General features: G+C 53.6%; 20 protein-coding genes, 3 long non-coding RNA genes and 1 other non-coding gene across 52 annotated transcripts; 11 read left to right on the top strand and 13 right to left on the bottom strand.

Annotated features, from left to right (window-relative positions):
• Positions 1-1,147: 1,147 nt before the first annotated feature.
• LOC122475296 lies at positions 1,148-6,968 on the bottom strand. 2 transcript variants are annotated; one of them, XR_006295137.1, is made up of 6 exons: positions 6,856-6,968; positions 5,549-5,631; positions 4,415-4,470; positions 4,176-4,244; positions 3,109-3,222; positions 1,148-1,523 (listed from the first exon to the last, which is right to left on the bottom strand). It is a non-coding gene; the product is annotated as an uncharacterized LOC122475296 (long non-coding RNA). The 2 variants fall into 2 exon arrangements; XR_006295138.1 differs by lacking the exon at positions 4,415-4,470.
• Positions 1,517-2,711, top strand: CYSRT1 (cysteine rich tail 1). Its single transcript, XM_043567118.1, has 2 exons — positions 1,517-1,720; positions 2,007-2,711. The coding sequence occupies exon 2, from the start codon at positions 2,015-2,017 to the stop codon at positions 2,429-2,431; it is 417 nt and encodes a 138-aa protein (XP_043423053.1). The 5' UTR covers positions 1,517-1,720; positions 2,007-2,014; the 3' UTR covers positions 2,432-2,711.
• On the top strand, positions 4,456-5,799 carry RNF224 (ring finger protein 224). The gene is given in 3 exon segments (XM_043567123.1): positions 4,456-4,564; positions 4,566-4,622; positions 4,903-5,799. Coding segments are annotated over 3 exon segments (561 nt in total). The 5' UTR covers positions 4,456-4,526; the 3' UTR covers positions 5,369-5,799.
• Positions 5,379-12,608, top strand: SLC34A3 (solute carrier family 34 member 3). Of its 3 annotated transcripts, none has more exons than XM_043567105.1 (13): positions 5,379-5,705; positions 7,870-7,992; positions 8,259-8,348; positions 8,828-8,956; positions 9,051-9,194; positions 9,270-9,381; positions 9,465-9,660; positions 9,849-9,938; positions 10,035-10,122; positions 10,199-10,366; positions 10,449-10,565; positions 10,669-10,793; positions 12,031-12,608. In XM_043567105.1, exons 2-13 carry the CDS (start codon positions 7,908-7,910, stop codon positions 12,493-12,495), a joined length of 1,809 nt encoding a protein of 602 aa, XP_043423040.1. In that variant the 5' UTR covers positions 5,379-5,705; positions 7,870-7,907; the 3' UTR covers positions 12,496-12,608. The 3 variants fall into 3 exon arrangements, with proteins under 3 accessions (XP_043423040.1, XP_043423039.1, XP_043423041.1); XM_043567104.1 differs by lacking the exon at positions 5,379-5,705 and adding an exon at positions 5,919-7,169; XM_043567106.1 differs by lacking the exons at positions 5,379-5,705; positions 10,669-10,793 and adding an exon at positions 5,919-7,169.
• Positions 12,609-16,578: 3,970 nt separating this feature from the next.
• Positions 16,579-19,076, top strand: TUBB4B (tubulin beta 4B class IVb). The gene is made up of 4 exons (XM_043567124.1): positions 16,579-16,742; positions 17,021-17,129; positions 17,223-17,333; positions 17,862-19,076. The coding sequence occupies exons 1-4, from the start codon at positions 16,686-16,688 to the stop codon at positions 18,920-18,922; spliced, it is 1,338 nt and encodes a 445-aa protein (XP_043423059.1). The 5' UTR covers positions 16,579-16,685; the 3' UTR covers positions 18,923-19,076.
• On the bottom strand, positions 18,947-23,551 carry FAM166A (family with sequence similarity 166 member A). Its single transcript, XM_043567125.1, has 7 exons — positions 23,381-23,551; positions 20,979-21,193; positions 20,632-20,897; positions 20,418-20,544; positions 19,987-20,081; positions 19,505-19,622; positions 18,947-19,157 (listed from the first exon to the last, which is right to left on the bottom strand). The coding sequence occupies exons 1-7, from the start codon at positions 23,434-23,436 to the stop codon at positions 19,069-19,071; spliced, it is 966 nt and encodes a 321-aa protein (XP_043423060.1). The 5' UTR covers positions 23,437-23,551; the 3' UTR covers positions 18,947-19,068.
• Positions 23,552-24,876: 1,325 nt separating this feature from the next.
• On the top strand, positions 24,877-27,780 carry STPG3 (sperm-tail PG-rich repeat containing 3). 2 transcript variants are annotated; one of them, XM_043567127.1, is made up of 6 exons: positions 24,877-24,989; positions 25,755-25,912; positions 26,030-26,164; positions 26,270-26,358; positions 27,018-27,318; positions 27,437-27,780. In XM_043567127.1, the coding sequence occupies exons 2-6, from the start codon at positions 25,810-25,812 to the stop codon at positions 27,568-27,570; spliced, it is 762 nt and encodes a 253-aa protein (XP_043423062.1). In that variant the 5' UTR covers positions 24,877-24,989; positions 25,755-25,809; the 3' UTR covers positions 27,571-27,780. The 2 variants fall into 2 exon arrangements, with proteins under 2 accessions (XP_043423062.1, XP_043423061.1); XM_043567126.1 differs by lacking the exon at positions 24,877-24,989 and adding an exon at positions 25,410-25,645.
• A 2,230-nt stretch (positions 27,781-30,010) lies between these two features.
• On the top strand, positions 30,011-40,367 carry NELFB (negative elongation factor complex member B). Its single transcript, XM_043567423.1, has 13 exons — positions 30,011-30,325; positions 30,675-30,838; positions 31,059-31,158; positions 31,580-31,810; positions 33,925-34,110; positions 34,789-34,901; positions 35,439-35,541; positions 35,761-35,856; positions 36,058-36,200; positions 36,308-36,414; positions 38,933-39,074; positions 39,209-39,317; positions 39,428-40,367. The coding sequence occupies exons 1-13, from the start codon at positions 30,224-30,226 to the stop codon at positions 39,572-39,574; spliced, it is 1,743 nt and encodes a 580-aa protein (XP_043423358.1). The 5' UTR covers positions 30,011-30,223; the 3' UTR covers positions 39,575-40,367.
• Positions 40,368-41,565: 1,198 nt separating this feature from the next.
• TOR4A (torsin family 4 member A) lies at positions 41,566-44,347 on the top strand. Its single transcript, XM_043565336.1, has 2 exons — positions 41,566-42,144; positions 42,871-44,347. The coding sequence occupies exon 2, from the start codon at positions 42,908-42,910 to the stop codon at positions 44,156-44,158; it is 1,251 nt and encodes a 416-aa protein (XP_043421271.1). The 5' UTR covers positions 41,566-42,144; positions 42,871-42,907; the 3' UTR covers positions 44,159-44,347.
• Positions 44,348-67,673: 23,326 nt separating this feature from the next.
• On the bottom strand, positions 67,674-69,279 carry LOC122474492 (NOTCH regulated ankyrin repeat protein). The gene has a single exon (XM_043565386.1). It carries the CDS (start codon positions 69,209-69,211, stop codon positions 68,867-68,869), a length of 345 nt encoding a protein of 114 aa, XP_043421321.1. The 5' UTR covers positions 69,212-69,279; the 3' UTR covers positions 67,674-68,866.
• Positions 69,280-74,768: 5,489 nt separating this feature from the next.
• Positions 74,769-156,100, bottom strand: EXD3 (exonuclease 3'-5' domain containing 3). 2 transcript variants are annotated; one of them, XM_043566689.1, is made up of 23 exons: positions 155,949-156,100; positions 153,370-153,607; positions 136,681-136,796; positions 127,954-128,018; positions 122,248-122,421; positions 121,737-121,904; positions 116,174-116,227; positions 115,082-115,221; positions 112,061-112,158; positions 107,357-107,430; positions 107,194-107,232; positions 105,218-105,384; positions 104,593-104,716; positions 103,951-104,161; positions 103,746-103,855; positions 103,132-103,294; positions 102,884-103,050; positions 102,265-102,426; positions 91,601-91,654; positions 91,233-91,364; positions 77,176-77,269; positions 75,435-75,473; positions 74,769-75,139 (listed from the first exon to the last, which is right to left on the bottom strand). In XM_043566689.1, exons 3-23 carry the CDS (start codon positions 136,781-136,783, stop codon positions 74,856-74,858), a joined length of 2,622 nt encoding a protein of 873 aa, XP_043422624.1. In that variant the 5' UTR covers positions 136,784-136,796; positions 153,370-153,607; positions 155,949-156,100; the 3' UTR covers positions 74,769-74,855. The 2 variants fall into 2 exon arrangements, with proteins under 2 accessions (XP_043422624.1, XP_043422623.1); XM_043566688.1 differs by having other exon boundaries at positions 153,370-153,718.
• Positions 146,297-150,560, bottom strand: LOC122474453 (tigger transposable element-derived protein 1-like). Its single transcript, XM_043565324.1, has 2 exons — positions 149,120-150,560; positions 146,297-146,361 (listed from the first exon to the last, which is right to left on the bottom strand). The coding sequence occupies exons 1-2, from the start codon at positions 150,558-150,560 to the stop codon at positions 146,297-146,299; spliced, it is 1,506 nt and encodes a 501-aa protein (XP_043421259.1).
• TRNAK-CUU lies at positions 146,853-146,925 on the bottom strand. The gene has a single exon. It is a non-coding gene; the product is annotated as a tRNA-Lys (tRNA).
• Positions 156,101-156,214: 114 nt separating the features above from the next.
• Positions 156,215-167,590, top strand: NOXA1 (NADPH oxidase activator 1). Its single transcript, XM_043567472.1, has 14 exons — positions 156,215-156,675; positions 159,860-159,942; positions 160,884-160,992; positions 162,601-162,735; positions 162,982-163,089; positions 164,039-164,098; positions 164,376-164,419; positions 164,926-165,058; positions 166,126-166,165; positions 166,361-166,419; positions 166,659-166,813; positions 166,971-167,085; positions 167,190-167,304; positions 167,393-167,590. The coding sequence occupies exons 1-14, from the start codon at positions 156,499-156,501 to the stop codon at positions 167,479-167,481; spliced, it is 1,422 nt and encodes a 473-aa protein (XP_043423407.1). The 5' UTR covers positions 156,215-156,498; the 3' UTR covers positions 167,482-167,590.
• ENTPD8 (ectonucleoside triphosphate diphosphohydrolase 8) lies at positions 167,549-172,479 on the bottom strand. Its single transcript, XM_043567473.1, has 9 exons — positions 172,096-172,479; positions 171,887-172,004; positions 170,853-171,003; positions 170,548-170,707; positions 170,200-170,430; positions 169,847-170,110; positions 168,630-168,740; positions 168,350-168,484; positions 167,549-168,266 (listed from the first exon to the last, which is right to left on the bottom strand). Exons 1-9 carry the CDS (start codon positions 172,219-172,221, stop codon positions 168,075-168,077), a joined length of 1,488 nt encoding a protein of 495 aa, XP_043423408.1. The 5' UTR covers positions 172,222-172,479; the 3' UTR covers positions 167,549-168,074.
• A 13,779-nt stretch (positions 172,480-186,258) lies between these two features.
• NSMF (NMDA receptor synaptonuclear signaling and neuronal migration factor) lies at positions 186,259-195,933 on the bottom strand. 13 transcript variants are annotated; one of them, XM_043565526.1, is made up of 16 exons: positions 195,708-195,933; positions 195,202-195,263; positions 194,000-194,506; positions 192,735-192,810; positions 191,847-191,852; positions 191,457-191,549; positions 190,465-190,517; positions 189,583-189,672; positions 188,960-189,084; positions 188,663-188,746; positions 188,544-188,577; positions 188,370-188,440; positions 188,145-188,234; positions 187,851-187,953; positions 187,546-187,621; positions 186,259-187,457 (listed from the first exon to the last, which is right to left on the bottom strand). In XM_043565526.1, exons 1-15 carry the CDS (start codon positions 195,776-195,778, stop codon positions 187,572-187,574), a joined length of 1,515 nt encoding a protein of 504 aa, XP_043421461.1. In that variant the 5' UTR covers positions 195,779-195,933; the 3' UTR covers positions 186,259-187,457; positions 187,546-187,571. The 13 variants fall into 13 exon arrangements, with proteins under 13 accessions (XP_043421461.1, XP_043421452.1, XP_043421454.1 ...); XM_043565517.1 differs by having other exon boundaries at positions 188,145-188,224; positions 195,708-195,931; XM_043565519.1 differs by having other exon boundaries at positions 188,145-188,224; positions 191,457-191,525; positions 195,708-195,930.
• A 691-nt stretch (positions 195,934-196,624) lies between these two features.
• On the bottom strand, positions 196,625-260,800 carry PNPLA7 (patatin like phospholipase domain containing 7). The gene is given in 37 exon segments (XM_043565516.1): positions 196,625-197,074; positions 197,246-197,349; positions 197,556-197,640; positions 197,999-198,109; positions 198,227-198,273; positions 198,276-198,378; positions 198,815-198,963; positions 199,492-199,608; positions 200,410-200,479; positions 200,657-200,773; positions 203,147-203,303; positions 209,906-210,024; positions 210,862-211,044; positions 212,073-212,241; positions 212,440-212,503; positions 221,070-221,219; positions 225,228-225,297; positions 229,552-229,665; positions 230,169-230,292; positions 231,104-231,235; positions 232,598-232,803; positions 233,643-233,720; positions 242,855-243,001; positions 243,119-243,219; positions 247,444-247,584; positions 248,123-248,249; positions 249,691-249,771; positions 250,174-250,302; positions 252,756-252,836; positions 254,596-254,755; positions 255,331-255,471; positions 255,652-255,743; positions 256,711-256,790; positions 257,237-257,324; positions 257,491-257,565; positions 259,243-259,274; positions 260,663-260,800. Coding segments are annotated over 36 exon segments (4,053 nt in total). The 5' UTR covers positions 259,273-259,274; positions 260,663-260,800; the 3' UTR covers positions 196,625-196,963.
• Positions 260,801-260,968: 168 nt separating this feature from the next.
• On the top strand, positions 260,969-261,651 carry MRPL41 (mitochondrial ribosomal protein L41). Its single transcript, XM_043565532.1, has one exon. The coding sequence runs from the start codon at positions 261,110-261,112 to the stop codon at positions 261,515-261,517; it is 408 nt and encodes a 135-aa protein (XP_043421467.1). The 5' UTR covers positions 260,969-261,109; the 3' UTR covers positions 261,518-261,651.
• A 1,042-nt stretch (positions 261,652-262,693) lies between these two features.
• On the bottom strand, positions 262,694-279,801 carry DPH7 (diphthamide biosynthesis 7). Its single transcript, XM_043565530.1, has 9 exons — positions 279,414-279,801; positions 278,171-278,304; positions 277,704-277,791; positions 276,118-276,209; positions 275,532-275,704; positions 270,288-270,357; positions 270,097-270,162; positions 269,437-269,609; positions 262,694-263,374 (listed from the first exon to the last, which is right to left on the bottom strand). Exons 2-9 carry the CDS (start codon positions 278,176-278,178, stop codon positions 262,920-262,922), a joined length of 1,125 nt encoding a protein of 374 aa, XP_043421465.1. The 5' UTR covers positions 278,179-278,304; positions 279,414-279,801; the 3' UTR covers positions 262,694-262,919.
• Positions 279,802-283,112: 3,311 nt separating this feature from the next.
• ZMYND19 (zinc finger MYND-type containing 19) lies at positions 283,113-291,488 on the bottom strand. Its single transcript, XM_043565531.1, has 6 exons — positions 291,333-291,488; positions 290,178-290,237; positions 288,300-288,406; positions 287,559-287,699; positions 283,920-284,100; positions 283,113-283,702 (listed from the first exon to the last, which is right to left on the bottom strand). Exons 1-6 carry the CDS (start codon positions 291,381-291,383, stop codon positions 283,559-283,561), a joined length of 684 nt encoding a protein of 227 aa, XP_043421466.1. The 5' UTR covers positions 291,384-291,488; the 3' UTR covers positions 283,113-283,558.
• Positions 291,489-299,025: 7,537 nt separating this feature from the next.
• ARRDC1 (arrestin domain containing 1) lies at positions 299,026-308,023 on the top strand. Of its 4 annotated transcripts, none has more exons than XM_043567339.1 (8): positions 299,026-299,127; positions 305,578-305,688; positions 306,173-306,223; positions 306,324-306,478; positions 306,714-306,896; positions 306,994-307,170; positions 307,244-307,679; positions 307,756-308,023. In XM_043567339.1, exons 2-8 carry the CDS (start codon positions 305,595-305,597, stop codon positions 307,818-307,820), a joined length of 1,161 nt encoding a protein of 386 aa, XP_043423274.1. In that variant the 5' UTR covers positions 299,026-299,127; positions 305,578-305,594; the 3' UTR covers positions 307,821-308,023. The 4 variants fall into 4 exon arrangements, with proteins under 4 accessions (XP_043423274.1, XP_043423273.1, XP_043423276.1 ...); XM_043567338.1 differs by lacking the exon at positions 299,026-299,127 and adding an exon at positions 299,438-299,638; XM_043567341.1 differs by lacking the exon at positions 299,026-299,127 and adding an exon at positions 299,936-300,420.
• Positions 306,340-311,314, bottom strand: LOC122475399. Its single transcript, XR_006295158.1, has 2 exons — positions 310,191-311,314; positions 306,340-307,985 (listed from the first exon to the last, which is right to left on the bottom strand). It is a non-coding gene; the product is annotated as an uncharacterized LOC122475399 (long non-coding RNA).
• Positions 311,315-311,360: 46 nt separating this feature from the next.
• On the top strand, positions 311,361-465,394 carry EHMT1 (euchromatic histone lysine methyltransferase 1). Of its 8 annotated transcripts, none has more exons than XM_043565738.1 (27): positions 311,361-311,495; positions 379,259-379,325; positions 387,175-387,731; positions 394,734-394,914; positions 397,462-397,619; positions 397,947-398,135; positions 408,501-408,578; positions 410,332-410,452; positions 414,072-414,203; positions 417,167-417,312; positions 423,422-423,565; positions 424,590-424,816; positions 425,871-426,044; positions 427,095-427,177; positions 428,757-428,863; positions 437,525-437,647; positions 444,132-444,233; positions 445,865-445,969; positions 451,790-451,944; positions 452,727-452,894; positions 453,080-453,224; positions 453,924-454,001; positions 454,743-454,858; positions 456,061-456,147; positions 456,569-456,647; positions 463,751-463,926; positions 464,107-465,394. In XM_043565738.1, exons 1-27 carry the CDS (start codon positions 311,433-311,435, stop codon positions 464,282-464,284), a joined length of 3,939 nt encoding a protein of 1,312 aa, XP_043421673.1. In that variant the 5' UTR covers positions 311,361-311,432; the 3' UTR covers positions 464,285-465,394. The 8 variants fall into 8 exon arrangements, with proteins under 8 accessions (XP_043421673.1, XP_043421674.1, XP_043421678.1 ...); XM_043565739.1 differs by having other exon boundaries at positions 311,426-311,495; positions 397,483-397,619; XM_043565740.1 differs by having other exon boundaries at positions 311,439-311,495; positions 379,262-379,325.
• Positions 362,589-367,993, bottom strand: LOC122474699. Of its 2 annotated transcripts, none has more exons than XR_006294985.1 (4): positions 367,891-367,993; positions 367,488-367,613; positions 366,527-366,628; positions 362,589-362,698 (listed from the first exon to the last, which is right to left on the bottom strand). It is a non-coding gene; the product is annotated as an uncharacterized LOC122474699 (long non-coding RNA). The 2 variants fall into 2 exon arrangements; XR_006294984.1 differs by lacking the exon at positions 362,589-362,698 and adding an exon at positions 364,874-364,977.
• Positions 465,395-484,238: the final 18,844 nt, after the last annotated feature.

Raw genomic sequence — 484,238 nt, forward strand, 5'->3', positions numbered from 1 at the left:
GAGGTCGCTGTTCCTGGTGACGAAGCCCACGCGGGCAAAACAGACTGGAGCAGCGTAGCTGTCCCATGGGGCCCGACTTTGCTGCTCTGTGTGACCTCAGGCTAGTGTCTGGGTCTCAGTTTCCAAAGCCATTTATGGAGAGAGGGTGTGGGAGGTGTGCAAGTGAGCAGGTGCCTGACGGGATGGGCAGCGAGAGCCTTGTGGGCTCTGGTTAAGATGGACAACTGAGAGAGCCCCGGTCAGGGGAGGGCTAGGCGCCCAGCCTCGGCCTCCCTCCGGGGCTGCTCAGCTTCCCACCCGCCCGCTGGGCGAGCACCCAAGGAGGCACCAGCCACCAAGCCCCACCCCTTGCCCCGAGGCCCCGCCCCTGGAGTGAGGTCCCGCCCCCTCAGGCCCACCTCCCGAGCCCGCCCAAATCCGCGCCTCCGGAGCTCGGGCGGTCAGAGCTGAGCGGCCTAGGCCGTGTCCTGGACCGTCCGGAGCAAGCAGACCCCGAACCGGGTCTTCAGAGAAACCTTGGAACGCGGAGGCTTCTGGGGAATAAAGTTCCCACCGGCCATCCTAGGCCTGTTTCACGCATGCGCCAGCCTCCGCCTCGCAGCAAGGGGCGGAGTCTGTAGGGGCAGTGGGTGGGGCTTCTAGAGCCTGCGCAATGAGCATCTGTCGTACACCTGCGAAGTCCGAGGGGCTCGGGGCCCGCTTCCCTCCACACCCGGTGCCGCAAAGGTGGAATTCGTGTCCGGACCGGTCTGACTGGCCTCATGCAGGCCACCCCGGTCACGCTGGCTTCTGGGCCACCTCTGATTTGATCCCGCCCTTCCTGGGGGTTCCGTTGGGCACCAAAGACTGGGGGCGCAGGTCCTTGACCCACCCTACTGCCCTAATCGCTCCGAGGGGTGAGGATCACCAGTGCCAGGCCCAGACCCAAGTACTCACATCCATTGTCATCCCGTCACACACAGACAGACACACACACACACACGCACACACACACGGCGACCCTGTGTGGCAGGTGCTACCTGCCAACTTACAGATGAAAGTGGGAGACCCTGGTGGGGTGGGGAGCTGGTGGTGGTCCCTGAGCGCGCCAAGAGAAGCTGCATTTTCAGAAAGGAGCTACAAACAACACTTGCGAATGAAGCCCCTGTCGTCGCCAATTGTAAGGTCAGTTTTAGCAAAGGTGTGTAAATAAAACATTTTTTATCAGTTAGAAACCTATAAACCTCAGAGCAGTTTGTGCTCTCAGACATCTTAGCCTCTGTCTGCCAGGCAGAGGCTGTTGGTTGAAGTGAGGACCTCTGCCCTCTGCCTCAAAACAGGGGCCCTGAGGTAGGCGAGTGATGGCTGGGGTTCCCCAGCCCACCGCAGGCCTGGGAGCTGAGGCTGACTTCAGGCTCACCTCCTGCCCTCCTTCCTGGCGAGCTGCAGGTCCTGGGAGGGATGACGACGTGCCTCAGATGCATGGAGGCTGAGTCACCCAGGCTGGCCGTGCCCCTCGGAGCCCAGGCTGGGCCACCACCCACCTGAGAAGGAAGGGTGGGTGGCTGCTGTGCTGGGAGAGCTGGGGCCTCCTGGGATCTTGGGAACCCCATCTTTGAGCTCCGCCCCACGGCCCCGCCCCTCCCCAGGAGGGAAAAGGCAGCTGCCAGTTGCTTGCCTCACAGGCACTGGGACCCGGCCCACAGGACGAGAGGGGACACCGCTGCCATCAGCACTGCAGGTGGGTCCTGGGCTGAGGGGCTTCCCTGCACTGGGGCTCGGCCACGGGGACGGCACAGCTGCATCTCCCAGCCTCCCCACCCCATCCCCCACTGCCACGCAAGGAGGGCAGCTGGGAGACCTCGGCCCTCACACCCAGCTCACTCCCATGCGCACCCACACGACACATAAGCCTTGTACACCCTGGTGTCTCCACAGCCAGGCCCTTTGCGGGTTGGGCACCCTCTTGGGCTGCAGCTCTGCCCCTCCGCTGAGCTGATTCTGTCTCTTCTGCCTGCCCCCGCCAGGCTGGGCCATGGACCCACATGAGATGGTCGTCAAGAACCCGTATGCTCATGTCAGCATCCCTCGGGCTCACCTGCGGCCTGATCTGGGGCAGCGGCTGGAGACGGCTCCTCCTTCCTTGGGGTCCCAGCCGCTGCCTGTGGGATCCTGCACCTCGGAGCCCACCGGGCTCCTGCAGCCCTCCGAGGAGGCTCCAGGGAGCAAGGGGGCCAAGGGGACCACCCCGGTCCAGGGCCAGCAGAGCTGGCAGCAGCCCTGCAATCCCTACAGCGGTGGGCAGCGCCCAGCAGGACTGACCTACGCTGGCCTGCCACCCATCGGGCGCGGGGATGACATCGCCCACCACTGCTGCTGCTGTCCCTGCTGTTCCTGCTGCCACTGCCCTCGCTTCTGCCGCTGCCACAGCTGCTGCTGCGTCATCTCCTAGCCCAGCCCCTGCCGGGCCGAGGGGCCTCGCGCAGGACCCCAACATGGCTCAGGCAGCCACAGCGGTGCCCACATGTTTGGGGCAGCCACTGGACCATTGTCGTGGGAGGTGGCCACTTTCCACCCTGAATGGGAGTATCTACCCGCCACAGAGGCCAACAGCCCAGCTCCAGCCCCTTGAAACAGAGCCCTGGGCACTGGCTGTAATGGCAGCCCTGGGGACACCCTTGACCACCTCCCTCAGGGCCCGCAGCCCCGGCAATAAATCAGAGTGACCTTTGTTCTGCTGACTCTTCTCTGCTGCTGCCCCCTTGAAGTGGGTCCCGGGCTGGACACAACCACTGGCCTCAAGCCTCTGTGGTACATTCAGGGGCTGTCCCACCCAGAGGCTGGACAGGAGGGGTGGGAGTGTGTCCCCTGCCCTGGCCCAGACTGGCCTGGGTTCAAGCTGTCTTGTGTTCCTTAGGGCTGAGGCCGAGCCTGAGAGGTCAGCCAGTGGGTCAGACCATAGGAGGATGTGGTGTTTGGAGCCAGGGGGGTGGAGCCCTAAGAAAGGCCTCCAGGAGGAGGGTCACGTTGGCGGGACTGCGCGGGTGGGGCCAGCACTGGCAAGTTTCTCGGAGCGGGGGCCCAGGCAGCCAGGACCGAGCCCTGCCCACCCGTGAGTCACGGCCCTACCTCGGCCGGGGTGTTTTTCTGGTTCCCCGTGAAATGTCCCCTTCCTGCACATCTGTTGTGTGGCACCCAAGCCATGCTGCTCATCTGGTGTCCAGCCTCCAGGGCCTGGGCCTCCTGGACGAGGTGAACAGAAAAGGAACTGGCCAGTGAGGCCCCTCGGAGAACGTGTCTCCCCTCTGTCTGAGCAGGGTGATGTGCCTGCCTGAGGTGGGGGTGGGGGGACGAGTGGAGAGCTGAGCTGCTTAGCTTAGCACTGTCCTCACCTCACTGCCGAGGGGAGGCTGGGATGCCAGGGCAAGGAGCGAGTGGTAGGGCCGGCGCTGGGCACTCTGTGCTTTCCAAGGCCAGGCAGGGCCAGCCAGAGGAGGAAGCCGAGCTGGCCTTGCTGGATGGACGGGTCCCGACCCAGGGTGACTGGCCACAGGGCAAGACCCGTCTCTGGGTGTGGGTGGATATGTCATTGGCCTGACTGTACAGGGGCTCCGGTGTGCCAGTTTCCTGGCCCCTGCCCCATGGCCTGCCTCTACCAGAGGATGACTCCACCCAGGCCGGCCCCGGAAACCTGTCCAACCAGACAGAGAGGCTGTGGACTGCCAGGGTGGTAGGAGTAAGGAGGAGCCCCTCTGGCTCTGACTTCCTCCCAGCTGAGTAGTGAGGTTGCCGAGGGTCCTGACCCCATCCGGACCATTCTTGACACACCCCGTTCTGCTGTGCCCACAGTCATGGTCACTGGGCTGGCCTGGGGGCTATGGCCAGGCAGATGCTGGGGGGGGGGGCGGGCTGTAGCCTGTAATGGGGTCGACCAGGGCTAGCCACAGTGCCCTGCACCTCAGGGAGGTTCTGGGTGGTCCGTGTGTGTGTGTGTGGGGGGGGTCTCCACACCTGTGCTTGAGCACCCCCTTGGGACCTCGTGGGGCTGGCCACTGCCGTATGATGGGGACGGAGGGGACAGACCAGGTGGGAGGAAGGTGCTGGGACAAATCAACTTGGACACACACACTATGATTGAGCTTTGGGGGAGCAGGACCCCTCGGGGCTCGGAGCCCGTGAGGGTTGTAGCAGGTTACCTGGAAGAGGCGTTGTTCGAGCTGGGAGCTGAAGGATGGAGACACGCAGGTCAAGGCCGGAGAGCTTTCCTGGTGTGAGGTGGGGGGAGCATTAAGAGGAGGGTGGGAGAGGGTCTGGGCGGCCGGGGGAGGGACAAGGACCATGGTGAGCTGTGAAGCCGGGCCTGGGTGGGGGCCTAGTGGAGCTGGGTCCAGGCGTGGAGGGGTGTGGGGGGGGTGAGGGCAGACTGGGGGGGCACCTTATCTCCTGCTGAGTTGGTGGTGCCTGGTGGATCCAGTTGCAAGCGCTTTGTGGCTGAAAGGAGAGCCCACTGCCTGCCTCCCTGCTGCCTCGCCTGTGCTCGGCCAGTAATGCGAGCCCCAGCGAGGGAGCCGCAGGGCGGCCTGGGTCCCCCCCTCAAGCCCCGGACATCCTCTGGACAGAGCTGCCCATGAGAGCGGATGCAGGTAAGAGAGGCCTGGGGCTCAGGCAGGCTGGGGTGCGGGGCGGTGTGGAGCTGGGCAGGAGGGCCCAAACAGGGGGACAGGATGCTGCCCGGTCGGCAGCCGCAGGAGCCCGGCCTGGGCCCAGGCCCCGGCGTCTGGGGCCCCACTGGCCACCACCCACCCTCTCAGGTCTGCAGAGGCCCAGGCCAACCCCCCACCCCCGGGGTCGGGGCCCAAACGGTGCCAGATGACAGCAGAGGCAGGCAGGGTGGGCTGCAGCGCCCCTGCTCGCCTCCCCCAGGATGCTGCAGCCAGAGAGCTCCCGGGTCTCCGAGGAGGGGACTGCCACTGGGTCCCGGCGCGGTGACTGCATCATCTGCTACTCAGCCTACGACCTGGCCGGGCACCTGCCGCGCCGCCTCTACTGCGGCCACACCTTCTGCCAGGCGTGCGTGCGGCGGCTGGACACGGTGGCCCACGAGCAGCGCTGGGTCCCCTGCCCGCAGTGCCGCCAGAGCACACCCACGCCCCGTGGAGGGGTGGCCATGCTGGACCTCGACCTGGCCGCCTTCCTGGCTGTCAGGGCTGAGCGGGAGCCGCCTCGCGTGGAGCCCCAGCGTCCCGCGCCCCCCAAAGGCAGCACTGCTGTCACTCAGCAGCCAGCCAGGCTCCGCCCCACCTTGGGCACCCAGCCCCACTTCCCCCAGCCCAGACGCTGCTGCAGCTGCGGCCTCTGCTGGGACACCCTGGACAGTCCCCAGGTCTGAGTTCCAGCGGCTGCCACCGCCCGCCGAGGACCCGCTGTCCACGGCATGCTTGTCGTGGAACCTCCGACTGCCGCGCAACCAGCCCGGAACGGCCCGGGGCCCCACACGGACACCCCCAGACCGCAGCCTAAGTGTGGGGGCTGTGCCCATGGTACCGTGAGGCTTTGAGAAGCCGGTTACCTCTTTCCTGTCTTGGCCAGGATTCCAGGGCTTCAGGCCAGCCTGACTGTGTGCGTGGTGAGGGCTGCTGCGCTCAGAGTCTCCTGCAAGCCCAACCCAGGCCTGGACTCAGCTCAGAGGACGCCTCCACGGGTCTCTGGCTAAAAAAGTCCCACAGGTGGGAACCAGAGCAGAGAGCCGCCTCCTTCAGCCCTGTCTTGCAAAGCATCCCTGTGAAGTTCATTTATTCAACAAAGCTCACTGAGCACCCACTACGTGTTGGGCACTGTTCCGGCAGGGTCCCCTGCAGGCACAAAGTCCCTGCTGTGACAGATGTCCAAGGAGCGGGCCCCGGGGCGCGGCTGGCTTTAGGCCCAGAGAGGCTGGGGGCCTGCCCGAGATTGCACAGCTCAGTAGGACCACTCCCACACTAGGCCTTTTCCTGGCCTTCAGCTTCCGCTTCCGTCTACCTCATAATGGCCACCACACAGACCCTTCAGAGGGGCCAGAGAAGGTTCTGGAGGCTGTGGGCACAGACATTCCCTCAAGTCAGGCTGCAGCATCCCCATCCCCATCCCGAAAGGAGCTGTCACACTGTCACACTGCCTCTGGGAGGAACTGCTGGGCCTGCCCCGGGCAGTGGGTGCAGGACAGGGAGGGACAAGAAAATTTGCTGAGAAGACACTCAGAAACCTCCTCCTTCTCTGGGGCAAAGTCCCCCAGGGCACACAGCGATTGGTGGGCAGCAACTATACCAGGGCACCGTGGCCCAAGGGGGACGGGAAGGAGCATGCCCCAGCAGGGGCAGCAGGAAGGGGACTGACCCCGAGAGGCACCCACAAGCCACGGCGCCAGTCAGGACTCTCCGGGGGGAGGGAGCAGGATGGGCTGAGTCTTCCGGTCCAGGTGGCACAGGCAGTGGGCTGGGCAGCACTGCGGCCTGGGGAACGGGCCCTGCCCCGCCCCCCCCCAAACTTGCAGATGGAGGCACAGTGCCCTCCACCATTACTGCCCGCCACTGAGGCTGGGCCCGCTGGGAGCACTGCTGGGCCCAGCCCCGCCCTGAACTTGGGTCTGAACTGGAAGACTTCAGGGGCTGGGGCCCTCCCCACCCACCCACCCGGTGGGTGCAAAGCGCCTCCCTCCCACTCTTCTGATGGGGTAGGGACCACCATAGTAAGGTCTGCAGAGCTCAGGGAAGACTTCTCAAGGGGCCTCCAGGCCAACCAGCCAGAGTGCCAGCATCCTGCCCTTGCCCTGCCCTTCCCCGCCCTACCCAGGGCAGGCGGCACACAGCGTCTGGTCGTGCCACACAGGGGTCTACTTACGCTAGTCCTGCACTCAGAGCCTGTGCCCAGCCCTGCAATACCCCTGGCCTGGCTCAGGGCCCATCCAGGGAGGAAGCCCACTCGAAGAGGGCTGGGCTGGGGGCCCAGAGCACCTGCCACAGGGCAGCAGTGCAACGTGGACAAGGCAGGCACCTGGGGCTGTGACAGGTACCCCTCGGGAGCCTCAACTCCTGGGTAAACATTAATGGGGCTCAGTACACAGCAGGTCATGTGTGCGCCCAGCAGATCTTTGACCGGCAGCTGCTCCCGCCCTGTGTTTCCTCCCCGCAGGTGCCCCCTCACTACCCTCACAGGTAGGAGCTTCCAGAACCAGGTGGGGGCCCAGGGACATCGAGACAAGGGCTGGTGACCTCCCGGCCCAGGGCTCAGGCCCCACCCTGAGCCTCCTGAGCTGAGGACAAGAGACAGGAGGGAGGGTGACAGAAAGCTCTCCAGTACCTGGACCCTGGGGCCTGGGAGGGAGATGGGGTAGACGGCTAGACGGGGGATCCAGACCCAGAGGGCTGAAGAGAGGAGCCTTGAGGCGAGGTGGGGGCACCCAAGCCCCTTGCCCTGCCCCCATCACTGGGGGTGGGGCCCTTATCAAGCAGAGACGTCACGGTCTGGTATCAAATGCCAAAGTCTAAGCTGGGACCATCTGCAGTGTCCCTGATGACACCTGATAGGAGACGTCCCTGGGTTCCCGGCTCCTAGCCACTTCCGGCACCCGGCACCCTGTGCCCTGGGCCACCCACCAGGTCTTCTTCCAGCCAGGACCAGCGAGGGAGCCAGGGAGCCAGGGTCCCCTCGACTCTGCCCCCGAAACGGGACTGGGCTCTCCTGACAGCTGCCTGAGGTCACTATAGCCATCCCCCATAGATGGACGAAGCAGGAAGTGGGCAAGGCGGGTGTGGGGGGGAGGGGAGGGAAGACAGAGCTCAGGTTAGAGGACCCCAGGACCTGGCGGGGCAGGGGGAGGCTATGTATCTGACCTGCTTTCCCCGCCCCCAGCAGATCCAGGCCTGGGCCTGGTCTATCCCTGCCAGAAATCCATGCCGAATTCCCTCACGGGTGGCCAGGTCCCCCCCCTTACTCTGGACACAGTTGGCCTGGTGGACCGGAGCCTGGGAAATGCAGGTACCAAGAGCCCCAAGGGACCAGGCCTCCGCCTGCCTCTCTGCCTATCCACTTAGCCCCTGACCCATTGCTCTGTGCAAGTGGGGAGGGGGCTCCTGCCACCTCCTGAAGAGCCCGTGGGGGCTCATGACAATTCCAGTCAGGGCCAGACAAGCTGGAGGCCCCCTTTCCTCTCTCCTACCCCAAGTCCCTATGCCACAGTCCCCTTCACCCTCTGGCCCCCCACCTGGGGTGTCCTTGGCCCTTCTTCACCTTGGCTCCTGCAGGGACCTCCGGTTCTGCCCCAGTCTTGGAAGAGGGGAAAATGGACCCCTGGGCCCTCCCTCAGCTGAAGGACACTGGCCAGTCCTGGAAAGGTAGGTCTTGAGGTGCCGGGTAACAGGCCAAATGGGGCTCTGACCCCCCCAGGGTCTGAGCGTGGAGAGGGTCCTTAGGGAGAGAGCGCAGGGAGGAGGTTTGCCTCAGCAGGCCGTATAGAAACCTACTATGCAGACCACCGCCCCAGGGATCCTTGTCCCTCAGTTCAGCTGCCTGCCCTGTCTGGAGATGAGAGCCACCCTGACCCAGCCTGCCCCTCCTCCTGCCGGCCAGTAGGCTTCTGGGAGGTCCCAGGAGTAGTCTGCTTGGCCATCCTGCCAAGGAACAGAGAGGGGACCCAGACCCTGCCTTGGGGGACAAGGAGGCAGACCCAGGCCCTGCCCTGTGAAGAGACAAGGAAGGGGGGCCCTGGCCCTGCTCTGGAGGGAGACAGGAGGAAGTGGCCTGGGAGGCATCATGGGCAGGGCAGGGCTGGGCGGGGGCTGGCACCAGGGACAGCCCTGTCCTGTGTTCTTAGAGCTCAGCGTGGCCGGCAGGGTGCTCCGGGTGGCCACTGGCTTCCTCAAGGCCTGTGGACTCCTGGGCAGCCTCTACCTCTTCATCTGCTCCCTGGACATCCTCAGCTCCGCCTTCCAGCTGCTGAGCAGTGAGTGACGGGGGTGAGGTGGGGGGGTGGGGTGGGGGGCAGTGTGCGGGCGGCCTGTCGTGCACAGCTTCAGGGCGCCGCTCTCTGGACACAGGCAAGGTGACTGGAGACATCTTTAAGGAAAACGTGGTGCTGTCCAACCCCGTGGCTGGACTGGTCATCGGCGTGCTGGTCACAGTTCTCGTCCAGAGCTCCAGCACGTCTTCCTCCATTGTGGTCAGCATGGTGGCCTCCAAATGTGAGTGCACCCCCTCTCCTCCCGGGACGGTGGTGGCTGGGCAGGGTACGGGAGGTTGATGCAGCACCCCCACAGTGCTGACCGTCCAGGCGTGTGTGCCCATCATCATGGGTGTCAACGTGGGCACGTCCATCACCAGCACCCTGGTCTCAATGGCACAGTCAGGGGACCGAGATGAGTTTCGGAGGTGAGTTGGGAGCTGGGGAGGGCCGGGGGCCGCAAGCCAGGCCACCGCTGAGGCCACCGACCATCCCCCGCTCAACGCGGCAGGGCCTTTGGCGGCTCAGCTGTTCACGGCATCTTCAACTGGCTCACGGTGCTGATCTTGCTGCCACTGGAGAGCGCCATAGCCCTGCTGGAGAGGCTCAGCGCCCTGACTCTGGGCGCCACCAGCCTGCAGCCTGGGGGGCATGCGCCCGACATCCTCAAGGTGCTAACGCAGCCTCTCACACACCTCATTGTGCAGGTGAGGAAAGTGCTGCCCTCGGGCGGCCCCTCGGGCCGGGGAATGTGGGGAGTGGGGGGGGGGGAGCCCCAGCCTCCGTCCTGGGCCCTGCGCTGGGTGGGGGGACCAGAGGGCAGAACGAGCCGGGCTGTGGGCATGAGTCCAGGCGAGCGGGTCCAGTACCCGGTCACAACGCCTCTCTCCCCCAGCTGGACACCGATGCGATTGCAAGCAGTGCCACGGGCAACGCCACCAACAGCAGCCTCATTAAGCAATGGTGCGGCACCAGGGAGGTGATGGTGAGGTGCCTCTGACCCCTGATCTCTGACCTGCCGAATTACTCGGTCCCGCCGGCTCTGAGCCGGTCCTGAGCCTGCCCTGCCTCGCCTCCCCAGACCTCGGGGAACAGCAGCGACTGTGGAGCGGCGGCCTCCGGCCCCTGCCCTGAGAGGAACGGAACGGTTGCGGTGGAGCTGCTGCCCTGTGAGGCCCCGCCCCCGCCCCCTCCGGCCCCGCCCCCCGCCCCCCGCGTGGTTCACCAACCCCGCCCTGCCCCCAGGCCACCACCTGTTTGTGGGGACCACGCTCACGGACCTGGCCGTGGGCTTCATCCTGCTGGCTGCCTCCCTGCTCCTGCTCTGCACCTGCCTCGTCCTCATCGTCAAACTGCTTAACTCTGTGCTGCGCGGCCGCATCGCCCAGGCCGTGAGGAAGGTCATCAATGCCGGTGCGGCCCGGAATGGGGGCATGGGGGTGGGGGCGGGGCCGGCGGCCGGGCGGGGGGTGACCCCGTTCCCCCCACCCTGCAGACTTCCCCTTCCCCTTCAGCTGGCTCAGCGGCTACCTGGCCATCCTGGTGGGCGCCGGCCTGACCTTCGTGCTCCAGAGCAGCAGTGTCTTCACGGCGGCCGTTGTGCCGCTCATGGGTGAGTGCAGCGGGCGGGCCCTGGGCCCTGGGCCAGGCGCGAGGGCTCAGGCCCGGCGGTGACCTCCCCCCACCCTCACCCCCCCTCCCCCCCGTTCCCCCAGGGGTCGGGGTGATCAGCCTGGAGCGCGCATACCCCCTCTTCCTGGGCTCCAACATCGGCACGACCACCACAGCCCTGCTGGCCGCCCTGGCCAGTCCGGCGGACATGCTGCTCAGCGCCCTCCAGGTACCACCCTCGCCCCCCTCCCGGGCCCCCTCGGAATCCAGGCCTGGGGCTTCCCCCTCGGACTCAGCTCCCTCCTGTCCAACCCTGCGGCCAGGCTGGCCACGGCCCAAGCTCTCCTGGGACCCATCTCCAGCTGCTGGGTCGGACCCACAGCCCCACCTCCTCAAACCCTAGGGATCCTGTGGACGCCCCTCCGAGCCCCAGCCCCGATCTTGCTCCCCTGGGCCCACGTCATTTCAAGGATCATGTGGTCTTGGGTGCCTTCTCTTCCTTTCTGGCAGCCCCTGCCCAGCCTCCCTCGAGGAATCCCCGTGCTCCACTCCCAACCCTGTGCTGCTGGCTGTGCTCCTTCAAGGCATCCTGGTCCTGGGGGGCCTTAAGCCCCTCTACCGCACCTCCTCTGGGATGCACCCCCCTCCCCTACCATCTAAACCCGACAACATGCCCTCTTTCTGCCAAAACCCCGCCTCACCTGTGCCAGGTGCTCCAAGTTGTTGCTGCACACGACCGCAATTCTGCCTCCAGGATGCCTCCCTCTAGTCCCCTAGCTCTGTGCCCCACACCCAGTCACATTTAGTCCTGCCGACTCCATCTCTAAGTCAGCCCTTCTTTGGCCCACTGCCCTGGCTCGAGTTTCCGTCCACCACTGGCTCTGCCCCAATGCCCAGACAGGCGCAGCTCCTGAAAGCCCAGATAGATCTTCTGCCCACCAGGACATGAGCCCCAGCCCTCCCCACCATCCACCTGCATTTTTACCTCTGCTCTGTCCACTCGGATGCTCTCGGTGCAGGGCCCTGGTCCACCCCCTCCAGGAAGCCCTCCAGACTGCACCTTTCACACGGACTCCTCAAGTCCAGCAGCCCCTGGAGGGGACTATGTTCCCTGCATGTGTGGCCCTGCACCTCCTCCCCACAGGAGCCAGGCCAGAGCCCAGTGGAGGGCCAGATCCATGTGGTCATTGGTGGCGTAGTCACCACCCTGGGATGCTGGACTGGGCTCCCTAAGTGTGGGTGGGGGGGGGGAGAGGAGGCGAACCTGAGGAGTGCACCCACACCTGGCCGGAATCTGTCCCCCTGGGTGGCCCTTCCGGGCCAACAAGTGGACCTCTATCAGGCTCTGGATTTAGTACCCTTTAGGTTGGGGGTGAGGAGGAGGAGGAGCAGGTGTCCTGGGTAGCCTAGGGGGACCTGTGTGCCAGGCCCAGGCTCCCAGCCCCTGCCTGCCCCCGGACCTCTAGGTTGCCCTCATCCACTTCTTTTTCAATCTGGCTGGCATCCTGCTGTGGTACGTGGTGCCTGTCCTGCGGCTGCCCATCCCGCTGGCCAAACGCTTCGGGGACGTGACCGCCAAATACCGCTGGGTGGCCATCGCCTATCTGCTGCTCAGCTTCCTGCTGCTGCCGCTGGCCGCCTTCGGGCTCTCCCTGGCAGGGAGCACAGTGCTGGCTGCAGTCGGAGGACCCCTGGTGGGGCTGGTACTCCTCGTCATCCTGGTCAACGTCCTGCAGCGGCACCGGCCAGCCTGGCTGCCACGCCGTCTGCGGTCCTGGGCCTGGCTCCCGCTCTGGCTCCATTCTCTGGAGCCCTGGGACCGCCTGGTGGGCCGCTGCTGCCCCTGCAGGGTCTGCAGCCCCCCTCCGGCCGCTGCCAAGGAGGCCCACTGCTACGAGAACCCTGAGGTCCTGGCCTCCCAGCAGCTGTGAAGGGTGGGCACCCCCACTTCGTGGACTTCTGGGTGCCCTGGGGGATCCTAGTAGCAGGAGACTTCCGAGTCACCTAGCTTGGCTTCCTTCCAAATAAACAAGGCTATAAACCAGGTGTGAGTGGTCTTCACTCCCCCGCCTGGGGACGGCCCCTGAGCTGGCTCCCGGGGGACGTGGAGGTGGACAAGCGCCAGTTGTCCCCCAGCCGACACTCGGGACCCACTGCAAGTCCATGTGGGTGTGGGCACGCAGCTGGCCCCCGAACCCCAGGCCGTAACCGTTTCTCTCCTGAGCCTCCAGGGAAAGAAAGGGCCAAGCGGCTGCCACTCTGGAGGTGGAGACATCCCTCAGCAAGAACCTGTGCTCTGAGGAGGCTGGACGTGTCCGGGGCCCTTCCCCATGGGTGCAGGGGGGAGGAGCAGCCGTCTCCCATCCCCCCCCCGCCCCCGCCCGCAGAGGACGTGGCCTGGGAGCCAGGCGTGGGCAACCTCTCCGAGGGCCAGCCCCATGGGTCCCGCAGACGCACAGGGAACGAGGAGGGCAGTGTGAGGACCAGGAGGCCCCAGGCTGCCCCTCTCCGTCTCTCTCAGATGGGTGGGGTGCAGGGCAGTGTCCGGGTGAGACACAGGGCTGTCTTGGGTCCAGCAGAGCAGGCACTCAGCACCCCCCAGGAAGCAGGTCCTGCCCCTAGAGCCACCTGCACCTGGAGCCCATGCCTCCCCAAGCCCCTCGGCTGTGAGGTGGGCGAAGTTCAGGTGAGGGGGTGAGGCTGAGCGATGTCCACCCACCTGAGGGTGCACCCCCCACCCGGGCTCCGGCTTGCCCCTGCCCCTCCCTGCGGCAGGGGCGTGGCCCACTTCCACCCTGTAAGGCTTGTCGGCCTGCCAGCCAGTAAGCTGACTCCAGGGAGTCAGGGCCTCCCTGCTCCCATCCCAGGGCTTCCTACAGCACCTCTCTCACCTCCCCACCCCCGCCCAAAACAACAAAAGCTTCTTAGGTAGAATTACATCTGTCGCCCTGAACTCACGCACCAAGGGGCACATGCCCACCTCCATCAGAAGTGGAGATGACCCTGGGCAGGGGCCTGGGTTGCCTAATTCTTAGTATGCTGCTGTGGTCGTCACCTCCTCCTTGTCCAGGGAATGCTGCCCGCTGGGGGACGCACCTCTTTCCCAGGCCCTCTGGGTCTGCCTACCGGGACCCAGTGTGGGAAGAGGTCTGAATGGCCAGGAAGAGGAGGCCTGAGGAGTCCCGGGTCACTTCTTGCCCTTGGTCCCGCCTTTCCACTCCCCCTCAGAACTCCCAGCCCTCCCCATGTCCTCTCAGCTCTCGGTCCCCTCACTCCCCATGTCCCCTGCCCCCCCCCCCAAGATCCCAGGCCTCCTAAGCCTGAGGTTCACTGCCCACTGAGGCAGGTAGCTACTTGTTCTGGGGCTCATGGGATCAAGACCCCCGCAGCAGGCTCATCCACGACAGCTTGGTTCCCTCCGATTTCAGTGACCTCAAGACGCTCCTGGTGGTGGACATCAGCCTCAAGGTTCCTCTGATGAAAGTTCCCAGAGGTGGGGCTGGGCCTGGCTAGTTCCCTGGGGAGATTGGGGGTGGTGGTGGTGGTGGAAGCTTTCTGTCCCCACTGTGGGGACACAGAGAGAAGGGAAGAAAGTACCCCATGCATCCCTCCTTCCGGGGCGGGTGAGGCCGCCCACAAAGGCTGACTGCAGGTCCTTTGAGGCCGTGAAGGACTGTCTGCCTGCTGCCCCTGCCTGGCGGTAACGCACCCTCCCGCTGGGACCATGGCCACGAGTAAACAGAGCCTTCGTTTGTGGATGCCTCCAACAGCTGCAGGCTGGGGCGGGAGGGGCAGGCGCCCAGCACTCCCACGGCCCCTGCCCAGGCTTCCCAGCACGTCTGGCCCTCTCTGTCCTGCATGGCTCCCGGCCACAGACCCCCACGGCGCCCAGGCCCCCGGGGCTGGCCCTGCTGCCCCATTAAGGCCCATCTCTGCACACTGTGGCAGGAACTGCTTTGGCTCAGGGTGGGGATCTGCAGGGCCTCCGCCAGCCAGCCCAGTGCAGCAGCAGCCACCTTGGTTCTTGGGCTCAAGCCTGAGAGCCACAGGGAGACTCGTGCTGTCTTGTTCCCAGTGTCCATCTCATGGGGACAATGGGAAGGGCGAGGTGGACAAGCTGGTGTCTCAGAGCTCGGAGGCTCACACCGGGGCAGAAACACAGCCTCTGTTCCATCACCCATATGAAGCGGAGGTGCCACACTGAACTGTGGGCACGGGCCTTTTCCAGAAAGTGGGGATGTCAGGCCATACACCCTGGGGGAGGGCGATGAGAAGAGAAGGCTTTGACAGACATCTCAAAGAGCAACCTCCCCAGGGCTTTGTACCACCCGCTGGCTCATGGTGGGGGGGGGGGGGGACATCTGAGCTTCTCTCTTTCTCACCCGATTTGCGGGTTTATGACTGCCACAGAGCCGGGCCTTGCCGACTGCTGCTTGGGCAGCTGAGTTACTTTGCAGGGCACTGTGAGGAAACCGGGATGCCAGGCAGTGACTTCGTGCACAGCACCTGCTGGGGGGAGGGAGACCCGTGAGCAACAGAAGCTAGGTCCACCTTCCCCGCAGGTGTGTGGGGGAGGGGGCTGGTTCCCCAGGCCCCGCTGGGACTGACTGCTGACTCACCCTCCAGGCCAGGACCGCAATCCGGAGGAGCCCAGCTGCAGACCGCTCTCCAGGGGATGAAAATGCTAACCTCTGTGCCAGCATGCTGCTTGTCTCAACAATTTCATCCACAGTTCAGTTTCGGACGTCGCATTCCATAGTATGGTCGCACGTATGCCATAGTAACGCGGTATCGCATACCGTAGGGTGTTATGCAAAAAGAGTGCGTTCTCCTTACAGAACATAACCAGGTATTGCCCCCCAACACCTCTGGGTCGGGAGACAAAGGAAGCAGGAAGTTCCCTGAGAAAACCAGAATCTAGGGAGGCTCCAGTGGCCACAGCAAGGGAGACAGTTCAAGGCTGACCAAAAGATGTGATTCAGTTGTTCTAAAATGTTACAAAAACGTACGCAAATGCAGTTTTTAAAACGACTGATTAAAAATGCGACCATATGTAATTTAACTGTTTTTCCTTCACAAACTACAGAAAAAGTAAACGCATTTGTCAAGCCCAGGTATGGTGGGGGGGAGCGGGGACGGAGCGCCCGGAGATCGGGGGCCCGCCCTCGTCTCCACGCAGCTCTGTGCGCCCCTGGGGCCGAGGCACCAGGCGACCGGCGCGGGGCCAACTCGTCTCCACAACAAGTGCGCGCCGCGGCCAGGCAGGCCCCCGCCCTTCCCTCCCCTCCCCAGGCCCCGGGGCCGAGGCCCCACGTGCTCCCTCACCTGACCGCGACCGGAGCGGGCGTTGGGACCGAGGAGGGCAGCCCGGGACCGTCAGGCCTCGCCCACACGCTCGTCCCGGCGCCGCCCCCGCTCCCGCCCCCGCCCCCGCCCCCTCGTTTCGTTCCCCGGGGTCCTAGGCAGCCGTGCCGGAGAAGGCGCTCGGCTGGCCCGGCCCGCGCGCTCGCCCCCCGGGGCTGCAGTCTCCTGCACGTGTGCGCGCGCGGCCCGCAAGGGCACAGCCCTACGCCGCCGCCCCACCTGCGTTTCCCGGGGCGCGGACCGCGGACTGCGCCCACCCCGCGGCCCGCCCGGCTGGCCCTCCCCGGGGCGATAAGTCCCAGCCCGCGCCCGCAGCCCGCCCCCGGAGCCCGCCCCGCCCGCGCGCGTCCCCGCGGCACTGCGGCGGTTACCAGGACGCTGGCCCTAGGTCGGCGTGCTCTCCGGAGCCAGCCAATGAGAGGACAAATCAATCATTTGAAACACCCAATGGCCAGAGTACTGCAGCGCGAGGGAGGGGTTTTTGATAGGGAGAGCAGAGACCGAGGCTGACCAATGAAGAGCGAACGGCGGTGGGAAGGTGGGCGTTAGGCGGTTGGATTGACGGGAAACACAGCCAGTCAAACCAGGATGTTTGCCAGCCTCGTTCTCGCGGCCCAATACGAGGCTGGCGGAGGCGGGTGCGACGGATATATAAGCGTTGGCGGAGCGTCGGTTGTAGCACTCTGCGCGCCTGTTCTTCGGCTCTTGCGTCCGTCCTTCCGCCCGCGCCGCCGCCGCCGACGCTGCCGCCGCCGCCATGAGGGAGATCGTGCACCTGCAGGCCGGCCAGTGCGGCAACCAGATCGGCGCTAAGGTGGGTAGTGGGGCGCACGGGCCCCGGCACGGGTCTCCCGGGCGGGTGGGCGGGCGGCGGAAAAGATGGCGGCAGCGGGCCGGTGGGCGGACGGCGACCCGCATTGCGGCCCGGCACAGGGTCGGGGCCGGGGCGGCGGCGCTGGCCCCCGGGGACGGATCTGGAGGCGGCAGCGGGGTGGCGGGGGAGGGGAGGGCCGCGCCCATCCGGGGCGGGGCCGACTCCGGGCCCCGCCGGCGTGACTCAGCCTCGGCCCGGCCCGCCGGCGTCTCTCGCAGTTCTGGGAGGTGATCAGTGACGAGCATGGCATCGACCCTACCGGCACTTACCACGGCGATAGCGACCTGCAGTTGGAGCGGATCAACGTGTACTACAACGAGGCCACCGGTGAGACACCACGCCCCTTTCCTAACTCCTTCCTGCCTCCCCCGCGGCTCTTCTCTCGCTGACGTTCTCTTACCCTCCCCCCCCCCGTCCCAGGTGGCAAGTATGTGCCCCGAGCTGTGCTCGTGGACCTGGAACCGGGCACCATGGATTCCGTGCGCTCGGGACCCTTCGGTCAAATCTTCAGGCCAGACAACTTCGTTTTCGGTGAGCCGCGGTAGGGGCTGGGCGGCGGCTCGATAGCCAGGACGGCTCAAAGGTCAAGGGGTGCCCAAGGTCACCGCCGTCGGTACCGCAGAGCTGAGATCCTGATCCACTCTGCCCCCTGAGCAGACGCTAGCGCCCGTGGACACCTTCCTCCTCTCCCTGGAGTCAATCTCCTCGTAAAGCGGCTTTGGGAGGGAGGCCCAGCTGTCCACCCGCAGGGAAGGAGTCAGCAGATGTAATCTTTCTGCTACAAACGTTGAATTGCAGGCAGTGGAAGCTGTGTTTGCAGCTCATCTGTCCTTGAGAATTGGCAGGGGCCGCCTGTGGGAGGGGATGGCTTATTGTTAAGCCATCTTGGCTTGATTCCTAACTTAATTTTTGATCGGGCAGGCTCTTAACCTTCTGGCTTGGGGGTCCATTTGCTCTACCTGCAGGTTGAGTTCACACCATGTTACTTGGGGTTTTTTGGCACGGGTGACCAGTGGGGACCACATGCCCGGCAAAGAGTGACTGGCTGCCTTCTTACAGGTCAGAGTGGTGCCGGGAATAACTGGGCCAAGGGGCACTACACGGAAGGTGCAGAGCTGGTCGACTCAGTCTTGGATGTCGTGAGGAAGGAGGCCGAGAGCTGTGACTGCCTGCAGGGCTTCCAGCTGACCCACTCCCTGGGCGGGGGCACCGGGTCTGGGATGGGTACCCTCCTCATCAGCAAGATCCGGGAGGAGTACCCCGACAGGATCATGAACACGTTCAGTGTGGTGCCCTCGCCCAAGGTGTCGGACACGGTGGTGGAGCCTTACAACGCCACCCTCTCGGTCCATCAGCTCGTAGAGAACACAGACGAAACCTATTGCATTGATAACGAGGCCCTCTATGACATCTGCTTCAGAACCCTAAAACTGACCACTCCTACCTATGGGGACCTCAACCACCTGGTGTCAGCCACCATGAGCGGGGTCACCACCTGCCTGCGCTTTCCCGGCCAGCTCAATGCTGACCTGCGCAAGCTGGCTGTCAACATGGTCCCCTTCCCCCGCCTGCATTTCTTCATGCCCGGCTTCGCCCCACTGACCAGCCGAGGCAGCCAACAGTACCGGGCCCTGACGGTGCCCGAGCTCACCCAGCAGATGTTCGATGCAAAGAACATGATGGCTGCCTGTGACCCCCGCCACGGCCGCTACCTGACCGTGGCCGCAGTGTTCAGGGGTCGCATGTCCATGAAGGAGGTGGACGAGCAGATGCTGAACGTCCAAAACAAGAACAGCAGCTACTTCGTCGAGTGGATCCCCAACAACGTGAAGACCGCCGTCTGTGACATCCCGCCCCGGGGGCTGAAAATGTCCGCCACCTTCATCGGCAACAGCACGGCCATCCAGGAGCTGTTCAAGCGCATCTCGGAGCAGTTCACGGCCATGTTCCGGCGCAAGGCCTTCCTGCACTGGTACACGGGCGAGGGCATGGACGAGATGGAGTTCACCGAGGCCGAGAGCAACATGAACGACCTGGTGTCCGAGTACCAGCAGTACCAGGACGCCACGGCCGAGGAGGAGGGCGAGTTTGAGGAGGAGGCAGAGGAAGAGGTGGCCTAGAGCTGACACCTGGTAAAGCACGCGGAAGCTGTGTGAACTCTTTATTCGCTCACGGTCTGTTCTCTGATAGCCATGTCTCTGTGTGCACTTGCTCTTTTCCTTGTCTTGACGTCACATGCTGTACAGACGCCACCATTAAAGCATTTTCATAGTGTCTGGTCTCGCCTCTCCAGTTCCTTCTGATAGGCTTTGCGGGTGCTGTTGCCAAACGTCATTGCGTAGTTGTCTTGCATGGCTGCAAGGGGGAACACTGCAGCTGAGCCCCAGCCTTGCCCACACCCAGGAAGGGCATTCAGAGGGCTACCCTGGGCACCTGCCTCCTGAAGATGGGCTTGGCCTGTCCACACTGAACCTCTGGAGGACCAGCATGGTCTAGAAGCAGCCAGCCTCTGGCTTTGAGTAAGGGGCTGAGCCCCTTCCACACCAGGGGGGGGAGGTGAACCCTGGGATCGTACAGCTGGCTCTGTGCCAGTGGTACAGCGTGGGTAGGGGACCCCAGTCACCCAACTCCTTCCTGGAGCAGCCTGGTCACTCTGCCCTTGTTGAGCAGGTGGGGGGGGGGGGTGTCTGTTGTGTACTCACATGGTATAAACCCCATGTAGAAAGGTATCAGGCCCTTGCTGTTATAGATGGTGTTGCTGGGCCAGTGTGTTCTGGGCAGCCTTTCACCCAGGGCACAGATGGGATTTTTGATCAGGAACTGTGGAAACAGGCAGGTGCTGACATGCTGCCCTCACCAACCGGTAAGTGCGACAGGTAACGGTGGAGGCTGGGCTGGTGATCTGAGAGGTGGCTAATGCTCCCAAGGTCTCTTCTGCCCTACCTTCTCCCCACAATGCTGGGGAGTAGTGAGCCTAGGTCTGGTCAGAAGCGTGAGGGGGAGCAGCCTCTTTGGGCCAGGCAGTCCCCCCTCCCCAGGCCTCTAAGGAAGCCTGCCCTCCACAGCCCCCTCTGGGGAAGCCGGCTGAGCCTTGGCCATGCTCCTGCCTCCCGGGAGGTGTGGACACCACCTTGCGGGCCATGATGGGCATTTGGGAGCAGGCCCAGAGATGACGTCCTCCTACCTGATTCTTGTCAAACTCGTCCATAGCCTGTGTGACACCATCACAGTAATTCACCCCCATCACCCAGGCAAAGCGAGGGACAAAGCCAGCATAGCCTAGGGGATGGAGTTGTCAGGGTCCTCCCCCAGGTCCCCTCCACCTTTCTCTGGGCATACCCACCTGTCCCCAGGTATGTCAGGGAAGTCTGTTGGGGCTCCTTCCCTAAACGTCAGTTTCCTGATGGGGCTGGGCGGCAGTGGGTGGGCTGGAGTATCCCACCTTGGGAGAGGCTGGGCTCTAGGAAACCGCTGTCAGGGCAGGCGCATGGGTGGGGGCAGACCCACCGGCAGCCCTCCTCACTTGCTCCCCCTCATCCTGCCTGGGCTCCTTAGAGCCTTGTTGGGGGGTGGGGCGGGCGGGAGTGTGCTCGTGCCCAGGCCCTGGGCACCCACCTGAGATGGCTTTGCGTTGGATCAGGTTGGGGTGGTCCAGCTGGGGCAGCCTGTGAAACCTGCCCACATCTAATGTCTCCTGCTGGTGGGCTGGGGGTGGGTGTTCATCCCTCCTGCAGTGGTATAGCTGGGATGGGAGGGGGGCAAGTCACTGCCTCAGCCCCACCTGGGTCTGGCAGGGGTGAGGCTTGATCCCAGCTCATCTCCCAGTTACCTGGGCCCGCTCAGGGGCCTCGTGGACAGGGGTGGTGCTCTTCCAGCCTTCCTCACCGTATGCCAGCCGCAGGCCTGGGTGTCCAAAGTCTCTGGAGTCCCCCTTCCTGCCTGGTGGGCACGGAGGGTAAGGGGGGTAGGGCATGAAGCCAGCAGGCCGCAGGACCTGCCTGGATACATTCTCTGCCCCCGACGGCCCCTCCTGGGCATTCACCTCCTGGGGTGGGAACCGGCCCAGGATCTCAAAGTTCTTGTAGGGCTTCAGACCTGTATGGATAGGGTGAGTGTGAGTGATGGCACCCAGGAGGGTGGGCCCGGGACAGGCAAGACTGGTGGGGGAGAGCTCACCGGTGTAGTGGGGGATGTAGGGCTCAGTCAGGTCGCGGCAGGGGATCAAAGGTGGCTTGGACTTGCTGAAGTCCTCGATGAACTTGGGCTTGGATATGGGGGACAACACCGAGCAGGGGCTCTTCCTCACGCTGGGGTCTGTGAGCAGCTGCGCTGTGGTGCGCCCATAGGTGTTCCCCACCTGGTAGCGCAGCTGCGGATAGAAGCCGGCGTAGCTGCGGAGGGGGGAGGAGGAGGGCCAGTGGGCAAGGGCAGGACCCTTGTGACAGGGTGTGGATCCAGCCTGCCGGCCACAGGCAAAGGTACCTGACCTCACAGAATGGGAATCTCAGTAGCAGCTGCTTTCAGAGGCTCTTGAGGCTTGGATGGGCGGCACAGGCCAAGCACTGACAATAGGTCTGCCCCACCGGTGAGACGCAGTCCTGTCACCACCAGACTGCCGTCCACTCTCTACCCAGCCACCCACGAACAAGGAGCTTAAAGATGAGGGAACGGGAAGGGGTGGGGGTGGGGGAGCCTGGGTGGCTCAGTCGGTTAAGCGTCTGACTTCGGTTCGGGTCATGATCTCACGGTTTGTGAGTTCGAGTTTCGCATCGGGCTCTGTGCTGACAGCTCGGAGTCTGGAGCCTGCTTCAGATTCTGTGTCTCCCTCTATCTCTGCCCTTCCCACACTCACACACTCACTCTCTCTCTCTCTCAAAAATAAATAAACATAAAAAAAAAAAAAAGATGAGGGAACGGGGGATTCTGCCCCTTTGAAGCATTTACAGGGATGGTGACAGGTCCCAGAACCGGACTGAGGCACAGCCAGTCTACACAATGTGGTATCCCGGGAAGGCATCACTGACTTTGGCCCCCCGGGAGGCCAGTAGCCAACTGTATGGAGCCAGGATTTGAAAAGCAGGTGGGGGGGCGCCTGGGTGGCGCAGTCGGTTAAGCGTCCGACTTCAGCCAGGTCATGATCTCGCGGTCCGTGAGTTCGAGCCCCACGTCAGGCTCTGGGCTGATGGCTCAGAGCCTGGAGCCTGTTTCCGATTCTGTGTCTCCCTCTCTCTCTTCCCCTCCCCTGTTCATGCTCTGTCTCTCTCTGTCCCAAAAATAAATAAACGTTGAAAAAAAAAAAGAAAAGCAGGTGGGAGGGCTGCCGGTAGGAGGTAACGGCCGGGCTGAGTGTCCTTGAGAGATAGGAGTAGGCATCGCAGTGCAGGCCCCAAATGTGGGTAGCGGTGGGGCCTGTATGATCAGCCAAGGAAGGCAAATTGTTTTCTTTCAAAAAATTGTCAAAGGTGTGGGGGTGCCTGGGTGGCTCAGTCGGTTGAGCGTCCGACTTCGGCTCGGGTCGTGATCTCACGGTTTGTGGGTTCGAGCCCCACACCTGGCTCTGTGCTGACTGCTCGGCGCCTGGAGCCTGCTTCCAATTTTGTATCTCCCTCACTCTCTACCCCTCCCCTGCTCATGCTCTGTCTCTCAAAAATAAATAAATGTTTAAAAAGCGTTTTTAAAAACCGTCAAAGTGAATGCAGAATTGCTAGTTTGAGAGATAAGCAGGACTGAGGCAAGAAGGGTAAGAGCCCTCTTCTGTATCACCTGGCCTGGTGTTTGCCCAGAACCATTGTGGAAAGTCGGGTCTGACTCCTTTCTGGATTCTTTTCTTTTCTTTTCTTTTCTCTTTTCTTTTCTTTTCTTTTCTTTTCTTTTCTTTTCTTTTCTTTTCTTTTCTTTTCTTTTCTTTCTCTTCTTCTTTTTAATGTTTGTTTATTTTTGAGACAGCACAAGCAGGGGAGGGGCAGAGAGAGAGGGGGACAGAGGATCTGAAGTGGGCTCTTTGCTGACAGCAGAGAGCCCAATGTGGGGCTTGAGCTCACTCAACTGATTGAGGCACCCAGGTGTCCCAGACTTTTTTCTTTCCCGTGGATGTGTGGGGGTGGGGGTGGGGGGGTGGGTGTGGGTGTGGGTGTGTACATATATTCCAGAGAGGGCTTACTTTTACTTTAGTTTTTACCTTGGGGGTACCGAGTAAGGCAGCCTGGCAGCCTGGCCGGTCAGTTTACTCCGGATGCTTATGTCTTTCTAACATGCAGCATTCTATGGAGTGAGCGTCCGGAGCTTATTTGGCCAGCCTCTGCCAGCTGCCGGGCCGTGCCCAGTTTTCTGCTCTTAACAGACCTGTTGGCCATCTGGTAGGGCTCTCAGCACAGTGCTAGAGGGGAGGAGAGGTGTTCGCCCCTGGCAGCCCCGGCCCTACCGCTCCTGCCCCAGGCCTCTCCGGGGCCCTCGAGCCTCGTCCCCACTCCCTGGAGACCAGCTTCTGTGCCGTCTTCACAGGAGGCCTTGAGCCCTTCCCCTGCTGCCCTCCCCCGTCCTCTGCAGACCCCAGACTCCCCCGGGGCTTCAGCACTTACCCAGGGATATAGTGAGGTTCTGGCGTGAAGAAGTTGTGTTTCTGAGTAGCTGTCATCTTGCCTCAATAGCGCCTTTGATGGCTCCAGCCCCTTTCAGTGTCTGACTCCCTTCCCTGAGAGGAGTCCCTGTTGCCTGGAAACCATTGTGAAGAGGCCTGCCATTGTTGGGCCCTACCTTAACCCTGGGAGTGCTCCCGTTTTACAGGTGGGACGCCTAGGCCCAGACAAGCAACAGGCCAAGGAGGTGTCACACTGAGGTTCCCTGAGCTCACGGAATTGGGACAGCTGTCTTGGGCCTGCCAGGAAGTGTGGGGCGGAATGAGGCCTGGACTCTTGCTGCCCCCAGGAGGCCAGCAGCCAGCTGAAAAGTAGCTTCCCCACCCAAGCCCACTCCTGAGACCAGAGGCTCTGGAAGCTTCACAGGCATCGTGGGAAGCCTCGTCCGGGGGTTTCTGAGCTTCAGAGCTGTTGCGACTCTGTCCTGAAGAGCCTTTCCCCTGGAACTGGGCACTGTCTTCCATTCTAAACAATTCCTGATTTGATTTTATTTTGTTGTATAGGAATGACTTTCCAACTATAAAAACAAAGGAAGGTACCAACCAAAGAAGAAATCAGCAGATTCTAGTACCTGTCGAAAAAAAAATACTCAAAGGCAGACTACGAATTGGGAACAAAGATTGCAACAAGTGTTGTGGACAGACATGTACGAGTATAGAAACTTTATAAAACAAAACCAAGAAAAATTAGTGCAATGATAGAAAAATTCCCATGTAATGAACATCTTAAGACCCCAGAGTCTATACACAGAAGACTGAACCTGAAATAAACACTGCTGAGGTCTGATGTTGGAAGTCTTTGATGCTCGTTGCCAGCAAGGTCCCAGGCACTGTCCAGACAGCACCTGGAATACATATCACACCCATACAAGACACTACGATCTTTGACGGGGCGCTTCCACTCGTAGGAACCTATCTACTCCGAGGAATGACTGACATTGAGCTGAAGACATCTGTGCTGTGTCACCCATCACAGTAACAGGTGTTACAGGGAGCAATCACTGAACCCAAACGTTCAGTGCTTTGTTAATAAAGCCCCCCCTACAGCCACTGTCAGTTATGCTCTCAGAGAACACCGTACAAGAGAAGGGCCCTGAGCACAGGTCGTGAGCCCCTCACCCTAAGGAAACACATGCTTCCTCAAGCAAGTCTCCATTTGTCCGTCTGCCCCTCCATCTGGAGCACCTCTGGAGGCCAGGCAGGGTCAGTGCTGGATGGGAGGGATCAGGAGAGAAAGAGACTGGGTCTAGGTAGGGTGGGCCTGGAGGATAAGATGTTCCTGACTGGGCCCTGTCTGCACCGATTAGGTCAAGAACAGGGCTGGGGCTGACAGGCTGGTCAGTTGCAGAGGGCACAGCAAGGGCCATGGTGCCCAAGCAGGCTCGCACTCATTTGGGCTTATTGTTCCTTTGCATTTCAGCCTGAGCAGCCCCGTTCATCTGTGACACCTGACAGCCTCTGTGCTCCTAAGCGGAAGACGGGCCCCCACATCTCCGTACTGCCTGGCACCCGCGTAGCCACCAGGCAGCTCCAGTCCCAAGACGGCCTCTACGGTCAGCATGGTTCACCCAGGCCCACCTGCCATTACTTTTCTTTTTTGAGGCTGGGTTGCCAGCAGGAGCCCCTCCTCCTCCAGGGAGTTTCCCTGGATCCCTCCACCCTACCCCCCTACTGCCTCATTCTGGATGGCACTGCACAGCTGGGCATCCCATAGCACCCACCTCTCCTCATCCCTGTGCGGAGGCCTCGGTCCTCCCAGAAGCCCTGCTAAAGTGGACCCGGGCTCTCCAGGGGACCCCCCCCATTCTATGAGAGGAGAGGGTTGGGATAAGAAGGGAGAAGAGAGGAAATGAGGCCAAGGCAGGAGTCACTGGGGCCGACTAGGGGTCCTCCCGGCCAAGGCTGACACCAGGGTGACCCACAGGGGGCAGGCCAGGGGAGGGGCCCCTCAGAGGGGCCCACTGGGGCAGTCCCTCCAGGGCTGGGCAGCGTTCCTTCTCCAAGGAGTCCCTGGCAACGGAGGCGGGGGGTGCCCACTGACTGGCCAGTGAGGTCACAGAGCTCTGAGGTGTCCCTGGGGAAGGGAGCAAGACACTTTGAGGATGAATTTTGACCAGAAGGCTGTGAAATTCCTGGCAAATTTTTACATCAATGGAGGCAAACACTGGACCCATGGCCCCCTGAGGCAGAAGACACTTGTGCCATACCAGTAACTTCCCAGGGAGCCGTGGGTGGGCTCGGGTGTTTGTGTGTGGGGGGCAGCCCAAATGCAGTGGCCGTTGGACTGGTTGGACGGTGCTTATCTGTCTCCCTTATAGGCCCAAGGCCTGTGTCTTGTTGCTGGGCCCCCCGCCAGGGGCCGCCTGGGAGGAGATGTGGACCCCTGGAGGGCAGGAGTTCCCACCCGGCCTCAGGATGCAGATGAGTCCCCCCCAGGAGCGTCCCCCTATCTGCACCCAGAACCTGAAGGAGCTGTGTGAGTAAGGGTCCTGGCTACCCCCTACCTCCGTCTGGTCTGGGGAGGCGGGCGGGGGGTAGGGGTGGGGGGGAGGCGCCTGCGGAGACTCTAGGCCCAGAGCTTGCTTCCTGCCAGTACTGGAGCGGCGCCCACCCATCGTGACCGACCTGCAGATCCCCGGCCCCACCAAGTACCAGGTGCCCGATGCTTCAATACGCGAGTGCTCCCCACATCCCCACTTCAGCATCGGCCGCAAGCACTCCACCCGCGGTGCGTGGCCCCTCCCTGCGCCCCTCCACACCGCTCGCCCCCTACCCTGGGAGTGGGGCTCCGGCTACTAGCCTTCCCTCCCCAACCACGCTGCCGCTACTGCAGAGGGCGGTGGCCGCAGGGCGTGGCAGACAGCGTGGTTCCAGAGCGAAAGCCCCTTCACACAGAAAGCCGACTTTAACCAAGAGCAAAAGGTGGAGGGCCGGCAGGACAGGTCCTGTGGGGCGGGCTGGAAGATGGGGGCCTGAGAGGGGCGGAGGCCGGCCTGGGGGCGTGTCGGAGGAGGAGCCTGTGGGGGCGCGGAAGGGGAGGGGGTCTGCGAGGGGCGGGGCTTCTGGGGCGGGGCTGTGGGCGCGGGCCGGAGGAGGGGTCTGTGGGGCGGGATTGGCTGGTGGGGGCGAGGCCTGTGGAGAGCGGGCTGGAGGAGGGGCCTTTGGGGGCGGGGCTTGTAGGGCGGGCGGGAAGGGGGCCCGAGGGGGCAGGGCCTGTGGGGCGGACGGGAAGGGAGCCCGAGGGGGCGAGGCCTGTGGGGGCGGGTTGGAGGAGAGGCCTGCGGGGGCGGGGCCCGTGGGGGTGCGCGGAAGGGGTCTGGGAGGGGCGGGGCCTATGGGGCGGGGACTGTGGGGGCGGGTTAGAGGAGGGGCCTGCGGGGCGGGAATGGGCTGGTGGGGGCGAGGCCTGTGGAGGGCGGGCTGGAGGAGGGGCCTTTGGGGGCGGGGCTTGTGGGGCAGGCGGGAAGGGGGCCTGAGGGGGCGGGGCCTGTGGGGGAGGGTTGGAGGAGAAGCCTGAGGGGGCGTGGATAGGGGACCTGTGGGAGGGCGGGAGGGGCCTGCAGCAGCCTCTGTCCCCTCAGTGGCCATCGCCCGCGGACTATCAACCACTCAGCCGGCCTGCCTGCCCGGCCTTCAGCTTTGGGGGCCGCCGCCCCGCCTCCAAGACAGTTGAGGCCCGCTCCCGGCCGGGGCTGCTGTGGGCCGGGGGTGCGGGTTACCGTGCCCAGCCCCGGCTCCAGGCCCCTCCTCAGGCCCCGGGGGGCGAGAAGCGCCCAGGCCCCAACACCTACGACATCTCTCCTGGGTGCCGGCTGCAGAGCCACCGCCCGCCCGCCTTCTCCATGAGCCGTTCACCTGCGTTCGCCTCCTGGGTCAGCTCCTGTAAGGAGGCTTCTGATGACAGAGGCCAGGCCCTGGGAGCAGGACGGGGGACTCAGCCTGTGGGGGAGCTGGGAGCTGGCGCCGCAGCTTGGGTGTGGCTCCCGCCTTCTCTCTGCAGCCCACACTCCCGGCCCAGCTGCCTACCATGTGGAGGATTGCTATAACTCGCGCTTCCCCTCAGCACCTGGGGTGGTCATCCAGGGCGTGCGAAGACCCAAGCGCCATGACACAGGACCCTTCTGCACGCTGTAGCCCCTGCTGGGCTCAGCCGGCCGGCCGGTTATCCACGGAACCCTGGTCTCCCCGGGGGGCCCCAGCTTGGCCTTCTGACTCTCTGGGCGCCTCTGATGCCCCCTCCTGGCCGGCCCATCCCTCTGTGAGCTGCGGACAGCAAGGAGGGCCCAGCCGGAAGTCCTCACCTGCCCACCCCCTTGCCACACAGAGATGCTGTCGTTCTTTCCAGCTCTGTTGTGTCTTTCGTGAGCTGTCCCACGGATGTGGCCTGCTGCTGACCCGCCACGTTTGGCTTTCCTCAGCCAGGGGTCTCCCTTTGCTTCCCCTTCAGTGCTCTCTTCTCTAGGGTGGGTGGGGTGGCGGCCTGGGACTTCCTGGCGGGGGACGGGGTGGGAGGGAGACCTGTGGGCAGTACAGAACACCCCCATCTAGCTGTGCTACCCGGCAGACTGGTGCAGCTGCCAGCCCACCCAAAGCCTGCCCAGCCACCAGAGAGGACCCAGGGGACCAGCTTGCCAGGGCCTGGCTCTACATCCTTCAGCTCCTGACCAAAGACCCTATGAACTTGCCTGGGGCTGTGCAGGCCACGCCACAGCCAACAGACTTCCTGGGCCTTCACTTGTTAGGGCCCTGTGCTTGCCCACGGCAGCAACCTGCCCTTCTACCCAGGGGTTGTCGCCAGGAGTGCCTCCCTCCGAGGGCCTCACTGCAGCTGGTGGTGACTGCACCGATTCCTCCAGGGATTCCCCCCTATGCCACCCAAGTCCTGGGCCAGAGCTTGACCCCTTCAAAAAGGCACTGCAACAGCTGCTCCTGTGGTGTGGACATCGCCCCATTCTGCAGGGGGGCCAAGGCCCAGGGGGTCTGAATGCGGCCCACCTGCGACCTCTTCTAGGGCTTGAGTGCCAGCACCCCTGGGAATCGGAGCAGTGGGACTGCAGATGGCCGTCCTGGGGCCCTGGGCTGACCAGCTCGGGCAGCAGGCAACAGAGACAGAGCTGTGAGGGCCCTGGTCTTGGGAACTTGGCTCAGGGGGCTCTGCTTGCTGCTGCACCACTGGCAACCCCTAGTCTCAAAGTCAGAAGTGGGACTAGCGGGAAGGATGGAGCAATCCCCTGTAGCTGGGCTGAGGAGGGAGGGCTTCCTGGAGGAAGCAGTAGAGGAATTGACTTTTAAAGATGATCAAGGGGCACCTGGGTGGCTCAGTCGGTTGGGCGTCCGACTTCATCTCAGGTCATGATCCTGCGGGTTCATGGGTTCGAGCCCCACATCGGGCTCTGTGCTGACAACTCAGAGCCTGGAGCCTGTTTCAGATTCTGTGTCTCCCTCTCTCTGCCCCTACCCGGCTCACGCTCTGTCTGTCTCAAAAATAAACGTTAAAAAGAAAAATCAAGAGTTTGCTGGGCAATGTGAGGGAATTTCTAGCAGGATAAACCTCAGAAGCCAAGGCACACAAAAAGGGAGAGGGTGTGATGTTTGGCGTGGCCAAGCTTGGGAGGATACAGGGCTGTTCGGATGAACGGAGGTGAACTGGTGAGGTGAGAGCCTGCAGAGGGCTGACTGCTGGGTCCAGGGGCTTGCACACCTAGCAAGGAGGAGCCGAGGGAGGGTGTAGACCAGGCAGTGGCCACTGACTTCGTGTGAGCTTCTTGCGCTGCAAGGGACAAGGGACACCATGACAGCTGAAACTTGAATTCGCGGTCAGGATGGACACCTCAGCCTGAGGGCCCACCACCTTGGGTGAACTTGGGGTTAGATGCTCATGGTGATGAGTATAGCCATCCTTGGTCATGACACCACTTTGCCCCCAGGTCTCTTCCTAGGTCTCTGTTAGGCACCTCTGGAGGCACACTTAGATTTCAGTCGCATTTGCAACAACCCCGTGCTGTGAACTTCATCCCTGTCCCGGTTTGACAAGGAGGGAGCCAAGTTCCAGGGAGAGAGAGGGTCGAGCACCTGGTGAGGCCCAGGGACAGGGAGCTTCCGGGGCCGAATGCTCCTTTCCTTGAAGCAAAACTATTTTCACAGTCAAAAGGCTGCTGTGAGGTCAACAGCAGGATTGTTCATGGTTATAAACATAAAATATACTGGTTAAAATGTCACTGTTGAAATTCGTAAAGCAGGCCAACCCCGCCGGCAGCACCCGTTCTCCGGTGTCCGGCCCCCTTCCCCGGTTCCCCCACCCTCAAGTGCCCCGCAGCACCCCGCTGTGCCCCCAGAGGAGGATGAGGTCAGACGCAGCACACGCCACGAGGTCCAGCCGCAAAAGAGCGGCGGGCTGGTGCCTCGGGGTTGGGGTGGGGCTCAGGTGGGCGGGATTCCCGTCGACAGCCCGCGCCGCGCCCGAGCACAGCTTCCGCTCACGTCCTCTGAGCTTGGAGCCGGGCGCGACGCCGCTCCCAGGAACCTCTGCGTGGCGATCGCAGTGTTTCCCGGGGACCGGTCGGTCGGCGGACCCGGCCTCGCAGGGCGGAAGTGGGCGGCTGCGGTGCCCGCGGAGCCGCGCTGCGGGCGGGACCTGGCCGAGCTGGAGGGCGCCGGGGAGCGGAGCTCGGGCGGTCCCCGAGGCCCGAGCGAGCGGACTTCGGGGGGACCTGCGGCGACCGCGCCGGCGTCAGGGGAGCGCGGCGGGGATGGGGCGCCGAGCCGGGCGGGCGCCGGGGCCTCGGCCATGTTCGCGGGGCTGCAGGACCTGGGCGTGGCCAACGGCGAAGACCTGAAGGAGACGCTGACCAACTGTACGGAGCCGCTCAAGGCCATCGAGCAGTTCCAGGTGGGCCCCGGTGGGGAGGCCGGCGATCTGGGCGTGAGTCCTGCCGGAGGCGCGGGGGCGCGGGGGAAGTGGGCAGCTGTCCGTTCCGCGGATGGAGGAAGCGGGTGCCCTGAGCTGGTTCCCCGCTGATGGACATCTGGCTGGGTACCGGGGTTTGCCGTTATGTATATATATACCCTGGTTTGCAACCAGGGCTGCTGGGAGGCATCCTTGCCTTCTTAGGTACTCAGGGCATCTGGGGTGCTGGCCAGGTGTAGCAGCGACCCAAAGTTTCTGTTGTCGCCTCCCCATGAGCCCAGCCCCAATAAGTAAAATCGACCCCCCCACCCCCCGGCCTCTGTCTCCTCAGACAGAGAATGGAGTGCTGCTGCCCTCCCTGCAGTCGGCCTTGCCTTTCTTGGACCTGCATGGGACACCTCGGCTGGAGTTCCACCAGTCGGTGTTTGACGAGCTTCGGGACAAGCTGCTGGAGCGGGTGTCCGCCATTGCCTCAGAGGGGAAGGCTGAGGAAAGGTAGGTGGGCAGGTGACATGTGCAGGCCCCTTCCCAGCCTTGGAACGGACTCAGCAGCACTTAGCGTTCCCTTGGCTACACACCCCCGCTCGGAAAGGGGGCCTTTACTCGAGTGCCCCGCCCGTGGAAACCTATACCCTTATCTGTCATCTGTCTGGGGATAGACAGCTGCTTCAGACTGGGTCCTGTGCTGCTCTTTTAGTCACACGAGCCTTTCCAGGTACAAGAAACTGGAAGATCTTCTAGAAAAGAGCTTTTCTCTGGTGAAGATGCCGTCCCTGCAGCCAGTGGTGATGTGTGTCATGAAACATTTGCCCAAGGTAAAAACCGTGGGCCCACATGCTCAGGGCACTCTCTGCACGAGCCCTTACTTGGGGACACCGCGCATGTGCTTCGTCAAGCTGGCACCTTAGCTCTGGGGGGATCTCGTGAGCTGCCTGCCCAAACCCCGAGCAGCCCTGGGGCATGTTCTCTGTGCTGGCTTTTCCCTGACAAGCCACACGGAGACTGATGCCTGGTGTGTGAATTGGGTTGTGGGGCCCATGGCGACTCGGCAAGAACTGTCTGTGTTCAGCTTGGCTGCTTACATCTGCTGGGGCCTGGGGTCCAGTCACAGGCACCCCTGTTGGTGGGTCTGGGTTGAGGTGGTTTCTGCTGGGGGAGCTGAGGCCTCCTGACCCGTCTTGAGGGAGGTCCCTGGGGCACAGGTGTGGCTCACGGGTGGCCGATATGGTCCTGTAGGTTCCGGAGAAGAAGCTGAAGCTGGTGATGGCCGACAAGGAGCTGTACCGGGCCTGTGCTGTGGAGGTGAAGCGGCAGATCTGGCAGGACAACCAGGCACTGTTTGGCGACGAAGTTTCTCCGCTGCTGAAGCAGTACATCCTGGAGAAGGAGAGTGCGCTTTTCAGCACCGAGCTCTCCGTCCTGCACAACTTCTTCAGCCCTTCCCCGAAGACGAGGCGCCAGGGCGAGGTGGGGCACGGGGCCCCCTGCCCACCCTCTTTCCCACTCCCGTGCACATTTCAGTCGTTCTGCTCCTGGGAGGGGTGGGCTCGTACGTGTGGTTGGGGGTCTTTGTGATGTGGCGCCTAACGTGGACCTCTCTGGTTTTATGTCCTTGGTGCTCTGTGAGTCGGCAGGCCTTTCGGGTTAAGTTCATTGTGTCGTCCTTTGGCTCTGGGGAATTTTCTTTTTTTTAAAAGATTTTATTTTTAATAATTTTTATTTGTTTTTGTTGTTGTTGTTGTTGTTGTTTTTTGAGAGGGAGAGAGAGCATGAGTGGGGGAGGGACGGAGAGAGAGGGAGACACAGAATGTGAAGCCGAAGCAGGTTCTAGGCTCTGAGCTGTCAGCATAGAGCCCGATACGGCACTCAAACCCGCAAACCGTGTGATAATGACCGGAGTCAAAGTTGGACACTTAACCGACTGACCCACCCAGGCACCCCTAAAGGTTTTATTTTTCAGTTGTCCCTGCACCTAATGTGGGGCTCGAACACACAACTCTAAGATCGAGAGTCCCGTGCTCTTCCACCTGAGCCAGCCAGGCGCCCGTCTTTTCTTTCTACGTCGGATTCGTTCCTCACTCTGACAAGCGAATGTTTCTTGAGTTCTGATTTCCTGCCATAAGTGCCTGCACCCTTCGGTGACTCTGGGGGTCAGGCTGTTTGCTGGGGGCACTTGCAGTTTGTAAGGGAGCAGATGCTCCACGGTAACTGTCACATGTTGGGCACCCAGAGGAGTGGAGGGTCGAGGCATGAGGTCACAGAGCAAGGCAAGGCAGAGCCGGGCAGCTTGGGTTCTGGGGGTGAGGAAGAGGAGCCAGGCTGGGCTGTGAGCACAGGCTCTGAAGGGGAGCAGGCTGGCTGTGTGGGAAGATAAGGCTGATGTGGCTGGAACCGAGAGCAAGCAGGTGAGTGTGTGTGTGGCGGGGGCGGTGTGGCGGGGGGCGGTGGCTGGAGGCCACCATGGACACTTTGGCTTTTCCCAGTGAGTTGGGGGGCCACTGCAATTGCCTGATGTGCTCCAGCATGATGGCTTAACGGCGGAGGCCACCAGGCCCGGGTCGAGTGGTGCGGGGGCGTCTTGCTGGTTCTTTGTTCAGCTTTCTCGCCTGGGGTTGTGTGTTTGGTTGAAGTGGGATCTGACCTAACGCTTTCTCCCCAAATCCGGCCAGTGGTTGTGGTGATACTTCCTGCCTGTGGTCTGTTGCTGCTCTTGTCGGCCTGGGTCCTTCCCACCTGTGCGGCCTTCACCACTGCGGGGGCGGGGGTTGTAGCAGGTGTGTGTGGCGCCCACGGTCCTCAGGGTGTGGGTCGGCCACTAGGGCCACGGCTCCATGCCCAGCGGCCTGCGCCTTGCCTCCCGTTCGCGGCGGGGTGGGCCTGGGCTGTGGTCAGGGCAGGCACGTGTCCGCCCTGGTCCACACCGGAGCTGCCCGCGTGCTGAGATGTGGGTTGTGCTCCGGGTCCGCTCTGTGCGTCAGGGTCCCTGAGGCCTGCCAGAGAGGCCTTGCTGGGGGCCCTCGAGGTTGCCTGGCGGGCGCTCACTGCTTCTGTCCCTGCTCCCCCCTGCACGCACTGTGTACAGCCTGGTGGCTTTTGGGGCGCTGTGGCGTCTCTTACCCCAGCTCGTCCTGTCTGCTTCCCACCATCAGAGCAAGAGGCCTGCCTCCTGCTCACGGTCGCGTGGTGAGCTGTGCTCCCTCCCGCTGGTGGAGGCTGCTGGAGACTTCCACGCGGGGTGCGGGCTGCAGAGGCGGGTGGTCCCTGCCGAGGAAGGGGTACAGGTGCTCGACATGGGAGGACGCAGGGAGCAAGGCAGCCCTGGCGGGGCTACAGTGGCCAGCGTCTCTCAGCGCTGCCCCAGTGTCCCGTGCCAGCTGATGGGCAGCCCTGGAGGCTGGGGTCCTAGGCCGATGGGCTCTCAGGGTCTGTGGGATCCAGGGTGGCCACCACCTGACACAGAGCTGGCGTCTTGTGACAGAGGAGACTCTGGGTACGGCCCGCACAGGAAGGAGTAGAGTCGGGCTGGGGCGGTCCTGCCCCCGCGGCCGTCGTGACCCCGAGGCGCGGGTCTCCTCCCCCAGGTGGTGCAGAAGCTGACGCAGATGGTGGGGAAGAACGTGAAGCTGTACGACATGGTGCTGCAGTTCCTGCGGACCCTCTTCCTGCGGACCCGGAACGTGCACTACTGCACGCTGCGGGCCGAGCTGCTCATGTCCCTGCACGAGCTGGACGTCGGGGACATCTGCTCCGTGGACCCCTGCCATAAGGTGGAGGCCCGCGCCCGCCCCGCCCCCTCCCTCCCTCCGGCTCCTCTCCCTCCCTCCGGCTCCTCTCCTTCCCTCCGGCTCCTCCCCTTCCCTCTGGCTCCTCCCCTTCAGGGCTCTGGCCGCCCACCCACCTGGCCACGAGCCGTGTGCCAGCCCCCACACCCCCTCTGCCGCCCAGGCTTAGGGGCACCTGAGTCAGAGCCACCGGCCCCGCGTCTGCCGTATTCGCCTGCTGTTTATTCCCCTGCCGTAGCCTTCTCTGGTCTTTCCTGGGCCACTGTCCCTCCCCTGCTCCAGAGCCCTCAGGGGCCACTTGTGTGCTCCAGGGATGGGGCTTTCTGTGCCACTGTTGTCTCCCGCACGGATGCTGTGCAGCCCCAGACAGCGTTAGGTCCGGGGGGCTGTGCGGCATCAGGGTCCCGCAGTGGGGGCTGCCAGGGAGACCCCCTTGAGAACAGAGCACAAATACTGCCTGCTCCGAGCACCACCTGGCCTGCTGGGGATGTGGGACCTCAGGCCTGGGTGCCTTTGCACCGTACAGGGCCCGAACCACGTGAGGCTGCGGGTCCTGTTGCCGACGTGAGGCTCGGGGTGGTGGCTGCAGCTGAGCGGTGACCACGGGAGCCGTCTGGAGGCCGCGGTCTCTGACCATGTCCCGGCTGTGCTTCCTCCCCACAGTTTACCTGGTGCCTGGATGCCTGCATTCGTGAGCGGTTTGTGGACAGCAAGAGAGCCCGAGAGCTGCAGGGGTTTCTTGACGGCGTGAAGAAGGGGCAGGAGCAAGTCCTAGGGTAAGGGTCGGCCTTGTGCCGGTGCCCCAGCCCCCAGGGTCCTGTCCACAGGTGTCCGGATGAGCAGGCCGTGTCTGCAGCTGCTTCCGGTGTGGTTTAGAGCTGCCTTGGCGTGAGACCTGGCTGCTGGGGCCGAGGCTATCAGAGTTTCGGTGAGCCGGGGCCTGACTGCGACCGGGGTGGGTGGTCAGCGCCGTCCCGGGGCCGCTGCGCTGGCGGGACCGGCTCTGTCCAGCTCTCTTTTGCAGCTCTTTCTCTCTGTGACCATCTCTGTGGGGCCCTCGTGAGCTTACGGCATCAGGGGCAGGTCCTCAGAACCAAAACGGGGGCTTAATTTTTTAAAAAAACTTTTAAAGCCTTTCAGTATTTTGAGCAAGTTAAGGATAAGTTCCGAACATCAAGTTTTTGTGCCGAAGAAGCACAGGGCGGGCGGGTGGGTGGGCTTGCTCTGTGCGGAGGGGCCTTCCCCCCAGGACAGCGGCCAGGGCAGCCCGCCCGTGGCCGCGCCATGTTGACGCAGTGTGCTCATCCTCACAGGGACCTGTCCATGATCCTGTGTGACCCCTTTGCCATCAACACCCTGTCGCTGAGCACCGTCAGGCACCTGCAGGAGCTGGTCGGCCAGGAGACCCTGCCTAGGGTGAGCGCGGCGGCTGGCTGCACGCCGCCTTCTGGGTGGGTGTGTGGCCAGGCCCGTGCCGGCCGAATGACAGCACTCCCGATGGGCGGTGGGTGCCGTGGGGGCTGCGGGGGAAGCCGAGGCGTTTGGCCGTGGCACAGGGACCCTGCCAGGCAACGAGTGATTTCAGTGGAGGGGAGCCTTGGGTGAGCACGTGCTGAGGTCTTCGTTTTCCCACAGGACAGTCCCGATCTCCTGCTGCTGCTCAGGCTGCTGGCGCTGGGCCAGGGGGCATGGGACATGATTGACAGCCAGGTCTTCAAGGAGCCCAAGATGGTAACGGGACGAGGGTGGGATGGTTCCCACCGCTTCCTCGAGAGGGTCTGTGGAGATCAGCAGGGCGGGGTCTCGGGAGGTGGGAAGGAGGGACAGGCTGAAGTGGAAAAAGGTAGATGCAGGGAGGCGGGCGAGGGGCGGGGTCCCTGCAGGACAAAGGTGGGGCTGAGCCCCACCGCTCCTGGGTCTTCTCTGGCGTAGGAGGTGGAGCTCATCACCAGGTTCCTGCCCATGCTCATGTCCTTCGTGGTCGACGACCATACCTTCAACGTGGACCAGAAGCTGCCGGCTGAGGAGAAAGCCCCGGTTACGTACCCGAACACGCTCCCGGAGAGTTTCACCAAGTATGGGCCCCACGGGCACGGGTGGGCGTGCCGCGCCCCCGCCCCCCAGCTCCCCACGGCTGTGCGGAGGGCGTCGCCCAGGGGTGACCTGTCCTTGCTGGGCTCAGGTTCCTGCAGGAGCACCGCATGGCCTGCGAGGTGGGGCTGTACTATGTGCTGCACATCACCAAGCAGAGGAACAAGAACGCACTCCTGCGCCTGCTGCCGGGGCTGGGTGAGTGCGGGCAGGCCCCGTGCCGGGCCCCGGGCTCCTGCCCTGTCCCAGCTCTGAGGGGCTGGCTCGGCGCACTTCTCCGTCTTTGTCTTCTGGAGGTGGTTTTGGTGCGGGGGTAGTTTGGTAGTTTCTCAGTTTGGTAGTTTCGCGGACACCCTTCGCCATTGTCACCGTTTGTGAAAGCATCTTTTTGGCTGTGGTGGAAAAGCTACCATGATTTGCTCCTAACTGGCGAGGGAGGTGGAGCCCCTCGAGGCCTCAGACGATTGAGAGAGCTCACCCCCGACGGTCTCTGGCTATGTGGGGCCAGGGGGCCGGTTGCTTCGTGGTGGGGCCCGAGTGGACCCCTTCAAGAGTAAGCTGCAGGTGGAGGCAAGGAGAAGGGTGTTGGGGAGCACCTGGCCTTCCCATGCTTGCCCAGACCCAGGGGCCTCTGCTGGCTCGGCTCGTGTCTGGGGTGTTGAGGCTGCTTCATAAGGATCCTGCACGTTCCCGGCCAAGTGCACTTCTGGGTCACTGACGCGTCTGAGGGTGGTGCCCGTGTTACGTTTCCCGTGTTTTCTTTAGGAAGGAAGCTATTTGTGCGTCTTACTTCGTATCTAGTTTCCATGTACGTGAACAGCACGAACTTATTTTCTTCTCGCTCTGGAGGCCGGAAGGGTGAAGCGAGTGTCCCGGGGCTACAGGCAAGGTGTGGGCGAGGCTGGCTCCTTCTGGAGGCTCTGGGGAGAATCTGTCTCCTGGTCTCCTCCAGCTTCTAGGAGCCGCCCGCATCCCGGCTCCTGACTTTGTCTCGCGGTTCACCCTTCCGGCTCCTCCCGGCCGCACATCCCTCTGAGTCTGGCCCCCTGCCTCCCGCCTCCCTGTGATGCTGTCGGGCCCACCTGGGTCATGCGGTGTCGTCTCCTGTCGTAGGGCTTCTTTCCACATGAGGTAGCATGTCCACATGTAGACGTGTCACCGGGCCACAAGGGCTGGAGCCTGGAGACTTCCGAGGGTGCCGTTTGGGTTTGTCTCATCGTTCCAGTTCGCTTCGGTACCTTTGTTTCTTTCTCGCGCCAAACGGTGTCAGCTAGGAGCGGGCTGTCCTGCCGGCGTCGGGGGCGTCCGGTGAGGGAGTGCCCCTCCCTCCCTGCCTCCGACACCGCGTCGGTGTCTCCCAGCCACGCGCCGCTGCCCGGGGTGCTGGGACTCAGACCTTTCCTTGTGCTCAGGATGGGTACGCTGTCCCCTTCTGTCGTTGCCGGGTGCTAGTAAGATCAGATGTCAGTTTTAAAAATTCCTTTCTGTTTATTTTTTAGCTTTTTATCGTGGGGGTTTTTGATGACGTTACAAGCAAAGAGCACAGCGTGGTGAAGCCCAGTGCCTCTCACCTGCTGCGTGGGGGTCCGCGTGCGCCGCTCGTCCCCCGGATGATGGTCTGGACGTAAACCCACGGAGGACTTGACAGGTGTCTCTACAAAAGAATGGTGCTGTGGTCGCATCTGGGTCCAGGGCCCAACGGTGGCCACGGATCTCTCGTTGTCACGTGACATTTGATGTGGGTGGTTAGTTCAAGTCAGGGCTCCAACTAGCGTCTCCCCTCCACGCTCGTGCCCCCTTGCTGCCTTTCGTGTTTCTCCTTGTCTGGAGGGTTCTGTGGGAAGGGTTGGAACCAGGGCATTTGTTTCCCATTAGGGACTTTGCTGGCAGTGTTCCCTGGGGTGGCGACCGTGCCCTTGCCTGAGTGTCCTGTAAAGTGCCCCCGGCCGTGAGGTCAGCGGGGGCTCTGGTCACATGTGGTGGGGGCACAACCCGGCTGCATCTGATGGTGCCCAGGCCTCCCCGTGGCATTCAGTGGCGCCTGGGGCTCAGATAGTGCCATGGTCACAGCTCCCTGTCAGCACTTCTCTAGTGGCTGCTGTGGCACTTGTGTCCCCATGTGTGTCCCCCCCCCCCCCCGTGACCTGCTGCCCTCCAGCTGGGTCGTCGGCCTTGTTTGCTGTGCACTCTGTCTCTGGTCATCAGTGAGATACGTTGGTAGTTACCTTTGCTGATTATTTTAGTTGGTTTTTTTTTTTTAATTTTTTTTGATTAAATTAGTTTTTGGAGTCTGTGCCTTCAAAAAATGAAAATCTTTCCTTTTGTTGTCTTTCTTCTAGAACCACGTAGCTCGCAGTCTGGTAGAACTCGGGGGCCGGTGCCGTGGCACTTTCCTGTTTCTTTTCTAGTTCCAGTCTGTTCAGTTTCTCCCTCTTCTCGAGTCCACTTAGTCCAAAGTCCCTTGACCATGGGGCAGAACCACCGGCAGCAGGCTCCCGTGCCCTCCCCACCCCGACCCTCACCCCCACAGCCCTGCTTCTCTGCCTCCGTGGGGGCGGCTGGCCGCCCCTGCCTCCTCGTGGTGCAGGCCCCGGTTCTGGCTGCAGGAAAACCGGGCACCCCGTCCTCAGGGGGCGCTGCTGCTCCGTGGCCTCCCCGTTGGCCCATCCAGGGGCGGGGGCGGCGGGCTGAGCGGGGCTGACACCTGTGTTTGCAGTGGAGACCTTTGGCGACCTGGCGTTTGGGGACATCTTCCTGCACCTGCTCATGGGGAACTTGGCGCTGCTGGCCGACGAGTTTGCCCTGGAGGACTTCTGCAGGAGCCTCTTCGATGGCTTCCTCCTCACGGCCTCACCCAGGTGCCTGCACCCTGCGGGGCTCCGGCGGGCTTGTGGCGCCTCTGGGCGGGCGGGGGCGGGGGGGGGGGGGGTCAGGGGGGAGGGGGTCGGTTCTGGGCTCCGCCCACCCGCCGCGCTGCTGTGGCCTCTTCCAGGAAGGAGAACGTGCAGCGCCACGTGCTGCGGCTCCTCATCCACCTGCACCACCGGGTGGCCCCGTCCAGGCTGGACGCCCTGCGGAAGGCGCTGGAGCCCACGGGCCAGGTGGGTGCCCTGCCCGCGGCCTGTGCCGCCCGCCCCGCCCCCATGCGGCCCCGGCGGGGAGGGGGCGGTGGGGAGGGGCTGCCCCGAACCACGCACTTTCCCCCCTGCAGAGCGGAGAGGCCGTGAAGGAACTTTACTCTCAGCTCGGTGAGCGGCTGGAGCAGCTGGAGCACCGGAAGCCCAGCCCAGCCCAGGCCGCGGAGACTCCGGCCCTGGAGTTGCCCCTCCCCGCCGTGTCCACTCCGGCTGGGCTCTGAGCCTTCACCTGGGGCTGATGGGACTGGGCAGGGCCCCCGGTGGGGCCGTGGCCGTGGCCGGCCAGGAGGAGCTCCCCTGCCATTGCAAGCACAGGACCCCGTCTCTCCTGGGGGCGGGCAGGCCACTAGGGGGGCTGGGGCTGGCCGAGCGGAGCACCCCCCACCCTGGGACCTCCTGCACGTGGGGCCCCCTTCTGCGCCTCCGCCTCCCCACGAACTGGGTCCTGGGAGGTGTGTGCTGTCCACGGGAACGGGCTCGTGTTTTCGCTCCTCGTGGGTCCCCGTCTGGTTCTGTGGAGCACAGCTCTGGGTCTGCTCTGCCCCTCCTGGCCGCTTGAACGCATTCCAGGCCGTGGGAGGGGAGGCAGATTGGCAGTAGTTGGAATTAGGAAAAAGCCACCTGTTTTCCATGGGGCGAGGGTGGGAGGGGGACACGTGCGGAGCCAAGGGGGGGGGTGGGCCCAGCCTTGTTGGCACAGACGGGCAGAATCATGCAGTGTGCTGAGTCCGGTCATCTGCAGAACGAACCTGGCTTCCGAGGAGCGTCTGAGTGTTTCACCCGGGACCGGCTGGCTGACCCAGAGCCCCACAGGCAGGAAGTTGCTCCCCCACTGGCCAGCAGCGCCCCATGTAGCAGGTGTGGCTGAGGAAAGCCCAGGCCACCGACTGGCTGCCTCAGTTTACCCTTGGAGGGGTGTGCTCCCTCTTACTCAGTCGCACCCGCACTTGGCCAAGTGAGGGACTGTTGCACAGTGAGACTTTGACTTATGTAAATAAAAGGTGTTTGGGTAAATCCAGTGGGTGCACTGTTTATGGGCACGCCTGAGGGATGGGCGTAGTCTAAGTAGGCAGGTATCTTCTTAAGGACATTTCTGCTTTGGGGGCCAGGGTCTGGATGCTTGGCCCTGCCCCTGGGAGCAGGGGGGAGACGTCTGTGGGTGCACATGCTGAGGGGTAGTCCCTTTCCATTTTTTCCTTAGGAAGCAGAGATTCAGGCAGGACCCCACCCCCACCCCCCTATGCTGGGATCGTGGGGTGTGGGGAGGGCCTGGACAGTGTCCTCCCCCTCCCCCCCACTGGTCCCAGGAAGGCCGAGAGTACTGCCAGGCCACGTGGTGGGTAGGGGGCCCAAGGCCGCACGCACCTGCCCCTGCACAGGCAGCCGGTCCTGGGAGCCAGGCCCCAGGGCTGGATGGGAGGATGTAGAGAAGCAGTGACCCTGCCCGAGGGCACCAGACTGAAGGGCAGGCAGGAACATGCATCACCAGAGGCCTGGGAATCCCGTATTCTGGAGACAATGGGAACTCTCCAGCCCCGTGACCAACACTTCCCTGATGCACGACGTGCCTGGTGCCACTGTGAGGCGAAGAAGAGTTAGGAGAGGGGACAGAGGCAGTGTGTGGGCAAAGGGAGGCTAAGGGGGTGAGGTCGAGGGACCACAGGCAGGACGGCCGAAGGGCTCGGGAACTGAGGGAGGCAGCACCAGACTAGCCGGACTGCTTGATGGGCCCAGTCTTAGGGAGGGCTGCAGACGGGTCTGGGCCCAGGAGAGGTGCTTGTGGGCCTGGAAGGGCCCAGCTCCGTCGGTCAGAATGAGAAGAGCAGAAGGTCATTCAGGAAGGCCGACTGTGCAGAGATGGGACGGGGGGGGGGGGGGGGGGGGGGGGGGGGGCAGGGCCACACAAGCCCCCACCTGCCACTTCTTTGCCTAAGTCCTTTGTTCTTGGTAAATTGTTCTTGGTAAATTTGCTCCCTGACCGGGACCCTGAGCTACACATGGGGGTCTAACCCCAGGGCTAGAATTTCTGTTGCAGTGTGTTATCCTTGGGATGGGAGGGCTCTAGGAGGCTGGGCGGGGGGAGGGGGGGGGTTGCAGGGGAAGAGGAGAGGGAGATGGGATGGAGCCCCAGTCCCTGGGAGGGGAGGAGGGGAAAACGAAATGACCCCAGGTTGGGGTCGAGGGGAGGGAGGTGGGGGAGAGGGGAATAGGAAGGGACTGGGGGCACCCAGCTGGGCAGAGGGGCCCGGCCCACCCTCTCTGCTCTTGCCCTACTCCGCTCCATGTGGGGGATCAGGTGCCAGTGCCCCTGGGGAGGCAGGGGTTCCTTGGAAGCTAGACTGAGATGCAGGAGTCTGTGGGATCTCTGGGGAGGGGATGCCCCAAGCCTTGCCAGGTGACCTGGGCCTGGACAGCCAGGAGGGCTGCAGGGCTGAGGAGGGTAGGTGACCTGATGGCCAGCCAGGGGACCTGGGCCAGCCAGCCAGGCTCTCCGTCCGGCGCCTCCATCCAGCCTAAGTCCCGCCCACTTGCCACACCCCTGACTCACTTCCTTTGCAGAGAAGCGGAAACCTCCCCAGAGTTTCCTCCCGACCTAAGGCTCCCGGGACCTGCAGGTGCTGCTACCCCTCCAGGCCTGAGCTTGCCAGCCAGGCCCCTGACCCCGCCGGGACCGTCGACAGGAAGCTGGTATTTTCTGTGTCCTGAGTTGCAGCCTCAGCATCTGGCCTCTGCAGGGGGCTGCCCTTGGTGGGCTGGGGGCCAGCAGGAACTTAACCTGACTCAGCTGCAGGTACGGGGTGGGTTGGAGACCAGGGCATCAGTCCTTTCTTCAGCTCTGTCTCCTCAGTGGCCCTTTTCCTCCTCTGGCTCTTGTCTTTGCACCCACCCTACTAGTGTCTGGGGGCTCTCTGCTGCCACTACATGTCATGTGTGTTCACTGGGGCGCAGGGAGGATCCCTGCTTTGGGGGTGTGGGGGGTGGGAGGCCTGGGCCCATTCTCAAAAGCAGAAGTTCCCCCACCCCCCAACTGTTCTTAAGTGCACGGGGGATGTCTCTGGATTCTGGCGGTGCCAGGGTCCCTGCTCCCCTTGGTTCCCACTTGGGACTCGGAGAGCCCCTGGCGCCTGGCAGGCCGAGCTGCCGGCGGGGCGGGAGGGAGGGAGGGAGGGAGGGAGGGATGGGCAGCGGGGCCGGGCCTTGACCCTTCTTTACCCCTAATCGGCGCCAGCTAGCACCGACTTCTCCAGGAAGCCGGGAGGTTGCCCGATAAGCTGCGCCCTCCCCACGCCGCCACTTCCTCAAGGCCCGCGGCTGTTCCTGGGAGGACCCGAGAGATTTGCATGGGGCCCTGCGGGGAGCCGCTTCCTGGTCAGCCGGGCGAGGCCGGCACCAGGAGTCACCCTTCCCCCGCGCTCCGCACTCCCTGGGGACCTCCCAGAGGAGGGACGTCGCTCCAAGGAAGGGTCTCAGTCGGCCATGCCGACGTCTGGAGACCCTCCCCATCTTCCTGTTGCAGGGAGGGCGACCTGCATGCGGAGCGCCGCCCCTGCGCCATGGACGGCGGCCAGCCCAGTCTGGAGGCCGCGGGCCCCGGCGTCCCCCGCCCGAGCGTGATCGCGCCGCTGCGCGCAGTGGTCCGTCTGCGCCGCCGCGTGTGCCTCCTGCGCAAGCGGCGCCCCCAGCCGCCCGGCTCGGGGTCGGCTTCCGCGCCCGGGGCGCCGCACGCTGACCCGGACCAGCCCCGGTTCTTCACCTTCGACGGCCCGGAGCCGCCGTCCAGGACGCCGCGCAAGAGGCGCCGACGCAGCCGTGTGGTGCTCTACCCGGAGACCTCGCGCAAGTACCGGCCTCACGCGGAGCGCCGCAGCCGCGCACAGCGCTGCCTCCTGCTGCTCGTGGCCATCGTGGGCTTCCAGGTGCTCAACGCCATCGAGAACCTGGACGATAACGCGCAGCGCTACGACCTCGACGGGCTGGAGAAGGCGCTGCAGCGCGCCGTGTTCGGGCAGCCGGCCGCCGTGGGGCGCATCGTGGCGCTGCTGCGGGACTACCTGGCCACGCACGTGCACAGCCGCCCGCTGCTTCTGGCGCTGCACGGGCCCAGCGGCGTGGGCAAGAGCCACGTGGGTCGCCTGCTGGCGCGCCACTTCCGCGCGGTGCTTGAGGACGGCGCGCTAGTGCTGCAGTACCACGCGCGGCACCACTGCCCCAAGGCGCGCGCTGCGCAGGACTGCCGTGAGGAGCTGGCCCGGCTGGTGGCCGGCGTGGTGGAGCGGGCCGAAGCGGAGGAGAAGACCCCGCTCGTGGTGCTGGATGAGGCGGAGCTCCTGCCCCTGGCGCTGCTGGACGAGCTGCACGGCTTCCTGCAGCCGCAGCGCGCCCACCGCTTCCACAACGCCATCTACGTGCTCCTCAGCAGCGCGGGCGGCGCGGAAATCACGCGCTTCGTGCTGCAGAACGCGTCCCGCGCGCTGCCCCCGCGCCCCGACGGCGCCCGCGGTGCTCACGGCGACTGGGATGCGGTGGCCGCCGTGCGGGCCGAGGAGGAGCTGCGCGCCGGCCTGCGGGCGCTCCTGGTCCGCGAGCACCCGCTGTGGCAGGCCGCGGCCATCGTGCCCTTGCTGCTGCTGGACAAGCGGGCCGTGGTCAACTGCTTCCGGGACGAGATGGCCGGGGAGGGCTTCTTCCCCGAGCAGGCCCGGGCCGAGCTCCTGGCCGCGCAGCTCAAGTACTACCGCGTGGCGGGCCGTGAGTTCGCCGTGACTGGCTGCAAGCAGGTGGTGGCCACGGTGAACCTCTTGTAGCAGGGGCCCGGCTGGACACGGCGGACGCTTGTGGGCACGAGGGGACATCTTGGGGACATCTCGGTCGTTGGTGGTAGTAGGAGGCAGGGGACCCTGTGGATTTGCCTGAGGCCCCTAATAAATCTGTTTGTAGCCCCCACCGCCCTCCCTAACCCGTGGTTCACGCTGGGAGGCTGGTGGGGGTGGCTCAGCTCCGAGTCACAGTTCCCCCATCAGTGCCCCCAGTCTGCCACCTCCCGGCCCTAGCCCACACTCCTAGGCACCTGCTGTGTGCCCCTCATCGCAGGCATCGGTACAGAGGCTGTATGGCCTCAGAGAAAGTAGCTCCCAGGGTCACCTAGTTGGTCCCCTGCGGCTGGATATGGCTGCAGCAGCCATCAGACACACACACACACACACACACACTCTCTCTCTCTCTCTCTCTCTCTCAGTCTGCGCCGCAACCCCCTCCCCACCCTGTGGGACCAAAGTCCTGGGTGCTTCTCCAGCCAGGAGAATGGCATGGACTCCCCGGGTTTCTCCCCGACTCTGGGGCCCAGGAGCTCCCTGGGAGGCAATAGGGGGGATGGGAGTCCACACACAATGAATTGATCCATTGGAATCCCCTGAGCGCTCTGGAAGGTGGGGGGATCTCGGGGTGCCAGCGGTAGATGGCAGGGCCCAAGTTGTGGGGGGGCGCTGACTTCTCCTATCCCCCTGCCCTGGCCACCAACTGGCTTCAGGTCGCTGACTGGGGGAGGCCTGTAGGTAGAGATCCTTTAGACTCGACTGCAGAGGTTTCCAGACCCCTGTCGCTTTTCGGGCGCGGTGGGCGTTGTTTGCGAGCGGGGCAGGGAGGGGGAGGGGGGTTGCTCCTGGAGGGCGGCGGTGGCGTCCAAGTGACCCCCACTCGGTCTCGCAGCCCCGCGTCCCCCGCGCCCTGGGATGGCCTCAGTGCTGCCGCCCAGTGGCCGCTTGTGTCCGCCCGGGCCGCGGAGGTCGCGGGGGCGTGTCCCGCGTCTCCCTGTCGCCCGGGTCCCCGCAGCAGGCCTAGCTCATCCTGGAGGAGGGCACACACAGCCTGAGGGCCGGGGACACGTGCACACACGTCATCGGCGACCCCGGCCACGGCGAATCCCAAAGGGGGACCCGGGGAGCAGAGGGAAGGGCCCCGCAGAGGCGAAGCTCGAAGCTCGAGTTGACTGGGCGCCGGGCTGTGCGGCACCCCACCCCCACCCCCACCCCGCGTCAGAGCTCAGCATGACCTCTGAGCCCCGCAGACCTCAGAATCATCCCAGGCCGGCTCCCCAAGGGCCCCGCGTGGCGGGAGCCCCCTCACCGCCCATCCATTCTGGCCCTGGGGGCCGTCTTCGGCCCGAGGAGGGGGCGGGGGGGGGGGGGGCACGCTGGCCAGGTGCCGCGGACCTGCCGCCCCGCGCCCGGAAATCAAGGGCAGAATGGGGCCAGGCTGACCCGAGAGGCTCTGAGAACTGGCGGGAAGGGGGGAGGGGGGAGACGTTTGGGAAGCTTTGTTCCCCAAGGGGGTGGGGGGGTGGTGGCCAGCTCTGTCCACCAGACCCCACTTGCTGGGCAGCTGGGGACAGGAGCCCCATGTCTCTAAGGCCGGATATATGACAGGTGCCTGTGTCCAGTGCCGAGGTCCGAGGTCCCCGGCGCCGCTCCTGCTTCCCGTGCGTGGAAGCAGCGCCTACAACGCAGCGACAGACTTTGAACTTCTCGCGACTTTGTTTTGTGCCTTCTAGTTGTCCTGCCTTTTCACACCTCGTTTATTTTTATTTGGGGGCAGTGGTCCCCCTGAGCACACGCCGTCCCATCTGTGTCCTCTCACTCAACCCTCCATACCAGACATTGTGTTTATGTTTACTCTGTTGATGTTTAAATTTTATTTTGTTGACTTATTTATAAACCAGCCCCCTCTTTTCTCCATGCTCTGTAATTCCCATTCTGTGATAAATGGGTTCCTGCCGGACTGTTTCCAGGATGAGGGTCAGCACCACACTGTCCGGTGGCCCGTTAGTCTTTGGAAGTCATGACAGCTGCCAGGACATCTTCTTTGAAGTTATTTGACTCCTTCTTGGGCTTTTTTCCTTAGAACTTGATGTCGTCAGATTCTTGGGGAACCCTTTTAGGATTGGGCTGGAACTGCACTGATTTAGAGATCCGCTTGGGGAATGGTGATCCCATGACAATGCCACGCTTTGCAGAAAGCCTGGCTTAACATATTTCAGTAGAGCTTTGTAACTTTCTGCGGACAGGTCTTGGTCATTTTTGTGAGATTTCTTTCTAAAAACCGTATCATTTTTGGTTGGTATTGTGAGGGGTTAACGTTGTATAATGCAACATGCATCTGGAAAAGTGTAGGAAGCAAAATATACATTCAAAGTTTTACCACAAAGCAAGCACCCATCCAGGTCAAGAAACAGGACACAGCGAGGCTCCTAGAAACTCACCAGCTCCTCCTCCCCACCCCAGGCGATAAACACCCACCTTTCAACGTGATTACTGCCTTGTTTTCTTCACACTCGAACCACCTAACTTTACAGCTCTAACCAGTCTGATTTGGTGTTTTTTTGTTTTTTAATTTAAATGTTCTTATTTATTTTTCAGAGAGAGAGAGACAGAGCGCAAGTGGGGAGGGGCAGAGAGAGAGGGAGACACAGAATCCAAGGCTGTGAGCAGGCTCCAGACTGCGAGCTGTCAGTGCAGAGCCCGACGTGGGGCTCGAACTCACAAACCGTGAGATCACGACCTGAGCCGCAGTTGGACAGTCAACCACCTGAGCCACCCAGGTGCCCCCGAGATGTCTTTTGAAGTGTAAAAGTTTTTAATTTTTATGAAGTCAAACTTACCAGGTGTTTTTTTTTTTTTTTATGGATTACAGCTTTGATGTCATATCTAAGAACTCCTTGCTTAACCCCAGATCATAAAGATTTTTCCCTATGCTTTATTCTACATGGTTTTAAGGTTTTAGCTCTTACATTTATTTAGGTCTATGAACCATTCTGAGCAAATTTTTATGTATGGTGTGAGATGACGATGGCCCAGCACCACCTACTGAAAAGCCCATGCTTCCCCTGGTACGTTGCCTCGGCACCTGAGGCAGTCAAGGCTCCACCAGAGCCCCGGCGAGCATCAGTGGGAGGCGTCTGTAAGGGCAGGTCTGTAAGGGCAAAGGCGGGTGAGGACTCTGGCACCGCTTCCCAGAGGTGGAAGTGGTTCTTCCCCGGAAGGCTCAGCTGTGCTAAGTCTTTTCAACAGACTGAATCAGGCCCACCCAGGTCACATGAGATCACTTCTTTTGCATAAAGTCAACGTGTGTTGGACTTTAATCTCATCTACCAAATGCCTTCACAACAACATTTAACTTAAAACTAGATTAAGTTTTGTTTGAGTAACAGGGGACTGTAGCCTCGCCAAGTCGACACAGAAAACATCATAACACCTTTGTCAAAAATTAATTGGACACGAAAATGAGTGTTTATTTCTGGACTCTCAGTTCTTTTCTGTTGATCTAAGTGTCTGTGCTTATGCCAGAATCACATTCTTTTGATTTCTGTAGCTTTATAGTTAGTTTTGATACTGGAAAGTGTGAGTCTTTCAACTTTGTTCTTAGTTTTCAATATTGTTTTGGCTGGGTCCTTTGCCCTTCTAGATAAATTTTAAGATCAGATTGCCAGTTTCTGAAAAAAAAGAAAAAAGAAAAAACAAAAACCAATTTCTATATTTTGATACAAATCGCATTGACTCTAGCGATCAGTTTGGGGAGAAGTGCCATCTTGATAATATGGAAGCTTCCAGGCCGTGGTCTTGGAGCCACTCAGGCTCCCGTCTTCAGTCCTCTCAGCACCGTGGCGTGGTTTCCACGTAGTTTCCAGTGTGCACTTCCTGTCTTCAGGGTATTCCTGAGTACGTTATTCTTTTTGGTGTCATTGCCAATGGAATGGTGTTACTGTTCTTTTCAAGCTCTTCATTGATGGCATATAAAAATAAAATTGAATTTTGTTTAGTTTAGTTTTTTTAATGTTTATTAATTTTTGAGAGAGAGAGAGAGACAGAGTGCTAGCGGGGGAGGGGCAGAGGGAGGGGGAGACACGGGATCGGAAGCAGGCTCCAGGCTCCGAGCTGTCAGCACAGAGCCCAATGTGGGGCTCGAACCCATGAACAGCGAGATCATGACCTGAACGGAAGTTGGCCGCTTAACCAACTGAGCCCCCCAGGTACCCCCAAAATAAAATTGAATTTTGTGTATTGATCTTGGAGCCTATGACCCTGTGGAATTTGTTTATTAGTCCTCATTTTGTTTTTGTTTTTGCTTTTGTGTTGTTTGTGGATTTTTTTGGTACGGGTTCCTTGGGGTGCTCAACAAATGGGACCACGTTTCTGCAAATAAAGGCAGGTTTACTTCTTCCTTTCCAATCTCTATGCCCTTTATTTCTGTTTCTTGCCTGATTGTACTGGCTGGAACTTCCTAGTACAATGTTGGCCAGAAGTGGCATTCCTGATCTTAGGGCAGAGCATCAAGTCTTTTGCCATTAAGTAGGATGTTAGCTGTAGAACTTTCTGTAGTGCTCTTTGCTGGCATGGAACAGTCTCATTCTGTCTGAGTCTTTAGAGTTTTTTTGAGTGAGTGTTGGATTTTGTCAAACGTTTACTTCACTTATTGAGAGGCTCATGCGGTTTATGTCCTTTATTTTATTTATTTTCAGATGTTAAACCAACCTTGAATTCCAGGGACAAATCCCATTTGGTCGTGGTATGTAAGCCTTTTTATATGCTGCTTGATTCGGTTTGCTAATATCTTGTTGAGGACTTATGCATCTGTGTTTATGAGGGGTATTGGTATGAAGTTTTGCTTTCTTGTGATGTCTTTGTCTGACTTTGGTATCAGTATAAGTGCTAGTTTTCTGTTAATGCTATAACAAGTTGCCACAAACTCAGTGGCTTGAGACAACACAAATGTATTATCTTAGAGTTCTTCAGGTCACAAATCCAAATTGGGCCAGAGTAGGCTGAAATCAAGGTGTCAGCAACACTGCACTTCTTTCTGGAGGCTTCGGGAAAAGTTGCTTTCCTTGTGTCTTCTTGCTTCTATTTTTTAAAAACGTTTTAATTATTTTTGACAGAGGGAGCACAAGCAGGGGAGGGTCAGGGGCGGGGGGAAAGAGGAACTGAGATGGGCTCCACACTGACAAAAAATGAGCCCACGCGGGGCTCCAACACATGAACTGCAAGATCATGACCTGAGCCAATAGGACACTTAACTGACTGAGCCACTCAGGTGCCCCTCAAGGTCTTTATTCTTAATTAAATATGCCAGTTCTGCGAGTCAGTTTTCATAATTCATGTTTTTCTAGGAATTTCTGGGAATTTATCCAATTCATGTAAATTGTCTAATTTTATTGACATAAAGTTTTTATAGCATACCCTCATAACCCTTGTGAAAAAGATTGTTTCAGTTTGTGTTTATGACTTCTGTATGTACTCCCAGATTCTAGCCTTTCACAGTCATTGAGCTATTTTAGGACTCTTTGTAAGTTGACATACATCTAAATTCTGTCTTTTCCGTTTCTTCAAAAACTGTAGGAAGTTTGAGTCATATAACTTGACTACACTGAAGTGGTAGTTTACTTTGGGGCATATTGACATCTTGACAATATCGCGTCTTCCAATCCATGAACATGGGATTTCTTTCCATTTATCTGGTACTTCTTTAATTTCTTTCAGCAGCATTTGTAGTTTTCAGCATATAAGTTCGATGGGTTTTGATGGATATGGAATTCTTGGTTGACAGTTTTCCTCTTGACACTTTAAAAATGTCATCCCACTAGGACACCTGGGTGGCTCAGTTGGTTAAGTGACTGATTTCAGCTCAGATCATGATCTCACAGTCCATGATTCGAGTCCCACGTCGGACTCTGTGCAGACAGCTCAGAGCCTGGAACCTGCTTCAGATTCTGTGTCTCCCGCTCTCTCTGCCCCTCCCTTGCTCATACTCTGTCTCTCTCTGTCTCTCAAAAATAAACATAAAAAAAATTTTTTTTTAATGTCATCCCACTGCCTACAAGTTTTCATTGTTTCTGACAAGAAGTCAGCTGTCACCACACTACATCCCAGTACAGAAGCCCTTCCACTCTTGTTGCCTTCAGGTTTTCTTTTTGACTTTCAACGTCTTCTGTCTGATATGTCTAGGTGTGGATCTCGTTGAGCTTCTTTGATGTAAAGATTAATAGTTTGCATCTAGTTTGGGAATTTGGGGCTGTTGTTTCTTCAGATATTTTTTCTTCCTTTGTCTTTTACCTCTCTTTCTGGGACTCCCATTATATACATTTTTATATTCCTGATAATGTCTCACAGGTCTCTAAGGCTCTGTTTATTTTTCTTCATTCCTTTTTAGCTTCTTCAGAGTGGATAATTTCTATTGATCTGTCTTCAAGTTCGATGATTATTTCTTCTGGCTTTTCTTTCTTTCTTTTTTTAAATGTTTATTTTGAGAGAGAGACAGAGAGAGAGAGAGAAGAAGAGAGAGAAAAGGAGAGGGCAAGAATCCCAAGCAGGCTCTGCACTGTCAGCTTAGAGCCCAACATGGGGCTCGATCTCACAAACTGTGAGATCATGACCTGAGCTGACATCAAGAATTGGAACTGAGCTGACTGAGCCACCCAGGTGCCCCTCTTCTGGCTTTTCAAGTCGGCTGTTGATCCCCTCAAGTGGATATTTTAAAAATAGACTTTATTGGGGCACCTGGGTGGCTCACTCAGTTAAGTGTCCAACTCTTGATTTCAGCTCAGGTCATGATCTCACAGTTCATGAGTTCGAGCCCTGCATCAAGCTCTGTGCTGACAGCTCAGAGCCTGGAGCCTGCTTTGGATTCTGTGTCTCCCTCTCTCTCTGCCCCTCCCCTGCTCACTCTCTGTCTGTCTCTCTCAAAAATAAATAAACATTAAAAAAATAAAAAATAAACTTTTTTTTTTTCACAGCAGCTGTAGGTTCACAGCAAAATTGAAAGAATGTGGAGATTTCCTGTGGAACTCCTGTCCTCCCAGCTGTGAACATCCCCACCACAGTAGTGCATTTGTTACAATCGGTGAACCTACATTGACAAGCCATTATCACTCAGACTCCCTAGTTTACATTAGCGTTCACTCCTGATGTTGTAATTCTGTGGATTTGGACAAATTTATAATGATACATAGCCACCGTTATCATAAACAGTGTTTTCACTGTCCTTAAAATCTTCTGTACCCCACAGACTTATCCTCTTTCCCTCCTAACTTCTGGAAACCACTGGTGTTGTTGTTCCTGTGTTTTGCCTTCTCTGGGATGTCATATCATCGGAAGCATGTAGTCAGTATGTCACCTTTTCAGATTGACTCACTTCACCTACCAACATGCATTTAAAGTTCCTTCGTGTGTATTTGTGGCTTAAGAGCTCATTTCCTTTTAGTGCTGAATAGCATTCCATTCTTTGGATGTACCACGGTTTATCCATTTACCTACTGGAGGACACCTTGGTGGCTTTCAAGTTTGGGCAATTATGAATAAATTATGGATCAGGCTGCTATAAATGTATGGGTGCAGGTTTTTGTGTGGACAGAGGTTTTCATCTAGTTTGAGCAGACACGGAGGAGCTGCCGGGTCACATGATAAGAGCAGGTTTAGTTTTTGCTAGAAACTGCCCAACTGTCATTTTTAGTGGCTGCACCGTGTTGCATGCCTGCCAGCGATGGGAGCTCCTGCTGGCCTGTGTCCTCGCCAGCATTTGATGTCAGGTTCCGGACTTTGCTCATTGCCATTGTGTGTAGTGGTGTCTTGTTCCATTTGCATTTCCCTGATGACGTGTGATGTGGAGCCTTCTCCTGTGCTTACCGGCCATCCGTGTATCTTTATTCTGGCAGGTGTCAGCTCAGATCTTTTGCTCATTTTTTTTAACGTTTTATTTATTTTTGAGACACAGAGAGACAGAGCATGAACGGGGGAGGGGCAGAGAGAGAGAGAGACACAGAAATGGAAACAGGCTCCAGGCTCTGAGCCATCAGCCCAGAGCCCGACGCGGGTCTCGAACTTATGGACCGCGAGATCGTGACCTGAGCTGAAGTCGGACGCTCAACCGACTGAGCCACCCAGGCGCCCCTTTTTTGCTCATTTTTTAATCAGGTTGTTTGTTTTCTTGTTGAGCTTTAAGAATTATTTTCTTTAGCCTTTAAAAAAAATTTTTTTTTTGAGAGAGAGGGAGTGCAAGTGGGGGAGAGGGGCAGAGAGAGAGAGAGAGAGAGAAACTTAAGGAGGCTCCGTGCTCAGTGCTCAGCACAGACCCTGATGGGCTCCACCCCACGACCCTGGGATCACGACCTGAGCCGAAATCAAGAGTCGGACGCTCAACTGAGTCACCCAGGTGCCCCAAGCTTTAAGAATTCTTTGTATGTTTTAGATAAGAGGCCTTTATCAGATGTGTCTTTTGCAAACGAGTCCCCTATCTGTGGCTTGTCTTCTCATTCCCTTGACATTGCCTTTTAAGAACAGAGTTGTTCATGTTAATGAAATCTAGCCAATCATTTCTTTCTTTCATGAAGCGTGCCTTTGATTTTGTATCTTAGGGGCGCTTGGGTGGCTCAGTCGGTTAAGTGTCTGACTTCGGCTCAGGTCACGATCTCGCGGTCTGTGGGTTCAGGCCCCGTGTCGGGCTCTGTGCTGACAGCTCAGGGCCCGGAGCCTGCTTCGGATTCTATGTCTCCCTCTCTCTCTGCCCCTCCCCTGCTCGCACTCTGTCTGTCTCTCTCTCTCTCAAAAACAAATAACATAAAAAAAAGTCACTGCCAAACCCAAGCTCATCTAGATTTCCTCCTTGCAGAAGGTTTATAGTTTTGCATTTTGCATTAAGGTGATCCATTTTCGGTTTACTTTTAACGAGGGGCATAAGGTCTGTTTCTGGAGTAAGTTTTTGCGTGTGGACGTCCAGTTGTTTCAGCACCAGAATCTCCTGGACTTTTCATTCAGTTGTTGTGCTTTTCAACTCCAGATGTTCCATTTGGTCCTCCTCCCCCTCCCCCTCCTCCCCTTCCTCCCCCTCCTCCCCCTCCCCTCCTCCTCCCCTCCTCCCCCTCCTTCTCCTCTTCCTCTCCTCCTCCCCCCTCCCCCTCCTTCCCCTCCTCCTCTTCCCCCTCCCCTCCACCCCCATCCCCCTCCCTCTCCTCCTCCTCCTCCCCCTCCTCCTTCCTCCTTCTCTTCCTCTCCTCCTCCCCCTCCCCCTCCCCCTCCTCCCCCTCCCCCTCCTTCCCCCTCCTCCTCTTCCCCCTCCCCTCCACCCCCATCCCCCTCCCTCTCCCCCCTCCTCCCCCTCCTCCCCCTCCCCCTCCTCCCCTCCTCCCCCTCCCCTCCTCCCCCTCCCCTCCTCCCCTCCTCCCCTCCTCCCCCTCCTCCCCTTCCTTCTCCTCCCCCTCTCTTCCTCCCCTTGTCCCCCTCCTCCCCCTCCTCCTCCCCCTCCCCTCCTCCCCCCTCCTCCTCTTCCCCCTCCCCTCCACCCCATCCCCCTCCCTCTCTCCTCCTCCCCCTCCCCTCCTCCCCCTCCCCTCCTCCCCTCCTCCCCTCCTCCCCCTCCTCCCCTTCCTTCTCCTCCCCCTCTCTTCCTCCCCTTGTCCCCCTCCTCCCCCTCCTCCTCCCCCTCCCCTCCTCCCCCCTCCTCCTCTTCCCCCTCCCCTCCACCCCCATCCCCCTCCCTCTCTCCTCCTCCCCTTCCTTCCCCCCCTTCTCCTCTTCCTCTCCTCCTCCCCCCTCCCCCTCCTTCCCCCTCCTCCTCTTCCCCCTCCCCTCCACCCCCATCCCCCTCCCTCTCCCCCCTCCTCCCCCTCCCCCTCCCCCTCCTCCCCTCCTCTCCTCCTCCCCTCCTCCCCTCCTCCCCCTCCTCCTCCTCCCCCTCTCTTCCTCCCCTTGTCCCCCTCCTCCCCCTCCTCCTCCCCCTCCCCTCCTCCCCCCTCCTCCTCTTCCCCCTCCCCTCCACCCCATCCCCCTCCCTCTCTCCTCCTCCCCTTCCTTCCCCCCCCTTCTCCTCTTCCTCTCCTCCTCCCCCCTCCCCCTCCTTCCCCCTCCTCCTCTTCCCCCTCCCCTCCACCCCCATCCCCCTCCCTCTCCCCCCCTCCTCCCCCTCCCCCTCCCCCTCCTCCCCTCCTCCCCTCCTCCCCCTCCTCCTTCTTCTCTGTCTTCCAATTCTTTACTACAAAAAAAACTATTGTTTTCAGTCTGTCTTGGAAGTTTTAGAGTCAAAGCATCTTCTCTTTTTGAAGAAGCGAAACGTTTTGCAGACAGGATGGAAAGTGATGGGGGTCCACAGAGGAAATGGGAGGGGATCCTCTCCTTTGTGGATCAGAAACATCAGTGGCTCGGATGAAGGAAGACATGGCAAAGTCCTCCTTAGAACGGCAGAGCGAGACAGGCTCTTGCACCGTCAGAACGGGTGCATCTCCTTCTGTGATCGGAGCATCAACCAAACGGTTACCGGGCAGAAGACCCGCTCCAACCTCGTGTTTGGCCTCTTGCCGCCTGAAAAGCAGTCCTTGAGAGACGAGTGGGAAAGGGAAGGTTGCTTTATTCAGGAAGCGGGCAACCTGGGAACGTGGCCGACCCACGCCCAAAGACCGTCTCCAACCGTCCAGGTGAAGCTGGGGAAGGTGTGGCCAACGGTGAGGCGGCTGCACGCGGGAGAGGCTGGTGCTCGGCACTTAGTCATTTGTCGACGCGACTCCGGAAAGACTTGCTGGTGGCAGCGGTGGCTGTTTTCGGAAATGGTCAGACGCATCTTCTGGGAAAGTCTGGTCCTTCGTTCCTCACGGCCGGAGGTCTGCAAAACCCCGGGCGAAGTGGGTCAGTTCTGCTACGGACTGTGGGGCTTCGGCCGGCAGAGCAAGGAGCACCCAGCTGGGGGCCAGCTGGCCTGCCTTGGGAGCTGTCACAGATCAACACGGGCGACGCTGGAGCGGAGCGTGCAACACCTCTCGCCCCAGACGACCTCTCGCGAAGCCTGACCGCCGCAGGCTGTCGCAGGGCCGGGCCGCCGTCTCCGTGGCCGAGTTCCAGATGGAGGACGTTCAGCGGTGAGCGGGGCAGCCGCAGGCTTTTATGGGAGAACAGCCGCCGTCCTTCCAGAAGGGGGCAGCACCGCTCAGGGAGAGAGGCTCACCGCTCGCCGCGCAGGAACCGCCCAGACTCCAGCCGCAGCCCGCTGCGCGTGGCTGGGGTCTGGTCGGTGACCTTCTGCAGCTTCTGCTCTGAGATGCTCAGGAGAGAAGCCCGGGGTGCCCCGCGTCGGCTGACCACCTGGGTGTCTGAGCTGGGGCTCCGCCCTCTTGCCGTGAGGCTGGCTGGGTCGCTGTAGTACCCCTGGATTTGCTTCTAAAAGTGATGGAATTGATGCACCTAAGAGAGTGTTGTGGGGACATTTTTCCAGGAATGTGCAAAATGCCCAGCACTTCTCTTTCAGAATGACCTTCAGAACCAGTGGCCCGTTCGTTTAAACACCTTCAGGGGCAGGAAGCTTCATCTTGTGAAGACGTGTTGTGCACGTGGTGAAATAACCCAGAGTCCCCCCAGGACCGAGTGGAGTGAGACGTTTTGGGACCAAGTCGTAAAGTTAGGAGACTGATGTTCGCGAGTGTCTCAAAACGGTTTCGTTTACATCACTGGGACGCAAGTATCACTCACTTCTCAAGATGTCCCGATTCACGGAAGCACCGTGCTCTCCGTGTCCTGCGATCCACTGCGTGCTGGGCCTTCTACAAAATACCGAGATGACATCCCGAATCCCAGACCCATGGCAGGAAGGTGCCAAGTGCCCCTTCTTAGCAGATCTCTGTTTTTGTTAACAGTCTGCTTTACAAAATCTCACATAGTTAAAAGACGTTTTTTCAATGTTTATTTATTTATTTTGAGAGAGAGAAAGAGGGAGAGAGCACAAGTTGCGGGGGCAGTGGAGAGAGTGAGGGGGAAAGAAAATCTCAAGCAGGCTCAGTGCAGTCAGCAGACAGCCTGATGCAGGTTCAAAATCACGAACCATGAGATCATGACCTGAGCCGAAATCAAGAGTTGGACACTTAACTGACTGAGCCACCCAGATGCCCCTAAAAAATATTATATATATATTTTTTTAATTTTTAAAAAGTTTATTTATTTATTTTGAGAGAGAGAGAGACAATGTACATGAGAGAGTGAGGAGCAGAGAGAGAGGAAGAGAGAGAGCAGTCCAAGCAGGCTCCACACTGTATAGCCTCCACACTCTATAGCCAGATGCAGGGTTCAAACTCAGGAACCGTGAGATCATGACCTGAGCTGAAATCAAGAGTCAGATGCTATAACTGACTGAGCCACCGAGGCACCCCTTAATTTTTTTAGATGTTTGTTTGTTTATTTTAAAAATATTTTAAATGTTTATTTATTTTTAAGAGAGAGAGAGAGAACACGCACAGGGGAGGGACAGAGAGAGAGGGAGACACAGAATCTGAAACAGGCTCCAGGCTCTGAGCTGTCGGCACAGGGCCCAATCACTCCAGGGCTTGAACTCACAAACTAGATCATGACCCGAGCTGAAGTTGGTCGCTTAAGGATGGAGCCACCCAGGTGCCCCTGGAAACTCTGTTTTTAGCATTTGAAGTAACTGCCAAGCGATTTTCCAAACATTTACACTGGCTGCTTGGAAGTCTATCTGCTAAATTCAACATCGGGACCCCCTCACAGTTCTTACTGTGTTCGCCCTGTGTGTGAGTTGCACTTTCCTGTTTGTTTGCCTGTCTCCCAATATTTCCGTTTCAAACTGGGCATTTTTGATAATACATTGTAGCCACGCTGGTTCACGATGGGACTTTTCCAGGTCGCTTCAAAGGTGGCTGTCCCCCTCCGGCTGGTCCCACTCTGGCATCAGTCCTGTGTGATGCAAACTGGGGACAGCCCCAGGCCAAACACCACCGACTCCCACTTTCCTCTCAGAGATCTGAAGAAATGCTTCTCAATACCTTTTTTTTTTTTTTTTTTAAGATTTTATTTTTAAGTAATCTCTACAGCCAGCGTCGGGCTCGAACCTACAACCCTGAGATCGAGAGTCAATGCTCCACTGACTGAGCCAGCCGGGCACCCCGGCGTCTCAAAGTTTTTGATCAGTTTCCAGAGTCTAGAATTTTTGTTCTTATTGCTTTTTGGGGGACAGGGCTTTTTGAGCTCCTCAGTCTACAATTCTGGAACTGTTGCAGCCTTCTTCTTTCGTTTTGACTGTTGATTGAACTTTATATAAGTGGAACCACACGTTTTGTTGTGTGTCTGGCTTCTTTATTCAGAATTGTGTTTGTGAGACCCACCCCTGGTGCAGCTTGCACTCTAGTCGCCATTGTCCTTACTGCAAACACTTTGTTCTAGGAATCGACCGCGTTCTGTCGATGGATATTTGATCCGTTTTTATTATTTCACTATTTTTGCTATTGTGAGTAATGTTGCCTTAAATATTTTTGCACGTATCTCCCACATCTCTGGGCACAGGTGACTCCACAACAACTAGGGTACTGTTATGGGTCGAACTATGTCAGCCCCAAATTAACCTGGTGGAGTCTTGCCCCTCGGTACCTCCAGTCAGGTCTCCTCGACCCCCACCCCCCCGGGACTGATTTGTGTGTGTGGCACAACTTGGGGTCAAATTTTAATGTTTCTGTTTTCTTCAAGTACTGAGCCAGTGCAGCTGTCATCCGTAGTCAGGTCTCGCGTGTATGTGACCCTCTTTCCAGACCCCGTTCAACTGCCCTGCTCTGTGTGTGCGTTCTGTGCCAGCCTGCACGGCTGAGCTGGTGAGGCTCTGCACTGAGTCTTGTGTCCGGACAGCGTGGTCCGCGTTGTCCTGACCCTTCGCATTTTCAAAACAATTTTAGAGTCAGGCTGACAAATCCTTCCCCAAACTGTGGAGGGTTGTTTTTTTTTTTTTTAATGTTTATTTATTTTTGAGAGAGAGCGAGCAAGCAGGGGAGGGGCAGAGAGAGAGAGGAAGACAGAATCCCAAGCAGGCTCCGCGCTGTCAGTGCAGAGTTCGATGTGGGGCTCGAACTCCAGAACAAGGAGATCGTGACCTGAGCCAAAATCAAGAGTCGGATGCTTAGCGGACTGAGCCCCCAGGCGCCCCTGCACCGGGGAGGTTTTGATTCGAATCCCGCTGAATACGTATGTCTTCCTCAGTAGGAGCTTAGCGTTTAAAATACCTCTCAGCAATGATTTATAGTTTTGCACGTCGAGAGATTACACATTTTTCTTAGATTTCTTTCTGAGTCATTTATATGATGTGATACTATGATAGTTAAAAGATTTTTGGTGTATATTTTCCAGTGTAAAAACAGACATATACTCATGAGTGCGTATCATGACTCGGTATTGTTACTTAAACATGTGATGACCGTTACTTTCTCATAGGTTTAAATATTGTTTCAAGACTCTCACGGAGTAACAGCACTGTATTATACGGCTGCACATCCTTCGTTGTTTTTATTGAAACTGAGGTATAATTAGCATATAGCCAGCCGTCAGGTCTCCAGTGTGCCTGCAGGTCTAGGAGCTGTGACAGGCTTGTACGTCTGTGGGACCCACACCCTTGGCAAGATAGAGAACATTCTCTGAAAGATCCTTGAGTCTGTCCCACTCCGGAGAAGCCACTTTCCACCATAGGTCAGTATTAACCATTACGGAACTTCGCAGAAATGGAATTTTATAAAGTTTGCTCTTTATGTCCGGCTTCCTGTGTTGAGCTACTTTTTGTTGTTGTTGTTGTTGTAGTTGTTGTTTTTATTTTTTATTAAAAAAATTAAAAAAAAAATTTTTTTTTCAACGTTTATTTTTGGGACAGAGAGAGACAGAGCATGAACGGGGGAGGGGCAGAGAGAGGGAGACACAGAATTGGAAACAGGCTCCAGGCTCTGAGCCATCGGCCCAGAGCCCGACGCGGGGCTCGAACTCCCGGACCGCGAGATCGTGACCTGGCTGAAGTCGGACGCTTCACCGACTGCGCCACCCAGGCGCCCCTAAAAAAATTTTTTTAAAATGTTTATTTTTGAGACAGAGAGAGCATGAACCGGGGAGGGTCAGAGAGAGAGGGAGACACAGAATCCGAAACAGGCTCCAGGCTCCGAGCTGTCAGCACAGAGCCCGACGTGGGGCTCGAACTCACGGACCACGAGATCATGACCTGAGCCGAAGTCGGCCGCTCAACCGACTGAGCCACCCAGGCGCCCCTGTTGTTGTTGTTTTAAGGTAAGTTCCGCACCCAGCATGGAGACCAACTCGGCTCTTGAACTCACGACCCTGAAATCAAGACCTGAGCGAGATCAAGAGGCTTAACCGCTTCCCCAAGTGAGCCACCCAGGCGCCCCTGAGCTACTGGTTTTGGAGTCCGTCTACACTGTTGCAAGTACCAGTGGTTCGTTCTTTCTTACTGTGGAGTAGCATCCCGTCACGTGAGTATCCTACCGTTTAAAAACTGGTTGTTGGACGTTTGGATGGTTTGCGGTGTTTGGCTGAAGAGTGTAGCTTCTTTGGATACTCTTGTAGGTATTTGCGTCCACGTGTTTTTCTTTCTTTTGGGTCACAGGGTAGGCACGTATTTACCTCTGTGAGGAACTGCCGGGCTGGTGTTCACGGCGGCTGTGCCTTTTTTACACCATTACACAGGCAGTGTAGACAGCGTCCAGTCGGCCCACACCCTCGCCAACACTGGGTGTTGTCAGGCTTTCACTTTCAGCCAATCCAGCTGCACGTAGTGCGTTTTGCTGTTTCAGTTCACGTTTCCCTGCTAACCGCAAGGCGGAGCCCTGGTCTGGCTTTGCCCGTTTTCAACCTTGGGGGCTTGCCTGGCTTGTAAGCCGCAGAAGTTCTTTATACGATCCGGGTGGGAGCTGTTTCCCGGGTGTGTACGCTGTAGGGTTTGTTCCCAATGCGTGGATTACATTTTTATTTTCCTGATAGTATTTGTTTTAATTTTTATTTTTGTTCATGTTTATTTATGTTTGAGAGAGAGAGAGAGAGAGCAGAGTGCGAGTGGGGGAGGGGCAGAGAGAGGGAGACACAGAATCCGAGGCAGTGTCCGGGCTCCGAGCTGTCAGCACGGAGCCCCAGGCGGGGCTCGAACCCACGGACCGTGAGATCATGACCTGAGCCGAAGGAGGACGCTCAACTGACTGAGCCACCCAGGCGCCCCCTTCCCCCACCCCGTAATGATATTTTTAAAGTTTCATTTTCTAAACGTTAATGGATAGGATACAGAAACGCAATTGATTTTTGTATACCGACTGTACCCCATGACTGGCAGTTCACATATCGGGCCCTGTGAAGTGGGTACACAGCTTACTCTTATCTCTGGCAGAGGAAGAGCCCTGGGTCTCAAGCCCACACTCTTCGGTGCATTGAGACGCACATTGTCCTGGGTAAGGCTGGCTCTGTGGACACTCTGGGGGTGGATTTTCAGTTCTTAGGGCTCCGTGTCCGGGAGGAAGAGACAAACTGCGACGGACACTGGCAGTGCTGGGCCCGGGGCGGCGGGGGTGGGGGTGGGGATGTGCGGGGTGGGCCCGTGCCCACCCTCCTCAGGGTTTTCTGCGGTGTCCTTGTGATGCCAGCACCTTTTATTGAGGACACTCATTCTGTCGACGAAAAATTACCGTTGAGAACTATCCTGTGTTTGGTGTGTTACCAGCCAGAGTTTTCTAGTGGAAACACACACACACACACACACACACAGAAAAAAAGAAGACCGACACCCATTATTGAAACATGCTGAGTTTCAAAAGCATTATGCCAGAAGCAACACCAAAAAAGTACATCCTGCACGAATCCTTTTCTATACGATTCTAGAACGGGCACAACTAATCCGTGGTGAGAGAAATCAGGTCGGCACGAATCTGGAGCTAGAGCTGGGGAGGAATTGACACGGGGTGGGGGGCATGGCAAAACTTTTTGGGGGTGATGGAAAGACTGTATATTTTGATTATGGCATTAGTTATGTGGTGATGAACGTTGATCGGCACTTACCGCACTGTAAATGGCTGTATTTTATTGTGTGTAAATTATACCACAATAAAGTTGATTTTTAGGAATATAAACGATAAACCTAACGATTTTCTTTCAGCTTCAAATAAAATGAAAAGAAGCCAACCACCCAAAGACATCAGAGGAAGCCTTGAGAAGGAGTATTTTATTAACAACATGGCCTTGAGAATTCAAAGTGCTGGGTTACTTATTACTTTCCTCCAAGATAAGGGGGAGGGGGGTTGAGGCGAAGAGAACCCGGAAGAAGGGCATGCGGGGGGGGGGGGGGGGGGGGGGCAAAGGGCTAAGTTACATCTACATACATTTCTGTTCGCTCTGGGCTGCGGGGAGCAGAGGCTTCCCGGGGCCCTTCCTGAGCCTTGAGAGCAGAAAGTAGTTTAATTTCCTGATGGCTGCACGGCCTCGGATCGCCCACCTGCTCCGGCGTGTGCTGCTTGCCGCGGAAAACAGGCCCAGATCCGCGCACACACTGCGGCAGGAGGCCAGCCTCGCGCCTGTCCTCTTTCTCCCGGGGGCGGAAGTCCCAGCACAGCACGAGGCTGGTTTCTCCCGCGCTCAGGAGTGCCTCTCTGTTCTTTCTGCTCGGTCCATTGGTGGGTATTTTAATTCTTAGGACGCTTCGAAAGCACAGACTTCCAAACCTAGACTGTTGAGTGTGTTTGCAGACGGTTAGAACACGGCAGGGCAGAAAGCACAGACAATCCTGCCTGACAACTTGGGTGCCGACGTCTCCAAGGCAGGCACGGACTGCTACCTCCCCTCACCTCCTCCAAATTAGCAGCCTTTCTTCCTCTAAGACCCCATCTTAACCTGGGCGACAGCGCTGAATAGAAACTACATTTCCCAGTCTCCTTTGCAGCGAGACTGGTCATGTGACTAGGCTTAGCCAATGAGACGTGAGCAGACGTGGCCGGAGCAACTCGTAGGAAGCGTGTCTGAAGAGAGGATCCGAATTCCAGTTCTTCCAGTGTGTCGGCTGGAATGTAGACTTGCTGGGCCGCCATTTGAGTCACGTGAACGATACGCCGCACGGCAGAACAATATCCGGGGAGCCTGGCCTCTAACAGCGCAGACCAGCCGGGGACCACCTACCCTGACTTCTCCTTTGAGAAATGCATCGTATTGTTTACACCACTGCTGTTTTGAATTTTGTCGTATCTTCTTGGAAAGCTTATGGGACGTTTTGGGCTTGGTTCCCTTAGGGGTTCTTGTCCACGGGGTACCAGTGAGGAGGCCCACAGACCTGCAGAGGTGGGTTGTATGCACTGGGGGAGCCCGCACCAGGTGTAAACCTGGTCTCCAGGCTCCAGCGCTGAGCGGGCGAGAGTTTGAGCAGAGAAATTCTTTCCTTGCACGTGCTCAGCTTAACCGCTTCCTTTGGAGTGGGGTGGGGAGGGGAGACAGCAGGAAGAGTCTGCAACTGCCAATGCCAGCGTCTACCCGACCACCAGAGCCTTGCCCACTTCCCAGCCCCCTCTGCTGAGGCTGCAGGCTCCGTGCGGTGATCTGGTACCCGCCTCACCCAGCTCCATGCCTGGTCCTGTTGGTTCTGAGAGATGTGGCCTGCGGGTCCTGAAGTGTGACATGTGGTAGCCACAGGGCTTCCACAGATACTGGGTCCTGTGGACCATCCTTTCTTTGTGGCCCCAGCGCCCTGGAATGTCCTGTCTTCCCTATTCGGCCAAGTGGGAGGACGGGACACCACTGGCAAGCGCTTGATGAGGACCGCAACGGGCTCCCTTCCCCAGGCCCTGTCTCCTTCCCGGGACTGCAGCAGCCAGCAGCCGCTATGGGGTCAACGCACCTGACCCATCCTCAGACCCGGGGTGGGCTCCAGGGTGTTCTCAGCAGGCGGGGAAGGCGTGCGTGCGCGCGGCGAAAGGCCGGCGGGCTTCGTGTCTCCCTCGGACGCTGGGACCCCCCAGGCTCGTGGGCGTAGTGCCCGCCGCAGCCTCAGGGCGGCAGCACAGCCCGCGTCGCGCGGCCCTGGGCCGGCGCCCCCGCTGGTGCCGATCCCGCCCTGGGACAGCTACCGCGCGGGACGCGCCACGCGAGAGTTACCGGGGACGCTGCCCGCCGTCCCCACTCGTGGGTTCTCGCCCGAGGCGGGGGACGCGGTCGAGAACCGGCAGGGGCGCATCGGGCGCCAAGAGCCAGGCTCGCGGGGTCCTCCCACCCCTCGTAGCCTCTCGAACTCAGGGTGGACGGTGGTCAGGGTCCCCGTCTCCCTCTCCGCCCCTTCCCCAGTCTCAACGAGACCCGGGATCCTCACGCACCGCCTGTGGGGGGCTACCCCGTACCCCTCTCTGTGTCCAACCATCCATTCCTGGGGTGGGGGTGGGGGTGGGGGTGCCAGATCCCTTCCAGTGGGAAGCGCACTGCAGTCCCCCCGTGCGCAGCAGTGTCTTCGGGACGCGGTGCCAGGCGCGGGGGGGGGGGGGGGGGGCGCGACCTCCGAACGGTCCTAGGCCGTGACCCCAGAAAAGAGATGACAGCTGGTCTCTACCCTGCACATCCCGCTCCTGGAGAGTGGGTGCCCAGGGTGGGCTTTGAGTTGGGGGTGGCGGGGCAGCCCCCGTGCCCCCACCCTACTCCGGCCTTTGTGAGTGCCCACCCCCTCCCCCAGCCAGGGCCCCCACCGTCCATCGCATTCCCTCCCCCCCTCTCTGCCGAGCCCCCAGTCTTCCCACTCTGGTTTCCCCCACCCAAGCCCGTCCCCCCCCCAGCCCACCCCCCAGCTGCGCCATCCAGCGGGACTCCCCCACTGGCGCCTCTCTCTTGAGCTTCTGCTGCCCCCCCCCCCGCCCCCACCTCTCGGGCCCCCCAGCCTCCCCTTGCCCGCCGGTCCCCCACCTCCCTCCGCCCTCATTAGCATAGCAGCTGCTCGCCGAGCGGGGACCCGCTCGGAGGAAAGGGCAGAGGCCTTGAGAATGAATGGGGGCCACAGCTTCGGAGGGGGCAAGAGAAGAAAGACAGACAGACGCGCAGAGGGACGGCCCGACATACAGCCAAGCAGAAGAATGAGCCCGACGGAGGGGAGGGAGTGTTGAAGGGGGGCGGGGAGCCCAGGCCCCAGAGGCGGAGCGGAGCGTGCAGGGGGAGGTGGGGGAGGGCGGCCTCCAGAGACCCCAAGCCCCAGGAGGAGGCCTCGGGAGGAACTGTCTGGGAGGTTCCCAGACCTCCCAGGGCCCCCTGTCCTCCACGCCCTCAACACCCCAGCCTCAGGCTTTGTTCCCCAGCTGCCCCCTGTGCCTGGCACCCCTGCTCTTCCAACAGCTTCCAGGTGGACACCCGCCTCTTCTAGGCAGGCTCCTGTGAGGCGTTGGGAGGCACTTGGCCAAGCCAGCTGCCAGGCCCCTGTGTCATACCCGTCCTGTGCCACCCTTTGCTGAGCTGGGAGACGTTTGGGGGACACCAAGGGCAGCCCCTTCTCCTCCTAACCCCCCTCCCTGGCCCTTGGCCCTTGGTCTGGCCTCCAGATCCTGCCCTCCCTCCTCTGGCGGGCTCTGTCCTGGCTCCCACGCCTGTTGACTTTAGACTTCACTCTTTCTGGCTGACCATTTTCCTGCATTTCCTGGTCTGTCTCTGGCATCCATTCCAACAGTAAACACTTCCTGTGTCTGGCTGGGGGCAGGTCAGGGAGACAGACAGTTGGACTGGAGCCGCCATCACTCCTGGCTGGGAGAGTGGGGCAGGCCCTGCCCCCGGACTCCTCCACCTTGGGTGTCCTGGGTGGTCCTGGCTGGGCCCCTCGCTTGGTCTCCACGTGCATACCTGCAGAATCCTGGAGGCCAGGAGGAGAGGTCAGCTCTGACTTCTTTCCCATCCTGGCCACAAAGACACTTGAGAGGATGCTTCCACCCCTGAAGGCCCATTGGGGGCAGAGGGGGACTCCCAGGTGACACCATTGGCCCACCCACAGCAGTTACTGCCAGTTCCCGAGCACAGAGGTCCTGGAGAACGAGCAGGCACTGCTCCGTTTGCTGGTTTGTTCACAGCTCTGACCTCGGACAGCAGAAGAACTGTAGCTCGGGGTCTGCTTCCTAGGGCTCTGCCCAGCGAAAGGGCCATGAAATGCCCATGAGAGCCCTCACCAACAGCCAGGGTCCAGGCAGTGGGGCGGCGGGCACCTAGGGAAAGAGGCAGCCGAACCCCAGCAGGCCTCCCCCACAGCTGTGGTGCTGAGCAGGGCCTGGCCTCCTTTTTTGTCCTTGCTGGAGAGACAACCATTCCTGTGAGCAGCGCAAAGCCTTTCTCAAAGGTGTCTCTCCAAGGGAGGACTTAAGGGAGCCGCAGACAGCCGCCGGCGGGTGCCCGGGAAGTGCCCCGGTGCCCACGCTCCACCGGCCGGTGGGCCTCTCCGCTGTGGGGCTTTAAGGGGATTGCAGGGACAGCGGCTCACTGGGAAGCAGACCCTTCCCCAGCAGCCTAGGCCAGGAACAAGCATCACTTGCTAGTTCTAAGCCAGCTTCCTCCCTCTGCCGTGGGGAATGGAGATACAGTCCCACATGCCACCCAGGGAGTGCCCAGGGCCTGGCTCCACGCTCCAGACACCCCAACCGAAGCCCGAGCTCTTGTAGCAACTCTCCCTTTCGAGGCCTGGCAGCCCCAGCTGGCGTCCGCAGCCCCGCGTGCTCGCCAGCCCGGCGGACACCGCCTCCCCTGGGAGCTCACTGGCAACAAGTATTCCACTCACCTCGGCGGGTGCCAGAGGGTAGAGCCGGCCCTGGTCTCTTGGCTGAGGGGAAGGTAAAGGCGGATTTGATCAACAGAAAAACGAGCTCAGGAAACCCTCAAGGGTCCGGCAGGGCAGGGTGTGCGAAGTAGGAACATGGAAGGCGCAGCCCCCGAAGAGTCCAGTTTGGATAGAGCAGTGTGTCTGTGGGGCCGCACGAGCGGAGCTGCGGCCACCTGCCGACAGGAAGCCCGAGCCCTTGGGCTGCTGTAGAGGGGTCTGGAAGCTCCGAGAAAAAGCTGTCACCTTGGAAGTCTTAAGCTGCCGGCTCCCCCTTCTCCTGGCAGGCTCCTCTTGCTCTGGTGTCCCTCCCCCCCTTCCCGGAAGGCCCCAGGGCCCCGAGGGCAGCTCGGGTATGTGCCAAGAGTCTCTGCTCCTCTAGTGGGTCCCAGCAGCAGACACCCTGCTCTGAGCTCTCCTCACGCACACAGGGACGCTGGCTGACACCAAGTCCAACTTGGGGTCTGTGCTCTTCGAGGACCGGCCGGCTCCAGGGGCTTCCCCAGCTCAGCTCCCAGATGCCACCAGGGGACGGAGAGGAGAAACTGGCCTTTTACTTGTCAGGAGAGAGCAACTATGGTGTTCCCGCAAATAAAAAAAAAAAAAAAATACCCGTTCTGCGCAGCAGGTGGTCCAGCATGAGCCCACAGCAAAAGAAGGTGGTGGTGGGCGGGAGTGGGGCCTGGTCCTTCCCAGGACCTGTGGCACGTCAGGCTGGCTAGGGGTTGGGAAGAGCTTCGAGAACCTTCCATGCAAAAGGCCTCGGCTGCTTTGCCAGGGAGCAGAGGAAAAGGTTTGAGGGCTGGTTCTGGGTGCACTCAGGGTGGCCTAGGTCCCCCCCCCCCACCCCGGGCGGAAGAAGGTCCACCCCTGGCACCTCCTAAGTCCCGGTTTGCGGCCGACCAGTTCACCAGGCTGTCTTCAGGTGAAAACAAGCCAAGCTTTGTGTAGATGGTACCCACAACTAGCAGGTTGCAGCCTGACCCTCCTCCTGGGTGCCAAGACTAAGAAAAACCAGCAAACTTTTTTTTTTAATAAAAAAAATCAATGAAAAATTTATTCATAAATTTTTCATGCTGGGCTACAAGTCTATATCGTACACTCAGGAATGTGCTGTAGACTTTATCCAGTTAGAAGTGATCATACCAGGACCCACACACAGCTTCCATATAAGCCTAGAAAGTCTTAACATTAATTAACATAATTAAAAAGGTATTTGCATCTAGAAAAAAATATACAGAAAAACTCCTTTTGGAGTAATCTGTGCCTCAGTTTCAATGTCTGCTTGTTTCACTGACATTATCAATATATTCTGCTCACACAAGGTTTTATAAAAAGCCCCAGATGACGCCCGAGTGTGACCGGCCGCGCGCAAAGGGCCTCCACCCACCTGTGTCCTCAAGCGCTCCCCATTTCTGCACGGAGGGTCAGCGGCACTTCTACCCAGGGGAAGCCTCATTTAAATTTGAATAATTCAGCCTCCCTTTTATTTCTCAGGATCAAAACAACAAGGGGTGTGGGGTTGCATAGAAAATAGGAACCTCGGAGACCAGGAAGGGCGCCTTTCGGGACCGAAAGTGACGCGGAAGCACCGCCTCCAGCCCAGGTCCCCGCGCGGCCCCTCCCCCCATGACAGGGTTTTGGATTCGAATCGGGTCCTTGAAGCTCCGGGAGACTGAAGAAGGGGCCAAACAGTCCTTCAACTTACTCAGCAATTAGCACAAGAGATTCACAGTCTTATAGGTATTTTATAAAAATATAAATATGGGTACACTGTTGCCTTCACAACGCTGGATACAACGCCCTTTAAAATTGGGTTTATAACCAAGATTCAAAACATACACCTAAAACTTGGCTTAAAATATGTTAATATTTTATATTCTGTCATAAATGTTATGACATTCAAATGTGGCAAATCCATTTACTCTTTTAAAAAAGTGTGCGACCTACTAACTATAATAGAACTCACTAGAAAAGGTAGGACCCCTCCCGCCCCCATCACCGCCACACCCGAGCACCCGTGCTCCCGAGGAAACTTCGCAAAGCCAGCAGGTTCGGGGGATGGTGGCCTCTCTCACGGGAGAGGGGAGAGGGAGCCCCGGGGCTTCCCAAAATTGTGTGCCTGTGTGTCAGGAGGGAGAGGAGAGGGGGTACGCGGGGGGGGGGGGGGGGGAGGAGGAGGAGGAGGGGAGAGAGTGAGAAGCAGGGAGAGGGACCTGCACGGGAAAACCATCAGGCTGGGCGGTGTTTTCAGTGCAACCAAGAAATGACAGACTCAAGTTTTTAGTTTTAAGACTAAGAAAAAAAAAAATGTATCTTCCCCCCTATAACCACATTGACCACGCACAATATTTTCCAAACAAAAAAATTCAGGCGCACAAACTTCACCCACAAATATACACACACATGATAAATAGTTTAGAACCCTAAGAAAAGCGGAGCGTCTCCACCGTCGCGCGTCCGGGCCGGAAACGCCCCGCCGTGGCCCCTGGGCGACTGCGGGCTTCGGCCGCGGGTCCTGCGGGCGGCGGAGCGCCCCGAGCCCGGCGTCCCCGCCGCCCGCCTTCCACCTTCGGGAGAAAACATTTTGACCGGAGGATCCGGTGTCTCGGGACTCCAAACTTGCTGGTAGCGAGACTCAAATTTCAAAGGGGCTGCAGCCCGCGCCCCGCCCCCACCTCCCCACCCCCCCACCGCGAGGCGGAGGGCGGGGGCCGTGGGAAGCCCTCGGCCCGGGTCCGGGCGGCCGCGCGGGGGCGTCGACCCCTGGCAGCGGGCGCCGCGCGGCCCCCGTGGGCGCGGACGCGCGCGCCAGACTCGTTGTGGCCGCGGGGCCCGGGGGCCCGGTGCGCACCGAGGTAGTTGGCGGGAAGGTACAGCAGACGACACGCTCGAGGCCCGCGTCCGGGTCCGGGCGGGCATCACCGGCCGCTGCCCGCGTACTTGGCCTTGGTGATGAGATAGAGCACGATGTCCTGGTGGCCGCCGAACGCGGCGATGTGCAGCGCGCTCCAGCCGTCGCGGTTGGCCAGGCGGATGTCGGCGCCGAACTTGACCAGCAGCTTCACGAGCTCCAGGTTGCCGTCGATGACCGACTGGTGCAGCGCCGTCTGGCCCTCAGGCCCGAACGAGTTCACGTTGAACTCGCAGTTGGTCATGTTCTGCAGCAGCGACTGCAGCTCCTGCGTGTTGCCCTTGCGCACGGCCTCCTGGAAGATGCGCTGCGTCTGCGGCGCCGAGCAGGTGGACAGCTCGGCCTGGCTCATGCTGCCTCCGGGCGCGGGCCGCGGGCCGCGCCGGGGCTCAGCGCGGGCGGCGGCGGCGGCGGCTGCGGCGCGGGCCCCCGGCTGTCTCGGGGCGCGCCTCGGCGCATGGAGGGCGCGGCGCCCCCGGGCCCCGCACGCCGCCCCTGGGCGTTCCGGGCTCTGGGGGCCGGGGGCCGCCGCCGCGGGGCCCCCGCCGCATCCAGCCGCGCCCGGGCGAGCGGGCGACGGGGGCGGGCACTGCGCTCGCGGGGGCCGGCGGGCCCGGCGGCGGCGCCGCGCGTTCCGGGTCCCTGCTCGCTGCGGCTCCCACGCGGGTCCCACGCGCCTCCCCACGCGCAGCTACACTCGCCCGCCCGCCCGCCGCGCCGGGACGCCTTTTACTCCCTTTATATTTGCATAACAATAGGGCGCCCATGACGCGCGCGCCGGCGACCGGATGATTGGGCGGCGCCCACGTGGGGGCGGGGCGGGGGCGGGGCGTGCCTGGGCGGTAGCGCGCTTCGCGGCAGGGGGCGCTGGTCGCCGGCAGGGGGCCAGGTGGCCGTAGCGGGGGGTCCTGGCTCTCCGCACCCCCGGGCTCTCCGCATCTCCGCGGTCGGCCCGCCTACTCCCCTTTCTGCCACTCGGGGAATTCCAAGCTCCCTCCGCGGACAGACCCAGGCCCGATCCCCGGCCGAGCGCAACCCCGAGGTGCACCGAAGGGCGGCCTACCCGTGGTGGGGGTTCGCTGACATTTCAGACCCGGGAGGCCCGGGTAGAGAGCCCGGGTCTCACTCCGCGCTTCCGGAGCGCGGGCCGCAGACCCTCTGCGTTCCTCGCGGGCTGGGTGCGCAGCGTCAAGACTGGCTCAGCCTGGCCCCCAGGACACGAAGTCCACGCTGGTGACGAGTCCACGAACAGCTCAGGCGTGTGACCTGGGCCACGCGGTCTTTCCTGAACGAGGGCTGCTCCTCTGGCGGCCTGGGTCACCCCGTGTTTTGCCCCCAACCTGACAAGCGTGAGGAGCCAAACCCTGAGGTCCCACCCTGACGAAAGCAGGGTCTTTACAGGAGGAAGCTGGGGGCTGGAGGTGCTCAGAAGCCCCTCCAAGGCGGGGAGGTCAGTCGGCCGGACCTCAGGGCCTGCTTCCCTCTCCTGGGCCACCTCCATCAGCACGACTAGGGACAGGCAAGGCCTGGCCAGGTGAGCAGCCCCAGGTAGGGCACCAAGGACCGATAGAAAGCCCAGAAATGACTCATTTCCAATCTGTAAACCCATTTTTTTATTGACATTCTAATACTCCCGCCAGATTTCCTCATTAGGATTTTACAGTTTATAGCTGGGCTCTGGTGGCTGGAAATCGAGCAGGAATGACTCTCGGAGCAGTAGGCCCAGGGCAGCAGGGCAGCACACAGGAACTTCAATTCCTTCAGAAGCGGGCTGGAAATTCCCGAGGAGGCGGCCCTGGGCCTCAGCCCGGGAGTCCCCCCCTGTCAGGCCTTGTTTGGGGATGGGCTCCCATGGGCACCTGCCTGGTGTGCCCCATGTTTGGAGACATATGTGGGTGGGTGCGTGCCCCCCATCTCACTCTGTGCTCTGGAACGAGTCACAGCAGAAATCACAGGAAAAACTGGGTAAGGCCACCCCAGGGCTGGCTGCCTCTGGCCAGCTGCCCTCAGACCTGACCGTTGTGGACTCTCTCGGGGTCCTCCTGGCAGCCAGAGCTCCCCGAGTCCCTCCCTCTGGTCTTCCCGAGGCTGGTGGTCTGGCTGGTGGTCCAGCTCTTCTGCTCAGTCTTGCTCCTGCCAGGAGCTCCCCACAGTGTAGGTGGGTAAGCCCTGGCCTGAGGCGGGAGTCCTGAACCAGGCCCTGTGCTAGGTTCAGCTGAGGTTGTGACCTGGTGGGGGTGGGGGTGGGGTGCCGGTGTCAACAGCCCCTCCCTTGCCCCACTCATCTTGCCAGATGGGGTCCCTGGGCCCAGTAAGGGAGCCTGCTGGACTGTGAACCCCTCGAGGGCGGGGCCCTGACCACCGCCAGCACCCCCTTCCCTGCATCTTCCCAGGATCAGGGAAGAGGGCATAGGCCCTGTCCCCTGGGGCCTGTATTTACCTCTGGACAGTGCCCAGGGCTATCCCCAGAAGGTGGGGGGTTCATAGGCCCCAGTGCAGGTGGGTTCAGGTCCCCTGACCTGAAGAAGGGCATCTGGAGACCCTGTAGGGCCCGGGAGCAGAGCCCGGGGGTGAAATGTCCCTTTGACACCCGCGCAGGCTTCGGGGTGGGCAGACAAAGGGGCCCTGTGAGCTCAGTGTGGGAATGCACGGCCACCACCACGGGCCATGAAATCGGTGGCTTGGGTGCCCCCGGCAGGGACAGAGCGGCCACAGGAGTCTAGCCTGATGTTGCCTCCTGCCCCACCCAGGGCTCGGCGTGAGGGTCAGACAGGTGTAGCCAGGTCTGCCACTGTGGGGTTCGGGTGACAGTCACACTATCTCTGGGGAGCCGATGGGGTTCCCGTGGCCCTGCCGTGGCTGGGAGGGTATTTCTGGTCTGAGCCGCTGTGGTCCACACCCTGGGAGTTGCCCCATTTGAGAACAGGAGGGGAAGAGGGGCTTGCAGGGCACTGGCTCCCAGTAAGCTCTTCAGTGTTTGCTGAAGGAATGGTCCAAAAGGAGGACATTTGTTCCAAATGCCTTGGAGGGAATGGGGAAGCCAGGCCCCGCCCTGCGGCCCAGAGAAGCCCCTCTCCGGTGTGGGTGGGGTTTCTTGGTGGTGTTGTATAGATAAGCAGTTCACTGGCTCTGAGTGAGAAACCCCTGACCTGGGGTCTGGGGGGACAGACTCGACCCTGACCATGCGGCAGGACCCCCCGTCCTTCTCCCCATTGGCTCCAAGGATGCTGGCCGAGGAGTGCCACCCTGAAGGGCCGTGGTGGGTGGAGGCCAGAGTTGGAGAGGGCCCCCTTCTTTCTCTGGGGACCCCCTTCCTTTAGAGGCTCACAGCAGTGGGTATTGGGGGGGGGGAACAATGTGGGCAGGGGTGGAGCGGCCTGGGGAGCATTCTGGGATATGGGCTGGGAAGGTCTGGGTGGAGCGGCCTGGGGAGGACAGCGCAGAAGAGGCGGCTGGCCAGAGCTGGGCCAAGGCCTGCGGCCACCTTAAAGGCACTAGGCGGGGGAGGGAGGGTGAGCAGGCAGGCGGGCAGTGGGGGCGGGGCTTCCAGCTAATTCATTAAAATGTGTCGGGGAGCGTGGGAAAGAGGAGAGTGTTTCTTCCCAGCAGCCCAGACACCTGGTAGAAGGGCCGAGAGAGGATAGAGATCAAATAACAAACACTCAGCCCTCGGCCAGAGCGGAGGAAGGACGCCCGGGGCAGGAACTGTGGCAGACAATCACTGCGCGGCCGCTTAGGGCACGGCCTGGCACTAGGGCCGTAGCCCACCCTGTCGGCGTGGTGCCTGACCCCTAGCCTGGGAGGGGGCCTGAGGCAGTCCTGGGGCCTCAGAAGGCTTTTTGGGCTGACCTCCTGATGGCTCAGGACCAGGGGTCGGGGGCTGGGGCCTAGGATGGGGTTGCTGTGGGGCTGGGCTGGGCTGGCAGCGAGTACATGAGCCTGGGAGGGTTTCCGGGGGGACACGGCCAGTCTGGGCAGCAGAGGGGTGGGGAGGTGGGAAGGCAGGCTGGACGGTACGCGCGTAGCTGTGAGGGGCACACTGGGAAAGAGGCCCCACGCAGTCGCCCTCTTCTCCCTCTAGAGGGTGCGCGGGGCAGTGGGGTGCTGGGGCCGGGCCTGCCTGGAGGGACAGGAAGGACATGTGGTCTCCTGTCTCCCCCGTGCTGGTCCCTGGCTCTGGCCTCCTTGTGTTGAGGACCAGCTGCAACCACCACCAGGGCCTTGGGTCAGAACAGAGTCTCCAGAGTCTTCAGGAAGCAGCTGGGTTGGGCAGTGGGGCCGGCACCCCTGGCGGTTTCCTCCTGACCTTACTAGGGGAGGAGCGTGGTCAGGGCTGCCTCCCAGGACAGGACGCGGGCCAGTGGTCTGGCTCTCGGAAGCAGCACCCCGATCACAGAAGGTCCCGAGCCCTGGTGGGGTGTCTGCTCGCCCCCACAGCCCCATGTGGCCCTCGGGCTCAGCAGTGACTGAAGGGTGGGGGAAGCCAGGGTTGCACGCTTGGCCCTGACACGGTGCCCCTGCTCAGCCCAGTCCTGTCCTGAGTCTCCGAGTCCCTCCCTCCATCTGTGCGGTAGCATCTGGTCCGGCTGGCCCCAAGGTTGCTGCGGGGCCGGGTGGGCCAGCGCCTGGCACGAGGTGGGCGTTTTCAGGGAAAGGAAATGATGGGCAGTGTGGCAGGATGGGTGCATGGTGTTCAGCATGAGCCCCCAGCCTCATGCTCTTGGGCCTGACCCCCAGCCCAGGCGGGGGCAGAGGTAGGCCTGGCACTGCCAGCACCCACCTGGTACCTGAGGCCGTCACACCTGGGCCTGCAGGTGCACCCGCTCTGGGCAGAAGCGGCAGCCCCGCCCCGCCCCCCCCCCCCCCCCCCCCCCGGGCTCCCCGGCCCTGAGGCTTCCGCCTGGGTTCCCGGGCCAAATCTGAGCTGGTTTCCGCTCAAGGCAGGAAGGACAGGAAAGGGATGTGGGGGGGGTGGGGGTGGGGGCACATTCCTAGGGAGTGAGCCAGGAGGAGGCGGCCAGGGCAAGATGCAGTCTAGGCCCCTCTCCCCGCCCACCTGGCACCGGTGCCCGGGGCCCTCGGGTGCCGGCAACGGGCGCCTGCGCCTCAGTTTCCCAGAGAGTAGGTGGAGCAGTGGCTGTTTCCTGCAGTTGTGAGGGTGGACGCTGTCATGTGCAGGGCCCCCTTGTGGCTTCGGCTGCCACTCTGTTTCATGAGAGGAGGCCACCTCGACCGGGTTGGGGCCGGGGGAAGAAGCCATGTGGGGTCACACTCCGGCCGGTGAGGGGGCGAGGGCAGCAGATGCAGAGGTGGGCCTCCCCTCCAGGCATGGCCCTCCAGACACAATGGATGCCCTCCTAGAGGGTGGCCGCCCTGCCTCTTGCACCACAGAGGGCTGGGCCCTGTTCCCCAGGAAGCCCCCCACCCCCACCCCCGCCACATCTGGCCTAACGGGCCCTGGCCCTGCGGGGTCCCACCATCTACACTCCCTGGAACTGGAGGCCTCCCCGAAGGTCTGAGGAGCCCAGGAAGGTGGGGCAGAGGGGGGGTGGCATTTACCATCGCAGCAAATGGAGTGGGCCCCCAGTGCGTGGGGGGCCTGTGTGCCCCCGCCTCCCTCCGCCCCACTGACGGGAGCCGCTTGGGTCCCAGCCCCGGGCCTTTGTGAAGGCCATTTCCTCTGCCAGGCGTGTCCTTCCCACTTTCCGTCGGCCTCATTCCCGAGTATCAGGCGGTTCTCAGCTCAGGGTCCGAGCATCCTGACCTTGTGCAAGAACTTTCATCCCTTCCACCCCGGTCCTAGCTCTGCACCTGGGGCTGGCGCCCAGGTGTATGCAATGAGTCCACGGCCATAGGTGCACCTAGGGCCAGGCCCAGGTGTGTGCAGTGAGTCCATGGCCACAGGCCCATGCAGGTCAGGACTTTGATTACCTGTATTGCTGGGGGTGGGTGGGTGGATGCCCCAGGGGGCAGTGCAGGCCCGTGGGCCTGGGGGCTCAGCTCTGCTTCCAGGAGCTGGAGGCGCTGCTCAGGATCTGGCTGAATTGCGAGGTGACGCGGCACAGGTGGGAGCCCTCCCAGAAGACCTTGCCACAGCCAGAGCAGCAGTAGAAATGGCGTAGCCCCGGCCGCCGCAGCACGCCCTCCGGGACCCCTGCCAGCTGCAGCCGGGTGCCACTGGCCAGTGTGGCAGGCGCACCAGCCCGCAGGTCTGCGGCCTCCAGCCAGCGGCAAGGTGGGTCGTAGGTACAGCCCCCGGGGGCCTCCTCTGGGGCCGAGCCTGGAAAGGCGGGGGGTGGGCGGCCACTCTGAGCTCTCAGCCTTATGGTGGGGTGGGGTGGGGTGGGAGGGGCTGGGGGGATGGTCTCGCCTCCACCCTGTTCTTTCCGGTGCCTCTGCCCTACACTGCCTGGTCCCCCCAACGCTCTGCCTCATCTTACCCACGGACCCCTGGCCCTCTCTCCCCACTGGCCCTGCCCGCTACCCCTCGCCTAGGGCACGGGCCCATCCTCTCAGGGCAGTCCCCTCTCCTGGGCCAGGAACAAACCCTGTCAGTGGGTGGTCCCAGGGCTCACCTGCTTCCTGTATGTCCTCGCTCTGGGTGGCCTCATCACCTGGCAATCAATTGAGGACATCAGGGACTGTCCTAAGGGTGGGTCCTGGCATTCCCAGTGCCCACAATGCACCTCCAAGTGCCCAGCCTCTCCCCCCACCCTTAGCAGAAAGGGCAAAGGGTAGGGGGCTGAGGAGCTTTGGTGCCAGCCTGATCCCCTCCCATGGGAACTCACACCTTGGAATGTTCTTGGGGCTCAAAGGTCCTTGGGAAACAAGTTCTGGGCGTGAGATTGGCCGATTAGGGCACTGGGGGCCTGAGAACGGGCCGGTGGGGGCGGGGGCATCCCATTCGTGGCGATGGGAAGATAAGCCACTGCCAGGGCCTGTGTTTCATAGCAGCAGGGCCCAGGGGACCTGCTGGAGCTCAGGACGACCTTCTGACTCTGCAAGAGGGTCCCTACCTCCGCTAAGAGCACAGGAGACTCCAGGGAGGTGGCCAGGCCTCGGGCTGCTGAGGGGCCAGTGCAGGCGTGAGGGCAGTGACGGCTGAGGAGTCCTAGCCGGCAGGCGGAAGAGTCCTACCCCTAATTTGCTTGGCAAACATCTCTCCACAGATGGCTCCAGATTAACTTTAGCCAGAGCCTGAATGGATGAGCACTACCCCCCCCCCCCCGCCCCGCAACGCAATGAGGCCATGACCTCCATCTGGTCTCCCTATCTCGCCCTAGTCGGTCTGGCCTCAGCCTTTACCTGGAGGCCCACGAGATGCCAGCAGGCCCGCAGGAGGGCCACCCACCACCTCAGGACAGGCGTGGGCCTCTGGGCAGAGAGCTGGTGGCTCAGAGGAGCCGGGAGCCCAGTGGCGGGGCGGCTCTAGCAGAGGGTAGTGCTCGTACCCTGCTCCTCCCTTCCTGGGCCTTGAACATGTCAAGGCCACACTGTGGAGAGCTGAGAGCTGCTGGGGGCTGGACACAGGCCATCACGATGGCTCACCTGAGGAGCTCCAGCCCCAAACCTCAGGGGGTTTCGGAAGAACAAGAACACCCTCGTGGGGACGTCACCGTCCGGGAGAGCCACGGCGAGCCGTGCAAAGGGATCTCAGAGGCACCCTAACCTCAGGCTGACCCCCCTGGAGAGGGCACTAAGACAGTCTCCTATCCATCCCATCCTTGCCCTCCGCTGAGGAGCAGCCGGGAGCCTGGGGAGGAGCTGCGAGGCTCCCTCTGGTGCCCCTCTCTCTAGAGGGCGGGGGAGCCGGTGGTAGGAATGGAAGGGCACACTCACTGCCCCAGCCAGCGACTTCAGAGTCTCCTTCCAGTTTCTAGTTTTACAAGGGTGGAAACTGAGGCTGGGTCCACGGTTGAGGGGGTTGACATCTGGGGTTTGCCCTCCTTTCTGTCTGTCCGGGATCGTCCGCCTTCAGATTGCTTAGCAGGTGCCAGTGTGCAAGCAAATGTGCATCTGTGCACGTGCACATGTGTGCACAAGTGTGTACAAACAGGTGCGTGCCGGCACACATGCCCGTGTGCGTGTGCACTCTGTGTGAAGGGCAGGGTGACCGGAGAGAGGGAGGGGACCCCACCCCAGAGGGGCCCTGAGTGTCTCAGCTTCCTGGCCTCCTGGGCCTGTAACCTTTGCGCAGCGTCTTTCCACCGGCCCCTGGCCGGCACCTCCCTGGTCATCCCTGCAGTTTAACCCCACAACTGGGCCACTGTCCACAGAGCCCACAGAGCCCACGCCCAACCCCATGGGGCAACATACGTGTGATGCTGGGGCCTTCCGGGCGGCTGCTGAGCCTCACCAGCTGCTTCATCGTGTCCTTGGAGACCTTCAGGTACTGGTCACAGTTACAGGCCTGGGGACAGAGGGGGTGCTGAGGCCGGGTGAGGCTCTGCCCACCTCCCACCTCCCACCCCCAGCCTCAGGCTCCTTGCAGCTCTGGGTCTGGCTAGGGGGTTTCACAGAGACAAAAGCACACATCCCTTCCTCTCCTTGCAGGACAGGGCACACCTCCTCCTGGGAGCCCTCCAGCACGGCACTGGATCCTAGTGGGCCCTAGGCAGCCTCTTCTGGCTCATGAGACCCTGTGGGCCTCTGTCATCACCTGGGCTGTCCGCCCCAACCGCAGAGCCTCGAGGGCACAACCAGGCCTGGGCATCCCTGGGCTAGCTCAGCATCAAAGGGTCAGGGTAAGAGGCTTGCAGCGGGCCCCTCAGCCAGGCCGTTTCAGTGTCCGTGTTTCTCGATGATGCCTGTTGCCTGACCCCGCCCCTCCGCCCCCGGGGCACCACATCTACAAGGGATCAGGAGGGAAGCCACTTTTGCTTCTATTTGGGGTCCTTGTCTAGGACGTGCAATGGCTCTTGGAAGGCACTCAGCTCGGCCCTGCTGACCTTGCAGTGACACTGGGGGTGGGGGCAGGGGCTTCTGGGGCCCATCCTGTCCTCCCAACACAGCTGCCCCAGGGTTGCTTCATGATGACCACTGGCTGACAGGGTGAAGGACCCCAGGGTCCCCATGATGAGGTAAGGAGGGCCCAAGGGAGAGTGAGAGGGGCCACTGGTTCCCAGGCAGGTGGGCACAGGTGCTCATGGACACATGCACAGCCAGTCACAGCCCTTCCCCAAATCAGAGCGGCCTGTAAGAGGAGGATGAGCCTAGAGCAGGGCCTGAGGGTAGGAGGGGGCGTTCCGGGGCCACAGGGAGGAGGGGTCCATGATCTGTGCTCATGGGATCGCTCCCGGGCCCCTCCTGGAGGAGCCTGACCAGTGCCCTGAATGACACAGCTCCCAGGGGTGGGTGGGTAGGTGGCAGCCACCAGCCCCTGGAGCCTCAGGGTGTGCCCACGCCAGGGGCGGTGCCCCCTGCCCCCACACGCCCTTTTCCCATGGGCCTTTCGACACCATGAGTTTGCTGTACTGCATCCAGCATCGGGAGCCAGGGCCTGGGGGCGCCAGAGGGTGGGGCCACCTCTTCGGGGAGGCCTGGGTGGGGCTGGGGCAGGGCTGGTGCCAGCAGGACCCTTCCTCCTGCCTCTCTGGGGGGGGGTGCCTCCTGTCCCCCGGCCACCTCTCTGGCACGGGGAGTCTGCCGTGGGCCCCGGCCTCCCGGTCACAGACCCAGGGACCTTCCTGGCCAGGAGTGCAGGTGGAGCCCCGGCCGCAGGTCTAGCCTGTGGTCACTCCAGGTCCAGCTGGGGAAAGGGTGGTCGCTGCCCTGGGCTGCCCACCACAGAGAACCGCGTTCGCCCTCCTCCTCCCCGCCCCCCAGGCCCCCCCCAGGGGACGGAGCCTGTAGGTTCGAGAGGGATGCTGCATTAGTGGGAGGGGGTGGGAGCCTTCCCAGGACCTGGGCCTGATGCACACGCCTGGGCGGGACTCCCAGCTCACGCTGAGTCACGGCACGAAGACAAACCACCGGTGCCATCCACAAGGACCTGGCCCCACCCTCGGGAACCACCGGTGCTGCTTTTCCCACGGCTGCTGCCCACTGCTGGGCCCTGCCGTCACCCCGTAGGGCCCTGGGAGGCCCTGTCCCACCCCCACCCCCGGCTGGAAAAGCCGGTTCTACATGCTCACCCCCTCTCTGCCCTGTGCTCCCCGTCTGCAGGGAGGACCAGCACCTAGCGGCTCCCTGTGTCTCCTGTCCCCGTCCCCTGCAAGGTCCACCTGCCTCACACAAGGCTGAGGCCCTGCTCTTTGGGGCCCATGGCCCAGCACCCTTCCTGACGCCAAAGGGGGAGATGTTGCCTTTCATTACGAAGAGAGGGGGCTTCCGAGGGGCTGAGTAACTGGCTTACAGGGCCCTCGGCTAGCGAGGACCCCACACCAGGGTCCTCACGCTGACCCTTAGGAGAGGGGGTATGTGCAGGTGGTGTCCGGGCCATGCCCACTCTCCCTTGGGGGACACACAAACCCGAGCCCCGGGATGCCAGTGGGCCTGGACAGACCGCAGTGGGGGTCCCGGGGAAGGCCCTGGACAGGGGCCGGGTGTGTGTTCTTGAGAGTCCGGCCTGGTCTCTGTGTACCCCCATTCAGTCTGGGAGTCTGAGGGCGGGGAGGGCCTCCGGCCCCAGAGCCTGGCTGGGCGGGCAGGGCCAGGTGAGTCGGGGGCTGGCAGGGCTGGGAAGGCTCGTGGCTTCCCGGTCCCAGGAGTCCACGTGTGTGCCCGGTCCCCACAGCTCTCACAGCTGCTTGGAGCCAACACCCACTTGCCGTGCTGTCCCAACTCGGGGCACTCTGTCCGCCTGGGGACTGTCTCGGCCAGAGACCTGAGCCCACGAGGGGGAGGTTGCCTCCCAGGGGCTGGGCTGCCAGCAGTGACTGGTCATCGGGACTGCTGGGGCCCACAGACCGGGAGTTAGGCAGACTTGACCTTTTGGTCCACCCTCTGCAGCCCCTTGCCCCTCCCTGGGGCCTGGGGAGGGCGGGAGAGGCCTGCTCTGGCCACTTCTCCAGGAGGCTCTGTTTTCTGGGCTTCTTGGGGGTGTGACGAGAGGCTACAGCAGGCACTTGGGACACCTGCCCGTTCCACTGAGGCTAAGACTTGGCAGGGGGGAGCTGGGGGGCTTTGAGGGGCCATGCCCAAGGGCGGGGCCTCCTCTCAGGTCCGAGCCCAGGATTCGCAGTCACACTCACCCAAGGAGTGGTCGTGGCCAGCAGAACCAAGAGCTGTGCAACAGGCAAGGTCACAGCAACTGTCCTGAAGTCTGTGTCCCTGGAAACGTCTGTGTTCCCACCTGCCCTGGGTGCAGAGCCACCCCCACACACACAACCCTGGTCAGCACGCCTGCAGGTGTCTGCTGTGCACAACCAGCGGACAGCTGGCACACAGGTGTAGAGTGCAGAGGGGCACGCCCCAGCCAGGGCCATAGAACGGGCTGGGCAGGGCCAGCAGGCAGCTCGGAGGGGCCCTTGTGCACGTTCCTCTCCAGAGGCGACCAGCCCTCCCTGGGCCCAGGACAGCACAGCCCTGTTGGTTGCTTGTAAACACCCTTGGGCCCCCATCAGCCTTGAGCCCCAGGCCTCAGCAAATGGGGGGTGGGTGTAAGGGAGAGAGGAGGGCGGGATAGAAGCCATACCGGGGACTCACCCGGGCATGGGGTATGAGAGAGAACACGTGTTCCTAAGGGTGCAGGGCCTGCCTAGGCTGGGAGCCCAGAGAAGGGACCCCCGCCCTAAGAAGGACGTGAGTGGGGCCTCCTGCCCAGCCAGCAGCCAGGTCCATGACCTGAGCTCCGCACCACAGGCTGGCTGCCTGGGGAGTTCACACCACCCTGCTTCCCCAGCTCGGTAGGCACTAGGCACCGCTGAGAGTTTTAGGCTCCAGCTGGGAAGTGGGCCCAGGCCACTTGGGTGCCCTCCTTCTGAGCAAGGGGCAGGCTTGTAGAAACCTCACTCCTGCCTGACGGTAAGTGCAGTCCAGGCTCCAAGCGGGGGCCCTGCCAGACCCCTGCAGCCCCCGCCCCCAGTGGGGGAGGGGGGAGTCATTCTGGAGCCCAGGCCCTGGGAGGCCAAGTTTGGGGATTTCTGACCCACAGGCAGGGCGGGTGGGGGCTGGGCTCAGAAGCAGTGGCATGTTCTAGAGTAATGGGCTATTTCTTGCTCATTTAGAGCAAATTAGAACAAGAGCGAAGCATAAAAAAGCAGAAGAAAAGAAACAGCACTTCGTCCCACCGCCTGGTGGGAAAAGCCAACGCGGCACTGAGAATGGTTTCCAGCACCTTCCTGAGCACATCTACGCACGGCCAGCATCTCGGATGCTCCGGTCAGGGTAGTGGGAGCCCTGGAGGGTCTCAACTTCAGGACACCAGCATCCCTGTTCCCAGGACACTTTTCTGCCCATTTGGTCCCTGCCAAGTGCCACCTCCCCCTACAGTCCACACTTGCTGTCCTGAGGCCTCCCCAGGCTGGCTCATCCACCGTGACCGCCCCCAGGGCCAGCCTAACAAATGGCGCCGGGTGCAGGGCCAGAGGGCTGGGATGAAAGGCCACTGGCCTGACACCTTGCCCGGACGGGGCGGGAACAAAGCCCCAGAGGAAGCGGTGAGGCCTGGGTCTGCTCCACACCTCACTCTCCCACACCATCCAGGCAGCACCTCGTGGGGCCCTGAGCCATCTGCCCCCAAAGGTGATGTGGCCCTGGAGCGGAGCACGACTGCTGGGGCTGGGGCCCTCCTCCAAGACAAGCACATCAGCCAGCTTTGCCCATGAGGACTCTGTTGGCCCCCGGCACGGGGTGTTGTCTGATTGCCCAGAGGAGACGGGACAAGGGGCCGGGAGGACGGAGCCCCCTCCCTGCAGCTGGCCCGCAGGGCATCTGGGAGATGTGACCCCATCCTGCTGGCCTGGGGCGAACGCTGGACAGAAGGGCCAGGACCCAGGCCCTGCAAGGAGCTCGTGGCTGGGGCTGATGCACAGGCCTGCATGGGAAGGTTTTCAAACCCAACCCTGGTGCTCTTCTGTCTGTGGAGCAGGCCCTCCTGCCGGTGGCCTCCAACCTGGATGTCTATGACCCGGGACAGCAGCCCTACAGGGGCCGTGCTCCAGCGCCAGCCCTGTCCCCAGGCCCAGGAAGGCCAGTTCCCATGGGCCCATCCCTTTGTAGGCTCAGGACAGTGTCTCCATGGACACAGCAGGGCCTGGGCACAGTCAGCATTGTGTGGGTTCCCTAGGGGGTCAGGAGCCACTGGCACTGGGGCGTGTGGGGTGCAGGAGTCCCCGAGGGGCTATGACTGGGCACGTGTGTGAAGCTGGCGCCCTGCAGGTGCCTCTCTCATAAGCATTCCGGCATGAAGGGCGCAAGAGCACTGAGGGTGTGTGTGCACGTGAGCAGCACAGAGGCATGAGCAGGAGTGAGTGTGGCTGGGTGTTCCAAGGTGTGGATGAGGGACCTGTGTGACGGGGCGTGTCAGGGCGAGTCACTTCACATGTCCCCTGACCCTGCAAGTGTGTCTGTGTATGAGCAGTCTGTAGACAGGGGCTTGTGTGCACCTCGCCAGGGAGTGCAGGAGGGGTGCTCCCGGGGGCCTCTATTTTCAGTGGCAGGAGACCTGAACATCCACCTCCCCCGGCAGGTGTGGAGGGGACAATGGCATCTGGGACTTTCCCAGCTGGCGACCGGCTCGTGGGGCACAGGCTCAGGCTGATGCCATCTCGTGCAGCCTTCTGAGGCCAGCACCCCGCGACTGGGGCCTTGGCCTCAGAGGCAGACGTGCGGCTGGCGCCCGGAGCCAGACACCCTCCCCGCCAGCTTCCTGCCGGGCCCACCTCCTGCTACAGGGACGGGAGGGCCTGCTGGACTCCCTGGGAGTGGACCCCCCAGCTCCAGAGCTGCCCTCATGCCTGCAGTGGGTGAGGGCGGGCTGACAACTCACAGTGAGGGCCCCAGTAGCCACGGCTGGGGGCGGATACCCCTGAACCTGCAGCAGCACATGGCTGGTCTCTCTGACGGCGAGGGAGGGGGGGAAAGGGTGGTGGGTGGAAAGGGCAGAGGGGCACAGCATGCGTGACAGCCAGAGCCTGCCCGAGCAGGAAGCCCTGCCCGGCCTAGGTGTACCCTGGCCAGGGAGACTCGGGAGGGTCACACAGCCCTTCCCCCAGGCCCCTCTGGGGCTTGCAGGACAGAGCCCTGGGCAGTGGCCACACATAGGACGGGCGGGTGGGCCTCCTAGTTGGCATCCGCTCCCCACCCTGGGTGCCCGGGCTTCTGAAAAGCTCCTCCTCCAGCTGCACCAGCCATAGCCCAGGGCCCACTGGGGACCCCCGTGCAGACCCCCTCGAGGGGGCAGTGAGGCCGACTCCAGCCCAGGCTATCTGAAGCTGGGTGGAATGGACCCCCTTGTTCCAGCTCACTTGGGTGGGCCAGGGCTGACCTTCATGGAGGCAAGCCAAGGTGCGCCAGGGGGCCCAGACTGGTAGCCAAGTCCTGCCCTGCTTCCTCAACCCTGACAGGACACAGTCACAGGCCCCCTCAGGCAGCCAGCGAGAATTTGGGCCCTGAATGCGAATTTCAGGTCAAGTGTGGGATGGGATTACAGTTCTATGTGAGAAGGTATTCACTATTTTCTGCGGGGTCTGTATTTGTACTTCGTAAGACCAGTGACCTAGTCTCTGCAGGGTATTAGGAGGAACCGAGGCCCCAGAACCTGCTCCCAGTCAGGGAGACCCTAATGAGGAGTGGGTGCTGTTGTCCCCACGCACAAGGCAGGGTTGGCCAGGGCCCCCTGGGTCGCTCCACGAGGTGTGGGGGGCCAGAGAGCACCTGCTCTAGGTTAAATCCAATACAATCTGGCCTCAGGCCCCGTGTGTGGGGTGCTGTCTGCCTCCCTTTGGCGACCTCAGCAACCCCTAGGCGGCACCCCCTCCAGTAACCCCCCTCCCGCCAGGCGCACCCCCCCCCCCATCCTGGGGCTCCCGGGCACCCCAGCGCGGCGGGCGCAGCGCGGCCCGTTCCCAGACGGGGGAGGGGCAGCGGGCCGTGAGAACCAGCCGGCGGCCGGGCCGCGTGGGAAAGCGGGAGGAGGGGCGGGCGGGGAGGGCGGGGCGCGCCTGGGAACGGCCCCCGCCCCCGGCCGGCCTTTGAAAGGGCCACTCAGGACACCCGGCCGAGATTCAAAAGCAAACGGTTGCGCCTGCCTTCCCGCGCCAGGACCCGGGGCCAGGGGGGCTGGGGTACCCCTCCCACCTAGGGCCAAGGGAGGCAACGGGGGCGGGGGGGGGGGGCAGGCTAAGGAAGTTGGGGAGGGGCCCCGAGGCCGTGCCAGCCGGGATCAGCTCTGGTTGTCCCCCTTCAACAGACAAGTGGAGCCAAGCCCTCAGACAGCAGGCCGCGGCCTGGAAGGGAACTGGAGCCCTGAAGCCTGGGGTCTGAAGCTGTCTGAATGTCTGTGGGGCCTGCCTTTCACTCACGGCAGGCCTGCCCTACTGTGTTCCCAGCCAAGGGAGAGAGGAGCCCCCAAAGTACTCCTCCAAAGAGTGGTGATGCTCTAGAGATTGGGCTGGGGGCCTGGAGGCCTTCCTGGAGGAAGTGACAGACAACCTGGGGCTTGGTGGACCAAGTGGGGAGGGTGGGAGATCAGGTGCCAAGGGGGCCACAGTACGATGGGCCCAGCACCGTGGGGAGCCAGCCTGAGTGGGGGCTGAGACAGGGCAGGGGTCCCCAGGCCCTCTCCTCCCTGCCTCTTCCCAGGGCTACTGAGTCAGGCTAAGAGAGGCGGCTCCTTCCACCACACCTATGCCTTGAAATGCGTCTTCCAAGATGAGGGGAGGAAGCAGCAGTCCTTGCTGGAGCCTGACTCCCCCCACTTCCCTGAAGGACCCTGCACCACCTACTCCCCCACCTCAAGGGAGGAGTTCGGGCTTGGCCGAGCAGGCCTGTCTCCCTTTGTGGGGCTACTCTTCCAAGGCCCCTCCCTGTCCCTGGCTGGCTGGGGTCACACCCAGCCCCCATCCTGCCAGAGCAGAGGGCCCTCCAGGCATGCTGCTCTGCCTCGGACGCCCCATCTGCCCTCAGTGACCTCTGGGGTCTACACTTGTCCTGAATGTGCTCCGCTCACAGTGGGCAGTGAGCAGGGCCCCCTGGGAGGGAGGGAGGAGGGGATATGCGCCACTCCCCAGCCCCGGCCAGGGAGGGAAGAGAGGCTGGGCGGGAGGGGGGGGGCAGTGCGGGTGACTCATGGATGCTCCTGCCCCCCTCCCCGCCCCCCCTGCCCCCCCAGCGCCCTGCTGCACCGGCCACCCAGCCGTTGGTCCCTTCCTGGCAGACCCTGTTTTACCACCGTGGGCCCTCCCCAGACCCAATCCATGGGTGCCCATGGCCTCCTCTCCCTGCAGCCCCAAGGGGGGCTGGCTGCCGCTGGCTTTACACCCCTGAGGCCAGCCAGGCCTTTCTTTCTGTATCCAGGGTTGAGTGGACAGTGGGTCCGTGCTCTCAGGCCTGCCGTCCCCATCCAGGCCCATGGCCACCCACCGCGCAGCTCACTGCCCCCTGGCTCTTGGGCCCCACTCTGCTTTGGGGCTGGCAATCGTTCAAAAGGAAGAAGAGTGCCCACCTCCCCGGTCAGATGCCAGCCAGGCCCCCAGGCAAGGGTCAGTCCCCTGGAAGGGCCGTTGGGTCCCTGAGAAAGCAGCTGTGGGCAGTGTAAGGACACACAGGCAGGGCTGCTGCCAAGACAACTATTTGCGGACGCCGAGATGTGAATTTCACACGATTTAGCCGCAGGCTGCGGGGTGCCGACACCAGGGGCACGGTGTCTGTCTCAGCCTGCCGGTAACCCCGAAGCTGGCTGTGTGCGGCCTCGGTGTGCCTCAGTCCCTGAGCCCCAGGCTCCCTCGGCCGGTGTGGGGCTGTTCTGCTCTCCAGCCCGGAGGCCCGGCTGGTCACCAGGGGCTCTGCCCTCCCTCCATTTCTTCAGAGCCCGGTCCTCGGCCATGTCTGGCCAGTGGTTCTGGACAGCTCCGTGGCTGGGGGCTGCGCAGCTGGTGTGGAGGTGTGGAGCGGAGAGGGGGAAGGACCTAGGTCCTCAGAGACACGACCGTACCCCCAGACAGTGTGTCGTGGGCGCCAGGTGTGGTTTCACTGTCCAAGGTGTCTTAACTGGCCGCAGGCCCAAGACGACGGCACCGGGGGTGCCCCCGCGGCCAGCTGTGCCTGGCCCATCCTCTGGTACATGTGGCCGCCAGCTGACCCGCAGAGGGACGCCCTGGCCCAGATGGCTAGGCCTGCACTGTCCTGCCTGAGGGAACCTCCCCACCGTCCTTGCCCCAGACTCCCAGGGGTCTGTCTTTGGCCTGCACCAGCTCCTCAGGCCCAGGGCACACTGGCCTGACTCGGGGCCATGGATGCGTCTGTCCAGGCCACCAACAGTCCACCTGCATGCTGAGTGTCCACGCACCTGCGGACACTGGATGAGCACGTGTGCCCCGTGGCCCTGTGTCCAGTGTGGTCCCCTCACAGCGTAGCCAGGCCAGCCTGTCACCCCTTCTGAAAGTGGACAGGACGTGGGCTCACTTTTCCATCAACATTCCGGGGGTCCAGCCAGAGAAGCCCCATCCAGATGGGCCTCCAGATCACTGGAGGGAAGGCCCATTAAGAAGCGCGTGATCGCTGACGGCCGGGTCTTGGAGCACAGCCCACACAGACTGACGTGTGAAGGAGAGAGGGGCTGGGTACCCGGCTGGGCGCCTGGCGTGAGCTGGGCTGGGGGGACTCACACGTCAACCCTCCCGGACACTGGCCCAGAGGAGCCCTGGCAGGTCTCAAGGCCATGAGCACAGGACTGGCCCTAGGGCCTCCTCTCAGCCCAGGCCACTTCGCGGGGTGGCACAGGTGCCACTTGTGTAGCCATGGAGGATGAGGGTCTCGTGGAGATGAAGCAGGCGGTGCTGACTGCTGGACGGGCCAGGGCCAGGGGTGCGACCCAGGAGTGCCAGGGCCCTTCCTAAAGCGGCTGGGGTCAGATCGGAGCCACCAGAAACTGGGGGGGGGGGGGGGCAGGCCATTGGGCCCGGGCCCTTAGTCCCCAGGGCCATCTGGTGGGAACTGAAGCTGGGCTCTGGCCGAGGACCAGGGCTTTTCTGGAAGGGAGGCAGGGCAGGGGGGTGGCCCTGCAGGCTGTGGGGCCTGGGCCCACCCTGTTGTCAGCCCCCAGGGACCGCACTGGGACATCACCCTGGCTAGCATCTCAAGGCTGGGGGCGCACTGGCCTTAATCCCTGCCAAAACCTGCCTGGTGGACCCCACTGTCCTTGAGGCCCCATGTCGGCACGGAAACCCGACGCCAGCTGCCCCCAACCCATCCTCCCCCAGAGCCCCCCGCTGCTCCCCCTGCCGCCTAGGAGCCGGCGGGCCAGGGTCTCTCCCTGTGCAGGGTGGTGGCCACCCCTCCTGCAGCCTTTGTGCCTGTGTGACCCTGGGGGCACGGAGTGTGGGAACGGGGCTGGGGGCCACGGGACACAAAGGCTGGGGAGGGGCGGGGTCAGCGGCCACTGCCCCTCTTCCTGTCGGTCCCTAGTCTGGTCGTCAGGAAAGAGGGAGGGTCTGCAGGAATGGGCTGGGCACAGGTGTCCCCGCTGCCCCAGGTTCTGGGCATGGGTGCTGGGAGGTGGCTGCCTGCAGTCCCCCTCACATCCCCAGGCCAGGGGAGCCCTCTGCTTGCATCCGTCCCCTGCCAGACATCAGTCTGGGCCGGTGTCCACCTCCACCCCGGGGGCCCCCCGCCCAGCCCTGTTGTGTCCTGAGTGTCTGTGAGCCTGTAGCCTGAGGCCCGACCTCTTCTAGCTGCAGGCTCCTCTCTGGCCCAACACCCTCCGTCTCCTGGGGACCCTGTGGCCAGCACTGCCTGAGAGCTCCCCAAGGCAGGGTCACCGTCCTGCAGTGGCCTCTCCTCCCGGGTGCCCGCTTCCGGAGGCCAACGTCACTGACTCCTAGGACACGCCCTACTTGCACACGGGGACCACAGCCTGCTCCCCACCATAGCGGAGGGGGACCAGAGGGACAGTAAAAATAGACATTACACTTGGGCCATGTCAGGGGTTCCTGCTTACGCTTTTTTTTTTTTTTTTTTTTTAACTCCAATCTCTTTGATAAAATATTTTCCCATAGCGGACGGCACTGGGAACATCCATTTGGCGGATGTTCCTGACGGACGATCCCAGGCCCAGGTGGCCATTTTCAGGGGTCCATGACCCTGCCCGCCACAGGAGACCCACCACCCCCTCACCCGAGCCTCCCTGCCCACCTCTGGCCTCCACCTCGTGGCTCCCTGTCCTCATGTGCAGATGCCCCAGAAAGTGGACCCTGTGCCCAAGGCACATGCCGAGTGTCAACACAGCTTGGAGGCAGGTGCTGGGCACTAGAGTGGGGCACGGCCATGGACCCCTGGCCGGGCACCTAGCCCAGGCCTGGACCAGCCCTCTCCCATTCTGACTTGCTTCCTGCCTTGGACCCTGATGCACCAGCCCAGAGAGTGGCCAGGCTCACTCTGGGAATGCCTGTGTGTCAAGTGGGTTTTCCCTCCGGGAATGGCACTAAAATAGCATAAGGAAGGAAAAGAAAATGGAAAGTCAGCCTGGCAGTGGGAGGTCTCCAGGGAGATAGCCAGCTCCAGCCCGGGCCGGGCGGCAGGGGCTCTGAGCCAGCGTCCAGGGTGCGCAGGCCCCACCGGAGCACGGGGCGGGGCCCTGAGGACAGAGGCCCTCCCTGGGTCAGTCCTGAGTGTGACGCTCCCTGCTGGTCAGCGGCCGGCACTTTCTCATGTCCAGACCGGCTCGAAAGCCAGGCTAGCCCATGGGGCCACGTGGAGCCAGCCTAGTGGCTTCGCTGAGCTTTGGGCCATCGCCCGGGAGCGTCTGTGGGGCACCTCTTCGGGGCTTCTCGGTGCTTGCCACCCATCTACCTTGCCTGGCCCTGAGAACAGCGGGGCACTGGGTGGGGAGTAGGGGTGGCCAGTGTGCAGGGTGGGGTGGTTGGGCGTTCCTGGCTGTTTCTCAGGCTGAGCTCCTGGGGTTCAGCTGGGAATGCCGTGGCGGAGGGGCTCCAGGAGCTCTGGGTGGGAGTGTGGCCGGAGGCCTGCCCAGACCTGTGCTCACAATGACCAGGTATTTGGTCTGAGAACATGCGTGGGGACCCCGGCCTCAGGCCCAAGCATTAATACTGCCAGCTCCCTGACACAGAGTAAGCTTAGTCCTCCCACCGCTTCCCCAGATGTCTCTGTGGTGACCATGGCCAGTTCCAAATTTAGAAATCCTGGCTTCTCAGAAACCCCTTTCTCTGCCCACTTGGCTCCATAAAGTTGGCCTTTCAGGCTCCTAGTGCACATTCCTGGACCCTCCCACACAGTTATCTGCCACCCAGGGAGGGTCCTGCCCTGGGGCACACCCAGCACACTTTCTTTTGGCGCTGAGCTCAGCTGGAGGCCACTGGCCAGCCTTGGAACCAGAAGCTCTCCGGGCCCTTTCTTGACAAAGGCCCGTCAGGCGTCCACATGCAGCCTTGCACCTGTGCTCCTGCCTGCTGCCTGGCAGCCAGCGCCTGACTGCAGCCACACACAGGGGTCTCTGCCTGGGACGCCCCCTCCCGCTCCCCCCTCGAGCCTGGGGTGGCTGCCCTCTGCTTCTTGGCCAGTGCAGTCACATGGCACCAAGTCGTGGACCCTGTCTGTCCTCCTCCCCAGCTAGTCTTGGCGGAATGCGTATATACCTCAAATAAGGACAGTGCTGGGCAGAGCTCCCGAGCCGAGGCTTCCCCTTTCCCGTGCCCGTCCCCAACCTAGAGGGCCTGATGCGTGGGCCTCCAGACCAAGACCCCAGGGAGCCCAGACCCAGCACCTTCCCTCCCTGCTGGCCAGGGGCAAAGCCTGAAACCCGAGCCCGCTCCTCACCTGCTACAGATGCCACCTCTCACCTGGACTCCCTCCCCCCTGCTACCTGCTGCAGCCAGAATAGGTCTTAGCACCTCTGTGCCCCCGGATGGCGTCCCCCCCCCGGGGGGTTGTCTTCTGTCCTGGGGTGCTGGAGAGCTGCCCTCTCTGGCCAGGGCACTTGCTGGTCCCCTATCAGGGCTGGTGCAACTCTGCCTCCCAGCCTTTGAACTGGCTCCATACTGCACCCACCCCACCTCCCTGGGGCACATTCTGCATCCTGCCCCTCGCACCTGGCAGGGCAGGGGGGCTCTACAACTGCCCAGGGCGGAGGGGCAGGTGGGGCCGTGGACACTCTTCCGGGTGCGGCTGCCTTCGGTGCCCTCACAGGCCTGAAGGAGGTCAGCCTGCTCCCCAGCATGAGGCTTCCCGGGGCACGGGTGGGGGTTTCCTCCCAGCTACCCAACTTCCTGTTTTCTCAAGAAAACTTAGCAGCAGAGGCTCTGAAAAGCTCATTAAAATGCCTCCCAGGCATCCCGGACGTCCTGGGGTCTTTACAACACTTGTCGGCTTGAGCACAGACAAAGAGAGGCCGCAGACGAGGTTCCTGTCCTGCCAGAGCTCGCTGAAGGAAAAGGCCCCGCGGTGTACTTCCCGCCACCAGGATGACCACAGTCATTTCTGGCAGGGCCGGGGACCCGGGGTCGGCACAGGCTGTACCTGAAGCTGGGTAGAGGGGGGTCCAGGACCTGAGGAAGGGCCTCCCTCCCTCCTGTCTCCCTCACACTCGGCTACATGCCTGCCCTCAGGGTGCCCCATCTCCAGACACAGGCACACCAAGGTGGGATGATGTCCCATGAGCCTGGCTGGAGACCCTAACCCCTACCCCCCTGCGCTGCAGAGGTGAGGCCCAGTGTCCACCAAACAACTGGGCTTGGAGAGGTGCTCCTCACAGAGCTTCATCATGGCCCCAACTCCAAATATTCCGGGAATAGCCAGCACTCTGCACCAGGAGCCACTGAGGTGCACTAGGACTGTGCCCTGTGGGGACCCCATGCCTCAGTGCAGCCACGCCCCGGCCTGCACCACCTCCCCCTAAGCCAGATATGGGGGCTAGGACTCGGTGCACCCAGGCCGGCAGAGAAGGGAGACGAGGGCGCCCCCTCCCCGGTCCGAATCGACAGACAGGACCCAGGCCTCAGACCCCTCTCTGATCTTAACCCTAGACATGGCTTTCCCGACCCAGACCTTTCTAGACGTTAGAATGGACCCAGTGGCGCCCATCTGCCCCAGATGGGGCGGCGGCGGCCGCTTGGAAGGGCACAAACGCTAAAGCACATGACCTCTGTTGTCTTGCCACCAGCCAGAGACACGCTGGGTCTCCTGCCACAGCAGTGGCTTCCTGACAGCCCTGGGGCTCACACACTGGCCCAAGGCAGGCCGGGGCAGGTGGGACTCACCTGGCAGCGGCTGAAGATGTCTGCGTGGGTGACTCGAACGTTGAAATGCCTGAGCACGGCCTTGGCCTGCTGACGGGCCTTGAGGGAGCAGTCCACCCAGAGGCAGCGCCCAGCCCCGACCTGGGCCCGGAGCTGCACGGAAGCACAGCCGCTGAGCCGTGGGCACAGGACCCAGAGCCTCTCCAGGCCCACCTCCCCTCCCTGGGCTCCGGGGCCAAGGGCTCCTCCCCCCCAGCTCGTCCCCCCAAGTGGGACAGCCGTCAGCCCCCACTCCCACTAGCCCCCGCGGCGAGCAGACCCCGAGGGCGGTGGCCCAAGGGCCAGGCTGAGGCTCCCTTGGAAAGATGAGCCATCTTCAGGGCCCCCACCTTGTGGTATGGCAGCCCCGACGTCAAGATGATCCTTCCCTCCTGCCTGGCAACCTGTGGGGAGGCAGAGGGACAGGTGAGGGGCAGGCTGGTTCCAGGACAAGGGCTACTTCAGCCCCCGCCTCTGCCCTGTCCGGCCTCTGCTGCCACCACCGCTCACCCACACCCCCACCCCCCACCCCGGCCCCCACGCTGCCCGCCTGGGGCCTGCGCGGCCAGCAGAGTCCTGGGCCGCTGCCTCATTGTGCAGATCGGGTCTTAAAATCGTGCAAACATTTTACATAATTGCAAACAAAATTTGAAATCAAAAAAGCAATCTCTAAAAATCCAAAGATGACGAGACCAATGAACTGCAGAGAAAGAAGTCTTCCAAGCGCCCTGAAAGCGCGGCGAACTGACCGCGCAGCTCCAGGCTGCCGTGCTAGCGGCCAGGGCGAAGAAGCCGGGCAGCGGTCCTGTCGCCGGTGCTGACTCTGGCGGCGTCCCTCGAAACGCTCGCTGCCAACTGTGCCAAAGACAGATGGCCGACGCTGGTGCTGAGCTGGGTCCGGGTGGGAGAAGGAAGGGTGAGCACGGGAACCAGGGAGGTGGCACCACGGCTTCAGGCCTGACGGGAGCTTCGGTACGAATTTCACACGTGCGTGTGCACGTGCGTGCCTGTGTGTGCACACACATTGAAAAGCATTTCATCACTCTGTCTACCACAAAGGCCTCCAAATGAGAACAACCATGTAGCTAGGAGCAGCCTGTGCCCAGACTGGTTTCCAAACAGGTGGAAAGGGAATCGGGCTTTTTTTGGAGAACTCGCTGACTCCAGGTCTGAGGCAGAAAATGCACACAGTGAGGCGGGCACATCTCGCCATGTCAGAAAGCAAAGAAGTCATCAAAGTCCACAAGTGCCACGTGAAAAGGACTGAGGACCCAAGGAAAGCTCTCACATGCCACAGGGGGGCAGGGCACCCATCAATGAGGTGACAGCAGCAATGCACAGAGACGTCAAACATGGCGATATTGATGGGTTTGGCACATTCTAAACAACCCCTAGTGATCTCTGAAGTGTGCAAGGGGCCAACACGAAAATGTAAGAGTTAAAACTATAAAAATCTCTTTTTTTAAGTTCATTTGTTTATTTTGAGAGAGAGAGAGAGAGAGAGACAGCATGAGCAGGGGAGGGATCGAGAGGGGGTGTGGAGAGAGGGAGAGAATCCCAAGCAGGCTCCACGGTGCCAGCTGCGGAGCCCGATACGGGGGTCGAACTCACAAACCATGAGATCATGACCTGAGCTGAAACCAAGAGTCGGATGCTTAACCGACGGAGTCATGCAGGTGTCCCCAAAACTAAAAGAAAACTAAAAACTAAAAATCTTAAAAGAAAACGTGGTGTGGGAAATGCCATGGCATTGTATTTGGCAACGATTTCTTGGATATGGCACCAAAAGCAAGGCCGACAAAATTAAAAACAGAAAAATTGGACTTCATGGAAATTTAACACTTGTACATCATAGGACACTATCGAGAAAGTGAAGAGTGAGTGAAGATATTTGCAAATCATGTATCGGCTCTGGGATTAATATCCAGAATGTATAAAGAACTCCTACAAGTCAGCAACAAAAAAGCAAATAACCCGATTAAAAGTGGCCCAGGGGCTTAAACAGACATTTCTCCAAAGAAGACGTGCAGATGGCCAACAAGCACATGAGAAGACACTCAACATCTTTAATCGTTAGAGAAATGCAAATGCAAACGACGAGATACGACTTCACACCCATTAGGGGAAATAAGTGTTAGTGAGGATGGAGAGAGGTTGGAGCCCTCATGCGTGGCTGGTTGTAATAAAATGGTATATTCACCATGGAAAACAGTATGGCAACGTCTCAAAAAGTTACACGTAGAATCATCATATGATCCAGCCATCCCGCTTCTAGGCACAGTCACACAGGAACTGGAAGCGGAAACTTGAACAGATACTTGGACAGAAAGGTGCGCACTGGCATTACTCACAACAGCCAGAAGGTGGAAAGGACCCAAGCGTCCAGGTGAGTGGGCGCACGCGCACACCACACATACACACACGCGCACATGCGCGCGCACACACGCACACACGCTGGAATTTATTCAGCTTTAAGAAGGAAGGAAAGTCCAACACGCTACAATGCGGATGAACCGTGAAGACATTCTGCTCCGTGAAATCACCCAGACACAAAAGGACAAATACTGTACGATTCTGCATATATCAGGTATTCAGAAAAATCTAACTCATAGAGAAAGAAACTAGAATGGTGGGTCCCAGGGGCTGGGGGAGGGGGATGGAGAATGCTTAATGGGTACAAAGCCTTTCTTTAGGATGATGAAAAATTTCTGGAGCTAGATAGTGGTGAGGGTTACACAACACTATGAGTCCTTAATGTTACTAAGTGTACACTTAAGAATGGTTAAAATGATCAATGTTTTGTATATTTTACCCCAAAAAAGAAGAAAAAAAGCAATAAAGCGAGTGGTTACCTTGTAGTGATAACAAACATACGTCTGTGTGATGAATAAAAAACAAAATAAACAAACACAACTGAAGTAAATATGAAGAAAGAAGCAAATGAATGGAAAGTTAAGAGAAAATATACAGACAAGGTATACGGAAATGACCAAGCATAGGGGCGCCCGGTGGCTCTGTCGGTTGAGTGTCCGACTTCGGCTCAGGTCATGATCTCACGGTCTGTGAGTTCAAGCCCCACGTTGGGCTCTGTGCTGACAGCTCAGAGCCTGGAGCCTGATTCTGTGTCTCCCCCTCTCTCTGCCCCTCCCCCGCTCATGCTTTCTCAAAAATAAATAAGCCTAAAAAGAAAAAGAAGAAAAGAAAAAAAGAAATGACCAAGTACTGATGACAAACATCTCAACAGCAACGATGGACACCAGAAAACAATGGGCTATTTTCAAAGTTTGTCAAACTATAGTTATAAACCCAGACACTCTCTTTCAGGAGAGAGAAGACATAGAGATTTTTCAGGGAAAAACAGCCCCAGTGAAATGATGTAGTAAAAGAAGTTCTTTTAGCAAGAAAGAGCTTGCTTTTTCTTGGAGCAAGTTCTGTTGTACAAGGGCACATGCACACAGCATAAACTCTACAAGCCATCAAATACACAAATACGACGTCTAATTAGTAGAATCAAGAAAAACCACATTGTGTTAAAATATTGGAAAATAACAACAGGTAAGTTGGGAGGGAGAAAACCGACTCGATCTAAGCTCCTCGTATTAACTTTAACTCTAGACAACGTTAACTCAGATATAAATGTTAAAATTTCTAGCATAACCTCTAAAAGAACAGAAATCTAACTTATAGGGGCACCTGGGTGGCTCCGTTGGTGAGCGTCTGACTTGTGACTTTGGCTCAGGTCACGATCTCACGGTTCGTGACTTGGATCCCCATGTTGGGCTCTGCGCCGACATCGTGGAGCCTGCTTAGGATTCTCTCTCTCTCCTCTCTCTGGATCCCCCCCCCCCAAAATAAATAAGAAATGGAATTTATAACTTTCAAACTAATAGAAAAATAGAACAAGGGTGAAAAGCTAAAAGAATGTTAAGAAACAAAGGGAAAAAAGAACAGAAGTAGAAGCAACAGAAAACAGAAGTTAGGGGAGCACGACTGAACCCAAAGGGTATTAGCAATTACGTTAAACGCACACAGACTAACCTAATAATTTAAAAAGCCAAGATTGTCAGACTAGATTTTTTTTTCACATTTAGCTAGAAGCATCTTATAAGAAACGCGTATGATACACCTAGTCTACAAGAGTAAAGGAACGTTGAAAGTAAAAGGACTAGGAATGATATACAAACACTAACCAAAGAATACTGGAGAAATGACGTCAATATTAGTTAAAATAGACTTTATGGCAAAGAGCATTAGTAGAGCCAAAGAGGTTGATTATTAGGTAATAATTGTAAAAGATTTCAAACAAGAAGATATAAGAAGTCTAAAAATTATATGCATATGCACCTAATAACATAATTTAAAAACATATAAAGCAAATGCTGACACAACTACAAGAAGAATTTGATGAACCCACCATCATAGGAGACTTCAGTACAGAGAATTAGGCAGAAAAATAATTGAGGTACAGATGATTTGAGAAATACATTAATTCAGTTTGATCTACTGAGTATGTGTATGTATGAGAGAGAGAGAGAGAGAGAGAGAGAGAGAGAGAAATGAGCATGATTAGAGGAGAATATGTATCCTTTTAAAACCCACATGGGGGGCGCCTGGGTGGCTCAGTCAGTTGAGTGTCGGACTTTGGCTCAGGTCATGATCTCACGGTCAGTGAGTTAGGGTCCCGTGTCGGGCTCCGTGCTGACAGCTCAGAGCCTGGAGACTGATTCTGTGTCTCCCTCTCTCTCTGCCCCTCCCTGGCTCATGCTCTGTTCTCTCTCTCAAAAATGAATAAATGTTAAAAAAAACAACAACATTAAAAACAAAAACCCACATGGAACATTGATTAAAAAGATCGTCTACTTGGCTATATAAGGCAAGTCTTCACAAACATCTAAATTAGCACTATATAGACGATGCTCCTTGATTACTATTCAGTTAGGTTAGAAATCCATTTTAAAAAGAGAACTAAAAAGCTCTAAAACTCCAAGCTTTCTGAAATTAGAAAATAGTTTTCTAGAGAACTCTTGAGTCAAATAAGTAATTGTAACAGGCACTCAAAAATTATTACAACTATAGAATGAGAAAAGTACTACAGATCGAAACTGATGGAATGCAGTGGAAACGGTACTTCAAGAAAAAATTTACGGTCTTGAATGTGTACATCATCAAATTCAAAAGGCTGAAAGTTAAGGAGCTAAGGAGCACCCCACTTGGAAGTAACCCCAAGAAAGCAAAAGGAAGGAAACTATAAAGATAAGAAAAGAAGTTAATGAGACAGAAAACAAGAATGAGATAGAAAGGATCAACAAGCCAGATACCAGTACTTTGAAAAGACTTATTAAGTTAACAAATCTCTGTAAGATCCAGAGAACAGAGGAGCGCGAGTGCCCGACGGTGAGACCGGAAGCTGAGTGCTGCAGACACGGCGGGACTCACGCAGAGAACACCAGCGACGGCGTGGTTCTGGGACACGGGGCGGGAGGGACACGTTCCGGAAAAAGATTAATTACCAAAAGTGACCCAAGAAGATGCAGACAACTGAACAGTCCTATAATTATTAACTAAGACAGAATCGGCTCTAGAAACCCCTTCCCCTAACATGCCAGGCCCGGAAGCCTCGCAGGAAGTCAGCCAGCACTGGAGGAGAAGAGAATTCGAATATGACTCCAAGTGGCAGAAAGAGGGAAGACGCCTCCCCGTGTTTACGAGGCCAGAAAAGAGGGCGATGAAGGAGCAGTGCTGTGTCAGACGTGTTCCCGGGGGACCCAAACTTCCCACATAAGACCTTCAAACCAAGGCCAGCGGTATAGGAAAGGGTCACAAGCTGGGCCAAGACAGGTCCAACCACGGAGGTTATCTCGGTTGCTGCAGAGGCAGCTTTCGGCAGATCCCCATCTCCTTCGTGACGGGAGGGCAGCCGGGCATTGGCTTCGTGCTGAAACAGCCCCCGGGCTTTGGAGGGCGCGGGGCAAAGAGGCCACCGCTTCTGCGCAAGTGAGCGAAGGATAGGAAAAGGGCAGAAGCTGAGGCTGAAAGGATTGGAGAGGGAGGAAGGGCAGCTGTCCGTAGGCGGTGGGTCCGCAGGAGGCCCCGAGACCTGACTGCCGGCTCAGCAGAACCGAGGAGACTTTCAGCAGGCTTCTGGGTGTGAGATCAATTCTTGGCAAAACCGCCAAGTTCCTGGGTGAGCTCTGCGGAGCGAGGCAGCGGGGCTTAGTGGAGAGGGCCGGAGCGGGGAGGTGGGAGGCCGCCTCCCTCCCCTCACCTGACCGGCCGTCAGTGCGGTTCCAGGCTTTACCCGAGCGGCTGGGCTCACCCCACCTCCTGCCAAGGTGAAGAGCAAAGCCAGAGGGATGGAGACAGGGGAGACCTTTCTAGGGCAGGGTCCCCAAACCCCCCAGGCTCACTGGCTCACTAGAAGGACTCGTGTGTGTTCTCATTAATGGCAAAGACTGATTCTGGGGCAAGGATACGAAGCAAAACGAACACGTGGAAAGGCACACGGGCGAGGGGCTAGAGGCACGGGGTGCACCCAGCAGCAGGGGCACGCGGCAGGGAGAGCTGGCTGTCAGGCAAAGCCGCAGGGGCTGTACTGGGGCCGGGTACACGGGCACCTCGGCCTGGCCTACGCCCAAACTGCCGACTCCCAGAGAGACGGGGGGGCGGGGGGGCCCACACAGAACACACGCTGTGTGGACGCCGCAGGCACGGTGAGCCACCTTCAGCATTTCAGGAAAGTGCCATATCAGCGAGGGAACGTTTGCTGGCCAAGTGCTTCTGCACGGGCCTCTCGAAGGACGGCGTCAGGCCCGCTCCACCGACTTCCTCACCGAGCACGTCGTAGAGCTGGAGGCGGCAGCAGCTGGTGAACACAGCTTGGTCGGTAACCAGAGATCGGCGAATTAAAATACACGATACAGGTCTTCACACCGACAGGACGGGCGAGGACAGCTTGGTGCCAGTGGTGAACTTGGCTTGTTCCCACTTGCCCGTCCAGAGGCGCAGACCCTGGCTCTGCTGTCCTGCGATCTCAGGCCTGCGGCTTCTCCTGGGCAGATACGGAAGCTCTGCAGTCCCCCGTGCGGGCTGTGAACACGAAGTGTGAGGCCCACGCCCAATCCTTCCCTTTGCCACTTTGGCTGGCTGATTCCACGCGCTGGGTACTTTGACTAAAACGTCCTGAGGCGTTCACCAGTCTCTTCTTCCGTAGGTATTTGGTAAGGATATCCAGGGCAGGCAAGATTTTGAGGGCCTTTTGCCACGTGATGCCACGGATTCCCAGCGACCTGTCTCCTGTGGGAGACACTGCCTTTCAAGGTCGTCAGGTTAGAGCACCGAGTTGGAAACCCCGGACCCCACTCAGAGGACCCCTCCTGAAGGCTGTGCTCTGGAACCACACCTGGCACCAGCGTCTGTAGGAGCTTCGGTCGCCCGGAGAAGCAGCACCAGTCAGAGGCATAAACAAGGAACTGGCTCTCGCTCATGTGGCTGGCCAGGTGCACCTGAAGTCCACCGGGTGGCCCATCGGGGGCGGGTCATGAGCGGCAGGACACCACAGGCACGGCCCAGAGCTGTCACCGGTGGGTGGACTTTCTCCTCTAATTCCGGCTTCTGCCGAGGGAAGTCCTTCCCTGAGGACTCGGGCTTGGTGGGCACCCTCATGCCCTCACGGCCCTCCATAGCCTTTTGTGAACTCAAACTCTGACCTCTTCTCCATGGCACCTGGCCTCCCCTCGGCCACCCTTTGGAAATCAATCACTTGATTTTAGCATCTTCCACGGTCCCACCAGACTGAGAAGCCCCCCCCGACCCCGTCACCCAGTCTGGCTCCTCTTTGCTGAAGAGACCTTCTCCCAGCTGACCCTGTCCTCTCCCACTTGACGAGAAGCAGCAGGAGGCCCCGGGATGTGCCCTGAGCACCTGCGTGGGGGCCTCGGGTCTGGGGGGCTGCCTGACCAGCGCAGGACACGGCGCCCCGTTCTCTGCGAGCACCCCGCCTGCCTGCGGGGAGGACGCCCCTCGTGCCCCGGGGCCCTCAGCAGCAGAGCCTCGTTTCCCTCCAAGAACGAGCTTGTCCGTGCACTAGCAGCACACGAGATGAGCGGTACAGGAGGCGGGACCTCGAGGACAACTGCCCGCATACAGAACACACAGTTCCCTTGTGGGAGTTCTGATGCGGAAACACACGGTCCGGAAAGGTCCACGGAGGAGCACGGAGAGCAGCCAAGGGACCCAGCAGCTCTCTCTGGAAAGTGCCCGAGGCCCTGCCCCCGCGAGACCATCACCGCCCAGAGCGTTTCTGGCAGCAGACAAGCAAAGGGGCGCGAAGCTTCCTACTCTGGAGGCCCTGAAAATGCAGAATCCAGTCACAGCTTTGATCAGAAGGCCTGCTGGGCAGAAATGAGTCAAAGGGACTTTGGAAACTGGATGGCTGACACCAGTCCACGGCAAGTACGACACCAGGGCAGGGTCCGGGTCTGGCTCACACCTCCGTCCACAGGTTTGCACCGCGGAGAAGGACCACCCACAAATGCCGCCTTCGCCAGGGTGGGCCGGGCATCTCCTCTCAACTGAAGTTGGTGCGTTTTTAGGTCTGAATCCCAGCCCCGGCCGGCCCAGCAGCACTGAGCGGACCCTGCTTCTGTCTCGTGACCTTCAACGCCTTCTACCCGCAGTCCGCCAAGGCCGGCCAGGCTTCAACCCCGGTGCCCCAAACCGCCCTTGATTGCCAAGCTCCTTCCACGTCCGTCCATCCGTCTGTTCCGGCAGCGCCACACGCTCTGCCACCAGGACCTGCGCTCCCTCTCTTGTGTGGCCGCAGCGTTTCTCCCAAGCACCACTCTGCAGAAGCTGGGTTGCGGCCGGGCTCTGGGGGCGGGGGCAGACCCACCGGGCAACACCACCCTGTGCCTTGACTCCGACTCCTGCCTCCTGTTTCTGCTCTGAAGGGCTCATGTGATGATGCTGGGCCCACCTGAGTGATTCGAAATACTCTCTTGATTACGGGCTGATTGCAAGTTGATTAGTAAATTACATCTTTAAATCCCTTTTGTCACACAATATAAAAAAGCACAGGTATAACAGGGGTGTTTAAGGAACACGGGAGCCAAACCCCGTCTCCCATTTGCTGGCGATCACACGCTCTCTGGGGGGCAGGTGGGAAGACACCGCCCCCCCTGGCTCATGAATTCCTTGACCGATGACGTCTGGTCTGGAGTCCCCGAGAAGCCAGGCTGGCCACCTTGGTCTTGGCACCCCACAGGCTAAAAGCAGCCATAGCTGGGAAACAGGTGTTTTCTACAGGGACGGTGGCCAGGGCCAATGCCAGGACAGGCCCCTGGGAGAAGTGGCCGATGAGGGGCCAGAGATGGGGGAGAGCGCCACCAACCCCTCACGAACGGCAGGGGCAGGCAGCCTGGGGCAGGCTCCACTCTTTCGGCCTCAGCTTCCTCATTGTGGGGGGGGGGTGACACCAAGAATAGCCACCCACAAGTGCTGGATGTGTCAGGGGGCTGAGCCACGAATGGCTGGTCCTGCCCGCACCCAGTACGTGATATACAGGCAACCACGGTGGCTGCTTGCTCTGGGGCTCCTGGGCCACAGACAGATCCCAGTGCTCTGACGTCTCAGGGCCGCCACGGGCTCCGTGCTGCAGCCAGCCATCCAGTGAGCCTGGGGACCCGTTCCCAGAAGGACGTTTGCAAAGGCACAAAAGAAACCACGATTAACGGAAAACTACATCACAGCCATGTTTGTGCTCCCCTACAGCAGCGTGACCGGGAGCAGCCCAGGTGACCATCCATTCACACAACAGGACACTATTTGGTCGTAGAAAGGAAGGAAGCAACGGCACATACAAGAACATAGATGAACGCGGAAAACGTGCCGAGTGAGCACAGCCAGACTCCAGAACAGCCTCCCCCGCCCCCTGGGGACAGACACGGGATGGCCAGACCCCCCGGGGCCAGACACGGGATGGCCAGACCCCCCCGGGGCCAGACACGGGATGGCCAGACCCCCCGGGGCCAGACACGGGATGGCCAGACCCCCCGGGGCCAGACACGGGATGGCCAGACCCCCCGGGGCCAGACACGGGATGGCCAGACCCCCCGGGGCCAGACACGGGATGGCCAGACCCCCCCGGGGACAGACACGGGATGGCCAGACCCCCCCGGGGACAGACACGGGATGGCCAGACCCCCCGGGGACAGACACGGGATGGCCAGACCCCCCCGGGGACAGACACGGGATGGCCAGACCCCCCGGGGACAGACACGGGATGGCCAGACCCCCCCGGGGACAGACACGGGATGGCCAGACCCCCCCGGGGACAGACACGGGATGGCCAGACCCCCCGGGGACAGACACGGGATGGCCAGACCCCCCCGGGGACAGACACGGGATGGCCAGACCCCCCCGGGGACAGACACGGGATGGCCAGGGGCCAGGGGTGGGGCTGGGGGGGGGGTGACAGTTGTGGTTCTGGTCCCACAACACTGTGGATGTACAAAAAGCCACTGAACTGTATGCTCTGATGGGTGAGTTGTGTGTTGAGTTTTATCACCATGAACCTGTGGAAAAGATTTCCATCCAAGTGCAAGCCCCTGAATTCCAAGACCCCAGCTCAGGATTTCTCCACGGCCCCGGGGGCTGGTGTCCTCACAGGCAGGCTCCTGCCACAGCTGAGAGCGGTGTGTGGTGTTTCCAGGGGCCACAGGACAACGGGGTGGAGGTGGGGGCGAGACCACTGGGGTCTGCCTGGGTCAGGCCCACTCCTGCAGGAGCTGAGAGGGCTCCCGCCGGCAGACCCCAGGTGCCCGGCAGCCACAAACATCGCTGTCCTTGGAGACAGTGTCCCTGACAGGCCAGGGAAGCCCTGCCCTCTGCCCCGGGGCTGGGTCTATGCAGCAGGGGCACCACGGCAGCTTGAGACACAGCCCCTGCTCCCAGCGGACAGGGGGAGAGAGGGGCCCCGAGCCCCAGCTGGGTGGGCACGAAGCCCCGCCACGCTCACCTCAGCTGCCCTTCGGTGGTCCTCGTTGGTGCCCAGCACGCGTACGTCCGCGCCCAAGCAGCGGAGGCTCCTTGCCAGCCCCTGCAGCATGTTGTCGCACACCACGCGGAAGGCCCTGGCCGGGACCTCTGGAGTGGTGTCCTCGCGCTCGGCCACAGGCACCTGCAACACGGCCCTGCTCAGAGGCCGGCGGCGCCCCTGCCCCGCCCTGGACTCTGTGGGGAGTGAGAGGCCTTCGGGCCGAGTGGCCAGCTCTTTCTCAGCCTTTAGAAAGAGAATCGCGAGCAGTATGGCCTCCATGCAGAACACAGCAGACGGACACATTAACAAAATGATGCGAGATCGCTCGCACCGGGCCCAGGCAGGGCCTCCACACGTTTCCTGGGGTGGGGGCTCTGTGTACGATGCAGCGGGGCTCGGGGCTCGGGAGCCACACAGTTCACGCGAGACACCGCCCTGGACCTTGGTGGGAGCATGTCAAGCCCGCTGACAGGACAGCGATGGGAACCCCCCTCCTCCAGGACGCTGACGGGGCTCTGCTCCCCTCCCAGGCCTCCTTCCCCGTCTGGTCCTCCTCCCTGAGAACTCTTATGAAGGGGTCCCGGGGGGCTTCACCCACCTGCCAAGGCAGGGCTGAGGCCTCCTGCAGGCGGGGCGGCTCCCGGGCCCCCGGTCTCTCGCTGCACCCTGGCTGCAGGCTCCTGGCCAGGTCCTCAGACAGGGAGAAGCTGGCAGGCTCTCTGCTCAGCGCCTGGTGCACCTCCAGCAGGCAGTAGGCGTCAGCAGCTGGGGTTGGCATGGGTCGGCCTCAGCCTCCATTGTGGGGGGCACAGGGGTGCGGGGTGTGGGGGAAGTAGGGGTGTGCACCTGCGTAAACCAGCTGCCCCTCGCTCAGCGGCCGCCGATCCCAGTTAGAGAGCTGCTGCGTCTTGTCGAGGGGCTTGCCCAGGACCTGCTGCACCAGGAGGCTGAGGCCCCGCAGCCCCCTGGCCTCATACGTGCCTCCAGCTGGCATGTTCACCACCCGCATCTGCCGAGACAGAGCCCCTCAGGGGTGAGCGGCCTGTGGGGGAGGAAGGATGGCCACCACAGTGCCAGGCGGCCCTGCCCTGGGGAAGGCCCTCACCCTCCAGAGCCGCCAGTGCGTGCAAGGGAGGGCGTGGATGGCCAAGGCAGGCTGCGTGGGGGGCCTCAGGTCAGCTCTGGGGATGACATCTTAGCCCCCAAGGGCGTGTGCTGAGAACTCAGAGGGGCCCAAAGCAGGGCTGGTTCTGGGGAAAGTGCGGGGACACGTGGTGACTCTCCCTCCTCCGCAGGGCCTGGTGACCTGTGGCCAACACAAAGGTGCTCTGAGGTCATGAGCTCATCCTGGCACACAGACACCCGCCAGCCCATGGTGAAGACCCCCAGCTGGCGCAGGGCATGGCTGTGCAGGCGGCTCAGCAGAGAAAGGAGGGCCCCCCTGCCCCCCTCGAGCGGACCTGCCTGTGCACCCGCAGCAGGTCCAGGCCGCCCCGCAGCTGCTTCTCCACGTGCGCCAGGGCCGGGCAGGAAGCACCCAGGCTCCGAAGGTCCCCCGCCAGCCCATAACCTGCAAGGAGGGCCGTCAGCGTGACAGGCACCCGAGGAAGGGGCCGGGGCCTTGCCCCAGCACCCTCCCCCTCGGTGGGCAGGGGCTTTGCTCACCCAGTTTCGTGATGGAGGGGTCCGAGAGCAGCCGGGACACCAGCCCGGAGAAGGCCTTCGACACCTGCCCTCCCGCTGGCCGCGAGAGCACAGGCAGGTCCAGCAGGAACACGCGGCCCTCCACTGCCAACTGCATGACTGATGCCTGGGGCCGGCCCCCCGTGCCAAACGAGGGTCTCCACTCCACGTCTACCCCGACCACCTGGCCGGGCTGCGGAGAGGGGCTGCTATGAGCAGGTGAGGCCCGCTGGGGCTGCAGGGCTGTGGCTGAGGGCTGGGAGGGTGCAGCTAGCCGGGCCCCCCCTGAGTGTGAGGTCCAGGTACGGCAGCCTCTGTTGGGAGGGCTGACCAGCCCTGGGAGCTCCCACGTGACCGGGGCCGCACCTGGCCCCTGGCTTGCCCGCCATTCCACACAGAAGGGGTCAAAGGAACCTGGCAACCAGGCCGAGGGCCCGGCCACAGTGCAGGTCTGGAGCTGCTGCAGGTGAGGGGGCAGTGTCTCATGCTTGTGTTTTGGGCCCAGGGTCTTCCAAATGGGCTGGTATGGGTGCCCTGCTCTGCAGGGGTGTCTGGGGTGGGTGGGAAGGACAGCCAAGCCTGGGGGTCCATGGTGTGGACAGAGCCCCAGAGCTGGCCACCCACCTGCAGCAACACCTCCTCGTGCCTGGCCAAGTCCTCCCAAGAGGCCAGGAAGTGGATGTCCTCCCTGGCGATGGGCAGCTGGTAGTAATCACCCTTCCTGTCCTCCAAAGGCGCCCTGGCCACCCTGGAAGAAGCAGAGCAGTGGCACCCACCCCCCGCTCTGGGCCCTTGGGGCCGCACCCCACCCCACCCCAGCACCTCCTGGCCTGGCCAGGCCCAGAGTAGACCTCAGAGAGGAAGGGGAGCTACGAGGGCCGCTGGCGCCTGGGGGGTCTTTGCGGTGTGCCCGCCTGTGCCCCTCCTCCCACACAGCTGCTCTCTCCGCCTTGCCCACCTGCTGCTGTCCCCCCACCCCCAGCCAACAGACTGCCGCTTCCTCAGGCCCTTGGGGGTGTGGGGCCTGGTTGTGGGCTCCGGCCCCAGGGTCTGAGGCCGGTGCGGAGGGGTGCGGGCTCCTGGCTCTGTGCGTGTCTGCGTTCTGGGAACAGGGGCATGTGCCCCCTCCTTGATTTTCTGGTCTCACTCCCAAAGTGCTGGCATATGTGAGTCGTGGGATCACTTCCCAAGGGGTGGGGGCCCCAGGGCGTGCTCCGCTCACCAGCCTCCCGAGCCTGGGGGCACTCACCTCTCCTGGAGTTCGAGCCGGCGGAGCTCGGCCGCCACTGTGGCTGGCAGCTGCTCCTCGGGCACTGAGAGGCCCAGGGCGCACTGCGCGGCCACGGCCTCGTTGCCGGGGGAGGCCAGCAGCTGCACTACCGCCTCTTGGGGCCACTCTTCCCGGCCCACCAGGCCCTGGGGACAGATGGGATGGGCTGTGCCGCCCGGCTCTGCCCCAAGGGGGTGCAGACAGTCCCGCACCAGGCCCAGACCTGCCCCCGCAGACCCCAAGGCTCTGTGCTGAGGGAGCTGTCGAGGACCTTCCACACGGTCAGGCTGGAGGGTCACCGTCCTGTGTCCGCAGCCCGGCCTGGCTCCCTGCGTCCGTCTCCCCATCTCCAATGCCCGGTCCCACCCTGCTGCTATCACCAGCACCTCCTCACCGGTCCTGCCCCCCCAACCTGACACCGGTACTGTCTTCCTAGAACATTGTCTCCACCCTTGCCTGGTGGGTTCTGCTCCTGACCCTGCGGCTGTCCAAGTCTGCCCCTCGGGCATCCTTGCCTCCACCCTTGGGCTGGCCAAGATGCTCAGGGGAAGGAGGGCCATGGGACACCCCTGAATCCATGGTCCAGACAGTGGACACGGACGGGCGGCCCTCAGAGGGGTAATGATGCTCCGGGGCCTCCCGAGGCGGCCTCTCCCACACCAGTGCCCAGCACAGGAGCACAGGACTCATGTAGCCCACGGGCAGCCCACCCAAGTCCGCTCAGCCTCGGGGCACCCAGGGCAAGGCCCAGGCACCCCACCCTCCCCAGAGTCTGAGCCTCTCACTCTCCGGATCTCTAGCCCCTGAGGCCTCTGTGCTCCCCAAGGAGCCTCTGCCGGCTGACAGGCAGGGCCCCTCCCAGACAACTCTGTCCCCCCAGCAGCCTCAGGCCATCCGCTTCCCGCAGGCCGCGGGTTCCCACGTGGACGACAATATGTGGAAACCCCTCCACATTCTTCAGGATGTCCGCTGCCCTTCCGGCTGCCTCGGCCTTGGCACCCAGGGGGGACCAGCCTTCCGGGCCTTCCCGGGGGTCCACGTTCCTCTCTGGTGACTCACTGCCCACCCCACACACCCATCACTGCAGGGGTGGCTCAGCGCTGCCCCCCACTGGATGCCACTCAGAACACCAGATGCTAGACCATTCATCAAGGAAGGAGGCCCCCCCCCACCCCGCTAACTGGTGCGTTGCTCCTGTGCTGCATCTGGGACCCCACACCCCCTACCTTTTTCCAAGGCTGCTTCGCCCAGGGCTGGGAACAGTGCTGTGCCCATGATGACCCACACTTCCAGCTCGGGCCTGAAGGACCCAGGCCACTACATGGTCCTGTCTAGGCTGCTGTCCTGGCGGGCTCTGTAGCCCCCTGGGCCAGGAGTGGCCCTTGTATCACCCCGTTGGGCAGTTGGGGGCTCATTCCTCACAAGGCCTCAGGGGGCACAGAGCTGTGTGCAAGCACAGCACTCAAGGATGGTCTAGAATATTCTCTCGGTGCACAAGTGGAATCTCCAGCAAACCTGACCTCCTCCATTGCCTGGCAGCTCCATGCTCCACCAGCTAAAAGGGGCTCCAGGACCCCCAGCCGCTCTGGCCCTGCCTCACCTGGTGGGGTCCCCCTCAGCAGCTGCCTCTGGCACCCCACCTTCTGGCAGGGGTGGGCAGACGTGAGTCCCTGTGTCTGGTTTCTCATCAAGATGTGGGGTCTGTGCTGGGCGGGGAGAAGCCCCGTCCCTGCACCATCTGCTTCCGGCCCTGCCCGGACATCGGAAGAGCTGACCCGGTGTGTGGGCCTACACACCACATGCCTAGTCCATACGTGTGCACATAGCCTCTCAGGGTCACGTGCCCCTCTAGTCCTTGCCAAGGTCTCCAGTGAATGCCCACCCTGCACAGGGCTTCCAGGGGCTTCCAGAGCCTTCCAGAGCCTTCCAGAGGCTTCCAGGGCCCCTGGACTCACCTGCACGTGGTCCACCCAGTTCTCCTGAGACATACTTCTCTGTGAAAGTAAGCATCAAGATAACCTTTTCTAGTTGCAGCTCTAGAAGCTGGGGAGGGAGAGCTCCCCGCCCCCCCCCCCCGTCACGGGCCCAGGCTCAGGGCGCTAACCAGGGCACACGCACCTCCACAAACCGCTTGTAGCACAGGTAGCGCAGGGCGGCCAGGCGCTGCTGAGTGGCAGCGTTGGGACACAGAGCTGTTGAAAAAGCACAGAGCTCAGGGCAGGGCAGGGGCCGGGGGCCAGTGTGTAGGGGGCTTCTGCCCACTCCCCTCCACCCTTCACTGTCCCCACAGGTGCCCTGCCAGCCTTGAGCCTCGTTTGGGGTCTCCCAGACCCTCTGCATCAGGGGCTCTGAGGGACAGGAGCCCCATCTCTCCAGGCTTCTTGTCCTTCGTGTCCTTCCCCCACCAGCATGTGAGGAAGGGGCCATCTCGCTCACCTGTTTACGAACTGATGCTTCCTTGTTGGCCTTACTTCCACATTTTGTTCAGAGCCCGCGGGGGCCCAGGAAGGGCCCCCTCCCACCCACCCATCCACCCGCCCCGCCCTCTGATGCTGGTCCTCCCTCTTGGGGCCAGCTGTCCTTGAAGCCTGGCAGTGCGCAGGGGATGCTGACCACAGAACCCTGCCCCTCCCAGTGGCGGCCTGGCCTTCTCAGGGCCCTGCACCCTCTGGAAGTGTGGCTGTGCCCGCAGCACCCCACTCCCAGCACTGGGGAGCGTCCTGTTACAGGGTCGCTGTCCAACCACAGCGGAGGTCAGTGCTGCCCAGAGGTTGGGGCCTGCAAGGGAGGGCCAGCGACTCCTCAGACAGGTGACGGGGCACCCCCTCCTCCTTCCTGCCCAGGCTGTGAGGGTTCCAGACCCCAGGAGGCTGCTAAGGAACCTGGGACAACACTGCAAAGTGAGGTGGACAAGGCCTGAGGAAGGGGGGGGGGACGAATGAGTGAGCTACTCAAGGAAAGAAGGAAAGAAGTGAATTTCTGCAGGCTCTGTCAGGACACAAAGTAACCATGTGTCCTTGCAGAGGCATCTGCAGACAGAGACTGGCTTTCCCGACATTTACGACATTTACACAATTCGAAGCATCGTTTTGCCGGTGGGAAACTTTGTCCAAAAGCCTTGTGGATACGGTATCGTGTCCACAGATAGATTCCGGTGCAGCCTGGGCTGACTGGCTGGTCCAGACGCAGCACAAACCCTTAAAGGGGCAGGCACAGCTGAGCCAGGCCCAACCGCCTGCCACACCCCTGAGCACCTGCAGATACCACAAAACCCAAATACGACGCACACTGCAGCCTGCTGGTTCATCCGCGCAAGGACACCTTGGGGGGCTCCACCTGGGACCCAGGCCTGGGGAGGGGTGGGCTAGTGGGGAGCTCAGGCTGGAGAGGCAAACAGAAGTCCCCGACCCTCCTTCTGTGTCTAACGTCAGCCCACGGAGGACATGGGGTCGGTCCTGTGGAGGCCACAGCTGTGACAGTGGACACGCGGATGGACTGCAGAGGGGCAAAGGGACCGTGACCGCAGCTGTGACCCTGAGGCCTCCTGGCTAAGACAGACCCCGCTGGGGAAGCAGCAGATGGGGCCTGGCAGCGGGTGGTCATGCGGAACAGGGGACCCGGAGGGGGTCTGTCCTCCCTGCCCCCAGCAGGCCAACGAGCAAGGCGCCCACGGAAAGCACCGGCTTGTCTACCCTGCCCTCTTGTCCAGCGGCCCCCCACTGTGTGTGACTATGTGACTCGGCACATAGTCAGGGGGGAGTCCCCACTATGTAGGGGTGCCTAGGCACCTACCCTGTTCCAGTGCCACACTCAGCTGAGACCTGTGGGGGGGGATAGACCTCCAAGGGGGGCACATCCTGAACTGCGGGGGGCGCCAGGCTAAGGCTGGTCCAAGACCCCAAAGACCCCTCTGGCCCCAAGCCCTGGGCCCACTGTGGCCATGACCCGACCCGGAAGTGTGGGCCCTGTGGGTCAGTGAATGTCATGGCAGGGCTGCTGGGGGGGGGGGAAGGCCTGCACCTCAGACCCAGCTGTGGTCTCCCACACAGCCTGCCCACCACCCCGGCCTTGTGGGCCTCACGCCCCACCCCCACCCTGCCCCACACGGGCCTGAGTCCCGGGTGGGGAGAGCCTCTGCCGAGGCGGCAGGCGCAGCCCCCCACAGCAGCCAGCATCGACCCTGTGAGTGATTCCGTGCTGAGAGCCTCTTGGGCCCGTGTCCCTCACCCCGTGTGCACCCTGAGGGACGCCGGCAGGGCTCACCGACACAGCGCCCAGGACAGGCATGCAGGTGACCTCAGAGGCCCCCCTGCCAGGGACGGGGATCCCCATGGGGGGTCCACTCCTTAGCGCTCCAGTCCTGCAACTGCACCCCAGACCTCCCGGTCCCTCAGACCCCAGCACCCCCAGGGGTCTGTGCTGCTGGGACCCTCCTTGGAGCTTCTGCACCTACAGCCCTTCTTTTGGTCTTCTTCTGCAGCCTGAGGGTGGCTCCTTCCTAGGGCTGTGTCCCCTGGCGCCCCAGGGGTCCCAGCAGCCGGCCGGTCCTCCTAGACCTGCCTCGGCTGCTTCGGGCAGAGGCCCCCCAGCTACTGTCAGCACAGCCAGCAGCTCCTTGTCCCTAACTGACCCAGACTGACCACACCACCAGCCTCCAGGCGACCACTTCTTGGTCCCCCCATCTCTTCACCTAAAACCACCTGGGGGGCCGTGGACAATCACACATCAAAACCACTTGGTGATGTGTTTCTGTCTGCAAAAGCCCCCAGTATCGCCCTCCTTTCTGGAGGCAATACTGCCTTTCGGAGGCAACTTTGTCCAGGGTCAGGGGATCTGCACAATTTCTCAAGGGTGTGAGGACAGAGAAGCCTGCAGGTGACTGAGACAGAAACCAGATGCTGACCAGAAATGGGGCTGAAACTTGGACACAGACCATAAGACACCTGTGAGCAAGACATTCGAAAGGAAAAAAGACAAAACTGGAAATATGTTCAAGTACCAAGAAACCACACAAAGCGAAAGAGCAGATCTGGAAAAGAACCAAAGTATGACTTCTGGAGCCACAGGTACAATGATCAAAATGCAGTGTTTTGTAGTTTTTTGGACACAGAGGAGAAAATTAGTGATGCGGAAAAGAGCAGGAGTTGCCCGAGCTCATCATGAGCGAGACACAGGACAGTAACACCGCAGGGAAGGCAGGGTGACAAGATCACACACGGGGCCAGAGAACCAACAGCAACATCTGAGGACATGGTGACTTACAATTTTCCAGAACCAAGTGAAGACAGCAATCCACAGATTTAAAAAGCCCAACAAAAACCAAGCCAGATAAATACAAAGAGATCTATAACCACTCTCTTCACAGTGAGACTGCAGAACATCAAAGACAGAGGAGAGAGAGAGAGAGAGAGAGAGAGAGAGAGAGAGAGATTGCTTTCAGAGAAAAGAAATTAGATTTCTTCATAACAACACGTTTCAACCCAAAGGACTGACATCATACCAAGCATGATCTTTGATCATGATGAGATTAAGAGCCCACACTAGAAAGATAACTAAAAGTGCCACATAGCTTTGAAATTAAGAAGTACAGTTCTAGGGGCGCCTGGGTGGCTCAGTCATGTGTCTGACTTTGGCTTAGGTCACGATCTCACCATGAGTGAATTCGAGCCTTGCATCCTGCTCTCTGCTGTCAGAACACATCCTCTGTCTCCTTCTCTCTCTGTCCCTCCCCTACTAGCTCTCTCTCTCTCAAAAATAAATAAACATTAGGGGCGCCTGGGTGGCTTGTTCGGTTAAGCGTCCGACTTCGGCTCAGGTCATGATCTCACGGTCCGTGAGTTCGAGCCCCGCGTCGGGCTCTGTGCTGGCAGCTCAGAGCCTGGAGCCCGTTTCAGATTCTGTGTCTCCCTCTCTCTCTGCCCCTCCCCTGTTCATGCTCTGTCTCTCTCTGTCTCAAAAATAAATAAACATTAAAAAAAATTAAAAAATAAATAAATAAACATTAAAAACAGAAGAAGAAATACATTTCTAATTAGCCCATGGGTAAAGAAAAAATTATAATAAAAATTAGAAAATATCTTCAGCTGGACAATAATAGAACTAATATATGTTGAAACTTGAGGAATATTTTAAGAAGCAAGAAGGTTTAAAATCTAGTTTGGTGGGCTGGGGAGGACAATGAACAAAGAGGGCCAAATAGCCAAAAGCCACCAACAAGTGGCCTTACATCAAACTAAAAATTAGCTTCTGTACAGCAAAGAAACAGTCGACAGAATGAAGAGGCAACCTACAGAGTGGAAGGAGATATTTGCAAACCACGCATCTGACAAGAGGCTAACGTTCAAAATACAGAAGGAACCCATGCAATTCAATAGCCAAAAATCCCAAATAACCAGATTTAAAAACGAGCAGAGGAACCGAATGGATGTTTTCCAAAGAAGACATCCAAACAGGTGTTGAATGAATGGAATGGTCCAAGGTACCACTAATCATCAGGGAAATGAAACTCCAAATTACGATGAGATACCACCTCACGTGTGCTAGAACGGCCATCAGCCATCATTGGACGAAAAGACAAGAACGAACCAGAAGGGGCGGGGGCAGGGAGGGGGCGGGGTGCAGCAAGGCCCCGCCTCCCAGGAGTCTACGCAGGCGGGCAAAGGGGCTTGCGGGCCTCAGGCTGCTGCTCGTGTCCAGGGCCTGCGATGGGCAGGCGGCAGGAAGTGGGGGGGAGGTCGGTGGACCCTGGTCGGTCTGACTCTTGATGCGGGCCTGAACCCCGCATCCGCCGGGCGCGCACAGGTTGTGGGGGCGGGCACTCACCCGGGTCCAGGCCCAGCCGCTCCAGCTGGCTCAGGACCCGCCGACTTAGCACTCTGGGACTCAGCCTCTCCAGCCTCGAGGTCACCTGTGGGTGCTGCCTGCAGGGAGAGAAACACGGCTCCTGTCTGGCACTGCTTTAAGACTTTTGTTTTCATCTAAGTCACACACGCACCGTTTAAAACTCAGGTAGTTCTACAAGGGTTATGGAGAGAGCAGTCACCCTGTCACCCTGTCACCCTGCCCCACTGCACACCAGACACACACATCACTTTTGTCGTGTTTGGTATTTGTCTCTGTGCTTACAAGCGACATGATTGTACGTGATCTCTTGGTTATTCAGTTTTAGGAGTTTGGTCTGCACAACTCACCACGGAAGGCTCTCCAGCCTCCCTCCCCACACAGTATCCAAGCCCTTACGTAGGGTCAGGACACCGTGTCTGCCATATCATGACCAGACGACCAGGCGAACACTGTCAGTGGCCAGGCCACACCCTCCTGTTCTCTTCAGGGTTAATACCTGTCTGCTGAGGTTGCTGACCCAGGCCCCCCCGCCTGCCTCGCCCTGTGCCCACAACTCGGTGGACACACCTCCTCACTCCCCCAGCTGACAGCTCAGCACACACCCGCAGAAGTTGCTAGAGCTGGTGTGCGCCTGAGCTCTGCCCCGCGCCGGCTTGAGGGTTCGGCTGAGCCGAGACCTTGGGGTCCGGGCAGGCGATGCTCCTGGAATCCCGCCTGATCCCTGCTCTTCCTGGGGTCTGCAGTGTGCGTCTCACCCATGCAGGCCGCCCCGCAGACCCGCTAAGCCGGGTGCCTCGGGACCGGGGTTCCCGTTACTTGGATGTCGGGCCTTCTTGACAAGATCTCTACTTTTTCTTTTAACCTTTTCTCTCTGATTTTCATACTGTTTATCTGTTTTGTACTTTTTCGAAGACATCTTCAAATTTATCTTCCAAACTTCTATTGTGCTTTTCACTTTGCTGTTAAATTTTTGATTGCAAAGAGTTCTGTTCTGTGTTCTGCAGACACCTCGGCCCAGGGTCCCCAAGGACCGGCTGACCACTGAGGGCCCTCCTCGGGCTCTGCGTTGGACCCCACATGCTCCTGGCGGCCACAGGTCAGCTTCCCAGCCTGCTAAGTGCTCTACCTGACCACCTGCCACCAGCTCTTGGACCCCCTGCTGTCGCTGCCTCTCCTTCTCTTAAAATGTCTTCTTCATTTTGGGGCAGAGACACAATAATAAATGCTTGTATTTATCAGCCAGAAGCACTTTTTTTTTTTTAATTTTTTTTTCAACGTTTATTTATTTTGGGGACAGAGAGACAGAGCATGAACGGGGGAGGGGCAGAGAGAGAGGGAGACACAGAATCGGAAACAGGCTCCAGGCTCTGAGCCATCAGCCCAGAGCCCGACGCGGGGCTCGAACTCACAGACCACGAGATCGTGACCTGGCTGAAGTCGGACGCTTAACCGACTGCGCCACCCAGGCGCCCCCAGAAGCACTTTTTAAAACCTAGCGTTTATAGGGGCGCCTGGGGGCTCAGTCGGTTAAGCATCTGACTCTTGATCTCAGCTCGTCATGATCACGGTTCGTGAGCTAAAGCCCCACATCGGACTCTGTGCTGATGGTGCCAAACCTGCTTGTTATTCTTTCTCTCTCTCCCTCTCCCTCTCTCTCTCTGTCTCTGTCTCTCTCTCCCTCCCTTTCTCTAGGCCCTAGGAAAATTTTTTCTAAACTATTCTTTTTAAGTTTGTTTATTTATTTATTTATTTGTAAGAGAGAAAGAAGAATAGGGGGAGGGAGGGAGGAGGGGGGGAGGGAGGGGGGAGGGGGGAGGGGGGGAGGAGGGGAGGGGGGGAGGGAGGAAATCCCAAGCAGGCTCCAAGCTGTCAGCACAGAGCCCAATGTGGGGCTCAAAGTCATGAACCGTGAGATCACGACCTGAGCCGAGATCTAGAGTTGGACTGAGCCACCCAGGTGTCTTAAGACCCAGGAAATTTTCAAAAAATCATTGATTTAAACCAATATCCTCAACTAAATCCAGCCACACAGGGCCTTTCTCACTGTCCCACTGTCCATCCATGTATGTCCCTTCTCCACATGGGACTCTGGCCCCTGGCCCCACAGTATGTTCACTTACTTGCTCTGTGTCCCCCCACCCTTTTTTTAAAGTCGTTGTTTATTGTTCAAGCCACTTTTTTTTTAGTAATCTCCACGCCGAACGTGGGGCTCAAACTCATGGCCCCGGGATCAAGAGTCGCATGCTTCACTGACTGGGCCAGCTGGGCGCCACTCTGTCACTTTTCAAATCCGTAATGACAGGGAGGAGAGCCAGCACTGGACGAGCCCGGCCCGGGGCTGTGTGGGTTTGCCTGCTTCCCAGCATTTAAGTCACACCACCCCTGAGACGGGCAAAATCAGTCCAGTTTTAGGGACAAGGAAAGAAACCCAGAAAGTGAAGTGACTTGCTCATAGGTCCAGGGAGGTCTGCCCCAGAGCCCAAGGTCTGGATCTCCAGCCGGGGGGCCCCAGGGCTGAGTAGTTCGTGGAGCCAGGATCAAGCCACGACTACCTGCGGATGGGCGGGTGGCTCAAGGAGCCTTCACAGACCTCCAGGAGCTGCTGCCCCCTGTGCCCCCCTCAACACGTGTGGCAAGAAGATGTTCTCCCGCCAGATGCCACCCCCGTGCCCCACACCCAGGCGACACCCTCACATCACCTATACAGGCACGTGGGCTATCCACACGGGCTCCACACCCGTCCCTGGCGATTTATCCCGCGAAGGGATGAAGGAATGAGTGAATGGATAAGCAGCATGACTTCCGGAACCAGGTAAGAAGTCACCCACCTGATGCAGAGGATTGTTTTTGTTCGCTCGAGGGTGGTAACCGTCTCTCATCTGGTCCCTGGCAGGCGTGGCCCCTCGCTGGCCGACCCGGCTGCGACTTGTGGGGGCCATGCGTGTGGCCTTCCCCTGTGCTTGCCCCCCTCACCCCACCCTCGGCCCCCGTAGGGCTCACCTGGCAACAACTCCGATGTCAAAGCCGGGCCGGCACCAGGAGTCCAGGAGGGCCAGCAGCCTCCTCTGGAGGTCCGGGAAGCCGGCCACATAACGCTCCACGAGGCTCACTCTGTCCTGGAGGAGCAGTGGGGTGCACATCTGCGGGGAAGCACGTCCTCAGGCCACAGCCCCGTGGGCACCTGGCACCTCCACCCCCAGCTGAGACCCCAGACTCACCTCCAACCCATCCAAGAGTGTGAGTGCCCCCATAGTGGCTCCCGGGGCACGATGCAGGCAGCCCAGCCCATGCCCTGCACTTGAGCATCTCGCCCCCACACATGCAGGCCCCACAGCTCCCTGGGGCTCGGCCTGGGCTCTGTGGTCATTTTCATCTCCATTACAAAGGCCTGGAGGCCCCAAGAGGCAAGGAGAACCTGGGGAAGCTGTTTCTCCTGTCTTCACTGAACTGGGGGCGGGGGGGCAGGAGGGAGGCCAACGTGGGCAGTAGCCCGATGGCCCAGAAATGCCTCCTCGTTGGCACAGATGGCATGCCTACTCCTAGTGCCCGTGAGTGCATGAGCCCACGAGAGCCCCAAGCTGAGCCCTCAGGGAACCTTGGAGGCAGCCCCTGATGGTGGCACCGGCCCTTTGGACACTCGGGCCGTTTCCACCGCAAAAGTCAGGCCTCAACAAAGCCCCCTTCCAGTGGTCCCTACACTAGACCCCACCTCACCTCCTTTCCTCTCCATGTGACCACATAGGTCAGGCTGCCTGGAGCCCAGACTGGATGGGGTCCCTCCCATCAGCCAGGCTGGAACCATGGGGTGGTCCTCACGGAGAGCTCCATTCCCGAGAGCCCCTCTGGCCACCACTTTCGGAGCATACCACACCTGAGCCCAATGACTGCCCTCCTGGGCACGCCCCTTGGGCCCTCCGAGTAGGGTCAGGTGGTCACATGCGACCCTTGCCCTCTGGCACCCCAGCCCCACCCTGTGAACAGCAGAGGCCAGGGCTCAGTGGTACAAGACCCTCTGCCTCCAGACCATGTTTCTGGAGACCTGGGCTTCATCCACGTTGGGGCCCTCAAAACTCACGTGAGAAAGACACTTACCTTTTCAACATCAAGTGCTGGCTGCAACTTCAGCCTGGAGCCCAGCACGACAGCCTGGCAATCAGAAATGGAGCAGGTTCCACAAAGTACACGGGCCCTGGTGGGGCACGGGCAGCGCCACGGTGGGGGGGCTCCCACCCTCTACACCTCTGTCACTGGGGCACAGGACAGGCCTGTTCAGGTCCAAGGGGCCCGGAACCCAGAAGCCTCCTGGCAGACAAGCACCCCTGCCCCACTCCCCCCCCCCCCCCAGCTGAGTCAGGTTCCACAAGAGGTGGGACAGGTGGGAATGACCCATGGGCCCTACCAGGCTGGGGTGTGGCCTGCTGGATAGGGCATCAGGGTGGGTGCTGGGCCCAAGTGGCTCTGGCCAGGGGGTGCTGATGAGTGGATAGAGAACGAGGGGGGGCAGACAAGAAGTAGAAGTTTTGTCACCTACCCCCAGGCTCTGCTTCCACATACCCGCTCTCACATGCCCCGTACCTCCCACCAGTTGCCATCCACCTGCAAGAGCCTGGCAGGCCAGTCACGGTGCTCACAGCCAGGGGCCAGGGTTGGTGACCCCTGCCTCTGTGCACCCTGAGGCCTGGGGGCCTGTGGCCCTGAAGTGCAGGGGCCTCTGAGCACTTCCCACAAGGCATACTGTGTGTGCAATCCAAAACGACTAATGAGCGCAGGACTCTCTGTCCAAAAGGGCGGATTGGCCCCAGGACGAGAGGCCGGAGTAGGCCGTGGTGTGGCCTGAGTGTGTTGGGGGAAGCACAGAGCTGCCCCCTTGGGTCCACAGAAGAGAGGCTCTGAACCCACCGCTTCCTGGTGAGGACGGGAGGGTAGTGGGCGCAGCTGAGAACCCTGCCTGCGGGCGGCCGACCGGCCGCAGGGACCCTCCTCCGACTCAGCACAGAGAACGCCCGGGGCCCTGAGCGCCCGCACGTAGCGCTGACCGGGCTGCTATTAATAATTTCCATACATCGCGCTCCCATTATGAGCAAAAATAACCGGCGGAGCAGCCGGGCGCCCCGCCCCACGCGGCTCACACAAAGGACCAAAATAGCGGCCTGGGAAAGGCTCGCTCCGGCCTCCGGCCGGCCGCGGACCGCGCGGGGCGGGGGCGCAGGGCCAGGGGCCTTTCCCTGCGCAGCGCTGACCCGGCGCCTCCACAGCCTGGCTGCTGTCCAGGAGCTCGGCCGCCAGGGCCCCGAGGGGCCCCGAGCGGGGGCAGGGGCGCAGGGGCGCAGGGGGCGCAGGGGGCGCAGAGGGCGCAGGGGGAGGGGCCAGAGCTGGAGGAGGGACTCGAGGGGGGGCAGGGCCTGGGGAGGGGCTCGGGGCGGTGGGAGGGGTGCAGGTGCCTCCCGCCCACGGGGACCTTGTCTTTTCTGGATGGGAGGCCCCCTGAGAACTGAGGGAGCGCCAGGCCCCCACCGGGGAAGGCTGGCGTGCATATCCCGGTGGCCCCGCGCACCGAGCTCACAAACTGGGGTGGTCGGAACACTGCCACCTGCGGTGCTTCTTCCGCCGTCGACACCTGGACCTGCGCTTGGTCAGGCCACGCCGCGGCCGAGAAGGGGCTGTGGGGAGGGATACCTGGGGGCGTGAGACCCTCCCATCCTCCAGACCGGGCCATGAGCCAGTGACCCTGGGAGAGGTGGGGGGGGGGCAGAGATGCCCTCCTTCTCCCCTCACTACCTCTGCTGGGGTATCGGCCCCCATCATCTGTGGCTCCTGCTCCTCTAGGGACAAGACTTCGTCTGTCTCTAGGCTCCAGCCCTCATTGGGGTCTGGGGGGGATCCTGAGCCCCCCACTCTCCAACAACCCCTCTGACTCCTGGGGTGAGGCCTCAGGCTTGGGAAGGGGGTAGCCTGGAACGGTGGCCTGGGTGTCAGGTCAGGCTGTCACGGGAGGCTGGGCGCTGCCCTTCACAGAAGCAGGAGCTTCGCCTTACAGAGCAGCCTAGAGCCCTGAGGGTGCCCCCGCTCTGCCAGCAGGGCCTCCCTCCCCCCGAGGAGCCTGCGGTGCCAACCCCAACCCTCTCACCTGCCGCCTTGCCACCAGGGTCCTGGTAGTGATGCCCACCGGCTGAGGTGGGGGGGGGGGGGCGGTGCTCAGAGCCCAGCCCACCCATCCTAGGCAGGCAGCTCAGGCCTAACATGTGTGGCCGGGTGCACAGCTCACCTGGCCGCACAATGACACTGTCACACAGGGCTCAGAGTGCTCAGCATGGCCCCTCTCTGCTCCCTGGTTCCTCCCAAGCTCTCCTAGCACCCAGGGTGCCCTCTCTCAGCCACATGGCCTCTGTGGAAGCTGCAGGGTATGGCCAGCGTGCCAGGGCTGGATGGCCGCAGACACCCCCCAGGGACAGTTTGGGAGGTACCCTCATTCTGCACCTGCACCTCTGTACCTGGAGGCTGGGTGGGGTAGCACAGGACAAGGAAAGGGGCAGCCAGGGGGTGTGGTCTCGGTGACCTGGCGGGGATGATTGACAGCAGGAAGCCCCCCCCAGGGCCTGGCTTCTGTCTTGGGGCTTGGTCGGGGCGGGTGCTGTATGTAGTTCTTTCATTGCCATGAGGTGGGCTTAGCATCTGTCTCTGGTCATTTTTCTGTCTGAGCTTCTGCTGAGAGGACAGCACACCGAGCCGCCCATGGCCTGGTCACATGAGAGAGTGTAGGCACATCACCTGCTGACACAGGCACCTGTGACAGGGAAGGTGGGAGGGGCTGAGACCCCACGGAAGGAAACTGCGGAGGACCGGGCCCCTGGCGCCTCCCAGGTCTTCCTGGCCTCTGCATGGAGGCCTCTAAGAAGAGAGATGCCAGCTGAGTCAGGGCGAGGCTGTGGAAACCTCTGGCCAGACAGACTCCGGGACTGCTGCCTTTGGGGAAAACAACTCAGAAAACCCAGAGGGGCCGGGGTGGCCGCCGTGGGAGGAGCGTTCACGGGCCACCCCCCACCTCCTCCCGGCTGTCCACTCCATGGGGCTGGAGGCCGGGCAGGTGCCCAGGCAGCCAAGCCCAGACTCGGCAGCCTCAGACCCAGGACGGGCCTGCCTCCCACCTCCACAGCTCAGCTCGGGCCTGGAGCCAAGGGGCTTTTTTTTCTTCCCCCTGAAGCAAAGCTATCTTTTTACCTTGATAAGCTGTTTAAAAAATGTAAATAAAATAACTCAGTAGACAAAAGCGGGCATTCATCCCGCCTGGAGCCAGCCGCCGCCCTCGACATGAAATATCGGTGCACATTAAGTCGTGAGTCCCTGCTAATCCGAGCGGACAGGCCTGAATGCGGCCCCTTTCGCCGGGCGCGGCGGTGGGCACTGGAGCATGCACCGCCTGCCGGGCGGCCCCGCTTGGGGACAATGGCTTTTCTTCGCAGAAGGGGCCTGTGCGGGACAAGAGCCCCCTTTGTGTTGGGATTCCTGCCTTGGAGCGCGAGGGAGGCGCATTCAGCCGGCCCTAGACACTCTTTGAAAGGCTCGGGTGCAACAGAAGACACCGAAACACTAGCCTGCCTTCTGCCTCCCGCATTCTTGCAAGCCCAGCCGCCCATTCAGCCTGCGGAGAATGGCCCTGCGCCACAGGAGCGGAGCCCCAGCCACATTGCCCCTGGCGTGGCCATCTTGGTTTCTCAGCGCCCTTCACCAGCCTCGAGACAAGAGCCCAGGGCCGGGCATGACAGTCGCCAACACATGGCCCACACCTCTGAGGGTGCAGGACTGGCGGTCCAGGTGAGGCCCAAATGGCAATGAGCCTCCTCACTGGGACTGGCCCCTCGGAGAGGAAGGCCCCCCGTGGGGCAGGTCTGGGGTCCTGCCTCGGTGCCCACCGAGGCATGGGGAGCAGCGCCCCTGGGCAGTGGGAGGGGTGAGCCAGGAGTGAGCCCCTGGACACCCCTGGGACTGGACCTGGGACATAGCAAGAGTGCCCCGCTGAGCTGGGCAGCCTAGGACTTCTCCCCATGTTGCGACCTTCACACCTCAGGGCACAGGGATGTCATGGGGGCCCCTGTGCCTGCAGCAACAGCTCAGAGCTGCGCCCCACCCCCATCATAGAGCCGCCCCTCCCTGCTCACCACAGACCCCCCACTCCTTACTACCTCATGCAGACCCAAGTCACTCCCAGTGCTCATGGCCAGCCTCCACCTCCTCTCGGAAACTTCTGGACTTAAATGAGAGCTGGCAGGGCTCATAAAGGAGACCCAACGAACCCACCAAGACCTCCAGAGCCCCACAAGTTCTTACCCAGAGACCTGCAGCTACTAAGCCCACGTTTCCACATTTGCTCTTTCTGACCCAGGCTTTCCCAGGATAAGGGAGCCATGACCTGTCCCAGGCATGGCCCCACGTCCCAAAGCATCACATGCGCTAGAGGACTCTCTGCTGTCATAACTGGTCACCTGTGCCCCAAAGTGCCAGTGCTGTGCCCTATGCGGAACTTCTGCAAAAAAACCCAAAACCATGAGCATCATGCTGAGGGGCTGGTCCTGGGAAACACTGAAACAGGTAGGTTGGGGTCCTGCCCAGCCTAGTACCTGCAAGGAGCCAAAAGGACCCTCGGGGTGTCTGACCCTCACAGGGGCACCACCGCTGCGGGGACCTGGTCCAACAGAACGACAAATAGCAGGAGTTGTGCCACCCAGAGCGAGGCCCCTTCACTCCAGGGCAGGCCCCTTGACAGGTGCAAGGAGGTGGCAGACACAGCATGAGGGCTCTCAGGGGGCTCTTCCAGACCCCGCTGTTAGAATAGGAGCAAATCGGCCAGTCCCCAGGCCTGGTGTGGGTGTGGCTGCAGGACCCCCGACGAGGATACAAAGCCAGCAGCTGGAAGCGGCTGGGCCCAGAGGGAACTGGGCTGTTGGTCCCCAGGCCACACCACACTGAGGCCAAGAGACCTTGCGAGTGGGCCTGGGCAGAGGCAGGAGGGAGAAGGGGGAACCCTGTGGGGTCATGTGGGTGCTCCCTGGCAAAGCTCCCCGCTTGGGAGGCTCTGGGCTGGGAGGGTGTGGGAGGTCCAGCTGTCTGATCGAGGCTCGAGGGGTGGCAAGTGTGGGCAGAGGGACGCCCGCACCCCTGATCTTCTTAGCCGCCCCCCGCCCGAGTGTTTCTGGGAATTGACATGTGAGACTGGACAGCAGCGGCTCAGGTAGGCGGTTCTGCCACAGGGCTTCCAGGCCAAAGCCAGGGTGTCCTTGGGCTGCTGACCACATTTGAGGACCCAGTGAACACCCAGGAGGAAGGACCCCAGGTGCTGCACCAGAGAGCCAGGCGTGGGGGGGGGGGTGCTGCTCCCAGACTCTTTTCCAGCTTGGTGAGTGTGAGGGGCTCCTAGGACCCCAGTGCATGGCACAGCCCCGAGCTGGGCTCCTGGGGTGGCTGATCCCTGAGACCCTCTGCTCCAGACCCAGAGTCCCCGCGGCAGCACTCCCATAGTGGAGGGGTGGAGAGGACACTCCCAGGGTGGACCCTGTGAGCCCCCTCAGCCCAGCTCTTGCCTGCTCCACTGACCCCACGTGCAGACCTGGCCCCTGAGCCCCTCCCTGCCAGCCCCGGTGTACATGGGGGTCACACTCACTTCTTTGAACTTGCCCTCCTGGTGGAGCTGGTGGATGTGAGTCAGCAGGGGGCTCCGGTCTGCGTCCTGCAGCTGGAAGATGCTGACCAGTGGCTCCACGAGACTAGGGGGGCTCCTGGCGAGGACCCTGACTGCACGGGCCTGTAGCTGTTGCAGCCTTGAGCTGTGCTGGGAGACCAGAGAGCCAGCCTCAGCCGGGGAGTGGGGGGCTGCAGCTGGAGCATGGTGCCGGGGTAGAAGTCCAGCACCTCAACCCTGTGCCTGCGGTGGACAGTCCAGGCAGGCAAGGCCTGGGGGACAGGAGCACAGACGAGGGAGATGTGTGACTGTGGGGAAGCTGAGAGTCAAGCCCACAGACCCGGGAGCACAGTCAGTCCGAAGGCAGCGGCCCCTGCCCACCAGGGGTGAACGAGCTCAGCGGGCCAGGTCAGGCAGGCGTGGAGCCCACCAGGCCGAGAGCTATGGAGGGGGTGGAAGGGGCGAGGCTGGTGGGGCCGTGGGCAGGGCTCACCTGGGCCGACGCAGGGAGTGGCCGTGCCTGCAGCCAGCGGTGCAGCTCACAGACTACCCAGGCCTCCAGGGAGGGGCCCTTCAGCTGCCAGGCCTGGCTGCCTTCCAGCACGTCCAGGAGTCCGGTCAGTGGGTCATCCAGGGCAGCAAACCCCCGCCAGGCCTCTTCCCGGAGCTGCGGAGACACAGCACCTCACTGTCTCTTTGTTGAGCTCAAATCCTCCTGGTGAACCCTGCCCCGACCTGCACGGCCCAGCATGTGGTCTGCTCAGAGGGGGGACTGGGGCTGGTCAGCACTATCCTCCCAACCTCGGGGTCCTGTTCTGACCCGCCATGCCCCTGGCCCTGGGTGGCAGCCACCGTCCACACCGACGGTCCCGTAAAGACAGAGGGCATGTTCCCCGAGTCAGGCCAAGGGCGGCGGGACCCATCTGGGAGGCTCCGTTCATTCGGCTTCGCCCCAACTACTCGTGCGGCACGCCGAGGACCTGGCACTGGTCCTTCAGACACAGTGACTCCCTGGCGGGGCCAGCAAGCAACAGGAAACAGAAGAAAGAAGAGAAAAAGCCAAACTGGAAAAGGTCTTTGATTCACTTTTCTACCTCTTGCACTGCCAAAGGCTTGGAAACACGTATGAGCTGAAAAGAGAAACACCAGGAACACATGTGCTGTTCTCTCCCAAATGTGTCTTCAGGAGAACGGTGGTTCCTGATGGACTTTTAAGCAAGTGGGGTGTCGGGTGAGGGCCACACTGCACCCAGCCCTGGCTCTCCACTCTGCCTGACTCGGCCGTTCAGTCATGAGACACCCTGCAGTCAAGAACTTGCTGCAACTACAGAGGCCTGTCTCGGGGCCCCCTCCAGGCAGAGCTGCAGGGTCAGGGTCTCGGCCGTGAGCTCAGGAAACAGACACCCGGACACCTGAGGCTACTCGTAAGCAGCCTGGAGGTGAGGCCCCGGCTGTCCTTGCAGACCTGCACACAGAGAGCACCCTGAGGACAGCCTGAAATACTGCCACTCTCTGGGATGCGCGGGCCACACACCCGTCTCAAGGAGCCTGGGGGCACCCGCAGGGGCCACTGTCCCCCACCCTCCAGGAACGTGTGAAAGAAGACAGCTGAGGCCGAACCACCGCCACTTTCTTGCTCATGGAAGGAAAGATCTAGAAGGATGCGGCCCTGGATTTTGGCCCTAACTTGGTCACGTGTGGTGCCCATTCAGGGCCCCCGAAGAACAGCTCCGAGAGGCTCCCAGAGCAAAGCAGGGAGGCCGTGTGGCCGGGGCCTGGGCTTACAGTCGCCAGCCAGTCAGCTCTTCCGCTCGCAAGGTGAGCTCAGGTAAACGCCTCGTCTCCTTTCTCCGCTGGGCAGTCTCTACCTGCCTGGCCCCTTGCCACCAGCCGGACAGAGGGCGTGCGGCGGCCAGCCCTGGGGCAGGGCAGGGGGCCGGAAGGAGGAACCAGGCGCAGGACCGACCTTCCAGCTCTGAGCTGGGCGCCTGCTGACCGGGCGCCACGAAAAGGAAGACTCTTCCAAGGGCACCACCACCCTTCCAGCCAGGTGTGGCTGCCCAGCCCCGGTAGGTTTCACAGACCCCTTCCCAGTAGGGTTGCTCCGCAGTCCACTGTTGGGGCCGGCTCCCTCCTTCGGGCTCACCCAGCTGCTCTTTGTGGTGGAACCTCGTGCTAGCCAGCCGAAGGGGAGTGAGCGGGCATGTCCTTCCACGATGGCCGCTGCCCACTGTTGGCACCCCGGGCCAAGGACTCTGCCCTCCGTGTCTGGGAGTTGGCTCTGTCCCTTCCCATGAAAAGTGCCTGGGAGGGGTGCCTGGGTGGCTTGGTCAGTTAAGCGTCCGACTTCAGCTCAGGTCATGATCTCACGGTCCATGAGTTTGAGCCCTGCGTCGGGCTCTGTGCTGACAGCTCAGAGCCTGGAGCCTGTTTCAGATTCTGTGTCTCCCTCTCTCTCTGCCCCTCCCCTGTTCATGCTCTGTCTCTCTCTGTCTCAAAAATAAATAAACGTTGGGGCGCCTGGGTGGCGCAGTCGGTTAAGCGTCCGACTTCAGCCAGGTCACGATCTCGCGGTCCGGGAGTTCGAGCCCCGCGTCAGGCTCTGGGCTGATGGCTCAGAGCCTGGAGCCTGTTTCCGATTCTGTGTCTCCCTCTCTCTCTGCCCCTCCCCCATTCATGCTCTGTCTCTCTCTGTCCCCAAAATAAATAAACGTTAAAAAAAAAAAAAAAAGAAAGAAAGAAAAATAAATAAATAAACGTTTAAAAAATTTAAACAAACAAACAAAAAAAGTGCCTGGGAGCACTGTGGAGGTGACACTCACCTGCCCAGGTACCAAGCCCCACCGGGGGCTACAGGCCTCATTTATGCTGTGTCACCAGTGAGGGCCCAGGCACCTCCTTGCTGCACTCTGGCATCTCCCCTGGAGAGAGGAGGCCTTCTGGAAGCCCCCAGTGACCTCCCCAGGGTTCTGCTGATCAAACTTGGTCCACAGACTCCTCCACTGCCAGTGACTAAGCAACAGTGGAGGGGAAGTCACCAGGGAGGCACAGACCCCCTCTGCTGTTGGCCCCACGGCCCTTCCCACGCTTCTGCCCTGAGAGCATCTCGGGGCCAGGCTGGGCCAGAACCCTCTCCTTGCAAGGCATCTCTTAGTCTGGAGCTCCGAGAGTCACCCACGTTGTCTGTGCGTGCCTTCTCCCACACATGTGCCTCTGCTGTGCTCAGACAGCACCCAACAGCCCACAGGTCAAGGGGCCCACCCACAGAGCAGTGGGCAGCAGGCAGGGTGCAGAACTGGGGCATGGGCCACAGCCCTGGCATCCACGGTGTGGACGATGCTTCCCCAGGACACTTAGAGCAAACACCCACTTGGTTTGAATGTAATTTTAAGACCACAGTACTTGAGCAATCTGACTTGCTTACCAAAAATGAAATGCAGACTTTCCCCTCAAGCGTTTGGGTGAACTCAGGAAGCCGGGCAAGTCTCTCTCTGCAGACGCCCAGGAGAGGAGAGGCGTCTGTGGGAAAGGAGGCCTCTGAGGGCCCAGGGCTGTGCGGTCAGCACCCTCCACGGGGTGCCACAGGGAAAGGGTGGGCCAATCCCAGTTCGGTGGGCTGCCTGGGCTCCAGGAGTCCAGGAAGCCCCTCCAACACATGGGCCTCCACGTCACAAGGACCCGCATTGGTGACACCCGGCAGGAGCTGGCAGGAAAAAACACCATCGCTCCTTAACTACTTTGCAGACCTACTTGGGCCTTCGCCACCAGGGGAAGAAGCTTCAGTACGATGAGCCCACGTGAAACCCCACAAAGCACACAGGGAACAGTCACCGTGAGTGGCGGCCACAACACGACAGTGAAAGGTCTGAGAACAGGGACAGGAGGACACCCCCCAGGCTGGGGTCTGAGAGCCCTTCCCGCCCCTCTGGCCCCTGTGGCCTCCAGGGTGCCCCTCAGGTACTAGGTCCAGCACCCATGGGCCATCTGCCACCCCTCGTCCTAGAGGATCTAAGCGTAGGCCCCAAGGCCCTGCTCCTGTGCTGGTCCCTCCTCGGCCTGGGTCCCGGGTCTCCTTCCCTCCTGCCCCCTGACCGCTGCCACCCGGCAGGGGCCTGTGCCCCGTCGTCACCGGCTTCTGTGCCCACATGGTCCTGGGGCTGGAGCGGCGCCAGAGTCCCTACGGACCTGTTCAAACAGGCAGGGCTGCCCGAGAACTTGAGTTTCTCACAAGCTCCCAGGTGCCTGCTGCCTGGGGGCCCTGCTCCAAGGAGTACCGTCCTTCCAGTTTGCTCACCCCTCCCGCGCTGGCCATCTCTCCTGCCGTCCCAACTCAGGGGGCTCTGAGGGCATCCCAACCCCACTGTGCGTCCCCCGCCCCAGGCCCCAGTCCACACCAGCCTGCCCCCTTCCTCTCTGTGCCACAAACCCTCACACGGTTCTCCAAGCCCAACCCCCAGTCTCCCTGTGCTGTTCTGTCGGGGACCCTGAAACGTCCCTGTGGTCAGCCAGGGGACAGCACGCGTCCCTCCAGCCAGGGGCTTTGGGAGCCGACGCAGTTCCCTGGCACATGCACAGCAGGCCTCGCTGGCACCAAAAATGAAAATTCACGGACGTGACCCTTCACAGACAGAAACGGGTAACGAAAGGTAAAACACACACCTGTGTTTGCTTGGAAATAAGTAACCTGCTGGCCGAATGAGACAACATGATGAAAATCAGAAAACAGGGAAGAGGGACAACGGGTTTCTCCACCTCAAAACTCGTGACCAAGGGAACTTGGAGGGAAACGCACCGCCGTGGGCGAGCGCCTGGGAAAGAAGGACCGGAGAGTAAGGACGGCGTCCGACCAGCGGTGGTGCCCAGCGGCACCAGCCACGCCCACACGCTGGCCACAGCGAAGACGCCGAAAGCGGAGCCCCGGGGGCAGCGCTACAGCTCGAGCTGGGGGCTTGCACTGCCCCCCTCGGAAAGCCTGGCCAGCAGCCATGATGACACAGAAGAAACGGAAGCTTCCCGGGGAAATAAACCAGAAGCGAAACTCTGAACAGGCCTGGGTCCCCCGCCTCCCCGCCCCCTGCCCAAGACCCCCCGGGGAGGACTGTGCACTCTTCCCTCTCCCAGACTCTGGACGAACAAGTAATTCCTGTCTTCCGCCAGCTGCTCCAGGGACAGGAACGAAGGAACACCTTGTATGAGGTTAGTTCACCAGAAACAGACAGAGACAAAACTCACAAACGCCACAGTGACCAGGGGAGACGCGTCCCAGACATGTGGGGGCGACTTGAGTTAGAGAATCTGTTCACCAGACAGCACGGTCATGTTGCTTCAGTCTTGATCCCGAAGCCACCGTTACAAAATTGAAGAGAGTTTTTGACTTGCCCGAGAACTTCGGATTCGTCCAGCTTGAACTGGCTGCTCGAAGCCTAAGCACTTGGCTCAGGAGTGGAGGAGCCCAGGCCTGTCCCCCGACACAGACATACGTGGTGGCCCCAGGAGTCTGGCTGACCCATTAGCCAGGGACAGGTCCTCCCGGCATCACCAAGCAAGCTGTGGGCCCGGAAGCACCCTAACCCTGGACAGCTCACAGACACGGCTCCTGCACGAGCCTGCGGCCCCTTCCTGCAGCACGCCTACTCTGGACACCTGCCCCCGTGGGCCTGGCCCTCCTTGGGCGGCAGGAGGCAAGACCGACACTAGACTCGGGCCTCATCCCTCCAGCCTTCACAGCAGTGACTTCTGTGTCCTCCCTGGGAACTAGGTCGACTTCACTCTTTTGCTGCCCCAGGGGAGCCAAGTATAGGGCACGGGGCCCGAGGGTCAGGCAGTCCCACTCCAGGGACAAAGCTACCCTCCAGGCACAGGCCACCACCAAGCAGCCTCCTTGCCAAGCCCACCGCCTCCTGCTGGACGACAGGCTGTCCCTGGGAGAGGAGGCCATGGGCGAGGCCAGTGTGAACCAGTGAGTACCCGGGCCCCACCCGGCACACAGGTGGTCATGGCCCACTGGGTCCCCTGTGCTGTGCGGAAGCCGAATGGTGGCCGCAGGCCCTTCCCTCCTGCTCTGAGCCCCAGGGGTCTGTGTCTGCCAGTGTCTAGTGGGTGTCATCCCAAGCCCCAGCCCCCACGTGTCTGCCAGAACATCCGGACAGGGCAGCCCACTGAGGCCAGTGGAGGGCCCGCAACCCCCATGCTCACTCACCTGCCGCAGCTCTCGCGTGGACCACAGTGTCTGCAGGGCCTGCCGGGACAGGAGTGGGTCCTGGCCTGGGGGGACGAGACAAGGGCTATGCAGAGTCCACCAACACCCCCCCGACCTTTGATCAACGCCTGGGGGCTTCCCGCAGATGCCAGCCAGTGCCCGTGGACTCCGGCCAGAGCTCCCCACTGCTCTTCCCTGTGACGCCAGCCTGGCCATCCTGCAGTGCTCACTGGGATGGGCTTCTGCCCACAGCTTGGGGCAGCCCAGGCCTCATGTTTCAGCAATGGTGGGCTGCAGGTCTCAGACTGACCACACTGTGTGGGCAGGGAAGGGGCATCGGACCCCAGGGCCAAGCCCACAGCACTAACCATCAGGGCATGCCTGGTGGGCCACCGCACCCCCACCCCTCCATGCCATGTCACAGCCCACGCCTGTCCACTTCCCACCAAGTGTGGCCTCCAGCCCCTGCTGAGACCCTAAAGTGGTCCTGGCCTCTGCCTCCCCTGGCTGCTCCCCAAAGCCTCCCCACCCACAGCCCTGGCCCTCTCTTGCTTGCCCAAGTCTCCAGCCCCACTGCAGGACTGCTGGCCGGGGCAGGGATCCCACTGGGACCCTAGGCCCCGGGGAAGTTGGGGTTACCCTCATGCTGGAAAAGGGACTGTGCCCTCAGACCAGGTTTAAGGTCAAGGCCTGGGAAGGTGGCTGCCGCCTGCTCTCCACTTTGGGAAAGAAAGCGGCCTCTGAGTCACCCACAGCCACCAGCGCCCCCTGGCTGCCTCCGGAGGGCCCGCCCCACCTCTGCGGCTACCTGCCCTGGGCCTCAGGGCAGGGCCACCCTGCTCAGCCCTTCCTGGCTCCCCACGGCCTCAGCACACGAGGCCCTTTTTCTCTGTGCAAAATCTCTGCTGCTGACACCCAGTGGCCACTGACCCTGGCCTCCACAGCCCCGCCAGAACCTTGCAGAGCACAGGGCCCAGAGGGGGCGCCTCGTTCTTTCCTCAAGAACCATCAAGGCCATGTGGCTCAGAGGTGGGGGGGGGGGGTCACTAACAGATTCCATAGGTCAAATCAGGGGGCTCAAGAGCATGGGTGGCTCACCCGCAAATCTACCCAAGAACCAAAGAGACAAGAGCAACCCACCGGGCTCCTGCAGAAGACCAGACGTGGAAGGAAAGGCGGGGACACCTGAGCCCAGCCCTGGAGGGCTGCCCACCTGAGCGCACAGACGCAGGGACCAGACAAGGCAACAGTGGTTAGACTCAGTGCACAGCACGGGAGGAGGGATACGCTGGGCGCACTCCAGAAAGCAAGGCTGATCGGCCCATGGAGGGTCCACCACTGTGGCTCGTTAATGGGACACGGGGAAACATTTCGTAAAACAAGCATTTCCTAAGAGTAACTTCTATTCACGATTTAGGAAACAACTCTGCAACTAGACCACAGGCAACTTCATGACCCAGAAAAAAGGATGTTTATAAACAAAACCCCTCAGCAAACATAGAACTTAATGCTGAAAGCTGAAAGCAGGCCCCCAGCGACAGGGCCAACAGGAGGGCACCCACTGCCCATTCAGCACGGCCTGCAGGCCCCTGCCGGCTCAGCACGACACGAAGGAACAGTTGACGGCACAGAATTTGGAAAGGAAACAATAAAGTCAACACTACTCTGACAAACTCCGGTCTGTCCACAAGCGGAATACGACTCAGCGCTAGAAGAAATGAGCGGTCAAGCGAGAGAGGACACGGAGGGCCCTCAAACGCACACTCCTGAGCGGAGGAGGCCGTGTGAACAGGCCACATGCGGCAGGACCCCAGCCCCGCGACATTCGGGAAGAGGCACGGCCATGTAGGCAGTGACGCGACGCCGCGGGAGGCCGTCACAGTGGACGCGCGTCGCCACGCACGTGTCCCGGCCCCCAGAGCACCGCCGCCAGGAGGGCCCGAGTGCCCACGGGGGCTCTCGGCGATGGCGGCGTGTCAGTAGGGTTCATGAGGGCACCACACTGGCCGGGACGCGAGAGGCTGTGTGGGGCAGGGATATGGGAAATCTCTGTAACCTCCTGGATTTTGCTGTAACCCTAAAACTGCTCTAGAAAAAATAAAGTCTTTAAAAGTTAAAACAAAACAACAACAAGAAAAGACACTACTGCTCACTGAAAACATAATTTTGTGGAGAGCCCTGAAGAATCTGAAGAAGTTCCTCAGTGGACACGTTTCTGCACGGACCCTCACCACCAGGCCCACAGTAAAGTCCACTGTAAGCCAGCAAGTGGAGATGGGCGTCAGAAACAGTGGGGGCGCCTGGGGGGCTCAGTCAGTTGGGAGACCGACTTCGGCTCCGGTCATGATCTCGGGGTTTGTGAGTTTGAGCCCCACGTGGGGCTCCGTGCTGACAGCTTGGAGCCTGGACCCTGCTTCCGATTCTGTGCCTCCCTCTCTCTCTGCCCCAACCCACTCACATTCTGCCTCTCTCTCAAAAATAAATAAACATTAAAAAAAAAAAAGAAAAGAAATTTCAAATAAAGGTGCTCCTGGGTTGCTCAGTCAGTTAAGCTCGGTTAAGTCCGACTTCGGCTCAGGTCATGATCTCGGGGTCTGTGGGTTCGAGCCCCGCGTCGGGCTCTGTGCTGACAGCTCAGAGCCTGGAGCCTGTTTCAGATTCTGTGTCTCCCCCTCTCCCTACCCCTCCCCTGCTCACACTCTGTGTCTCTCTCTCAATAATAAATAAACGTTAAAAAAAAAAAAAAGAAACAGTGACAATGGCCCCAAAAAATTCAGATTTCTTTGGATAACTCTAACAAACGAAATTCATGCGAAAAAGCCATAAAGCATTGAGAGTAAAATTAAAAGGCCTATTGAAGAAGGGCCATCCCACACAATGGACAATGTGAAGTTGTCACCTGTCCCACAATTAACCATTCTGCTCCAGCCCAAACAGCGGGCTGGGTGTGTGTGTGTGTGTGTGTGTGTCCACCTGTCTTAACCATCCACCCAAATCACAGCGAGACGGGACTCCAACCCCAACCAGCCCCAAGCAGCACCCTAGCTAAGGCGAGCGGCACTGGCCCGGAGAGAGCAGGTGTGGACCAGTGTAAAGACCTCAAGTCAGAGCTGGGCACACACGGGACCCGATGTGTGACCACAGTGGCCCCAGGAACTGGGTAACCCTATTGAGAGGACCCTGGAGCATCTCCTGGCCTCACACCTACAGAAAATCCATCCCCCAGTTGTAGATCTGAACGTGAAAGATAAATAGGGCCTCTGGAGAACATCTTGATGACCTTGGGCTGGAGAGGTCTCCCAAAGAAGTCAATCACATAAAAGATTCCCACTGATCAGAAGGACCCTGCAGGAACCGGAAGATGGCTCTCCTGTCCGGCCTGGTCCTGCCCTCACCGGGGGCTGTCTAAGGGCACAGCCCTGCTCCAAGCTGCTTTCCCAGCACCTAAGACCTGGGCCCCACTGGGAGCTATGCCCTGGACATGGCCCCCGACTCAGCCCACACAGCTAGACCCTACACACGGGCTGAGAGGCTACCATCGGTCCCTCCCAGGAAGGGAGCACATTTGACCATGCTCACGGCTGTGGTCTGGGCCTTGATGGGTGCTCCACAGTGACCTCGGTGCCAGGGCCAGGCGTGCACGGCCACCAGCTCAGAGTGGCCTCAGGGAGACCTCTGGAGGGGACCTGAGGCCGGTCTGGGTGGGGTGAGGCATGGCAAGGGTGTGGCCTGGGTGGGCGCAGAGTTATGGGCAAGATGCAGGCAGGGGGTCAGGGAGGTCCCCTAGGCTGAGGGGGGGCTCCCAGGCTGACGCCCATCCAAAGGCACAGAAAGGGAGGACTTGGGAGGTGTCTGTCTAAAGGGTTAGATAAGCAAGCTCAGTGTCACTCTGCAGAACCCAGGGAGGGGCCTGTGTCCCCACTGCCGTGGCCTAGGGATTTAGGCAGGAGGCTGGGGCCTAGGAGGGCACGTGGGGCCTGGTGCCGAGGGGCCTCTGCCCACAGCCTGCCATGACCTCCACCTCCCCACCCCAGGCCTGGATCCGGGACCCGAGACAGATGGCCTCTGGCCTATACCTGGCCCCTGACCCCATCCCAGGACCACGCAGGTGGGGGCAGGTGGGGGGCTGTATGCAGGGAAGACACTGAAAAGACACTCAATCCCCAGAGCCAGACCTTCACCCCTGCACCCTGGGCTGCTTCTCCCCGCCAGGCACGTGGGCCTCACTGGCTGTCCTGGCCACAGCCCTCCCACACACGTGCCTGGGGGCCACGAGGCAGCCAGGGGCTCGGGCAGAGGCACGGGATGGCCCACCTTCTGCCCTGCCCCCTCCCATCCCGCTTCCCCGGTGCCCACTGGACACCAAGAGCTACCGGCTACCTCCACTCGTGAGGTGGCCGACAGGAGGAAGAGGGATGCAGGGACAGGGACAGACAGGACAGACAGACGCCGCTTCATCTAAAATGCCACTGAGTCTAAGCTACCTCAGTGGCCTTCGCTTTAAGAAACAGACGCATTCCAGAAAACGTGTTCGGCCGCCATGTCAACTGCCAGGAAGACCCCTACTATTTTCTATCACGAAGCTGGTGTTAAGGAATAAAGTAAATAAAGTGGGTGCTTTTTATCGCTGGAGTCGGGGAGATGAAGTTCAGAAACCACAGCTGGGCGTGACTGAGCTGGGCTGCGGTCTCCGTGAAGCCACCTCTCCTCGGACACTCGGTCCTCCTCGGAAGTCAGGGACCTGGATACACAGCTGTGCTCGGGTCAGGGTCTGCAGAGCTCCAGTGCCCACCACGCCAAGCCCAGGCCACCCCGACCACACCTGCCCTCTCTTCAGGTGGCCTGGAAGCCATCGGGTCATCGCGGTGTGCACCCCCGCCCCAGGACGGCTGTCCTGACCCTATCGGCCCTGAGAAAGGGCCACAGCATCAGGCCCCGTCACATCTGCAGACCTAGAAGCACCTCACAAAGGCCTGTCTCTGGGAGGCCAGCCCGTCCCCTCACTGCCCACCACACCACCTGGTGCAGGCGCCGGCCCCCTCTGCGGCAATGTCCACGTGAGTGCTGGCAGCAGGCGACATCCCACCTCCCAGGATGGGGGCTCACGGTTCCTCTGCAAAGCTGGGGACTGCCACTCTCTCCAGTGCACCTGTCTGCCCCTCTCGGTCCCCGGTCCCAGGTTCCACGCTCGTCTGGGATGTGATGGTGGGCCCAGCCCCTCCCGAGCGGGCACCGCGAGGGCAGGCGCCAGGCCAAGAGAAAGGGCGTTCCTCAAAGCTCCCGAATCCACACCTCCTGCCCGGCAGCCCCTCGGAGGCCCCCAACGGCACCCAAACCCCACGGGCAGGGTGAGCTCTCCGGTGGGGGCCGTCCCCATCTGGGAAGTGGGGCGAGAAGGCCTTGTTATCTTGCCTCCTCCAACAAGCCGTGGGCCCCCGAGACAGACCTCGCCTGTCCTCAGCACAGGGCCCCTAAGCGCGAGGCCGGCGAACAGCCGTGGAAGTCAGGACGAGCCAGGGCGTCCACACAGACGCAGGCTCTCGCTGTCTGCGACAAGACCACACAGCTTATGGGTCCACTCAGGTGAGCGTGTGATCCACACACAGAAACTACCGGACTTCGAATCTGCTGGAAGAAAAGACCCTACTAACAACAGGGATTTAAAATGACGGCACAGCTACTTGTAAAAACAATGTGGAACTGGGCGCCTGGGTGGCTCCTGAGTTAGACATCTGACTCTTGGTTCCAGCTCAGGTCATGACCTCAGGGTTCCTGCGTCCGAGCTCCACGTCGGGCTCTGCGCTGACAGTGCGGAGCCTGCTTGGGATTTTCTCTCGGCCCTTTCCCTGCTCTCTCTCTCTTTCTCTCTCTCAATATAAATAACATTAAAAAAAAAAAAAAACAACTGCGGAAAATCAATTTTTTAAAAAGCACATCTAAGAAGAAAAGACAGCTAGGAAGGCAAACCCTGTCCTTGAGGGGCGTTCCCTTTTTTATGGCTGCGTAGAAATTTACCCGAAACCGGTCATTTCTTACACTCACAGATCCCACAGGCCAGGAATGCTGGCACTGGGCTCTCAGAGAAAGGTCATTTTGATTTTGTCTGAAGGGGGGGGGCTGTGTCTGATCTGGGAGGGGCTGTGTCTGATCCGGGGGGAGGCTGTGTCTGATGGGGGGGGCGCTGTGTTTGATCCAGGGGGTGCTGTGTCTGACCTAGGGGGTGCTGTGTCTGATCCGGGGGGAGGCTGTGTCTGATCCAGGGGGGGCTGGGTCTGATCTGGGGGGAGGCTGTATCTAATCCGGTAGGGGGGTGCTGTGTCTGATCCGGGGGCGGGGCTGTGTCTGATCCGGGGAGAAGGGCTGTGTCTGATCCAGGGGGTGCTGTGTCTGACCTAGGGGGTGCTGTGTCTGATCTGGGGGGAGGCTGTCTGATCGGGGGGGGGGCTATGTCTGATCATGGGGGCTGTGTCTGATCCAGGGGGGGTTGGGTCTGATCTGGGGGGAGGCTGTATCTAATCCAGTGGGGGGGTGCTGTGTCTGATCCAGGGGGTGCTGTGTCTGACCTAGGGGGTGCTGTGTCTGATCCGGGGGGAGGCTGTGTCTGATCCAGGGGGGGCTGGGTCTGATCTGGGGGGAGGCTGTATCTAATCCGGTAGGGGGGTGCTGTGTCTGATCCGGGGGCGGGGCTGTGTCTGATCCGGGGGGTGCTGTGTCTGACCTAGGGGGTGCTGTGTCTGATCTGGGGGGAGGCTGTCTGATCGGGGTGGGGGGCTATGTCTGATCAGGGGGGCTGTGTCTGATCCAGGGGGGGCTGGGTCTGATCTGGGGGGAGGCTGTATCTAATCCGGTAGGGGGGTGCTGTGTCTGATCCGGGGGCGGGGCTGTGTCTGATCCGGGGAGAAGGGCTGTGTCTGATCCAGGGGGTGCTGTGTCTGACCTAGGGGGTGCTGTGTCTGATCTGGGGGGAGGCTGTCTGATCGGGGGGGGGGCTATGTCTGATCATGGGGGCTGTGTCTGATCCAGGGGGGGTTGGGTCTGATCTGGGGGGAGGCTGTATCTAATCCGGTAGGGGGGTGCTGTGTCTGATCCGGGGGCGGGGCTGTGTCTGATCCGGGGGGTGCTGTGTCTGACCTAGGGGGTGCTGTGTCTGATCTGGGGGGAGGCTGTCTGATCGGGGTGGGGGGCTATGTCTGATCAGGGGGGCTGTGTCTGATCCAGGGGGGGCTGGGTCTGATCTGGGGGTGGGGCTGTGTCTGATCTGGGAGGGGTTGTGTCTGATCCGGGGGGTGCTGTGTCTGACCTAGGGGGTGCTGTGTCTGATCTAGGGGGAGGCTGTCTGATCCGGGGGGGGGGGTTATGTCTGATCGGGGGGCTGTGTCTGATCCAGGGGGTGCTGTGCCTGACCTGGGGGTGCTGTGTCTGATCCGGGGGCGGGGCTGTGTCTGATCCGGGGAGTGGGGCTGTGTCTGATTCAGGGGGGCTGTCTGTTCTCAGGGTGGCCTGTCCCTCTGCTAGCTCCAGTAGACCAAGGGTGAGGCCTGCAAGACCCTGGATGGCAGGCGCTGCTCTGCATATCCTCAGACTGAGGCCCAGGTGTGATGGCCGGGTGTCACGTCAGTGCAGGCCCCACCCTACATGCGCCCCAAGGGGATGGGCAGACACAGGAGGGCCTGACACACCACCCCTGGGTGAGGCCCTGAGAGAAGGAGGGGCTGGAAGATTCCCTGTCCCAGACCCAGAGTCCCTGCCCCAGGCCCCAGGTCCCCCAGGCCCCAGGTCTCTGTCTCCCCCCAGACCCTGGGTCCCTATCCCACCAGGACCTGGGTCCTCGCTCCTGTCTCTGGTTGGCTCAATGGGCAGAGGTGACCCCCAAACTGATGACCCAGTTTGGAGGCTGCCGTGGGGAACACCTGGAGACCATGGCTGCCCCGAACAAAAGAGGCAAGCCGGACTCTCAGGGTGGAAATGAGAAAACAGCTCTTTGCTGACCGCATCCAGGGCCACCAAGCTGAAGATGCCTCCCTTCCCCACGGAGGAGCTTCCGTGCCCAAATAGGCCCCTCATCTCCGGTCAGGACCCGGGGCCAACGCCCTGCACTGTCCTCTTCCGCTTCCGCCCCTGGGCGCAGGGCAGGAATACCCCACGGGGTTTGGGGCTCCTGTGCTTGCAGCCTGGCCCGGGCCCCTGATTTTCAGACACATCCCGGTCCCCTCCCCGCTCCTTCTTGGCAAGACGGATCAGACGCCCATGTGTGGAGCCCAGAGACTGCGCGTGTCGAGCCAGGACTCAGAGAGACAGCCGTCCTTCCCAAGTGCCCCCACACACGCCTGAGTGTCTGTCCAGTCCCGCAGTCCTCCTGGCAGCCCGCAAGCAGGTGGCCAGCACGCAGCCCGCCCTGGGACAACCAGGCCACGTGGCTTATCCTCGAGAGCCAGTGGCGCCCTTCCCAGCGCAAAGGGAGGCGCCTACCTGCAGCCCTCGAGACAGGACGGCGGCGCTGCCGTGCTGTGTCGCCTGCACGCTCGCACCCCCTCCCGGGGCGGCCTCGCACAAGGCCACAGCACGGGATGCCTTCCCCCAGGGCGCCTACCTGGTGCACACACGTACCCCATACCCGGACAGACCTCCCCCGCCACACCCGCTGCACGCGCACCCCGCATGCGCACCCACGCCTGGCCCTGCCAAATGCAGCCAGCCGGACTCAGGGCCGTAGGCGCGCAGACTCACCTGTGCAACGGTGCTCGCTGCCAGTGGAGTTGCCAGCGGGGTCTGTGTCTCCAGCAGCGGGGTCGCCGGCAGTGGGGTCGCCAGGAGGGTCTGCCGGGTCCATCCTCAAGGCGGCGCTGGGGAAGAAAGCGGGCAGCTTGAGGAGTGAGGAATCGGCGGAGAGAGACAAGTAGAACCGCACGCCAAGGGCCCGCCTCTGTGGTCAAGGTGCGGGGGCCCAGGCGCCCTCGGCTCCACCCGCCAGCTGGCCTCAGAGACGGGCTCGCCACGAGGACCCGGGAGCCAGCCCACACAGGCACACGCACCGCTAACTGACGCCGCCCGGCAACAAGCCGTTATGTCCACGACGCACTTCTCCACGTTTCTGGAGATTAGCCTGTTCTCCCTCCTCTCCTCTGTGCCCAGGAGGCCTTATAAAGACTTCGTCTCCATTCACGGTTGTTCCTTTGCACCACAGTAACGCCTGCATGGCCTACCGCGTAAACCCCAAATCCTCACACGGGCACGGGAGAGAAGACCCACTGTGCTCCCTACTCCAAACTTCCTACCCAGAGGAGCTCTGCTAGCTATGCCCTTGGATACTTTCATTTATCTTTCTAAAGAATACGTTGATGTGGTTATTCCTTCAGTTTCAGCCTTACCTGTGATGGACCAACCTCAAGGGAAGAATTCACTATTGTCCCCCAGCACCGCCTGCATACCCCACAACCTCCTGAAACGGTTCTGAGAGTCTTCCTTTGGCTCACTATTTATAGAAGACACGAGTACAACTATGTAAATACTATCCCCAGCTGAGCCACACGTGGACTACGGTTATTTCTCCTTTCTTGCAGAGTTTGCTCCAGACTTCTGCTCTGGTCACGTGGGAGGGCTGGCACTGACGCAGCCCTCCCACTGCAAACATCAACTGGACAACACAGTCGAGGCAGCTGATTCTGGACAACAGGCCACACACAACCGTGCTTCCTGACAGCAGGACAATGCCCGAGGAGGGCCCCAGGATGACCGCCTCCCACCGAGGGCAATCCCCCAGCCAAGACCACTGATCTGGAACCCAGGGAGCACAGCATTCCACCAAGTGGAGGAGGTGGCAGGCCATCTGCGGGGCAGCGCACCGGCAAGAGGGGCGGTTGAAGCAGCCGGGAATGTGTACGAGCAATGCAGGATCCCCACGGCTCCCAGAAACAGTTGCCTTGGGGCTGAGACTGAAACAGAGACACTAGCAGTCAAGCAGTGCTAGACACATTAGACTCCAGCCCAGACAACACTGCAGCATCTAGCCAAGACTCCAGAAAGGCCAGGCCTTGGTGCTATGCCTAGAGTGAGCCCCACTCCTGACCTGCCCTGCCAAAATCCAAAACCAAGCCCCGGTAAAATCCACAATGGAGCACTTTGCAGGTTGAGTCCCACCAACACAAAGACCCACCCTCACGAAATGCCAAGCCATGCTCGCCTGTTCAAGGTAATCAGCTAGAAATTAACTGCCTACTAGAACAAAGGTCAACGTTCTTCAGAGGAAGATAACAGAATCCAGAGTTGCTGCGATGCACCATTCACAATGTTCGGTGCATGATATGAGAATCACAAGATCTACCCAGAAAAAGGAAAATATGGCTCATAATCAAGGAGAAAACATTACAAAAAACAACAATAACAAAACAAACTCAAAAAGTAGAAACCAACTCCACGTGGCTCAGATGTTGGATTTATCAAAGACTAACACAACTGTTGTAAGTGTATGCAAAGAATGAATGGAAAACATGTCCAAAAAGTTAAAGGAAAACATGGTCATAATGAGTAAACAGACAAGGGAAAATGGAAATTACTTGAAACTATATAAAGGAACTAAATGGCAATTCTCCAATAAAAAGTATAATAGCTGAAATGAAAAATCCACTGATTGGGCCTGACAGTGGATTGGAGATGGCAGATGAATCGGGGGATTTGAAGACAGATCACTAGAAATCATCCTACAGAAAGAATGGGGAAAGGGAATAGATCAAAGAACAAATTGCACTGCTGGATGCTCTACATTGCCATCATTAATGGGACTCTGACAGAACTCCAACACCTCTCTCCACATGTTTAAACAATCCTGGAAGTCTGTCACTTGTTCTTAAAGACATCCCTTCTCAAGCCTCTGTCCTCTGTCTCAGTCTGGACAGCCACTCTCCAGCCCTGTGCCATAGCTTCCACCCTGAGATTCCCATTCTCTTCCTCTCCCGGTGCCTCCTGCGTTTCTGGACTTCCAAGTCCTCACCTTCCCCAGCTTTCCTCTGGTTTTGAGGAGCACATTCTCCAGCATCTTCCTGAGAACAATCGCAAAGAAGCACATTTAACAAGGCTCTGGTTGTCTGCAAGAGTTTTCCCTGGGCCCTTGCTCCTGGCTGGAAGTCTGGCTGTGTGTGGGCGGCAGGTGATGGCGATGGCCCTCCACTGCCTTCTAACTCCCAGTGCCGGTGCCAAGAGGTCTGCAGCCACCTGACTCCCCACTGCATGCAGGACGCTTGTCTCCTCCTCCCGAGGCACCCTCCCTTCAAGCATCCAGGGTCTCAGCAGGATGGATGGGGTGGAGTCCATCGGGTACGCTTATGTCCCTCAGTTCTGGGACACGTCTTTTATTTTTCCTTGACAATGTCCTGGCCTCCCTGTCCTCCGTCCTGTCCCGGAAGTGCTCTTAGATACTGAGCTTCCTGGAAGAGCCTCTATTTTTCTTCTCTCTCCTCTTCTGTGCCTCTGGGGAAGGTTTCCTGAACTTTATTTTTTAAAATGCTCGTTGCATTATTCATTTCCGCTATCAAAATTTCATTAATCAAGAACTCTTTCTCCTCTTGCCCCAGAGGACCTCATGACTCAGTCTTTGTTTTCATACACATTCTTCTGTATCGACGCCCTTTTTCCTGCTTACACAGTGACTGTCTTTCCTCTCAGAAGCTTTTCTCAAGTGTCTGGAGACCACTGCTCATATTCAAGAGTGAGGCACTGAACAGCTGCCCGGGGGCTGAGCAGAAGCCAGTCCTCGGTGCGGGTACATTGGGGGCCTGGGAGACCAGGGCCCAGAGGTCTCTCGCCTTAGCTGGTCTGTCAGGAGGGAATGCTCCCTCCTCACCTGCAGATGGGCACTCAGCTGCCACAGCCCAGGTCCCCGAGGTCAGGGTCTGACCCCTCTGCTTGAAAACACCCCCAAGACCCTGGTTCCAGTCTGGAGCCTCCCTGGGCTCGGGCCAGGATGGGGCCACCCCTCTGCCTCAGGCTCCAGCTTTCTCAGGCTGTTAGTCACCCTGCTTTCCATCTCCTCCCCTTGTCTTTTCCGTTAAGCACTTTTGCCTTTAGTAAAAAGGCAAAACTGTCCTTTTAAAATGCCTTTACAGGGGCGCCTGGGTGGCGCAGTCGGTTAAGCGTCTGATTTCAGCCAGGTCACGATCTCGCGGTCCGGGAGTTCGAGCCCCGCGTCAGCCTCTGGGCTGATGGCTCGGAGCCTGGAGCCTGTTTCCGATTCTGTGTCTCCCTCTCTCTCTGCCCCTCCCCCGTTCATGCTCTGTCTCTCTCTGTCCCAAAAATAAATAAACGTTGAAAAAAGTTTTTAAAAAATAAATAAATAAATAAAATGCCTTTACCATCATTTTAATGGGCCTCAAAAGAGGCTGGGGTAGGCAGCCACCACCCAGTCTCTGTGGCTCTTGGCCAGCAGGCAGGCGTCTCTACTATAAACCCAGCTCCTGCTCTGTTCACAGTGCTGCCGTATGTCTCACTACTCTCCTAAGTGTTGTCGCACCCAAGTCCATAAATGACGTCGGCCTGCACGGTTCTCTTCTTGGAACACCCGCCCCAGAGGTGTGCACATCTCCTACCACAGCTCAGATGAATGGATGCCCGGCCTGGGCTTCTCACCAGGAAAGAAAGGGAGAGACGGGACTACAGGAGGGGGTGGTCCTCACGGCGAGCTTACAACCCCACCCCACAGACTGGCCCACAGACTGGCCTCCAGGGGTGGGGGGATGCCTTTCCTAGGGTGGCCAAAGCAAAGCGCCACAAATGTATGGCTTAAACCACAGAAATCTAATCTCTCTCAGTTCTGGAAAAGGGAAGCCAGATATCAAGGTGTCGAGGCCTCTCTCCTGGGTGTGAACGCGGTTGTCTTCCCCCTGTGTCTTCCTTCTGTGCGTGTCTGTGTCCTGATCTCTTCCCACAAGGACACCACTCAGAGTGGATGAGGGCCCACCCTAATGACTTCATTTCATCTTAATCAGCTCTGTCAAGATGCTGTCTCCAAACACGATCACATCCTGAGGTGCTGGGGTTTAGCACTTCAGCATATGAATTTTTAGGGGGGACACAACTCAACCGTAACAGGGGGGCTAGACACCCCTGATGCTTCCCCACGTTTGGTTCCGAACCGGTCAGAGCACCCTCGGACACTAAGGGACCACATCCGGTCTGACCCTCCACCAGAGCCAGGGGGATTGCCGTTCATTTGCGTGTGAGAAAAAGGGGGTCATCTGGGACTAAACCTGGGTTTTCTTCCAGCTCTTTCCCTGCACCACTGTTCACTTTTATTTGTTTTTAACTGGCTTTTTACTATTTATAAAGCAATTATGCATATTAGCAGAGTATTTGGAAAATGAAATAAGCTTGCAAATTTTGAAAAATTAATGCAAAGGAAAGCTATTAAAAGCTACAGTCGTGTGCTGTTCACCTCCTGGCCGTTGCCCCGACGCTCTGGGTGCCAGCCTCCCTGCTGAGACACGTGGTCAGGGTCAGCGCTCCCGCCGCGTGCGGCAGCCCTCCTCCCCTCCTGGTGCTGGGTGCAGGATGGGCCCTCATGCGGTGACAAGGAGGGACAGGCGCCTTCCTGCAGGTCGGGGTTGTGCCGAGTTACTGCGCCCCCGACTCGCCACCCCTGCCACGCGCACCGCACACGCTGGGTACAGCACGCTCCAGGCACAGGCTCCCACGCCCCAGGGCCCCTCCTTCTCCTCACAATAAACCATCCTGTCTCCTACCTAACTCAAGAAACAGAAGGACTCTGAGCAGGAAGACGCTTTAGGGACAGCTCTCACTTTAACATAGCACAATCATAATTTCTCTCTATTGTGGGTTTCCTCCTGGATCTTGTTCCGAAATCACGTTGCTCAAGTCCACAATAAACGCCAAATGTGCCAAACCAGAAGATCCTGAGGGCTCCGCTCCGGCCTGCAAGACCAAAGCATCTCCCAGACGGCGGCCTACCCTCGTCCCTGCCCCACCTTGACCGTGGCCCACACCATGCCAGACCCCGCCCACACCCCAGACCACCCTGACCCACCTCACACACCTGCCTGACCCTGGCCCTCGGCCCTCCCCCAGCCCTGCACCCCAACCCCCCCTTCCCACACCTGGCCTTGCCCCTGACCCCGCCCCCAGACCCAACCCGCCCCGCCAGACCTGCTGCCTGGAGGCCTCCTTCCTCCTGCACCACAGCAGGCAAGTCAGGGGGACAGAGACTCGTTCCCACAGCACACCCTCTTTGGGGGTCTCGGCCACCCCTGCCCCTGCACCCCTGCACACTGGCCAGGCCCCATGGGGCACACGCACAGGTGCTCCTCCAGGCCCATGGCCAGGCTCTCCGCCGGAAGGAGCAGCAGGAGCTGGGGGCTCTCCTCGTTTGTCTGCTCGCCTCACATGTAGCCAACGTGCCACCTTCGTCCCTCACGGTCTCTCCCCCGTGACACCTGCCGGGTCACAGTCTCCCGCCGATCCACCTGTCTGTTTACTGCTGTCCCTTTCCTGGGAGTCCCCACAAAGCTGGGTGCTGAGGGGGCAGTCCGGTGCCACAAGTGCCCTCGTGGGCTGTGCCAAGGAGACCTCTCAGGCCCCTGTGGCCTCAAGAGGGAGGAGAACTCTTGGGCCCAGCAGACGGCCCCCGTGAGGGGAAGCTGGAGACCGTCCAGGTCCTGTGGGCCCCTCCCTGAGGAGGCACCAGGAGCCCCGCCCATTTCTTCCTCTGTTCAGTCCTTCAACCCTGGTTCCTCCCTGGGCTGACTTGGAGCAGCCTCCAGGCCTCAGCAAGGCCAAGGCCCTGGCCTGGCTTCTCCATGGTGTCAACACCATTGTTTAACGTTTCTAGAGCCCTTGACACTTCATGGCATGTGTAGCACATGTGCAGAAGGGCCTCTTAGGCAGGGTCCTTCCACACCACGCCCCACCCAAGCAAGCAGCAAACCCCCAAGGGCAGTGTGAGCCCCTGGGGCCACATCCTGTGCCTGCATTTCCTGGACACAAGGATGGGGGTGGGGAGGAGCAAAGAGCATGATGTGGGGGGGGGGGGGCGGGAGTTCCCCCCAGGGTACAGAGTTCTGGCTCAGCACCCTTTTGTCCACCATCCAAAAACACAGGGCCAAGCACCCACCACCTGCATGACCGAGAGCCATGTGGGTGGTTTAAATAAACCCCAAATGGTGGCTCCTCCCCCTGGCCTCTGTCTCTGGGTCGACTGCAGGCAGGTGCCCTGTGCTGCCCTCTGAACTGCAGGCCACTCTGACAGCTGCTAGAAGGGTCTCAGAGGGAGGCCGAGGGCTTGCCACGCGTCCTGTCTGAAGCCCTCCTTCAGGCACAGCCAGGCCCCCAGGCCACCCCCTCTCTTTGGCTAACCCCACCCTTGTGTGGTCTGAGGGGCTCCTCTTTTTTTTTTTTTTTTTAATTTTTTTCAATGTTTTTTTATTTATTTTTGGGACAGAGAGAGACAGAGCATGAACGGGGGAGGGGCAGAGAGAGAGGGAGACACAGAATCGGAAAGAGGGTCCAGGCTCCGAGCCATCAGCCCAGAGCCTGATGCGGGGCTCGAACTCCCGGACCGCGAGATCGTGACCTGGCTGGAGTCGGACGCTTAACCGACTGCGCCACCCAGGCGCCCCATGAGGGGCTCCTCTTTAAAAAGGTAGAGCTGGCTCCTGGGTGTCTGAGTCAGTTGAGCATCCCACTCTTGATTTCAGCTCAGATCATGACCCCAGGGACGTGGGATCCAGCCCCACACTGGGCTCTGCGCTCAACGTGGAGCCTGCTTGGGATTCTCTCTCCCTCTCCGCCCCTCCCCAACTCATCCCCCCCTCCACCTCTCAAATAAATTGAAAAAAAGGTGGAGCCCAGTCCAATCAGAATTATAATAAAGACTAGCATCGGTGCAGGCAAAGGTTCCTCTGACCCCTTCAAGTCAGGTCACCAGAGGAGGAAGCCTGTCCTGCAGACCAAGTGTGGTCCATCCATGCCTTGTGGTCAGGCTCTTTCCACGTCGCATACAGCACAAACTGCCATGACCCCGACGACCTCCTTTGCACTGCAGCCACCTGCTTCGCCGGTCAGCCCAGGAAGGAGGCAGATGACCAAATGGCCCTTTTGAGGGAGGGGCCTTTTTCTAGTGAAGAAACCCCTACGACTCCCAAGATTTGCCACAGGCTCTCTTCCCCTTTTCTCTAAGTAGCATAGCACCCAGCGTCTGGCCACCCAGAGGCGGGCAGTGGGCTCCGTTCACAGGCCAGTCCCAGCACAGGTAGACGGACCTACCCCCTCCTCCTGGAGAAAGGACCGAGGCCACAGAAACTCCGCTCAGCTCTCATTACACAACATTTGTTCTGTTCCCGAGCCCTGGACAAAGTACAGCAACACACTGAAACCCATGTGCTTCTGAGAATGAAAACAGCTGGCAGAGAGCAAGTTCAAGTTCACCCCACGACAGACTTTTTTAATTGACCTCATTTTAAAGTGAAAATTAAAAAATCTGGAGTCCAAATCATCTTTAGCTGGAAATGTGGTTCTGGGTTTGCAACCCACACCACAACCAGCAGGCCTTCCCATGGACGGCCTTCCAGGAGCCCACTGGGGTGAGCGGCTCCTGGCAGTTTGAGAACTTCTATTTAAAATGAACGGTCAAAATGTGCAACTCATTTAAGCACCATGTATTTTTCTGAAAGGCGGCTAACCTGAGCCAGGTTCTTGCTGGGTACCCTGCAGCACAACAAAACATCTGCCTCAAAGAACCCACTCACTCCAGAGGCCCTGCTCCCTGGCCCCTGCTCCACACCTGAGCGGGAAGCCCCTGGCCCAGCGGCAAGCCCGGCAGCAGGAGGGCGCGGGCCAGGTGGCCTCCTCTGGACAGCTGGCCCAGGAGAGCCTACCTGACAGCCACACAGGCTCGCCAGGCCCCGCAGATGTGAAGCCGAATGAAGGAACCACCCTTTTACGTGGAGCCAGCCAGCCAGCAGGGGGAGCCCTCAGCCCTAGCGTTCTGCGCCAGCCGCACACCCAGCAGCGAGAGAGGCACCTGTGCGTGCGTGCACACTGCTTTAGCTGGGGCTTCATTCACCCCTCAGCAGGAAGGACTCGGCCAAGGAGCAGCTGCCGGCACCCTGAGCCCTCCCTTCCTCCAAGCGGTTTCCCTTCCAAGCAGTGCCTCACAACCGTCTCCTTTTTCTCTGTAAAGTAACCTTCCTCTCCTTTGTTCTCCAGACTTGCTCGTCCCGGATCGCAAAGCCTCTGCCATTCCCGCGTGAGCCCATTTTGCTGGCAAAACAACTGGCCGTCTAATTATCGGGGTCGACACAAGCCATGTCCAGTGTTTGCTACAGGTTCCCGATGCTCCAGGGTGCACTGACCGAGCAGGACCCAAGGCCTCTCGAAACCCTGCCCCTCGGCCACGTCCCAGCCACCCTCCCAGCAGTGTTGTCTCCTCCAGGCAGAGCCCGCTGGCATCCTGCACAGTTCAGGCTAGGGTCCCGGCCCAGCCGCACGGTGAAGTGGGCAGCCTGGGGCAAGTGAGGGCATGGGAACCACAGAGCGAGTGTGGCTGACACACGTACAGCCCCGGCTGTGACCTGGCTGTCTCGTCACCTCTACAGGAGGGAGAGCAGCGCGGGGCCCTGGCTTGCTCTGAGACGGGCCGGGAGGCACATTCTTCCGGCCGGTGGTCTCTCTGCATAGAGGCCACGTGCGTGGGAGGAGCACGGCAGCAAAGCCTGAGACCTGGCTGGAAGCCCAGAGGGCCAGGCTCCTGGCCAGGACAGGACAGCATGGAGCAGACACTTCACGGTGTGTCCTGACCTAAAGCTGCCCTCCAAGCCTCCCAGAAAGGTGGGAAGTAAAGGAAAAGGCCAGAAGTTAAAAGAATCCGGAAGGACCTACGTGGCTGGCTGAGAGTCCAAGGCGGCTGGCTACTGGCTTGAGCCTTCTGCCTGTCTGTCCCTCCGTCCCAGGAGAACAAGGCCAGGGGGCTTCCTGCGGCCACAGAGCACGATTCTCTCCACACTGTGGTCACTGAAGTGACTTTAAAGGTCACCAAACCACTCTCGTGTGAACGCCAAGTCATGGTCCCTTCACCGCTTTCCTACAATGCTTTCTGCAAACAGGCGGCACCCCTGTGTGGCCCCCTCTCCAGGTGAGTCCTGTGCCCTTTATCACAGGAGTGGCCGAGGCCGAGGAGGGGGTGACAACGGAGCTGCCAGCTCCCAGGCTCCACTGCCCGAGGCAGCCTCACTGCCGGGGGTGCCAGAGCCCTGGACTCCTCCTGGCGCCCCCTACACGGTGCCCAGCCCCCCACACGGCACCCAGCCTTCCCAGGCCCTATGGGTGGCAGCCCCCGCCCGTGTTACCCATAAGACATGCGGCAGGAATGCCGAGGGGCCGTCAGAGGGTCATCAGCTGGCACCAGCGCTGGAGCCCCCGAAGCCGTAGGCCTCATGGGGGAGGCCCCTGAGGCCTGGAGTCCCTGTCTCCTCCCAGCCCTGCCCCGCCCCCCACCCCCCACCCCCCACCCGCCACCATCCAGCAGGTCAGCTGCGCCCTACTTTTCAGTGCAAAATGTACCTGGCGTAAGGCATCAAATGTCTCTGTACTGATCGCTTATATCGATTACAGGTGGGAACGGTGATATTCAGGGAACACTGGACTTAGGAAATGAAAATTAATTTCCTCTCCTGGGGCACCTGGGTGGCTCAGTCGGCTAAGCGTCTGCCTTCAGCTCAGGTCATGACCTCACGGTTCATGGGTTCAAGTCCCACGTCAGTGCAGAGCCCACTTCAGAGCCTCTGTCCCACCCCCTTTCTCTGCCTCTCCTGCACCTGCACTCTCTCTCTCAAAAATAAACATTCAGAAAAATTAACTCCATCCCCCACTTTTTTTAATGTTTTTTAACAGAAGCTCTATGCCCAACGTGGGGCTTGAACTCACAACCCTGAGATCAAGAAACTCATGCTCTACCAACTGAGCCAGCCAGGCTCCCTGGACCAGAAAATTTAAAAGCACATGTGTGATTCACACATTTCTGCTGGGTCTTCGTTGGGTACGCAGCCGGCCAGACAACAGGGGACCTGGAGGTGCCTGGCCGCCTCCGCAGAGATGGGCACCGGGCCCAAAGGCACCACTCTGCACAACAGCATCGGGATTCAGCCTGCCGTCCCCAAATTCCAAAGGCCAGTGGAGCTGGGGACGCCACCCCAGACATGTTTGGGCGTCCAGCCTGGACCCTGAAAACAGGGGCCACTCAGGTCTGTTTTGTTAAAGGAGAATGCTAATTTGAAAGCCATTTCAATTCGTTTTCAACTGAATCAAATGTCCGGGCACACAGCTCAGTGATTTTTAAAAAGTTTTATTTATATGATACACATACTATGAAATCTACCCCTTTAAAGTGCACAACTCGGTGTTTTGGTATATTTAGGTAGGAGAAAACATCGCCGCTACCTAATGGCAGTACGTTTCCATCACCCCAGAAAGACCACCCATTAGCAGTCGCTCCCCATCGGCCCTCTCGGTGGCAACCACAAATCCACTTTCCGTCTCCTGGGATTTGCCTGTTTTAGACACTCAAAGAAAAGGGGTCATATGATACGCGGCCTTTTGCCTCTGGGTCCTGCAACCCAGCACGCTGCTCTCAAGGCTCATTCACGTTGTAGCACTGCTGGTACTTACTCCTTTTCACGGCTGAATAATATTCCACGGTACAGCTGGACCACACTCCTCTGTGGACGGGCATCTGGGTTGTTTCCACCTTGTGGCTGCCGTGGACGTTTGTGCACGGATGCTGTACGTGGAGGTGTGCCGTCATTTCTCTGAGAGTAGAGTTGCCGGGCTGAGCGGAGCTGGTTCGCTGGCTGAGAGGCGGCCGGACTGCTTCCCACCACAGTGCACGAGGGGCCCAATTTCCGCACATCCTTGCCAACGTCTGTTGGTGTCTCTTTTATTTTGTCCGTATCCGTGGGAGCGACTTGTAACTTACTGGTTTAACTTCAGGCCGTTCCTTTCTTTAAAAATTAAGACTGCCAATTTGAAATACAAGAAGGTAACGTTTCAGAGATACCGCGAGGGGTACAGGTAGAACTGCTGTTGTGTGCCTCTCTGGCCGCCGCCGTGGCGGGGGCTGATTCTGGGCTGGAGCGGCGCCCTTCCGCACACTCACGACCATGTGCACATTGTCAAGACCGAGCGGGGTCTAGGCCTGCATTTGCAGTTCAGGGAGGAACCGGCTCCTCCAGAGTCCTGGCTGGGGGCCCTCACGAGAGGAAGCTCTTCGGGGACCCTTTCCCATGGGGCGCAGGCTGAGGCATGGCCCGGGGGCAGGGGGCAGAAATCACTGGCCCCAGAGTTCAGCTGGGCTTTCCAGCTCCACACCTGCTCTCGTGAGGGCCTCCTAATATCCAACAACGGGGCAGAAGTCCTATGAATGATGAATGGCTACTTAAAAAAGACATTTTACAAAAACATCTAATGTCACGGGAAACAAAGTCCTCACAATGTGCCCTAGCGTTGAACCTAACCAAGAGCAGCAATGTTACGGCGTGTGCCGCAGGACAGCCGGCGGTGTCAGCCCGGGACACGGCACGGACACGAAGGACATGTGGGCCCTGGCGGGGGGGGGGGGGGGGGGGGGCGCCTGCCAGTTCTCTGTACAGGAACGCCTTGGTTTGAGAGCATAATTCGTTCCGGAAACATGCTTGTGATCCAAAGCACTTGTATATCAAAGTGAATTTCCCCATAAGAGATAATGGAAACGCAGACGATTCATTCCACCACGCAAAAGTGTTTGTATGAAATATAATACAAAGCAATAAAGAAAATACAAAATATAAAGGAAAATCAGCAAATTAACCTGCACTGACCTTTGAAAACCCTCGTGGCTGGTGTGAGGGAGCCAAGAGAGAGGAGGGTTATTGGGCAGGACAACTTTCACCACCACTAACGGAATCACTGCTGTCTGTTGGCTCCGTGGAATCTCTTTCTTTTCGTGCAACTTTAACAGGGAGCCTATCCAATGACACTTGCTTTTGCCTCCGTTTGAGGATTTCACGGAAATGGGACATCGCGTTGTCGTTAAACAGACTCATCGCTCGCACTGCTACAGCCTTATTCGGGTGGTGCTTTTCTACAAACTTCTGCACTGTTTCCCACATTTCACACATCTCCCTAATCTCACTTGAAGTGAGGGATTCCTCGGCCTTTTTCTCCCCTGAGGACGAGACCTCCCCCATAACCTCTTGCCGCTGCTCGCGATGCAGACCCATCAGTTCGTCGGTGGTCGGCTCCTGGCCATGCTCCTCCACCAGCTCCTGACTGTCGTCCTCACTCACCTCCAGTCCCCTGGTCTTCCCCAAGGACACCGTTTCACCGACAACTGGCGGCTGCTGTTCATGAGCAAGCCCCTCTAAGTCAGGTCCAAGAACACAATCGGGCCACAGTTTTCTCCAAGCAGAATTGAGGGTTCTCTTGGTGACCCCATCCCAGGCTTTATCAATGATCTGGAGGCAGTTCACGATGTGGAAATGATTTTTCCAAAACTCTCGGAGGGTAAGATTTGTTCCTTTGGTCACCTCAAAGCATTGCTGAAATAGTGCTTTGGTGTAAAGCTGTTTAAAGTTTGAAATGACCTGCTGATCCATGGGCTGGAGGACTGGAGTGGTGTTGGGAGGAAGGAACTTGACCTTAATGAACTCGAATTCCTCCAGCAGGTCGTCCTCAAAGCCTGGAGGATGAGCAGGGGCATCATCCATCACCAGCAAGGCTCTGAGCGGCAGATTCTTCTCTAAAAGGTATTTCTTCACTGCAGGACCGAAGGCCTCGTTGACCCACTCGACAAACAAGATACGAGTGACCCAAGCCTTGCTGTTGGACCTCCACATGACGTTTAACTGGCTCTTCTGCACCCTGCATTTCCTGAAGGCTCGTGGGTTCTCGGAATGATACACGAGCAGGGGCTTGACTTTGAAATCCCCACTGGCGTTAGCGCAAAACAAGAGGGTGAGACGGTCTTTCACGGGCCTGTGACCAGGCACTGCACTCTCTTCTTCCGTAATGTGCGTCCTCTTTGGCATCTCTTTCCAAAAAAGCCCCGTCTCGTCGCAGTTAAAAACTTGCTCCGGCAGGTAACACTCAGAAGCCATGAGCTTCTGGAACTCGGTAGCAAACACCTCGGCTGCCTTAGCGTCCGAACTCGCAGCCTCTCTGTGCCTCACGACACTCCGGATGCCACTTCTCCTCTTAAAGTTATCAAACCATCCCCTGCTTGCTTTGAAGCCTTCTTCGTTTTCTGTTGACGTACCTGGCAGTTTACTTACGAGGTCGGTGTACAAGGCCTTTGCCTTCTCGCAGATAAAGTTCTCGGTCACGGTGTCACCTGCCAGCCGTTTCTCATTTATCCAAACCAGAAGCAACTTCTCTACATCTTCCAGAACACGTGGCCGTTGCTTTGATATTCTCGTGACTCCTTTCGCTGCATCTAGCCCCCTTATTTCTTCTTTCTTCTTTAATATTGTGCAAATGGTTGACGTAGACTTCTTATAAAATCTTGCAATTTCGGCCACTCGCATCCCTCGTTCGTACTTCTCGACGATTTCCTTCTTGACTTCCACCGTGATCATCTCCTTCTTCCTGCCTTTCTTTTCAACCTTTCTCTGCATGGGGGCCATTGCAAACGTTCACACAGATGCTGATTACAGCACAGTATTAACAAACTCTTGTCATAGACTGTATTTAATGGAACCGGCAATAAGGCAGCAGAGGAAAGGGTCTCTATCTGCAGGCAGCCTGACCTAGAATGAAGCAAAGCATTCCTAAGCTCACTCTTGTCTGGAAAAGCAAAGGACTGTCTGTTGGTGCTTTGAAGTGACAAAAATACACCAGTGCCAGCTGAGGGCACCTTGTAACATTCTGAAAAATCACGGATATCTGCCAAACACCACAGCCTGAGACCAAACATCCAAGCATGGAAGACGATCACCCACAATCCCACAGAGAGAGAGAGAGAGAGAGAGAGAGAGAGAGAGAGAGAGGGAGAGAGAGGGAGAGAGAAGAACCATTGGCTCAGTTGTGATCACGTGACGTTCGGCGTTCTGTACTACCTGTATTGCAAGACTTGGCTCGTTTATCAAGTTAAAATTTATTAGAAATGTTTGCTCATCTTGTGGAACACTCGCAGAACAAGTTACAATCCAAGGTTTTACTGTATTTTCTATTTTAACTTTTTTGTACTTGCTAAATATTCTACCATGAACACACTCCACTTTATATTCACAAAGAAAACCACAAATGGTATCTTAAAAGTTAAAATAAACTATAAAGGAATCTTAGCTGCAGAAAGGAGACGGGGCCACCGTTCACTCCTCCATGAGCCCCCCGACAGGCCGCAGGGGCGGTGGTCACTTCCCACTGGACACCAGGTCCTCTCCCCACAGCCCTCGCTCTGCTGGACGGCTTTAAGCCCTCACCACCGGTTATCTGCTGCTGGCAAACAGACGGCCCCAAACTCAGTGGCTCAGAACAGAAAAAACATCCTGCCCTGGTCGCCAGGGGTCAGGCACTTGAAGCAGCCTGGCCCAGTGGCCCTGTTGTGAGGGTCCCTGGCCGTCACAGCTGGAACAAGGCAGGGGCTGCGCTGTCTCAAGGCCCAGCTGGGGCCGGGGGCTCACGCAGGCTGGGAGCACACACCCGTGCGTGGCAGGAAGCTGCCAGCCCGGTGCCCACGTGGCGGGAACTTTGCAGCCCGCTGCGTCCCTGCTGCTCAACACCTGCTCCAATTTTCTGTTTCTTCTCAGGTGTGTTTGCATAAGGCATCGATTTCTTGAGGTTTTCCCATTTACGACCGTGGTGCCAGTGTGGATGCAGAACATCTGTGCTTCTCATTAAGCTTGAGTGTTGTCTCACTTCACTGGTTTCCCTCTATCTCGTCAGGAGTTTATTTCATTGTTTGTTTTTCAAGAACTGGTGTTTGGTCTTTCTGATTTTATTGTTTTAATTGAGACACTGACTTTATTTTTTTTCAATTTACTTTATTTTTAAGTAATCTCTACACCCAACACATGGCTCCAACTCACGACCCTGAGATGCAGCGTCGCACGCTCGGGCCAGCTGGGCGCCCCGTCTTACCAATTTTATACTTTCTGATTTAATTAATTAGTTAATTAATTAAGCTTTTCTCTTAATTAACTCCCTCTTCTTCCTTTTGGTTTCTTCCCTTTGCTTTTTACTTTTTTGGGCATGATTTCCTTCCTTTTGACTAAATACGGGCTACTTGGATTTGCCTTTTCCTCCGAACGGCTCACAGATATTCTGCTTCCTTCCGACCTCCAGAGCTGCTGTGCTGGCCTGGCTCCCTCCTCTGCAAACGGCCGTCACCGCTCTCTGGGACCTCCTCAGACCGGCCCCTCATCCTTGGACTTCAGATTCAGCCCTGCATGTCTCAAGGTGTCATCCACTAGCTCATTCACCTACTTCCTGCACCATAAGCTCTTTCCTTCCTCACAGGCTGTTCTATCAGAGTCACGGGGCGTAGCGTGACGGTGTCAGTCGGCCCGAGGGCTCTGAGCCTTGCCCCTTTCTCGCTTCCCCCGCAGACAGCGGGCCGTGCCTTGCGGTGGCCATGGCACAGGGTCCCCCACAGCCGCGAGACGGTCTCATGTGTGGCCTGGCCCAGGCACCCACCGTGAAGGGCCGCGTGCAGAAACTGGCTCAGAGACCGGTGGCGGCTCGTTCTGCGTTTGAAACCACAAGGCGAGAAACCGGCACTGGCTTCGGCCTGAGAGCAGAGGGGCGCGTGAGGGCGCGTCAGTGCTGCCGGCCCAGGACTCCCGTCGCCCAGAGGATGAGGGTCTGTCCAGCATGGAGTCCCGCAGGAGCGCTGACACGTTCCCTGTTCTACAGTCTCAACCGTGCACCTTAAAGGAGAGGAGTCTTGAGGCGCTTCCTGCGGGCACGGCTTCCCTGTCACGCAGGCGGTCTCGGCCACCAAGAAGAGCACCCCGCAGCGGCCTGAGCTCTGCCTTCCTCGTCCCTCTGGTCTTCCTTCAACGTTTCCTGGGTGGTGGAGGGCGAGGTCCTCGGCGGAACTGGTGGCTTTGAGAGACGCGGTGCCCTGCGGCGGGTGCCTCCTCGCTGACCCCAGGAAGGGCCGGGTCTCAGGAAGCTGATCTCTAACACCACGCATTTCAATCACACCAAGACTATTTTTATTTCCTGAGGGAAAAATCTTATTTTTATTTCATTTTGTCTTGGAACGTGCCCAGTTTTCAAAGGAAAAAAACAAACAAACCCGACTTCTTTGTATTGGGCTAAAACCAATTCCTGCCCGTTTCTTGGACATTCGTGCTCCAGAATTAACCACAGAGAAGCACTGCCCTCCTCTGCAAATAAGTTCCAGCACCATGCCGACCTCTATCTGAGTCACGCGCTTACCTGAGGAAATGGTTCCCTTTTCTGGACTCTTCTACTGAGGCAGGAACTGTGTGATCCACACAACCTTAGCGGGTCTGCCCGTAAAGCTGACAGGGAGGCAGCTGGTGGCGGCAGAAGCCTGGGCGGCCTCCCCTCCGATGCCACAGCCACTGCACGTCTGGGGAGGGTGCCAGGGCCCCCTGCAGAGGCCAGCTTCAGACCGGTCCTCAGGCCGCGGCCGCTCCAAACGCTGAAGCACCTACTTGGAACAGATTTTAGCAGATGTAAGTTTTCGAAACAACATGTCAGCAGCTGAATTTCAGAGCTGGAAGAATCTTAGGCTCAGTAATCACTCCAACTTTCAGGGCATCTGTAAAACAGAAAAACCTGTGATTGAATCCTTCTTTAAAAATGGTTTCAACTTAAGAATTTATTTTGAGATACACACGCAGTTCTGAGAGAAAGAGACATCTCATATACCCTTTATCCAGTTCTCAAGACGTTACCACAGTCAAAATCATAATGAGGGACTGACACCGACTCAGTCAAGATATAGAACGTTCCACCCCCCAGGACCCCCCAGGGTTGCCCCTTTATAGCCACCCCCACGCCATTAATCTGTTAGCGGCCCCAAGCAACCACTAATCTCTCCGCTTATATCATTTGTCACCTCTAGAAACGTATACAAATGGAATCAAAGTATGCGATCTCTGCCCACTCAGCATGCCCCTGAGCCTCCTTCCCCGCAAGCTGTGTGTGCCCACGGCCCATCCCTCGTCCACGTGTGGGTGCGAGTCTGCCTAACCGTTTGCCCACTGGAGGACAGCTAGGTTGTTTCCAGTTTGGGGCTTCATGAACAGAGCTGCGGTGAATGTTAGGGTATGGTGACAGGCACAGGGATGGGACTTTTTTCATCTTTTTATTATGGAAATAGAGAAGTCGATAAAAGAGTGATGAGGCAGGTGCCCAAAGGCAATTCAAAAGGGGAGGCAGGAGGGGCAGCCGGGGGGCTTGGGGGATGGGGGGGGGGGGGGCGGGAAGGGGGTCATGTCCCTGAGGCCAGGCAATGAGTGGGGAGGATGAGCCATGCCCAGGGAGGAGGTTACTAGTGACCCTGACAGGTCTGCAGGAAGGCCACCCAGAGCCGGTGTGGGAGCAGCACGGCGGGAAAGGGAACCAGTGCTGCCACCCACCTCCAGGCCAGCAGGACGGGGAGCCTCAGCCCCCACTGGGGAGGAAGCAGGTCCTCGGGGGCACAGGTGCCCTTCCAAGCACATCACAGGCGATGTCTGTGAGTCGTCACAGCGCTCTGCCAGGCCAGGACTCAGCGCTCCCGTTCCTCAGGTAAAGAAGTCTATAGGGTCAGAGAGCTGGACCAGGATCACCCAGGGAGGAGACTCAGCCATAACCGAGCAGAGTGGCTCCCAGGTCACAGGACCCACAGGCCCGACGGGGGAGAGAGGATGGCCAACATGGAAGGCAAGTCAGGTCCCTGAGTTACAGCTGAGTTCTGAGTTCTGACAGCCATCCAGGACCCGAGCCTCCCCTGGACCGTGGGGGCCAGGGTGTTCTCTTATGTGCACGAAAGGACAGATCCTGTCTACGGGAGCATTTCTGGGGTTGGGTGTTGTGATGGCTCATTTTGTGTCACCCTGGCAAAGCCGTGGTGTCCACATGTTTGGCCAAACACAGTCACGGGTTGCTGTGAAAGCATTTCTTACATGAAATTAACATGTACAACAGTAGACTTGTCCTAAAGCAGATGAGCCTCCCTAACGTGGGTGGGCCTCATCCAGTCAGGGGAAGGCCTTAAGAGAACAGAGTGAACCCTGCCCCCAGACTCCAAGTTGAACCCTGAGTTCTTCCCTGGCTCTCCCGCAGAGTTTGGATTTTCCAGCCCCCACAGCTGTTTAAAGTCAATCCATCTCTCTGTACACCTGTTGGTTGTTTCTCTAACACAGGTGTGAAGGATGTGACAGCAGGTAAGACCTGTATGGGAGTGGCGGTAGGGACCTGTGCCCCCGAGAGGCTGGGGCCCCTGCAGGGAGAGGCTCCTGGCCCCAGAGGGCCTCCACTTTCTAGTGAATGAGGTTGTGCAGGGCACAGGGCAGGGGCTCCGCCTGCCACAGGGGTGGGTTGGGCTGGGTTAGTCCTGCCCTCTGAGCCTCCGTCTGGGCCAGGGACAGGGAGCACAGGACCGACGGGCCCCAGAAGAGCCCCTGGCACGTCACCACGACCTGGTTTTCCACGAGTGAGACTCGGGGCCTCCCCCCGAGTTTCCCCCCGAAGTTGAGCGAGGGTGAGCGCGGGCCGCCGCCGTGGGAGACCCCAGACCACCGTGGCCCGCCCCCGGCCCCAGGACCGGCCCCCGCGGCTCTCCCCTCCCAGCGGAGCCGGAACGACGACGCCTTCGCTCCTCGCAGACTCGGTCCGCGGGCTGGCGGGGCAGGGGCCGCAGTGGAGGGCCCACCCCCACCACCTTCAGGGCCGGCCAGGCCGCCGGCTCGGCCACAGCCCCGCTCGGCCCTGCCCTGCCTCCCCGCGCCCCTGCAGACCCCGAGACCGCCCCACCTCGGCCCGCCGCCCCGGCGGTCTCTCACCTGAGCCCGCGGGGTCCGCCCGGAACCCTGGCCCGGCCGCGGCGGTAGCGGCAGGCCCGGACGGCTTTCCCCGGCGCACCGAGACCCACACTGCCGGAGGCACCGCGGGCTGGGGAGAGCGAACTCGGGGAGCCCCGGACGGAAGTCCGGAGGGGCGCGGCATAAGCGGGGGGCGGGGCCGGATGCGGAGGGGCGGTTCCTGTGGGGGCGGGGCCGTGGGGAGGGGCGGGGCTGGCTCCGGGAGGGGCGGGGTCGCTCTGCCGCGAGAGGGCGCTCTGGGCAGCAGGAGACGTGGCGCACCCGCGGCTCGTGGACTCCGCGCGCTCCCAGCGCCGCGTCCCGCCCGGATACCCTGCCGGCCTCGGAGTGGGGGCCCCACATCCCCACGCTAGTCTCCCGACCCTGAAGGCCCTGCCTCGCGGCCCTCGGCCCGCAGTCGTCCCGCCGGACCCCTCGCGGGACCCCCACCGCCGCCGCCGGCCGCGCCCGCCGCGCTCCCGCCCGGAAGCGCGGACTTCCGCCGCACGGTTCCGCGGGTGTCCACGCCGCCATGCCCTCTCTCGGGGACCTGCTGCGGGAATGGGACCGGGGCGCGCAGGCCGTAGCGCGCGGGGACTGGGACTGTGCCCTGCGCCTCTTCTCGGGCTACCCGGAGCCGTCCGCCAGGATGTGCTTCAACGTGGGCTGCGTGCACCTGTTGGCCGGGGACCCGGAGGCCGCGCTGCGGGTGAGCCGGGGGCCTGACAGCCGGGCGCCCCCAGGGTTGGTCGCGGAGACCCCACCTCTTGGGGAGGCTGTTCTCTGGCCCTGGGAAACCTTACTTACCTTGCTCCGGGTCAAGGAGCGGTGCGATAAAGACCCAGCTACAGGGATGAGCCCGGGGTCCCCCCCCTCCCGCCCTTCTTCCTGATAGTCACCTGGGGATGTCCCCCCAGGGTTCCGCCTCAATGAACACCCGAAGCAGGTGGGAACTGTGTGATCGGGGGGTCCCACCAGAACCGAGTCTGGGCCATGATGGAGGTGCTGGGCTCCCTCACCACCTCCACTAGGTGATGACCACGTGCCACACTCCCCAGTCAAGGAGAGAGGCCGGGGCTCTTGCTAGTGGTTCAGGTGCTCAGGGTGTGACATATCCGGAAGTAGGCTCGAGGCCGGATCTTGCTTGGAGGGGACTTACCTGCTTCCCGAGGTGTAGAGCTTAGAGCAGGGGACTTCATCAGATGCCGGGCAAGGAGGTGAGGTCTGTCTCGTCTGATCTGAGTACTTCTGTTTCCCAATATGTCCCCCAAAACAGAAGCAAGACTCAAAAGTGCACACGGGCACACACACATACCTGCCTCTGCGGAGGGGGCAGCACCAAGCCACTCGCCGCCTTTTAAATGCTTTGTGTTCTTTAAAGTGATTCATGTTCCGCAAAAATCCAGCAGCACTCTACTCATTGTTCTGGTCCCCAAATCTCCCCAGTAAAAAGAAACAGGATCCTACAGTTGTGGAGACCATCAGTGACAGTTACCTGGAAAATGACACAAATGAAAAGAGAATTAGGTATTGCAGGAGAGTGCCCATGTCAATATCTTATAAAATTCACCACAGGAGTTGGGCGGGGGCGGGCAGAACTGGGCAAATCTTACAAGGGATCTCCTCTGTCATTCCTTACATCTGCATACAAATCTACAATTCTCAGGAACTATTTCAGTTTTAAAATGTTACCTAAGAACGGGAACACAATCGCTGACAGCAGGTAGTTCAACAGCGAATGGTAGGTGTGAGGCCAATCCAGTTATCACTTACTTATAAACTGTGATTTAACCAGACAGAGGGGCCAGAGGTGGTGAGCAGAAGAATACGGTATTAAATCCTCTACCCAATAGGAGAGGGAGGACTGTGGAAAGACAATAAAATTCAGTAGTTAAAGCATGGGCACTTCAATTGGAAACGTGGAGATTTTTTTTTTTTAATTTTTTTTTCAACGTTTTTTTATTTATTTTGGGGACAGAGAGAGACAGAGCATGAACGGGGGAGGGGAGAGAGAGAGGGAGACACAGAATCGGAAACAGGCTCCAGGCTCTGAGCCATCAGCCCAGAGCCCGACGTGGGGCTCGAACTCACGGACCGCGAGATCGTGACCTGGCTGAAGTCGGACGCTTAACCGACTGCGCCACCCAGGCGCCCCGGAAACGTGGAGATTTTTGAAAGCAGACGGAATTGCTGCAATGAATACAAGTGTCTCTGGGGAGCAGGGCAGGTGAGGAGGGGTGTAGAGAGGACTGTGGTCTGTTGATAGGAACCTGTGTGAGCCTGATTTGGTTGCTGTTCCTGGCAGGGTGGCAAACAAATGGACCTCTCTGGCACTGAGCGCCCCCCGCATCAGGGCCTCCGTGCATCCCTTCAACCTTAGGTCAAACCCAGGGCTGCACAAGCCCCCCATTTGGCCAGATTGTAAGAGCGTGAAGCCCCTCCGACTGATTGCCTGTGTCTAACTGATAGCCACTGTCCTCGTTAGGAACAGACAACGTCATTTCTGAGTGAGGTGTAGGGAAGAGCTGTGCTTTACACACACACTAAAACTTTTGTTCTTTCTGATTCTAATAGATAAGGAGTGTGTCCTTTCATGAGAACTATCAGAAATAGGGTTGTCATGGACCCTGGGTCTGGAGTTCTTGTCCAGCAAGAAAGCAGACCCAGGATTCAAAGCGGGAGACGACTAATGTCCGGGAGAAGACAAGAGCCCCGAGTAAGGGTCTTTGCTCCGTTTTTATTAGGATCCGAAGGCTTACCAACATGGTGATGGACGTGCACAAAGGGACAATGAAACTGGGAACATTAACTCGTGGACGTGAGGGAAAGGGGGTCTTGAAGATATTTGGGGTTAGGGGTTTGGGTTAACACAAAACAAAATCCTGGCTCCTAGCGAAAGGTTGTTTACAGCAGACTTGACTTGTTTACCTAAACTCGCCTAGGGGACCAGAAAGACTGAGCAGGCTACCTCTGGGTCAACAAGGCACCTTTCTTTTGCTAATTAGCTCTGCTCTGGGCAACTTCACCCGCAGCGACTATATCCCTATTTACCTGTTTACCTAATTTGGTCCTTCCTTCCTGTGAAAGCAGCTTTCTGCTATTAAACTAAGTTGGGGGGCTTTTCCGCCTTGGATACCTAATGTTGTTCACCTCACCTTGGATGTTTTCATCCCGAGAGTCCCTCTTCCTGTGCCTTTGTCCTATACTGGGACCTTTGTCGCACTTTGCCTAATCTCCTTTACCCAAACTTGGGTGCGAACATCCTGTGGCTTTCTAGTTTTTCACGCCTTGTTAACCCATCCTGCAGGCTCAGGGAATTCTGAAGTTTATTCCCCACATAGGATTTAAGGTTTTTTTTAATGTTTATTTTTGAGACAGAGAAAGACAGAGCATGGACGGGGGAGGGTCAGAGAGAGGGAGACACAGAATCCGAAGCAGGCTCCGGGCTCTGAGCTGTCAGCACAGAGCCCGACACGGGGCTCGAACTCACAAACCGTGAGATCATGACCTGAGCCGAAGTCGGACGCTTGACCGACTGAGGCACCCAGGCGCCCCTCCCCACATAGGATTTTAAAAAGACAAAAATCTTGCATAACTGCATCCCCCAGAGGTAACTATCATTAATGTGCCACAGTGTTTCCTTTTTTTGTACCCCCTTGTCATTACGGTAAACAGACTGGACTGTGGCTGTGTTCTCTGCTCCTCGGGAGCTCAGGCTGGTTTAGGTTGTGCCACTGAGGGAAACTGAGTGGTGATGCCCTGCATGCAGGCTGTTGTGGGGCCCAGTGAAATTCCTTGGCCCCCCGTCGCTGGTCGTCTGTCTGGGCTGTATCTGTGACACAGGGGTGATGGAATTGCAGACCTTGGTGATCTGTGGGCATTTCTGTCCTCAGGCATTTGACCAAGCAGTGACCAAGGACACTTGCATGGCTGTGGGCTTCTTCCAGCGAGGAGTGGCCAGCTTCCAGCTGGAGAGGTGAGCACAGAGGTGTCTCGTTTCTTCTCTGAGGGCCCTTTGTCTCTGCAAAGTCCATTCTTGTGCTCCCCGCCTCCTCTCTCCCCATGGGGCACCTTCTCTTGCCCACCCCCTCCTCCATAGCTTCAGGGAAGCCTGGAGGAGGACACAGGGAACGGCCACACGGTGAGCCCTGTCTCTGTGCTGAGGTTCACAGGGCGCTTTCGCGGGCACCTCTTCCTTTGTTCCTCACCACATCTTTGCTGCAGCAGGGATGGCGTGATTACACCCATTCTGCAGATGAGGAAACTTAGAACAGGGCTGCAGGAATGGTGTGTCCCAGGGCAGGGAGGGGGTTGGGGTCCTCAATGCTCACCTGGGCTCTTTGCACTGTGGTCCTTCCCAGAGGAGGAAACATTCTGCAGGACAGGCCCGGCTTCCCCCTACCCCACCTAGCCCCAGGACAAGCCCCACGGCAGGCAGGCCCCATGCCAGGCAGGCCGGCTCTGGGGACAACCTCCTCCTCTCATGGGTCCAGGAGCCTCCTTGGAGGAGATGGGGATTCTAGTGGAGGCCAAGGAGTGTCCAGCCGGTCTCTGCGGCAGGAGGCCCACAGGGTTGGGGGTCCTATGAAGCAGGAGGGAAATGTGGAAGAGGGTCTGGGGTACAGACAGGGGCTCTAGGCGGCAGAGAGAGTGAGGTCCCCAGGAATCAGGACTGGATCAGAGCTGGCATCACCTCACACCCCGGATGTGGTGCCCCCATGCCCCTCACAGCCAGTCTGTCCATGACCCGTGTGTTGGGACTTGAGGGCCCACCATGTGCTGAGACCTGGGTGACCACCACTGCCCCCTAGCAGGTGTCCCTGGAGCTGGGGTGGTGGGGAGGCTGGGGCAGGGCTTGGTCCCTTTCCCTGCAGCCACTGAGGTCCCCCTCGCTGCTGGCTCCCCCACTGCCCACAGGTTCCAGGAGGCCCTGTGTGACTTCCGTCTGGCCCTGGCACAGCTGAGGGATAACACCGCCATTGACTATACACAGCTGGGCCTGCGGTTCAAGCTGCATGCCTGGGAGGTGAGCTTGCACCGGGAAGTGTGGCCCGCCGGGGCTCTGGGGGTGCTGTCTGCGGGTGGCCCGGGTGGTCCTTCAGGCCCCGTCCTCTGGGTTCCATCCTCTTCTCACTGTCACAGGTGGGGCCGTGTTGACCGGGGCTCCCTCTGGCCACTCTTTCATCCTGAGGAAGCGGGAGGGTAGAAGAAGTTAGAGGCCACCAGGAGTGCTTTGCCCAGGAGAAGGGCAGGGAGGGGCAGAGAGCAGACAGGTGAAAGGCAGGTGGGGTCAGGAAGCAGCACAGCTTGGCTCTCTGTGGCTGACACCAAGGAAGGGGAGTGGAGAGGACACCGCAGTGCTCCCGGAAACTGGCTGCCTTGCAGCCTTCCCCCAACAAGCGGTGTTGCAAGAAACGAGTCGTGGGAAAGCCCCTCCAGGTGGGGTCCCCTGGCCCAGGGCACTGAACAGTGCAGGGCGGTGGGGAGCGCGGGGAGGAATGGCCTGGCAGTGACCCCCACCTGGCCTCGTAACAGGAGTCTCCAGAGGGCGGCCAGCTGGCTCTGGGGGTGTGGTGTCACCTGGCAGGCCACGGGGACAGAGGGCCATGCGGAGGGAGTGTGTTGGTTTCTCTTGACGTTGGGCCAAGTTGGGTGGCACTTGCTGCCTCGGTGGCAGCAGCAGGGGCTCAGTGGGGAGGTCGGCTCCCAGGAGCACCAGGCAACTTTGCTTCTGCCCTCGGTATGTCCGGCCGCGGCAGCCTTAACCCAACCCAAACTGTCTGTCAAACGTCTTGTGACACGGGAGTGGGGACGGGGACAGGACAGAGAAATGGGTTCCTTGGACGGCACCCCAGACTCATGCACTGACAGGGCAGCACACAGACGAAGGGGCCGCAAAAGGGGTTTGGCCAGATGCAGAATGGGGGTGAGGCAGGCAGAGAGGATGCTTCCCGCGCCCAGAAATCCGCCCCTGATTTTTGGAGCAGAGAAGCGCCAGAGCGATGAACCGCTCCGGATGGGGGGGTCTGGAGAGTGAGGCCTGCCCGGCAGAGCCCCGCACCGGCGCCGCCACGGACCGGCTGCCTAGCCCTGAGCCAGGCTCCTGGGCCAGAAGAGCCCTCGCTGTCGTGGCTCGGGCCAGGGGTGGGGTTGTGGGAGGGGCTGGGGTGGGGCGGGGTCAGCGGAGGGGCTGGGAGTGGGTCCGGGAGAGGGGTTGGGGGACGGGCTGGGGGCCGGGCAGGGGGCCGGGGGTGGAGCCAGGGGAGGGGCTGGGGTGGGGCCGGGAGAGGCGCCGGAAGGGAACTGGAGGTGAGGCCAGGAGAGGGGCTGGGGGTGAGACTGGGAGCCCAGGCCAGAACGGGAGGGGGTGGGGGGAAGGGCGGGGAGGTCCGGAATCCGGGCCAGAACGTCTGATCTAGGAGTGAGACCTGGGAGGGGACCATGAGACTGGAGCTGGAGCTACATAGTGGCAATGAGGCCAGGAGAAAGGTCGGGGGTGGGACTGGGAGCACGCCCCGGGGTAGAATCTGGGGCAAAGGCGGGGCGAGGCGGGGGGGGGGGGGGGGGGGGGGGGGTTGAGACCCAAAGGCCGGAGGGGACTAAGGGAGGGAGTGGGCTGTCCCCTGGCTCCCAGGTGCTCTTCAACTTGGGGGCCGCACAGTGCCGCCTGGGTCTCTGGGCTGAGGCCACCCGCAGCCTAGAGGAAGCCCTCTCCAAGGGGTCAGAAGGGGCCCGAGACCACCTGTGCACTGCCCTGGACCAAGTGCAGGTGAGGGGGGGGCAGGGAGGAAAGCAGGTCGTCCCCACCCCTTGGGGTTGTTGGTCCCATAGCCCACCGTGCAGGGCTCATATCTATACAGGCCCCCCAAGACTTTCTAGAGGGAGGGGGCCCATGTGCCCAGGTGTGGGGGCTGGGGAAGGACTTCCCGTAGTCTGTGACAAGTGGGTGGAGGGGCCCCCTGAGACCACCGCCCTGGTCAGATGCTCAGGTCTGCGTTGGCCGGGCCCCCTCCAGAAACAGGTGCACCTGCAACCTCGGCAGGGCCCCAGCGGTGAGGTCTTCCGGCCCCACAGGTGGCACCTGGAGCTCCTGGAACCAGTGGATTTCCTGGGCAAGGCCAAGGTAAGGGGGCAGCATCTCGGTTCCCAGCCCAGGTGCTCAGGGGCCAGCAGCAGCCAGCAAACTGGGGAGGGACCGGCCGCCCCCAAGCTGCAGACATACGGGAGCTTCCTAGGTCAGAAGCAGTGCCTCCAGGTGGAGTTTACAGATCCCGGGCTCTTGGAACCAGGACACAGAGGCCACCAGAAGTTGGCTGCAGAGGAGGGAGCCCATGCCTTTTTGACGGGGACCCCCGAGGCTCCCCCGCCTGCCTCCACTTCAGCCATGCTTTTCTGGCCTCAGAATCTCCTTGGCTCTGTCTGCCTGCATCTCTGCCCCGGACAGTGAGATCTCAGGGAGGCCCGAGGTAGGCTGGCCCGGGCCACTTCATGCCTACCCCGTGGTCAGGGCCGGGCAGCACCACCAGAATCACAGAACACTGGGGAACACAGGGAAATAACTCCTGTGCGCACAAGGAAAATTCACATTGACTTCAAGCTGGTGGCCCTTGGGTTAGCCCCGGCACCCCAAGGGCCGAGGTCACCAAGGGCCAGCGTGCTGCATGTGACCATGTTAAAAGTGCTGGCGAGGTCACCTGCCACAGACACCTCATGTTCGCAAACATCTGCTGGTGGGGGCCAGGCGGTTCTGAGCTGCGTTGATCAGTTTAGAGTCCACTTATCACAGTATAAGACCTCTAAGAAACAAAAATATTTCAAAAATTGTTCTAAAAACAAGTTGAAACTCTCAGCACAGATGTCTTCCTTTATCAGACGTATTCTTCCTACCTTCCCAGCCCCCATGGTGGCAGTCTGGCAGCTTGGGTCAGGCCCCTGCCCAGCAGATGGGAGACTCAGGGGGGTGCGGTGGGTAGCAAGGGCTGGGAGCCAACGTCACAGAGCCCCCTGGGGGTTGGGGCTGGTGCCTGCTGACCCGGCTGTCCCCCTGCTGTCCCCCTGCTGTCCCTTACCAGGTGGTATCCTCTGCCTTCCCTGCCGACCGGCAGGAGGACATCCAGCCTCAGCAGCCCCAGGTGGGTGGTGGCCTGCCAGCCAGCCCCGCTTTCTCTGTCAGTTTGCAGGCCTGAGCCCTTCGCACCTTTTTACTGTTATGGGAGGAAAATGCTCTGGACCGTCCCCAGTGTTCCTCTGACCTGGAATCGGGAGTAGCAGGCCTATTCTGTGCGAGAGTCTATAAAAATCACGCAGTCTTGCTTGGGGGGGTGGGGAGGAGCGTTGCTCGGCCTCCCCGCCCCGAACTCACCCACCGGGGTCTGCATCCTGAGAGAGGATGGCATTCTGTGCCCACAGGTTCAGGGTGCAGATGGCAGAGCCAGGCCTGGAGCCGCCCCACGGTAGGAAGGGGCGTCCCTCCTGTTGGGGCAGAGGCCCTGGTGTGAGGCCTGAGGCCCGAGCCCCCGTGCAGACCTGGCCAGGGGCCAGGACTGTCACACCCCCTTTCCAGAGTGGATGTGGCCGGAGCCCCTGATGCCAGGGGAGGGGTGCCCCCCTCTCATAGAGGCGTCACTCTGGCCCTGGCGGGCACCAGAGGGGAGTTGAGACTGGGGTCGTGATGACTCCAAGCAGCGCAAAAGCTCAGAGCCAAGGTGCCCAGGGAGGGTGCTGGCGGGACTGCAGGCTGGCGTGATTACACTTCCGGCATTGCCAGACTGGAGCCTCACGGATGGGGCTGTCCCCACTCGGGAGAGGGGCTGGTGCTCAAGGTTGCTCGACTAGAGCCAGCCCCACGCCCTGGGGCCCTGCTCGGACCTAACCCTCATCTCCACACTCCAGACCCTCCTCAGGTTGTCCGGGAGGAAGTCCTGAGGTCAGGGCCCCGCCCCCCCCCCCCTTCCCCTAGGGCTGCAGTCACCGGGGCCTGGAAAACCCGCACCGCCTGTGGTCCCAGGAAGCCCCCTGAGACAGAGACACAGGTCGGCCCCGGGCAGGCGGGGCAGGCTGACCACCATGCGCCTGTCCTCTCCGATGAACAGGTGGGTGACCCGGAGATGGGGAACAGCAGCCACAGCCAGGCGCTCTGCGGGTCTCTGGCGGGCGACCTCGTGCCCTGCTGGGGGACAGAGCCTTGGCTTTCTCTGTCGGGTCAGAGACAGGGCCGGAGCCAGACACCAGGGTTGGGGGGGGGCCTGCTGATGGCCGTCCTCACCCGGCCGTAGGCCTTGGGGGGCCTGGCCTGCAGCCTGTGCATCTGGGTCTTGGGTCTTGCGCCATCCAGCCGTGGCCCTTGCCACCCCAGCCCTCCTTCCTGGACACGGGCTTCTCCCAGGCAGGTGCAGCCAGGAGTGGCGTGGCTGACCCCCTCCCGCACCAGCACCAGGAGAGGGGCCTCCACGCACAGAGCAGGTGGTTGAACTGAACAGGCATTTTAACAAAGGACTTCATGAGGGAATATGCGGTCACTTCCCTTTCTTTTCCCTGGTGCTCAGCTAACTCAAGTTGAACGGACCTGTGCCCTTAGCGGTTATTCTCTGTCACAGCTGTGCTTTATTAACTTCCTGCATGCGGTTAAAGCTGCATTTACTAAGTTCATGGTACTTAGAGGTTTTAGGCCCTCGAGCCTCCTGGCACAATAGCGAATAGCTTCTGAAGTGCGTTAACCAGCTGGTAAATAGGCTGAAGTCCAAATGCTTCCTTTACCAATGAACTTCCAGACCCTCACCTGAAGTCAGAACGGAGTCAGGATGGCCTGGACCCCGGGGCCTCTCTGGGGTGCCCTGCTGCCCCTGCAGCACATCCAGCATAGGGTGAGGTCCAGCTGGTCCCTGGCCTGGGTCCTCAGGCTCCACCTGGGACCACCTGGGATGACAGCTTCATCCGCACTGATGTAAGGCAGCCTGCCTGTGGTCGCTAGGACTGTGGGGACCCGGTGCCTGCCCTGAACACACCCCAACACGGGTTGCATTTCTGGCTTGCTGGTGGTCAGCTGGTTCACAGGCCGTACGCCTCACCACTGGACCTGCTTCCACAAGCCAGGGACACTGCCCCACCCCCAGGGCCCCCATCCCTGGCCCCTGCTCCAAGCCTGTGGCTTTCCCTGCAGAGGCCCAGTGTGGAACAAGTTGGCAAACAGGTTCATCCAGGTAAGGGCTCCTGGGCTGCAGGCGGTGGGCAGGGATACTGGGGGAAGGGGGCAGGCATCTGGGGGTGTGGGGAGCAGCCTCTTTGTCCCCTAAGGAGCAGATTGGCTACCTGTGCTTCCCAGTGGGCGTGTGGTCCAGGCAGGTCCTCTGCTCCAAAACATTCCACCTGAGAACCCGCTCTGTCAACCTCCACAGGGCTGCGGGTGGCAGGGGAGCCAGACCCCGGCCCTTCTGAAGACCCCTCTCACGCTGGGGTAAGAGCCTTGGTGTCACCCCCACTCTTCTGGTGTTTGGGGCCCTGAGGCTAGGCCCCATCCCTTCAAATGGCCCTGGGGACCCCAGCTGATGAGCAGCTTACAGGCCTGTAGCCCCGGCCCCCTGCCACCGTCTTTGTCCCCACCCTCAGCCCCAGCTGGAAGGGACCCCAGTTGGGCCTTGTGCATGGAGATTTGGGGCTTTACAAGCTGACCACTGCCTTTCTGCCTTGTCCCAGGGAGTGGCCGTGGGGGACCCTGAGTCCTTGGCGACCCTCATAGTGCAGTGTGCCTTCACACTGGCCCTGAAGGTCCCAAGAGGAGCTGACCTGTCCAGCCTGCGGACCCTGCTGAGCCAGGCCCTCCCCCACCAGGCCCAGCACGGGCAGCTCAGGTGAGCCAGTCAGAGGTGGGACCTGAGGTCTCTGAGCCTGGCCCAGGGCGGAAGCCCCAGGGCAGGGGATGGAAGAGGGGCTGGTACATCTGTGCCCTGGCAGAGACCCCCCGGTCCCCCCCCACCCCCCCGCTCACTTGGAGGAGTTTCTCTGCAGTTACCAAGACCCCAGCAACGAGGGGCACTGGGTCCCCCTTGCTAGGGAGGAGGTGCTACAGAGGGCCTGGCGGGACAAGGCGGCCAGCCCTGGGGTCCTGCGGCTCCAGTGCCGGGTGAGCCCCAGGAGAGCCCGGTGTGGGTCCCGGTGCGTGTGGGGCGGGGGAGGCCCTGGGGCCCTTCTGCAGCCGGCCCACCCTGGAGCCCTCCCCTGCCACAGGGAGCGGGCGGCCGGCCTGTCCTCTACCAGGTGGTGGCCCGGCACAGCTACTCTGCCCAGGGGCCTGAGGACCTGGACTTACAGCCGGGGGACATCGTGGACGTCCTGTGTGAAGGTCAGTGGGGCGCTGGGGCCAAAGGGGTTTCTGTGAGCAGATACTATCTGATGTGCCCTAAGGAACACTGACATCCCCTCGCGTGCAGTGGACCCGGCCTGGTTGGAGGGCCACTGTGATGGCCGCATCGGCATTTTCCCCAAGTGCTTCGTGGTCCCAGCTGGACAGTACATGTGAGGAGCCCAACACCCCCACCTGGAGCCCCACATACCCCAAGCCCAGTGAGGAAATCAGCCCTAGGAAGTCCCGTGGCAAGAACGGTTTTAATAAAGCAATCTTCCCCCCACTAAGGTGTGGTCTGTGTTCTTGGCTTGTCCGCTGTGAGGGCCCGATGGAGGCTTTGAGGATGGGGGATGGGGCTGCTCCCAGAGAAGCCTAGGAGCCTGGATACCTCCCCTCAGGGTGAGTGATACCCCTGTTCGGGCCGGGCCCCTCCGCCAACCTCCTGAAGCCCTGCCAGCCTCTCCCAGGGAGCCGACCCCTTCTTCAGCAGTCACTCCCACGTCCGGGCTTGACTGGGCCCCATGTCCCGCTAACACTGAAGGTCACAGAGCCTTGGAATGCTGCAGGGGCCCCTGTGGCCTGGCATTTATCACCTGTCGCCCTGGGGAGGCCACAATACCTCCTGCATCCACGGGGGCCATCTGACCGTGGGGCCAGAGCCCACGGGACAAGGGGACCCGGCAGGGGTCAGGAGATCAGGGAGGCTCTGACCAGCTCAGACCGTGGGAGCTGAGCCCGTGCCTTCCGCCATCAGGCGGCCGCCCAGCTTAGCCCTGGGGCCAGAGGAGCTGGCCTGCCACAGCCCCCAGAGTAACCGCGAGAGTCAGCACGGCAAAGACGACCCCGGCCGCCCAGATGCCATAGCTCTGTGCCCGCCACTGGGCAGGCACCTCGGCCGGGATCATGCTGGTCAGGTTCAGCATGTAGCCCAGCGTCCAGCCCATCTCCGTGCCACCAGCCTGTGGGACACACAGGCTGCTCAGTGCCGTGGGCGGCTGCCCTGGAGCCCCTGACCCGCCCTCGCCCTGGGCCAGGTGGTCACCTGCTTGCGGAACTCGATGCCAGGCCAAGTCTCCTCACTGAACCCGTAGCCCTCAAGCAGCAGCGTGAGAATATACAGCCCCGAGGTACAGTAGTCACGAAGCCAGCGGTCCTGCCCGGGCGAGCTGGCCTCCACCTGGGGGCCCGGGAGGTGAGGAGCCAGTTGGTGTCCCCGCTCCCAGCCTCCCAGGGACAGGGTCCCCCCGAGTCCCTGCCTGCTGAGGTCTGTGCCTGTGACAGCTGCGGCTCGGAGACCCAGGGCGGCCCTGGGATCCACCCACCTGCTTCCAGGGCCTCTGGCAGAACTCCCAGATGGTGGCGTTGACGGTGGCCAGTGGCTGCTTGGACGTGAGGTTCAGGAAGTGGAAGGTGTAGTAGAAGTTCGAGAAGGCCTGGGGGCAGAGGGGGTGATGATCTGTGCGTCTTCCCTGGGCCCTGGGGTGATGGCCGGTGGGCCCGGGGCAGAGGGGGGTGATGATCTGTGCGTCTTCCCTGGGCACTGGGGTGATGGCCGGTGGGCCCGGGGCAGAGGGGGGTGATGATCTGTGCGTCTTCCCTGGGCACTGGGGTGATGGCCGGTGGGCCTGGGCACTGGGGTGATGGCCGGTGGGCCCGGGGCAGAGGGGGGTGATGATCTGTGCGTCTTCCCTGGGCACTGGGGTGATGGCCGGTGGGCCCGGGGCAGAGGGGGGTGATGATCTGTGCGTCTTCCCTGGGCCCTGGGGTGATGGCCGGTGGGCCCGGGGCAGAGGGGGGTGATGATCTGTGCGTCTTCCCTGGGCCCTGGGGTGATGGCCGGTGGGCCCGGGTCAGAGGGGGGTGATGATCTGTGCGTCTTCCCTGGGCACTGGGGTGATGGCCGGTGGGCCCGGGGCAGAGGGGGGTGATGATCTGTGCGTCTTCCCTGGGCACTGGGGTGATGGCCGGTGGGCCCGGGGCAGAGGGGGGTGATGATCTGTGCGTCTTCCCTGGGCACTGGGGTGATGGCCGGTGGGCCCGGGGCAGAGGGGGGTGATGATCTGTGCGTCTTCCCTGGGCACTGGGGTGATGGCCGGTGGGCCCGGGTCAGAGGGGGGTGATGATCTGTGCGTCTTCCCTGGGCACTGGGGTGATGGCCGGTGGGCCCGGGTCAGAGGGGGGTGATGATCTGTGCGTCTTCCCTGGGCACTGGGGTGATGGCCGGTGGGCCCGGGGCAGAGGGGGGTGATGATCTGTGCGTCTTCCCTGGGCACTGGGGTGATGGCCGGTGGGCCCGGGTCAGAGGGGGGTGATGATCTGTGTGTCTTCCCTGGGCACTGGGGTGATGGCCGGTGGGCCCGGGGCAGAGGAGCCCTGGACAAACCAGGCAAAGTCCCCACCTGCCCCCATGCGGGGCCCCAGAGTTCCCAAGAGCCCGCCTGTGCAGGGCTCATCCTGGGCCCACCTGGGGTCAGACCCCTGGGGCCCGGGGCCGTGGAAGGAGGCTGAGACCCTGGGGAGGACAGGGTAGGGAGCTCACATAGAACTGGCCCCGCACAGGGGGCTGGTAGACCCCATTGAAGGCACAGTGTCCTCGGCCCTGGCAGCTGGAGAAGTTGAAGAGGCCCCGGATGGCTGAGATACAAGCCCCGGGGTTCCCTGTCCCTTCCACAGTGAGGTTCCCGGCCAGCTCTGGAGGGGCTGCCGTGTGCACACAGGGGGACTCGTAGAGGGCGGCCGGGGACAGCGTGGCCCAGTAGCCGCTGTGGTAGCATGGGTGGCGGACCAGGGGGCCGGAGCTGCTCTGCGGGAGGGCAGGGAGGTGGCCTTGAGCCCAGCCCAGGGCCACAGGCCGCCCCAGCTCGCCTCCCCCTCCTCTGTGGCCCAGCCAACCTGCACCAGCTGTGCCAGAAGCCTGCTCAGCATCTGGTCCCGCCCGAAACACAGGTAGCTGTGGGTGTAGACACTGTGCTCAGATCCGTAGAGGCGGAAGGTGGTCTGGGTGCTCTTGTCCAGTATGGGGCCTCCAGGCACAAAGGTGATCTGGGTGGAGGCTCCACCCATGTCCAGGGCGCCCACCAGTGTCCCCTCCAGAGGCTGGATCCATTCTCCAGAGAAGGAGTACTGAACACAGACAGGGGGCACTGAGTCCTGGGACCAGCCGCATTGACCCACCGCCCCTCAGGGGTCACACCCACCCAGGGGGTCATCCAACCCCCACCCTCGGGCTGCACACAGCACCTTGACCAGCATGCCCAGGACGTAGTTAATGGTGATCCAACCTAAAGCACCCTCGTCCTGCCCGGCCAGAAGCTCAGCACCCCAGAAGTCCAGGGGGGACTTGCTCAGGACCTGGGTGACTGCCTCGAAGATGTCTCTTGCCTGAGAGCTATTCTTCTGGCTGGACAGAAAAGACCAGCAGCCCGAGCTGGCAGGAGACCCACACCCACTCCACTCCGCCCGCTGGCCCAAGGCATTGACACCACCACGGCTCTCGGAGCTGTTCCTCACGGATGTGCCATAGGCCTCAAGTCAGCCCAGCTCACCTGAGTAGTCTCATGCCAGCCGTGGCCCCCAGGAACAGGGGTGTCTTCCGCTGCTGTGCCTCTGGGATCAGCGCCAGCGCTTCCTCCAGGCAGCCCTGCAGGCTCTCACCGGCTTGTGCAGGATTGGAGGCATAGGAGGAGATTCCAGGCCCTGAAACACAGCACCCCAGGACGAGGCTCCAGGCCTGAAGGCTGGGCTGGGCCGGAAGAGCCTGTGGGGAGTTGAACAGTGTCTCCGCCCCCCACCGCCCCCAAAAGGTATGCCCATGTCCTAACCACTGAGATCTTTGAGTGGGATTTTATTTGGAAAAGGGATCTTTGCAGATGTAATTAAGTTAAGGGTTTTAAGATGGGATCATTCTGGATTCCCTGGGTGGGCCCTAAATCCGATGACCCATATCCTCTAATTAAAAAAAATTTTTTAATGTTTTATTTTTTGAGAGAGAGAGAGACAGAGCACAGGCAGGGGAGGGACAGAGAGAGGGAGACACAGAATGTGTGAAGCAGGCTCCAGGCTCTGAGCTGTCAGCACAGAGCCCGACGCAGGGCTTGAACTCACGAACCGGGAGATCGTGGCCTGAGCTGAAGTCGGACGCTTACCCGACTGAGCCACCCAGGCGACCCCTGATGACCCATTTCCTTCTAAGAGAGAGGAGAGGGAAGTTCAAGGCACATGAGGAGGAAGGCCACGTGAGGTTGGGGGGAGAGGTTGGAATGATGTGGCCACAGCCCAGGAGCCTCCAGAAGCTGGAAGAGGCAGGAAGGACCGGGCAGGCACTGTACCACTTCTGTGCAGGCACATGTGGGTTCTGGTCCAGTTCCGCACTGACCATCTGTGCCACTTGGGTAATTCACTCAACCTCTCTGAGCCACTTTTCCTGTAGGTTGATCTGCTGATTTGCTAAAGGATGTAAATGTGGCTCAGCTGGCTCCGGCCTGTACCACCTCCCAACCCTCCGCCTCGCCGGGAATCCCTCCCAGACAGCAGCCGACAGCCGTGCACACCCGCTCTGTCCCCAGAGCTGCCTACTGACCTTTCGCCTGGCAGACCAGGGCCTGGCTGACCACGCCCGTGTCGTTCTCCTTGTCTGCTGGCCACCGGTACACAAAGAGGGACGTGTGGGAGGACCCCGCGTCAAACACAATCCCAAACTGAGAGTGACAACAAGGTCAGGAGGGCGTGGGGCCAGCGCCCAGCCCAGCCCAGCCCAACCTCCCCACTGCTCGGGGTCTGGGGGCCTACCTTGGTGTCTGTGGGCAGGAGGACATCAGTGGCCTCCACCAGAATGAGAATGAGCATGGTGAGGCCTGAGGCCACTGCCGCCCCGAGCAGTGCCGTGAGAACCCGCGGCTTCCAGGTCAGCCCCATCAGGGCAGGGCAGGGCAGGGCAGGGCTGGGCTGGCACCTGCGGGTGTGGGCAGCAGTGGGCACCGGACGCCCCTTGCCACAGACACTGCTGCCCTGGAGAGCCACCCCGTCCTCCCTGGGGCTCAGCACGTCTGAGCTCAGTCAGTGGGCAGAGCTGAAGACCACACCCCAGGAGCCGGGCCTGCCCAGGAGTGCTGTGGAGCCAGGGTCCAGCCTGGGACATACAGTGATGATGGGGTCCAGAAGAGCCCCTTTCTTTCTTCTTTTCAGACAGAGAGAGCGAGAGAGGGGGGCAGAGAGAGGGGGGGCAGAGAGAGAGAGAGAGAGAGAGCGAGGGGGGCAGAGAGAGAGTGAGGGGGGCAGAGGGGGGGGGCAGAGAGCGAGGGGGGCAGAGAGAGAGAGAGAGAAAGAGAGAGAATCCCAAGCAGGCTCCATGCTCAGTGTGGAGCCCAACTTGGGGCTCGAGACCCTACGGCCCTGGGATCACGACCTGAGCTAAAATCAAGAGTCAGACGCTTGATCAACTGAGCCCCCCAGGCGCTCTCACTCTCCCCACCCTCCCAGGAGGAGTCCCAGTTCTGAAGGTCAGCTCCAGACTGACCTTGGGGGACCCAGGACCCTGCCTCCCACCCCCCCGCCTCCTCTCTGCAGCCCTCTCCCCAGGCCTCCCCCAGGGTAGGATCTTCACTCTGGGAGCCCTGAGGTCGGCCCTGAACCAGGTGAGGACAGGGGACCAGCTAGACATATAACTGCTCCCAAGCAGCCTCCCTTGTGTCCTAATGAGTGAGGTCGGCAGGGCCCCAAGGAGCACATTTTCTTGAAAGGAACTTGAGATCAGGGAGTTCCGAACAAAGACGTTGGTTTCTATTCGAAAACCAACCGTTGCCTTCTCTCATCTGATTTGGAAGCTCTGCAGTTGGCTCCACACCCCGCCCCGGGCAGCTGGCCGAGGCTGAGCCTGGAGTGCAGTTTGCACAGGGCCGAGGTGCCCAGCTCAGTGGCCTTGGCCCCTGCAGGACCCTCCCCGGGCCCCAAGCGTCCCCAAGCCGGGCCATACGCACAGGACTGCCGGGAGCCTCGGCCCCGCTGGTGCTTCCGTCCAAAGGAGACAGCTGTCTGGGGTCTTCCAGGCCCAGAGATTCCTGTGATTTTGTATCACACTGTGTCTCACAAAAGCGTAAACATCCCTCATGTGCTTATTTCAAATGGAGTGACAGGCAAGGGTGAGGATGCCATTGTCTTGGGGCTTCGGCCCCCCCCCCCCCGCGGCGTGGGACAGGCTGTGTGGATTAGGGACCCATTTGAAGGTGGGAAGATGGGGGTTCGGGGTTGGTGAGGCCCAGAGGGGACCCAGCCTGTGTCCCCAAACCAGAACCTGGGTCACAGGCCACATCACACAAACAGGTGACAGGTAGGACCCAGGGACACTGGGACCCCACCTCATATCTCACCTCCAAGGGATACAGCAATCTGAGACTCCTCAGCTTGAGTCCCCAGTGAGTGGGCAAAGAGGATGGGCAGACTCCCCCACAGTCAGAACACCCTCCCTCAGGACTGGTTGCCCCCCCCACCGACCGGAACAGCCCTCCTCAGACCGGGACAGCTCTCCCCAGACCAGAACAGCACCCCCTAGACTAGGATAGCCCCGCAGACCCAGACAGCACCCCCAGCCCAGTACAGCCCCCTCACCTGGGCTGTTGGAGAGCTGGCTGCCGCAAGGAGGAAGCAGGCTGCTGTCTCTCAGGCACCTGCTGGGTGCGGTCCCGCCTCTCTCTTTCCCTCAGCTAGTCACCGCCCACCTCTGCTTGGACCTCACCAGGCAGGTGACAGAGCTGCGAACTCTGTCCACTGGGGGCTGGTGCCACCCACCCCCAGATCACAGACTGGCCAACAGAGGCTCCGTGGGGTTGAACTCAGCCCCTGCTGGGGGTTAATCCCCCACTACTTAGGGTCACACTCCACACACCAATCCCCCACCCCATCACCCAGGGTTATACCCTCACCTGCTGCCTAGAGTTCTCCTGCCCCACCTGCCGCATTTGGTGACCACCCAGGTGGGCCCCCACCCCTCCCTGGAGGTGCTCAGACTTTGCCCTCTAACCTCACCCTCCCCCAGTGGGAGGCCCGGTGCTTCCCCTCAGGCTAAGGGCAGGTCAGTCAGGTGACCCAGGGCTTGACCAGAGCAAAGGCCAGAGGCCCGGCCAGCTTGTGGTCCAGGAAGGAGGGAGATTCAGCTTCTCAGCAATGTTTTTGTTTGGTGATTCCAAGCATACAATAACATTACCCCACTTTTGTGCACACGTGTGGGCTCACGGGAGCACTGCCACAGTCGGACTCACCAGGCACCCCTCCTCTGCCCCTCCAGGGTCACGCCCCGGCCCCAGCCCAGCCCAGACCCACCAACTGGCTCCTGTCACAGTTCTGTCTCCTGGCCACAGGGATAGGTGTGAGGCCTGAGGCCCAGCAGCCACCATGGGCTCTCAGGTCCCTGCTCTGTGCCTGAGTCAGTCTGCATAGACAGGCTGCAGTTTGCATGGCCTGCCCCCGTGGAAGGCTTGAGGCATCCGGGGAGTTTCCACTCTGGTGAAGAGCTGCCACGGATCCTGGTGCCTGAGTCTCACCCAGGAGACCGCTGCTGAGCCTGTGGCTGAGTCACGCCTCACTTAGTTCCAAATTGCCTGTTTCCAGAGCCAGGTCCAGGTTCTTTGCACCCCGCCTTCCCGCCAGCATTTGGAGCCAATGTTTTATTGTAGCCAATCTGATGCATGCACCCTGGCTGTGATGCTGAACACCTTTCCACGCACGGATTTGCACACATATATCCTCTCTGATGGTATCATGTCTTTTGCCCATTTTGAAACTGAATTGTTTGATCTCTTCCTGTTAAGTTTAAAGAGTTCTTTATATATTCTCCGTCTACCCCTTTGTCTTTGTCACGGATATGGTTTGCAAGTTTTTTCTCCCCGTCTGTGGGTGGGTCGTCTTTTCGTTTTCTTAATAGTGTATTTCACAGAGCAACATTTTGAATTCCTGATGCAATCCAGTTTATCAGTGTGTTCTCCGGGGGTGGCACCTTGCATGTCATTACTGGGGACTTCTCATCTACCAGATCTTCAAGATTTCTTTTTCCTAAAGGCCTTATAGCTTCATGGTGGGTGTTTAGAGCCCTGGTCCAGTTAAACTTTGTGTAAGATGTGCCGCTTAGGCTGAGGACCACGGCCTTCCTTGTGGACAACTGATCACTCCAGACACATCTGGGGAAAGGACCATCCTTTCTGTATGAACCCTTGTTCACCTTTGTACGAATAGCTACGCTTGTTTCTGGGGCTGTCCTGTGTCCCCATGCCCCCACTTCTGTGCTGGCCACTACAGTCTGCAGGGGGTCTCAGTGCCATGTGTGAGGAGCCCCCCTCCCATTTTCTTCTTCCTTTTAACTACCACTGTAGCTCCTCTGTGTTTCTGACATCTTTACAAGTTTGAGTCTTTCTTTTTTTTTTTTTTTAATTTTTTTTAACGTTTTTTTTTATTTTTGAGACAGCGAGAGACAGAGCATGAACAGGGGAGGGTCAGAGAGAGGGAGACACAGAATCTGAAGCAGACTTCAGGCTCTGAGCTGTCAGCACAGAGCCCGACACGGGGCTCGAACTCACCAACCGTGAAATCATGACCTGAGCTGATGTCGGCCGCTTAACCGACTAAGCCACCCAGGCGCCACAAGTTTGAGTCTTTCAATCCACGAGCACAATTTCTCTTCTATTTATTTAGAATTTACATCTTTTAAAATTTTTCTTTTGTCTGAATTTTCCAGTTTTCAGAACAATGATCTAGTACCTATGGGCTTTTTGTTTGTTTATTTATTTATTTATTTATTTATTAATGTTTGTTTATTTTTGAGAGAGACAGAGACAGAATGCGAGTGGGTTAGGGGCAGAGAGAGAGGGAGACACGGAATCTGAAGCAGGTTCCAGGCTCCAAGCTGTCAGCACAGAGCCTGATGTGGGGCTCGAACCCACGAACTGTGAGATCATGACCTGAGCTGAAGTTGGACGCTCAACCAACTGAGCCACCCCGGCGCCCCAGTATCTGTGGGCTTTTTAAATTCCACTTCTTTAAACAAAACCAAGCCAAACACTTTACCCATGTCTCCCGCTCTCTACCCCCATCTCTTGCAACCACTATTCTGTTCTCTGTATCCATGAGTTTGGCTTTGTGGTGCTGGTTGGGTCCCATATGTAAGGGGTCACATGGTCTTTGTCAGACTCCATCTACCTCGTTTCACTGAGCAGAATCCCCCCAACATCCATCCATGTTGTTCCAAATGCAAGATTTCATTCTTTTAAAAAATTTTTAAAGTTTATTTATTTATTTTGACAGAGAGAGACAGAGAGACAGAGAGAGAGAGAGAGAGAGAGAGAGAGAACAAGCGGGGGAGGGGCAGAGAGAGAAGGAGAGACAGAATCCCAAGCAGGCTTCACCCGTCAGCATAGAGCCCCATGCAGTGCTCGAACTCACAAACTACAAGATCGTGACCTAAGACCAAGAGTCGACGCTTAATTGACTGTGCCACGAGGTGCCCAAGATTTCATTCTTTTTGATGGCTGAGTGATATTCCATTATATACAACTCGCATACATCCCATATTTTCTATATCCATTCATCCACTGATGGACACTTAGGTTTTGTCTAAGTATCTTGGCTATTATAAATATTGTTTCAAGGGGTGCCTGCATGGCTCAGTCGGTTAAGAGTCTGACTTTGGCTCAGGTCATGACCTCACAGTGCGTGAGCTCGAGTGCCATGTTGACTGTGCTGACAGCTCAGAGCCTGGAGCCTGCTTCAGGTTCTGGGTCTCCCTCTCTCTCTGCCTGACATAGACTCTAAGTCTAAAGTTCTTTCTTGTCCAGCAAGAGAGCAGACACAGGATTAAAAGTGAGAGATGGCTAATGTCTGGGAGAAGACAAGGGCCCCAAGTAAGGGTCCTTGCTCTGTTTTTATTAGGATCAGAAGGCTTACAGATATGGTGATGGACGTGCACAAAGAGACAATAAATCTGTGAACATTAACTCATGGACGTGAGGGAAAGGGGGTCTTGAAGATATTTGGGGTTAGGGGTTTGGGTTAACACAAAACAAAATCCTGGCTCCTAGCGAAAGGTTGTTTACAGCAGACTTGACTTGTTTACCTAAACTCGCCTAGGGGACCAGAAAGACTGAGCAGGCTACCTCTGGGTCAACAAGGCACCTTTCTTTTGCTAATTAGCTCTGCTCTGGGCAACTTCACCCGCAGCGACTATATCCCTATTTACCTGTTTACCTAATTTGGTCCTTCCTTCCTGTGAAAGCAGCTTTCTGCTATTAAACTAAGTTGGGGGGCTTTTCCGCCCTGGATACCTAATGTTGTTCACCTCACCTTGGATGTTTTCATCCCGAGAGTCCCTCTTCCTGTGCCTTTGTCCTATACTGGGACCTTTGTCGCACTTTGCCTAATCTCCTTTACCAAAACTTGGGTGCGAACATCCTGTGGCTTTCTAGTTTTTCACGCCTTGTTAACCCATCAGTGCAGGCTCAGGGAATTCCGAAGTTTATTCCCTACATCTGCCCCTCCCCCACTCATGCTCTGTCTCTCTCTCTCAAAAAGAAATAAACTTTTAAAAATCTTCTAAAATAAATAAATAATGTTTCAGTGACCATCAGGGTGCATATATCTTTTCGAATTAGTGTTTTGGTCATCTTCAGATAAATACGCAGAAGTGGGAGTGCTGGATCATGTGGTAGTTCTATTTTTAACTTTTTGAGGAACCTCCATACTGTTCTCCAGAGTGGCTGCACCAGTTTGCATCCCCACCAACAGTGCATGAGGATTCCTTTTTCTTGTTTCTCGTGTTGTTGATTTTATTTTATTTATTTTTTATTTTTTTTAACGTTTTTTATTTATTTTTGAGACAGGGAGAGACAGAGCATGAACAGGGGAGGGTCACAGAGAGGGAGACACAGAATCCGAAACAGGCTCCAGGCTCTGAGCTGTCCACGCAGAGCCCGACGCGGGGCTCAAACTCACGGACCTCGAGATCATGACCTGAGCCGAAGTCGGCCGCTTAACCAACTGAGCCACCCAGGCGCCCCATCATGTTGTTGATTTCAGACATTCTGACAGGTGTGAGGGGTTATCTCATTGTGGTTTGGATTTGTGTTTCCCTGACGATGAATGATGCTGAGCATCTTTCCATGTGTCTGTTGGCCACCTGTATGTCTGCTTTGGAGAAACATCTATTTGGATATTTTGCTTATTTTTTAATCAGCTTATTTAGTTTTTTGCTATTGAGTTGCATGAGTTCCTTACATATTTTGGATGTTAGCCACTTTCAGATATATGAGTATTTTCTTTCATTCAGCAGGTTGCCTTTTCATTGTGTTAATGGTTTCATTTGTTGTGCAGAAGATTTTCAGTTTGACCTTGTCCCAATATTTTATTTTTGCCGTTGTTTTTGCTTTTGGTGTCAGATTCAAAAACTCATCACCAAGGGGCCCCTGGGTGGTTCAGTCAGTTAAGCATCTGACTTCAGCTCAGGTCATGATCTGGTGTGTGGTGGGATCAAGCCCCATGTCAGGCTCGCTGCTGTCAGCACAGAGCCCGCTTCGGATCCTCTGCCTGCTTTGCCTCTGCCTCTCCCCCACTCACACACACTCTCTCAAAAACAAATAAACATTAAAAAAAAATTATCACCAAGACCTATATCAAGGAGCTTCTAACCTATTTTCTTCTAGGAGTTTCATGGTTTCAGATCTTACATTCAAGTCTAATCCATTTTGTGTATGGTGGAAGATAGTGTCCAGTTTCCTTCTTTTGCATGGTGCTGCCCAATTTTCCCAACACCATTTATTGAAGAGGCTGTCCTTTCTCCATTGAATATTCCTGCCTCCTCAGTTGTAAATTAATTGACCGTACATGCGTGGGTTTATTCCTGAGCTCTCTGTTCTGTTCTATGTGTCTGTTTTTATGCCAATACCATAATGTTTTATTCACTATAACTTTGTAAAATAGTTTGAACTCAAGGAGCATGATGCCTCCAGCTTTGTTCTTCCTCAGGATTGCTTTGGCTGTTTCAGGTCTTCTGTGGTTCCATATGCATATTAGGGTTGTTTGTTCTAGTTCTGTAAAAAATACCATTGGGGGTTTGATAGGGATTGCATTCAATCTGTAGATTGTTTGGGGTGGTATGGACATCTTAACAATATTAATTCTTCCAATCAATGGGCATGAAATACCTTTCCATTCATTTGTATCTTCTTCAACCCCTTTCATCAATGTCTTATAGTTTTCAATACGTAGGTCTTTCACCTCCTTGGTTAAATGTATCCCTAGGTATTTTATTCTTTTTGGTGCAATTGTAACTGGGATTATTTCTTCATTTCTCTTTCTGATAACGGTTCATTAGTGTAAAGAAATACAACAGATTTTTGTGTATTGATTTTGTATCCTGCAAGTTTATTGAATTTGTTTATTGTTTTTTTTTTTTTTGATGGAGCCTTTAAGGTTTTCTAGACATATCATGTCATCTTCAAATAGTGACAGTTCTACTTCTTCCTCTCCAATTTAGAATTCTTTTATTTCTTTTTCTTGCCTAATTGCTCTGGTTAAGACTTCCAGTACTGTGTTGAATACAAGCGGCAAAGTAGACATTCTTGTCTCATTCCTGATCTTAGAGGAAAAGCTTTCAACTTTTCAGCATTGAGTATGATATTAGCTGTGCATTTGTCATGTACAGACTTTATTATGTTGAAGTACATTCTCTCTATATTTGCTTTATTAAGTTTTTATCATAAATGGATGTTAAACCTTGTCAAATCATTTTTCTGCATCTATTGAGATGATCATATGATTTTTATCCTTCATTTTATTTTATTATTATTTTTTTAATGTTTATTTATTTTTGAGACAGAGAGAGACAGAGCATGAACGAGGGAGGGTCAGAGGGAGAGGGAGACACAGAATCTGAAGCAGGCTCTAGGCTCTGAGCTGTCAGCACAGAGCCCGAAGCGGGCCTCGAACTCAGACCATGAGATCATGACCTGAGCTGAAGTCGGTCGCCTAACCGACTGAGCCACCCAGGCACCCCTATCCTTCATTTTATTAATGTGGTGTATCACATTGACTGATTTGTGGATGTTCCACCATCCTGCATCCCTGGAGTAAATCTCATTTGATCACAGTGCATTATCTTTTTTATGTATTGGTGAATTTGGATCATGAATATTTTGTTGAGGATTTTTGCATCTATGTTCATCAGGGAGATATAGATATATATATATATATATATATATATATATATATATGTATATATATAACGATGGTGGCATCCTTACCTGGTTTTGGTATCAGGATAATGCTAGCCTCATAAAATGTTTGGAAGAGTTCCCTCCTCTTCTGTTTTTTGGAAGAATTTGAGAAAGATTGGTATTTATTCTCTTTTGGATGTGTGGCAGAATTCACCAGTAAAGCCACCTGGTCTTGGACTTCTTGCTGGGATATTTTTGACGACTGATTCAATCTCCTTGCTGTTAATCAGTCTGTTTAGATTTTCCGTTAATTTTCCATTGAATCCAGTGATTCAGTCTTGGTAGGTTTTATGTTTCTAGGAATGTATCCATTTCTTCTGGCTGTCCAATTTGTCGGTGTAGAACTGGTAATGGTGGCCTCTTATGATCTTTTGTATTTCTTTGTCATTTGTTCATTCCTCCTCTTTCATTTCTGATTTTATTTGAGCCCTCTTTTTTTTTTTTTCTTGGTAAACGTAGCTATAGGTTATTAATTTTGCTTAACTTTTCAAAGAACCAGCTCTTAGTTTCATTGATCTTTTCTGTAATCTTTTTAGTCACTGTCTCATTTATTTCTGCTCTGATCTTTGCTATTTCCTTCTTTCTACTAACTTTGGGCTTCATTTGTTCTTTTTCCTAGTTCCTTGTGGTATAAAGTTAGGTTGTTTATTTGAGACTTTTCTTGTTTTTTTGAGGTAGGCATTTATTACTATGAACTTTCCTCTTAGAACTGCTTTTGCTGAATCCCATAGATTTTGGTACATTGTATTTCCCTTTTTATTTGTCACAAGGTATTTTTTTAAATTTCTCCTTTGATTTCTTCTTTGACCCATTGGTTGTTCAGTAGCATGTTGTTTAATCTCCACATATTTGTGAATTTTCCAGTTTTCTTTGTGTAATTAATTTCTAGTTTCATACCATCGTGGTAGGAAAAGATGCTTGATACGATTTCAATCCTCTTCAATTTATTAAGACTTTTTTCATGACGTGTGATCTGTCCTGGAGAATGTTCCATGTGCTCCTGAGAAGAGTGTGTGGTCCTTTGCTGGTGGGCTGTTCTGTGTCCATCTGTTAAGCCCATCTGGTTTAAGGTACTGTTTACAGCCCATGTTTCCTTATTGATTTTCTGTCTAGATGATCTATCCTTTGATGAAAGTGGGGTGTTAAAGTTCCCTACTATTTTTGTATTGCTGCTTATTTCTCCCTTTAGGTCTGCTAATATTTGCTTTATATATTTAGGTGCTTCTATGTTGGGTGCATAAATATTTAGGGTTATTATATCCTCTTGTAGGACTGATTCCTTTATCATTATCACTTCTTTGTCTTTTATTACAGTTTTTGTCTTGTATTTTATAGTACATGTTTTGTTAGATTTATACCTAAATATTTCCTTTTGGGTCATTATAGGTTGTATTACTTTTAAATTCCATATCCAATTGTTATTAATAGTAAATAGAAATACAGTTGGTTTTTGTGTGTTGATCTGTATCCTCCTACCTTGCTAACACTCACTTATTAGTTCTAAGAATTTGTGTATAGATTCCCCGGAATTTTTGACATAGACAGTTGTGTTGCCTGTTAACAGTAATAGTTTCATTTCCTCCTCTCCAATATGCATACCTTTTATTTCCCTTTCTTGCCTTATTGCAGTGGCTAAGATTTCCAGTTGCATATTGGGTAGGAGTTGGGAGAGTGGACATCTTTGCCTTGTTCCCAGTCTTAAGGAAAAGCATTCAGTCATTTACCATTGAGCATGGTGTTAGTTGTAGGTGTGATGTAAGTGTTACATAGATGCCCTTCTTCAGGTTGGGGAAGTTCCCTTCTAGTTTGCTAGACAAGTTTTCTTCATAAACGAATATTGCATTTTGTCAAATGCTTTTTCCTTATCCATTAATATGTTCATGTGATTTTTCTTTAAACTCTCAACATAATGCATTACATTGGTTGACTTTCTTGAATACTAAACCGGTTTTATAGTCTCAGAAGAAACTGTAGTTGGTTGTGGTGCATTCTTTTCTTTATATATTAGTGGATTTGATTTGCTAACATAGTCTTCATTATTTGTGGATCTTGTGTTTGCAATTTTGCCTACTAACCAATTTTTTTTGGTGATCTCCAAATCAGTACTTGCATGGTCATTCATGGACGTGTGCAGGGCAGCAAAACACCCGAGTGCCAGACATGCATTTTCTCAGCTGAGGTTGAAGAAGGCAACCTTCTTGTTTCAGCCTTCTTGTTTCCACATCCTGGAAACTGTTTCTTTTTCAGAGCCTATGCAGTGCTGTGTTTTTGCACTTTTGTGCTTTGTCTTGGTGATTTCTGTTTAGAACGGTGCCAAAGTGCTGCTCAGTGTTGCTAAGTGCTGGGGCCTTTTCCCTGCTGGCCAGTATTCCCATGGCTCTCCAGGTGCCAACCAGTTCTGGTTTGGGATATTTTGAATACTAGTCTGTGAGCCTGGGGTCTGGCCCCCATCCTGTGGACAATGCCGGGGTTTTAGCTGTGGCCTCGGTGGCTCTAGTCCCAGGTCATCCCCTTTTCTTTCACTGTGTCGTCTGTTTGGCTTTGCTGTGCCTCCAGTCTGGGAGCGGGCCAGTCTGCTGCTCAGGCACGGGTTACGGTTCATTCTACATGGGCCTGGGTGCAGGGCTAGGGCCTCGTAAACACCTTTCCAGGCAGTTTCCCGGTGCTTTCTATACCCTTGCCTCCAGGCTCCCCGCTGGGTCCCTCTTCCTGGCCCTGTGGCAAGCTCCTCCTGCACCAGGCCAGCGTGTCCAGCATATGCAGCCTGCGTGGCTGTCTTCCTTGAGCTTGCAGACAGACCCTGACCCCGTCTGGCTGACAGCTGCACGGGGTGGGACCCGTGGGGGCACTTCCCACAGTGGCTGACGATCTCCCCCGACCCTGGTTTCCGGAGACCACTCAACGGGAGACGCAAGTACCAATCTGTTCTCTAGGGTGCACAGACTTAGTGAAAGGAGCTGTGGGCGCAAAGTGTCCCTTCTGGAAGCAGGGGGCAAATGGTGGTGCGAAATGTGAGTTTCCTTCCACGGGTGAGGGAGCATTGGAAGGTTCTGGATGAGCCAGATGTGCGCCCTATGTCTCGGCAGAGGAGTGAGGACGGAGGCGGCCTGGCCCGCCCTGCCATTCGCAGGGGCAGGTGTCAGGTCCTCTCTCCTCTGCCAGGAGCGAGCAGCCACACCTTCCTTCACAGCCTGTAGTCACACCATCTCTCTAGATGAGGAGGATCTCACCTCGCTGTGACTGGAGACACTCCCCCACCCACCCTGTTGGCTGACCATGCCCCAGCTCTGTCCTCCAGGGCCCTCGTCTGGGGCTGAGGATAGCCATTCGGGATTGTGGGGGCTAGCCTGGACATGCAGGCTGGGCCACCCACACCATGTGAGCGAGCTCCAGCCAGGGCAGTGTGGGGGACACGGGGCAGGCTGGGACGACTCTGCCCATGCCGATTGGAGACACGGGTGTTCAGGCCTGGCCTTCTGAGTAATTATGAAGGTGTATGTGTCACCATCAGCATTCACTTACCTACTCGCTTTATTTATTTTAATGTTTATTTATTTTGAGAGAGAGAGAGAGAGAGAGAGAGAGAGAGAGAGAGAGAGAGAGACAGAGCACGAGCAGGGGAGGTTCAGAGAGAGAGGGAGACACAGAATCCGAAGCAGGCTCCAGGCTCTGAGCTGTCCGCACAGAGCCCGACACAGGGCTCGAAATCACGGTCCATGAGATCACGACCTGAGCTGAAGTCAGACGCTCAACCGACTGAGCCACCTAGGCGCCCCATAAAGTTTATTTATTCTTTTAGAGAGACAGAATGCACAGGGGAGGGGCAGAGAGAGGGGGAGAGACAGAATCCCAAGCAGGCTCTGAATTGTCAGCGCAAAGCCCCATTCAGGGCTCGAACCCATGCACTGTGAGACTGTGACCTGAGCTGAAATCAAGAGCCCCTGTCCTTTTCTTATTAATACTTAAAAACTTCTTACAGGTCGGGGCACCTGGGTAGCTCAGTCGGTTAAGCATCCGACTTGGGCTCAGGTCACGGTCTCGCAGTTCGTGGGTTTGAGCCCCGCGTTAGGCTCTGTGCTGACAGCTCACAGCCTGGAGCCTGCTTCGGATTCTGCCTCTCCCTCTCTCTCTGCCCCTCCCCTGCTTACACTCTGTCTCTCAAAAATGAATAAATGTTAAAAAAACCTTTTTTTTTTCTACTTTAGGGAAGAACTTCCTACATGGCAAGGACCTAAGTTCCATCACTGCCTCCAGCTGCTGGGGCAGGTGGGTCAGCAGCACGGCCTCAGCCCCACGTCTGCTACCACCTTCCCTGCTTGTGCTTCCCTAAAACGCTTGTCCGCGTTGTACTGGGCACCTCCCCCATCTGACATCCTTCCCTCCGTGCTTCTCAGTGGCCACAGGCGAGGAACAGAAGCTCGGGAGCCAGGTGCAAGGCCGCGAGCCTCCCGCCGGCAGATGTCCCTGCCTTCCCCACCACAGCCGTCCCTAAGAGGCGTGTGGGGAGGACAACCTGCAGATGCAGGGCCCCGTCAGGGGCCAGGGGAGGGGCAGGGGCCCGTGACAAAGCTTCCAGCTGGTCTCGGACGAGGGCCGCAGCGGCGCAGCGGACGTGCCTTCTGCGCACACGGTGGGCAGGCAGGTGGGTCATCTGGGGACGGCCAGCCTCACGGCCTGCACACGGAGGGCCAAGCCCACGGAGAGCGATTCTGGCAGCACCACGTGGACTCCAGGTGTGAGGAGTAGGGGAGACGCGCCACGGCTCAGGAACCGAGAGCACAAAGGACTCCCGAGTGACCCGTGACTTTGTAGTCAGCGACCCAGTACGTGAGAGCGTGTGGACAGGCATCTGGAATCTAGTCTACGCACCTACAGTGTGTCCGTCCACGTTGGTGCCAACACCTCCGCTGCCCTCCATAGCCCTGCGTGGGAGACCGTGCACGCGCCTGGAGGCTCCAGGGCCGTGTGCCCCCAGAGCTGGCACGCCCACCCCAGGAAGCGCCGCTGGGCCCCAGGTTCTCAACATCCCGGGCCGCAAGCCTCCCAGCCTCTGCCCATGCCGTCCGCCGGTGGCCTCCTGTCCCCTCCAGCCCTTGCTGGCGTGGACACACCCAGCTGGCACCTGCCGCTCCATCCCTGGGCCACAGGACCAGGAGCCACCAGGCAGCCAGGCTGGCCATAGCCATAGCCTGGCTATGTCCAGCAGCAGCTTTGCCACTGGGGGGAAAGCAGCATTAGGCACATCTGGGGATGACAGAGAAGAAGACTGGCCAGCTGGTCCCGTGGTCACTTCTTGGCATCCTGCTGCAGCCACGCTGCTGACCACACGCGGAGAGTGGCCTGAGGGGGATGGGTGGCCCTCCGCCCAGTGCCTGGGGGTAGTGACAGAGGAGGCGGGGCACAGGAGTGTCTCTGTTTGCACCTCCCGATCCTCCTCAAACCTTTTCCAGGAGCACAGCCCCTGCCCCCCCAGCGGCCATCTCAAGAACCTGCTTTTCTCCATTCTCCCCTTCCTCTGGCTGCCAGACCCTCTTCCGGAGTGTGTCCTGGGCAAGGAGGTCTAGCGGCCCCACCCAGCCCTGTCAGTCCAGGCAGAGGTGTGCGGGCAGCCACCACAGCAGCAACCTTGGACCAGCAGACCCAGAAGCTCCTGGGCAGGGAGGTAAGGGACAGGGCTGACAGAGGAGACCCAGGCGGTGGCCGCAGCAGAGGGTCAGGTTTAATGGTCACTCTAAGGGATATCGTACATCATTCAGAGCCCAGCACATGCCCTTGCCCCCTCCCTTAGCTGAGGGCACAGCCAGGTGTCCTCAGACCCAGGCTCTGCAAAGGGGTCCTGCCCCTGAGCCCCAGCTATATACAAGAGCCGGCCCCACTGGGCCCCAGCAAGGCCACAGCCCAGAGTCCACCGTCTGCTCAGCGCTGCTGCGGGGTCCAGGCACCCACTGCAGTGTGCGGCGGGGTTCTCACCCAGCGGGGCCCAGCCCCACTTGCCCCTGCCAAACCCTTTGTGCTGGGAGAAGCCTCCAGACCAAGGCTGGCAAAAGCTGAACGCACCGCGGCATCAGAGGGCCAGGCGGGTGCTGGAGGACGGGGAGCAGGCAGGGCCCGGCTCAACCCAGAGCCTCCTGAGAGAAGGGAGGTGTGTCACCTCCCCCCTGCCCCGCGGCTTCCCAGGCACCCCTGCTAGGCCAGTACGGCTGAGGTCAGAGTAAGCAGTGGGTGGCAAGAGGGAACAAGCAAAGACCATCAGGCACTCGGCCAAGGCCGGAGCCGGGCCGGGCAGCCAGGCGACACCGCCCCCACGGACGGGCCACCCTGGTGCTGGTGATCAAATACGGCAGGGCTGGGGGGCTGGGGGCAGACAAGGTCCTGAACATACACTGGGCTAGGTTGTCTACACCGTAACTGGTAACATAGCACTTAACTATTCAACTAGTAATGCTGCTTCCCTTTGAATTGTTTTGGGGGTGTGAAAATTGCACTTATTTCTATGAACCCGCTAAGAGGAGCCACCCCAGTGCTGCACCCTCTGCACGAGGCCTAGGCCCTGTCAGCGCCTGGCCGCTGAGCAACCCCTGGCCACATGGGGTGAGGCTCGTCCCGGGGCCCTGGGGGCTGTGACCTCTGGCCTGTGGTGCAGTGAGGACCAGACCCGTCCGTGGGTGGGAACCTGAGCGACATCTGAGGGTGCCCTGAAGCGGCTGTGAAGACTGGGACCGCGTGGTCCTGGGCGGCCCACAGCACGTGGCCCAGCCCCAGCCACCGGTCCAAGGAAGCAGCCAGGCGGTGGCCGTGGCCCTCACAGGACATCCTCAAAGTCCAGCAGCTTCGAGTGCTGGCGGCTCTTCCACAGGCGGTACAGCCGGAAGTCAAAGTAGGTCTCTATCATCTGCTTCCCTGGGGCCAAAGGAGAGGGTGGCTAGGCCTCAGGCCTCTACCTCCTGGACCCCGCCCCTCAGGCCGGGAGCCAGCCTGCGAAACTCACCTTGGGCCGACAGCTCCAGGGGGGACTCAAAGGTGACCCTGTAAGGGGTCATGAGGGTCCTGAGGTTCTGGAACAGCTGAAAGAGCGGGGCAGGGCCATGAGTTCAGGGTAGGGGAAGGGGGGTGGTGAACGGTGTTGGGGGGAAGCAGGAATTCTCTACCACTGACGGGGGCTCATGCATAGGTGGTTCTGGGGGGTTAAGGAAGAGAGAAAGGGAACAGAAGAAAAAGTGGGACGTGCTGTCAAGTCTTTTACTGGATCTGGGGTCTCCAGAAAACCGGAGCAGGGCTTGGGGGTTCCTGTACCTTCTCCCCATTCGGGTTTCCCAGAATGTAGCAGCCCATGATGTGGACGACGTTCGGCTCTGGGTTCACTTTGCTCATCAGGCGGCTCAAGCGCTTCCAGAAGCTGGTGGGGGAGGGGTGGGTCACAAGTGGTCTCCAGCCCAGGCCCCCAGGTGCAAGGAGGGGCAGGCCAGAGGCCAGGGCAGGGCTCCAGAGACGGAGCCTCACAGGGAGGGTCTGTGGGGATGGGCTGTGTGGGTGGACGTTGCCTCCAGCCCCTCTGCCCAGCCCCCGCGTGCAGCCCTGCCCACTCACTGGATCATGTCCTCCTCCTTCTCTACTTTGGCAAAGGTGGCCACCTTGTTCTTGAGCAGGTACAGATGTCCTGGGCCACCCTGTAAGAAACTGCAATTGGCCGCGTGGGGCATACACAGGGCGTCCATCCACCGTCCCCATACATGCACGCACTCACGCACGTCTGCACGAAGCCTGCATTCTCAATACCCCCCACCCCCACGGCAGAAAGGGACTGAGTCCTACCTGGCAGAAAATCAGCATCTTCCAGATCTTGGCCCCTTTGTGATAGATGTTCAGCTTTTTCTCTATTTCCTCTATGGAGGGAGGAGTGTGAGCACGGCCCTCCAAAGCCCCCCATGGCCCATAGGTAAGCCCCCAGACCCAGGATCAGAAGACAGGGGATTGGAGGACACATACCCAGGATGTCCTCAAAAGTCGCATGCTCGTGGTCCTGAAACAGACACGGGCCACACTCTCAGAGTCCCTCTTGGGCAGCAGTCCAACCCAGAACCAGGGGCCGGGGGAGGGTCACTCACATAGAGGATGGGGATGATGGACGGGTCATCTCTGCGGATGATAGTCGGGATGTACTCGGCTTTGGGCACCTTGGAGGAGATGAGCTGGAGACAGCACGGGGAGCTGCTCAGGGCCCAGCCACCTTGGAGCCAACGGGCAGTGGGAGGCCCCATGAGGTTGTCCCCCACTGCTAGGCAGCCTGTAGTGGCCGCATCATCTCCTGGCAGAGCCATTGGGCTCCTGGAGGAAAAGGGACCTCCCCCCTCCAGCCCAGGACAGGCTGGAATAGGAATAGCATAAAGACGGCCCGACCTCACCATGACCTTGGGGGGCACAAAGCCCTCTGTGTCACAGGCCACCGCCTCCAAGCCCTTCTCGGTCTCCCAGTCCAGATCCTCAAAGGCCTCGCCCAGGGTGCAGTGTGAGCTCTGCAGGTCACTACCTGAGGGGCAGGATGGGTCACCAGGACTGTGGACCACCTCCAGCCCCAGCCGTGGTCCACAGACACGGGTGGCAGACAGAACCCGCGATAAATGGTCCTGGAGGGCCCTCCAGGCCGGCGAGAAACCCAGGGTGGGTGACAGAGACCAACACTGGCCACCACCAGCCTGGCGAGACTGGCCGCTGCCACCAGAGCTGCTGCGCTGTTGACCTCCGTGCAAGGGTCAGCTCCAGCCAGGGCACTGCAGCGTCTCAGACCTCTAGAGTCGGTGAAGCACACACTCGCCCCCGCCCAGCACTGCCGTAGCCGTTAGTTAACCCTGCCCACGAGGTCGGAGGTGCCAGGCGCCCCCGCCTCACAGATGGGTAAACTGAGGCTCAGAGAGCAGAAGCGCGGAAGCCTAGCTGCCCGGGCAGGAGACCCGCCCTGCGGAGTGCGGGGACTGGGGGACTAGGGGAACCTCTGAGGCAGGTGGGCCGGCCTGCGCCGGGCACCTACTGTCTCGGGAGTCGTGGGAAGTGTCGGCTTTCATGGGGGTGGGGTCGCTCCAGGACCGGCTGAAGCTCCGCTCGCGCCGCTCGGCGAACGCTGCAGTGAGAGCAAAGCCGCGTCAGCAGGCGGGGGGCGGGGGCGGGAGGGGCACAGCCTGAGGGGACTCCAGACACAAGGGACTGCAGACTTAGGAAAGCCAGGGGGAGAGTCCTCGAGCTCCCGACGGCCGGCCGGCGGGGAGGTCGGAGGACATCAGTTGGGCCACCCGGGACCGAGTCAGGTGGGGCAGGACTAGGGGGTGGCGCCTAATGACGCCAATTGGGGCGAGGGGACAAGAGTGGCGTGTGGGACCTGGGGCGGGGCGGGGCCAGAGCCAGAGGTTCTGAGGCGGGGCTAGGGGCGGAGCCTGGGCAAAGCCATCGGTTCCGCTGGGGGGGGGGACGGGGGGCGGAGCTGGAGCCAAGTGTTCTGGGGTGGAGGTGGGGGCGGAGCCTGGGCGAGGCCAGAACGAGAGGTTCTGAGCCGGGGGCTAGGGGCGGGGCCTGAGCCAGGTGTTCTGGGGGAGGGGCTGGGGGCGGAGCCTGGGGCGGGGCGAACGGTTGTCGGGCGAGGTCTGAGCCAGGAGGGGGGCTAGGGGCAGAGCCAGGCGTTCTGAGGTGGGGTTGCGTGCTGGACCTGAGGCGGAGCCTGAGTCAGGGAGTCCGCAGCAGGACTAGGGGCGGGGCCAGAGTCAAGGGTTTCTTGGCGGGCCTGGGGCGGTAGGAAGAAGGCCGTGGGGTTGGAATGGGGATCTGGGAACTTGGGTCTTTCCGGTGCAGCGAGCAGCCTGCGAAGCCCCAGCCGGCCAAGAGCAGCGCCACCCCCTCGCCCTCCCGCCGAGGATCTTACTCTGGGCCTTCACCCTCCGGCTGCCGACCATGCGCAGGTGTTTGCGGAAGTTCCTGGGGAAGAAACACCGGTGGCTGGTGAGGACCGCGAAAGGGGGGTGGGAGGCGGACGGATCCCCCATGCTTCCGGCTCGCCACTCTTCCCCCAGCAGCCGGACCTGACATGGCCTGCCTTCGCCCTTTTAGGTGATAAATGCCCTCCTGGCGCCCCTACGCTCTCCCACTCACCCACCGTCCACCCAGTCCCTCTCCTGCTGACACCTTTCCAGGGCTCCCCTTTGCTGCCAGGACAAAGGCACAATGATCACGCCTTCTCTTGCGGTCACCCCCCTCTTCCCCGTCCCCGTCCCCCCCCCTCCCCATGCAGGACCACTCCCTTGGTGGCTCCCCAGCATTCAGGCACCCACCTCCACTGCCCACCGTTAATTCCCTCTTTGGGCCCAGGCATACTCTGGACCCCATCAGCCCCCCCTCTTCCAGGTGGTCAAGGGCTCCTGCTTCCTGTGCTCTCGGGCCAGGGAAGCGCAACTGTCCGCACCGACCCCAGGTAGGTTTGGGGCCTGCAGACACTCCCTCCCCTGCCCTTCTGTCCCTGGGCCACCTCAGAGACAGGTCTTTGCCCCCAAATCTGTGCCCCGCCAGGGTCCAGTGTCCAAGATGGACAAGGTTTCTGGTCACGTCTCTGAGGTGGGGCATGGGGAGCGTAAGCTTTGCTGCTGACCCCACAGCTCTGGGGTTCAAGGGCCAGAAAGAGACACGGGTGGGCTAGCTGGCTGCAGTTCAACTGGCAATGTACCCCCAAAACACACCAAAACACAGGCCTGGGGGGCCCAGGTCACATGACCTCTCCTGCCTGCAGCGTCCCCAGAGCAGGGCCAGGCCAGTGGTCGCCACCGCCCTTCCCCCATCAGGTCTGCGAGGGCCCAGTGGGCCCAGGCCAGACCAGCACAGACAAGAGACGGACTCTGGTGGCGAGTGGCTGGCAGGCCCTACCTCTGGATTACAGACGCGGAATCATTCTCCCGTTTCCGGCGCTTCCTCTCCGCGTAGCCCCTGAACACCCTGGGAAACCACCACGAGTCAGCACTGCCCTTGGCCGCAGGTAGGTAGGAGGGACCGAGACGTGGGGACAGAAGCGTGAGCACAGGGCCTGGAGGGGCATCCAGAGCGCAGGGCCGGGCAGAAGGGTCCTGGCCTGCCTCACCCTGTCCTCGGCCCGGCTCTTGGCAGGCCCTGCTGTGGCCTTGGTGCTGGGACACAGCACTCCCTCACAGTCAAGGCCCAGGTCCCTGGCCTGTCCAAACCTATTTGGGGGTGGGGGGTGGGGGGTCCCCCAGGGACAACCACCATGCCCTTAGGCTCAGGGTCCCGCAGAGTACTTACGAGATGCTGGAGGTGCGGCGGGAAGGGGCAGCGTAAGAAAGAAGACACAGTAAGCCACGACCCCCTCAGCTTATAAATTCCCAGTCGTTTCCCTTCTTGTCATGGACTCCAGGGGTCCCTCACAGGCACTCCAGGCACTAGCAAGGCACTAGCAGTGCTGTGGTAAGCCCATGAAAGGGCAGTGGACACTGAGGTCACTGGCCCGTGCCACCAAGTGCTGTGACGTGGTTGGGCTTGCACAGAGGCCTGTTTCTGCTGGGCCTGGGCCTGGCAGCAAAGATGGCAGTCCCCAGCCAGCCTGAGGGCAGGGGTGGGTTCCCCAGGGTAGCACGAGGGGCGGGAGCTTCCTCAGTGTGGGGGACACTGCAGCAAAGGGTGCCTCCCGGGAAGGAACGCTATATCAGAAAACAAACCCAGATATGTGTCACAGGTAGAGAAGAGCAGGCCCCTGCAGGGGACTCCTGACTTGTGATCCCTTGAGGCTCATACAGAATACGCAAGTAAGCTGCTGTTTGGGAAGCTGAGATGGGGCCGTGGCCTGGAAGAACCGCCCGAGTGGTGACTACATCAGCCTCAGCCCTGGGCCAGGTCCGCAGAGGACCATGAGGGACAGGGGAGGGCTAGGAGATAGAGGGCAGGGCAGTGGGCAAGGGAGGAGTGGGAAGGGAGGGGGCATGGGAGGGGCAGTGGAGGGTGGGAGTGGGGGGAAGAGCGGCCAGCGCTGCCTTCCTTGAGACTGATGTCACATCTGGCAGACCTGGTGGGACATGGGCATGTGGGGTCGCTCAGAAATAGCCACCCAGGTGGGCCCAGAGGGCAGGAGAGGGTCTGGCAGTAGTTCCTGAGCACCACCCCTCACAGCGGGCACGTATCAGGTACACAACTCACGCTTGCATAGTTGTGGTTGCTGTCTGGAAGCTGAAGAGGTTTTCCTTGGGGAACCAGGTACGGATGGGGACGTCATCTGGAAGACAAAAGAAGTGGCTAGGGTGGCCTGGGAGTTCCTAAAGCCTCTACCCCCTTCTGCCAGGGAAGGCAATGCTTCTGCCAAAGCCAGTGGAGGAAAGGCACCAGGGTCCCCTAACCCTCTCCCAGGTGGGCGGAGGCTGGCACAGGCCGTAAGGCAACATGTGCCCGCTTAGCTGTTCAAGCCAAGACAGCTCAGCGGCTTCGTGACAGTTTGTCTTTGCTTAGCTCTCCCTTTGGTGGCCTACAGTTGAAGAGCGGTCCTTTGAAAGCACAGCCTGTGTCCAGGGTGCCCAGAGAAAAAAGGGTTCACTTTGTTCCCCTTCGGAGAGAAGCAGGGCAGGGACAATGGTTGCAGCCTCCCTTTGTCTGCATCCTGCACACTCCACTCCCTTGGACCCTGCCAGGAGAGTGAGGCGGAGCCCTCAGGCAGCATGGAGATGGTCTTGCTGAGGGCTGCCCCCTCCAGCTCCTAGACAAGGTGGATGAAAGTTTGCTCTACCCCCCTGAGAGTTGCCCTGACCCCCCCCCACCCCAGCCCCTGAGCTGTGTTCATCAGAGGAGTGTGAGGTCATGGAGCTGAACTGCCCACACCTCAGGCCTGTGCCCTGATGCCCAAGCAGGTTGTTGACTTGGAAGCCCAGGGGGTGTCCTGGGACGATGTGGGTGCTCAGCTAGTAAGGACTCTGCTTTTTAGGAAGTGCCCTCAGATTCAAGAGGCATGGGGCTGCTCAAGTGTCCCAGAGAGGCCTCTTCTAGACACAGTAGGCCTTCAGGGCTCACCAGCCACCCACACAGCTCAACAATCCTTGGGAGGCTCCCAATGGCTGGCCAGGCCCCAGATAGATATGTGCTTCCTGGGGTGAATGAGAACTCCATTTGCTGGGACCCAGGGCAGGGACTATTTCCCAGGATTTCCCAAAGGCAGACCCATCTTCCAATTAAGCCATGTTTTCTGCCTGCTCAATCTTTAAGATTCTCCTGCCCCCCGCCCTCCTCCTCCGGGAAGCACTCCTTGATTGATTTGGTGCTGGCAGGGCCAAAACCAACTACGAGGGCTGACATGTGGCGTGGGAGATAGCAGCAGGAGGCTACCTGCATGCCACGACCTGGGCACCCTCCACCTGTCCAAGGCTCAGCTTACCACCCTGCCCCACAGCCTGCCCATTCCTCAACGAGCCCCTCACCAGACACACGATCGACACTGTACATCCTCTCCAGCTTCTTGCGGCGGCTGGTGGCCTCAGGCAGAGGTGGCTGGTCCAGCACAAAGGCCCGAGGGGAAGGGCTGGGACCAGGGGCCAGCTGGGCGCACCCGGGACATTCCTTGGAGCCCTGGCGGCTGCCTGCCCAGCTCTGGCAGGGCCTGCTGACGTCCTCGCGGCTGCCCCCTGGGCTGGCACGCAGGGGCTGGCTGTGGTGGTGGGGGTGCCGCTCCCGCTGCCGCCGCCCCTTCACCACAGCCAGCTCGATGGCCTCGGCCTCGGGACTGGGCAGCAGGGCAGGCTCCCCGGAGATGGTGTACACGCGGGGCTGGGGGCCCTCAGCGGTCGGTTTTCCACCGATGACCTCCTCTGAGAGACTGCCCTCATAGCGGCCGTTGGAGACGAGGGAGAGGCGGCGCTTGTTCTGGGGGGCTGGCTGCATCTCGGGGGACCCGTCGTGGCCAGAGTAGGCATCAGCCAGCAGGTGGTCTGGGAGAGAGGCAGCAGGTGAACTGAAGCCCTCCTGGCCCTGCCCCCCCTTCTCCTGGTGCCGTGAGGGCAAAGAACACCCAGCGAATGCCTGGCTCAGATGGGGCGGGGGGGGGGGGGCGGGCAGAGGCTGCCCCCCAGCCCCAGTGACCACATCCTAAGCCCCTGGTATCTCCAGAAAAGGTGTTTGCAAGCTGCGCACTCCTCTTAGAGGCTCCCACCCTCCTCCTACCTGGGCCCTGAGCTCTGGGTGTGCGTGCGTGGGGGCGACAGGCTAGACTACCTGTGGGTGACGGTGGGGGGTGGACAGGAATAAACAGGCCACCTCCCAGCCTGCCACTGCACTCGTGTGCCCAGTGCCAATTTCTCCCCTCCCCCCCACCAGCTGGCCCCCAGAGACAGCGGTGCCAGCCCTGGGGGTGCCAGGAGGCCTGTTGCCATGCCAACGGCCCAGGCTGGGTGGGTGCCATGGTGATGAGTGACTCCAAGCTCCTTCTGGGGCTCTGGGCCAGGGAGGGCAGGGGGCGTGAGGAAGCCAGCCCAGCAGAGCAGCTGCTGCCTGCTCACACCCCACAGTCTCCACAGCCTGCGGGCCGGGCCTGGGCTGCTGGAGCAGGGGACAGCATCCCTAGGTCGTGGGGGTGCGGTGGGGCTGCGAACCGACCCCGCCCCGGTACCTCTTCGAATGCCCCTACCTGCACCGTTCCGATTCTCAGGGTGACTCTGGGACAGGTACTCGCCAAATGCTCGGGCTGCTCTGAAGGGTGGACAGCGGGGTGCGCTGTCAGTGCACACAGACCACTCTGGACTCTGCTCAGATGGGAGCCTGGGGTCCCCACCCCCACCCAGACCTTGGGCACCGGTAAGGGAGGGGCCGGGGTCACCCATGGCAGACAGTGCCCTCCCACCCCAGAAAGCCCAGGGCTAGCAGGTCGCAGTTCCGGGGGCCTTGGGTCCCAGTGCAACGTGGCCGGGGCCCTGGCCTGCTTTCTGTCCAGCCCCTGTCACTCTGTGTGTGTGTTGGGGGGGGGGGGGCGGGGGGGTCGTGAGGTCGGGCATCTCAGCCGCAGCTGTCTCCGGGAGGGGAGCCGCACAAGGTGGGGGTGGGAGCGGGGGAAGGAGACTCGGCGAGAAGCCCCGCCACGGGGGAGGGGGCCGGGGGCGGGCGCTGAGCCCCGGCGGCCGGCCCCGCCGCACTCACCGCACTTTGGCCGCCACCGAGGACATGGCCTCGCTCCTCAGCGCCCTCCTCCGGGAGGCGGCGGCGCCCATGGTCGCGGCGGCGGCGGCGCATCCCCCGGCCTCAGAGCGCGCCCCGCGCCCGCCGCCTCCGCCGGGGGAGCCGCGCCACGCCGGGACTCGGGCTCGGGCCCCGCATGGCCCGCGCTGGGCCCTCCGCGAGTCCCGCCGCACCGGGAGAGCGCGGCAGGGGCCGGGGGCGGGGGCTCCGCCCACCGCGACGTCACGGACGGGGCGAGGCCAGGGGCTCCGCCCACCGCGACGTCAGGCCTGGGGGCGGCTGCCCGTGACGTCGGGGCCTGGCCGGGTCGTCAGGAGGGGACCGGGGCGGTGGCTCCGCCCACCGTGCCGGGCGAGGGGGCGGGGCTGGGACGGGGTGCGGAGAAACTGAGTCCAGCGGTCACCCGACTGCAAGGTCCTGGGCCCTCGGGTCAGGGTTCTCGGTGCCCCTCACAGGTCTGCACGGGTTGCGGACCCCAAAGTGACAGCGCCAGAGCGCTCTCTCCTTTTCTACAAAAGGACTCCCGGGCGCCGTTTAACGATCTGAGAAAGTGTGGGCGGCGTACAACCTCGGAGCGCGGCTCGTGTACTGCGTGGGAAGACGCTCGCGGGAGAGATCTGGAGGGGGCTCATTCTTGGTTCGGGGGCACACTGGCTCCACGCCAGACCCTGGGCGCCCTGCCTGTCTGGCTAGTTGTTGCCCTGCGGTCTCAAGCCCCAGCAGAGGGGTGCCTGGGGTCCCTACATGACGACTTCACACCCCACCTGGCCTCGGGGACGTGGCCCTCACGGCAGATCAGTGGTGCAGCCGGAGGCTGCTCTCTGGCTCCGGTCAGGCGCATCGTGCCACGGGGACGTTGGCAAACGGACGTGTCCACGCACAAGCAGAGCTACCTTTATTGGCACATCAGGCCCTGATGCTTCAGGGGCTCCAACATCTCTCAGAGGCCTCAAGGAGCCCCTAGGACTGCTGTGTGTGCAGGGGTGCCAGGACCAAGTGCTCCACCAGCCGCTGCCAGTACACAGAAGCCAGAGACCTGCCCCCGCCGCCTCCCCACCCCCCACCCCCCACCCCAAACACATACAGGTTGGGTCCGGCACAGACGAAGCTGGACCCATGGTGCACAGGGCGCTGGGCCCCAGCCCGGTGGGGAAGAGCCCCCGGGAACTCTAGGAGCCCGGTCGGTCTCTGAGAAAGGCCCACAGCAGAGGCGGACTCTAGGGCGCATCAGAGTGAGGGGCTCCACCCATCTCCGTCAGCATGTCAACAGCAGGGCAGTTTGGGGAAGCCAGACTGGGGTACCGAGGCCGAGGTGAGGGTTCGTCCTCCTAGAATCAAACCACACACCGTGCAGGTGGGGGTGAGCCCAAAGGGCCGACCCAGGGCCAGGTCTCTGTGGCTCTGTGCCGCAGGGCAGCAGGGAGCGAGCAGCTGGCCTGCTTGGAGCCCTCGGAGCTGCCTCAGCTGAGGGGCACCACAGGCAGGTCTAGGCAGCTCACCGAGTCGGAGCCCAAGTGGGCCGGGGCGCTCTGGAAGTCAGCATACGTGTCCTTGGAGCCATCTGGCAGCTCCTCCTCATACTCCGTCTGGTAGTCAGACTCGTCTGGGCGGAAGGGAGGGCCGTGTGGGTCCCCTCTCAAGAGCAAGGGCTATGCCATGGTGGCACAAGCCCCTACCTGCCACTCATCAGGTCCAGGGGCTGCTAGAGGGAGCCTGGTGACCAGGGTGGCTTGCTGGGCACACCAAGGGTCAGAAAGAGATGTTGCCACCCCCACCTGCGGCTGTGCATGTCCTGGGCGTCCAACTCACCGTCCACTGTGGCTACTTTGGCAGGCTCAATGCGTGACACAATCTCAGCAAGGTCCGTGAAGGAGGCATTGGGGCAGGTGAGGACCTGGAGGGCCGAGGTGGAAGAGACATCTCTGTGACCCTCTATGGCCCTAGTTTGCTAAGGTGCCCAAGTTAACTCCTGGAGTTGGGGCAGGGGCACAGAAGATGGGCAGGGGCCTAAGCAAGCCCCCATCCCCTTCAACCATGAGTGCCAGAAGAGTAGAGAGCCAGAGTGGGGCAAAAAGAGGGGATGCTGAGGCAGAGGCCAAGAGTTCACCCCCACGGGGTCACACCCCTGCCCTGTCTTCTGGCCCCTGAGCAGCTGAGGGGGTGTGCCACGGTCCTGCAGAGTGCAGGGAGTTCTGCGCCTCTCGGGCCCACTGAGGCAGGAAGGGAAGGAGGGTGCGAGCTCTGGCACTCACATCACACGCCTTCATCTTGCTCGTTCCCTGCCGGTCCTGTAGCATCTTTTCCAGCACACCACTTCGACCCCAGATGTCAAACACTGTCCGCCCGTGCTGATACCCCACTTCCTGCACACACACCAGGAGCCCCCACTTCTAAGCTCTCAGAAGTGAGGGCACGGAGGCTGGGGAGGGGGCAGGCAGACACTGGACCCCGCCGACCCTCCGCACCCCAGCTGCACTCACGCAAATCTCGTTGAACTTGCCAAAGTCCAGAGTACCGTAGCTGTCGATGGGGGGCGCAGGTACTCACAGTACTCACTGTTCTTCACCATCTCCAGCTGCCGGACGCAGCACACATAGGCCAGGCGTGTCTGGATCTCTGCCATGTTCAACACCTGCTGCCATCAGAGCACCTGAGCAAGGCTCTGCGGTCCCTACATGGCCCCATGCGGGCACAGCTGCCTGGATCTTGTGCCCTGACCCTCTCCCTCCCCTCCCCTCCCCAAGGGGAGACACATCCCTGATAGGCCTGGGAGGGCAGGTGCCCAGCCAGGGGTCCTGGAGATGTATCCTGACAGCGTGTGGAGCCTCTGGGCCTGTCCCCTTTCCCCAGAGCTGGTCCAGGCAGGATCCTTGGCAAGGACAGTGAGCAAGCTCCGTTGGCCTCGGGGCCTGGAATGCACTACAACCCTCCCCCGCCCACAGGAGGCATTTGGGCAGCAGCACACCGCCCATCTTGGGGCCAGTGGTATGAGAGCATGGAGAGACTTCAAGGGAAGCTACAGAGGAGCACCTGATGACCTGGGCACTGTGCAGAGCTATGCCCCCCACCTTGACTTTTGTGGCCAAGGGGTTCCAGCGCTTCCACAGCAGCCACCATCCAGACAGCGCGTCGCCATAGTTGGTGAGGTCCGTCTCATCCTGGCTGCCCACATCAATGGCAATCACCACCTTTGCCCCCATAGACCTGGCCACATCCGCTGGGGAGAAGACAGCCTTGGTCACCACCCAGGACAGGCACATAGAGCCCCGGGTGGGAACAGGGCTTGGGAGGGACGGGGAGAGAGCCTGCATAGCACTGGGAGCCAGAGGGTCTCCCCTTGGGCCTGTAGAGAGGCAGCCTAGTGCACAGAACTGTCCAACAGGTGACAGGTGTGCCCAGGGGAGGGGCCTCACCCACAACAGACCTGGCACTTTCTGGCTGTTAGTTCTGACTGTGGGCACAGATGGGACATAATTGCTCTCAGCTCCTCTACTTGGCCCTTGTTCTGAGTGCTGCTGAGCCGACAAACAGGGCCATATGCTGGGAGCACACGGTGCCCGAGCTAGTGTGCACGAGGGCGTGCGTCTGTGTGTGTGCCTGGACGTGTTCCCCGGACTCTGGGAGCACCTATAACCCCCCACCTCCTGCTCCAGGGAACACTGAGGGAAACGTGCCACTGGCCTTCCCGGGAGTGGAGGGGGCTGAGGCAGGGGTGGGGGCAGCCCCTCCCCACCCACTGCAGCACCTGGGAGGTTGTTGATGTAGCCCCCGTCCATCAGCAGGTGTCCGTCTTTGGGGTCGCAGAGGGGAGGCAGGTAGCCTGACAGAGACATGCTGGCACGCACGTACCTCCACAGGGAGCCTGGGGGAGAGTCGGGGGGCTGGGGCAGAGGTCACCAGGGCCTGTGGCAGGGGAGCTTCGCACTGCCCACGGTGGGTTCCTGCCCTGGACCCTCAGCTCAGAGCCCTGCTAGCGTTTGAGTCCTGAAGTCTGCACGTCTGGCTCTGGCGGATGGCCGCAGGCCTGAAGACAGACACCCCTCCTGTTCTTTCTCCTCCACAAGGGAGGCCAGGGTGGCTCTGCAGTCTTTACACGTTCCACTGTGTGAGCCACGTCGTCCCACTCACCTCCAGAGAGACACATGCAATCAGCTCACAAACCGCTCTGCCCAGGAAAAGGGCCCTCAGCTGCCACCCATGCATCAGCCTTCTCATGGTCCCCAGCCCAAGCAGTCTACCTCTACCTCCCGATTCGAACTCATAAAAACACATGCCCTGCATGTGCCCTTCATTACACCCCACGGCCCAAGCAGGCCCTTCACCCCACTCCTCTCTGCTCCCAGTTCACAAAATTTCTCCACCTTTCTGTGTCCAGTTTGGACTTCTCAGTGTTTTTAGGCTCTTGGTTATGTCCCTCCCCATTTCCTTCATGCTCACAGCAGGATCACCTCTGTGTTCAGATCTCCCTGAGTGTCTTGCCTCCTCCAGGTCATCTTGGTGCTTCATCCAGTTCAAGGAGCTGCCACGCCCTCTACCTGCAACCCGCCCCCCCTGGAGGTGCTCTTTCAATGTCCCTCCCCTGACCACTCTGCCCTGAGTGGGGGGCTGTGCCCTGTGCATGCCTGAGCCCGTATCAAGGGGCACCCAAGGAGGAGGTGCTCACCATCCGTGTGGACCCGCATAGCAGAGGCTGTGATGTCTGTGGTGATGGTAAAGTAGGGGATCCATAGGTCCTGCAAGGGGGGGGATAGGACTTAGGACATCCTCCCTGACGGCCAGCTCCCTGACCCTGTAGGCCCAGGAGCTTGAGGGGATGAGGAGGACGCCAAGCACCCAGACACAAGTCAGGCTCAGGCTGGCCGTAGGCTCCAGCTGAGGCACCCCAGGGTGGTCCTTGCTTTGGGGGGCACCTCGATCTGCCGGTCCTTGAAGACGCTACAGATGCTGCTATTAAAGCCGGCCCCCGAGAACATGGAGGTGATGGGGTAGGTCAGGTCCAGCACAGTCTTCACCATCGACGTCATGTCCTGAGTGGATGGGGCACACATGAGACCCCTGCAGAGGATGAGGGGCTCACACCCCGCCCCCACCTGCTGGCGAGGGTGGCAAGGTGATCCCACAGGAGCCCAAATCCAGAAAAGGGAGCAGGGACACAGCACACATCTGTGCTTCCTGCAAACAGAACAAGAGTGTCTGGGAAGCGTCCTGAGGAGTCCCCCAGGAGGAGAGAATTCCAGGGCCTGAGCAGCAGCAGGGCCTTGAGGTCCCGTGAGGGTGCCTGCTGACACCTGCTCAGGAGGCCGAGCTAAGGATGAAGCTCCATCCAGGACCCACACTGGCAGGTGAGTGGCAGGGACCGCTACCCCCTGAGGTCCCCAAAGGCAATAACACCCGACCCGTCAAGATTTCTCCAGGAGGGGGAGCCGCCCTGCCCTAGAATGCTCAGGGTTGACCCTCACATTCCAGCATGGCAGGCCCTACAACAGGGTCCCGGAAACAGGGCCCTGCTGAGGGTCCTCTCTGCTGAAGGCCCCCCACCCTCCCTCTCTTGTGGGACTGAAGCTCATTCTTCCCCAGTGAGGACGTGGGCCTCTTAGACCTGCGAGGAGGACACGTGACTGACCAGACAGCACTGGCCTTGCCCCAAGAATGCCTGGGTTCAAGGTTATCTACCTTCTTAAGAGTCAGGGATAGAGAGGAAAGGTCCTCCCTGCCTCTGTGTGGACAGAAACAGATGGAGAAGCCTAAAACAGAGGCCACACAAGGGGTGGGCCCCCAGGTAAGGGGGAGCTGCCCCCCAGTGTGTTCACACTGAGATGAACAGAGTGGAGACTCTGTTCAAACAGAGGGAACCCGTGTGCTCCTAGAGGAAAGGGACCCAGAAGCACAGGACACCCCAGGGTCCTCCCTGGTTAGCAAGGCCTCACTCCTGAAGAAGCCCCTGCCTAGCACCAGAGAGCCTGCAGAGTCAAGCCTGGCGGCCCCCACAATCACATCCCCTCAGCACGTCAGGAGGCCAAGGGCCCACGCAGACAGGCAGGACAGAGGCCATCCTGGATGGGATCCATTCTGCCCTGCCGTGCAGAGTCCCACAGCCCATTGCTCACTGAGGACGACAGGGGCATCAAGCCCAAAGCTCCCTGGCCGGTCCCACACCTGCACTGGGCCAGCAGAGGTGGGGAAGGGAGGTGTCCTCCTGGCCTGTGAGCAGACCCTCAACTGAGGCTGAAGCACACTGTGCCCACACCCACTGTTCTCAGAGGCCATCCTTAGCGACGAGCTGTGTTTGCTCCTGGACCTCTCCTCGGAGTGGCCCACTGAGGGGTGTCTGGGGTGGCTCACTTCAGGGAAAGAGGGGTCTCTGGAACAGAGTTGGGGCCACACGGATGGGGCAGATAGCCTTCTCTGACACCTTCTGCCATAGAAGATGAACAATTTTCTTTTCTTTTTTAAAAGGAGAACTTGAACACTTTTGACCCCACTCATGGGGCTCTGTGCCGCCCCAGGAAAGCAAGTGGAACTGTGACAAGGGCAAACGGCATCTGTACCTTGAGGACAGAGGTGAGTCGGCCTCCCCACCAGGCTCCAGTCTGCCCACGGGAGCTGCTGCAGCGAGCTCGCTTATAGTGCGGGCTTTTGGGCCTGCATCCATCACCCGGCCAGCTATTAGCAATTTTTTCTTATTTTCTATCTTCCTGATGCCCTGGCATGTGGGGTCTTACAGACCCGGGGAGAGGCTGTCCCCTCGCAGGGGACAATTGGCTCGCAGGCTAGCCAATCCTTAGAGACAGCAGAAGCCTCGCCCGCTGGGAGCGTCTCTCCTGCAAACCGAGCGATCCAGAGCACACACGCCTCAGCCCCCTATGTCACACTCTCACACCAGGTCAATAATCCTCCGCCTGAATCAACCCAGGCCCAGGCACCAGACAACTGGGGACGGCCCCTACACATCAAGCCCACTGGAATTATTCCAAAAGCCCATCCGAAGCTGTTTACCCTGCCCTCCCTTGCCTTTCCCACAGAAACCCCCATAAAGGCTCTGGCCTCGGCCTTCCCCCTGCTCCTCTCCGCCGCCTCGCAGGCATGGGTGCTCCCATGTGGTCCTGTAGGGTGGGCAACTACAGGTAACATTAAACTTTTCTTCCGGTGGTGCTGACCTCTCTGTGTTGTCTTCAGTCACCTTTATAAATTAAGACCAGGCACCAACCAGAGCCAAACCTCCCAACACTGATGTCCTTATCTCTTTTGTGCTTTCCATTCCCTCACCATCCTGTAAACCCCAATCTGAGGCCAGAGCCCTGCAGAGTGTGATCAGGGGCCAAAGGTCCCAATGCCCTCCCGCCCTCCACAGCACCGCAGGGACCTGGTGCTGAGCTCCAGGGAGGGCAGAGACCCCTCACCTCAGCCCACTGCTTGGCCCGGATCCGTATCTGGCTGTAGTTCCGTTCCTCGGAGTATAGAGCGCCCATGAAGGCCCCGATGGACGTCCCTCCAACCATGTCCACAGGGATGCCACACTCCGTCAGGGCCCGGATGATGCCAACCTGGGCACAGCCTCTACATCAAGCAGGAGCACAGAGCAGAAGTAAGCACTGTTGCCAGGAACAGCACCTGCCGTGTGCTGGCAAAAGGACCCAGAGACAGTCATCCCCATCTACCTCCTCCTCCTCAGTGCCTGCCTCAAAGACATGGCCCCAAAGAGGGGCTGCGGCCATTACCGGGATGTCTCTCAGAGCCTCAGCAGTTGTGAAGCAGACACAACGCAGGCTCTACAACCACCATGATTAGAGTCCCAGGGGCCAAAAGCGGCAAGCAGCCTACGTGTGTGATGGGTGAGGGAGTAAGCAAAGTGTGGCATGCACATACAAGGGATGTTGCTTGGCCTTAAGAAGGAAGAAAATGCTAACACATGGATGAACTTGAGGACCCTGCGCTAAGTGAATGAAGCCAGACACAGAAGGACAAGGTCTCTCCTCACATGAGGGACCTGGAGGGGTCAAGATCACAGATACAGAGAGCGGAGGCTGGGGACTGGGGGTGGGGGGTGTGGGGGCAGGCTAGGGTGTAACAGGGACAGAGGTTCAGTTTGGGAAGATGGAAACGGTCCAGAGCTGAGTAGTGATGGTTGCACAATATCGTGAATGTACTTCATGCAGCTAAATTTCACATTCAAAAATATTTATAGTGGGAAATTTTGTGGCATGCATATTTAATTTTTTTTAATGTGTATTCATTTTTGAGAAAGAGAGAGAGAGAGAGAGAACAACCAGGGGAGGGTCAGAGAGGGAGACACAGACTCTGAAGCAGGCTCCAGGCTCTGAGCTGTCAGCACAGAGCCCGACGTGGGGCTTGAACCCACAGACCGCGAGATCGTGACCTGAGCTGAAGTCGGACGCTTAGCCGACTGAGCCATGCAGGCGCCCCACATGCTTATTTTAACACAATTAAAACAAAATTTAATATCACCACAAAAAAATTAAATATTCAGGTATCAGGCTAAGAAATTTTCAAGAAATTGAAGACAAGATTGATAATTTGGCACAGAACTGGAAACTATAGGATAGAGCCAACCACCACTTTACAAGTGGAAAATACAGTGTCTGAGATAAAGACCTCACTCAGCAGGTTAAGCAGCAGACCAGGCTCACTGGAGACCCATGAAGCATGGAGATGGCACAAGAAAATCCTGAGTCCCAGGACACCCCAGAACGGACATGGAGACCGCTCCTTAGAACAGACGTATGGGAGCCTAGAGCATGTGTGGGATCCGGCAGAGGAGTCCAGAAAGAGAAGGGGATGGGCGGAAACGTCTGGACAGAGGGTGGTCTGGTGCAGCCCAGGAGGGCTGGTCTCTCCGTCCTGAGGTCACAACACAACATCTACAACCCCTAACTTAGGGAAAAAAGAACAGTTTAAATCAAACAAGTCAAATTACGGAAATAATAAAGGTAAGAGCAGAAATTGATGAGGCAGAAAAACAAAAGATTCAGTAGAGAGGACCAACAAAGCTAACAAATGGTGCTCGGAGAGGACCAACTCCCGGCCCCTCCTGCGAGAAAAGGAAAGGCAGGGAGGGGGTGTCAGGAGTGAGAAAGGGCGCATCTGCAGAGATGCTTCAGTTACGAAAGTGAGAAGTAGGTGTGAACCTCGTGCCTAAGTAGGAAAATTCAGATCAAATGGACATATTCCTAGAACGACATAGTGTGCCAAACTGACAAGAGAATCTGAATTGTACTATAACCATCAATATAACCGAACCTTTCCTTTTTAAATCTCCACAAAGAAGACGGTATGTCCAGATGGTTTTACTAGTGAGTGCTACTGAACGTATAAGGAAGAGTAACACAAATTTCACATAAAACTTCCCAGAGAATAGGAAAAGAAGAGGCACTTCCCAACTCCACTCTGAAGCCAGCAAGCACACCCACGTGCAGCCCAACCTCACACAGATTCAAAGGGAGTCCAGCAGTGGGCAACACGTCATGGGCCAACGGGTCTACCCTCAGAAGACATCAGTTTTTATTTAAAGATCAATGCAATTCACCACATTAACAGAATAAAGGAGAAAAATTACACGATCGTCTCGACAGAAACACAATAACAACCATCCACGATACACACTCAGCAAACTAAGAAAAGAAGGGCGCTTCCTCCATCTGACACAGGGCACCATAGACACCACAGCCGAGATGACACTCAGTGATGACAGCGAATGCTCTCCCTCCCCTGGGTGACAGGACAAGACATGTGTGCCCCACTTCCACTCGACACTGTACTGCAAAGTCTAACCGGTGCAACAAGCCAAGAAGAAGAAACAAAAGACATATACGTATTTTGGAAAGAAAGACAAAAACTGGCTTTATTCTCAGAAGATATAACTATGTATATAGGAAATGCAAAAATAAAAATAAAAAAGTCATTAGAATAAGTGAATTTAGCACGGCTATAAGATACAGAGCATCAATTTACAAATATCAGTTGTATTTCTATACACTGGCAACAAACACTTTGAAAGTGAAATTTAAAAGAAAACATTTACAATAGGAAAAAAAATCCCATAAAATACTTAGCTGATTCTAAAAATTTATATGGAAAAGCAAAGGACCTAGAAGGGCCAAAAGCAATTTTGAAAAAAACAGAACTCAGGAATTTGCAGTGTCTGATGTTAAGATTTACCATAAAGCTGTGGCAGTGGTGTCGTGAAGGACAGACACGACAGAGCCCACATGCTCTGATGGGGGACACAGCAGCCACGGGGGAGGGACAGTCTACAACCGAAGGTGCTGGCTCAGCTGGATGACCACATGAGGAGAACAGAGCCTTGACCGGCACAAGACGTGTCAGGTGGTTCACAGACCTGAATGCACAAGCTGGAGTCACAGAGCTTCTAGAAGAAGGCAGAATGCCTTTGTGACCTTAGGATAGACAAGAACTCTCAGAAGCCCAGCAGACCAGAAGCAGTAACCATAAAAAATGGAAAATCACGCCTCATAAAAATTAAAAACTATTCATCGAAAAATACCATTGAGAAAACGAAAAGTCAGAGATTGAGAGACAGAATTACTACTAAATATTATCTGGCAAAAGACTTGTATTCAGATTATATAAATAATTCCTCTGAATCAATAACAAAAAACAAACCACCAGTTAAACATGGACAAGAATGTAAACACTACTGTACAAAATGAGATACACAAAGGGCCAGCGAGCACGTGACCTCATTAGGCCCGAGGGAGATCACCAGATGCCCTCACACACCCTTTAGAACAATTCAAAATGAGGTTAATACCAAGGGTTGGCAAAAATGTGGGAACCTGAACTTCAAACACTGTTGGTGGGGGGTGTAAAACGGCACAATGTCCCCCATGACCAGGTAGCTCCACTCCTAGGTATTTGCCCGAGAGAAAAGAACATGCATGCCCAAAAAGATTTGTACAAGAACAGTTATAGCTGTTTTCTCCATAACAACCCAAGCCAAAAAATAACCCGAGCGCCCATCAACAGGAGGAGCGGGGTAAGCAAAGCGTGGCAGACCATGGAATACGCTTAGCAGTGCTGCCGATGTGGCCTGGAGCACACGGACAACCTCACACGCTGGGCCCAGTGTGCGACACAAGCCAGTACAAACAGAGAAGCTAAGGAAGCCAGTGGAACACCTGCATGAATATTCTTAGAGAAATTCAGTATTCCACTAGTGGAAGAAGGAGAGAAAACTATGAAGAAAGCACTGAGACATTAGAAATATTTTAGCAGAATAGAACAATTAGAAGATCCATCTGAGAAAAACCATCTAGAAAGTAGAACAAAAAGCCAGGGATGGGAAATGAGGGAGAGGGAAGACCTGGTTTCTGATCATCAGGAGCTCCTGGAAGAGAGGACAGAGTGGGAGAACATAAAATACGCCCCAGAGCTGAAGTTCACGATTTCCAAATTTGGAAGGGCCTGCTGGGGCCCACCCAGCCCCGTGGATGAACACACTGCCACCAAGGCACACCAAGTCCCTTCAAGGACCAAAATAAAAAGACTCCCCCCATGGCTTCCAGAGGGGAAGCAGACCTCACAAATAAAGTGGGATTGGGCATCTCAACAGCGACACTGGAAGCTAGAAAGACAATGGCAGCACCCCCTTAGAAATTCTCAGGGAAAATTACTTCCATGTTGGATTCCACACCCAGACTGTCATCAAGGACATTTTCTGCTACACAGAGTCTTAAAACTTTTACTTCCCAGATGTCTTCTCTTAAGGAAGTGTCTAGAATATGAACGCTACCCAAATCAGGAATATGTCAAGAAAGAGGAAGGCATGGAATCCAGGAAATGGAGTTGAATGTGGAAGAGAGACCAAGAAGTTCCCAGGATAACAGTTAAGGGAAACTCCAAGACAACGTTACGGGCAGAGCCCAGAGGCGCTGGGAGACCTGGAGGGGGTGGCTCCCACACACGGTGAAGCAGAGGCCACCCGAGATGGCGAGCAAGCTGACAGGAGGCTGATGCTCCGGAGCAGTGTCTGGGCACCAATTAATGACACCCAGGAAACAGAAAAGGGAAATTGCAACAATTATTAACTCCAAGGAAGGAAATACAGCCGTACTATGCAATGTGGTATGACTGAGCCCTGAATAAGCACCACGTCATAGTAATAGAAATGGTGACAACTAGCTTGACTGGCATGGGAACCACACTGGGAACTGAGTAGTGAGGAGGGAGACAGGCAGAAGACAGGTGGTGGATAGATGTACAGATGGACAGATGGATGGCCGATGACAGACAGATGAATGAAGGACAGACAGATAAACTGTGTGTATGGTGGGGGGACGGGTTAGGAGCTCAATAATCTAAAACTGAAAGAACAGAATGGCTATGCTGTTGAGAAATGCAGATGAGCAGAGAGATGACTATGCTCCAAGTGATCTTCTCTGGGATGTCTCTGGGTTTGGTCCCGGGCGAGACAGCAGACGATATGGCTATAAACTAAGTACTATTTTGACTAAAACTAAATTTTCATTGAAAATGCTGTTGATCGTGGCGCCTGGGTGGCTCAGTTGGTCAAGCTTCTGGCTCTTGGTTTTTCAGCTCAGGTCATGATCTGGCAGTTCATGGGACTGAGCCCCATGTCAGGCTCTGCAACGATGGTGCAGAGCCTGCTTGGGATTCTCTCTCTGACCCTTCCCTGCTCCCATGCACAGACGTGTGTTCGCTCTCTCTCAAACTAAATAAACTTATGAGAAAAAAAATTTTTTTAAATGCCATTGATCACATCATCCTGGCCTACAAACCAGGTCCAAGTCTGGGTCAGCTCTGGGCCACCTCACTGTCCTCGTCCCACAGGAAGTAGCCTGGGTCTTGCCTTCCACCAGGCAATGTTAGGTAAATCACCTCATTCTCCAGGCTGACTGGCTCAGCTTTCAAGCAAAAGCACGGCACCAGACGGTGCTCGGATTGTGCCGCATCACTCGGGGCAGGCCAAGTCTGGGGGTGAGCAGGACACCCTGGAGCGAGGTGGCGACTCCCCATGCTGGGGTGAGCAGGGGTGGGGTCTGTGTGTCTACCCACCCTCCTGTCAGGAAGGGTCTCAGGCCAGACGCCAGGCCTCAGAGGTTTCCAGGTGGAAAGTGCACACAGTGGGCTTGGACTGCTCCTCTGCATTATCCCGATCTTTTCTAGAGAAGAGAGTCTGGTCTCCCTTGACCTTGAGGCTGGACGGCATCTCTGACTTTAATTCGCCAGGTGTGAGCACAGGTCTGGCTCCACAGGCAGGAGACAAAACTTTGGAGAGTACCCCCTAAGGGGGGATACTCCTAAGAGGTTTTAATGTTTCCGAGCCACCCCCCCCCCCCCGCCCTCCTCCAGCTCACTCTGAAAGGGATGTCCTTGGAACCAGGAGGTGCTGAGCCAGGCACCTTCTCCAGGGCCCACGGGAGAGAGGCCAGCAGCACCAGCAGGGCTGGGGGGCGGGGTGTATGTATAGTGCTCAGGAGGCCCTGCGCACCTCATTCGGCCAGAGCAGGGGGGAAGCGTGAGGGACTCCACCCCACAGGGCACCCCCAGCACAGGTGTTGTGGGAGGCACTGCTCGCACCTCCTCACTGTGTCCTGGGGCTCCACGTCTGTTCCAGGTGTGTATGCCTCTTTAAATTCAGGAGGAAGGAGGCGTGTGCCACAATGACAAACACAGGGTGGCAGTTATTTGGGTTAAAAGTCCTGTAAGGAACTGATCAGCCCGCAGAACTGAAGAACGCTGTGCTACGTTTGCAAGCACACCAGGACATTGGTCTATAAAGTATGTATTAAAATGGAAAGAAACTCACCTGCAGCCCAATGGGAAGACTGGCAAAGGACAAGAACAGAGTTCTCAGAGGAAGCGTGAATGGCTAACAGATAAGCAGACACTTCTAGCAAAGACAATCAGAACAAATCTACTGCACTGGCAAACGTTAAAACCTGGGGGTGCCTATGGGAAGCACTGCTTGGCAATGTGCACCCAGGGGCTGAAACATGCTTGGTCATGCACTGGGCCTATCTATGGGGACTGCTCCTGGGACCAGCTCAGAGGCCTCTTGGTCAGCATTAGAGTGCGCGTGCACACGTGCACACGTGCACACACACACACACACACACACACAGACACGCAACTGTGGGTGGGATGGGGTGGGGACTCACCTTGCTCCTCCACCCCCAAGCACCAGGGCGATGGCATTGCCAGTCAGCACCCGAGCCAGGCGGGAGAAGTCCGAGTGCCGATCTGGGGGCCTCTGGAAGACTCGCTCGTACATCTCCACCTGGGAGAGGGGTCAGCAGACGGGGAGGGCTAGGCCAAGTTCCACACACTGTGACCTGACCGGGGTGGCCTCCTCGACTCCTGACCCAAAGCCCTCTCCAGGACACAGCAGGGTCTGTCTGATACTGATGCTGACAGCACCTTGGTGCCTAGGCGTGCCTGGGAAGAGGACCTCACAGGGCACATGGGTGAGGGGACAGTGTGGGCAGACGGACTACATACCCACGGGTCCAGCAGGAGACCACAGAGCCCCAGGAGAGCTGTACCAAGAGGGATACCAAGCCCAAACCCCAGCTAAGACCCTGCCAGCCACCAGGGTGGAGGGTGCTCCAGGGCACAGGCTCCTGGGCACAGCCGCCACTGTCAGGACACTGTTCACTGAGTCGTGGGGCCAGATAGGCTGTGGAGTGTGGGCAGCCTGTGGGGCCCCAGCCCCGCAAAGCCCCCAGGGCTGAGGAGGCTCCCTCCTCCCCCTTGGCAGGCTCTGGTGACCTCTCCCCCAGCGTCCCGACTCTCCCCCAGGCTCCCTGTGGAGGTATGTGCGTGCCAGCATGTCTCTGTCAGGTTACGTGCCTCCCCTCTGCGACCCCAAAGACGGACACCTGCTGATGGACGGGGGCTGCATCAACAACCTCCCCGGTGCTGCCCCCAAAGATCAACTCAAGCAAACGTAAGCTTACAGAGAAGCAAGCTCCCCTTATCAGCACCCCAGCGACCTCAGACTACAGAGACCCAGAGAGGGAGCGAGAAGGAAATGAGCTTGGCAATCACAAGTCAGGAAGGCTGTGTTCTGGAGGCCAGGAGTTCCCGTCAGTCCAGCCCAGCGCCCAGGCCTCACCAGCTTGGGCAGGCTTCTCCGGGAGAAGACGCGGCGCGGGCAGCACAGGTGCAGGTGGCCGGAGCACCAGCTGCGCATGTTCAGCCACTCCACGGTGCGGGAGGGTGCCGGCCCCTCCTCCCGGTGCAGCAGGACCAGCTGCTTCTGGGCTCGTACGGCCGTGCTCTCCAGCATCCGCTCCAGCTGCAGGAGGGCAGAGCCTGAGGCCTCGGCGGGACAGAGGCCCCACTCTGGACGCCGCCGCACACGGGCAGGAGGGTTGAGGGCAGGGCCTTGGCAGGTGGCACCCTGGTTCTGTGAGCCGGCTCAGCCGTGGTGTGAGCTGCCCTTCGGCTGTCGAAGCTGTGACCCAGGGGTCTGCCCCGCCATATGCCTGATGCATGCTGAGCTAGGTAAGGGTGGCCACAGGGAGCTCTGGGGTGTGCAGGAAGGGAGAGGCCGCCCCCCGTCCGTTTCCCTAACACCTCCTCCGCATGTGCACACACTGTGACCTTCTCAAATGATGTGTCCGCAAACACTCCCTGCATCTCTCCCTGCAGAAGAGGAGCCCGCTTCAGAGATGGGTAATTTTTAGCTGCCCTGGGATCAGAGAGGAAGGAGATGGGGAATGTGTGCTAAGGGAAGGCAAGCCTACACTTCATACCCTTGAAGCTGGAAACAAAGTGGGCTGACGACGTAACTTCACAGCTGAGAACAGATGGTGGGGTACTCACAAATAGGAAACTAAACAGCCACAGAACCCAGTGAAACAATATGGATAAATCTTAAACACCTAAGTGTTGAGGGAAAAAGGACATTTCACAGTGATATAAAATAGGGCACTATTTATATCAGATGTAGATCTGTGAAGCTGTGCTGTATACCTCATAGTAAAACTCAGGACACTCAACTTCACAAGAGGCCACCTGCGGGCCACTTCAGGGCGCCTGCCCTGCTTTGTGCTAAAACCACCACCACAGGTGAAGACAGCAAAACGTTTCAAATCATGAAGAGAAGCTATATGGGTGTCGGCTTTTATTAGGTCTTTTCCTGGGTTCTTGAAATATTTCATTCAAAGGAAAAGACAGAGAAACAGGGCTGTGAGGAGAGCGGCCCCTGACCAGAACCTGGCCCGCCTGCAGCCCTGCCTCCACCACCCCTGCCCTTGCCACCCTGCCCTCCGGCAGCCCCGCCCACAGAGGCCCCACCCCCTGGCAGCCCCAACCGGTTACCTCGCCCACAGCGGGCTCCTGCTCTCCCAGGCCCACGATGAGGATGCAGTCGGCTTGCCGGATGCAGCGCTGGGTCCACGGTGTGAGCGTGCTGTCCGCCTGGTAGAGCACGATGCGATGGATGTCCTCCTGCTGCCCCAGCCAGCTGGACAGCCGGTACTCGTGGATACTGGAAGGCACGGTCATGGTGCGGTGCAGATGCCAGGGCACGTGTGGACACGGGGGGTGTACGGTTGCAGGGGTTGCAGACGCGAGGGACACAAACACCAGGGGACGTGGGGGATGCAGATGCCAGGCTGTATTTGGACCTGCTGCGAGCAAGAAGCTAGGGTCGGCCAGACTGTTTTCCACACAGAGGCTGGTATACCTGTCCAGAGCAGCAGAGCCAAGGCGCTGTTTGATGTTGTCACTGGTCAGCAGTAGGACAGGGCCTGAAAACACACACATAAATTACAGAAAGCTGTCCTGGCAGCCCACCTCCCCACAGATGAGAGCACCCACTCCCTCCCTAGAGGTCCGGTCTTCTTGAGAACAATGAGAAGCCTTTCTTCTTTCAAAGAGGAAGTGCCTGTATCTGGGCGACACTTCTCTCTGTACACAGAGGAGACCCTCTGGACGGCTGAGATCACCCCGTGTAGGAGTAGGTGCTGAGCAGAGGAGCTCAGAGGGCTGTGCCAGCTCAAGAGCTCAGCAGGTGGCAGCGGGGGGCTCTCTGAACCTCACTCTGCAACACTGACATATCTCTGCAACACTGATACTGTGTGTGTGTGTGTGTGTGTGTGTGTGTGTGAGTGTTGGGGGCAGGGGAAGCACAGTTTGTAAAATGCAAGATAATATAATTCCCCAAATCCACATGAGTGAGGTTGGCTGGATTCCAATATGGTGTGGTGGTATATTCACGCATGTGGAGATGCTTCTTTTCACATTTTGTTGTCTCTGAAATCAGCATGCATCTTTCATCTACGATGTCTACGTGGACACAGGTGTCAGGGCCCACCCAACCAGGAGGAACAGCATCAGGGTCCGCAGAAAGGTCACCAGGGGCTCACATGCACTGGGGGCCACAGATGAGCACCCACAACCCAGGGATGGAGAAGACCCAGGAGTCCTGAGGGCTTTCTTCTCATTCCTGTGCTTGTACAAAGCTCTCCAAGAGCAGACAGTTAAAGGTGAGAGCTAAGAAATCACCGCATCGTATTTTAACTGGCAGCATCTGCTCTCCTAGAGGCACCCAAAATAGGGGGTGTGTGTCCTACAATGATGGTGTACCTACTGAGATACGGCTATCTGGTATGAGCCATGGGCACGCATGGACAGCTCGGACTTAAGTGACAGAAACTTGCTGGTGTAGGGAAGCTCCTCCTCTCAGGGGCTTGGGGTGAGGCAGCGGGTCAGGTTGGGGGCCTGCACTCCTGCTACCAGCTCTAGTTGGTCACCTGCACGGGCCGGATGGAGGAGGGGAGACCTCTTGGGGCTGGGCTGCATCATGTGCCTGCAAGGGTGGGCCCTGCTGTGCGCACTGCAGTGACACGTCTTGACCGCCTCCTGGACAGGCAGGACGTGAGGTGACGCGCAGGCTGTGTCTGGCTGCAGGAACACTGGAGAGCCCAGCCCTGAGGCCCTCCAGGGACCCCAGACTGGGCTCTGCCTGCCCACTAGTGCATGTCTCCTTGTGGACTCAGGGGGCTCTGAGGAGACCCTGGCCTCCCACAGCACAGGCTACGGCTACGGCCAGTCAGGAGTGTGGTGACCGACCCTGTCCCTGGGAGGGGTCTGCTTATGGCCAGGCAGTGGGCAGGTCCAGGGAAGGGAGGGGAAACAGGGTGGTTCATCTGCACTTGCGTCTGTGGCTCTGTGGGGCACAGCTGAAGTGGGCATCCAGCCAGACTGCTGCTCCCCCTCTGGCCTGGACAGTCACTGCTGGCCTGGCTGCTGGATAGCCTTCTTCCCAAACACTGGAAGCTGAGGAAATGAAAACCTCCAAGTGCTAGAAGAAAATGGCCATCAGCCTAGAATCTTCCTCCAGAAGAGAAGGCAGCCTACACAAGCCTGGGCACCTGACTTTTGGCAAAGGTGTCAGCACAGCAACGGGCCAAGTTCAGTCTCTCTAAAGGAGGGTTCTGGGTCGCTGAAGACAAAGTGAATCTTGACTTCTATCTTGTATTATAACCCAAAGCAACTCTAAATGGATTGTGAACTGAAAAGGAAAGGTAAAGCCGTGAAGTGTTTAGAAGAACATCTTCATGATTTGGGGGCAGGATGAAATTCCTTCGGTAAAACACAAAAAACAGTAACAATATAAGGAAAAAATTTGGGCGAAGGAAACAATCAGCAAAACCAAAAGGCAACCGACGGAATGGGAAAAGATATTTGTAAATGATATATCAGATAAAGGGTTAGTATCCAAAATCTGTAAAGAACTTATCAAACTCAACACCCAAAAAACAAATAATCCAGTGAAGAAATGGGCAAAAGACATGAATAGTTACTTCTCCAAAGAAGACATCCAGATGGTCAACTGACACATGAAAAAATGCTCAATATCACTCATCATCAGGGAAATTCACATCAAAACCACAAGGAGATACCACCTCACACCTGTCAGAATGGCTCACATTAACAACTCAGGCAACAACAGATGTTGGCGAGGATGCGGAGTAAGAGGCTCTCTTTTGCACTGTTGGTGGCAACGCAAGCTGGTGCAGCCACTCTGGAAAACAGTCTGGAGGTTCCTCAAAAAACTAAGAATAGAACTACCCTATGACCCAGAAATTGCCTTACTAGGTATTTATCCAAGGGATACAGGTGTGCTGTTTCGAAGGGGCACATGCACCCCCATTTTATAGCAGCGCTATCGACAATAGCTAAAGTCTGGAAAGAGCCCACATGTCCATCGATGGATGAATGGATAAAGAAGATGTGGTATATAGATACAATGGAGTATCACTCGGCAATTAAAAAGAATGAAATCCTGCCATTCGCAACTACATGGATGGAACTAGAGAATATTATGCTAAGCAAAATTAGTCAGTTAGAGAAAGACAAATATCATATGACTTCACTCGTATGAGGACTTTAAGATACAAAACAGATGAACATAAGGGAAGGGAAGCAAAAATAATAAACAGGGAGGGGGACAAAACATAAGAGACTCTTAAATAGAGAGAACAAACAGAGGGTTACTGGAGGGGTTGTGGGAGGGGGGGAAGGGCTAAATGGGTAAGGGGCATTAAGGAATCTACTCCTGAAATCACTGTTGCACTATTTAACTAACTTGGATGTAAATTACAAAAATAAATTAAATAACAAATTTTAAAAAAGAAAATTTGGGGGCACCTGGGTGGCTCAGTCGGTTAAGCGTCCAACTTTGGCTCAGGTCATGATCTCACAGCTCGTGGGTTCAAACCTGCTTAGGGCTCTGGGCTGACAGCTGGGAGCCTGGAGCCTGCTTCGGATTCTCTGTCTCTCTCTCTCTCTGCCCCTCCCCTGCTCACACTCTGTCTCTGACTCTCTCTCACACAAATAAATAAACATTGAAAAAAAATTTTTTTAAGAAAAAATGTGGTAAATTGGTCTGCGTTAGAATTAAGAACTTCTGTTTGTCAAAAGACATCATTAAACGAATAAAAAAGCAAGCCACAGACGGGAAAAGATACCTGCAATATTAGCATCCAAAAAAGGAACTGTACTGAGATTACACAAAAAAATACCCATCAACAAGGAAAAGATGGCAACCCAATAAAGATACTGGGTGACTTGATAGGCACTTACAGAAGAGGGTGTCTCCATGGCCAATAAACAAACTTCTCAGTCAGTGGGAAATACAAATTAAAGCCATAACGAGACACCACTGCACACTCACCAAAGGGCACAGAGGCAAGACTAACCACCCAGAAGAACAGACCACACACCTTCCCAGAACATTCTCCAGAACTTTATCCACGGGCGCCTGGCTGGCCCAGTCGGTGGAGTGTGCGACTCTTGATCTCAAGGTTGTGAGTTCGATCCCCACAACGAGCATGGAGCTTACTTAAACAACAATAACAACAAAAAACTCCACAACATTCTCTAGGACAACACTGTATGTGAGGCCACAAAACAAGTCTTAATAAACTTTAAGACTGAATCCTACAAGTATCTTTTCTAGTCACAATGGTATGAAACTAGAAATTAGTAACAGGAGAACCAGAAGATTCACAAATATGTGGAGATTAGAAAACAGTTCTGAACTACCCACAGGTCCAAGAAGAAACTGCAGAAGAGATTAGAAAAATACCCTGGGACCAGTGAAAACACAAACACAACATTCCAAACTCCAGGGGCAGCTCGCCAGGAAAGAAGAGGGGACCCAAAACTATAAATGTACAAATGCACAGATCAAGGACCTAACATTATACCGTGGGAGAGTACCAACTAAACCCAGAGCAGACAGAGGAATGAAATAAGAGATTAGAACAGAGATAAATAAAAAGAATAGAAACACAACAGAGAAAATCAATGCAACCAGAAGTCTTTTTTTTGAGAGAATCAACAAAACTGACAAACCTTTAGCTAGATGAATAAAGGAAAAAAAAAGAGAAAACTCAAATCACTAAAATCAGAAATGACAGCAGGGGGACATTACTGATTTTACAGAAATAAAAAGAAGCAGGGGCTCCCAGCTGGCTTGGTTGGTGGAACGTGCGACTCTTGATCTCCAGGTTGTGTGTTCAAGCCCCACGTTGGGTGTAGAGATTACTCAAAAGTAAAATCTTAAAAAAATAAAAAAACAACTATTAATGGAAAGAAGCTTCCTCAGTATATTAAAGGCCATACATATAAACCTGAGCTGACATCACACCAGTGGCATGAGAAAGCTTTCCCCTAAGACCAGGAACAAGAAAGGGCGACCGCTCTCACCACTTCTACTCAACGTTGTGCTGGAAGTCCCAGCCAGAGCAGTTAGGTGAAAAAAAAGATATCAAAGACATCAAAATTGGAAAAGAACAGGTAACGTTATCGTAGCTCAGAAACAACATGATCTTATATGTAGAACATCCTAACAAGTCCACCCAAAACCGTTACAACTAATAAGAGAAGCAGCAGGACACAAAAACAACACACAAAAGTCAGTTCTCTTCCTATACAGTGACAGAGGTTAAGAAAGAGGTTAAGAAAACAATTCCATTTACAACAGGATCAAAAAGAGTAAAACGCTGGGCACCTGGGTGGCTCGGTTAAGCGTCCAACTTCGGCTCAGGTCACGCTTTCACAGTTCATGAGTTCGAGCCCCACATTGGGCTCTGTGCTGACAGCTCAGAGCCTGGAGCCTGCCTTGGATTCTGTGTGTCCCTCTCTCTCTGCCCTGTCCCCCATTTATCTTCTGTCTCTCAAAATTAAATAAATGTTAAAAAAAAATTTTTAAGTAAAATATTAGGAATAAACTTAAACTTGTACACTGAAAACCACAAAACATTGCTGAAAGAGATTAAAGAATTGACTTACGAACATGGGAACATGTCCTGTTCATGGGTTGGACGAGTGAATATTGTCACAATGCCAGTACCGCCCAGAGTGAACCACAGACCCAGCGCAATCCCTGTCAGAATCCCAACGAGTTTCTCACAGAAATAGAAAAGCGCGTCCTGAAACTCCTACGGATCTCAAGGGACCCTGAACAGCCAAAACAACCCTGCAAAAGAACACAGCTGGAGGCCACCTGCGTGGCTCAGGTGTGTTAAGCATCTGACTTCCGCTCAGATCATGATTTCACGGTTCCTGAGTTTGAGCCCCACATCGAGTGAGTTCAAGCCCCACTTCTCTCTTTCTCTGTCTCTCTGCCCCTCACTCACTTGCACTCTCTCTCTCTCTCTGCCCCTCACTCACTTACGCCCTCTCTTTCTGTCAAAGGAAAAATAAAAAAGGAACAAAGCACACTTCCTGACTTCAAAGCCTACTACAGAGCTACTGTAATCAACACAGCGCGGTGCTGGCGTGAAGACAGAATGGCCCAGAAACGAACCCTCACATGGATAAAATGATTTTCAGGAGGGTGCCAAGACCACTCAATGGAAGAATGGAGTTTTTCAACAAATGATGGTGGGGCAACTGGATATCCATAAGCAAAAAATTAAACCTCTACCTAAACTTCACACCTTTTACAAAAATTAGCTCCAAAACAGATCATAAATTTAAACGTAAAACTTTTGTAAGCCTTTTGGTTTTTTTTTTTAAGTTTATTTATTTATTTTTGAGAGAGAGAGAGAGACAGAGAGCACGAGGGGGATAGAAGCAGAGAGACAGAATCCCAAGCAGGCTCCATACTGTCAGCACAGAGCCAGACACGGGGCTCGAACCCACAGACCATGATATCATGACCCGAGCTGAGATCAAGTCGATGCTTAACTGACTGAGCCACCTAGGTGCCCCAACTTCAAGACTTTTGAAAAGACACAGGAGAGACTCTAGGCCCTAGGGCTAGGTGCAGAATTTTTAGAAATGATACTGAAAACATAGTCCATAAAAGAAAAACACTGATAAACTGGACTTCATCAAAATTGACAGTCCTGCCTGTGAAAGCAGAGAAGGCAGCAGAGGAGGGAGCAGCGCATCTGCAATACCACAGACCCAGCAAAGGACCCATATCTGGAGTACATAAAGAATTCTCAAAACTTAGGGCACCTGGGTGGCTCAGTTGGTTAAGCGTCCTGCTTAGGGCTCAGGTCATGATCTCAGGGTTCCTCAGTTCAAGCCCCATGTTGGGCTCTGTGCTGACAGCTCAGAGCCTGGAGCCCGCTTCAGATTCTGTGTCTCCCTCTCTCTCTGCTCCTCCCCTGCTTACACTATGTCTCTGTCTCTCAAAAATAAATAAACATTCAAAAGAATTCTCAAAACTCAACAGTAAGAAAATAAACAACTCACTCAAAAAGGAGCAAAAGATAAGAAGTTATGAACAGATACTTGAGCAGAGAGGACCCACACATGGTAAGGAAGCATAGGAAGAGACACTGAGGGTCGTGAACCACTAGAGAACCCAAATGGAAACCGTGATGTGCTCTCACTACCCACCCATCAGAGCAGCAGAAATAAAAACCAACGGCAGCTCCCAGGGCTGGCAAGGACGAGGAAGAGCAGCCTTCTAGAAGGGTCAGCAGTTCTTCAGGACTGCACACACATCTATCACACTCACCACATGCCGAGACGTCTTTCCAGAGAAATGGAAACTCACAAGTATACAAAATCCTTGACACAAAAGGTCACAGAGCTTTATTCACAAAACCCCCAAACCAGAAGAAACCCAAATATCCTTCAACAGGTGAAGCAACCAAGTACATTCAGGCTATCTCTCCACAGTGAAAGGGAGCAAACTACTGACAGGTGGCACCATCTGAGCCTAGAGAGCCAGTATCCAAAGGTCATCTGCGTAGGACTCCATTTTTATGATACTCTCAGAATGATGAAACAACAGAAGCTGCCAGAGCAGAGCTGTGGAGGGGCAAGGGGCGGGGGTCTGTACCTGGAAGGGCAGGGGATGGTGTTGGTGAGAGTCTATCTGGAGGGGTGTGGGGGTGTCTGTACCTGGAAGGGCAGCAGGGGGCGGGAGGGGTCTGTACCTGGAGGTGGCAGCAGGAACACATGGGAGCCACAGTGGCACAGAGCACATGCACCCATGCATACACATGTCACAACCAGTGACACCTGAAGGCCCACAGACCCCACAAATGTCTATCTCCTTATCCTGACTGGGTGCGACAGTTACATAACCTGGGGGAATGGTACATGGTCCTCTCTACTATCCGCAACTTCCTCGGAATCTGTAATTATTACAAAATAAAGTTTTTGTTTTTGTTTTTGTTTTTGTTTTTAAGAAAGGGAATAAGCTTTTAGGAAAGCAAGACATCCCTGCTATACAACTTGGAGATGCTCTGTGTGCCCCGGACAATGTGTGCAATGCCAACAGGAGATGAATGGGATTCCCCACATCTGGAGTATTTGTTACGAAACAAAGATCAAGACTGACATGGCAATGAATGCCTTCTGTATTTTAGAATTTTGTCTTCAGAATAAGTTTTAAGTACTTATAGTAGATTCTTCCAACTTTAGTAATCTTTTTTATTTGGTATTTATTTAATGCTTTCTATTATCAAATGTCTACATCAAGTAGAGAACCTTTCTCACGTTGTTTCATGACAGTGATCTAATGCTCACTGCATTTATTCTCATGTCATTCTTTAAAAGACAACCCCGGGGCACCTGGGTGGCTCAGTGGGTTAAGCATCCGACTTTAGCTCAGGTCATGATCTCACAGTTCATGATTTCAAGCCCTGTGTCGGGCTCTGTGGTGACAGCTCAGAACCCACCTCAGATCCTCTGTCCCCCTCTCTCTCTGCGCCCCCGCCCATCCCCGCTTGTGTTTTCAAAAATAAAATTAAAATTAAAAAATAATTAAAAAAAATAAAGACAACCCCTGAAATTTTCAGCATTACCATATCACAGAAAATCGATTTACTATTACTATAGTTACTCACAATTATATGAAAACTTATAAATAAAGTGTTAAGAATACATAACACTTTATGATTTGGGGAGTTCCTAAGAGTTCTCAGGAATTTCAACTCCTTGTTTTTGAATTCTAAAGTTTAACAGCCGTCAGGAATCTGGAAACACTACCCCAAGCTCCCTGACCTCAACTGAGGGCATTTTCCACACTGTCAGCCAGCTCCTGCAGCCACAGAGTCCCCTCCGCACAGGGAGCCCCCAACCATGCTGGAGGAGCAGCTGCAAGGGGCGGGTGACACAGGCTCCCGTGACACAGTGTCTGCCATCGAGACCCTCAGAAAACTCCTGGTGGATGCTCTTCCGCTCCCGTCCTCTCCCGAGCACCCCCTCCCCGCACCCCCCGCCCAAGGCTTAGCGGTGAGGACGACACTAACTGCACTTGCAGAAGGAACCAGAAGGACCAAGAAGTAAGTAGAGGAGGGCTTGAGCAGATCCCAGGTAGCCTCGGGCAGGACTCACCGATGGCACCGAGGGCGTGCTTGAGCTCCAGGGCAAAGGCGGTGAGGGGCACATCCTCCGACACAGGCATGACCGCCACCGTAGAGAGGTTGCTGGCAGGGTTCCCCGAGTCCCACTTGCTGCCTGCAGTGTGTAGCCCAAACTGGTGACCTGCAAAACACAGGGTCGTGAGTAGGCCTGAGGGGCTGGGCGGCTCCCGGGCAGTCTGGAGGTGTGCCTAATTGTTTCTAGATGGCACCAGGGCACGGGGGCCTGGGAGAGAGGAAGGGGCACCGGGGCTTGCTCCAGGCCCGCACAGTCCGAGCTTCTCCTGCCCACCCGAGGACCACCCTACCTCTCCGCTGGAGTACCAGACCACACCGCGAGCACCTTGCGTTTCACACACACAAGCCTCAGGGGAGACTGAGAAGACAGACACAGCACACAGGAGAAAGCATGAGGCCCGGAGTTAAAATGCTCTGCCACGTGAGGCCCACCTCCTGCAGTAAGATCGACTGGGGGCAGGGGTGGGGGAGGGGGAGGGGGTGGACAAGCCAGTGTAGGTAGAACTTCCGGTCCCTGAGGCCACGGACTCTGTCCTCCAGACATGCCTCCCTGGGGCCCCGGCAGCGGCAGGGAAGGAGGCAGCAGATGTGCTGACCCACAAGGTCATTAGTCAGAGGGTCTCTGGAAGTTTATTTCCAACAACAGTCACTACACGGCCAACGGCACCTCCTATTTTCACGGAGGCAGCCAAGGGGGCAGCCTCTCCCTCCCGCCAGCCACATCCCAGGCAGACTCTGGTCTCCCATAGACTGGACACGCCGAGGGCTCTCTTGCTGGCTCCCTGACTGCTTGTTGCCCAGCCAGCTGCCTGCCACGCCCCGACCCCTGACGTGCACAGCCAAGCGTCTGCACAGGCCTCACCAGAGGGCCCAGCTCCTCCAAAACAGAGTCCATTTCTGACTCTGCTCATCTTGCCCCGGGTGAGGAGTGGTGGTTCTTGAGCAGTGGAGTGTGGGTCCTGGCACGGCCTGACCCAGAAGCCAGAGCGAGGGGATGTAGGACAGCAGAGAGAGGGGGCGGCTCAGAGCTAACCTGGGGCAGGGAAACACAAGGGCTGCGAGCTGGTCACTGTTTGCACACAGGGTGGCAGAGAGGCCCCTTTGTGCCAGTTTCCCCGAAGCTTCTCCTCTGGGAAGCCCCCTCCTCTGTGTCTTTCCCAGCAACCTCTGACATCAGCATCCTCTGTCTGAGGCAGAACCAAAGGGGACCCTCTCGCTAGCTTTGCGTGGCCTTCTCTGCCTCTACCCGAGGCACCGGGAGGTCCTGGTTCCGGCTGAAAGGGAGACGAGCAGGATGCCCCACCTGCCTGCCCCAACAGTTACAAGGAGGCTGAGAAAGGTGAAGAGAGCAGGGCCCACTGGCTGGGTCCTGGACCCCTGGGAACCACCTCACCAGCGCCACCAAAGCTGTGGCGCCCCTGCCGCTCCCCACCTCCCCAGCCAGGCAGGGTCCATCCATCCCTCCCAGCCAGGTGCTGCCTCCAGGGATGTTTCCCAGGGCCCCTGGCACTACGCAAACACCTGCCTGGGGCCACACACACAGTGGGCTGGAGCCCTCCAACTCTCCACACCCTGCACTGGCAAGTAGGGGTGCACGCCCACCAGAGCGGGGAAATCACAGAGAGAAGAGGGGTGGAGAAGGAAATCTCTAAAGCTAGCGTGAAGTCCTGGGCTCACCGCCAAGTGGCCTACGCACAGAACCAGCCAGAATCGCACAGCAGAGGCTCTGAGAACAGAATATAGTACAGAACAGCAGCCAGCCTGCCTCCACAGCGGCTCTGGGGAGCACACGAGTAGGGCAGACCGCAGTAACAGCGCAAAGGCCCGGAGAATTAAATTAACATTCAAACTGTCAGGGCCAGGACGTGCTCTGCGAACATAAGCACGCTGACAGTCAGTTATAACAGAAGATTTAAATGAGAACCAGCGCGTCATGACATCACGCCCAAAATACAGGATATAATCCAAAATAACCAGGTTTACCAAAAGCCAGGAAAATCTCACCTGCAACATCAACAGACGAAAGTGACAACATGTCATGGAATTTGGAATTACTTGACAAGGATGATAAAGCGGTGATCACAGCCAGCTACAAACAGCAATCATGACCAGTAACACCGATGCAGAAATATAATGACTGAAACAAAAAACTCTCTGGATGGGCTTAAAAGCAGAATCAGGAAGACAGAGGAAAGAGCCAATGACCTTGAGGAAAGATCACAAGAAACTATTCAATCTGAACACTGGAAGAAGGAAAAAAACCCACCATGCCCAAGAGACCTCTGGGACAATAACAGAAGGTCTAGCATTTGTGTCTGTGGATTTCCGGAAGAGCAGAAAGAGTAAAGAGCTGAAAGAACATTCGAAGAAATAAAGACTGAAAACCTTCCAAGTCTGGTAAAAGATATAAATCTGTAGATTCAAGAAGATGAGCATTTGGTTTCTAAAAATTAAGGACAAAGACAAAGGCTTGAACACAGCCAGAGAGAAAGGATGGTGTAGAGATGTGGGAACAAGTCACGTCTGGGCTTCGCAGCAGAAGCCGTGGCGGCCGGAGGACGGCACAGCCCCCAGGGGCCGTCAGCACGGTGGCACATCCAGCAAACCAGCCTTCAGGATGAAGGTGAAAGAGGGTCTCAAGACGAAGGGAAGCCGCAAGAGTACGCAGCCAGCAGACTTGCCCTGAAAGGACCATCACGAAAGGCACTTCTTCAGACAGAAGGGAAGGGACACCAGGATGAAGACTGACAGAGTGGGAAATATTCTAGATGATTCTCCTCTCGAGCTTCAAGATCATGTTTGACGGCCGAAAGCCAAAGTTACAGCAGCGCGTGAGGGGCTTCAATGTGTGCAGAACAAGGGAGAATGATGGGACCGGAGCGGAGGTGAGGCCCCTGCAGCCCACCCTCAGGGACAGCGTGTTGGTACTAGATGGCCGGACGGGAAGGGGCGGGAACCGCAAGCCCACAGCAACTGCTGAAGGTGTGGTATGAGGTCGCACCCCAGAACCACGACCGATGAATAGGAACGGATTACTCAAAAAGGCTGAAGGAGCTCAAAAGAAGACAGAAGGAGGCATCCAAGTAACAAGACAATGAGAGGGGAGAGCAGAGAACAAATAATAAATGACAGGTATAAATCCTAATGTGAGTAAATGTATTAAAGGCAGACGGTCTATACACAAATAAAAAGAAGCTGTCAGAAGGGGTGACAAACACAGAACCCAACTATGTGCCTCCTACAGGAAACCTGCTTCCCACCTAACTGTACAGGTGCCTGGAGGGGAGACAGACAGACACACGCCTCCTGTGTCCGCCCTGGACCGTGCAGTGGGACCGCATTGGAAATAGGGTCTTGGCAGATGCAGTTGGTGGAGACGAGCTGTGCTGGACTCGGGTGGCCCCGCCCTGCTCTGCTGTCCCCCCCAGCACATTTGTGCACCTCCATCCTTCCACAAGACGCAGGACTGTGCCCAGGTCACTGCACCGGGTGGGGGGCGGGGGGAGGACATAGTCCTGGCACAGGAGACAGAGCTAGGGAGGTGTGGGGTGAGTCAGGGGATTCAAGCGAAGTGGGAAAGGGGAGCTGAGGAGCAGAGGGCCCTGGGGTGGCCGGGTGGGTGCAGGGGTCTGATGAGGGGGCTCTGGCAGAGGGGCTGCAGGCCAAGGGGGCAGCAGGTGGTCCCAAAATAGTGAGGAGGAACCAGTTGCTGTTGAACAGGACAGGGGATCTAGCAAGTATTTAAAAGCGCACATTCTCAGAATTAGAACCAGAACAGAACACATAAGCTGGCAGGAAAAGTCCCAGCATCAGAGAATCGTTTCACCTGCTCAGACAGGCCAGACTCCCTCAAGCACCTGCCCCAGAGCTGGGTTCAGATCCGTGCCATCCAGTGGCCAAAAAACAGGGGAGGCCCCAGGGCTTCCCTACCATGCTGCCTGCTGCCAGTACCCATATCAGCAAACCCCAGCGCCTTCCCCACCAGCTCAGAGCTGCCCCACCCTGGCCACCACACCCCTCCTGCCACCCCTTCTCCCCTCGCTTCCCCCACTCCCTCCAGGCAGGGCTCCAGTGAGGTAGGCAGGGCTCCCAGGAGCCAGGCCCAAGGACATACCAGAAGCAGTTCCCTGTTGGAGGCTGCCCAGAATCTTCTCACCCAAGAGATGAATCAGCCGAGTCACAACCTGGGGGCAGAGAAAGAAAGGAGACCACACATTTAAACCAAGAAGCGAAGCACCTTGGCTCCACATTTTCAAAATCACTACTTCTGTAAACCCCTCTGGGCCGTGGGCTGTGGGTAGTATGGTTGGCTGGCTGGTCACCTGCAGGTAGGACCTAACTCTATAGGGTGCCTTCGTAGAGTCCACTGCAGGCAGCAGGTGTGAGGGGCACATGCCCTGTAACCTGGAGCCTGTCCCAGAGTCTCCTTTTACTTCCGGGGCACGAGAGCACCAGAGAAAGCCACAGCCACCTCCACAGGCAGGCCAGGAAGGGCTTCCATAGAGCCAAGGGCTCACTGTGTGCTCCTGAGCGGGCCAGACCTGGGCAGGACACGGGATGAGTATGACATGACATCCAGGAAGTATTACATGGCTACATTAATGCTAAATGTTATAGACAAAGTATTTAAGGTTGGAATGCCAAGATATTTACAATTTACTCACACATACTTTCATATAAAGTCAGATGTTTTCATTGCTAGGGTTTACACTATGCAGGCGGCCTACCACTGTAGCTCCTAGATGCAGTCCAGGGCCACCGTGTAAAGAGAAGCTGCTGTCAGCTTCAGTAAAACCTAAATTATATCAGAAAGCAAGCTGAAGACACTGATGAGGTCCCTTGGATGCTGCCTGTCTGCTGTCCTCTGCCTCTCCAGGCCTCAGCCTCTGGTTTGCTTTCTGACCATCTACAGCCCTGAGCTCTGGGGCTGCCCCTGGAAGGAGCCGGCTGAGACCTTAGGCTCCAGTAACCAACAGCCCTGGAAAACCAACTCAGAGAGCCTCTCTCACCCCCACGATGATGGAGTCAAAGACTCATGCACGAGGCAAGTGAAACTGTCCACATTTTAAGGCGTGAGACAAAAAACAGTTTGAGCAGTGGTCCAAAAGAGAAGCTAAAAAGGAGTCTGGTTTGTATATAAGTAATCTAGCAACAAACTGTTACTTGGAGCTAATTTTAAAACCACACGTTATTGTGGAAAATTTCACGATACACAAGGGCGAACCCCACCCTCCATCACTCAGCCACAATCAGTTCACACACACACCTGAAAAGGTTTGAAGCCAATCCCAAACACAGCATTTTATCCATTAATATTTGAATCTGTATCTCTAAAAGAGCCTTTAAAAACATACACATGGTATAATTATCACAGTTACAAATTTATAATAATTCTCATTAAGGCTAATATAAAAAGCGATCATTTCTACAGCAAGTGAAAAAGGTTCAAAATAAGCCCATGAACATACGAAAAGGTGCTCAACATCTCTGGTCATCAGGGAAATTCTAAGCACAAGGAGAGCCATTTCCTGTGGAACGAACAAGTGCAGCCACCAAGTGCTGACGCCTGGTGACAGGCTGCGTGCTGCTGGGGCCATGAAATGGTACAACCACACGGGCAACCACATCCAACATACGTCTACCCTCTGACCCGGCAATGCCAGTGTCAAGTGGTTCCGAACAGAAACGAAACACGTGCCATGAAAATATTTCCAGAACGGCCTCAAGCTGGGAACAACCAAATATCCATCAACAGGACAGATGAGTGCACCCTGGCGCGGGGTGGGACACTGCTTTGCAGCAAAAAGTACATGTCAACAGGACACAGACCTCAGACACCACACCGGGCAACAGAAGCCGGACAGAACACACTTCATTTACACAAAATCCAAGCACAGGGGCGCCTGGGTGGCACAGTCGGTTGAGCGTCTGACTTCAGCCAGGTCACGATCTCACGGTCCGTGAGTTCGAGCCCCGCGTCAGGCTCTGGGCTGATGGCTCAGAGCCTGGAGCCTGTTTCCGATTCTGTGTCTCCCTCTCTCTCTGCCCCTCCCCCGTTCATGCTCTGTCTCTCTCTGTCCCAAAAATAAATAAACGTTGAAAAAAAAAATTAAAAAAAAAATCCAAGCACAGACGCAGAGAGGACGGTGGTGGTGGGTGGCGTGCTGGCAGCAGCCGCCCCACGGGGCCGAGTGGCCAGCGGTCCCCTGTGTTGGAGGGCACCAAGCAAGCAAGCCCGGGATCTAGGCCAGGCCAGTGCCTATGGGAGAGCACACACGGTGGTAGTCAGCCCAGGAGCAGCCAGCGTGTGATGGAGAAGCATCGGGACGCACCACGAGCTCCTGGGAGCTGCACATGGGTGAAGTCTGTGGGCCCCCAGGGGAGCGGGTGTGAGCAGAGGGTCTTTCTATGGGCCCACCAGGGAGCAGCCCTCCAGAACAGGAAGCAGCTGGCTCCCCCTTGCTCCCAGTGATCGCGTGGCCGCTGGTGGCACACGTACTGGCCCTGGCCACCACCACCACTGTTCTGCCATTCACAGGGGTCTCCTGGTGCTTAGATCAAGGCCCTCAGACTTGGGCCCAGATCCTCCCACAGATCACGGGCTTGCAGAGGTGCTGAGGGAGGGAAGATGCAGGCATCAGCCGCGGGCAGGTGCAGGAGGAAGTAGAAGAACTGGGGGGGTGGGCAGCGGCTTGGTGTGGGGTAATGCTCTGCGGTGGGGGGGGTCCTCGAGGGAGGAGCTGCACTCACTCCTGAACAAACAGCTCAAGACAGGAGCAGATGTTCTCACTGCTGGAGAGGGAGAGGCTGGCACGGAAAGGGAAGACCCTGGGAGCTCCAGCAGAGTGACCAAGGGCTCCGGGCCAGAAATGCACATGGCACAACAGGACTAAGGGGTCCCCAGAGACCAAATCTGGGACACGAACAGCCAAATGAAAGATGACAGTAAAAGATTACGAACTATCTAAACGGAGCCAGAATATACAGTGGCATGCCAAGGGGGTGCAGTGCCTCCCCCAGCCAGCTCTGTGTGCCCACAGGAAAAGGTCCTGCTGGGCAGGTGGCCCCCGGCTGCTTCCCCAGGGAAGGCACCCTAAACCGTTCAAAGAAAGACATCCATTCCCTCGTTTCCAACTGGGAAAGACTCACCCTATCCCACGTAGGACACAGCAGGGCCACGTCCTAGGTGCTCTCAGCTGATGGAACCAGGAGGCTGCCCTGGGCTGCGTGGGCCCCACACATGCACACAGTTCCTCATGTGGCTGTGCTGGTCTCAACTCACATGCTCCAGCCCACCTTGTAAACCCTCCACTTTTCCACAAACAAGATACCTGTTTGCTGCAAATCCAACTTTTACTCCTTTCCCAAACTTAGGCCAATTGTTTCATTTTTTTCAACCTTTTCCGTCAGGTGACGAGGGGCCTATCTTGTTTTGGACTTGGGTGTTCTGGAATAAAGGTTTCTTCACTTCCATTTTATTTAGAGGGTTTACTACCCATGGCTGAATTTTGTCAAAAGCCCTGATATAATCGTAAGGGGAAGACTTCCTTTTGACTTTTTCCCATAATTAATTACATTTTAATAGTTTCTCAACATTAGGCTAACATTCCTTAAACAGGCCCTAATCAAATACATATTTTTTACAGGTGATTTGCTCACATTTAGAGTATTTGTAGCACTAAGAGAAATGACTGAAAGTTTTCTGCATTTTTATCAAGCTTTGGTGCTAAAGTGAAAATAACTTTGTAAAATAAACTTGCTCTGTTCCAGAGCAGAGATGTCTGCACGAAACGCGCACACGGCGCTGATGAGGAAAGAACAGGCCATCTCTTCCTCCTGCAGCGGCTCTGCTCCGGATCCTCCTCCAAACTCCCGGGTCCGAGGCCCTCCCATTTCCCAGGCCGCACACTTACTGCTTGTAAGCAGGGAGACGAAAACCAGCCATTCCATCCGCCCCAGGAGCAGAACAGACTCCCCTCCATCCACTGCCTGGACCAATGGCCACTCGCCCAAGCCTGAATCTGCCTTGTCCAAAGTCCGAGTCCACTTTTCCCAAGAAGCACAGCAAGAAAGCCCCCACCGCGAAAACCACACTTGCATCACGCCTGTTCCTGCCTGTCGTGAGATCCCTCACTGGTTTTCAGTATCACCTGTGACGTGGCTCATCTTGTGGGAGGCGCCAGGTGGCTCCGCTCGTTGAGTTCCCGTGTACCCCTCCCACCTCCTGGCAACACCCAAGCCACCTGCCCCAAGGCCCTTATCCCCACCTGCTGGTCCATACTGACACCTCCTTGAAAACGGGCAACGAGCCTGCTTCAGGTCACTTCGATCTGTACCCACTCTGGTACTCAGAAGGACGCAGCCCAGTGTCTAGTAATCCCGAGTTCATGGTCTGGATGTCCTGCTTTCCTAAGGCAGCCCGGAACAGGAGTGCTTACCTGCGGGTACCTGCGCTTGATGGATGTCAGGGCTCCCGCCGGAAGCTTGGCCAGCTCTGAGTCCCGAACGGCATGCACTGTGGTCGCCCTGGCCTGGTGGGTGAGCGTCTCCACCTGAGGAAGAGAAGCTGGGGAGGTGCTCACGCCCTCCAGCCCTGTAGGCCCAGCCAGCCACACTCTGAACACAACCACAGGCAGAGCACGTGGTGGCCTTTCTGCAGTGTGGCATACAGGCGGGAAACAGGAGGAAAAGGGGCTCGTCCATCCACCCCTGAAGTGCTGGAGGAGCGTCAGTGACAGCCTGAGACAGGGTGAGCGTCCAGCAGTACTGGAACCTGCCTGAGGCCAAAGGGGCCGGGCATCCCGCAGGGCCTCATCCTACACAAGGTTCTCAGAGGAGCTCCCAGCTCCACCCGGCCAGCTGTCCTCTCTGGAGACCTTCAGGAATGACCGTTCCAAGCCCTGGTGCTGCAGCCTGGGTGAGAGCGAGCACGCCGGCCCCCAGGAAAGGCATGCCCTACATGAGGTCACTTGGAGGGCCCCCTCCCCACACCCAGGTAAGGAGCCAGGAGTCACCCTGGAGCAGGGCCTGGTGGGGACAGGGAATCTGGCCCTACCACACCGATGAGGTCTCCGCGGCCATACTCCCCCGCCAGGCGCTTTTTGCCATCATCCTTGCGGATCACAGAGCGTAGCCGGCCACTGAGGACGATGTAGGTGCAGTCTGACCTGTCTCCCTGCCTGCAGGGACAGAGACCGATGGAGCAGATGGGGCAAGGTCGGGAAGCCCTGTACCATTTGAGGTGGCAAATAAACCAATTAATTAAAAAAATATAATCTCACTAAATTTTTTTTGGTTGGGAAAATACAGTTATTTTCCATCAAAAAATACATACGCTAACATATAAAGGGCTTATTGTGATTTTTAAGCAAATAATCATTCAGGGCACTTGGGCAGCTCAGTTGGTTACGCATCTGACTCTTGATTTCGGCTCAGGTCATGGTCTGGCAGTACCATTGGCGAGTTCGAGCCCCTGTGTCAGGCTCTGCGCTGACAGCGTGGAGTCTGCTTGGGATTCTGTCTTTCTCTCTCTCTCTGCCTCTTCTCCGCTCACGTTCTCCCTCTCAAATAAACTTCAATAAATACATCAAAAAATACATAAGTATTTTAAATGTTGTTGATTTTAATTTTCAATACCATAAAAAGCAGATAGCAACAGCCCGTGTCTGTGTGAAACTCTGGACACAGCTGCTGCTGCGACGTGGAGCTAAGAGGCCAGACACTCAGCACACGAGCACCTTCACACAGGCTGTGCTAACCTCCCATCTGCTGGGCCATCTTAAAGGAGAGCCTGCATTTGCATACGTTGATAGGGAAAGATGCCCATGAAAAAGTGTGTGTGTGTGCGTGTCTGAGTGTGTGCACACGCACACCGTGGGAGGAGGGCCAGGAAGCACATGGGTGTGGGGACCTCAGGGAGCAGAGCCAGAGGAGTTGGTCTTCCCAGTGGAGACACTGCAGGTGACAGACCTGCATGCCTACGGGCCCCACCTGTACACTGCGCGCCCGGCCTCCACCTCCATCCAGTCCAGCGCGAAGTCGATCTGCCGCACGAAGGACGACACCCGCTTGACGACGGTGTGCGCCACGCCCAGGACCACCGTTGGCTGCTTCCGCATGATTCTGCCAAGCCCGCCCAGAGTCACTCCTGCTCCAGCAAGGCCTACAGCCAACCCTTCCGGTGCTACCCCCTTCCCTCCAGGCCACAGCACTTGGAGCTGGCGGGACCTGTACCCACACTTATCAAATGGTGATGCCACATAGCAGGTGACAGGGACACAGGCCCAGGGCTAGGACAGAGCTCAGCAACCACTCAGCCACCTGCTCCGATGTGGTCTGCGCACGCCCCGCAGCCGCCAGCAGCTTTGGGAGAGTCTGTGGAGCCCCCTGCCAGCTGCCATCGCCCCCACAGATGTGCTCCGAGTACAGGCCTCATTTGACGTCTCACCCCAGCAGTGGGATGCAATGTGCCATGAAGACCAGAGTGGGTGTGGAAAAAGGGCTGAGTGGGGGCACAAGAGTGAGGGTGAGGCTGAGAGGTCAGAGGGCAGCGGCCACGCAGGACCTTGGGAACGCTCTGGGTCGATTCTGGGCGTGACAGAGTAATTGGCAGGCTCTGGCCGGCAGGAACACAACAGACCCAATTCCCTGGTCGCCGTGTGTGAACTGGCTGCTGGGGACGAGGGCAACAGCAGGGTGTCCCCTATACTGTGAAGGCTTCTAGAAGGAGCAGCAAGGGCACGGTTAGCTCAGGGGCGGCAGGCTGGGGCAACTCCAAAACTCTGCCCGAGCAAGTGGCAGATAGAGTCACAAGTTACAGAGAAGAGAAAAATGGGAGCAGGAGAAAACTGGGGGGAAATCGGCAGTTCGGTTTCGGACAATGACTGAGGAAGCCCCTGAGGCACTGCAGGGGGTGGTCAGCACATCAGGCCAACACAGGGGCCAGGAGGGGAGTTTGGTGGGAGCCGTGAATTTAGTACATAAAGGCCCAGGGTTAGATGAGCTCTCTCAGGACACGAGTCAGACGATGTGTGCAGGGCGGGAGCTGCCTACGACACACACCGTGAGCCCACAACACACACACACACACACACACACACACACACACACACACAGGGGTGACGATCAGGCTCCCTCAGCAGGCTGAGGACACCTCTGGGCCTGGAGGGGCTGGACGGGGTGGACAAGGGTCTAGGCCCAGGCTTATGGATGATCTGGACTGTCTTCCTGAAGAGGACCCGAAGCTCTCTGGGCCTCCAGAGGCAGGGAGCATGGTGGCCACCCCACAGGGTAACAAGCCCTTCCTGCTACTTCACCCCACTGACCTCACCTTTCTCCCTGGAACTCCTGTCTCCTTGGGTGTGAGTAGGGCTAGAGGCAGGCCCCGAGAGGTACCTGATGTGGGCCCCACAACAGCCACCCGCACAGGAGCCACCCAGGCCGGCCTGGCCTCACGTGGCAGGTCGAGGCCCAGCGGGGACTCACTCGTAGAAGTGGGCCTTGGAGATGGAGAGAAAGCTGCAGTCCCTGTTGGCCTTGATGGTGAAGATGAGGGGCTCTCCCGTGAGCACTGCCAGCTGGCCCACCATCTCCCCCGGGCGCACCACGAATAGGCAGGTGTCCTCTTCACTGTCGATCTTCCGCTGGTACACATGCAGCAGCCCCGAGACCACAAAGAGGATGTTCACGTCCTAACCAAACAAGGGGTATGGGCTGGAGACCCCTGGGTCCAGGCAGTCAGCGCAGCAGCACCATGGGGGCTCTGCGCGGCGGGGCCAGGGGGTGGCCCAGGAACTGCACGCTTCTCCTCTGCCTGTGCTGTCTCATGTCACTGTTCCTGGGCACAGGCTCGTGCTGCCTAGGAGCTCTGTCCCCCAAGTCCTGCCCGTGGGTCTTCAGCCGGCTGTGGTAACCTGGGCCCGTGTAGTGACGCTCCAGCAGGTACACGGGCACAAGGGTGGAGGGCCCATGCTCGGTCTGCTCTCCCAGCAAAAAACACCTGTTTCACCAAAGCTGCTCTAAGAGCACACTAAGCAAAACACCTTCCGGCATGCTGGTGCAGGGGCCACAGAAGACCCAACTCCTACAAAGAGGGACACCCAGACCACCCAGCAGCAAGAGAGACGAGCTCCCAGGAGGGCAGATGCCATGGAGATGATCCCTGCCTGCCCAGCACAACAAGGCTTTCAGAATCAGAAATTAGGTTCATTTATTTAGAAAAATGTATTTTTCATCTGTATTTGGACTTAGGAATTGAGAAAACAAAAGCATGTCCTCTGCACCTAGGAGCTCAGTAATGACCTGCTCACACATATGCAAGCACGTGTGCGTCTGTGAGTGTGCACACGCACCCACCCCCACAAACAGGGCGGGCTCAGTGATTCACAACATGGCTGCAGACACCTCCACAAGCCCCAGGGGAAGAGCGCCCTCAGGAACAGTGACAACAGACCCTGCATCCTGTCCAGCACTGGCTACAGCACTGGGCAGCCCTGGTGGCCACTCCCTCCGACCATGGCCTTTTGCTCACCTGGTCTCCCTGCCTCGACACCACCGTGCCTCCCGGAACATGGAGAAGCGTCACCCGGCCATCCAAGAGCGAGGTGTCCTAAAAATAGGAATGCAAGTACCAACAAAAGAGAGCACGGACACTGTCTGAGGACGGCTGCCAAGGCGGACCCTGCACAGCCACCCGCATCACACTGGTACCATCGGCACAGGACTTCAGACATCAGACATGGAGCCTCCAGGAGCCCAGCTGGGTTCTCATAGGAAATACCCGAGAAGAGTGCCCTAAATGCCTTTAGGCCTCCAGTAGCGGGAGGGACAGGATATTGTAAAATACTCCAGAGGCTTATGTGCTCTTCACAGGCCTGCCCGCAGGGAAAACTGCTTCAGCACAGCCTGACCTGCTGGGGCTTCATCAGGGCTTAGCTGGCCAGAGGAAGGGGAGTGCCCAGCCCCAGCCCACGTCAGCCATCTTGTGTTCCCTAAAGGGTTGGGGGTGACCCTGAGACGCACTGGGAGACTCCAACGCAGAGGCACAGGCCCCACTGAACACAGACCACACGGGACCCATGGCCCTCCCCTCCCTTCCCCTCCCCACCCCTCCCTATATCACTCAAGAACTACTGACAAGAGTTCCTTCTCTTTTATCATTAATTATACCTTTAATATAATAAAAGTTATTAAAAGCAGCAACTGAAAACCATCAATCTTTTCAAAGGTGCACAGGGTTACTGTAAGGTCAGGTGGCAGCACAGCTACTCTCTGGTATGAATGAGATGCTGGGGTGCGGAGTCAGGATGGCCTTGCTAGGCCTTGTGCTGACTTCCCAAGTGAGGAAGACACCCCCTTCCCCTCTTCCAGCCAGAGGCTCCCTGGAGCCTGCGCAGAGAAGGTGCAGGTACACTGTGGCAGGCCTTGACCCCCTGTGCTTTCTCAGAAGCCTAGAAAGCAAGCCTGGGGCGGGGGGTGGGGGGGTTGCTGTGCCCCCTGAAGCCAGGCAGGAAGCCACAGATTAGAGCCCAGGTCCCACACCCTGCCAGGCTGGGCTGCAGTGGCAGCAGCTATGGGGCTGAGAAGGGAGAAAACCAGCCCAGCTGCACCTCCTGGATCTGCCAGGGGAGGAGAGGGAAACTACAGCTCCTCTGACGGGGGACATCACATCCAGCCATCAAGAAAAAACCACGAGGCACACGCAAAGGCAAAAACACAGTCTGAAGAGACAGAGCAGCATCAGAACCGGACTCAGACCTGGCAGAGGTGTTGGAATTATCAGAGTAGAATTTTAAACAACTGCGGTTAATATACGCTAAGGGCTCTGCGGATCAAGTAGGTGGCACGCGAGAACACATGGGCAGTGTAAGCACAGAGGGAGAAATCTCGAGAACCAAAGAGAAAAGCTGGAGATAAAGACAGTATGGCAGAAAGGAGCCCTCTGATGGGCTCATTAGCAGACTGGACTCACTGAGCAAAGAATCTTGACACTTAAGGACACAGCAACAGAAACTCCAGAAGTGAAACTCAAGCAAACAAGCAAAACTGTAAACACAGAACAGGATCCCCAAGGGCTGTGAGACAATGACAAAGGTGTGACACACATGTGAAGGGAAGGCTAGGAGGAGGAGGAGAAAGAGAGAAAGACACAAAAGAAATAACTGAAACAATAATGACTGAGAATTCCCCCAAATGAATGTCAGACACCAAACCACAGACCAGGAAGTCAGAGAACACCACACCCAGGCATACAGATCATTTCAAAGTGCAGAAGGTCCAAGACAAACGAGGGTCCTGAAAGCAGTCGGAGGGAAGAGGTGCCTGGGGGTCTCAGTCAGTTTAGTGTCCAACTGTTGGTTTCAGGTCAGGTCACGATCTCACAGTTTGTGGGTTTGAGCCCCGTGTCAGGGATTGGGATTCTCTCTCTCTCTCCCTCTCTGTCTCCAGTTCGCTCACCCTGTCTCTCTCTCAAAATAAATAAACAAACAAACCTGGAGGAAAAAAAAAAAAAAAGAAGCTGGAGAGAAGAAACACCTGAGCTACGGAGGAACAAAGAATTACATCTAACTTCTCGGAAATGAACATGAGCAAGACAAAAGTAAGTCAAATATTGAAAGTGTTGAGAGAAAAAAAACAGAGAAAACCTGGCATTCTGCACCCACTGGAACTGCCCTTCAGACATGAGGGGGTGATGAAGATGCTGAAAGAAGTTCTTCAGAGAGAAGGAAAATGATACAGGTCAGAACCTCGATCGACATGATGAAAAGAGCACTGGAGAAGACATGTAAGTGAAGGGAAAATAAAAACTTTTATTGTTCTTACTCTTTTTTTTTTAAGATTAAAAAAAAATTATTTAATGTTTATTTACTTTTGAGACAGAGAGAGATAGAGCATGAGCCGGGGAGGGGCAGAGAGACAGGGAGACAGAATCCAAAGCAAGCTCCAGGCTCTGAGCTGTCAGCGCACAGCCAGATGCAGAGCTCGAACTCATGAGCCACAAGATCATGACCTGAGCCGAAGTCAGACGCTTAACCGACTGAGCCACCCAGGGGCCCCAAGATTTTATTTTTCGGTAATTTCTATACCTAGCACGGGGCTCGAACTCACGACCCTGAGATTAAGAGGTGCATGCTCCACGGACTGAGCCTCATAGTTCTTATTCTTTTTTTTTTTTTTTTAACGTTTATTTATTTTTGAGACAGAGAGAGACAGAGCATGAATGGGGTAGGGGCAGAGAGAGAGACACAGAATCGGAAGCAGGCTCCAGGCTCCGAGCCATCAGCCCAGAGCCCGACGCGGGGCTCGAACTCACGGACCGCGAGATCATGACCTGAGTTGAAGTCGGACGCTTAACCGACTGAGCCACCCAGGCGCCCCTCATAGTTATTATTCTTAATTGATCTAACAGGTAAATCTCTTCAATAACAGCAATAGCAACTACGTACCTGGTTATGCATGCCATGATGCTCCAAGTGGTGGCCAGTTAGGGTTACCTGGTTCTAAGCTCTCACACTCTACAAGGCAGTGTCGTGTTTAAAAGGAGAACTCAGAAGCTGTCAGAAGCCGGGGCCAGAGACCAATATATATATTTCTTATGATGTCAGGGTAATTTGAAAGTAGACTAGGGTTAAATGCAAATATATACTGCAAGTTTAGGGCAACCACTAAAAAAGCAAAAAAGAAATATAAAACAGATAAGCCAAAAAAGGAGGAAAACCAGATGATACAAAACGCATAATAATCACAAAAAGCAAAAAACAAGAAAAATGAGGGCAACAAATAGGAAACAGTAAACAATGTGGTAGGTAATAACCCAACTCTATCAGTAATCATTTACACATCAACGGTCTGAATGCACCAATTAAAAGACAAAGGTTGTTGGCACAAAAACAGACACTCAGACACTGGAACAGAATGCAGAACCCATAAATGGACCCACAAACGTATGGCTGACTAATCTTTGACAAAGCAGGAAAGAACATCCAATGGAATAAAGACAGTCTCCTCAGCAAGTGGTGCTGGGAAAACTGGACAGCAACATGCAGAAAAATGAACCTGGACCACTTTCTTACACCAGACACAAAAATAAACTCAAAATGGATGAAAGACCTAAAATTAAGACAGGAAGCCATCAAAATCTAGAGGAGAAGGCAGGCAAAAACCTCTTTGACCTCGGCCGCGGCAACTTCTTACTCGACACATCTCCGGAGACAAGGGAAACAAAAGCAGAAAGGAACTATTGGGACCTCATCAAAATAAAATGCTTTTGCACAGCGAAGGAAACAATCAGCAAAACTAAAAGGCAACTGACGGAATGGGAGAAGATATTTGTAAATGACGGATCAGATAAAGGGTTAGTATCCAAAATCTGTAAAGAACTTATCAAACTCAACACCCAAAAAACAAATAATCCAGTGAAGAAATGGGCAAAAGACATGAATAGTTACTTCTCCAAAGAAGACATCCAGATGGTCAACCGACACATGAAAAAATGCTCGACATCACTCATCATCAGGGAAATACACATCAAAACCACAAGGAGATACCACCTCACACCTGTCAGAATGGCTCACATTAACAACTCAGGCAACAACAGATGTTGGTGAGGATGCAGAGAAAGAGGCTCTCTTTTGCACTGTTGGTGGCAACACAAGCTGGTGCAGCCACTCTGGAAAACAGCCTGGAGGTTCCTCAAAAAACTAAAAATAGGGGCGCCTGGATGGCTCAGTTGGTTAAGTGTCTGACTTTGGCTCAGGTCATGATCTCGCGGTTTGTGAGTTCGAGCCCCGCATTGGGCTCTGTGCTGACAGCTCAGAGCCTGGAGCCTGCTTCGGATTCTGTGTCTCCCTCTCTCTCTGCCCCTTCCCGGTTCATGCTCTGTCTCTCTCTGTCTCAAAAATAAACAAAACATTAAAAAAAAATTTTAAAAACTAAAAATAGAACTATCCTATGACCCAGAAATTGCCCTACTAGGTATTTATCCAAGGGATACAGGTGTACTGTTTCGAAGGGGCACATGCACCCCTATGTTTATAGAAGTGCTATCGACAATAGCCAAAGTATGGAAAGAGCCCAAATGTCCATTGACAGATAAATGGATAACGATGTGGTATATATACACGATGGAGTATTACTCGGCAATCAAAAAAAACGAAAGCTTGCCATTTGCAGCTACGTGGATGGAACTAGAGAGTATTATGCTAAGTGAAATGAGCCAGTCAGAAAAGACAAATATCATATGACTTCACTCAGATGAGGAATTTGAGATACAAAACAGATGAACATAAAGGAAAGGAAGCAAAAATAAAAATAAGGAGGGGGGGACAAAACATAAGATACTCTTAAATACAGAGAACAAACTGAGGGTTGTGGGAGGGGTTGTGGGTGGGCAGATGGGCAGATGGGCTAAATGGGTAAGGGGCATTAAGGAAAACACCTGTTGGCATGAGCACTGGGAGTTATACGTAGGGGATGAATCATTGTATCTACTCCCGAAATCATTATTGCACTATAAGCTAACTAACTTTGATGTAATTAAAAATTAACTAATTAATTTTAAAAAATAAACTAGGGAGAAGGCAGAAAAAAAAAAGACAAAGGTTGTCAGACTAACTACAAAAACAAGACACCTGGGTGGCTCAGTTGGTTAAGCGTTTGACTTCAGCCCAGGTCATGGTCTCACGGTTCGTGAGTTTGAGACCTACATCGGGCTCTGTCCTGACAGCTCAGAGCCTGGAGCCTGCTTCAGATTCTGTCTCTCTCTCTCTCTCTCTCTCTCTCTCTCTCTCTGCCCCTCCTTAGCTCATGCTCGCTCTCTCTCTGTGTCAAAAATAAATAAACTTAAAAAAAAAACCACTTTAAATGTAAAGACACACATGGATTAAAAGTAGATGAATAGAGAAAACAAAACAAAGCAGAATCAGCTATATTGATTTCAGAGGATGAAGCAGACTTCTCAGAAGGAAGATTACCAGGGATAATGATGGACATTTCTCAATGAAAAAGGGGTCAATTTTTTTTAAGTTTATTTATTTATTTTGAGAGAAACAGAGACAGCAAGAGATGGGGAGAGGCAGAGAGAGAGAGGGAGAGAGAGAACCCCATGCAGACTCTGCACTGTCAGCACAGAGCCCAATGTGGGGCTTGAAATCACGAAACTGTGAGATCATGACCTGAGGCAAAATCAATCTGCTTTAACCAACTGAGCCACCCTGGTGCCTCTAAAGGGGTCAATTCTTGAAGGTGTACCAACCCTATACATGAGGTGCGCACCTAACAACAGATCGTTAAAGTACATGAGACACAAACAGAACCGCAGGAGAAACAGACAAATCCACTATTATAGATGGAGACTCAGCCCTCTCTGTCAGAAATGCAGACCCAGCTAGCAGAAAACCCATAAAGACGCGGCTGAGCTCAACAGAATCATCCAACAACTGGGCATAATTTATCATCTATATTACTTCATACAAAAAAGCAGAATACAGTCTTCCCACATGGAACATTCACAAAGATAGCCTATACCTTGGGGATAAACCACATCTTCATAAATTTAAGGAAATACAAATGATACAAAGTCTGCTCTCAGAGCACAATAGAATTAAGTGAGAAATCGTAACAGAAAGATAACTGGAAGAGCCAAAAATACTTGGAAATTACACAACACACCTCTTTTTTTTGAGAGAGAGAGTGTGTGCTCACGGGCAAGAGCAGGGGAGGGGCTGAGGGAGAGGGACAGAAGAGAGCCTTAAGCAGGCTCCACGGTCAGCATGGAGCCCGACCATGAAATCATGACCCGAGCTACCCAAATGCCCCTAAACAACACATTTCTAAACAACACATGGGTTAAATAAGAAATCTCAAGAGAAATTTTATTTAAAAAATTGTTTTGAATGTTTATTTATTTTTGAAAGAGACAGAGAGAAAGCAGAAGAGGGGCAGAGAGTGAGGGAGACACAGAATCCAAAGCAGGCTCCAGGCTCCAAGCTGTCAGCACAGAGCCCAATGTGGGACTTGAACTCATGAACCGTGAGATCATGACCTGAGCTGAAGTTGGATGCTCAACCAGCTGAGGCATGCAGGCGCCCTCAAGAGAAATTTTAAACAAATTTTTAACTAAATGAAAATGAAAACACAACTCAAAATTTGTGGGATCCAGCAAAAGCAGCATTTAGATAGAAACTTATAGCACTGATTGCATAAATCAGAAAAGATCCAATATCAATAATCTAAGCTTCCACCTTATAAAATTAGGGGAGGGGCTCCTGGGTGGCAACTTCCGCTCAGGTCATGATCTTGTGATCCATGAGTCTGAGTTCTGCACTGGACTCTGTGCTGACAGCTTGCAGACTGGAGCCTGCTTTAGATTCTGTGTGTGTCTCTCTCTCTGCCCCTCCCCTGCTCACACTCTGTCTCTCTCTCAAAAATAAATAAACATTAAAAATATAATAATAAAATAAAATAAAATAAAATAAAATAAAATAAAATAAAATAAGGGGGAAAAGGTAAATTAGAAGTAGGCAGAAAAAAAGAAATAATAAAAATTAGAGCAGGGGCACCTGGGTGGCTCAGTTAAGCATCTGACTTCGGCTAGACCATGACCTCGCGGTGTGTGGGTCTGAGCCCCACGTTGGGCTCTGTGCTGACAGCTCGGAGCCTGGAGCCTGCTTCAAATTCTGCGTCTCCCTCTCTCTCTGCCCTTCCCCTGCTCATACTCTGCCTCTGTCTCTCAAAAATAAATAAATGTTAAAAAAAATTTTTTTAATAAAAAATTAGAGCAGAAATCAATAAAATTGAGAACAGGAAATCAATAGGGAGAATCAACAAAAGCAAAAGCCAATTCTTTGAAAAAATCAACAAAATTGATAAGCCTATAGCCGACTAAGAAAAAAAAGAAAGAGAACACAAATTATTACTATCAGAAATGAAAGAAGGGACATCACTACAGATAACCAGCAAAGTAAAAGGATAATATAGAAATACTATGAACAATCTATGTTCAACAATTTAATAACCTAGATGAAATGAGCCTATTCCTTGAAAGACACAATCCACCAAAATTCACACAAGAGACTACCTGAATAAGCCTATAACTATTAAGAAATTGAGTCAGCAATTAATAACTTTCCAAAACAGAATGCACCAGGCCCAGATGGGTTCACTGGTAGATTCTGCCAGATATTTAAGGAAGAAATTACACTAATTCTCTACAATCTCTTTCAGAAAATTGAAGCAGAGGGAATTCTTAGCTTATTCTATGAGGCCAGCATTTCCCAAACACCAAAACCAGACAAAGACAATACAATAAAACTATAGACCTGTATCTCTCATGAACACAGATTCAAAATTTCTCAACAAAGCATTAGCAAATCAAATCCAACAACATAAGAATTATACGCAACAAACAAGTGGGATCTGTCCCAGGTATGCAAGGCTGGTCCAACACTTGAAAAATCAATTAATGGGGGGCGCCTGGGTGGCTCAGTCGGTTGAGCGTCCGACTGTGGCTCAGGTCATGATCTCGCGGTTTGTGAGTTTGAGCCCCATGTTGGGCTCTGTGCTGACAGCTCAGAGCCTGGAGCCTGCTTCGGATTCTGTGTGTGTGTGTGTGTGTGTGTGTGTGTGTGTGTGTGTGTGTGTCTCCCCCACTCACACCCTGTCTCTCTCTCCTTCAAAAATAAAATAAACATTAAAAAACAGGTTTTTTTTTTTTAAATAAAAAATCAGTTCAATGTAATTCATCCCGTCAACAGACCAAAAAAAAAAAAAAACCAAAAACCACATGGTCATATCAACAGATACAGAATAAGCATTTTTTTTTTTTAAGTAGGTTCCATGCCCAGTGTGGAGCCCAACATGGGGCTTGAACTCACGACCCTAAGATCAAGATCTGAGCTGAGATCAAAAGCTGGATGCTTAACCGACCAAACCTCCCGGGTGCCCCCAAAAATAAAATCTTAAAAAACAATAAAATAAGAAAAATTAAAAGCCATGTTCATTGTGCCTTATTTGTCTGAAATGGAAAAGTCTGAAAATCCCGACTGCTGTCATGCATGCAGGGTCACAGGAGCCCTTGCCACTGATCTGGGCAAGTGGTGATATATACCCCCTGGGACACAGACACATGAGTGTGTGTCCCTCCACAGCATGGATGTGCTGTGATATGAGAGATAGATATGCACAGCACATTCATTCCCATGCTGGCCCGAGCCAGAGACAGCAGTGATGGGGCCTCCAGGACTGACAACCGTGTGGGCAGGTCACAGGCACAAAGCTGAGCAAGTGTCAGTAGACCCAGAGGACACACAGGAGGAGTCGCGTACATCAAGTCCACACACAGGCGCAAGGCAGTGGTCTTCCCGGGGAGCAGGGGGTTGCAGCCACTGAGGGCACACAGCTGGCTTCGGGACCAGTAGTTTGGTCCCTTATGTGGTGGCTCCATGGGCAGCCACTCTCTTCTGTATACAAGGGATTCACAACTCTTTAACCCTTAGATGGCATCCAAAGTTTGCAGAGTACACAGGACTCACAGCCCGCGGAGGAGGGCAAGGATGTACTGAGAAAGTGCCAGGGAGAGGGTCTGCGAAGCCACCAGCACAATAACTCCATCCTGGGACGCACTGCCCCAAAGGCGTGGGTCTTTAGGACAATGTGCAGGAGTCATCACCCACCTGTCCCACCAGAGACTGCACATGTCTCCATGCTCACCCAAGCCAGAGACAGGGCAGGAGGGTGGCCACTTACGTCCAGCTTCATCAGGGTGAGCAGGTCCTTCTTGGCGGCTCTGAAGATAGCATCTGTCTTCCTGCTGGAGACAGTCTCATCTAAGTTAGTCTCTGAGTAGTGGAAGACCGCAGAGGGAGTGTCTGCAACAATCACGTTCTTCTTGGACTTGAGAAGAACAGAGGCAGCATGATCAGAGGGGTGTGGCAGGGGAAGGGTCCCCGTAGGACACACTACAGCCAAGGAGCACCAAAGCCAGAGAGGGAAAAGAGGGTCCCCACCCACCTTGCTGGCCACAGAGCTCCCAAGGCGTTCTTCTGCATGGAGAAGGACCCTGGCACGGTCACATGCCATCCTCAGGTCTGAGGTTGCACCTGCTGTGCCCCCTACAAATAGAGGGAAGACTGAGGACACTAAGGACCAGCCTGGGCACGTGGGTCCATATGCACTCACCGAAGGCCGGCTGAGCTCTCCTTGAAGCCTGAGGAATACAGACCCTGGTAGATAAAACCACTGGAGCACAAAGTCACTGTGCTTTCACGCTCTCCTGTGACCCACAACCAACTTTTATTTTGTTTTTTAAATTAAAAAAATTTGGTGGGGGGGGGGGGGCGCCTAGGTGGCTCAGTAGGTTAAGTGCCCGATTTCAGCTCAGGTCATGATCTCACAGCTCATGAGTTCCAGCCCTGCATCAGGCTCTGTGCTGACAGCTCAGAGCCTGCTTTGGATTCTGTGACTGTCTCCCTGCCCCTACCCCACTTGTGCTCTCTCTCAAAACTAAACATTAGAAGAAAAAATTTTTTTATTTTTAAGATTTTATTTTTAAGTCATCTGTATACCCAACGTGGGCTCAAACTTATGACCCCGAGATTAAGAGTCACACGCTCCACTGACTGAGCCAGCCAGGTACCCCCACAACCAACTTTTAATCATAACTATTTTTGCTCAGTCTGAGATACTGTATATTTATAGTACTTACTGTAATACTGTTATGTTATTATTTAACAACATATTAACATTTTATATATTAACATATTATTGTTTTGTTATTAAGCCAAGGTATTGTGATACCAATATCTATTTTACAAATAAAACCCAACCATACTCCCCGTAACGGATACACGCATATATCAAAGGTTACACATTTCTGTAGGATGCTATTCTCCTAGTTTATACACATCACGTATTATATACTATATACAAGACAGTTGACAAAACTTAAGATTCTGATCAGTGTCTCTGATCTTTGCAGACACATGTCCTCTAAGAGGGCATTATTTTTCTGGACCAGAGGAAAGGTATTGGGACCTGCATGGATGTTAACCAGACATGTTAATGGAACTAGATAATTCAGAGTCAAACTTTATTATTTGTGGACTGCTATTATTTTCAGTTATCTAGCACTTAAGCTTCTTTTGAAAAAATTTGCTAAACACATTTTTAAAAAATACAGCAGGTCAGCTGAATAGCTGGAAAAAAGTGTATCATGACCCCCGCTCACTTTAGACAAAAGAACCAATCCTAGAAGGATAAATGTGAATGGTAAAATGTTAAATCTTACAGGCAGATTTCCTAAATAGGACACAAATAATAATCACAAAAGAAAAAAATTGATAAATTGGACTCTATGAAATTTAAAAACTTCTATTCATTAAAAGACACCATTAAGAGGGTGAAAAGAGCACAAAATATTTTCAGTACCTATATCTAACAGAGACTATCTAAAGAAGTCCTATTAATCAGCAATTAGACGAATGACACCCTAAGAGGAAAATGGACAAAAGACAATGGCAGCCCACTCCCCATGGAAACGGAAAGTGCTGGGGCTCAAGAGTCATCAGGAGGCTGGAGGTGCAGCCACAGAGAGACCCACTGTGGCCCAGGGGGTCAGGTGAAGAAGACAGGACGGTGCAAGAGCAGGAGGTTTCCCAGAAGATGGTGCGACCTGTCGGCAGCACAGACACCCAAGGCCAAGAGCACCTGAGGGGACGGAGGCTCCACACTGGACAGCACAGCCTTGGGAGGGGAGTGGAAGCACGAACTGGGACCGACACTCAGAAGAGCGTGGGCAGTGCCTCCGAGTCAATCGTGTGCACTTTATGAGCCAGCGGTTTCAACAGGAACACATACGTGTGTGTTCAACAGACACACATGCAGTGTATTCACACAATAAATCTCTATCCATCAGCGAGAACAGGTGCGTCTTGCTCCACACAACACGCATGGATGTCAGACGAAAGCTGAGAAGCAGCCTGACTGCTGGGACTCAGAAGGGCAGGGAGCAGCAGCCTAACTTCACCACTGGTAACCGTGGCACCTGCTTTTTGCACCTGGGTGCCGGCCTCACAAGTGAGTTCAGTTTATGAAAAATCATAAGCTGTCCATTTACGATTTACACCTTCTGTATTCATATTATACAACCATAAGCAGTTAATGAAAATTGAGAACACCTTGGTATCCATGAAGAAACAGGCAAATAGAACACAAAGGAATACCTACAAACACAAAAGATACCTAAAAAGTAGATCCTAGTAATGAAATATCCAGAACAGGCAAACCCAAGAGACAGAAAGCAGATCAGTGGTTGCCCGGGGCTGGTGCAGGGGGTGACGGCTGATGAGGACACGGCATTTCCACTGTCTGACAAAATGTTCTGGGAACAGACAGTAGTGATGGATGTAAAATTTTGTGAATATACTAATAAATTGTACACTTTAAAAGGGTGAACTGGGGGGGTGCCAGCTGGTTAATCGTCCGGCTCTTGACTTCAGCTCAGGTCATGATCTCACAGTTCATGAGTTTGAGCCCCGCATTGGGTTCCATGCTGACAGTGCAGAGCCTGCTTGTGCTCTCTCTCTCTCTCTCCCTCAAATAAATAAGCTTTAAAAAATAAAGAAATTAAGTAAATAAATAAAAATTTTTAGATGTTTTATTTATTTTTGAGAGAGAGAGAGAGAGAGAGAGAGAGAGAGAGAGAGAGAGAGAGAATGAGAATAAACAGGGGAAGGGCAGAGAGAAAGGGAGACACAGAATCCAAGAAGCAGGCTCCAGGCTCTGAGCTGTCAGCACAGGGCCCGATATGGGGCTCAAACTTGTGAACCACGAGATCATGACCTGAGCCGAAGTCAGATGCCCAACCAACTGAGCTACCCAGCGCCCCTAAGTAAATAAATACATAAATAAAAGGGTGAACTCAGGGCACCTGGATGGCTTAGTCAGTTAAGCATCTGACTCTTGATATTGGCTTAGGTCATGATCTGGAAGTCGGTTGTGAGTTCGAGCTCCTCATTGGGCTTTGTGCTGAGCATGGAGCCTGCTTGGGATTCTTCCCCCACTCCAAACCCTCCCCACTCTGTCTCAAAAAAAAATAATAATAAACATTTTTTTTTTTAAAAGGGTGACCTTAATGGTATGTGAATCATATCTCCAAAAATCTGTTACTAAACAAACAAAAAATTCCACGTAGAGTCAGAAACTTGATACCAAATGAACATGGCACCAAAGGAAAAAAAAAGCAACAGGTAAATGAAAGATCTTAACAGCGCTGTGTAAATTATCAGTATACAAAGTAAGAAAAGACCTAATTTCTTACTTCAAACACATACAAGTAGGAAGTGCAAATGAATGAGACCTCAGGGAAGGGAAAACCAGAGCTAGCAGAAAAGGATCTAGACAAATGCACTTACAACCCAGTGAATGAGCAAAGAATAAGGAAGGCCCCAAACACAAATCCCAAGGTGTGCAACGGCTGCTTTTCAATAAATGAACACCAAGGATTCCTGCTCCACAATGGTCCACAAGGCTGGGCGTGGTAACAGACGGACACGGACAAAAGACATCTGAACGATTACAAATGGTGGAAGGTCTCTATCCAGAGCATATACAGAATTAATGCAAATCAACAAGGCAGACTCAGGAAACCCTGCAGAAAATGAGCAGAGAATATAAACAGACAATTCTTAAAGGGGTACCCAGATAGCTCTCAAATACACCAGATGATGAAACCTGCCGGCCACTCACAAAATGCACATAAAAACGAAACAAACTTTCTAATGAACATAAGAGCAAAATTAGAAGCTGGTAAGGAATGAGCTCGTTTGTGAAGGCTGCCGGACGGGATGAGAGAATCCCTGGCCCAACCGCCAGGATGCGCTGGGAGCCTATCCACACAGAGGCCAAGTCCCTGTGGGGAAGGTGCCCCAGAGAGGGGCAGAGAGCTGCTGAGAAAGCACAGCAGAGGCAGACTGGGGACGAGCTGGCATGGACAGCTCCTGGAGAGCTCTGCTTGCGTGGAAGCAGATCCAGTGGCAGCTGAGGGGCCAGAGGGCCTAGGAAGTCTATTTCAGCAGGGGATGCAGCCTGATGGTGTGCACAGGGAAGAAAGGATGGTGCTGGAGCAGACGCTCCTGCAGTGGCCGGGCACAGCCTCGGGGGTGAGAACACGGGGAGCACAGAAGTGACGCAGTGTGGAGAGGAGCCCACAGGATGCCTGGGGCACCAAGACAATCACCACCGCATCAAATCAAGGCTGAGTGTGTGCACAGGGTTCTCTGGGCCTGAGGGCTTGCCCACCCATCAACGCTCCAAGGTCAGGGTACCCAATGCCTTACCTGGTGGAGCAAAAGGGGCCTGGTCACCTGCCTGGGCCTTGCCGAGCTCATCCAGGATCTCTTCGTGAACAGAAGGCAGCGGGAAGGACTGGCTCCTCTTCAGCAGAGGCCCAGGGGCTGCTGCACGGCTGCCCCCTCGATCTGCCGGGAGGAGACGGGTGGGAAGCAAGGCCTCTGTTCCCACAGCAGTGCACAAATCATGTCTCAAGGGCCTCTGACCACACCCTCACCACCTACACGTGCCTGGCCCTTCCCAGGGACCGTTTTAGTCCAGGTGGCCCTCCAAGCACACTGGCATGAGCCTGGCACGCTTCGGTGCTCCACCAGACCCTCAGGTGAGTTTATACAAAGCCACCTTCCAGGAAGGACCCCGCGCAGCACAGCTTGATTTTACTAGTCTGTTAGCCATTTGTTTACACACGAGCTGGTGACCTGTCCCACATCTGTTAGCATGGCTGCATGTTATACTGTCACCCTGGAGGTGACCCCCAGCCAAGATGCTTCAATGGACAGTCTCTTGCCCCAGATGTAGGCCCCTCTCAAGGGCTAGAGCGACATGAAGTTTGGAATCTGCTCCCCGAACGGCTGTCTCCTGGACAGCCAAATCCTCCCACAGAGACAGGGGTGAGGGGAGGAAAGGAGGCCCGACACAGGCTGGAGGCCAGGCCAGGGCCAGTACCTGGATCGCAGGACTCCTGGGGCCGGAGGGGCCTCTCAAGACGATCCTCAGAGCCACAGCACACCTGCCTCTTGGCCTTGCCAGCAGCCACGCTGGCCACAGACACCAGGGGGATGGCCTGGCTCTCCTGGGGCGTGAGAAAGAAGCAGGTGCTCCAGCGGTACCCTGGGCTAGTACTCTCCGCAGCCACACTTAGGGGGATGAGAAGAGTGGTGACCAGTGGAGAGACTAGCTGTGTGCTTACGGCAACAAAGGCCCAGCCTGCTTTATCCTGGCAACTCCGTCAAGTTTAAATGGTGGTCCACACTGTCAGAAACCTTAATGCCCTTCATTAAGATGGAAAGTAATATTGGGGCACCTGGATGGCTCAGTCAAACATCCGACTCTTGATCTCGGCTCAGGTCATGATCTCACAGTTCGTGAGTTCGAGCCCCACATCGGGCCCTGTGCCGACAGCTCAGAGCCTAGAGCCTGCTTTGGACTCTGTGTCTCCCTCTCTCTCTGCCCCTCCCCTGCTTACACTCTGTCTCTCTCAAAAAATTAACATTAAAAATTTGTTTTAAAAAAAGACGGACAGTAATGTAGAAAACAAAAGGTTGGGGCACCTGGGTGGTCATGATTTCAAGGTTCATGAGTTTGAGCCCCCACATCGGGTTCTCTGCTCTCAATGCAGAGCCTGCTTCAGACCCTCTGTCCACCCCCACCCCCTCTCCCACTCGCGTGTGTGCGTGCACACTCTCTAATATTTTTTTTAAATCTTAAGTTAAAAAAAAAAAACCAAAAGGATATGTCCTAAAATACCAGTAAAAGAAGATGATAAAACCTAATGCCCATCAAAACTAGATGGGGCGCCTGGGTGGCGCAGTTGGTTAAGCGCCCGACTTCAGCCAGGTCACGATCTCGCGGTCTGTGAGTTCGAGCCCCGCGTCAGGCTCTGGGCTGATGGCTCAGAGCCTGGAGCCTGTTTCCGATTCTGTGTCTCCCTCTCTCTCTGCCCCTCCCCCGTTTATGTTCTGTCTCTCTCTGTCCCAAAAAAATAAATAAAAATGTTGAAAAAAAAAAATTTTTTAAACTAGAGACAACCCCCAAGTGTAACACTGACCCCAAGAATTAGAGGTCAGCATCCAGCCCCCTCCAACCAGGGCCTCGGAGGGTCTCATCTACTGCTCACAGCAGCTCCGGGTGGAGTGAGCTGACCCTTCTCACAGCCATCAGCTCAACCCCATGGCGGGAGGGACCCCAGGGTGCAGGAGGTGGCCGCCTCCGCCGGGTGGGCAGGCAGCTCAGCTGTGTGCGCCAAGTGAGCAACAGGAAAGGGGAAATGAGGTCACAGAGCAAGGTGACCAAAGGGGCCACATTCAGGCCAAACTGTTCTGGGAGGGGTATCAGAGCAGGAGTCCCATCCCCCAAACCCCATGGGTGGGCAGGGTTCTCGGCAGGAACTCTCGGGACACTCAAGCCCCCGACTCATCTACCAGCATCTGCTTTAAGGCAGAGGAGTAAACCTTTCAAAGCCCAGGGTCCTAGCCACAAGGATGGGGGGGGGGGGGAGGCGAGGCTGCACTTACAGGGTTGAAGAGCTCTGTGGTCAGGCCCAGGTAGTTGTGCAGAGCCAGAAAGGTGACCCTCTGCAGCCGCACCATGATGATCTGTGAGGGGACAGCCAGCTGTGCCAAGCCCGGCGCCTCCTCAGACCCCCGCGCCCCTCACCACCCTCCCAGGCGTGAACCCGAGGTTCTGACAACCCCCCAACGGCCACCTAAGATATTGACGCTAGGGACGTAAGGACTCTCTGCATTATGTGTGCAAGTTTTTGGTAAATCTTTAAGATTACTTCAAAACAAGTTTAATAATAAAAAAAGAACCCTCTTGGGGGCTGGTAGGAGTTCCGAGGACCTCTGTGAGGTCATGAATGTTAACTTTTATTGTAAAATATGTATTACAAAACTTCCAAAAAGCCACCTTAATCCTTTCTACACCCACTCGGGATGCGCCTTCATGTGCGTGCAGTGGCTCCCAGGCCAGAAAGGGGGACTGCAAAAGGGACCCACCTGCACTACCCTCACCAGGGTTTCAGGATACTTCTCAAAAACTCCTTGAAAAGCCACTGCTGGGAGCCGGAGGACGGTGGAAGGGACGGCCGCGCGGGCGGACACGGTTTTGTATGGAGCAGTGTGGCCCTGCAAGGACAGCGAGGTCAGGCCGCTCCCAGCACCCTGTCTCCAGAAGGGGTGAGATGCCAGCACCTTGCCCCACACGGGACACCCACGAGGGCCCTGAGGAGCCTTGCCCTGCACGGGAAGCAGATGGCCAGCGGGCTCCAAGCACCAACCACCTCAGAGGAGCCGGCTGGCACTACAGAGAAACCCGTTTTTCTGGCGAGGATGCCACCCTCTGCTGGCACCAGCCTATCCTTCCACTGTTGCTTCCTGGCAACCCCTGGGATTTTCTCTGTCCTGATGGCTTTGCCTTTGTCAAAAGGTCACATAAATGGAACCATACAGGTCTGGCTCCTCTCACAGAGACGGCAGCTGGAGGCCCGCCATGCTGTTCACACACCAGCAGTGGCACTCTTCATGGCTGAGAACGGGGTTATTTTATGGATGCTTCACAGTGTCCTTACCACCCAGCAGCTGAAGGGCACTGGGCCTGTTTCCAGTTTGGGGCAATTATAAATAAGCTGTTATAAATGTTCACGCACCGGATTTTGTGCAAACAGTTTTCATTTCTCTTGCTAAATATCCAGGAGTGGAACTTCTGGGCCATGCGGTCTATGCATCTTTAACTTTCAAGAAACTACCATGCTGTTTCTACAGTGGCTGCACCACTTGCATGCCTCCCTTCCCCCCGCCGTGCCACGGATGAGTCTCAGCGGCCCACACGTACACCACATCTACACCGCCAGGGTTGAATGGTCAGGAACTTGGCTGGTCTGGGTCCCTGGTTTCAGGGGGAGCCCCTCAACCCTTGTAAGTCCTCACATGTTAGCAATGTCTGTGTTACCAAGGTGGGCCCAGCAGTCTCTGGAGGGAGCTGAGTGTAACTGGAAGTTTGCCTACAATGGGGGAGCGGGCTAGTCCCGACCTCCTAACCAAGCCCTGTACATCGGGAACTCTGGGCATGTGGTTCTCAAATGCTCTAAGTGAGTTCTGGGACTCAGCTCTTCTCCTTGGAATCATCTCTGCTCATTTCACATCCTTTACAGAAAGAAAACTGCACCTTACAGATTCCAACACACCAGCCAGAGCCCTACACAGCCATATGGGGCCTGTCCTGCACGTCTGGGTAGCCTCTCCCAGCACAAGGCTCCAGGCAGAGGCTGCCCCCAGCTGGCCTTCCAAGGCAGGTCTGCCTTGCTCAGAGGTAGTGTCCCTCTCAGCCCTGGCCAAGCATCTCGTGAAGGCACACCAGGTCCTGGGGCCAGAGCAAGATGCCGGAGTCCTATCCATGCCTCCACCCCAGGCCCCACCACAGCTCAAAACATGTCTGTGCCAGTCTAACAGGGATGGGTGAAAACAATGGGCACCCTCAAAGTCTCTGGAGTTTATCACCCCCTTGTGCACAAGAACTCAAGAATTGGATCAGAGGACACCCACCAAGGGCTCCGCCCACCATGTGAGTGTCACACTTGTGTACATAGGTTCCTGGCCCCACAAGGATGCATCCTTGCCAAGGTCTGCTGCACTGCTCTAGAGACTCCTCTGTGCAGTTTCTGGGGAAACTGAGGTATAAGCTGCCTCAGTACATAGCTAAAAGTGAAAGCAGAAAGTATAACTTCGAAGGTAAGGTGACAATCACATGCCACCTTTTGAGCTACACAGGTGTGTGCATTATCTAAGCTCAGGTAGCAGACACCTAAGATTTGCTTCATTGTATGAAAACTTTACTCATGAGAAAAAGAAAATTAAACATTAAATTCTAGCTAATGAGATGGGAATAGTCATGCTGAGCTGAGACTTTTTGAAGCTGGTGATGCACACACGATTAATTTTACGATTCTGTCTACTTTTGAATATGTTTCAAGTGTACCATGATAAAAAGTTTAAAAATCCCAAGATAACATGAAATGTTATCTTTTAATTGACTGGACTGGCAAAGATCAAACATGAGATGGCTCCCTAGCTGATGGGGTGAGGACACAGGTGTCCTCCTGCAGGACCGTGGCTCAGGCGTGGGGGGGGTGCACTCTCACACCTGGGAAGTCTCTGCTAGGGATTTGTCTTGCAAATTGATCCTCAAACATATGGAGTGGTGTGCACACAAAACCAGTCAACAGCAGGAGATTGGGAAAAACAGAGAGACACCTGTTACCACAGAAGATCCATGGGAGGGCCCTCCTAGGAAGGGGCCTTGGGGCCTAAAGGGTGAGAGGAAGTGTTTTCGCTCACAACATTTGTGCCTTTTGCATCTCAGACCACGTGTATATAACAATAATCATTTAAGAGACAGCCAAAACCCGTGAGCAAATGCCCAGCTCTCCTTCAACACACAGTTAAAGCTGTTCTCCCACACACCCTTGACCTGCTAGGGGTCCCTCCCGTCCTAGGCCAGCCCCTCGCCACTGGGGAGAACTGGACTCGGCAGTGAGGGACATGCTGTCCAGGTGACTTCCGGGTAGACCCAGGAGACTCACAGTGATGACATCCAGGATGCTGAGGAGACTGTGGACGCTGTCTCCAGCCAGAACCTCCTTGACCGCCACCTCGGTGCCATCCTGCACTCAGGAAACAGAGCAGAGTCATCCCCTGACAGGTGGCTCAGCCCAGCCCAGGCCAGCTGGGCAACCCAGCCTCCACTGTCGCCTGTCCCGAGGGTTAGGCTGTGCCCTACTTGACCTTCAGGAATTAGAGGTGGAATAAGCTCCAAAGCAGAGGACAGAAAAAACAAAGATGAGTTAAGAGCAATCAGGAAGCTCGGCCTGGGCGTGGCCCTTCAACCCAGGGCATATTCTAACTAGGAGGACTTAGATTGAATTTCATAAAACCTAAGTGAGTGTGCTGGCCCAAACAAAAAGTTCTAAGGACCAAATTCGGTTGTTACTGGCATAAATAATAGCATTTTGATGTGTTTTTCCACTGGATTAAAAGAGAAAGAAAAGCAGGTGCTTATTTATTTATTTATTTATTTTTATTATTATTTTTTTTTTTAACGTTTATTTTTATTTTTGAGACAGAGAGAGACAGAGCATGAATAGGGGAGGGGCAGAGAGAGAGGGAGACACAGAATCCGAAACAGGCTCCAGGCTCTGAGCTGTCAGCACAGAGCCCGACGCGGGGCTCAAACTCACGGACTGTGAGATCATGACCTGAGCCGAAGTCGGACGCTCAACCGACTGAGCCACCCAGGTGCCCCAACGGGTGCTTATTTAATACAGGAACTTCTCAGCTTCACCCAGGAAATTCCTTTTTGAACTTGTTCAAACTTGGCCCTGGTCACCCTCCAGGAACCCTTCCTTCTGGCCCAAAGTCACATTTTCAGGAAAGGCCTGCTAGCTGGGAAACAATAACCCTGGATGCTGATGGCCCAAATGGGAGGAAACTAGACAAAGACCATTTCTTCTCTCATCATCCCATCAAGTCCAGTGTGGGATGAAGCCACACACACACACAGTAATTTTGCCCGGACAACATCGTATCTAGAAACCCAAAGAATATGTGGGATCCATTCTGGGTCAGGGCCCACCCCAGGGTCCTGGCAGGTGGGGACTTCCCTAAGGTCAGGGGCCACTTTGTGCAGACTGGGGCTCACTGAGTGTCTGCTTCAACAATAACAAGCAGTGGGAAGCCTGGGTCACTCCCCTGGGCAAATAAAAGGATACATTCTGCTGGAAAGCAAGACTTCCACAGGCTTGATTGGCCTGGAAGTTACTCCCTGGGACGTCTAATTCATGGGTGTAATTAACAGAGGCAGGAAGCAAGTATTGCGTTTCCAGCTGAATTAATACCTTAATTATTTTCTTAGAGTTAAAATCATTCACAACAGGCAGCAGGTCAACACCCAACTGCTGAGGGTGTTCTCGGGAAACTGGAGAGACATCTCAAAAGGCTTAGAACAGGTAAAAGGCAGAAAACCACTGAATGCCACTGAGCCCACTAACCCATGGGTACCCCCACATGCATGAGTGAAGGTAACGTACCAACACTGAAGGGCAGCTGTGTGCCAATGCCGGGACCAAAGTGTGCCATTTTCCCCAAAGAACTGAAACTTAAAATGTTATACTAACTTTTCAATATAAAACTTAAAAAAATGTTTTCAATGGCAGACATCTAAGTAAAAACACAACATGAGCACCTGGCTGGCTCAGTCGGTAGAGCATGCAACTCTTGATTTTAGGGTTGTGAGTTCAAGCCCCATGTTGGGTGTAGAACTTACTTAAAAAAGAAACACAACAAACAACATACACAACAGACCCACACCCTCTACCTTGCTCTGCACTCCCTTGGGCCATCCACACACGTGACAGGCGCTCTTACCGCGTCCTGGATGCAGACTTCCAGGCGCCCATCCTGCACTACATAGATGCTGGTATCTGGTTCCCCCGGCTGAAAGACGTGTTCCCCTTCGAGCAGCTGTACAAAGATCATGTGTTTGCAAAGTTCCAGGAACAGTGGCTTCTCAAAGTGGCCCAGGACCCTGTAAGAACCATAGCACATGTGGGACACCTTCTGGAAAGGAGAGAAGGAAGGACAGCATTTCAAAGAGGCTGATGCAAATACAGCCACTGCCACAGGCACTGCTGGTCAGACCCACAGGGCTAGAGTTCACAGAGAAGCAGACCCTGCGGCACTGGCCACCTGGAGTCACTGTCAGGACAGAAGCTTACACTTCGGGAATTCCCATAAACTGCTTTCCCGTCAGCTCGAAGAACTCTTGAGCCATGACTATGAATCTGAACCAGAGACATAAGCAAAAGCAGGTGGACGGGACACCCCTCCTGGATGGTGAAGCGCCACTAGAAAGAATGGGGTTTCTGCGCAGAGATGGAAGGGAACCCAGCCTTGCAGCTTTGATCCAGCCACACACTTCCCATAGCTGCTCTGAGTTTCCTCACGAAGACGGAAATGCTGATTAGTAAACAAATACTAAACTAAACAGGAAAGAGCTGTGAGAGGCCGTGCGGACGGCCAGAGAAGGTAAACTTAGCTCGGGCAGTCCTAGGGAGCACAGCCCCAGGCCTCCTGCATCCTCCTTCACCCGGCTGGTCTCACCTCACATTCTTCAACATGTACAAAACTTCTGATGGCAGGTGAGAATTCTTCACGTCAAACTCTGTGAGATCCGCCTCCAGCAGGGAGGGTGGTGGCTCCTTTGGCTGCAGGGTTGGGTATTCCTTCTTGAAACGCAGAATCCTACAAAGCAGAGATACGTGCCTCTGGAGCAGAAGCCCAAAGGGGTTCGAAGCAGATGGCAGGAGTACTGCAAACCCAGAGGCAGGGAGGCCATAGGCAGCAGCGATGGCCAGCAGGCTCACCAGGGCCCACCAGGGAGGCCAGCTGGGGCACGTGTGGTCTCAAGGACATTCCCAGTACCTCTTGGCCAAAGACAGCACTTTGGTCCTCTTCCTTGCCCGCTGCCGGGGGGCAGCCGTGCTCCCCACAAGAGTGTGGGGCAGCGTGGTCACCTGCAAGGTGAAGGGAAAGGCCGAGTCCTGACCCTGTGACCTACTGGACCCAGCCTCAGCCTCAGGGGTCAACCTCAGGGGTCAACCGCAGCCCTCAGGAGCTGGGCTGCCAGCAGGTGTGACAGCAGCTCCCAGGGTCTTTCCCTGCCTGCCCCACCTGCCCCACTTGCCCTGGGCACAGGGAACCATCCCTGGTGCCGTTGGCGATGAAGTGCCACCTGGCCGTATCACCAAACAGCCAGCATTCTCAGAGTGATGGATCCTCAGGCCTGTGTCCCCTCTGCCTGCAAAGCTGACACTCAGCCTCCCCTCTGTCACGCTGGCACAGCAGCCCCTTTCGACAGCCTTTTAAAAGCTGGCCCTATCCCGTTCAGGCTCTAGGCCAGCATCATGGCCTGCAAGCAGCACCAGTGTGTCTTTGTTTCATGGCCAGGAGAACAGGAGGTCCACCTAAGGACTCACATGGCTTCTTGTGTGGTATTTCGAGTTTGCTACAAAGAACATGAATTAACTGCTTATTCAGAACAAGTAACAAATCGCGACTATTTTAAAATACCAGGAGTTATTTTAAACACCCATTTCAAGTACACTAAGCCTCTGAGAAGTGTGGGGTTCCTCCTGCCCTCAGGGGAGTGGAAGAGACTGGGGGTGACCAGGCAGGGCTCCACCAGACTGAGAAGCGAGGCCTCCGAGCTTCCAAATCTTGGCAGGACCCCCAATTTCAGCACCATGGCCAGAACCCTGTGTGTCCATGCACCCCAGAATATTCCTGAAAGAGACCCTGTCCTCTTTTCTAGCTGAGACGAATGTGCACCTCAAAGGGCCAATGAGCCCTCCGTCTCTGCTCTGGCCAACAGTCTCTGAACGTTAGGAGGACCCCACAATGTGGCATGAGGGCAGCTGCAGGCTGTTGGGGCCCCCACCGCGCTGGGGCCCGTAGGAACACAGGGCCTGCGGCACAAGTTACCTTCCTCATGATCTTCCTGCCGTAAAACATCACTTTGTCTCTCTTTCGGAATCTGTACTGCGGAGTGGGCTGTACCTGTCCTGCAAGGGGAGCAGAGGGGTCTCCTGAGCCACGGCTGGGACACAGGCAGGCAGGAAGGCTCTGCCAAGCAGCCCGTAGGGCACATACACCGAGCCTATCCTGCCCCTGCTACGGTTTATGGTGTCAGGGAATGGCACCCAGCGTCTGGGGCCCAGGCTGGCACAGACTGGATCACAGGGAACAGGACTCGCAGCCCTTCGTACCCAGTGAAATGGAAGGGCATTCAGAAAAGGGTCTCTGCGAGCCGAGAAAGCTGGGAACATACTCAAATCCCATAGGTCTGGCGTGCACAGCCTCAGGCCAGCAATTCCCACCAAAAGCCACCACAGGCTTGAGGGCTGCTCCTAGAAGCTCACAACAGGGGTTAGGTCACCGAACCTTCCCCTACTCTCCCAAGCCCTTGTCCCTTCCCCATAGAGGTGGATATCTGAAGTAAGATACTCACGGAATCGGTTAACTCTCCTATACACAAAAAAGACGGTGATGCCAACAAGGGCGAGGGCCAGGAGGGCTCCAATCACAATCCCCACAAGCTGGGTGAGATCACAGACAGACAGAGCGCCTGTCAGCAAGGCTGCCGCAGAGCCCCTCCCTACCCCGGCAACAGGCTGGGACGGAGGTGACAGGAGCAGCCAGGAGTGAAGCAAGCCCACAAATCCCAGCGCCCACCCGTCACCAGGAGGCACGTAAGGCGGTTACCATGGTAGACTGTGACCGCTGCTCCGTCAACTGCAGCCCCCAGGACTGCAGGACAGGACCCAGACAAAAGCCAGCCTGGAAGGGAACACTGTGGTCACGAAGGGCCAACACAGGCATGGCCCTGGCTTCCCAGGGTCGCAAGAATAAAGCTGCTGGTTAGAAGGGCAGTCAGCAGCCCTGGGAGAAGTGTTCTTCTGGGCTGCTGAGGTCCTCCGAGCGCACCTGCTCAGCACAGAGAGAGAAACCCGACCTCCAAGGCCACCCGTGGGATGGCTGGGCAGGGCCAGCAGCTGTGCCGTGTAGAATCCTCAATCTTCAGCTTTTCAGTTCCTCAGATGCAAGTCTAGAGGAGCAAACCCGGCTAGCCACTAGGGGTGCACCCCACAACACCGCGTGCTGCCAGCCACGTGCCAGGGCACATCGAAGCCTGCACCGCAGCGATGTTGAGCAACCCCAAGAGCCACCTGGATTCTGAGAACACGGCATATCAGCTCATAGCAGAGAAAGGTTATTTACCAGCACCAACCACTCCCCAAGAAGGAGATTTTAGGGGCTTCTGAAGTCCAGACCCAAGGGAGGGAGGAGGAAGAGAAAAGTGAGCACAGGAGGGTGAGTGGGCAGATGGCTGGGGCCACCTACCTGGAGGGTACTGGCTGATTCCCCCAAAATGATGAAGATGAAAACAAGCAAGAGAAACCAGTGAAACAAGCAGCCACTGTGCATTCCTCCAGGTGCCCACATACCTCCTCCCAAGAGGCCAGGAAGAGGAGAGGGCAGGGAGCCCCTGTTAATCCTCTCTAGTTTCTACACAAGTGCCAAGAACTAAAGCAGAAGCCAGCATTAGACACCAGAAAACCCAGTGAAATGGAAGGGCATTCAGAAAAGGGTCTCAAAAGCAGAATGTCGGTTGCCTCAAGGCAGAATAAGTAAGTGGTCCAGAAAACCATGTTTTTGAACTTGGTTCAGGAGGCAAATGGAAGCTGTGGGAGTTTTTTGCTTCAGAGCTGAGGCACCCAGCCTCTCCTGGCCTCAATTGTGCTCAGCTCTCAACATGACAGCACTCACAACCACACCCTTCACTAAGTGTGTCCCTTAGAGCTCAACCACCACTTTGGGGACAACCAGGGATATCCACAGAAAGGGTCACACAGGTGTCCCATAATCTAGTTCTATAACTTCGTATGGTTGAGCATCTCAGGCTTTTGTGGTTGTTTTAGTGTATCTAGTTTTGTTTCAGGAATAGAGAAAGGCCTTTGTGATGTAGCTACAGATGTTCCACTGAGGAAAAGACTCCCATCAAAACAAGAAGTCTGGGGCACGTGGGTGGCTCAGTCAGTTAAGCATCTGACTTCAGCTGAGATCATGATCTCATAGTTCATGGGTTCAAGTCCCACGTCAGGCTCTGTGCTAACAGCTCAGAGCCTGGAGCCTCTTTGGATTCTGTGTCTTCCCCTCTCTCTACAACTCCCTCACTCACACACTCACTCTCTCTCTCTCTCTCTCTCTCTCTGAAAAATAAACATTAAAAAAATTTTTTTTAAACAAACAAGCAGAAGTCCTAAGGGAGCAGGAACTGAGTTTTGACCTCAGGGAAGACGTGGCTTCAAGATCCGACAGGGAGACAGAGGGGCCCAGACCACCTCTCCCACATTTAGCCAACTTCAAGGAGCTGCCCACAGAGCAAATGCAGAAACACCCCTAACTGGGAATTTTGAGGCTCTGATTCATCCCCGGAACCATCTAGTTCCATACCTCTGGGCTGGCATCTTCCTCTTGCTTCATGGCTAAAAATGAAAAAAACAGTCAAGGTGAAAAGAAGCACTGGTTCAGGGCAAATGTTCCCTCAACTCACGCTCATGCGGCAGAGCAATGCCTTCAGCCTTTTCTCCTGGGTTCCTCTTCTCCTTAAATTATGTCTTCACTGAAAGGAAAACCCTGGTGGAAAGCTGTGTTCTCCAAGAAGAGAAACACCAGAGCCACTTCCCTCTCTGTAAACAGCTCTCCCATGGCTGCCCAGGGACCCGGAACCGCAGCCAAGTCCTACTCCTCTCCCAGCTGGTCAAGGGCGGGTGTGGGCAGCTCAGCCAAGGCCCAGTGCAGCCAGGAGCTCCCGGTGCCTCAGCGATGAGGCTGTGGCTGGGGGGTGAGGTAGGGGTGTGTGGGGCCAGGCCAGGCAGCAGACTGTGAGAACACCTAGTGGCCTGTGTCAGGGGATTTCCTATCCGGTGTGGTTGGCCTCAAGGTGGGTGTGTTGGGTCCAGGAGATGATGAATTGAGGACCTGCCTGGTTCACTTTCCCCCTGTCTAGAGGTGAGGAGCCAGGTCTGGGGCCTTCACCTTGTGGCTCTCAGACCCCTTAGAAAAGCAGCAGCAAGGGAGGATTTATCTCTTCCAAAATCCCACCCAGAGAAATCAGGATGCAGAAGGCAGATGCAAGGTCATAGCCCACTTTCTCCTGGGTCAAATGTCCTGTGTCCTCTGCCACCACATGGAGAACCCTTCCTTCTCAGTCTCCTGAAAGGCCAGCAGCGCCCTTGACCCCAGCTCTGTGGTCTGCTAGTGCCCTGACCAGGCAGTCTCCCCACGCACCCCACCCTGCACATTTGAGGTGGGGTAGAGCTCATGGCCCTCAGCGCGTGCTAGGGAGGCAAAGTGGAAGCCATTGCTTCTCCATCTGGGACAGCACAGAGCCAGAGGGAAAGGGCGCAAGCGGGCTGCAGGGTTGGGAAACGGCAGGTTAGGAGACACCGGGGTTAGTGGCCATCCAGGTTGGGGGTGTCATTTTGGAGGGTCATCAGGTTGGGTAACCTCGGGGTTAACAGGCGTTGGGGTTGACGGGTGTCGGGGTGAAGGGGGCGTCGAGGTTAGGGGGCTCGGGGTTGAAGGCGGTTGGAGTTGGGCGGCTTGGGTTGACAGGCAGCGGGGTGGGGACTCAGGGTTGGGGGACCTCGGAGTTGGGGGCTCGGGGTTGACCGGAGTCGGGGTTAGAAGCGGTGGTTAGTGTCCGGACGACCGAGAGGACACGGCTCCACCTCCCACAGGCGGCTCACCGCGCAGCGCAGGGCCGCGCGGGCCTGTGGGGCGGTGTGCGTCCGTCACCGGGTGGGGCAGCTAATGGCTACCCTTCCTCTCGGGACCCGCCAGAACCTCAGGGCGCTCTGCGGGGACTCACCGGGACCGCGCGCGCCCGACGCCCGCGCTCCCGTCACTACCCCCCACCGCCCGGCCGCCGACGTCCGCGCTCGCGTCACTACCCCGACTGCCGGGCCGCCGACGTCCGCGCTCCCGTCACTACCCAGCCGCCGGACCGCCGACGTCCGCGCTCCCGCCGCCCCGCCGCGGACGCCGGACCTCCACGCGCATTGGCCGGGGCCTGGAGGTCCCGCCCACTCGCAGGGCGGAGGCTGCGCATTGGACGCAGTGCAGCCAATCGGAGCTGCTTTGCAGCGGCGCAGCGGCCTGACGGCGCCGGAAGCCGCGCGGACTGCCGGAAGTCATCCACGGGAGCCGGAAGCTGAGTGCCGTGCTGCAGAGACCCGCAAGAGTTCGCCTGGCGGCGGCCTCCTACGCGAGAACTGGCTCGGAGGACGCGCGCATCCTGCAGGACCCACCACCCAGCATGGGCCTCCTGAGCGGCGCGGCCCGCATCGTGGTGCGGGGCGCCGACCGCATGAGTAGGTGGACCAGCAAGCGGGGCCCACGTACCTTCTATAAGAGCCGTGGTACCAAGGGCACCGGCGTGCACGCCCGCGACGGGAAGTTCGTGCAGGTCAAGGAAATGGTCCCGGAGCTGGTGGTGCCCGACCTGGCTGGCTTCAAGCTCAAGCCCTATGTGAACTACCGCGTCCCGGCGGGCACAGACGTGCCGCTGACGGCCGAGCAGCTGTTCCTGGAGGCAGTGGCACCTGCTATCGAGAAGGACTACAGGGACGGCACTTTCGACCCGGAGCAGCTGGACAAGTACGGCTTTGAGCCCACGCAGGAAGGCAAGCTCTTCCAGCTATACCCCAAGAACTTCCCGCGCTAGGAGCCGAGGAGTGGCAGCCGCTGGGTGTGCCTGTGGACTGCGTCCGGCCATCGCCCCCGACCGCTGGTCCCGGGGTGGGCGAGCGGGGAGGCATTTCCTTCGTTTTGTTCCTATTAAAGTCCTTAGCTACCGTCCGGTGTTGGTTTTGGCATCTGATCATTGTGAGATGAAAGGGTGCAGCATGATAGATCCAGGTGTAGTGAGCGAGGCAGAGCTCGCACAGAGGCCCTGTTCCCGGTGAAACTGGAAGCACTGTCTTTCCAACCAAAAAGTTCTGGGGAGGAAGGCCGAGGGCGAGAAGACACGGAAGGAGAATTCACAAGGCACATGGTGCCACATGACAACACTGGTTATCTGTCCCCCCAGATTCTTCACTCCCGAAACCAGTCAGCATATTCTTTATGGGTTGAAAAACAACTATTCTGGGGGCAAAACCTCCTGTAGTCTACAGTCTCCCCTCTGGGTTCCCCGGTTTCAGTGCATAGTCCCTTAAGTCTTACGTATTCTGCTTCATATTTAATTGACCCTTAGTTAAATACCATTAACACAAACTCTTAAGGAGGGTTCAAATTCTTGTGTTGAAATAAATGCACCATTAGCTGGGAAATGATCATTTTTACAGAGTAATTTCTTACATGTTCTGACCCTATATTTTCATCAGAAAATAAAGAAGTGTGTGTTTTCTGACTCTGATCACCTACAACAGAATATTGGTAGAAATTTGACAAATTCTACACTAGCCTGCACTTCAACTACTGTTCCTTCCAGAGAGACAAGAATGAACTATGGGAGTCAGATGAGTCACAAACCCAGTTATGTTCTTGGAGTTAGTATGTGTCCAAGCTTCGGAAGCTACTCAGGTTACTAATGCCACAATGGGGAACATTTCAAGTTTATGACACGCTAAGGCAATTCAATGTGTGTAGGCTTCCTTTTGTTTATCTGCATAGGAGGCTAATACAAGCACTTCTGGTGCCATGATAAGGTGATCTTTGTTTTTTTTAAAGTTTGTTTATTGAGAGAGACTGCATGTGAATGGGGGATGGGCATACAAAGAGAGAGGAAGAGAGACCATCCCAAGCAGGCTCCTCGCCATCAGCACAGAGCCCGATGTGGGGTTTGAACTCACAAACCTGTGAGATCGTGACCTGAGCCAAAGTTAAACACTTAACCAACTGAGCCACCCAGGCGCCCCCGATAAGGTTTATTTAAGAGAAGCCAATAGCTTTTTTGACTGTTTACACTGTGGACATAAGGTACACTGAGCCCTATACAGTCACCTGTGGAGACTACAATAGGAATCTCAATGAGACGGTCTGACAGCAGTTCACTCACAAAGCCGCACTCGGCTTTCTTTGTGGAAATGGTCTTTGACTTCAAGCCAAGCAACCTCTTCCCCAGCTCAGATGTTTTCCCACTTCCAGAGGTGAAGGATATGATCATAAAAGGAGCAAGTAGTTAGGAAGCTGATGTCAAAGTTCGCTGCTTCCAGATAGAGGTCAGAGTCACAAACCTTGGTCCCTGCAGTGTGCAGCTGGCTGTCACTCTTCATCATGTCCTCTGCGAGTGCCTGGACAGAAGTCCTCGGTTTGCTTCCGCTCTGAAGTATGGTATGACCTTCTTCATCATTCTCTGCTAAATGATCATAAGACGGTGCTGGTGACTGGTGCACAGCCTTCAGGTTTGAGGGATGTGCTTCTTTGGCTCCTGAGTTGCTGCAGGGAGAGGAACCTGAGCAGCATGACTGGCAGGTCTGTAATGGATTGTGGACGTACAGCCAGGACCAGTCGGCTCCATACACCAATGAGTTGGGCAATGTGTGGGATGCAGAGACTGTGCAGGCTTCCTGCTTCTCCTCTGGAATGAGACAGAATACAGGAAATGTGATGTTACCCAGGCTGATCTCATCACTACCAAATGATGGCCCCTGCCCACTCTCAAAGGGAGACTTTGCTAAAAGCAGTCACTCATTTGTCAGCAACCATTGTGCACGATGCAAAGGAATCCTTGAGACGTGGAGAGATGAGAAGAAAACAGACCTTCATCTTGCAGTGAGTACACCGTGGTGCCTAACAAAGGCATCGGCCTGGCTACAGAAGCACAAGGGTGACGGTGCCTTTCCAAGTTGGAGGACTTGGCAAAAGCTTCAGTTAAGACTTCAGAGCAGAGGACAAAGCAGTTAGCCAGATGGGAGAGACAGGGACGCATGAGAAACAGAGAACAAGTGTGTGTAAGGTAACAGGACACATCTGGGGAACCACAAACAAGTAGATGTGGCAGAAACGCCATCGGGGAATGGCGACACGTGTCTGGAGGGTCAAAACCATACGGAATTCAGCGTGCTCTGTAAAGTCTGGATTTGAGCTTGGAAAGGACTCATTGGAGTTTACGTGGTTTTCCTTCTGGTGAGTTGCTATAGCAACTTTGAGGGTGGAGGACAAGACTGGAAAGAGGTTCAGCTGTGGAAGGTTTGAAAGCAATATTCGACCAGAAAAAGAAATGACAAGGTGTTGCCAAAGCTGAGGTAATCTAGGGTCCAGGGCAAGGCCAAGCATGGCAAGAGCAGTCATAAAAAACTGGTGGCCAGTGACCTGGGGATGTGAACTTAGAAAACTGTCACCAGGTGAAAGGCCTGTTGGCCATTCAGGTCTTTAGTAAGCCTGGACAGCTACACACTCTGAAAGGGGTGCCACTGATGCCTCCCAAGTGCAAGGGTCCAGGCCAGAGCCATCAGAAGTGCCATCGGAGGGGCGCCTGTGGGGCTCAGTCAGTTAAGTGTCTGATTCTAGATTTCAGGTCAGGTCATGACCTCACGGTTCATGAGTTCCAACCCCCCGTTGGGCCTGCGCTAATAGTGTGGAGCCTGCTTGGGACTCTCTTTCTTCCTCTACCTCTTTCCCTACCCCGCTTGTGCTCTCTCTCTCAAAATAAATAAATAAAACTTAAAACAAGAAAAAAAGGAAGAATAACTGCAATCAAAATGAGCAGTGCTGGGACGCCTGGGTGGCGCAGTCGGTTAGGCGTCCGACTTCAGCCAGGTCACGATCTCGCGGTCCGTGAGTTCGAGCCCCGCATCAGGCTCTGGGCTGATGGCTCGGAGCCTGGAGCCTGTTTCCGATTCTGTGTCTCCCTCTCTCTCTGCCCCTCCCCCGTTCATGCTCTGTCTCTCTCTGTCCCAAAAATAAATAAAAAACGTTGAAAAAAAAATTTTTTTAAATGAGCACTGATGAAGAAAGGCCAAGAAGTGTAGACCAGGTCAGTGCTGGAACCAGGAAACGCTGAGAGCGCCACCAGAGCACAGGAGATCCTACTCCCGAAGCCAGGGCTTTGCCTGGACAGAAGAGGCTCCAGAGAGGAACCAGATGCTGAACGTCCCCAGAAAGGCACTCAGGCAACACGAGCAAGGGAGGGAGCGCCCCAGACCATCACTGTCCCTCCACGGTAGCCTGGATGGGACTCGGAGACAGGGCCACAGGGGTTTCCCAGCCAGGACCCCATTCCGGGCCCCAAGTCAAACAATAACAAAGAGCATATCTCCTACCCAAGTGCACACAGAATATTAACAGAACATCATGTTAAGCAACAAAGACTCAAAAAGTTCCACAAAGGAGAAAGAGTACAAGCAAGCAACACTCTCTGATCATAATGCAACAAAAACTAAAACTAACACAAAGGGACAAAAAAGTCCTTCTACCTAAAAAATTTAAAACCTCCTACGAAACCACACTTGGGCAAAAGGGAAAGTACGAACTCAAGTCACAGAATTTCTTTTGAAAAATGAGATCATTACATCTCACAACCTAAAAATATGCTTGAATCAGAGAACATTTCAGACACAGGAACACTTAATGCAGGGGTGCCTGGATGTCTCAGTCGGTTAAGCATCCAACTCTTGGTTTCAGCTCAGCTCATGATCTCATGGTTTGTGGGATCGAGCCCCAAGTCAGGCTCTTCACTGACAGCTCAGAGTCTGCTTGAGATTCTCTCTCTGCCCCTCCCCTGCTCGCATACACAAGCACTCTAAATAAATCAATAAACTTAAGGAAAAAAAAAAAAGCTTAATACAAACACAATAATAAAGAAAAGTGAACTGTACTCCCAACTCAAAATGCTAGAAAAAGGAGACAAAGAGAAACAAACATAAAAGGAGAAACTGATGAGACAGAGAACAAAAAAACAACACAACTGTAACAAAAAGCCAAAATCCTACTTTTGTTTTAATGTTTATTTTTGAGAGAGAGAGAATAAGTAGGGGAGGGGCAAAGAGAGGAGGACAGAGGATCCGAAGTGGGCTCCATGCTGACAGCGGAGAGCCTGATGTGGGGCTTAAATTCAAACTGTGAGATCATGACCTGAGCTGAAGTCAGACACTCAACCCACTGATCCAACAAGCTCCCCCCCACCCCACCTTTTTTTAAATGTTTCAAAATCAATCTTTCTTTCTTTCCTTCTTTCTTTCTTTCTATAAAAATCCAATAACTTTTTTCCGGGACAAGATAAGTTAATGTCAAGTTCAAATACAAGAAGAGTTAGGAAATCCTTAAAAAGGAAAAGTGAAGGTGCCAGTAACCCTGCTATTACAAAGACACCACCAAGCCTCCACAATCACAGCAGTGGGTGCAGACACATGAAGAGACATCCAATGGGACTCGAAAGACAACAACAACAACAAAAAAAAGCCATGAAAGTACGGAACACAAGAAGAGTGGCAACTCGATTCACTGGAGGTAGATGGGCTTTCTAATGAATGGTGCTGGGATAGCTGCTTGCACCACATACAACACAGACCAAACTTCTAACTAAATACATGGCGCTACAAGTACTAGAAGAAAACACTGGTAAATTCTTTTACAACCTGAGTGTGAAAGGAGAAAAGCTTTTTAACACTAATATTCAAAATGTAGAAGATTCAGCGGAAAAAAATATCTATAAATGTGATTACATTAAAAAGCGCCGTTGGGGCACCTGGCTGGCTCAGTTGGTAGAGCAGGCGACTCCATCTCGGGGGCGTGAGTTCAAGCCCCACGTTGGGCATAGAGATTATGTGTTTAAGAAGAAAAAAAAAAAAAGCGCCTTTTGCTTGGGGGGAGGGGTGGACACCAGAGGCAAAAATGAGACAATAAAGCAAGAGAATATATTTCCAATGTATATCAGAGGTAAGGAGCCAATACACTAATATATAAGAACTCTGTAAAATCAAGGGGGAAAAAGACAAGAAACCAGAAAGAAAAATTGGCAAAAGATGGACAAAGAGAATTTATAAAAACAGAAATATGGGGGCACCTCAGTGGCTCAGTCTGTTGGGCATCCGATTTTGGCTCATGTCGTGATCTCAGAGTTCATAAGATCAAGCCCTGCATTCAGCTCTGTGCTGACAATGCAGAGCCTGCTCTGGATCCTCTTTCTCCCTCTCTCTGCCCCTCCCCAGCTTGTGCTTGGTCTCTCTCTCCAAAATAAACATTAAAAAAAAAAAAAAAAAAAAAACCTGTGTAAAATAAATAAGTAAATAATTTTTAAAAAAGGAAACAAATAAACCTAATTGTATTTCAAATAAATAAAAACCCACTTCCAAGTAACCTTTGAACACAGCACTCTGACAATATCAAATCAATCTCACAAAAAAGAGCTGTAAGAGCATTTTGAGTTCCCTTCACAGGTTTGTCTTAGGTGCAGCACGGTAACAACTCTGTGAGGTGAAGCGTGTAAGTAAGAGTTTGCTGGGAGCAACTTTTCACTGGAGAAGGGAGACACCATGGAATAGGGATATGCATACATACATGTGGACACACACATAGACACACAAGCACACATGGTTATGTAACCATATATACACACAAACGTATCCACATATGTATAACCACACACATGTACACGTTATACGTAAACATACACATACATATGTATGTGTGGGTGCACGCGCGCGCGCACGCGCACACACACACACAGCCATACACAACATCTTAGTAGCTACAAGACCAACTAATGACCAGATCTTGGATTCTAAACACACTTGCCACTAAGAGGACCCAGGACACCCTGGAGAAATAGCTGATTCCAGGTATGGGAGAGGCAAAATACAAAATGAATGTGAAATGTTTTGTGCCAAAAAGCGAGGAAGTACTCAAAAATCAATAGGGACATGTGAAAAGGACACAGGAGACAGCTTAAGGGGTTTTCATGGGAAAAGTCTAGGACAATGAGAACATTGTAATGAACGATGACTATAATAGATTATGACCCACTGAATGACATAAAAATGCATGAATCTATATGGTTAATAAACACAGATATATGGGAGAAAAGTGAATGCTAATTTTAAAATGTACAGAGTATGATAATAGTTACAAAGTCACCATTTTGCAATTATAGTAATAATTTCATTCAGGGAAGACTCATTAATGGATTTGAGTGGAAGTCTGATGAGGAATAAAAAGGTTCACTCTAACCACAGACTAGTTATTATTAATCACACAGGGGAAAACAGTATTTTTACAGCAGAGAAACCCAGGGGAGACCTTAACCAAGTGACCAAATTAACATCAGCAGTGAAAGGACAAAGTGGCATCCTGTGCCTCCCGACGAAACGCGTTAAAGAAGGCAGAATGTCACTTCCATAATGTTCCTGACCAAGAGCCACGACCCAGTACAGGAGACGCACTGCAGACTCCAGGCCATCAACAGACTGACAGCAAAAGGCAGTACAGTCGCAGCGCGCAGAGCAGCCAGAGAGAACGAGAATGGCTCTGAGGACACCAGACGGCGCAGACCCTCAAACACAGTTACTGGAAATAAGTAAGGACCCTGACAATGAAGAGAGTCTATACATTAGGGAAATGCGAACGTTATAGACATCACACGCACCTAACAGAACCCCATGATACACGAGGCAAAAACAGACAGAAACGAGGAAGGACGCGATACATCCGTAACAGTAGGGGACTTCACTACCCCACCTTCAATAATGAACAACCAGGGCACCTGGCCGGCTCAACTGGTGGAGCCTGTGACTCTCGATCCTGGGGTTGTGGGTCCGAGCCCCACACTGGGTGTAGAGATGATTTAAAAGAGCAACCAGACAGAAAACCCAGAGAACACGGGACCAGGGCACTCCACCCACAGCTGCGGAGAACTCTCTTCTCAAAAGCCCGTGGGGCACTCTCTGGGACCAACCACGTCTGAGGCCACAAGACAAGCCTCAGTAAACTTAGAATATAATTAGAAATCAGGAACAGGAAAAAATTCAGGACAGTCACAAAAATGTGGAAACTAAGCAACACACTGATGGACAACCAATGAGTCAATGAGGAAACCACGAGGGAAATGAGGAAGCACCCTGAGGGGAATGAAAAGACTCCACACCCCAAAAGTGAAGGGGTACAGCGAAAGCAGCAAATACGTGAGAAAAGAGACCTCACGGGGCTTTCAGCTGAGAACAGGGCAGCGCACCTGTGCCCCTGCAGAACAGGAAGTCCTGGGGCGTGACCCAGCACACAGGAGACAGGCCTGCAGAGCGGAGAGGTGGTGCCTTGACCACTTCTTTGTATAGATGAGGAGGGAGGTGGAGTCACGAAGGGAGAATGAGGAGGGAAAGGGGGCGTTGGGCGTGTGCGAAGAGAGAAGAAAACGTGCCACGGTCCTGACAGTGAAGACTTACTGGCCAGAGAAAGGCGGTGGTGGGCCTGGCGGTTCCCAGGCCCTCCCGCAGCACGAACTCAGAGTGAGGCCCGCAGGGCTGCCCTTTCCCTCCAGCCACCTTCTGGGGCTCAGGCCCAAGTCTGAGCTGGGTCTGACCAGTGCTGGGTTCTGCTCACAGAGCGTGAGCAAGGCAGCGTGAGCAGAAGTGAAGCACTGGCAGAGCAAGGGGGCAGGAAACTGGGAAGCCCCACCCCAGGCCTGACTGCCCCAAGCCCCCTACTCACCTATTGCCTCTTGGCAGTTGAAGATCTTAAAGCCACCGTGCATACACGCTGCCAGGAGCAGGTGGTGGTGGAAAGGATGCCACTTGAGCCGCCACACTCCGCCCCCCACGGACATGTCTGCAAAAGGCTGCTTCATGTTCCGAGTGTCCCACAGTAGAATGTGTTCGTCGTAGCTGAAAGCCATCCAGCGCAGGGATCGTGCAGGAAAGTCAATGCCCACTTATTCCCTAGGTGGCAGGGGGGACATCTCCCAAGCAGGCCCATCCCATTCATTCCTCTAGGACAAAGTTCCTTTTCCCCAGCCCAAATACCTACACTTTGGTTTAAGAGTTGGTCCAATTGGGGGCGTCTGGGTGGCTCAGTCGGTTAAATGTCTGATTTCGGCTCAGGTCATGATCTCATGGTTCAGGGGATCGAACCCCACATCAGGCACTGTGCGACAGCACAGAGCCTGCTTGGGATCCTCTGTCTCCCTCTCTCTCTGGCCCTCCCCCCGCGTGCACACATGTACGCTCTCTCTCTCTCTCTCTCTCTCTCTCTCTCAAAAACAAATAAGTAAACATTAAGAGTTGGTCCAATTAAAAACTGCAACGGTCAACGTGAGAAAATGAAGGAAAAGACGCAAGATGGACCCCTGTGCACAAACCCTAAGAGACTCACCTTCCCGTGGCCAGGATGTTCTCCCGATGGGGACTGCTGCGGATGCTGCACACACCCATGGAGTGCCTACAGGCAAAGTGCAAGGTTTGAGCGAGTGCGCACACAGGGACACGTCTCTGGTGGAAAGTCCACGGAGGAGGGATGGGAAGGCTGGTGGTACATGCCTAGGGCCGGCCCCTTGATGAATTTACCTCTTGCTAGTGAACACAGATGTGCCAGGTGTCCTGGTGTCCCAGCCTTTCAGAAGACCATCGTCCCCACCTGTGTGGAAACAGAAACGCCCACTGACCGTGGCACTGACGACAGGAAGCAGCCGCTTCTCAGGGAGGGAATGTATGCCTGTGAGGAAATCCCCGTGAAGGACTTTTCCTGGGTGGTTTCCGGTTGGCACCAGACAGAAGAGCTCCAGAAACAGCACCCCAGAAAGAGGCCTGTGCTGTGACTGTGTCTTCACACTTGAAGAGGGCACCTGCAGGGAAGACAGGAAAGGCTGATGAGCTCAGCCTACAGGAATGAAAGGGAAGGACAAGAAGTCAGGGGAAGAATTTTCAGGTCACATGTGGCTAAAGTGCCTTCTGTTCAGGCTCCAGCAACCAATGCTCCTAGCTGCCACAAACCAGAGCTGCCTTATCAAGGAACTCAGAACAGGATCTATATGCAGGAGGCAGCAAACATGAGCATTTTTTTTTTTAATGTTTATTTTTTGAGAGAGACACACAGAGTGCAAGTTGGGGAGGGGCAGAGAGAGAGGGAGACACAGAATCCGAAGCAGGCTCCGGGCTCTGAGTTGTCAGCACGGCGCCCAGTGTGGGGCTTGAACTCACGAACAGTGAGATCAGACCTGAGCCGAAGTTGGGCGCTCAACTGACTGAGCCATCCAGGGGCCCAACACAAGCACTTCTTAAGGTTCTGGAACCTTCAGCACACCTCCATTTATCTTAAAGTCCCCTGGGGCACCTGTGTGGCTGAGTCGGTTGAGTGTCCGACTTCGGCTCAGGTCATGAACTTTTGGTTCGTGAGTTCGAACCCTGAGTCGGGCTCTGTGCTGACAGCTCACAGCCTGGAGTCTGCTTCGGATTCTGTGTCTCCCTCTCTCTCTCTCTCTGTTCCTCCCCTGATCATGCTCTCTGTCTCTCTCTCAAAAATAAAGAATAAAAAAAAAAATTTTTTTTAAGGGAAGTACATTTTGTAACCTTACAGTAAAAGGACCTCTGTGCTTGTCTTAGGGAATCTGAAAAAACAGGAAGGGTAGGGAGCCGCCACCCTAATCCACAACCAGTCTTTGAAGACAGCAACAAGATATAGTGTGATGGTGGCTATCTTGAAGGAAGGGGAGAAAGGCTGAAAAGCAGGGCCCACAGGGAAGATGAAGAGCAAAAGAAAAACACCTAGGTCTGACCACTCCGTCCATCCGTCTGTCCATCCATCCGTCTGTCCGTCCATCCGTCCACTCAACCGTGTATCGTTCCTTATACCCACCCACCACCTAGCCACCTTTGCTCCACTCCGCCCATCCAACACATGCTCACTGAGCACACTGCAGATCCCTAGGACAGACAGAAGGGATACAGGAGGAACATGACCTACAGCTACGCAGACCAATAGAACCGGTCCAGCCAGGCAGGACACCTGCAGGTGAGCCTCCAATCTGAGCTGCCGTCCTGTGGCAAATCTGCAGAGAAAGCTGGTGCTGGCTTCTTTACACGCTGGTCTGTCTCACACCCCACATCCATCCACCAGGACATCCTGACAAGCCACCTTCACACATACAACCAAAGTCCTACCACCTTTCCCTCGCGTGCACTGCTCCCAACTCAGTCTGAGGCCTTCCTGCCACCACCCGTATGGCAGGTCCCCAGGCTCTGCCCTCGTCTCCTTGCAGTCTATACTCGACACATTAGGAAAAAAGATCCCCTTCTGTTCTGCAACATTAAGTCAGAAAACGTCACCCCTCTGCTCAACATCCTGCTATGGCTTCTGTTGCGGTCTGAGCCAAAGCCAAAGCCCATCCTGAGGCCCGCAAGGCCACGTGAACTTTGATCTCACCTTCTGTTCTGCCACCTGCCATTCCGGCCACACGGTCACTTGCTGTCCTCATGCAGCAGGCTCACTCCTGCCCTACCTCTGTCCACCATGACCATGCTCTGTAACAGGACAGGCTGTACCTGCCCACAGCACCCCAATCCCCCAGTCACAGCCCACCAAAGCACTTCTCACCTCTGAGCCACTGTGCCCTCTCTTCACTCATTCTGTGTCATGCTTTGTGACCACTGCCCGTCTCCTCTCTGTGTAAGTTCAGGGAAAGCAGGGCTTCTGTCTGTCTCGTTAGCTCATGTGTCTCTGGCACCTATAGCGGCGCATGGCCCATATTAGATGCTCAACAAACGTTCACTGAATAAACGACTTGGTGCTGAATTACAACATCACAGCCTCCACTATGCTTGGCTCTGAATTAGCTGAGTCTCAAGGTAGAACTGATCCAAGAATGAGAAGACCACAAGAAATTAAACCTCTATTGTTGTCACTGAGACTGTTCACAGTGTGACAGCAAAAAACGCAGAAAGGACCCAGCTGTCAGGGGAAGATGAGCATTAGACACAATGAGGATGAGCCCAAACAGCAACAAGGGGTTGAACCGGGCCAGTATCTCCAGGATAGGATTTTAAGCTGAACCCTGCCAGAAAAGCAGAACAAACCGGTGGTCTAACACGGAGATTGGGGAAAAAAGAACAGTTCGGTTAAGCATGGAGATTGGAAAGAACACTGAATGGGTGAGGAAAAAGCCATCACTCAAAACTGGCTGGAGAGGTAGGCAGGGACCCGATATGCAAAGCCACAATGTCGCTGGGGGGAATTGCACCAAGAATTCTGGAGAGAAGCTGCAAAGGGTTTAACCACGAGTGAAGTGTGATAACATTTGCATGTTTGTAGCTTTTTTTTTTTTTTTAAGTTTTTGAGAAACACAGGGAGACAGCGCGTAAACAGGGCAGGGGCAGAGAGAGGGAGGCACAGAATACAAAGCAGGGTCCAGGCTGAGGTGTCTGCACAGAGCCCGATGTGGGTCTCGAACCATGAAGCGTGAGATCATGATCTGAGCTGAAGTCAGAGGCTCAACTGAGTGAGCCACTCAGACACCCCAAGTTCGCGTGTTTTAAAACAATTGCTCTAGCTACAGTGTGGAGGCAGGATTAGAAAGGCTCAAGAATGAATGCAGGGCCATCCTTCAGGGCTCTGCCGGGAGATGAGACAGTGCCCCCAACAGGTGGCAAGAGAAAGAGATGGCCAATTCTGAGATGCTTGGAAGATCATTAGGACTCCCACTTCTGGAAGGGGTGAGGGGACGCTGGTGTCTGATTTGGGCAGCCAGACCCTGCCCCGGGGTCGGGACATTAGGTAGGAGCTGTGTGCAACAGGACAACACAGGGACAATGGCCTGAGCCAGGATCCACGTGTGAAATGCCCAGGAAGCATCCTTTTTTTTCTTTCTTAACGTTCATTATTTTTTTTTAATTTTCTTAAACGTTTTTTTTTTTTTTTTTAATTTTTTTTTTCAATGTTTATTTATTTTTTGGGACAGAGAGAGACAGAGCATGAACGGGGGAGGGGCAGAGAGAGAGGGAGACACAGAATCGGAAACAGGCTCCAGGCTCTGAGCCATCAGCCCAGAGCCCGACGCGGGGCTCGAACTCACGGACCGCGAGACCGTGACCTGGCTGAAGTCGGACGCTTAACCGACTGCACCACCCAGGCGCCCCAAACGTTTTATTTATTTTTGAGAAAGACAGAAACAGAATGCGAGCAGGTTGGGGGCAGAGAGAGAGGGAGACAACCCGAGGCAGGCTCCAGGCTCCGAGCTGTCAGCACAGAGCCCGACGCGCAGCTTGAACTCACAAGCTGTGAGATCGTGACCTGAGCCAAAGTCGGACGCTCAACCGACTGAACCACCCAGGCACCCCATCTTAATGTTTATCTATCTTTGAAAGAGATAGTGTGTGAGACAGTGAGAGCACTCATGAGCAGGAGAGGGGCAGAGACAGAGAATCCTAAGCAGGCTCCATGCTGTCAGTGCAAAGCTTGATGCAGGGCTCGATCTCAGTAACCATGAGATCATGACCTGAGCTGAAGTTGCCCCCCATCCCCCCCACCCCGGAAGCATCCTTGCAGAGTGCTTGGTAGCTGGCAAGATAAAGGCATCAAGAGCTCAGGGGGAAGAAAGGTCTAGGGCACCCGGCTGGCTCAGTCTGAAGAGTGTGTAACTTGATCTCAGGGTCATGAGTTCAAACCCCATGCTAGGTGCAGAAATTACTCAAAATAAATTAGTAAAATTTCCTTAAGAGAAAGAAAGAAGAAAGAAAGAAAGCAAACAAGCAAAAAAGGTCTGCTTAAGCAACCAGAATGCAATTGTTTCTGGAAGAGAGAGCAGCTGGAATCAAAAGAGCAACAATGCAGAGCGACAAGAGCACCCAGACAGGCCAGAGGACAAGGAACACTTTCAAGCAGAGGGAAAGGAGCCAGCAAAGGAATGAGAAGCAATCAGAAAGAAGAGGGAAGCCCGGGATAACGCAGAGAAAAGACTGCACCGGGAGGAGGCCGCCGTGGGAGCATTGCTGAGAGGTACTCCCTGGACCAGGCACCGTGGCCGCCACTGAGGACCTCCCCAAGAGTGCTTCTGGCGGAGCAGGGTGGGCCACGGAGCTTCCGGACAGTCTCACAGAACGTCCCTGACCTCACGACTCACTGTACGGCTCAGCACACCACCAGCAACTAGACGCAAAAGGAAACGAGGGTCAGATCTTTTCTTTGCCTCCCTGCAAAGCCAGCGACTCCCCTCCTGTCTTCTCTCAGAGGCCAATGCCCCCTGCCCCTCACCCCCCATCTCCCAAGAGTCCTCGCCACCCGGGGAAGAGAGGCTGCTCAGCTACCTGGCTCCTGCAAACGTCAGGTGTGTTCATTTCTCGTCCTCGCATCAGCACCCCCAATACATACCACTCACAATGTCAGGAAATCAATCCTACCCCTCTCAGGCTTTTCTTTGGGAAGATAAACTGGACCCAAGAGAGGAGTGACAGCCTGAAATCCAACGTGACAAGGCCAACACTGGACCCAGAAATGGCAATGGAAAATGTGGGAACCCTGGATTTCTCGGAGCACGAGCAAACACGGCAGGAGGCAGGGCTCCGGCTGCTCCAACACTGGGGGGGGGGGGGGGGGGGGGCAGTGTCCCCCAACGCCCTGCAATGCCCACGGCCAGGTGTGCTTTGTTTTCTAAGGAATAGCTAAGTGTTGAGTACCAACTAACAGCTTTTGCCCCAGAAAATACATTCTCCACAAAGGGTTTTCACGATCCCAACATGTCCAGAGTCACAGCCCTGACCTGGGCCTCACCTGCTCACTCCCTCCCTCCTAGGATCGATCCCCAGGGGAGAAGTACCAACCTGAATAAACGATTTCTGTCTGCCAGTAATTGAAAGCCGCAATCCAGGCCTCAAAGTGATGGGCTTGCCACATGGTCACCTCCTGCAGCCCAGGCCCCTCCTCATTCACCTCTAGCAGGTAGAGCTGCCCCTTGGAGTCACTGCTAATGATTTTCAAGGGCTGGTCACTGGCCCTAGACACAGAGAACCAATGGAAAAACCCAGCTGAATTTATTCATTGACCCAAACTCATCACCCACGTCTGGTTCCCGACTGGTGGCATCCCGAGACGTGTCATGGGAGAGGCTGTCCATGGGCCTGATGCACGGATGTGCCTGTTAACAGGTTTGGGCATCTGGCAGAAATCAGAACTAGCACATAACTTGTCAAAATAAACCCATGTCAGCTTCTCTTGATGAAAACACTGTCTCTTTTACCTAAAAGGATGAATTGTTTCTTTTCAGATGAGCACCAGTAATGACATTCCTGAGTCTAGGAAGCCACAATCAAGGCTGGTGCAAGGTTTCAATTCTCCCTCGCGCGAAAAGAGCAACGAATGCTCAGAGTCAGAGGAAAGACGGGATCCCTCACCAACACCGGCTCTTACCTTCCAATTTTCCCAGCGGACCAATCCAGAGACAAGGCCAGACACTGCTTCTCCAGGGCAAAGCTGGAAAACGGCTGCAGTGTGTACGCATTCTAGTGGAGAGAAAACGCCATCAGAAGGAAACAGCCCAGAACCTTGGAAAGACTACTCCTGTAGCTCAGGTAGCCATCATTCCCTCATCGCCTACTAGGTGAACAAAACGGGTCAGTCCCTCATTCACGGCAGAATTAGGAGACACCGGACAACTGGCTCCTGCCCTCCAGGAGCTGACGCACCTGCAGAAGGGCTTTCCCACATGTGACCTTGGGGGAAGCTGATCTGTTTTTCAGACCCCCTTGCTGTCCATGCATTCCTAGACATAACCACACTGCCTACGCAGACTCCAAGAAGCACCCCTGGGACACACTCTCCATCTCTTCAGGCCTCAAGGGATGCTGGCATATTCTCTCTCCAGGGACAGAGACAGCCGGCTCTTTCCTCCAGTTTCCTTTTCAGAAGCCACAACTAGCCATTAAATGCTGTTTCTCTTTCCTATGATCCATGTAAGCTTTTTTTTTTTTATTACCTAAGTATCTGAACAGTGCTCAACTCCATCAAAAGGCTCCTAGCAGGCTGCTTCCTCAGTGTTCTCTCTGGGGTTTATCCTCTCTTGCTCAGAATCCCGGTTGATGGGCCCACAGTCTTCCTCGGATGTTTCCTCCCTCACTCCTGAGATAGGGCAGCTGCTCTCAGCTGGCCGGCGAGGTCCATTATACACACGCCCTCAGCTGCCATAAATCCAACAGCAAGTGGATCCGTTCCAGTCCCACCTACACCCCTGGACCAGTGTGTGTCCCTCTCACCAAGTCAGGGCTCGGTCTTGTGGGCTGTTTACTTCCCTGTTCTCTCCCTCTTCCAACAATCAGATGCAGTCATTTTGCAAACATGTGGTGCTGATCAATACCAAACGCTCTGAAAAAGTCACACAGGAAACTGCTTTCCTAATTACGGCTGAGAAACACCACTTTCCCATAAGAAATTCACGGCCATTCTTGCCCCCAGCATCATCAACCTAAGAATGCTGGTCCAGCTTTCCTTACAGAGGAACTTTCAGATCCACTGACAGGTGAATAAATACCCTGTCACTTCAGCCCTTCTGCTGGTGACACATAAATCGATCTCTTCTCAAATTCAGATGCAGAACCCAATAATTTAAAATAGATTGCATAGTAATTTAGAGTGTTATACGACAGAGGCACCTGGATGGCTCAGTCAGTTAAGCTTCTGACTCTTGATTTCAGCTTCAGGTCATGATCTCACAGTTTCTAGGATCGAGCCCTGCATCAGGATTCACCCTGACATCGTGGAGCCTGCATGGGGTTCTCTCTCTCCCTCTCTCTCTGCCCCCTCCCCCACTCATGTTCCCATACGCTCTCTCTCTCAAAACAAATAAGTCAGCATTTTTAAAAAAACAGAATGTTTTATACGATTTGCCATTGAACGGAAACCATCCCACAAAAAGGTTTATATCAGCACAACCTCCTGCCCAAACCCTCTCCATTCAGATTCTTTCCACCCCCCAAAAACTCCTCGCCCTAGTCACTGACCTCAGATCCCACCAAGCGGAGCAGTTCTATGGACCCACCAGCATCTGCCACACCCAAGAGGGCATGGCCAGCCACCGGCACATGGCACCTGAGGAGAGAATTCACATGTCAGTCAGAACACGGGATATGCCCAGAACACAGGTTAGCATTATGCACCTCAGTAACTTATTAAATTTCAATTCCAAAACCATGTTGTAGCCTACAGTTCTGTTCCAAGATTCCCCAGCTTACGAATCAGAAAACTAGCATCACTTCCCAGACTGATACCAACCCTAGGACTCAGGAATGAAAAGAGCCCAAGTCTCTAGTAGCCTCCAAATGCCAACAGGTGGGCAGGACAATAAAGAAATGAACCCAAAGTTCAGACCTTTCCCCATCTTACTGAATGCCGACAGGCATCAGTCTCCCCTGATTAAATGAACAAATATTCTACAAGTCCCAGACAGGAGGAATTGTTATCATTATACCATTTCATGTCCAAGATTGCAGAAGTATCTCTTCTTTGGATCTCAAGCAGGGGGCAAGCAGAGCTGTCTGCATTGAGACGATACAAGTAGAGACGACCTAAACGGCTTGGAGGCTCGTCAGGGTCAAGTCCACTCTACAAAAAATGCAGACGTGCTCTATGATTACCCTAATAGATATCGAGGAACCCAAGGGATGGGAAAAGGAATCAAGGGAAAGAAAAGGCTCGACGAGGCTCTGGAACTCGGCCTCAAAGCAGCACCTCTGATTTTCTGAGCTGGAAAAAACGTCTCTTCTTTTGCACATGATTAACGGATAAGTAGATAAACTCTGCTAGACTCAGTACAGAATGCTTTTTTTTTTAAATTTTTTAATGTTTATTTACTTTTGAAGGAGAGAGAGACTGAGTGTGAGTGGGGGGGGAGGGCAGAGAGAGAGGGAGACACAGAATCTGAAGCAGGCGCCAGGCTCTGACCTGTCACCACAGAGCCTGACGCGGGGCTCGAACCCACAAACCGCAAGATCATGACCTGAGCCGAAGTCGGACGCTCAACCGACTGAGCCACCCAGGCGCCCCCAGAATGCTTTTTTTGTAAAGTTTTATTTAAGCAATCTCTACACCGACGTGGGGCTCAATTAAACTCATGACTCCGAGATCAAGCGTCGCATGCTCTTCGGACTGAGCCAGCCAGGTGCCCCTAGAATACTCCTTCTAGGTGGGCTAACAGGGACCAGCTATGGTTAGGGTCACCACAGGACCCAGTCTGCCCGGAAGCGTCCTGACCTAGGCCTGTTGCTGGAGTGCCAGTTCTCATGCTTAGTAGTGTTCTGGTTTGGATCTGAATAGATGCCATCAAGAGATTACCTACGGCTCCTTCCAATTCCCGTTTTTCTTTCTATTCTAGGCTTCATTCATAAGCTTGAGCCACGCCTGCATATGGGGTACATTTTACTTTCAAGATGCCCATTCTAACCTACCTTCTGGCCACAACGCAAACGTCACATCTTCATCTCCTGTGTGACTCCACAGCCTTTTCTGTTCCTGCCTCCCCCACAACAGGCCAGACACGTCTCAACATTTGCGGTCGGCTCTGCCTCTCTGAAGTATTTTCTCGTCCTTCCTGAGACCTCTCCTAAAAGAGAGTTTGACTCTGGGGCCTTAGCTACTCGAGAAACACCATTTGGGGAGCGCGGACCTAGAAAGCCGCGGCCGAGACCGCCTACGGCCAGGAGGTGACCACACACCTTGCTCTCGGGGTCCGCGGGCTGGTCCTCTGGCTTCCGCAGCTGGTAGGTGCCGCAGACCAGCAAGTGCCTGCGGCCTTCCAGCGGGCACCATTCCACCGAGTCCGCGGTGTATTCCGTGTCCACCACCTGCAGCAGCCGCACGCGACCTTCCGTCGCCCGGAAGTCAGACAAGGACGCAGTAGCGTCCAAGGCTGCGGGAACCGGACAGCGTGGGAGGGGTGACGAGGCCAGATTGGGAGCGGGGTCGGGGCTGAGGTCGACGGTGAGAGCGGGCTCGGAGTCAAGACCAAAGACCGCGTCGGTGAAGAGATGCTCCCGCAGCCGGTCCTTTTTCTACTTCCGCAGTCCCCTCCTTCCCTTTCCTGGGGCGTCGGGGCGGGACTTCCGGCCGCCGATTGCCGCCGCGCGTGAGGGTGGTCTCCGGCGCCTCCCGCCGGCCGGCGGACTTCCGCGGTCCCCGCGTGCCAGGGCTCGCATCTTGCCCTGGCGGGGAGACGTGGGCATCTGGGCGGGCAGTGGTGTCCCCTTCGGAGTCCCCGAAGATCTGGGCTCTGAAGGAGAGTGGGGGGGGGGGGGGAGGCGGGACGCGGAGGAAGAGAAAACGGGCATGAAAGTGGGGGTAAGCTAAGGACCTAGACATTCAGGGAGCCCAATCCAGGGTCAGTCCTAAAAGGGCTGCGTCCTGCCAGCCCTGTGCCCCTCATGTCCACCCTAGAGGGCTGCCGGTAGGCCATGAAGTGCGGCGCACCCGTGGATGCCAAGTCCTGCCTGCCAGGACAGCACAGGAGACAGGGCGGACTGAGGTGGTGGGTAGGTAGGTAGACAGCCTCGTGGCGCCAGCGGCAGGGGTCTGTCAGCCACTCACAATGTAAAGGCCACCCAGCACTGCCATGATCTCACTTGGGACATGGAGTAGATGTGGCTGCCATTCAAGAAAATTAATATATTCTACAGAATAGATTTGGGGAAGGCAAGTTTTGGACACTGTTAAGGATGGATTGAATTGTGTCTGCCCCAAAAGATACATTGAAGTCCTATCCCACAGCACCACAGAATGTGACCTTTGGAAACAGGGCCTTTACAGAGGTAATCCAGTTAAAACGAGGTCATTACGGTGAGCCCTAGTCCAATAATGACTGGTGTCTTTATGAAAAGGTGATTTGGTCTCCCAGGGACAGAGACCCACAGAAAAAAGATAACGTAAAAACAGAGGATTGGTATGTTGCAACCACAAGGCAAGGGAGGCCTCAAACTGCCAGAAGGTAGGAGAGGCCTGAAACAGGCACGCCTTCCCATGTGTCTTCAGAGGGATCATTGTCCTGCCAACACACCCATCTGGGACTTCCCACCTCCACAACAGGGATGATACATTGTTGGCTGAAGCCATCTGCTGAATGCTAACTTGTTATGATAGCTCCAGGTAGCTGGACAAGCTGACATTGAAATCCACGTAGATACCTGGGTACCCAGCCTGTGGTTTTCAAGTAGGGCTATGGCTAGATATACAGCTGTGAGTCAGCAGCTCAGGTGGCAGCTGAAGCAGAGCAGCAGAAAAGGTTGGTCAGAAAGCAACAGGACTTTGCAAAATAGCTGAAGCACACATTTGTATCTGTTACCAGGAAGGGTCAAGGGGCACCTGGCTGGCTCAGTCAGTAAAATATGCAACTCTTGACTTTGAGGTCATGAGCTTGAGCCCCACACTGGGTGTAGACACTACTTAAAAAAAAAAAAAAATCTTTAGGGGGAAAAATAAGGTCAAGTCACCCAGCCCCACACACTACAACTCAAACAAGCCCCCACACTAACCATCTGAATGCTAACATTTCATAGGCACCCTAAGAGGTGTGACCGCAAAGATCAAGAGGTTGGGGCCATCAGAGGAGAAAAGAAACCAGGGGCTGCCATCAGAGAAGGGACAAGGGAAGCAAACAGGGATAAAAACTGTCTGTGGGTCCTACAGCACCTTCACAATAGTGTCCACTCCAGGGAGACACTGCAGTGACTCGAGCAAAGGGAAGGAGCCACTACATGGGCAACTCTAGAACCCTTACAGCCACCTTCTAAGCTCTAGCCCTTCACCAGCACAGACTTGAGGGGTCTCTAACACACGGTACAGGGGCACAGCCCAATTGGACGGGGATCAGCTACCAGCAGCAGCACCTGCTCAAAGCAGCTACGCTGCACGATCCCCAGACCAATGCTATTCCGATGAGCCATGCGACGTGGAAGACATCAACCATGTATCAGGACCTAGTGTGGTGTCCTACAGGTCTGCTGAGAGACCCTGGGCACTTCAATTTCAATGTAATTTTCTGGCAAGTAGCCAGGATAATGACCTCAGGATAATGTGTGCTGGTCAGGGAATGCAGACAGGCTGAAGTGCCGGGTCACGAAGGACAGAGGCAAAAACCACAGCCTGTGGTCTTTTGCCTCCTCTTCCCAGGAGCCTTTTTGTCTGAAAGCACACTGCCTGAGGACACTCAAGGCCTTGTGCCTGGAAGACCACCCAAACCCCAACATGCCAATATACCTGGGTTCCCCCCACCCAAACGGTCCAGACTAGAGCTGGCCTCTGGAAGAAGGAATTACACCAGCCCTGGGAATGTCCCAAGGGCTCCAGCCAACTGCTGTCTGTAGGACTGATGATCTCTCAGGATCATACATATCCCCCTCCACAAAAGGTTTCTGAGCCCCCATTGCTGCTCAACCTAGGGTTTGGAGGGACCTAGAGCAGGCTTTACCTATGCAGCAAAGATGTTCCTCATCTAGAAAATATGCTGCACCTCACCCACACTGACCAAGGGGAGCTACTCAGTGAAAACACACATGGTGCAGACGGGGTTCTCTCGCCTTCAGAGAACCTCCCTTGGGGTTGACCTGAACCCTCCTGCTCCCTGCTTTCTGCCTTTACCCGATTGCTCAGTCCTGCTCTCCAAGACCTACTGCCCAAGAGGACTCCCAAAGACTGCGAAAGAACCTACTAGAAACTCAAGTCACAAACCGACGCCACCAAGAGGCTATTCTCAGTCAAGGAAAGCAATGAGGACACACAGGACAGATGGAACACACCGGGAGATGGCAGAAGAGCTGCACAAGGGAAAGCAGGAGCACTTGGGACCAACGTGGGGCAGGGGGTAGCCCAGGACAAACACTCAAGAGTTGGGATGGCCAGCCTCATTCTCTCAGGAAGCAAAGCCCCTAGCAGGTTGGCTGGCTGGATCTGGAGACCAGCAAGATCCCAGACACAAAGCCTGGCTTGGTGCCCCATGGTGGCTCTGCAAGGTATACAAGATGCTGCCCAGCCTTCAGACATCTGTGGCTCCCTGACGAGAGGGAGGGAGGGAGCCCAGCAGAGTGGACAGGAAAGCAGCGCTCACTCACCCTGGCTGCTCCAATTCCCAGGCAGGACCTCCACCACTGAACTCTTTGCCACTCGGCACACAAATCAAGGGGAGAACTGCCAGGGCGAGAACATTCCGTGTCCGCCTACTTCACCACCCCCAGCAACTCCTGCCCCAGGACAAGAACAGGCCCGGGTCTCACTCACACTCCCTGCCTGCCTCCCCTCTCTCTCAGCCTAGGAATAAAGATAAAGGCAACCTCCACCCCTCACCCCCACAGCACCTTGATTCACTTAGAAATAAACTTCAGTAGCAGAGAGGGCAAAAGGGAGAGCAGAGCACGGCGGAGGCACTCGATGATTCCACCCCTTTACTGTGCCTTGTGGATGTGACTCCATGCAGGCCGTGCTCCTCGGGACGGCAGCTGCCCAGAAAGAGCTTCCACCATGTGACACTGTTTAGACTTTTTAAATGTGTGGCCCAACCGCTTGCCAGTTAAGAATTACAGCAAATGATTCTATTTGTAATTTCTAACCTTCCCACTGCCTCCCCCCAAAAAAACTGTACATGAGTTTACAAACATATTAACATATAAATAATGAGAAGCGTCCTGGTGGGAGCCTCCCCAGCTGTCTCTGCTTGGAGATGAACACTGAGGGGAACGCCGTGCCCACACGAGGTGCCCGTGGCGAGGGGGCCTCTGTGGCAGTTGCCGTGGGTGCACTTCGCTGGCTTCTTCAGCACCTCTGGGTCAACCACCAGTCTGTGTCTGCTACGCCCAAGGTAGGTCCGGAAGCCCGGTCATCGCTCTGGCTCGAGCTCGTGCTGGCAGGGGCGCTTCTTCTCACGACAGTGCTTCTTGTGGGCGGGCCAGTCCTTCTGCTGGCACTGGGAGCCGCAGTACCGGGCCACCTGGCAACGCCCGCAAATGTTGAACTCCCGGAGCTGAAAGAACACACAGGACAACCGTGGCTTCACGGTCACACCAGGGAATTGGTTGTGGGGCAGGTACTACGCTGCAATCAGAAAGGACCCGGCAAGCCCATACACTGAAGCCGGCAGGCACAGCGGCTGCGGTGGAGAGGTGCGCGAGAGGCCCGCAGGGGCCGGGGCGGCGGGGTATGGAGCAACCCGGAGCTGGCACTCACTGCAGCACCTGTACCTGCTTCTCAATCATCGTGCAGGGAGGGTAATGGCACTCGTAGTAGGTGCAGGAATTCTCCTCCTCTTCCACCACGTCCCCGTTGGCGTTATAGTACCGGGTCACGTTCAGGACAGGAAACTGCTCTTCTATGGGGTCTGTGGGAAGCTGCTGAATCGCCAGCCAGTATAAGCTTTGCTCCCTTAAAAGGAGAAGCATATGCTTCAGTATACTCCAGCCAGACACGGTCAAGACAGGGACATGACAATGACCTGACTGCAGACAGATAGCTGGTTTCTCCTGCTCAGCATATCTCTGCCCCAGTTTTTGTTAGGACAACTTGACTCTTCTTTGGCCTGCCCCCACCATGCAGCAGGGCTTACCTGTATGGGATGTCAAGTATTTAGCACGTTTATTTTAAAAAAAAAATTTTTTAACGTTTATTTATTTTTGAGACAGAGAGAGACAGAGCACGAACGGGGGAGGGTCAGAGAGAGGGAGACACAGAATAGGAAACAGGCTCCAGGCTCCGAGCTGTCAGCACAGAGCCCGACGCGGGGCTCGAACTCACGGACCGCGAGATCGTGACCTGAGCCGAAGTCGGCTGCTTAACTGACTGAGCCACCCAGGCGCCCCGTATTTAGCATGTTTAAGCAGGGCTATGTCTGCCTCCCTCATAGATTTCCCAAAACCTGGGACTGACGGGCACACAGCAGGCACAAAGAGTGTGCGGCCTCAGTACAGGGACCTGGCCAAGCCTGGCCACCTGTGCAAAGCCAGGCAGTCCTTCTCCCTGCTCATGGACCCAGAGGCACCTACTTCTGCCCCTGCTGGTCCACCTCTCCTTTAATACTGTGAGCTGCTCTAAGTCTTTCTAAACACCAGAAGCTTGCAACTGAAGAATCCTACCTGCTGCTAAAACTGAGGCACCGTAACAGGCCCCAGGGGGAGCGCAGGCTGGGCAGGGCCGGTGAAGGCGCTCAGCAGCTCCCCCTGCTGCTGGGCTGCAAAGGTGCCACCACCTGTACTTCGAGAGCAAAGCAGCAGGTTAGCACCCCCTTCAACCTACCACCCTCTGTGGGGCCAGGCCTGGAGGACCTGGGCTAAATAGGGGAAGGGTCACCTTTACCTAATACCATATACGAAAATTATCTCAAAATGGATCAAAGACCTAAACATAAACAAACCTAACCTAAACAACTAAAGGCTCCATCAACGCACAAATGGGTACGATGTGGTACATAACCATAATGTAATATTATCCAAAACACATAGGACACCAGGACAGAAATCCTGGGGCACCTGGGTGGCTCAGTCGGTTTAAGCATCTGACTTTGGCTCAGGTCATGATCTCATGGTCAGTGAGTTCAAGCCCCGCGTCGGGCTCTGTGCTGAGGGCTCGAAGCCTGGAGCCTGCTTTGGATTCTGTCTCCCTCTCTCCCTGCCCCTCCCCAGCTCACACTCCGTTCTGTCTCTCAAAAATGAATAAACACTAAAAAAAAAAAAAAAAAAAAAAAAAAAGACGAAATCCCAACACAGGCTACATCACGGATGAATCTTGAGGACACTGTGCTAAGTCTGTCACAAAAAGATAAATCCTGTAGGATCCACTCACAGGAAGCCCTGGAAGATTCAGATCCAAAGACACAGAGTAGGAAGGTGGAGGCTGGGGGAAAGGTGGGGGGGGGGGGGGGGGGGGAATCAGTGTCTAATGGGGAAGTTCTGGAGATGGATGGTGGGGATGGTTGCACAACTAAGTGGATGTATTGGATGCTACTGAACTGAACGTTCAAAAATGGCTGAGAGAATAAACATTGTATGTATTTTCCCACAATAAGAAAGGTTTTTTAAAAGGAAAAAAAAAAGGGGACGTGTCAGGATGTAGGAGGGTGCTGGCTGCCTTCTGAGCCCTTCAATGAAGTCCTACACGACACAGGCAAGTTTCAATCCCAGTCGGCTCCTAGAAGCAGAAAGGGAGGAAAACACACCTTGACAGAGAGGCCCTTCCCCCCCCTTGGATGAGCCGCCTTTGTGGCCCCACACTGAAGGAAAGCAGGGCAGGAGGTGCAGGCCTGGAAGAAGCCATGACGCCACGTTCCCTGCTTCACAAAGAGGGGGATTCCCACCACAAGGACCTGCAGAGTGCAGACCACATAATGCCCAGGCCAGCTGGTATTTCAGGCCACACTCAGGCTGGCTCCGACCCACGACAAGTAGAGGGAGAGTCTGAATCCCTAGCTGACAAACTAAGGATGGTCCCACTTGATTAGTTCCTGGGATGACACAAAGGACAGAACCTCAAGAACACAGCCTGTCCTGGGCCTCATGGGAATGGCCTAGAGGAGAACGGGGCAGGCAGGCCACGACCCAGCAGAGACCACTGGGCAGGGTGGCCCAAGATGGAATGGATCCTTTTCCAAACAGGTGTTCTCAATTGTGGTTATCTTATGATCATAAAGAGTGTTCAGATGAAGAAATGTAACAACATTCAGTCACAGGCTGGACGAACTATGAGTCACACAGAGGCCTAAAGTAACGATTGATAGCAGGAGCAGATCCGCTTCGGGTGAAGGGGTGGGCAGTCCCTTCCAGGTCTCCAGTGAGCAGAAGGAAACCTGTCTGGTGTTGGGGGAGGCGGGGCCGCTCCCGGTGTCCACACTGGATGAGCATCCGTGTTGGACAACCCAGGGGGAAATCTACAGACACTGATATGCCTGCTGAGCTGCCCTTACCCTTCTGTTGCTAATCCCTAACTTCACATTCATTTTGTTTGATGAAAGAGCCTTCCCAGAGGCCAAGGACATGCACAAATCCCAGAGAGCCCCAGTGAGCCCATAGATAATGCACACGTGGCCAGGAACACCCTGGCTAATTTCAGCTCCTACCTTCCATTCTGCTGGTTCCCCAGCTCTTCCCAAGGCCTCCATGAAGCTCACACCCAGACTGCTCTTGGGGCCATGGGAATTGCCTCAGAGCATCTTACTCGCCCAAGGGGGACACCTGCAGTAGCCTGAGCAGCACTGTTGTCAGGACCATGAAGAGGCAGAGACTGAGCAGCAGAGCCCCCAAACCACACTCTCTTGCTTCTTTTAAGCCACTGCTTAGGTGTTTAGCCAAAGAGCATGACAGAAAGATGCACATGTGTGTGTACAGGAGGCATCCCCAGATAAAGATGTCCAAGTTTTCTCAGAGACACAAAGGAGAAGTCCTGCCCATGAGCAGGCATCCAGCCCAGACAGCTCTTCTCCCCACTAGAGCCAATCATTAGAAGGGGCGCCTGAGTGGCTCATTCAATTGAGTGTCCAACTTTAGCTCAGGTCATGATCTCATGGTTTGTGAGTTCGAGCCCCACATCAGGCTCTGTGCTGACAGCTCACAGGATTCTGTGTCTACTTCCTTCTCTGCCCCTTACCCTACTTGTGCTATGTCTCTCTCTCTCAAAAACAAACATTAAAAAAAAAAAAAAAATTATCAAAATGGTATCCCAACCCCGTGAAGAAAACAAGGAGGGAAAACTTTGAGGGAAAATAACCAAGGTCTCCACTCCCACAGAAGCATCAGATCAGAGTGGAGACACGGGCCCCTCTTAGTAACAAGAGCCTGAAGGAGGACCTTCCATGAGGCACCTCTGCCGGCTCCCCCGGCCCCGAGAAGCCCCACCTTTGTTTGCTGGATGTCTCTTCGGCTTTGGGCCGCCAGCCCCACGGCACCAGCTGCAGGTTGTCCAGGCGATTGTCTACAGTCACAGCATTGAGGTGTACCACCTGAAACCCAGGAGCAATGCCTCCCCTGTGCCGCTCCCTGGAAAACAAGGCGTCTCCCTCAATCAGCCTCCTCTGGCCTTCCCAAATACTTCCGCCCTATGATCTGAACTGGCCCCTCATCACGCTGATGGGGACAATTAGGAACAAGGGTGTCGAGAGGAATCTAAGTGTGTCGGTCCATGGCCAAACAAGATAGACCGTGTTGACAGTCCAGCCCCTTGACAGAACCCCAACCATCAAACACAATCTAGAGACTTCCCCATCAGAGTAGTCCTAGGCACTGTGGAACTACACCGTGCACACCAAGGAGAGGCAGTCCTTTCCTCACATCCCACCAACAGGCTCAGCGAGAGCCCAGTGGAGGGAGCAGACCCCACCCTACCCCAGAGGAGGCCGTGTCTGGACCAAGTACGAGCAAAAAAATGCGCTTTTAGGCTGCTCTATTAATGATACAATATGCGAATGAGCCATTCCTCTGAGTTAATGGCAATGACCCAAAGGTAACTAAGAGGGTGCGGGAGCACGACTCAGGGAAAGCACCTTCTGTCAATGAGGGCAGGTGTCTCTGCAGGCTCTATGTGCGCATCAGGGCTCATGCGGTACCCAGATAGAGAATAGGCAGTTTGAAGACACCTACCACAGCAGCTCGTGAAGGAGCCTTCCTGACCCTCTTCCCCGGTTTTTGTCAAAGGCATATGCAAATATCTTAGCACCATTTCCATCTGCATCTACTTCCATCCGGGCCTGAGAAGGAGCAAAGAAAAGGTCTGTTAAAAAGTTTCTGATTCTTAGCTACATTGGAAATCCCTCTTAAAGAAATTAAGTGAAAGGGGCGCCTGGGTGGCTTAGTCGGTTAAGCATCCGACTTTGGCTCAGGTTATGATCTCATGGTTCATGGGTTCAGGCCCCGCGTCGGGCTCTGTGCTGACAGCTCAGAACCTGGAGCCTGCTTTGGATTCTGTGTCTCCTTCTCTCTCTGCCCCTCCCCCGCTCATGCACTGTTTCTCTCTCTCTTTCAAAAATAAACGTTAAAGGGGCGCCTGGGTGGCGCAGTCGGTTAAGCGTCCGACTTCAGCCAGGTCACGATCTCACGGTCCGTGAGTTCGAGCCCCGCGTCGGGCTCTGGGCTGATGGTTCAGAGCCTGGAACCTGTTTCGATTCTGTGTCTGCCTCTCTCTCTGCCCCTCGCCCGTTCATGCTCTGTCTCTCTCTGTCCCAAAAATAAATAAACGTTGAAAAAAATAAATAAATAAACGTTAAAAAAAATTAGAAAAAAAAAAAGAAAGAAAAATTAAGTGAAACAAACAAACCAGGATACATATATGGGGCCTGTTTCTGGGACCCAGAGCTCTGCAGAGACTTCCAGATGTGAGAAATCAGCCCTGTATCCCAGCAATAACTCACTTACAAACCACTCTGTAAAACACTGTGAACACAGAGAAATAAATTTTCCCACTTTTAGAAAAAGCCCACAATTCAGTAAGAAAAACAAAGCCTCGGACAAGTAACTACAGTTCATCCTTGAGGTAAGCCCCACACAGCTGAAAATCCACGTGTAACTTTTAACTTCTCAATACTTAACTACTAATAGCCTGCTGCTGACCAGAAACCTTAACAATAACAGACGAGTATCAAATATTTTTGTATGTTACATGTGTTATATGCTATATTCTTACAATAAAGTAAAGCTAGAAACAAGAACACGTTTTCAAGAAAGTCTTAGGGAGGGGCGCCTGGGTGGTTCAGTCAGTTGAGCGTCTGACTTTGGCTCAGGTCATGGTCTTGAGGTTCGTGAGATCAAGCCCCTCATCAGGCTTGCTGCGGTGAGTGCAGAGCCTGCTTCAGATCCTCTGTCTCCCTCTCTCTGTCCCTCCCCCACTCATACTGGTGCCCATGCTCCCTCTCTCAAAAATGAAAAGCAAACGTTCAAAAAAATAAATAAGAAAGTCACGAGGAAAAAAATACATTTACGGTACTGGACTATGTTTATCAAAGAAAGGACCCATGTATGAGTTAACCTGTGCAGTTCAAAGCCATGTTGTCCAACGGTCATCTGTGCTATAAAAGCATGAAAGGCTGAAATAAAAGTGTAGTGGGTCCACAGACTCCTGGAGGAATTCTGACGGGGAGGAGCTGGTAGGTGAGGACTGGCTCGTCCAGTGGAGAACTGCGGAAGGCAAGGGAGCTCAGGGAGAGGGAGAGCAGAGAGCACCAGGGCACAGAGGGACAGTGGGGCCAAGGTCAGAGGAAAGGTGGGGTGGCGCTGCACAGCCTCATAAGGACCCAAGGCTTGTCCAATTGAACATTCAAGCACAAGCGTGACACAATTCGATGTGTTTTCAGGAAGAGCCAGCAACCGGAGTAGAAGTGGGGGGAAGACCAGTATCACAGAGGTGGTAGGGGTTCCACTGGGCAGCCAAAGCCAGGCTGCCCTCACAGAGGATAAAACCCATCCCTCATGACCCTCCCCAGGCAGTGACTGAAAGTAGGGGAGCAAAGGAATAGGCATCCTTACCTCAAAGGAGTAGCCCTCCACCAGTGGGATATCTTGCTCATCTATCAGTGTGTACTTGGTCTGGAAATCAACCATGTTTCAAACGTTACATTCAGGGTCTCAATAAGGTATCAGTAACAGGCAGCAACAGCTCCTTCAAGCTAAATGAGGCCTGCAGGTGAGGGGCATAGGCAGCCTACCCAGAACGGCAGGTGGTTATGACCCACTCAAGGCTACCAGAGGAGCAGGTATCAGGCTTCACTCCTACGTGCCACTGAACTGGCTAACCTCTAAGCTGTTTTAACGGGTCAACAGACCTAACCCGAGACAGGGGCTTCCTCAGAATACAGGAAAGGACCGGGTTTGAAGCAGAACATCCAGAAAATTTCAATTAATGTTTACTTAAGATGGGTGGTCGTTACGCAGGTGCTCACTAAACTGTTTTTTAACTTTCTGTCTGAAATGTTCCAAATGAAAGTTTTAAGAGATGATATTAACGCAACCAGTCACTGAGCTGGAAATGGTCTGGGAGCTGACGGGGAGCCCACCCTTCCCTTAGGTAAAAAGCCACATCGCTCCTGCAGGAAAGGCAAGAAACAGTCCCCCAAACGGACTAGTCTCACTCTTGCTTGGAAAGCCTTTTTCTAGGATCTAAGTCGGTTTTACCTTCATCTGACTGCCTCTGCTCCTCTCTCCCACCAGAAGCTTCCGCCGCTGGTGATGGGAACAGGGTTCCCATCCCGGGTAAGGTCCGTGGCTGGTGCAGCTGCACGGCCGGCCGGCTCCTGGAAACAGCCAAGCCTCAATGCCCACAGGTGCCAGGAAGCCCCAGCCTCGAACACGCGGAGGGCGGGGCCAGGTAAGGGAGAGAAGCAGAGGGAGGCCCTGCTCTGGGAGGCCCACTGAGGCTGGTCCAGACACGGCCACCGCCGGCAGCGTGAAAACCTGCGCGAAGCTCCACCACGGACCGGCAGGCACCGAGACCCACACCGTCTTGCCACCGAGCGAGCGGGCCGCCTCGGAAGGGCGCTGCGCTGCCCGCGGCCACCAGCCCCCTCCTGCCCCGCGGGGACACGCCGCCAGCCCGCCCGCCAGGCCCCGCAGCCCCCAGACCCCGCGCCCCCGGCCCAGCGCCCCGATCCGCCGGGCCCGCGCCCCGGTTCCCGAGCCGCTCACCTTCCCGGCCACCCGGCCGAGCCGCACGATGCCCAATTTGAAGTCGGTCATGGCCGGGCCTGCGCTCGGCCGGCGGCGCCGCTCCCTCAGGAGACGCCGGGCCGGGACCGGGGCCGGGCCGGGGCGGCGCCGCGGCGCGCCGGGTGGGCCGGGTCGGCGGGCCGGGGTCGGGCCAGGCGGGACGAGGCTGGGCCGGACTCGGGCCGCCTCCGCCTGGCGCCCGCCGGACCTGCCACGCGCCGCCGCCGCCGCCGCCACCGCCGCCGCGCGCACCACCGCGAGCGGAGCTGGAGGCGGGGCGCGGTGCAGACACACCCCCGCCCGCCGCCGTCCCGCCAATCGCGGGGCGCGCACTGCGCTAGCCGCCGCGCGCCGCCGCGCCGTGGCCAACGGGAGGAAAGCGAGTGCGCCGGCGCATTGAGGAGCAGAGGTAGCGCGGGGGAGGGGCGCGGCCGGGGGCGGCGCCTGCGCGGCCTCCCCGCGCGACGTCAGTTTCGCGGGAAGCTTTGTGAAGGACGCCGCGCTCAGGCTGCATGGTGCCGGCTCCCCGCTCGCGGCTCGGACCCAGCGCCGGGTCCTGCGCCCGGCCCCTGACTCCACGACTAGCCCGGCGGCCACCGGTCCCGCACCCGGCCTTGCATCCCCACGCCTGACTCGGCGCCGGTCTTTCGACCCCGCGCGCAACCCCCTTGCGGAGGGCGGCTTGGCTCCACGCCCCGGGGCCGTCGGAGGGCCTGCAGGTTGAGGTTTCTGCCGGGCTCGCTGCGGCTCCCCCAAAACGGTCCCCCGTGCTCAGGACAGCGGGCAGGAGGCACGGGTGCCGCTGCGGAGTAGGGGCTGGGGAGACACCCGAGCCCAGCCCAGAATGCTGTTAGCTGGTGGCGCACCTGACCGCCTTCCTTCCTCCCTGGCCACTCACCACCTCCTCCTCACAGGGGCCCAGGTGAGGACCACGGTGGCCCGTGGTGCCCACACAGCCCATCCTCAGGCTACACCAACCTTCCTTGGATCTCAAGCTGTTAACTAGGGTGGGGTAATGTGCCAGCCGCTCACCAGCTTGGTTCAGCTCCTTCCTGAGGACGTTGGGGGCTACCACCCTTGTCTCCTGGCAACCACTCTAGCTGGGCTTTCACCTTCCTCCCCCCCCCCCCCCCGAAATTACACCAGTGTACAAAACAAAAACCAGAAACCCCTGGTCATATTTCAGTGACGGAGGCAGAAAAGGCTCGTGATGAGTTATGTGCCACATTAGAAAATGATAAACACTGTGGGGGAAACAAGTAGATCAGCATTAGGCAGTTGGGGGTCTAGGGAAGGTGGTGGGCAGGGTAAGCCCCATTGAGAAGTCAATTTGAACGGTGTAAGGAGAGAGGGCTATGTGGGCATTTGGAGGAAGAGCCAGTGCAAAGTCCCTGAACTGGGAACATCTGGCATGTTTGAAAAAGTGGGGGTGTCCATTGTGACCAGACAGGAGTGCCTGACAGAAACAGGGTCAAGGTCAGAGAGGTGAGGGGCCAGAGGGGGGGTCAAATAGACTCATAAGGACTTTAACTTTTAGACTTAGAAAAGTGAGGCCAGTGGCACCTGGGTGGCTCAGTCGGTTAAGCGTCTGACTTCAGCTCAGATCATGATCTCACGGTTTGTGAGTTTGAGCCCCGCGTCAGGCTCTGTGCTGACAGCTCAGAGCCTGGAGCCTGCTTCCGGATTCTGTGTCTCCCTCTCTCTCTAACCCTCCCCTGCTCATGCTCTGTCCCTCTCTGTCTCAAAAATAAATAAAACATTTTTTAAAAAATTAGGAAAGTGAGTCCGTTGGAGGATTTGAATAGAGGAATAGCTTTCCAATGAATCAAGCTGTTGATTGGGCGTGGGGGGCGGATTGGAAACAGGAAGGCTGTTTAGCAAGTGAATACAAGTAGCAAGTGAATACAGGAGATAGAGTGTTTAGATACATGGATCCAGTGGTCTGTAGCAGTCAGGGGAGCCCTGGTTATGCTGCAGTAGCAACCCCACATTCTCATGACCTGAGTTGAAGTCAGACGCTTAACTGACTGAGCCACCCAGGTGCCCAAGACATACCTCTTCTGAGGTATTTTTGCTAAAAACAGGAGCAGAGAAATGGGGCCAAAACTGGAAAGAGAACGGAAGTCGAGAGATGGTTTTACTCTGGGAGGGGATATAGATGTTTGCTCACCAACAGGAAAGATCCCATAGAGGAGAATCACTGGCAAGAGGAGGGTTGGGAGATTAGGTGTGCCAGCTCAGCTCAGTAGGGAGAGTCTGATGTAAAGGTTCTGAAAGGCAAGTGGGTGTGGAGGCAGGAGTTTAAGGGAGTTCTCTGCTGATGAGAACTTTCTACTTTCTCAAATAAGTAGAAAACAAAGTCATCAGTTCAAAATGAGGAAAGGGGAACAAATGTTGGGAGTCCAGGGAGAGAGGTCCAGGAATAATGTAACTGGCTAGAAAAATAGGAAAATGCAGTAGGGGGCCACACAGTGTGACTGTGTTTTTCTCAGCCTATTTCAGCTGGTGCAGAGAAAGAGAAGGGCAGGATTTAGCCAAGACTCTGGTTGTGCTGGGTGGGGGCAGGGGTGGGGTTCTGAAAGAGTGACCCGATGCTAACCCATGGCATCAGAGCTGAATGAGGAAAGGAGAGGATACCAGAGGGGGCGGGGCCAGTGGGTTGGAGTTCCCGTGGGGTCCAAAGGATTGCAGGAATTGTAGCACTAGAGAGAGTGGGCTAGCAGGACAGGAGGTGGTAGCCAGAGATGTGTGGACCTGAGATCACAAGGGAGGGCTGTGACTGTGGATGATGTTTGTATATTTTTGTTATCTACCGATGTGCAACTAACTAACCACTCCAAAATCTAGTGGCTTAAAGCAACATTGATTTAGGGATGCCTGGGCGGCTGATTAGGTTAAGCATCCGACTTGATTTTGGCTCGGGTCATGATCTCACGGTTCATGGGTTGGAGCCCCACATCAGGCTCTCCGCTGACAAAGCAGAGCCTGCTCAGGATTCTCTCTCTCTCTGCCCCTCCTTTTCTCTCTCTCAATAAACTTAAAAAAACGACAACGATTTATTATTCCTTGCAATTCTATGCTTGTGGTCTTCCATTCCACATGGTGTCAGCTCAGTCCCTCCTTTGGTTGCAATGGATCAGAAATTCCCTGGAATTTCTTCTCTGGGTGACTTACCTTTGTGTGATGACTCATTATTCAGGGTCCCCACATGGCCAAGCATGATAGCTGGACTTCCTTCTAACATGGAGGCTGTGCTCTAAGTGATAAGTCCCATTGTACAAACATTTATTTGGTGTCGGTTTGAATCAGCCTTGCTAGTATCCCACTGGCCAAAGCAAGTCATGAGGGCAAGCCCAAATGAGTGTAGGAGGGCTGTCCACAAGTATGGTTCACCGTGGCGGGGGGGGGGGGGGGGGAGGACTAGTGGAACAGTGTGCCCCAGCCCACCCTTTGGCTTCCAATGATTCATACTCCTCCCTTTTGAGAGTGTGCCTCCCAAGTGACCCCAGAATCACCATCTCATCAAGGCATTAGGCTTGGAGTCTAGTATATTGCGATACGCAACAGGGCCAGATGGATGAGGCATGTTGGATGTGCCATTGGATGTGCCTTTTGCTCCAAGGGCATGTTATCTGCCCCCCAATACCCAACATTCAGTGGTGAAGCACAGTTCAAGTGAACAGACCCCCTGTTCAAAAAGGGGAGTGTACCCCTAGTCACTGGTCCACAGCAATTTTGGAACCCAGCTAACACCTGTCACAATATTCCTTGATCAGGGCTTGTCTGCGCCCTGCAAATGGTTCCTTCAGTTGCTGTTTTGAGTTCCTCCCTCCGGGCACTGGGCCATGCACTTGCAGTGACCCCCTTTTCCATAGGAAACGGCCTGTGTTTGCAGCTGAGTGTCTTCGTTAGTCTGCTTCCTGCCTGTAGAAAGCAGGGGCCCAGACACCTTTTATTTCAAACTCTGTTATTTCAACCCTTAAACACACACACACACACACACACACACACACACACACACACACACACACAAACTGGATTTCTATATATCAAAATTGTAACTCACTTTACTAAACAAAAGCTATACTGCAAATGTCTTTAAGAAGGCTGTTCTCTCCTGCGGGCTGAGTCAGGTGCTGTGGAACGATGACCTCAAGGTTCTGAGAAGCCCTTTGTGTGGCTGGCAGGGTCTACGAGGACTCTCCACCCCCACCGGAAATCCTCAAATATCTTCACAAGGGATCATACAACTGTGCCCTTGAATTTATTTTAACCCTCATATTTTGCAGGAGGTACTCTGGACTTAGTTTTTTACCATGATGCCATTTCTCACCTTTAGAACTATTTGCTGCCTGTAAAGGCCGAGAATGAGAAAGAGTTTTGATTTTCCAACGTAGCAAGACCTGTTTTGGAAATACCTCATCTACCTGCTGCCGGAGTATGGAACAGCTACTTCTTTGGTACGTTCTCTCCTTGATCTCACGTTAGGCTAACTAAGCAAACCCAATCAGCCTCGAAGCTTTCTGCCGGGAAAATCAGATCATTAGACACATTTTGTGTCTTCCATGTTACCACAGGCCACGGGCTCACCATTTTCCTGCCAATTCTGAACATGGCCTCCCTCAGCTGAGTTCTCACTGCCAGTGTCCAGCTGCTGCCTGCTTCAAAGTCAGTGTCAGATTTTAGAATTTTACTGCAGCAATATCTCACTCCCAAGTGCCGACTTCTGTCCCAGGCATCTGTTGCTGCATCACAAACCACCCCCAAATTCAGCAGGTTAAAACCACTTTATTCTCCTGTGACCCGTGGTGTAGCTTGGGCTCAGCTGGTGGCTTCTTCTGCAGTTGCAGGTGTGGCAGTTTGTCTCAAAGGGTCACAATCAATCCCTTCCTTCTGTGGGTGTGGTGCTTCCCCCACACCAGTCCTGTGACGGTTTTGATGCACTTCATGGTGTAGAAAGTTCTGGGACCTCTGAGCCCAGGCCTGAGGACTGGCAGTTTCACCTTCCCCCTCTAGGGGACTTGCTGCCAGGTAATCAGTCTCACTCTCTGGAGGCCACTGTGCTGTGCAGAACCCCAAAGCAGCCATGTGGAGAAGCCTCATGGAAGAGACACCCGACCAGCCTCAGTTGAGGCATCAGATATGTAAATGAAAAACAGATCTTGGACTTTCTGTCCTCAGCAGACCCCACACAGAGTGGAAAAGCCCCCTGGCTGAATGCAGCCTAATTTTCAGAATAAGTAATAAATCAGGATGGTTTGGGTCACTCACACAACCAGTCACTGGTTGTGACTGATGCAGGCAGTCTGGGATGTTTTCACTCCCCCGTGCAGGCATTCTCTCCCTCTCTCTCCCTCTCTGCGATCTCTCTGATTTCTCCAGTAGGGTAACCAGATACTTTGAAATGGTAGTTCAGGACGCCAAGGGAATACGAATAAGCTGTGAGGCCTCCTTAGAGCCAGCAACTTCTATGGCATCTGTTTCATTGCAGTCCAGCTAGTTAAAGCAAGGGGACAGCCCAGATTCTACAGGAGGGGAAGGAGCCCAACATTCTGATGGGAGGAACAGTGTAAATATAAAGGGATGGCAGAAATTGTTGCCAGACATCTTTGCAGACAAATTAAGGAAGCCATTGAGAGAGCTGCTTAAGTCAGCTGAGGGGGCTCTTGGAGGAGAGGAGACATGGGAACAAGAGAACTGAATCAATCATGTTATTTTTCTGTATCTCACAATGCTTTGACATCTTGGGAGCCTCGCTGGCTGGGGAGAGGCTGCCCCTCCCAGGGCTAGCTACTTCCTAGAGGTATCAACTTGCCTGGGAACACACCTTTCACATGCAGACCAGCCAATCTAGAGGCCATACCCCCAAACACCTCCTCTATGAAACTCAGACACCAAGCCAATATTCCCCTAGCCTAAATCATTGTAGGGCCAGATACTGGACGACTAGAGAACACCCTTACAGCCCAGAGACCACTGGAGTGATGTATTTGATCCTAAGCTTGCTCAAATTTGCCTACCCTGCTTCGCCCATTCCTTCGCACAGAGGACACAATCAAGGCTCTGGGCCACGCGCCGTCCTAACAAATTCTGCCTCCTGACCAACCCGGAACTTCCCCAAGTGCTCCCTCCTCTTGGGAAGAAGTACTACACTCTTCTTTCAAGGCAATTGTCCCTGCATCTGTCACCTTGTCACACCTAATTGAAACAAATCCCAGGTACATTTTAAGATAGAGAGCAGGGGGTTGGAAGGATATTCCACGATTCTGGAGTCACTAAGAATTCCTGCAACGGTGATATTGGAGAGCATGACAGTGAGTCAGGAGCGGAAATCACCAAAAAGGGGGATTGACTTGGGCTTTGAAGATGACAGTAACAGGGGAGCAGTGGATTACTATTCTGAGAAAATGAGTTAAACTTGGGGGCTCTTAGGGAGGGGGCAAATGGTCTGGAGGTTGTTGTAAGGGGTCAGGAGAGCACACAGTCCAGGTTCAGATGTACGGGGGTTTCGGGAAAATAAACATGTACAGCTGAGAGGCCCCAGGGGGAAGCCTGGGTTACATGAGAGCATGAGCACTCAGGGAAGTCAGGGCCGTTGTGCTGATGGCTTAAGTGAGGACACAACAGCGGTTTCCAGAACAGGGGATGGGTGAGTGACGGTGCAGAGTTGTATGGGGGCTCCATTTCTTGTGGCTTACTTATCTTAGCAGCAGCCAACAAATTCTCTCTCTTCCCCCCCCCCCCCCCCCCCCCCCCCAGAAAACACTTCCTTCTTGACTTCTGTTGTGGACATTGGGCCTTTTTGGGTTGCCCGTAATCCTCCTTCTTCCCAGAGGGACCCTGAACTCCTTGTTCCGGAATTCCTCCATTTGCCTGGTATTGACAGAGAAATGCCTTAAGTGTGGCCAATCAGACCCCTCCCTCTCCCCCAACATCCGAATCCCAAGCAAGCCAGGCGGGCCGGCGCTGGCTGCACACTGCTGGCCCTTCGGGGCCTCAGGCCCCTCCTTTTCCTCAGCTTGGCCCAGTGGAATCCCCCCAGCCTATGAGCCTCTCTCTTGCTGGAGGGCCAGGTGAGGTTTTTTTGTGGCTTTCACTCAAAACCCTTGATGTCATCAGCACCCTGACTTACCATCTTCCAATAGGGGACTGAAAATCTTTAGTCTTCCTCAAACTCAATCGTACATGTACCCACCGAGCCTCTTAGATTCTGCTCCTCATGACTTTGTCCCATCCCCTAAGCAATTTATATCTAAGCCAGTTTTCTCCATCAGAAAATGCCACCCCATTCACGCAGGTGTTCTGGACAAAAACCCGGGCCACCCTGACGCCCTCCTTCAGGCGCTCCCACGCGTAAGGCGCCGCTGGGCGCCCTGCACTGCTCTGCGCAAGCAGCGCGTCCCTCGCGGGGCTCCCTCACGGGTCCGCCGTCCCCCACAGTCCCCGCTCCACAGGGACCTCTCAGAGAGGGTAGGTCAGAGGAGGTCCCACTCCCATCCCCGTCCCGGGGCGCCGCTCTCGAGCCTGGGGTGCCCGGACAGCCCGGCACCTCCGCGGGAGCCTCGCTACCCAGCGACGCCGCCACCGGCACAGGTGTGCGCGGCCCCCATGGGGATCGCCCGGCTCTCCGCCGCGCGCCACCCAGCCATCCCGCACGGGGCCCGCCCCCCGTGACGTCCTTCCGCCGAGCGACGCGGGACCGCCCTCCGCAGCGAGCCCGCAGCGACCGGGCGGAGGCTGGGGAGGGGGCACCGGCCGGCCCGCCCCTCGGCAGGTGAGCCGGCTGCGTTCCCCGGGGCCACCAGGGGGCGCCCGCGCGCCGGGTTCCCGCGAGCCGCGCCGTTATCCACCCCGCGGGCGGGCCAGCGTGGCGGGCGGGGAGGGCAGAGGCAGGGAGTTGGTGGTGGAGAGGAGGGGGAAGAGGCGGAGGACGGACCCTGGCAGGGCTCGGTGAAGGGCCGAGGAAGGCTGGAGCCCGGGGGCCGGGGGAAGAGCCGGCAGAAGAGGACGCTGGAGCTGGGGGCTGGCCGGGGAGGGTCGGGGGGGCGGGCACAGGGGAGTGGGCGGGCCCGGCGGGGAGGGTCGGGGGCGGGGCCGGGAAGGCGGGGCTCGTAGCGCGGCGGCGGGAGGGGGCATCAGTGCGCGGCCGCCCGGCCAGGGCGGCGGCATGGGGCGGGTGCAGCTCTTCGAGGTCTGCCTGAGCCACGGCCGCGTCGTCTACAGCCCTGGAGAACCGCTGGCGGGGGCCGTGCGCGTGCGTCTGGGGGCGCCGTTGCCCTTCCGAGGTGGGAGCGGGGTCCCCTCGGGGGAGGGCCGGGCCGGCGGGGCTCAGGTGGCTGCGCAGCACCTGCGGCAGGGCCGGGGCTCCCGGAAGCGGCAGCCCGTGGCACTGGGGCCTGGACCGGCGGAGCCTGTGGCGCCACCTGCCGCCCCCTCCCTTAGTCTCCCGCCGGTCTTGGGAGCCTTGGGCCCCGCCGGCTGCGGGGAGGACTAGGGTGCGGCCAGCCGGGCGGCGCAGAGCCGCCGGGGTGGGTGGCTGGTGGCAGTGGGGGCGGAGCAGGGAGGCCCGGGTGGCCCAGTCCTTCCGCATCTGCCCTTCCTGTTCTCTCCTCCTAGGGTCGGCTAGAGTCGGGGGCAGGGGTTTAGATCCTGCCCACCTTGCCGAAGGCCACTCTGACTTGGATGCATGCAGGCCCCCGACCCTCGCTGCCAGTTCTGCAGGGTCCGCTGGGCCCCGCCCCTGCTGGGCCCTCACCTGGAGCCCGGCCCACGTTGGGCTTTCTCTCCCCACATGCCCAGGCCCCTGGCGCAGGCCCTCCCTCCTCGCGGTCCCACGGCATACCCGCTTCCACCCAGGCTGAGGTTTGGCCTTGTGAGCTGGGAGGGTCTTGCTCATCCCTCCGTGACCCAGGCGTTCAGCCCAGTGAGCGTCTAGGAGCTGAACCCGAGCCCTGCTAGCCGGTCCTTTGCTCGCACAGGCATTTGGGACTTTGGGACTGGAAGTTAGCTTGCTGCTGCGGTCATCCCTAGGGCTCTCTGCAGGTGCTGGCCTTATCTGCCATCTGAGGTATGGACAGGGCTCTGGATGGGACTTCAGCGTTCAGCCCTCAGGGTGCAGTGAGCAAAGCTGCAGCCCCGGGGCCTCTATGCCGGATCACTGGCTCTGAGTGCAAGACTGTGTGTGAGGGTGTTCCTGCTGGGGTGCTTCTCCACCTTGGCATGCTTGGCCAAAACCATAGCCGTCAGGCATCGCTCTGGACCTTGATCCTCTGGGCGTTAGTGTGGTTGACTGCTCAGTGCTTCTGGTGCCTACTGAGGACTGAGAGCCACTGCCCACCTTTCTGGGCAGCTGCTGCCCCTGTCCTGGACGGGTCTGACCCCTGACGTTTCTGTGTTTGAGGCCACATGGCTCTAGAAAGAAACTGAGTGGGTGTAGATGCTTCTGGTCAGGTGTCTGGCCTAGTGGGGCCTCCCCCTGATGACTGTTGTCTCCTTAGTTGGAGTTTGGAGTTTGAGTGGGGGTAGTTATGTTTGTGGCAGGGGGCCCTGTGACAGTGCAGCCCTTCCCTGGGGCACAAGTGACAGGTGAGAGGTGTCATGGGGCTGAGGGAGAGCCCAGGGTGCAGGAAGGAGGGGCAGGCTTGTGGCTCGGGGGACAACCACTGTGAGACCCCATGCAGAGCTCACTGCCTTGCTCATCTGCCCAGTCATGTTCCCATAGCAAACATGGCCTGGCCTGGGCAGAGCCCCCAGCAACCATGTGATAGGTGAGATGTAGGTGAATGGACAGGGCATAGGATACCAAGGGAGCCCCTGGTGATGGTCCTGATGGTAAATGTACTAGCCGAGCCCCTGATTAGGAGAGGGAAGATGGGGGTATTGGCCAAAAAGCAGATGGATAGTGACTTCAAGCCAGAGGGGTTATTCTTCAGATTGTCCCCAGGGGCCTAGATGGAATGTGGGTGCTGGGGCTGCTCTAAGGCTTCCTCTAGCCCTAGCTGGGTGTGGAAAAGGCAAGGCTGTGGTTCTTTCATTCTTTAAAAAAAATCTTTTTTAATGTTTATTTGTTTTTGAGATAGAGACAGAGCATGAATGGGGGGAGGGTCAGAGAGAGAGGGAGACACAGAATCAGGCTCCAGGCTCTGAGCTGTCAGCACAGAGCCCGACGCGGGGCTTGAACTCAGGGACCGTGAAATCATGACCTGAGCGGACGTCGGACGCTTAACCGACTGAGCCATGCAGGCGCCCCATTTAAAAAAACTTTTTTGGGGCGCCTGGGTGGCTCAGTCGGTTGAGCGTCCGACTTCGGCTCAGGTCGTGATCTCGCAGTCTGTGAGTTCGAGCCCCGCGTCAGGCTCTGTGCTGACAGCTCAGAGCCTGGAGCCTGTTTCAGATTCTGTGTCTCCCTCTCTCTGACCCTCCCCTATTCATCTCTGTCTCTCTCTGTCTCAAAAATAAATAAAGGTTAAAAAAAATTTAAAAAAACAACAAACTTTTTTTTTTTAAATGTTTATTTATTTTTGAGACAGAGAGACCAAGCATGAACGGGGGAGGGTCAGAGAGAGAGGGAGACACAGAATCTGAAGCATCTTTCATCTTTTTTTTAATTTTTTTTTTCAACGTTTATTTATTTTTGGGACAGAGAGAGACAGAGCATGAACGGGGGAGGGGCAGAGAGAGAGGGAGACACAGAATCGGAAACAGGCTCCAGGCTCCGAGCCATCAGCCCAGAGCCCGACGCGGGGCTCGAACTCACGGACCGCGAGATCGTGACCTGGCTGAAGTCGGACGCTTAACCGACTGCGCCACCCAGGCGCCCCGAAGCATCTTTCATCTTAAGATACCTGTTCAGCTCCTGTTACCAGCCAGTGATGCAACAGGGAGGCCCTCCACCCCTCTGGGAGGACATGGAGGTGGCGAGGACAGCAGGTCTTTCCTGGGGGGCTCCTAGTCTTACCCACTAAATACTTGTCTGAGGAGGGACAGTGATGATTTGCACTTCAGCTATGAGGGCACTGGCTGTCCTCAGAGCTACTGTAGAAAGCTGGGGAAGGAACCGGTTTCCTGGAGCCCAAGTCCAGCTGAGCCTGAGGCTGGGGGTCACACGGGGGTGCACTCTTTTCCAGCATTGAGGGAGGGTGGTACCCAGACGACAGCAGTGGTCAGCTCCCAGCTCTGTCAGTTCCCTGAGCTGTCACTGCAGGCCAGACACCATTCTCCCCACCTCCCGCGGACCAACTCTATAAACCGCCAGAGCAACCCTGAGAGGTGGGCACCATTATTATTGTCATGTTTCAGATTTGGACACAGGACAGACAGAAGTGCCTCACAGGCCAGAGCTTTAGTGAAAAGATGTGGCAAATGGTGGGCTGCTGTGGATTTGTGGGAGCTGGTGGAGGTGGGCGAGACCTTTGGGACCAGAATGAAGAGTGATGGCAGGTGGTGCAAGGGAGGAGGGCTACTGGACAGGGGAGGGCTGGCTGGGGAGGAAAGTTCTAGAAGTCTCTCTGGAACACAGTCCACATGATGATGTTCCTTAGAGAACTGGAGTAGCCCCAGACCCACTGTTAGAACTGAAACACTTTTAAACCTAGATGGTACAGCAGGGCTTGTTTCTGTGTGGCAGAGGCTGTCCCTTACCAGAACATACCTCCCCTGTCCTGTGGCTGTGCTGCCACCCATCACACTGGTGATGGTCATGGTCACCTGCGGGAGCAGATCCCCCCCTGCAGGAGGTGGGAGGGACAAGCCTGCTGTGTGTATCTGTCCCCTGCCCCTCCATTGTTCTCCTGTGGAGGAGAGTGCACAGGAACAGGCTGTTTGACTCCAAGACAGTGATTGGAAGCCGCTCATTCAGGCAAGGTCTCTGAAGAGGCTTAGGCATGTGTGCAAAAAGAGGCTCTTTGCCTGCACATTGGGAAGGTCATAGAACTTGCCCCCCACCCGGAATACCCCAAGGGTCGATTTGATACTGTTTGTTTTTCTAGGGTCAGGTGACCCCATCCATGGCTTGTTCACCGGAATTCTGGGGGCCAAGTTCAGTCTGGGCGGGTGACTGTTTTAACCATCCTGCTGTTGGACGTGGGCTATGCCTAGATAGTCTCGGTACCAGTGTTGCTCGAAGCTCTTGGGTAGCTAGGGTGGATTCTTTTTTTTTTTTTTTTAATGTGTATTTATTTTTGAGGGAGAGCACAAGTAGGGAATGAGCAGACAGAGAGGGGGACAGAAGATCTGAAGCAGGCTCTGGGCTGACAGCAGTGAGCCCGATATGGGGCTTGAACTCACAAACTGTGAGATCATGACCTGAGCCGAAGTCGGACTCTCATCCGATTGAACCACCCAGGTGCCCTATAGGGTGGATTCTAAGAACTGTTGAGTCCCCTGGTATGTGTGTGTAAGATCACAGCAGATCTTCCTGGTGCTTTTTCAGGGCCCCTGCAGTAGCCTACAGTTTGATCACCATAAAGGAGTGTGCTTTCCGTCTCCTAACACGTGTCAAAATATTTAACATCTGCCAGTCTGATGGGTTAAAATGGTAACTCATATGAGCCTCTCCGATTTCCACTGAGGTTGGACGTCCGTTCTTGTCTGTTTCTATGTAAAAGTTTCTACATAACAAGTCACTCCTAAGTCAAGTTGTTTAAAATGACCATCTTACCATGACCCACAGTGCTGTGGATTAGGAATTTGGGCAGAGTGATTCGTCAGCTGTGTGTGCCATCCATTGGGGTCACTTGACGGTTTTCAGCTGGCACTGGTCCAATCTGGGGACCACTTAACTCCTTCTGGCACACTGTGCTGGTCCCAGCGTTCGTAGGACAGCCAGATTCAAGGGAGAGCGCACCCCCTCCATGGGGAGTGTTAGGGTTATGCGGCATCTGGAATCGTCACGCTTCCCGTCCTTGTTCTGTTCACTCCCCTGCCGTGTTTCTCTTGGGCTGTGTTGGTCTATAGGAGCATCACTGATGTCCCAGATTTCTGGGGTGGGAACAATTCTGGGTCTGGCCCTAGGAAGGGATAGCTGATGGGAGTGTGGATTAGAAATCAGGATCCAGTCACAGGCAGTGCCAACAGGGGTGGAGGAGGAGCCAAGGGTTCACGGTGGGGGGAAAGCCCCGGTGGTCTGTGGATGGCTAACAGGAGGCCTGTTTGGCAGGATGGAGTCAGCCTGGGGAGACATGAACATGGCTGGTGTGGCTGGCTCCTGGCCCTGGACACTTGGGATACCAGGTTCCTCCTGCCTGGTGGCTCTGTCAGGAGGCTGTCAGATTCTGAGTCACCTTGCCCTCACTGGACCATCGAGTTGGGAGGAAGAGGAGGGGCTGGGCAGGGAGGCTAACATCTTTGGCCTCGTCTCAACACGGGGCAGGGAAAGAAGCGGAGCTGCCAGGAGTGAGAGTCACGGAGCTCCCAGCCCCTCTCTGCCTGGTTCTCCAGCCGTGCTGTCTTCTTGGTTGTCCAGCCACAGCCTGTGACCATAGTGGTCTCTGGGCATATGTCCATTAGAGTGAGGAATTTGAGTTCCCGACCACAGAAAGGTGGGGTGACCTGTGCTTCTGGTCTGGGTGCTTCCACAGGAGAGTCGGGGAGAGGACGGAACCATCTCTTGATGTTGAAAACCAGTCCTCCTGGGCAGCACTGGTCCAGGAAGTCAAGGGTGTCCTCACCTGCCAGTGTGCCAGACTGTTGGGTACCTTATCTGCTCAGGCAGGTCTGACCACATTCCTGTGTCATGAGGGTGAGCAGTTAGTTTCCTGGAGCATAAAGGGGTGCCTCCCAGCCTAGCTGACTTGCCTGTGAGGCAGCAGGAAGTAGGGTTGGAGGTCAGCGGCTCCCATGGGCTTCTGTTCATCATTGGTGTCCCAAGCATGCCCTATAGGCAGCTAAGTCTTCACAGGTCTGGTGGGCCCAGGGGTGGCTGGGAACAGAGGTTAACAGGCCGGGGTTGTCCAGGTGTCATCTGAGTGACCACTGGGGCCTTCCTGTTCTGGGCTTCAGGACAGATGTAACTCTGTGCCTCATTGCCGTGGGAGCACTGTACTGGGAGTACCGCAAGATGGAGGATGGACAGGAGGCATCCTCTGGAGAGCAGCAGGCCACTTGCTGGCCTGCCTAAGTCCCAGCACCCTTTAGTGCTGCAAGCCCTACCTAAGTCTCTGTGGTGGGGGCAGGGAGGGGTCGAGGACAGTAGCTGGCTGGGACTCACGCCATCCCCCCCTTGCAGCCATCCGAGTGACCTGCATGGGTTCCTGCAGGGTGTCCAACAAGGCCAATGATGCAGCGTGGGTAGTGGAGGAGGGCTACTTCAACAGTGCGCTGTCGCTGGCTGACAAGGGTGAGTTTGGGAGACTGTACTTGGCCTCACTGTGTAGAGTGACCCCGCCCACGGCAGACCTTGGTTGAGCGTGGGGCCCGTCTGTCCACCCTGCCTCCCCATCAGGCTCTGGGACCCCCGTGCTGGCTCACCCTCTAGCCCTACTTGGCATCCTGATGTATTTCTCTCCCCATCAGGCTCTGGGTATTGCCTGATAGGGGTTGGGTGGCTGAAGGGGGCCAGTTCCTTCTTGATTTGGGTGGGCTCTGGCTCCTGGAACAGCCCCATCTCCCTTTCCTGTTCAAGCCAAGATCTTGCATCACTTCCTTTGCCCAGGCTGCAGCCCGTTGCTGCTGTCGTGCCTGGACTCAGAGGCTGGGAGACCCAGTAGCCAGAGTCCGTGTGAGCTGGTCAGCTGCAGGGCCTGCTTCCAACCTGTGTCCTGTGGTGTCACCTCAAGGCTCCTGAGCCCCCTCTCCCCTACACCCCCCTCCTGTCTCTGCAGGAAGCCTGCCCGCTGGAGAGCACAACTTCCCCTTTCAGTTCCTGCTTCCTGGTAAGAGCCCAGCCTTGCCTGGCCAGGCCTCTTGGTGACAGTTGGTGGACAGGAGGTGGGGCAGGGGGCAGTTGGGTGCCATTCCCTGCTCTCTCTCCAGCCACAGCGCCAACGTCCTTTGAAGGCCCTTTTGGGAAGATTGTACACCAGGTGCGGGCCACCATCGACACACCACGTTTTTCCAAGGATCACCAGTGCAGCCGTGTGTTCTATATCTTGAGCCCCCTGAATCTGAACAGCATCCCTGACATCGAGGTGAGGATGGAGCGGTGGTCTCCTGGGTGGTCCCCACCTTTGCCGGATGTCCTGTCCTCAACTAAGATGAGGTGGCCGGGATCTAGAAGAGCAGCGGCCTCTCTGTCCCGAGCTAACTGTGCTGTGTCTGGGGGGCAGGGGATAGCAGGGCACAGTGGGCTTGTTCAGCGAGAGGCCTTAGGGATCTAGGCTGCCCACGCCCACCAAACCCCCTCACTACTGCCCTCCCCTCAAGCAACCCAACGTGGCCTCCACCACCAAGAAGTTCTCCTACAAGCTGGTGAAGACGGGCAGCGTGGTCCTCACCGCCAGCACCGACCTCCGTGGCTACGTGGTGGGCCAGGTGCTGCGGCTGCAGGCTGACATCGAGAACCAGTCAGGCAAGGACACCAGCCCTGTGGTAGCCAGTCTGCTGCAGGTCAGAGTCCCCTCTGACTGTCAGGGCCTGTCCCCATGGGACCAGAGGAGGGGTAGGTGCCTGGCCTGCCCAGGCTCACAGGCTGGCCTTTCCCCAGAAAGTATCCTACAAGGCCAAGCGCTGGATCTATGATGTGCGGACCATCGCAGAGGTAGAGGGTGCGGGTGTCAAGGCCTGGAGGCGGGCGCAGTGGCAAGAGCAGATCCTGGTGCCTGCCCTGCCCCAGTCAGCCCTGCCAGGTTGCAGCCTTATCCACGTGGACTACTACTTGCAGGTGCTGGGGGTTGGAGGGAGCGGGGTGGGAAAGGGGGGCAGGTGGCCTAGCTTCACTCTCCCATCCTCCCCAGGTCTCCCTGAAGGTGCCTGAAGCCACCGTGACCCTTCCTGTCTTCATCGGCAATATTGCTGTGAACCACGCCCCGCTGAGCCCCCGGCCAGGCCCAGGGCTGCCTCCTGGGGCCTCAATCCCGGTGGTGCCCTCCGCACCGCCCCAGGAGGAGGCGGAGGCTGCGGCCAGCAGCCCCCACTTTGCAGACGCAGTCTCCCTCTCCACGAAGAGCCACTCACAACAGCAGTCACTACCTGCCACCTTCGGCTCTGTGCCTGCTGCCCCTGAGCCCCGCCCTCAGGATGGCAGCCCTGCTCCCCACCCACTGCCCCCTCCCTTGTGCATCTCTACAGGTGCCACTGTTCCCTACTTTGCAGAGGGTTCAGGAGGGCCAGTGCCCACCACCAGTACCTTGATCCTGCCCCCAGAATACAGCTCATGGGGTTATCCCTATGGTGAGTGAGAGGCCTGGGGTCTGGCTGGGGGAGAGGGCCCCAGGAGCCCCTTGCAGACTTTGCTCTTTCCCCGCAGAGGCCCCGCCATCCTATGAGCAGAGCTGTGGCGGTGCAGATCCCAGCCTGACGCCCGGGAGCTGACCCTGTGCCGCCTTTTCCGGGTGGGCTGACCTCTGCCCTGGGACCGGGCGCCCAGGGCCTCGTGCCTTTGCTCCTGGCCTGGCCCGTCGCACTCAGGACCTGCTGCTGCCCGGCCGTTCCTCGCAGCCTCCGCCTCGGGATCAGCCTCTCCCCGGGGACTGGGGCCTAGAGAGATGGAGTGTAAATAAAGCGCTTCATTTGTAGAGCTGGGCACAGGCCGGCCTCTCTGGCGCCCTCCTCCAGCTCAGTGCGCGGCGGCCTAACCCTGGGGGCCTTCCTAGGCGCGCGCCCTCCTCCTGGCCCCGCCCCTCCCGGGCACGCGCCCTCCAGGCCCTGCCCCTCTCTTGGTTCTGGGCCCCCGGCTTCTGGGTCTCCCAGTCCCTTCCTGGGCGCGTGCCCCTCTCCTCGGGTATGGGCCCATCCTTCCTGGTGCCTAGGGCTGGAAGACAGGCTGGGGGAGCGGGACCAACCAGCGTGGGCCGGTTAACTTCAACTCGGGCCCGGCTGGCCTTCGCTTTTATGGTTCTGCTTAAGGATGTGCCCTTTAAGCTGGGCTTGCATGTCTGGGGCCTTGGCATTAATTTAAAATGTATTTGTAACGTGGGGAGATCACCCCTGTTCCGTTTGATTGTCACAAACATTGGACTTTCCCCTCTAGCACCCATCATTCCAGGGGGAGCGGCTCAGACCTCCTTGTCAGAGGAAATCCCTTGGGGGATGAGGAGGAGGGCTTGCCCAAGCCTCTGCCTCTTGTGCTATTCCCTTATCCTTGGCCTCAAGTCTCAAGTCCCTGCTGTTCTCACTGCTACTCTGGCTGTGAGGGATACTGTTGCTCCCCTCTCATCCAAGTGTGGACACAAGGCCAAGGCCACACCTGCTCCTGAGGTCCCCTTCAAATGCCTGTTGTCTAGGATCCAAGGAACCCAAGAACAAATAAAAACCGGGTTCGGAAGAGCAACGTTTACCAAAGGGACATCTGCAGATGTTCCAGGGCTGAGGGGAGGGTCTGTAAATGCCCAACGGGGCCAATGATTGTGTACTGTGCTTTAGGAAATAATGGAGGTGTGGTTAAGATAAGACTTTGGGTTCAAATTCCCTATCTGCCATATGGTGAGGGAGTGACTGGATAGGTGTCTGTTACCTTAATCTAGAAGACATTTATGGGATTATGAGAAGACATATTGAGCCCCTGCCCCTTTACTTCTGGTACACTTAACAGTGCAGAAGTGCAAAATTTGGGCCTGGTGACCTAGCTGTCATTCTCCAGTTCGGGCTTCCACTCCTGGGTCCAGAGTGGCCATTCCAGATTTCATCATCACCCAGTTTACTGGGCCTGCACCTCTAACTTCTTGGGGGGGGGGGGGTATAGGCTGGGAAGTAGATTCTATCATTTGTGCAAACATCCACCCAGCTACCTTTGACAGTTGGAAATGTGCTCTTTAGTCAGGTAGCCACGTACCCAGCTAAAACGTTACTATTTGTTGGACAAGGAGAGGACAAACATTGGAGGAAAGCTCAAAATATGCCACAAGGAGGATAATCTGCAAACCATCTGTTAGTGGTAGCCTCATAGTTGAAAATGTGCCTGGGTTTCAATCCTGTCTCTGCCTCTCAACAGTCAGGTAGTCTTGAGGGCACTCAACTCTTTTGCTTTGGTTTCCTCACTCAGAACGTGGGTAAGAGTCTTGCCTCTCAGGACTGATGTGATGGTTCACATGGCATGTGTTAAAAACTGCACTTAACATAAATGATCAACGATCATACAAGGATAGGGTGGGTTGGGCTGACAGAGCAAAACGGGAGCATATCCTACTTCTGACGCATTGACTTATGGTCCGTGTTTGCCTGGTAAAGGATTTTTTCTCCACATCTTATTCACTCAACAAATATTTATTTTTTTCTCCTGCATGCCAAGCATTGTTATAAGCACTAAGGCGTACAAGATAAAAGTCCCTGACTTTCTGGACTTACATTTTAATGGGAAAGACAGACAATATAACAGTGGAGTGCCAAGGAGTAAAATAAAGCAAGGAAGTTCTGGGGTGCAGTATTGTTTTCGGTAGGGAGGTAAGGGAAGGCTTTCCTGAAGAGGTGGTATTTGAGACCCAGCCATGGCAGAGAATTGAGCCACACATACCTGAGATAAAAGTGTTTCAGGGAAGGGACAGACTAGAGCCCAAGGCAGGAGTGGAGATGGAGAGTATGGTGCCAGAGTTAGGTGTGAGTGGAGGTGAGTTAAATTGGGCCGTACAGGTCATGACTACTCCCGAGCTTCCAGTCTTGAGGCTCCAAACAGTCAAGGGTCCCAAGCCTGTTAGGAGCTGACTTAGGTTGCCCCAAAGAAACAGGGAAGATTTCCTAGGTACTTACAGTCGTCCATTTCCTCCTTTGCACCTGTGTGACTGTCAATGTCCACCTTAGTAGAGTAATTTTTCTGGAGTCCCATGAGAGTGAGCCCGCATGTGTGAGGGGGTGGAGCAGGTTAGCCTTCAACTCAGAGCCTCCTCAGTTCTTGTTGCAAAGACCGGTCAGAGAACCCCAGTTACGGTCTATACATCTTTCTTCAACTGCCAGAAGATGATAGAATTCAGTCTGACCATGGGGGGCGGGGGGGTGGCGAAGCCAGTTTATGTGATCCTGTCCATGAAGGCGACTGGGTGTGCTGAGATCTTCCCCGTGCAAAACTGGGAGGCAGGCTGCTGGGTAGGTGCCGATTCAAGGAGCTTGGGGTGATCAGGGAGGCTGCCCAGGCTGGGAACACCTAACTGGAGAACCCCGTTCCTAGCGGGGGGCAGTCTTCCTCATTGGGACAATCCCCATTCTACCCCCAGCCTTCCAATCAGAACACTGTCCCCATCCAGAGCACACTTTCATAGCGGGCCACCTTCCCTAATCAGTGCATACTCTCCCACAGAAGAAACGGACCCTGGCCAGAGCACCCACCAGCTGTGACATTACCCCTAATCAGGGCACCTCTCCTAACCGAAGCACCCCAAACGGAGGCAAGCCTCCTCATTGAGACATCCTCCCAAAGTTGGGGCAATCCTCCCGTCGGAACATTCCCCTCCCCCCCATCGGGGCAGCCTTCTCAGTCGGCACACAGTCGGCACCCACTCCTAGCAGGACACCCCCCCCCCCCCCCCCAGCCGGGGCAACCTCACCACCGGGCACAACCCGTAAACACCCTCTAGGTGGGCATTCACCCCAACCAAGACCCGCCCCACCATGCCGGGAATACCCTCGAACCCGGGCACCGCCCTAGGACGCAAGTCAGGATCCGCCTTCTGGGAAGGCCGACGGAATCAATGTGTGTCCGGGGTTAAAGGTCAGGGGTCCTTCTCCACCCCGGCCAGCCCACCAGAATGCCCACGTAGAAGGAAAAGATATTTGCGAAAACCGGAGGACGACGCTTGGCCGCCGCGACACCTCCGGAAGATCGCTGCGTCCGGCCCCGCCCCCCACCTCGCCCGCGCGCGTCGGTTCCGGTCGGCGCAGGCCCGCGCCACGGACGCCGCACGCCGGGCTGCAGTGCGCAGGTGCGGGCGCGGGCGCAGGCGCAGACGCGCGTAACCAGCCCCGCCCCGCCCTGAGCCGCGAGGCGCGGGCGGGGCGATGGCGCGCGGGAGGGGCGGGGCCACGCTGCGGGCCCGGGCCATGGCCGCCGCCGATGCCGAGGTGAGGAGCGGGGCGGCGGGCCGGCGGCGGCGGGGGCGGCGGGCGCGGAGCCGGCGGGCGCGGAGCCGACGGGCGGGCGGGCGCACGGGCAGGCGGGGGCGCCGAGCCGGCGGGGGCCGGGCGGGCCCGCGCCTCCCCGCCGCCGCCGCCGCCGCCGCGCCTCAGGCCGAGGCCGGGCCGAGGCCGCCGGCGTCCGGGCCGCGCCGCGCGGGGCGCGCTTTGTGCGGCCGGCTGGCGGGGGGCGGCCGGCGGGCGGGGGGCGGCGGGCGGGGCGCGCGGTGAGGGCCGGCCGCCTGCGTCCGCGCCGCCGCCCCCGCGCGCCCCGGGCCTCGGCCGGGAGCCCCGCTGAAGGGGCGGAGGACAAAAGGGAAAGTGGGGCGAGCCGGCCAACTTCGCGGCGCGAGCCGAGGCGAGGCCGTCCGCTCCCGGCGCCTCTCCTGCGCCCCGCTGACCTTTCACTTTGTTCCGAATAGGATGGCACCGTCTTTAACGAAAAGTTGGCCGGCCCGGCGCGCTTCTCCCCAGACAATGCTGCCCAGCCCTGGCGGCTGTCAGAAGCAGGAATGCACGACTTCAGTTTATTTCTAAACAAACTGCCTAAACGGGCTTTGGATATAAAAAAGTTCCCATTCTCTTGTAAATGCGGTGTAGTCTTCCCTTTTGCTAATTCTCAAGGATAGTTTGTTTCCTAGCTTGTAGCAGCAGAGAAAGCAAACTCTTCTGAGATGGACCACTAGCTTCCCACTGAAGGGAAAAGCAAGCAGGAGGCAGTGTGCCCGTGGAAATGCAGAAATAGTGCGGTCTTCCGGCTGCCATAAGGGACCGGTTTGGAAAAAAGTGGTGATCCAAAAGTTTTTCTCTGAAAGTACTTTCATGCGTGGTAACAAATGCGGAGACTTCTAAAGATCAGAAAGCAAAGGTGTAGTAAGGAGCTGATACGATAACCTGGTGCAGAGCAGGGGATGGTCTTTTTATTCATCTTTTTCCTGCATTTTTGGGAGTGTTGATGGTAAGCTGGGGGGTGCAGGGAATTTTTGAAATTCAGTGCAAGGAGTGCTAATTGAATTCCTACCATACCTTCAAGGAATGTATCAGGCTCTGGACCAAGTGGGTAAATTAGTTAACTTTGAAAGTCACTTCCCAGTTCGTAGGAGAGAAGGTGTACAGCGATTGATGATACGTGTTGAGCGCTTGCTGTGACTCGGAGTGCCGACTTGCTTACTTTGGGTAAGTTCTCTCATTTAGGTTTCTCTGCTCTGTGCAGCAGGTACTGTTATTTCCTGACTTAGAGGAGATTGAATGACTTGGCCCAGTCAGTTGTAGTACTCGCACTTTTTCGGTGTTTGGCACATAGTAGGTTTTTAATAAATAATTGGCGAGCAGGTGACCCCAGATGGCTCTCATTCCACAGGCAGCCTTGAGTAGAGACCTTGACTGAACCAGTGATAATGACAGCCTGTGTTCACTAAGCCCTTACCTGTGTCCCGTCCTGGTGTAGTGCTTTGCATGAATTCGCTCATTGAAGCCTAACCGCGATCTTCTGAGTTGGGTACTGTTGCATTCCTATTTGCAGGTGAAGAAACAGGCAGAGTGCATCCCAGGGTTTCAGAGCTTATCCCAAAGATGGATGCAGACAGTTTGGCCTGAGAGCCTGTGTTCATTGTTCATTTAAACATGTGCTGTATCTTCGGTGGTCCCTTTCCGTCAATAAGTTTAGATTCATGATTTTAAGTGTTTATTGTGGAGGTGCGTGATAGGGTAAGGGGCCTTCTGGACGGTGGGTAGGCAAGGATCATCTATTGCCGCTAAATCTGGGCAATGGTTACTGGATCAGGGTGGCCAAATGGTTACTGAATCAGGATTGCCAAACGATTGAACCAGCAAAGTGAACACTTGAAACTTACCAAATTGCATGTTTATTCTTTTCTGTTTGTCTTGACCTAGAGAGAGAGTCACCACTTTTTCACGCTAAAGATTAGTGGAGTATATCCCCTGCCCCCATTTTGTTGATTAGTAAGTGGGGGCTCTTGGGATTTAATGTGTATTCAGTATTGCCTGGGACCAGAGCACAGGGCAGTCACTTGACTTAAGGCTTTTGACCCAGGGATGTCACCTTTCAGCTGGAGGGCCTTCCCAGGCAGATTGTATGCTTTCCTAGCAGAGTGCCTACTGTGTATCTCTTTCTTTATTATTTTTTATTTATTAAAAAAAATTTTTTTTAAAGCCTATTTCTTTTGAGAGAGAGAGAGAGAGACAAAGAGAATTCGAGTCGGGGAGGGACAGAGAGAGAGAGAGAGAGAGAGAGAGGGAGACTCGGAATCTGAAGCAGGCTCCAGGCTCCAAGCTGTCAGCACAGATCCCGACGTGGGGCTTGAACCCACGAACCATGAGATCATGACCTGACCTGAAGTTGGGCGCTTAACCGACTGAGCCACCATCCCTGTATCTCTTTCTTTAAACTCACTATTTTGTTAAAACAATCAGTGCATATGTACATAGTTTAAAAGTCAAATAATGCTCAGAGTGACTGCCTGGCTGACTCAGTCTCAAACGGTAGAGCATGCAATTCTTGATCTCAGGGTTGTGAGGTTGAGCCCATGTTGGGTGTTCCTACTTAGGAAAAAAAAATGAAGTAAAAAAAAAATCAAATAGTGCTGAACAACATTTATAAAAAGCCACCCTCCTCTCTTGCATTTCTAGAGAGGCAGCAGCCACTTGAGTCTTTACCATTTACTTCAGGTATCTAAATAATATGCTTGTGTTGCCATATCTTCATTCACCAAGTTTAGGGGTTATTTGTTGGCTTCCAGTGACTGTAGATGAGGACTTCAGTTCTCTCATACCTTCTGTGTCTCATTCAGAAAACTCACAATTCTGGTTAGATTCACATCTAAAATCCTGTCTGTTAGGTTCACATCTAAAATTCTCAGTCTGTTCGAGTCATTATTGTGCCATGTGGAGCCAGGTAGTAAACCTACAACTGTTTCTTTTTCTTCCTTCCTTCCTTCCTTCCTTCCTTCCTTCCTTCCTTCCTTCCTTCCTTTCTTCTTTCTTTCTTTCCTTTCTTTCCTTTTTTTTCTTTCCTTTTCTTTCTTTCAAAAGATTTCATTTTCAAGTAATCTCTACACCCAGTGTGGAGAACTCACGACCCCGAGACTAAGAATCATGCAGTCCACCTGCTGAGCACCAGGCACCGTGTATTTCTTTTTTTTTTGTATATCCTGCAGCCTTCTTTCTTCCCTGGAGTTAATAATTGCCTTATTTTTCATTTGTCTGGTTTTCTTTGAACCTCAGAATAATGTTCTTGCACTTTCTATTCTGTAAAATGTTTCTCAATTTAAGTTTCCTCCATTTAGCCCAGTCAGATCACTGTTCAGTTCCTCGGTGGTCCTGAGTCGCCCTGCCCGAGTCAGGATGCACTTGTTCTCTTGGATTGGTGCACACTCTCATCCTGGAATTCTTCCTGTCATTCTTCCGTAATGACCCCCTTTCCCTGCATCTAATGTCTCCCCTCTGTGTGTTTACTCCCTAATGGTGGTGGAACACATTGCTCAGTAGCTTCCCAGGGATTTTTTGGGAGGCAGAGTTTTCAGACTTGCATGTTTGAAAAAGTACTTATTCTACCACTATGTTAAAGAGTAAGTTTGGCTGGGTTTGGTGTTCCAGGTTGCAAGTAATTTTTAAGTTATCACTCTAGTGTGTTCTCGTTTTCATCATTGCTGTTGAGAAGTCCAGTGTGATTGTTACTCCTTTGGGTTTTTTTTTCATTAAAAATTTTTTTTTTAATGTTTATTTTTGAGAGAGAGAAAGAGAAACAGAGCATGAGTGGGGGGAGGAGCAGAGAGAGATGGAGACACAGAATCTGAAGCAGGCTCCAGGCTCAAAGCTGTCAGCACAGAGCCTGACTCAGGGCTTGAACCCACCAGCTGTGAAATCATGACCTGAGCCGAAGTCAGATGCTCAACCGACTGGAGCCACCCAGGCACCCCTATTATTCCTTTGTAACCATTATTCCCCCACCCAGTTTTTAGGATCATTGCATCCTTGATTTTCGTAATTTCTATGATGTGCCTTAATTGTAGCCTTTTTTCATTTATCATGCAGGGCATTAAATAGCCCAAAATCTGGAGTTCGATGTCTTTTTGTTTATAAGAAATTTTGTATAATATATTTGAGCTACTCAGTTTAGTTTCTACCATTCATTTGAATGTTATAGCTCCTGTACTTAGTATTCTGATTTTTAAAAGCTATTTTCCTGGTCACCTCTTGATCTTGTTCTACCTTTTGGGAGCATTTTTGACTATTCTAGTTCTTTCACAGAATTTTTAATTTCCCTTTTCATATTTACATATTATTCTCTTTTTGTAATGATTCCTATTCTTGTTTAACGTATACAGTGATTGCTTAATTTTAGTTAAATTTCCTAGAGTACAGTTAACATTTTTAATTTATGTTTTTATTTTTAGAGAGAGAGAGAGAGAGAGAGAGGGAGTGAGTGTGTGCAAATGGGGGAGGAGCAGAGGGAGAGAGAGCGCACATCTCAAGCAGGCTCCAGGCTGTCATCTTGGAGCCTGACATGGGCTCCATGCCACAAATTGTGAGACCATTACCCAAATGGAAATCAAGAGTCGGACGCTTAACCAACCGAGCCACCAAGTGCCCCTTAAAATATGTTTTTTTAGGTTTTAACTGTAGGGTTGCCTGGTGGCTCAGTGGTAAATGCCTGACTCTTGATTGGACTTCCGCTCGGGTCATGATCTCACTGTTCATGGGATTGAGCCCTGGGTCGGGTCTGCACTGACAGCTTGGAGCCTGTTAGGGATTCTCTCTCTCAAAATAAATAAACTAAAAAAAAAAAAAAAAAAAAAAAAGTTATTTTAAGAGGCTCCTGGGTGGCTCAGTCAGTTGAGCTTCTGACTTGGGCTCAGGTCATGATCTTGCAGTTCGTGAGTTCAAGCCCCACGTCGGGTTCTGTGCTGACAGCTTGCCACCTGGAGCCTGCTTCAGATTCTATGTCTTCCTTTCTCTGTCTGCTTCTCTCTGCTCGTACTCTGCCTCTCTCTCTCTCTCTCTCTCTGTCTCTCAAAAAATAAACATTAAAAAAATTATTTTTTAATTTTAAAAAATTATTTTAAAATTACTGTTTCCTGATTTTTTTGTTTCTCCTGCATTCCTCTTTGCTGTTGTATTTTTTGATCTTTTTCTTTCATTCTGGAAAGCTTCTTCCAATGTCTGGTGATCCTGGGCTGTTTATTCACCTTTAAGAATAAAGTGCTAAAAATGGAGGGCTAAGTGTTTGGGGGCTTCTTTGCTTGTGGCTTCAGTGGAGGGTGATGACTGAATTTTTGTTGGCTCTCCTCCAGATGTTACTGTCCCCTGGTTTGGCTTCCTCAGAGAAGCCTCCTTGTCTCTCGCCTTGCTAGTGTTAAGCTGGACATTCTGGAGCTAGGTTAAAGGGGAGGAGGAGGAGGAGGAGGAGGAGGAGGAGGAGGAGGAGGGAGGTCTTCCCGTGGCTCAGTACATAGCCTTTAATTTACCTAATCTCCCTGCTTTGTGCCCACTGTCCCCAAGTGTGGCACACTTCTGGTAGAGTTTTACAGAGCTTGCCCCTCTGGTCTCTGCGGCTACCAGTGAGGAGTTCTTTGCTGACTGGGTAGGAGGGGCCTGGAGACCCGAAAGTCCAGTGCTCTCTGTATGTATTCTTACACCCACACCCCTTTTTAGCCCAGGCATCATCCCCTTCTTCTGAGCCTCTCCATGGTTCTGTGGGGTCAATCAGCCTGCTTCTCAGCAGTAACCCCGGATATACGCTGCCCTTTCTCTGTTCTGTGCATTGATTTAGCTTTCCTCCATCTTCCCATTCATTTTTGTGTATGGGTCTCAAATGTCTCTTGGGTGGAGTTTATGTTTCTCTTTCCTGTTCTTGTCTTTGGTTGATTTTTGATAAGAGGAGGGGGTGGAAAGTGTTCTGCCATGTAGAAATGAGAAGCATTTTCTGTAAATCTTGAGAAGTGAGTTTTCATGCACACTGAAAGCATAGCTCTCCTGTGCAAAGGGCTGCTTTCTCTCAGGATCTTACTATGTGGTTTGTGTTTCTGGACTCATGACTGGGGAAGGTTCTGGAGTCATAATAAAGGTAAGCAAGACCAATGAATGTATCTTACTTAGCCCTAATGCTCAAAGGACATCTGTGGGTAGCTTAGTTGTTGGATCTAACGTGTGATGATCCTTGCCCGAGTGGGGGCTAGAGTCTTAGTTTTCTGCTTCCTGTCCATAACCCAAAACAATTTTGTATGTTCGACCACATGCACTGATCACAGCAGCCAGACCTGTGTTGGGAAAGGCTCCAGGAGGAAGATGGGTTAGCCCAGGTCTTAAAGGAGGTGAGGTGTGAATTGGAATGCTGAGGCACACTATGCACATTAAAAAAAAAAAAAAAAGCATTTTTAACAAATTCAGGAAATTGAAATCTAAAAATGCCAAATATTTGTCATCTATTTTTTTCTGATCTTTATGAATGCACATGCTCATATTTAAAAGTGGCTGTAATCAGTATGTGCTGTTTTCATTCTCTTCTTTTGTATGTTATTTCCTGTGCATCGACATCTTCAACATATTTAATAGCCACATGGTGTGTGTTATAAGGATGTCCCAGTTTCCTAGACCGTGAATTGGGGGAGTCTGCATCCTTTGGTACAAGGTGGAATTACTAGGTCAGAAGGGGCGAGTGGCAGGAGGTGAGGTTGGAGAGGCAGGGCAGGGTCATATAGGGTCTTGTTGCTTTGGTAACGAGTTGGTGGTTTCCTAAGCACTGTAGACAGTCATTGAAGGATTTTAGGCACAGAATGCTATTTTGAAAAGACGACTCTGGCTGCTGTGTGGAGGGTGGATTGAAGAAAGGTCAGAAAGGAAGCAGGGGGGACCAGTGAGCAGGCTCGGGCCTGTTGACGTGGTGGAGTTGCAGAGGCCAGTGGATTGAGTCAAGCTATGTATATGTGTAAATTTAATTTTTTGAGTAGATTAGATAGTTACATGGTTCAAAATAAAAAAAAGTATAAAGTGAAACGTCTCTCTGCTTTGTCCCCTGTCCACTCAGTTCTCTTGGCAGTATTATCGTTATTGAACCTATACAAGCAGGTACACGTGTAGATATTTTAGATTTTTTATTATGGAACTTTCTCGAACCTATTTAGAAGTAGATTTGGTGGTAGAGTCAGCCTTGTGTGCCTGTCTCCCGGCATCAACATTTACCTCTTCATGGACAGTCCCCACTCTATCTGTGAATATGTTTGATCTGTGAATATTTCAGTTAATATAAGTATTTCAGTCAATAAATATGCAGTTGCTATTCTTTTCTTTTTTTGGGTTCATATTTCTTATTTCATTTCAAAATAGGAAAAAAAATATGCTCTATTCATTGCCCTGGATAGATTTCTTTTAAATCTTTATTTTTTTCTTGCACTTGTTTTGAAGATAATGGTTCATTTGTCCCAAAGCTTTCCATAACCTTGATTTTGCTGATTGCATTGCTGTGATGTTATTTGACATGTTCCTCTGTTCTGTATATTTACTGTTGTTGATATGTAAGATCTAGAGCTGCTGCTTTCCAGTATGATAGCCATCATGCCGCTCTTGAGCAGTTGAAATGTGGTTAGTGTGAATTGAGATGTGCTGTAAGTGCAAAAAACACACTGGATTTTGAAGACTTAGTGTGAAAAAGAGAATGTAAAGTATCACATTAATACTTTAAAAAATAGTGATTGCATGTTGAGATACAAATTTTGGCTATATTGGGTTAAATATTATTAAAAATAATTTGTTTCTAATTCCTTTTTTAAAATGTGATTACTAGAAAATTTTAAATTCTCTACAAGGGTTCATGCTTGTGGTTCACATTATCTCTCAGTTGGACAGCCCAGGGCTAGAGCCTGCATCAGACGTAGGTTTGTCTTTTTTTTATTTTATTTTTTATTAAAAACATTTTTTTAAATGTTTTTATTTATTTTTGAGACAGAGCATGATCAGGGGAGGGGCAGAGAGAGAGGGAGACACAGAATTTGAAGGAGGCTCCAGGCTCTGAGCTTTCTGCACAGAGCCCGACGCGGGGCTCGAACCCATGGACTGTGAGATCATGACCTGAGCCTAAGTCAGATGCTCAACTGAGCCACCAGGTGCCCCCCCCCCCTTTTTTAATGACTTTTTTATTCGCTCTTTTAGCCATTTCTTGTTTTTAATGATTATTTATTTTTGAGAGAGAGCTCATGTGCAGGGGAGGGGCAGAGAGAGGGAGAGGGAGACAGAGGATCCAAAGCAGGCTCTGTGCTGACAGCAGACACCCCAGTATGGGGCTCAAACTCACGAACTGTGAGATCATGACCTGAGCTGAAGTTGGAAGCTTAACCATCTGAACTATGCAGGCGCCCCTAGGTTTGTCTTTTAAAAACTTTTTTTTTAATCAAGAATACTTTGTTACTAGGATTGAGATTTTTTAAATTAGGCATGATAAGTCTGGTCATCTTGCAGATGTTAACAGTCATTGATATTTATTGCTCAGAATCATTAACTGCAAAATGGCAGTCTTCGTTTATTATTATGAGTACTTGTACCAAACAAACAAACAAACAAACAAAAAAACTGCTTGGTTATTGTAAAGTACAACTCATGGGGAAAGAAAGATTTTTTTTTTTGATTGAAGTATATTTGACATACAATATTACGTTAGTTTCAGTGGAGGGAACAGAGTCTTGATATTATTACATGGAAAGTATCTGACACCCAGTTGCTTCCTAATAAGTGCTGCCTAAGAGAGGCCTAGAGGAGACTCTGTCTTGTGTAGTTTGAAAATTGTTTGCTAGGTTCAAAAATTGTTTGAAAATTGTTTGCTAGTTGTTAAACTGATTTCTGTCCTTGGAATCTAGGTCCTCTACTCCCTGTCAGATTCCAAGGCTGTATGTAGGCTTAGAGAGTCTTCGTTGCTTGCTCATCCTTGCCCTTTGCCTGTGTTTTGTGAGCTCCTTGAACACTAGAGTGAAACAAAATGCCAGCTGTATTATGGGCTGGGGAAAGGGCAAGATCAAGTGTTGCCCCATCTCTGGCTCATTGGCTCTTCTGTTTTCCTTCTCTTACAGAAGTGGTCTGTTAGGATCTGCCATTATGGGTCTGTAATGTCGGTCCCCATACAAATTCAATAACAGTAAGACATTTAGCCAAAACATAAAGACGGTTTCTGGGAGGACTTTATTAATGTATGGCACATAACACAGAAAAATGCACATTAGTGCGCGGTTGACTCTTGAACAACATGGGTTTAAACTGCTGATCCACTTACATAAGATTTGTTTTGATAAATACAGTACAGTATTCCAAAGTGCTCTCCTTATGATTTTCTTAACATTTTTCTCTAGTGTTTTTTTTTTTTTATTATAACAATACAGTATATGATATACAAAATCTGTTAATCTACTGTTTATGTTCTTGGTAAGGCTTCTGGTCAACAGTAGGCTTTTAGTTAAGTTTTTGGGGAGTCGGAAGTTACATGTGGATTTTCAAGTGCACGGGGCTGGCACCCTGACTTATTCAAGCGTCAGCTGCACTAGAACATGGTGTCTGGGAAGAGAGATACAAGAGTTTTAGTTCTTCTTTCAAATATGGGTGCTTTCTATTTCTTTTCCTTTTCCTTGCCTGATTGCTCTTATTAGAACCTGCATTAAAAAGTTGAATGGAAGTGGTGAAAGCAGCCCACCCATCTCATTTCTGTTTTGAAGGGAAAGTGTTCAGTCTTTTACCATCAAGGATGATGTCAGCCTTGAGTTTTCATAGATGCCTTTTATCAGGTTGAGGAAGTTCCCTTCTATTCCCAGTTTGTTGAGTGGTTTTTTTGTTTTTTTGTTTTTTTAATCAGAAAGGGATATTGGGTTTTAAGTGCTTCTGCATCTGTTGAGGTGATCATACGGTTTTATCCTTTGTTCTGTTAATATGGTGTATTACGTTAATTTTCATTATGTTTTTTTTTTTTTTAATTTTTTTTTTTAACGTTTATTTATTTTTGAGACAGAGAGAGACAGAGCATGAACAGGGGAGGGTCAGAGAGAGGGAGACACAGAATCTGAAACAGGCTCCAGGCTCTGAGCTGTCAGCACAGAGCCCGACGCGGGGCTCGAACTCACGGACGGCGAGATCATGACCTGAGCCGAAGTCGGCCGCTTAACCGACTGAGCCACCCAGGCGCCCCGATTTTCATTATGTTGAAACAACTCTTTCTGCGGTGAATCCACTTTGTCATGATACCTGATCCTTTTTACATCTTGCTGCATTTGGTTCAGTAGTATTTTGTTGAGGATTTTTGCATCAGGATTCATAAAGGATGTTATATTGGTCTGTAGTTTTTCTTTTTTATTGATGTCTTTTAGCGTTTGGTGTCACGGTAATACTGGCTCTATGAGTTGGCAAGTGTATTCTATTTTTTGGAAGTGTCTGTGAACTATTGGTGTTATTTGTTCTTTAAATGTTTGGTAGAATTCACTTGTGAGGCAGTTTAGTTCTGGGCTTCTCTTTGTTGGAAGTTTTTTCATTATTAACTTAAAAATTTTTTTTTAAATGTTTATTTTTGAGAGAAAGAGAGAGAGACAGAGAGGGAGGGAGGGAGGGAGAGGGGCCGAGAGAGAGGAAGACACAGAATCTGAAGCAGGTTCCAGGCTCTGAGCTGTCAGCACAGAACCCAGTGTGGAACTCGAACCCATGAACTGCAGGATTATGACCTGAGCTGAAGTCAGACACTTAACTGACTGAGCCGCTCAGGTGCCCCTCATTATTAATTTCTTGTTATAGATATTTAGGGTTTATATTCTTATTTTTGGTGTTTTATGTCTTTCTAGGAATATGTTCATTTTATCTACTTTATTGGCTTACAGTTGCTTATAGTATTCCCTTATAATTCTCTCTCTCTCTCTCTCTCTTTTAGAAAGTTGGTAGTAATATTCCCTCTTTCATTTCTGGTATTAGTAATTTGGGTCTTCTCTCTTTTTTTTTTTTGTCAGTTTAGCCACAGTTTTGTGAGTTATGTTGAAGTTTCAAAGAAGTAACTTTTCATTTTGTTGATACTCTTTTTTATTCTCTTTTCATTTATTTCCACTCTTATCTTTATTTACTTTCTTCCGCTTGCTTTGGATTTAATTTGCCCTTTTTCTAGTTTCTTAAGGTGGAAGCTTAGGATCTTGGTTTGAGTTCTTCTATTGTGATTGATAAAGGAATTTAAAGCTATACATTTCCCTTAAAGCACTTTTTAATTTGTGTTATGGTTGATTTGTATTCCCCAAAAAGATATGTCCTGTTCCCCCCCCCCCCCCCGCCCCGTACCTCAGAATGTGACCTTATTTGTAGATGGGGATCATTATAGATGAGTTCAGATGAGGTTCAGAAGAGCATGGTCCCCAATACAATGTGACTGGTGCCAGCATAAGAGAGAAGAGTGCTTTGTGAGGACAGGCTTACCTGGAGGGGACCTACAAGTTAAGGAACATCAAGGATTGCCTGTGAACACCTGGAAGCTGGAGGCACAATAAAGACCCCCTAGAGCCATCAGAGAGAGTGCAGCTCAGCTGGCGCCTTGATTTTGGATGTCTGGCTTCCAGAATTATGAGATAATGAATTTATGTTGTTTTAACTCACCCAGTTATGATACTCTTTTATGGCAGTCCTAGAAAACTAAAACAAGCTCCTCCTCTAAATTTTGATATGTTGTATTTTCATTTTTTTTTTCAGTTCAAAATATTTTCTATTTTCCCTTGTGATATCTTTGACTCATGGATGATTATTTGTTTCTTTTTTATTTTTTCTAACTTAAAAAAATTTTTTTTAAGAGAGAGAGAGTGAGCGCAAGTGGGGGAGGGGGCAACAGAATCTCAAGGTCCACGCTCAGTGCAGAAGCTGACATGGGGCTTGGTCTCACAACCATGACATCATGATCTGAGCTGAAATCTTGAGTCAGACGCTTAACCGACTGTACCATCTAGGTGTGCCTGTTTCTTCTTCTTTTTCTTTTTTTAGAGAGAGAGTGCATGTCCATGGGGAAGGAGCAGAGGGAGAGAGAGAGAGAGAGAAAATCTTAAGCAGGTTCCATGCTCAGAGTAGAGCCTGATGTGGGGCTCATTCCCACAACCCTTGGATCATGATCTCAGCCAAAAGCAAGAGTCAGATGCTCAACCTACTGAGCCTCCCAAGTGCCCTGCCCATTTTTTTATTTTGTTTTCAGTAGGCTCTATGCCCATGATGGGGCTTGACTCACAACCCTGAGATTAATAGTCACGTGCTCTACCACCTGAGCCAGCCAGGAGCCCCGATCCATGGATTATATAGAAGTATGTTTAATTTCCAAGTATTTAGGTATTTACTAGATTTCGCTATTTTGTTGGTTTTTAATCTAATTCTATTACAGTCAGAAGACATGCTTTAATTTCATTTTATTTCAATTAGTTAATTTCTTAAAAATGGCTCAGATTATGTTCTGTCTTGAAGAGTGTTTGATGAGTGCCTGAACAGAATGAGTACTGTGCAGTTCTTAGGTAGGTTGTTTCTCTGTGTTAGATGGAGCTGGTCTGTGGTGTGGAATCTTACTCATTCTTCCTTGTTGTCTTTTTAGTGATTCTGTTAGTTACTGGCAGTAAAGTTTTGGAGTCTCCTGGTATTGTTACATTTTCTTTTCTTTTTAGTCATTATCAGTGTTTGCTTCATGTGTTTTGAGGCTATATTAGTTGTGTGTGTATTTATAGTTGTTATATCTACCTGTTATTTTGACTCTTTCATCATTATGAAATGTCCCTCTTTGTCTCTGGCAATAGTTCTTTTTTTAAAGCCTGTTTTGTCTGATAACCATGTAGCCCTTTGGGTTCTAATTTGTGGTTTCTCTTTGTAGCTCGTTTTCCCACTTTTGCTTTTAAGCTCTTTGTATCTTTCAATCTAAGATGTTTCTTATAGACAGCATACAGTTGGACCATGTATATGTACATATATGTATGCACATATATATGTTTTTTATATGTCGTCTGTCTTTTAATTTGAGTATTTAATCTCCTTACATCTAATGTAATTACTAAAAAGGTAGGATTTGCTTTATTAGTTTGGTCGTTTTCTGTATTTCTTACGTCTTTGTTTCTCTGTTTCTCCATTCCTTTCTTTTGTGTGGTTTTTTTTTTTCCTTAAAGTTATTTATTTTGAGAGAACATGAGTGGGGAGGGGCAGGGAGAGAGGAAGAGAGAGAGAATCCCAAGCAGGCTCTGCATTGTCAGTTCAGGGCCTTATGTGAGGCTCCACATGCTCGCCAACATCTGTTGTTGCTTGAGTTGTTACTGTTAGCCATTCTGACAGGTGTAAGGTGGTATCTCATTGTGGTTTTGATTTGTATTTCCCTGATGAGGAGTGGTGTTGAGCACTTTTTCATGTGTCAGACGGCCATCTGGATGTCTTCTTTGGAGAAGTGTTTATTCATGTCTTTTGCCCCTTTCTTCACTGGATTATTTGTTTTTTGGGTGTTGAGTTTGGTAAGTTCTTTATAGATTTTGGATACTAACCCTTTACCTGATATGTCATTTACAAATATCTTCTCCCATTCCTTTAGTTGCCTTTTAGTTTTAGTTTTGCTGATTTTTTTCCTTCGCTGTGCAGAAGCTTTTTATTTTGATGAGGTCCCAGTGGTTCATTTTTGCTTTTGTTTCCGTTGTCTCCAGAGATGTGTTGAGTAAGAAGTTGCCGCGGCTGAGGTCAGAGAGGCTTTTGCCTGCTTTCTCCTCAAGGACTTTGATGGCTTCCTGTCTTGCATTTAGGTCTTTCATCCATTTTGAGTTTATTTTTGTGTCTGGTGTAAGAAAGTGGTCCAGGTTCATTTTTCTGCATGTCGCTGTCCAGTTTTCCCAGCACCACTTGCTGAAGAGACTGTCTTTATTTCATTGGATATTCTTTCCTGCTTTGTCAAAGATTAGTTGGCCATACGTCTGTGGGTCTGTTTCTGGGTTCTCTATTCTGTTCCATTGATCTAAGCGTCTGTTCGTGCCAGTACCATACTGTCTTGATGATGACAGCTTTGTAGTATAGCTTGAAGTCTGGGATTGTGATGCTTCCTGCTTTGGTTTTTTTTTTCAAGATTGCTTTGGCTATTCAGAGTCTTTTCTGGATCCATACAAATTTTAGGATTATTTGTTCTAGCTCTGTCAAGAATGCTGGTGTTACTTTGATAGGGATTGCATTGAATATGTCGATTGCTTTTGGTAGTACCGACATGTTAAGAATATTTGTTCTTCCTATCCAGGAGCATGGAATCTTTTTCCATTTTTTTTTGTGTCTTCTTCCATTTCTTTCATAAGCTTTCTATAGTTTTCAGTGTATAGGTTTTTCACCTCTTTGGTTAGGTTTATTCCTAGGTATTTTATGGTTTTTCTGCAACTGTAAATGGAATCGATTTCTTGATTTCTCTTTCTGTCGCTTCATTCTTGGTTGAAAGACTTTCTTAATGTTTCTTATAGAGTAGGTCTGCCAGTGACAGATTCTCTTGTTTATATTAAATGTTTTAACTTCTTCTTCATTTATGGAAGCACTTTGGTGTGTGTAGAATTCCTGGTTGACATTCTTTCACCCCTTTGAGTGTGTCATCCTCACTGCCTTCTAGCCTCTGGTTTCTAATGAGAGATCAGCTTCTAATCTTATCAAGGATCTCTCTTACATGAAATGAGTTGGTTCTTTCTTGTTGCATTCAAAATTCTCTTTTGGCTTTCAGCAGTTTGATTATGATGTGTCTAGGTGAGTATGTCTTTGAGTTTATCTTATTTGGAGTTTGTTGAGCTTAGAATTTTCTGACTTTCCTGATTATTGCTTTCCTGTGAATTGTGAATTGGCTTTGTCTGTAATGCCAATGTTTACTATTGTCTTCTGCTCTGGTTAGGGTGTCTGATAAGCACAGTGCTTTGCCATCAGAGTCAGTAGCATAGTAATCTGCAGGTTAAAAGCATGTTTTTCAAAGTCCACCATTCTTTTTTTTTCTTCTTTTGATGTGATAGATATACACTGGTTACAACGGCAAAAGTGTCCAGTCAGAGTAGACCTTGGTGCAGGTGCATTTGCCTGTCGTTGCCGAGCTCTCCCTCATGGTGTGAAAACAGACCACAAACCATGTGTGGACAAATGAGCCTGGCTGTGTGCCACTGTATGTGTGGATATTGGGATTTGAAGTGCAGATGATTTTTACGATTAAAAAAAAACATCTTTGGCTTTCAGGCTTTCAGGTGGCAGGCTCTGGTTTGCTGACTTCTGATGGGGATGTATTCCCTATGCTTCCAGAGCACCCCGTCCTTTGTCAGGACACATATCTGTGAGGTTTTATTTTTCAATTTTTTGAGTAATCTCCCCACCTATCATGGGACTTGAACTCACAACCAGGAGTTGCATGTTCTACCGACTAAGCCAGCCAGGCACCCCACATAGTTTGTTTTCATTACTGGTTGCATTATATGTTATTTCTTCGTTATTGTCTTAATGGCGAGACCGTAACCTCATTGAAGGTAGGGCTTTAACTTTTATTAGTTTCCAGCACCTTGAATATTACCTGACACATTTTAGGTGATTTGTAAATGTTGTAAAACTTCGTGAAAAAGAAGGAGCCGAAATTGGCTTATGGATTTTTTTTTCCCCCCTCTGGTGTTGTCCTAGGGTAAATCTTTTGGAACTAACTGGCTTCCACATGTTTGTTCATTAGTTTGATTTTGTAACATTTAATGCCTTCCGTGTGTCAGTTTTGAACTCTTGAGCCACATCAGTATAAACATGGCACCTTGTCCCTATGGAGATTCTTGTATTCTAGTTTTGAGAACCACACACACAATTGGTTTGATAATTGCTTAAAAGAGAAAAATGTTGCAGAAGCACCAAAGAGGAAATGTTTAACCACTTAGGGTGGTTAAAGGAAGCTTCCTGTGTGTTCATTCCTGCTGCAGAATGATACCACGGGTGTCTTGCTCAGAATTCCAAATGGAATCTTGGAGAAAGGTTGGCTCCTGCACGTGTACAGATTGGAGTGGAGAGGTGGCTGGCATCTCCCAACAAGCTGGCCATAGTGGCTTTTGAACACTTGACGTGTATGCACACCAAATTGAGATGTGTTGTGTGAAATGTACACTGGATTACAGAGACTTACTGAGATATTTTGTACTCTTTTTAGTATTAATTATGTCGGTTGTATGCTGGAATGATAATATTTTGGAGATATATTGGGTTAAGTAAAGTTTATTACAATTAATTACTCCTATTTCTACGTCTTAAGTTTGGCTGCTAGAAAGTTTAAAATTACACTTGAGGCTTATCCTGTGTTTCTGTTGGTCAGTACTGCTCTAGCCTGAAGAACATTTGGAGTTGGCGTTCACTTTGGACCGTCTAGGATGAGAGCCCTGTAATCTAGGGGAGAGGATGAGAGATGACTTCTCCAGGGAAAGGGCTAACAAGTAAGAGGACTTAGTGGAAGTCTGGAGGAATGTCCCCATTTTGTGGGTAAGAGGAGTGAGGTATCAGGAGAGACCAGTTGGAAAGCAGACTTGCTGGCGGCTGCCCAGCAGTGGAGCTCTGTGGAAAGCAGGTGCACATGTGTGGGTCAGAGCCGCCAGGAACGTGTGGGGTGTGTGTTGCAGTTCTTTCGTCTTTGCATCTGCGGCCCTGCAGGGTGAGTATGGTCATGAGCTCTGGCTCAGTGGGAGGTCTGGGGTTTGGTCCAGCATTGCCACAGATCTCCTAAGCATAGATGTGGGTTGAAACATTAGACTCTTATTTATTTATTTTTTTAAAATTTCTGTTTTACTTTATTATTTATTTTGAGAGAGATAGAGCACGAGTGGGGGAGGGCCAGAGAGAGGGAGAGAGAGAATCCCGACTTGGGGCTGAAACTCACACTCAAACTCACAAACCATGAGATCATGATCTGAGTCAAAATCAAGGGTTGGACGCTTAACCCACTGAGCCATCCAGGCGTCCTGAAATGTTAGACTCTCAGCTGCTTTTTAGTTTCCACATTCTATCACCCTGGCTTCACAAACACGAGGTGTTTGTGTTCATGTGCTTCTTTACTTTTCTATAAATTAAATCCTAGTGACTCGGACTTCATTCTTCCTTTGCTGTTATCGGGAACTACCTGCCACCCTGCCCTTTGAGGCTGTTGGTACCATTAACCTAGGTGTTGCGAAGTTTGTTGGTTAGTTCTCAGCCTTCATCTTACTAGACCTCTTGACAGCATTTGACATAGTAGTTCAAGAAAAAAGGAGTGCTTAGTTTTCTTCCTTGGGCTTCCAGAACCCCTTACTCTTCTGGTTTTGCCTACCTTGTCAGGTCTATTTTCTCAGTCTCGTTTGCAGGACTTTTCCTCTGGAGCCTTGTAGTTACTCAAGTGCCCCAGGGCCCTATTCAGGTCCCCCTGTTCTGTGTCCCTACCCTGAACGGCATCAGCCAGTGCTTTGTTGACCCCAGCGTCACCTTTGCCAGGCCTCCAGGTTCCGGGATGTATTAAGTGCTGGGAGGGCCGATGGGCACCTTCAACCCAGGGTGCAGCTGGAGCTCTCGCTGACCTCCGAGCCTGCTCCTGTGGCCACTTGTCCTTTAGTGACTGACTCCATCTGCTGAAGGCGTTCCTCAGAAACTGCTGTTGGCTCTGCCTTTAGAGTACATCTCACGCCTGCCATAAAGGCTGTGCTGGGGCCCACACCCGCCTCTTCTTCCTGCTTTCCCATGGCCTCCGCGATCTGTGCTCAGGAGCCTAGTGTCCACATAGTGTTTCTGCTGTGCATGCAGACTTCCCGTGGCTTGGGAGCTCTTCACCAGGGCCAACAAGGCCTCGTGTGGCATCAGGTCCTGGGCTCCCTACCATCTTTTCCTGTCACTTCCTCAGCTCATGCTTCAGGCCCAGTGGCCCCCTGGCTTTGTTTGTTTTTTTTAAATGTTTATTTTTGAGAGCGAGATCGCATGAGACAGCGTGAGCAGGGGAGGGGTAGAGAGAGGGAGACAGAAGATCCGAAGTGGGCTCCATACTGACAAAAAGAGCCTGACGTGGGGTTTGAACCCACGAACTGTGAGGTCATGATCTGAGCTTAATGAATTTGGATGCGTAACTTGTGGAGCCCCCCCGGGTCCCCTATTTTCTTTTATTTAAAAAAAAATTTTTAAAAAAAATTTTAGGATGCACACAAGCTGGGGAAAGGGGTGGGACGTGGGGGGAGAGAGAGAGGGAGAGGGAGAGAGAATCTTAAGCATGCTGTTGGGCACAGAGCCTGATGTGGGGCTCGATCCCACAGTGCTGAGATGATGACCTGAGCTGAAATCAAGAGTCAGTCGCTTGACTGAGCCACCCAGGCACTCTTGGGCACTCTTTTTTTTTTTTTTTTTTTTAATTTTTTTTTAACGTTTATTTATTTTTGAGACAGAGAGAGACAGAGCATGAACAGGGGAGGAGCAGAGAGAGAGGGAGACACAGAATCTGAAACAGGCTCCAGGCTCTGAGCTGTCAGCACAGAGCCCGACGCGGGGCTCGAACTCACGGACCGCGAGATCATGACCTTAGCCGAAGTTGGCCGCTTAACCGACTGAGCCACCCAGGCGCCCCGGCACTATTTTTTAAAGAATAACTTTCTTTCCTCTGTTGTCTCTCATTTTTTAGTATTACTGTAGAATGAATCTATGTTTATTAAATGCAGTCTTTTTTTTAACCTTTTCTCTTTAGAGTGCAAATTATACCAAATTTACCATTGGAGGCTTTCAAGCAAGATTCTATTTTTTAAATTTTTGTTATTTTTCTTTTTTAAATATTTATTTAAATTCAGGTTAGTTAACATACTGTGTAGTATTGGTTTCAGGAATAGAATTTAGTGATTCATCACATATAACGCTCAGTGCTCATCACAACAAGTATCCTCCTTAATGCCCATCCCCATGTAGCCCATCCCCTACTTCCCTCCCTCCTCAACCCTCAGTTTGTTCCCTCTGTATTTGAATCTCTTATGGTTTGCTTCCTTGTCTTTGTCTTATTTTTCCTTCCCTTCCCCTATGTTCATCTGTTGTGTTTCTTAAATTCCACGTGAGCGAAATCGTACGGTATTTTTCTTCCTCTGACCTGTTTCACTTAGCATAATATACTCGAGTTCCATCCACGTTGTTACAAATGGCAAGATTTCATTCTTTTTGATCACTGAATAATATTCCATTGTGTATATACACTACTTCTTTATCTGTTTGTCAATCGATGGACATGTGGACTTTTTCCATACTTTGGCTGTTGTTGATAGTGCTGCTATAAACATTGGGGTACATGTGCCCCTTCGAATCAGCGTTTTTGTATTCTTGGGATAGATACCTAGTCGTGCAGTTGCTATTTCTTTTTGACATTAGTCTTTGAGTGTCTTCTTGTTTTGCAGGATAACAGAATTGTAAGAAAATGTTTTGTACAGTTCTTGGCAAAAGAAAACCTAGATGAAGTGGAAACTTTCCTAGGAAAACAGGATTTGTCAAAATTTACCCTAGTAAAGATAATATGCTGGTTATTTGTTGCTGCGTAACAGATACTCTCAAGTTTAGCAGCTTAACAAAGCAGAGATTAATGATCTCACGGTGTCTGTGGTTAGGACCCCGTTCTGGGACCTTGGGGTTGGGGTCTCCTGAGCAGGGTCACAAACAGGATGCCAGATGGGCTGCAGCTGCCTCAGAGTACAGTTAGGACAAGACCTTCTTCCAAGCTCTCAATCTGCCTGGGTTATATCACGCATCCTACCCCCTACCCCTACCTCTTAATCCTGCACTTCGTCCTTCCCTGTCTGTGGAGCTCCTCTTCTCTGTTACTCAGCCTAGTAACAAAGTTAGTTGCTTATCATCTTTGCTAATCTTCAGCATTTTATTCATGGGATTAAGCAATGCATCAGACAAGAGAACTATTAGAGGCAAAAGAATTAGAAAATAAATAGTAAACAGTAAAACTATTTGCAAGTGTGATGACTGTGCCTGGAGACCCTAAGAGGGTCAGTGCTAAAATGCAGATGGTGAGGTCATTGACTGGATGTAAAATTGACACATAAACATCAAGAGCCTTCAGATATACAAAACATCAGCCCCCTTGACAACACTGTCACAAAGGATGAAATACTCTGAAGTGAGTTGGAAATGTACAAAATTTATATAAGGAAAACTGTAAAACACTCCTGAAACAAAAGACCTGAACCAAGGAAAGACACTTCTTGTTCTTGGACATCATAAAGATGTTAGTTCTCTCAAGTAAATATAGAAATTTACCTTTTTCCTTGTAAAAATACAAGGAATCATTCTTTATTCTTTCTCACATCTTGCATTCAGTCCATCAGAAAGTCCTGTTGGGGGGCGCCTGGGTGGCTCAGTCGGTTAAGCGGCTGACTTCGGCTCAGGTCATGATCTCATGGTCCGTGAGTTCGAGCCCCGCATCAGGCTCTGTGCTGACTGCTCAGAGCCTGGAGCCTGTTTTGGATTCTGTGTCTCCCTCTCTCTGACCCTCCCCCGTTCATGCTCTGTGTCTCTCTGTCTCAAAAATAAAATAAACGTTAAAAAAAAAAAAAAAGAAAAAAGAAAGTCCTGTTGGCTGTACCCACAGGACAACAGCTCAGTTCTGCCACCACTGTCCCTCTAAAGGTGTCACTACTTGGAACTAAGTCACCACTGTGCCTTTCTTGGATTATAGCAGTCACCCCTTCATGCTGTACCTACCCGATCTATTTTTTGTGCCAAAGCCAGACTGGTCCTTTAAACATTAGATTGTGTTGGAGCTGTTCAATATCTTGACTGTAGTGGTAGATAGGTGAACCTGAACAGGTGACAAAATTGTGTAGGATGTAACACAGTGACTTCCATGTGAATACAACTAAAGGTGAGGAAATCTGAGTAAGATTGGTGGGTTATGTCAGTCTCAGTTCAGTATCCTGGTTATGATATCATACTGTAGTTTTATAAAACGTTATAGTGGGGCAAAGTGAGTATTAGTGGGTTGAATAGTGTCCTCTCAAATTCATGTTCATCTGGAACCCCAGAATGTGGCCTTATTTGGACACGGGGTCTTTGCCAATGTAATTTATTAAGGATCTCAGGATGAAATCATCCTCGATTTAGAGTGAGCCCTATGTCCAATGATTGGTGTTCTCTTAAGAGGAGGACAGACCCAGATACAAAAGAAGCTTGCCATGTGCTCACAGGCAAAGTTTGGAGCGACGCATCTGTGAACCAAGGAAGACCACGGATTGCCATAGCCACTGGAAGGTGGAAGAAGCAAGGAAGGATTCTTCCCTGGAAGCTTCAGAGGGGGCATGGCCCTGCCATCACCTTGATGTTGGACTGCTGACTTCCAGAACTGTGAAAAGATACCAAGTTTATTTTATTTTAAGCCACCCGGTTTGTGGTACTTTGTGACAGCAACCCTGGGAAACTTATACACTGGGCAAAGTGTACAAGGCAGCCTATTATGTCTCATGCTTCACACGATTCTACAGTTATCTCAATTGAAGATAACCATTTGAGGAACTGCCGGAATGTTTGCCACAGTGACTGCACAGTTTTGTATACCCATCAGCAGTCTAGGAGGGTTCTAATTTCTTTACAGCAGCATCAACACTTGCTATGGTCTTTCTTTCTTTCTTTTTTTTTAATAGGTTTATTTATTTATTTTGAGACACACGTGCACGCGCACACACACACACACACACACACACACACACACACACACAGCAGGGGAGGGGCAGAGACAGAGAATCCCAAGCAGGCTCCACGCTGTCAATGCAGAGCCCAATGCAGGACTTTATCCCACAAACTCTGAGATCATGTGACCTGAGCCAAAAGAGTTGGATGATCAACTGACTGAGCCACCCAGGCACTCCCTTTGAAACATTTTAAATTAATTTTTGTATGTAAATTAGTTTTGTATGACCCATTTTACATTAAATTAATTTTGTAGGCAGAGGTTAAAATACGTTGTTTTGCATGTGGATATCCAGTTGTCCCAGCACCATTTGTTGAAAAGACTGTTTTTTTCACCATTGAATGGTCTTGGTATCATTGTTGAGAATTGATTAACCGTAGATTTATGGGTTTATTCCTAGACTCTTCAGTTCTGTTACCAGTGATCACGTGTCTGTCTTTATGCTAGTATCACACTCCTATTTACTGTAGCTTTGTAGTAAGTTTTGTAATGAGGATGTGTGAGTTCTCCAACTTTGTTCTTTTTCAAGATTATTTTGGCTGTTTTGGGACTCTTAAAGTTCCCATGTGAATTTTAAGGTCACCTGTCACTTTGTACAAAGAAGTCGTCTGGGATTCTGATAAGGATTGTGCTGAGGTTTCTTTTCAATATAGCGATCTCTGTTTAGTATACAAGATATATAAAGAACTTATAAAACTCAACACCCCAAAAAAGCAAATAATCCAATTAAAAATGGGAAGAAGACATGAATAGACATTTTTCCAAAGAAGATATACAGATGGCCAACAGACACATGAAAAGATGCTCAGGGTGCCTGGCTGGCTTAGTCTGTAGAGCATGCACCTCTTGATCTCAGGGTTGTGAGTTTGAGCTCACATTGGGCGTAGAGATTACTTAAACTTAAAAAAAAGTGCCTGACATCACTCATCATCTGGGAAATACAAATCAAAACTACAATGAGATATCACCTCATACCTGTCAGAATGGCTAAACTCAACAACACAAGAAACAACAGGTGTTGGCAAGGATGTGGACAAAGGGGAACCCTCATGTACTGTTGGTAGGAACACAAACAGGTGCAGCCACTCTGGGAACAGTATGGAGGTTCCTCAGAAAGTTAAAAATAGAACCACCCTACGATCTAGCAATTGCACTACTAGATATTTACCCAAAGAATACAAAAATACTAAGTCACAGGGAGACATTCACCCCAATGTTTGTAACAACATTATCTGCGATAGCCAAACTATGGAAACAGCCCAACTGTCCATCGACTGGTGAATAGCTAAAGAAGATGTGTATATGTATGCAATGGAATATTACTCATCCATAAAAAAGAATGAAATCTTATCATTTGCAGTGACATGGATGGAGCTAGAGTGTATTATGCTAAACGAAATAAGAGAAAGACAAATACCATATGATTTCACTCATGTGGAATTTAAGAAACAAAGCAGATGAGCAAAGGGGCAAAAAAGAGAAGCAAACCAAGAAACAGACTCTTAACTATAGAGTACAAAGTGATGGTTATCAGAGGGGATGTGGGAGGGGGATGGGTTAAATAGATGATGAGAATTTAAGGAATGCACTTGTGATGAGCACTGAGTGATATATGGAAGTGTTGAATCACTATATTTCACACCAGAATCTAACATTATACTGTATATTAACTAACTGAAATTAAAACAAAAACTAAAATATATATCTACAGTGATCCCTGAGTGGAGTCATATGTATACCTGATGCCAAGAAACGTGAGCAAATGTTTCTTGACATCCAAATTGAATTGCAGACTAACAGACATTATTGGGTCCTAATGGCAGTGGCCAGATTGAATGGTGTGGACAGGGAGGCAGCACAGACATGAAGACTTGTGTGAAGGCTGGGCCTACCCATGGCCAAAAACGTGTTACAGGATGGACAGACACTGGGAGATGTCTTTGTACTTCGAAGGTGTAGGCAGTGTGCATGTGAGGCAGAGTCCACAGGGTGGTCAGAGTCTGGGCTGGGTGGTGGGGTGTGTCTGAGCTGGATGGTGGTGATGATGGTTCATACGAGGCGGGGGTGAGGGTTGGGGGCAGAGGCAGGTATCAAGGATCCTTGGTTTGAGGGGAAGCAGCAGGAAGAAACCCATTGTTGATATAGAACACCTAGCTGGCAGCCTAGCCCATGGGGGCTGGTCACAAAGACCAAAAGCTGTTTTGATGCACAGGCCCAGGCACCTTATCTTTGGGACTTCAGCTGAAGAGACGATAGTGGTTTGCATGTAGTAGGTGCTCACTGAATACCCTTGAACAGTGAATGAATTCATAGTAATGATCACTTATGAAGACATTGTTTTTCAAAGTAAAGAGGAATTGAAAAATCACAGATGATTAGTGATAGAAAAATGCTTAAATACTTAGCATATGTCAACTTGAAATATTATACTACTATTAATGGGATAATTGTGAAGACTATGGAGATACAGAATGTTTAAGGGAAAATTATTGGTGTGACTCATGATCATGTAAAATGTGAGAAATCTGAAGAGAAACTGGAAGGAAATGAAAATTTTGAGTTAAGGTGGTGATATTTATTTTAAAATTTCCTTTTACGAATACCTTCCTGATAAAGACTATTGCCTGTGATTGCCTTGGAGCCGGGCTGGGCCCGAGTATGGGCTGGAACTACAACCAGGAGGGCAGAGGGTTGTGGACGGGTCCTGCTGGTCTCTAGTTGTTGTGCACGTGTGGTCTGCACCTCTGTCTGCTCAGTCATCATGTGCAGATTGGGTGTCTGTCCCGTGCCATGTCTGGGCATGTGGCAGTGAGCCAGATGGACAGGAGCTTGTATCCCAGCAGAGGACACAGATGTGGGAAGAGCAAAGGAGGAGGGATGTGGGAAGACAGGCATTGCAGTCTTGAGGAGTCAGCGAGGAAGCCAGTGTCACTGCAGTGGTGTTAAATGGATAACCTCTGGGGGAGATGGAAGGTTCTGACTTCAGTTTGAACAGGGCCATTCTTGTTGCATGTTGGGAATCAGCTGAGGGGCCAGCGTGTGAGCGGATGACATGAAGAGCTGCTGTGTGGTCAGCTGATGGAGACGTGGCTTGGGGAGACAGAAAGAAGGTCAGATTCAGGGTAAGTTTTAAAGATGGAACACTCGGTGTGCCTGGGTGGCGTGGTCAGTTAAGCGTCCAACTCTTGATCTCAGCCCGGGTCTTGATCTCAGGATCACGAGTTCTGGCCCCAGGTTGGGCTCCACGTTGGGTGTGGAGCCTACTTTAAAATAAATAAATAAAATAAAGCTGGAACATTCAAGATTGGCAAGTGAGAAGTTGAGGGTAATGTCTTGAGAAATGGTCAGATCCTGGAAATATGTTGAAGGGGAAGCCAAAAGGATTTGCTGATGGATTGGGTGTAGTTTGTGACATGAAAGAGAGAAAACCAGATTTTGAGGCCTTGGGCTTGAGCTCTGGCAGTGGTGGTAGAGTGAGATGGGGTGTTCCAAGGAGAGTAGATTTGTGGGGGGTGGATCATAAGCTTGGTGTTAGATACGTTAACGTACATTCAGGTGGAGATGTTTAGGTAGATGGAGGTCTGAGCTGGAAATACAGATGTGGAAGTCTCAATACTGTAGAGAGGAAATTAAACCAAGAGATGGCATTAGTCACCAGGGAGGGAGTCTCTAGAGGCCTTCTCAGCTCACTTATCGTATGGACAATGTGGCCCTGACCATTCTTTATTGTAGGGCTGGCCTGTGCAGTAGAGAGGGTCTAGCAGCCTCCCTGGCTTCTACCCACTAGATGCCAGTCACTCCTCCTGACACCGTCATGACAGTGAAAAATATCTGGGGGTGGGGGATGTGGTGGCGCAAATTGCCCCTGGTTGAGAACTGCCTATTTAGAGAGAATATAGCTGGAATCTGACCACTTCTATGAATTTGATGTCAGTCACACGCTCAGTCTCTAGACCATTGCAGGATTCTGGTTACTTACTCTTGCTTGTATGATTCATTTTCTGCCAGGAATCCAGAGGGGCCTTAAACAAAAATACCATAAACAAAAATACCAGTCTCGGATTACTCCCCTCCCTCCCTTAAAGTCACTCTGTTATCGTAAAGTGGAGACCCTGCTTGTCAAAGGCCTTGGACCAGCCTGCCTCCCACTCACCAGGCTCCTCCCTGTCTGGTCTGAGCCCTTGCTGTCCTTGTGCTTAGGATGTTCTTGTGTCTAAAGTACCTGCCCTGTGTTTTTCTGTTCCTTTACCTTGGTTTTTTATCTGGTTATCTTTTGTTTTTTTCATTTTTTAAAATTTAATTTACATCCAGGGTAGGTAGCATATAGTGCAATAATGATTTCAGGAGTAGATTCCTTAATGCCCCTTGTCCATTTAGCCCATCCCCCCCTCCCACAACCCCTCCAGCAACCCTCTGTTTGTGTTCTATATTTAAGAGTCTCTTATGTTTTGTCCCCCCCCCCTTTTTTTAATATTATTCTTGCTTCCCTTCCCTTATATTCATCTGTTCTGTGTCTTAAAGTCCTCATATGAGTGAAGTCACATAATATTTGTCTTTCTCTGACTGACTCATGTCGCTTAGCATAATACACTCCAGTTCCATCCATGTTGTTGCAAATGGCAAGATTTCATTCTTTTTGATTGCTATGTAATACTCCATTGTGTGTATGTATGTATGTGTGTGTATATGTATATATGTGTGTATATGTACACATGTGTACTTATATACACATATATATAATGTATATATATGCGTATTTATATACACATATATATACACCACATCTTCTTTATCCATTCATCTGTCGATGGACATTTGGGCTCTTTCCATACTTTGGCTGTTGTTGATAGTGCTGCTATAAACATGGGGGTGCATGTGTCCCTTCGAAACAGCACACCTGTATCCCTTGGGTAAATACCTAGTAGTGCAATTGCTGGGTCGTAGGGTAGTTCTATTTTTAGTTTTTTGAGGAACCTCCAGACTGTTTTCCAGAGTGGCTGCACCAGCTTGCATTGCCACCAACAATGCAAAAGAGATCCTCTTTCTCTGCATCCTCTCCAACATCTATTGTTGCCTGAGTTACTATTAGCCATTCTGACAGGTGTAAGGTGGTATCTCATTGTTTGTATTTGTATTTGTATTTGATTTGTATTTCCCTGATGAGGAGTGATGTCGAGCATTTTTTCATGTGTCGGTTGGCCATCTGGATGTCTTCTTTGGAGAAGTGTCTATTCATGTCTTTTGCCCATTTCTTCACTGGATTATTTGTTTTTTGGGTGTTGAGTTTGATAAGTTCTTTATAGATTTTGGATGCTAACCCTTTACCTGATATGTCATTTACAAATATCTTCTCTTATTCCATCGGTTGCCTTTTAGTTTTGCTGATTGTTTCCTTTGCTGTGCAGAAACTTTTTATTTTGATGAGGTCCCAGTGGTTCATTTTTGCTTTTGTTTCCCTTGCCTCCGGAGACGTGTTGAGTAAGAAGTTGTTGTGGCTGAGGTCAGAGAGGCTTTTGCCTGTTTTCTCCTCGAGGACTTTGATGGCTTCCTGTCTTATGTTAAGGTCTTTCATCCATTTTGGGTTTATTTTTGTGTCTGGTGTAAGAAAGTGGTCCAGGTTCATTTTTCTGCATGTCGCTGTCCAGTTTTCCCAGCACCACTTGTTGATCTGAGTGTCTGTTGTTGTGCCAGTACCATACTGTCTTGATGATTACAACTTTGTAATACGTCTTGAAGTCCAGGATTGTGATGCCTCCAGTTTCGGTTTTCATTTTCCAAGATTGCTTGGCTATTCAGGGTCTTTTCTGGTTCCATAGAAATTTTAGAATTGTTTGTTCTAGCTCTGTGAAGAATGCTGGTGTTATTTTGATAGGGATTGCACTGAATATGTAGATAGCTTTGGGTAGTATCGACATTTTAACAGTGTTCTTCCAATCCAGGAGCATGGAATATTTTTCCTTTTTTGTGTGTGTCCTCTTGCATTTCTTTCATAAGCTTTCTATAGTTTTCAGTGTATAGATTTTTCACCTCTTTGGTTATGGTTATTCCTAGGTATTTTATGGTTTTGGTGCAGTTTTTCATATATTTTTTTCAGGGGTTCGATGTCCTGCCCTGTCTGTCCCCTTCGCTTAAGAATGTGCACTTGGGGGCGCCTGGGTGGCGCAGTCGGTTAAGCGTCCGACTTCAGCCAGGTCACGATCTCGCAGCCCGTGAGTTCGAGCCCCGCGTCGGGCTCTGGGCTGATGGCTCGGAGCCTGGAGCCTGTTTCCGATTCTGTGTCTCCCTCTCTCTCTGCCCCTCCCCCGTTCATGCTCTGTCTCTCTCTGTCCCAAAAATAAAATAAACGTTGAAAAAAAAAAAAAAAAAAGAATGTGCACTTGATGGGGCGCCTGGGTGGAGTAGTCGGTTAAGCGTCCGACTTCAGCCAGGTCACGATCTCGCGGTCCGTGAGTTCGAGCCCCGTGTCAGGCTCTGGGCTGATGGCTCAGAGCCTGGAGCCTGTTTCCGATTCTGTGTCTCCCTCTCTCTCTGCCCCTCCCCCGTTCATGCTCTGTCTCTCTCTGTCCCAAAAATAAAATAAACGTTGAAAAAAAAAATTAAAAAAAAAAAAGAATGTGCACTTGAGGGCACCACATCATGTGTCTCTCTGTGCACTGTGGCTTCAGTGCTTGTCCTTGTAGATTATTGTGCACCTTTATGCGCCAGTGTAGGTGTCCATTATGAATGTTACATATGAACGTTGGTGGCCAGTACATGTATTTTAAGTAGCTTTTTTCCATAGTGCTTACTGTTTTCCACAGATTGTTTCCATTTACTTTTCTTCTGCCCAGTCCAAGATAGGTATCATTCCTAACTGTGCTTTTCAGTACTTAGAAATTTTAATGTCACATCATTTTCTTAAAAATTGAGGCCTAAGAGGGGTGCCTGGGTGGTTCAGTCGGTTGAGTGTCTGACTTCGGCTCAGGTCATGATCTTGTGGTCTGTGAGTTCGAGCCCTGCATCGGGCTCTGTGCTGACAGCTCAGAGCCTGGAGCCTGCTTCTGATTCTGTGCCTCCCTCTCTCTCTGCCCCTCCCCTGCTCATGCTCTGTCTTTCTCTCTGTCAAAAATAAATAAAACTTAAAAAAATTAAAAAAAAAATTGGGGCCTAAAATGTGTTCTTATTTTTATTTTTTAAATTTTATTTATTTTTGAGAAAGAGAAAGAGTGCAAGTGGAGGAGAGGCATAGAGAAGGGTCAGAGGATCCTAAGTGGGCTGTTTGCTGACAGACAGCCTGATATGGGGTTCAAACTCAAAAACTGTGAGATCATGACCTGAGTCAAAGTCAGACACTTAACCGACTGAGCCACCCAGGCACCCCCTTAGTTTAGTTTTTGATGTTGAATTCCTTATTTCTTCTGGAGTTGGCTTTTTTCTTGTATTTAAAAAAAGATTTTTAAAAAATGTCAGTTGGGATTCCGTGTCCTCTTTTTTCATGTCCTGCATCATTTCTTCCTAGCTTCAGGTATTGAACAGGTCTTCTTTTCTCCATGAAACTGATGCCCCATATCTCAGAATTCACATGTGTGTGAATTTCTTTCTGGATTTATGCCTTTGGCCAGCTTGCCAGCAGCAATATGCTGCTCAGTTATCTTGTTTCATCATACATCCTGGAAATTAGTAGGGCAAGTCACTCCTCCATGCATCCTTCAAAAGCATTCTGGATAATTTTGACCCTTTATTCTTTAATATAAACTTTAGAATCCTCAAATTTCATGAAAAATGCTATTGGGATATTAATTGGAATTGCATTGAATCTGTAGATCAATTTGATGAGAATGGACATCTTCCCAATATTGTCTTCCTATTTGTGAATATAGTATGTCTCTCTATTCATTTAGGTTTAAAAAAAAATTTTTTTTTAATGTTTATTTGTTTTTGAGATAGGGGGTATGAGGGGCAGAAAGAGGAAGACAGAGGACCCACAGCGGGTTTGGTGCTGACAGCAGAGAGCCTGATGCAGGGTTTGAACTCACGAACCATGAGATCATGACATGAGCCAAAGTCGGGTGCTTCACCAGCTGAGCCACCCAGACATCCCTATCCATTCAGTTTTTTAATAAAAAGTTTCAATGAAATTATATTTTTCCTAAACCGATGATTCTCTGATGCCATCATTAAATGGTGTTCTCTCTGTTATTACCATGTCTGATTGTTCACTGGTGGTACATAGCAAGGCAGCTGAATATTTAACCTTACATACAGTCACCTTCCTAAGCTCTGCTGTTATTCCTAGTCATTTATAGGTCATGGGATCTGCAAGTACTAACAGTCTTATTTCTTCCTTTCTGATACTCATACTGCAAATTTCTTGTCTAATTGTACCAGTTAGTGTTGAATGGAGGCAGTGCTGGTGGTTGCCCTTGTTCTTGGTTTCGTTTATTTATTTATTCATTTTTTAAAGGTTATTTATTTATTTAGAGAGAGAGTGTGCGCGTGTGCAAGCAGGGGAGGGGCAGAAAGAGTGAATCCTAAGCAGGCTCTGTGCTGTTAGCATAGAGCCTGATTCAGGGCTTGAACTCAGAAACCGTGAGATTATGACCTGACCTGAAATCACGAGTCAGATGCTTAACCAACCAACTGAGCCACCCAGGTGCCCGTTGTTTATTTGTATTATTATTCCTTTTTTAAAAATTTTAAGTTTGTTTGTTTGTTTGTTTATTGAGAGAGAGAGAGAGAGAGAGAGAGAGAGAGAATGAGAGCAGGAGGGGCAGAGAGAGAGAGAAGGAGAGAGAGAATCCTAAGCAGGCGTCACACTGCCAGCACAGAGCCTGGTATGGGGCTTGAACTCATCGATCCAATTCTGGATTTTGTAGGAAATGCATTTCCAATGTCTTTTGGGGTTCCTTGGCCCAATTCCACGTGGGGAGGGCCACTCCCCACATATAGTACCAAGCGGTTCTCTGATACCAGCAGGGTGTACAGTGTCCATGAATTCAACTCATTTCTGACATTCCTTGGAGAAAGTATCTGGTTCCACAGATTAAGTGTTGAGTCCTACAAGCCTGCTCCTTCTCCCATTTAAGATGCCAGTCACAAATCCAGGTGGTTACCTCTGCTACTGACTGGCCACAGATTGGAGGTTCCATTGACCTTCTCCTTAGGTTTGATTAATTTGCGAGAATGGCTCACAGAACTCAGAGACTCATCTTACTAGATTCCTGGTTTATTATAAAGAGATATAACGCAGGAATAGCCCAATGAAAGAGATGCCCAGGGCCAGGTGTGTGGAAGGGCAGGTACTTACATGCCCTCACCAGCTGTGCTGCTTTTCCTGAAAATCTCCACGTGTTTACCAATCTGGAGGTTCTCTGAACCCTGCCCTTTAGGGTTTTTATGGAGGCTTTATTACTTAGCTGTTTATTAAACTCATTGGCCATTGGTGGGCAATTGATTCAGCCTCCAGCCCCTCTGACCTCCCCAGAGGTCTGGTTGGGACTGGAAGTCCTACCCCTCTAATCCTGTGGTTGGCAGGATTCATGGGCAAGCAGTTCCCATCCTTTAGGGCTTTCCCAAAGTCATCTCATTAACATAAAAAAAGACACCTGCATCACTCTCTATGCTTGGGAAATTGCAGAAGTTTTGGGGACTTGAGCCAGAAATGAGGAAGAAGACTAAATACATATTTCCTGTAATAAATTGCAATATCACAGCATGATGTTTACTTTATTAGTTTTTTAATACTCTTTATCAGAATAAGGAAATTTCTGTTCCTAATTTACTGAGTTTTTAAAATCATACTTGGGTATTGAATTTTACCAACATTAAAAAAAATCTGTTAAATTGGTAGATTACATTTATGAATTTTATAAAGTTAAATCACACTTGTATACCTGGGATACACCCAGTAATGCCTGGTAGTGTTTTCTGTGCTTTTGGATTCAAGTTGCTGATGTATTCCTTAGAAGTTTTCATTTATAATAGAAATTACCAATCATTTTATTGTCTCTTTCCATCTCTTGGATTCATTTTCCTGTTCATTTATACCTTCTTTAGATGGATTTGTTGTTAACCCCTTGACAAAGGTATTGGTGACCTTTTCCCATGAAGCTGCAGTCCACAGGTTCTGTTTGGATAGTTATTTTGGGTATGAAGAGGTAGGGGTGATGGCCTGGGGAGACCATGTGGCTGGTTGGGCAGAGATTCTCGTCAAGATCCTGGTTTTGCTGTGACTGGTGGGGCAATGGGTGCTTAGTACATGGTTAAAGAACCGAGTAGGTGGAGAAGCAGGGCCCAGTGGGGCCAGCACACTGTGCGAGGCTGGGTGCATCAGAATTCTTAGCACACTGGTGGCCCAAAGAAAAGAAGAATAGATAGTAAGGAAAGGTGCGTGTTGCAGGGTAACTTTTTGCATCCTTTTTGCTCTTAATCTTCCTTACAAAGGTCACGTGCTATTAATAATTTCTTATAATTCCTTCCCAAAAGATTTTTGTGCACATGCCAGCGTCTCTGTTCTTACAGGGATCTCACAGACACACTCTTCTGTACCTTAACTTGTGTTTGTCTCCATGGTTTTCCCCCAGTAGCTCATCAGCTTTTTCTTACACTTTTCAAGAGCTTTTAAGTATTTCCTTGTGAGCCTCTAACAATTTCTGTGTCTAGTTGGTGGATATTTATTTATTTATTTTACTATATTTTTAAAAAATTTATTATTTTGAGAGAGAGAAAGAGAGAGCAAGAGCAAGTAGGGGAGGGGCAGAGAGAAAGGGAAAGAGAGAAATCCTAGGCAGGCTCCATGCTAAGAGTGCAGAGCCTAATGAGGGGCTCGAACCCACAAACTGCAAGATCATGACCTGAGCTGAAACCAAGAGTCGGACGCTTAACCAACTGAGCCACCCATGCACCCCAGGTTGGTGGATATTTTAGATGGTCTAATCTAGAAAGAAGGCTGAGTGGATGTCCTTGTTAGGTATGATTTGGAGTCCTTTTGCAAGGGTATCTTAGGATAAACTAAAAAATAACCCTTGCCTTGCCAAGGGTTACGTATGTGTTAAAATTTTATAAATGTTGCCAAGCTGCCCCCAATGCAGTTTCATTAATTTTATTATCCCAACAGTATATGAGAATTGCCTGTTTATCCCTACTCTCATATTGTCAGGGTTTAAGATTTTTTGCCCATCTGATAGGTGAAAATGGTATCTTCGTTGTTTTAAATGCATTTTCTTAGTAATGAGCGAATGGTTGTATCTGTTTTCATTACCTGTGCTTTTATGTTTCTTTTTTTTTTTTTTTTTTGTTTAACGTTTATTTATTTTTGAGACAGAGAGAGATAGAGCATGAACGGGGGAGGGGCAGAGAGAGAGGGAGACACAGAACTGGAAGCAGGCTCCAGGCTCTGAGCCATCAGCCCAGAGCCCGACGCGGAGCTGGAACTCACGGAGTGTGAGATTGTGACCTGAGCTGAAGTCGGACGCCTAACCGACTGAGCCACCCAGGCGCCCCATCCTGTGCTTTTATGTTTCTTTAATCAGCCTGACTTTTCTTTCCTTTGTAAGTCTGAGGAGTGGGAACTGAGGGTGGGGTCGGATTGTTGTCTGTTCTTCATGAGCTGTCGGTAGATTTGTACAGGACCGTGGCTCCATCGATAATGTGTGTTCTACAGCTGAACTTCCAGTCTGTGTCTGAGTTTGGTGTCTTTGTCGTTTGCTCTTGGCTGAATGGAATCCAGGTACTTCAAGAAGAATGACCTTCATTTTTCTGGCTGACCTTTGACTTGACCCCCTCCCTATGATGGTTCTGGGGTTCAGCCACAGCCCGCAGGCCCCAGCATCCAACCGAAAATACAGCATGGTGGGTAGGGAGTTTACAGAAGAGCATTTATATAGGAAGGTTAGTATTATTTTTTTCATATAACCTCAAAAATAGGAAATAATATTTGTGGTTTTATTTTGAAGTTTGCTTGAAACACTACTTTAAAAATATTGCCTCTTTTAAAAAAGGGGCTTCAAGGGGCACCTGGGTGGCGCAGTCGGTTAAGCGTCCGACTTTAGCCAGGTCACGATCTCGCGGTCTGTGAGTTCGAGCCCCGCGTCAGGCTCTGGGCTGATGGCTCAGAGCCTGGAGCCTGTTTCCGATTCTGTGTCTCCCTCTCTCTGCCCCTCCCCCATTCATGCTCTGTCTTTCTCTGTCCCCAAAATAAATAAACGTTGAAAAAAAAATTTAAAAAAAAAAGGGGCTTCAAATATTTTGTTTTGTATTAAGAGCCACAACTCGGACTTGATTGGAGGGGCGGCACAGCTGTGGAAGGGTCTCTTCTCCTAAAGAGGAAATTCCATAGTGGAGGATGGGGGACATGTGGGCGGAGACCCGCTGCTCTCACACTTGACTGGGGCCCTGAGACCGCCCCCCTCCAAGGTGTGCTTGCGCTGGGAGGGCAGGAGCACTTGGAGGAGGGGTCTGATGTACATGGCAAGCTTTAGGTTTGCTTCCCTGTGATTCAGTCACTGGGTTCTTGGCTCTAAAGGTCATCTGTAAGGTGAGTTCCTTATGACAGGGCTGGTAAGATGACTCTTGTTCCCTTAGACTTGACCTCAGGTTCCTATCCTAGGTTTCTGTTAGTATTTTTTATACAAAGCTGATCCCAAGAGACCCTAAGAGTGATTTTTCTTTTGGTGGTGGTAGGGATGAGCTGTTTTGATGGTTTCTTTAAAAAGACCTTTCCCCGTTTTTAGGGTGAAGACGATAAACGTAGAATGGTTTCCTCCTGCGAAAACTCAGCTCACTTAAAATGTTTGTTGTGACCATCTGAGGGGGTTCAGGTGCACTGTGGGCCTGTACCTCTGGACTGCTCCCTGCCTTGAGCTCCCTCCATTTCAGGAGGTGCTTACAGATGGTGGAAAAGGGCAGTGGAGCTGCTGTGATTCCCCTGCAGTGGCCGCAGCCAACAACTGCACTAGTGCAGGAGGGAGAAAACGGATAGAGGTGCAGGCAAGGAACGTGGCGTCTAATATTTTTCCTCTCTTGTTTAACCCCTTTCTTCACGAAGGTGCTCCTAGGCTGGGGGCAGGGCCTAGGAGGTAGGGTGTTGGTGGGGTCACCTCCTTGTCCCACCCCTGCCCCACCCCACCCCTTACAGAATAACCCTGTCGCGATGTCCTGTCACCAGATGTGTGTGCTTTCTTGGGAGTGGGGGTGGGCGATCCCTCCAAAGCTCTGATTATTGAAAACTCTGTAAGGCCTGTTCTGTATTGCAGGAAGAAGCTCCTAACTAGTTAAGCCGATGATAAACCAGTATTTTTTCTCTTGCTTCAACGTTTACAGAGAAAGTACTGGAAGCTTTGGCTGACTAATGGTGTTGCCTCGTTTTTTCCTTCCCTGCCCCATGGTGGCCTCAGTGGTGATGGGGAGCAAGGAGGGCATGAGTGAGAGACTGTGGGGGCCGGGGACCAGCCAGGCTGTGTGTGGAGGATCTGGCCATGTTATTTTGCAGTTGGCTCATTTTCCATGCAGGCTGAAGAGAAAGAAGTCTGTCAGCTCTGGGCTTGAGACTGGCACTGACCACTCCCCAAGAGTGCCCCTTGGAAGGCGGTGCCTTGCCTAATGGGATCTGCTTGAGCACGTTGCAGGTTGCAGGATGGCCCTGTCTGCCTTGGTGAGTGGGGGACTCCATTTTCCTTGGAACGGCAGAAATGAGGTCGTGGAGAGATGCCGAGACCCAAGGCAGCAGAGCTTCCACAAGGGCTTTCTCAGCTGTTCCGTAGAAAAGCAAGACAGTGGATAAGCACGTGCTAGACACATCTTGGGGGGGGCGACCTGGTGAGGGGCTGTGGTTTTACTTATTGGAAATCGCAGGATTGGAGCAGTTGGTGCATAGGCTGCCTGTTCTAGAACTGTATTCTTGGAACAAAAGGGTGGGGGAGGGTAGGCTACTCTCCTAGATCTGAGGAAACTCCAGCTCAGCCAGCGGAATGAGGAAGAGGGAACAATAGGGACGGCTCCTTTGTGCCTGCCCTTGAACGCGGGGCCACTGTGAATCCAGGCCCTGCACCCGCTGGCCCGCTGGGAAATGGCGCCGCTGTGGGTGGTGGTTCTGAGAGGAACCATTTAACCAGGTATGCAGAAGCGTGTTGAACACCTGTGATGGAAATTTCATTGGTGGTTCATGTTAGCAGCGTAGCCCATAATGGAGTGTTTGTTTTCTTATTTTCTGAGTGGAAAGTGTGCTTTTAGAGGAACTTTTCCCCAGGCCATGTTGAGGTCGCACCCTGTGCAGGGCAGGTTCTGGCCTCCCCTCCCTCCCTCCCCCTTCCCCTCTTCCCTCCCTCCCCCTTCCCCACCCCTCTCAGATGAAGGGTCCTTCTGTGCGAAGGGTGGGCTGGAGACCAGGGTGGGCTGGAGACCGTTGGCAGGTGAAGCCTGCAGGTGCAAGGTGGGGGCAGAGCCTAGGCACGTGGGGAAGGCAGGCGGTTGGTGGGGGAGGCCTCTCTTAGGTAGACATTTGCTTTTCATTTTAAGAGAATTTTAGAGATGGGGAGTATTTTTAAATGTTAGAAGATTTTTATCTTCTTGAAGCAGCACAAATCATCTCAGGACCATGGTATTAAGAGAAGACAGCATAACCAAAGTGAAAAAATTCAAGTGAGGTAAAAAGTTTTGGTGGCCTTTTAAAATAAAAAATACAGTCAGTCAAGCATTTTGTCATCTCTTTAGAGAACTAGTCGAGGAAGGATACGCTTCTGTACTGTTCATCACAGTGGTCTGGACTTTTTGGCATTTGAAACCGTGTTGGAGTTCATGCTGTGTAGGGCGCGTGCTGCTTGGTGGGCTTCACAGAATCCAGCAAAGAGCCCGGCCAAACTAGCTCACCTTCAAGGTAAGCCTCTCTGTAGAATTGTAACAGAGGCTATGAGGGACTTCTTCGAGGTCCATTTCCTCTAACGCATTTCTGTTTCACAGACTTTCTTTGAAAAAGAAAAGTGAGCAAATGTTGCGAAGGAGAGCTCACAGCTGCTTCTTAGATTTTTGAAGAGCACGTTCTTTTCTGCCTGGGGCAGGAAGTGGGGCCCTTGGAACTGTGCGAAACTGTGTGCAGGAGGAGGAGGAGGAGGAGGAGGACCGCCAAAGGAAGAAGTGGTGCTGGCTGTTCACCCCTGGGAGCCTGACCAACATGAGACTTCAGGCTCTTTCTAGGAGAGGAATACCCTCATTCACCGCCCCCCCCCCCCCCCCCGTCCACTTTCCACCCACTCACGCCCCCCAACCCCCATCCACTCTCCCACTCACTCTCCTCCCCACCCCTCCATCCCCCCCCACTCCCCATCCATTCCAGCAGCCACCAACTCCCCCATTTATCCATCCATCAGATACTCATTACCTATTATATACCAGAATGACTAGTCTGGAAACTTGGGTATGTCCATGAATAGAGCACAAAAAATCCAGGACATTTTCATGATCCCCAAAAGAAACCTTATACCATCAGTAGTCACTCGCATTTTCTCCTCCCCTTAACCCCTGGCAGTTAGTTAGGCATCTGTGTTCTGTCTCCGTAGATTTGTGTATTCTGGACTTCTAGACTTTTCATATAAATGGAATCATACAGTATGTCACCTTCTGTGTACCCATACTTGGAGAGTTTCTTTAATTAATTAATTTTTTTTTTTGAGAGGTTAAATAATAGATTACTAAGGGTTTCCTATCTATAGTGATTTTGTTAGTACTTGTATACTTTACAGATGATCATCAACTTTTAAAAATGTTTATTTATTTCAAGGTAGAGCATGAGTGGGGGAAGGCAGAGAGAGAGAGGCAGGGACAGAGCATCTGAAACCGGCTCTGTGGGACAGCAGAAAGCCCAGTGTGGGTCTTTAACTCACAAACCGTGAGATCATGACCTGAGCCGAAGTCAGACACAACTGACTGCGCCATCCGGGCGCCCCAAGATGAATGTCAATTAAAAAAACTTTCATACTAAGTTTAGGAAGGAAATGGAAATATACCAGTTGTTTACTTAGTTATTCTGAATTGCTGGATTGACTGTGATTTTTGTTATATTAAAAAAATTTTTGGGGCGCCTAGGTGGCTCAGTCGGTTGGGCGGCCGACTTCGGCTCAGGTCACGATCTCACGGTCCATGAGTTCGAGCCCCGCGTCGGACTCTGGGCTGATGGCTCAGAGCCTGGAGCCTGCTTCCAATTCTGTGTCTCCTTCTCTCTCTGCCCCTCCCCCGTTCATGCTCCGTCTCTCTCTGTCTCAAAAATAAATAAAACGTTAAAAAAAATTAATTAAAAAAAATTTTTTTAATGAGCATGTATTAGTTTTATGGCAAACAAATTAACAGCAACCCTCATTTATCTGCATTTCAATTCATGTGATTAATGCTCATTAGTTTTTTTTAAATTACAGTAAAAACCTGAAGGGAAGATGACCCCAGGTGGAGGTGGTACTCTGAAAAACAGAGCTAATAAAACAGCTGCATCATCTACTTGTAATCAGTATAAAGTAAGGGTACCAGCCCTGCAGTGCTTGGGGCCAGGCCGCACCCCTCCCACACTTGGCTGCACTTGGTCCTTTCCCTACCCCCTTGTCCTTCTCTTACCATCTCCATCCCATGCTCTGTCCTTTGTCCCTCCCATCAACAAAGCTCCGTTAGCGCGTGCTGCATACCAGACACAGTAGCAGGTCCCCAAGACCCTTCCAGACCTGTAAGGTCAGACTGTCTGTACTAACACCAGGGAGGACGTCATTGGCTTTTCCCACCCCAGTCTGTCAGGGGGCTAGAGTGCACACTTCTAGAGGCTGGCTACATGATGCAGGGCATGTGAGCATCCAAACCTTAAGCTAGGAGAGATATTTGCAGACTTGTAAAAAAATGACACATTCACTCTCTCTTTTTCTTCTTCTTCTTTTTTTTAAGTAGGCTTCATGCCCATCTTGGGGCCCACAGCGGGGCCCTTGGGGCCCAACGCAGGGCTTGACCTCATCACCCTGAGATCAAGACATGAGCTGAGATCAAGAGTCATATGCTTAACTGACTGAGCCTCTCCTCTCTCTCTTTTGAAAAGTAGTTACTTTGTATAAAAATATTTTATGTTAGCAGGTAATGTGTTATTATTTTTAAAGGAAGGGACAGTGATTTTAAGATTTTCTCTATTTTGGTTTGTAAATATCCATAGCCGTGATCCATAGGAACAAAATCTCTTTGGGATGCTTAGTACTCTCTAGAGTATAACATGGTCCTGGGACTGGAATGCTTGAGAACTACTGTTTTATTGTACACTGAAGGGCTTGGTAGCCCAGCAATGGAAAAAAAAACCTCCGACAAAATTCCTGTTTCTCATAGAGCGTGCATTGTGATGGGGGATAAATTCCACCTTTTTTTGGTCATATGCTTCCAAACATTCAACTCTTGGTTTACTTTCTTTATCATGCTCAGTCTTTTTGACAAAATAGGAATTTTGAATGAAATTCAGCTATAAAGGTGTTTGTTTTCCCATGTTATTTCAATCCTGTTACAGAGCAGTATTGTAGAAAGATTTTTTTTTTAAATCACCAATATGATTAGGAATGTGGTCTTTTTCCAAGAATCTTTCTGATTAGAAGGGAAATTTATTAATATTTATTTCTGTGGCTTTCTTCCCATAGCCTGCACTTATTCTTTTAACCACCAGATGGTGCCTTTGTTCTAATAAAGCTAGAATGCTGACTCCATTGGGGATTTTCTAAACATTTTTACAGGGACGGTGCGTCGCAAAGGCACATCTTCCTTTCAGGCTAGTACAGTTCCGCTTTGTAGAATGATGTCCTCGAGAGTATAAGAAGTCATCTGTTGTGTATGTGCTCATACTGGGGTATTCTTTGGTGACCAGTAGATACCCACTGTACCTTCCTGGGTTTGTGGTCTCCCACCTCTGTCTTCTGCTACTTTTATGTTCCTGATATTTCAGCTAGGATTGTTGCTTGAGTTACTCTTCTGATTTGAAAAGAGGAATAGGCCTCTCCTTTTTCTTGGTATATAAACTCTGTCCAGTCTTATTTTTACCTCCTGCATTCTTCAGAAGAGAAGGTTGCCCTCCGAGGGGAGGTGCCCTGTGTAAGGTGCACTGTAATTGTGGGAGGGCTGGAGCCAGTGTTGAGCTCTGGCTCTGAGGATATGCCCAGAAGTCGTGGTCAGTTACTGCTGGCCGGTGCTCTGACTGTGCCACATGGCCTCACAGTGCTGAGAAGTGGAATGCCCAACTGAAAATTAAACTGGGTGGCTGTTTCCGTAGGGGCTAAGGGCTGATGAGCTTCAGAACCTGGAAGAGGTGCGGGTCCTGCCTTCGGGGAGTCTGTATTAGAAATTGCCAAATTTTTTTCAGTATATTAAAAACTTTTTCCTCACATCAAAAAATTTGAAGGCTGTTGTCATGGTAGTAATTGTGAAAAGTATGTACTAATTGAGAGAACAGAAAGTAACAAAATTACGGTCAATCTAGTAATGCTACCTACATGAAAAAATAGCTTGTATATGTGGTAATGTACTATTTGCTTGGCCCACGGCCAATCCTGGGAGGGCCTGCAAATTTGTGGGTCCTTTTTGGTAACTCCATTGTTCTTAGGAGCCTGCAGTTGAAGCCGGTGTTCTAGGGAAGACCAGTGTTTTGCCCTGGAATAAAGCACACGGTCTGACTCACCCAGAGGGCTGAGGTGGGTGGTGACCAGTTACAGCTGCTCTGTCCCCTCTCTCTGATGTATAATGAGAGGAAATGGGTGATAGAGAGATGCCGGGGACTGCAAGGGAGAATTTCTAAAACACAAAGATATGGGCCTTCGTCCTGGAGCACAAAGAGCACAGAGGGACAACAGCACCTGCCATTTGGTAGATAGACACTTAATGAAAGCTCTACACCTGTAACCTGAATAAACCCCAGGGCTTCATCAGGACTGGTCTCCACACGACCATACTTTAAGAAGCAAATTCTAGGGGCCGAAAGAAGTTAAACAGGATTTACTGACATACGTCAAGGAATGTTAAAACTTATTATTTTATTTTTTTTATTTAAGAGAGAGAGGATCCTTGGGGAAGGGGCAGAGGGAGAGAGAGAATCCCCAGCAGATTCTGTGCTCAGTGTGGGGCTTGATCCCACAACGCTGGGATCATGACCTGAGCCAAAGTCAAGAGTCGGTCGCTCAACCATACCAGTCCCCCAGGTGTCCTGTACCAAGGGATGTTAAGATGATAGACATTAAAGCCCATAGTGGGTTCCCCAGCTCCCCTCACTTCTTCCAGCGCTCCACACTGTGGTCCATCCAGCTCACTCCAACCCAGCACATGTCCTCGAACACTTGGCTTTCGACTCTGGAGCTTTCCTTTTGTGCTCTTTATTCTTGTGTCCAATCTTGAAGTGCACGTCCAGATGCACTTGGGGGTGCGCTGTGCGTTACTTTGTGCAGTCTTCCTGCCATCACATGACTTGTCTCTTGATGTCAGAGGCCTGCATTGTATACTTAATCATCATTTTTAATGCTTATTTATTTCTGAGACAGAGACGGAGCATGAGCGGGGGAGGGGCAGAGAGAGAGGGAGACACAGAATCCGAAGTAGGCTCCAGGCTCCGAGCTGTCGGCACAGAGCCCGACGCGGGGCTCCAACTCACAAACCGTGAGATCGTGACCTGAGCCGAAGTCAGTCGCTCAACCAACTGAGCCACCCAGGCGCCCCTTAATCATCATTTAAAGTGTGTTCTTTTTTTTTAAATGTTGTTTTTTTTTAAAATTTTTTTAAACGTTTATTTATTTTTGAGACAGAGACAGAGCATGAATCGGGGAGGGTCAGAGAGAGAGGGAGACACAGAATCCGAAACAGGCTCCAGGATCCGAGCTGTCAGCACAGAGCCCGACGCGGGGCTCGAACTCACGGACCACGAGATCATGACCTGAGCCGAAGTCGGCCGCTCAACTGACTGAGCCACCCAGGCGCCCCAAAGTGTGTTCTTCATGGGGCGCCTGGGTGGCTCAGTCGGTTGAGCGGCCGACTTCGGCTCAGGTCATGATCTCATGGTTTGAGTTGGAGCCCCCCGTTGGGCTCTGTGCTGACAGCCTGGAGCCTGCTTCTGATTCCGTGTCTCCCTCTCTCTCTGCCCCTCCCCTGCTCATGCTCTGTCTCTGTCTCAGAAATAAATAAAAAACATTAAAAAAAAATGTGTTCTTCAGAAAGTCGGGGAATATGTGTTACGTGCCAGGTACTCTGCTAGATGCTGGGTTGCAAAGATGAGTAAATCCGAGCCCATGCTGCTCAGGGACCCCTTCCTGCTGAGATAGAGGTGCTTAGGGAGTCTCAGTGCAGCATGTGATCAGCCGGATGAACCCTGGGGGCTTTGCCCGGCTGAGTGGCAGAGTTTTATCTTGGAGGATGAAAGCTGGGGGGTGGACCAAGGCAGTGACGGAGACTCAAGGGCTCTGTTCAAGCCACCCTCAGTAGCTTGATGCGTCAGCACTTCCATATGTTTGGTAGGCTCTTTTGGTGCCTAAAAATTGTTGGGCTAGGTTAGGCGTTAGCAAACTTCCTGGAAAGGGCCAGGTGTGCAGGCCACACCTGGCTTTTAATGCATATTCTTTTTTATATTTATAACTAAAAAAATGTAGTTTTTAGTTTGTGGGAAGTACGGAAATAGGCTTGGGCTCGATTTGGCCAGTGGACCCCTGGCCTAGAGTGCCAAAGCACCTCTGTGCTGTGCTGGGAGGTGCGAGCCAGAGCCCATGAGAGGTGGGAAACACTGGGTGTTTTCAGATTGTGGTGAGGTCACAACTCTAGAAAGTAATTCTAACTGCAGAATAGATATACTAAGTGGGAAAGGACAGAGATTGAAGGCAGAAAAATGAGTAGACCATTTTCTTTTTATTGGTGACTTTCGGGATGATGTGATTTACAATAAGAAGGTGGTGGTGGGATTTGGTGGAAAATGTAGGAAGCACACAACATGGTGAGTGCATGAAGAGGGGAGCTTCACCGGAGACGTGCACGGTTAGTATCCGTGATGCTTGTAATAGCTAAGCAGTCGGCTGTAGCCATGTGATACACCATTGCATGTCTTGCATATGATGTTATAGAGAGAGACCTCTATCATCAGGTTCAATGACAGAATGGATTAAAAATAAGTCTATTATTTTGTTAACGTAAAAAGCTGTAAGTGATACACTAAGGTGTTTACTATTGGCGGTAGGCTTAGGGGTAACTGTTACCTTTTCTTACTTGTGTTAGACACCCCCCCCCCCCCCCGCTGTCACTGCCCTGCATTGGCTAGAGCCCCCAGTGCATTGTGCAGATCATGAAAGAATTTTGTCAGATTTTTAAAATTTTATTTTTTTTTTCAACTTTTTTTTTTTTTTAATTTATTTTTGGGACAGAGAGAGACAGAGCATGAACGGGGGAGGGGCAGAGAGAGAGGGAGACACAGAATCGGAAACAGGCTCCAGGCTCCGAGCCATCAGCCCAGAGCCTGACGCGGGGCTTGAACTCACGGACCGCGAGATCGTGACCTGGCTGAAGTCGGACGCTTAACCGACTGCGCCACCCAGGCGCCCAGTCGTATGGTAGTTCTATTTTTAGTTTTTGAGGAACCTCCAGACTGTTTTCCAGAGTGGCTGCACCAGCTTGCATTGCCACCAACAATGCAAAAGAGATCCTCTTTCTCTGCATCCTCGCCAACATCTGTTGTTGCCTGAGTTGTTAATGTGAGCCATTCTGACAGGTGTGAGGTGGTATCTCCTTGTGGTTTTGATCTGTATTTCCCTGATGAGGAGTGATGTCGAGCATTTTTTCATGTCTGTTCGCCATCTTTGGAGAAGTGTCTATGCATGTCTTTTGCCCATTTCTTCACTGGATTATTTGTTTTTTGGGTGTTGAGTTTGATAAGTTCTTTATAGATTTTGGATGCTAACCCTTTACCTGATACGTCATTTACAAATATCTTCTCTCATTCCATCGGTTGCCTTTTAGTTTTGCTGATTGTTTCCTTTGCTGTGCAGCAACTTTTTATTTTGATGAGGTCCCAGTGGTTCATTTTTGCTTTTGTTTCCCTTGCCTCTGGAGATGTGTTGAGTAAGAAGTTTCTGCAGCTGAGGTCAGAGAGGCTTTTGCCTGCTTTCTCCTCGAGGACTTTGATGGCTTCCTGTCTTATGTTAAGGTCTTTCATCCATTTTGAGTTTATTTTTGTGTCTGGTGTAAGAAAGTGGTCCAGGTTCATTTTTCTGCATGTTGCTGTCCAGTTTTCCCAGCACCACTTGCTGAGGAGACTGTCTTTATTCCATTGGATATTTGTTCCTGCTTTGTCAAAGATTAGTTGGCCGTATGTTTCTGGGTCCATTTCTGGGTTCTCTGTTCTGTTCCATTGAGCTGAGTGTCTGTTGTTGTGCCAGTACCATACTGTCTTGATGATTACAGCTTTGTAATACAGCTTGAAGTCAGTGTCAGATTTTTTTTTTTTTCATCTGTTGAGATGATCATTATGGGTTTTTTGTGTTTTGGTTTTTTTTTTTAATCATTGTGGTTTTTGTCCTATATTCTGTTAATAATTGTTGCATTGATTTTCAGATGTTAAACCAACCTTGCATTCTTTTTTTTTGTAATTAAAAAAAATATTTTTTTTAATGTTTATTCTTTGAGAAAGAGACAGAGAGCAAGCAGGGGAGGGGCAGAGAGAGAGGGAGACACAGAATCGAAAGCAGGCTCCAGGCTCTGAGCTGCCAGCACAGAGCCCGACGCAGGGCTCAAACCCACAGACTGCGAGATCATGACCTGAGTTGAAGTTGGCCGCCCAACCGACTGAGCCACCCAGCCGCCCCCCAACCTTGTGTTCTTGGGATAGATCTCACATGGTCATGGATGTGTAATTATGTTTACGTGTTGCTGGGTTCATTTCCTGTTTTGTTAAGGGTTATTGCATCCTTGTGAGAAGACTGGTCTGTGTTTTTAGGTAATCTATGGCATACTTGCTTGTTGTGTGATCTTGCTGCTATGGGGGAGCTAGGGAACTCCTCCCCTTCTCCAGCCCTTGGTCACATTCAGGGCCAAGCATCTGCCTGTATGTGCATCTGTTGGCCACTTGGGAATGCCTGTTTCACTCTTTTGCCTGTTACTTTGTTGGTGGTCTCTGTCTTTACAAAATTGATTTGGAGTTACTATTTATCTGTTCCTTCTTGGGTTAAGAGTATATTAAAGGTACTAAGCCCATACACTGCATATATTTTTTTGAATACACACACACACACGCACGCGCACACACACACACACACACACGTGCGAGTGGGAGAGGGGCAGAGAGAGAGGGAGAGAGAGAATCCCAAGCAGGCTCTGCAATGTCAATACAGAGCCCTAAATGGGGCTCAATCCCATGAACTATGAGATCATGACCTGAGCTGAAATAAAGAGTTGGTTGCTTAACCGACTGATCCATCCAGGACCAGCCCACCCACCCCTTTTTTTTCAGGCTTTTAGAGTTATTTCTCTATTTTGTCACATAAGTGCTTAAAATATTTTGGTAGTTAAATCTGTAAAGCTTTTCTTTTGTGATTCCTTGTCGTGGAGTTAGTTAGGCTTAGAATCAGCGGTTCCTCACTTCAGGGTCACCAAGGATTTCTCCTAGTGCTTGTACAGTTGTGCCACACTATATGTAATCCCTGCTCTCATGGATTCATGTTTGTGATGGCCTTTCTCCCATGACCAGCCGGTGGTCTCAGTGACCCTTTTGTTAATTATCCCCTCTTCTGCTGATTTGAAATGCCCTCACCTTGTACTATGTTCTTATTTGTATATGTGACTGTTTCTAGTCTCTTTTACACATATTTAAGGAAAACTGTAAGAATTTTCATAGGCAGTGATAGATTTTCTTTCATAGAGTCATGCCATGACTAATGAATATAATTATGCTACTTGTGGAGGTTGTTGTTGCTTATGCTGTTAGAAACCTCAAGCTGATCGCCTTTTACATATATAGATGTATCAGAAGAAATAGTCCATTAAGAAAGGTCAAAATTGCACTGTTCACACTCAGCATGAAATGCCACTGTTTTTAATTAGTACTATTTTGCCATTACAAGATTATTGTTGAGGCACCTGCGTGGCTCAGTTGGTTAAGTGTCCAACTTCAGCTTAGGTCATGATCTCATGGTTTGTGAGTTCAAGCCTGCGTCAGGGTCTATGCTGACAGCTCAGAGCCCGGAGCCTGCTTCAGATTCTGTGTGTCCCTCTCTCTCTGCCCCTCCTGCACTCATGCTGTGTCTCTCTCAAAAATAAATAAACAATAAAAAATGTTAAAAAAAAAAAAGATTATTGTTCACCAGGTTTTCTTAGCAGCCATGGTCGATGATAATTAGAAGCTAGCATGGCGACTTAACAGAGAGCCCTCAGTCTGAGGGACACACGGAATTCAGTCTTTTCAGTCACAGACACACTGTGGTTTCATTGTTTCTGCCATATGTGTCACCAGCACTGTAGTATCCAGGGGTCCAACCGAAATCCTCAGAACTGTACTCATCCTTAAGCTCCAGGATTTTGCTAAAATTTTGTAGTATCTATATTGCACATCTTACAAATTCTTTGTCCAAAAATTATTTGTCTTCTGACTTAATATATTATGGATATGAAACGGCACAAAGTACTTCTGCTTACATTCCTCCATTATTGGTGGCAGTAAAAATGTTGACTTTTCCTCCAGAAATTCAGGATCGTCCACTACCCCCAGTATTTCCTAATTTCCAAGTTGTAGCCCCAGTGTCCCTGGGAAGCCTCTGTGTCACCCCTCAAGATTCAGCCTCGAGGCAAGTGGATCCACTGTTGGAGGCACTCATTCTGTTTTTCCCTATAAGATTTTGACCAACCAGATCTGACTTTCGTCCTGACCCCATGACCACTAAGGCATGTGGATAGTGAGACATTTTGCTCATCCGAGTTTGGGGCATGAGAGTGAGCCCTGGGATTGGTGTGTGTTTATGCTAACCCCTGTTTTAATGCTGCAGGAAGCTGTTGAAACAGTAAAAATCATTTTCCTTTACAGTAGTTACTGGGCTTGGGATTTGTTAAATGCTTTAAAATCTTTGTTTTAATTTTTTTTTAATTAGAGAGAGAGAGAGAGAGAGAAGGAGAGCGGAGGAGGGGCAGAAAAAGAGGGGGACAGAGGATCTGAAGTGGGCTCTGCGTTGACAGCAGACAGCCTGATGTGGGGCTTGAGCTCACAAACCGTGAGATCATGACCTGAGCTGAAATTGGACGCTTAACTGACTGAGCCACCCAGAAGCCCCTAAATACTTTAAAATCTTAAAAAGTTAAAAATTTCAAGTGAACTGGTTTTTCCTAATACCAGCTTTTTTTGTGTTTTGTGAGGAAATAATGGTTAATTTTGTTCTTGATTGAAAATTTGTGTCTAAGGAGTCATGATATTTTTCTCTATTTAGAAATTTGCTTTTATCCATTTCTAGTTAGTCTGTGGTGGCAGATGTCTTCCTACCACCCAGTTTTAGCTCCCTGGGGGGCTTTGCCGGTCACGGGCTGTGCTCCTTAATAACTAGATGGCATGCAAGGGAAACTTCAGGGCCTCCCTTTTGCGTCAGTGGAGAAAGAGATGGAACCAGGTAGCAGAAATCAACTTCAGTGAGCTTCAACAAAAGAAGGGGATGCTGGGCGCCTGGGTGGCTTAGTTGGTCAAGTGTCCAATTTGATTTCAGCCCAGGTCATGATCTCATGATTTGTGGATTCGAGCCCCCATTGGGCTCTGTGCTGACAGTGTGGAGCCTGCTTGGGATTCATTCTCTTTCTCTCTCTCTCTCTCTCTCCTCTATCTCTCTGTCCCCCTCCCCTGTTTGTGCGCGCGCGCTCTCTCTCTCAGAAATAAATAAAAGCATTGCAAAAATTAAAAAAAGGGGGGGTGCATTGCCTCACACCAGGAACTTGGAGGGGAGGTTAGGGTGTCCTAGTGCTGAGAACCCTGCAAGCCACCTTTATGGGGATGCTCCGCTGAGGTCTCCAGATCCCGTGGCTGGAGGGGGAGTTGTAGGCCAAAGGATGGCTACTCTACATGGTTGATCCCCCCCCCCACTAGTGCACTGGCAGTTTAATTTAGTTCATGGTGCTAACAGAAGTAACAGTCACCGTGAAGGCAGACCCTCTCCTCACCCTCACCTCTGAGTTCTTGTTTTCCCGTGCTGTTTTTCTTCTCTGTTTTACCACTTGATACAGTTCTAGTGATGAGCATAAACACCGGAATCATGCTTCCTTCCCATAGGGCCCTCTTGATGTGGACTAGTGAGCTCATTGTTGACAGGCATTCTTATTGCAGAGACTTTATTTATTTATTTGTTTTGAGAGAGAGAGAGAAGGTGCAAGTGAGCGAGGGGCGGCGAAGGGGGTGGGAAAGAGAGAATCCCATGAGGGGCAGAGAGAGAGAGAGAGAGAAGGAGAGAGAGAGAGAGAAGCAGAGCTTTCCTGGAGCAAGACTTGAACTCACGAACTGTGAGATCATGACCTGAGCCGAAGTCAGATGTTTAACTGACTGAGCCACCCAGGCGCCCCTTAGAGACTTTATTAAAGGGAGGTCAGGAAAGCTGCTACTGTGGGCCACAAGCGGGAACATAGAACATTCTGCAATAATTTGAATTGTTGTCAAAATAGCATGTATGGAGAAGAGACAGTCCCTACAGGAAGAGCCTGATGTTCCTTTCATGTGCAGGTACAGTAAGGCCATACAGTAAGCTGTGCGCGAGCATGCGTGTGGAGCTCCAGGGTAGAAGGGATGTTGTGGCTAATGGCACACTACATAGGTGGCTCGTTGGTAGTGTGACCTATTCTGTTAGAGTTTGGACTTCAGAAAAACAGTTTTTCATGTAAACCAGAGTTGTGTAGTGCTTGGTGGCATTACCATAGCTGCTGGTAGGAGAGTTAGCTGGCTTGGAAAACAGCGGAGGTTCGTCTGCCTTTGTGCTTCTGTCACTTAGGGTGTTAGGAATCAACTCGGTAGCTCCTTAATTGGTCTACAAACAATAACATTCAGTGATGTGCACCTTGAGGTTGGCTGGCAGGAAGGGCTTCTGATCACTTCAGTGCTTCATGTCTTCTCTGACTCGGCTCTGTTGGCAGCTCCTTAGGTGTGTAGACCCCGCCTGCTAAGACCTGTTCTGTGTCTGGGACAGACAGGGCCATGCAGCCAGGCCTCACATTGCTGGTTTCTTGGTAAAGTGGGGTTGGGCCAGGGGAAAGGTTCCTTTCTCTTACAGTTGAGATTGAACCCTAGATTTACCACAAACAGACATGAGAAGGATAGGGAGTTGTTTTCCAAAATGTTTTAGTGTTTGAGTCTTAAGAAGGAAAAAAACACCCCCTCTGTTTAAGAGCCCCGCTGAGACATTTAGCACATCATTTGTGTAAGGGAAAGTATAGCTTTAATTTCTAGCTCTGTCCTTTCTTTTCTTTTCTTTTCTTTTCTTTTCTTTTCTTTTCTTTTCTTTTCTCCTTTCTTTTACGGCATTCTTGGAGAAATTTATGGGGAACTACATGCAAAGGAGTGTATTAAGTGAAGGTGTTCACTTCAAGGCTGTTTATGATGCTGAGATGTCATAGATGCCCTGCGTGTCTCTTAGTTGGGTCCTGTGTGTGGGGAGAGCTCAGTGCATGCTAGGGATCTGCTGCTGCAGCCTGTGCTGTGACGGCATGAATTCATTTGCTCCCAGTAGTTAAGGGAAAAATTTACTACCCGTTTACGTAGTCTGTATTAGTTGTACCTTCGTGAGTGTATTTGCACAGAAAAATGTTTGGAAAGTTATATGCAAATGTTACAGTATATGCTTTGTAGTTTTCACCTAACTCCCCCAATTCATTTCCTTTACTTAAATTAAAAATGTAAAATCGTGCAATAATGTAGGAATTTTCCTTTTGAAGATCAAATCCTGTTCAGGCAGGATCTGCCCTATGTGTCCCTGTGTGTCCCTTTCTTACTCGACAGTGTCCCCACAGCTTCTATGATGTTTGATACACATCCCTTCAGATTTCTCTCTTAGGGAGTTTTATGCAGATGTATTCGAGCCCACCAAAACCGTGTAGTCAGTCTTTGTAGGTGTTGTGTTTTCTCTGTCTATAGAACTGCTTTTCTTCTTCTTTTGAAATACTTTCAAACTTAATGTAAGGAAAGTTGCAAGTATGATAAAAGAGATTTTTTTTCATGAGCCATTTGAGATTAGGTTGCCCGCCAGATGCCCTACCACTCCGACAGCCGTAATCCAGCTATCCACATCAGACTGATGTATCTCTTTTAAACAGTGTAGTTTATGATGTCCTGCTTTCAACACTGATATGGTAATCTCATTTTTAAATACATAAGTGTTATATGTTATATTCTGATTTTGTATTGTATACACATTACATCTCTCCTTGTAAAGGAGTCCTTTCTAAGACTTGCATTGACTTTGTTAAAGAATCCCTGATTGTATAGGTAGAGTTATCCTGGCACACCCCTCAATCTTTTTCCGCGTCTTTCTTTTTTATTGTGGTAAAATATGCTTAAACATAAGTCTTATCATTTCAGCCATTTTTTAAAGTTTATTTATTTTTGAGGGAGAGAGAGCATGCGTGAGCAGTGGAGGGGCAGAGAGAGGGGGAGAGAGAGAGAATTCCAGTTCGGGGCTCAGACTCACTAACCTTGAGATCAGGACCTGAGCCGAAATCAAGAGCAGAAGCTTAACCGGCTGAGCTACCCAGGTGCCCCTCAGCCATTTTTAAGCCTACTTTTGGTGGCACAAGTATGTTTACGGTGTTGTGTGACCATCATCATTGCCTGTTTGTAAAACATTCTTGCCACCCCAAGCAGAAACTCTGTACCTATTAAGCAGTAACTCTCCTTTCCTTTTTTTGTCTCTATGAATTTGCCTAAAGTAGGTGTTTCATGTAAGTAGACTGATTTGTCATTTTGTGCCTGGTGCATCTCGCTCTGCGTCACGTTCTCAAGGTTCATCTGCGCGATGGCCTGTGGCAGAGCCTCATTTCTTTTTCTGGCTGAGTAATCTTCCCTCGTCTGCATAGACCACATTTTGTTTATTCATCTGCTGATGAACATGTGAGTTTTTTCCATCTTGTGACTGTTGTGAACAGTGCTGCTCTGAATGTTTGTGTACAAGCATCTGTTTGAGTGTCTCTTTTCAGTCTTTGGAGTGTACACCCAGGAGTAAATCGCTGAGTCATGTGGGAATTCTTTCTTTAACTTTCTGAGGAACCACCAAACCGTTTTCCACAGTAGCCACGTCATTTTGCATTTCCGCCAGCAACGCGTGAGGGTTTCAGCTTCTCCACATCCTTGCCAGCACTTGTTTTTGTTTTGGCCCATCTTTTTGACCACGGCTGTCCCAGTCAATGTGAAGTGGGTGCTACCTCCCAGCCTCGTCCCCTCCAGTCAGAGATCATGGCTCTGTGCCTCCTTGGCTCTGGTCATTTTGTTCCCTTACTCCTTCAATACAGGAGCTTTTAAAATGGTTCTTGTTTCCTGAAATAGAAATGAAGCACAGTTTACTAAAAATCCATGGGAAGTTGCTGATTCTGTTGAAGTGCAAAGTAGGCCGAGCTGATGAGAAAGTTGACTGGACTGTGGAAGAATTTGGACAAGGGATAAAATGGGAATTACAGGAAACAATAGGCCGATACTGGTCAAGGTGCCAAAATATTGTCAGGGGAAGGTCTCCTTTATTGGTATTCATAAAGTATATTTATATGTACCTTTGAGTATTTCCTTTATTATTTATTTATTTATTTATTTATTTACTTCTAATTTTTTATTTCAGAGAGTGTGTGTACTAGCAGGGTAGAGGGGCAGAGAGAGAGAATCTTAATCAGGCTCCACACTGTCCGCATGGATCATGACCTGAGCTGAAATCTAGAGTCAGATGGTTTTTTTCTAATCAATCTTTTTTACTTTAGAAGGGAGTTCTTACAATAGTAAAAAGTAAGAAAACATTAAAAAAATTTTTTTTCTTAATGTTTTATTTATTTTTGAGAGAGCGCGAGTGGGGGAGAGGCAGAGAGAGCCGGGGATAGAGGATCCGAAGCAGGCTCCAGGCTCTGCACTGTGACAGCAGCGAGTCCAATGTAGAGTGCGAACCCACGAACCACAAGATCACGCGTGACCTGAGCCAGAAAGTTGAACGCTCAACCAACTGAGCCACCCAGGTGCCCCAGAAGACATTTTTTTATATGCGTGTTTTGTGTCTGGGGAAGAGTCATGAGCTTGTACACTGACTTGATTGTGCCCCTGCTGTGTGTATTGGCAGTGAGTGATGCTCTTGGACTCCAGTTAAGTGAGGTCTATGAGTACTTGGGGAGGGGCTGGCCTCAAAGCTGGTGACGAGGGAGTGGACATGTGTGGACTGGACCATGGCCTCTTTCAAAAGAGGGTGTGGTATTGAAGACTCGTGGGGAGTCTTTTTTTTTTTTTTTTTTTTAATATTTTTTTCAACGTTTATTTATTTTTGGGACAGAGAGAGACAGAGCATGAACGGGGGAGGGGCAGAGAGAGAGGGAGACACAGAATCGGAAACAGGCTCCAGGCTCCGAGCCATCAGCCCAGAGCCTGACGCGGGGCTCGAACTCACGGACCGCGAGATCGTGACCTGGCTGAAGTCGGACGCTTAACCGACTGTGCCACCCAGGCGCCCCGACCATGGCCTCTTTCAAAAGAGGGTGTGGTATTGAAGACTCGTGGGGAGTCTTTTTTTTTTTTTTTTTAATTTTTTTTTCAACGTTTATTTATTTTTGGGAGAGAGACAGAGCATGAACGGGGGAGGGGCAGAGAGAGAGGGAGACACAGAATCGGAAACAGGCTCCAGGCTCCGAGCCATCAGCCCAGAGCCTGACGCGGGGCTCGAACTCACGGACCGCGAGATCGTGACCTGGCTGAAGTCGGACGCTTAACCGACTGCGCCACCCAGGCGCCCCGACTCGTGGGGAGTCTTAAGAGAAGTGTGACATTAGAGAGCCGGGGGAGAGTGTGGCAGCCCCTCCCTGAGGTGGTCCGAGTAGTGGGGCCAGACCCACCCTTTTGGGAACTGGTCCTTCATAGCTTTTGAGCATGGCAGTAATGGGATCTTTGGAAAAGGAAAATAGCTGCTGCTCTTGTAGGGCATGGATGGAGAGAAGAGAGGAGTGTGGTGACTGATCACTGGGGCAGATAGGGTGCACAGAATCCGCTGGGGCTGGGGCCAGCTTGAGACACGCTTGCGTTTGAACAGTTGACTTTGGGGAATGAGTGACCAGTTTATGTCTGGCCCATGGCAGATACTAGAAATATCTTTATGATGTATGTACTAAGTACATCGAGCAGTAAAAGTGGCCGGAATTTATTGTGTGTTGCCCACCGTTTTGAACGTTCTGCAGCTTCCTGAGCCCTCTGAGCTGGGTTTTGGGTAGTTGTACCCATTTGGTCAAGAGGAAAGTAAGGCAGCAAGGTACCATGCCTGGTCAGCAGAGAGCTGAGCTTGAATCGTGTGAGGGTGTCAGGCCTGCTGTGGGCTGTATGTTGAGCGCTGCAGGACACTCAGATGTCATCTGTAGTTTAGAACTAGTTTTTCTTTAGGATTTTATGAAGAATTTAAGTTTCCATCATGTGCAAAGTAGACGACTTAAAATTCCATGATCATGGTCAAGATTTTGCCACAGGGTTCCTATCTTGTTCGTTCCTTCTCTTCCTTTTCCTTTTTTTTTGTTGCTGTGGTATTTTGGAGCACACCATAGAGGCCGCGAAACTTCCACTTCTCAACTCAGAGGACGTACCTTTTAAAAACGCAGAAGGCATCCTTACATAACCACAGTGTTGTTTTCACACCTAACAAAATTTGAAGTAATTGCTTGATGACATCTATTTTAAAATCACCCTCCGATTATGTCAAAATGTCATTTTATGGTTGGTTGGTTTAAATTAGGATCCTAACAGAATCCACACTTTGCATTTGGTTGTTATATTTGATATCTGCAATCATTACCCCTGCTAATATCTTTCATCTTTTGCGATGAGGAAGCTATGTCAGTGGTCTTGCAGAATGTCCCACATTGTGGATTTCTGTTACTGAGTTTGTTAGGACGACTGTATTTTTGAGCCACGTTGCCCATTTTGTTTTTTATATTGATAACCTAAGGGTATAACAAATGACATCATGTTGAGTGATTTCCCTTCGTGATGGTTTTATATTAGGAAAAACTTGGTTGAAACTGAGGAACTAAGAGCTAGATCTTTGGAGTGGAACTGAGTTACTCTGGCCTTGTAAGGTTACTCTCACTGTTGAGTCACCGTGGTACATGCGCATGTAGCTGGTGGACAGGCCTGTGTTAGCGCACAGCTGATGGCTGCATCCTGGTGGCCCCGTTGTCTCCACTCTGTGCCTTTCTGCCAGTGAGACATCCTCATTTCTTTTTTTTTTTTTTTTAATTTTTTTTGTGTGTGTCTTTATTTTGAGAGAGAGAGAGAGAGAGAGTGTGTGAGCCGGGGGAGGGTCAGAGAGAGGGGGAGACACAGAATCTGAAGCAGGCTCCAGGCTCTGAGCTGTCAGCACAGAGCCTGACGCGGGGCTCGAACCCACAGACCGCGAGATCATGACCTGAGCCGAAGTCTGACACTTAACCAACTGAGCCACTCAGGCGCCTCAAAGACATCCTCATTTCTAATGGAGTCCATTTTCATTTTAATTTAGTCTGAGTTAAAGTAGGAGAGATGGAGTAGATGTTTTCCAATGTCAAAGATTGTGAGTCTTCCTGGTGTCGTGTTGAGTTGTGTGCCCCATGAGCATCTAATGGCACTAGGTGTACCCAGACCCACCACTGGTTTTCTGCTTAGCCGGGTAGAGAACCCCCTGCACTGCTGTGTAGGGTGGGACCTGTCAGTGTGAGAACCAGGCAGAAGGTCCCCATGGGAAGCAAGTGTCACCTTTGCAGGTCTGGAAACTTGATTTTGTCAGTAAACCAAATTGTGATGATCATACTATCCAAATTCACAAGAGACTGACGTATAAAAGAAGAAATCAGCATATTTATGGTGGTAAGTATGTGTAGATATCTTCACCGTGTGGAAAGTCAGACTGAAAGTAAACATTGTGTGACCCCCATTCCCTGGTTTATGCCCTCAGAACAGACACCTGCTATAGCCCAGCACTTAGCCGGTTATATCTTGGGAGATTGTTCTGGGTGTGTGGCTGGCTTTTGTTTTTGTTTCCCTCCACAGACCAGAAAGGGTTCAGATAGCATGCTTTAACTCATGGAAGCTTAGGGGGCTGTGGAGTCACGGTTCAGAGTGGGAGAGGCCGTGCTTTCCCCACAGGTGTCCACGCACCTGTTTCATTTCTCAGCTTGCTGTGTCTTCTCTGGAAATCACGTTCTATGGGGGTCTGACCTCTGTTGTGGGTCCCAGGCCCAGGGCTGTGTTTGCTGTGGCCTGGAAGGGACACAAAGGACAAGGGCACTGTTTGAGTTGTCTGTTAATGCTTAGCACACTACCCTGAAACATAGTGCCTAAAGACAACAGTGATCACTTGTTATCCTTCATGGGGCTGGCAGTTCAGACAGGGCAGTGTGTGTGGGGGGGTGATGGCTTTTTTCTGGTCCATGAGCCTGGGGCCTCAGCTGGAAGCCTCAGGCACTGGGGATGGCTTGCACTTCTGGTGGTGTGTGCTTTTTGTGTGGGCTGCTGGTTGGAACGCCCACAGGTGGCCACAGCTCTGGGGTCCTCAGGGCATTTGTGACCTGGCCTCACGCACCGTGGAGCTCACTTTAGCCACAGTCTCAGGTCTAGGCTGTCACAAAAGGCCATCTTCTTAAAGGCGAAGGAGCACAGCCCACCTCTCATGGAGGAATGTCAGCATCACCTTGTTAGAGAGGTGTGTAGGGTCGTGTGCACATTGGTCTGGCCATCTTTGGAAAACTACAATAGCCAAGCCTAGCCTAGGTCAAGGGAGCAGCAAGCACGTAGCGCCTTTGGTTTTTTCCTTTGCAGAGAAGCCAATTAAGGGTTAAATAGCAGATGGAAAGGGAGTCTGTTCTGATATTTCACAGTCCCTTAAATGTAATTTCTGGGGCTACTTTGGATAGTAATTGTATTTTCCAAAATTAGGAACTAACTCCTTTTGCTGCCAAAGGGAAAAAACAAAAAGACAAAAGAGGGAAAAGGAAATCTATCAGATATTGAAAGGATTCATTCTTTTTCTCCCCACCCCTTTTGATAATTAGCTAGTGAAATTGGTATGTGGAAAATAGTTGAAAATTAGGGGGTGAGCAGATAGCACTCTACATCTCACAAGTTTCCTGGACAGAAGACGCATCCCATCTTTGGGAATCCATTTGGTGTTGACAGTGTTGCGCTGGCCCTGATGCAGTTCTCGAGGAGAGGACGCAGTCTCTGGGTCCAGATCTTGGGCAGAGTCCTAAAGGAGAGAGGAACAAATGGCAGGTCCGAATTAGCATTTCTCCTAAGGTGGCTAGAGCCATGACATCTCCACCCTTGGGGAGAGAAGTCCTCTTTCCCCTTTGTGTCGGATGCTGCACATTGCCTCCAGCGGCCGAGTCAGGAAAGCCTGTGAGCCGTGAGCAGTGTGCTCTTTGTTGGAGGAGAAGGGCTTTTCTTTCCGTTGGCCTCCTAGCTGTGAAATGTGAAAGCACGATCACCCATGGAACCACAGAGTCCAGCAAGCATGCACTTACGTGTTTAGAGAGGATTTTCCCTTCCTTTTTCTTAGTATTTCACCCTTGTTGGGTATCTTTACAGCTCCAGTAGATAATATGTGAAATCTGGCACACCCCGCAAAACACGAGGGTAAGGGTGCTTTGAGGCTGCATTGAGGAGATGGCAGTTTCGTGGGAGGACATGGACTCCCTCCCTCCTCCCCCTGTAGTGTGGGCACATCTTTACCAGGCTCCTCTGTGGGCTGCCATGTTGGTCACCTTCTCTCAAATTATTTTTGGAATGGCTTTGACTCTTTTCAAACTTAAGGGGTGTGTGTGTGTGTGTGTGTGTGTGTGTGTGTGTAGTAGTAGTAGTAGTAGTAGTTAAAGAGTAACCTTCTCAACATCTGTGCTTAAAATAGGAGTTCCGAATAACGTGGATACATGGGTCCAGGGTGGCTTGAGCCCTGAGAAGGGAGGGAGCTTATCTGTGAGATGGCTGTGGCCTTGGAAATGCTGGTGCTGCCAGGGCAGGGGGAACAGCTTTCAGGTCCAAGATCAGACCAGAGCACTGGCTCCATGCACACACAGCAGGGTCTGAGATCTGTGTGGCAGGTTGGTTCCACGTTGGCTTCCGTATTTGTATGGCTGAGTCATGGAGCCGGCTGTCAGGAAATGTTTGTCCACATGTGCTGCTCCCTGTAGGTTTGGTCTGGCCTGGCCTGTGTGTGCTAGCCGTGGGGCTGGTCTGTTGTCCGGTGGACCCCCACTCCACTTCAGAGGTTAGAGTATTTGGAAGCAGTTTTAAATTTCTGATGACTTTAAGGGTTTCACCCTTACTGTCATAAATAAGGATACTTTTTGTGTTAGATCCTTATTGTTGAGACTAGAGTTTTCCCATTGGATCATTGGGGGAGTTGGAATGAATGTGGGGGAAGATCTTCTTTCCACAGGAGTCCGCATGGCTGCATCTTTGTGGAGAAAGCCACGTTACAATTGGGCTTCACTAATTTAGGTCACCTGAGAGAACAGAGCTCTCTGGAAAAGTGAGCCAAAGGGCCCTGAGATAGATGATTCTCTTTTTTCCCTCTTAAGTTTTCCTTTCAGACTACTCTGCGCTCCCAGCCCCCGTTTGTTGTGGTTCCGCCTGAGTAGAGGCCGGCCAAGCTTCCACCATCCGGGGTTGGCTGCACCGCTGGCAGTGTGGAGACTCGGTGGGGCTGGTCCAGAACTATCATTACCGTGGTTCCTGGCTGTCCTCGTGATGTGGACACCATTGGTCTGATCTGTTGAGAGGTAACTGGCTACCGATGAGGTGGGCTGAGCCTGGGCTGGCGCTGGGGGTCCTTGGCCGGCCCTTCCTGGGTTCACAGGCTGCCATGGAGCAGTGGAGGCTTTCCTTCTCATGAGCCAAAGGCCCGTCCGGATTTAGAGCTGACACAGTGTCATGGTTCTTTCTGCCGATATCTTTATAGTTTAAATGGATAAAACTATTTAAATACTTACAGATTATCCAAAATTTGGTCCAGCCCTTATTTGTCTTTGAATTTTAGGAACTTTCGAAGGGGTGATGTCAGAGTTTCTGTGATCTTTCTCCAACAGCGATTGTTTATTTTACAAAAAGAAAACAAATCAGCAGTGTGGTAGAAACCCGACGGGGCAGGTACCTGGGAGGTTGAGCCTTTCCAAACCCTGGGAAACTGGGTTTGTTACCTCACCTACAGGGTATGCTGCCTGGCCTTGGGCACGTTCCTAACCTTGTGCCCGAGGCTCTTCACCCGTGGGGGCAGGCACTTCGCCTTGCAGGTGAACCCGCACGGGTGCCGATGAGGAGGCTCACTATAAATAAAACAGGAGCTGACAGTAAATAAAACACAAGTGATGGGTCGTACTCTTGCATGGAAAAGTAACGAAGGTTCTACACAAAATCTTAACAGTCTTAATTTATACTGTATGCATAGCAGAAACTGTCTTCTTAAAAACTATCTGAAATCAAATGTAGTAAAGTTGAAGTTAACTGTATCATGATGAATTATGTTTGATGCAGCCATTTCACGTCCATTGACAATGGAGAAACACCTTCTGTGGATGAAAAGCTGTGCTGACTGAGGGGCAGAGTGGGGAGACCCCGGTCTGCCCTGAGAGGAAAATGCATTTAATTTAAAGTGTCACAAGGGGGTTGCCTTTATTTTATTTACATATTGTGTTATTTAAGTTGTAAGTGATCATTATATGCTTATTTTATGGTTATATCACATAAAGTGACGGTACTGTACAGACTCGTAAGAGATTTTTTTCTTTTCTTTCCTTTTTTTCTAATGTTTATTTATTTTTTAAAAATTTTTTTTTTCAACGTTTTATTTTATTTTTGGGACAGAGAGAGACAGAGCATGAACGGGGGAGGGGCAGAGAGAGAGGGAGACACAGAATCGGAAACAGGCTCCAGGCTCCGAGCCATCAGCCCAGAGCCTGACGCGGGGCTCGAACTCCCGGACCGCGAGATCGTGACCTGGCTGAAGTCGGACGCTTAACCGACTGCGCCACCCAGGCGCCCCTCTAATGTTTATTTTTGAGGGAGAGAGGGAGAGAGCATGAGCAGGGGAGGGAGGTGTCAGGGGGAGAGGGAGACAGAGGATCTGAAGCAGGCTCTGTGCTATTAGCTCAGAGCCTGACACGGGCCTTGAACTCAGGAACTACAAGATTGTGGCCTGAGCCAAAGTCAGATGCTGAACTGACTGAGCCACCCAGGCACCCCAAGATTTTTTCTTTTGATCATGAAGAAAAACCTAGCTGAAACCTAGATTATGTCCACACACATTCTGATGTGGGGTAAAAATGGCAGCACTGTCTTCTTTCTGTCTTGTACTACATTTAAAAATGAAAAGAAGGGGGCGCCTGGGTGGCTTCCTCCAGTTAAGTGTCCACCTCCTGATTTTGGCTCAGGTCATGATCTCGTGGTTCATGAGATAGAGCCCTGAGTCGGGCTCTGCACTGAGCATGGAGCCTGCTTAGGATTCCCTCCCTCTCTCTCTCTCTCTCTCTCTCTGCCCCTTGCCTGCTTGTGCTTTCTCTCTCTCTCAAAATAAATAAATAAACAAACAAACAAACATTAAAAAAATACAGTAGATACTACTGTTGTGGTCTTTACATCTGGGCATCTTCCTCCTGTGCCCTCTTTTCTTGTTAACTTTAAATTTTTTTTAATGGTTTTATTTATTTTTGAGAGAGAGAGAGACAGAGCACAAGTGGGGGACGGGTAGAGAGAGACACAGAACCCAAAGCAGGCTGCAGGCTCGGAACTGTCAGCACAGAGCCTGATGTGGGGCTTGAACTCGTGAACCACAAGATCAGAACCTGCGCCAAAGTGGGACACTTAACTGACTGAGCCACCCAGATACCTCTCTTGTTACCTTTAAAAACAAACAACTGAGTGTTTTTCTTCAGAAATACTCTGTAGTATTGTGTAGTTAGAATTGGTTGGTTGCCTGACTGTGCTGAGGTTGCTTCTGGTTTTTGTGAGTAGAGGCATGTTGGCTGCATAAAATGTGCCGTGCAGGGTTTAAGGTAGGTGTGAGTGGGTGGTGAGGTCACAGTCGTTCCCCTGTGCAGATCATACTGGGACCATCCTGTGTCTGTAAGGCTGGCAGAGTCTAGACTGAGGCACAGGGGAGGCAGGCCAGAGATGGGGGTAGGGTGGGGGCCTTGCGGCTCTGGGCATCTGATAGAGTGCTGGAGTGGGATTAAAGTGGAGTGGGAGTAAGATTTTATAATGCCTTTGGGTTTTTTCCTCTGTGTTTTATTTTCTTCTGTGTTCTTTTGTCTTATAGAGAAATTGTTTCATTAATAATTCTTTTTCTGGGGCACCTGGGTGGCTCAGTCTTTAAGCATCTGGTTTTGGCTCAGGTCGTGATCTTACGGCTTGTGAGTTTGAGTGCCACGTTGGGTGAACTGGGTGAACACGAGCCCCACTTTGGGTGAGCCCCCCTCTCTCCCCCACCCCTTCTCTCTGCCCCTCGCTCACTTGTGCCGTCTCTCTCTCTCTCTCTCTCTCTCTCTCTCTAAAAAAAAAAAAAAATTATTTTTCTTCTCAGGAATATGATTTCACAGGGCAGAGAATATTGCCTTTTAAAAATGTCAACACTGGGGTGCCTGGGTGGCTCAGTTGGTTAAGCATCTGATTCTCGGTTTTGGCTCAGGTCATGATCTCACAGTTTCGTGAGTTTGAGCCCCATGTTGGGCTCTGCTGTGGCAGTGCAGAGCCTGCTTCGGTTTCTCTCTCTCTCTCTCTCTCTGTCTGCCCCTCCCGTGCTCACGCTGTCTCTCTCAAAATAAATAAACTTAAAAAAATTAAAAAAAAATTAAAATGTCAACATTGCAGGGTGCCTGGATGGTTCAGTTGGTTAAGTGTCCGACTTCAGCTCAGGTCATGATCTCCCAGTTGGTAGGTTCAAGCCCTTCATCAGGCTCTGTGCTGACAGCTCAAATCCCAGAGCCTGCTTGGATTCTGTGTCTCCCTCTCTCTCTGCCCCTCCCCGGCTTGCACTCTGTCTCTCTTTCTCAAAAATAAATAAACATTAAAAAAAATAAAAAACAATTTTTTTTTTAATGTCAACATTGCCACTTCAGAATTATTGAAACTTAGCGCCCTTTTGTCTTTTGCTGACTTTTATAGACTCCGTTCATGGTTGCCAAATTCAGCAAATAAAAAACCCAGGATGCCCAGTTACATTTGAAGTTCAGGTAAACGTGCTTACACTAAACAAATTGATTTGTCATATCCCTGAACTCTAAATGTAATGTACACCTGTAGCTGGAAGTGCACTTCACCTTGTAACTCCAGCACGAGTCAGGTTCTGCGTCACCCCCGGGACACATTTTTCTCCTAGATTTTTGTTTATATCGTAATCTACCAACTTGTATTTAAGGGCAAAAACTTCACAGACTGGACAATTTTCCTTCTTTTTTTTCTCCATCCACAGCAGTGCTTCATTGTATCAGATGGACATTCAAAGGGCAGAATGTCATTTTCTAGAAGTTCAGCTCTAACTCTAGCACATAAAGTGCATGCAGAGTGGACTCCATTATTCTGGTGTGCCTTTCCCAAAACGTTTGGTCCATTGCTGTGGTTTATAGTCCGTTCTGATCGCATACTGGGCAGACTTTGTGCGGTGCTTCCCCCTCCCGCAGGGGCGCTTCAGCCCGTGGGCCGTTACGGTGCTGCTCTAACTCGGAATTTGTCGTAGGCCGTGAAGTTGGATGGGAGTCTGGGTCAGTGGGTGAGGGAGCTGTTAGTGCTGCAGTTTTGGGCCTGCTTCTTAGCTCCTGTTTCACCGCAGGTCCCCAGGCAGCCTCGTTGAGGCAGGCGAAGGGTGAGGAAGAGAAGAACGTGCAGGGTGGGAGTCCGCCCTCTGGGCCGCAGCCGCTGCCTCCTCCCCCCCCCTCCTCCTCCCCCCTTCTTCTCCTCCCCTCCTTCTCCCCCTCCTATTCCTCCTCCCCCCTCCTCCTTCCCCCCTCCTCCTTCCCCCCCTCCTCCTTCCCCCCCTCCTCCTTCCCCCCCTCCTCCTTCCCCCCCTCCTCCTTCCCCCCTCCTCCTTCCCCCCCTCCTCCTTCCCCCCCTCCTCCTTCCCCCCTCCTCCTTCCCCCCTCCTCCTTCCCCCCCTCCTCCTTCCCCCCCCCTCCTTCCCCCCCCCTCCTTCCCCCCCCTCCTTCCCCCCCCTCCTTCCCCCCTCCTCCTTCCCCCCCTCCTCCTTCCCCCCCCCTCCTTCCCCCCCTCCTCCTTCCCCCCCTCCTCCTTCCCCCCCTCCTCCTTCCCCCCCTCCTCCTTCCCCCCCTCCTCCTTCCCCCCCTCCTCCTTCCCCCCCTCCTCCTTCCCCCCTCCTCCTCCCCTCTTCCTCCTCCTCCTCCTCCCCTCCTCGTCCTCCTCCTCCTCCCCTCCTCCTCCTCCTCCTCCTCCACCTCCACACTCCCCTTTCTTTCCTTCTCTGCCCTGTGCCATTGTCAGTGGTCACTCAGAGTAATGAGCAGGGAGGATGCTTGGATTCTAAAAGTAAGAGCTGCAGACAAGGCAGAGATGTTGGGGTCTTGTTTTGGGCTCTGAGGCTTCTCTGGGGCCTGGAGTGATGGTTAGTGCTCATCAGAAGAGTTCCTGAATGCATCCGAATAGATGCAGAGCAGAATAGTGGATACTTCTGGTATTGTTTGAAAGTGTGTTATGTAATATTCTTAAAACAGAGTTTTTTGGGGGAAGAAGTCATGAATCTTAATTTCATGGCTGGGACATGTGGCTGACAGTGGGGACAGGACACAGGTGGTTTGTAGGTATATTCGTGAGTGATCCGGGGAGGCCTGTCCTGCCATGCCTGGCCCTGGGCTTGCCAGGGGGTTTGGAGGCATTTTCAGCAGGTCTCTGATGTGGGGGGGCTTGGTGTCCTTGATGTATGGCTTGGCCTCAAGGCTAGTCAACAACCCTAAAAGCTGTTTAGGACCCCAGAGGGCTCTTGTTTATGTGAGTTCTATCTACTGGTATTGACCAAAACATAAATGAAAACTGAAGCTTTACAAAAACCCTTATTTACTTAAAAATAACAAAAGTAAACCTGTAACCTGTTGTTTACATGTTAAAGTGAATAATTTCTGTGAAAAATAACTATTTTCTAAAACAAAACCACAGAAGTGTGGCATTGCTTTACAGGTTGGTGTATCTCTTTCTTGTCTGGCTTCTGACTGCAGGGATGTGCTGTTTGGTTGCAGTATGTGAGGAAGATCCAGCCTCATGTAGACACGTGAGCCTTTTAGATAATTCCGGATGTGTTGCTGGCTATAGTGTGCCAGAACCTGATGGGGCAAAGCAGAATGTCGATGGCCTTCCTTCCCTGTGAGGTTTAAACCCACGGTTGGCCTCGCATCTCAGTGCACCTTCCTGTCATGTGTGGTTTTAAAGATTAGGTACTGCTTGGGGCGCCGGGTGGCTCAGTCGGTTAAGCATCTGACTTCGGCTCAGGTCATGACCTTGCAGCTCGTGAGTTTGAGCCCCAGGTCGGGCTCTGTGCTGCTGACAGCTCAGAGCCTGGAGCCTGCTTCGGATTCTGTGTCTCGCTCGCTCTCTGTCCCTCCCCCGCTCGCATTCTGTCTCTCTCAAAAATAAATAAGCATTAAAAAAAAAATTAAAAAAAATAAAGATTAGGTACTGCTCATTTGGGAAACACTGGCTCGCTAAATTATGGGGATCTTCCAAATGTTGGCACATTTCGTCATCCAAGATCAGAAAATTGTATTCTCTTATTAACATCTCTTCTGTCATCAAAAGTCTTTAAGTGTCCAGCAGCTGTGAAGCTCATGGGGCAGATAGATACACATTTACCCAAATTCTAGTTTCCAGTCAGAAGCTAGAATTTTAACATTGGCAACACATACTGTTGGTTTTTCTTTGAGGTCGTGGGCTCACTGTGTTTATTTTGAGAACGTGTTTGGCCTGCATCCACACGTGCGTAGCCACGGATCTTGCCAGTTCTTCCAAACGCAGACACCCAGTGAGTGACACTCAGCCCAGCGCCCGCCCCGGGCCTCTCCTGAGCGGCCGGCAGACTGGATTGCTGCTTGCTTACCTCTTGTCTGCTGCCTTCACGAGAAGGCCCGTGGGGAGACCGCTCATCGCACCGCCTGAACAAGGGCATGCTCAGGTGAGGTTGGCTTTTCCGCCCTGAGTGCATAGCGTTGAAGAACTCAGTCACTTAGGAGTTAATTTGGTCAGAAAAAGACAGATATTATATGTGTTCACTCGTATGTGGAATTTGAGAAACTTAACAGAAGACTGTAGGGGAAGGGAAGGAAAAATAAGTTACAAACAGAGGGAGGCAAACCATAGAAGACTCTTAAATACAGAAAACAAACTCAAGGGTGATGAGGGTGGGGCAGGGAAAATGGAAGACGGGCATTAAAGGGGGCACTTGTTTGGATGAGCACCGTGTGTTGTATGTGAGGGATGAACCACGGGAATCTACTCCTAAAGCCAAGAGTACACTGTATACACTGTATGTTAGCTAACTTGACAATAAATTGTTAATAAATCAATCAATAAATAAAAATCAAAAAAATAAAAAGTTTAATTTGGTGCTGCCATTTTGGCTCCTAAGGTACCCAAGTAAGCACAGTGAAACAGGCAGGTAGGCTCCTAGTATTACAATGAAGTTAGCTAGCTTTGACCTCTTGGACCCCTGGAAGGGTCTTGGGACCCCAGAGAACTTCTGTTTGAGAGTGGGTTGTGGGGATAGGCTAGAGGTGGGTGGTTGGGATGTAGCTGTGATGGGCTGGGAGTAGGGGCAAGGCCTGAGCATCTGGGCCTGACCCTGGATGGGCTGTAGGAGGTCAGGGGGCTGGGATTAGATGGGGTTAGGTGGCCCCCTGCCTACTTTCTGAGATGCCTGGCCAAGACCTGACCCTGGGAGGGACATCAGGTGCTGCTGGTAAGCTTAGAGGGGGGCAGGAGAGGGTTTTCCTGGGTCCACATACAGAGGTCAAGGGCTCTGTTAGGGAGTCCAGGAGCCCTTCCTTGGGCTCTGCCCGGGCTTCTTATTTCCCCAGACTCTCTAAACCCAGATTCTTTGTAAACTCTCCTACTTTTTTTTTTTTTTTTTGAGAGAGATTGAGAGAGAAAGACAGCTCGAGAGTCGGGGAGGGACCGAGGGAGAGAGAGTGGATCTCAAGCAGGCTCCACACCCAGTGCACAACCCAACTTGGAGCTCGATCCCGCAACCATGAGATCATGACCTGAGCTGAAATCAAGAGTCGGACGCTCAACCGACTGAGCCACCCAGGCACCTCACACTCTCCTACTTTTAAATGTTGATAGTTGATTAAAGATGGAGACATGTGCCAGTCAGCCCTGTGAAGCTGTCTCACTGGTGGCTCCTCGGTGATGTCAGGTCTGTGTCCGCCCAGCAACCGGGGCGTGTTGTGCCAGCCCCAGTGTAGCCACAAAAGACTTAGCCCACAGAGAGACTTCTACTCAGCTGGTAGGAAATCTCGGGGCCAGAGATATGAGGGTGGACAACAGTGTGATGCGGCACCTCATGCTCTAGGAGTCTGAGAGTCTGGAACTTTCCTTGCCCTCACCTGGAATTGGTTCTCTCTCTTCCAGGAGCCTCAGTCCTCTCGGTGGGAAGTGGTAGAGAGGAACCAAGATTCTGTGCATGGTGTGCTTGTTGCTGCCGAGGTGTCCTTGCTTCGGGGCCGTGCAGTGCAGTGTCCAGAGCGTCAGCTGTGCGTGCAACTGTCAGCTGCTTTCCTCCCTGCTGCCCCGCACTCTAGAGCCAGCATCCTTATCCTCTTCCTGTGAGACTCCGGCCGTTCTCACAGCCGCAGGCAGGCTTGAAGTTCTGTTTGGTTCTGCTGTTGCCAGTACAGGAGTTTGTCACTGGTTTGGGCTCTGTGTTCCGTCCTCACCCCTCTCCTGGTTTGGTGTTGATTTTGTGGATGGCTGGCTCTTGTGAGGTGGTGATGACAGCCATGTTCCCTCTTGTTAGCATACATAGGTTCGGTCCACAGAGGGCATCTGAATTTGGGAGATTTTTGTTCTTCCTGCTTCAGTTGTGGGCTGAGCTCATCATCGGGCTCAGTCCCTGGGCTTTTGGACTTTCAGACGTTCACACTGGCCGTGCCCTGCTCTGCCCTCACCCGTCACGGGTTAGAGTGGCTACCACTCAGCCTCCTTTATTCATGCGGCAGACGCTGGCTGTGGGTCTCTAGGCTGTTCCAGAGAATCTACACAGGTGTAAAGCTGTGTGGAAAGCCCAGCGGCCTTTCTTACTCAGTCCTCTTAGAAAGGCCCCAGTAGTTCTGTGGCCACATGCTCATTGGCTCCTTCTGCACGCCGGGCATTGCTGACACTTCGGGGATGTGTCAGAGAACAGGACAGGCCCCTCCTGTGGAGCCAGAGTTTGCATGCTGGTGGGGCGGACAGGCTGGATGGTATATTTGATGGTGGTGAGTGCCAGGGGGCCGGCGAGGCAGGGTCCAGGAGAGGCCTTCTGATAAGGGGGAGATTGGCCTATTGAGAGGCTGCAGGGTCCGGGGACAGGAAGCTGGGGTCAGAGTGTGGAAGGAGGATCAGAGGCTGGGCCCTGAGACTTTGCTGCCCATGATGAACACCTGGGAAGACCCTGGGCTTTGAGGAGGGACACATCCAGCTTTGATCCCTCCCTGCAAGGACATATTCCCCACCTTCTGGGAGAAAGTCTCTGAGTTCCTGGATTTTAACTTGGTGCCTGGCACCGAATTCTGGCTTCCTGTGGCAGGAGTGTTTAAGAGGGATTACAGAAGGGGGTCCACTACTTAGACTCTGAAAACCACCAGTGGGGCCACGTGTGGTGCTCCAGGGGAAGGTGGGAGGGCAGTAGGGGAAGGTGGGAGGGCAGTAGGGGGAGCTGAGCCATGCTCACGCCCCCTCTCATCCTGTCCACCTGGGGAGATGAAATCAGCTCTGTTTAGGAACTGCTGGGGGGAACATTCTGGAAACACTGAAGAAGAAGGGACGTCACAGGGCGGGAGGCTGCTGTGCACACTTGAGGTGGGTTGGTGGTCCAGGGCGACAGGGTGGGGCGCTGCCACTGCTCTTCAGAGCCATGCTTGGCATTCAGGGAAATCAGGGACCTCAAGGTTCTGTAGGAATGTTCTGAGAATGTTTTGTGGTGTCTTTTGGAGAATGTGTTACGGAAGTTAGACACGTGTTTTGGGGGTTTTGCCCTTAGCTTCTGAAAGTTGTAAGTAGGGGGCCTGGAGGGGGCCTGCGTCTGCCCCTTCTGCTTCTCCATGGACTCGTGGCGGCAGCGGCTGCTGCACCTGCAGGGACCCCATCAGGAGTGTTTTGTGTGTGCTTCTCCAGCCAGACTCTAACCCTCCCTAAGGCAAGAATTTTTAAAAAACAATTCCAAGAGACGTTGTGTAATTCGTGCCTCCGCATAGTAGAGCAAATATTTAATGATTGACGTTTTTATTGAATTTTCTTGATTTATCCATTTCTGTAGTTTTTTGTAGGTTTTCATTTGAAATACTTAGTTGAATTGTTATCAGCAGCAGAATGCACTTTGATACAATTTATAGCATTCCAGTAACAGTCAAAACCTTTGAGATTTCTAATTATGTAAGTGATGCGTGAACACATTCTTACTATTAAGAAACTGTCTCCTAAAATGCAGATAAAGTAGAAGTTTCCTTGGGCTGCTTTCGGAGTGTCATTCTCCCTCCTGGAGGTGACTGGTATCTGCTGGTTTGAATATGTCCTAACTGTGCAGTCACCTGACAGTGAGTTTCTGTCAGGATCCAGATACCACGTCCATCTAGAGAAGTCGTGTTGGCGAATTGCTTGGTCTGCCTGTGGGTGAATCCGGGCTGATGGCTGTTTCTTCTTTAGCAGGCAGTTCCGGCGAAGGGGGAGACGAAGCAGGATTGCTGCATGAAAACAGAGCTGCTGAGGGAAGGTAAGGGCGCAGTTTGCTGCTTCGGGAGAAGTGGCCAGAAGACCCATCACTCTGGTGTCTCCTCACCTGTCCCCGGCTCCCAACTTCTTTGCTTTTACCTGGGTTACTGCGTGGCTTCCCATGTCCCATCCCCAGGTGGACACAAATGCACACACCTAGATCTGCTAGAGAAGGGAGCCTTTACCCAAGAGTGAAAAGCAAACACCTGGTAGATGCTTATCTTCAAGTGCACCCAGGAAGTCGAAAGTGAGAAGGCTCGTGGTGAGGTTTATGGCAGCTTCATTTCTAGCGCTCAAAGCGGAAGTGCCCAGGTGCGCATCACCTGGTCATGGCCTGTGGCGTGCACACGGCGGGCGGTGCTCAGCACCTCAGAAGAAGGGGCAGCTTTGTTCTCACGGCAGTACAGACGATACTCAGTGTGTTTTGCTAAGTGAAGGAAGCCGAACCCACAGGCCATGTACTCTGTGACTCCATTTGTGTGACATTCCGGACAAGGTCAAACTAGAGGCTTGGAACACAGCAGAGTTGCCAGGAGGTGCAGGGAGGCTGAAGAAGGGGCGTTTGCAGAGCAGAAGCCCTGTGAGGAGCCATGGTGGGAGGCACTCTGCTCTGTTGGTTAGGGCTATGGAATGGACTCTGACAAGTGAGTCCTGCTGTGTCACACATGAGCCACGTGAGGGCTGCTGAGAAGTTCACTTTGGAGAGCCGCGTCCTGGCTGGACACTTATGAGGCTGATGGCTCGGGAGCGATGCAGACACGGGATTTCGTTTGGCTGTCTGTCAGGGGAGATGGGCGAGCCGCCCTGGACTGCCTGCCACACGGGCACTGGGGCCGAGCAACGTGTCACGGCGTCATTCCAGCAGCCTCGGAAGGTTAGCGCAGGAGGAACCTGCCCACGATCGTCACTGTCCCTCCTCACTGAAGCTGGTGGCTGCCGTGGGCGCTCCTGGTGTTCTGGCCGCATGCCTGCCGGTGCTGTGTGGTTCTGTCTCTCCTCTGAGGAGGGGGAGCTGAGGCGGGGCGCACTGCTGGGCCAAGGTCACCCAGGCCGCCAGACTGGCAGCTTATCCCCTCCCCCCGAGAACGTAGAGACGATGGTGTGTGGAGGCTCTGGTGGTGGCTGGTGAGACTGCTGTCGTGTGCACGGCAGGAGAGATGAGTGGAGAGCAGGGGCCCGTCTTACCGGGCCCCGCAGGTTGGCCCTCAGCGGCCCATCACTGACCTGCGTGTCTCCGTGGGTGTGCCTCTGAGTGCCCCCGATGCAGCCTTGCAGGCCATCCCGGCGGTGGTGGGATGGCCTGCCGAGTACCACCTTGCCGCCGACGCTGGTGGCTGCCCTTCCGTGCCCTTCCTGAGCTGCAGCGTGGCCACCCAGCATGCATTGCTGCAGCCCCTGTCTGCTTCTCAGGCAGTCCAGGAGCTGCTGTGACACCTTTTCACATCCACATAGTCGCCTCACGTGAGCACTGTGCACACAGCCAAGGGCCACCGTGGGTGAGCGTGGAATGCGGGTGCTCCGGCGGCCAGGCCACAGGGCAGGCTGTCTTTCTCTGCATGACGTGCTGCACTGACACACCTTTGTAACAGAGCTGCTTCCGATTCCAGTAGAGTTCTAGGGGCTCCTGGGAGCAAGGTGGGTTGGGAAGCTGAGCAGTGTCTGCTTTGCTTCCTCTGACCATTTCCAAGCCTCACTTCCTCCCCAGTGGGAACCCTGCTCTCTGGGGGGCCCCCAGTTCAGATCTGACCCAGTCAGGCACCTGCGTGGTCGAGTGAGGGTTGTGGTCCTGCCCTGCATCCTGCACTCACTTTGGGCCTTGGGGGACCTCATCCAGGTGGGATCTCTTAAGACCTGCCTGAGGGTTTCTTCATGGTACTGTGCTCCCCTCCACTCCTTGAAGTGTCCTCTTTCATGGGCACCCACGGTCTCCAACTCTTCTTTTTCCCTCCCCGGCTCCCCTCCTGGGACCTTTTCTGATAGAAGTTGTGGATAAATAATGCTAGGTGCCATTTTCCTCTCTCACACACTGTCCCTGAGCCAAGGTCTTGACTTCCTTTTGAGGAATTGTTAGACTGATTTCCACAGCAGGGATACATTTTACACTCACACCAGCAGTGTGGGAGGGGTCCAGTTCCTCTACTTCCTGTCAGCTCTTGTTACTGGCTGTGATTTTGATTATAGCCATCTGAGTGGGCGGGTACAAACTGGTGTCTGATTGTGGTTTTGATATGTATTTTCCAGATGATTAGTGATGCTGAGCATCTTTTCATGTGCTTATTTGCCCTTTGTATGTTTTCAGAGGAGTATCAATTTAGATCCTTTGCCTGCTTTAAAAATTTTTTTTTTTCAACGTTTATTTATTTTTGGGACAGAGAGAGACAGAGCATGAATGGGGGAGGGGCAGAGAGAGAGGGAGACACAGAATCAGAAACAGGCTCCAGGCTCTGAGCCATCAGCCCAGAGCCCGACGCGGGGCTCGAACTCACGGACCGCGAGATCGTGACCTGGCTGAAGTCGGACGCTTAACCGACTACGCCACCCAGGCGCCCCCCTTTGCCCGCTTTTTAAATTGGTTATTGATTTTTATTGTTGAATTGTCAGAGTTCCTTATATATCATAGATACTAGTTTCTTAGCAGATATAGTTTGCAAATATTTTCTCCCATTCTGTGGCTTGTCTTTTCAGTTTTTTGATGGTGTCTCTTTGAAGCACAGAAGTTTTTCATTTTGATGAAATCCAGTTTATCTGTTTTTTCTTGGGCTCCTTTTGCATTTGGTGTAACATTTAAGAAACCATTGCTTGATAGAAGGTCACAAAGATTTATGCCTGTGTTTTCTTCTTAGAGCTTTATAATTTTATCTCTTATAGCTAGGTCTTTGATCCATTTTGAGTTAATTTTTGTACATGGAGTGACATAGGGGTGCGGCTTCATTCCTTTGTGAATGGATACCCACTTGTCCCAGTACCATCTGTTGAAAGGACTGTTCTTTCCCTGTTGAATTGTCCTTGCACTCTTGTTGAAAATCAGTTGTCCGTGTGGACGGATGGCTGTGGTGCTGGTGCCTCTTACTGTCCTTAAATGCTGTTCAGTGCTGGAATAGCTGTTGGAATGCCTGTACCGTCTGCTTCCACCATTGCTGTCATGTCTGGGTGTTTGTGGTTTTGGTTTTAAAGATTTTATTTTTAAGTAATCTCTACACCCAATGTGGGGCTTAAACCCACAAGTCCAAGGGTCCAGAGTCACAGACTCCACTGACTGAGGCAGCCAGGCGCCGCTGTCTGGGTGTTTCGTTGCCTGACTTTTCTCTCCATTGTGGATTCTCTTTTTCTTCACAGGTCTTGTGATTTTGATTAGATGTTTTGAATAATATTGTTGTGGCTTGAACACGATGTTATGTTTGGTTGTCTCCCCTACCTCCCTGTTCCCTAATAGATTGTTGGGCTTTTCCAGGGCACTTGATTGATTAATTCACAGACAAATTTGGCCTCTTACTGGTTTGTTTGTAAGCATTTTTAGCACTGAAATAGAGTAACCTTCAGTTAATAGTTGGTTTGTTGCTGTTGTGTGAGAAACGTTTCTCAGGTAGCAGGTGTAGCTCAGTCCTACTAGTAAGGTGTTAGCTGTTCGGGATCTCTGCTGAATGCCCATCACTGAGAATTCTTTTCTTCACTGGGTCAGAGCTCGGCTCCTTGACTCACATGTAAGACTCGATATTGAGTCTTCTGTTTCATGGACAAGCCGTTTTATATCTCCATTTATTTTACTTTTCTTAAAATTTTCTTAGCCACACGTTACTGTTTTTGGTGTACAGATGTTGCCATGATTCTTCTGTATTTGCTTATGCTGTTGTAAATGGTGTGTCTAAAATTTTACTTTCCGGTTTTCCATTGCACTTTATCTTTTTGTGACTGAACTTTGAGGTAATTGAGGTCCACATGCATTTATAAGAACTAATACAGAGAGAGCCCATGTATCCTTTTCCCAGTTTCCCCCAGTAGTGACATCTTGCATAACTGTAATGACAGCACAACCAGGATATTGACGTCGATAAAATCTGCGTATTGGGTTCCTCGGGTTCCCTGGCTTTACTCGCATACGTGTGCATTTATCCCTGGTCCGTCATCACAGTGTAGGTTTGTGTGCCCTCCCACTGCCAGATGCAGAGCACTTCATGGTGCAGGGGCTCCTCCCCCATGGCCCCCTGCATTTACGCCCTGGCTGCGAGTCTGGGCCCTAGTGCCATGGTTTTGTCCTTTCACAAGTGTTCTGTCGATGGGGTCGTACTGAGTGCTGCCTTCTGGCATTGACTTTTTTCGCTCAGCATCATTTCCTGGGGGATTTGTCCAGGTTACTTCACATGTCAGCAGTTTGTTCCTTTCTTTTCTGAAGTAGGAGTCTGTGGTGTGGATGCACTACATCTGTCTAACCTTTCACTCTCTGAAGGACATCTGGGCTGTTTCCAGTTCTCATCGGCTTCAGTAAAGCCACTGTGAACATGTGTGTTCATCTTGGTTTGGGCGCAGCTTTCCATTTTTCTGGGGTAAATGCCCATGACCACATTTGCTGTCACGTGCTAAGTGCGTGTTTAGTTCTGGAAGAAGCTGCCAAAACTTTCCAGAACCACTGCAGCAATAGTGCGGTGCACGGTGGTGATGTCCTGTCCTTGTCTGTGTTGGTAATTATTCCCGTCCGTGGCTGTCAAGCGCCGTCTCCTTGTTGTTTGGAGTTGCTGCTGTTTAGTTTTGAGAAATTTTACTCTTGATGAAGTCTAGTTTATTGCTTTTCCTTTTAGGGATTGTGCTTTGGTGTCAAGGGTAAGATGTCTTGCCTACCCCTAGATCCTGAAGATTTTTTCAGTTTTTTTTTTTTCTTAAAAGTTTCATAGTTTTACACTTACATTTCTTTTCCATTTTGAATTAATTTTTATATAAGGAATACCGTTTAGATTAGGTTTCATTTCTATAATCAGTCTCTCTAAACTCTGCCTTGGTTCTGGCAGCTTACTTGTTGGTTACTTTGGATTTTCTACATGGGATCATGTCAGTTAGGAATGAATGTTGCTGCTCCTTTCTGACCCCAACACCCTTTGTTACTTTTTCTTGCTTGGTGGCTCTGGCCAGAACCTTTAGAAAGATGGATACTGGTAGCAATGGCAGATAGCTACCGTTCCGACCTCTGAGAGGAACACTGCCCTTCCCTTCTTTACCGGACTCTCAAGACAAGCCAACACCATGCCTGTGGGCTTTCCCACACCAGGCAGGTCTCCAGCTCTCTGTGACACCAGCTGGGTGTCCCATAAGCAACTCAGTTCCAATACTGTCTCCCTGGACTCAGGGCTGATCCCACAGGTCAGGGGCTCGGTCCCACAAAGCTGCCCCCGCTTCAGATGCCAGTCCTAAGCAGAGGGTCCCCAGGGCACACACAACTTTGACTGATGGGCTGTGAATTGGAGATTCCCACGACGCTCTCTTCGAGTTTGGTAATTTGCTGGAACACTTACAGAACTCAGGAACAGCCCAGTGGGAGTGATGCATAGGAGAGGGTACTGGGGAAGGGCTGCAGAGCTTCAGTACCCTCTCTGGGTGTACCGTCCTCCCCATGTGGGTGTGTTCACCCACCTGGAAGCTCTCTGAACCCCGTGGTTCGGGGATTTCTGTGGCAGTGTCATCATGTAAGCATGATGCATTATTAACTCCGTCTGCAGCCCCTCTCCCCTCTCTGGAGGATGGAGTCCAAGCTTCTTACTGTGACTTTGTGTTTCTGGTGACCAGCCCCATCCAAGAGCGCATCCAGAGTGCCTTCCTGAGCTGTGTCAGGAGCCAGGGGCAGAGACCAGATACCTATATCTTGTTACATCATTCTGTGTAATCACATTTATCTTTTCTTGTTACTGTTACAACTTATGCTTTTGATGAATAACAAAGCTTTTCCCTGTTTCTAGGTCACAGATCTGTTCTCTACGTTTTCCCTTGTCAGCTTTGAGGTTTTCGGACCTCCTAGGACAAGTGTTTCTCAAACTCAGATTTGTGGATGAGCCACTGGAGGTCTCGGTGAGGCCCAGATGTGTGGAGCCCACCTTCAGAAATTCAGAACCAGCAGGTCTAAGCTGTGACCTGGGAAATCTACCTTCTCTCCAGCTCGCCCCCTTGGGCTGCTCTCCACGACCCTGCTGTGACCAGCAGGCACCCCAGCTCTTCTTGTGGTGGGGTAGTGGAGAGGCCTGTGGTACCCTTCTCCAGGGGAGGGAACCTGTCTCCCTGTGCCTTTGCTGTTCTTTTTCATAATTTACTTTGGTGTTGGGGAAAATTGTTCTTTCCTCTATATTGTAGAATAAGGTGGTGGAGAGGCACCTGGGCGGCTCAGTCAGTTGAGTGTCCGACTCTTGATCTCACAGTTTGTGGGTGTGAGCCCCACGCCCGGCTGCATGCTGTCAGCACGGTGCCTGGTTGGGATTCTCTCTCTCCCTATCTCTCTCAGAAATAAGGAAATAAACTTTAAATGAAAACCCTTAATTTATAGTTGTGTAATCATTTAGGAAGTATTTACCGTGCTCATACTGTGTCCCAGGCTCTGTTTCTGTCTCCAGGCATGTCGTGGATAGACAGACAGAACTCTCCTTGCAGACCTGACACTGTAGGGCAGAGGGACGGACAGTATCATAATGATGGGGTCTCCCGTGAGAGTTATTGGAGTAAAGGGACTGGGATGGGTAGAGTCTTGAACTTGACCGAAGCTCTTTCTGCATCCATGGTGTAGTCATGGGCTTTCTGCTTTGGTCTGCCATGAGGTTACATATCTTTGTAGATCTTCTGATATTAAAGGGCATTTATATATAACTGGTCCCAGACAAGGTCTGTCAGAACTGTCCTGGGAGACCGAGCTCTTATAGAGAATAGGCTTGTAGTCCAGAGGTTTGTAATGGGCTTTCTGACTGATATACTGAAAATAGGGCCCTTTTTCTGGTTTATTACCCACTTTCTTTAAGTTTGTTCTTGTGAAGCTACTTCTGAAACCTTTCTATCTTTAAACAGTTTTATTTTACAGTGGTGTGTTTGTTCCTGGTGGATATGCAAATCCGTGTAATATTTTGGAATCTTGAGGAGTGTTTATCTTGTGCTTCTGGTTTTACACTGTGTCCCCCAAGGCAGGACTGCAGGCCCTTAGTGTACCTCCCACACAGGATGGACAGATAGCCAGCATGCCTGAGCTCAGGGCAGGTTCTCCTGTTCAGGGTTTGGCCTTCTCTGGACTTTAACCAACTAACTTCCAAAATTAATGTCTAAGACATTTTATTTTATTTTCTTAGATTTAAAAGATTTTTTAATTTTTATTTTTAAATTAATTTTTTAAAGTATTTATTTTTGAGAGAGAGAGAGAGAGAGAGAGAGAGAGAGAGAATGTGCGCATGAGCTAGGGAGGGGCAAAGAGAGAGGGAGACATAGAATCTGAAGCAGGCTCCAGGCTCCAAACTGTCCGTGCAGAGCCTGTTGCAGGGCTCAAACTCAGGAGCCGTGAGATCATGGCCTGAGCCGAAGTTGGATGCTTAAGTGACTGAGGCACCCAGGCACCCCTTTTTAAATTTATTGTTAAGTAATCTCTTTAACCCAACATGGAGCTTAACTCACAACCCTGAGATCAAGAGTAGCTTGCTCTTCTGACTAAGCCAGCCAGGCGCCCCTAACACATCATTTTACATTTACTCTGACCTTAAATCTTTGTGTACATGACATGAAATGATTTTCCCTTGGATAGCTTTATGTAGACTACCCAGAGAAATGGTAACTGTTGTGTGGGTCGTGTCATGGCAGGGCAGGTCCACAACCTCTGACACCGTCTCCTCTGTTCACAGAGATATCTATGGCAGCCGATGGAGGCTCATCGGAGAAGCAGGGAGGAGAGGGCCCCCTGGCCTCAGACGGCGAAGCTAATGGGTCCTGTGGAAAGAGCGAGGCTAGCAGCCACGTGACTGCAGCCCAGCACACTCAGGAGAACACAGCGGTCAGCCCACAGGACGGTACCAACAAACTAGCTCGAATAGCTGAAAATGGGGTTTCAGACAGAGACAGTGAAACGGGGAAGCAAAACCACGTCAACACAGATGACTTCACACAGACTTCTGTCATCGGGAGCAATGGGTACTTCTTGAATAAACCACCCCTGCAGGAACAGCCCATGCGGATTACCAGCACTTTGGCTTCCTCGCTTCCTGGTCATGCTGCAAAAACCCTTCCCGGAGGTTCCGGCAAAGGGAGGACTCCTAGTGCTTTTTCTCAGACGCCAGCCACAGCACCGGCCAAGCTTGCGGAAGCGAGTAAAGACACGGAGGACAAGAAGCCCTCGGGCCCTGGTGCCGACGTCAAGGTTCACAGGGCACGGAAGACCATGCCAAAATCCATCCTGGGCCTGGTAATGCGATCCTCGTCGGGACGGGGCTGTTCTCGTGTCTGTTGTGCTGTTTCCTTCCTGTTTGTATTCGCTTTTGTCACGGTGACAGCAGACGGACTCTGTTCGTGAAGGAGAAAGGCCAGTAAATGGCAGTGGTTGCCCCACAGGTGGTTGTCTGTGGGCCTGGGAAGATGAGGAAAGGCTGCTGACAGTTCAGGTGTGAACCACCGGCAGATGACCCCTCCCAGCCCGCCTTCGGGGCTTTGTGCTGCTTTTGGGTGTCTGTTGCCCGCTAAGACCAGATGCATCAGATGCTTGTGTGGAGACCTCCTCCTCTGCTTTGGGCCTGGGGCTTGCATTCCAGCACAGGAAGGCTGAGCACTGATTCTGGAGAGAAGTAGTCAGGAACTTGGTTAGCTTCTTGGTGTGACAGAGGGTAGGGACGAGGGACATCCTGATGACACGCCCTGTTTTCATGGTAGGCCCCTGGGAGCAGGGAACAAGCAGCGAGATCCCAGTGTCATGCTGGGTGAGGTGGCTTTTGCCACAAGTGAGTATTCGGTGCCCGTGCCTGCTGCGTTTTCTCAGAATGTCCATACTCATGTTTTGCCTTCCCAGTTCTGTGTTGATCTGGCTGGGGATGAGCTCTAGGTCTAGTTCCCCTGGGATTTCTTGCACCAGGCGTTGCTGGTGAGTCTGACTGTTTGTCATTAGTGGGTCATGTGTGATTTCCTCTCTGTAACCTTCCGGAGTTGCATGAGTAGGCCTGTCCCCTTGGGCCTTGTTGGTGTGAGATGTGTGTCTTTCCTCAGTTCTAGAAAAATGCTTTGCACAGCTTTTCTTTCTGTGGAGCTCTTGACATGGACATGGGGTCTTCTGTCTCCTCAGATGGCTCCTTATGTGTTTTCCAGCTTTGATTTCTTCTTTAGCACTTTACTTTCTTGCTGTTCATTCTATATCATGATGATTTTACTTTTGACAGTTTTTTGCATACCTAATATCTCCAGTTAGTTTATTTAGTTGTATTTTGTCTTATCCTTCAAAAGCCATTAGATTCTTTTATAGTCTGTTGTTTTAAAAAATTTTTTTAATGTTAATTTTATTTTTGAGTGAGAGAGAGAGAGAGACAGAACGCAAGCAGGGGAGGGGCAGAGAGAGGGGGAGACACAGAATCCGAATCAGGCTCCAGGCTCTGAGTGGTCAGCACAGAGCCTGATGTGGGTCTTGGACCCACGAACTGTGAGATCATGACCTGAGCTGAAGTTGGACGCTTAACCGACTGAGCCACCCAGGCGCCCCTTCTAATCTGTTGTAAGACCTATTTCCTCAAGTGGGAGTCCTGTTTGGGCTCAGTGCCTCCTGTTTGTGTTGATTTTTCTCCCCAGGTGTGTGCTCATCTCTATTTCCATGGTTTTATGTTGCCTGACTGTGAGCTTTGTTGCATTTCCTGTAGCCTGCCTGCAGTGATTGTCGGGAGCCATGGGCACTAGGTGGGGCTGGACTGCTGACTGCCCCATGCTGCTGGGCCTCCATAGCTGCCGCATGATTCCTGCTCTAGGATTGCCAGGGCTGGGCATCCCCTGACTCCTGTGTCTCAGAGTGTGGGCCTCACCCCTCCCAGACTTGCTGGCCCTGACTTGATTTCCATGTTTTGCAATATTCTTGTATATGTCCCAAAACTTAAAAAAAAAAAAAAAAACTTTTTTTAATAATTAGGAATTCACAGGAAGCTGCAAAAGTAGTACAGAGAGACCCCCATATATCCTTCACCCGGTCTCTCCGGCTGCATTTTATGCAGCTAGAGCACAATGTCGATTTCTGTGAACACCCAGCACCAAACAGCTCCCCAGGGTCCCCCTTTATCCCTAACCACCCTGTCCCCAGCCCCTGTTCTCTGTCTCCACAGTCACGTCACGTCAGGTGTTCTGTAAGAAGGTGGAGACTTAGAGAGCGGCTCAGCTCCAATGAGACTGGCCACGTTGTGTCAGTGGCTCCTTCCTTTTCATGCTGCAGGGTTTTCTGTGGTGTGGATGTCCCAGAACTTAACCACTCACAGATTGAATGGCTTTTGGGGGTTTCCATTTGGGGGCTGTTACAATAAAGTTGCTCTGGATATTTATGTACAGAATTTTTTTGGGCAGAAATTTTCATTTCTCTGGATTAAATATCCAGGAGTACAATTGTGGGGTCATATGTTAGTTCGATATTTAGCTTTATAAGTTAACTGCCAAACCAGATTCCAGACAGGCTACGACATTTTACATTCCCGGAAGCAAGGTATATGAGCAGTCAAATTTCTCACGTCGTTGCTGGCGTTTGGCATTGCCGCTAGTTTTTATTGTAGCTGTGGTACCTCATCATGATTTTAGTTTGAACTCCCCTCATGGCTGATGATGTTGGACATCTTTTCCTGTGCTTATTTGACATCTATGTGTCCTTTTTGGTGAAATGTCTCTCATACCTCTTGCCCATCTTACAACTAATTGTTTAGTGAGCTTTCAGAGTTCTGGGTGTGGGCCCTTTGCCATGGATCGGTTTACAGACTTTTCGCTCTCTCTGCGGCTCGTCCTCACCCTCTTATTAGGGTTTTCCCCGGAGCAGAAGTTTTTCCTTCTGACCAAATCCACATCATCGTGTTTCTTTTACAGCCTGTGCTTCTGGCATCGTGTCTTTGAACTCTCCACCTAGCCCTGGGTAACAAGATTTTCTGTAGTTTTTAAGAAAGTTTTTTATTTTTATGTGAACTTTAGATATATGGTCCATTTTTAGTGTTTGTATTAGATACCAGGTTCAGGGTGATGTTCGTTATTTTTGCCTGCCATTTTTTGGCTTACCATTATCCGTTTTTAAATGCATGTCTGAAATTTTATATTATTTGTTTATCTCCTTGAAATTATACTTTTATTCTGTTCCTACTTCCAGGATTTTATTCCAGTATGTATATTTTTATTCTTGAGGTTCTTTTATTGTCACTCGAATGTATTCCTCTAAGGAAAAAAAGGCAAATGAAATTTAACTTGAAGAAATTTCTTGACTGTGCAGGCTTATCCAAATGTTAGTTGTGCACTGAACTAGTATAATTGTTAGTGGTGTGCAGTTGATTGACACACGTATCATTTTGGTCAGTTGTAAGGACAGAGGACCAAAGACTTTTGAGACTTCAGAAATGCATTTCCTGAAGACCACCCCTGCCTGCTGCACACCTGGAAGCTTCCTCTGTCTCTGAGCTCCGACGGGAGGAAGGAGGACACAGTGACTTAGCAACAAGATGAGCTGTGCCGGTGGGGTCACCGAAGTCCCCTCTGATATGGAGCCTCCTAGCTCCAGACCTGGCTTCTCCTGCCCCTGGGGTTCCCTGCCCCACAAACCCAGTTCAGTCTTACTTGGTTTTCTTAGGAGACCATGTTTTATTGAAAATTGTTTTAAAATCAATCATTCCAGTGATGAGTGTTGCAGGCATGTGATAATAAACCCATTTTCTCTGTAAGAGTTAAAACTGAAGGCGTGTTCTCACCACACGGCCTATGTCCCTTGGCAGTGCAGGCTCTCTCTTATGCAGTGTTGGTACCGTCAGAAAACGCCAGCACGGGGTTAGACTTGTTCGCTGTTGCGCAGAGAAAGTGGAACCTTTTTCCCTTGCATTGAAGCGCTCGTTACTGTGTCCTGTGTTGCAGACCAGGACACTAGTCTAGTTGAATTGTGCCTCAGCATGGTGGTCCCCTAGCCTTCTTTTGTGTTGCTGTCCCCACATTCTCCCTGTCCACTTTCACACAGCCACTGGTATTCTCTAGGTTCTGGAAAAAAGATGTGGCCTTGCTCTTGGAGCCCTCAGCCTGGTTAGAGAGGCAGTTCTGAATGACAGAGTCGTGCAGGTCCTTGTTAGTTGCCCCTGGAATTAAGTGTCTGGAAGGAGAGAGCTCACACTGAGCCAACATGGGCCTGGCTGGTGGCTCAGGGAGTGGCCTCCAGGCAGAACTGGAGAGGCGACGTGCAGAGTGCCGGGGGCAGGGAGGGCCAGCAAGAGCCAAACTCTGTTTAGTCTGTGGCGATGCCGGTAACCTTCTTCACAGCCCATGACTGCCCTTCTGCGAGGGGGAGGCCTAAGCTGCCTGGGTGCTCAAGGCTCTGTCATAGCAGTGGGCACCCCTCCGTGAAGTCAGACACTATCCTGCCTGCATGGGAAGCAGATCGTGTCTCTTTTATCTTTTTTGCTTTTGTCTGATAGTAGAGCCCTGGTAGTCTAGAATTTTCACCTAAGTTCAGCAGCTCTTGTTTTTTTTTTTTTTTTTTTTCAGATTTTCAGAAATAATATCTTAAAGATTTTGGGCCAAAGTGAGAATTAGCCTCATATGACTGTTTACTCCTCAGGTTTAATTTTTGCTTCCTGTTTATGTATACTGTAAAATCATCTATTGCATTTGCCTGTATTAGCTGGTGGAGGCGGAGAGTTACTGTGGCTGCACATTCTGCGTGGTAGTTTGTAGGAGACAGAAAGGAACATTCTCTGACTCTTGTGTTCCAGCAGTGACTTCAGAGACAGATCTGGTATGTTTGAGAGAGACTGAAGAATTTTACAGAGCTGACAAGTTACATGTGGGTAGTAACTGTGTGCCGAGGGCAGGTTAATTGTGGAGGTGGTGGGGAAGAGGGTAGGGCTGGGAGAGGAAGGAAGGGCGCTCCAGGGCTGAGCCACATTCCCAGCCAAGCTACAAGCACACAGGGTCGCTGAGCCATGTAAGTCCCCTTGGGCTGTCAGCCACTGGCCATGCTCCCAAGCAGGCTCACTTTTTTTAATTTTAATTTTTATTTATTTATTAAAAAAAAAATTTTTTTTTAACGTTTATTTATTTTTGAGAGACAGAGTATGAGTAGGGGAGGGGCAGAGAGAAAGGAAAGCACAGAATCCGAAGCAGACTCCAGGCTCCGAGCCGTCAACAGAGTTCTACGCGGGGCCTGAACTCATGAACCGAGAGATCACGACCTAGGCTGAAGTCGGACGCCCAACCGACTGAGCCACCCAGGCGCCCCAAGCAGGTTCACTTTTAAGGGCAGGGGCATCAAGCGCATTCACGTTGTCGTGCAGCCGTCCCTCCGTCTGTCCCCAGAACGTGTTCATCTTCCCAGACTGGACTCTGTCCTGTTACCCATGGACCCTCCCCTCCCCCAGCCCCACCCCACCACCCCCTCCATGTCTGTGGCTCTGACTCCTCCAGGACCTCCTGTGAGTGTCCACTCCTACAGGATGTGTCCCCCTGTGACGGGCTCATCTCACTCACCATGGTGTCCTCACTCAGCACGGTGTCCTCCAGGTTCATCCACGTTGTAGCAGGTGTTGGGATTTCCCTCCTTTTTAAGGCTAATATTCTGTGGTGTGGCCGGAGCACATTTTGTTTATCCTTTCACCTGTCAGCGGACCCTTGGGTTGCTTCTGCCCCATGGCTGTTGTGAATGACACTGCCATGAACAACTGTGTACAAATAGCTCTTTGAGATTCTGTTTTCAATTCTTTTAGGTATATATCCAGAGTGGGATTGCTGGATCACATGGTAATTCTATGTTTAGCTTTTTGAGAAACTGCCCAACTGTTCTCCACAGCGGCTCTGCCATTTTATGTTCCCGCCAACAGTGCACAAGAGTTCTAATTTCTTCATGTCCTTTTCAACATTTGTTTTCTGTGTGTGTGTGTGTGTGTGTGTGTGTGTGTGTGTGTGTGTTTAATTGAGGTATAATAGACAGTTTTTGGTTTTTATAGTAGCCATCCTAATGGTGTGAGGAGATACTATGGTTTTGATTTGCATTTTCCTGAAGATTAGTGATGTTGAACATCTTTTCATGTTGAATGTCTTCTTTGGAGAACTGTGTAATCAGATGCTTTGCCCATTTTTTAATCAGGTTGTTTGTTTTGTTGCTGAGTTGTAGGAGTTCTTTATGTATTCTGGATATTAATCGCTTATCAGGTATGTGATATGCAAATACTTTCTCCCATTCTATATAGGTTGCCTGTTCATTCTGTTGATTGTATCCTTTGATGAAGAGAAATTTTTAATTTTGAAGAAGTCTAATTTATCTGATTTTTCTTTTGTTGCCTGTGCTTTTGGTATCATATCCAAGAAATCACTGCAAAATCCAGTGTCATGAAGCTTTTCCTGTGTTTTCTTCTAAGAGTTTTAGAGTTTTTTTACAGTTCAGGTCGTTGGTCCATTCTGAACTAATGTTTGCGTGTAGCGGGTGGTGAGAGTCCGGCTCTGTTGTTTTGCATGTGGAGATCCTGTTTCCCAGCACTGTCGAAGGATGCTTCTTTCTTCACTGTTATTGCCCTTACTGCATGCATAACAAAACTTGGTTAAATGGAATTTGATATGAGGTCCAAGTATTTCGAGGCTGCAGGTGATTTTAGGGAAGTAGATGGAGGGGAGAGGGTTAGCTGTGTCTAGGCAGTCTGGAACTAAGGCAACATTGCTAATCAGGATGAGGGCTGATGACAGTACTGCAGGCTGCCAGAGTCTTGGAAGGCTGAGACTGAAAACAGATTTGGGAGATTGGTAAAACTGTGAGCAAAAGATAAGTTAAAAAATGTAGCATGGGTATCTGTTGTGCCATTGGGGTTGGGGAGGATGTTGCAAGGGCAGCCTTGAAAATGATAGGCCGTGAAAGCACTTCCATAACCAATACATTTACCTAAATCAGGTGTTAGCAGACTCTTCCTGTGAGGGACCAGGTAGACAACGTTTCAGGGCTTGTGTGCCACATACAGTCACTGTCGCTGCTTTTCTCTACTCCTTCTCCTCCTCGTTCTTGTCAACACCATTTTGAGCTTGCAGATGTTGGCCCACGTCATCCAAGGGGTGGCCTGGCACACGTGCACCAGCGCCAGGCCCTCTGATGGCGGCAGGCTTTGTACTTTATCTTCTTTCTTGGTCAAGGCAAGTTTATGGGGGAAAGGAACGGTGTTTTGGGGGCATGTTGTTTCAGTGACGATCTGCTTGTGTGTAATTACAGTTATTAATTGTCTTTGTTTTCAAGCATGCAACCAGTAAGGATCCCAGAGAAGTTCGAGAAGCTCGAGATCATGAGGAGCCAAAAGAGGAGATCAACAAAAACCTTTCTGATTTTGGACGACAGCAGCTTTTACCCCCCTTCCCACCCCTTCATCAATCACTACCTCAAAATCAGTGCTACGTGGCCACCACAAAGTCACAGACAGGTAATAGGGAGACCTGACAACTGTCTCTGCTCTCTGAGTGTGTGTGCTGAACCTGCACCTCTCGAAACTAGAAACTTGTTGACTGTGAATGCATGTGTGCTGTAGAGGAGTGGGGTCAGGGTCGATGGGCCCTTCTCTGCTCACCCGTAAACCTGCAGAGGGATGTCAGACCTCTGTTCTGAAACCTGTTGAATCCCGACGTTGGTTTTTATGCCTGTTTTCGATCTCAAAATGAAGATTGTTTTCATTAAGTCTTGCCCCCCCTTGTTCTGATTGGATAGAAGACTTTAGATTTGAGAACTTCCCCCTGCCCCCCAGTTTATAAATTAAGTGCTGTTGGAAACAACAGTGTGTTGGGGAGACCTTTGGGGTAAGGTTGTAGAGAAGGGTGGTTTGATTCTGTGATCAGCCACTTCCCATGGGCATTTCTCACTCATTTGAGCTTGCTTCTGTCCATGGTCAATTGAGGGAGTAGGTGAACATTTGATCTCTTATCCAGGCCTCTGCAAGAGGTGGGGCTGCAGGAGCCGCCCCACAGGGAGTATACTGGGGTGAGCGTGTCTCGAGCAAGGGGCCTCCCTCTGGAGCCTCTGAGACACCAATAGTTCCTACAGAGATGAGGTGACTCTCCCCAGTGCAGAAAGGACCTTTCTCTGAGGTTGTCCTGTGTATCAGGCACTTCTGATATCACCTCCTGGGAAGGGTACAAAACCACAACTTCTGTGCCTGGGAGTGTCTCCTGCAGAGGGAAGTACCACCATGGCCGCCTTGCCTTATCACAGGACAGATGGTGCACCTGTCAGTGTCATAGGAGTTGCAGAAAGCCTGCTGGGGTGGGGTGGGGGGTGCTCCTTGCCTCTGGTCAGGTCTGCTGGGATGAGTGGGGCACGTGTGGATACAGCTCTCTGTGACCTTGTCCGGGTAGACCGCCTCTGTCTACTTTCTTCTTCAGACCTCGTTCCTTCCTCTGCCCCGTTGTGCTATTTTCCCGAGGAGGGGGGGGAGTGGGGGGGGGGGAGTGTTGGAGCTGGTCTTTTCTCTCCATCAGTATTTTAAATTACTGTGGTGCTGGCCCCAGAGCTTCGTTCCTTTCCCATCCTGTCGTAGCACAAACAGGAAGGCCAAGCAGACTCAGTGGCTGCAAAGTGCATCTTACTCTCCGTCTCAGCTTGGGCACAGCTGTGCCTGGCACCAGTCACCCCGTTCTAGCACAGGAAGGACAGAGCCGTGTTTCCTTGTGACCAGTTATGCGCTCAGAGCCACCCCAGTGGGGTGCAGGGCTGCGTGGATGACTGTCTCAAGTGTCCTGTGTGCCCCTTGGCCTAGGGCTGAGGCACGCCTGGTGTCCTCAATGCCACATGTGGGGCTGTCTGCATGACCCTTACTGTGGCATAGTTTACGCTCTTGCATGCTTTTCCAATGCTCTTTTCCTCTGCTTTGTGGAACAAAAATGGAATGGAATAGAGGTTTTATAGCCCTTTAGAAGAGTGGTTTTCAGATTTTTTTTTTAAAGCCTAGAACTTAAAAAGAAAAAAATTATTATAGACAGCCTCATTCTGTTTTTTTTTTTTTTAATTTTTAATGTCTATTTATTTTTGGAGAGAGAGAAACAGAGTGGGGAGGGGAGGGGCAGAGAGAGAGGGAGACACAGAATCTGAAGCAGCTCCAGACTCTGAGCTGTTGGCACAGAGCCGGATGCGGGGCTCGAACCCATGAACCATGAGATCATGACCTGAGCCGAAGTTGGATGCTTAACTGACTGAGCCACCTGGGGCCCCAACAGCCTCATTCTATAAAACAAGTCAACCTGGAGCTGCTTTATTCAGAACAGGCTTAGGAGTCCTCAGTCCCCAGGAGCCCCAGCTGTTGTCTGGAAACCTCAGACCCCCAGACGTTTGCTTTTTCCTGTCCTGTGTCTCCCTTGACCTCGTGTACCTGTGTGGTTTGCTTCACATACTTCTTTCCCTTCGGTTGGTGGACTGCTTGGTGAGGTGGAAGGTGCTGGGAAACGGTCCAGGGAATGACGGTGGCCTATGCTGCATGGCCACACTCTCTTTAGAGGCGGACACATCTAGAGACTGTGCCGTGTGCTCCTCGTCGTGGGTGAGGAGCAGAGTCTCAGGGAGGCAGACTGGACCCATCTCCAGTGATGGGCAGCAAGGCCGCCTTCCCCCCTTCAGCCTCTCTCGTGCAGCCGCACCGGTGCTAGAGACGGGACCGTCCAGAGGCTGGGGACCAAGTGTGGAGGGCGCTCCAGGGCCCTGCTGCTGGTGGGCGGTGGGTTTGCCCTTACACTTATGCCTGCTTGCTGTAGGCTCATAGTGTTGGCCGTGCACAGGGCTGAGTGTTTATTGTGAGCAAAACAAATGATCTGTAAAGTCTTAGCAGCTTTCTCTGTGCCACTTGAAACAAGAAATGCCTGTCACTTTTGTGGCAAGCTGATGATTTTGGTAATCAGAATTTGTGAATTATCACCTACCTTTAAAAAACATTTGAATGGTATTTCTTTTTCCTCTCTTGTCCCCTTTTGACTTTTTTTTTTTTTAGCTTGCTTGCCTTTTGTTTTAGCAGCTGCAGTATCTCGGAAGAAAAAACGAAGAATGGGAACCTATAGCCTGGTTCCTAAGAAAAAGACCAAAGTATTAAAACAGAGGACGGTGATTGAGATGTTTAAGAGTATAACTCATTCCACTGTGGGCTCTAAGGTAAGGCGTGCCTGGTTGGTTGCACACGTGCTTGGAAACCCACGTCTCTGTCAGGACCTCTTTGGCCACGAGAGCACCATGTGAGGTTGTCGGTAATTTGATGACCTCGGTCCATTTTGAAGGAACCTAGGCTCTGAGGTGCCTCGCTCTGGGGTACAGCCTCCTGCCCAGTGCTCCCTGCCTCTTCATCCCTTCCTCCTTCCTGGCCCTTTCCCCAGCGGCAGGGTCTCTGCATCCCACCCCACAGGCCACACCCTGGCAGGAGTTGGCAGGTTGCTCTTGATGCTGGGGTTCTGAGTGACAGATGTGCCCTTGCCCGTGTTCCAGGGCGACAAGGACCTGGGCGCCAGCACCCTCCACGTGAATGGGGAGAGCTTGGAGCTGGACTCGGAGGAGGACGAGTCGGAGGAGCTGGATGAGGACGAGGACCAGGGGGCTGAGCAGGCCGCCGCGTTCCCCACGGAGGACAGCAGGACCTCTAAGGGGGTTGTGCCAGAGGCCGACCGCACCCAGAAGGTAGGCCCTTCTCTCCTCTCGGGGAGGGCTTACGGTCCTGAGAGGGGCAGTCTGGCCCTCTCAGCCCCAGTCATTTCCCTGTTTCCTTCTTCTTCTCTCTCTCTTTTTTAAAAAGTTTATTTATTTTGAGAGAGAGAGAGAGAGCGAGAGAGAGAGAGTGAGAGAGAGCGCGCACTCACAAGTGTGCATGTGAGTGGGGGAGGGTCAGAGGGAGAGAATCGTGAGCAGGCCCTGCTCTGTCCGGGCCCTGGGATCATGACCTGAGTGGAGATCCAGAGTCTGACGCGCAACCCACCGAGCCACCCTGGCACCCCTTCCCTGTTTTCTTCTGACTTAAGGTCTTTGCATTCTATTTCTCGAAGTTTTGGACTTATTTTCATCAGATGAGTGTTTGTCTTCTTGTACAGCACTCTCTGAAGTAAATGTCTGGAGCTTCTTTGGGCTCTGGATGGACAGGAATACACTGATGGCAGACTGCGTGCCAGTGGTGGCTGCTTATCGCTGGCCTTGGCGTGACCGACCTTGCGAAGTCCTAGGTGCGCCACAGGTGCGGTGTTCCTGCAGGGGAGGTGCTGACACCGGGAGGCCTCTCTTGTCCTGGTTGGAGTGAGCAATCGGGGCTGCCGACCGGGCCTGTGGAGCGATTATGTGCAGTCCGCTAACACCGGCTGTATCCTGGTGTTCCGGGCATGTCCTCGTCAGACGCGATTCCTCCGTGTCCACCCAAGGATGTGCTCTGGGAGGTGGCAGTACGTCAGCTCAGTCACAGGGCACTGCGTGCAGGCAGCCGCGGAGCTCGGCACCAGGCAGAGTCTCCGGGGGCACTGGGCGCGGAGCCGGGCGGAACCCAGTTCCTGAGCAGATGCTGACTTGTGGGCCTGCGTTGTGCTTGTAGTTCTCAGGGGGATGAAGTAGAGGAGGAGGGCCAGGAGGGGTTGAGAATCAGGCGGTCACAGATGGGTGTGATCCTGCTGATCTGTGTATCCTACTTTTTGGAGAGAACTTTGGACCATCTTTATATAAGATGGGCTGTCGTATCTGATGAGGTTTCTAAAACTTGTGGTAGGCAGAGAAGTGCCAGGTGAGTTCATTGAAAAAATGACCTGTTTGAAATCTATAATTTTGCTGATCATCTTTTTACACTTTGAGTCAAAGTGTTGTGCTGTGTAGATACAGCCTTTGGCACGTGTAAAGTATGTCCCTCCAGCTTTCAGAGTTTTGGGAGTTTGTTTTCTTGTATCAGATGCCACGGCTACTAGTCTGTCTCTTTATGATCTCTGGGTTCTGTGTTCTAGTTACGATAAGCGGACCTTTCTTAATGGTGATTTTGAATAAGTTAATGTAAGCTGTCTTATACTTCATTGGTCTCATTCTTTATAAATATTTGACTCATACATTTGATTTGGGATAAAATATGAGGTAGATACATTCAAAATGGGTGTATTTTATGGTATATAAATTCTATCTCAATAAAGCTTTTTAGACAAAATGTGAGGTCAGGGTCCCATAGCTTCCCTCAAAATGGTTAGCCACACGACGTCAACACCATTTATTGACTGATGTTTCTTTCCCCCGTTGATTTGAAATGCCACCTTTATCGAACACCATATGGCATATGGAGTTAACTCTGTTTCTGGATTCTCTCTCTGTCTCTCTTTTTTAAGATTTTATTTTTAAGTGATCTCTACATCCCATGTGGGACTCGAATTCACATCCCCAAGATCAGGAGTCACACACTTCACCAACTGAGCCAGCCAGGCACCCCGTGGATTCTGTTTTTGATTGAGGTTCTCCTCTTCCAGGGAGAATCTAGACACTGACTAACAGCAAATAACTCTACACATTGATATAAAGGAACAAAATTAACTGGATATCAAGCCAACAAAAAGAATCAGGAAACAAGTGGAAGCAGAATCAAGAGGAAAGTGTGGCCAAGTGGAAAACAAAATAAGATGACAGGAACAAATCTAAATAGATCGGCAATGCTAATACACAGTAATAGGGTTCTTATGTGAAGTGTTCCAGAAAATAGAGAACGAGGGGAATGGATGCTAGTTTCTTCTGAGGCCAAATTCACTTTTAATCCTAAGTACAATATTGGTGAGATACAACTGTATATTCACATAATAGTGATCGTAGAGAAGGTGGGGCTTCCCCCCAAGAAGACACTGATTTATGACAGGGAGTCTGTTGATAGGACTTACTAGATTAACAGCTTAAATGAGAAAAACCAGCCTTTTGTATGTTTCTTGGATTTAGGGGATGACCTCATGATTGCCACTGTGACAAGGAATAGTTCACTCATGAGAGTGACTGTACCCGTGTGTTATCACCCAGCTCACAGGCCGGGGCTGTCCTGGCCTCCCCTGTGCGCCCTCCTAGTCACCACAGCCTTGTCTTTGCCCTTGCTGTGCTTTGTGTCAGTGGGGTCATGCACACGATTGTCTTTTTCAGAGTGAGGCTTGTTTCACTCAGTATTATATCTGTTCATTTTCATTGTTACACACAGTGGATTATAAAGTGGTCTAGGGGTCTCAGATCCTTTCAGAGGGTGCATGGGGTCAAAACTATTATTGTAATCATGCTAAGATGCTGTTTACCTTTTTCACTCTTGCTCATCAGAGTTACACGGGGTTTAAACATTTCCCAGTTTAAATTTGTACACTAGTGAACGCTAATGGACATAACCTAGATCAAGAGAAGTGCTTTGTCATTCTCAGTAATTTTTAATAGAGCAAAGGGTTCCCGAGACTGGAACATTCCAGAACCACCACAATACAGTCTTCCTTTGGATGACTGTTCTAATTTATGTATCCGTTCCACTGTTGATGGATATTTGAGCTGTTTCCAGTTTGGGACCATTACAGATGACATTGCTGAGCGTTCTCGTGTGTCCCTGGGTGTACACCCACGCTGGGGTTGCCATGTTATGGCAGCAGCGGAAGGCACGGCCACACAGCTTTCCTGCCTGCCGCACATGAGTGTCCTGCCGCCCTGGCTTGACAGACTTGGTATTGCCCAGAGAGTGTAGTGGTGTTACAGTTCTGATTTGCATTTCCCGAATTTCCCTGAAGCTTGGCTACTTTTTCATATGCTTATTTGCCATTTGGATGCCTTTTTTTGTGAAGTGCCTGTTGAGGACTCAACCACTTATCTGGTTAGTTGTCCTTTTAAAAATCATTTTGTAGGAAATAAGCTCCTGTTGTATGTGTTGCCAACATATCTTCTTTTTTCTTTTTTTTTAAAGTTATTTATTTATTTATTTTGAGCGAGAGAGAAAGTGTGAGCAAGGGAGGGGCAGAGAGAGAAGAGAGAGCGAGCATCCCAAGCAGGTTCCACACTGCCAACGGGGAGCCTGACGTGGGGCTCGAACTCACGAACCATGAGATCATGACCTGAGCCAAAATCAGACTGAGCCGCCAGGCGCCCTCCCAACATATCTTTTTCCACTGTGGCTGCCTTTTCACTGATCTGATTGGCATTCTTGTCCTGTCATTTGGGTTGGAAGCCAGTCTCAGGACGTGTCGCACGGCCATCTTGTGCCGCAGTCGTTCGGGGCATTGGTTAGGGGAGGGCTGGACCCTTACCTCCTAGCCCAAGGCTGTAACGGGGCCTGGTGAGTGGAGTCGTATCCTGTGGCATCAGGGTCTCCTGCTTGCCACCCACCTGCGGAGCCTTTCCCCACCCTGTATGATCTATTCCTGGCTCACTTATGTCTCTGATCCACGTCAGACTTCAGTCATGCCAGCTGGTACACTTTTTTTCCAGTCTCCTCAGGTTTTCATCTTGTGCTTTACTTCTTGCAACCATCACATGTGCAGTTACCAGACAACCCCTGTATAGTAATGCTTATCGCTTCCTTTGTAGTCACTTTACGTGAGTTTCGGAAGAACTGGAATCGACTACGTTGTTATTCTGCCTATTTCAATTGGCAGTTTCATTGCTCAATCTTTAAAAAATAGAAACTACCTAATGGCATATAAAGATAATTTATATTAAATAAACCTGACTAAAGGACTCAGAGTCCTTCCAAGGAAGGTTACTTAGTGGTGAGCATTTTAAAACATTTCTAATAAAAGAGGGAGGGATTGGTCCTTTCCCCGCTAACATGAACACTGCAGTGGTTTCTCATTCTTGCTGTGATGCTATAAGATGAGAACTAGAAGGAAACATTAATATTTAAAAGGACAAGGGAGAAGAGTTTGCCAAGAATATAATCATCTGTCTAAAGAATTCAAGAAAATCAGCTGAGGAACTGTTCTAACTAGTGAGTCAAACTTACATGTAATTAAGACCTAAAACCATTCATTTTCTTGTGTGGTTGCAATAGCCAGTTAGAAAATGTAATGATAGCAATATCAATAATACCAGTAATGCCAGGGTGGTTGGGTGGCTCAGATGATTAAGCGTCCGACTTTGGCTCAGGTCATGATCTCACAGTTCCTAAGTTCGAGCCCCGTGTTGGACTCTGAGCTTAGAGCCTGGAGCCTGCTTTGGATTCTGTATCTCCCTCTCTCTCTGCCCCTCATCCACTTGTGTTTTCTCCCCAACCCCTCAAAAATAAATAAATAAACATTTTAAAAAATACCAGTAATTTCTAGGAGTATTTTTTAACTTTTCTAGATAGAAAATGTCAGGCTATGCAAACATATAGGTAATAGTGAACAATTGCCAACACTTGACCAATCTTGTGTATCCACACACACATGGATTGTCTTGAAGAAGATATTTGCCAATGGATCTTTAAAACAAAAGGACTCTTTGAAAAACAAAAACCATAGGATCCCACCTAAAACTGTAAGTTTTCAATGTCACCAGGGTACTTAGTAACACATTTAATGGGAAATGTCTGTTACCTGGAAGAGAAAAACTGAAACTTTGCCGAAAGAGGTTGAAAAAGAGACATAGGTTCACAGAAAGACCTATTAATTTCCTGAGAAAAAAGGCATTGTTTGTCTGAGTGAAGACTCTTTACTTGGCCTGAGTGAAGACCCCATTGTGTGTCTGAGGAACACCTGTTACTTGTCTGAGGGAAGACCCTTTGTTTTTCTGAGCAAAGACCGTTGTTTGTCTGAGGGAAGAACCGGTGTTTGAGGGAGGACTGTTACTTGTGTGAGGGAAAACCCTTTGTTTGTCTGAGGGAAAACCTGTTACTTCCCTGAGGGAAGACTCTTTCCTTGTCTGAGGGAAGACCTGTTGTTTGTCTAAGGGAAACCCATGGTTTGTCTCAGGAAAAACCCATTGTTTGTTGGAGGGAAGACCCTCTACTTGTCTGGGAGAGGACCCTCTATTTGTCTGAGGCAAAACCTTTTATTTGCTGAGGGAAGACCCATCGTTTGTCTGAGAGACGACCTTTTTTTTTTTAAATTTTTTTTAACATTTATTTATTTTTGAGACAGAGAGAGAGACAGAGCACGAACGGGGGAGGGTCAGAGAGAGGGAGACACAGAATCGGAAACAGGCTCCAGGCTCTGAGCGGTCAGCCCAGAGCCCGACGCGGGGCTCGAACTCACGGACCGCGAGATCGTGACCTGAGCCGAAGTCGGCCGCTTAACCGACTGAGCCACCCAGGCGCCCCGAGACGACCTTTTACTTGTCTGAGGAAAGACCCTTGTTTGTCTGAGGAAAGACCTTTTACTTGTCTAAGGAAAGATCCTTTACTTGTCTGAGGGAAGACCCATTGTTTGGGGAAGAACCAGTGTTTGAGGGAAGACCTGTTACTTGTCTGAAGGAAGACCCTTTCCTTATCTGAGGGAAAACCCATTGTTTATCTGAGGGAAGACCCTTTCCTTGTCTGAGAGAAGAACTGTTACTTGTCTGAGGGAGGACCCCTTAGTTGTCAGAGGAATGACCTTTTACTTGTCTGAGGGAAGACCCTTTGTTTTTCTGAGCAAAGACCCATTGTTTGAGGAAAGATCCATTGTTTGTTTGAGGGAAGACCTGTTACTTGCTGAGGGAAGACCGGTTGTTTTTCTGAGCAAAGACCTGTTGTTGTCTGAGGGAAGACCCCTTGTTGGTCTGAGGAAAGACCTTTTACTTGTCTAAGGAAAAACCCTTTCCTTGTCTGAGGGAAGACCCATTGTTTGTCTGAGGGAAGACCCTCTACTTGTCTGGGGGAAGACCCTCTACCTGTCTGAGGGAAAACCCGTTACCTGGTGAGGGAAGACCCATTGTTTGTCTGAGAGACAACTCTTTACTTGTCTGAGGAAAGACCTTTTACTTGTCTGGAGAAAGATCCTTTACTTGTCTGAGGGAAGACCCTTTCCTTGTCTGAAAGAAGACCTTTTACTCGTCTGAGGGAAGAACCAGTGTTTGTCTGAGGGAAGAACTAGGTATTTGAAGGAAGACCTGTTACTTGTCTGAAGGAAGACCCTTTCCTTGTCTGAGGGAAGACCTGTTACTTGTCTGAGGGAAACCCATGTTTAGTTTGTCTGAGAGAAGACCCTTTCCTTGTCTGGGGGAAGACCCTTTCCTTGTCCAAGGAAAGACCTTTTACTTGTCTAAGGAAGGACCCTTTACCAGTCTGAGGGAAGACCCTTTGTTTTTCTGAGCAAAGACTCATTGTTTGTCTGTGGGAAGACCCGTTGTTTTTCTGAGGGAAGACCTGTTAGTGTTTGAGGGAAGAACCAGTGTTTGAAGAGGGGCTTGTTACTTGTCTGAAGGAAGACGCTTTCCTTGTCTGAGGAAAACCTGTTAACTTGCTGAGGGAAGATCCATTGTTTGGGGGAGGAACCAGTTTTTGAGGGAAGACCTGTTACTTCTCTGAAGGAAGACCCTTGTCTGACGGAAGACCTGTTACTTGTCTGAGGGGAACCCATGGTTTGTCTGAGGGAGGACCTGTTACGTTACTTGTCTGAGAGAGCACCTGTGATTTGTCTGAGAGAAGACCCTCTCCTTGTCTGGGGGAAGACCCGTTTTTCTGAGGGGAGACCCTCTACTTGTCTGAGGAACAATCTGTTACTTGCTGCGGGAAGACCCATTGTCTGTCTGAGGGACGACCCTTTACTTGTGTGAACCTGTGGTTCATCTGAGGAGAGACTCAGTTGTTTGTCTGAAGGAAGACCTGTTACTTGTCTGAGGAAAGACCCCTTGGTATCTGAGGAAAGACCTTTTGTTTGTCTAGGGAAAGACCCTTTACTTGTCTGAGGGAAGACTCTTTGTTTTTCTGAGCAAAGACCTGTTGTTTGTCTGGGGCAAGACCCATTGTTTGTTGGAGGGAAGACCTATTGCTTGTCTGAGAGAAGACCTGTCACTTGTCTGAAGGAAACCCTTTCCTTGTCTGAGGGAAAACCCGTTGTTTGTCTGAGGAAAGACCTGTTAGCTTGTCTGAGGAAAACCCATGGTTTCTCTGAGGGAAAACCCATTGTTTGAAGATCCATGATTTGTCTGAGAGAAACCCTGTACTCATCTGGGGGAAAACCCGTTGTTTTTCTGAGGGAAGACCCTCTACTTGCCTGAGGGAAAGGAAACCTGTTACCTGCTGAGGAAAGTCCCATTGTTTGTCTGAGAAAGGACCCTTTACTTGTCTGAGGGAAGACCCATTATTTGGGAAGGAACCAGTGTTTGAGGGAAGACCTGTTACTTGTCTGACGATGACTCCTTCCTTGTCTGAGGGAAACCCATGGTTTCTCAGAGGGAGGACCTGTTTGTCTGAGTGAAGACCCATGATTTGTCGGGGAGCAGACTCTCTCCTTGTCTGGGGGAAAAGAGCCTTGACTTGTCTGGGGAAAAACCTGTTACTTGCTGCCGGAAGACACATTGTTTGTCTGAGGGACGACCCTTTACTTGAGTGAGGGATGACCCCTTGTTTGTCTGAGAGAAGACCCATTGTTTTTCTGAGGGAAGACTTGTTACTCCTTGTCTCAGGTAACCCTGTTGTTTGTCTGAGTGAAGACCTGTCACTTGTCCAAGTGAATACCCGTTACTTTTCCGAGAGAAGACCTGTTACTGGTGTGAGTGAAGACTCAACCTCTTTTTCTGAGTGAAGACCCATTGTGTGAGTGAAGACCTGTTCAGTGTGTGATTGTAAACCTATTGTTGGTCTGAGTGTAGACCCATTGTTTGAGGGAAAGGCCAGTTGTTTGAGGGAAAACCCATTGTTTGCTGAGTGAAGATTCATTTTTTGTCTGAGGGAAGACCTGTTTTTCATATGAGCCAAAACCCATCCTTGTCTGAATGAGAAGATTGTTGTTTCATCCTCCCCACTTTGCATAGAAGTCCAGGGTAATTCTCATCAAAACCTTAACAGCAGTTTCTGTAAAACAGCTGTTATGGGAATTGTGTGCAGCAAGCACAGGGAGAGGGAAGGGCAGTGACAACTGCTGGAGAGTGGTTGCACGGGGATTTTTGCAGAAATGGGAAAGCATTGAGTGAGCGGAACAGGAAATCCGTGACAAACCTGTTCGTACGTGAAAATGTGGTGTGCCGTAAGGATGAGGTTTTTAGTTTGTGGTCGAGGGATCATGAACTTTTCAGTAAGTGTCATTGGGACAGTTGATCTTTCGGGGGAGAAAGTGGAGGTGGGCTTTTTACATCATGGCACATAGCAAATATTAACTCCATTCTGGAATTGGCGGCGATGGCTGCACACCTCAGGATGCTAACAACCACTGAATTTTATACTTTAAAAGCATGACTTTTAGGGTAGGTAAATTATATCTCAGTAAAGCTGTTGTTTTAAAAAGTGAATTACAGAAGATTTCAAGTGTCAACATAAAATATTGACCTGTGGAAGAAAATGTTAGAAATTATATTTAGTTTCAAATAAAGAAGGCCTTCTGGTGGGAGACACAAACCCAGAACCCCCAAAGGGAAAGATGGGCAGGTTTGAGTGCCCAGATAAAGTCTCAACATTTTTGTGGAATAAGAAATACCAGAAGCAAAGCGTGACTTGATAGGGAAAATATTTATAACTATTTAACAGGCAAAGGATTGCCGTCTTTTATGTGTGTAGCTCCTACTGATGAATGAGGAGGCAAGGACGCAGTTTGGACTGAGGGTTTGGTCACATGAGACAAAGTGCAAGAGATAGGAAAGTATGTGAAGCTGTGGGAGACGTCTTGCTCAGCCCCTTGTGTCCTTGGGGAATGGAGACCAAAGTGACCACACCACCCCTCTGGAGGGCTCGTGGTACCTCCGTGGGCACTGCTGGTGGCAGCAGTTTGGGAACCCCACGTCTGCAGAGAGCAGCATGTGTCTGTAGGTTTGTCCCGGAGGAGCTTGGCTTGTGTAGAACGCAGCCTCATTGTGAAGCTGACGAGGGGGCCTGTCGATTAGGGGACGGGAAAGTTACTGTGTGCCACCCCACGAAGAACCAGGCCCGGGGTGTGTGTGACCACATCCCTGCCTCGGAGTGGGTGGAAAAGGGGTGAATGGATACCCACACGTTTTGGCGTCTTTGCGTCCATGCCTTACCTGTGTGGATCGAAAAGATAAATACAGCAGAAAAAAATGAGGTACCTGTGTTGCTTTGATACAGAAGGAATTCCAAAACATGTTGCAGTCACAAGAAAGTTTCATTCACGAAGTTGTGTTTGGTGTTCTGCCAGGCAGCAGGCAGAAGCATGCTTTACTTGTCTGAGGAAAAACCTTACTTTTTTTGTGGAACAAGAAATTTTGTGGAATAAGAAATTACGTGTTCAGGCCCATTTGTGCGAAACCTTGGCCGGGGGGAGTGTGAGAAGCACTAGTATGATGGCCCTGGGGGCTGCCCTGGACCTTGGGTGGGGTCGAGGGTGGGTTTTGCATTCTGTTATCATTTTGTGGCCTCTGGAAATCCTTTTACTGTGCGTGTTTTGTGACTTTTTTAAACATTTTTTTGAAACTTTTATTTTTGAGAGAGACACGGAGCGTGAGCGGGGGAGGGGCAGAGAGAGAGGGAGACACAGAATCCGAAGCAGGCTCCGGGGTTCCGAGCTGTCGGCACAGAGCCGGACGCGTGGCTTGAACCCACAAACCGTGAGATCATGACCCGAGCCGAAGTTGGACGCTTAAAAGGTTAAGCCTCCCAGGCGCCCTTGTTTTATTACTTTTTAATTGAATTCTGCTCCACGTAAAATGCACCGAGTGCACCGATCTTAGACGTACAGCTGATGGTCTCTTACATGCTGGGGGAGCTGCCTTCTGATCAGTACAGAAATAGAGCGAAGGGGCAGCCCGCCTGGGGTGGGGCTCTCGAGCAGGGAGTGGGCCCCGGGCCCCGGGCACGTTGTGGACATGGCACTTGTGTTTGCCCCACCCCGCCTGCACGCATGCGTCTCCGGCGCTGACCGCCTGGGTGTCTGGTAATGTATTTTTATGGAGTCCCCTCCACTGAAGGGTCTCATCGGTTGTATTTTCTTTCTGGCTCATTGTGTGGCTGACCAGACGGACGGCGAGTCTGAAGAGGAGCAGGAATCAGCCGGCACCGGGGAGGAGGACGAGGATGGAGACGAGTCCGATCTGGTAACCCCAGCCCTGCGCTCTCATCTGTGTGTGGTGGCAGAGTAAAGCAAGAAGCTTTGTAGTCCGGCCGTCGTTGGGAGTGTGTGCTCGGAATCAGGGCCTGTGACTCAGGCCCCAGACCTTGGCGAGGAGCGTGAGAATGACCGCTGAGCAGAGAGCCAAAGGCTCGGCACGGGCACTCATGGGACAGTCCGGACCAGGCGGCCATCCGGGCGGAGGTCGGGGCTCTGGTGCGAGGGGTGGTGGGACGGGGAGGAGCGGACAGCGAGGACGGCGGCCATGATTCTGCCCGGTGACCAGTGTGAGGGGGAAGGAAGGATCTGAGGTGTCTGAGGTGGAGCGGCAGAACCTTTTGTGGGCTGGGTGTCACATGCAGGTGAGGGGCCAGAGGGCGGGGCCGCTGGGTCTGTGGGAATGGAGGAGCAAGGGCTTGGAAATGGGGGAGAGCACGAGCCCTAGGATGGGGCCTGGGAAGCACCCAGCAGGTACACATTAGGCAGAGAAGGAGGAGTTGATGTGAGACTGGGGAGGGTCACGTGAGCTGAGAAATGCTTTCAAGAGAGAGAGACCGTGGCCACTGGCGTCAGTGTGTCACGAGAAGAGGACCTGGGAGGGATGATTGGGTTTGGTGATAAGCCTTCGTTTCTCTGGAATGGCGGGTTGAAAGCAACAGCGAGCTTGGGGGTAGTGCTTGCGGAAGTTGGGTCTGAAGTTTGGCAGGAAGGGGGGGCGGGGGTGAGGCAGAGGGGATGGAGCACAGGCTGCATCGGGCTGCTTGTGATGTGGCAGAGGGGTCCTGTGTGTGCTGGCCCGCCGTGGTCAGAGCCAGGCATCGGGCACCGGGTGGCCGGAAGGGCCCGCATGCTCCTCCGTCTTTGGAACGGTCTTTTCCAGCCCCTCTGTGTGTCCGTAGTGAGCAGGAATGTGAGGTCCTCGCATTAGACCGGTGACAGGTGGCAGTTCTGTGGGTTTGTTTCTAATTCGTGGTCATTAGATGCCTTTCTGCATCCAGACTTTAGAAATAGGTAGTCATAAAAATCTTAAAATATTACGAATTAATTATGACTTCTTTCCTTGTCCTCCATGTAGATAATTAACGTGGACATAGATTCTGAAGCAAATTGAGGCCTTGAGTGTTTCTTTTCTCATAAGCAGAATGAATGGATGCATAAAGGAAAAGTGGATTTGCTCACTGAGAGGTTATTTATTCAGTTCCTGAGTAGAACCTCCTCATTCTTTTTTGTGCCAAATTCGAATAAGATTTATAAATTCCATTTAAATGTTCTTGGTCTTCCTTTTTTTTTTTTTTGGTCTGTAAAATAACAACTTAGAGTGATTTAGGGGAAAACATGAGTTTTTTTTTTTTTTCAACGTTTATTTATTTTTGGGACAGAGAGAGACAGAGCATGAATGGGGGAGGGGCAGAGAGAGAGGGAGGCACAGAATCGGAAACAGGCTCCAGGCTCTGAGCCATCAGCCCAGAGCCTGACGCGGGGCTCGAACTCACGGACTGCGAGATCGTGACCTGGCTGAAGTCGGACGCTTAACCGACTGCGCCACCCAGGCGCCCCATAAACATGAGTATTTTTAAGAATGAGATCAGAAAAATGTCTGGAAGTGAAATTAATCTTCCAGTTGAAGAATCACGATATAGTAGGTATTCTAGTTTGCAGGAAAACAAAACTTCTGGTACCTTTTGCTTTCAGGAGCTCTCATGCTTTGCTTTTTCTATTCCTGCCCCTTTGGTTCTCAGAGTTCTGAATCCAGTATCAAGAAGAAGTTTCTCAAGAGGAAAGGGAAGCCTGACAGCCCCTGGATCAAGCCTGCTAGGAAACGGAGGCGGAGAAATAAAAAGAAGCAAAGCAGTATCCTGGGTAAACGTGGTGTCCACACTTGCAGACACTCTGGGTGGCAGTGGGGCCACAGGAAGCTGGCCTGGGGTGGGGGTGGGGCTTCTACATAGGATTTCATTAGAAAAAGGGCTCCTCTGTTTTAAGGGGGAGAATATCTGGACCTTGTTACAGGCACTCAGGTGATCCTCAGGTGGCTTCCTTCTGGCAAACCTCCCCTGATGCTGGTTCCGTTGTTGAATGTTGAGCTGATGGGGGTCATTCATCTCCTTCCCTGTGTGTCCCACAATCTGTGGCTTGTGAACATTGTTATGGTTACTGTGTCTACCCTCGGTGTCAGGTGCAGGCAGTGTCAGCCCGGGTCCACACAGTGGCTTTTGACCCTTTGGTCACATTCCCCTGTTCTGGAAATAATTTTGTTAAAAGAGGATCAGGGAACGAAATGACCCTGAAATCCAGAAGGTGAGCAGGCCTAGTGGGCCAAAGGTCACTTCTTACAGCTTTGTTGCACAAGATTTGTTGCTTGTGATAGAGTGTATGTAATTCATGTGTAAGGTGGTGACTTTTCACGCACGTGTATGACCCTGAGACCTCCAGTACAGGCCCCGAAGTGAATGCCTTGCTGTCACTTGGTGGCCTTTCCCTCTTCCCAGCCAGCCCTTCCTGTCCCTAGGCTCTCTCCTCCGTGCTCTGTATGCAGATTGGTTAGCACTGTCTAGGGCTCTATTTGAGTGGATCATTGGGTAGGTACCCTTTCCCCAGTGGCTTCTTTGTGCATTACCTTTGAGTCCTCCACGTTGTAGTACCGGTAGAAAGTTGGCCATGGTGTGGCTGTCCTGTGGTTTATCCTTCACCTGTTGATGGACATTTGGGCTCTTTCCCGTTTTTGCTTCTTCCAGATAAAACTGCTACGAACATTTGTATATGATCTTCATTAAACAGATGCCTTCATTTATCTTGGGTAAATATTTAGGAGTGGAATGCCTAAGTTATATGCTGTATGTCTAATTTTTTAGGTAAATACCGGACGGTTTTCAGTAAGAAACCTGAATACTGCTCTCTTTTACGTTCCCACAGCAGCATGAGAGCTCCACCCCTCCGTGTCCTTGCCACCCTTGTCATGGCCCGGCCTCTTCAGTCCCGGCGCTGCTGGGGCTCTGCGGGCCTCCCTGCGCCTTCACTTTGTATTTAGCCAGTGAGTAGTGAGGTGGCTCACTGTGGCCCTGTGTACCTTCCTTTGTCAAGGTTTCTCTCCTTCCCTCATTTAAAAATCAGATTGTACACCTTCTCATTGACTTGCAAGAGTTCTTTCAGTTTTCAGGTACAAATCTTTTGTTATATACATGTTTTGCAAATACATACGCCTAGTAAAAGTTTAAAAAATTTTGTTGAGGTCTAATTTATCAATTATTTTCTTTTAAAATGCTTTTTAGGATCTCTGAAATCTTTCACTAAGTCAGATCACAAGGATTTTGTCCTGTATTTTCTTCTTGAAGTTGTGAGCTAGTGCTGTGTATGGTGTGCAGCAGGGCCACTCTCGTTTTGCGTGGGGATGCCCAGTTCTGCATCATTGCTTAAATTGACAGCTTTCTGTGTCGCCCTGTGAACCTTTGTCGACAGTTGCCGTAGGGGCTGTTTCATTTGCTTGCTTATGTTTACACCAGCACCCAGAGCCGAGGGGCTTGTGCTGTTCGTCTCCAGCCCCCCGGTGCACACGTCGGTTTGTTGAGTGGGTGGCAGGGAGGCAGAACTGTCCCCCCAGAGCAGAGGAGAGCTGTGTGTGGCGCCCACGAGCCTCCCATGAGCTCCGTCTCCTTCACTCACGTTTCCTCTTCTCTTTGCTGCGGGTGACCAGCCCATGTGGCTTTTATGCAGGCGAACAGAAGCGTTGCTAGACCCCAAGACTTGGATATGATGCGTAAGAAGCATGCTTCAATGTTTATTCACACAGGAATTTGAATTGTACTTCTTTCTGCAAAGTGTTTAAGATTGCACAGACTACTCATGTTCTTCAGATTGGTGGTGATGATTTCTCACCGTGGTTGGCTTCTTCCTGTCTGTCGGTGAGCCAAGGTACAGAGTGTGGCACGCATTCAAAGGCCTCAGATGCCACACTGCTCTGAGTTATGGCTCACTTACTTGTGATCACTGACATATCATCGGTTACTAATGTTCGGAAGCTTGGTGTGAAATACGGACACCTGCCGTTTGCTGGCTTTAGATATTACCCTGTGTAGGTGCGTGCTATTCACAGGCCTCCCTGGTGAAGTCCGCTCACAATGGCAAGGACCCACGCGGGCGCTCTGGGGATGTGTGGACAGGCTGGCTCGAGGGCACAGGAAGCCTGAGTCTAGTTAGCCCTCATTTCACAGGCTCCTCAATTGCATTCAGATTGTTTGCCCTGTGGTATGTGATACCCTTCATAAACCACCGTGTCTGACAGGTGGACGTGTCCCTGTAGTCCTGTGTCCTTTCCCTGTGAATCCTGAACTCAGATGTCTGTGGGGTTGGGCAGGTTTTCCAGGAACATTGCACACGGCGTGGGGTGGCTTCTCGGCTACTTTTTTTTTTTTTTTTTTAAATGTACATCCAAGTTAGTTAGCATATAGTGCAACAGTGATTTCAGGGATAGGTTCCTTAATACCCTTACCCATTTAGCCCATCCCCCCTCCCAGAACCCCTCCAGTAACCCTCTGTTTGTTTTCCATATCTAAAAGTCTCTTCTGTTTTGTCCCTCTCCCTGTTTTTATATTATTTTTGCTTCCCTTCCCTTATGTTCATCTCTTCTGTGTCTTAAAGTCCTCATATGAGTGAAGTCATATGATATTTGTCTGTCTCTGATTGGCTAATTTCGCTTAGCATAATAACCTCTAGTTCCATCCACATAGTTGCAAATGGCAAGATTTCATTCTTTGTGATTGCCAGGTACTGCTCCATTGTGTATATATATGCCACATCTTCTTTATCCATTCATCCATTGATGGACATTTGGGCTCTTTCCCCACTTTGGCTGTTGTCAGTAGTTCAGCTACTTTTTATTAGCTGGTCTTTCACACCTGCAAATCAGATTTTTGTGCTTTATTTTTGAAGCTTTTTTTTTTTTTTTAAAGTTTTTTATCTTAGAGAGACTGCAAGCAAGGGAGGGGCAGAGGGAGAGAGAGAATCCCAAGCAGACTCCACGCTCAGCACAGAGCCCAACACGGGGCTCGATCCCACAACCCTGGGATCATGACCTGAGCCGAAATGAAGAGTTGGATGCTCAACCGACTGAGCCACCCAGGCACCCCTGTTTTTTTTTTTTTAAGTAGTATTTACAGAACATTTATTTACTATGTTTTTATCTGTTTCCTTGATTACTTGATCAGTTTTTACCTAACTTGATGTAATTCCAGAGAAAGATGTTTTCACATGTCAGTTCCTCATTTTTCTTGATACAGCTCCCCCTCCTCCCATGAACAGTCTGTGGACATGGGGAATTAGCAGAAGGATGCACAGGAAAGAAAATAATAATGAGGCTTCAGTGGCCTGGGCAGTGGTTGGGTTTGAGTTTGTTGTCTTGAATGGGTTAATCAGCATTCTCCGTGGTCTCTGCGGGAGAGGCGTGGCCCCGGTGCAGTGTTTCACGAGTCCGTTTTGAATGCAGGTTCTGAAGCATATACGTCATCTTCAGGAAGCACAGAGCAGACGGCACCAGGAGACAGCACGGGGTACATGGAAGTTTCTCTGGACTCCCTGGATCTCCGTGTCAAGGGAACGCTGCCCTCACATGCAGAAGGTGAACGTCGGTGCCATGACCAGACCAGGCACCATCTTGCTTTTGCTGGGGGTGGCCTTGTATTAACGTGACGACCCCTGGTGGGTAGTAACGGAATGTTTGATTAATTGCATCCCTAAAAGGTGGCTGAGTGGACCCTCAGGGGCGTGTTTGCCTGGTCACCCGCAGCACTAGAGTGACACATCTCACACAAGATCAGGTTGTTGGTGGTCATGGCTTCCATTTCCCTCTGTCAGCCAGACACGTTCTTACGTAGAGCTCCTGATGGAAAGGTGTCTTCCTGCCCTGCTGACTCAGGAAATGTACGGGTGCTAAAACTGTCAATAGTGTGGCTTTGTCATCTTCTCTGACTCTGATTGTGATTGGTGCCCAGGTCCGTTGTGTGCTGAAACAAAGGGTACACCTAGTGCTGGTTTGGGCTGTGAGGGTGTGGGCGCAGCTGCGGCCCCCTGCTGCTCTGGAGTTCTCCCGCCAGCCGGCCCTGGTTGTGCAGGGCTTTCTCCCCACCGCTGCCTCCTCTTCTTGAACCATTTCAAAGTCTTTCATCAGTGAAAAGTAACTAATCGCTGACTATTTTGGAAAATCTCTTTACAATGTGAAATCCCCAAGTTATTTACACCCCATGTGGACCGTGAAGCTGTGGGTCATGTGCTGCTGTTGGGGTTTAACCCGTCAGTCTTCTGAGGACAGATAACTAGCTTTTTAGGGTTTTGAATGCCAGAAGAATTTTGATCACCTCTTTAGTGTGGGAAATCACACCTTTAGCCAAAAACGCAAGTTGTAGACTTGTCCATCAGAGAAACCATCTTTCTTCTTGCACCAAATGGAGCAGAAAGCATCTCTGTAATATCATAAAGTTGTCAGCATAGTCACCTTGTGCTTTCTTTCCACATGAAGGATCCTTTTTCTAAACCTGATTCTAAGTTTGTTTCAGGAAGTTAGATTTGGCTATAAGCTGGAAATAGTATTTCCTTTAATCAGACTGCTCCTCTGCTGTGGCCCAGTGGGGAGGCAGGTGAAGAGCACAGTGGAAATTCCTGTCGCTCACTCGTGGAGTGACCTGGGCTTGTCCCGGTGGGGAGGTTGTGTGTTCGTGTGCTTATGTTCTGTTTCTGGTAAAAGTAAGGGCCAAACTGGTGGGAGCCAAGCTGGAGAAGTAGGAGAGGACAGTGGAGGGTTCCTGAGATTCCATGACATTTTGTCAGTTGACTTTCTAAACTTGATAGGATTGGTAACTTCTCACTAATAAGTCAGTGATTGCTCAAAAGTCATACTTTTAGTTGAGAGAATCAGCACATGGAAGACACAAGGTGCATTTGCATGTGTACATTTATTTCAGAGCCTGAGTTTTGGACACTCGAGGGAGGCAGTTGTGGAGCCTGAGGCTGGACTGGAGGGACTGAGTGCCTCAGGCTCCCTGGAGGCCTGGGGTCAGGGGGCGTGCTCTGTGACAGGTGCAGAGGGAGGGCAGGTGATGGTTCTGGGTCATGGGTCCAGATGGCCCAGGCCTGAGCGTGGAGAGTATTTCCCATCAGAATTCACTGCCTGCATGTCTCTCTAGGCATCTTTGCTGCCCTTTCTGCTGAGTTGAGGTTGAGTGACATTGTGGTCCCAGCAGGTGATGGGAGGGGAAGCCAGACGTGGGTGATGGGATTTTGGGGGGAGCCAGAGCTCAGTGGGAGTGGGTACCCTGGTGGGGTTCTCTTGAGCCATTCACCTGGTACCCCTGGTGGCTCCCACTGCTGGAGACAGGAGCACGTCCCACATTCAGGAGGCATCTGAACCACTGCTGTCTTGTCCATGTGTATGGGAAACTAAATCCGAAGGCCTGGTCTTCACCCCACCGTCGGCCTTCTCAGCCATGCTGGCTGGGCCCCTGCACCGCCTGTGTCTTCCTCATTTGAAAATCTAGTTGCCGAGCAGAGTCTCCGCCAGGGCTCTCCCAGTTTTAAACTTGTAGCGGTTCTAACGTTAGTTCCAGTTCGCCGTTTGCCTGTGTCCTCTCCTCACAAACGACAGGTGTCATGGTCTTGGAGTGTAGGTGACCCAGACACTTGGCCAGTGGTGGAAGACCTGCATCCTGACTCTCCTGGTAAGGGCCAGCCTTGGATTACACGCAGGGGTAGTGAGGCAGGGAGGGCATGTCCTCCAACCCCATGTGGGAGGCCATTTATCTTCTTTGGCTGTCTCACAAGAAGAGAACTCGAAATGTGTCTTCCTGTGGAAGCAGCCAGACCTTGTAGCCGGGTTGGAGTGAGGGGTCTGCCTGCACCCCACCCCCGAGGCCGGCCTGGCTCTGGCTGCGCTCAGATGTGGGCTGCGGCCCCCCTCCCCACCCCAGCACTGCTCATCTAGTGTCTTCCCCGTGAATTGGGGATGAGAAGTGCCACCCTCATCAGTACTCTCACCACTGGCCCAGACTCCCTCAGCTCTTCCCTCCTCGGTCCGATAAGTGTCCTACATGGAAAAGAAACCCTCCCAAATGGAATTGAATGTTTGTTTCTGTGGCAGCAATTCTAAAACCAAGTGAGGAAAACAAGGTCTCCACACGTATGCTTTTTTGTGTGAAAACCAAAAGATTTAGGAGTAGCTGAGGAAGGTATAGTGTTTCTCTGAACTTAGGTCCTGGTTCTCTGAACTAGGTCCATGAGAACATGGATTAGCAAGGAATCCTTAGGGGCCTGGCAGGTGCTATGCTGGTGGGGCAGGTTCCCGCCCTGCCCCGCCAGCAGTGGGCGCTCCACCCGCGGGTGGGCCTTCCTGCTATGGGGTGCTGCTCGTGCTGGCAAGTAATTGGTGTTGTTTTATTTCCTTCCACGTGAGGTTTCTGCAAAGACTATGTAATTGTTCACTTTCTAGACTGCGTCTTGAGGTGGGGACTTTGTGCCACTGAGTATAGTGGACGCCCGTCTGGGAATGCACTGTGTTATTAGTGACGCTCATGTGTGTCTGTGTGACTTTAGGGCTGGCCAATGGTCCTGACTTGGTGGAGACGGACGGCCTTCAGGAAGTGCCCCTCTGCAGCTGCCGAATGGAAACCCCGAAAAGCCGAGAGATCACTACTCTGGCCAACAACCAGTGTATGGCTACGGAAAGCGTGGACCACGAAGTAAGCAAGCAAGCTCACTTCCGCTGCAGTGACAGGACTAAGGCAGGACCCCAGAAGCACAGTAGAATTGGTGGGATGCAGGCTTGCCATACCTCTGCAGCTTCTGGCTGGACCCTTGGGCACAGGAGAGCATCCCTCATCTAACCTACTAAGGTTGTTTGGCACCCCAGACACACTCTATACTCGATGGACAGAACAGATAACCACGTGGTCTTTTTTGTTGTTTTTCCTCATTCTTCATAGTGGGGAGTTGGTACCCTGATGGTCCCAGGGGCTTGGTTGTTTCTCCCTCCCTCTCCTTTCTTTTAGTATCTTAGGGACTCTTGGTCTTTTCTGTATTCCATGTGTTGTAAACCTTGTTGTTGTAGAGTGAAGCATAGATCCAGAAAATGATATAAGACAGATGTTTGGCCCAATGAGTGTGTCCAGGGCGAGCACTCTGGTAGCTTGCCACCAAGGTTCGGGCTCGCCCTGGGCCCAAGTGACCCCCAGCCTGCCCTCCACAGTGCTCACCTTGCCTGCATGTTCCGAATAGTCTCATTCTGCCCGGCGTGAACTTGGGAGACATTGTTGGCCTTTTGCCTTTTAATTTATCTATAATCCCCCTTATTTTCTTTTCCTACCAACTTACCTGTGGAACAATCCCGGGCCACATGGCTGCCTCGACTGGACTCTGTGCCTCCCACTCACAGTGCTGTCCGCTGGCCCTGTGTCCTCCCTGCTCACCTGCAGCTTGCCACAGAGACAGACCAGACCGGGACAAGACGTACAGAACGTCTGGTTGTCTCTTTTTCTGATGGTAGCGGCTGCTTACTCTTGATGTGTGTATTTATTAATTCCTCAGAGGTTTCAGCACGGCCATGGTCTGTCTGTCCTGTGTTGTTCATTTGTCAGTTAGGGTAGTGGTGTAGAGGGGCCTATCTTCCCATCTGTTCCATCCCCCAGCAGACATCTCCTAGAGGATCGCAGGGTCGTGAGAGCCTTTCTCTGTTTCTTCCCACTCTTCACATCATAAATTCGGTCTTGGTCATCTGAGGTTGACCAGTTCTTTCTTTTATAATATTGTTAATGAATGTATGTATTTAAACACATTCGACGGGTTTTAATTCTATGTGTTATAATTATCCTTGAAGCTCAGATTGCCCCATCTTTGGCATGGGTGTGTGGGACCTCTCTGTGCTGAACTCTTTTGTGGAGTTGGAAGGTCAAGACTATTTTCATAATGATAATAAAAAGCTATGTGTCTTTTCACTGATCTTTTTCACAAAGTATATGCTGGCATTTTATGCATTGAGAATCTCTGTTTAACTCCTGGAATTCATAATTTCCATAGTGTTACAGAGTCATCCGAAGTGCAACATGGTGTATTTTAACGTAACAGTACTGAAACCGTGTGGACAGTGGTTTGAGAGCTCACATAGCAACAAAGCATTTATGAAACTACCCTTGTAGAGTTTGGTGTAGCTGCTCTGAGTGCAGAAGTGGATGGAGAGCCCAGCTCTCTTATTAAGCCAGGTATTCAAAGAGTTTTATAGACAATATAGAACAGCGCCGCTCTTGTCACTAAAATGTTCTTTATGTTAACGTGATAGGTTTATTGCTGTTTTTAAATAAATTAAAATTTAAAATTATTTTTAAATTTCTCCAGTGGCAAAATGTCAACAGATATACCCCACCTGGACAAAAGGTCTTTGGGGCCCTTAATAGTTTGTTTTTTTAATGCTTGCTTTTGAGAGAGAGAGTGAGTGTGCATGCGTGCGCGAGTGGGGAAAGGGCAGAGAGAGAGGGAGACACAGAATATGAAGCAGGCGCCAGGCTCCCAGCTGACAACACGGAGCCCAATGGGGGGCTTGAACCTGCAAACCATGATATCATGACCTGAGCTAAAGTCAGATACTAACCGACTAAGCTGCGCAAGCATCCCGGGACCCTTAATAGTTTTTAATGGTGCATGAACACAAAGAACCCTGAAACCAAAGATTATGAGAAGCACTGGCTTTATCTCTTTCATCCTCTCGTCCCCGACCTGTTCCCTGATGTCCTTGTGCCTTGGGCAGGCAGGAGTTCTGGTGGTGGGCTTTGAGAGTTTCTGGAAGCTGCAGCATACTGGCCCCAGGTCTCAGCCTGCCCTCCCCTAGTCCTCCCTGCTTCCCAGAGACACTGCCTTGGTCTCTCTTCTCTTTCTGCCTCAACACCAGCATCACACACGTCTTGTAGCTAAACGGGGTCTGTGTCTGCTTCCAGACGTTTGCGTCTTGCAGCTGTGGTAGCTTGCTTTTGTTGTAGTAAATAAGTCTGTGACTTGTGGCTTTGCAGTCTAGTTGCTCAGTTTTATGTGGGATTCCAGGAAATTCTTAGGCCACTGCTGTTTTCCCAAAAATTGTTTTTGTCTGGGTGGTCTGCGTGTCTTTATTTAGTTGCTAGCAGTCCTTCCCAAAACAAGCTCTTTTGTCTTTTTTACTTGTCAGGCAGCTTTATGGAAGCACACTTCACATGGTAAAAGTCCCCTTTTTGTGTGTATTTCTGAATGTTGGCAAATGCATACAATCATGTGACCACTGTTGCTGTGCTGTCAGGAACCTGCTGTTCAGGTCTTCTGTGCTTTGCCGACTCTGTCCATCGGTTCTGTTGCCGAGGGACAAGTGTGGATTCTTCAGCCACAGTTGTGGGTTTCTCCTTCTGGACCCATTGGTGTGGCTTCTTGCGTGTTAAACCCTGTTGCTGCGTGCACATATGTCCCTCGGCAGTGTCCCTCTGCAGCCCCGTGGAGCACATCTGCTGAGATCTCACTTGTCTGATACTAACGTAACCACCCTGGCTTTCCTCTCATGAGTGTTTGCAGGGCACATGCCCTGTCCTTTACTTTTCACCTGTCTTTGTCTTTAAATTTAAAGTGGATTTCTTTAGTGTGTAGTAGGGTTTTACTCTTGTATATAATCAGTCTTTGTTTTTAGTTATTTATTTATTTAGAGTGCAGGAGGGGCAGAGGGAGGGGTGGGTGGGAGAGAGAGAATCCCAAGCAGCCTCTATGCTGTCGGTGCAAAGTCTGATGTGAGGCTTGAACTCAAGAACTGCGAGATTGTGACCTGAGCTGAAGAGTCGGACGCTTAACTGACTGAGCCACCCAGGTGCCCCTGACATCTTAATGGTGTTAAGATTTATGTCATCCGCTACTCATTTTTCTCTATTTTCTGCCTTTTGGATTGAATTTTTTTATGATTGCAGTTTATCCCACCATTGGCTCTGTGATGTTCGCAGTGATTGCCCTGGGTTTCCAGGCTGCATCTCTAACCTCTGCCTGATGCCACACCATTTGATGTGGTGTGAGAATCTTACAGTGACGTGGTTCCAAATCCTCCCTCCCATCTTTTGGTGTATGTTTTAATTTCATATGTGCTAAAAACCCGCAGTACATTGCTGTTATTTTTCTTTAAATAATTATCTTTCAGACTGATTAAACATAAAAGTAGTCTCTGGCTGACCTTCATTTAGCCCCTATGCAGGCAGCGCTCCTCCCTCTGTTTAGACGGTGTCCGGGACCCTGCCATTGCAGCCATCCCATGGCGCAGGTCTGCGGCGACAGTGAGTTCTCTCCCTTCTGTGTGCCTGAGAATATCTGTTTCTTGCCTTCATCTGGGGGAGATTTTCATGGGCGGAGAACTCTCAGGACCCACACATGCCGCTCCCGTGCCGTGTTCCCTGGCTCCTGACGAGAAGCTGGCCGTCTTCAGACTTCTGTTCCTTTGCTTGTGGTGTTTTTCTTTGGCTGCTCCGAGGTTATCTCTTTGTCTTTGGGCCTGGGTGGGATGGTTTTGCTCTTTTGTTTTTCTCTTTCAGTGTTTATACTCCTTTGCTTTCTCTGAGCCTCTTGGACTCTGATCTGGCACCTGCTCGTCCCAGAGCCTCCTCACCTGGCAGCCCTGTGCTTCTCGGCCAGCCTGCCCTCCTGTTTCTGGCTCTCTCATCATGCATGCTAGGTTATCTGACATGGGCTCAGCTGGTGGGTGCTCTGCTCTTTTTGCTGTTTCTATTTTAGGTTTGGGTTAATTACATTGATCTTTTTCAATTCAGTGACTTTTTCTTCCTTGTTGAGTATACATACTCATGAGCCAGTCAAATGCATTCATCTGTTTCCATATTTTGTTATTTCTAGCATCTTCATTTGACTTTCCTAACATTCCCAGTCTGCTCGTGCCGCCTGCTCTGGCTCCTGGTCCTGTGCTCAGACTCCTGAGCAGAGTCCCTCTGCCATAGCACCACTGCTGCTGTGGGCCAGATGAGTCTCTGTGCGGGTCTGTGCTGTGTGGGGTGGGTGTTTAGCAGCATCTCATCTCGTGACAACCGTAAATGTCCGTGATGTTGTCAGGTGTCTGCTTAACTGCATGTCCGTCGCAGAACTCCTGATGTGTGTTTGTGCCACCTCTTTGCTGTGGCTCTCCCGGTCTCCCTCCCCTGGGGCAGCCACTGTGACTTCTTTTAATTTTTCCTTGTGTTTTTCTCCATAATTTTACATGACTCACTTTCTGCTGTCATTCCTTGACTCTCTCCTTAGGAGACACTGCCTGCTGGTTTCTAACTAGGGAAGAGGTGCTCACCTTTTAATTAATTCTTCTTTCTCATCGCCCCACCTGCAGTCTGCGTTCTATCCTCAGTTTTGGTTAAAACGGTATTTGTGGTTTTCATAACACGATGGCAACGTTCACAACTGAGCCAGCAGTGTGCTTGGAATACATTCATTCTCCTCCTCGACATTTTATGTTTCTCAGAGTTAATAATTTTCTCGTTTTTCATTGTCTTTGTACCCATTCTAAATTCAGTCCTAGAGTGATAGAATTACACATTTCTATAGGTGTTTTCAGCATATCCAGTCTCTCTGGGTCATAGCTTTCTCATCTTGGTGGTGCATAACCTTCAGTAGCTTCTTACGAAAGGTGGCTTGGGAGATAAATATCGGAGACTCTGTATTCTGGAAATGCTTCATTTCAGGACAGAAGTCTAGGTTGGACACGGTTTCCTTTTTCTGTTGAAATCACTCCTCTTCGTTTGGGTTGTTGCTGTGCGGGGCCCATGCAGTCCTTGCTGGCGGTTAGGCCATCTCCTCTGGGCGTACCACTGTCCTGGGCTGCCGCTGGCTCCCTGTAGAAGGGACACGCGTGCCCTTCGTGCTGGAAACCTGTTGCCCTTGTTCATTGATCCTTTTCTTTTCTCTGTTTTCCCTTTATTTTAGGTCTTCTAGATGGAGCTTCCAGTTTTCTTCTATTTTCCACATTTTTGTCTTTCTGCTTTAGTTTTGCAAAATTCCCATCTGTCTTCCACCAGTTCTGTGGAAATTTCCATTTCTTCTACCTTTTCTGATTTCTGAGAGCTCACTCTTGTTCCCTGAGCATGCGTCTTCCTTCATAGTGTCCTGTTCCAATGTGAGAACGGACACAAGGTCTGTTTCTCTAGGGGCGCCGGTGAGTTTCTTGCACATTCTTTTTCTGCCCCGGCTTGTACTCCCCAGACTGCTTCTGATTTCCGTGTATTTGCTTTGGTGTCTGTGCTTTGTCTCTGCTTCCCCCACTCGGGCACATGTCGGTCGGGGAAGGAGGGTCTGGGCCTTGCTGTGGGGCGGCCTGGTCAGCTGAGCAGTCGCTGGGCAGGGCATGGGTGTCTCCTCGGAGGCTGAGGTGGGCTGCTACGGGGGTGCACCTGGTCCACATTCGGCCCGTCGTCTGTGCAGTAGCCCTTTCTCTGGTGTTTTGCTCTGGCCATCATGACTGCTTGTAGGTTCTGTGGATTCACAGTGAGGTCCCATTACTGACCCACAACATCCTTTCCATCCGGCCTGGTGTAAGTCCCATTTTTCCTCAGTACCTGGCCCAGACCCCAACTTGCCCAAGACTTTTTCCTCGTTTTGGCAAGTTAACCACCCACTCCACGGACACTGTGTGTGTGGCCAGTCATCAAGCTCACTGTTCTGTTCTGGCGGATGTGCAGAGGATGGAGCCCTGCCTGCCCTCTGCATTTCCATCCCTACGCTGGAGCCCTCAGAGTCTGCCTTGGACTCACACCTGCCAGACCCCTCCCCGAAGGCCCTGTCGCTGACCCTGGTCCTGTCTGATTGCAGCTGGGCAGGTGCACCAACAGCGTGGTCAAGCACGAGCTGATGCGCCCATCCAGCAAAGCGCCGCTCTTGGTGCTGTGTGAAGACCACCGGGGCCGGATGGTGAAGCACCAGTGCTGTCCTGGCTGCGGCTACTTCTGCACAGCGGTGAGTGCCCGGCCAGCCGTGCGAGTGCCCCGCTACACAGCCTGGCACCAGCGCTCGCTGCCTCCCTCCGCTAGCTGACAGCTGTGGCAAACGCCTCCCGAAGCTCCTGAATCTGGGGGCCCGCCTGGAGGGTCCCTCCCTGCATACGCTCCCTTTTTGCCGCCTGTGAGCCTTTGGCCTCCCAGGCACCATGGGGGCATGTGAGCCGGGCACCCTCTGCTCTCCTCCTGTTCACTTTGTCTGAACACACGGCGGCCTTTCTCCTGGACAGGGCCTGCCTCACCTTCGGCTTTGCCTTCATCTCTCGGTGGTTACGGTCTTGTTCGTTCCATACACACCTGTGCGCACTGGTGCCTACGGTGCCCGGATGAAGGTGAGGAGCCCTGTGGTTCACTTGGCCCGTGGCTGAGACACCCACTTGGGCCAGGAGCTTCTTTACAGTGGCTGCTCTTTGGATTTCACATCTGTGTGCCCTTCCTTGTCTTCAGTGTCCTTTGTTGCTTCTGCTAAGAAAAAGAGGGACACTGCTTCTCTATGTCCATTGACCCTTAGCTCCCGGCAAGAGTGCCCTGCTCTCATTGCTTCTCATGCTGCTGGAGGGTTACCTTCCTTGGTGCCAGCGAGAGTCCTTTGGAGGCCATCAGGGGTTTTCCTGAAGTGCCCCCATGGTGGTGCTGGGTAATCTCTGCAGAGCACCGTTTTCCCGATGTTCTGTTCCACGATTCTGTTCCTGGATTGTACTCCAGGGGTCCTTCTTGGGGCCTGGTCTTTCGGGGCCTCCCTCCTCTGGTTAGAACTGCTGGAGGGTGAGGGCGTGGCCCTTGGAGGTGTGGGGGGCAGTCAGGTGACCTCCCCGCCTCAGGGCTGTAGGATGCAGGTCTCCCACTTACATAGCCAGGAACTGGGGGCCCCGACTGGCCTCTGGGCACCCCCATGCCATGTGCAGGCTCAGGAGCACTGTGTTTTACTTTTATGCGTGTTAGCCCTAATTTTAAAAAATAATTTTTCATCTTCCCATTTTTAGGGTAATTTTATGGAATGTCAGCCTGAGAGCAGCATCTCTCACCGTTTCCACAAAGACTGTGCCTCTCGAGTCAATAATGCCAGCTATTGTCCCCACTGTGGGGAGGAGATCTCCAAGGCCAAAGAGGTGACCATCGCAAAAGCGGACACAACCTCTACCGTGACACTGGCCCCTGGGCAGGACAAAAGCTCCTTGGCAGAGGGCAGGGCCGACACCACCACAGGCAGGTACGTGCCCAGCAGAGTCTTGGGCAGCTCTCCTGGAAACGTGTGTGTCTCTGAGTGCTAACTACTGTGTGTGTCTGTACACGTCTGTACCCCTGCACATCTGTGTGTGTGTCTGCGCCCTTGCGCCTGTGTGTATGCACACGTCTGCATCCGTGCCCCATATGTGCTTATACACGTTTGTGTCCCTCCGTGTGTCCATACACATCCATACATGTGTCACACATGGGTATAATATGAAATATTAGCTCCAGCTGCTGCAGTTTATTACTAAATTGTATTTTGAAGGCACTAGGTAACCAGAAAAGAATTTTTTTAAGGGAATGGTTCATTTTGGGAGTATGTAACATGACAGATATTATACTGATACAGAGAAAAGTGAAACTTTGTTGAGGGTTATTTAAAAGAGACTTGGGGACGCCTGGGTGGCTTAGTCGGTTAAGCGTCCGACTTCAGCTCAGGTCATGAACTCACGGTCCGTGAGTTCAGGCCCCGCATCGGGCTCTGCGCTGACAAGCTCGGAGCCTGGCGCCTGCTTTGGATTCTGTGTCTCCGTCTCTCTCTGACCCTCCCCTGTTCATGCTCTGTCTCAAAAATAAATAAACATTTAAAAAAAAAAAAAGACTTGTAGATGTATCAAAATGAATATTGGGAGGAGGGCAGTTTCTTCTTGTTTTTCTTTTTGCTAATGTATAAAGTTAACATACTTTGAATCAGACTTCCAGGGGAATTTTTGCCCCCTGGGGAGAGCGGTGGGGTTTGATAGATCCAACCTGAAGCTCATTCACAAAAGCAAACTTGAACATGGTCCTGGAAGCCCTGGAGAAGTTTCCCTTGCTTTGAATGTCACTTTTTTCTGGGAATTTGCCCTTGAATTGGGCTCTTTGATCCAAGGAACTAAATAGAAAGTGAGTCTGAAGTCATTTTCATGCTCAGAGAGCAGCATAGCTAGAAGGGTCTGAGTGAATCATGTTCTGTGTTTTCGTTGGTTTCCACAAGAAGCGGAGTTTTTCACGTGTCTAACATTCAGCATGTTGTCTGTTTCCTACCCTCGAAGCACTGCTGGACCATCGCTCTTGGAGGACGGCAAGCCACAGAGTACAGCCCCCCAGGCAGCCGAGGGCTTCGACCCCACAGGGCCTGCGGGGCTGGTGAAGCCGGCCCCCGGCCTTTCCCAGGGACCAGGGAAGGAGACCTTGGAAAGTGCTCTGATCGCTCTAGACTCGGAAAAGTAAGAATCAGTTTGTATTTTCAGATGGCTCAGGGCCTGACCCACTGACATCTGCACATCTGGACGCTCCTTCCTACACATTTTCTTCCCTCTGTGTCAGCCACTGGGCCATTTGCGCGCACGTCTTTAAATCCCCCACTGCTTCCAGTACTGCCGTGGCTGCACTTCCTAGGTGTCTGCATCCAGTAGGGTACCATCTGAGGGTCACAGGGCATCCCCATGGGGTCATGGGGCATTCCCAAGGAGGCCCTGGTAACATCCATCAGCTTTTTGATTGATGGTGTTCATCAGGACAATTCACATATTTTTATAATGTTTCAGGAAATTATTGCAAGCTGTTCAATATACTAAGAGCAAAAGGTGACATCCTTAAAGTCATAAGTGAGGACAGTTGTGGTGAGGCTTTTACAAATGTTTCCCCTGGATGTTGTTAACCCTTGGCATTGACCTTGGGACATTGGAGCAAATGCCACTTGACTGGTTCCTCATCTGTGAAATAAAGGGTTGAATCAAGTGGTCATTCAGGCTTACAGATCAACTCCCAGATAGCACAACCCTGTAGGAGCACGCTGAGTCTGTGACCTAGGAACCAGGCAGGTGTCCTCCCCTGGGGAAGCGTGCCTGTGCTGGAAGGGGCATGCATCTCGTTACTCTTGCTTTGAGGAAAGCTCAGGTGTTGGGACACATCACCAGGTCCCCCGTAACTTCAGCTTTGTTAGTGTCCAGCCTCGTCTGTGGCCCTGGTGCTCTGGTGACTGTCGTGTTCCCCTGCCCCACTCACCAGGCCCAGACTTTGTACTGCTGAAGGGGGCAGGCTGGGCCAGGTGTGATGTGGATGAAGAAGATAGTTGCTCATTTTTGTTGTTTTTACTGGGAGATGCCTGAGCCTGGTGAGTTTGGTGCCCTTGACCCTGGGGCATCAGCAGGTGGATGTCATCCAGGTCTTCCCATCCTGCAGCTTCCTATGCATGTGTGTGTGTGGCAGCAGGTGGGCCAGGAGCCAGGGTGGGGTCGCCTGGGGGTCACAGCTGTCCCACACTTTCCCCGCAGACCCAAGAAGCTTCGCTTCCATCCGAAGCAGCTATATTTCTCCGCCAGGCAAGGGGAGCTGCAGAAAGTGCTGCTCATGCTGGGTAAGTGGCCTGCACCTGAGCTGGGGCTGGTGCCTGTCCTGGTGGCCCCAGGAGCAGGTGGCAGTTTGCTGGTACCTCTTCTCGGGAGGAGGCTCTTACTTTGTTTCTCTTTATCTGTCTCTCATTTCTCTCATTTCAGTTTTTTTTTTTTTTTAAATGTTTACTTATTTTTGAGACAACGCGAGAGACAGAGTGCAAGCAGGGGAGGGGCAGACAGAGGGAGACACAGCATCCCAAGCAGGCTCCAGGCTCTGAGCTGTCAGCCCAGAGCCCCACGCGGGGCTCGAACTCATGAACCGTGAGATCATGACCTGAGCTGAAGTCGGACGCTTAACCGACTGAGCCACCCAGGCGCCCCTCATTTCAGTTCTTGTTCATGACATTCGTATCCTGTTATTCATAGTAGTAGAAATATTTCCTGTGAATTTCTCATCTAAAAAAAGAATTAGGCATATAATTAAATCAAGACGAGATGTAGAATCAGAAAAAGCAAGATGAGCGAGCTGGGGCCGGCTGTGCGCTGACGGCAGGAAGGCGAGTGCCAGGCCTGTGCTGGTGTAAGCCAGCTGTGGGCAGAGCAAGACCACTGACAGTGATGTCTGCACATACCTCTTAACGTTTGATGCACCTTATGGTTGATATCTTACGGTTGATGCTTCGAGACCCTTCGCAGTTCTGTCTCCGGCCAAAGAAGGGGCAGTAATTTGATTCTGAGCTCACAGCTCAAGAGTTGGTTCCTCTGGGTTCAAAAGGGATTTAAAAAAATCCCTTTACTTGACAGTCAAAAAAAGAAACTTAACAGTTTGTGCTAAAAATGTAAGTTATTTAATGTTGACCAAAGTGGGTTTTAAAAAAGTTTTTTTTAATGTTTATTTATTTTTGAAGGAGAGAGACACAGAGTGTGAGTGGGGGAGGGGCAGAGAGAGGGGGAGACACAGAATCTGAAGCAGGCTCCAGGCTCCGAGCTGTCAGCACAGAGCCCGAAGTGGGGCTCGAACTCACAAACCGCGAGATCATGACCTGAGCCGAAGTCAGGCACTCAACCGACTGAGCCTCCCAGGCGCCCCCAAGTGGGGGTTTTAATCGTTTTCTTTCTAGGCTTGATGGGGTGCTGAGGTTGCTTGGCTGCTCTTTGGTTGGTCTGTTGGCCAAGTGTCCGTGTCAGGCCTGCTGGCACTGTGTGCACCAAGCCACATGTGTCTGAGGCTGCCCAGTGGGCCTGCCGCCCTTGCGCTCAGCAGGTGCCCGGGCCCAGGGGAGGCCGAGCGCAAGAGTGCTTGAAAACACACAAGGGAGCCCCTCTGGGTTAGGAGCAGCGAGGGCAGGGATTTATAACATTAGGCGACTCCCAACCACAGACCCACCTGTTGAATTTTGTGTGAAACTGGCATACTCTCTTTTGAGTCTCGTGGTGAAATTGGAGCCTGGCTTTGCCCTTGGCTAGACACAGGATGGTATTGTGCGATGCTGGCCGTTGGTGGTTGTCTACATGTATCTTTGCCAGCCTTTATGAGCATCCTGAAGTGCTGGGAGCCAGGGGCTGCACCCGAAATAACCGGTGAAACCTGTGTGTTCACAGTGGATGGAATCGATCCCAACTTTAAGATGGAGCACCAGAACAAGCGGTCCCCGTTGCACGCTGCCGCCGAGGCCGGCCACGTGGACATCTGCCACATGCTGATCCAGGTCGGACGCACGGCTCTCCGCAGAGCCTTCCACACGCTCTGTCTTGCCTTTGTCAAGTGAAATTGCACAAGATTCATAGTTGTGAGAGCTGGGAAGTCAAACAGCACTGAATGGTCTAAACAGAAAACCAGTGTTTCTGTCCCTCCAGTCCCGGCACGCCCTGGCCCTGCTGGCAGTCTTGAAGCTGTTTCTCTGGCGTTTACCACTGGGTTTGAAAATAATGTGCTGCTGTACAGCTGTTTCTTGATTTGTTATTTTCGTTTCCATTTTGCAGCCAGTTTTTAATATTAATTACTGACTTTGGAGTGTGGGAAGGCTTGGCCCAGGCACGCGCACCTCCCTCCCCCAGTCTTCCTCATTTGGTCATGTCCCTGTGTTGCTGAGATGGGTGGGGAGATCTTGTGTTGGGTGGTCACGCCAGTACTTTCAGAGCTGGCCACGTCACGTCCGAGAGCGGTAATCGTTTTGTGTTTCTGTTGTCTCTCGGCCTCCTGCTGATTCATTCCTAACCCTGTCAACAGACTGCACCTTGTCTCCATGTCACCGGGAAGCCCGTTGCGTGCTCCCATGCTTTCTTTCTCTGGGACACCCCCTTTCTGACCCTGTATTGGTTCCCTGTCTCCTGGAGACCACATTTTCAGTCTGATCCTTTATCTCCGGAAGCTTCAGGAAATTTTCTTTAACCCACTGGTCTGAAATTTCACTGTGATGCAGCAGTCTTTTGACTCCTTTGGGGCATTTAGTACGTCATACGTTCCTGTCCCTTGTTCTGGGGTTTCTGGGTGCTGTCTTCCCGTCTGCATGCCCAGTGGTGCCCCCTGCAGCCCCTGTTTACACGTTAGGCCTTATGGACTAATTCTCTGGTCTTCCTTTCCTGCCATGCACCATTCCTTCATTTTCGCTTCCACTTGCTGGCAGTGTTCTCCACCTCACCCTCCAGCTCCTCTGGGGAGTTTTAATCTGTACAGGCCCATCTTGAGATCTTTCTTGCACCCTGTGAGTTCCTTTTTTGTACCTCTGTTCTTCCCTTGTTTCTTTGAAGATATTATGAGAATTTTGAAGTTTTATGCTGCTCTGTTCATTTGGTCTTTATTTTTGAAAGGTTTTCCTCAAATGCCCGATTCCTGTTTGCTTATATCTAATGTGATAACATGCTGGTGGGGGATCCCTGCCTTGTCACTGTCGGGTGCCCCACAGACGCTGCCGTCTCAGGAGGAACACACGTATAGGTTGTCTCCTGAGCATGTATGTCTCTGTGGGAGCCGGAGGTGCTGGCGGCCAGGGCACCTGGGATGTTCGCTGGTGGTTCTGGCCGGAGCTGATGGAAGTGACAGCCATGGGCGGGGCAGGACACTACTGCGTTGGTGTTTGCACTTGTATCTTACAGTAGATACACCTGTTGGGGTAGATTCCTAATGCCTGAAAATGTTCTTGCAGACCCTTCCCAGCTTCGTGGCTTGCCAAAGAGCCTCTGTTTTTTTTGTATCTTTTTAAGTAGCGTGTTGGTAGATTTGTTAAAAACTCAGTGTGATGATCTTGGTATTTTATTTTATTTTATTTTATTTTATTTTATTTTATTTTATTTTATTTTATTTTATTTTATTATTATTTACTATTTTTTTAAATTTACATCCAAGTTAGTTAGCATATAGTGCAATAATGATTTCAGGAGTAGAATCCAGTGGTTCGTCCCCTATGTATAACACCCAGTGCTCATTGCAACAAGTGTCCTTAATGCCCCTTGCTCATTTAGCCCACCCCCTACCCACAACCCCTCCAGCAACCCTCAGTTTGTTCTTTGTATTTTATTTAAGAGTCTCTTATGTTTTGCCCCCCCTTTTATATTATTTTTGCTTCCCTTCCCATATGTTCATCTTCCACATATGAGTGAAGTCATATAATATTTCTCTTTCTCTAATTTTCGCTTAGCATAATACCCTCTAGTTCCATCCGTGTAGTTGCAAGTGGCAAGATTTCATTCTTTTTGGTTACTGAGTAATCCTCCATTGTATATATATATACACCATATTTTCTTATTCCATTCACCTGTTGATGGACATGTGGGCTCTTTCCATACTTTGGTTGTTGTTGATAGTGCTGCTATAAACATATAAAGATGAGGGTGCATGTGCCCCTTCGAAACAGCACACCTGTATCCCTTGGGTAAATACCTAGTCGTGCAATTGCTGGGTCTTAGGGTAGTTCTATTTTTAGTTTTTTGAGGAACCTCCATACTGTTTTCCAGAATGGCTGCACCAGTTTGCATTCCCACCCGCAGTGCAAAAGGGTTCCTCTTTCTCTGCGTCCTCGCCAACATCTGTTGTTGCCTGAGTTGTTAATGTGAGCCATTCTGACAGGTGTGAGGTGGTACCTCGTTGTGGTTTTGATTTTTATTTCCCTGATGATGAGCGATGTTGAGCATCTTTTTCATGTGTCTGTTAGTCACCTGGATGTCTTCTTTGGAAAAATGTCTGTTCTTTTTCTCATTTTTTTACTGGATTGTTTGGTTTTCAGGTGTTAAGTTTGGTAAGTTTTTTTATAGATTTTGGATACTAATCGTTTATCTGATATGTCATTTGCAAATATCTTCTCCCATTCCATTGGTTGCCTTTTAGTTTTGCTGATTGTTTTCTTTGCTGTGCAAAAGCATTTTATTTTGATGAGGCCCCAATAGTTCCCTTTTTGCTTTTGTTTCCCTTGTCTCTGGAGATGTGTTGAGTAAGAAGTTGCTGTGGCTGAGGTCGAAGAGGCTTTTGCCTGCTTTCTCCTCGAGGATTTTGATGGCTTCCTGTCTTATGTTTAGGTCTTTCATCCATTTTGAGTTTATTTTTGTGTCTGGTGTAAGAAAGTGGTTCAGGTTCATTTTTATGCGTTTTGGTGTCCAGTTTTCCGAGCACCACTTGCTGAGGAGACTGTCTTTATTCCTGCTTCGTCCAAGATTAGTTGGCCATACATTTGTGGGTCCATTTCTGGGTTCTCTGTTCTGTTCCATTGATCTGAGTGTCTTTTGTTGTGCCAGTACCATACTGTCTTGATGATTACAGCTTTGTGATACGTCTCGAAGTCCAGGATTGTGATGCCTCCAGCTTCGGTTTTCTTTTTCAGGATTGCTTTGGCTAATTTGGGGTCTTTTCTGGTTCCGTACAAATTTTAGGATTATTTGTTCTAGCTCTGTGAAGAATGCTGGTGTTATTTTGATAGGGATTGCACCGAATATGTAGATTGCTTTGGGTAGTATCGACACTTTAACAATACTTGGTCTTCTAATCTAGGAGCATGGAATATTTTTCCATTGTTCTGTGTCTTTATTCTTCCATAAGCTTTCTATAGCATTTAGCGTATAGACTTTTCACCTCTTTGGTTGAGTTTATTCCTACGTATTTTATAGTTTTTGATGCAGTTGTAAATGGGATTGATTCCTTAATTTCCCTTTTGCTATTTCTTTATTGGTGTATAGAAATGCAGCTGATTTCTGTGCATTGATTTTATATCCTGTGGCTTTGCTGAATTCATGGATCAGTTTTAGTGTTTTTTTGTTTTTTTTTTTTGTGGAATCTTTTGGGTTTTCCATATACAATATTGTGTCATCTGTGAAGAGTGAAAGTTTGACCTCCTCCTTGCTGATTTGGATGCTTTTTATTTCTTTGTGTTACCTGATTGCTGAGGGTAGGACTTCCAACACTGTGTTGAATAACAATGGTGAGAGTCTTGGTATTTTAATAGGAACTTTTGGTCTAGCTAATACTTACTGTAATTTCTGGCATGCATTCATTCATTCATTCATTCATTTAATTTTAAACATTTATTTATTTTTTCTTTATTGAGAGAGAGAGAGAGAGAGAGAGAGCGAGCGAGTGAGCCAGGGAGGGGCAGAGAGAGAATCCCAAGTAGTGAATCCCTCTGTGCTGACAGCCTGACTTGGAGCTCGAATTCACAAACCGTGAGATCATGACCTTAGCTGAAATCAGGAGTTGGATGCTTAGCTGACTGAGCCACCCAGGCACCCTCAAATATTTCTTTCTAAATTTCCTTTGTTGCTGTCTTTTGGGTTGATATTTGTTTTAGTTTTCTCATTTCCTTTCTCTTCACTCAGTTGGAGGCTACATACTCCTCTCTGTCGCCTCCAGAGGTCGCTCTGTGATCTGGTGTGCAAGTGTTGTGTCCTTGGTCTTGAGACAGGCGAGAAGAGGGAGCTGCAGGTGCCGGGGAGCGAGGGAGGGAAGGTGCGCTGGCCTGCTGAGCTCCGGCGGGGAGGCCTGTGGAGGCCTCGGGTGCAAGTTCAAGAGAAGCCTGGTAGGACTTGGAGACAGCCGAGGCGGCCTCCCAAAGTGGTCACAAGGGTTGGTTCTTGGCAGTGACAGTGGTAAGTAGCTAATCTGACAGAGGGCAAGCCTGTTGGAGAGAGGTCAAGGGCAGCTGGCATGGCTATCGAGGCAGTGACTTCGGATGCTGGTGCTCTGAGGGAGGGGGCTGGGAGTCAGTACTCCAACCGGATGTCCTCTCATCCTTGTCCTATGGAGTCACAGAGGGTGTGGCTTATGCTTCTCTGAGGGTGGCCTGGAGGCCCAGTACAGTGTGGGACTGTTGTAGGACAGGGATGAAGCAGGAGGTGGGGGCAGGTCACCCCAATGGGCCTGTTTGCTGCATGAGGTTGAGTGAGGGGGCCACCCAGGCTTCTCCTCACTCTCGGAGACTGGTATGGAGGGCTTCTTGGGAGACGTTACCCTGGATTTGGAATTCTAGGTTGCTGGTTCATTTCTCTTGCTTTGTTTAAGGAATGATTCCACTGTCTTCTAGTTTCCATGCTTGCTTTTTAAGAAATTAGCTTGTCATTCCTTTTAAAGGACTTGTTTTCTCTTTGGCCTTTTTTTTTTTTTTTATTTTTTTTTAAAGAAATCTTTTTCTCGTTTTTAATGTTTATTCGTTTATTTTGAGAGAGAGAGAGCACGCACAAGCGTGGAGGGGCAAAGATGGATAGAGAGAATCCCAAGCCGGCTCCGTGCTGTCAGTGCAGAGCCCGATTTGGGGCTCGAACTCACAAACCTTGAGATCATGACCTAAGCCAAAATCAAGAGTTTGATACTCAACCAACTGAGCCTCCCAGGCGCCCCTGGCCCTTTTTTTTTTTTTTTTTTTATGTTAAAGAGTGTGTGTGTGTGAATGCGTGTATGTGTGATGCATACAGAAAGGTCCTTAAGGTAGGGGTGCCTGGGTGGCATAGTCAGTTAACTGCCTGACTTCGCTCAGGTCACGATCTCACAGTTTGTGACTTTGAGCCCCGCATCGGGCTCTGTGCTGACAGCTCGGAGTCTGGAGCCTCCTTGGGATTCTGTGTCTCCTTCTTTCTCTGCCCCTCCCCTACTCACGATCTGTCTCTCTCTGTCTCAAAAATAAACATTTGAAAATTAAAAAAAATAAAAGTCCTTATGGTATAAGCATCCTGTTAATAAATAATCATAAATGGCTCCCACCTCACCCGAGGTCAGGACACAACAGAGCCTACCCCCCGCCAGAGGGGCTGGCTCTCCAGGCTCTGATGGTGACAGCCCCCATCTCTGCACTTCTCTGGTTTGACCACCTTGCAAGCACCCGCAAACCATGTGGCTTACCCGTGTTTGCCTCTCAGCTTTGTGCTCATGGAGTCCCACAGTGGGGATTCTTCTGTGTCTGCCTTTCAGTCCAAGGGCAGAAGCCTGCCTTGTGCCCGTGACCACTGAGGGAGGAAGTGTGCCTGAGCTCTGGTCCCCGGGCCTGCCTCTGCTGCCCTCGTGTGAGGTGCCATCCTGGGAAAGCAAGTGGGAGCAGGAGCTCTGTGCTGGTCTGCAGCTTCTTGTGGGTCTTAAACTGTTGCAAAATAAAATGTTACTTATTGTGGAAAACCAGCCCTTTTTAGTGTTGTTTTCTGTGGCCTTCTGGGCTGACCTGATGTGTAGGGCTTGGCTCCACCTGCCTGGATTCTTAGCCTGATGTTTAATTCACTGGCCCAGGCTGCTCACCCTCTGAGCTTGGGAGCCTGTGATTTTGTGTATTTTTCTTCCTTTAGAACCTGAGCTTTTCTTGAGATTCCCCAGGAAAGATATGAGGCGGGCTTTTCTAGTTTGCCCTAAGTCCAAGAGTGTTGTTCCCTGGAGACTCTGCTTTTGTGGGGTGTCTCCCACCCCACTGTGTCCACCAGGCAGGCTCTGGCTCTGTGCCCTCTCTCCAGCCCCAGAGCAGCACTAAAGCCACCGCCGTCTCTCCTGGGCTACTGTCCTGCCGGGGTCTGAGAAGTGTCCTCTCCCAGCCAGGAGCGCCTTTGAAGAGTGGTTTTGATACCTTCCCATCTGTTTAATTTTCATCCTCGGGTCTCACTGGGAGCAGCAGTTATTTCATTTGGGCCCCGGTTCTGTGCAGTGTGGCGTGCCTTGCCACGTGTGGCTGTTTGAATGTAAATGACAAAGTTAAACGAAAGGAAATGTGTGCCCCTCTGGCCTCAGCTGCACCTCCCAAGCTCAGGGGCTGTGTGTTCGGGGCGGCTGTGCTGGGCGCAGACGGAGAGCTCCAGTGCCAGCACTGGGGACGTCCGTAGTGTGGGCACCCCTGCCACTGGGCACTCATAGCAGCTGCCCTGTCCTGGGTCCAGGTGTGTGTGTCCCCACTGACAGGCCACCTCCATCTGCTCCCCAGCTCTGGGTGCCTGTCACCCTGTCCTTCATGTGTTAGTGTTACTGCCATGAGCCTATGAGGTGTCTTCTAACACAGAGAGGTGGGTGTTCTAACAGTCACAGAGCCCAGAGGGGAAGGACAGAGCCACACCTGTTGCACTGACCCCTGAGCCCAGGGACTGCCATGGACTGCACACACCCACACAGGATCTTGCACACTCTGCACGCTCTCCCAGGGGCCTTTTGGGGAAGAGGGGTGGGGGTTGGGACCTGCCTGGACTTGGTGTGTCTGGCCTGGAGCTTCTACTAAGTCCGTCCTGCTGGATGGACTGGAACTTTTCCCTGGGGACCTGCTTCCCTGTTCTCACCATTCTCTCTGGGGGAATCACGTCAGTCACGTGGGGATCTCCTGGTTTGACTCTCTTTTCTCTGTCTCCTCCCTTTGTCTCGCGGTCTTCCCTACCTTTTCCTGGTGATGATCACTTTTTTCTGGGCTGACTGGCGTGGTGTTGGTTCTGGATTGTGTGTTCCAGTGAGGGTCTCTGTGCTTGTGTGTGGGCTTGGTCACTTTTTGCTCCTCCTTTCGCTCAATCATGCTGGGAACTAGTTGTGAGTCCTCAGACCTGCCCCTGAAATCTCAGGGAGGGCCTGGTCCTCTGACCCCTGACTTTCAACTCTGCTTGTGGCCAACAGCCCCATCCTGCCCTCTGGAATTTGGCAGAAGTCTCCTTCGAGGCTCCCCGAGTCACCTCAGCTCGCTGGTTTCCCTGTGCAACACTCTGGGTCTATTTAAAAATTTCTTAACTCATTTTTAAAAAATTTTTTTCTAATGTTTATTTTTGAAAGAGAGAGACAGAACGGGAGTGGGGGAGGGGCAGAGAGAGAAGGAGACACAGAATCTGAAGCAGGTTCCAGGCTCTGAGCTGTCAGCACAGAGCTCAACACAGGCCCCAAACTCACAAACTGTGAGACACGACCTGAGCTGAAGTCGAGCACTTAACTGAGCCACCCAGGCGCCCCACTCATTTTGTTATTTTTGTTTTTAATTGCTAACAGCAAAAACAATACTATTCTTAGCCTTCTCCTAATAAGTATTTTATAAACTAAATACTAGCTTTTGGTATGTCAGTTTAAGAAGGTGGAGGTTTTTCCCCCATGGGGAAGAAAGGTTTCAGTTGTGAGATAGCTGATTTGCTTCTAGCACACGACCTATTTTAAAGTTGGGGACTTAAGTTTCACACAGACTGAAGTTTATCTATGTGTACTTGCTAGCTCATTAGTTTTCCAAGTACATGCTCTATTGGGAGAATTAGAAATTGCTTCAGAGTACATACTACTGGAGATCAGTTTTGGTTCTGCTTATTTTGTTTGGGAAGCATTAAAACAGCCAGAGAAAGAGGTCACTGAACCAGAGTGTCCTTTGGTCATTGTAGGCCAGGTGACGGCCTGCCTCCTGGCCCAGCCCCACTGAGCGGTCCCTTCCACATCCCTTCTTTGCCTACTTTAGAAGGTTTTCACTTTTTAATTTCTAAAGGTGTTGTCACTAACGTGCTTTAAACATTTTCTATCAAATTGGTTGGAAATGAAAATGCTCTTTTTTAAAATTTTTAAATGTTTATTTGTGTGTGAGAGAGAGAGAGACAGAGCACGAGCAGGGGAGAGAGGGAGACACAGAATCCGAGGCAGGCTCCAGGCTCTGAGCTGTCAGCACAGAGCCCACCTTGGGCCTCGAACCCATGAACCATGAGATCGTGTCCTGAGCTGAAGTCAGACACAACCGACTGAGCCACCCAGGGGCCCTGAAAATGCTCTTCTTGAACTAAAGATTTGGCAATAATAGAACAATCATGTCTTTGAATTCGGTTCTGAAGACTCAGTTATAGTTGGTCATTAGAAATGATTTTTTAACGTAGCTCACGAGGTCTTAGCACTTGCAAGTGTCTGAAGTGTCTGAATGTGAGCCAGGTGGGGGCTACCGTGGCGGCTCCCCCACACCCGAACTGTCCTGTGTCACCAGGCGGGCGCGAACATTGACACCTGCTCAGAAGACCAGAGGACCCCATTGATGGAGGCGGCAGAAAACAACCATTTGGATGCAGTGAAGTACCTCATCAAGGCTGGCGCCCTCGTGGATCCGAAGGTACGCTACCTGGTCTGAATCCCATTCCAGTTTTGTGTCGAAATGTCTCATAAAGCTGAGCCGGGGCCGGTTCCTCGTTGGAGCAGCTTCAGGAATTGGCAGCCGGCAGATGTCCACCTGGTAGTCCAGAAGCAGTTGTCTGCTCTCCTTGCGTGGTCACGGGTCTATTTGGGAGAACACTAGTGAGCACGGGGTGTGCTGTGCCTGGTGATAGTCACAGCAACTAGTAAGGAGTCTGCCGTGCCCAGTCTCTGCCTCCTTCATTTTGTACGCTTTTCCTCTTCTGACTTTAACTTAGAGCAGTTAGACACCCCACTCCAAAAGAGCATACAAATTGGGAAGAAGAAGTAAAATGATCTCTGTTCGTAAATGGTATGATTTTATATGTAGAAAACCCTAAAATCCCATCCAAAATCTAGAACTAACAAATGCATTCAGAGAAGTTATAAGATACAAAGTTAATACAGAAACATCAGTTATATTTTTATACACTTGAGATGAGTTATCCAACAAGGAAATTAAGAAAACAATTCCATTTATAACAGCATCAAAAAGAGTAAAATACTAGGAATAAACTTAACCAAGGACACGAAAGACTTATAGACTGAAAACCACAAAACATTGCTGAAAGAGATTAAAGAATTGACTTACGAACATGGGAACATGTCCTGTGTTCATGGGTTGGACGAGTGAATATTGTCACAATGCCAGTACCGCCCAGAGTGAACCACAGATCCAGCGCAATCCCTGTCAGAATCCCAACGAGTTTCTCACAGAAATAGAAAAGCGCGTCCTGAAACTCCTACGGATCTCAAGGGACCGACCCTGAACAGCCAAAACAACCCTGCAAAAGAACAAAGCCGGAGGCCCCACACTTCCTGAGTTCAAAACCTACTACAGAGCTACCGTAATCAACACAGCGCGGTGCTGGTGTGAAGACAGAATGGCCCAGAAATGAACCCTCAGATGGATAAAGTGATCTTTAGGAGGGGGCCAAGACCACTCAGTGGGAGGAAAGGGCCATCTTTTTAACAAATGGTACCAGGAAAAGGGAATCTCCACATGCAAAGGAATGCAGTTGGGCCCTTACTTTAGACTGTTTTCAGGTATTAATTCAAAATGGATCAAAGATCTAAATGTAAGAGCTTAAACCATAAATCTCTTAGAAGAAAAGATAGAGGAAAATCTTCTCAACATTCATTGGATATGGCAATGATTTCTTGTATGTGACACCAAAAGCACAGACAATAAAATTAAAATAAACTTCATCAAAATTGAAAATTTTTGTTTGTCAGAGGGTACTATCCCAAAGTGTGAAGAGACAACTCACGGGATGGTGAAAATAGTCCTAAATCTTGATAGGGGATTCCTATCCAGAATATATAAAGAACTCCTACCACCCAATAGCAAAAGTCCAACCCAGTTCAAAGATGGGCAAGGAGTTTGAATAGGCGTTCCTCCAAAGAAGCTCTATAAATGGCCAATTAGCACACAACAAGGTATTCAGCATCACCAGTCATCGGGGAAATGCAAATCAAAACCACAGTGAGTCACCTCACCCGCTTCGGGCAGCTGTTATCTAAACACGGAAAATAAGTGCTGGCAAGGTTGTGGAGAAGCTGGAGCCCTCGTGCACTGCTGGCAGGAACGTCAAATCGTGCAGCTGAGTGGACAACTGTGGTGGATCCTCAAAAACTTAAACATAGAATTACCATGTGATCCAGCTGTTCCAGTCAAGAAACTGAAAGCAGGTGCATGAATCAGTGTTTGCTCCCCCATGTTCTCAGCAGCATTGTTCACAAAGCGAGAAGGTGGAAACGGCCAAGGTATCCCCCTGCGGGGGGACAGGTTAGTGAAAAGTGGTCCGTGTGCATCGTGGGTCATCGCTCAGCTGCGAATGGGAAGGAAGTCCCAGCACCAGCGTTGTGCTGAGTGAGAGCAGCCCATCACAGCACTCATCCTGTAGGATCCACTCCTGTGAGGACCCAGAGTCATCAAATCTAGACGCTGGAAGTAAGTTAAAGGATACCGGGGGCGGGGCCAGGGGTGGGATGGGGCGGGGCGGGGCGGGGCAGGCGTCCCTTCTTAGTGGACCCCACGCTTCCTTCCAGAGTCCGCACCTACGGTGGCACGCTACCACTGACTCGTACACTTAAAGGTGACTAAAATGACAAGTTTTATGTTGTGTACCTACACATGTATTTGTTTAGAGCCACGATAAAACTATAAAAACGATCTCACGGTCTTTCACAGTGTCACACAATTTTCCAACAAAAAACTTACACTGTTGATAGTAATTTGTCAGCTTCCTTTTTCCGTCAAATTATCACTATTTTTCTGTCATTAAATATTATCTTATCACATTATTTTAAGTGGCTGCATTGTATTTCATATTATATTGTCATTGTATTTCATGATGTAACGTAATGGTATCGTTTTTAGTCAGATTTACTTATTGCCTAATATTTAGTTTTGAATTTCCATTATACACAGTGCTTCAGTAAAATGTTTTCTTAGCTAAGTTTTGGTACATGTTTGGTTTCTTTAGGACATATTTCTGGGTGTGGAATTGTTAGATCAAAATATATAGTCATTTTTAAGGCTTTTTATATTTTTTTCTGAAGGGCACCGAGAGTATGTGAGCACTCGCTCCTGTCTGCTCTTACCAATGCCGACTATTAGAGATGTTTTTAAAAAATATTAACTAACAGTTTGATATACGAAAATGGTTTGATATACGAAATTTATTTTTTTACTATTTTAATTCACTTGTCTTAAAGTGAACACTTTGGTGTATAGCTATTCATATCTTAGGAATATTTTTTCCAGCTTATGTTTATAAAGTCTTTTGCTTTATTTTTGGTGGTTTTTGCAATCTGGAAACTACTATTGTATAAATATAGATAGCTATTTTTTAAAAATTATTTTTATTTTTATTGTTTTTTAATTTTTTTAAGTTTGTGTATTTTGAGAGAGAGGGAGTGGTGAGGCGCAGGCAGAGAGAGAGAGAGAATCCCAAGCAGGTTCTGCACTGTTAGTGCAGAGCCCGACGTGGGGCTTGAACACATGAACTGTGAGATGATGAGCTGAGCTGAAATCAAGACTCAGACACTTAACCAACTGAGCCACCCAGGTGCCCCTGTAGATAGCTACAATTAATCCTCTGTGTTATGATGGGTGGGTGAGTCTCGCATTTACCTCATCCTCTGATGGGTTCACAGGAGCCAGCGCCCAAGCTAAGCACCAATGCAGAGGCAAGAGGTTAGTGTTCAGGGCTTTACAGAAGCAGCAAGAGCCTGTAGACAAGGACTGGAGAAGTATCTGTGGCTTGAGGGGAGCAGGCATCTGAAGTGGGTGACTCGTAGACGAGCTTAGCCGTAGATTGGGTGTAGTGTAAGAAAGTGGTCACTGAGGTTGAAGACTGATCATTGAAATTTTTCAGTCTGAAGAAGAGGTTGTAGGATAGTTTCCAACTGATGTGTAATTGGAGTCCCAGAAAGAGGAGAGAACCTGGTAGAAAAAAATTATGTTGGGAAAAAAATGGTCATAAACTTACCAGATTTGGTAAGAAAACAATCTACAGATCCAAGAAGCTGAAAAAACCCCAGACTGGGTAAATTCAAAGACTACCTCACCTAAGCACAGTGTGGTTAAAACTGTCGACAACTGAGAATGGAGAAAGTCTTACAAGCAGCTAAAGAACAGCACGTTACATGCAGGCGGGCAGCATCACAGCGAGCCACCAACTTCTCATCTGAAACGATGGGGTAGAAAGCTCAAAAAATTGTCAGTCCAGAAGACTGCATCCAGTAAAAGTCCCCCTGCAAACGAATTGTGTAATAAAACATTCCCAGTTGAACAAAAGCTGATAGGATTTATTGGTACATTTGCCCAAATAGGGTTGGGAAAGCCCGGGAGTCAGCCCAGGAACCGCCCCTGGGAAAGACTGTCGTTTTCTCTAAATTTCCGAGAAGATAGGGGCGCCTGGGTGGCTCAGTCGGCTAAGCGTCCAGTTTCAGCTCGGGTCGTGATCTCGCGGTTCGTGGGTTCGAGCCCTACATTGGACTCTGTGCTGACAACTCGGAGCCTGGAGCCTGCTCCAGATTCTGTGTCTCCCTCTCTCTGCTCCTTCCCCGCTTGCAGACACGCGCGCGCTCCTTCTCGCTCTCTCTTGTGCTCTCTCGCTCTCTCTCTAAAATAAACGTTAAATTTTTTCTTAATTTCTAGAAGATAAAAGACTATTTAAAGCAGAAATAATATCTGTACAAGGTGCAGTTCATACCAGTTTAGAAGTAAAATGTATGCCACCAACAGCACCAAGCAAGAGCCATGAATGGAGCCCTGCTGTTGTCAGGCTGTCGTTTCTGCTGTGGGAGGCAGTAGGTATCAGTCCAAGGTGACCGATAAAGAGAATAATACCGTCATCCGCAGAGAAAGCACAAAGAAAATAATTTAAAAGAAATAACAGCTTTAAGGACAATTTACGAAAATCGAGTAGAGGTGGTAAGATGGGATCCTGAGCAGTATTTGTATAACTACAGGCAGGAGAAGAGGAGTAAACACCAATGGTACAAGGAGCCCTGTCCCTGTCCGTGGTGACACCACGTGTGAAGACTGAACACACCAGGACCAGCTGTGTGCTGCTGCAGGGTGCTTGCGTTATTGGAGACACAGCTGGAAATAAAAAGGATGGAGAATGTATATCATGCAGATGGTAAATGTGAGAATCAAAAGGAAAAATTTTTAGACTTCTGTAAGAGGAAAGATTATCTTTGTGATTGCAGCATAGGGAAAGGTATCTTAAGACACAGAAAAGTACAAAAACGGTAAAGTTAAGTGCGTTAGAATTAAGAATTTCCAATCAACAGGATGTCACAAAGTTCACAAAAGGCAGGCTACACACTCCCAGAAGATTTTGCAGCACACTTGCAAAGGATTCATATCCAAAACTCTAAGGAAGTCCTACAAATAAAAGAATCCAAAAGAAAAACAGGCAAGGAATGAGCGGCAGTCCTCAGAAGAGGAAGTCGGAGTAACCAGCAAACACGCGGAAGGCGCTCAGCCTTTTGAAAACAAGCCTGAGACCCTGTTGTGTAGCCCTTGGATGTGGTGGTGCTCAAAGGTTGGACCGCCCAGAGGAGCCACAGCGCCCCCTGCGTCCCTGTTGCTGGGCGTGTGCCCCCGCCCCCATGATGTGTGAACAGGGGACAGTTTTGCAATCTCAGTGCATCTTTAAATAGCACAAAGTCAAACAGAACACTTGAGAACAAGGCAAGCCTTTAAAGCCAACAACCGTATGTTTTTGTGTTTATCATACAATTAAAATTTTAAACACCAGTAATAACGGGATTGGACTGTGTGGGTTTTCTTGAGGAAAAGTGGGTTTACTGATTAACTTCAGTCTGGATAAGACGTATGTATTATATGTATGTGAAAATCTAGGATTACTGCTCTTAGGGTTAGAAACGGAGAGAAAGAGGGAATAAGGAAACATGGTCAATATAAAGATGGGAGCCGGGGGGGAGAGAAGCAGAGGGGCCCGTGAGGAGAAGACGGTGGGAGTGTGTCCGCGTGGGTCCTTGAGGTGCGTGCACAGGAGGGATCCATCTGTGAAAGATGCTACCTCAGGTTGGCACTGAGCCTGGCTGTATAAACGGGGCATGAATGGTCCCCCAGCCCTCCCGGAACCCCCAAGTCTCTCCTGGAGCTTCCTGAGTCCAACCTCTCCTCTCCATGAGTCTGACCTCTCCTCTCCAGTGGTGGGTGGCTTTTGTTTTGTTTTGAGGTAGTTCAATTAATGGGATATATTTAGCATGCCTGAGGAAGCAGAGCTGAAAGCTAACAGGGAGATGTGCCCAAGCAGCCTCAGGAAACAGAACGCGCTCAGTCAGCCACCAGGACGTGTGTGGGGCTGCAGGGCAGGCTTTGCCCCTGTTCTGGGCCCCTGCTCTTCCCTGCCATTTATTATTTTTAATCCTGTGGCGTACAGACAGTGATTACTGCCTCGTTAGCACTGCTTTAAACGTGCGGTGGCAACCATTTCTTGTAGAGGTCCTGATGGGTACTGTGGCCCTCTGGTCGTGTGAGGAGTACAGTGGCTTGAAACAGTCCCAGGGGCCCTGTTGGAACAGAGGGACAGGTCGCCGCACCTGGCCACATGGAGAAGCCTGGGGTGTGGCACGGCCTGTCAGACCGTGAAGGAAAGGGAGGGACAGCGGTTCACATGTGTGCCTGCAGGCTGTCTGCAACTGGAAGGCCCTTTGCCACCTGAGGCCTCGTCCCATCGGCGTCAGAAGCTCGGGGTCTGGACCCCAGTGGTACAGCCTCTGAAAACAACCCCACCCTCCTCTGCCCGGGCTCCTTATCGTTCTAGACGGCACCTCCCCTCTGTGGGGAATGAAGGTTCACTGTGGCCATGCGCTCAGGGCCTGGCACGCTGTAAGTCATGTGATTTCTCTGGATCTAAATGGCATTTGTGTTGCAGGATGCAGAGGGCTCCACCTGTTTGCACCTCGCTGCCAAGAAAGGCCACTATGATGTGGTTCAGTATCTGCTTTCAAATGGACAAATGGACGTCAACTGTCAGGTAAAGCCACGTCCTCCACTTACCGACACTCTACCTGGCTGGTTGGCCAGAGACCCCAGTCTCCTTTGTAGCAGTCCTGGCTCCCTGCCTGTTTTCTGTGGCCCCCCCTTGCAAGGCCTCGGAAGGCCTGGCCTCACTCACCCTGGCTGCCGCCTCCCAGGCCGCCCACCGGTTACTCTGAGAGCTCATCCCGCAGTGACCTCTTGGGCCACCGTAGTCTCCTGGCCTGGGTGAACATGTCACCATCTGAGTGGGGTCCCTGACCTCCTGTATGCCGGGTGACCTCCCTCCCGTGGTGCCCATCTTCCCACCTAGTGGCTCTCAGGGTTCCAGGGCAGGGTCTTTGGGTGACGAGTAGTCCTTGGCCTGAGGAGGTCCCATGTGTGTCAAGTGAGTGAGTGACTCGGGAGAGCAAATGAGGGAGCTTCCCTCCCACTTGCTGGGGCCCAGACCCCTCTCCTCCCACATGACTCTGGGCTCTGGGAAGGCTGTCTTGGCATCACAGGCTCTGCCCCATCTTTTAGGAGTGTCATTGCCTCCAGCCCAGCTCTCTGCAAGCCACCCTGACAGAGACCCTCCCCAGTGGCCTAGAGATGTGGTTCCCTGCCATGTGCCTCACGGCCCACCTCTGCTCTCACAAGGTCCACGGGCTAGACCCCTACCCTGTTTCATTTTCTACCTCCCATTTGGTTGGGTTTTGAACATTTCCTCTCCTAGGCTGGGCTGGCTCCACGAGGCCAGCTTGTCCCTGCAGTGTCCCCAGTGCCCAGGCGGTGCCCACAGCCAGCCTGCAGGGAGGGCCTCGCTACAGTCATGGAAGCTGCATATCTGCCAGAGAGATGTGGCAGCTGGGGGTGTGCAGGGAGTCGTTTGAGAGGTGCTGGGGAGGGTTGAGCTTTCTGCCACCAGACCATGAGTTGGCAGCGTGATACGCATTTCCTGAGGACTTGCTTTTCCTGGTTTAAACAAAACTACCCACGACCAACTGAGTAAGGAGAGACAGGCCTGGGTGGGTGGAGTGGTAGAAAGCCGACTGGTCAGAACCACGGTGGACCCTACAGATGGGGTCAGTCTGCGAAGACTCTCTGCCGTCTGCCTTTCAGGAAGAAGCCAGAACTGCGCACAGCCTCCCGTCAGTCTCTGGGCTTGGATTGCTTTCCGTCCGCAGTTCTTGGCAGCCTGCTCTTGCTTCCTCCTCGGGGTCTGTGTCACTAGGGCCAGCACTTCTCACCAACCAGACTTCTGGTCTCTGAGAGTCGGTCTGGTCAACAGTGTTTCTGGTCCAGGGATCCAGGCAGGTGCACTCAGGTGTGCGGGGTATTGTCCTGGCAGTGTCTGTCCTCCAGGCTGGAGAGGGGCGAGGTCCCGCAGAACCATCTGTCCCCCTCAGAGCAGAGGTTTGTGAGGGTCACACTGGATGGTTCTGGCTCCGTCTTGCACCCACTGAGATGTCTGGGGCTATACCTGGAGCCTTAGTTTCCTCACCAAGAAAATGGGAACTTGGTCTGGCTCCCGCCTCTTGGGGCCGCCTTATAGGTCCTCAGTGAGACTGCTCTTCGTGTTACTTGTCTCTGGGAGCTGTGGTGAATTGTAGGGCTTTGTGTTTTGTTTTGTTTGTTTGTTGAAATTAGGATGATGGCGGCTGGACACCCATGATTTGGGCCACTGAGTATAAGCACGTGGAGCTCGTGAAGCTGCTGCTGTCCAAGGGGTCTGACATCAACATCCGGGACAACGTGAGTCTCTGGGTTTCGCTGGTCCTAAGCAGGTCCTGGAGGAGGATGGAGAGACCAGGGCGTGCAGAGCTGACAGCTGAAGGTTCTTTTTCTTGGAAACCTGACCAAGGCTCTGCCCTCTTTTTCCATGTTTTCGGTGGCCCCTGGACCCACTGTGGTTTCCTCAGGTTGTTTTGTGTGTCGGCCAGTTGCTGGGTATAGATTGAGGGGCGGAGGTTCCTGAGACCTGCCCATGGGTGGTACCTGCCTATTTAGAGGCGCACCTGGATTGAGGAACCCAGGGTGCACACCATCCCTGTGCAGGTAGATGTGTGAGCGCTGGCTCCTTCTGTGGTTGCCACCATGCACTCAGACCACGAGAGCTAAGGTGCTGGTATTGAAGGCTGGTTTTGTGGGACAGGTTTGGTCTCAGAAAATGGGGGCTTGGGGCCAAGGTCCGAAGACTCACCAGTCCCTGTGGGAGTAACCTCCTGGCAGCCTGTGTGTCAGCAGGCAACTCCGGTTAATTACTTACTTACTTAATTAATTAATTTATCTATGTATTTTTAAGTTTATTCAGTTATTATATTAGAGAGAGAGAGAGGGGGCACACACGCACAAGTGGGGGAGGAGCAGAGACAAAGAGGAGACACAGAATCTGAAGCAGCTCCAGCCTCCGAGCTATCAGCACAGAGCCTGACGTGGGGCTCAAACCCACGAACCACGGGATCATGACCTGAGCCGAGGTCGGACGCTTAGCCGACGGAGCCATCCAGGCGCCCCAACTCCAGTTAATTTAAGAGGGCATTTCTGGGAAGGTCACTGGGGACCTGCTCTGGAGCAAGGCAGAGGGACAGGGTTCCCAGGACAGACAGACACAGTGTGCCCTGCAGAGCTATGTCCACTGTTACAGAGTGTCACCAAAAGCCATAAATAGAAAGTCTAGCCACAGACTCATTGAACTGATAACGAAATAAGAAAGCAGGTTGGCAGTAAGAGTTGATTGTTCCAAGCACACCGTTCAGTAGCATGCAAGTCAGCGTGGAGCCTGAGCGTCCAAGGTAGGGAGGCAGGTGGCCTTTTCCGGTTCTGAACCCTGAGCGGGACAGGGCTCTCTAGACCCCCGCTTGAAGAAGGGGTGGGAGCAGCGAGCACCACCTGGTCTCTCATTGTGGCTGCTCAGCATCGGGACCCTTTCCTGCATCTGTGAGCGGGTCTCACCCTGCCCAGAAACGTGGCACACAGGCCGGGATCTGGACCTGCAGCGCGTGGCTCGGCTACGGGGTGTCTCTGTTCGTGTCCTCAGAGCTGGTGTGAGTACGATGACACCGCCTGAAAGGGACCGGGGACTGGAAGGTGAGGATAAAGGGAAGGGGTGTGGGGAGGTCCCTTGTGGCCACAGCAGAGAGCAGTCGCGACCTGCCATGCTGATGCTTTGTGACGTGGTTAGGCCAGTTGCAGCCGTGTGTCCTTGGGCATGGTGCCCCTCGTGCAGCTGTCTGGGGTCGGGGTGCGGGTGTGTGGGCAGCACACGGCCTCACAGAGTCCAGCGGGTGTCAGTGCTGGTGCTGATGGCGGTCCTCGGGAGTCAGAAGGATTGACGAATTGCGTGTCTGCGGGCCATATGACGACGGAACCACGTTTCACCTTGACAGTTTCATCGTCGCGCTAGCGGCAGACTGTACCGTGGCAGGTGTGCAGTGACACGTACACCTGAAATAGATGCTTGTGAGCCCAGAGTCCACCACAGCCACACCAGTGCATGACACTCCTTCCCAGTTTCCTCCTGCTGCTTTGTAGCCAGCCGCCCGCACCACTTTCTGTCCCGTGGGGGTTCTCTGTGAGCTTGGTGTTCCGTGGGTAGATCCCTGCGGTGTGGACGCTGCTCAGGCAGCGTTGGTCTGGCGGTCAGTGTTCCGTCGTGTGGACAGATCAGCTCACTCGTCCCTTACCTGGTCATGGACATTTGGGTCTTCTGGGTCTGGCTCTCACACGTGGAGCCGCTGTGAACACGCACACAGGCAGGCCACACATTTGCATGGCCACATGCTGTCATTTCCCTCAGGTGACACCTGGGTCCCGTGATGTGTGTGTGCTCACGTCTGTGAGGACACCGCCCAGCTTCTGGAGCGGCCACGCCCTTCCCAGTGTCTGAGAGCTGCTCCTTCCCCCTCCCCGGGCCTCAGCATGGTCAGTCTGTGTCCTCTTCTGGGAGGGGTCTGCTCACATCTGTTGCCCATGTTTTAGTGGGATGTTTATTGTTGTATCCTTCAGTTTTGAAGGGTTTAGTACATTTTGTGTACAGGTCCTCTGTATCAGATGGTTTATAAACCCTAACAAGTAAGCAGATGGTTTTTAATTTTGATAAAGTCCGGCTTATCAATTATTTTCTTTTTTTTTTTTTTAATTTTTATTTATTTATTGAGAGCGAGGGAGACAGAGACAGAGCATGAGCAGGGGAGGGGCAGAGAGAGAGGGAGACACAGAATCCGAAGCAGGCTCCAGGCTCTGAGCTGTCCGCACAGAGCCCGACGCGGGGCTCGAACTCACGAACTGTGAGATCTTGACCTGAGCCAAAGTTGGACGCTCAACCGACTGAGCCACCCAGACGCCCCAATTATTTTCTATTTATAGGTCATGTTTTTGGTGTTCTCTTTAAGAGTTCATTGCCTAACCTCAGATCCCTTTCTCCCATGTTTTCTTATAATAGTTTTTAGTTTCAGGTGGTCATTTTCATAGATGGTAGGAGGTGTGAATCAAAGTTCTGTATTTGTGTGTGTATGTGCGTGTGTGTGTGGATGTGTAGCTGAAAGTCCTCCTTTCTCCACAGAATTGACTTTTGTCCTTTTGTCCACATGTGCGGGGGTCCACACCTGCCTGTCCTCACACCATTGCCGTGCTTTCCCAATGCTGAGAAAGTGCCACGAGGCCCGTCGAGACATTACGCATAGCACAGGAATCTTCCAGAGTGTACCCCTTTCTCCCAACCTCATGCTGTTGCTCTCAGACATTGTACTGATGCCACAGTACGTACTTTGTTGAGACTGTCAGAGATATTTGGGAAACACTGAAGAAAGTCTCAGAGATCCGCTTGTTTGCTTAGGTCCTTCGATCCAGGGTCATTTTTCTTCTGTGCATCTCACTTCACTCACTGTCCTGGGCACCGGTCTGCCCGACACCAGTGCCCGCAGAGCCCTTTTCCTGCCCTCACTCGGGGGATGTTTCGCTGGGTGTGGAACTGTGGTTTACAGCTCCTCTCCATGCTTTCCTCACACTGCCTGCATCCTCGCCAAGGGGTCTACCACAGGGGACTCTCGGGGTGCCTTGTCCTTTACTTCTCGGTGTTCGGCACATCTGTTTTCTTTTGGCTGCTTTTCGAATTTTCTCTTTGTCACTAGATTTTGGCAGTTGGATTAGGATGTGTCTTGTGTTACTTGTGTTTGTGCATGGAAGGTCAGTAAGGGTATAGTGAGCTTGGATTAGTAAGGTTAGAGTTTTGTCAGATTTAGAAATTTTTCAGTCCATATTTCTTCCAGTAATTTTTCTGCCCACCCCCACTTCATAAGGGTCCCCGTTCTGTGATTAATCAGCTGGTTTGACATTGTTCCACAGCTCACCGATGGTCTTTTCATTTTCCTAAGTAATTTTTTCACTCAGGATTGCAGTTAGGCTGATTTTAAAGCCATTTCGCTGGTTTTATTGCAATTTTGCTGTGTTTTCAAGCTCAGTGATCTTTTTTTTTTTTCTTTTTACACCCTATGATGCTGTTAATCTCCTCCAGTATGTTTCTGTCAGACACTGTAGTTGTCAGCTCTGAAAGTTTTGTTTGTAACCTTAGGTTGGATGCCAGACATGATGAAGTTTACCTTGCTACGAATTTCTTTATTCCTGGAAATGTCTTGAGTCTTGTTGTGTGTGCAGTGTAGTTACTTGGAAACAGTCTGATTGTTTTGGGTTTTACTTTCTAGGTTTATTAGGTGGCTTCAAGCAGATCTCAGCCCAGGGCTGCTCATCTCTCCTGTGTGGGTGCTGGCACTGAGCCCTCTATGCCTGGGCTTTGTGGTGTGTCCTTCTGGAGGTCAAAGGTGGGGATGTCCAGATCTCCAGAGGCCTCTTTCCCAGCCGCACAGCCTGCTGTGCAAACCCCGGCCACCTTTTTTGTCCCCTTCTCAGGGATACAGTCCTTCATCATCTGAAAACCAGTATTTCACACATTTTGACTGTTTGGCTCTCTCAGGCGGGCGGGTGAGTCCAGCTGGTCCCTCGGGCTCTGTCTTTGCCAGAAACAGAGTGCCGTCTATCGCTTCAGATACGTGGGTCAGGCCTGTTGTGACACAGCAGGCAGACCTCTGTGAGTCTGGGGCTGCATAGTCCCATGCTAGGAGGAGCCTTGGTGGCAGGGACAGTCTCAGCATGGAATTCTCGTTATAAAATCATAGATCCTTCTGATGAAGGAATGAGAAAAGAGGTCCCTAAGGAAATCACATTTTGCTCTGGAGCTTGCAGATGTGTGGAAGATGGAAAGATCAGAGGGGAGGAAGGCGACTCAGAACAACGTCCAGGAAAGGAAGCCCCAGGCAAATCCCGGCTTCTCACAGAGTACCACGGAGGAGTCTGTAGAAAAGCCTGTGCCTGGGGCCAGCAGCGATTTGCCAACTGAGAGGACCACACAGTTTCTGTTTTACTTTTATGTTTCCTACAGTTCATTGAGCTGAAAGCATTGGATGCACTCAGAGTGTGGGGATTGTCTGCGAGCCCAGGAGCGTTACAGGGGGTCCCCTGGGCAGGAGAGGGCCAGGAATGGGGCGTGCAGAGTCACGTAGCCAGCACATCGGCCCCGTGAGGGCGGACACGGGGCCGAGTGGGGCAGGCACTGTGCTGAGCTCTGCCTGGGTGCCACCGAGCCCCCCGTGGCGGTGTCAGAGTGAACAGCCAGGCTTGACTTTGGTGGTGGCTCCTGTGAGAATCTCAGGGTCCCCCAGGGGTGGGGACCCTTGAGCGGTGCACACTTTGCCGGGGGAGCAGAGAGCGCTTCCAGGGCAATAAATGTTTCTGCCACCTCTGAGGGTTAAGCCCTGAGTCCAAGTCAGAGAAAGAAAAAGACTCAGACTTTCACTTCCTTGTGTTCCCGAGGAAGAGGTTCGCTAGAGGAGAGGCTCCATGAGTTGTGACGCGTGAGCTCAGCGGGCTGCAGGGCGGTCAGGGCCGCGGGCGCGCCTCGCCACCCGCAGTGAGCACGGGACGGCCGCCTTGCTTGTCCCCAGTGTGGCCGGCTAGCCGTCGTGGGCTGTCCTGTGGTAGGCCGCTCTCCCTCCCGGCGGTGCCGCACCCTCCCTGTACCACGTTCCGCACGGGCTCTCCGGTTTTCTCCCTCTCACGTTTGTTTTCAGAACTATGGTGTGGTGCCCCTAGTAAACTTGCTGCGATCATTGAAAATCGTTTATATCTTGTGTACAGCACAAATGGTTTTTTCTCATATTCGATTTAAGATTTTTATTTTGGAGAGGTTTTCGGGAAGTAAAATTTTAATGCGGTCAAATTTGTCTACTTTTGTCTTTTTCAAATCTTACACAGGTATCGTCCTCTCTTGTGATTGTACTTCTATTCCAAAGTGAATATAATTTTAAAAATGAGATAAAGCACAGGACTCCCAAATGTGATGTTAATAATGTGTTGTGTTTAGGTTGGTCTTATTGCAGATGATTTTTTTATTCAATTTCCAAAATATTCAGTACTGTGCATTACTTTTATAACAAAAATGAAACAAAAAAGGAAGTGCCCTCGGCACTCAGACGGGTGCTCTGCCCTCCTCTTGGCGCGCTGCGCTGTCTGTCCGTGCAGGAGGAGAACATCTGTCTACACTGGGCTGCGTTCTCTGGCTGCGTGGACATAGCTGAGATCCTGCTGGCCGCCAGGTGTGACCTGCATGCCGTGAACGTGCACGGAGACTCACCCCTGCACATCGCCGCCAGGGAGGACCGCTACGCCTGCGTCCTGTGAGTGGCTCTGCTGCCGTGGCCCCTGCAGGGCTCCCAGGGTGGGCGAGGCCCTCCGAATGGAGCTCCTTCCCCAAGCGGGCAGAGGCGTGAGTCTCCCAGTCTGCGACTGAAGTCAGCATGGTTCCTTCCGTTTCAGGGAGGATCGTTGTGAAAAATCCCCAAATGCTTATTAGGTCAAGTTGTCCGGCACCTCCGGTCTGGGGCGACGGGCCGGCCCTGCTCGGGAGGGGTGGAGGTGCCGGTGCTGCTGCTCGCCACTCGCCAGAGCTGTTCCCCGTGTCACTCACACGTGGCTACAGTTGGGGTCCTAGGGAGCCGCTGTGCTCCCAGTGGGAGCTCAGAGATGAGGGGTTGCCCTGTGGTGGGGGCCGGAGCACCGCGCTGCCGCTCACCGTGCGGTTCTGACTCGCATCAGGCCCTCGAAGCGCCTCCCGGCCCCTGACCGTGTCCTCAGCCACCTGGGTGTGCTTTACCCGTTCATCCTTGAGCGTGCTTTTAAATGGGAAAGCCAGGAAACCTCAGATACCGTCCTTAGTTCCTTACACGCTCTTCCCGAGAAAACTGAGGTGACTTTTGATTGTAAATGTGGGAGAAGGAGTAATGGAGTGCATTCCTGGTGAGTCAGGCTGACCTTTCTAGAAGCCCTGGTCAGCAAAATTTAATTTCGAGATGAGTGGTGTACTCTCTATTCTTACTGACTAGAGTCGCTTCATAAATCTCATCCTCGTGCCTTTAAATTAAGATCTGAATGTTTTGTTGGCTTACATTTTTCCTTTTAGCCTCTTTCTTTCTCGGGATTCAGATGTCACCTTGAAAAACAAAGAGGGAGAGACGCCCCTGCAGTGTGCCAGCCTCAACTCCCAGGTGTGGGACGCTCTGCAGATGAGCCGGGCGTTGCGGGACGCAGCCCCCGACAGGCCTGTCCCGACGGAGAAGACGGTGAGCAGGTGAGGAGGCCATTCTGGGCCAAATGGTGACACGTGGGGGTTTAAGAGTTTGAAACAAAAGCTTCTCTTCAAGCTGAGGCGTCCCCGGGCCCGAGAGCAAAGTGCCTGGCCCAGCCCTCAGCGGCTGCCCTGTTGGGGCGTCACTTGTCACCGCGAAAGGTAACGTCCCCCCTTTCCGGCGGCAGAGACATTGCTCGAGGCTATGAGCGAATCCCCATCCCGTGTGTCAACGCTGTGGACAATGAGCCGTGCCCCAGCAACTATAAATACGTTTCTCAGAACTGCGTGACGTCCCCCATGAACATTGACAGAAACATCACCCATTTGCAGGTCAGCGGTGCTGGCGGGCGGGGGGGGGGGGGGGGCGGCGGGCCTTTGGGGCCCGGGGTCCACGGATGTTTCCCCAAGAAGACCCGGCCCTCACAGCAGTTGTCTTCCACCAAAGAGCTGAAAGGCAGATAAAGATCCTTCCTGAAAACGGACCCTGTATCCTGTGTTGGGTCCCTAGCCCCCAGGGCAGTGCCGAGCATCCCCTGGTGATTGGTAGTTTGTGGGCCACGCTAGAGCGAGGAGCCCGTCCTGTGCCTTGAGGGGCCTGGCTCCTGCTGAAGTGAGATGTGTGCCCTCAGGACTGGACCGTGGCTCGGCACTCTGCCTTTCCCTGTTGGGCAGCGTCTGGCCTTGAGTGCAAGCCTGGCAGGATTTCCTTCATGTGTCCCTGTCTCATGGCCCCACGTGTCTGACCACCCCCTCCTCTTCTCCTTCCTGAAGGCTCTTCTTCCAGAGCCCCTTGTGCAGGCTGGCAGTGTCTTAGAGGCACTTAGAAGTGTCTCTTCTGCCCACGTGCCCTCTTCCTCAGGGCTGCATACCCCCCGGTGTCCCTGAGAATGGAGACGTTAGGGCCAGTCACCTTTCTTCCGCACGGGCGTGGCTTTCAGAAAGCACGTGTCAGGTAGAGGGGTGGCTTTGAGACTCGTGAGGCTGTGAGCAGAGAACAGCTCTCCCGTGTGACGCACGGTCTCCCCACAGTACTGCGTGTGCATTGACGACTGCTCTTCCAGCAACTGTATGTGTGGCCAGCTCAGCATGCGCTGCTGGTACGACAAGGTGAGCCTGCGGCTGGGGTGCGCTGTGCGGTGAGTCCCCTCCGACCCAGGACGGTGCCCAGCCGGGCTGGGGCAGAGAGGGCTCTGAAGGCCAGCATCCAACATAAGAAACTTAAATGCTCTTGGAGTTGAGAGTTCAGAGGTCATCGGTGGGGGTGGAAGCCAGGGTGTCCTGGGGTGGGGATGAGACACAGGCTTGGAGGGGAGACCATGGCAGATGGTTGTCTCCAAAGTCACCTTGTAAGGAAAGGGGCACGGGCCTGGGGCTGGGGTGTGTGTTCTTAGTGAGGCACGGCTGTGCCGAAGGTGAGCAAGAGCAAGCATTCTGAGGAAAGTTCTCAGTGTTCAGAATGGCCCTGGTGTGCCACCTGATGGCTTGGCCGTGGCCAGGTCCCCGTCATGGCTGTGGTCCTGTGGGCTGCAAGGCCGAGAGTGGGCAGTGGTCCAGGGGGCACCGACCCCTTGAAGGAGGCGGAGAGGCCTATGGGCTGGTGGCCTTGCTGAGGCTGAGTGAGTTCCAGGGAGAAGGAGGGAGGCCGACCACGGCAGGTGTGGACTCCCGCTTTGATGCTTCCCATCCAAAGCACGAACATGTAACTTTATGCTCTTACCCAGCTACGAAGTTTGACCAAAAACCATCCTTTTCATGATAAGGTTTTTAGTTTGTAAAACTGTGTTGGTGTCAGTTTATTTAGCATGAGTGGCGAGCCGTGCTCGGTCCTGACTGCACGTCTGTCCCCAGGACGGCCGGCTCCTGCCGGAGTTCAACATGGCGGAGCCGCCCTTGATCTTTGAGTGCAACCATGCCTGTTCCTGCTGGAGGAGCTGCCGGAACCGCGTCGTGCAGAACGGTCTCAGGTGAGCGTGAGCCCTGGGAGCCCCTCCCTGGGTGCAGGATTTTAAGCCCTTCAGTAGAGTGATGTCAGGTCTGTTTTCCAAGTTTGAAAGTGATTCTGGTTTCTCACGAAGTTCATTGTATTTATGTGTATTCCATACAGACAGGGGCACAGTGTGTTCAAGTGCATCTGCGTGTTCACAGTAGAGATGAAGAGATGCTGTCTCCTTTGAGTCCCGTGTCCTCTGGCCTTTTACAGGCTGATGTAAATAACATGAGAGTCCTGCTTCCAAGCAGCTCAGTTGTGGGTGAGGCCCACTGAGCTGGGGCTGGGAGCCAGGCTTGGTGTGAGCACTGCCTCTGTCTCCCAGTTAACATGCACACAGCAACTGTTAGGGCCACTATTGTTTTATTTTAATACTCAAACCATTTCTGAAACATCCCGTACTGTCTGCGTGTCTCTAACAGCGACAGTGTGATGGTGTTCCGGTATAAAACATTTCAGACCACGTGGGTGCCTTGTTTTTAAGACACTAGGGGTACTTGGTCCAGGGAGGTCTGGCCAGCACCCTTTGCACTGGCCAGGCTCGGACCCGTTACCTGAGCGTCCCCTGGCCGTGAGCCTTTCCTCTGTACACGAGCTTGAGAATTAGAAGACCTCTTTCCGCCCTCTCAGCTGTGAAGGGGATTTACGTATGACATCAGTCTAGTGTCACAGTATCAGCAGCCAGAGAGTGCTTCTGACCAGCCCACACGTCCCTGTCCCCTGTTGACAGGACATCCTCTGGGGGAGGACAGATATGCCCTTCGTCCCCAGGACCCCTGGACACACCAAGGGGCAGGTGGGTCCTCATGGCCCTGGGCCTGGGAGAGCTCCCCATCTACCCTGAGGGGCATGCCGGGCGTTAGCCCCTTTGCCCGTCATCACAGCCTAGAGGCTTGGCTAGACCTATCCCTGTGTTCAGATGAAGGAATGGGAGGGCCAGGGGCTGTACTCCATGCGCTGGCATTCGGGCCCAGTTCTGAGGCCATCTTGCACTGACTGAGTGCGCACCGTGGACATCAGTGCGAGAGTCGCTGCTTCTTTGAACGTGAAGCTCTGAGGTGCTCTCCAGTTAAGAAGGCAGTATCTTCCACTCTGTGTGCTGCTGTGGCTGGCAGTGTAATCTGCATGTGAGCTGAGCTTTGGGGAACTTGGCAGTGAGTGGCTGACCCTGTTTTCCAGGGCGAGGCTGCAGCTCTACCGGACACAGAACATGGGCTGGGGCGTGCGGTCCCTGCAGGACATCCCCCTGGGCACCTTCGTCTGCGAGTAAGTGAGTGCCTGGGTCGCCCCAGGGCTGCCGGCTGCCTCTGCCGTTTTGTGGACAGCAGAGCTGTGCCTGGGACTTGCGGGTATCCCTGAAAACCAAGTTCATGTTGTCTCCACCCCTCACCTACCTCCTTGGCTTTTTGCTTGCACTTAGGCTCTTACCAGGTCATGGCTCATTCAAGATGGTACCATTCAGTGGTTTCCAGGGTAGGGTCACTGTGGATCCCTGGTCGGAGAAGGGGTTTCTGTGTCACCCTTTTCTGGGTCCTGAAGTTAAATCCTAGCTCAGTCCCTGGCAAAATTTTCCAAAATGCTTGGCGACAGTTTAGAGGGCCCCACCATGGCTGCTGTGCAACCCGTCCTGCCATCAGGGGCAAGGCAGTGCTGTCTGGTGTTCTCACGCACATCTTGCTTCCTGCAGGTATGTGGGAGAGCTCATCTCTGACTCGGAAGCTGACGTTCGGGAAGAAGACTCTTACCTCTTTGATCTTGACAATAAGGTAATGTGTTTGGAGGAGTTGGGGTGTAGAGCAGATTGCAAGCGTGCAGCATGGGAGTGGTAAGGAGGCTCGCTCACACCGGCCCCGCTCTGCGCTCGGGAGGCCTCTGGGCTCGTGCAGAGAGTAGCCTGCCTCTCCTGAAGGTGCTGAGCCCGGATGCACCAGCCCTCTGAAGCCCCGCTGCTCATGGGATTAGAGCCCGTGGCCGTCAGAGGGCAGGGGGCTCACGGTGACAGGCAAAGTGGGAGCAAGACTTGTGTGAGGCATCAGGGGTTGCATGTGTGTCCCAGCTGCTCTCCTGGTTGTGGGGACAGTAGTTGGACCCTGGTCTTCACTCCAGGATCCAGGCTTCTGGGCACTTTTGGAGGCAACCTCAAGCTGTCCTTGCCCTACCCTGGTACCTGTGTTGTTTTCGGTTTGTGACTTTGCTGTTTAAGAACTTGCAGAAGCAGTCAGGGTAGAAGTGGGGACATGGGGCTCTCTAGCCAGAGTCCCGAGTAGCTGCCCTGTGGATGAGGACTGAGCCAGGCCCGGACCTTCCTGCCGTGCCCACCCCAGCCCTGCCCTGCAGGTGGCTCTCAGAGAGCCAGGCACGTGAGATCTGTGTTTCACGAAGAGAAACCTACATCCTGGGAGGTTGCAGTGCATGGGCACTGCCCCACACCCCTACCCCAAGACTTCTGGGGCGCCCCAGTGACCCCATCATGCGTGCACGGTGCAGTGAGCCATGCCCCGCCCCCAGATCCTCTGTGCTTCTTCCTCGGTCTTCTGCCTTTCCTCATCTGTTGAGCTGTTTGCCTTTTATGGTTTGTAGCAGTTCTTTACGTGTTCTGGGTCAGATGCGCTTTTGACATTTGTGTCTCGTGGATCTTTTCTGTCTGTGGCTTGTTTAGTTCCTAATGATGCCTTTTAACGAATGGAAGTTCTTTTTTTTGTTTGTTTGTTTTTTTGTTTTAGAGAGAGAGAGAGAGAGAGAAAGAAAATCCCAAGCAGTCTCTGTGCTGTCAGCGAAGGGTCTGACACAGGGCTTGATCCCATGAACCATGAGATCATGACCTGAGCCAAAACCAAAGTCGGACACTTGACTGACTGAGCCACCCAAGCGCTCTGGAAGTTATTTTTAGTGCAGTCCAGTTTATCAGCTTCTTCCTACGTATTGTGGGGTTTTGTAACGTCCCAGTAAAGCCGAGGTGTTTTAAAGGGTGATCAAGGGGCGCCTGGGTGGCGCAGTCGGTTAAGCGTCCGACTTCAGCCAGGTCACGGTCTCACGGCCCGTGAGTTCGAGCCCCGCGTCAGACTCTGGGCTGATGGCTCGGAGCCTGTTTCTGATTCTGTGTCTCCCTCTCTCTCTAACCCTCCCCCGTTCATGCTCTGTCTCTCTCTGTCCCAAAAATAAATAAACGTTGAAAAAAAAAATTAAAAAAAAAAAAAAAGTAAAATAAAGGGTGATCAAAAGATACACATCTGTGCTATTCCCCAGAAGTTACACTTGGTCTCTACATGTAGGTATATAGTCACTTTACTGTAGGGTTAAGCTTTTTTTCTTCCCCCCCATATCTGTATCTGCCTGACTCAGGACCATTTGTTGAGAAGATCACCCTTTTCTCCACTGCTCAGTAGTGCAGCTTTTGTCATAACGCAGTGTCCTTGTGTGCCTGGGGGTTCCCTGTGTCCACGACTGTCTTGGCTGGGCTGTGCCACATTAATCATCCTAGTTTACGTCCTCTGACGCTGGGGTCTTTGGGAGTGTCTTGATCTTCTGGGTTTCCTTCAGTTTCTATATAAGTTTTAGAATCAGCTTGACAAGTTCTGCAGAACCCCTGTAGGGATTTCATTAGGGTGGTTTAACCCGTGACACAGTTAGGGGTCACTGAGGGTCTTGCCACCTTCTTTTCTAGGGTGTATCACTCCACTTGTTTGTCGTCTTCAGTTACCCCCAGTAATGTTTGATGGTGTTCTGTGGTGGGATCCTGTAGATCGTTTGTTGTATTGTTTTATCTAATAGGTTTTTGATCATTTTACTTTGGGGTCAACTTTATTGTAATTAATTTACACGCAGTGAACTTTAAGCATGTGATTTTGTTTTTTACACATGTGTGTACAGCCTAATCACCCCCACAGGCAAGATCTGGAACATTACCCCAAAGGCACCTGTGCCCCGATATGCCCCCGGCCTGGTTGGCCACGGAGCCACTGTCTGTCTCTGCTGGTGGGTTTTTCCTGCGTTAGAATTTCCTGGAAGTGGAGTCAGAGCGTGTGTTCCTCTCTGTCTGGCTTTTCGTGGGCCACCCAGGTGGTGGCAGATCCTGTGACCCACCAATACCCATGCTAGGTTGTGCTACCACTGTGGATGGACCTGGATATTTCCAGATTATGCTGTTAGGAGTAAACCTGCTGTGAATCTTCATAGACTTGTTTTTTTGTGGGTGTGAGTTGTGTTTTCCTGGGTAATTCCTGGGAGTGGGATTATTGCCATCTGGTAAAAGTATACATTTAATAACTTACAGAGAAAGAGCAAGCACTTTCCCAAAGTGGTTGGACCACTGTACATTTCCACCAGCAGCAAAGGAGAGTTCCAAACACTGTCATTTTAATTTGGCATTTTCTTGATGATTATTGACAGGAGCATCTTTTCACATGCCAGTTGGCCTCCTTATGTCTTCTTTTGTGCGCGAGTTTTTAAAATTTGTTGCCCATCGCTTAATTGGGCTACTTGTTTTCTTACTGGGTTGGAAGGGCTCTTTACAGTTCCTGATTCGTGACCTGTGTCAGACACCTGTATTATCTCCTAGCCTGTGCTTCTTCATTTTCTTTTTCTGTAAAAAAAAAAAATTATTTCTTTATTTTGAGAGAGTGAAAATACATGCGCAGGTGGCGGAAGGATAGAGAGAGCCCAAGACACCGGGCTTGATCTCGTCTCCATCTCATGGACCCTGGGATCATGACCTGAGCTGAAATCAAGAGTCGGACCCTAACCGACTGATCTACCTAGGTGCCCCTGTGCATCTTCATTTTCTTAACGATGTCTTTCGTAGAACAGAATAGTTTTTTTATGGTTTAGTGCTTTTTGTGCTGTTAGTAATCTTTGTCTATCACAAGGTCGTGAAGATTTTCTCCTTTTTCTAAAATTTTTATATTTTTAACTTCTAGATCCACGATCCGTCTTGAGTATGTAGTTTCAGATAAGGCTGGAGATTTCTGCTTGTCCGTGTGAATATACAGTTATTCCAGACCAGCCAGCCAGTCAGCCGGAAAGGCTTCTGCTGGTAGGTCTGTGCCTGAACTGTGTTTTGTTCCTTTGATTTATCTGCTGACCCTCAAAGCTATACCACTGTCTCTTGACTACTGTCAGTTCAGAGTAAATATTGACACCAGGTAGCTCCTTTTTAAAGGTCCTTTTAGTTCTCTGGGGTTCTCTGCATTTCCATGTAAGCTTGAGAATCCGGGTGTCTGTGCGGAGAGGCTGCTGGGATCTGACTGGGATGATGTCTGGTCTGTTGAACCACTTAGGGGCGTTGGCATCTGAGCAGCATCCAGTGTCCTCGTCCCTGGTGTCTGGGGGTGGAGCCAGACCCCAGCCCCTCCTGGGGGCACCACTCTGGCAGCCCCGTCTCTCCTGCCGGCGGCTGCCCTCGTGACTCCTGACCTTCCAGTCTTTCATCAGCCTCACCCCACCAGACTGGGCCCCTCAAGATGCTCCCTTCATCCTGCTTCTGTGGCTCATTCCTTTTGGTGTGTGAAGGGCTGCGAGTACACCAGAGCCTCCAGGGGCCGCTCCAGCTCAGACCTCATGTCCCCATTAGTGTGGCTGCTCCTGTGCCCGAGGGACCTATGTGCCCACTGCTTGGGCCCTCCCCACCCACGGTCTAAGGCGTCAGCAGACTTTCTGGCTCTGCTTTCAGAATGTTTCCAGGGTCTGACCACCTGTTGCCATGTAGCCTGCCTTCTCCCTGGCATGGACTGTCCCTGGGCTCTGGGTCTGTGCCTAGACCCCAAGGTCTCCCTCTCCTTGCTGTTCTAGAACCTTCTGAACACTCACCTCTCCTGCCCCTGTTTCCAGGAAAGTGCAGGTAGCATATTGGAAGCTATGGGGTCCAGAGACCAGTGGGCAGAGGACCCAACTTTGTGCTCTGTGACTGAGGCGGGGTGGGTGTGGAACCTGCAGCTTGTCCCCAGCATGGGAAAGGGGCTGTTGCATGTCCTGAAGGCTTTGGTCAGGGTCTCCACATGTGACTGGCTCCCAGATTTTTTGTACTCAGTTTTGACCAGTCATCGTCATTCTTTCCGAAGCTCGAGCTGTCCCTTTCCGTGGCCGTGGAGCCTGTTCACACCAGCCTCGCCTCCTTGGGCTCCATTATGTCTGGCTTCCCTCATTTGGCCTCAGACTTCCCTAAGCTGCCCCTGGTCCTTGCAGTGGAGATGATTTTTAGGTACCAAGTCAGGACACCAAGGCGCTCATTGCCATCAGGGTGCCGATGGCTCTGGTCTAATTTTTTAGAGGACAGAGCTCTAGAATAGAAGTTATGAAAGACGTGTTCACGTCACTATTCCCATTCAGATGTAACATCACTGGGTTTTCCCCACTCCTTTGGTCTTACACTTGCGTCCCCCACGGTAAAGATCCCGGCTCCTCGCGTGTTCGTTTCAGAGGAGCATCCCTCATGTGGCAGCAGCGTGTGTGTGAGGTCTTAGAACATGTCCCACTGAGGACACGAGCACCGGCCCGCAGCACTTGGCGCGATGGTCTCTCCGTGTGGGTGGGCTCCCAGGTTGCTGTTGTAGGTATGTTTGTGTGTCTCGGTTCATTTTCAATTCCAGATTTTATCTTCTTTTTATTTTTATTTTCATTTCATTTCATTTCATTTCATTTCATTTCATTTCATTTCATTTCATCTCCTTTCATCTCCTTTCATCTCATTTCATTTCATTTTTATGTTTATTTACTTTTGAGAGAGAGAGAGAGAAAAAGAGTGTGTCAGAGTGTAAGCAGAGGAGGAGCAGAGAGAGAGGGAGACACAGAATCCGAAGCAGGCTCCGGGCTCCGAGCTGTCAGCCCGGAGCCTGATGTGGGGCTTAAACCCATGAACCATGAGATCGTGACCTGAGCCGAAGTCCGACGCTTAACCAACTGAGCCACCCAAGTGCCACATTAAGTGCCAGAATTTTAAAATTTATTTTTTAGTTATGTAAAATATTTACATGGCTTAAAAAGTAAAGATTACACGAGGTCATGTTCGGAAGTCTTGCGTGTTCTGCGTGCTCCCTTCCTGCCCTCAAGAGTATCCGTGTGTGTGTCTCACTTCCTCACGTTTCTGACAGGAAAGGTGGTCCCCCCACCATTTTTCTGAGGTGCTGCTGTGGCGTGGAGCTCACCGTGTTCATGCTTCTCCTTCTTTTGGGGACGTTCAGGTTGATTTCAGCCTTGGCTGTTGCGTCTCCTGTCCTGCACACGTGGCGCTGTGTGGGGCGTGTGTTGTCCTCACCCAGGTCCCCAAAGCTCTGCTCAGCGGCCAGGCAACTGCGACTGAGACTTTCCATTGCATTCTCTCCTATTAGTTCTATTTCTCGGAGATTTTCACTCGGTGAGAAACATACTGTTTTACCTGTGGCGAGGATGGCTCTGAGGGAGCTTCTGACATCCTCACGTGTCCGTGCGGCATCTGCTTCACTTCAGGGCTGGACTCCGTCGATTGTCCTTTCTCTTCAGAACGCGTCCACTTCCTCGGTTCTTTGTCTTTGTTCGTGCTGACTTGTTGGTGGCTCCAGCGTTCCCGCGACGTGTGTTGTGTGCTCTGTTAAAATTGGCCGGCTGGGCTCGAGTGCGGGCTCTTCCCCTGTCGAGGTGGCGACATCCCTGGCATCCGTCCTGTCCTGTGCACCCGCCGCTCTGCCGTCGTGGGCTCCGGCTCCTCGCTCCCGATCCTCACAGCTTCTGCTCCCAGCTTCCCCTGCTGCGCAGGGTGGGCTCGCCTGCAGACCTAGTCCGTCACACCCAGAGGCAGAGGCCAGAATCCGTGCCATGGCCGTCGTTCTGGACTTCGGCATGTCTTTGGGACCTGCCGGGAGGTGGGATTGCTGAGTCAGGGGCATGTATGCCTTTGGTTTGGCAGAAAACTTGATAGATACCACCCGTCTCTGCCACCGTTTTGTCTTCCCTTGACCACTGAGGGTCCTCTGGCTTCTGGTTAATGCTCTGCCATATGCAGGATGCACACCTGGAAGGTCCCCTTCTCCTTGTTGCCTGTCTGGTTTTCCCTCCCACACTTTACACTTGGTTCCTGTGGTCGCTGCATCACAAGTGCCCAGGGACTCAGCCACATGAGAAGGTCCGTGCTCACTGGCTTCCCCTTGTGGACATTGTGTGACCGGGCCCTCTGCTTGGGGCCCCAGGGGCTGATGGGGGTGTCTGGGGAGAGGTGCCTGCAGTCTGTTTTGTGGCTGTGGCATTCAGCTCCTTGCATTCTGGGGTCGACGCCCACTTCCTCACTGGCTGTGCCCGGCCACCCACATTCCTTGCCACATGGCCCCTCTGACTTCAGGCCCTAGCCACCTCTGGCACTCTGGGTTTTTGCAGAGAAAACTGCTTCTTAAAGGGCTCCTGTGGTGAGGTCAGGCCCCCAGCCAAGCACCCTTTCTCACTGTCGGCTCAGTATCCCTTCTGCTGCGTGTTGTCGTGGGAGGAGTGCTGGGTCAGGGTCGTGGGACTTCTGTCTGTACCACCGGGCTAGCAGGACATGGCAGTGTTCCTGTTCCGTGGCTGTAGCCACCCCTCGGGAGCCACCTGACGGCCCTTGGCCCGAGTGCTGCTTCCTTCCGTCTGTCCGACCTGCCCTGCACGCTCCGAGTCTCCCGGCACCTGCTTGCGATGGGCTCTGCCGCCCCCTGTGGTTCCCATCGCCCGCCTCCTTCCTCCTGGTACTGGTGGCGTCAGAGCATCAGATGATCCACGTGTGCCCTGTGCAGCCCGACTGGCCAGGAGGCATATGGAGCAGGCCGCCTCCCCAAGGCATGGAGGCCTCCTGCGTCCCTGCTCTGGGGGCGCATCTCTGCCCACGGTCTGCAGACTCCTGCGCGAGCTCCCCGCTCTCCTTCCCGCCCACTAGGATGGTGAGGTGTACTGCATTGACGCGCGGTTCTACGGGAACGTCAGCCGCTTCATCAACCATCACTGCGAGCCCAACCTGGTGCCCGTGCGCGTGTTTATGTCACACCAGGACCTGCGCTTTCCCAGGATTGCCTTCTTCAGCACCCGCCTGATTGAGGCTGGGGAGCAGCTGGGGTAGGTGCCGTGGTCCCCAGGGGCTGGGCGGGTCTGGGGACCTTCCGGGGTGCATCCGCGTGCCACTCAGTGCAGACTTACCCCCGGTAGCCTCCTGTGTCTCCAGGCCGCTTGCTCAGGCTGGCCTGCCCCCAGGCGGTGTGGGGCCTGGATGCACCCTTAGCTCTGCTGTCTCCCCAGGTTTGACTACGGGGAGCGCTTCTGGGACATCAAAGGCAAGCTGTTCAGCTGCCGATGTGGCTCCCCCAAGTGCCGGCACTCCAGCACGGCCGCGGCGCAGCGGCAGGCCAGCGCCGCCCAGGACGGCCAGGAGAACGGCCTGCCCGACACCAGCTCCTCCACCGCTGACCCCCTATGAGCAGCAGCCGGCCTGGGGCGCTGAGCGTCGGTGCCGTTCACACTGAGGTTGGAGAGGAAGGCGAAACGCACACAACACCCGAGGGCTCCGACCTGGGGCTGGAGGGACCTGGGCCGTGGCTGCGAGGCCCCAGCGTGGCTGCCTCCGGGCTGGGGGCGGGCGCTTTGGAACACTCTGGGAATCCGCGCTGGCGTGACCTTGTGAGTTTCTGATGATGGTTTTGTCGTTTCCACGTTTCCCGTTCCCCCTCAACTCCCCTGGTTCCTGTTCCACCGTGGGGCTTGTTGGCAAAGCCCGGTCAGCCCAGGCTCCCTGCGTGGCACCTGCCGAAGACACCATCACCCTCGAGCTGCTCCGTTAGACCTGCCTGCACGAGGCCTGCGTGGCTGGTGCCAGTTCTGGGCACCGCGCAGATGCCGTCCCCACCTCGACCTAGGAGAGGTCAGGGCCAAGCCGTCACTGACTTTGGAGAAAACGTTTGTTTGCTTTTTAAAGAAGTCCTATATCTAGTCCTATATATCAGACCTCTAATGCATTTCTTTCTGAGGAAGCGGTCTGGCGGGTGCAGGAGGGCCATGGCCCGAGGAGGACCCCGCACCGGCCCCGCCAGCGCAGCAATGCTGGCGCCTTCTGTTGATTTTTAAACCACATGCTATGATGAATAAACTGATTTATTTTCTACCGTTATTGAACATTAGGACAAATAAAAACACAAAACACAGACAACGGTGCTGATTCTGGTGTGGTTTCTACTCACCATGTGAAAATAAACTATCAACTGTATAAAGAGAACAAAGTGATTTTAGAATAAAATGCAGGAAAAAAACTTTTTTTAAAACGTTAGTCTTGTCGTGGAATAAATTTGCCATCACCTTTTGTGTGACGGCCTGCCAGGTCATATACTTTTTTTTGGCATATACTTTTTTAAATACTGTAATTAGTGCAGTAGCAGTGGGGTTTTTGTGCGGCTCTTCTAAAACATTCATGATGCAGTCATGTTTATTTTTTTCTGTTAAAATGTTTTTGACAGTTTTAAGAGCAGTCTTTTGGCTCAGACCATTTCTTGTTCTGTTTTCAATGAAATCAATAAAAAAAAAGAAGTACTTTAAAGGAGGTTTTTATTATGATGCCATGTTTCAGCTGGTTTCTGCCAAATACCCGTGCTCCCTCTGGGGTGCTCGCGGGCTCACACGCGGCCCGGGTCCGAGCAGGCGGCACACACCTTCCTTGTCAGCACAGCCTGTCTCTGAAGAGGACGCTACCTGCATCCGCCCCAGGCAGACAAGTGCAGAGTGTGTGTGCATGCCTGTGTGTGTGCGCGCGTGCCTTTGTACGACCACCAGGCACTGAGGCCCAGGTATCTTTCTGGAGGTTGATGGGCGTAAGCACCAGGTAAGTGCCCAGCATCCCTAATCAGATCTGCATTTGAGCGCGATGAGACTGGAGCAGTTTCTTCCTGCCAGCCAGCCACGGCCTCTGCCCCTCAGCAGGAGCCCTGTGTCCTGTGCAGGGCTGGCCTTCCCCCCGGCACCTGTAAACTCAACAAGAAATAGCTTGAGTGTTTGGGTTTTTTAATACATGGAAGTCATCCAGTTAGACACTTTCAGACATTTATCTGGAACAGTAACAGCTCTCCTGCACATTGTGAATAGCCCAGGTAGGATGCCTTCCCTTGGGGCCCTTGGTCCAGCCGTGTCACCACCAGGAAGGTGACTACAGGCCTGGGTGTGCGTGAGCACCCGTGACCCAAGTGGGACAGAGATGGGGCTGATCCTATAGAAAGATGACGCCCCTTCTTCCAGGAGGGCTTGGGTTGGCTCCCCAGGCTTGTCTTTCTCCTCTGGGTGGTGCCTTGAGCGGGGGCTGGGCTGGGGCAGTGGCCCGGGAGGGTTCGGGACAGTGGGCCCATAGGAGGCCTCATCCCAGAGGCCGTCGGGGGGAGGGGAGGGGCAGGGGGTCCACCTGGAGCTTGGACTTCAGGCCTCGTGGACGCCACCAACCTTTTGTGGCCCTTGCCCCAGCACAGTCCTCACCCCCTTGGGTTCTAAGCTCCTTACCTTGCAGTCAGCTAAGGTCGTTTGCACTCTGGTGATTGTCCTGTGCACCGGGTTAGATGCTGGGTGTGCAGAGGTATCTGTTGAGTCAGGATTCAGTCTTGTCGAAAACTGCTGCTGTGTTAGGGAAGCCTGTGGGGTGAGTAGACCCCACCACCCTCCCACCCACCAGACACCACGACAGCAAGTCCTGACCATCTAAAAGGAGCGTACAGGGAGCCTGGGTGGCTCAGTCGGTTAAGCATCTGACTTTGGCTCAGTTAGTGATCTCGCGGTTTGTGGATTCGAGCCCCGCGTCGGGCTCTGTGCGGACAGCTCAGAGCCTGGAGCCTGCTTCGGATTCTGTGTCTCCCTTTCTCTCGGCCCCTCTCCTGTTCACGCTCTGTCTCTCTCAAAAATAAACATTAAATAACATGAGCCTGCACAGGGCTTGGCTTTGGGGAGCCTGAAGTTTGTGTCCTGGGCTGCTGTTTCCTGCCTGGTCCTAGAGACTCCCATCAGCATCCGCTGTGGCTGTCCCTAAACCAGTTGTGGGCCGGGCTCAGGGTTGGGCCCAGAGAAGCTTGTGGGGTCTCTGCGCCAGCAGGGCACAATCTGTAAGCGCGGGTGTGGGCATGTGGCTTGGGGGGGTGGGGTGGGGTGGGGTGGGTAGTTCTCTCTGGAGAAGTCATACTTGTCATTGCCAAAATCAAAACGGCACATGAGAACTAGAGAGAAACCGAGAAACCCGCCAGAAACGCCTTTTCTCAGCCTCCCTGCCTGCTTCAGGGAGCACGCCATGCCCTCCCCTCGGCTGTGTCCTGTCTGTGACTCCTCTGGGGACCACACCGCGGTTAAGTCCTTGCTGACGTACGCATGGATGTTTCCGGTCTCCACCAGGGACTGTAGCACTTGTGTGCCACCCTGCACTCCGCTGGTGTTCTCTTAGAGAAGGGGTCAGAGGGCGTCCCTGGTGTCCACTTGGGAAGTGATCAGCAAAACCCCAGCCTTTACCTCCACCAAGGGGGCATGTTTTCACACACCTTGCACGCACCATTGTCCTACTTCCTACCTTGTCTAATTATCCAGAGCAACGTGATGCCTCAAAGCATTACATTTCGCACTTACTTGGTTGTTGCAGACCGGTTTTTCCTCTTGTGTGTACTACCTTGGTGAAAATTTCATTGTGGTGTTCCTATTTCTCTTACTGATTTGTGGGAACTCTATACATCGTAGCTTTGTGCCCATGCTGAACGTAAGTTTAAGTTTAGCTCTGGAATCTAGGTGGGATTTATTTGGTGTCTGGTATGAATTGAAGATTCTAAGAATTGAGGGATGGTTTTCACGTGGTGAAGTGCCTGGGTCTTGTTTGTACAGCACAGCAGGTTTTGACAGACCGCTTTCCCCGCGTAACCCTTCCCTCCCCAGAGAATAGGCCTTTCCCGTCACCTGGCAAGTTTCTGTGTTCTTCCCAGCTGGTTCCCACTTCCGAGAGGCATTTCCTGTTCAGGTTTCTTTCACCATAGATTGGATTGGTTTTTTTCCATTGCAGAACTTCATGTAAATGGATCCATGCAGCATATGACTCTCTTTTCTAGCTTCTCTTGCTCAGCATTTTTTTTTTTTTTTTTTTTTTTTGCTCGCACTTTGTAAAGCGTCAGTTTATTGCTGAAGAGAATTCCGTGGTAAGGATATGCCAGGTTTGTTTACCTCTTCCCCATCGTATGTACATTTGTATTTCCAGTTTGGAGCTATTATCAGGAAAGCACCTGTGAACATTCTCTTACAGTCTGTTGTGTGAATGTTTTTGTTGTGCAGGGAAAATCCCTGGACACGGACTTGCTGCGAGAGGCGGTCAGCGCATGTTCCATTGTGGCTGTGCTATTCCACTCACCGTCGCGTGTGAGAGCGCTCTGCTGGCGTCCCCCGCTAGTACCAAGTGCGCCTATTCGGGGGGGGGGGGGGTGTGGTGGCATGTGGCATTCATTTGCATCCCCACTGATGATGAGCACCTTTTCAGATGCGTATTGTCCGTGCAAAGTGTTCGGTCTTCTGTGTGTTTCTTAATTGGACCATCTTTCCATTGTTAAGCGTAGGAGTCCTTTGTGTATTCTAGGTACAAGTCCTTTCTTTGTCAGACAGAAGTATTTAAGTGTTTTCCCTCAGTCTGTTATTTTGTGTTCATTTTCTTCAGAGCAGAAGTTTACAGATTGGGGCAAGTCCAGTCTCTATTCTGGGGGCATTTTCTCTGTCCGTAGGCATCATATCATTGCCCATTCCAAGGTTGAGAAGATCAATTCCCATTTGCTTCTAAATCCTTACGATTTTAGACTTTATGCTTTGGTGTGTGATCCATCTCAAACTGATGCTTGAGCATAGAGGGAGGTAGAGATCAAGCCTCATCTTCCCCAGTGTGGGCACTTGCTGATTTTTAGAAAGATTTAAAGATTCTCCCATTGAGTTGCATTGGCTCCTTGGTAGAACATTAGTTGGCACATGCGTGTGGACTCTATTCATGAACTCTCATTCCTGTGGTTATTTGCCTGTCTTTCTGTCTTTATTCCTGTAGCTTCATTTTAAGTATCAGAATCACCTGTGGTCTACATACTCCAAATTGTTTTTATTCTGAAACATCATATAAATTCCTATCAAAAAAAAAAAAGCTGGGTGGATTTTTTTTTAACTTTTAAAATCAACTTTACTGAGATATACTTCACATATCATAAAATGTACTCAAGGGTTCCATGAATTTTGACAAGTGTATGTACTCTTATAACTATCACCATCACAATCAAGATGTAAAGAACGTCTCATTATCCCCCAAAACATTGCTGGTGCCTCTTTGCAGTCAACCCCACCCTGCCCCGGGAGATGCCGATCTGCCTGGGTCAGTATAGATGAATAGTTTCTGTTCTAGAATTTTTTATAATTGGAACAATACAGCATGCACTTCGTTATCTCACCATTTAAAACTATGTGTTAAGCCAAGGAAGCCAGATAGAATCTCAGACTTGCAAGAAAGATGCAGGACAGGGCAAAGAGCTTTTTTTTTTTCTCTGAACCATGAAAATAGCTGGCTTGATGCTCCAGTGTCCCTACAAGGGCAATCTCCTGTGTGACAACACCAGGATGGCGCTGCTCTCTCCCCGTAGCCTGTATCTTACACATAACTGAGAGCCTCAGAGAATAATTCATGATATTGTCATACATTTTACTGTCTATACACCAAGATATTGTTACTACTTTTGCTTTAATTAGCCAGTTATTATTCTTTTGATTTGTAGCTTGTGTACTCATTTTTTCACCGGGTTCGTTTTTTGGGGTTTTTTTCCTTGTAATGGCGTGCTTGTTTTGTTGTGCTTTGCTTTATTGTGCTTTGCAGATACTGTGTTTCTTACAGATTGAAGTTTTGAGGCATCCCTGCATCGAGCAAGTCTGCTGGCACCGTTTTCCCAACAGCATCTGCTCACTTCTTGTCTCTGTGTCCCATTTGGTAATTCTTGCAGTATTTCACAATTTGTCATTATTATTATATTTGTTATGGTGATCTGTGATCAGTGACCTTTGGTGTTATGACTGTGAACCGTGCCACGTAAGATGGTGTGAACTTGATCGATACGTGTTGTGTGTGTTCCGGCCGCTCTGTTGAACAGCTGCTCCCCCGTCTCTTCCCCCCACCCCCCAGACCGCCCCATTCCCTGAGACACAACAGTACTGAAATCGGGCCAGTTAATAAGCCCACCACGGCATCTTTGTGTCCAAGGGAAAGGAAGAGCTGCACATCTCTCACTTTAAATCAGAAGCAAGAATGATTCAGCTCAGTGAGGAAGGCACGTCGACAGGCCGAAAGAGGGGCCTCTTGCACCAAACATCAGTCAAGCTGGGAATGCAAAGGGAGAGTTCCTGAAGAACATTAAAAGCGCTCCTCCAGTGAGCACATGGATGATAAGAAAGGTAACCTCCTCACTGCTGATGTGGAAGAATGTGTTCGTCGTCTGAACACGAAGATCAACCAGCCACGACGTTCCTTTCAGCTCTGAACACGAAGATCAACCAGCCACGACGTTCCTTTCAGCCGAAGCCTCACCCAGAGAGAGTCCCTGACTCTTCAGTTCTGTGAAGGCTGAGGTGAGGAAGCTGTGGAAAAGAAGTCTGAAGAGAGCAGAAGTTGGTTGATGAGATTTCAGGGAGACGCTGTCTCCAGAAGATGACCGCACAGTGGGGGCAGCGGGTGCTGATGTGGAAGCTGCAGCAGGTTCTCCACAAGACGGAGCCAAGACCATCAGTGAGGGCGGCTGCACGAAACATTTGCAAGGTAGACAAAACAGCCTTCTGTTGGGAGGAGATGCCATCCAGGACTTTAACAGTGAGAGAGAAGTCAGCGCCTGCCTTCAAAGGCTGACTCTCGTTAGAGGCTCAAGTACCTGGTGACTTGAAATTGAGACCAGTGTTCATGAACATTCTGAAAATCCTGGGCCCTTGAGAATTGTGCTCCATCAACTGTACCTGTGCTCTGTAAACAGGACAAACAAAGCCTGGATGACAGCACATGTGTGGTTTGCTGTATATTTTAAGCTCACTGTTGAGACTTACTGCTCTGGATAAAGGATTCCCTTCAAAATATTACTGCCCAATGACAGCTTACTGGTCACCTAAGAGCTCTGATGGAGATGGACAATGAGATCAATGTTGTTTTCATGCCTGCTAACATAACATCCATTTCTACTTCCAAGTCTTATTGTTTTTTTTAATGTTTATTTATTTTAAGGGGGAAAGGGGCAGAGAGAAGAGAGGGAGAGAGAGAATCCCAAGCAGACCCTGCACTGCCAGCACAGAGCCCGATGCGGGGCTCACAAACCATGAGATGATGACCTGAGCCGAAATCAAGAGTCGGGTGCTCAATCGGCTGAGCCGCCCAGGCATCCCCCAAGTCTTATTATTTAAGAAATATATTGTGTAAGGCTGCAGCTGCCATATTGATTCTTCTGACAGATCTGAGCAAAGTAAATTGAAACCGTCTGGAAAGGATTCATCATTTTAGATGCCATTAAGAACACTCCTAGTTCATGGGAAGAGGCCAAAATGTCAGTAGTAACAAGAATTTGGAAGAAACTGACTTTGAGGGGTTCAGCCTTCAGGAGAGGACGTAGGTACAGGTGTGGTGGGAACAGCAAGAAAACTAGGATTTGAAGAGCCTAAAGATGCTGGCATCTCAGGATAAAACTTTAATGGATGAGGAGTTGCTTCTTATTGAGGAGCAAAGAGAGTGGTTTCTTGAGGTAGAATCTACTCCTGGTGAACACGCTGTGAAAAGTGTTGGAATGACACAGCCTAGTTGTAAAGCAGCTTCAGGGTTGGGAGGACAGACTCCGGTTTTCAAAGTTCTCCTGTGGGTAAAATGCTGTCACAAAGAGCCCAGGGGCTCAGTCGGTTAAGAATCCAACTCTTGGGGGGCGCCTGGGTGGCTCAGTCGGTTGGGCGTCCGACTTTGGCTTAGATCGTGATCTCGCAGTTTGTGAATTCGAGCCCCGTGTCCGGCTCTGTGCTGATAGCTTGGGGCCTGGAGCCTGCTTCAGATTCTGTGTCTCCTCCTCTCCCTGCCCCTCCCATGCTCATGTTCTGTCTCTTTCTGTCTCTCAATAATAAATAAGCGTTAAAAAAAAAAATCCAACTCTTGGTTTCGGCTCAGGTTGTGATCTCACGGTTTGTGAGTTCGAGCCCCACGTCAGGCTCTGTTCTGATGGTACAGAGACTACTTGGGATTTTCTGTCTCCTTCTCTGCTTTCCCCTCCCCTGCTCACACACTTCCTCTCTCTTCTCTCAAAATCAGTAAAATAAACTTTAAAAAAATGGCCATCACAGAATGCTACAGAGAAATCATCTGTGAAAGGAAGAATTGATGGGGAAAGCTTCATTATCTTATTTTAGGAAATTTCCACAGCCACCCCTGCTTTCAACAATCACCACCCTGATCAGTCAGCAGCCACCAACATGGAGGCAAGACCTCCACCAGCAAGAAGATTCTGGCTCGCTGAAAGCTGAGTCGATGGTTAGTATTTTCTAGCTATTAAATACTTCTTAGTTAAGGTATGTGCATGGATTTTTTTTTTTAAGATATAATGCTGTTGTACTTAAGCCACAGTATAGTGTAAACATAACCTTCATATGTACTGTGAAACCAAAAAATTCGTTTGACTCTATTGTGATATTTACTGTGGTCTGGAACCCAACCCTTATCATCTCTGAGGTGTGCCTTTTCCAGTTAGTCTGTCATGGCCAGAAGTGAAAGAATACTAGAATTTTATCTTCCTCCAAACTGAAAGCCAGTGATCTCAAAAGCATTTATTGACTAACCTTTCCTTTCCCACAAACCATAAATCTCATTTATTAGATTGTGTGCACGCACACACACACACACACACACACACACACACACACACACACCCCTTTTCATTGTGCTGTGCTGTCCCATTGGTTTAATTCCTTTCAGACAAGCATCCTATTTCCTTATGTTTTCAAATAGAAAAAATCCATTGTAAATACAATACAGGAAAAAAAGTTAAAAGTCCACTTACTCCCAACGTCTTCCTCACGATGAACACTTTCGTGAATATTCTTCCAAACATTTGTATAAAAACTTATTGAGGTGCCTGGGTGGCTCAGTCGATTGAGTGTCTGACTTTGGCTCGGGTCACGATCCCGCAGTTCGTGAGTTCAAGCCCTGCATCAGGCTCTCTGCTGTCAGCACGGAGCCCACTTCAGATCCTCGGTGACCCTCTTTCTGCACCCCCTCCTCTGAAAAGTAAATAAACATCTAAAAATATATATACTGATAAAAAGAACAATACGTAACATTTCTGGAGCTCTTACTGTTGGTTTGACACAGTGCTTCCTGTGTCCGGACACTTGTAAGTGCTTCACAAACACGATCGTCTAAATCTCAAGATAACTATATGCTGGGGACTGCCCTCTCCTTAACAGAAGAGGGAACAGAGATGTCAAAGACCATGCCCGTGGCCACACAGCTAAACATGGCAGAGCCACGACTAACCCACAGTCTGACTCCAGAGCCCACACCTCCCACATGGTCTCTTGTTCCCAAATGACCCCGCTCGGTGCCATTAAACTTCCAAGCCTCTGCCCACCGGGGACCACCTTGTCTAAGTCCGAGTTCTTTCATGATGTTTGCCTTTCTCTGTGAAGCAACTTTTCATGTCCTTTGCCAATTTTCAGTGAAATTGTTAAATCTTTTTATTGATCTGAAAGAGCTCTTTGGATAGCAAGAAGATTCATCCCTTGTCTTCTGCATCAATAGTATTTCCCAAATGTGCTGATTTACTTTGTGATGGGTTATTTAAATCTATGTATTAGCTTTTGAGTGCTTTTTTTGCTTCTGCTTTACAAGACTTTCAAATTCTTCTGTAATGCAGTCAGGCAGTTTTTTCCTGTAAGTTGGTAGTTTTCAGCCCCTGGCTGTGTGGTGTCGTCCACGGGTGAGCCCACTGAACAGCTGTGCAGAGGCTTCTGGACTTGGTGTCACACTCAACCCCTCTGCAGTTCGAGGTTATGACACCCTTGCTGCTCTCCCAGGGAGGTTACTTCACATTTGCACCATTTCTAGAACTTCTTTTCTTTTATTTATTAAAAAAAATTTTTTTAACCTTTATTTATTTTTAAGAGACAGAGCATAAGCAGGAGAGGGACAGAGAGAGAGGGAGACACAGAATCGGAAGCAGGCTGTAGGCTCTGAGCTGTCAGCACGGAGCCCGATGTGGGGCTCGAACTCACAAATGGTGAGATCATGACCTGAGCCAAAGTCAGATGCTCAACCGACTGAGCCACCCAGGGGCCCCTAGAATTTCTTTTAAAGGGTATAGAAACTGCACAGTCTGCTTGGTGTTATTTTATAGTATATTTTTATATTGTTAGGACTGTTCATTTATTGTTCTTTTGTGTTCTCTTTCTCATGATTTTATTTGTTTGCTCTTCTAGATAAGCTTTGTTACTTTTTTTTATTAAAAAAATGTTTTTAACGTTTACTTATTTTGAGAGAGAGAGACAGAATGTGAGCAGGGAAGGGGCAGAGAGAGAGAGGGAGACACAGACTCTGAAGCAGGCTGCAGGCTCTGAGCCGTCAGCACAGAGCCGGACCACGGGGCTTGAACCCACCAACCATGAGATCATGACCCTGAGCCGAAGTCCAACGCTGAATCGACTGAGCCATCAGGCGGCCCCGCTTATTACAAATTTGTCAACTTTCATCTGTCTTTATATAAAAAAAACCATTTCTCTGGGGAAGATGTCCAGAAACAAATAGATTCCTAGGTAAGAAAGTCAGGAGAGAAATCTATACAGATGTGGTAACTACCAGGATAGAGCAGTGGTTCTCAGCCGGGGTGCCTTTGCTCTCCAAGGGGACATTTGCAAGATCTGGAGACGGACCTGGTTGTCACAGATGAGAAATACTGTGACATTTTCTGGCATCTAGCAGGGATGCTGTCAAACACCCTACAATGCATGGGAAAGAATCCCGTGCTTCCAAATGTCTGTGGTGTCCAGATGGATCAACCCAGTGATGGAGAAACTAATTGAAAGGGTCAGGGTGGGTGAGAGGAAAGGCAGTGGGAGCGTCCAGCGCAGGCCAGTAGGAGCCCAGGAGTCACCAGTCGAGCAGTGAGGGCTGGAGAGAAGGAGGGCCAGCTGCAAATCTAGGCTTGTCAGGGAGCTTGGATTTTTGAAAGTCACAGGGAGAGTGACGTGGTTGGAACTGTGCCTTGGAAAAACTGCTCTGGCTGCTGAGGAGAAGGGACGGGGAGTAGCCATCCGTGCTGGGTCAGGGCAGAGAGAAGGGAGGGACCAGGGACACTTCTGGAGTGGGAGTGGGCAGGGCAGGGTGGTGCACTGGGCACAGGGGAGTAGGAAGGGTCTTTCGCAAGCGGTTCTGGCTACCTGTCACCCAGCATTGTGTCACAGCTGACAGCAGTGAGGAGCACAGACCTTGTTCTCTTCCTCATGGGCTTCCATTGTAGTGAGGGAAACATGTCAAGAGTCACAAACAAATGCACAACTAAGAAAGTCTGGACGCTGTGCTGGAGAAGCAGATGTTATGATGAGGACGTGGCTTCTGGCTGACAGCTGAAGTGTGTACTGAGTTGTCCGGGCACAGGGACAGCGTATGGCACCTGTGAGCACCTGTGGGCCGGTGGTGCTGGCCCTGAATGAGCAATGAGGCTGGAGAGGCTGGCGAGGGAGCGGCACCACAAGAGGGTTCGGCAGGGTAGTGAGGCCGTTAAGGTCACAGTTTGAACAGGCCACTGTGGCTGCAAAGAGGGGACAGGACAGGGCCACAGCACTCCTAGGTCACAGACAGCACTGGTCCAACAAGTAGGAAGGTGGGCCACACTGATGGAAAGAGATGGAAGAGGCCCAAATATCTTTATTGTTTAAGTCATTTACATTTCTTAAAAGTTTTTATTGAGGTAAAATTCACTAACAGAAAGTTCACCATTTTAACCATTTTAAAGTATACAATTCAGTGGCTTTTAATAAATTCACAATGTTATGCAATCATCACCAATATGTAATTTCGGAAGATGTTCATCATTCCAAAAAGAAACCCCACACCTATTATCACTCCCTCCCCCTCGGCCCCTCCCCCAGCTGGCAGCCACTAATTGTACTTTCTCTGCAAATTTCCTTATTCTGGAAACATTTCATAACATAGAGCCCTATAATAGGTGGCTCCTTATGTCTGGCCTCTTTCAGTTAGCATGATGTTTTCGAGGTTCATTCAAGATGTAGATGAGATTACGTGCACAGGATTTTATTAGATTGTATTAGGTGACAGTGAGTAGATGTTATTATTACTAGAAATAAATTGGGAGGCAGTGGGGAAAGGCTGGAGGAGCGTCAGACTTGCGCAGCTCTGACTTCCAGTGAAGAAGAGTGATAGAAGGCTGAGTGGGAGCGTCTTCCCTCACTGAGCGTCTGAAGCAGGCTCAGTCAAGCCACCCCAGAGTCCTCAACTCAAAGAAGTGTGGCCATGACACAAACAGTATGATCAATCTGGAGCTTTTTAACGGCTGAGCCCCTTGTGACTTGTGTTTCTTATAGTTTGAGGGCTCCCATTTTCATGGCAGCCACAATAATAATAATAATATTTGGTGTGTGTTTCTTTTAAGAAAGGCTGAAAGTCAGTTAGCTAACCATCCATCTGAAGAACCGAATAGACCCAAAACAAAGGAGAGGAAAGGAAATATAAAGAGTAGATAGTAATGAAATTGAAAACAGATTTTGAGACAATCAGTAAAGCCAAAAATCAATTCTTTGACAAGATTAATTAAAATGGCAAACCTCTGGCAAGATTGAGAGAGGGAGAGAAGAAAATACATAAGTAGGGACTTGAAAGCAAGCGCTGCCATAGATACAATGTAGATGAAAAAGATAATATTAACAACTTTGGGCCAGTATGCGACTAGAAAAATAGAACTGGGTCAAACTGACCCAAGAGGAGATGGAAAATCTGAACAGTCTTACGACCCTTAAGGATAGTGAACTAGTAATTAGACTTACAAAAGAAACATCAGGCCCAGCCAGTGAATTCCACTGAGCTTTCAAAGTACAAAATTTTTATAGTAATGCTCCCCAACTTAGTTAAAGGACAGCATGACCTTGACACCAAAGCCTGGTAGAAGTGGGTTCAAGAGGTGAATACTCCAGGATGATGTCATTTAGAGACCAGCTTCAAAAACTCTAAACAAATTACTAGTTAACCGAAGCTCAGTAGTGCATAATGACAACACAGTCATGACCAAGTGTGAACTATGCTAGGAACAGGAGGGTGGTTTCACTTCAGGAAATCAATTACTGTAAGCTGCTGCCTTAACATCCAGGAGAAAAATCAGATGATCATGCTAATGCAGAAAAGGCATTTGATGGGACTCATCATGTATTCATGGTAAAAACTCCTAGAAATTAAGACTTGAGGAGGATTTCTTAATCTGACAAAGGGTACCTACTTTTTCTAAAGGACATAGCAAACATCATACTTCATGGTGAAAGGTTGAAAGTATTTTAAGATGAGGAACGAGACAGGGTGCCCACTGTCACGTTTCTGGACATCATTGTGCCAGCTGGCACAGAAGATAAGAAAAAGAAACACAAGATACAAGAATTGGAGAAGGAGAAATGAAACTTAGTAGTTCAATATTATCTACATAGAAAATGTAAAGAAATCTAACAATGAATTGTTAGAATTAATCAGAAAATTTAGCAATGTTGCTTATACAAAAGCAATATACACAGGGGACTGCAGTTTTTAAAATGAGCAATAGGAAATTGGACTTTAAAAATGGAATCCTCTATTATAGCATGGAAAAGTTAAAGGATCTCAGAATAGAGCTCATATAATTGTGCTGGACCTAATTTATGGAGAAAGTGATAAAACTTTATTGAAATAAATTAAAGACCACTCAAATAGATGAAGAAACAGGTTTTGCTAATGCATTGATAGCCTCAGGCGTCTGGGTGGCTCAGTTAAGTGTCCGACCACCTCAGGTCACGATCTCATGGTTCTTGAGTTCGAGCCCCGAGTTGGGCTCTGTGTTGGCAGCTCGGAGCGTGGAGCCTGCTTCAAATTCCGAGTCTCCCTCTCTCTCTGCCCCTCCCCCACTTGCACGCTGTCTCTCTGTCAAAATAAATAAACATTAAAAAAATTATAAAAAGAAAAGAAAGTCTCAATATCACAAGGATGTATATTTGCCCCAAACTGATCTTTGGGATTTTATGCAATTCCTGCCAAAAGCCCATTGTATGTGAGTGCAACCTGAAAGTTGATTCTAAAAATTATATAGACAAATGAAAGAATAGCAAAAATTCTCCTAAAGGAGAAAACCAGGTAGGAATATATACCTTATTGTAGATCTTGAGTAACTGATACAGTGTGGTGCTAGCACATAGACAAATTGGTCATCCGAGCAGAACTGGGAGCCCAGAAACAGACCCGGGTGTACACACTGCTGGGGTAGACGAACGAGCTGGCTCTGCAGCGGGGAAAGGACGCCTTACGCCACACAGAAACCTTAGCTGCATATGGTTTAAAATGCAAACAGCAAGACATACAAATTTTAGAAGAGAATATAGGAGGATGTACTCTTTTTTTTTTTTTTAAATTTTTTTTAACGTTTATTTTTGAGACAGAGAGAGACAGCATGAACAGGGAAGGATCAGAGAGAGAAGGAGACACAGAATCTGAAACAGGCTCCAGGCTCTGAGCGGTCAGCACAGAGCCCGACGCGGGGCTCGAACTCACGGACCGCGAGATCATGACCTGAGCCAAAGTCGGACACTTAACCGACTGAGCCACCCAGGCCCCCCTAGGAGGATGTACTCTTAACATTCCAAAAAAATATCTTCACAAGAATAAAGTAAGGAAGAATTTCGTATGATTCAAAAATCACAAAGTACGAAGGAAAAGTTGGGTAGATTTAGACATCTGTGTATCATGAGTGAGAGAAGGTTCTGCACCACTTTCACCTGGCAGCCCATACAAAAATGCACAAGAACTTCCACCAGTCAATAAGGAGAAAAAGGACCCTGCTGAGAGTGGGCGAAAACTTGAATGGGTGATTTGATTAAGGGGAGACATGCATGAGTAATAAATCTATGAGAAGCCACTCGACTGTATGAATAATCAAGGGAATGCAGATTAAAAGCCATTGGGAGATGTTTGAAATGCCCACCAGATGAGAAAAATGTCCCGATAATAGCAGAGTGTTGGGGGGTTGCGCTCTGGGCACTAATTGTGTGGTACCCCATGAGGCGGAGATCTTGTCCAGTGGCCTACCAATCCCGCTCCTCGATTTAGGTCTCCTGGAACCTCTTGCCCACGTACCGAGAGAACTATATTAGATGTTCGTTGGAGAATTTTTTTGGAAATAGCAGAAAACGTAAACTAGGATGTCTACTTCGAAGTAGTGTGAACAAATAGATTGTCATACTACAGACTAATACACATGATGCCAAATGAGTCACCGCTGTACGAAATGACGGGTGCATTGTGGCAACACAGTATGGAGCGAGAATACAGTTGCAGTCCTATTTATTACAGTTCAACAGCGTGTAGGACCGTGCAAATGTTGTACAGGGATGCAAAGAAGAAGGAAAGAGAAGGGCGAGCATAAAAATCAGGACAGTGGTGGCTTCTGTGGGAAGTAGGAGTCCTCGTGGGGGTGCACGGGGGCTTCAAAGATATCCTGGGTCTATTTCCTAAGCTGGTTGGTGGGTTATTCTTTAAACTTGATGCACGTTTTATAATTTGCATGTATTCTTTGATTTTAAGATGTAAGTAGCAATATGGGGATGATTAGGGAGGGTGCCAAGAGCAGGGGGTGGGCAAAGAGGGAATGTGGGCTGCTAATTCAGAAGGGGAGGCGGCACAGTATTTGAACACTGAGGGGATGCAGGTAAGTCTGAGGTGTGGGAGCCTTGGCTCCATGTAGCATTTACCTTTATTATTAAAAAAAATAAACATTGGGGCACCTGGTGGCTCTGTCAGCTGAGTGTCCAACTCTTGACTTTGGCTCAGGTCATGATCCCATGGTCGTGGGATCAAGCCTCGCATCAGGCTGTATGTTGAGTGTGGAGCCTGCTTAAGATTTTCTCTCTCCCTCTGCCCCTCTCCCTTGCTTGCATGCTGTCTCAAAAATAAAATAATAAAATATTTAAGAAATTAAGCATTAATTTATACAAAAACAAAAAAAAATTTGCTTAGTTCTCTCTCCCCCAGTCCCCACATGAGAACCCAACATGCAGTGCCAAAGGTGGGATCTAGAAGGGGAGGCACATCTCACTTACATCAGCACCAAAACCAATAAAATACTTAGGAATAAGTTTAACCAAGGAGATCAAAGATCTGTACATCAAAAACTGCAAGACATTGATAAATTGAAGACGACACAAATGAATGCAAAGACACTCCCCCCCCATACTCTGTGTCCATGGGTCGAAAGAGTTAACACTGCAAAATGTCCATACTATCCAAAGCCATCTAAGAGCCCAAATAGATAAAGCAACCTTGAGAAAGAAGAAATTTGGAGGCATCAAACTTCCTGATTTCAAACTATATTACAAGGCTATACGAATCCAAATAGTATGGTACTTGCATAAAAACAGACAATAGAGGGGCACCTGGGTGGCTCAGTTGGTTAAGTGTGCGACCCTTGACCTTGGCTCAGGTCACGATATCATGATCCGTGGGTTCCAGCCCTGTGTCGGGCTCTGTGCTGAGACCTCAGAGCATGGAGCTTGCTTGGGATTCTCGGTCTCCCACTCTCTCTGCCCCTCCCCCACTCGTGTGCTCTGTCTGTCTCTTTCAAAATAAATAAATAAACTTAAAAAAACCCCAGACAATAGACCAATGAAACAAGAGCACAGAAATAAACCCACACGTATACGGTCAACTAATATTTGACAAGGGAGCCAAGAATACTCGACGGAAAAAGGATAGTCTTTTCAATAAGTTGTGTTGGAAAAACTGGACATTCACATGCACGAAGATGAAATTGGACTCCTATCTTACACCACTCACCGAAGTGAACTCGAAATGGATTAAAAATTTAAATGTAAGACCTGGTATCATAAAACTACTCCAAGAAAACACGGGTAAAGATCTCCTCGACATTGGTCTTGGCAAAAATTTTTTAGATACGACCCCAAAAGCAGAAGCAACAAAAGCACAAATCCACAAGTGGGACATCAAACTGAAAAGCTTCTGTGTGAGCAGCGCCCTGCTGGCTCAGTCGGTGGCGTGCAACTCTTGATCTTGGGGTTGTGGGTTCGTGCCCACATGGGGTGTAGAGGTTACTTAAAAAATACAATCTTTAATGAAATAAAAAGCTTTGCGCAGCAAAAGAAACCATCAATAAAATGAAAAGTCAGCTCACAAAGTGGGGCAAATATTTGGAGGCCACATAGCTGATAAGGGGCCAATATCCAAAATATGTAGGAAACATGTACAATAGCAAACAAACAAGAAACCCCAAATAATCTAATTTTGAAATGGGCAAAGGACTTCCCAAAGATGACATACAAATAGCCCACCATTTCATGAAGAGCTGCTCGACATCACTCATCCTCAGAAAGATGCAGACTGAAAGCACAATGAGGTGTCGCGACTCTTAGGATGGCCGTCATCAAAAAGACAAGAGCTGACAGGTGCCGGTGAGGATGCGGAGAAGGGGGAAGCCCTGTGCACCATGGGTGGGAATGTAAAATGGAGCGGCCACTGTGGAGCACAGTGTGGCGGTTCCTCAAAAAATTCAAAATAGAATTACAATATGATCCAGCAATCCCACTTCTGGGTATTAGCCTGAAGGAAATGGAACTGGGATCTTGGAAAGATGTCTGCACCCTATGTTCACCGCAGCTTTATTCACACAGCCAGGACATGGAAACACCCCAAGTCTCTATGTACAGATAAATAATAAGATGTGAGACACACATACAATGAAATGTCATTGTGAGCAGAGTCATAAAAAAAGAAGGAAACCCTGCCATCCCTGACAGCATGGATGATCCTTGGGGGCACGGTGCTGAAGGAAGTAAGCCAGATGCAGAAAGGCAAACTTCGTATGGTCTCACTGACTTGTGGAATCTCAAAGAGCTCAACTCCAAGAAACAGGGAGTGGAATGACGGTCGCCAAGGGCTGGGAAGTGGGCAACAGGAAGATGTTGGTCAAAAGGTATAAACTTCCAGCTGTCGCAGGCCTTCTTATTACAACAAAAGAAAAGGTAACTGTGGGAAGTGACGGAGGTGTTAGCCAACCTGACTAGTAATCATTTTGCAAAATATACGTGTGTCAAATCATCACACTGAACACCTCAAACTTACACCATGTTCGCTGGCAGTGACATCTCAGTGAAGTTGGGGAAACACAAGGGGGTACCTGAGGAGGTGCTGGGCTTCCAGGTACGGTGGACGGAGGCGAGCAAGGCTCCTACCCTCCAAGAGTGGGCAGGGGGCCGAGTTTCGAGGACAGCGGAGCATGATGTCAACACCGCTGCCAAGCATGGGGCAGGACGGACTTGGAGACCCCTGAGGACGTCCTGGGGGACTGCGGGTGATGCAGGTCTAACCAGTGTGTGGCCCTCTGCAGCTGCTAGACTCGTGAGGGTGCCCCTGGAGGTTCAAGGTGGGGCCTTTTGCCAGTGAGTAGGATGGAGGACGAAGGACCAGGGAGCCCCGCCAGGAAAGGAGGGCGTCGGGGGTTAGGAAGCACTGAGACCGGGTGCAGGGAAGGCCCGGGGAGCGGGGGGAAGAATAGTGTCATCAACGGGTAACAGGCTCCAGCCTCCTAGCCTAACGACGCTCCCCTCTGCACCCCACTCAGCCTCAGAGCTGTCTGCCCCACTACATTTCCCAGTGAATTCTCTCTTTCGTTCCCCTGGAAGAGCTTTTTAACCCGCTCCTCCTTTCAACCTGCAACGCCCCTTCTCACCGTCCGTGGATTATCTTGTTTCTTAATTCAGTGAGAAAGGAGAGCAATCAGAAGACAGCCCTCATCCTCCACCCCGTTAACCTACCACCCCTCCTGTGCCTTCAGCCCCGTGGTCTGTCTTCCCTTCTGCTACAACCAAGGAACTCTCCCAGGTCCTGGGCCCTCTGGCCGGGAGGAGGCAACACGCCCTCCCTGCACCACCAATTGTTCTTTCTATTGAGTAATTATGCACATAAAGTCCGATAGCAACCCCTTCTTGAAAGAAACACACTGACTCCTTGAGTGCCACACCTCCTTTAGCTGTAGTGTTTCATGTCGTCTCTGCTCCCCTTCGTAGAACAGCTTGCTGCACGAGGTGTGTGCCCTGCTGTAGGCAGCTCCTCACGAGTCATCCTGTTTAATCCAGTCCACTCAGGTGTTTCTAACTCTTCTATGGAAACTGCTTTTATCAAGGTAACAGGTGCCTCTGTCTTGCTGACTATTGGATGTTGTCCTTCACCTCTCTGGATTGCTCAGCAGAATTTGCCAGATGACTATAAGCCCTCTCTTGACACATGCTCGTCCCAAGGCCCTGGAAACTCTACTCTCCCAAACCTTCTCGCCCTGAATTCTCTCACTGCTTCTTCTCAGGCTCCTTTTCATCTACTTGATTCTGAGTTCCCTCCCCTCCCCCAGGGCTCTTTTCTCTCTGCGTACGCTTATTCCCTCAGAGATGACTTCTGATTCAGGCAGTGGTCTGGCAGGATGTCCCCCTCTAGAGGACTGGCTACTGTGACTTGTGCAGGGTCTAACAAAACCTCGAGAATAACCGGTGTCGGTATTGTTCCCAGGCCTGCAGCAACGAGGGGCAGTGGCCACCGGAAGGGGATGGCAGGAGCTGGGACCTGCAGGTGAGGCTTATGGCCAACCCCGGGTCAGCCAGCAGGAGGGAGCTGGGGGAATACAAGCCTTGACCTCGCCCCCATCAGCCAAGTACCACCGAGAGTGGGAGGTTGAGGGAGTGAGCTGGTGTGGTCTACACAGCCAGCACATGGCACAGCGCCGACTGGGGCAGGACAGAGACAACAGGAGGGACAGACGTGAAGTATTAACGTGGCTTCCAGGTTTGTGTCTCCAGCTGTGTGACCTGCCGTGTGAACATTCCTTGCAATATCCACTCACCATCTCCACTTTTGTGTGAAATACAAAATTCTTTCGTAATCTCCACTCCCCATCTCCCTGTTTTGGTAATGAGCACCAGTCAACGTCACTTAGGTCAGCACTAGGAGCCCCCGTTCTTTTCCTCAACACATCAGCCATTGAGTCAGCTGCACGACACAGCGGCTGTGCACGAGGCCTCTCATCCAGGCCACACCATCTCTCCTCTGGACTGTGGTCAAAAACCCCTAATGGCCTCCCAGTTTCGTTCAGTGACGGGACTGTTGG

This window comes from Prionailurus bengalensis, chromosome D4 (assembly GCF_016509475.1).
Source record: "Prionailurus bengalensis isolate Pbe53 chromosome D4, Fcat_Pben_1.1_paternal_pri, whole genome shotgun sequence".
NCBI lineage: Eukaryota > Metazoa > Chordata > Mammalia > Carnivora > Felidae > Prionailurus > Prionailurus bengalensis.

Bases quoted from the DNA above. Each gene is read 5' to 3' on its own strand.
- ZMYND19 (XM_043565531.1), bottom strand. From the start codon at position 291,383: ATGACCGACTTCAAATTGGGCATCGTGCGGCTCGGCCGGGTGGCCGGG. The intron at 288,407-290,177 runs GTAAGGATGCCT...GCTCCTTCTCAG, and splicing joins TGGAGGGCTACTCCTTTGAG to GCCCGGATGGAAGTAGATGC. The intron at 284,101-287,558 runs GTGGGGCTTCTC...TCTCCTTTTAAG, and splicing joins GAGACATCCAGCAAACAAAG to GGAGCAAAGCTTATACTGGC.
- NELFB (XM_043567423.1), top strand. From the start codon at position 30,224: ATGTTCGCGGGGCTGCAGGACCTGGGCGTGGCCAACGGCGAAGACCTG. The intron at 30,326-30,674 runs GTGGGCCCCGGT...CTGTCTCCTCAG, and splicing joins AGGCCATCGAGCAGTTCCAG to ACAGAGAATGGAGTGCTGCT. The intron at 35,542-35,760 runs GTGAGCGCGGCG...GTTTTCCCACAG, and splicing joins GCCAGGAGACCCTGCCTAGG to GACAGTCCCGATCTCCTGCT.
- CYSRT1 (XM_043567118.1), top strand. From the start codon at position 2,015: ATGGACCCACATGAGATGGTCGTCAAGAACCCGTATGCTCATGTCAGC.
- ARRDC1 (XM_043567338.1), top strand. From the start codon at position 299,521: ATGGGGCGGGTGCAGCTCTTCGAGGTCTGCCTGAGCCACGGCCGCGTC. The intron at 299,639-305,577 runs GTGGGAGCGGGG...CCCCCCTTGCAG, and splicing joins GGCGCCGTTGCCCTTCCGAG to CCATCCGAGTGACCTGCATG. The intron at 306,897-306,993 runs GTCAGAGTCCCC...GCCTTTCCCCAG, and splicing joins TGGTAGCCAGTCTGCTGCAG to AAAGTATCCTACAAGGCCAA.
- STPG3 (XM_043567126.1), top strand. From the start codon at position 25,539: ATGAATTTTGACCAGAAGGCTGTGAAATTCCTGGCAAATTTTTACATC. The intron at 25,913-26,029 runs GTGAGTAAGGGT...GCTTCCTGCCAG, and splicing joins CCAGAACCTGAAGGAGCTGT to TACTGGAGCGGCGCCCACCC. The intron at 26,165-26,269 runs GTGCGTGGCCCC...CCGCTACTGCAG, and splicing joins CCGCAAGCACTCCACCCGCG to AGGGCGGTGGCCGCAGGGCG.
- NSMF (XM_043565517.1), bottom strand. From the start codon at position 195,778: ATGGGCGCCGCCGCCTCCCGGAGGAGGGCGCTGAGGAGCGAGGCCATG. The intron at 192,811-193,999 runs GTGAGGGGCTCG...TTTGTCTTCCAG, and splicing joins CAGTGTCGATCGTGTGTCTG to ATGACGTCCCCATCCGTACC. The intron at 187,954-188,144 runs GTGAGTGGGCAG...CTCCCCCACCAG, and splicing joins AAGGAGGAGGACATGATCCA to CTTCTGGAAGCGCTTGAGCC.
- DPH7 (XM_043565530.1), bottom strand. The intron at 270,358-275,531 runs GTTGGTACTTCT...GTTTCCACACAG, and splicing joins GACAGAAATCGTTTATTCAG to GTGGGGACGATGGTCTTCTG. The intron at 270,163-270,287 runs GTAAATTCATCA...CTTTGCCTGTAG, and splicing joins TCTGTGTTCACTAGCAAGAG to GCACTCCATGGGTGTGTGCA.
- MRPL41 (XM_043565532.1), top strand. From the start codon at position 261,110: ATGGGCCTCCTGAGCGGCGCGGCCCGCATCGTGGTGCGGGGCGCCGAC.
- LOC122474492 (XM_043565386.1), bottom strand. From the start codon at position 69,211: ATGAGCCAGGCCGAGCTGTCCACCTGCTCGGCGCCGCAGACGCAGCGC.
- ENTPD8 (XM_043567473.1), bottom strand. From the start codon at position 172,221: ATGGGGCTGACCTGGAAGCCGCGGGTTCTCACGGCACTGCTCGGGGCG. The intron at 172,005-172,095 runs GTAGGCCCCCAG...TGTCACTCTCAG, and splicing joins TCCTGCCCACAGACACCAAG to TTTGGGATTGTGTTTGACGC. The intron at 168,741-169,846 runs GTGAGCTCCCTA...CTCTGCCCCCAG, and splicing joins CTGTGCGGGGCCAGTTCTAT to GCCTTCTCGAACTTCTACTA.
- EXD3 (XM_043566689.1), bottom strand. From the start codon at position 136,783: ATGGACCCGGCAGACCCTCCTGGCGACCCCACTGCCGGCGACCCCGCT. The intron at 128,019-136,680 runs GTGAGTCTGCGC...TCGTCCCCCCAG, and splicing joins CAGCGAGCACCGTTGCACAG to GCCAGGACCCACTCCTGTCC. The intron at 103,856-103,950 runs GTGAGCAAAGCC...CCCTCCTTGCAG, and splicing joins CCCCTCCATCACGAAACTGG to GTTATGGGCTGGCGGGGGAC.
- NOXA1 (XM_043567472.1), top strand. From the start codon at position 156,499: ATGCCCTCTCTCGGGGACCTGCTGCGGGAATGGGACCGGGGCGCGCAG. The intron at 167,086-167,189 runs GTGAGCCCCAGG...CCCCTGCCACAG, and splicing joins TCCTGCGGCTCCAGTGCCGG to GGAGCGGGCGGCCGGCCTGT. The intron at 167,305-167,392 runs GTCAGTGGGGCG...CCTCGCGTGCAG, and splicing joins CGTGGACGTCCTGTGTGAAG to TGGACCCGGCCTGGTTGGAG.
- SLC34A3 (XM_043567104.1), top strand. From the start codon at position 7,061: ATGGGGCTCAGTACACAGCAGGTCATGTGTGCGCCCAGCAGATCTTTG. The intron at 7,993-8,258 runs GTACCAAGAGCC...TGGCTCCTGCAG, and splicing joins CCGGAGCCTGGGAAATGCAG to GGACCTCCGGTTCTGCCCCA. The intron at 9,195-9,269 runs GTGAGTGCACCC...GCACCCCCACAG, and splicing joins CAGCATGGTGGCCTCCAAAT to TGCTGACCGTCCAGGCGTGT.
- LOC122474453 (XM_043565324.1), bottom strand. From the start codon at position 150,560: ATGATCACGGTGGAAGTCAAGAAGGAAATCGTCGAGAAGTACGAACGA. The intron at 146,362-149,119 runs GTGAGATTAGGG...CGGGGGCTCCAG, and splicing joins CGAGGAATCCCTCACTTCAA to CGCTGGTGCCAGCTGATGAC.
- TOR4A (XM_043565336.1), top strand. From the start codon at position 42,908: ATGGACGGCGGCCAGCCCAGTCTGGAGGCCGCGGGCCCCGGCGTCCCC.
- TUBB4B (XM_043567124.1), top strand. From the start codon at position 16,686: ATGAGGGAGATCGTGCACCTGCAGGCCGGCCAGTGCGGCAACCAGATC. The intron at 17,130-17,222 runs GTGAGACACCAC...CCCCCGTCCCAG, and splicing joins GTACTACAACGAGGCCACCG to GTGGCAAGTATGTGCCCCGA. The intron at 17,334-17,861 runs GTGAGCCGCGGT...GCCTTCTTACAG, and splicing joins GCCAGACAACTTCGTTTTCG to GTCAGAGTGGTGCCGGGAAT.
- FAM166A (XM_043567125.1), bottom strand. From the start codon at position 23,436: ATGACAGCTACTCAGAAACACAACTTCTTCACGCCAGAACCTCACTAT. The intron at 20,545-20,631 runs GTAACTGGGAGA...CTCCCATCCCAG, and splicing joins AGGCCCCTGAGCGGGCCCAG to CTATACCACTGCAGGAGGGA. The intron at 19,158-19,504 runs GTGAGTACACAA...TCCCCCTTGCAG, and splicing joins CTACATGGGGTTTATACCAT to CCATGCAAGACAACTACGCA.
- EHMT1 (XM_043565738.1), top strand. From the start codon at position 311,433: ATGGCGCGCGGGAGGGGCGGGGCCACGCTGCGGGCCCGGGCCATGGCC. The intron at 414,204-417,166 runs GTGAACGTCGGT...GTGTGACTTTAG, and splicing joins GCTGCCCTCACATGCAGAAG to GGCTGGCCAATGGTCCTGAC. The intron at 427,178-428,756 runs GTAAGTGGCCTG...GTGTGTTCACAG, and splicing joins GAAAGTGCTGCTCATGCTGG to TGGATGGAATCGATCCCAAC.